This window comes from Thamnophis sirtalis, unplaced genomic scaffold (genome assembly GCF_051295495.1).
Source record: "Thamnophis sirtalis isolate CommonGarterSnake01/CBP01778 unplaced genomic scaffold, rThaSir2_p1.2 scaffold_6, whole genome shotgun sequence".
NCBI lineage: Eukaryota > Metazoa > Chordata > Lepidosauria > Squamata > Natricidae > Thamnophis > Thamnophis sirtalis.
Genome location: NW_028261386.1, coordinates 13984044 through 14556378, shown reverse-complemented (window position 1 = coordinate 14556378; position 572335 = coordinate 13984044). Strand labels below are relative to the sequence as shown.

Below are 572335 nucleotides of genomic sequence, written 5' to 3'. Positions count from 1 at the left end.
CATTTGAGCTGCACTCTCACAGTTGACTCATCCTGCAGATCAGTAGTGAGTTCCAGATCCCGTCACAACCGGTACACTGCGACAGGGTCAAGTGTGCTCGTTGGGCATGTGTGCTGCACGCGCATGCGCACACTGCCACCCAGTGACACTTAGCTGCTCAGTGGAGGCCACGGAGGCACCACACGCTGTGCACGCATGCGCAATTGACCCATTTCCCTCAAAAAGCGGTAAGGAACACAGGCAGGTGGGTGGGCCCAATAAGCCACCGTTCCAGTACCGCTGCTCCCAGCTACCACCGGTATGCTCGTACCGGGGCGTACTGCCCGGAACCCACCACTGATGCAGATATCATGTATTCTCTGCCCTTGCTAACTCAGTCTTTGCCTTTTTTGCGGGGAAGGGGACTTTTATAGACAGACAGAAAGACCTTTGCTAAAGACCTCACAGCAACAACTACCATATTTATTTTCCATGGGTGTTTATTGGATACTGGATTTGGTGTACGGCCCCGAAAGCTGCCAGCTTCCCATTGAAATATTTTTTATTATTAGATGAATTCCAACAAGAAAGGTACTGGGGTGTCTGTGTGTCTGTATTGGTGTGTATCTGTATCAGAGGTGGGTTCCTGCCAGTTCTAACCTCTTCTATAGAAGAGGTTCCACAAATCTACCATGTCGTTTAGAACCGGTTTCAGCTCCCTCCTCCCGCCCATCCGCACCACGCTTGCCCCGCCCGCCACTCACTGATTGGCTGGCTCACCAATCGCCCCGCCCACCTCTAAGAGTCCTATCTAAACCTTAAAGTCTTAAAGCTGTCAAGTTTGAACATCCCTAGGTTTTTTTTCTAAAAGGTTAGGGGTGCAAGGGTCTTGTAACTTGACAGCTTTAAGACATGCGTGCTTCAAATGCCAGAGTTTCTGAGCCAACATTTTGGTTGCTAAGCAAGAGCGTTGTTAAGTGAGTTTCACCACATTTTGCAAGTTGGCCACGTCGACCCAGTCACATGGCTGGCAAGCCACTCCCATCTAGTCACATGGCCGGCAAGCCACTCCCACAAAGCAGGTCACATCTACAGAAGAGGTTCTAAAAAATTTTGAAACCCACCACTGATCTGTATGTGTCTATGTAGAGGAATTGGGGAGGGGTGTATGTCAGTGTTTTTCAACCACTGTGAAGCGGCACACTAGTGTGCCGTGACATAGTGTAAGGTGTGCCGTGGGAAAATTACTTTATATATAGTCAATATAGGCACAGAGTTAAAAATTTTTAACATATTCTAATGGTGGTGTGCCTCGTGATTTTTTTCATGAAAAAAGTGTGCCTTTGCACAAAAAAGGTTGAAAAACACTGGTGTATGTATACACAGAGAGCAGAACCAGCCATCTTCCTACTAAAATATTTGTATTATTAGACAATTCCAACAAGAAAGGTCTGTGTGTGTCTGTGTGTGTGCCTGTGTGTGTGTGTGTGTGTTTGTGTGTACATGAACACAGAGAGCAGAACCCATTTACTAATTCTATAGGTTTCCAAGTGGTGAATATGAACAACAGAGTTAATGCCCAGGGTGACTTCCAGATCTTTGGGTAGTGTTAACAAATGTTAAAAGACACCAAGGGTGTCTGCACGATGTGTATGTCAAAAATGTCAAGGTGGGGGCTCTGATTGCATGATCAACCCCCTATCCACCCACTTTTTAATGCTGCGATTGTATGGATGTGATTGCTTTCTGATGCCACACAGATGTTCCCGAAAGCCTCATCTGGAGGGTGCCAAGTTGCCTACTCAAGATGGATTGGATTCCCTGGGTGTTTGACAATCTAACCCAGGGATTTTCAGGGGTTTTGAAAGCATTTCAAAATTCAGCGAAACTTGTTTGACCCCTGAGGTGATTAACATTGAGAGGGGGGAAAAAGCTTGTACTTATGATGCCACTTTCAGTTCCTGAAAAACCTCTTGTCTCCATTTTGGGAGAGCCTGCTGCTGGGAATAGTCTAAAAGGAGCTGGCTGCTTTCCTGTCCCCCTGACTGAGTGTTGTTTCACTCAGCTGGAGGTAAAGGTAATATTTCCTGGAAAAATGTTTCCGTCATTTGGAATGTAATTAATAGATTGATTTGATATCCTGCGTTTGCAAATAAATGGAGCAGCTTTCAACCTCTCTCTCTCTCTCTCTCTCTCTCTCACACACACACACACACACACACACACACACACACACTCTCCCTCCCTGTGTGTGTGTGTGTGTGTGTGTGTACATACAGCTATTTCATTTTTATGCTTCCAATTGACAAAAGTTTTCTGTGTAGTACAGACAGACATAAAAAGGGGAGATTAAATAAAACCTTGAAGGCAATTTAAGACAATTGAGGAACAATATAAAGCTCACAGAGAACATGTTACATTAGCCATCAGTTGATCACCCCCTTTTTAAATTAAATTTCCAGGGCACTCTGATAATTTTTATTTGCATTATGTGTTAGATACCCAGATGAAATCTACTTCTCTTAAATTCTGCTGCCTTTATGTATAAACTCTGCCCACAAACAGTGGCAAGCAGTCTTTGATATTAGGAATTAATTCTCTGTTATGTTATTCAATATATTTTTATTGGTCAATGACTCAAGTAAAGTTTATGTCTTACTGTCTACCATCAAATCTTCTTCATCTATATTTATAAAAATGTTGTGTGTGTGTGTGTGCGCGTGTGTGTGTGTGTTCCAGCATAACTCTGGAACGCCTCGAGCAATTTCAACCAAACTTGGTACACAGATAACTTACTCTCTGGAAAAAAATGCTGTGTGGGTAAGACACCCCTAACCCCCCACCCGGGGGGTGTTCTGTTAAGATACAGTCTGTTGCACCTTAAAATGGCTTCTACTATACTGCTGTAAAATGGCTTCTACTGTACAGTGCAGTGGAGTTGCCATGGTAACGGCTTCACAGTACTTCACAAGGGGGCTCCCTCTGGTAAGGAAAATCCACCTTAGAAATGACGTTTGTCCGGACATTTTCCCCCTATAAATAAATACCTGGGCAATGCCGGGCTATCAGCTATAGAGGATAAAAAGGAGAGTGTCCACTCAGTCACTTGTACCCTTTGGTACATCATCTCCCCTTTGGACTATTGCCATGTGCTCTACATGGGGCTACCCTTGAAAAGTATGTGGCAGCTTCACCTGGTAAAAAGTGGAGCCACAGGAGAAAGTTTAGCCATCCAAAAAAGGATGTATGTAACACCTCTGCTCTGGGAGATGCATTGGGTGCCAGTTTGCTTCTGGATCCAAGGTATTGCTTTTGACATGGCATGGGGCCAGGCTACCTATGGAGCAGAGGTGGGTTGCTCCTGGTTCGGCCCAGATCAGGTGAACCGGTAGTAGCGGCAGTGGGAGGCTCCACCCAACCGCCCAGACACTTCTGCGCAATGCGCAGAAGCATTGCACACACACACACACACACACACACACACACACGTAAAAAAATGGAGCTATCTTCTGCTATGGAGCTATCTTCCTATCAGCCCATCCCAAGTAGTCAGGTAGGGAAGGTATGTTGTGGACCCCCTCAGTTAAAGAAGTTTGACTGGTAAGGTTTAAGAAAAGAGCTTTCTGTGATGAGCAATATTCTGCCCCCAGAAATGAGGCAGGCCCCCCACTCTCCTGGCCTTTTGGAAAGGAATTAATACATGGCTATGTGATCTCACATGGGGAGCCCAGAGGACCATGCAGCCATGGGACTAGTTAATCTCCTGAAAGACCCCCCTTCATCTCATAACTAATTTTAATAGTGATTGATCACCTTCTAAATTTTTCTTTTGTATATGCTATCTTATATTTTAACATTTTATTAAATACCACCCTGTTGTGAAAACAAACAAACATCAGAATAAGAATGCAGGAAGAAAATATTGAAATTCTAAAACGTGAAAATGATTATTTTGAGAGTCACTTTGCAGAGTGAGATGGGTGACCTGTAAACTTAATCAACTGTTGAGAAAGTTTTAGATCACACTGTACGCATTGGTGGAATCTCTCTATGGAGGGCATTCAACAGCTAGACAATATCAGAGATATTCTCAAGGCTCAAAAATGTGGGAGGCACAATTACATTTCATCGCAAAAACACTTTGATCACATCTTTGTGGCTGCCATCTTTTTTGTCTTGCCAGCAGACATCCTTGGTATCACACCTTGGCAGTTATCTGCCATGTCTTATTGAGCAACAGCACCAGAACAGAATTCTTAGATTGAGATATTTTGGCTCTTAAGGGAAATATATGGGAGGGGACGTTCTTCCAAGCGAATGGCACAAGCATTTGGGGTTTTATATGTTAACTAGTTGGATACCCATGTTTCATTACGAAACCATATGATTGGGCCAGGCTGCAGGCTGCATGATTCATGCACTGGCTATGCCCATATAAGGCAACTGGCAGTTGGAACAGAGTTCCTTTCAGGTGGGGAGGGGGAGTAGAATATCTAACTCCTTAGCATCGATGCGTGTTAATATAATACTGTATAAGAAAAACTGATGATATGATGATCATTTTGAAAAATCCTTTCTTAGAGAGTGCCTGGAAGCCAAGAGGAACATATGTGCCAAATTTCAAGTTTGTAGCCTTTTCAGTTCTGGAGATTTCGTGATGAGTGAGTGGCATTTGGCTTTTATATATACAGTATATACGTAGATATGAGCACCCATGAATGAATGAATCTGCAAATGGACCAGTGTCCATACAGATGGCTAAAGTGGCAAAGGGTGCTTATACCCACAGTTCTCAGTTTAACTGCTCTGCAATGAAACTAAATGAAATTTCCAAGCTATTTTCAAAAACAGACCCAAATTATAACACCTTGCATTGTTCCAAAATGGTCAGATGGAAGGAATAAAATATCATATGTTGACAAAGCATCTTGCCTCCTAATAAAGGCAACAGATGATCTCAAAAATATTTTCAGTGGGGCATTTGCTGGAAATGCTGAGATTTGTAGCCCAGCACATCTGCAGGACACAATTTTGAGGAACACGGCATGACCCCATTTGTTCCAATTACCCCAATTTCATAGGCTGTTTTCAGCTGTTCTTCTCATGAAGAACAATCAAAGGAATGTGTTTTTAAGGAAGTCAGTGAGAACAATCCCAGGGGCCACCCAGGCACCGAGAAAATCAGCACTGATGGGTTCTTTTCACAGTTTAGTTGCAACAATGGATTGTGGTTTGGACAGTCCCAGGCCTGGAGTTGATCTTTGTCATTGTTTCATCGCCCCTGTTTTGTTTTGTGGGTTTTGTCAGCACAATATTTGAGCCTGGGGTGTCTGCTGATTTAATGTTTCTCGCTTTATGTCTTCTTTTTTTTTTAGTTTTGTTCACTGCTCAGAGTTGGGCAGCCCATAAATTTCAATAGATAAATAAATAACTCCAGGTTGAGTTACGATTCTGGAGCAATGTGATTCACATATAAGTAATCCTCAACATGCAACCATAATGGAGCCTGCCAGTGGTGGGATTCAAATAATTTAACAACTGTTTCTCTGCCCTAATGACCAGCTGGGTAGGTGGGGCACGGTGGTCATGTGACTGGGTGGGCGTGGCCAACTCAACATCACTCAGGTCGATGGACGCTTTGCCTTAGCTGTTATAATGTAATAAGGGTTAACCGGAGAGGCAGTTTCTGTAAGCAGGGCAATAAAGATTAGGCTAGAAACAACACCAGAATGTTTCCTTCCTGCCTTCCCTACAGGATTAGCCCTGTAAAGTGGAAAAAAACAAAAGGAGATTTCTTCCAACAACCGGTTCTCCGAACTGCTTAGAAAGTTACCAACTGGTTCTCGTGAATAGGTGCAAACTGGCTGAATCCCACCACTGGAGCCTGTGCATTATAGCCAGATGCCAGAACAATTGAAAAGCAGGTGGGACTACCTGGATGTACTCAGCTTACAGCCACAATCGAGCCCAACATAGCTAGGTGAGACCCTTGTTTAGTGAGTTTTGCCCCATTTTACAACCTTTCTTGCCACAATTGTTAAGTGAATCACTGCGGCTGTTAAATTAGTAACACGGTTGTTCAGTATATCTGGATTTCTCTTTGACTTTTCTTGTCAGAAGGTTGCAAAAGGTGATCACATGATCGCGGGGCACTGCAATTGCCAAGCATCTGGATTTTGATCACATGACCCTGGGGATACTGCAAAAGTTGTAAATGTGACAGCCACTTTTTTCATTGCTGTTGCAACTTGAAGGGTCACTAAGGGAACAGTTGTAAATCAAGGACGACCAGTGTGTGAAATAGAATAAGAAAAAAATCGCTGGGCATGACACAGATCATTCCACAAAGTTACATAATCCATATTTCCAAATGTCATTTGAGGAAATTCTCCCCAGAATGTCAAGATGGCCACCACAATAGTGCTATTAAAGTTCTCCTGTTTTTCTCATGGGCAAGGCCCCATTATGGCCCCCGTTTTAATTTGGGGGGGGGGCATGCGCTGCAGATACAGTTTGTTGCTCACCAAATCATGGGCAGACACTAAATCAAAGGCAGAGGAAGGAGAACCAACACAATGGGAGCCGGGTACACCTCAGGAAAGGAAAGCTGACACAAAAATGCCACGACATCATTTGTAGTTTTGTCACTCCGCTGCCTAATGCCATAAAGCCTTTCACACTCCGTTCTGTGACAGGAAATGATAAATGATCCCAGTCAAAAGCTCAGGGTCAGGTTTTAAATCTCTTTCTCCCCCCCCCTGCCCCCACCCCCGCAAACACCCGCAAACACACATACCGCTGGCACTTTCTTATCTTTCTAAATTAGTTTTAGATTCTCTGTAAGATAAATCAAACAACACGTTTGTTCCAGCTGAAAAAATGAATTTGCCCCATAATTGGTAGAGGGAGAGGAAACAGGAAGAGACACAAAGAAACAAACATACAGTGGTCAACACAATATGCTTAACCGGGTAAATTTTTTTAAAAAAACTATTGGGCCACATTCACATATCCTGTACCGTTGGCTAGTTTTAGTCTCTGTTTCTTACTGTTTTTTTGTGTGAAAAATCACCCCATTTGGTTAGTGTCATTAAATTTATTAAGAAGGTTCAGCAAATTATGTGAATGCAGATAATGTGTAGGCAGGGGTGAAATTCTGCAGGTTCTGACAGGTTCTGGAGAACGGTTCACCGACAAATGCGCACTCGACAAAAGCGTGCCGATGAAACCGCGGCGATAAAACCGCGAGTTTGAAATGGTGCCGACAAATGAGCGCAGAAGCGCGCCGACAACAGCGTGCTGACAGAAGCGCGCTCTAACCCTAACCCTAACCCTAACCCTAACCCTAACCCTAACCCTAACCCTAACCCTAACCATAACCCTTACCCTAACCCTTACCCTTACCCTTACCCTAACCCTTACCTTAACCCTTAACATAACCCTTACCTTAACCCTAATCGTGCTTCTGTCAGCGCTCTTTTGTGGGCGCACCTTTGTGGGCGCACTGTCGACGTCACGGTTTTATCGCCGCGGTTTTGACTGCGCACTGTTGTCGGGTGCGTGTTTGTCGGGTCACGCTGGAGAACCGCTAGCGGAAATTTTGAGTAGTTCAGAGAACTGGCAAATACCACCTCTGGCTGGCCCCAGAGTGGGATGGGAATGGAGATTTTGCAATAGCCTTCCCCCAGGAATGGGGAGGGAATGGGGATTTTGCAGTATCCTTCCCCTGCCACACCCACCAAGCCACGGCCACAGAACCAGTAGTAAAAAAAACTGAATTTCACCACTGTGTATAGGGGAGATGGAGAGAAGAAGAGGGACATGACTATCAGCAGAGTCAAGTCAATGATATGCTCAAAGTCAAAGTCTGAACTTGCGATCAATGACCAGCAAAAAAAAAAAAAAACCCCACCAACAACAACAACCCATCAACATGCACACAATGAGATGCTCTGAAGAATCAATAATCATGTTGCTCTCGACCGCTTTGGTAAAAAAAAAAATCCATGTCTACATATCTATAGCTGTAAGTGATATTTCTGGGAAAAGAGATATTTCAAAGCAAGTCAAGCTTCATTTAAAAAATGGGGATGACAACACAATTCTCCTAACAGGACTTGGGAATCAAAACTCGATGGCGATGAACCTGTGGCTGCCCACAAGAGATGGGCTTTCTTCCAGCTGGAGTCAAAATCTACCCCAGGATCCAATCAGAATAGAGCTGGAAGGGACCTTCATGGTCTTCTAGTCCACCCCCTTCTCAAGTAGGAGGCCCAATACCATTTCAGATAGGTGGTTGTCCAGTCTTTTCTTAAAACCTCCAGTGATGAAGCACATATAACTTCTGAAGGCAAGCTGTGCCACCCGTTAATTGTTCTGTTAGGAAGTTACTCCTTAATTCCACGTTGCTTTTCTCCTTGATTAGTTTCCGTCCATTGTTTTTTTTTCTTACCTTCTGGTGCTTTGGAAAATAAGTTGACCCCCTTTTCTCTGTGGCAGCCTCTCAAATACTGGAATACCGCTAATATGTCCCCCCTAGTCCTTCTTTTCTCTAAACCAGGGGTAGTCAACCTTTTTTACCTACCGCCCACTTTGTTAGTAGTAAAATTTTCTAACCACCCACAGGTTCCACAGTAATGGTGATTTATAAAGTAGGGAAGTAACTTTACTTTATAAAATTTATAAAGCAGAGTTACAGCAAACCCCTACCGCCCACCATGAAAGCTGAAAGGCCCACTAGTGGGCGGTAGGGACCAGGTTGACTACCACTGCTCTGGACTGGCCATAATCAAATCCTGCAATCATTCTTCACATGTTTTTGTTTTCAGGCCCTTAATCATCTTAGATGCTTTTCTTTGCACTTTTCCCAAAGTTTCAACATCTTTTTTTTGTAATGTGGTGACCAAAATTGGATGCAATATTCCAAATAAATTCCTTCACATTTCTATGTCCCTGCCCTTTTTCCTTTGCACAAATCTGTCCCACCGCTACCAGAGATGGGTTGCTCCTGGTTCGGCCCAGATCGGGCAAACTGATAGTGGCGGTGATGGGAGGCTCTGTCCACCTGGCCAGACACTTCTGCACATGAAGGTTTGAAGGTTTATTGCATTTATATGCCGCCCTATTCCCTGCGGGACTCAGGGCGGCTAACAAACCCAAAGGGGGAGGGGTAAAACAAGAAGGTAATACCACAAACAAAATACAAAAGAATTTAAAAGGACAATCAACAGTCACACAATTCGAGGGGGGAAGGGAACTCGTCAATATGCACAGAAGCATTGCGCATGCGTGTAAGAATGCGCGTGAGTGAACCGGTAGTAAAAAAAATGGAAGCCCACCACAGACCCCTACCCTGGAAATACACCAGCTTCCTTTAACCAACAGAATTAAAACAGGAGTGAAGCAGGCAAGGAAGAGAGGGATAAAATCTCCTGTAGGCTGTTTTCTGAATATCTGGTGTCAGAATAATAAGAGTGACAATCAGGGGTGGGATTCAGTTTTTTTACTACCAGTTCTGTGGGCGTGGCTTGGTGGCCTGGCTTGGCAGGGGTCATGTGACTGAGTGGGTGTGGTCAACTCAACATGAGTGACATGCCCACTCAGTCACATGACATGACCCCTGCCAAGCCATACCTCCAAGCCACGTCCACAGAACCAGCAGAAAAGGCAGCTCCTGTAGCCTGTCCCCTTATGATCCCCCCTCCCACCTGTATCGAAGTACCTTAAAGGGACACTGCAGTCTGGGTGGCTTCTGAGCCACTCCACTGCAATGCATCCCTCTGGCACAGCGGGCCATTCTCCTTGCCAGGTCTGGCAATGGGGTACGGCTACAGGGAGATTGAGTAAGGGCCAGGGCTTCTGAAGGAGGGGAAACGGGGTGACGCGTGGCGAAGGGAGAGCAGGCAGCATGCAAGAGGAGGCTCCAGGAAGGACAAAGCCAGGGAATGGCGTGCTCTCTAACCCGGCCAAGGTGAACAGCGAGCAGGCGGAGGCTCCAGGACCTCAGGTAATGGTGCATCCCTGGGTCACGGCATCCAACCCAAGGTGAAGGGTAAGTGGGCGGCATGCTTACCTTTGGTGATCTGAGCAGAGCAGGCAAGGCACAGAGGTGACTGGCGAGGCGATTAGCTGGGCTGCATGGTGAAGACAATATATATAGGGCTGGGATGGGCGGGGTGAGCATTGAGAGGGTGGGGTGAGTGTCACGCAGGTGGGTGGGTGAGTGGGGCAAGTGAGCAGCAAGTGGGTGGGGCCTGACAGAGGTGGTATTTACTGGTTCACTGAATCAGTCAAAAATTCTGCTACCGGTTCACCCGAACCAGTCTGAACTGGCTGAATACCACCTCTGGTGACAATGCGCCACTGCCAGGGAGCTGGGATCAGGGGAAGACTATTCCCCAGAGGGCCAAATCCACAGAGTCCCTGTATGTTACAGATAGTCCTTGACTTACAACAGTTCATTTAGTCACCATTCAAAGATACAGCATGTACTATCTCGCACACACACACACACAACACACACACACACAACACACACACACACACACACGTAACTGTGGTTTAGTGGGGCTTTTAATATTCCCCAGTGATTCTCTTCACCAGAAACCCAGGACTGTTCCAATTACATCCAGCTACAAGGAGACCGATGCTAGTCCACAGAGCAATGGCCAATGTGTCCACAAGGCACTTCAATGTTTTCCAATCAAAATAAAACCACTGGGCAAAAATAAATCCACAATACAAAAGGGTTCCCAAGGCAAGAAAGTCCAGAGTTTACAAGGCACAATCTGAGTCAAGGTACAGTGTCAATCCAAAGCGAGGCAAGAATCACAATGACCAGAAAACACACAGCTAGGAAATGAACACTATATTCCCAGCATTGCTTCCATCTGTCTTCTATGCAGCCCCTCAAGAAGGGCAAGGCGTTGTCCTCCTGAGTAATCTGGATGACCTTCGCTGCTCCTGCCTTTTCTCTACCTTACGTGTTCTTGGATCAAGTGAGGAAGGCAGTTCCTCTTCCTCATCACTGACCAGCTGCAGCTGCATTCTTTCCCCACCTGAAGCTTCAGGGCTGTCCTGCTGCAGCTGTGCCTCAGCCAAATCCCTCTCAGACAGCTGCTTGGAGCCATTCACCAACTCCCCTCCAGATGTGTGCCTGCAACTGGTTCCTCCTCCCCCGAGTTGACATCTGGAGAGGTATCTGGGGAAGCATCTGGGGGAGTCATCCCAGACCAGCAGTGACTTATGACCATTTTTCACACTTACCACTATTGTAGCATCCCCATAGTCACGTGATCAGAATCCAGACACTTGCCAACTGACTCATATTTATGACGGTGGAATGTCCTGGGCTCATCTGATCCACCCATTCTAGGGTGCTCTGCTTAAAACCAGAGTCTTTGGTCCTTCCATTCTCAGAATAGTTGTTTGAAAACATAAAGCGAAGTTGGAATAGGATAATTATTTTAATATGCTTCCTAACCCAGCCTTTCTGCAGCCTCTCTTGATCTGCAATAATTCTTTTAAAAAAATCTCTGGCTTTAAATATAATCAATGGTCCTGCTTTCTCTAAAGGCTGTTCTGAATTTGATTCTGGAGAAAAGGCTGGGAAATCCCTATTGAAATGTTAAGGGGGATTGCTGGAGATTAAAAAAAAATCCCTATTGAGGGGGAAAGATTCATTTTCTCTCCTTCACATCCAAGTACAATTTATTACACCACTGGATCTTCCCAGTCTGGTGCAAGTGATAGGTTATTTACTGGGCTGGTCCTGCTATTAGGAAGGAGAAGGTAGAAGAACTAGGCGTGCTGTGCAATCAGCCTCATTGGCTTCGACATCTATACCAGAGGTGAGTTCCTACCAGTTCGCACCTATTCGGTAGAACTGGTTCGTCAAATCTACTGAACCAGTTAGAAGAGGTTCCACCAGTGGACCTGGAAAGCAGGCCACACCTACAGAAGAGGTTCCAAAATTTTTTGAAACCCACCACTGGTCCTTGGATATGATTATTCTGCACTATAATGCTCATATTTATAAAACTCAGTGCCTCTGTGAAAGGTAAGGATGACTACTGTGTTTGTGGTACAATCAGAACATTGCATGTGTTGAAGTTGTTTTAATGCAAACCAAAGATGCTTTTTAAAAAACAAGTTTACATCATATTCTAATGCATGCCAGTGCTGTGTGTGAGGTAATTTAAGGTGGTTCTGACGAGTGTCGTCGGCATCTTCATATCCGGTCACATGGGCGGCAAGGCACTCCCATCCAGTCACATGGACGGCAAGACACTCCCACAAGGGAGGCCACACCCACAGAGTAGGTTCGAACAATTTTTGAAACCCACCACTGATCTATACATATATATGTATTAGTGGGTAGTCCAACTAGTGGCTGAAACTGTCCAGCCACTAGTTAGATTACTCACTATACATATATGCAATTTGCTAGGTCTGTTGTTGCACCCCCAATTCAGATCTGAGCCTGATGCCGAAGCCAATGAAGAGCACTAGACATGAGGTGCTGGTTTTACTTCCTTTGATTAAAGTACTTCAGCAAAAGGGGTCCCAGCCAGCAAAGGACCCAGAACAAAGGATTAAGAAAGATTCATACAATTTCTCTAAAGTGGAAGGCAGGATATATAAGAAATACAATTTATATGGAGAGTCTCAGTCATCCAGATCATGATTGTCCCAAGGGTGCTTTTTTTCCCCCAAGAGGCAACTGGACTTTCTGGTTTTTCTTTGAAGACATTTCACTTCTCATCCAAGCAGCTTCTTCAGCTCTGACTGGATGATGGGGAATGGAAGGATTTATACCCTTGCAGATAGCTGGTCATTTGCATTCTTTTAGAGAGTTGTTGAGGCCACATGGAGGTTTATCTGTATCGTCAGGGTCACCTGAGTAGTGCAAATGGGTGTGGCGCTTTCTTGGAACTGTCAAAAAGACTGTGTTGTACTGTGTTGCACGCTCACATTGCTATCAAACCGGTAGCAAAGGTTAAGTGGATTTCACCCCTGGATTGAAGGCTAAAACATATGAAGAACAGTTGCAGGAATTTGGTGTGCCTAGGTTAATGAAAAGAAGGACTGGAGTGACATAACAACATTGTTACAATATTTGAGGTGCTGAAGAATGGGATCAGCCTATTGTCCAAAGCACTAGAAGGTAGAACAAGAAGCAATGGGTGGAAACTAATCAAGGAGAAAACCAATCTAGAACTAAGGAGAAATTTCCTGACAGTTAGAACAATTAATCAATGGAACAACTTGCCTCCAGAAGTTGTGAATGCTCCAACATGTAAGTTTTTAAGAACCATTTGTCTGAGATGGTATTGGGTTTCCTGCTTGAGGAGGGGGTTGGACTGTAGGACCTCCAACTCTGTTATTCTGATAGGCTTGAGAAACACTAGTATAGAGGATAAGGAAGTAACCTTGATAGAAACATGCAAGAATTGTTGTCAAGGCAAAGAGGTCAGAACTATTTTTTACGCCTTGGGAAATAAAATAATATTCAGAAACAGCTCAGGCAGACACCTCCCTAATCCACTTGTGTATAAGGAGGAGGGTGAGGTCCCGGCAATCAAACTTGCAAAATTCTGTTATTATAGCCAAACTCAATAAAGTGTAGCTCTTAGTCTTTCTGTGGAATTGAATTTCTGCTCTCGTCTACTGAACAGGGCTGACATGTATAGATCAGGCCATCTATTCTGTTAAAAGGAATGGTCATACCAATAATTGTTTTGTCCAAGCTAATCAATGGGATCCTCATTTCTCATTTTGAAGCCATTTGCTACCTGCCCAAAACTCTGAACTTTGCTCCAAAATTGAGTGGCGAAACAACCAGATTTTTAACTGCACAAATGTGCGCACGTACACACACACACACACACACACACTCACGAGAAATAGTAAGTCTCTGATAAGCAGATTTTCCATTCCTATCCATAAATCTCTCTTAACAGCCTAAAATTATATACCGGTAATTGGACTTCTTCAAGATACTTTCTTACCAACTTTAGGCTCATGTGAATTCAGGCCGTTTGGGGGAATGCTGGGGGCTTTTTAAAAATGTATGTCCTCTCTGGCCTTCCAGAAAATGGGGAGAAAGTCCCGGTCCTGAGGATGAGAAAATTGTTATCTCTGTCTAGTTTTATAGACCATAGGCATTTATATTTCTGGAACTAGGGGATCCAGTGAGGAATCATGACTGCAGCTCAAAAGCTGGATCTCTGCCAAGGCCTTAGGTAAGAAATGGGAGGACATGGACTGCTGTGGAAAAAGAAGCATCATATTTTGTGCACCCTCTTTTTGACATACATGTGACTTGGGACTTTCAGCACGATGAAATGCTGCTGCCATCAGTCTGACTCTTTTGATTTCCCCCTGCTAGCATCACTCTCTGGGTCTCATACATAGAAGGGACTTCACAGAAACAATGTTATGTGGGAAGTTATCATCCAGCCCTCTCCCAGAAAAATGAAATATCCTAGGAAATATTGAAAAGGCAGAATATTTCTCTGGATGTGAAAAGAAACATGTTTCAAAAGACAGAATAGTTGCCTATAGCTTTCTGCCCATCCCCAGCTAATGGGCCATTAAGATGGCCAGGCTAGCCCACTTTACATAATAAAGACTTCTCCTCACTGCAGCTGTAGGGGGAAGGGATATTACTCAACTCTCCACATAGCATCTGAGAACTCATCTATACCTGAGAACTCATCACAGCCTAGAGAGTAGCCCCCTGCATGGCACCATGGGAGTCTGACAACCAATCAGAATACATTTCTTACACAGGAACAGGAAACATAGAGGTGGGGCTGAACAGGGTATAAAAAGCCTAGCAAGCCCCTTCCTCAGCCCTCCCTTCTCTCTTCTTCTCCACCTACATTGAAGCATGTGATCACCTTTTCTGTACAGGGCTCAAGCCATGCGGCCCTGTCCAACAATAAACCGTCTTTCCAAGCAGCCTCCATGTCTCCAGTGTCTTCTTCCCCACTTGGAGCTGAACCCAGAAGGACATTTCTTTCAACAGTTAGAAGAGGATTTTTAGCCTACAAAGTCCAGCTCAGTGCAAGACTCCAAATTAAAGCACCCTTGATAGATTCCTGTCCAACCTCTGCATGAAGGTAGAACCTAAATGAAGTAAAGTCTACATTTTGAGAGCCAGTCTGGTGGTTTAGGTTTAAGTTTAGGTTTATTGGACTTATATGCCGCCATTCTTCCAAAGGATTTAGGGCGGCGTACAACATAAAAACACATATTACAAAAGTTAAAAGAAAGATTAAATAGAATATCCCCCCCCCAAAACCCAATAGACATTTACAATGAGATTTAGAAATTAAATTAAAATTAACAATTAAAATTAATGATTTATTTTATTCAGGCCAGGCCAGCTTGCTGGAAAAGCCAACTTTTTAGGGCACGCCGGAAGGCCCGGAGGTTGGGAATTATGTGAAGTTCCAGGGGCAGCTCATTCCAGAGGGAAGGCACTCCCACAGAGAAGCCTCTCCCCCTGGGGGTCGCCAGCAGACACTGTCTGGCTGACGGCACCCTGAGGAGGCCAACTCTGTGGGATCGTACTGGATGAAGGTGTTGGAAGAAATGTCCTTCTGGGTTCAGTTCCAAGTGAGGGAAAAGATACTGGATTCATGGAAGTTGCTTGAAAAGAAGGTGTATTGATGGTGGACAGCATCACATGGGTTGAGGTCCTGGGGCGAGGAGGGGGATGACATCTTTTAAAGAGATTGAAGAAAAAGGGAAGAGATGCTGAGAGTTTTATACCAGGAGTTTTATACCAGGTGTGAAATCCAGCAGGTTCTGGAGAACCGGTAGTGGAAATTTTGAGTAGTTCGGAGAACCGGCAAATGCCACCTCTGGCTGGCCCCAGAGTGGGGTGAGAATGGAGATTTTGCAGTATCCTTCCCTTGCCACACCCACCAAGCCACGCCCATGGGCGTGGCTTGGTGGGTGTGGCAAGGGAAGGATACTGCAAAATCTCCATTTCAAATTTCACCACTGTTTTATACCCTCTCTTGGGCCCCACCTTAGAGTTTCCTGTTTCTGTCCAAGAAATGTATCCCATTGGCTGTCAGACTACAGGGGGTGGGTGGGTCTTAGCTAGCTTTCTAGGCTATCTGTGTCCCAGGCTTAGTTGAGCCTTGCTGGGTGATGCCATCTCCCCAGATACCATGTGGTAAGATCTGTTGCTAGATGGATAGAGTGCTAATCCTATCATGTCCTAAGGGCCATGTCTTAATCCCATCACCCTGGAGCTGAAGGGAGGGGGGGCAGCGAGCTGCTTTGTCTTTAAAGAATGTTTCTCCTTTTCTCATCCAAGGAAATATAACATTCTGCCTTTTTAATATTTCCTAGGATATTTCATTTTTCTAGTAGAGAGTTGGGTGCTAACTTCCTTCCGTTGGTCTAACATTTAAGGCACCAAGTCAGAAAGTGGGAGACTGTGACAGCATTATATATAAATCTATTAAAGCCAAAGACGATAGCAAGGCACTTCTAATGTTTGCAAAATGCTAAGCTTTGGAAAAATTGGCCACATTGGGGAACTTTTTGCCTTTAATACCATCAACTGACACACACACATTTTCCTTGAGTCATGTCAATTAGAGAGCTCTGTATATTGAATAAACAAATAACATATCCTCAATGCCCTGGAACAGCTTTACAGATGGTTATAAAATGTTCCATTTCTTTAAAAATGGAAAAGCGCACACACCAAAATGTTACTGTGTCCTATTTTAAATAGGAATGGTCCCATTTAGAGATTAGCTGACACTTTTCAAGGGGGCTCTAGTTGGAGTCCATTGCAGTCAACACAACTTGCCTGTGTTCACTATTAAAAGATATTTCATGAGAAGAGTCCTTCACTTCTCTGCTCGCAACAGAATACCTTATGCCACCAGACTTGAAATTTGGGGCTTAGACAATTTAGAACTTCACCGCCTTGGATACGACCTAAGCATTGTATATAAAATCATATGCTACAATGTTCAGCTTCAACCACAACAACACATGAGCTCACAATAGATACAAACCTATGGTAAACTGCTCCAAACTTGATTGCTGAAAATACGACTTCAGTAACAGTAAGTAAGTAACTAAGTAAGTAAAATCTTTATTACGGTCAAAGACCAGCAATACACATTAGTTTTTACACTATATTAAAAAAATAGTAACATTAAAATTAAAAAGTATTGACATTAAAAGTGGATAATAACATAATGGTCCAAAGATTGTTAGAGGTATGTCCAGATAATTGGTACAAGATGGTACTATACTTCTGTAGCCAATTTTTTTTCTTATGGACATTGCAGCAGCACAGAACTTTGCCACTGCATACGTGGTAACCGGGTTAGTGTCCTGGAGGAGGAAGCCTAGATAAAAATTGTCTGCCCTCCCTGGCAATCTTCCTAATAAGGGGAGAATATGTGCAGACCTACAAGCTCTGTATAGCTCGCAGTGTAATAGAACATGTGAGATATCTTCCACTTCTCCTTTACCACATATACAAACCCGTTCTGCTATAGGTGTTCTCTTATACCTGCCCTGGAGGAGTGCTGAAGGAAGAATCTTAAATCTGGCTCTGAAGAAAGCTATTCTTTGTTTTGGGAAGATCAGGTCATTTAGATATCTTGCCGATTCCCAAACACCCTGTTTGATTCTGTCCCTACTGTGGAGAGGCAACCTATTTAGTTCTTCTTGGAACACCATGTCCTTCACTCTATTGATTACTACTTGCTTTGCTTGCTCAAAGCCTAGGGACATTAAGAATACCTGTGAGAGCCCATAAGAGCCCAGCTTGTGATCAATTACCTGTTTTTCAGTAACAGAGTTGTCAAGGTCCTCACCCCATTCCTAAGAGGTCTTTAAGGGGCATGCATAAGTGCACCAGCGTGCCTACCGTCCTTGTCCTAATATTCTCTTGTATTCGTATTCATTTCATGTATTCATAACCATGTCTGTACTTATATCTGTTACCTAATTCATGCTTGACAAAATAAAATCAATAAAACAAATAAAAATAAAATGAAGTAATTGGCCCAAGCAATAGGATAATACCTAATGGTACCAATAAAAGAGAATATTTGTAGCTAAGGATTGACACGAGTGGTCCTTGGTGCTCTCCGAGCTTGCTTGTTTCTTGAAGACATTTCATTACCCAACTAAGCAGCAGCATCAGTGCACTGATGATATTATCTAGTTTGGTTAATGAAACGTCTGCAAGAAAACAAGCCAGAGAGCACCAAGAACTCCCTCAATTCCTAATAGTGTTCTGATAGTTGTAGAGTGGTGGGTGGATGGATGGAGTAAATCTTCCATCCCTACTGGTCTCTGAACTGTGTTAAGAACTATGTTAACTATGCAAGGTAAGTCTGATATAGTGGCTGGTGACACTTTCCTCTCCCCACTAGGAAAATCAGTTATTTGGATAAGTGACTCAGATGCCCTGCTGCTTGCTATTCCCTCACAAATAATTACACGCATAAATTGAAATCATCAGAGAGGCTCAATAACCGGAAGAAAATGGAACAGATTTCCTGAGGAAGGGAAGAGGAAAGGGAAGAAAAGCAATAATTCTCAAAAAAGTCAACAGGATTCAGGGTTTTCGGGGGGGGGGGGGGTTCAGATAAGTTACAAATAAGTTTGAGCCTAATGTTCAAACTGATGGTTTCAACTTTTGTGGTAATAAAATTCTAGCATGTCTGGACTAAACATCTGCAGGATCATTTCCATCCTTGGAACAATCCAATTGTCACTGAAATGTTGAGGGTAATTGTGAGTTGGGAGTGTGTAGCATGCTTTGACTTGCAGCTATCTGACGAATGATTTGATCTATCTGCAGGACACACATTTTCATGAGCCACTGAAAGCTTTGATATCCTACTGTTCACAAGTTAGGTTACAACTTTTGTTGTCTCTTTCCAATCATCATTGAACAATGGCAGGAAACTCTTTCATCCAAACAGGTACAGCTTAAATTTGGTGCCACCTAGTCATTAAATAATATGTCCACAGGATCTTATAGCATGGAATTGTGTTTTACTTGCGCACAAAATTTTAGGTATGCTTTTTTTAAAAAGAATACTCTGTGAAGTGTAAACTGTCTGCCATAGGATTCTGTATCTTTCTTTGATATCTTTCAAAAGGTGTTCTTACAATTGAAAAAGCAATGGGGTGATTATTTTTAGAATACAAATGTTAAGATGGGCAAGGTTTATGTGGAATTTTATCACTCGTTTCCCAATTACAGATTTTCAAGTTTGCTTTTTTAAGAAAGAAAGAAATACAGCAACAGCAATACAGGAAATAATAAACCTTAACTAGATAACTCATTATCAAATGCTCAATCCATTGCAAACAAATGGAAAAGTCCTTATATAACCAAGGAAACTTGCTCAATTTCCTTAACTCAGACAGTACAAGGTAACCGTAAAGGTTCCCCTTGCACATATATGCTAGTCATTCCTGACTCTAGGGGGCAGTCATCACCTCCTTGGTCATGTGGCCGGCATGACTAAACACCGAAGGTGCATGGAATGCTGTTACCTTCCCACTAAAGGTGGTCCCTATTTTTCTACTTGCAGTTTTACGTATATGCTTTTGAACTGCTAGGTTGGCAGAAGCTTGGACAAGTAACTGGAGCTCACCCCATTACATGGCACCAGGGATTCGAACTGCCAAACTGCTGACCTTTCTGATCAACAAGCTCAGCGTCTTAGCCACTGAGCCACCACGTCCCAAACTCAGACAGTAGATGTTGACAAAATTATGAAGAATTCTAAAGCTGTGCCTTAATCTGTGGGAGGGGAGCCCCCTTTCAAGTCTTTTTGTGTAAAGACTGAGAAAATATATTAAAATAAACATTTGTTTCAGTAGATAGAAATCAATAGGCCATTCTTCTGACAGCTCAAGAGATCTCCCAAGCATATTTCTAAGCACTTTCTTGGATGTTCTCTGCATTTATATATTTTGAGACAAAACTTCCTTTTTGTGCCTGATACAATCTTTTAGCCATCTGCTCTGCTTCTCTTCCTAAAGCATCAGCTGTAGGTAATTTACAAGTTTTCCTGTTTTATTAAAATTTAATAATGGAAGTGCTTCTTTCTGGTTAATAATGTACAGCCATGACTATTCTCACATCTGACACCAGGTGGCACCTATTTGATGACAAACCCGCTTTGGAAAAAAGCGGGTTTGTTATCCAGTATAGTTTACAAGCAGGGTTTTTTCCCCCCCTCAGCATCGAAATAAATTCTCCAATTTGAACAGGTACAATTTACTTCCCTGAAGGCTAGCATGGAACGTCTTAACATACCCAAATGGGCCTGATATTGCAAAAATGTTGCAGCCTGTTGAGAACAGTTCCTGCTACTATCAGCTAAACTTCAGTGGGTGTTATCTTCTTTCAGTTTCTTTTAATATTTTGTTACATTTACTTTCTTTTCTCCAGTCTTTGGGCTGAGAACAACAGAAGTACACCAGAGGATCAAAGAAAAGAAAGTGAGCTTAAGACTTTTCCAAGGACAATTTTTTTACAAAACCCTTTTGTAGGAGCCCAAACATGTCCAGGGAAACTGACTCTGTGTTTGAACTTCTGCCAGCTCCTTAGTCAAGAGTGGGAAGTACAATAAAACTGTCTTTTAAGGACCCTATAATCCCTTAATTTGGGGTAAAGTTGGGGAGGGGAAACTGGATGGAGCTGAACCTGACCTGGGAGTAACAAGTTAGATCTAAGTGTAATTCCATAAATCTGTAGCAATGCCATTTAGCATCTACTTTCAGCACCCGACAGATCGCAGTCCAGTCTCTTCTTGAAAGCCTCCAGTGATGAAGCTCCCACAACTTCTAAGGCAACTTCTGTTCCATTGGTTGATTGTTCTCACTGTCAGGAGATTTCTCCTTATTTCTTGGTTGAATCTCTCCTTGGTCAGTTTCCATCCATTATTCCGTGTCTGGCCTTCGGGTACCTTAGAAAATAGCTTGACCTCTTCCTCTCTGTGGCAGCCCTTCAAACATTGGAACACAGCCACCATGTCTTCCCTGGTCCTTCTCTTCACTACACTAACCATGCCCAGTTCCTGTAACTGTTCTTTATATGTTTTAGTCTCCAGTCTTCTATATCATCTTGGTTGCTCTTCTCTCCACTTTTTTTATACCTATAACACTATTGACCACTAATGGCAACATGTGTAGAGAGTGTTAGCAGAGGGACTCTGACTAGTTTTCTCCTTTGTTCAATGACAAGATTATCTTTGCACACAGCAACATCTGCAGATTCCCATAACTTTTGTCACATTGGTGAAAGTAGTGTCACAATGCAAGCTCCAGCACTTTGGGGCATTTGTGCAATGTTGCACTGCAAATAAAAATGCAAATGAAATTGCAGTGACACTGCTTTTGTGATCATGATCTACATAATATGATGTAATGTTCTGTGAGAATAATTTTGGGACACAGAGGGAGGAGATTCTGCCTAGGGAATAGTCAGATATGAGAGGGCATAGTCCACAGCTGCCTAATAGATGGAGAAATAGGCTCAGAAAAAACACTCCTGTCCCACCCGAAGTAAATGTGATGGCAGGAGATTTTTTTGTTTTCAGACTGGCAAGATTCTATTAAAATAGTTTTACAATAAAGTAGAATTAAGCTCATCTGGTTGCAATTCTTGTCTGTTCTTCTTGGGAAGGCTGATACATGTGTCTTATTGGTTTGAAGATCTCCTTTATTATTTATCCTTTCCAAGTCCTTCCTTCCTTCCTTCCTTCCTTCCTTCCTTCCTTCCTTCCTTCCTTCCATCCATCCATCCATCCTTCCTTCCATCCATCCATCCATCCATCCATCCATCCATCCATCCATCCATCCATCCATCCATCCATCCATCCATCCATCCTGGTGGTGCATTGGTTAGAATGCATTATTGCAGGCTAATTCTGCCAACTGCCAACAGTTCGATTCTCACCAACTCAAGGTTAACTCAACCTTCCATCCTTTCAAGATTGATAAAATGAGAACTCAGATTGTTGTGGGCAATATGTTGACGCTATAAACTGCTTAGAGAGGGCTGTAAAGCACTGTGAAGCAGTATATAAGTCTAAGTGCTATTGCTTTCTCTTTCTTTCTTTCTTTCTTTCTTTCTTTCTTTCTTTCTTTCTTTCTTTCTTTCTTTCTTTCTTTCTTTCTTTCTTTCTTTCTTTCTTGCAGTTCATGTATTCATCTGATTTATTTCCTCTCCAAAACAGATGAAAGACTGAATAATTCAGGCTGATTTATCCCCACACTGTTCTCTAAATAAAGCCTGCCTTTACATTTTCATGCGAGCACCAGCCTGATAGATACTTTAAGACCATTACCATGCAGTTCAATGATATAGTATGTTACATTAGTTACACGGTACTCCTAACTAATATTTCTCGTCCCATGCATTCTTTTTGTTTTATCAAGCTATCTACTGTCTACCAAAATTCAACATTACTATCTTTGCTAATCTAGCATCCCCTGATGGCAAGTCTCAGATTCCCATCATCCACAGGCATGAAGCTTGGAAAGGATGGATTTCCAGTCCAAAGCTCATCTGGATTAAGAATTGCTGTGCAGCTGGCAGGGTGGGGAATTGGCAATCAAGCAGGCATTTGCATGCAGCTCCTTTAATCTAATCAATGGAAGACGCTGGCATCTCTCTTTAAATTAATCAGCAAAGGAGACGCATAAATAAGCAGACTTGCTCCTGCTGCTCTGTGGCGTCGTCGTTCAGGTGCCTCACAGTCTCTTGAGCCTCTGGCTTTGCTGTTTTCTCTGGGACAACATAGATTCTTTCACTCAGGTGTCAAAATGTCCAGGAAAAAATATGAGGCAACATTCTTGGTGAACCAGCAGGCAGACAGCATACCTGAGTGCTTCTGGAGGAGTTACGTACTCCTGGCATTCTGGGCTCACCTGGTGGTTTATAAATCGTTTTCTTCAAGCTGGCACCCTCCACCGAGACAGGCTTCAGTCCAGAATAATAGTGCCTTGTTCTCAGGACTGACCTCCCGATATATCCAGGTTACAAAAGGCCTGGATTGGCCTTGTTCCCCAGAGATATTTATGTTCACTGTGTTCTTTCTGGCTCATCTGAGCGCAGAAGAGAGGTTTCCTTTGAAGGGAAAATTGTTTCTCACCTCCAGGCAGAGAGCTGGCAGGCCACAATGCCCACGAAACGTTCTCAAGCTGGACCCTCTCTTTACCAGGTGGGTTTGGGACAGGGATGAAATGGGGGTGCCAAGGAAGGAGAAGTTGGAATTACTGCATTTTTCAGATTATAAAACACACCTGACAATAAGACACACCTAAATTTAGAAGAGGAAAACCCAAAAGGGTGGTTTGGGCCTCTGCACCCCCTTTTGGGGGGCTTTGTTCAGCCCTTTTCCAGCCTTTTTTCTGTCCATTTTGGAGGCTTTTTTTCAGCCCATTTTGATGCTTTTTGGCCTTTTGGGATATTCTGGGGGGCTTTTTGGGCCAGTTTTGAGGCTTTTTTCCAGCCCATTTTTGAGGCTTTTTCCAGCCAGTTTTGGAGGTTTTCCCAGCCAGTTTTTGAGGGTTTTTCTGGCCTGTTTTTGAGGCTTTTTCTGGCCTGTTTTTGAGGCTTTTTCTGGCCCATTTTTGAGGTTTTTTCCAACCCATTTTTGAGGTTTTTTCCAGCCCTTTTTTGAGGCTTTTTCCAGCCCATTTTTGAGGCTTTTTCCAGCCAGTTTTTGAGGCTTTTTCCTGGCCTGTTTTTGAGGCTTTTTCTGGCCCATTTTTGAGGCTTTTTCTAGCCTGTTTTTGAGGCTTTTTCTGGCCTGTTTTTGAGGCTTTTTCCGGCCCATTTTTGAAGCTTTTTCTGGCCCATTTTTGAGGCTTTTTCCAACCCGTTTTTGAGGCTTTTTGTAGCCTGTTTTTGAGGCTTTTTCTGGCCTGTTTTTGAGGCTTTTTTGGCTCTTTTTAAAAAAATGGGCTGAAAAAAGCCTCGAAAACGGGCTAAAGGGCTGAAAATACACCTGAAAAAGGCAATATTCGCGCTATAAGATGCACAGACATTTTCACCCTATTCTGAGAGACAAAAAAATGTGTCTTATAGTCCGAAAAATACAGGAAGCAGGAAGTGATGGATACAAAGGTTTTTGGCATATCAGCAAAAGTGGCTGCTCCCTGTATAATCAGAACAGCCCTTGAGAGAGGCTTGATTATCTTGTGCCAGATCATGAATTCATCCATGTATGGCACTTCATTCGGATAGGTGCATTGCGCAAATACGCCTGTAATCGGTTGCATCCTTAAGACGATTATGACTTACAAATGGGACAACTCCCATCTTTCTTCACCAGCTTCCTGTAGGAATTGTGGAGTGGCAATTGTTTCCCCAGTGCTCATCCATTGAGGGGGAAATGGGTGAATCGCTTCAGACACTTCCGTTTATGAAAGTTGAGATCAAAAGTAAGTGATATGGAGGATTATAAAAGAGCTACAAAAACCAATCAGTCAACAACAAAAAAATGGCTAATTTGTCTGTTTATAATCATAACCAGGGGTGGGCTTCAAAAATTTCAGCAACGGGCTCTCTGCCTGGTTGCTGGGTGGGTGTGGCCATGGTGGGCGTGGCCTAGTCAGCCCCCTGCACCATAGCGGGGGGGGGGGGTGTTGCCTTCCCCAGGCTCCAGAGGCTTTCCTCAAGCCTCTGGGAGGGCAAAAACTGCTTCCCCCAGGCTCCGGAGGCCCTCTGGAGGCTGAAAGCGGGCCCATTTCTGGCCTTCCAGAACTTCTGGGAGGCCCATTTCCCCCCCCTCTCCCCGAGCCTCCATGCAAGCCCTGCATTTACCTGGCATCCAAAACAGGCTGCTTGGAGACTCCTGGGAGGGGAGGGGAGGGGAATAGTGGGCAGGGCCAGCCAGGGGTGGGATTTGGAGGTTCTACGAACCAGCCATAACGTTAGCTACGGAACCCAGTTGAACCCATAGCAGCCCAGCCCTGTTCATAACTCCATGAACTGAAAGTCTCTCTTGCCTATATGTATAATAAAGGTATCTATACCTTTATGTGTTGGATTCCAGATCTGACACTGCTGCCGCTGTTCACTCTGCACATGTGCAGGAAAGTCACTTTCCTTTTAATTACATGATTTCGGACTCCCAGCCTAAGACAATGCTTTAAAAACGTTTTCCAAATTGGTGCTTAGTTTAAATTACTGTTAAATTATTGTTTAAAGTGTGTATATAAGAGAAACCATTGTGTGTGTGTGTGTGTGTGCGCGCGTGTGTGTGTACATATGTAGTCCTCTACTTGCAACCACAATTGGGACTGGAACTTCCATGCTAAGTGATGCAATTTTAAATGAGTTATGCTTAATTTTATAATCTTATTTGCTACAGTTAAGTGAATCCAGTTCCCCCATTGACTTTGCTTGCCAATCAAAATCACTTAAAACCAATCATAATACAAAAAGAAAATGGAATATATACAATAGCCAAGAAAAAGAATTCATGTTCATAGAAGTTCAGCTAACCAGGAAAACTTCACACACTTGGGACCCCAGGGCTGGGCACATAACAGGGTCAGGACTATCATAATCTCTGGAGGAAGAATGTTACAGGCACTAAGCAGAGGTGGGTTCCTACTGGTTCAGACTGGTTCGGCCAAGTAGGTAGTAACTCGGCCGGCCACACTCTTGAACTGGTTCTATTAGTGGCGCTATAGGCGCTGCCCTATTGTTTCTTGCTTCTGCGCATGTGCAGAATCATTTTTTTACTACTGTGCATGCGCGCTTAGCGCGCACGATGCACATACCTGAGCGAACCAGCAGTAAAAGAAGCCGGAATCCACCCCTGGCACTAAGGCAGAAACAGAATCCCTCCTGGTTCCTGTCAGTTGACTTTCCCTGGCTGATAGGACCTGGAGCATGTCCATCAGAGGTGGTATTCTGCCAGTTCTCACCAGTTCGCCCGAACTGGTAGCAGAAATCACGGGTGGCTCTGCCCACCCACTCCGGCTCTACGGCATCCCATTTAGGCCTTTTTTTTTAGGCAAAGCTCATGCATGGAAGATGAACTGGTAGGGAAGACAAGTGAATACCACCCCTGATGTATATCCTACTAAAGAGGATTGGACACTAGCAACAACTGGGAGAAGACAGTCCCTCAGAAACTCAGAGCCCTTTAGAACAGATTCTCCATCTCTGATTTACTGAAAAGTTGAGGACTCACATTTTAGGTGATGCGTGACTTATCATTCTCTGCTCTGGTTTAAAATGATTTTATTTTGTTCAATACATTTTGCTGATTAAATTGCTCACTCTCTCTTTGTTCCCTATACTTGTTCCCTGTATGTTGCCTTTTGTAGGCATCTGAAGGAGGTCGCCCTTGCCAGATCACCAAAGCGATCATTTGCAGAAGCTTTTCAAATCTGCCCAAAGACATACGATAAGCAGCTATGCTTGTGATCCACTTGTGACAATTCCAATATAGATCTAGTGTCCATAGTTTTCTTTACTTTCTTTTGGCAATGGATAAAGGTTGTAATAAGTCCACATTAAGCTGATTCAGAATCATTCATGAATAGGCGGCCTTAGGGATTGAAATCGTTAATAAATAAATACATGGATGAAATTTAAATTTTGACAGGTCAGGAAAAGCACTCTGCGATGGTGGTTGGATTAAGACAGGGAACAGCTTGGATTTAAATACTTATTTATCCATTAAGCTAGCAGGATCACACTCTTCCTCAAAGCTTGCTCTACAGCAGGGGTGTCAAACTCGATTTCATTGAGGAACGCATCAGGGTTCTGTTTGACCTCGGGGGGAGGGCGGTGTGGGCATGACCAGGGTTGGTGTGGCCAGCTCAACGTCACATGTTGTGGGTGCCTGTGGTGGCCCAAGCTCTCTGCCAGCTAAAACAGGCTCCCAAGTTCTGTTTTCAGCTGCGACAGCCTCTTGCAACCCTCTGCCAGGCGGCCATCCCAAGCTCCATTTTTGCTGGCAGGCCGGTCCTTCGTTGTTTCCAGGCTGGCCCCATGGGTCAGATCTAAGCACCCCGCAGGCTGGATCCACACACACACACAGGCCTTGAGTTTGACACCCCTGCTCTACAAGGTTATTGCAAAAGTAGAAAAGACCGTAACTAGCTGCCCCATACCAGGTCAGAGAATGTTCCTACATAGGTCAGTCATGTTTTTCCTGACCTGTGGCAGCTTCTCCAGGCTTTCATACAGAGATGGGTGTTTTTCATCAAATGCTACTTGACCTTCCCTGTAGTTCAACATGCCGGGAAACTGAAAGTATAACTTTCCATGTATTTTAGAGCAACAATCCATTCTTTCTTTATGAGAGAAAGAGAGCACTGGCTGCAAAAACGAAAAAGGAACCCAGACTTTCCCCAGTGACAGCCTCCAGACACAATGGACTGCAACTCCCAGAATCCCTAGCCAGTCCAGCCAGAGAGAATTACCATCCAATACCACTAAATAATGCCAGGCTGGAGGGTGGGACAATCAGCTCAATGAAACCATGAGTATGGTTTTTAGCCATGGAATCAGTGGTGGGATTCAAAAAATTTTACTACCAGTTCTGTGAGCGTGGCTTGGTGGACATGGCATGGCTCAGTGGGCATGGCTTGGTGGGCATGGCAGGGGAAGGATACCATAAAATCTTCATTCCCTCCCCACTCCACGGGAAGGTTACTGCAAAATCCCCATTCCCTCCCGATCAGCTGGGACTCCAGACGCAGAGAATAGTTGGGGGTAGGACCAGTCAGAGGTGGTATTTACCGATTCTCTGAACTACTCAAAATTTCTGCTACTGGTTCTCCAGAACTGGTCAGAACCTACTGAATACCAACTCTGCATGGAATGTTTATTGATTGCTGGAAAGGGGAGGGGAAGCAAAGGAGGGGGTGTCAGTTTAAGTAAACCTGAATCAAAGCACTTTGCACTGCAGGGCTTTCTCAGTAAGGGCCCCTCTCTTTCAGGAGTTTTTGCTTTGAAAAGTTATTACCATAACTGATGTGTTGCCCTCTTTCTGCAGCCATGTTAATAATGTCTAAATATTATGGCTCAGGGGAAAAATAATGGCTGAATTATAGTTTCTGATTATGGTTATATGTTATTGATGTTTTGCTTGCCTTTTTATTATATTGATGGTTTCCTTTCCATATGCATAACGACTTCATTGATTTATCTGATTGCTAAGGCTGCCCAATCCTCTCATGATTGTGGGCAGTGAACAATTTAAAAGGTTCAACCAACGTAAGAAGGCCAAATTAATGATGATAAATGTGCGGAATGAGCAATAAAGCATACAACCAGTTCCATATGAGGCTCACCACACCTGAGTTCAAGTTTTGGGGGATACTCATATGAGGTCAGCAGGGGCAGCCTTCACAAGCCATGGGAGCATTGATCTAATGAAGAGATGGTCACATTAGCAACCTGAAGACCCTGCCCATTTCTATCCGTGGGCTGTCAGACTCCTGAATGTGAAATAACATCATAATTTCGTAGTACGATGGACTTGCAGGGCCGGCACAACGTGGAACATGTCCACACTGGTGCAATAGGACTGGGGGTTTGTTAATATGATTTATTGGGTTAGGGATTTCCTGTCTTCACTGTGAGTTGTATTGTATTGTGTGGGGGTGGGTGGGTGCACCGAGGAAGCTCAACCAATCTCATTGTACATATGTTGTTCACTGGCAAATAAATAATTCTAATTCTTGTGAGCTACAGATTCAAACTCATCCCAGCTAACCATGTAGGACCTTGCTTCGGTCATTATCTGCTCAGAATTCAGATTTGAATGAATCCAAGAAACTTTTTTTTTACAGTGTCTTTGCAGATTACCTTATCCCTTGTCCCTCTCTACCAGGACACCTTTTGAACTGGGCCAGTGAAACTGCTGCTAGGATCGCTTTTGCACAAAATTGGAAACAAAAAACTACCCTCCCCACCCCCCCAGATGAAATGGTAATTAGGAAGATATTTGAATCTGCTGAAATAGAAGCTGAAAAAAATTCGCATTTACTATATATGGATGATTTGAAACTCTATGGAAAGTCAGAAATAGAAATCCAATCATTGACAAACACAGTCTGAGTATTCAGCACCGATATTTCAATGCAGTTTGGCATGGAAAAATGCGCCACTGTATCCATAAAAAGAGGCAAAATCACTGCATGTGAGGGAATTGAAATGCCCAATGGCCAACTAATTAAATGCAACGAAAATGAAGCCTACAAATACTTAGGCATTCTGCAGTTGGATAATATCAAGCATGGAGAAGTAAAAACTATTGTCAGGCAAGAGTACACCAACAGAGTTAGGAAAATTTTGAAATCTAAATTGAATGGTGGAAATACAATCAAGGCCATAAATACCTGGGCAATACCAGTTATAAGATACACAGCTGGTATAGTTAACTGGACACAAGCTGATTTGGACATTTTAGACCGAAAAACCAGGAAACTAATGACAATGCACTACAGTTTACATCCACGTGGTGATACTGATAGACTATATCTGCCCCAAAAATCAGGTGGCAGGGGATTATTACAAGTGAAGCAAACAGTTGAAGAAGAAAAACATGCACTGGCTGATTATTTAAAAGACACTCAAGAACATCTATTAATCGAAGTAAAGAACAAAAATCTACTGAAGGCCCAACAGACAAAACAAGAATACAGAAAAGATGTGATAAAATCAAGAATGGAGAGTTGGCAGAACAAAGCACTGCATGGTCAATTTCTGGAAAAAATAAAAGATAAAGTGGACAGTGAACAAACTTGGTTATGGTTAACAACAGGTACATTAAAGAAAGAAACAGAGTCACTAATCCTGCCTGCGCAAGAACAAGCTATCCGCACAAATGCCATTAAGGCCAAAATCGAAAAATCCTCTGATGATGCCAAATGCAGACTTTGCAAAGAAGCTGATGAAACTGTTGATCACATACTCAGCTGCTGTAAAAAAAATTGTGCAGACTGATTATAAATTGCGGCACAATTCAGTAGCACAAATGATCCATTGGAATTTGTGCAAAAATTATAATATTAAAACAGCAACAAACTGGTGGGAACATCAGCCTGAAAAAGTCACCGAAAATCAGATGGTCAAGATCTTGTGGGATTTCCGTATACAAACCGACAAAATACTGGCACATAATACACCAGACATCACACTGGTTGAGAAAAATAAGGTCACAATCATAGACATCGCAATACCAGGGGATAGCAGGGTCGCCGAGAAGGAACATGAAAAAATCACAAGATACCAGGACTTAAAAATCGAAATTCAACGACTATGGCACAAACCAGCAGTGGTAATTCCAGTGGTAATTGGCACACTGGGTGCTATTCCAAAAGCACTGGAATTACATTTGAAACAGTTAAAAATTGACAAAATCACCATCAGTCAAATGCAAAAAGCCGCACTGCTTGGATCTGCACGCATATTACGAAAATACGTTACGACGTCCTAGGCCCCTGGGTGGGGCCCGACTAGTAACCAATGCCAAATCCGGTGAAACAACTGGCACTGTGATACAATTGTATAATAATGTGCTGCTTTATCTTTCCTATGCAATCTCTAACATGGGATCTTACTTGCGTTTGGTTGGATTCACTCTTCATTTTTTTTTAATGGAACTCTGGCCCTATTTCCTACTATTTCATCTTCTAGAACTATTTGGGGAGCCAAGGACCACTCTGGGATGGATGTACTGCAAGAGGCCACCGAGGTCTTGGTTGAGACTCTGGAAAGAATGAAGAAAAGAGCAACAAAGATGATTAGGGGGCTGGAGGCTAAAACATATGAAGAAGAGTTGCAGGAATGGGATAGGTCTAGCCTAGTGAAAAGGACTAAGGGAGACGTGATAGTAGTATTCCAATATTTGAGGGACTGCCACAAAGAAGAGGGAGTCAAACTATTCTCCAAAGCACCAGAAGGCAAGTCGATAAAGAGTGGATGGAAACTGATCAAGGAGAGAACCAATCTAGAACTAAGGAGAAATTTCCTAACAGTGAGAACAGCTTGTTTTCAGAAGTTATGGGTGCATTTAAGAAGAGATTGGACAGCCACTTGTCTAGGATCTGGTGCACAAGCAGAGGATTGGACTAGAAGACCTCTTAGGTCCCTCCCATTATTCTGTTCTGTTCTGATCCAAAACCCACATCACATGACCATTCCACAGACAGTAACTAAAAGCTCAGTCAAACTACCTCCTTCCCCCCCCCCCCCAAGATCCTCAGGGAAACACACCCATATACACACCCAAGTTTCTCTGAAAGCCCTCAGGGTCCATTTATTAATTTATCAAATTTGTATAACCACCTGTCTCTCCAAAGCATCCATTAATCAAGTAGGGCAGATCAGTCTAATAGATTCTATCTCCTTAGGGGGGTGGGCAGCATTGGCAAGCCAAAAAGCAATCAGTTATCAGACCATGTTATCGGGCCATCTGTTACCAAATCACTTTGTGACTTACCCCAAGACAAGACAAGGCCCAGTTCTACTCTTCAGTCCCTGATATGTGTTAGGCCCTTGATGATTTATGCAAGGTTAGGATTGCCATGAACGCCTAAACTGCCCCAGATTGTAGGCCACCTGACTGCGGATTGGAGTCCTCAAGAACTATTGGCTTTGAGGATCTTCTACCAACCTTAGCAACTGAGTTAGGGGTATCTGGGTGCAGCAAGAAGGCCCGCAAGAAGAGTGGGCAGAGCCAGGGGTGGGATTCAGCCAGTTCATACTGGTTCAGGCAAACCGGTAGCTCCGACGATCAGGGGGGCCCACCTACCTGCCCCTGAGTTTTATTTAACTACATCCTCTCAGCTGTTTTGTAGGGCAGATCAGATTGCCGTGCCTCAACTGTGTTACTCCCCAGAAGTAACGTGGGAGGTAAGTTTTGTTAAAACTGCACATGTGCATGGAGTGCGTGATTACCGAACCAGTTGTTAAACTGGCAGGATCCCACCGCTGCGGTAGAGCCCAGCCAAAGGGACTCTCACCTAATGGGTGATTTGTGGGGCAGAGCCTCTGAAAGCAATTAAAGTTTCATGGATAACAATTGCTACCCTATTCTCACCCTAATGTTTAATATTACTATGATCATTATTTGCTGTGTTGGAGGGATTTTTTCCAGACATGGAGATAGAATACAGGTAGTCCTCAATTTAGAGTACAGGTAGTCCTCGATTTACATGTTGGTGACCATTCAAAGTTACAATGGCACTGGAAAAAATCGACTTATGACCATTTTTCAGACTTATGACCGTTGCAGCATGATCACATGATCAAAATTCAGATGCTTGTCAACTGGCATGTATTTATGACAGTTGCAGTGTTCCAGGATCCTGTGATCACCCTTTGCTACCTTCTGAGAAGTATAATCATGAGGGAAGTCAGATTTATTTAACAACTGTGTTACTAACTTAACAACTGCAGTGTTTCATTTAACCCAGGCTGTAAAATGAGGCAAAACCCACTTAGCAATTGTCTCGCTTAGCAGTATTAATTTTGGGCTCAAATATGGTCGCAAATTAATGACTACCTATAGGGATATTTCAGTAGAAGATGAGAATGCTATCTTTTTGGATACGCTACCTTTTCTTGTACTGTACTGAACAGTTCATTAGAGCAAATAATCTTTGCAACTCTTCCAAATCAGTGATTCTAGAAGCGCAAACCAACCAACCCACCCTCTTCTGATCTCCTAGTTAACTCCCTCCTTAATTCATAATAATATTTTAACATTCTGCCAATACATAATTACTTCAACTTTCTTGAGGAACAGAAGAAGCCAAACTTCAAACTGTTCTTAATTTAGCCCCAGGGAGCAGCTTGGACATTTTCTAAGGAGGAAAAGAGAGACAGACAGACAGAGACAGAGACAGAGAGACAGAGATGAGAGGGAGACACAGACACACACATAGAGATACAGACAGACACACAGACAGACACACAGAAAAACAGAGAGAGAGAGAGAGAGAGAGAGAGAGAGACAGAAACAGAGAAAGAGACAGAGAGAGAAAGACAGAGACAGAGAGAGACAGAGACAGAGAGTCAGAGAGACAGAGAGAAAGACAGAGACAGAGAGAGACAGAGAGGAAGAGAAAGAGACACACAGAGAGAGACAAGAGATACACAGAGAGAGAGAGACAGAGAGAGAGAGACAGAGAGACAAGAAATACACAGAGAGAGAGACAGAGAGACAAGAAATACACAGAGAGAGAGACAGAGAGACAGAGAGAAAGACAGAGAGACACAGAGAGAGAAAGACAGAGAGAGAGAGAGAGACACAGAGAGAGACAACAGATACAGAGAGAGAGAGAGACAGACAGACACAGAGACAGAGACACAGAGAAAGAGACAGAGAGAGAAAGACACACAGAGAAAGACAGAGACAGAGAGAGACAGAGAGAAAGACAGAGAGACACAAACACAGAGAGACAAGAGATACAGAGAGACCAGAGAGAGAGAGAGAGAGAGAGAGAGAGAGAGAGAGGTTTGAAAATCAAAGGAGGAAGGGTATCTCATCCTTTTCTTTAAAAACCCACTTTACATCAGAGAAAAACACAGAAGATTAGTCAGGTAATATAGCAATGACTTTTTCGCTCTGGGGCACTTCGCTCCTTTCTTCTCCCTTCTCTCAGAGCTTTTAAGATCACCACATTCCCGTGTCGATTTAAGTCTTCTTCCAAGCTACAACTTGATGCCACCTCAGCATAGCTGAGATCGCAAGAACTGCTGCTCCTCAGGAATGCTCATCCGGAAGATAATTTCGTTCCGAAGTCCTAATTTGCGGTTGTCAACTGTTTCATTAACAGCGTGCAGAATGCCTTGTGCAAAACACAGAGGACAAAGGGCTGCCAAGACTGAGGCAGTGTCTGATCGCTCAGCTCTCACTGCCATGAATTGTATTGTCAAGGATGGCAGCTCTGCAACAGACTGAAGGCTTCCCCATCCAGTGAGGGACAGGACTTGGGGGGTTCAATCCCCAGCATTTCCAAGTAGAGATGGAAAGACTCCTGCCAAAGTCTGGGAATGCGGTTGCCAGACAGTAGGGGACTCTGCAGCTCAGTGTAAGTAACATACCCACAGCAAACAAAACTCTCAAGCAGGTAGATTCCTCAAAGAATAGTTTTATTTGATATGTCACCTTGGCACAGGCTGGTGAAAGCCGACTCTGAAAGTTCCCGCAGTTTTCACCTAATTAAAAGTAAAGGTTTATCCCCCTCCCCAAACAATCAGTCACATGGTCCAATCAAGGCACTGTCTGGTTGCCTGATGACATCGCTCCTCCTTCCTCTGACCAGATGTGAGAATGTCCTTGGTTCCCAAGATAAAGTATTTTATTTTGGCTACAAAACCCCAGCTATCTCTCATCCCCATCCCCTCCCTATCCCTCAGCCCCAGTGTGGCAACACCGGAGCTCCAAGATGGCTTTGGCCAGGCCAGCTTCAGGGCTGACACTCAGCTCTGTTCTGAATGAAGTTTTCAAAGAAGGGGTGTTGGATGATTCCTTATTGTGGATCTTTGTAGCAGACAGTAACACTAGCCTGGAGGAACTGTAGGCAGTTATCACCCAGCCCTCTCCCAGAAAAATGAAATATCCTAGGAAATATTGAAAAGGCAGAATATTTCTCTAGATGTGAAAAGAAAGAAACATGTTTTAAAAGACAGAATAGCTGCCTGTAGCTTCCTGCCCATCCCCACTTTGTCAATGGGCCATTAAGAAGGCCAAGCCAGTCCCTTTACATAATAAAGACTTCTCCACTGCAGCCCCAGAGGGATGGGATTAAAGCATGATAATATTGGCCCTTTACTCAACTGACCACATGGCATCTGACAACTCAACCAAACCTGGATTCAAAACACAGCCTAGAGAGTTGCCCCTACATGGCCCTATGGGAGTCTGACAACCAATCAGAATACATTTCTTACACAGGAACAGGAAACAGAGAGGTGGGACTGAACAGGTTATAAAAAGCCTAGCAAGCCCCTCCCTCAGCCCTTCTCTTCTTCTCCACCAACATTGAAGCATGTGATCACCTTTTCTGTTCAGGGCTCAAGCCACGTGGCCCTGTCCAACAATAAACCATCTTTCCAAGCAGCTTCCATGTCTCCAGTGTCTTTTCCCTCACTTGGAGCCGAACCCAGAAGGACATTTCTTTCATCAGAACCAAAGGAAGAGCCCCAACAAAGACAACGGTCAGAGAAAAGAAATCTTAGTCCACTGCAAAATACACTTTGAGAAAAGGTCTCAAACATGACCCTACCTGGTTCTCTCGAATATAAAGGGAGGGAGAGGACAGGCGCATTCAGACTTGCAGGATTCTGTTATTATAATCTTATAATAAAAGTAGCATTAGCATTCATAACTTTGGTTTCCTAGTCTAGTTTACTTTGGAGGACTGACAATTACTCATATAGTCTATCACACATGCTATGATTTAATGGTTTGAAGCAACCATATCTGGGCTGTAAAAACCCAACTGAGCACTAGATGGCAGTAAAAAGTTAGAGTTTCCTGCATCTCTTTGTTACAAACCAGTGATTTTAAGTCACTTTTGGAACTTGGAAAACAGGCTTTTTGTGCTGTCATGAAATATCTACTATGGAGAAAAGGTTTATCAAAATAATAGCCATCATGTGAGGCTGGTCATGTGTCCTGTAGACCATGGTTGACAGTCTTGCTCTGTTATCTCCATAGCCGCACCATCGATACCTAGAGAATTCTAGTTTACAGAGCCTACACAACCACTGATCTTAGAAGGGCTTTCCCAACATGATCGCCTGAAGATCTCTCAGCTCTCCAACTGTCATCCAGCTAAAGTAGTCAATAGCCATGCTGGCCTGGGGTGGTGGGAATTGTAGTTCAAGATATCTGAAAGACATCAGGTTGCAAAGCTTTGAAGATAAAATGTGTGTGTGTGTGTGTCTGTATAACTTTTCATCATGTATTTACTTTGATCATAGATCAAATGCTAGGAGATAAACATAAATCTCCCTCTTTAGGGTTTTCTCAAGGTGGTTGGCATGCAGTTAACTAAACTCTCAACCCTCCCAGTTCTTTCTTGGTTTGTCCCTCCCAAGATCTTGCGCCCATTATCCAGCTCACTCCCTACGGCACCTTTAAGTTTCTCTCTTTTCTCTCTGGTATTTAAATGGATCCACACCCAACTTCGCCCTTTTACTAATAATTGCACATACACAATTAATCAAATTCGACCGGAGCCTGTAAACCTTTTCTGAGAAAAGGCTATGTAATCCCCAGGACAGAATGTCACTCAGCCTGAAGACGTCAAAAAAGGTAGCTTAGCAAGAAAGACATTTTGTTCACCAAATGCATCCTGGTTTTACTGGAACTGGAGAGCCAGTTGAGAAAGACAAGGGGATAAGAAAGATGGAGAGAGGAACACCCTGGGTTGTTGTTTTTTAGCAATATTCTTTATTTTCCATTCTTTTTCCACCGCCTTCTAATAATTCCCCCATGTTTCCAATTAAGTTGTCCTCTTGTAATCTGGTTTCTCCTCTCACAAATAAATAACATTTATAAAACCTTCTCTTTTGAGCAGAGAAATCTATTATGGAATAACCTCTTCACCACCTTCTCTTCAGCAAAAGGAGTTTGGCTGCAGATATCTATTCTTTGGTAGCATCCTTTTTTGGAATGCTACCTTTAGAGTAATTGATCTAACACACAGCAGGAAAATTATTGATGTGCACAAGAAGCCAGCCCTGATAGTTGAAGGGCAAGAGCATCCAGCTAGGAGCCGCTGAAGGGCAGAATAATGTGTGCCAGTCAGCCTGCTGGGCACGCCTAAACTAGCTTGTTGGAAAACAGCATCCTATTGCTTGAGTTGAAATAAGATGTATCCTTCTGTCTTATCCGTATTGATGTAGGGAGGGAGAGAGAACTATTTTGAACTTTGCTTCGGGAAATAAAAAAATTTTTGCCAGCCTGTTGGGACCATTTATTTATTAAACACGTTTATATGTCCAACCAACTCACACTCTAGGCAGCTTAAATAACTAAATTATTAGATAAATTACTTCTCGTCTATCGCAAAATGTCCTTTCTTCCTCTCAATTCATTAATGTGCTGTTTTTTACTTGATGATGTCAAGCACCACCTTATTTCAAGCAAGTCTAATCAAATTCTAGGATGAGCTTGAGCCTTTCTCCATCAGAGGGGAGGACAGTAGAAAGAAGAAGAACAGAATAACAGAGTTGGAAGGGATCTTGGAGGTCTTCTAGTCCAACCCCCTGCTTAGGCAGGAAACCCTACACCACTTCAGACAAATGGCTGTCCAACATCTTCTTAAAGACTTCCAGTGTTGGGGCATTCACAACCTCTGGAGGCAAGTTGTTCCACTGATTAATTGTTCTAATTGTCAGGAAATTTCTCCTTAGTTCTAGGTTGCTTCTCTCCTTGATTAGTTTCCACCCATTGCTTCTTGTTCTGCCCTCAGGTGCTTTGGAGAACAGTTTGACTCCCTCTTCTTTGTGGCAACCCCTGAGATATTGGAACACTGGTATCCTTTCACCCCTAGTCCTTCTTTTCATTAAACTAGACATACCCAGTTCCTGCAACCGTTCTTTATATGTATATATATGCCTCCAGTCCCCTAATCATCTTTGTTGCTCTTCTCTGCACTTTCTAGAGTCTCCACATCTTTTTTATATTGTGGCGACCCAAACTGAATGCAGTATTCCAAATGTGGCCTTACCAAGGCATTATAAAGTGGTATTAACACTTCACGTGATCTTGTTCCCTCTGTTTATACAGCCTAGAACTGTGTTGGCTTTTTTGGCAGCTGCTGCACACTGCTGGCTCATATTTAAATGGTTATCCACTAGGACTCCAAGATCCCTCTCACAGTTACTACTGTTGAGCAAGATACCACTTATACTGTATCTGTGCATTTTGTTTTTCTTGCCTAAATGTAGAAACTTACTTTTTTCACCATTGAAAAAAGAGGCATGGTTCATTACTGAACCTGACATCACATGGACAAGTAATGAAATCTTTCACGTTTTTGAGATGGTTTAGATTGGTTTTCATCCATTTTTATTAACCATGCTAGCAACTGGTAGGTTGATTTATACATTCTTAGCACTGATACTTAGGGATGGTGTCACAGTGATTTAAATAGCATTGTAAAGCACTCCAATAATCCACAGAATGAAATTCTGATGTTTTTAGTAAACTGTTTAGGAATTTTATTTATTTAGGGAAAGAGCTCTATGTCTCTCATGCATTCCTGTCTAAGTTAAGTATAAAATATGGCAAGAAGCATACATACTTACAGATACGGGCCATTTAACTAGAACTGCAATAAATGCATAGATTGCAATCTTCATGTGCTCAAAATGTATACAAGCCCCAGCTATTTCCAATCATTTCATTTTTTTAAATAACTTCTGCAATCCTTACACATTAAATCAAAAGAAAAATATAGTGAAATTATTCACCTGATTTAAAAACAACAGGAAGAAGAAATATTCTGATCATGGACACTATTGCATTAATGGCATAACTCAAGTTATTGTTTTACCATGACTGTAATGAAGTCAGCTTCCCCCCCCCCTTTTTTATGCTAAACCTACTTCCTTTGGAATAAGGAATCGTGGTTGGTTGCACAGTCAGACAGATGTTTAAACTGGATTGGCATTTTTATCTGCCTATTGAGTTCTTCCCAAGGACCTGGAATAGGCAGATTTTGGTGGATGATACTTTTGCATCATCCCAGGATGTAAGCTGTTTCAAATAAAGCTGACTTTAGCAATTGACTACTGTGGGTTTATCAATGCCAATATTGTTCAAGTGATTCTCCAGGAGTTCAGGGATGTGTCTTTTCTATTGGGACTATCTTTGCTTTGTTTTGCCACAATAATTCTACTTACATTTGCAGGTCTTTGCATTTTTCTGCAGTCCTTTCTTTTATATTCTGCTGTTTTCAGGTACAGCAACATCCATCATCAAAGCTTTTTTAAAATTCTTATTTAAAAAATTTGGTTAAGTCTGGGATATTATGTGATACAGGTCCCTGTCTGTTTGAATTCTTAAGCCCCAGAGCACTTTTGCTTCTTCATTTAATAGAAATTTTCTATTACAGTATTATTTATTTTTCCCAGTAGTTCTTGCTTCCAGACAAATGTTATTTCTTGCAGATATTCCAATGCACCATTGTTGCTACTTTGTCATGCTGTTGTTTGTTGTCCGTGCAGTCTTCTTGAAGAACTAACTACCGTATTTTTTAGAGATAAGATGCACCCTTTTCCCGCAAAAAAGAGGCTGAAAAACTTGGTGCGTCTTATACACTGAATGCAGCAATTTTTTTGCCTCATGAAACCCTGACCCCTTCACCAAAATGGCTCTGCAAAGCCTTTAGGAGGATTATAGAGTGCTCCTGGGGGCTGGGGAGAGCAGAAATGAGCGAAAAATGGGCAATTTTTTGCTCAATTTTGTCCCTCCCCCCCAGCTCCCAGGAGCACTCTATAAGCTTCCTAAAGGCTATGCATGGCTCTTTTTTTTTTTTTTTTGACAAAAAACGGGCCAGTTTTTATGAAAAATGGGCCATTTTGGGGAGGTCTGCAGAGTGCAAAACCTTTTTTTAATTTGCCTCTTCAAAATCTTCCTGCATCTTATACTCCAGTGCATCTTATACTCCAAAAATATAGATAGTTTCTTCAGTTTCTTTGTAGACATGGAATTTGCTATTGTTGCCATCTTCTCAATTCTAGCTTCATGTTATTTTTTCTTAAAATTTGGTCTTGTGCAGCCAAAATCAACCTTTCCAACTCTTTTTTCAATTTTCTTATTCTTAACCATTGCCAGGTCTTGTTGCTACCTATCTGCTTTGCCTGCTGTTTTTTTTAATGAATTGGCCATATAATTCTTTACCTTGTCGTGTCTCTTTTCTATTCTTCAGCTGGCCCTTATTGTAGACCAATTTGGTTTCTCCAGCGTTCGGTAAGCCTTCATGAGCTTCAATGCAATTTCTCCCTTCAGATATTCTTCCAATGCTATTTTTTCTTCTTCAACTGTCTGGTCTACTTGCAACATTCCACACACCCCATGTGTATATATTCAGGTGATTACTCTTCAAACTAAGAGATGCTCTTTTCAAAAAATGATGAAACGATGGTGTCATCATCAGCCTAAGCAGAGGACCACACACAGTTCTTCTCACATCATTTTTTGGTGTTTGGGAGGCAGAACTAGAGGAACAATGCTACAGTTCTTTTTGTTACGCCTCATGTGGACATGCTGGTTTCCAGCTGGTTTCAATCAATTCCCAGAATCTCCATCCAGCTTAATCAAAACATAATGGGAGTTGATGTCCAATATATTTAAAGGTGAAGGGAGATTGTGTTATAATGATGAGTCATCAGAAGATCCTACTGCCCTGCTAAAGATCACTTCAAAATCCTGCACGAGTGGCTCCGAATCTATTTTCTAACACACCTCTCTTTACAAACTGCAGGCAAAAATCGTGAACGTGAAATGGTTGTGAAACTGAAAGACACTAGCAGATGACCAGACAGAGAATTTAACAGCAGAGTCTCTGGAGTCAGAGCTGTTCTCGGAGGAGACAAGATCAAGAGGTTACCTGAGGCGATGGATGTGTTTGGGAGACGATCCAAAGGCGGAGGTTGAAGTAGACGGAAGTTATGAGGAGACAGGCAGTTGGGCCAGGCAGATTCCCCACAGACGTGTTGAAATCCTGAAGGAGCAGGCTGAACATTTTTTCAGAGGGGAAGAAAGCCAGCCAAGCCCCTAAGGAGGACTAAAACTACTGGAAGATGTGATAACTGGATTTCCTGATTTTTTTAAAAAAAAAACCACTAATACTGAAACATCTACATCTATAAAGCTACATGCAATAGCCATCATATATAAATTTTATTTATTTGGTTAGTTAGTTTGTCACTCAGGTACAAGATGACAGGAATAAGAATAAACATGAATAAGTACACAGGAAATGGGTACAAATAAATGGAGACAATAGGACAGGTACATTAGGCACACTGGTGCGCTTATGCACGCCCCTACTGACCTCTTCGGAAGAGGGTGAGGCCAACAGTAGACGGTTTAAGGTTAAAGTCATGGGGATTTGTGGATGTAACAACAGAGTCAGGTAGAGCATTCCAGGAATTGACCATTCTGTTGCTGAAGTTGCATTTTCTACAATCGAGTTTGGAGCAGTTTACCTTGAGTTTGTATCTATTGTGTGCTTGTGTATTATTGCGGTTGAAACTGAAGTAGTCATTGACAGGTAGGGCGTTGTAGCAGATAATTTACCACACACAGAACAGCCAAGAGGACACAGAGGATTTTCCCTGAGTACGGGCTCCAGCATGAGTCCGAAAGCTTGGAAGACAAAACCTCTGGCCCTGGTGACCGACCCAGATTGGATCCTGCAAAACTAATAATGTGGCAACTGCAGGATTGATCATATCTCCCTTCCACTGAAATCCAGTCAGGACAAGGATGCTAGAAAATCAGGCCCCTGCCCGACTCTTCTCTGCATTGTTCCCCCTAACTAATTCCCCACCCTGAAGCTGTTGGGACCAAACATACCAGAAAGGATAAGAGTTAACACACTGCTGATTGGCTAGCCCTTGTCAGAATCATTAAGTCACCCTTCCCTTCTTGGAACAGATTTTCAAATGGATTAGCTGACCTTGGATAATCTAAAAAAGCTAAGCACTGTCAAACCTTATTAGGACTTGGAGGAGAGACCGACAGGAGACCCAGGGCTGTAGGCTACACTAGAAAGTTAAAAACAACAGCAACCTGAGAGAAAGCAATGGGAAGCAACTTCTTTCATATTATGATGAAAAGTATATGGAGATTTCCAGAAGTCACCTGGGATTGAACTTGACTCAAAGGGGTTTTTATCTTTTACATTTACAGTCTTGTTAAGATTGCATCAGTTCAGTAATAAGCAAAAGGAACAAATATCAATGATTAAAGTTGCTAGATTTGAAGAAAATGAGGAAAGGGTCATTTCAAAGCGGGAAGAAAAAGGAAGAAGCTGTTGTAGTTCGCTGGCAACAAGTGCAGCTGGCAGCAGTCGGACAGTGAGGAGGTTGGGGAGGAACATGGGCCAGTCCTGGAGTCTGGGGAAGGCTCTGATAAGGGCTGTGCATCGGAGGCAGAGAAAGCTCTGGGGCCATCTGGGAGTTAAGTGCTGCCTCTGGAGCCTCCAGAGTAGGACATCAGCAAGGCAGAGGAACAGGGGGAGCCTTTTCCCAGTGCGTTCATACGCAGAGCTGCCAGAAGGCAAGAAGAGTTAAGACTAAAGGGACGACTCAGGAGTAAGGCTTGGAGATGTTTGGCCCCTCCCATAAGACATGTGAGCCTTTGCAGGAAGCAACTTTGTTCATGCTGGTCGGTTTAAATTCTGAAGCTCTGTTTTGACTCTGTGTCCATGTGGCCTTGCAAAGCTAGTTGCCAATTAGGTCTTTGACAGTGTTTCAAGAAAGGTGGATGCTTAGCAGCCTTATCCTGAAAGACTTTGGCAGACTTCTACTGGACTCTTTACAAACTATTTGTGACTCATTATGGGCTGTGAATGAACATAATTCACAGCCTTTGAAATAAAAAGAGGGTTGTTGGGACTAAGCATGTGCTTTTTACTGTCTCAGGAACAGAAGCAACTCACATTCAATTCCGGGCAGTTTGGCTAAATACGCAAACACAATGCAGGACCCAAAAGTGTTTGTCCCTGTCAACCCTGAAGCAAACCTGTCTGAGCCCATCTTTACAGCTTCATGGCTGCCACAAGGCAGAAGAGTGGACAAGGAGGGGGGAAATAGATAGCTGGGGTTTTGTAGTCTAAACAAAAAGTTTTCCTGTGGAACCAAGGACATTCCACCAGGTGGCTGGGGAGAGGAGGAATGGAGTAACCAAGCCACCCAGCCAGCACCTCTATTGGACAATGTGACTGATGACTTGGGGAAAGGGGGGGGGCAGACTTTCACTTTTTAATTAGGTGAAAACCGTGGGGAATTTTCAGAGCCGGTTTTCACCAGTTGTGCCAACTTGATGTATCCAATAAATTGTTCTTTGAGGAATGTTCCGGCCTCGAAGTTCTGCTTTCAATGGGTGCATTACTTGGAACGAAGTCCCTGCATGCCTAAGGCTAAAAAGGGATGCTGGCAAATTCCTTTCATTTCTCGGATGCTTGAAAAGGTCTTGACACATAGGTAGTCCTTGATTTACAATAGTTCATTTAATAACCGTTCAAAATTATAATGGCACTGGAAAAAGTGACATGACTGTTTTTCCCACTTATGACTGTTGCGGCATCCCCATGGTCACGTGATCAAAATTCAGACACTTGGCAACTGATTCATATTTATGACGGTTGCCGTGTCCTAGAGTCATGGGATCAACTTTTGTGACCTTCTGACAAGCAAAGTCAATGGGGAAATCAGATTCACTTAACAACCTTGTTACTAACTTAACAACTGCAGGGATTCACTTAACAAATGTGGCAAGAAAGGTCGTAAAAAGGGGCCAAATTTGCTTAACAAATGTCTCACTCAGCAACATAAATTTTGGGTGGTCGTAAGTCATTACCTGTATTTAGTATGACAATCTTCATGTAAATTGTATGCATGTATGGTTGAACAAGCTAATAGTTCTCTCTGTAACCAGGAAGCCCAATAAGGCAGATAGATTCCCAGTTCTGTCAGCTCACATGTATAAAGATCTTTTAAAGGAATTATAGGTAGTCATAATTCCTTTAAATAAACAAAGTATGGTTGTGGTGGGACAGAGATAACAACACGTGCATGCTAAGATCATCACATAAATGTCTCCACTTATATATAGGAAGTCCTTGACTTGCAACTGTTCTGACCTAGGCTTCCTCAGCAGCATAAAGCCGAGTCCTTGTCCTAATAAACCCCTTTTATTTAATTTACAGTGAATTCCCCTCCAGCAAAGTCTTTCCTCTCCCACTGTCTTTCAATTACCGACCTTTATCAGGCTTGGAGAGTGGCCAGGCTGATATCTTTCAGACACCGCAAGAATGCAGGAATGAACTAATTGTCTCCTGAAAACACCCCTCCCCTTTTGCTCCTCTTTTATTCCCTATGGGAGGGGCCATTCACCGTCCACCTGTGGCCTTACTCCCAAGTCTACCCTTGTTCCTTAGCTGTTCCCTTTGTCTGGCAACTCTGCGCATGCGCATACTGGGAACAAGCTCCAGCTGTTTGTCTGCCTCACTGATGTCTGACTCTGAAGGCAGCTGATAACTGGCATATGCCTCTGGCTCCCTTTCTGCCTCTGAAACAGAGCCATCCCCAGACTCCAGGACTGGCCCATGTTCCTCCCCAACCTCCTCACTGTCCGAATCTGCTGCCAGCTCTGCTGGCCGCTGGCAGGCCCCAACAGCAACCGCCAGTTTAATGAATGTTTAAAGTTATGACACTGAAAAAAATGTTACTTCTGACTGGTCTTCACACTTATGACTGTAGTAACATCCCCATGATACATGAAAGAAATTCTAGAGTTTTGAAACCAGCATGAATATACAATGGCTACAATATCCCAGGATCATACGATTGCCCTTTGTGAACTGCTCAGCCAGCATCTGACAGGAAAAGTCAATGGGAAAGCTAGATTCACTTAATGACTGTGCCAAAAAAGGTGGTAAAATTGGAGTGACTTAACAGCCATCTTGCTTGGAGTGGAAATTCTGGTCCCGTCTGCAGCCATAACTCAAGGAGTACTTGTGTTTGCATCTGGCATTAAGTCATAAACACATAATGGCTTTATTTCTGCGATGACATCATTATACACCTGTCATTATTTTGGCCCCATCACTATAGAACCACTGGAACACGGGATAAATGCAATGGAACACCTGTTGGGTTAAGAAGAACATCACAGAAGAAACACCAAAGGCACCATGCAGTAGGTACTAAGTGGTTTCCAACTTCTTTATACCAAAATTTGTCCTCTTCTTGCAGGAGTGTGATGACCCTGTCACAACCAAATGGTTAACTGATGCTACCAAATGGCAGCAGTGTTTCTAGTCCTCATTTTAAACGGAGGGATTCTTTCACGTCGTTTTGCACATTTCTCCCACCCCACCCCACTCCGAAAAACTTTTGTAACCATTACTTTCCTGCTTAGTCTAACTTAACCAGAATTCTCCCCTTTTCAGTTTGGATTGTCACTGTAGTGCATGACATTCAATATGGAATTCTGTTTGTCCAGATTGTCGGTTGTTCCATTGCTTCAAATGTGAATTTCCAAAGGCAAAAGAAGCATTTCTGTGAACCTGCATTGCATTGTCTCTCTTTCTTGATTTTTCACTGTATTCGGTTTTCCAATGCTGCAAAAGATCTGGTGCAGCCAGCTTCAGCTCCCTCTGCATCCTTCATCACACTTCCATAGTTTGCTCACTTTCTTCTGCCTTCTTCTGCCTTCACACAACCGATCCCCAAGGGTTGAAAGTAAATCCATGCTCCAGTTATTGAGTTTTCCCACAAGTGTTCCCACCTATATTTCCTCATCTTGCTTACAGGGCTGTTTTGTCAAAAAAAAAACCTAATCCAAGTCCAAGCACATCATTTCCACCGCTGTAGACCTGCCAGCTCTTATGCTCACATCCTTGATGGAATTTATCAGATTGGTTAAAATTCTCTGTCCTATTAGAAGCTAGCACAGCTTCTCCTTGAGTGGCCTCTGCTCCTTCAGATGACCTTCCCAGGGATTATTTTCATTCTCCCATCAGATCATAAACTCCCTGTAGCAGCTTGCTCTAGCAAAGGGGAAATTGAGGATGGATCTACCTTGTTCTTATATAGACCCATCCTCACGCCTCTCTAATTAATAGCAGTAGCACTTGGACCTATATGCCACTTCATGGTGCTTTACAGCCAGTGGTGGGTTTCAAAAAATTTTAGAACCACTTCTGTAGGTGTGGCCCGCTTTGTGGAAGTGACTTGCCGGCCATGTGACTGGGTGGGAGTGGCTTGCCAGCCTTGTGACTGAGTGGGAGTTGCTTGGCAGTCATGTGACTGGGCGGGCGTGGCCAACTTGTAAAATGTGGTGAAAATCACTTAACAATGCTCTTGCTTAGCAACCAAAATGTTGGCTCAGAAACTCCGGCATTTGAAGCACTCAAGTCTTAAAGCTGTCAAGTTACAAGACCCTTGTACCCCTAACCCTTTAGAAAAAAAAACCCAGGAATGTTCAAACTTGACAGCTTTAAGACTTGTGGATTTCAACTCCCAGAATTCCTCCTCTCGCTCTTCATCTTGATGATGTGCAGATGGGCAGGGGGAGGGAGCTGGAACCGGTTCTAAACGGCACTGTAGATTTGTGGAACCTCTTCTATAGAAGAGGTTAGAACTGGCAGGAACCCACCCGTTTACAGCCCTCTCTAAGCGGTTTACAGACTCAGCATGTTATTCCCAACAATCTGGGTCCTCATTTTACCCACCTCAGACGGATGGAAGGCTGAATCTAGCAATAGCAGTTAGACTTAGACTTATATACCGCTTCATAGGGCTTTCAGCCCTCTCTAAGCGGTTTACAGAGAGTCAGCATATTGCCCCCAACAATCTGGGTCCTCATTTTACCCACCTCGGAAGGATGGAAGGCTGAGTCAACCCTGAGCCGGTGAGATTTGAACCGCTGACCTGCTGATCTAGCAGTAGCCTGCAGTGCTGCATTTAACCACTGCGCCACCTTGGATCTACCTTGAGCAGATCAGGATCGAACTCCTGGCAGTGGGCACGGTTAGCCTACAATATTGCATTATAACTACTGAGCCACCATGGCTCCTTAATTAATATCAATAGACTTATATGCTGTTTCACATTTCTTTATAGAAGCTATAGAACTATGGCTTCCTCCCCCCACTTCCAGCAATCAATTCACATTCCATGCAGAGGTGGAATTCAGCAGGTTCTGACCACAACTGATGTGTTCAGGGACCAGCCAGCTTATATTGCCTACTGCAATTGCATCTTATTTCTTGCAATCATTGTGCATTATCCTCCATGGACATTTTGCCTAAATAATTGGTTTTTTGGGCTTCTACAGAGATGTATGCCTGCAAAATACCTGCATCGTATTTTCCAACATGTCTCTCATGACTTATGTGAGCATCTGCTATACATAGATTTAGAGGTCTTTTAAAAGAGGACTAGATCCATGTAGAAATGTTATGTAGAAATTCAAATTAACATGGCCATGGAAAATGACAGACCTATTGCTATCACAGTACTTTCCTTTCTCAATTTTATTTTTGAAACAATCTCATGAGAAGTTAGATTGAATGATGACAATTGCTTAGATCAGTCAGTTAATTTCATGGATAACCTTTGTCTTCTCAGTCTAACCATAGCTCCACAATGCTTAGTAGAAACTGGAAAAGCTTAACACTATGCACGGCTAGATAACCTATATATTAGTGCATAAACCCCTATTACAAAGTTGGCTTCTCTCCCCATCATACCATTTTCTTTCCTATTCCATTCCATTGTCTTCTTTTATTTCATGTGGAAATTCCAATTCCCAGACTGATGAACTTTTCCAGAAGTATCTCTTGACCATTGTTATTCATGTCCACCAAGAGAATCTGTAGCTTGTAGAATCGATCCCATCGCTCTTTCTCTTGCAATAGATGACACTTAGCTTGCAAGTCAGGTGCTGCATTAAGAATTGAAGTAGGAGTAAAATGGGTCTTGATCATCAGTTTTGATCAAGTACATTTGCAAATGGGCAGGCACCGTTCTTTTCTTTTGGTCATCTTGCCCCCCCCAAAAAAATGCTTTCTCTAAATAGTAATTATGAAAAACCAGAGTGCCAACCACTTCTCTCCATATGCATTGGATACGTTCACAACCTTGAGTTATTTGTAAAAATAATAAAAATGGGAAATAAAGCAAGCAATTAAGTAAGTAAGTAAGTAAGTAAGTAAGTAAGTAAGTAAATAAGTAAGTAAGTCCTAGGCATACCATCTCTCTCACAAAACTGATATTAACAACTCCCCAAATCCATTAAAACTCGTCTCTCAAAATTTGATTCCTCCAGGCCTCTGTTGTATTCCACTACTTGTAGCATCTAATTTGTCTGCTTATTCATCCTGGAGCCAGTTCAAGATGCTAATACTTAATTTTTAAACAAAATCTGTCCTGGCATGCAAACATAAGAACGTCCATTATAGACAGGGAAAATCTGTCCTGCAAATATTAACTCTCTGGCCTTCTAATTCCTAATTAGATCCTAATTCTTCCTCTGTTAATTTCTCTTGTCCATCCTTATGGGTTTTTTTCCCCTTTTTGTGTAAAATACAGGAAGGGTTTAACTTTATCCTCTCCTGAGCTGTATGAAATACTTCTTTTGCCATTGTCACTGAAGTGATTCTTCTCCTCCAGCATCTTCCTATATGGCTGCTGCCCAACGTGGGTGCCAACTTATTTTAGTTGGGAAGCTGGGAGAAGCTTCATGTCTTGGTCTAAGCCTATTTGGCTTAGACGTACATTTTCAGCATTCTTTGGCCAGACCTCCCTGGAATATCCCCCACTTCTCCCATACCATGATGAAACAACACAACCAGATTTCAGGAGAGGTGGGTGGGAATATAACATAAACAGTATGGTTACTAATTTAAAATGAACTACCCTGTAGTTTTTATTCCAAACCTTAAAACCAACTCTTCAAGAGTTATCTGGCATTTCCACATGCATACTTACCAGTGGTGGGATTCAATTTTTTTTACTGCCGGATCTGTGGGCATACCGGTTCGCTGAGAGGGCATTTTGCACGTGCACTGATCACTCTGCTCGCCCGCCTGGCAGCCACACATTTCTATACATGCACAGTTGACTGAAAACTGTTCTATGCATAGGCAGAAACATGCTGGCAATGACGGAAGAGACCGGAGAACCAGTTTGGTGGCGTGGCAGGCCTGGGTTGCTGCCAGTTCCAGCAACCGAGGCTGCTATACCACTACCGGTTCGGCCGAACCAATCCGAACCGGTAGCAACCCACCACTGATTCCCACCCCACCCCACAAACCTGCTTTCCAGCTTCGTTCTCCTGTGCAGGGCAATAGAAAAGACTCAGCCAATCAGCTGGGACTCAGGAGGCAGAGAATAGATGGGCGGGGCCAGCCAGAGATGGTATTTGTTGGTTCTCTGAACTACTCAAAGTTTCCATTACCGGTTCTCCAGAACCAGTCAGAACCAACTGAATACCATCTCTGATACTTAGTGTGTCGTGGACTTTAATGACCCTCAAAACTGGGGGGAAAAACCAGCAACAATAGGGGGGGGGGGATGACATCAAAATAAGCAAGAAGAAAAGGTTGGGAGTCAAATCATCATTCTGTTTAGGAGCCTCCCAGAATCTTAAACTGAGACTGTTGTTCCTAGAAGATCCATGCTTTAATCCTAGGCAAGAAAATGTTCTTATCTCCAATCTACGAAGTGCAGTTTTGCTTTTAAAATCTTCTATGGGTATCAGTTAAGAATGTTCTATTGGAGGCCTTTTCTGGGTATGGAATGCAAATGTCTATTTATGATGGGTTACCTGCCCCCCTCTGCTGCCACCCCTTTTGCCCTACCCCTTTGAAAAGGCCATCACTACTATTGAAATCCAGCTTTTAAAACCCTTAGTGGTGCTAAAAACCTATAATTGTCATGAACAGGATAGTTTTGGGGCGGTTAATGCTGGGAGTGAGGGGATAACTCTGTACAGTACCTTCCCCAAAGGATACGGCCCTCCCTGAAATTAATCAGTCTCTAATTGCTGCTAGTTTTAAAGGCTAATAGCAGGGGGTTTATTTTTAGATAGGATTTTTCCCCCACGCCAAGTGCACATTTTAATGCATTCTTATAAAGCTGGGAGATGGAGAGAGAAAGGGAAGAGTGAGTCGGGATTTCACTATACAATTCAGGTCCTGTCATCTTAGCACACAACATCAGTCACGGGGCTAGTTAAAAGTATCTACTGGTAGCTGAGATTGTTTTACAAGGGGAATAGATTTTAAAGTGTTAGGCTGTTTTTAACACATGTGGGGTATAGTTTCCTCTAAAGCAGGGGTGTCAAACTCGATTTAATTGAGGACCGCACTAGGGGTGGCTGGGGGAGTGGCTGGGGTGGGTGTGGCCAGTTCAACATCACTTTGTGTTGGGGGCGCCTGTGGCGTCCCAAGAACTCTGTCAGGGAAAATGGGCTCCTGATCTCCGTTTTCGGCTGAGACGGCCTCCTGCAACCCTCTGCCAGTGAAAATGGAGGTCAGGAGGGTTACCTCACAGGGTTGCCCCATGGTGGCACCACAGGCCAGATCTAAGTACCCTGCAGGTTGGATCCGGCCCGTGGGCCTTGAGTTTGACACCCTTGCTCTAAAGATAGGCAGCATTCCTTGGAAGATGTTCTCTGATTTGGCCTTGGGGTTGTCCAAACAATTTATCTGGCCTAGAAATTCCTTCAGGTTCACCTCTAAATTGTCTTTGAGGCAAAACCCAAGGGCAGTTTCCCAGAGAAGTCGGATGGTTATTTATTTTTATTTGTATTTATTTATTTATTTTTAAAAACCCATCTTCCCTATATAAGATGACTCTCTAGCACCATAATGGAGAACCTATGGCACGTGTGCCAGAGGTGGCACGCAGAGTCCTCTCTGTGGGCATGCGCCATTGCCAGTGGCTCTTCATGCGCGCCAGTCAGCTGGTCTTCACGGCCTGAAAACAGCTCCAAAAACAGCAGTTTTCCAGGCTGTTTTGGGCCTTTTTCAACCTGTTTTGGGGGAGTTTTTTCAGGCCATTTTGGGGGCCTGATAAACAGCTAAAAACTACCTGAAAAACAGTCTGAAAATGCCCCCAAAATGGCCTGAAAACGGCCAAAAATGAGCATGCGTTCACCAGCCAGATGGTGCCGAAAAGGTTTGCCATCACTGCTCTAGCGAATCTACCAATTGCCTGTACTCTTTCCAGCCTGAAGAGGGTGTGAGACTTCAGCTGACACGGACAGACTGGGCTTCACATCCAGAGTTTCTGAAATACTGAGCTCCTAGTGAAGACCTTGTAGGAGAAGAGCTGCGTTAATCTATGGTAGACAAGTGTAAAAAAAAAAAAAAAGTCTGGCCAACTTTTCTGACCCTCAAATTCTATTAAAAGGCATAGGATTATGTAAGCTAAAACTAGCATTTGTTAGTCTGTTAGTTTGTGAATTTGAGTTCCTAGGTACAGCTTCAGAGACTCTAAAGCAGGGGTCTCCAACCTTGGCAACTTTACGATGTGTGGACTTCAACTCCCAGAATTCCTCAGCCAGCTGGCTGAGGAATTCTGGGAGTTGAAGTCCACACATCATAAAGTTGCCAAGGTTGGAGACCCCTGCTCTAAAGCACATTTTATGGATCAGAATGTGTCCTTCCTTGGCAAAGAATCAGTCCAATATTTACCTATCTCTTCTCAGATAAATAGAAATCGCCTCTTGTCTGATTAAATGTCTTTAATATCACATGCCAATTTTTACTGCCACATTAGATTTCTTTGTTTCCTAAAGCCCCACCCTAGCTTTGCACACACCTGTGTAAGTCTATAATTTTGATTCATGAATCATCCATGCCCCAGGATCACACCCAAAAGCTTTTAAGTAATCAGCAAACATTTTTCATCTAGGTTTTTATGTGGTGGTGGTTTATTGAACAGTATCACCATCACCATCATCATCTCATGTTGCAATAAAATTGCTAGTTCTTTTTTCAAACATGTCTTTTTTTCACATTTCCAATCATGATCAGTTCCAAGCTATTCCATTCTATTTGGTCTGCTGTTTTTTTTCCCCCTGTTTGTTCCCATGAATGAATGATTGGGTTCATAGCTACTAGATTATTTCCCCACTAGTAAAATCTTCATAGCATCGCCCAATCATTTTTAAGAGATACAAAACGCATCCCCTTTCAGTTAGAACTGAAGAAGCTTCTTGGATGAGAAGCGAAACATTTTCAAAGGAAAAAGAGAAATCAAGGAAGTCCATTTGCCTGTTGGGAAAAGTGCCTTTGGGACATCCCCCATTACAAGGATTATCCTGTAAAATTTACCCTGGGGATGGTTTTTGCTTTAACCCTAACCACAAGGTTACTATATAAAAATGGTTCCATTTTGCAGAATCCAGTAAAAACAGCATTGATATCTGATGGGAGAAGGAACTAACATTCTTATTCAAATTCAAATTAAGGGTGGGTTCCTGCCAGTTCTAACATCTTCTATAGAAGAGGTTCCACAAATCTACCATGCCGTTTAGAGCCGGTTCCAGCTCCCTCCCCCCGCCCATCCGCACCACGCTTGCCCTGCCCATCGCTCACTGATTGGCTGGCTCACCAATCGCCCCACCCACCTCTAAGAGTCCTATCTAAACCTTAAAGTCTTAAAGCTGTCAAGTTTGAACATCCCTGAGGTTTTTTTTCTAAAGGGTTAGGGGTGCAAGGATCTTGTAACTTGACAGCTTTAAGACTTGCGTGCTTCAAATGCCAGAGTTTCTAAGCCAACATTTTGGCTGCTAAGCAAGAGCGTTGTTAAGTGAGTTTCACCACATTTTGCAAGTTGGCCACTCCCACTCAGTCACATGGCTGGCAAGCCACTCCCACAAAACGGGCCACACCTACAGAAGAGGTTCTAAAAAATTTGGAAACCCACCACTGATTAAAATGTTCATCTTCACCTCCAAAATGGAATTTTGCACATTCAAATACATTAATATGTTGGCAAGAAAAGTCTAGGAACACTAACTCAAAGGCTCAGAGAACTTCGAGCCAAGACCCTCTGCTGGGAAGCCTCTCCTTTGTTGAAAGGCTTAATCTAGTTGTCTAAAGAGTAGCTTTGCTTTGATGGATCTGGGAAATAGTGGTGATTGAATGCATTGCTGAAACAGAGCTCAAACGTATACATTGCATAAAATGTGCATACGGTGATTTACATAGAGATGTACATTGAGAAATAATTATTAATATATAAAAGGTTGATGGATAGTTTCATGACTCTAGCTTTCTTTAGAGTGGCTCACAAGCAGTGGTGAAATTCAAATATTTTTACTACCAGTTCTGTGGGCGTGGCTTGGTGGGCATGGCAGTGGAAGGATACTGCAAAATCTCCATTCCCACCCCACTCTGGAGCCAGCCAGAGTGGCATTTGCCGGTTCTCCGAACTACTCAAAATTTCCGCTACTGGTTCTCCAGAACCTGTCAGAACCTGCTGGATTTCACCCCTGCTCATAAGGGATTCTTCTCATACTTCAAAAGGCCATGGGGCAACCTTGCTGTGCTTCTTCCTCATTATGGACCCCCCCCTCATTATGTTCAGTGGGAATCTGGACTTTCGCCCCAATAACAATGACCATCCTCACTGAAAGTTTTCCCTCTCTCTATAACCAGTTCCTCATCTAGTCATATGCTCTGCAATATATAGCAGCTAAATGAATCATCAGATTGTGATGGATTTTCAAGTGGCTGAAAGTATTATGCAACAACCAGAACCCTTGCGTGGTACACCTGGGGTCCTTCCAGGATGAAGCAGCATGGTCTGCAAAGCAATTAAATTCAAGATTTTGCCAAAATTCCAGGAGGAGTTTTACCAGGTTCCAACATGCAACCATTTTGCTAAATATTGACTCACTAGACTTGGGTCCCCTCCTTTGGCTCCTTGGGGTGGGGGGAAACTTAAAAACAAGTGTTAGCAACTCCAAAACAACCCTAATGAAATCTAAATCTTCCTCCTTTCATTCGAGATACATTTTGTTTTCGACCAACCCTAATGATAAATAGAGAGATTTACTCATGATTTGTAAGCTAGATAATATATGAGTGCCTCAGACATACCAGGGCTTGTCATTGGATCAGGAGAGCTTTCTCCAAAACAAGTTCTATCAGCCCTTCAGAAAAAGAATGTGGAAAAAGCCTGATTTGGTGCATCAATTAAGCTCTGTCAGATATATATTCTCCTTCCAAATAAAAGAAGGGAAAAAAATGAACAAGCAAATGAACAAATAGTATGAACACAGGAACCCATTCGTTAGAAACATATTCAAGTAGAGGCTGAACAATACTCAGGGGTATTTGAATTAAATTCTCCCATTGCGAAGTTCCACTGGGTATCGATTTTGAGTCTTTCTGATTCTAAGCAAAGGTGGTATTCTGCCAGTTTGGACCAGTTCACCTGAACCGGAAGTGGAAATTGCAGATGGGCCACTCACCAGTGGTGGGTTGCAGGTGGTACGCCCCAGTACAGGTGTACCGGATCCTGTCCGGAGCACTAGGGACCGTTCCAGTACAGTGCTCCGGAGGGCCTGTCCGCCCATCTGCCCGCACTCCTTACCTGTGCTTTAAGCTTTTGGCGCTTCCGCGCACAGGCCAAAACAGGCCAAAAGATGCCCCCAAAATGCCTGAAAACGGTCTGAAAAATGCCATGAAAAAGACCCAAAAATTGCCCCAAAAGCAGGCCATTTTTCAGCCCCTTTTTGGGCTGTTTTTCAGACCAAAAATGACCCCAAAATGGCTAAAAAAAACAGGCATGTGCACGCCAGCCAGCTGGTCTTCAAGTTTCCGGCGCTCCAGCACGTGGAAATGCATGCATAGTTTGGGCACTCAGCAGTGGTGGGATTCAGCCAGTTCGCACCTATTCGGGAGAACCAGTTCTTAACTTTCTAAGCAGTTCGGAGAATCGGTTGTTGGAAGAAATCTCCTTTTGGTTTTCTCCTCCCACTTTACAGAGCTAATCCTGTAAAGAAGGCAGGAAGGAAACATTCTGGTGTTGTTTCTAGCCTAATCTTTAGTGCCCTGCTAACAGAAACTGCCTCTCCGGTTAAGCCTTATTTCCATTGTAACAACTAAGGCAAAGCGCCCATTGACCTGAGTGACGTTGAGTTGGCCACACCCATCCAGTCACATGACCACTGATCCCCGCCTACCCAGATGGTCATCAGGGCAGAGAACCAGTTGTTAAATTATTTGAATCTCACCACTGGCACTCAGAGCGAAAAAGGTTCTCCATCCCTCCATCTCCAATCCTGGATGCTGCAGGTTATTGAGGTTGACAAACATAGTTCGGTTAGATCAGATTAGTGGCCAAACACTACATTTACCATCTGTAAGAGGCTGAGAATCCCAAAGTGGGAAGTGGCCACCTTATAGATGTAAACAGTTAGTTTTTTGGGGGGTGAGTTGGAAATTGTACTTTTTAATGAAGTGGTAAACCTTTTAAAAAGTTTTTTATGGATTTTCCATCTCAAAATGGTAATTGATGGTTGTCTGTTATCCTACTTAGGGAGAATTTCAAAAGGACTACAAAGATCTGGAGCTCTGGAACAATAGGCTACTTAACCTTGTTAGAGGGAAACCAAGATGCATGGAAAACACACGTGCATTCAATCTTGCAGTTGCTTAAGATACTGAAACCAGGCAAAACCTGGCATGGTTCTTGAGATGATGGAAGTGGCACACCACTGATCATTGTCCCATTCCAGTTAAATTATAAGAATATTGGCAGGACCTAATCAGACGTTTCTTGATTGGAAGACCAATGTAGTCATAGAGCTAATTACTGAGAAAATGGGGAATTCTTGCTACATTGGCCGGATGCTTCAAACTGAAGCTGCACAACCTCTGATGGAGATGCTATAGTTCTAATTTGCCACTACAGGTGAAATAAGAGACTTAACAATAGGCCTATGGGCTAAACTCTATTCTTTGTGACTTCATTGACATATCCATGGAGTTTTGTTGGCAACGGTATGGAAAAGGTTTCCTGCTGATTTTTTCCAGGAATCTTTTTTTTTAACCATCCTGGTCTAGCTTCCAGCCTTAGTATTCCTTGGTGGTCTCCCATTAAAATTTTAATTAGGCCCAACCTTGCTTCCAAGCCCAGACAAGTTTGACTAGATGTCGCCACCTATTCCGACTGTAAGATATTATGCTCTGTATTGATTACATCCATTGCTTTATGTTGCAATATCAGGGTGCTTGAAGTTTAAATGACTTAGATGATTTTTGGATGGAATCAGAGATGGTATTCAGCCGGTTCTATCTGGTTTGGGCGAACCTATAGCGGCAGCTGTAGGAGCTCTGCCCACCCGCCTTGAAGCATGAGGACTGCGCATGCACAGAAGCTCACATTTGCGAACCGGTAGGATGGAACAAATGTAGTTTGAGAATGGGGAAGAAAAACAACTTACTGTGTGGATTTACTCTGAACTTTGTCCTCAAATACTACTGAATCAAGCATGACTTCAGTAATGCCCATCTTCTGTAATGCATCAAGTGGAATGGGTAGCAATCTAGGAAGTCATCAGCCCTTCAAGACAGACCAGTCTAGGAAGCCAAAACCATGAATGCTGCTGGTTTTATGATAAGGTTAGACTTACCAAATTTGCACATCTGAATGTGCTTATCCCCTCTCTCCCTTTATCTTTGTGAAAACTAGAGAGGGCCTTGTCTGAGATGTTTACTCAGGTTATAGTTCTGGCCCAGATGCAGATTTCTTTTATCTGATCATGGTCTTGGTTGTGATTCTTTCTCCGGTTCCTCGAGGGGATTCCTTCTATCCATAGAAAGCATCCCATTTGAGATTCTACTCAGCTAAATCTAAAATAAAGTACCATGAAAAAGAAAGGAGGTTATGCTCACACTTATCATCTGATCAAGAGTCATCATCTAAATCTCACAATGACTGAGTGGGCACATGGATCAACTAGTTATAGTATTCTTTCTAGGGACAGATACACTTCATTTACTTTTTTTAAATTAAAATTAAAACATTTCTTCCCAAGCTGGCATCTATTGTATATGTATATTTAAATTGGCACATCTGGTGACATTTCTTTTTCACTTTTATTCCGTTTCTAGTGATGTGTTAGTGTACTTCTTGGAGATTCCTAAGCATCTGCCTAAAAGCTTACTGCGATAGGCACAGTGGTGGGATAAAAAAAAATTACTACCGGTTCTGTAGGCGTGGCTTGGTGGGCGTGGCATGGATTGGTGGGCATGGCTTGGTGGGAGTGGCAGGGGAAGGATACTGTAAAATCTCCATTCCCTCCCCACTGCAGGGGAAGGTTACTGCAAAATCTCCATTCCCTTCCGATCAGCAGGGACTCAGAAGGCAGAGAATAGATGGGGCGGGGCCAGCCAGAGGTGGTATTTACCGGTTCTCCGAACTGCTCAAAATTTCCGCTACCAGTTCTCCAGAACTGGTCAGAACCTGCTGAATACCACATGTGGATAGGCAGCAGCACTATACTAGCAAAGGCAGGGAAAATGCCACAAAAAGCAGAAGGGGGAAGAGAGCTTGTCTTCTGGGTTCGAAGGTAGAAAACTTAGGGAGAGTAGCTGATAGAGGACTCGGATTGATAAAGCCCCTTGCTTGCAAAATTGGAGCTTGGAAAGAAAGGGCAAGATGAGTCTTGCCAAATCTCATTTGGCCAGAATCAGCAAAGCAATAGACATAGGAGCCAGAGAGGCTACGGCTTTCCTAGATGACATTCTTCAGCCTCCCAACTTAAATTAAAATATATTTATTATTTAATGTGGCATTTGTATTCTGCTCAAGGCAGCATAACCTGAAGGCCTCCACTGAGTTTACCCCAGTGGTGGGATTCATTTTTTTTACTACCGGTTCTGTGGGCATGCCTTTGTGGGCATGGCAGGGGAAGGATACTACAAAATCCCCATTCCCTCCCCATCCCATTAACCTGCTTTCCAGATCCGTTCTCCTGCGCAGGGCAACAAAAAAAGATCAGCTGGGAGGCAGTGGGGGGGGCGAGGCCAGCCTATTTGCCGGTTCTCTGAACTACTCAAAATTTCTGCTATTGGTTCTCTAGAGCCTGTCAGAACTTGCTGAATACCACCTCTGGTTTACCCTACCCCCCACCCCCCCAACAGGATCTCCCAGTGAAGTAGGTGAGGCTGAGAGCTCTACCTGGCCAAGGTAGAAGGATCACATGTTCAAAGGGGGATTGAACTTGTGGGTCTCCAGCCCATGTCCAGTTTCTTGACTGTTGTCTTATTCCTCTGCTAAGTGACTTAACTATGTAGGAAGTTAGCACCCACCCCTGTCCTAGAAAAATGAAATATCCTGGGAAATATTGAAAAGGCAGAATATTATATTTCCCTGGATAATAAATGGAGAAACATGTTTTTAGGCAGGAAACAGACTCACTCCAATAGCCTCCAACTTTGTCAATGAGCCATTAAAGCTTAAGCTAGTTACTCTACATAATAAAGGTAGGATTAACCCTCTTCAGAAAATCACCACAAGGCACCTGGGAAAATCACATCAGTCAGCAAGGCAACCAAACCTGGACTCAAAGCACAGCCTACAGCGTTTTCCCTGCATGGCCCCATGGGAGTCTGACAATCAATCAGAAAACAAGATCAAGATCAAAGGCCCAAGAGGGCATAAAACCAGGAACTTTCAGCATCTCAGCCTCTTTTCTTCTTCACCCAACTTCTGGAAGTATGTGATCACCTTTTCTGTTCAGGAAGTCAAGCCATACAATCCTGTCCACCATTAAGACCATTTTTCCAAGCAGCCTCCATGTTTCCAGTGTCTTTTTTCCCCACTTTGAACTGAACCCAGAAGGGCATTTCTTCCAACAACTGTACAAAGGAAAAACATGAAAATGGCTTAAGCCTTAGAAGAGGACCAAAATCCCACAACAGTTTCCTGGCATGATATTAGGTGGGATTTCAGTAAGAACGAGGAATGAGAATTTGACCATCTTAAACCTGACATATTTCTTTATTTTGATGATCATGCTATGATTCCCAAAACCTGAAAGAATACAGTCTTGGCATTAGGCAGAAAGGGTATTTCCAGGTAGTCCTCGACTTACGACCACAATTAAGCCCAAAATGTATGTAGCTAAATCAGAAATTTGTTAAGCTAGTTTTGCCCTGCTTTACAACTTTCCTTGCCATGTTTGTTAAGTGAACCACTGAAGTTGTTAGTAAAACAGTTGTTCTCGTGTCTAAAAGTAAATCACATTTCCATGGAGGTGCTGCAACAGTCATGAGTGTGAAAAATGGTCATAAGTCACTTTTTTCAGTGCCATTGTAACTTCAAACACTCATTAAATAAACTGTTGTAACTCGGGAACTATCTGTATTTCTCTGCAGTATTTACACAGTGCTTATTCCACAGGGCCTTTCAGCAATTCCTAATTGCCTACCTTTCGGTCGCACAAAGAGCTGAGCCTTCATCTTAACTTGTCCTTAGCTCATAAAACCAGCTGCTGCTTTAGATACAGTATAGGACACAACTGCTTTGTCAACGTGGAATCTTCAATGTCCATGATGAAGGGCTTCTTACAGGTCCTTTCCAGGGATGAAATCAACTTACCTTTTCTACCGGTTAGCAAATGTGAGTTCACGCTCCTTACTTCTGCACACGTGGAGAGCGTCAAAAACGCCGCCATTGTTACTGGTTCGCCTGGCTGAATAGCACCACTGGCCCTTCTGATAACAACATAATTTGGAAGTACCTAAGTAGGACAGAATCTGTTTTCCCATTTCCATATTTGGTGTTAGGAAGATAATCTAACGGTTGGGTTGGCAATATATAAACCATATACCTGTTTCTTTAAATCATACTGTAAAATGTGATTGGTTGCTATTTTCCTTGATCGGCCATAAGAGGGAGCCAGAATGACTGTTAGCTCTCTGTTTGTTAGATGCTGGGGTGGAGGGAGTATTTCACACAACACTTCCAAAACCGCCTTCCCTCTGTGTGTCAGTGTTCCAAGTAATACACCCATTGAAAGTAAAACTCTGAGGTAGATTCCTCAAAGAACATGTTTCTTGGATACATCATATCAGCACAGGCGGTGAAAACCAACTCTAAAAATACGCACAGTTTTCTCCTAATTAAAAGAGTAAAAGTTCCCTCTCCCAAGTGTCACCGCTCACATTGTTCAATGAAAGTAGCTGGCAGGCTGCTTGGTCACTGCTCTCCTCCTTTCACAGCCACCTGTTAATATGACCTTGGTTCCCACAGGAAAAACGTTAGCCAGTCTATCTACTTCCCCCCTCCCTTTTCCCTCTCAGGGTTCTCGGCAACTATGAGGCAGCACAAGATGGCTTCAGCCAGGCTCGCTTCAGAGTTGACACTGTGTGTAAATGCACGCCACACCTTTTCTTGACTTAGCTGCCCCTAAGTTAGGGTGACAATCTAATATCACCTGACCAAACTCCCCAAATTTCTGGCCTGAGATTGCTATTTGTGCCTTACATCCGCTTCTGAGAAAGTTAGAAGCAACAAGGCTGATGATTTCTCATGACAGAAGTCGGTCTCTAGAGCACACACAGTCCTCCCTGATTATCTCTTTTGGGAGATGCTATCAGGAACACCACGTTTCTCCAGAAACTCCTCTGTTTTATAGCTTGTGAACGGAGCTCAAGGTAAGTAGATCAGGAGATGCCTTCCTGCGTGGCGGTTGACACCACAGCAATAGAAAGCAGGTATTTGCATAAGCAAGACCAAGCTCTCAAATGCAGATTAGCCTGTATTACTCATCCCCTTCACCTTATCCGATCAGCAGTTATTCCTACAGGAGAAGTACATGTAATTCCACCCTGGGCACTACAAAGGGCAGAAGAATCCAGATATGGGAACATTAACTGGAAATTAAATAGCATAAAGACACTTTCAAAATCAGCTTTAAAATAAGCCACGGAGCTGAAGTGGGGCAGTGTAGGAAGAACTCCCTGCTCCATCATGGCTTAGGCCGTGATGTTTCATCTGAGCCCCGTAGCTGTCTTCTTCCTCTGTCTTCTTGCAACACAATCCTTTGACGGGTTTCCCCTCTCAAATGTTCCGTGTTTTAGCAGCTCAACAGCATGTATGTATTAAGATGGTAAAGAGAGAGAGAGGCTGCTACGGTCAGGCCACCGGGAATCCAAAATTCTCCATTTGCTTGCAAATTAGAGGCCTACAAGTTGATCCCTGGTGTGCTTTAATTCCCCAGAGCTTTATTGTCTGAAAGCTACATTGCATCACATTGCTTCTCATAAATGATGTACAGGCAGCCTACTTAGATGTTCAGAAGAAGAAGGTCTTCTTATGGCTTAGCTGATCCATCTGTTCTGGCCTGCTACACTTTCTATTATTCTATTATTCTACTATGCATTTTCTATTATGGGGAAATGGGAGGAGGGATTGTATGGAGTTAGATGATATGTAGCCATAACAAACTTCTTCCTAGAAAGCCAAGGTCATCCTTTGTCTTTGCACCTCTGCACCTGACCGGAACTGGATGGGTGGAAGATTGGACCATGTGATGGACTTGTGGGAGTGGGGGCAAGATCTTGAACTTTCAATTGGGTGGGGAAAACCGGGAAGCTTTCAGATTCGTGTTTTCCTAGATGCACCAACATGGCTCTCTTAATAAATTGGAACTTTGAGGAAAGCTTTGCCTCAGATTTTGATTTTAATTTTGGATGCTATTTGGAATCCTGACACACAGCTTGATGCAACAAACAGCTTAAAGTGTTCAGTGTAAGGGCAACAAAAGGCCCAGGGAGGGTAGAGTGAGTTTTAATATTATCCATGTAACTAACTAACTCTCTTAAGAATTCTTCGGAGGTTGGGTGTAGATCCAATTGAACAGGGTTTAATTTCTTGGCAGGTGTTTGCAGATCTACCTATTTTAAGCCAATGATGTAGACGGGCACATGGCCAATTTTCTACACATTGTCTGCTTCTTTTCTCCTCGCCTGTTCTTTTGTAAAAGCCGTTGCATTGTAACCGCTTGTTCCGCAGAAAAAGACTGTCATCACCATCCGATACTTCATCTCCTTTAGCCTAAATAACACGAAAGATGCTTGTAAGGGCAACAGCAGCCTTGAATAATCCCAGTGGCTATCAGGAAACTTCACAAAAGGGACTGGTTAGGAATGGGGGGGGGGAGGAAAAGAACAATCTGCAGGGACAAGTTTAAGAAAGCAACCAGACTAAACTGGCGTGCCCAGGGAGGGAGTCCTTCACACAGATCCCTAGGCGGTTGAACAGTGGAGACAGATTGTCTGTCCTTCGACAATTAAGTTGTCTTCTGTGATAACCTGGGAAAATACTATTACCAAGCACAGTTGCCAGCGTTGGCCAATCCAAAAAAAATACATCCAGTCTTCCCCCCCCCAACCCAACCTTAATGTGAATTGAGACAGTAACAAACTCCATCCATCAAGTTTAAAAGGGTTTTTTCTTTTACGACTCCAGTTCTGAGATAGTTTTTATTTTAACATTTAACATTTATATATATATATATATCGATGGAGTTTTACATTTTTACACTTCTTAAAATGTTTCCTTGGGACGTTCAGTAAGTTCTGATTTAAATGGCTTCATCCAAAAATAAAAATTTTGGAAAGGGCCCCAGACTCTTCTTTACCGCTGCCTTCTTTTTGTGTGAGAGCTGTACCTCCACCCCTGGTTTTCAATCTTTCCCTCTAGTCTCATTTCACAGTACTTAGGAATTGAAGCCCCCCTCCTCTTTTAATTCTCCCAATTAGAGGCTGCTTAAAAGCTGGGCTTGAATCGGTTCAAATCGCTCCAGAGACTAAGAAGTTACAGCACTCTTTTCTCCCTTTCTTGTTGAGTTTTGTAGCATAACACTTTTTCAGTCCCCAGGTCTCGGGAATATTTTTTTTAAATTTTAGAAGTATTTAAACCACCTTTGGAAGGATTTCAGTAGTCATCTAGTCCAGCAGCCACCAAATGGTGGTCTATGGACCACTGGTGGTCCGTGAGAAAATGTTGGTGATCCGTGAGAAAATGTTGGTGGTCCGTAGAAAAAATATTTGCATTTTTTTATATTGCACTAAATTGGGGATCCTCAAACTATGACCCTGGGCCGGATACATGCCATGAACGCTTGGGTTGCTGCAGAGAGTCTCCCCCTTCTTTTTGTGCAGGTTGGAGTGGGGCAAAAATTCCAACTTGGGGTCTGCTTCGGTCTCCTGCTGCAAGGCTCTGGGACGAAGGCTGGAAGGAAGTGCCGCTGGTGAAAAGAGCCGGAGGACCTTGTTCCAATGGGACCTGTATCGTGGCCTGGAACTGACTGACCATTTCAGCCCAGTGAGCCTCCAGGGGCCAGTACCTGGCCTCGCACTCCTGCAGGTCTTACTTCTGCCTGGAAAGCCTATGCTCATAGTCCTGAGTGAGGTGCTTCTCTGCTGTGCCTCCTTCTGGGTCAGAATTTGAACTGAGCCAGCTGTTTTGCCAACTCTTTCTCCTGGTGGCGGCTTAGTGCCAGCAACTGCTTCCTGTTGGGGCCCTAAGGAGTGGTAAGTAGAGGATGACAAGTCTCCCCTTGACCTGAGTGACACTGAATTTGCCACGTCCACCCAGTCACATGGCCACCTTACCACACCCACCCAGCTGGTCATTAGGCATATCATATTAGTGGTCCGTGGGATTTAAAATTATAAATTCAGTGGTCCCTGAAATCCGAAAGATTGGTCACCTCTGCTCCAGAGAAACCTACTCCAAAATGGAAAAGATGGTGACAAGGTTTAGGGAAGGTCGATCTGAAGCACTGTGAACAATTCGAAGATGTGCGGACTTCAATTCCAAGAATTCCCCAGCCAAATTTCCTGAAATCTCCAGCTGTGAAATTTTGGGAGTTCCACACCTCTTCAAGTTCCCAAGTCTCAGAAACAGAAAGTGGATTTGCCCAAGAGTGATGATTAAAATATCTGACAATATTTATTTCTTCCCTTTCTTGTCCCTGAATTTCTCCAACTCCTGCAACATTTTCACATGCAATTTGATCTCAAGGGTTTTGGTGGTTTTTTTTGTTTTGTTTTTTTGCCAACTTGGTCAACCCCAAGGAACGTTCGGCTATTAATATCCCCAAGGGCTATTGTTACCCAATATAAACAAATACATTTTATCAGTGCTGGTTTCCTAACTTAGGTTCTTGAACTCAATGGCCCTCAATAAGACTTTAGTTCGTATCCAGTGTCTGGATGATTTCATTGGAGCTGACATGTCCCTGTGAGACAGTGAGAACTCATCAACCATCCCTTGTATGTGGGTCACCAGAGCCAAAAGAAAACAGCAGCAGCTGCAGGATCCCCCCAGGGGTGAGGAACCCCAAAGAGGCGAGGAACCCCAAGAGGCTGAGGACCCTGCAGAAAACATATCTGAGAGAAGTAACAGCAGCCGCCTGAGGGGAGAAAACGTTTTAAGCAGTAGGAGGGGAAGCAACGCAAGTACAGAATTTGGGCAGTCTGTCTTTCTGTCCTAAAAGTGCAACTAGTTCTAAGTTAGTGTAAAATTCGGTCGCTGCACCTTGAAGAAATTAAAAACAATTTAAAACCAGGCCTGCTCATTCCGCTTTTGAGTTGCAGCCTGGAATGACCAAAACTCTATAAATATTTCACAAGAACAAAACCTGCCAATTGAAAAGGGCAACAAAGCAATGTTATTAGGAGCTCCTAGTTCCCCTCAAGGACTGGAAAGTTCTGAACCAGAGAGGCCTGTCTGGTCTCTTTCTCCTTCACCATGCAGGTAGTCCTTGACTTACGACCCTGAGTCCAAAGTTTATGTTGCTAAGTGAGACATTTGTTAAGTGAGCTTTGCCCCATGTTATGACATTTCCTGCCACGGTCGTTAAGTGAGTAACAGCAGTTGTTAAGTTAGTAACAGGTTGTGAAGTGAATCTGGCTTCCCCATGGACTTTGCCTGTCAGAGGTTTGCAAAAAGTAATTGTGTGTTCCAGGACACACGTCATAAATGTGAGTCAATGGCCAAGTGTCTGAATTTTGATCACATGACTATGGAGATGCTGCAATGGTCATAAATGTGAGTCACTTTTTCCAATGTCGTTCTAGCTTTGAACACTCGCTAAATGATTTGTTGTAAGTCAAGGACTGCCTGTATTTCATTTCTTTACGAAGACAGTAGAACATAAATGGAAATAAGCAGCAGGTCTATTTTTTCCATCAAGCAAACAAATTCCCACCTCCCATCCCATCTTATCTCCAGGGAAAGATAAGCTGTATCTCAGAATAGAATAGAATAGAATAGAATAGAATAGAATAGAATAGAATGGAATGGAATGGAATGGAATGGAATGGAATGGAATGGAATGGAATGGAATGGAATGGAATGGAATGGAACGGAACGGAACGGAACGGAACGGAATAGAATAGAATAACGGAGTTGGAAAAGAACTTGGAGGTCTTCTAGTCCAACCTCCTGCTTAGGCAGAAAACCCTATACCACTTCAGACAAATGGTTGTCGAATTTCTTCTTAAAGACTTGCAGTGTTGGAGCATTCACAACTTCTGGAGGCAAGTTGTTCCACTGATTAATTGTTCTAACTGTCAGGAAATTTCTCCTCAGTTCTAAGTTGCTTCTCTCCTTGATTAGTTTCCACCCATTGCTTCTTGTCCTACTCTCGGGTGCTTCGGAGAATAGTTTGACTCCCTCTTCTTTGTGGCAGCCCCTGAGATATTGGAACACTGCTATCACGTCACCCCTAGTCCTTCTGCAGGTAGTACTCAACCTATGACCACAATTGGAACCAGAATTTCCATTGCTAAGCAAGGCAGTTGTTAAGGGCATCACACCCAAGTTTACAATCTTTTTTTGCCATGGTTGTTAAACAAATTGCTGCAGTTACAGTTGTTAAGCAAGTTGGCCTTCTCCTATTAACTTTGATTATCAGAAGCTGGCTAGAAAGATTGCAAATGGGACTCATGTGATTTTGAATATACCTGTTGCCAAGGGCCTGAATTTTAATCATATGACTGTGGGAATGCTGCAAAGGTTGTAAGTGAGAGGACCGGTCATAAATAGCTTTTTTCCAGTGCCATTGTAACTTCAAACAGTCAATAAACGAATGGTTATAAGTGGAGGGCTACCTGTACTTCTACAGGTAGTCCTCAGCTTATGACCACAATTGAGGCCAGCGCTTCTGCTGTTAAGTGAGTTTTGCTCCATTTTACGACTTTTCTTGCCACGCTTGTTAAGTGAATCACTTCAGCTGATAAATTGGTAACACGTTTGTTAACGTGAATCTGGCTTCCCCATTGACTTTGCTTGTCAGAAGGTCACAAAAGGGGATCGTAGGAGCCTAGGTCACAGCAGCGGTCATAAATGTGAACCAGTTGCCAAGCCTCTGATTCTGATCACATGATCATGGGGATGCTGCAAAGGTCATAACTGTGAAAAACAGCCATAAGCTGTGTTGGGATTCAGCCAGTTCGCACCTATTTGGGAGAACCGGTTGTTAACTTTCTAAGCAGTTCAGGGAACCCTTTGCTGGAAGAAATCTCATTTTGTTTTTTTTCCACTTTACAGGACTAATCCTGTAAGGAAGGCAAGAAGGAAACATTCTGGTGTTGTTTCTAGCCTAATTTTTATTGCCCTGCTTACAGAAACTGCCTCTCCCCTTATTACATTGTACCAGCTAAGTGTCCATCAACGTGAATGACATTGAGTTGGCCATGCCCACCCAGTCACATGACCACTGAGCCCACCTACCCAGTTGGTAATTAGGGCAGAGAATCAGTTGTTAAATTATTTGAATCCCACCCACTGGCCATAAGTCATATTTTTCAGTGCTGGCGTAACTTTGAACGGTCACTAAATGAACTGTTGTAAGTCGAGGACGTACCTGTATATGCTTCTAGACTTTCTGTTCCTTTCTCTGTCATACAGAATCTGAATCACAGAGCTAAGAGACTGTCTGGTCCAGCAGTGCTGCAATGAAGGTATCACTACAGCACCCCTGGCAGAGGGCTACCTAATTCAGGTTTAAATCTTCCAGCAAAGAAGAAATTTAATTTAAGAATTTAATTTAATTTTAGAAAAATGAGATGGATTTCGCAAAGAAATTTTTAAAAAAAGAGGTTCACATGTGCTCAGCATTTCATAATTTGTTTTTTCCCCCTCTCCTGTGCTGAACAGATTTAGGCCTGGAGGAAATATTTTGGCTCACCCATCAATGGTTCTTTTGGTTGATAAACAGAGCTTGCACATTTCCCAATCATTATTTAGAAAAGAGGCTCAATTGTTGATGAAAGAGATGCAATAGATTTTAAAACTTTTTCTCATCATTTCAATTCAAGATAACAGGGGCGGGGACCTTGGAGCAGGAAGGGGTTGGTGGTGGCAGAAGTCTCCTATGTATCTTGCAGGAAAAAACTAAAACTGGTTTTCCTACCTTCCAGGAATGTTGGGAGACTGTCTGATTGCAAAGTACATTGTGATCTTTGGATGCCAGCTCTGTAGAAATCCAGACTGCTATTATTAAATTGGGAGGAGAAACCCCATTTAGATAAAAGTAAGATTCTGATCATAATAAACAGCAATTAAAAGCAATAATTAATGCTTGCTGTGTTTTTTCACCATCTATTATCTAGTATGAAAGAAGCTGTGCATTCAATAGCTTAAAAATGCAGAGTTCCAGGAAATCTGTCCTACCAATTCACACAAATTGGGAGCGGATAATTCAATCCGTATAGATTCCCTTTTGGCTACATGGGCTGACTATTCCTTATCTTTCAGCGTGACAGCATATGAATCATATTTTTGAAATGTGTGTATTGATTGATTTATAAATCAAATTTATAGGCCACTTAACTCATACTGAGTCTGAATGGTGTATAAGGTAAAAGCAATCAATATGACACAAAAGGAAGAAAACAATAATTTATCAATTAATCTATCTACAAACTCATACACACGTATGTATGTATGTATGTATGTATGTATGTATGTATGTATGTATGTGAATTTATTGAAACCACATGCAAACCAAGTACAATTGAGTTCTTGATGATAATTTTAAACACAATCCCGACATATCTCTGCTAAATTATAACCATGTTGAATACTGCTTGTTTGCAGACAAATACATGTAGGGTTGCCATCCGCATTGTCTTTTGTCTACACAAACACAGAGAGAGAGATTTAGAATATGAATACAAACAAGATACAACATAGAACTGAAAACATAAACAAATTATACAATTTGCTATGCTACTTAAACAAGTACTTAAGGTGATGTGGTGGCTCAGTGGCTAAGATGCTGAGCTTGTCGATCAGAAAGGCCAGCAGTTTGGCGGTTCGAATCCTTAGCATAACGGAGTGAGCTCTCATTACTTATCCCAGCTTCTACCAACCTAGCAGTTCGAAAGCAAGTAAAAATGCAAGTAGAAAAATAAGAACCACATTTGGTGGGAAGGTAACAGCGTTTCATGCGCCTTCGGTGTTTAGTCATGCCGGCCACATGACCACGGAGACGTCTTTGGACAGTGCTGGCTCTTTGGCTTTGTAACAGAGATGAGCACCGCGCCTTAGAGTCGGGAACGACTAGCACATATGTGCGAGGGGAACATTTATCTTTACCTTTACTTAAAGAAGCATTCATTGAAGGCTAGCTGTCATAGAAACTGACCCTTCGTTTTCTGAATGGGGAGATCAAGTCAGAGTTCAGCAAAAGAATGTTGTTGACATGTCTTCACCACTTTGCAATGTTGCCCAATTAATGGACAAAAAGAGTATCAATTACATCAGATGATCAATCCAGGCAGACTACAATAGCATTCCAACCAAGTTGATTTAAAAAAAAAATCAGAGAGAATGTTGTGGCAAGCAGCACTATGCCTCTTAGTCCCAAAATGACCACTTCATATTAATTCAGTGTTTCTCAATCTTGGCAACCTTAACACAGGTGGATTTCAATTCAGCTTCAACCATCTGAAATATTCTGTGCGTTAGTCTAACCATCTTCAAGTTGTTTAATTTCCATTGTCCATGGTCATACTTGCAAAGAAGGGTTGGCACCCCAGGTCTACGGGCTGATTAGCATGATTAAAACATCCTATTCTTGACTTCGGAGCCTCAGGGCAACTGGCAGCTGGAACAGAGTTCTCCTGAAAACCGGGAAACAAGTACCTTCAAGCTGTTTTTCCTCTGTAGTATCTGATGGGCAGGTTAGTCTTGGTTAGGCTTTTGGTGACGGAGCACATCATGTAAACCCATACTGGATGGCTGTGCTTCATCATATTGTGAAAAGCCATAAAATGGGTAAAAACATTGGGTGAATGGTGGGAGAGACTCCACACGTGTCTGTAGAAAGCTGAAAGGGTAGTTGACTCTTCTTTGAGTTAATGGTTTTTCGGCAAATCCTAAGTGATTTATAACTGGTGATCAACTATACAAAAGAGATCTCTGAGCAGGGCTGAACTTCAATTTTTTTACTACCGGTTCTGTGGGCGTGGCTCGGTGGGCATGGTGTGGCTTGGTGGGCGTGGCAGGGGAAGGATATTGCAAAATCTCCATTCCCACCCCATCCCACTCTGGGGCCAGCCAGAGGTTGCATTTGCTGGTTCTCCGAACTACTCAAAATTTCTCCTACCGGCTCTCCGAACTACTCAAAATTTCCCCTACCGGTTCTCCAGAACCTGTCAGAACCTGCTGGATTTTACCCCTGTCTCTGAGGATACACCTGCCTTAACCTGTCACCTGGATAACCCTTCTACTCTTGTGCAGGACACCTGTAAGTTGGAATCAAGCTGTGCTTATCAGTCATTTACAAACTTAACTTATAGAAACTTCATAAAGGGAGTTGAACTGGGGGGGAGGGGGGATCAAGTCTTGTCTACTAAGGCATCATAAACATCATCTTAAATGATTTAATAATAGGACCTTCCCCGACCTGGTGCCTTCCAAAATCATGCTAGCTGGGAATTTGGAGAGCTACAAATCCAATATATCCAGAGGGTATCAGGTTTGGGAAAAGCAGCTCTGTGATGTATCTCATTTATGTAGATGTATAGATTATAAGATAGTAAACTCCTCAGGGCAGTGAGCTATCCTTTTCTACTTGGCCAAATGCCATGTACATAAGCAAATGAGTAAATAAAAATAATTGCGCTGTTGACGCTTGGGGCAGCAGAGTTTAATGGCAGCTTGATTTGAGGGTGAAAACTAAGGGAGAGGAGAAGAGGAGAAGGTTTTAAGTCTCGTGAAATCAAACTGATGCCTCTTGCAAGTTGCAGCGTTGGCCTTTTTAAACTATCCAGCCCTCCCTACTCAGGGAAATATGGAAGGAATAACGATAGGCTCAAATAGGCATCATGAAAATCACTTCCCCGTGTCAAGGAAAATGATTTTACTCCCTTGTGATCATACTGATTAGAGTTCATCATGCAAAAAAGCAGCAGCTGCCTGAGTATTGAACTTGAGCGATCTTAAAATGTGGCCTTCTTAACAAATGCTAGATTTGATTTATTTGATATGACCTCGGCAGTAAAGACCTGATCACTATGAATTGTGCAAAGTTTAGGAGAGATGGTTGGAGACATTGCTTTAAGGATCTCAAGTCAGATTTATGAGTGGTTAAAACAAAGCTTTTTTACAAAAAAAAAATACTTACTTTGCTATACCTTCTATTTCTTGCCATTTAACCTTGTGGTGAATGAAGTTACACAAGTGTATTAAGCTTCAAAAAAGTGAATTTTACAGTTGGAAATACAGTCAAATACAAACAAAAACATGATATTGGAATGATTATTGATTGACTGCTACTGAATCAACAAAAGGACTCCTGGCAGTTAACAGCAACAACTAAAACATCCAATATAAATTAATCAGCATGCAAATATAATGAAAACCAACATGGTAGATATAGTAAAATAATATATTAACAAAAATGACAGCCCGGGGTGGGATTCTACCAGTTCGGACTGGTTCGGGCAAACTGATAGCTCTGACTATCAGCTGGGAGCAAACCGGTTCGCTCCGACTTTCAGCTGGATCCGTCCACCCGCCCCTGCGCTATACTCACCTATATTTTCTGAAGCCCAGCTGAATAGGCACAGCAGAGTAGATTGCCGCACCTCAGCTGTTTTCCTCCCCAGCAGAAATGTGGAAGGTGATTTCTCTGTAAACTGTGCATGCGCCAGAGGTGGTATTCAGCCAGTTCTGACAGGTTCTGGAGAACCAGTAATGGAAATTTTGAGAGTGGGGAGGGAATGGGGATTTTGCGGTATCCTTCCCCTGCCACGCCCACAAAGCCACACCCACCAACCAATAGTACATGTGTGCAGTGCAGAGTGAAGTGACCAATTTTTCAACTGGTGCGATAGCTGATGCAGTGCAACAGTATCTAGTTGAAAACAAACTATTTCTTTCTGAGCAGAAAGGAAACTGGCCAAAAAGCAAAGGAGCAAAACAAAAACAAAAAAAGCATAAAAAAGCCCAGCTCTTAATTGACAATAGGATTTTGGAAAATTACTTTACTTTATTGATTAGTCCTTGGGCCATATCAAAGTGCAGAGTTCCAAATTATTACTAAAATCTGATAAAAAACAATTTAAAATGGAATTGGGTAAAATACAATTTAAAATGGAATTGGAATAAAATACGATTTAAAATGAAATGGAAAATTGCAAGAGAAAGAAGACCAACTTGAATGTAACTTGGACTGATTGCAAGAAGGCATTTGACTCCCTGTTACCGGATTGGATAATCAGGTACCTAGAAATAATAGAAGTCAGTACAAACACCAGATGCTTTGTGCAAAGATCAACGGCCCAGTTGCTGGTCAATGGTGATAGACTGGGAGGGGTTAATATGAAGACAGAAATCTTTCAAGGAGACTCACTTACTCACACACCAAACACATGGAAGTCAAGGAGGAGGTTAGAAATGAATATATCATGAGAGAGAAGATCTTAAAGCCCAAACTCACTGAAGGAAATACCATCAAGGCAATGAATACCTGGGCAGTTCCAATCATTGGATGCACAGCTGGAATAGTGGATTGGATTCAGGCAGAATTAAAAACCCTAGATTGGGAGGCCAGAAGAATAAGATTGAGGAGTAACGTCTTTCTTCAACACAGCGATGTGAACAAATTCTACATATCAAGGAGTCTAGGTGGGCACGAAATGTTGCAAGTACATCAGAAAGTTGAAGAAGAATATCAGAAAGATGGTGAAGAAGAGGCACTGAAGCTAATATACCATGAAGGCTTACTGAAGGCTGAAGAGACCCAGTTAGCCTACAAGAAAGACCAAATGAAGAATAGAGAAGAGATATTGCAAGGCAAAGACAAAACAAAACCCTAGCAGACAAAGCAGATAACAAGTCTTGACCATGGCCAACAACAAGAAAGTTGAAGAAAGAGACAGAGGAACTAATTACAGCTGCCCAAGACAAAACCTTAAGAATCAATGTGTACATACAAAACCAGAATTGAAAACCAGCAACAGATAGCAAATGTTGCCTCTGCAAAGAAGCCAATGGAGCAGTGGACTGCCTGGTTAGCTGCTGCAAGGAGTTTGCACAGACTGGCTACAAACAACAGTATGACAAAGTAACAACAATGGTGCATCGGAATAGTTGCAGGACATACCATTGGCCTGCAAGCAAGAACTGGTGGGGACACCAAAAATAATAGAAAATGAAGAAGTTAAAGTGCTCTGGGATTTCACAATTCAAACAGACAGGCACCTGCCACGATACAGCACAGACTTAACAACAGCAGGAGGAAAGAGAGGAACAAATGTTGTATGAGTGAAACTCTTGAGTAAAGAAGGAAACAGTACTTCAATCTCCACCTATCTTAGATGGTTCAGAAGGATATGATAGCCAATAGTATTGGAAGTCATGGGTAGTCCAAGTAGAACAGAAGGGACATACTTTCTCTCCAGGTCCGGGCAAAGATGACCAGCATGAGAAATGCCATTTCCGTTCCATGCCAAATCCTGAATCCTAATTGGTAGGGATTCCTTTTAGAGCAGGAGTGTTCGACCTTGGCAACTTTTAAGACTTGCAGACTTCAAAATTGGTGGCTGGAGAATTCTGGGAGTTGAAGTCCACAAGTCTTAAAGTTGCCAAGGTTGGACACTCCTATTCTAGGGCTCTTCTGTATCTGATTCCAACCACCTTTTTAATAACCTTACCCCATAAGGAGAGATTGGAGAATAGGAAATAATGGCCAAGAACAGTTGGATTCAAGGAAGTTCTCTTGAGCAGGGGACAAATCATGTTCTCATTCTTGACAATCGGCACCATCTTCTTCCACAAAAATTGTTGACAACCTTCTGAATCCAACCCATGATAATCCCATTCCCCACCCCATGCAGCAATCAGGAAAGACATGAGTCAACTCCAGAGATGGCAAAAGTCACGTTAGTACCTTGGTGGCACAGTGGTTAGAGTGCAGTACTGCAGGCTACTTCTGCTGACTGCCGGCTACCTGCAATTTGGCAGTTCAAATCCCACCAGGCTCAAGGTTGACTCAACCTTCCATCCTTCCGAGGTGGGTCAAAATACTGTGAAGCAGTATATAAGTCTAAGTGCTATTGCTAAGTGCCATTGCTAGAGAGAACCATGTCAGATTTCTCAAAATGAACGGATCAAAGAAGTCCCAAATAACTTGGCAACATGTTGCACCAGTCATCACATTGCACCTGATTCATGAAGAATCAGGACTTTAGTGAATCTGAGTGACTTTGTTGCCAAGATGCAAGATCCAAAATTGTCACAGCAGCCAGGTGGGGGATCTGCTGTATTTTACCATGTTAGTTTGCAAAATGCACATTTATATAATGAGTCTCTCTCTCTCTCTCTCTCTCTCTCTCTCTCTCTCTCTCTCTCTCTCTCTCTCTCTCTCTCTCTCTCTCTCTCTCTCTCTCTCTCTCTCCCTCCCTCCCTCCCTCCCTCCCTCCCTCCCTCTCTCTCTCTCTCTCTCTCTCCGTGTGTGTGTGTTTATGTGTACACACACATTCAATCAAGTTCATTTTTTGTCTCCCTCCCTTCTTCTCCCAGAGCTCCTTAGTAAAACAACCAGAGACTGCCCAGCTAATTTCCTTTTGGAAAGATCTTCCAATAGGATTCCTCCAAATTGAGCATTAAAATAGCAATTGCTTACTTAGTTCATTGGAAACAAATCTAAACAGATACACATAGGCTCTGTTTCCATGACACACTTAACTGGGTCACAAAGGAACAATATGTCATGCAAAAAGGAAAACTAGGTCAATAAACCCAGTCAATTAACCCTAAACAGATTAGATTAAGCCCTAAAGAGTCCTGCATCTGTTTATAGTTAAATCAGACCTCCACAGTTGGCCAAGATGCCTGAATGTGTAAGGAGAGGGTTAACTGAACATCTTCTCTTTTTTGATTGAGATACATTTCCTAGAGAGGCCCCAAGTTTTGTCTAAGCATCTATATCTATGGCAGTTTTGCTTTACTTTCCATGGCTGTACAGGGAAAGAAAAGGGGCCAGGAACAGACTCTGATGTTAGGCTAGGAACATTTTAAAAATAATAATCAATGGGTGATTAAGTTGTGTGTGATCGTGAAATCCCATAGAGGTAAATCAGTTGAATGTTCTAACTGACCATCTACAGATTCTGTTTAAAGAGATGTTTGGTCCATGGTTATTATTGTGAGATTTTATGGTGATCCCAATTGCTGTTTTTTAATTAATTAGAATTGTTCTGAGTTGCTGTGGACTAGTTCTAATTTTGTATATTATTGTTATTCATGAGCTGTAGTCATTCTGCTAATTTGAGTCTAATTATTGTACATCACCTGGAATTCTCGGAATTGGGCAGCATATAAATATATATAATAAGTAAGCAAGGGGAGAAGTTGATTCAGTTAGAAGACACATGTGAACATTTCTAGGAGTCTGTGAAAAGCAAAGAAGTCAAGCTTAAGCATAACAAAGGAGTTCCCATTTTTATATTTGATTCAATGCATACAGTCAAGGCTATGGTTTTCCCAGTTGCAATGCATAGCTGTGAAAGTTGGACCATAAGAAAGGCTGAGTGCCAACAAATTGAGGCCTTTGAACTAGGGTGCTGGAGAAGATTCCTGTGATTCCCTTGGACTGCAAGGCGATCAAACTGGTCAGTCCAGTAGTGAAATTTAATTTTTTTTATTGCCGGTTCTGTGGGCATGGCTGGGCGTGGCTGGGTGGGGTCATGTGACTATGTAGTCATTGTAACTGGGAGATCAAAAGACAAAAATTCACTTTAACAATGTCCTGCTGGAACAAGATTGGACTAGATGACCTCCAGATCCCTTCCAGCCCTGGATTATCCTCTGAAGCCACATCTAGTGCCAGGTTTCTAGTCCTTTCTTCCTCTCCTTTTCTCCTCCCTTTCTTTCTTTTTCTTTCTTCCTCCCTTCTTTATTTCTCTCTCTGTCTCTGTCTCTGTTTCTGTCTGTCTGTCTGTCTGTCTGTCTGTCTGTCTCTCTCTCTCTCTCTCTCTCTCTCTCTCTCTCTCTCTTTCTTTCCTTCTTTCTTTCTTAGCACCCTCACCCCCTGTTTTTGGCCTAGCAGGCCTCAGGGAAGCCTGCTGGGAGCAAAAACGGACCCCCACCCCGGTTTTGGCTGTGCAACATGCGATCATCTCAATTTTTTAAAAAACTTTTTAAAGTATTTTTTACTACTGGTTTGGGCGAACCAGCCCAAACTGGTAGCATTTCACCCCTGGGTCAGTCACAGAGATTAACCCTGGCTGCTCTTTAGAAGGCCAGATCCTGAAGATGAAACTCAAGTACTTTGGCCACCTAATGAGAAGGAAGGACTCACTGGAGAAGAGTCTAATGCTGGGAAAGATTGAGGCCAAAAGAAGAAGGGGACGACAGAGAATGAGGTGGCTGGATGGAGTCACTGAAGCAGTAGGCCTGAGCTAAATGGACTCCAGAATATGGTAGAGGACAGGAAGGCCTGGAGCAATGTTGTCCATGGGGTCGTGACAACAACATTTACACATCCAGTACCAGAACACACACTTCCATTTCTGGGTGACTTCAGGATCCAACTGCCACTTCAATTTTCCATAATTGTTAGGAGAAAAGTAAATGAAAATTACAGCCTTGTCATTACACACACACACACACACAAACAAACAGACAAAGAGAGAGAGAGGGAGAGGGAGAGGGAGAGGGAGAGGGAGAGGGAGAGGAAGAGGGAGGGAGGGAGGGAGGGAGGGAGAGAGAGAGAGAGAGAGAGAGAGAGAGAGAGAGAGGGAGAGAGAGGGAGAGAGAGAGAGAGAGAGATTGTGCTAAGCATCTTATCAAGGTCTCCTTAATGCGGGAACCAGTCCAGACTGGAAGCACCTTGCAGTGCTCAAGAAGGTTTCTATTTCTCAGGCCATCTTGATATCAAAGTTGGAGAGAAAGCTAGAAATCCTGTGTCCAGAGTGGAGAATATTCTCTGGGAGAAGCAGGATTCATTTCTGCAGAGTACATGTTCAGTAAATGAATGATTGTATAGAACTTCTCAAGATGGCAAAGCATTTGATGACTCGGGCTTTTGGAAATATTGACAGGAAATTCATTTTTGTAACCAGGAAATTGACTTCCTGTGAGAAGAATGAAAGAAGTTGTTTGGCTTTCCTTTCATCAGTTCAAGGCTTAAAAAGGTCTTAAACTTTCACTGCTTTGGGAGGAATCTTTCCAAAGTAATTTATCTGCTTAGGAAATCTGGCATGTTGCAAAGGATTCTGGGGTAGAATTTAGAAGATGCACATTGGGAGCATATGCAGTGTGGGGAGAGGTTCAGGGTCTCATTATTGGTCCTAAGCTACTCAAAATATTTGGAACTAAATTGTCAATTAGTTCCACCCTAGCTATAATCTTCATCCACTGGGTTGGAGCTCAAAACCAATGTTAGGTGAGGGTAAACTCTGTCTCATTATAGGAATAAATTAGATTTCCCTTTTAAAAAATGAAATGTTCTTAAAGAAAAAATAATAATAAAGGACAGAGGTTCTGGCTGCTGCTACTGCCGGTTTGCTCAGGGACGCCCCCCGCACACTACGCGCGTATGCACAGTACTAACATGTGCAGAAGCCAAAAACAAGATGGCGCTGCCTATGGCGCAGCCAAGAGAACCAGTTCAGGGGCCGCTGCGAGTTCCAACAACCCAGGCCACCAAGTTACTACCTTTCCAACCAAACCGGTCCAAACTGGTAGGAACCCACCTCTGGTATGTTGGTCAATTGGCATGTGTTTCATGGGCCCATTCCGGTTTCAATGGCTGCCATGCCATTATTTGAATATAGAGACTAACAGCCAGATAGTCTGTCTTAAATGTCCATTTAAACCCATCTGGGTTAAAAAATAAAAGAATCAAGGACTTAGTATTACCCAACAGTACAAGAGACATAGCAGAGTCTGTGATTATTTGGTTATTTAATGTCTTAAAACTCATGTGTGCCTACTGACACACATATGCATTATACCAGTAGTGAAATTCAAAAATCTTTACTACCAGTTCTGTGGGCGTGGCTTGGTGGATGTGGCAGGGGAAGGATACTACTAAATCCCCATTCCTCCCCCACCCACTCCTGGGGGAAGGATATTGCAAAATCTCCATTCCCACCCCACTCTGGGGCCAGGCAGAGGTGGTATTTGCCGGTTCTCCGAACTACTCAAAATTTCCGCTTCCAGTTCTCCAGAACCCGTCAGAACCTGCTGAATTTCACCCCCATTATACACCGAGCGTGTTTTACTATATCAACCTGCTGGAATGAGACAGAATCAATCTGCCTCAGGGAGAAAACTATCCTGACCTTGGGCCATGTAGGAGTTAAAAAGTAATAACTAGCATCCTGAATTACACTGGAAAGAAGGTGGAAACCACTGGAGTTTTTGCAACAGAGGTGTATCATGGATGGACCTTGGGGCGCCATTGGATTCTGGACCAATTGTAACTTCCAGGAAGGAGATCTTCAAGGGCAGCTTCATATAGAGCACATTGCAATAATCCATCCAGGAAATGACCAAGGTGTAAATGACTGTATACAACACCTCCTGGTCCAGGAATGGTCATAATTGATGCACAAGAGGAATCTGTACAGATTTCCCTAGTCACAACTGCTACCTGCTTCTCCAGTAGGAGTATTTGGTCTAGGACAAGGGTGCCAAACTGGTGGCCTGCGGGCCAGATGTATCACATGCAGGCCACGCCCACCCTAGCTCCATGAATGGGAAAAACATCAGGAAATATCATGTGATGGCAACGTGACACCACAAGTTTGACCCCCAGTGCGTAGGAGGACCCTGAAGACCGGCATCCTAAAAGTGTGCAGAGAAGAGCAACAAAGATGATAAAGAATCTGGAGCCTAAAATGTATGACAAAGGGTTCACGGAACTAGATCTATCTAGTCTATGAAAGAGAAGAATTAGAGGGGACGTGATAACTATCTTCCAGTACAACATGAGAGCTGTCACAAAGAAGAGGGCATTGACTTATTCTCTAAGGCACCAAAGGACATGCGAAGAAGTAATGGGTGGAAGCTTCTTAAAGAGAGGTTCAGCCAAGAAGTAAGGAGAAGCTTTCTGACAGTGAATCGGTGGAATAGCTTGCCTCTTTGGGTGCGTCATTTCTGAAGGTTTTCAAAAGTAGACTGGGCAATCATTTGACTGGGATGGTATAAGGCATGAACAGGGGGTTAGACTAGAAGACCTCTGAGGTCTTTTGCAGGCCTATGATTCTACGATTGACTGTCTAAATGAATTAAAAAAATAAAACACATACACCATTTCTGCAGGTAAGATTTGGTAGAATCATAACTCATTTTAACATAGTTACATCCTCAAACCCCCACAGCTTCAACCTTAAACTGTCTGCCGTGGACCTCACCCCGTTCCTAAGAGGTCCGTAAAAGGGGCATGCATAAGCGCACCAGTGTGCCTACCATCCCTGTCCTACTGTCCCCATTTATTTGCACTCATTTCCTTTGTTCATGTCCATGTTCATACTTAAACCTGTTATCTTGTATATGTTTGACAAACTAAATAAATAAAATAAATAAATAAAATTATCATAAACTAGAATACCAGCGAAGGTGCTATAGCCATTAGATACTTACTGAGGTCTTCTAGAGTCACCCATTCATTGATGTGCGCATATAGTATTAATGGCGAAAAAGGGGGGTTATATCACTTCATTTTATATCACATACCAGAAAACATTTTTAAGTGGCTATTGAAATGGTTGAAGTGCTGTTGAATTTACCAGGTCAAAGCTGGGGAAATATTTCAGACAAAGGGATAAAATCTGAGCCCGTGAATGCCATTCAGCTTGCAATAATAACATTCCAAAGAGTTATTTAGCAACAACTCTTTGACCAGTCAGTAGTTTATATCTCTAATTTTCTCTTGTCGTAAATTAAAAAGGAGGAGGAGGAAATGGCAGTTGTCCCTATGTACATGTGTGGGTGTATGCTAGGAATCCTTCTCCAAGCAATGCCAATGGTGGCAACATGTGGGACTTCCTTGATTTATGCCCTTGTTAAAATCAATAAGTGAAGCTTCCTTTTCTCTTTCTTCCTCCATGTGGGCCGCCTTTCATCTAAGTAAAGGGAGAGATTGTATATCAAAGGTCCAAGCAACGGCCACTTTAGATTTATTAGTAAATCCATTGAAAAAACATTTCCAGGGAAATAAATCTCAGCCGCCTGACTTTCTCCTATTCTTTACTTATCCCCTTATTGATTTTTGTCTCGGAGATTTAAACCTCTCAATTTGTTTTATGAGATGCTCATCAGACAGATGACAAGTTAAGGTTGGAGGTGAGGAAGAAAAGGCAGTGGTGTCTGTTTCCCACTGCTGTTCTAAAGCTAGAATAAAAAAAAACTGCTTTTAAAAAATATCAGTCTTGTTGTCATGACATGGGAACAAGGGAGCTTTTTGTTAGGTTTTCTGGATCGATGCAGACAAGCCTGATGGACACTTGCTTGACTTGGTATCCAGCCCCACAAGGATGTCACTGCTCCACCTGGTCGCATATACGGTTGTGACAGGTGAACAAGATGTAGCTGGAAATATTTAATCCACAAGATGATGGAGAGGTCATAGGATTGCTTTCAGCACCAGTTTCCTCTGGAAGGTTTGAAAGTCATTATAGTCATTGGTAGAAAATTGTGGCATTGAATTACCGTATTTTTCAGAGTATAAGACGCACCAATGCCCCCCCAAAAAGAGGGTGAAAATCTGGGTGCATCTTATACACTGAATACAGCATTTTTGGCCTACTGAAACCCCACCCCCTTTGCAAAAATGGATGTGCAGAGAGTTTGGGAGGCTTGGAAAGTGCTCCAGGAGGCTGGGGAGGGCAAAAAATGAGCAAAAAAACGGGCCCCCATCCCCCAGGAGCACTCTACAAGCCCCCCCAAAGCCTCTGCATGTCCTTTTTTTGCCAAAAAAAAAAACCCAGCCAATTTTTGCGAAAAATGGGCCATTTTTTGCTCCTTCCCCCCCCCCCAGGCCGCAGAAGCCTCACAAAGCTCTGCATGCCTTTTTTTTTTTTTTTTTTTTTTGCAAAAAAACAATGCACGCAGAGGGTTTGGGAGGCCTAGAGAGTGCAAACACTTTTTTTTAAATTTACCTCTTCAAAATCATGGTTCGTCTTATACTCCGGTGCGTCTTATAGTCCAACAAATACGGTAAGTCCTGAAATTTCAAGGCTTTGGCCTTGAGGCTGCTCAACTATGATCCTTTTTTTTTTCATCGCAAAGTCCTTTTTTATTTATTTTACCTTTGTCACAAGTCCTATGGTAAACCTTCAACCCATAGACAATACATAGATAAAGTCGGCAGTGCACCCTTCAAACTTAGGAGCTAGAAGATTGCAACCTAGTAAACAGTGAGAAAGCAAGCAGATATGACAGACAAAATGTCATCAACAGACTCTACAAGGTTTGGGATCAAAGGAATCAACTCTCCTCTTCTGAAAGCATACAGGGATTAAGAATTGACCATACATAAATTCTAACATGGCATTCCCATTCAGTCTGAAACGATCAAATACTTTATATGACTGTCATTTCTTGGATTAAAATAAAGACAGACTTGCAGACTTGATGAAGGTTGTGTTCATCCTTTTCTCTGTCTCTTGGCAGTACTCTATTTAGGATATTTTACTACCAGTTTGCTCATGTGCGTGCGCATCATGTGCAGAAGCATCTCGGTGGGTGGGCAGAGCCTCCCGCTGCCACCACTACCGGTTCGCCCGATCCGGGGCAAACCGGCAGAAACCCACCTCTGGTAGGATCCAGTCAAAAACCAAATGCAGTTTTGCTTCATTTCATTTACATACTAAACGTGTACATTGTTACAACTAAACTCAAGGTGAAGATGCTGGACTGGTTGATCGGAAGGTAGGCAGTTTGAGACCCAAGTACAGTGTGACAGGGTGAGCTCCCGTTCTTGCCCCAGCTCCTGCCAATCCAGCAGTTCAAACGCATGCAAATGTGAGTAGATAAATAGGTACCATTTTGGTGGGAAGGTAAATAGCATTCTGTGCGCCTCGGAATATAGTCATGCCGACCACATAACCATGGAAGTATCTTTGGACAACGCTGGCTCCCTCAGCTAGGAAATGGAGATGAGCACTGCACCCTAGAATCAGACATGATTGGACAGGGGTTTTCTTTTACATCTAAACATTTGAATATTGTTAGTATGATTATTTTGCAGCAACATATATCATATTTTTTGGAGTATAACACGTACCGGAGTTTAAGATGCACCAAGATTTTTAAGAGGCAAATTAAAAAGGGGGGGGGGTTGCACTCTGCAGACCTCCCAAAAACGGCTTGTTTTTTCCAAAAATGGGCCCATTTTTTCCAAAAAAAAAGGGCATGAATAGCCTTTAGGAGGCTTATAGAGTGCTCCTGGGGGCTGGGGGGGGCAAAATTGAGCAAATAATGGCCCGTTTTTCACTCATTTCTGCCCTCCCCAGCCCCCAGGAGCACTCCGAAAGCCTCCTAAAGGCTATGCACAGCCATTTGGGTGAAGAGGCGGGGTTTCGGGAGGCAAAAAAATGCTGTGTTCAGTGTATAAGACGCACCCAGGTTTTCAGCCTCTTTTTTGAGGGAAAAAGGTTCATCTTATACTCCGAAAAATACAGTATGTAATAATTCCGCCCCCCTCCCCTTGCCTCCCATTAAAAGTTGCAGTTAGGTAAAATCTATTAGAGGACTCAGAGTACTACACCAAAGACTTATACAGTCCTAAGGCTTCAGATTAGCTTCCTTTCATTTAGAAGCTGATCTGAAATTGGATGTGAAGACCACAAGTGCCCTAATTCTAATCACGTGACCATGGATGTGCTATATACAATAACTATATATAGTCCTAAGTGCAAGGGCGTTCCATAATGGTCCTCTTTTTTCAGTGTTGTTGTAACAGTCACTAAATGAATGGTGGTAAATCGAGGACTTCCTGTATTTTGCTGCAAATCCATGTTTATGTTGCCTGTGGTGGTAAATGTAATTGAACTCCCACAGCACAATAAAGCCTAAATGAAGTTAAGCAAAACACTGCTGTGTCTGGTGGTGTGTTGACAAACCATGCTATACCCAAACACATGATACTACATACATACAACATACAACTACATACAACTATAACACACAACTACACAACATACTAAGCCACCAACCATCACATTTTAACTCTGCTTGTTGTTTTATATGTGAACCCCACCGTGAGTTTCTCTTAAGCATGTCTTTTCCCATATCATGGTAACCTATTTATATTATGTACATTGTAAGGTAAAGGTAAAGGTTCCCCTCGCACATATGTGATAGTCGTTCCCGACTCTAGGGGGCGGTGCTCATCTCCGTTTCTAAGCTGAAGTCCCAGCGCTGTCCAAAGACGTCTCTGTGGTCATGTGGCTGGCATGACTAAATGCCGAAGGGATACGGAACGCTGTTACCTTCCCACCAAAGGTGGTTCCTATTTTTCTACTTGCATTTTTACATGCTTTCGAACTTTTAGGTTGGCAGAAGTTGAGACAAGTAACGGGAGCTCACTCTGTTACGAGCCACTAGGGATTCGAACCGCTGAACTGCCGACCTTTCTGATTGACAAGCTCAGCATCTTAGCTGCTGAGCCACCATGCCCCTCAATGTACATTGTAATCATTCTAAAAGGTACTGTAAAAAGTGTTTTAAAATGCCAACCAGAATCTTAAGAAAGTCTGATAAAGACTTTGGGTCAGTTTACCAAAGTAAAGTCTTTGGGGGTGGAAGAATTAGAGGAGTGTAAAATTAAGTAGAGCATAAGAAAATTGGAAGAGACAGCGATCCCCACTCCCCACCCCATAACATTAGAATCTGAAGATAACTAGCAAAATGGATGCCAATTCAATTAAAGTCAAACCAAAAGAAGCGCCTCTTGATCCAATATAAAATTAATGAAAGGAGTTTCATCTTATGAAGTGTTATGATAGAATGATCACTGACTTCAAATATCTTTAAAAAGGGATTAGGCAAATTTAAAAGCAGTGGGATTTCCAGATAGCTATTACCACTGCTCTGTCTCGAGAAACCAGATTTTTGAAAAATATTCCTGAAGTTGTGCCCCAAAGGTTGTTTGATATGCAATAGGATCTGCTATCAACGATCATTTCCAAAATTTATTTATTTACCTATTATGATATTTATTTGAGAAAAATATGAGAAGCAATGCTTCCCACCTTTGGTGGAAAGGTAACAGCGTTCCGTATCCATTCCATTCTGATAGGTCCAGTGGTGGGCTGCTGCCGGTTCAGACTGGTTCGGGCGAACCGGTAGTTCCGATGATCAGCTGGTCCCACCCTATCCTGTCCTATATTTCCTTCTTTCTGACTCAGCTGATTCGCACAGCACAGCTGATTTCCATGCCTCTGCTGTACTACTTACTGGGGCTGCCTTAGAAGGTAAGCAGCTGAGCTTCAAACTGCTGTATTTTGAATGCTGTGCGCAAGCGTGTTAGTCGCGTGCAAAGCGTGTCCTCACCCAACCGGTTGTTAAACTAGTTGCAGCCCACCACTGGATAGGTCTCACCCAACCTCAGGTTCTGTGTATAACGCTGGGCGCTATCTATGTTAAGAAAGATTCTGATAACCTGGATGAGACTCAAAGAGCAATAAGCATGATTAGACAACTAGAAATTGGCGTGCTTTTGTGTACTACGTTGTGCTGCTTCCTGATCAGCTCTGTACTCGTATGCCATTGTTTGTTGTTGTGCAACTGAGCCAATTTATTTCTGGCTCAAATGGAACACATCAAGAGTTGCCCTGGAACGTGTCTCCTAACAGAAGTGTTGAAGATTTATAAGCTTTTGGAGAAAACTATTTTCCCATTGGCAGGATATCTTCGCTATTCCCACTTCTCCAGCTCCTTCCATGCAGAAGCCAGATCTTCAGGCTTCCACACCAGCCCCTTGCAGTTGTTTTTAAGCCAATAGGAATGATAATGCCTTGGCAGCCTTGAGACTCACGGTGATGCAAATGCTGTTAGAGTACAAAGAGTATTTTCCACAGTACAAAACACACCTTTCTCAACGTGATCTCAGGACGTGGAATAAACAAAGCAACACATTCTACCAATTTCTCAGATTCTTCGATACAGGTAGTCCTTGACTTATAACTGGGACTGGAACTTCTGTTAAAGCCGTTAAGTGAGTTGCACCTGATTTAATGAACTTTTTTTGCTGCTGTCATTAAGCAAAGGCAGCCTCCCCCTATGGATTTTGCTTGTCGGAAGCTGCCTGGGAAGGTTGCAATCACAGGACCCTGGGATGCTGCAACTGTTGTAAATGCATGCGGGTTGCCAAGGACCCGGATTTAAATCATCTGGCCATGAAGATACTGAGACAGTCATAAGTGTGAAGACGAGTCATAAGTAACTTTTTCATAACTTAGAATGGTCGCTAAGAAATGGTCATACATCAAGGACTACATGTATCATATCAGAGACTACACAATCTGATGATAGAAATTCCTAAACACACAAAACCAGGAAATCTGAATCACCACATGGTCTCATTATAATTATGAACTAATATCAGGTTTAAGGGAGTCTGTACTCAGACCTTATGCCACCAGCACTAATAACTACATAAGAGATATTACTGACTTCCTATGAAAACTCACTCTATAGACAATCTTCTTAACAACAAATTTTTAGCCATTGTATGTGGATGTTGAGGCACTGTATACTAACATTCTCCACAAACATGAACTTCAAGTCACCGAGAGTATCATCACTGATGGCAAAACAGCATGACTTTGTAGTTATTCACAACTACTTCATTTTTGGCCCTAATATATATCTCAAAATCACTATGGACACATGCATATCTCCTTATTATGCCATCATCTCCTCTGGCTCACCTAGAATACTTTCTTAATTCCCACTACTTGGAGCCCTCCTTTACTGAGATTCATTTGAAATCTTTTAAATGTTTGGACCAAGGGTGGGTTCTGGCAGGCACTATTGCCAGTTTGCTCGTGTGTGTGCACACGCATGCGCTTGATGTGTGCATCAACAATTAAAATTGTTCTGTGCATGCACAGAACTGAAAAACAAGATGGCAGCCTCCCAGAGAATCGGTTGGGGGGCATGGCCGGCCTCAGTTGCAGCCGGTTCCAGCGACCCAGGCCGCCAAACTACTACAGGTTTGGCTGAACCAGTCCAAACTGGTCTGAATCGGTAGGAACTGGTAGGAACCACCCCTGGTTTGGACCCATGGAAAGGGTCCAACATCAGTCTCAGCCTATACCTCTTTACAGAACAATGCTTCCTTTACGTCACTGTAAAACTACACAAGAGACACATAAACATCACGTTAAGAGGAAACCTACATATTGCCATATATACCCTAGATGTTTCCAGCTTCTATCCAGACATACTACCAAATCTATCACCTATAGCCAGACTACATTAGTGCTGCATTTGTTCTGATCTATTTGACAGAGACGTTCAACTGATGGAATTAAGCCAGGCATTCAGGAGACTAAACAACCCACCCACGAGATCAATAGACAAATCAATAGAGCCAGATCAATTCCCTGGAAGAACCTATTAAAAGACAGCTGAGGGTAACAGAAACACAGAACACCAATGGTTGTCACCTACAACTCACAGCTCAAACCATTCAAAAGCATTATTAATATACTATAAGACATACTGGATAACAATATTACTATCTCCAGCAGTGGGTGATATTCCTAAACTTGCATTCAGACAAGCATCCAATCTGAAACACATTCTCACAGGCAATAAACAATAACAAGGCTATAATGCTAATAAGGGAACCAGATCCTGCAACAAATTGCTGTATCTACTTCTCCCCACCTTCATATCTACACCAGTGGAGGGATTCAATGTTTTTTAATTACTGGTTCTGTGGGTGTGGCTTGGTGAACATGGCTTAATAGGCCACATGGCAGGGGAAGGATACTGTAAAAATCTCCATTCCCTCCCCACTCCAGGGGAAGGTTATTGCAAAATCCCCATTCCCTCCCGATCAGCTGAGACTCGGGAGGCAGAGAATAGATGGTGGCAGGGCCAGTCAGAGGTGGTATTTACCGGTTCTCCAAACTGCTCAAAATTTCCGCTACCAGTTCTCCAGAATTGGTCAGAACCTGCTGAATACCACCTCTAATCTACACCAACACCACCATTATGTGCTCCAACAAATACCTACACAAGATTAGAAGTGTCTCTTAATAGCAATAGCATTTAGACTTATATGCTACTTCACTGTGCTTTACAGCCCTCTCTAAGCAGTTTACAGAGCCAGCATATTGCCCCCAACAATCTGGGGCCTTATTTTACCAACCTTAGTTGGTAAGTTTACCAACATAACACCCAGAGACCATAACAATCCCCAAACACAACCCCACCCATCAAAAAAAATTCCCCACCCCTAAACCACCCAAGCATCCACACAACAGACCATGTAGTGCTGTTCACTAGCTCACTGATGGTGGGCCTTTAGTTCATTGTTGAGTGCAATAGGATAAAAGCTATTCAGAAGACGTGTGGTCCTAGTTTTAATTGTTCTGTATCTTCTGCCAGAAGGCAACAGTTTAAAAAGATTGTAAGCAGGATGGGAAGAGTCTCTGACAATGTTCTTCCATCATGGAATAATGCTGACAATTACAGAAGACAGGATCCGCTCTAAATTGAGCAAAACATATTAATGGTAGGAATAGTTGAATCAATTATCTAGGAATTTGGTGGCTACCCCTTTCCTGGATGCTATCACGCAGGAAGGCTTGGTAGACATTTCTCAGAGTGCTTTAATTTGGATTCTTTCTCTGTGCAAGATTGGCTAGTAATAGTTTCTTCCGCCACTATGATATTAGGATCCATATACAGTGACAAGCCTTGTCAATTGATTTCTAGCACACAAGACCAAAACAGTATCTATTTTTTCCCTAATGGTACTTGCTTTTTCAACCCCATTCTCTCCTGCTGCTTCTTTAGAATATGACTATATTGCAGACTCCTTCTGTACTCTAAATCAGCTATCCCCAACTCCATGTTAGTTTCAAAGTCATGTTCGACCCATCGCAACCCCATGGACAATGTTCCTCCAGGCCCTCCTGTCCTCTACCATCCTCTGGAGTCCATTTAATCTCATGCCTACTGCTTCGGTGACTCAATCCAGCCACTTCATTCTCCGCTGTCCCATTCTTCTTTTGCCCTCAATCTTTCCCAGCATTAGGCTCTTCTCCAGGAGTCCTTCTTTCTCATTAGGTGGCCAAAGTACTTAAGTTTCATCTTCAGGGTCTGGCCTTCTAAAGAGCAGTCAGGGTTGATCTCCTCTAGGACTGACCAGTTTGATCACCTTGTAGTCCATGGGACTCGCAGGAGTCTTCTCCAGCACCATAGTTCAAAGGCCTCCATTCTTTGGTGCGCAGCCTTTCTTATAGTCCAACTTTCACAGCCATACATTGCAACTGGACCCCCAACTCCTTACTGTCTATTTATGTGGGGCTACAGCCATATTAGCTGAAATTTTGAGCTCTGAAAGCTAACATGTTTGATGAGAATCAGGATGGAAAACTTTTGCCACAGAACTGTTGAGCTGAAACAGACCATTATGTGTCTGAAACTTGGCAACTCCAAACTACATGGACTTCAGCTCCTAGAATTCTGTGAGCTGAATGACCCACATCTTAAAGTTGTCAGGACTGAGAAACACTGCAAATAAACAAGCCCAGACTAAATGGTTCTACTAGCAAACTACTTGAACTATTAGAGTTCCCTCCCCCTCCAGCCCCCAACCTTCAATCTGAATCTACTTTCCTTTAATTTGAATTATGTTCTGCTTTTTTGGAATGATAGTCTGGGCCTTTTTTTATGTGAAAGTTAACTACAAAGTTAGCTATGACCTCTACAGCAACCAATAGAATACATGCCCTTGTCATAGGAACAGGAAGCTCTAGGGCAAGGCCCAAGAGAGGGTATAAATAACCCTCACTCTCCACTCCATGTGGTCAGCTAGCCAGAATCACACTTGCTTGGTGTGTGGTTCTGCTTCACCATTAAACCATCTTTCCAATCAGCCTCCATGTTTCCAGTGTCTTTATCCCCACTTGGAACTGAACTACATGGATATTTCTTCCAACAATTATTCCAGTTATTCAAAGAGTAATATTCTGTTTTTTTTAAGGTTAGGGTTTGCTCCATTGCCAGGATCATCTAAAGTTAAGCTTAGCCCAGCTGGGATCTGCCATCTGCCCTTTTATGACACTTGCTTCATTATTTCTTTAAATAAATTTAAATGTATTTCTTTAAATAATTTAAATTGTTGGATTTATACATTTACATTATTGAGTCCTGTGTGTTTCTAATTTATTCTACTTCTTTGTATGCACTTTTTAACTGGAATCCAGGCATAAATAAAGTAAATGAAATGGTGTTTTTTTTTTAATGTATCTTAACATTTTTCTTCAGGCCCAACCATTCTCAATTCCTTTAATACTTTTCACCAAACTATTACCCTGATTATCTTCATTGTTCTCTCATTTTGTTTCTGTGTGTCTCACTTTTTTTCATATTGTGCCCAAAATGATAACCGGTAGTTGAGATGAAGCCTGACTTGAAAAATACATTCATTTAACAAATGTCTCACTAGCAAGATAAATTTTGGGCTCAATTGTGGTTGTAAGTCGTACGTTGTAAGTCTAGAGGACCTGTATATTTCTTGCGATTTTGAATGTATGTTTCTGTTGATGCAACCTAAAATTGTATTTGCCTTTTTTGCAGCTACTTCACACTACTGACTCATATTCAAGTTGCAGTCCATTAATGAAAATAATGTTTTGCAATTACTATTACCAAAACAGGCATTCTTCATTGTTTTCTGGTGTCCGGTTTCTTAAGTTAAGAAAATTGGTTTTCTCTCTGTTGATTCCTTTAATTTTCATCACAGTTCTCTAACTGACCTTGCTGTGCTGAATTCTTGACAATAATTGCCAGAGACCGAAAGGTGGGGAAATCCAGCTGCTGCGTTTTCTGCTGTTGTTTTTTCCTCCTCAGTCTCCTCACAATTAACACTGTCTGTGCTGCACAGCTGAAAAAATAAATCTGCATCAATGAGGAAATGAGAGTGGTTAAGAAAATAGTGTGCACCTCCATTCCCCAAGTCCTAATTGCTGTTTAGTTATTTGTACTCCTTTTGTGCCTGTGGGGCGTGTGTAACAAAATGGACTGTTCAGGGGGTTGAATGTCAAAAGCAGTGTTTTAATGCAGGCCCAGCCTCCTTTTGTACACGTGCCATAATGTCGCTGCACTTCGGAAAGAGGTGCAGTTGCATTGTAAGAAGGACTTTGTCATTCTAACACAAGCAGCATGCTCCTGAGATGCCCACGATGCTAAGGAGGTTTCAAAAGAGCTTTGGTTTGTATGATCAGGCTGGCACCAAACTAGCAATAAAAGAGTTACAAGTTCTGAACCTTTTCAAAAGGTGGAACACTGGAAGAGGGGAAACATGACAGGCTCAGCTAAATTCAATTGTGATGCTCCATTCAAAAGAATTGCAAAGATAAAATGAGAAAGGAAAAATGGTACAGATCGGTTCTGTTCCTCCAAAACATTTAACTATCTTAGTAAGTTGCGGAATACAAAAACGCACCAGTTGATCCAGTCAATTGGGTTAAATCTGGGAACCACACAAATCAGTCATACATAGGGTTAAACTAATTCTACTCTATTGCTTGTGAGAACATCTAAATCCAGTCAACTGACTCAATTCATCTGGAACTCCAAAGAATAGAGGTTCTAATGTAGAGAAAGAGGTGCGGGAAGTAGAAGCTTGTGTTCAGTGTCGTTCGCTGCCAAGGTCTGGAAGTGTCACCTTCTTGTCTTTTCCTGTATCATGGTAGAAGCACCAACCATGAAGACCGTGGTAACTTTATTGTAAGGTTACAAGAACAGAATCTTGCATATCCAAAAGCTCTTCCCCCTCCCCTTTATGTTCCAGAAAACTAGGGTGAGTCCTTTCTAAAATGCTTCCCACAGCCCTTTTTCTTCTGTGGGTTGAGATATCTTTTGCATGATTGTTGTTTAGATTGTGGCTCTTCTTTTTCCTTTCTCACAGCCCATAACAGGTAGCACAGAAGATACCACCCAAGCTCTGATTGTTGGGCCAATGCGGAAGGATTAGCAATATCATGAAGCCATGCCAGTACTCTCCAGCAAAAGAGTTCATGGGGTGCTCCCGGCACTCCGCAGAAAAAGTAGGCAGAGTTTCTGTGTTCCTAAGGTGGTGATTTTGTGATCCAGTTCATATGATTGTGTGCTGCCAGAACTACTGGTAAGTAACAGCAGGTGGCTTGATGGCTGACTGGATTAAGTGTGAGGGGGGTGGGAGCAGGATCAATAACTATTGATCAATCGTGCTAGGAGAACATTGCAATCTGGAAAGACCCAAAACAAAGTAGGATCTGTTACTATCTATTGCAGCATAACATTCTGTCACCCAAAAAAACTGTACCATCAGTCACTGAGGAATTTTTCTTTCTTTTTAAAACTTCATTAAGTTTCAACAAGAGATAAAATATACGGAAGAAAAGCAAAACAAAAATTAGAAAAGGAAACGGTCAGAAAAAAAGTGTAGACAAAGAAAAAAAATAGAAAAGAGTAACTTCCATCTGTCTTTGGTATAGAGATAAATATAAAATTCATTAACCCCTCACTTTAAGATTAAAGTATAGAAATGCACAGTATTTCTATAATCGTAAGCAGCTCTAATAATCAAATTCCCCAAATCATTTCTTTCGGTTTCAAGCAAAAAGACCAAAAGTGTCTCCAAGTAGAAACAAAGCTAGACAAAGTCTTTTCTTGGATCAAAGTAATTTATCTCAATTTCTTCACCTCAGCCAATTCCATTAACTTCACCATCCACTCATCAATTTTGGGGATTTCTAAGTCCTTCCACCTCTGTGCATGCAAAAGTCTTGCTACTGTTATCATATCAAGAAATAAAATCCCATGTTTTCTTTCACTCTGTTGATCCAAAACATTTGATTTCAATTGTATATTTTAAGAATTCTCCGAATAAAAATACATATCTGATCCTAGTATTTCTTAGCTTTCCTTACATGCCCACCAAAGATAATGAAAAGTGCCTTCACATTGGTTTCAACATAAATTTGACACTCCCTTATACATCTTTTCACAAATCTGGTGTTCAATACGAATGGTATATTATTTTACAAAAATTCTCCTTCAAATACATTACTGATGAATTTCTCCATGATAATCTGATCCCCAGTGGATTCTATGGTTAGCAGAAAGTTTGTTTCGCATTCTGCTGGGTGGTTGGTTCTTTTCCTTCCCTAAAGAACTTCAGTTTCTCAAATGGTTTCTTTTCCTTCTGCTGTGGCTGAGCTTAATAGACCTCCCTTTCTTCTGCTTCTGAATAAGTAATTTTTTAAAAATATGCTTACAGTACTAAAAAAAATTGCTAACATAGAACAGTCCTACATCATCCAGAGATGCAGCAAGCAGCCACTCATGGGCTCCCAGGAGCCTTAAATTATTTAATTAATTTATTCTTCACAACACATAAACTGTTTTACCTTAGGAATTATTAATGTATTCTGAGGAATCAGTGAGTTGGGATATATAAATATAATGAGAGAAAGAGATGAATTATAGGAGAAAAATGACAGATCTGCCCCTTGTGGTGAAACCTGTACTGCTTCATGAGAAATTAAGCAAAACCAAAATTGTATTATCTTCCTCATCATTTTCTGATCCAGATCTATTACTTTGCGCTGTGAAATATGCTTTTATGCCAAGTGTTCCTGGGTTTTCCTTTACGCAAATGAGAAAGGAGTATTAGTCACCTCTTTCTCTAGGGAATCAGCCGTTGAAGGGAACACAATTATGCAACATTAAAACTGGCCATAAAAACTGAAATTAAACCATGTATGCATTTCTTGGAAAAATAGGCTGCGCTTTTACTTATTGTGAGATACTAGCATTTTCTCAAGGAGAATGAAAAATAAAATCAAGAGAAGAACTGGTGACAGAGGGACATAATTGTCCACGATTCTCTTATTTATAATTATTGGAAAGATTTAAAGTTGACAAGAGAATTTATGGCTCTGAACATTGTAGAGGCTGAATTTGGAACTGAATTGTGTACAAATAATGAACACGTAATTGCTATAAATTTCTAGTCAAACTTGTAACAAGTGAAAGAACATTTGATTAACTGGGCTAAATTTTTTGGTTATTATATATAGGTGGAACAATTGCATTTAAAATAAGTTACAATCTTACAGGGATTTTTTATAAAATAATGTACCATTGATGTATGAGAAATTGTCTAGAACAGGGGTGTCAAACTTATGTTGTCATGGCGGTGTCACATGACATATCGGGCAGGGTTGGGTTGCTGCCGGTGTCACTGCTGGTTTACAACGTGCACGCAGTGCGCATGCACAGAACAATGTACATTGAACTGTGCACGTGCAGTCACTAAAATCCAAAATGGGGCAGCCAAGCAGCAGTGAGGGAACCGGTTCGGGGGCGTGGCAAGCCTGGATTGCTGCCAGTTCTGCGACTCAGGCCTGAATTCCACTACCGATTCGGCTGAACCAATCTCTGGTATCGGGGCTTTTTTCCTCCTTCGCTAAACCAGATGTGGGTGTGGTCAGCGTATGACGCATCCGGCCCCTGAGCGGGAAGTTTGACAGCCCTCATCTAGAATATTTAAAAGCATGTCAAATTTATGAAGAAAATGTGAATGACAAAAAGAGGCATTGATCATCTTTGTTGGATGTATAAAAATAAAAAAAATATGATTATTTATTAATTAAATTTCTACACTGCCCATCTTACGGGTACAGAGACTCTGGGTGGCTTGAATGCAGAAGTTAAAAGTTAAAAGCCAAGATAATGAGTGGCCTGGAGGCAAGAATCTTCTCTATTCTGTCAGTTACCTCAAACCTAGCAGATTCCTGTCAGGGCCCCAAACCAAGAGGCAGAACCATTTTTTTTTTCAACTCATCTGGAAGGCCAGGAGTGTTGGGGCAGACCTCACCTCCAATGGGAGAATATTCCAAAGGGCAGGGGGCACAGCAAAAAAAAAAGCTCTTCTCCTTGTCCCCACCAGCCAAAATTCTTTGGACAGCGGCAGGATTGGGATCTTACCAGTTTCACAACCAGTTCACTGAGCACGTGCTTCACGCACACTTCATGTGCGCCGTTTAGAAAAGACTTACCTTCCGGATTAATGCTTTGGAAGGAAAACAGCTGAGGGGCAGCAACCCACTCTGCCGCGCGATTCAGCTGAGAAGATAAAGGTAAGTAAAGCGCAGGGGCGGACGAGCAGGCCCACTTGCTAGTTAGCAATAGCAATAGCAGTTAGACTTATATACCGCTTCATAGGGCTTTCAGCCCTCTCTAAGCGGTTTACAGAGTCAGCATATTGCCCCCAACAACAATCCGGGTCCTCATTTTACCCACCTCGGAAGGATGGAAGGCTGAGTCAACCCTGAGCCGGCGAGATTTGAACCGCTGAACTGCAGATAGCAGTCAGCTGAAGTGGCCTGCAGTACTGCACTCTAACCACTGCGCCACCTCGGCTCTAGTTCACTCCCAGCTGATCTTCGGAGCTACCGGTTTACCCAAACCAGTCCAAACAGGTAGAATCCTACCCCTGGACAACAGGATCTGAAGTAGTCCCTTTCTGCTGGAATGAGTGAAACAATTCCTCAGATACCCTCAGATTTAAAGCTATACATTGATTTGGAAGAATTTAAAGATTAATATACAACTGAAGCCAGAAGCTTTTGTTTTGGAATAGATGGGCAAACAGTTGGGGGAAAAAGTCATGAAACTTTGTTTTTGTACGTGATCACTGCCGCAAGATTACTAAATGCAACAAAATAGAAAGAGTTAGCATTACCCACAGTGGAGGTGAAGGTGGTTGGTATAAATGGTCGAACTTGCTGAGATAGCTAAATTGACTTCTTTTATTAGAAAAAAAATCTACATTTATTGGAAACCCTTTATAGAGTTTTTGTTTGAAATAGAAAAAAAAGTCAAATTTATGGTTCATTTTCAAACCATGAAATTTATGGCTCTGATGATTAGACAGGCTAGACTGTAGAAAGAGAGTCATGTTGCAGTCACAGAGTAAGAAATAAATTTATAATTGTACTTACAACTGCCGTAGAAAAGATCAGAAGCTAATTCTTTGTATGTTTTTATTTCTTTTCCATTTTTCTTCTACTTTTGTCTCTTTCTCGCACTTTTACTTTTCTCTTTGATTTTAGTTTCATTGTGCAGTATGGTTGTTAAGTATGACATCATAGGACTACATCCAATTTGTCTGAAGTAGTGTAGGGTTTCCTGCCTAAGCAGAGGGTTGGACTAGAAGACCTCCAAGGTCTTTTCCAACTCTATTCTAGAATATTCTATTCTAAATATTTCTTTGAGGCAGGGCATTGCATGATCACCACTTGTGACCTTCTCTGCTGACTTCCTCATTGAGTTTGCTTCTTGGAAGCCAGCAGGAAAGATCATAAATGATTTATGTGTCCCAGGAGACTTCAACAGTCATCAATACTGTACATATCAATTGCCCCACACCTAAATCATAATCACATGACCATGGAGATGATGTAACAGATATGTGTGAGGACTTGCCCTAAGTCAAGTCCTTTTTTCAATGCCACTGCAATTTCAAATAGCTGCTAAACAAGTTGGCTGTAAGTTTAGGACTACTGATTTAATCAGATATGCATTTACTTTACTTATCCATCAGATTTCTGGGTTGTGCAATTGTACTCCCCTTTAAAACTCTACAAATCAGTTCGCAAGAGATTCTGGGATTTGCGTTGTCTAATATTGGATCCTCATTTTGCTTTTCACACTTCTCTTTAAGTCACTTCTGTTTGGGACTTGGTGAAGATGGCAGGACAGCTGACCTCAATGATGGCAGCCAAAAAGAAAGGAAAAGAAACTTAGCTCCTTCCCTCCTATTTTTCTAAGTATATACGTGGGATGTTTGCTTAATGTAAGCAATTAGTATGAAAGAAAGCTATCCTACTGCAAGCAGATGCTGTTTAAAAGCCACCATGTGCTGTAAAAGTGAAAGGTAACATGTTGACATATGGTCACTCCAGCTCTTTTTCCAATACCTCTAGCTGTAAATAGTGTGACTACAATGGCAAAGCCAGTTTGGTTTGGTGGTTAAGATGCTGGTTAATGAACTAGGAGGCCATGAGTTCTAGTCCCATCTTAGACATGAAAAACCAGCTGTGTGACTTTGGGCCAATCATTCTCTCTCAGCCCAACCCACCTCACAGAGTTGTTATTGTAGGGAAGTAGGAGGAGAAAGAAGTATTAGGTATGTTTGCTGCCTTGAGTTATTTATAACCAATAATATAGGTGGGATAAAATGCAGTGTTCCAATATTTGAGGGGCTGCCACAGAGAGGAAGGGATTGATGAAAGAAATGTCCTTCTGGGTTTGGCTCCAAGTGGGGAAAAAGACACTGGAGACATGGAGGCTGCTTGGAAAGATGGTTTATTGTTGGACAGGGCCACATGGCTTGAGTCCTGAACAGAAAAGCTGATCACATGCTTCAATGTTGGTGGAGAAGAAGAGAAGGGCTGATGGAGGGGCTTGCTAGGCTTTTTATAACCTGTTCAGTCCCACCTCTCTGTTTCCTGTTCCTGTGTAAGAAATGTATTCTGATTGGTTGTCAGACTCCCATAGGGCTATGCAGGGGCAACTCTCTAGGCTGTGTTTTGAATCCAGGTTTGGTTGAGTTCTCAGATGCCATGTGGTGAGTTGGGTAAAGTTCCTTAATCCCATCCCCCTGTAGCTGAAGTGGAGAAAGTCTTTATTATGTAAAGAGACTAGCTTGGCCTTCTTAATGGCCCATTGACAAAGTGGCGATGGCAGGAAGCTACAGGCAGCTATTCTGTCTTTTAAAACATGTTTCTTTCTTTTCACATCCAGAGAAATATTCTGCCTTTTCAATATTTCCTAGGATATTTCATTTTTCTGGGAGAGGGCTGGGTGATACCTTCCTACAGGGTCAAGTTATTTTCCAAGGCACCCGAAGGCCAGAGAAGGAATAATGGATGGAAACTGACCTAGGAGAGATTCAACCTAGAAATAAGGAGAAATTTTCTAACAGTGAGAACAATCAACCAATGGAACAGAAGTTCCCTTCGGAGGTTCTGGGAGCTTTGTCACTGGAGGCTTTCAGGAAGAGATTGGACTGCTATTTGTCGGAAATGGTGCAGGGTCTCCTGCTTGGGGGGGTTGGACTAGATGACCTACAAGGTCCCTTGCAACAATCTAATCTAATCTAATCTAATCTAAATAACTGTATAAATAAAATTAAAACAGAAAAGTTGGCTATTTTGACTGTTAACAGGTTCTTGCAACTTTCCAGAGTGCAAGGAATCCAGATGAGTCAAGCAAAGGTGCAACTGATAGTTCTGTTTACCTCTTTTCGAACTCTGCAGGGACCGACCAGCTCCAAAGAGCCAGGCTCCCTTCTTGTCATTTCTTGGAGTGAGCAACCTCATGTGGAAGTTTCCTCAGAACTGAAGTTGACTGTGTAGTTTGGGTGGGGATGGCTGTCGTGAGAGAGTAATGATTGTCTTGACTTCAGGAGCTGGAAGGAGGTGAGGTGAGGTAAGAGTTCCTGACAAAGGGGAAACCAGGCTACCCACAAATTCTGTATTTCAAAGCATTGTGAAAGAAGAGGCTAGTTTGGCTGGGCTTCCAAATTTACCACAGTTGAATCAGAAATAATTTGGGTCCTTTCTCACGCAGAGGTAATGTGGCGGAATCAGAGCAATCTGGGGCTGCTTTTGCACCAATGCAGCCTCTTCATGCTAAGGTGCCTGGAGATTCCATTGTCCATTTCAATCTTCTTATATCCTGTTTATTTCTTTTGAAAAGCAGGAAGTGGTCACTTGGTAGGTATTTGAGAGCTCCGCCATTAAACAAAATGGGTAACGGGGAACAAAATAAAACAGTAAGCTCTTTGCCAATGTTTCTCAACTTTGACAACTTTAAGGTATTTGGGTCAATATTAAAAGTGGGGGGAGGGGGTGGCATTGCCATAGGTCTATACTATAGGCCACCCAACCAAACAGAGGAAGTAGATGAACTTTTTGCTAGTCAGCTAAGTAAGGTATGTAGAAAGCACATCACAATAGTAATGGGGGATTTTAACTACCCTGACGTCAACTGGGAGACAAGCTGCACCAATTTTTATGCCCCCTTTCCTTTAGGAGCTCTCTGGCCTAATTTTATTTCCACAACAATCACCCAGTGACTTAGGCTGGGCTGAGAGAAATTGTGCACCCTGTGTTCTTTGAGGTCATGGGGAGACAGAAAACTGGTTTTACACTGGCAATTGGATATGTTTACGTAACTGTTTATTGAACAACTATATTGGCCAAAATAACATTTCCAAAATCCATATGAGAAGCAATCTCTTTATTCGAGTAACTGGAAAGTCAGAGCACAACAATATAAGCTTGGAAGTGATCTGAAATTCCTCCTCCAATTAATTAAACAAAGCTTGGTGGGAGAATAAAGGCTGCTCTTAATTTAGTTGAAAGATTTATTAACCACCTATGTGTTCCACAATGTTCCTGACCACTCCAGACAATTTAATCTTACAATAGCAATCTAATGTTAAAGTAGAAGATGGGAGGAATTTAAAAGCATTCCAATTATGCCTTATCGAGACTGGTACATTTAACAAAGGAGCCATCGATAGATACATAGAGAGAAACCACATTTACACACCATTCAAAGCAGACAATAAAAAAATCTAGGAAGGAAACAAAAATAAACTAGAGCACATCCCTTCCAGCAGCCAATATTCAGATAAGCAGGGATCAGCACCGGGCAAACAATCACGCAGAAAATAATACTCTAATCAAGGAAGCACCAAGGAGGAAATACACCCCAACCAAAATTGGCAGGGCAACCTACATAAACAAGTAGCAAATCCCACACTTACTCACACTGAGGATATCCGCTAGTTGGGTAATGAAATGTCTGCATGCAAACAAGCAAGCTCAGAGAGGACCAAAAACTCCACCATCTGTGGATCTTTTCAGTTGAACTCAGGATTCTTCCTGAGCCAATTGAGATGGAGTTTAAGATAAGATGAGCTCTCCTGGATCAAGCCAAAGGCTATCCAGTCCAGTGCTATGTATTGAGAGGCTGATGAGAAACCTGCAGATAGGGTCTAAAGTTTTTTAATTTTTCCCCCTAAAATAATGTAATTCAAGGCATGTTGTTCTTCAGTCAGGGGACAGAATTTTTCTTTCCTTCTAACATTTTCCCACAAGTGCAGGATCCGCTTTTTGGGGATCAACTGCAGCAGTGGGTTTCATTCATTTTTACCACCGGTTCGCCCCATGCACATTCGTTTGCTTCACATGCACACACGCCTTCCATGCATGCTCCCAGCCTTCCATGCAAGTGCTTTGCTACGCACACACCTTTCATGCATGCACCTGGCCTCAAAAACATGACTAAATAGGACTGTATAGAGCCGGGGCGGGTGGGCAGATGGGCCCATCCACAATCTCCACTACCAGTTCGCCTGAACCAGTTCGAACTGGCTGAATACCACCTCTGATCAATTGAATACTGATCCACTGTTTGCAATAGGAATTGACTAACAAGCTTGTCCCCCCAGGCCTGGTGTGGGTTCAGAAAAAGTAAGTGGCTCAATGTTACCCAGCTGGCTTTTATGACTAAAGTGGGATTACAACTCACAATTTCCTGGTCTCTACTTGTGTGCTTTAACCGCTAGACTAAACTAGCTCTCGAGTCTGTAAATAATATACAGTCTTGAATTCCACTAGCCATTGATAGCCCAGCCTGCCACACCAAAAAAAAATCCAATAAAAGGTCAATTTTGACTTTTAAAAATAATCCAAGTGAGTATCAGAACTGCCATCAGTTTTAGGAAAAACAGGCAGGCTCTTGGTGAAATCATCTCTTCTGAAATGTCAGTCACATGGAAAAGGGTCAAACTCACCCTCTCATTTAGGAGAGATAAAAAGAAATCCTCTTTCAGTATTGTAGGCTAAAACCCACCTCACTCCTAGAAAAATGAAATATCCTGGGAAATATTGAAAAGGCAGAATATTATATTTCCCTGGATAAGAAATGGAAAAATATGTTTTTAGGTAGGAAACAAACTCACTTTTAATAGCTCCCACCTTTGCCAATAGGCCATTAAAATGCCTGAGCCAGTCTATTCTGCATAACAAGGATCTCCCCCACCCTTCAGCTCCGGGGTGATAGGATTAAGGCATTATAGTATTAACCCTTTACCCATCTCACCACAGGGCCCCTGGGAAGAAGCGATGCTCAACCAAACTTGGACTCAAAACACAGCCTACAGAGTTGCCCCTGCATGGCCTCATGGGAGTCTGTCAACCAATCAGAATACAAGATCAAGATCAAAGGCCAGAGAGGGCATAAAGCCAGGGACTTTCATCATCTCTCCCCTTTCTCTTCTTCACCCAACAACTGGAAGCATGTGATCTTTTCTGTTCAGGAGCTCAAACCATGTGAACCTGTCCACCATTAAACTATCTTTCAAAGTGTCTTTTTCCCCACTTGGAGCTGAACCCAGAAGGATGTTTCTTCCAACAGTATAAACTAGGAAATCTGTTTCTATAGTCTGTAGCAATAGCCACCAATGAAGGATTTAAAGGGAGATTTGACACCAGTGGAGAATAAACTATCAATAGCTACGAGTCATAATAGCTATTTATTAACCCCAATCTAAGAGGCAGAATACCTCCCAATACTAGGGAAATGATCACAGGATGTTAGTTTTTGTCCTCATGTTCCGCTTGGGAGCTTTCCATAAGTGACTGATTGGTTACTGTATGAACCAAATGCTGGACTAAACAGGCCTTTGGTCTAATCAAGCAGGAACTTTTTGCATTCTTATGCTCTCCTTCAAAGGCAGACGACACTTCAAGAATTCCTCCCAGGACTTTCTGCCACAAGTTTCACCTCCCTGTGCTAATGACCTGTGAAATATCATGTTTCCCTTTCCTGCTGTCCCCTTTGGAGTCAAAAAGCAAGGCCCAGGGAGGGGGTGGAGAAGTAAGCTGTAAATTGTTAGAAAGGATAACTCTTTCAGTGTGAAACAAATGTCTTAAACATTAAATAATGGCCCCGCAGGCTTTCCACCCCCACCTCCCCCTAATTTGGCAATCCAAACCAGTTAATAAATCAATGCAAGGGGAAAGCATGATAACAACAGTGCCCAAGGAAAACTGGATCTATGAGGTGTGGCTGAAGCCACAGTGAAAGCAGCACGCCTGTGACCGAAACTTTACAAATGGGGAAAGTGGAACAGTTACTACTGGGCCTCTAACCAAAAGGAATCCAACCTGGAATTATCTGTGCTTCTTCTAAAGGGTACTTTTATCATCTCAACTACTTTCTCAGTTTGTTTATTTCTCTCTCACTTTAATGAGGTTCCATGACAATGTTGAAGATAAAGCCTGAACAGACTGAGCACCCCCCCCTCCAAAGTCTTAGGAACTATGTGACATCATAATTCAAGAAGCCAAGATATTTTTCAGGACCTTACAAAACAAGGAGAGTCCTAGAAGAAACTGATGACAAACCACTTCCGTACTGTTGCCAAAGAAATTAAATAGACATCTTCAATGATTAAAAACTGAGGCTGAATTGTGAGTAATTTCACTCTTGTGCTCAGATATTCCTGAAGAATTCCAGGTGGAATGAGACAGTCTGATTAGGAAGGTCCTGTGTTTGTGCAAACCAAATCTACTCCAGGTGTATCTTATATCAGGTTTAAAATATTCAGGCACTGAGGAGAGGGTTCTTTCAACAGTTTTATTGAACAGACATCAACGACAGAACACAAGCAAAGAACAGCAACAACACCCGCCTGACAGCTATTTATACTTGACAGCTGTCAGGCGGAGAACCAATCAGTGAGGCGCATCCTCCCACCAGCCGGCAGCCGCGCCAGAGCCAATCAGCTCTTCTTCCGGCTCTGGCTGTGGCTGACAGCTGCGTCGGGCAACACCCCTTTTCCCCAAAAGCATGTGTAAACATTTAGATACAGCGGCCTTTGGCGCATGCACTAGGTAAGGGAGTGGTCCAGTACACATGTGGAAGCACTCACCGCTCCCATGGCCTTGTCCACCTCATCAGGAGCAACAGGTTGAAAATCAGTCCAGAGAGGGCGTCCACCACGACGAGGAAGGTGCGGCCGTCAATGGGGCCAAAAAAGTCGATATGTAGGCGGCTCCACGGGGCAGGGGGAATCTCCCACTGTCGGGCAGGGGTGGAGGGAGGAGCCGGACGGACAGCCTGGCACAGAGGGCACCGCTGGACCCAAGCAGCAATGTCCGCGTCCATAGAGGGCCATCAGACGTAGCTGCGACCGAGAGACTTCATACGCACTATGCCAGGGTGGCCCTCGTGGAGGCGGCGGAGAATGTGCTGGCGAAGGGCCGCAGGGACGACGACCCTGGAACCCCAGAGGAGGCAGTCCTGCAGGATGGACAGTTCGTCCTGGCGGTGGAAGAATGGCAGGAACTCGGCAGTGCGAGTGTCTGCCGCCCAGCCCCGGCGAACAGCATTCAGGACCCTCAGGAGGAGGGAGTTGGAGGCGTGGGCAATGTCAGCCGCGGAGAGTGGCAGCGCGAGCTCATCCATAAGCGAGACGACGGACGTAGCGGGGGCTGGATCCGACATAAGGATGGGCAGCAGGCAGCGGCTGAGGGCATCCGCATGACCCATGTTTTTGCCGGGGCGGGGTGGTATAGTATGGATCTTGATACTGAGGTCCCTCACAAAGACAAACTGCAGACCAAATAAAGTTCCTGGTCATTTTTAATCACCAAATTTTACCACCAAACTTTACCCACTGTTTTAGTATGTTCAGATCCATGGATATTGGAATGGCTTCGTAGAATGCCAATGTTGTCATGAGTAATTTAAAATGCTCTCTTAGCTCCTGGTCCCATTAGCACTTTTATGATATTTCTCTGCAACTAGGCAATAGACATAGATATCATTTTCCACAGGAAATTTGCCCACAACTCTTTTTATGTACATATAGCTTCTGTCCAGAATGAACCATAATTTCCTTTGCTTATATAAGGGAGAGGAGTAAGGTTTTCAAGCTGTCGGATATATTTGAATGTTGACAACATGTTATAGATGCTTTTGCAAAATGGCTGCTGCACAAACTTGCTATTTTCAAAATGGCTATGGGAACATAACCAGTTGCCAAGCACCATTTTTTTCATAGAATGCTACCTAGCTCATCAACCTGTTTCTACAAGACACTTTGTGTAAATCTTGCTTAACTTTGTCCTTTTTCTGAGCAGGTAGGTCAATTTCCAAACAAAGCATTGGGGCACAGCTACTCACTATTTTTATTTTCTAAAAAATGCATGTCAGAGGATAACCATTTGCTTTCTAGAATAGCAGTTTCCCTTTTTCTAAAATTAAAAATGCTTGAAAAATTTATAAGGTCAGGGAGCACAGGAAACCTGATTGGTACCAAGGGAATCTATTAGCATCCTGGTGCCATTCTGGGAGATTTTTGTTGTTGTTGTTGTTTACACACAAATGTTCTGACATTGTTGCACATGATCAACTTCATGGGAAAGACACAGAGAATTTCAGGATTAAGTATTTCTTATTTTTAAGGTGACCAACTTTTTTACAATGAAAAGGAGGACAAATAAATTGGGAAAAAAATATCGTAAATAAAAGAAATATTTTATTCATTGCAACAATAATACACTATAATATGATATATGCATAATAAAAACATTTGTAACATTTTATATTGTAATTATGCTTACGTGCCTGTTAATTATTATTTAAATGAGTACTTTTCCATTGAATTAATATTTTTGTCAATGTATCATCTTCTAACAATATATCGGAAATATCTGAACAAAAAATATCCTTCATACTGAATTTTGTACCATCCATAACATTAAATTTAAAAAAATAAAAAATAAAACAAGCAAAGCCAGAAGAGTAAGTAGGAATATACTAAAAGGTAAACCTGCAAGATAAAAAAGACTGAACTCTTTTCCAGTGTCCCATCAATTAACTATTGATTACAGTTTATTTAATCAATTTGTTACCTACTGTGAATTCTAAATAGTGTTCTTCTCTCTCAAGGACTTGAAGGACTTTTGGTATGGACAAATCTTGACTCTTAATTATAGTCTACTCAGCTGCAGCCAAGCTGGGCAGCCATTTTAGTTTCTCAAAATGCCCAGAGAAATGTTCAGAGTAGCTGTGAGATCCTGCTTATAGGAAACAGATTTTTATTTGCAAGACGATCTATTCAAAGCTCTGTTTGAGACTTTCAAGATTATGAATTATACAAAGGATAGTCACTGGACATCAGGTTTGTCCATTACATTAACTGTTAACATTTTAGTAGCAGATAGAGGAGACACAAAGATCGTGGGGAAGAAGTATGATACTGCTATATTAACAATGGAAATTATTTCTAATTTGTCACATATGGAAATGAATTAAGAGAGAGATTTTAGGTAAAATTGTCTCATCACTAAGAAACTTCATGTAGGTTTTTCTAATCATAATACATTTTTCTAAATTGCATCAAACTACTATATCCCTCTCATCATATATAGATTGGATGCAGACAGCATCTATATTTGAGATGCACAAATGAACACAGGGGCATAGAAGATTGCTTTAACATTGACCAACTGTAAGATAACAAAAGATTCAGTGAAATATCTAGGACTCCATTTGACAGGATGCAATAAAGACATATTTCAAAACAATTGCAACATATTATGGAAAGAAACAAAACAAGCTCTGGAAAGGTAGAATAATTTATAATTTCCTGGTTAGAACTTATTGTGATTAGAAGAATGAATGTACTGCCCAAGATGGATTTTTTTATTTCAAATAGCAGTAATTGAAATTTCCAATATAATTCGGTAGGACTGGCAAAAATATTAATAGATTTATATGGAAGAAGAAGGAGCAGGAGGTGGCGGAGGAGGAGGAGGAAGAAAAAGAAAAGAAGAATTGTTGTTGTTAGAAATTTGGAATCTTTGAAAAGCAAGAATGAGTCCAGCAATCATACCATTAATCTCATCATCAAACACCTATTTACTTCAAGGAAAATTATAGTAAAAAAGGTTTCTGATTCAGAAACTGTTCAATGGAGGAAGAAATCTACCATGGTTAATGTAAGTGGGAAGAAAAATAAAAAGCTATCTCAAAAAGATTTGAAAGAGACAATCACAGTGTATTAATGGAAAGAGTTATGATAAAAATCATTGAAATTTATCCAAGCTACATTTTAAAGAAAATCGGTACAAAATGTTTTACAAATGGTATTTACAGTAATTCCATCAATTATTCCCGAGATAAACAAAGCATACAGTAATAAATGTTGGAAATGCCACAACAAAGAAGGAACATTTTAACACATGTGGTGGTTACGCAAAAAAATTCAAAAGAATGGGGAGAAAATACATCTAAAAATTCCAAGTATTATAAAATAAAATTTGAAGAGAACTACAGATACAGAAATAAAAAAAATACCTTAATGTACTAAAATATGTTGACAACAGTAAGAACACACCTGGCACAGAACTGGAGAAAAAACACTTTGCTGACTGGGAGAACAAAATGGGAGAATTCGTTGTAATGGAAAATTGACATATCTGTAATAGAAGTTTAACCAAATGAAAGCTGGAATTGCTCCCTTACAGTCAATGCAATACACAGCAAGGGTGCTTTAGTTTAGACATACAGAATATGGTTTCTAGGACTTAAACAGAAAGTAATAATCATTAATGTTCAGTATAACGAATGCATATTTAAACTGTGGTTAGCAGCTGGGGACACAAATGGAAGGAATGGGGAAGATGTGTTACTAGAAAACTTTCTCACTATGCTTTCTTTAAAGCTATATTTAGTAGTTATTCTTTTGTTCCACTATATTTTCTCTCTCTTTTGTGTGCCATTTCCCCCCATTTATTAACAAAAGGATTGCTTTAGCATTCATGCACATGCCAAGTGTTAATGCACTATGCATGAACACGCCTGCTGCTCTCTTCTTCAACTATTCAACCTGTTTTGCAACCATTTTGTTTTTGTAGTTTACCCTTAATCAAAGGGATAAATATCCAAAAGCTTTTCAACTGGTATCAGGCGGAATAAAAGAATGAACATGGTATGCAGAAATGGAAAAATGCCTCCTGTCAAGTGGTAGAGGAAAATAGAGGAGAGATGTCTAGCAGTCATACTTGGTCAGAGAGAATCAATGTGTAATAAACATGTTCCATCATGAAATAGCGGCTAGTATGGGATCTGTCCCTGCCCTTCATTTGTTATTTCTATATACATTTCCTTTTCCTGCCCAAAAATTTTATTTATGCAGCAATACATATTGAAGCAGGGGTGAAATCTACTTACCTTCACTACCAGTTCACAAATGTGAGCCCACCTCCGCACATGTGCAGGACCTTCTGCACATGCGCAGAGCATCAAAAATGGACGCTGGGTGATGACATCTGGGCAGGTAGGTGGAGCCTGCTACCGAGCATGCCTGAAAGGTAAGTAGAACTGCGAGGGGGGAGAATCCGCTGTACCACACGATGTAGATTAGCTAGAAAGCAGGAAATCCTGCTTTCTAGCTAATATAAATTGCACGTCACAGCTGATCATCGGAAATACTGGTTCGTCCGACCCAGTAGCATTTTTTACTACCGGTCCGAACCGGTAGCATTTCACCCCTGGACCAAAGGATTTTTTTTTTTTTTTGGCATATAGAAATCTCATTAGAAGACATTAAAGAGTAGGTAGGAGATGTTTTCTTTTTTAAAAAAATCAGAAAACAAACAAAAAAGGATACCAGTCTCATTTGATGAATTTCAAAATAACAGAGATGAAAGTTGATAGAAGTTAGGTGAGAACGTGACAAAGGGATTAGTAGATCTCCTGAAAAATCTGCAACGCACAGGGTAAGAAGCTATGCTATGGTGTGAAGCTGTTTCCACAATGCAAACAGAGTAAAACCTAAATTAATTTTGATGCATAATAAGTGAGACCATGATGTTGGGCATGGGAGTTTGAGGTAAGTAACAATGGTAATTAGAATGATGAAACCTGTTTGTAGTGACAATAAAGGTAAAGGTTCCCTTTGCACATATGTGCTAGTGGTTCCCAATTCTAGGGGGCGATGTTCATCTCTGTTTCAAAGCCGAAGAGCCAGTGCTGTCTGAAGATGTCTCCGTGGTGATGTGGCCGGCATGACTAAACGCCAAAGGCGCATGGAATGCTGTTACCTTCCCACCAAAGGTGGTTCCTATTTTTCTACTTGCATTTTTACATGCTTTCAAACTGCTAGGTTGGCAGAAGCTGGGACCACAGGAGCTCACTCCTTTACACGGCACTAGGGAGTTGAACGGACCTTTCTGATCGACAAGCTCAGCGTCTTAGCCACTGAGCTACCACGTCTCTTGTAGTGACAATACATATTGCTAAACTTGTGGGTACAGTGGTGAAGGTGCTGGTTTAGGGATGGAGTGACCTACGTTTTAGTTAACAGAAGCTTATTGGCGGATTTGGGGCCAGTCTGTCCAATCTGGGATTTCAGTCCAACTTACCTTTCAGGATTGTTGCTATGAAGATGAAATAAAGGGAGATCCTCATGTAAATTGCCTTAAGCTCCTGGATATCAATGAAAACCAGACCAACAGACTATGTGTTCTCAGGCAGAAGCTAAGCATACCTTATCAGGAGTCTACAATATATGTAAGACATATATAGAGTTCCAGTTGCAGACAATTATGCTACCATTGGGAACTACTTCTTCAGTTACACCACTAATAGAGCTTGAGAGTTGTATCATTCCTCCCATGTCGGACTGAACATGGCTTATGTCTAAAAGAGTAAGTATTAACCCATAATATAAAATCCATCCTGGTGATGTAAGAATCATGAGGTTGCTTAGGGTACCATGCTCCAATTCTCTTCTTCAAACTCCTTCCTTCCTTCCTTTCTTCTCCCCCTCCCTCCTTCCTTCCTTCTTTTTCTTACATTCCTTCCTCCCACCCTCCCTCCCTCCCTCCCTTCTTTCTTTCTCTTTCTCTCTCTCTTTTTCTTTCTTTCTTTCTTTCTTTCTTTCTTTCTTTCTTTCTGTTTTACACCAACCATTGTGAGAGGGGAAGCTTTACAAATCTGTTAAATAAAATAAATAAATAACTTTGCTGGGGAGGCAGGCTGTAGACACCATGGGGCGGGACCAGAACCCAACTGGATGTAGACACCCATTTCCTTCATTTCCTTCTTCGTGATGTATAGACTGGAGTCTTACAGCTTCACCCAACCATCACTATGCCAATATATCAATAATGAAGACAGTTTTATATTACCACTATGATGGCTGAATGGCAATATAAAATGCTATAAATCACTTTTGAGGAAATGGGCTCTGTCTGTCATCTGTATTTTTTTTCCTTCCTTCTGACACTCTTTTCTTTTACAGGCTGCCAGGAAGGAACAAAGAACTCTTAGAAATAGTCTGAACGGATTTTTTGCTGAGACTTTTGAAGAAAGGCCAAGGAACGCATAAAATTGGTCAGAGGATGGCTAGTAGTCCCTAATCTTCCAAGTTGCCCACCTCCCTGCTTAAGAAGATTGGTAGTGACTGCTAGCTGCTTGGGGACACCTTTGTTTTGAAAGACACTACTATACATTCTTTTAAATAAATAAAATGGCTGTAAAAGCCAACAATAGTAGCTATTTCTTTTCCAAACAGCTCAGCTCTGTGTTTGTAACAGGAAATAAATGCTTCTGTGATAGCAAAGGTGTCTGGATCACAAGTTGATTTCAGGTCTTTCTTTCCCTTACATTTCTCTTTCCTTTGAAGTAGCTAAAGACAAGTTCATATGTACAGGTAGTCCTTGACTTTACGACCATTCGTTTAACAACTACTCAAAGTTACAACAGTGCTGAAAAAAAGAGATTCATGCTCGGCCTGTTCACTTATTATTGTTGCAGCATCCCCATGTTCATGTGATCAAAATTTGGGGATTTGGCAACCAGCATGTATTTAGCATGGTTACAGCATCCCATGATGACATGATTGCCATTTGTGATCTCCCCAAGAGGCCTCTGAAAAGAAAACTGAATGAGGATGGGCAAATTCACTTAATGCAGGGGTGAAATTCAGCAGGTTCTGACAGTTTCTGGAGAACCGGTAGCAGAAATTTTGAGTAGTTCAGAGATCCGGAGTAGGGTGGGAATGGAGATTTTGCAGTATCCTTCCCCTGCCATGCCCAACAAGTCACGCCCACAGAACCAGTAGTAAAAAATTTGAATTTCACCACTGACTTAATGTCCACTTAATTCACTTAATGAGCACAGCAGAAAAGGTCATAAAATTGAACAAGCAACAAGAACTCAAGCAACTCATAATTACTTAGCAATGGAAATTCCAGTCCCAATTGTGGTTTGTAAGTCAAGGAGTATCTTTGATTAAAAGTGACCAGGCCTTCTTGGTCCACCTTCCAGCAGAGGTGGGTGAGAGAGAGGTTAAACGTATTTATTATTTATTTATTTATTTATTTATTTATTTAGTTAGTTAGTTAGTTAGTTAGTTAGTTAGTTAGTTAGTTAGTTAGTTTGTCAAACATGTCCAAGATAACAGGTCTAAGTATAAACATGAGCAAAGGAAGTGAGTACAAATAAATGGGGACAGTAGGACAGGGATGGTAGACATGCTGGTGCGCTTACAGACCTCTTAGGAATGGGGTGAGGTCCACAGTAGACAGTTTGAGGTTGAAGCTGTGGGGGTTTGAGGATGTAACAACAGGAGTCAGGTAGAGCATTCCAGGCATTGACCACTCTATTGCTGAAGTCATATTTTCTGCAATCGAGTTTGGAGCGGTTAACCTTGAGTTTGTATCTATTGTTTTCCCGTATATTATTGAGGTTGAAGCTGAAGTAGTTGTTGACAGGTAGGACGTTGTAGCAGACAATTTTGTGTACTATGCTTAGGTCAGACCATAGGCGGCATAGTTCCAGGATGTCCAAGCCCAAAATTTCAAGCCTGGTGGCATAAGGGATTTGTTGTGAGCAGAGGAGTGGAGGACTCTTATCATGAAATACTTCTGGAATTGTTCAATTGAAGATGGAAATCAGATTAACAAGTTCTTTCTACTTGTACCCAAGCAACTTGATTTTAATTCATTAATCTATACTGCTAAATGGAAACAAAAGTCTCCAGCAATTCAGCAGCTTATTGTCAGACTCAAAGACCAGGATCAAAAGGGAAATTCCAATTAAACTGATTTATTATTGTTCATGCCTATGCACAGGAATCTATTCAACTGTTAGCCCTATTTGGGTGCTAGATAAAGGTCAACAGAATTCAAGACCGGTTAGTCTGTTTGTGGCTACATACTGACTGTAGACTCATTTCTCTTCCAGCTGTGAACACATACCTTCCCCTATACTTCAACTCACCCAATCGAGATTTGGGGAAATCTCGCATTGGTGCTATCAAAGACTTTAAAAAAACACACACACATCAAGGCTCTTTTCTGCAGCAACAATTCCCCCTCAAAAATTGCTGCTAGGTTATGAATTGGAATTCCCCTGCTCACCTTGGATACTACTAGAGGTGGTATTCAGCAGGTTCTGACCAGTTCTGAAGTAGAAATTTTGAGTAGTTCAGAGAACCGGTAAAAACCACCTCTGACTGGCCCCGCCCCCATCTATTATCCGCCTCCCGAGTCCCAGCTGATCAGGAGGGAATGGGGATTTTGCAGTAACCTTCCCCTGGAGTGGGAAGGGAATTGAGATTTTACAGTATCCTTCCCCTGCTATGTCCACCAAGCCACACCCACCAAGCCATGCCATGCCCAAGCCACGTCCACAGAACTGGTAGTAAAAAATTTGGAACCTCACTACTGGATACTCCCATTAAATTCATTCATTAAATATGAATCCTTAGGCAGCTGGAATGATGCTGTCTCACAAGAGTTCTAGCAACAGGCTAAGAGTACCTCCCCATTTGCAGAAGTTTATTTTAAAATTGATGAATCTTTAAAGAAAAGGTCTTCAAATCTGCCTAAGAATGATTGAGCATACAGATAGTCCTCAACTTACAACCGTCCATTTAATGATCCTTAAAAGTGACGACAACACAACCAGTTCTTGCACTTACAACTATCACAGCATCCACACAAAATTTGGGCAACCAGCATATACAGTATTTACCACGGTTGCAGAATCCCAGGTGATTGCTATTTGCAACATTCTCATCCTGCTTCTAACAAGCCATCATTGGGGAAGCCAGATCTGCTTAATTAACACATGATTCAACAAGTGCAGTGATTTGTTTAACAATCATGGAAAATGTCATAACTTTGGGCGAGACTCACTTAACAATCATCTTGCTTAGCAACAGAAGTTCTGGTCCCAATTGTGATTGTAACCCAAGGACTACCTTTACTCCACAGATAAGGAATGTTGAAACCAACAAGAGAAACAAATGGAAAAAGGAGGATGGAATGGAATATCTTAGCGAAGCAATGGATGTAAAATACATCTATGGAGATTCTCAGTCATCCAGGCCATGGTTGTCTCAAAGGTGCTTTTTCAAATTTTATGAGAGTGAGAACAATAAACCAATGGAACAGCTTGCCTTCAGAAGTTGTAGGTGCTTCATCATTGAAAGCTTTCAAGAAGAGCCTGAACAGTCATGTCAGAAATGATATAGGGCAGTGATAGCAAACTTTTTTGGCACAAAGTACCAAAAAGGGAATGCGTTCGTCGGCGACGCAACCCGGAAAAGGAGTGGCCCAAGGGTTATGTGCATGCTGGGAAATGAACCTCCAGTTTCCGGCACATGCATGCGCACCGGCCAACTGGTCTTCCACTTTCTGCTGTGCATGGCAATCAACTGGCTGGCGTGCATGCGCACCCTGGAAAACAGAAGACCAGCTCTTCCGGTTTCTGGAACTGCTGCATGTGCCAGCTGATTGTCAGACCTGCATGTGTGCCAGAAACCCAGAGGAGGAACAGGAGATGCCACGCATGCCAGGCAACATGACTTTACGTGCCATTTCGGACACAAGTGCCATAGGTTCACTGTCATGGATATAGGGTCTCCTGCTTGAGCAGGGAGTTGGACTAGAGCATCCCTTCCAACTCTGTTATTCTGTACCATGCTAACTGAACTTTGTTTTTTACTTTGAGGAAGTTGTTTCACTTCTTATCCAAGAAGCTTCTTCAGTCAGAAGTCAAATGTCTTGGATGAGATGAGAAGCGAATGAGAATGAGAAGCGAAACATCTTCCTCAGAAAAAACACAGTCCAGTCGCCTTTTGAAAAAGTACTTTTGTGGTATAAAACACATTACCGTATTTTTCAGAGTATAAGACGCATCTTTTTCTCTCAAAAAAGAGGCTAGAAATCTGGGTGCGTCTTATACACTGAATACAGCATTTTTTGCCTCCCGAAGCCCTGCCCCTTCCCCAAAATGACCGTGCATAGCCTCATGGAGGCTTTCAGAGAGCTCCTGGGGGCTAGGGAGAGCAGAAATGAGCAAAAACAGCTTCTGGAGGCTGCCCCCCCCCCAGCCCCCCAGGAGCACTCTATAAGCCTCCATAAGGCTATGCATGCAATTTCCTTGACAAAAAATGGGCCCATTTTCGCAAAAAACAATCCAGTTTTTGCTCCTTTTTGGCCCTCCACCCCCAGGAGCACTCTGCAAGCCCCCCAAAGGCTATTCATGCCTTTAAAAAAGGGGGGGGGTTGCAAAAACTTTTTTTCCTTTCAGAAAGCTCTTTACTTAGAGTGATTGATGAGAATTAGATTGATCAAATGCTGTGCAAGCAGAAACAAAGTCTTAGGTGCTGCAGATTGTCAGCGATTTCCTTCTCCAGCACATGGACAAATACACCTGGAAACATCTACCTACCTACCTAGTCTCTCTCTCTCCCTACCTACTTACTGTATTTCTCTCTCTCTCTCTTTCTCTCTCTCTCTATCCCTCTATCTACCTACCTACTCTCTCCCTCCCTACTTATCTACTGTATTTCTCTCTCTCTCTCCATTGTTCTCTCTATCCCTCTACCTACCTACCTACTTTTTTAAAAAAAATTGCCTCTTCAAAACTTTGGTGCGTCTTATACTCCAAAAATTATGGTACATCTTGATCTGTTCTATGAACTTACTTCGTCCATTTTAATGCTTGACAGAGAGAATCTTTACTGTCCTTCACAGGAAGATTCCATTGCCATAATGGATTGAAGGGCCTTCATCAAATTCACTTTTTATTTAAAATATTGACTTGGGACACAAGTTCAACTGAGGGAGCAATCCCATAATAACCCCTCTCACACTCCTTCCCTAGTTTTCATTAGCGGCACCAGTGAAGACCAGATCAGAATGTCTTACAGCATTTTATTTACAAATTAACAAGCCATGCATAAAGAAGTGTGCAAACATTACAGTTTCTCCATATTGTTCTTGAAAAGAGCTAAGCTTACCCTGCTCCACCCATCATAAACACTTAGCTGCCACATTCAGACAGCTCTCTTTTTCACTAGCTGTATTTAAACTGCTAACAGTTTCTCTCTAGCCTTTAATTCCTCCAAATCTGCTCAGCACCCAATAACCAAACAGCTATTATTGTTATTGAAACATGCTATCTCACCGAAGTCTAGAAATGAGATTTCTTTCTATTGAGCCCATGAAAAGGGCGGCTTTGTTCCAATATTAACAGGTAACATAAACATTTCCTTACCCTATTCCTTATTTCCAGGTCTTTTGACTGGCCTCTGTCTTCCCCACACCCACAGTGGAGTCACAAACATTCTTGGAATTGTTGTTCTAGAATGAAAAGAGAATTGTAGTGCATGGATTGTCAGAAAGGCTGAGGGCAAAAATACCATCCTGACACATTATTTATCATTGCAAAGGGTCTCTCAAGAGTATTCCTTCCCGCCTCTCTGCCCACTCCTTGTCAGAATCTCTCTACCAACTCAAGTCTAAATACACCATGGCGAGCTCATCCCATTGCATTACGATCAAAGAGTGACTTACAGGTAGGTGTCACCCTGCCACATAGAGATAGGTGACGACCCAGCCTTCGCATTTAACTGCCTGCCTCTCCTCTCCCATAATCATTCATGTAAGTATACATAATTCAAGAAGCATTGCGCCAACTTGAAAAGCATCCTTTGATGGATCAGAATGCTGGAATGAGCAAATCCTCATTAGATGTCAAAGACGACAGTTCTTCCATTGGTTCTGTGTAAATTTTGTTTTTTTGTTTTTGTTTTATGGGTTTAAATGTTTTTATTATAATTAATAGGGACAGTTTTGTGTATTTATAGATTTAGGGTTGGTTTTTTTTAGCGTTGATGTACATTGCCCAGATTCACTTAAATTAAATAAATTTAGGTAGGTAAGAGATAAGATAAGATAAGATAAGATAAGATAAGATAAGATAAGATAAGATAGATGAGAGGGAGGGAGGGAGGGAGGGAGGGAGGGAGGGAGAGAGAGAGAGAGAGAGAGAGAGAGAGAGAGAGAGAGAGAGAAAGAAAGAAAGAAAGAAAGAGAAGGAGGGAGGCTCCTATCTCAGAATGCTGAGGGCAAGACTTCACTCCCTGCCTGGAATCAGAAGAGAGGGAACAACAAAACAACTATTTTCAGGATCAGAGATGCAGGCACTCTGGGACAGAGATCATAAATCATCTCAGTACTATTTCAGCTGCTGATGCAAATTGAAAATCATGGATCTACAAATCTCCCTCAATCATCTTAGGCCATTCCTTTCTACAGGAATAAAGTCACATATACAGTGTGTTGAACGTGGAAATTATCATGCCCAGTAGATAACCCTATAAACCTCTCTAAAGAGGGGGTGAATATTATTTTTCTGAGCACTTTTTTGAGATCTGGAAAGATTAGCTTCTCTATTGCCTTGTTAAGCAGAAGAAGAAACACAAGAAGGAAAAACAGGAGGGAACAGAAACTGAGCATTTCTTGGTACTCCTGGATCCGACTTACAGGAGGCCCTGATAACAGCCTGCTTCCTTTAAGTGTGAATCTGGCTTCCTCCATTAACTTTGTTTGTTGGAAGCCAGCTAGGATGGTCGCAGATAGTCATCACCTGAACCTGGGACTCTGCAAGCATAATAAATACTGTACATGCTAGTTGTCAAGAATTGTGATCATGGGGACCCTGCAACAGTCATACCAGCAAGGACTGGTCGTAAGTCATGCTATTCAGGGCTGCTTTAAGGTTGAATAGTTGCTAAAAAAACGGTCATAAATCAAGGATTACCTTTATGTTTGTATATCATATTTTTCAAAGTATAAGATGCACCTTTTTTCCTCAGAAAAGAGGCTGAAAATGTGGGTTATACACTTGTCAGTTCTCAGTCCTAAACAAGCCCAGAGTTTGAAGAAAAAGCTAATATAGTAGAAATTCAATCAAAAACTGATTAAAAATAAATGCCTGTTAAAAAAAGGGAGATATGCTGTTAATAAAATTAATGGATCCCCCATCTGGCATTCCTTCCCATGAATATAAACCACTTCCTTGCACTGAAGCACGGAAGTACATAGAGCAGGGGTGAGGAACTATGGCCCCTTTATGGCCTGTGGACTTCAATCCCCAGAATTCCTGAGCATGGCTGCTCAGGTATTCTGGGAGTTGAAGTCCACAGGTCATAAATGGGCCACAATTCCCCACACCTGACATAGAGGGAAAAGTGGGAACAAAACAGGTGGTGATGAGATGAAATGAAGAAAATAGGTGAGAGAGAAGCCTTTTTAAGGAAATGCTAAAAGAATCATATACCAGGAACCCTTTAATAATTATAGCTTTGTATTTTATAAGGATTGTATTTAAAACATTTCTATTTAATTGTACGCTATCCAAAGCCACTTCTTGTGAGATAGGAGGTTATTCTAATTTGATAAATAAACAAACTAGACCCTTCCAAGAAAGAGGGGCATTTAGAAAGAGACTTAACACCAAATGCAGCTGTTGTGACCTAGGCTTCCCAGGAGCATGAAGCAAACTCCTTGTCCCGACAAAAAACCCTTTTATTAATTTACTATGAATTCTGCTCATTCACATCCAGCAACGTCTTTCAAGGGGGGATTTACAGTCACAGACCTTATCTGGCTTGGAGAGCTGCCAGGCTGATATTTGCAAAACTTGGCAAGGAGTCTTGTAGAGTCACAAACCAATTAAGTGAACGAATTATCTCCTGAAAACTCCACTCCCCTTTTGCTCCTCTTTTATTTCCTCTGGGAGGGACCATTACTCCCAAGTCAACCCCTGTTCTTTAGCTGTTCCCTTCATCTCTGCAACTCTGCACATGCGCACACTGGGAACAGGGTCCAGCTGTTCATCTGCCTCACTGATGCCTGACTCTGAAGGCAGCTAATAACTGGTATATGGCTCTGGCCCCCTCTCTGCCTCCGACACAGAGCCCTCATCAGAGCCTTCCACAGACTCCAGGACTAGCTCATGTTCCTCCCCAACCTCCTCTCTGTCTGAATCTGCTTCCAGCTCTGCTGGCCGCTGGCGGGCCACAACAGTAGCAACCATGGTCACTGAGTGGGGATCCGCTCAGTTTTTCTGTGCTTAGTAATGCATGTTAAAATGACTTCAATCACACAGTCATGGTCACTGCCTTGATTTTTTTTTTTTTTTACATCTTCACTTTCTATGGATGCCCTTGCAAACTATCCTAAATTTCAAAGGTAACCACAAATCTTAGGAACAATGTCTGCAATTATTGGAACCTCTTGCTCCTTCGTTTTCAACCCTTTCTCCTATTCTTATCAGCTAACATAAAGCGATATCCTCAGTCTGTAGGCAATTTATTCAGAAGAGGGGGAAATTACATATTTAAGTTATAGCACTTTGTCTGCAGCAGTACATATAAATTAGCATTTGCAAATTTTGTGCCTCTCCTTGCTCTTCTTTTTCCCCTAGTGGCGCATTTGTTTTTTCTGATTATTCTTTATGTGCAACTGCTGTACGTGCACCAAAAGAGCATGTCAGAAATCACAGTATTATTTTTTTTTCTCTTTGTGCATTCATTTGATTAGACTTTTAAGAGCACCTCTTCTACATTTTTTCAGATTTATGAAGAATATGTAGCCTATTTTTACGTAGTAATTAACAGCATCGAAGAAGTAATCTACCATTTGTGATTGCAAAACTTCCAATATTCCAATTAAAGAATGTCAGATCCGGAACATCTAGCATCAAAAATAAGATGGCAAAAATGAAGCTTGCCCACCTAGTTGAAGAGATGTAACTGGTCTGCAACCTCCTATAAATCTTGACAGGTAGTACTTGACTTACAACCATTAATTTAGCAACAGAAATTTACCAACGGCACTGAAAAAAGGGTGATGGATGATCAGTCCCCGCACTTATGATTGTCACAGCATTCCCATAGTCATGTGATCAAAATACTGGCACTTGGCAATGAGCATGTATTTATAATGGTTGTAGCATTTGGGGGTCATCTGATTGCCAGTTGCAACCTTCCCAACCAGCTTCTGACAAGTAAAATCAATGGGAGAAGCTGGATTTTCTTAAGAAGTGTGTGATTTACTTAACAGCTGCAGTGATTTACTTAACAACTGTGGCAAAAAGGTTGTAAAACTAGGCACAACCCACTTAACAACTGCCTTGTTTAGCAATGGAAATAACTGGTCCTAACTGTGGTTGTAAGTCAAGGACTAACTGAACAGGCTGAAAGATATTGTTTTTTAAAAAAAACAGCCTTCTGTTTCAAATATTAACCATTATTCGTCTCCAAAATTGTCTGTTACCCCAAAAAGCCAACAAATCATATCTTTAGGTGTTAAAAACATAGAACACAGAGTATGTTTTATAAGAGTTTTCACAAAACAGTAGCCCAAAATTTGCACCAGACTCTCTACTAAATGAACACAAATAACCTGCAAGAGATTCTTACAAAAAGAATGAAAGATTAATATTCCTTTGCCCCCTTTCTGTATGGCAGAATCTGAAAGGATGATTTTGTGAAGGAATAATAAAATTCTTGGATATTTTAAGCCATTGCAAGCCAACTAATAAATAAATAAATAAATAAGTAAGTAAGTAAGTAAGTAAGTAAGTAAGTAAATAAATAAATGTTTTAAAAGTATTAATTGAAGTTACTTTTTAAACGTTTTTAATCATCAAAATAGGTATTCCTGGGTATAACTAACTAAGTTTATGTCCTCATATGCAAAGTTGCTCCTATTTTGGGATATTCCTTGAAAGATCTGCTCCAGATCCATAAAATGCAAATTTGTTCTCAGCTTTTAGCCACCAATTCCATTCAGCTTCCCACAGGCAGAGAAATCAGCCATCCCTATTTCCAGTTCCTGTCAATAATAAATACTGCTTCTTTATTTAGCTTTTCCATTTTTATCCCTCTCTTCCTTCAAGGAAATTATCTTTAAATTCTCTGTTCTTGAATTTTTCTCACAAAAACTGCACAAACTTAGATAAACTGAGATGTTGAGAAACAGAAAATCAGCCAGTGAACTTGGTGGCCAAAAAAGTTTGAAGGAAAATAATCCCAATTTTAATCTAACATATTTAACTGCTCCATCAAACTGAGTCTCAGTTTTAACCCAGTTTTTGCTTTTGGGGCAATACTTTGTTAAACCTTCATTAACAGCTAGGACAACTATTCTTACTTTCCCCAAAACTATTCACCAATCCTTATAGTGATAAGGTAACTTGATCAGAGTAAGAGGTTTATAGGGAAAAAAAGATAGACTACAAAGACAAATAGGCTGATAGAAGGATGAACTCTTTTAACAGTGTGGCACAACATAAGCGTGAACGTCAAAAGCGCGCCAAAACCGCGATGTCAAAAGCACGCCGACAACAGCGCGCCGACAGAAGCGCGATTTAAGTTAAGGTAAGGTTTAGGGTTAGGTTTAGGGTTAGGTTTAGGGTTAGGTTTAGGGTTAGGTTTAGGGTTATGTTACAGCGCGCTTCTGTCGGCACGCTGTTGTTGGCGCGCTTCAGCGCTCATTCGTCTCCGCGGTTTTGACGGCGCGGTTTTGGCACTGCGGTTTAGTCACATGCGCTTTTGTCGTTCGCGCATTTGTGGTGGAACCGAAGTCAAAGCTGTCTACAAACAGCAGCTAAGAAACAGGGCAGAAAAGATAGCAGTGACACTCATTAGGGTAACTATAAAATTGGGGGCTATATTATAGGATTAATTTAATGCGGGGGAAACACAGAGAATCTCTTGATTGCAGTGCTTCAGATATGTAATAAATAAATAACTATTATGCAATTGCTACCAATAACCTTTTAAGTGGCCTGATTAAGTATGTTATATCCATCCATCCTTTATTGTTTAGGTTATCCTGGCTTGTGGGCATTTATAGAGGCATCTGACCGATAAATGAGATGAGCGCAGAATCAGAGACTGTCTATAGATAGTATGCTTATTCAGAGAATTGAGAAGGTTTTCTCAATTAACAAAACGTTTGGAATTCAGGAAACATAGTGAACTATGTTTAGTGAATTGGCTGGGTTTGTACACTGGAAACATAGATATAAAAATTTGCAGTGATTAATAGGCCATTTATGCAAAATTCCTTGTTCCTTATAAGGAACAGAGAGATTAGTTGAAAACTGTTTGTCCAGTGAAGATTTATAATCACTGAGAACCTATTATTATATATAACTAATGCTTTATCTACCTATTCTTAGAATAGTTCCACACTAGTTACCTGTAAGAGTTTATAGCCGTGTTTTTCAACCTTAGCAACTTTAAATATGTGGACTTCAACTCCCAGAATTCCCCAATCAGCATAGCTGGCTGGGGAATTCTGGAGTTCAACACAACACATCTTAAAGTTGCTGAGATTGAGAAATATTGGTTTACAGCCATCATCAAGTCTATATAAACCCTCATTATTGTTGTTATTTTGGCACAATGATGATAGAACATGCTTTAAAACCCAGCAGGAAAAAAAAATTATATTACACTCCGGAGACATTTCATCTATCAAACCCAACTCAGCCTTGCCTCCAGGAGTACTGAAAAAAAAGGTATTATTTTCTCAGAATTTTAAAGTATGCTATTGGAATTAAGGACAAACTTCCTAACAGTGAAGACAATTAACCAATGGAACAGCTTGCCTGTAGAAATTCTGGGCACTCGATCACTGTCTCGACCAGGGCTATCAAACTCCTGGCTCACGGGTCAGATGTGTCACGCGCTGGCCACACCCATACCCAGTTTGGCGAAGGAGGGAAAAGTCCCGATACGTCACATGATGCCACTGTGACAACGGGAGTTTGACAACCCTGTTCTAGACAGTCACTTCTCTAAAATGATATAGGTTGTCTTGCTTGAGGAGGGGGCTGGACTAGAAAACCTCCAAGATCCCTTCCAGCTCATTCTATTCTATTCTATTGTACTCTACCCCAATTTGTTTTCCCAAGATAAAATTCCTACTCCAGTTCCTTTCAGGTTTTCTCATAGATCTTCTTTCCCAACCACTTCACATCTTTGTGAATACAGAGTAGAGAATAATGAAATTGGAAGGCACCTGAGATATTTTAGTCCAGCGTCCTGCTCAAGCAGTAGACCTGATACAGTTCTGAACAAACACTGTCCAGTCTCTTCTTTAACACTTCCGGTGATGGAGCACTGACAACTTCTAGAGGCAAGGAGTTCCGCTGATTGTTCTCACTGACAGGAAATTTCTCCTTAATTCTAGGTTATGTCTCTCTTTGATAAGCTTCTGAATTTTACTTCTAGTCCTGCCATTCTCCAGGTGCTTTGGAGTATAGGCCTCTAGGATTTCGTGAAATCTAGCACTGATTGATTATGTGCTATCGGATAGATCAGACCATTGTCAGCACTTTGCACAGGTTTTTCCCCTAGATCCTCTGTCCCCAACCTTAAGCTCTTCTATTGTCATGTTCATTACTGTTGTAATAGTCCATCCATCCATTTTTTTTTTTTTTTGGTGAGCCTCTTCTTCTCCTCCCTTCCATCTTTCCAAGCATTATTTCTCCAGACAGCTATTTCTTTGTATAACATCTCCAACATATAATAATTTAAACCTGGTCATTTGTGCCTCAAAATTTCTGGCCTGATTTGTTTGATGAGCCATTTCTTCGAAGTCCATTGTATTCTCAGGAATATTCTCCAAACCAATGTTGCATAACATTAATACTCTTTCCAGCTGCTTCTTCAAATCCTTTGTTTGCTTCTATACACTGTTACAGGGAAGACCTGCACAATTTTAGTCTACGTAGCTATAGCATCCTGGCATCTGAATACCTGAATTTTCCAAGGCCTTCACTGCTACTCTACTAAGTGCTAATATGTAACATATTTCCTCACGGCTGATTCCTTTATTGTTGATAAGTTAGTGTAAATGAGCATTTAATTCAATCCCATAGCTTGTCTGATGCTATCATACTACAGGATTAAAAGCCATGAACCCTGACATACAACAACTTGTTGGGGACGCAAGGTGTTCCCAACAAACAATCAAATTGCTTAGTTGACTATTCTGTTATGAGTGGTTTGAAAATTGCTTTCCCTAGCCAGCTGACAGATGGAAGCATGGTAGGCATAAAAAGCCTCGTATTTGGGCAGACATTCTTATATTCATAGATAAAGGAAGAAACATTAAGTGAATACATGTATTGCTTCTGAGCTTGAACTGGAGGGATGAGAAAAATTCGATTCTTTGTAGGAAATGTCTGTGATGTTGAGCTTTGAGTTGTCACCTCTGTGAAATAGTGCAGGGCCTATCTTAATTGTCTCCATGTGTACCAGGGGTCAGCAACCCGTGGCTCTGGAGCCACATGTGGCTCTTTCATCCCTCTGCTGCGGCTCCCTGTCACTGGTCGGCGCCACAATTTTGAGAGGAGCATCCAGTTTGGGGGGGAGCATGGTGCACCAGGAGGAGACTCTATGGCAAAGGGCAGGTTTTCCAGTTGGCTCCACAATTGATAAGGCTTCCAGTTAGGACAGGTAGAGGAAAAAGAACACTGCGCTAGGAGGAGACTCTATGGTGGGGGAACTGGACTTCTGGTTGGCTCCAGAATTGAATGGGGAGCTTCTGGTTAGGATCTTTATATGTTTTCTTTTCTGTGGAAAATGGGACCAAATGGCTCTTTGAGTGTTTAAGGTTGCCAACCCCTGATGTATACAGAGGCAAAAGAGTCATTACTGAGTAGAGGTGTCCATGGTGGGTCAAAATAATCAAGATGGTGGCCCCATCCAACTAAAAAAGACAGGTCACATGGTTGGAACACCATCTTGATTTTTTGTACTCCCTCTTTGCAAACATAGCTGCTGCTTAGAACGAGCCCCGGGTTTAACCCTGAGGGAAAAATTCCGAAGTGGGAAGGAGTAAGGTACTAACTGAAATGCCAGAAAATCTCTGTCAGTTAGCAAAGCAAAACTGAGATAAATGGGTCATGTGCAGGGGTGAAATTCAGCAGGTTCTGGGGAACCGGTAGCGGAAATTTTGAGTAGTTCGGAGAACCGGCAAATACCCCCTCTGGCTGGCCCCAGGGTGGGGTGGGAATGGAGATTTTGCAGTATCCTTCCCCCAGGAGTGTGGGAGGGGAAGGCATGGGGATTTAGCAGTATCCTTTCCCTGCCACCCCCACCAAGTCACGCCCACAGAAGCGGTAGTAAAAAAATGGAATGTTACCACTGGTCATATGTATTCCTTTTCTTAGTAATAGAGATCCCACAATCCTAAGTGTAACCATGTTTTGTTGAAAGGGCCATACAATTCTGATTTGCTCTTAAGGAATCCTAAGCCTCAATGGCAACACTCACACATTGTTCCAAACAAAAAGAAAAGAATTGGCTAGGATTGGATTTGTGACTTATTTTTATAGCACTTTTTTATGGCACTCTGTGGAGACCTGGCCAGAAAGTGGACAGGAAGCTAATAACAACCAAGCTCTCCCCCTCAAGGCAGAATTCCTCATATATCAGCCTTCTTCCCAAAATTAATCCACATACTAATTCTTTAAGCAACGGTAGCAAAACAACTTTATTAGCACCAACTGCTAATCATTTCCCTTCTGCTGCACACTCCACCCCTCTCTATGGCATTTCTTCCTTATGTCTCATCTTCCCTTCCTTTGATCTTACCCTGCCATTGTCACTTTTTCAATTGAAGGTTTCTTACAATAGGGACTTGTGCCTAGTGTGCACATTTCAAAAGTTATGTAAAGTTATGTGCAAAGCTAAACAGCCCTTTTCAGATCTCAGACAGATTCATGATACTTCAGATTAAAGGACAAATGCTTATATTTGTTGAAAGGAATACTAGTTTCCTCACTTTTCAAGGGCATCCATAGGGGGTGTCTAAAATAAGAATGGCACATGAAACCCATATTAAAAAGGTGGGGCTTCGATGGCACAGTAACAGCTGCCATCTTGAATCCCCCCCCCGCTCCTGCAGACAGCTCTGCCACTTCTCAAAACATGTTATTTGATCTATCAAATTTAAATATAATTACCCATAAGCAGACGTCTCTGGGTAGCTTCCAGATTTTTTTTAAAAAAAAATACAATTAAAATATAATAATAAAATGAACCATTAAAAAAGAACGTTTATTTTCATAGAGATAGTTAGCAGCTGTTCAAAATGGAACGCATGTTTAACACATTTAAAAGGTCTGTACTAATAAAAATATTTTGATCTGTTGCTCAAAGATATAGAAAAATATTTCGCTAGCCTCTCTGGGGAGAATAGCACAAAATGTTAAGCCAAAATGTGTGGGTTTTGTCTTAGCTGGATGTCAAAGTCTGCCTCCTGTGTTTATTGCTAGATACTGTGTTTCCCCAAAAATAAGACAGGGTCTTATTTTATTTTGACCCCCAAAATAAGTGCTTGGCCTTATTTTCGGGGAGGTCTTATTATTTTTGAGGTTCAGAGGGCCCCTTAACCTCAGCCCATGGCCCACAGATCAGCTGATCCAAGAAGGGCCGGAAGTTCTATCTCTGTTTCTGGCACACTCTTGCCAGCTAATCCTGGCACACTCTTGTGCCACTGTGCCTGCCACCCTTTTTGCAGCCACCACTAAGAGGAGGGGCACGGTAGCTAGGGTTTGCAGGAGCGGCCTCCTGCGTGGATGGCAGGTGCATGTGGAGCACATGTGGCATGTTTCTCCCTTTTCCGCCCAACTGCGCATGGGCTTAAATATTTTATGGGAGGGCTTATTTTAGCGGAAGGGCTTATTTTAGCACATGGGCTCAAAAGCCCAATTGGGCTTATTATCCAGAGAGGTCTTATTTGGGGGGAAACAGGGTAGAAATCATGCTACTATGGCAAATTCAACAGATCATAGTTGAATGTTTTAGTTGAGCTTTATGTGTGAAAAAGCCATTGATCCAGACCACATATCCATCCAATGATAGTTCTCTAAGTTTGTGTTGGGCCTCTAAGTCTAAGCTGCAGCTTAAAAGATGAGATAGGAACATAGGAAGCTACCTTGTAGCTGTTAGAACATTGATTCATCAAATTCAATACTTTACGGGTTTCAACTTGCCCCAAAGATAGAGAGTGGATGGGTGTTTTATTTAGTCAGAAAAATTGGATTGGGGGGAAAGAGTGAATGGGAAGAACATCTATGATTCACCCATGAGATTCATCTATGAGATTTAGAGATTTCTTCAGCATAAAAGAATCTCTGAATCTCATAGATGAGTTTTATTGATGTTCTTTCCATTGATTTGACCTTACCTGCTTTCCCTTTGCCTTCTCCATACTTTGCTGCTGTTGAGAAAACTCACATGTGACAATTGATGGGAAAAAAAGATTGTGCACCAATCACAAAATATTGTGCTCCAGACCTAAAGACCAAAATTCTTTCCAGCCTTATCAAGAGATGCTGGAAGTGCAAATCTAGGAATGTTCATCTGTAAAGCATGTACTCTGTCAGTAGACTGTGGGTCTATTTTATAAAATGGTCTGGGTTCTGTCTATACAAAATATGAACACTGTTGTTATTGGAATACTGGGTGTTTTACTAGTCTGAAGGTCCTAGTTCAATCTACTACAACTTGGTTTCCCCTTCAACTTCTAGAATTCTTACTAAGGACCATGCTAGCTGAGGGCTTCTACTTTCAGAGGTCCATTCATCAGGAGGACACCCAGACTGGGAAAGTCTGCTCTAAGTTCTTGAACCCAGGTAGTCAGTAAAATATGAAATCTTATTTAAAAGTAAATATATAACTGAATTGACATTGTGTGCTGCATCGTTATATGATTTGATTTGGCTTCGACTTGAAGGCTTATAGACTTAATACTTAAGAAATAATATATTATGCAGCAAAGCCAGCTAATTGTGTTTCATGCCACAAAGCAGAGTTGAACGACCCATGGCTCAGCACAATGTATAAACCAGGGCATACACTTTTATGGGTGTAGTAGGGAAGTTTTATGCATGCAGTGCTACTCAAACCAGCTTCAGAAGGATCAAACTGAATGATTTTATTATTTCATCATTCAGTTGCCAGTTGACATGTTTATATCATTGCTTATATTTAACACTGCAACTGCCCCCTTTTTTCCCAAACCAAGGCTCTCCTTTGGAACAAGCCAGGAACAAATGATCACAATACAGGTATAGAAAAGAGAGTGGGATGCACAAGTACTCAGCATCTCCTCCCTTCAAATTGGCATGTGTTAATTTGCCATCCTACCCCTCTCAGGCATTTGATTTATCTTTTCTTGCAAGTTTCCACCTTCACTTTATCTCTGCTGCATTTTGCCTCTGTGTTATCTGCCCCATTCTCCAATTTATCAAGGCAAAGGGAATTTGAAATGAGATGCTATCCTTCTATTTTGTAACCCTTGGCATTAAGCAAATGTTCTGAAAATATATGATCTGCCTCAGCACAAAATTGCCGCCCCACCCTGTTAAGCACAGTGATTAAAGGTAATTTTAAATACCTCATCAAACCTTATTAATTAATCAAAAAGAGAAAGCCTACCCATTTTGGGTTTGTGGATTTTTAGATTTTTTTGTGTGCAAGCATATGCAACTTAATATCTATGGAAGTCCCCCCCCCCCCCCAAAAGTAATTTTAAGATTAAAATGAAATTTTACTACAATTCAAGATCTGGCAAATTTTCAAATGTTTGATGTGAATGTTCCATGAGTACAGAATAACATGAAAGCCTAGCAAAAATATTTACTTGGTTCTTGTTACAGCATCAATAAAATATCAGTTTGACCAAAAGTGCTATCAGAACAAGAGGGTATGGACAGAAAGCTTGTTTCACATACTGTATGAGTGACCAATTCTCAGCTTTAGAAGTAAGTCCTGATTTGGCAAACAGGTTTGATCCTAGTTGTCAGATATGTTTTTCAACTTCGGTATCAAGGAAGTCCAGTGAAATGAATTCCCAGAAGACCTGTTTTGGGGGCTTTGTGGGGTGTCACCGTATTTCCCATAATTCACTTATGAACTGTTGGAAGAAAATGTCCTTCTGGGTTCGGCTCCAAGTGGGGGAAAAGACACTGGAGACATGGAGGCTGCTTGGAAAGATGGTTTATTGTTGGACAGGACCACATGGCTTGAGCCCTGAACAGAAAAGGTGATCACATGCTTCAATGTTGGTGGAGAAGAAGAGAAGGGCTGAGGGAGGGGCTTGCTAGGCTTTTTATAACCTGTTCAGTCCCACCTCTCTGTTTCCTGTTCCTGTGTAAGAAATGTTTTCTGATTGGTTGTCAAACTCCCATGGTGCTATGCAGGGGCAACTCTGTAGGCTGTGCTTTGAGTCCAGGTTTGGTTGATCACTGCCTCTTCCCAGGTGCCTTGTGGTGAGATGGGTAAAGGGCTAATACTATCATGCCTTAATCCCATCACCCTGGAGCTGAAGGGGGAGATCTGTGTTATATAGAATAGACTGACCCAGGTTTTTTTAATGGCCATTAACAAAGGTGGGGGCTATTAAGAGTGAGTCTTTTTCCTGCCTAAAAACATGTTTCCCCATTTCTTATCCAGGGAAATATAATACTCTGCCTTTTCAATATTTCCCAGGATATTTCATTTTTCTAGGAGAGGGGTGGGTGCTAACTTCCTACATAACCTAACCTGTGTTGTCTGTGCTTCTCTCGTTTCAACTTCTCCGTTTTCATGCTTTTTCCTTTCATTTCATTTTAAAATCTCTAGGGACAGGCATGTCTTTCTCCACCTTTTATTGTATAAGTATTATATTCACGGATGGATCTTAGATCAGTTTGTTGTGAAGGCAGAGCCAGTTTTGAACTATCTTTCCCTGGACAGACATTTCTTACTTATCGGGGAAGAATATGATACAGCAAAAGAAACATAGAACTGGAATTTATAGTGTTAATCCCCACAAAGCACCGGATAAGATAGAAATCTTACAGTTTGCAGATTCTGATTCTAGATTCTATTCTATTTTATTTTATTTATTTTGTCAAGCATGTATAAGATAACAGATATAAGTATAAACATGATTATGAATACAGGAAATGGATACGAATAAGTGGGGACAGTAGGACAGGGATGGTAGGCACGTTGGTGCGCTTATGTATGCCCCTTACAGACCTCTTAGGAATGGGGTGAGGTCCACGGTAGACAGTTTAAGGTTGAAGTTATGAGGGTTTGGTGATGAAACCACACAGAGTCAGGTAGTGCTTTCTGGGCATTGACAACTCTGTTGCTTAATTCGCATTTTCTGCAATCGAGTTTGGAACGGTTTACCTTACGTTTGTATCTATTGTGTGCTCGTGTATTGTCGTGGCATGACAAAACCGTGAAGCCCTTATCCGCGGAGACATAAGTGCGTCGCTAAAGCCGCGACGTCATCACCGCGCGTCATCACCGCCGCGACAACAGCACGGCAACAGAAGGGCGCTTTAAAACGGCGCCACGGCAGAAAGCCGATTTCAATTAAGGTAAGGGTTAGGATTAGGTTTAGGGGTTTGTTTTAGGGTTTGTTTTAGGGTTAGGGTTAGGGTTAGGTTTAGGGTTAGGGTTAGGTTTAGGGTTAGGTTTAGGGTTAGGTTTAGGGTTAGGTTTAGGGTTAGGTTTAGGGTTAGGTTTAGGGTACTGAGTGCTTGCGAATGCGTGGATTTGCCCTCTGCGATTATGTCATCACGGTAGGGTCGCGTTTTTCCTTAGCGCTTCGAACGGCACGAATTAGTCTTCGCACTTATGTCTCCGCGGATAAGGGCTTCTCGGATTTGTGGTGGAACCGTGTATTGTTGCAGTTGAAGCTGAAGTAGTCATTGACATGTAGGACATTGTAGCAGGTAATTTTGTGTACTACGCTCAGGTCAGACAGAAGGCGGCGTAGTTCTAAGTTGTCTAAGCCCAAAATTTCAAGCCTGGTGGTATAAGGTATTCTATTGTGAGCAGAAGAATGGAGGACTCTTCTCTGTTCTGTTTGAGATGAGGTTATATTGGTTCCAATTTAAACATCAGGGTCACCTGAGGGGATGGCCTTTTCCCAAGAGTTTCTACCCATCCAACTGGATCAAGCAGAAAGGGCATGCTGCAGATCCATTAGCCAAAGTATGTTGGTTGGCTGGTAGGGACCAGAAGACGAGCTTTTTCCTCGGTGGCCCCTGCTCTATGGAACATCCTCCCTTCAGAGATTTGAATGGCCCCTGCTCTATGGAACATCAATGGGGCCAAATCCCTTTCAGAGATTTGAATGGCCCCAACCCTATTAGCCTTGTGTAAGGCCCTAAAAATCTAGCTATGTTCCCATGCCTGGAACGCTGAATGTGTAAAAGACCCTATTTCCTGGCTGCATTGCTAACTTGTCAAGTATCTTATTTAATCTGGATGTTTTTTTTTCTTTTAAAATGATTTTAATTTTTAATTCCTATATATGTGTGTGTGTGTGTGTGTGTATAGAATTGTAAGCCACCCAGAATCATTAGATAAAGGCTATAAAAATTGAATAATAAATAAAATAAATAAAAAACGCTTTCCCCCCTATATCTTGGGGATATCGTTTTATAGGGGTGTTTGAAAAACTACCTTACTCTAAGTCCAACAGAAAAAGAGCTTTAGCTCTGGTTGAATCATCAGCCGCAACTGCCTAATCCTTTTGCCTGGGTTGATTTTAATTACTGCACCATATTTAGCAGCTACTACACAAAATGATGCAACCTTATTTAAAGATAGCTAACGTATATTAAATATTGCAAACTAACTGCATAACATTAGAATCAGCAAAGTTAAAATAGTCTTGAGGAAGGTGACCAGAAGAGTAGATAGATCTCATGAGATTCGTTTGTAGGAAGTGAATATAAGTTTAGCCCAGAGAATAGACTGTTAAATGTATCAACTCTTTTCGAAGATCTGAAGAACTCATTCTCTATTGTTCTAGTACTCAAGGTTCAATCTAGGTCCATCTTATCTGGACTGCAATTTGTGACTGCGCCTGGTGTTCATCCATATTTCTGCAGCACAAATATAACAGCCTTACTAAATTCAAGGTATAGAAATTACAGCACATTTTGGACTAAAGAAAGATTTTTAATGGCAAGAGCTATTTAAGAGGAGAGCAGACTGACTGTCTTTGCGCAGCACACGTAATGGGGCCATGGGCAGGGTTTAGCAGCACATCATATCAACAGCTGCTGAGTTAGTTTTAATCTAAAGCAACCCCTAGTTTGGGTGTGGTATTTAAACTGTGGACAGCCATGCTCTGCCAAACTGCTGGCCCAAAGACCAGGATTTACAACTGCCTTCCAGCAAAGGGATCTTGGTATTACCTCCCTGATTATTTCATTTTATTAGCTTGTCTCTCCCCACCCTGTTGCTCTGGGAAGGTAGATCAAACATCAAATGAAGTGGGATAGGTAGATGTCTCCTTGCTGGCTTTAACACTGACTGGACCATTGCAGACTCTCTTCCCCCGCCCCTTCCTTGGCTGTCTGCGTTTTGCTTACAAGGATGAATTATTTTCCCTAGGATAAGTATCAGAATGGGTTAGCTGATGGGAACACAACCATAATTGAGAGAAGCCTTTTGTTCCTGGAATCAGATGCTGGATGGCAATCATTGTGTGTAGAAAAGTTATTTGTTATTGAACCACATCTCTTTGCAATGTCCTAAAATAATTCTGGGATGAAGCAATTGCATTTATTAAATTTATAATTTAGGGACCTTGGAGGTCTTCTAATCCAACCCCCTACTCAAGCAGGAGACCTTATACCATTTCACACAAATGGTTGTCCAATCTTTTTTTTAAACCTCCAGTGTTGGTGCACTCACAATTTCTGGAGGCAAGTCGTTCTTTGTTTGGAAAATAGTTTAATATTTTCATATGCCCACATTCTTCTGAATGACATACCTTCTACAGGAAAATTGCCAGTCAGATACTGGAAATGGATTATCCATGCCCTTGTTATTGCCAAGAAATTAGTTATTCCAAACTGGAAAAGCAAATTTATAACCCCAGTTACATGTGAGCTATTAATTTGTTGCCTATAGACCTAAATTATTTACTGAAGATTGCAAAGAAATATGATCATCATCCATCAAAATGGTTATGCATGTGTATATATGCATATATACGTATGTATATGCATGAAATTTTACATGGGAAACTCATTACAAGATTTACCAAAAGTCAAGCCCCATAGACAATTTATTATATTAAATGTTTGAATCGTTTGCCAATTTCTTCTAAACATCTCCTTACTCATTTGATACATGGCCTTTGAACATTCTTACGTACAGCAAAAGTTATTTAATAAACATTGTGATTGGCCTATGAGGTTTGACTTTTGATACACCCCGTAAACATATTGTTTTTCTTTTTTCCTCTTTTCTTTTTTCCTCTCTATTCTATTACCCACTTTGACAGATGAATGCCGGTTTGCCCAGCCAGACAGCTAAAAATCCCCCACACTTTGGTTTACTCCCCTGATGCAGAAATCGCAAAGTATGCTTTTATCAACTGACAGAATACAGATTAGTTTGTAAGTCAGCAGTGTTATACCTGCTTACCTGAGAATATGTCTGGTTGAATTAACCTATTTCTGAGTAAAGATCTATAGGGGAGATGATTCCTCTGCCAAAGTACATATTGACTTCTTGGGTAATGGCTTTGCAGTGGTACTAGCTAAACTTTCCTTGAGATCCCAGCATCTGTCAGATCAGAGCGCTTTGCAAGAGGTAAAGTAGCTAAACTTTATAAATAAGTAAAAGTTGTCCACAGTGTTGGAAGTTTGAAGCTGAAACTTTCACTTTTTCCATAGTGCAAGGCAATGTATTTTTATGCAGAAACAAGCCAATTACATTTGGTTGGTTTTACTCCTAGGGAAGTAGATACCTGACTGCAGTTATTCTCTAATGTGGGTGATCCACTGAATTCAATAGATCCTATTATATGTGGTTAATCTTTGGTGAGATTCACAGCCTTTGGGGCGGCTGGTTGGTAGCTCAACAGCTCGAGTCCTAACCAAGGACCTAGGAACTGTTAAGGTAACGTCAGAGGATATAAGCTGTTCCAAGTAGGGTGGTTTTTTGTAGAATTAGAATGTTCAAGTCTGATAAATTTAAAATTTCCAAATAGCGAGGTAGCTCTTTGGGTATTGCTCCAAGGGCCCCAATTACAATCAGGACAACACACGATTTCTTTTTCCACAGTCACTCAACTTCAATTTGCAAGTCCCGGTATTTTGTGATTTTTTCTTCAATTCGTGCATCTCCAGGTATTGCAATGTCAATCAACCATACTTTTTTCTTTTCAACTATTGTTATGTCAGGTGTGTTGTGGGCCAAGTGCCTGTCAGTCTGAATTCTGAAGTCCCACAAGATCTTGACTTTCTCATTCTCTAAAACCTTCTGAACCTGATGTTCCCAGTGGTTTTTGCTGTACTGTAGGTAGTTTTTGAAATTTTGTTGCACCCACTGATCAAGTGGTCGACTGTCTCATCTTTCTCATTACAGAGGCGACATTTGCTGTTGGTGGTAACATGTTAAATTTTTGCCTTCATGCAGTTTGTGGCTAAGGCTTGTTCTTGAGCTGCCAAAATAAAGCCTTCTGTTTCTTTTTTTAGTGCTCCTGATCTTAACCAGTTCCAAGTTAGCTTTTGGTCAGCTTTGCTTTCAATACTTTTCAAGTATTGGCTATGCACAGCTTCGTTTTTTCCATTTTTCAGCTCGCTTCTCAATTACTTCTTTCTTATATTCAGTTTTTGACTTAGTTGTCTTTAAAAGGCCTCCTTTATTTACTTCCTTAATCATTGGTTCTTCACTTTTCTGGATGTAATCATTCAAGCTGTGTTTTTCTTCTTCCACAGTCTGTTTTACTTGTATGAGTCCTTGACCACCCTCTGCTCTTAGTAGATATAATCCGTCAACATCACTTTTAGGGTGCAAAGCATGATTCATTGTCATAAGCTTCCTTGTTTTTCTGTCCAAATTGTCCAACTCCATCAGGGTCCAGTCAATTATTCCTGCAGAGTATTGAATCACAGGTATAGCCCAGGTATTTATGGCTTTTATGATGTTTCCTCCACTCAATTTGGACTTTAATATATTGCAAATTTATCGAATGTACTTGGCTGAAGTTAATTCCTTTACTTTATTATGCATTAAGTCAGAGGCCTCTAAAATCCCCAAGTATTTGTAACCTTCTTCTCTTTTTACTGCCTTTATCATTTCTTCATTCTCAAGTTCTATTCCATCATCTTCTAGGACCTTGCCTGCTTTGGTTGCCATTGTTGCCCATTTGTCAATTCCAAACTGCATACCAATGTCTTGGCTAAATTCGTTTGTGCTTTCAATTAATAAATTCGGTTCAGCTTTTACTTTACCAAACAGCTTCAAATCATCCATGTACACCAAGTGCGAAATTTTCAGTCCTTTCTTTGCAAGTTCGAATCCATAGTTCATCTTCTTCAAAATGATTGTCAGTGGTAGTATTGAGAGTATAAATAGTAGGGGTGAAGGAATCGCCCTGGAAAATGCCTCATTTAATTTCAACTTCACCCAGTACTTCTTGATTAGCTATAAGCTTCATTTTCATTGAAGTTTCCATGAATTTTTGTATGTTGTTACTGATGCCAAAGATTTTCAGGCATTTCTTTATTATTATTATTATTATTATTATTGTTGTTGTTGTTGTTGTTGTTGTTGTTGTTGTTGTTGTTGTTGTACAATTGTATCACAGCGGCCAGTTGTTTCGCCGGATTTGGCATTGGTTACTAGTCGGGCCCCACCCAGGGGCCTAGGACGTCGTAACGTATTTTCGTAATATGCGTGCAGATCCAAGCAGTGCGGCTTTTTGCATTTGACTGATGGTGATTTTGTCAATTTTTAACTGTTTTAAATGTAATTCCAGTGCTTTTGGAATAGCACCCAGTGTGCCAATTACCACTGGAATTATCACTGCTGGTTTGTGCCATAGTCGTTGAATTTCGATTTTTAAGTCCTGGTATCTTGTGATTTTTTCATGTTCCTTCTCGGCGACCCTGCTATCACCTGGTATTGCGATGTCTGTGATTGTGACCTTATTTTTCTCAACCAGTGTGATGTCTGGTGTATTATGCGCCAGTATTTTGTCGGTTTGTATACGGAAATCCCACAAGATCTTGACCATTATTATTATTATTATTATTATTATTATTATTATTATTATTATTATTATTACAGTCAGTCATGTTCAGAATGGATTTGGCATTTTTATCCACACATTGAGTCCTTCCCAAGGATCTTGAATAGGCAGATGTTGATGTTTGAAGCGGTATATAAGTCTAACTGCTATTGCTATTGCTATTGCTATGTTTGATGGTGTTAAAGGTATTATCAATATGGAAGAGAGACTAGTTATGGGGAGGAGTCAAATGGGGAATTAGTCTGGAATCTCTACATGGGAATAAGAGAGCAATGTCCTCCTGCCATCTTGAATTACATTCAACCTTATCTACTCTGACCCAAGTACAAACTCTCAGTCTGAGAAGATTCCTGTGAATAGGCTTGAGCAATAAAACAACTAATTGAACTCTTTAAGTGTGGGTCTGGCTGTTTAGTTTGATATTCGCAAGATGTAAACTGTTCCAAGTAAAGCTGCTTTTTGCAATGGATTTTTAGTGATTTTGTCATTGTGTTCAAGTATTGCTTCAATTGTTTTGGGGTTGTATCCAAGGAACCCATTACTATTGTTTTTACTTTTGCTTTCTTTTGCATCTTGGAGCGAAGGGAAAGGACGCGACAAGCGGGTATGCAACAGCAACCTTTATTGAGGTCAGAGTAACTGCGATTCAACGTGGCGTGGTTCGCGCCAAACATTTATACCCCCGGGTTTGAACGAGGAGCCAATGGGGCGTCGAGTAGCTCGACCTATCAGGGCGAGGATTGAACCGGCTCCGCCCGGGAACCAATCAGAGGAGTCCTTATTCCCGCGCTTGTATTTCCCGCGCTAGTATTCAACACCCCTCCCCCCCTAGTCAAAGAGTTCTCTTAGGAAGGGCAAACATAGTCTTGTAAGTAGGTGGGACGGTGACGTTCTCGTCCCGACCTTCGTGGCTCCCCGGCGGTTGTCGTCGGGGGGGGAACCGCCGGCGGAGGTGTGTCCTTGGCGGGGCGGTGAATCTGCGACGCGGCCCCGTGAGATGGCGCCGGCCCCGGGCCCCGTGCCCGATGTCCATCTGTCCGGGGTGGCGTTTCCGTGGCAACAGGAGTGTCCGACAGCGGCCCCGTGCTGTCTGGTTGGGGTGTAGGTTCAGAGTCTCGATAAGGGCTTCGAGGGAAAGAGTAGCCGGGTGAGAAACGTCTGTCCGAAAAGTTCGCATCGGCTTGTCCCCCGTTTTCCGGGTGGAGGCGGTCCGTTGGGGGAAAGGTCATCGAGGGTGGCTCATGCTGAGAGCGGGTGTCTGAGAGGCTCGGGCCGTCTGTTTCCGCGGGGAGGCGTCGCCTTAACTGGTCCACGTGGCGCCTCCATTGTGTTCCGTCGGCCAGGCCAACCCTGAAGGAACAGGGGCCAGTCAGGGCTGTGATGGTTGTGGGAACCCACCGTGGATCCCCAGAAAAAGAGCGGGCCCATACAGGATCCCCTAGCTTAAATGTGTGGGAAGGAAGGGCCCCCAGGTTGCTCGGCAGATCCCCTGCGTAAAGTGGATGGAGCCTGTCTAGGGGGGTTCGCAATCTCCTACCCATCAAGAGCTCCGCGGGACTTTTATTAGTCGTTGGGCAGGGTATGGAGTGCTGGCTCAAGAGGTAAGCCGCCACTCTTTCTTGCCAGTCGCCCTGGTCCATGCGGCCCAAGGCTTCTTTGGCCGAGCGAACTGCGCGCTCCGCCCGGCCGTTGCTAGCTGGGTGATAAGGGCCTGTGGCTGCGTGTCTGATTCCTTGTTCGGCCAGGAATTCTTGGAACGTGGTGGAGGTAAACTGGGGCCCGTTGTCGGAGACTATCACATCCGGTAACCCATGTGTGGCGAACATCTTGCGAAGGGCCCTCACTGTACTCTCTGCTGTGGTGGAGGTCATGATTACCAGCTCCACCCACTTGGAGTAAGCATCGACTACTATCATGAAGTTTCGGCCGTGGAAAGGGCCGGCAAAGTCAATGTGTAAACGGGACCATGGGCCTCTAGGGATTTCCCACTCACGAGGGGCGGCTGTGGGGGGATTCGGCCTAGAGTTTTGGCAGATCCTGCATCGGCCTACATAGTCTGCAATTTCCGAATCTAGCAAGGGCCACCACACATAGCTACGGGCTAAGGCTTTCATTCGCGCTATGCCTGGATGGTTTTTGTGGAGTGCGGGCAGGATTCGTGCCCGCAGGGCTGTGGGGATTACTACCCTATCCCCCCAGACAAGACAACCCCCGTGAAGGGCGAGTTCGGCTTGTCGTACTTTAAAGGGTCGGAATTCTTCCGCTACCTTTTCCGCGGGCCAACCCCTCAAAACCCATGAAGCTACTTGGGATAGGACGGGGTCAGCCTTTGTGCAGGCTGCGACGTCCGCGGCAGAGACGGGGAGGTCGGATTCGGCGATGGACAGAATAGAGAGCGTGGGCACGTGGGCTGTGTCCGTCTCTGGCAGAGGGCAACGGCTCAGGGCGTCTGCGTGCCCTAGCTGTTTGCCCGGACGGTATAACAGTGTATACGAATACGCCGTTAGGAACTCCGTCCAGCGTGTCATGCGGGGAGACAAAATGGGTGGGGTTGGCTTGTCGCCTGCCAGTAGCCCCAGGAGGGGCTTGTGATCCGTGACAAGGGTGAAATTCCTACCATAGAGGTAGTCATGGAACCGCTTAATGCCGGACACTGCAGCCAGGGCTTCTTTATCGATTTGGCTGTAGTTCCGCTCCGTGGAGGAGAGTGTCCGGGAATAGAAAGCTATGGGGGCCTCTGAGCCGTTCGGGAGGACATGGCTCAGGACCGCCCCTATGCCATAGGGAGAGGCGTCGCAAGTCAGAACTAGGGGCATCCTATCGCTATATTGAATTAGGACTGCCGACGAGGTTAAAATGTTTTTTATAGCCGCGAACGCGTGCGCTTCACGGCTACCCCAATGCCAGGCCGCTGACCGGTCAAGCAGTCGGTGTAACGGCTCAGCTAGCGACGCCTTGTGGGGGATAAAAGGGGCGTAGAAGTTTAAAAGCCCCAGGAACGCCTGCAATTCCGCCCTAGAGGTGGGTGCGGGTGCGTTTTTGATGGCGGCGACTTTGGAAGGAGTGGGGTGGATGCCTTGGGCATCAATGAGGAACCCCAAGAATTCTACTTTGGGAACAGCAATCTCGCATTTGCTGCGCTTTAGTTTCAGTCCTGCCTCCCTAAAACGTGTGAGAACCTCCCGCAGTGTTTTCAGGAGTTCCGAGTGGCTGGGGGCTGCGACCAGGACGTCGTCGAAGTAGGGAACGACGCCTGGGAGCCCGTGGAGCAACCGCTCCATGAGGCTCTGAAAAATCCCCGGGGCAACCGCAACGCCGAATTGGAGGCGGCGGCAACGGAAGGCCCCGCGGTGGGTGACGATGGTCTGGGCTGTAGCCGCATCGTCGTCTACGGGAAGCTGCTGGTAGGCCTGTGCCATATCTAGCTTGGCGAAAATGCGACCCTGCCCTAAGGAGTGGAGTAGGTGTTGCACTACGGGAACCGGATATGGATTTGCCTGCAGGGCCAAATTGATGGTCGACTTATAGTCGGCACATATTCTCACCGATCCGTCGGGTTTGACCGGGAGGACTATGGGGGTTTCCCAACGGGCGTGATCTACGGGCTCGATTACCCCCTGCTCTATAAGCTTATCAAGTTCAGCGTCTACCTTTGCTCTCAATGCGAAGGGGACCCTGCGTGCCTTCAGCCTAATGGGAGCGACCTGGGGATCAAGGCAGAGGGAAATGGGGGTGCCCTTATAACAGCCCAATTTCCCATCGAACACATCTGCGAACTCATCTAGAACGCTATCTACGGTGAGGGGAACTACCCTGTGCACCCCTTCTATGGTGAGGCCCAAGGCGGGAAACCAATCCAACCCAAGGAGAGCGGGCAGATCGTTCCTGACGATTAGAACTGGGAGTTTCCCTTTAAAATCCCCGTATTCCACCCGGATGTGGAATATTCCAGCCGTGGGAATCCCATTTCCCTGGTAGTCTAGGAGGGAGACCCCGACGGGGCGCAATTTGCTCTGGGGAACCCCGGGACAAAGGCGGGAAAACAAAGCCCAAGATAGGAGGGAACGGGAAGACCCGGAGTCCACCTCCATTCGACAAAGCTGACCTTCGAGTCGGACGGCGGTGCTTATTTTGCGATTGCCGGCGGGAACGTGGGACGCCTGGTAGACCACGCAGTCGGCGCGGGAGGGCTGGTAGGTTGAGTGGCAGTCCTCAGCTCGCCTCGCAGGACGTGGCTGTTGGCGGCGTTGCGATGCCTGGCGCTGGTCGCTGGGCTGCATAAACGATGGGGCTGGCACGAGAGCCCGGCAGACCCTGGCGAGGTGTCCTTCTCCTCGGCAGCGGCGGCAGATGGCAGAACGGAACGGGCAGGATGCGCGGCTGTGGCGGCCGCCGCATCCGCGGCAAGGTGCGTTTGAGGCTGGCTGAGCGGGCGTCGGTGGTTGCTGGGGTGGCCTCCGCTTCGGCTGCGTCCTCATTTGTCCGACGGTTTCCTCCTCCTCCTCCTCGTCTTCAGCAGGAGAGAGGTCGTCGACGAGGTTCGTCTGGGTGGAAGGCCCCACGGCGGTTTGCGCGGGGGTTTTCAGCTGGAGGTGTTCGATGTCGGCCGTGGATTGTTCGGAGAGCTCCGCTGCTCGCGCGGTCTCCACGGCTTGCATTAAGGTAATTTTGTGATTCCGGAGCATGCGGCTGCGCAAATGCACGTCGCGGACCCCGCATACAAACTGCTCCACGAGGTTCTCCTCCAGGTCTGCAAAATCGCACTGGGCGGCCACTGTGCGCAAAGCCTCTAGAAACTGGCTGATGGATTCGTTGGGCTTTTGCACTCGGCGGCGGAAGGTGAAGCGGCGCGCTATCAGAGAGGGTGAGGGAGCGTAGTGGTTCCTCAGCCTGGACATCAGCTCGTCCCACCCAAGTTTGTATGCTGGCCTCGGGGCGGCCAGGGCTCTCGCAGAGGCGAACATGGAAGGCTCACAGCAGGACAAGAAGAAGCTGCATTTCTCTTTGTCGGTCTGTGCCTGGTTCTTCGAGGCGATTAAGTAGCACTCGAAACGCTCCATGAAGCCATCCCATGATTCTCCGGCGGCTCCGAATGGCGCGAATGGAGGAAGCGATGATGCCATCGTGGTGTGGAGCCGGTGGGAGAGAGGAAGAGGGCGGAGAAAATTTTGCGTTCGCTGCCGGAGTTCTCAGCCTGAGGATAGCGTTCGTGCTGGTTCAGACGCGGTGGCAGCTGGCTTGTTCTTCTCCGTGGTCGCGGGAATCGGAATCCCACCTTCGTCGCCAGTTTTGCATCTTGGAGCGAAGGGAAAGGACGCGACAAGCGGGTATGCAACAGCAACCTTTATTGAGGTCAGAGTAACTGCGATTCAACGTGGCGTGGTTCGCGCCAAACATTTATACCCCCGGGTTTGAACGAGGAGCCAATGGGGCGTCGAGTAGCTCGACCTATCAGGGCGAGGATTGAACCGGCTCCGCCCGGGAACCAATCAGAGGAGTCCTTATTCCCGCGCTTGTATTTCCCGCGCTAGTATTCAACACTTTCTTTTGCCATAGTCATTCTATTTGCAGGGTTTGGTTTTTTTTTTTTTTTGTGTATTTTGTTATCTTCCCCAATTTTTTCTTTTCTATTCTGCTGTCTGTACTGCCACATCCATTACTCGGGTTTTCTGTCTTTCTTATCAATAATTGTCATCTGGAGAGTTTTGCAGCAGGTGCCTGTCTGTTTGAATTCCAAAGTCCCAGATTACTTTAGCTTCTTCGTTTCTTATTAATTTATCTATTTTAATGTCCTGCCAGTTCTTCCCTACAGCCAAATTGTTTTTCTTGCAAATCTTCCAATGCACCCTTGTTGCTATTTTGTCATGGTATCAATTGTACTCAGTCTGTGTACTCAGTTCTTCTTGCAGCAGCTAAGTCCACTGTTGTTGCTGTTGTTGTTTCTCCTTCTCTTTCTCTTTCTTCTTCTCACCCCACTCCCCCTCATCTATTATCTATATACTATTAATACTATCATGTCTGTAATCTTTAACTGGGTGAAACATCATCAGGCAACATTTTTTCAACCAAGGTACCTTACATAGCCTAACTTATTGAAATTTGGCAAATTTGTGGTTGCTTCAGTGCTGTGTCACTGCTTGGACATTCAGTAAACGGCCCTGCCCTATTCTAGTCCCACTAACTGCTTCCAGTTGCTCTCACTGCTTTTTTTTTTTTTGCTCTTGATCACTTTGTTTCTCTGTATACTGTAGAAAGTTAGCACCCAGCCCTCTCCTAGAAGAATGAAATATCCTAGAAAATATTGAAAAGGCAGAATATTACAGAGAGAAACATGTTTTAAAGACAAAGTAACTCCTTGCAGCTTCCTGCCCATTCCCCTTTGTCAATGGGCCATTAAAATTCCCAAGCCAGTCTATTCTACATAATAGCTCCAGGGTGATAGGATTTAGGCATGATAGTATTAGCCCTTTACCCAACTCACCACATGGCAGCTGAGAATTCAATTAAACTTGGGATTCAAAACACAGCCTAGAGAGTTGCCCCTGCATGGTTCCATGGGAGTCTGACAACCAATCAGAATACATTTCTTGCACAGGAACAGGAAATAGAGAGGTGGGGCGGAACAGATTATAAAAAGCCCAGAAAGCCCCTTCCTCGCTCTCTCTCTTCGGCTCTCTTCTTCTTCACCCAACATTGAAGCATGTGATCACCTTTTCTGTTCAGGAATCAAGCCATGTGGTCCTGTCCACCATTAAAACCATCTTTCCAAGCAGCCTCCATGTCTCCAATGTCTTTTCCCCCACTTGGAGCTGAACCCAGAAAGACATTTCTTTCAACAATAGATAAGGAAATATCTCTGAAACGATGACCCTATGAGTTGTGGATGGCCTCTTTACTATTCTCTCAATTTTTGGATTATTCTGGTATTTTACATGCGATAATTCAACTTTTAAGAGACATATCCTGAAGATTTTTTGTCAAGCCAACCCATTTTCAGCCTTATAGGAATGTCAATGATCTCAGTTACCCACCCTGTTTAATCTCATCTAATGGAAACTGCCATTAATTTTTTTTTCACTATGCCATCTTGACTGGGAAGATCAGAGCTACATCAAAAAGAAAAATAGTTGTATTTTCTCTTTTATTAACTTATGATACAGGTTACACCCTTCCTAGTTGCCAGTTTGCCCAGTCTTTCACTTATGATACACATACTGTGAATTATATAATTATCAACCTATAATTACAGACAATAATTATATACATATATTCATACATACATACACATAGAGAAATATCCTGAAGGAAATCAGATAGTAAAGACACATATCTATTAGCAGCTCTTATTCTCAATGCTACGTTCTTATTTGAAGAAAGGTTCTTATTGTTTAGACATTCCCGTGATTCTGTGATTTGAATGAAAATTCAAAAAAGATTTTGTTTTTCCCTGTAAGAATCTGCATGGAATTTAGAAGTGAAGATGATTCAGGCATCTTGCATCTAAGGAGGTGCCATTGAAAATGCAGCAGTTTCCCAATACGACTCAACTACCATTAGCACACCCCCAGATTTTCAAGAAAGCCTTGTGGAAAACAGCAAGGGTTTAGTCAAGAGAGGACACGCAAAGCCGGAGCTGATGCATTAAGATTAAAACAAAAACTTTTTAAAAATATCATTCTCTTTTCACTGAGACATTCCTTTACTAGTATCAGGCACTCAACCATGCAAAGGTTTATGTCTGGGCATTACCCAGATTGATAGCTGAATGCCAATTTGGACAACCACACAGCCAAATACACCAGACAGTTATGTTCTGTCTTATGTCTGATAGTTATCCCGATTTTCCTTTTTTGTGCCTGTGAAACTGATGAAAGAAAAGACCTTTCAATTCTCTAGTAAAAGAACTGCAGGCTGACTCTCATGACTGCCAGCAGTTCGATTCTCACCAGCTCAAGTTTGACTTAGCCTTCCATCTTTCCGAGGTTGGTAAAATGAGGACCTAGATTGTTGGAGGGGGGGGGCAATATGCTGGCTCTGTAAATTGCTTAGAGGGGGCAGTAAAACATTGTGAAGCAGTATATACAGTAAGTCTAAGTTCTACTGTTAATGGTCCACTAGGTTAAGAGTTGGACTGTCCTGTTCCAAAGCAGGTTGGTGATTCTGGTTCTGCATTACTGGAGCTAATGTTGTATCCAGATTTACCTGATTATCCTAAAATTTGAGGCACATTTGCAAATTCACATGGAGGATGTGAACAAGCATAGGAAGTGGTCTTCACTTATGCAGTAGCATTTGCCCTGTGGTCTGTCATGAACCTGAACCTTTTGAAATTCAGGAAAGCTGTCAAGATCTAGTTGCTTCAGAAGATTGACGTGCCGATGGACACCTGTCAGATAGTGATTGCTTATGAACTGTACTGGAAGAACATTTATCAGCACATTAAAATTTTGTTAGTATTGACTGTTTGTGTTCTTTCAGTCCTGGTTACCGAAATGGAGTGCACACCATTTAGGGTATGACTGAAGTGGCCTTGAAACCTGAGTAATAAATAAATGAAACCGGTAAGACCTAAGGGGAAAAAGATGAAGTATAGAAAGCTGTCTTCAAGTGAGTCAAAATACTGGTCCATCTAGTTCATTATTGCTGATACTGACTGGAATTTCAGGAGTCCTTCCCAACCCTGCCTCAGGATGCCAGATATTGAACCTTGCTAGGACTTCTGCAAGAAACCGAATCTGAATTCATCAAAGACTTTACTGACTGGCAATAATTCTTCACCAAATTATAGTTTTGCACAGAAAAGGATGATTATGTTCCATGAATTAAATAATTGTAATGAATTAATTACTATACTTTTAATTAAATTATCACTGATTTGTATTTTGACTGAGATCAATTCATTGGCTTGCCTTTAGTCTGGAATAAGAGATCTGGCATGAGAGCTAAAAATTATTTGCAATCCTTTGATTGGCAATGATAGGGATACCAGACCCAGCGTGCAACAGTCAAAACGGCCACATGATATAGCAAGGTGACAGAACATTGCCAGACCAATTCTTGAATACAGTTCATCTACCTGGAATCCACACTGTTTGTCAGACATTAATACAATTGAACGGGTTCAGAAGTATTTCACGAGAAGAGTACTTCACTCCTCTGCTCACAATAGAATCCCTTATGCCACCAGGCTCAAAATTCTGGGCTTAGATAACCTGGAACAATGCCACTTACAGTCTGACCTAAGCATAGTACACAAAATTGTCTGCTACAACGCCCTATCTGTCAATGACTACTTCAGCTTCAACCTCAATAATATACGGGCAAACAATAGATACAAACTCAAGGTTAACTGCTCCAAACTCGATTGCAGAAAATACGACTTCAGCAACAGAGTGGTCAACGCCTGGAATGCTCTACCCGACTCATGTTGTTACATCCTCAAACCCTCCCACAGCTTCAACCTCAAACTGTCTACCATGGACTTCACCCCAATCCTAAGAGATCCATAAGGGGGGGGGGGCGTGCATAAGTGCACCAGTGTGCCTACCGTCCCTGTCCTACTGTCCCCATCTATTTGTACTCTTTTCCTTTGTTCATGTCCATGTTTATAGCAATAGCAGTTAGACTTATATACCGCTTCATAGGGCTTTCAGCCCTCTCTAAGCGGTTTACAGAGTCAGCATATTGCCCCCAACAACAATCCGGGTCCTCATTTTACCCACCTCGGAAGGATGGAAGGCTGAGTCAACCCTGAGCCAGTGAGATTTGAACAGCCGAACTGCAGAACTGCAGTCAGCTGAAGTAGCCTGCAGTGCTGCATTTAACCACTGTGCCACCTCGGCTCCTTATATTTATACCTGTGATCTTGTACATGTTTGACATGTACTAAATAAATAAAAATAAACAGCATTATTTCTTTCTTGCAATGTATTATCCAGATTTTTGCAACCAAGTTCTACTGACCATCAAAATAATGCTGTGCGCTGGCCTGCAGAGAGGCAAAGCTTTAGACAGGAATTTTTTCTTGCTGTACTTGGGAGATGCTGAGGATTAAACCAGGATGCTTTGGGGTGAAAAGAAAGAGTGAATCCATTCTTTTTTTCCCTTAAAAAAAAGTCTAAGTCGGTGTTTCTCAAACTAGGAGACTTTAAGTAAGACATATGGACTCCAACATTCATAATTCCCCAGCTAGCATTTTGAGAAACAAAATGTCTAAGCCCTTGAAATCAGCAAGTTTAAAGCTGTCATGGTTGGGAAGAAGAAACCATTGGCATGTCCATGTAGAGTTGAGATTGACTTTTACTATTTAGTCTGATGCACAATCCTCTCCTTAATGCAGATCATGCCCTCTTACCTCTTTAAATGTGATTACATTCCTCTGTGCACCTTTAGTCAAGCAACCTTTAAGCCACTTTCAACACTCACGATCTTAGCCAACTTTGCCACACACCTGGATATGAGCCCATACATCACAACAGATTATGCCAATTTGTGGGGAAAGTTGCAAAAAAACTTGTATAGATGAGCTAGCTACTGATTGTTTGGAAGAATGCTGTGGTTAATACTGAGGAGAGAGATATTTTGAGTGAAAGGGGGCAAAGAAAGGAAGTCAGATTTGGAATAGCAAAGTCAACAAATTTGGGCAGAAAAAAAGGCTGGCAGGTGGATCACAGATGAAACTAGGCCTAACAGGTCACAATTTGTATATAAGAACCATGATGGATCAAGCCAAGAGGCTATTTTCTTTCTGTAGTTGCCACCAGTTGTCAACAAATAAGCTACAAGCAGGATATGTAAGCAATAGCACCATCCTGTTTATCTTCCCTAGCAACTTCCATCAAGGGGTGCATTAGCTGCATCTAACTAGCACTCCCAGCCAATTAGAATTCTGAACAGAATATCAGCCAGTCGTGAAGGAGAGGAAAGAGGAAGTGAGGTAATCTTCTGTGGTCTATGAGTGGCTGAGTTTCATTGGAACCTGGATTTTGATTCTTTGGAAACCTTGAAAAAAATAGGTCTTGCCTTTCCAATTTAGAGTAGAAAAATCACTGAATAAATGATCTATTGGACACAAAATCCAACTTCTTGAGATTTTTTCAATTTTTCATTTTCCTTTAGTTGCTTTGAGGATGGATATGTAGGGAATTTTTGCTTTGAAAATATATGTGAAAGTGTGCTTAATAAAATCTCAAAAATTGGAGGGGGAGGGGAATGGCTGTTGTAAGATACTGAATATAATTGTTGGTGACTGAAAGCTTCAGTGCACTGAATAGTATTTCTCCCCCTTCCCACAAGTAGCACAATAGTCAAATGGCCAAAATAGATGAATTAACCACATCTTTTCATTATGCATCGTGCACAATCCTGTATATTTTGGCATTCAGCTGGGACAGGGTCTGGATAACTCATGCACACAATATATTGCTATATGCAGTCTGTCTCTATGTGTACTTCAATAGTGTAAAGTTCATATAGTCTTCACTGAATCATTTTAATAATTCCTATTTGATATAATTTCAAAAGAATTTTAGAAAAAAAAAGGATCAAGAGTGCCATTTAGACATTATTTCAGTTCTTAAATTCCATATTTTACAATCTTTTCCAGTTCCCCTTGAGTCAGATTTGCTTTCCTTCAACTCCTGTGATGTTTGGCATTATGTTCAGTTCTAGATGTTGGTCCTCTGACTTCATGAATAACTTTTTTAGATGGTCGTTCTGGAACACTTTTTCGACATTATGCTCCTAATAATTGTTTGGAACATAAAGTACTATTACATATACTTTTTCATCAATGCTAATACACTGCAATTATATCTAACATGGACCTTTTAAACCAATCTTTATTATGGGGAGTTATTTATTATTATTAGAATGGTATTTTAATTTACATAAAATATAATGCAGCTTATCATAGTGGGGCGGGATGTGGCTGGAGAACATAGGTGGCTGTCACTCAAATATGAATTGTTGATGATGAGCAACTTCAATGTGCTGCTCTCTCTTATCTTCTGATTCTTTAGGCTTAGTTTAAATTAGGCTCGGCCTCAGCTACACTTAAAATAGAGGACATCACCTCCAACGGCCTTTCAAATAAAGGTCTGTATTTGTCAATGTACAATATGCCTCCTAGACGTCTATCAGTAAAAGAGTAGCTCTCAATTGCTATCTTACCTCTTAATTGCTATCTTGCTATCTGAAAAATGACTGGTCTGCAGAGATATACCAACCTTCATACCAACCAGGGGTATAGCAACAAATACCATTATTTTGAATGAAATCAGATTCTTTCCCTTGATCAGCCTTTCCTGACCAAGGTCTTTCCAGTGATTGTTGAATCACAACCCTGGCTATAGACTTTTGTGGCCAATGAGTCGTAATACAAACCTGGAGAGTTCAGGTTGGAGAAGGCTGTTCTTTTCCATAATCTAAAGTTTATTTCAGAAGTCGGTATCATTGGGTAGCAAAACCCTCAAGCCTCTAGGTGATAGGTGTCAAACCTGTTGCTGTCACGTGACGTTTTCCGTTTCCCCCCCCCCCCTGTTTGCAGGGCTGGGGTGAGCGTGGCCTGTGTGTGATGATGCATCTGATCTGCAGTCCACCAGTTTGATGCCCCTGCTCTAGGTCAATGTTTTTGAACCTTGGCAACTTTAAGATATGTGGACTTCAACTCCCAGAATTCCTCAGCTAGTATGCCAGCTGGGGAACTTTGGGAGTTGAAGTCCACACATCTTAAGATTGCCAGGGCTGAAAAAGATTGCTCTGGATCCTGGCTATAGTCATTACCTATCATTTGTCATCCTCAAAATACTGTAATGTCACGAGGGACAAGTGAACAATAGGAAGAGAAGAGCAAGGATCTGTAACTATTGAATGCTTTGCTCTTTTTCTCTAATATGTAGTTTGTGTAACTCAGACCCCAAAGAGAAGCAAAGTGTGAAGGGCAAAAGGGGGGGACAGAGAAAACCTGCTTAGAGAAGAGATCCATAGCAAGCAGCTTTCTCCAAGTCCCCTGCCACAGTAGAAGGCAATGATCTAATGCCCCATTATGGATTACTAGCATTGCAAAGTACCATCTTTTCCAGGACTCAATTGGGAAGAGACAATTGCATCCCCCCCCCCCCAGCTTAAAATTTAGCAAAATAACAAGTCACCTTTTCGGGATCCTTTCTCCCTTCTTAGTTGACATCATTCCCAAGCATTTTGTTGTGATATGCCAAATAGGAACATTTGAGGTGGGGATGAAGTTTAAAATTCTGGTTACACCTTTTCTCCAGGCGGTTTGCCTGGCTGTCATTTTACAACATCACAGGGAGTCCCAGACAGCTTGGCTCCACTGTCTCTGGCTGGTTTAGGGCCGAGCAGTTAAATGCTGAACCATTAATAACAATCAATATATATTTTCCCTTCAAGTGACAGGTGTCCCTGCTCAGAACTAAGCTTTGTCTCTCTTAAAGTTGGCTTAAAATCCATGAGCATCTTTGAGGAAGGGGGAAAAAAGGTGGAAGGAATGGTAACAACCTCCCGTTTCCCTTTAGGAGGAAATTGAGGCATAGATAAGAAAAGTGCTTCTTTATAATATGGTTTATGGAGTCAAATAAAGACAAAGGAAGATCGCTTTAATTAGGAACCAGATTTAGGTGGTAGATGGAATTCTGATTTTCTGTGCAGATAGTCCTTAGTTTAAGCACAACCAGGAATGGAATTTCTGTTGTAAGTCATTGCGGTTTTAAGTCAAGTCAAAGGCAATTTTACAATACTATTTTATGGTGGTTGTTAAACAAATCACTGTGGTTATTAAGCAAAGCATGTGCTCAAGAAGCGAATCAAATCCAGGTTTTCCAATGGGCCTTTTTTGCTGGAAATTGTCAAAAAAAACCAAAGGTTGCAAATCATAATTACGTGACTACAGGATGTTGCAATTCCAATTGCAATCATGCATGTAAGTACAAGTTATAAGTCATTTTTGCAAATTTGTGGTAGCTTTGCACTGTTGTTAAATGAATGGTTGTAAGTCAAGGACCACTTGCAACCTTTCTTCAATCTTATGCTTTCCAGATACACGGGAGGAATCAAGGGTTCTGCTGTAGCTGAGACTGTCTCCAGTTGCAGTCCCAGCTACATATCCAGACCAGTGCTGTGGCAAATGAATACGTGGAAGATACACTGAATATTGCCTGACTGGTAGACAATGTTCTAGTTGGCAAGGAGGATAAGGCAGATTAACTGAAATCTGGAACAGAACACTCCATGCTGAACACGGAAGGCTCACTCTGATACACACTCTGAACTATGAAATATGGTTGTTGTTGTTTTTAAATATAGAAACTGACAAGCAAATGCAGTCAAGAACTGAGAAAGAAGAGTAAAATATGGGCATGTTTGGAGGAAGTTCTAGTCAAAACATTTTAAGAAAACATATAGGCTCTCCTCTCTCTGCAGTGGCTGAGTAAGGATTACGTCTGCTGATTGTCCCCAAGTCTGCTTGAGGTAAATAAACAGAAAGCTCAAGAAGGAGGAGGAGGGAACGAAATGCTATCCTCAGAAAGGTGGCGTAACTACCGGTAGTTATTTGAATGTGAAACAATAGTCCTCCATTCTACTTTTTATTGTGTCGTCTTGCTTGGGGCTCAGACGGAAAACGTAACTCCCTCACTTACAGATTCTGCTTGGAATATTCTAAATTTATAGGCTATTCATGAATTATATGGGGCTGAGAAGTGGGATACATCTGTTTTAATGTATGCACCAGGGTTGGGTGGCTGCCAGTTCAGCCCAGTTCGGCCAAGCCAGTAGTGGAATTCAGGCCTGGGTCGCAGAACTGGCAGCGACCCAGGCCTGACACGCCTCTGAACCAATTCCCTCGCTGCCGCTTGGCTGCTGCCATTTGGGATTTTAGTGACTGCACGTGCGCAGTTCACTGTAAATTTACATTGAACAGCGCATGCACACGTTGTGTGCGGGTTGTGAACCGGCAGTAATGCCAGCAGCAACCCACTCCTGATATGCACCCTGGTAGTGGGAGAGAGCCCAAGAGCCGGTAAGCAATGTGTATAGTACAGCAGCATATCTAAAAGAATAAGTCTGTTTATATTCTAAGAGAAGATCCCTCATTTCCTTCAGGATCGCAATAAGGTTCTTCTTTCAGTTCTTCCTTCTGTTGGTTCTTCTCATGCAGGTTTTGTTGTGCTTAGTGGCTATGCTAAAGTCATCCACTGAGTTTCCATGGGTGAAGGCAGACATGACCACGATCTTGCTGGCCTTAGTCCAACACCCCAAATGCTATCCAAGGCTGGCATATACCTTGGTCAGTCTTTGCGCTGTGGCTTCTTCTTTACTGCGAAACTTTGAAAGGAAAAGGTAACCCCAGCCAAGTTACCCTGGATAGACTCTGTGTTGAAATCTGGGGTGAAACTGTAAGTTGTAAATATATGACTGTGAGATTTGGAGATGAGAGATTTATGGGAAGGGCGCAGTTGCTGTACTTGACTCAAAACCCGAAATTCATCATTGTTGGATAAACATTCAACAAAGAATGTCAGCGTTAATTGTTCATTTCCATCTTCTGATCAGTTCTTATTCAATGTTCTACTTTCAATTTACTGTATTGTTGTTATAATGCTCTGTTTTTGAAGCCTTCACAAATTGTAGATGGTGAAGAGGGGAAACATCTAGGACTGATTGCTGAAGTTTTTTTTTTTTAAAGAAGAGGATTGTTGCTTTCATGACATTTCCAAGAATGACCTCCAAAGGTAAATGACTATTGAATTGGATTTGAGATCATTATTACGACAAGATCCTCTTTAGCATCAACCTTTGGCAGCCTTGAACAATTCCAGGGTCCATCACCCCTTGGTAAAGCCTATTGCTAATGCCTGCATTGCCCTATCTTTTTTCCTATCCTAGCCTTCTGACCATCCCTAGGTGCCATCCCTTTCGTTTCCCACAACCACTCTAGGACATTAGGTGAGATGAAGTATCCACTCTACTGTGCTCCCTGTTGGAGAAATGAAACATCTTGGGAAATAGAAGTCCATCATTGTTGTCCTACTGATCTGACATGTCTACCCAGATGAATAAAAAGAAGAAATATTAGAAGAAGACTTCATTGTCATTGTACTATATACACAGTATATCAATTCAATGAAATTCACATAACACCCAGAGGCCAGGCCCAACACACATGACAATCCCACATACACACACACCAAAAATTCCACACCCCTAAACCACCCAAGCATCCACACAACAGACCAAGTAATGCTGTCCAACAGCTCACTGATGGTGGCCCTTTAGTTCATTTTGAGTGCAATTGTAGCTCTGGGATAAAAACTATTTAGAAGACATGTGGTCCTAGTTTTAATTGTTCTGTATCTTCTGCCAGAAGGCAACAGTCCAAAAAGATTGTAATATTACCAGTCTTCACACTAGCCTGGCCAGTCTATGCTGCCAGGAGCCATGGACTAGTCAACTGTACTGACACCAAATGCATGGAAACAGATAGATGCCTACCACAAGCCAAACGGTGCACAGGAGGCAGGTAAAGTCTAGAGGGAAAAGCCAATACTCAGAATATTTCCTTCTCCACTCATCCCCATGCTTTGACCCAACTCACAAATGTTCCATGCTTTTGGCACCATCTTTAAAGTACCTTCTATATAAACATTCCCTTTTGTATTTTGGGGGGTTTGAACTCGAGGAGTTGACTTGGAAATCTTTATTGCACAGTTCTTTTGAGCACAGCAGGCACCCCGTCATTGGAAAGAACAGTCCAAAATATCTGAGGGGGCAATTGATCCATTGCTCTTTCTGCAAAGCAACAATAGAAGGCCAAGGTTGGGGGTGGGGTTGTAAGAGAAGGGGAGAGAACTGTTTCTCTAAACGGGACTCTGATGAAATCCTAGTTCAAATATATAAGGAAAGGCAAGTTCTTCAGAACATTGTGACTGATGGAGAATGAGTATCCTTCTCCACTTGTAACACTGCTCTCCTGAACTATTAGTTTGCAAGTTTGCAAGTTTAATAACATTTATATGCCGCCCAATCCCGTAGGACTCCGGGCGGCTTACAGTACAGAAATAAATAAATAAAAAATGCAGAGAAAGAAGATAGATTTAAAAACAGCACACCATGCACTCCGTTCTAAATGGGGCTGGACCGTATTTTGGGGTCAACAGCCCCAGGCCTGCCAGAACAGCCAGGTTTTAACGGCTTCCCGGAAGGCCGAGAGAGTGGGAAGGGTCCGGATCTCTGTGGGTAGATCATTCCACAGGGCCGGGGCAGCTACAGAGAAAGACCTTCCTTGAGTAGTCGCCAACCGGCATTGCCCGGTTGATGGTACCCGAAGGAGGCCCAGCCTGTGAGATCTTATGGGTCGTTGGGAGGTATGTGGCAGGAGGCGGTCCCGCAGATATCCAGGTCCCAAGCCATGTAGGGCTTTAAAGGTAACAACCCGCATTTAGTATTTCTATAGTGGATGGAAGTGTTTCCATTGGATTGATCAGGACCAAAATATTGAGTACTGCAGGTGAGGGTTAAAAATAGCAGGGGGGGGGGAGTGCTGTAACCCTCCATAAAAGTTATGGCATGTATTTTCCCACAAGGAACATTAGCCATTTCAGAGTGTAAGCAATATTTAAAACCTGAAGAACTGCCCAGTAATCCAAATAGTGTTCACGGCCATACAGGTAGTCCTCAACTACCTTCTAGCAAGGTAGTTGTTACATACAGTGCAATCAACTTTACAACCTTTTTTGCCAAGATTGTTAAGCAAATCACTGCAGCTGTTAAGTGAATCACGCAATCATTAAGAGAAGGCGGCTTCCCCCACTGTCTTCGCTTGTTAGAAAACGGCTGGGAAGGTTTGCAGATGGTGAGGGATGCTGCAACCAATTGTAAATGCATGCTGATTGCCAACCACCCAAATTTTGATCACATGATTGTGGGGGAGGCTGTGATATATCGCAAGTGCAGTGACTGGTCGTAAGTCACTTTTTTCCTAAGTAGACAAAATTGCTGGTAAGTCAGTGTACCTTTGTAGCATGCAGGTGACAAAATAAAAAGCAGCCAACGGAAGTTCAAATACTCAGTAGCCCAGTTCTCCTTAGTGATTCAATTAATTTTAATTAGTGACCAAACGGTCAAGTAACCTACGGTCTCTCCTAAGAAATAATTCTTCCATGTCGGTTTCATGCTCAAAGGTCTGCATGCAGACTAAAGAAAATAAAACATGCGGAAGGAACAGGAAGGCAGTTTTTTATGATCTAGGTTTTATAGGAAACCCATAAAAAAATAGGAAATCCTGCAAAAAAGAAAAGGGCTCCTCATATTTCATTTAAAAATATGTATGAATTTAATATGAATCCTTTTCTTGTTAAACATGCATGTGATCCATGAATCTGACTAATAAAACAGCATAGGACAATTGCTTAGAAACACATTTATTTATTTTAAATATATATTTTATTCATTTTCACATTCCATTTTACAGTCACTTATATACTGGATATTTGCTATAAGAAAAGAAATAAAATAAAATAAAAAAGAAAACACAACTCATCATCATTCACAACCCCACCTGACACTTCCATCCTCCATACACCCCATCTTCCCCCTCCAACTTTCCTTTCCTCCCTCTAACACTCCCCTTCCCTACTTCCCTTTCCCCTCAAACCTTCCTTTCTCCCCTTCCTCCTAGCATTCCCCTTACGCCCTCCTTACATTCCCCTTACTCCTTCCTTACTCCTCCCTCTTCTTTCCCTCTACCTCTCCCCTTGGTGTGTTCCTTTATTCAACTCTTATTTATTAATATTGAACTATAATATGATAAAAAATAAAAAATAAAAAATAAAATAAACCAAGGAAAAAAATATAAAGAAAGAAAAGAAAAAAAGAAAGAACAACAGTATACAAGTGCATTCTTCTTCTTATTGAAACTATATTAGCACCCACCCACCCACCCCCCCGTAGATCCCCATCCCTAGTCCCCCCGACTTCCCAGGGCCCACACCTGGCACTGCCCTCTGTCAAACCCCTTCTAAAGTATCTTATGATCGTATGAATTAAAAATAAAAGTAATATAAAAAAAATAGATAAAAAGAAATTACAAATTATAAAAAGGAAAAGAAAAGAAAAAAAAAGGGAAAAAAAGAAAAAAAAGAACTCTTTGTATTAAGCTCAGCCCCCCATCTTTATTTATGTTTAAACTGATTCTTGTGTAAAGTATTATTTGAATATGTGGAATGATCCACGCTGCTTAAATCTTACTAGAAGGGAAAGTTTGGTGAGATTATTTTGAGCTAGATTGTAAACTGATGTCTGCACAAATTTGTATAAATTTTTATTTGAATATAAGGTTAAGGAAGATGAACTGGAGAGTCTACAGGAGGTTGGGGTAAATAACAAAGAAGCAAGAGACGAGAATAAAATACATATAGAATGATTTATACAGAAACACATTTATTTAATCCTTTTGGAATTCTGTTTACATCCACAAATTATATACATTGTTGTTGTTATTATTGTTAGTTGCAAGGTCATATATGACCCATCATGACCCCATGGACAACATTCCTCCAGGCCTTCCTGTCCATTTAAGCTCACGCCTACTGATTCGGTGAGTCCGTCCAGCCACCTGATTCTCTGTCACCCCCTTCTCCTTTTGCCCTCAGTCTTTCCCAGCATTAGGCTCTTCTCCAGTGAGCCATTCCTTCTCATTAGGTGGCCAAAGTATTTGAGTTTCATCTTCAGAAGATCTGGTTTTTAAAGAGCAGTCAGGGTTGATCTCCTCTAGGACCGACCGGTTTGAACGCCTTGCAGTCCAAGGGACTCGCAGGAGTCTTCTCCAGCACCATAGTTCAAAGGCCTCAATTCTTCCAAGCTTTTATTATGGTCCAACTTTCACAGCCATACATTGCAACTGGGAAAACCATAGCCTTGACTATACATACTTTTGTTGGCAGGGTGATATCTCTACTTTTTAGTATGCTGTCTAAATTTACCATAGCTTTTCTCCCCAGGATCAAGCGTCTTTTAATTTCTTGGCTGCAGCCCCCATCTGCGGTGATCTTGGAGCCCAAGAAAATATAATCTGTCACTACCTCCATTTCTTCCCCATCTATTTGCCAAGAATTGAGAGGGCCGGATGCCATGATCTTAGTTTTCTTAATGTTGAGTTTCAAGCCATCTTTTGCACTCTTCTCCTTCATCCGCATCAAGAGGCTCTTTAGTTCCTCTTCACATTCTGCCATTAGAGTGGTATCATCTACATATCTGAGGTTGTTGATATTTCTCCCGGCAATCTTAATTCCAATTTTTGATTCATCTAGCACCGCCTTTCTCATGATGTGCTCTGCATATAAGTTAAATAGGCAGGGCAACAGTATACAGCCTTGCCGGATTCCTTTCTCAATTTTGAACCAATCAGTGTTTCCGTGTCCAGTTCTCACTGTTGCTTCTTGACCAGCATATAAGTTTCTCAAGGGACAAATAAGATGGTCTGGTACTCCCATCTCTTTAATAACTTGACCCAATTAGTTGTGATCCATACAATCCAAGGCTTTAGCATAGTCAATGAAGCAGAAGTAGACGTTTTTCTGGAACTCCCTAGCTTTCTCCATGATCCAACATATGTTGCAGGGGTGGGATACAGGTACCGTTCCAGTACGGTGCTCCGGAGGGCCCACCCACCCACCTGCTCTCCTTACCACTATTTGAGCTGATCAGGGCTTTCGCGCATGCGCACAGAGCATACGGCGCCTGTGCGATGCTCCGCTGAGCAGCTGGAGGGTCACGGGCAATAAGTACACATGTGCGTGCTGCGCGTGTACTGCGGCATGTTCACGTGGTGGACACCAGGCCCCATTGCAGCATACCAATTGCAACGGGATCTGGAACCCACCACTGGTATGTTGGCAATTTAATATACATTATGAGGCCCCTTTAATGCAACATTAGACCTTCATTATGTCTTCTCCAACCTGCTGAAAAAGTGATAAAAGAATTGGGTCTCATCAACTAAACCTAGCCAATAAGGGAAAGCTGATTGGAGGGAGGAGCTAACTATGTCACCTTAGGGCTAACCTTTTTTGGCTCCCATACCAAAAGCAGGGGAAGTACGGAAGGGGTCATGTGCGGGTGTTTATATGTTTATATGTTTATATGTTTATTATAATTTATAGGCCGCCCTTTTCCCTGAGGGGACTCAGGGCGGCTTACAAAACACGGGGAAGGGGGTACAAAGACAAAAAACATAAGACAATACATAATATTAAAAATAGAGCACAACATTCACTCATCATTCGGGAGGGGACGAACTAAGATTTTTTATCCCCAGGCCTGACGGGATAGCCAGATCTTAAGGGCCGTGCGGAAGGCCTGGGCGGTGGTGAGGGTGCGGATCTCCACGGGGAGATTGTTCCATAGCATCGGAGCTGCAACTGAGAAGGCTCTCCTCCGCGTAGTCGCCAGTCGGCACTGACTGGCGGATGGAATTCGGAGGAGGCCTACCCTGTGCGATCTGATGGGACGCAGGGAGGTAATTGGCAGAAGGCGGTCTCTCAAATAGCCAGATCCACTACCATGGAGCGCTTTGTGAGTGGTAAGTAGGACCTTGAAGTGCACCCGGAGATCAACAGGTAGCCAGCGCAGCTCACGGAGGATCGGTGTTATGTGGGCGAACCGTGGTGCGCCCACGATCACTCGCGCGGCCGCATTCTGGACTAGCTGAAGTCGCCGGATGCTCTTCAAGGGCAGCCCCATGTAGAGCACGTTGCAGTGCCACACCCATAATGCTATGTGCCCCCCTGCACGTGCATGCGCTTGCAACCAACCCCCCCCCCCCCACTTTTGGTGCGGCTTTTTTGCCCTCCCCTGACTCCAGAGGCTTTCTAGGAGCCTAAGGGGTGAAAACACCCCCCCTGGAGGCCCTCCGGAGGCTTCAGGAGCTTCCCTAAAGCCTCCAGAGAGCGAAAAATGGACCTACAGGGAACTCAGAAGTCACTTCCGGTTTGGCCGTAGGGCCGTTTTTCACACTCAAAAGAAACGGCCTCAAAAGAAGACCGAAGTCAGCTGGCCAGCGCACACATATGCGCTGGAGCTGACAGGGCAACGCCTTGCGTGCCCTAACAAATGGCTCCGTGTGCCACCTGTGCCACGCGTGCCATAGGTTTGCCATCATGGCCTTAGGGTTTCAAATACCAGAAAAAGAGAAATTGGAGCATGGTTATGGATGGATACTAGATTTCAAGGGAGTTCATTGCAACAACTTTAGAGAAGTAGTAGATGGGCCCTCCAGGGAGATAAATCTTTGGCACAGGAGAATTGGGAATTTTTCAAAATAAGATACTGGAGCTACAACTGCACCGTGTTTTAATCAGGTGGTGCTTAGGAAACTATTGTGGATGCATAATTGGGAAGCTTTGGACTGAGCTAACAGTTAAAAGGGCTGTGTACAGGAAACAGAAAATTGGTATAATCTTCAAGAAGGTGTGTCAAACAAGTAGCAAATGTTTGCAGAAAGAAAGGCTAAAATGCAGAAGGAACATAGGCCTGGAAGGGACGCTAAGAGCAACTAAAAGGCCTTTTTGGCTTTGTCAGGAGGAAAAGAAGGAAAAGGAAGGGGCAGGCCTATTATTAGGAGAATATCCCAAGTTAATAAGAGGTGATGAGCAGAGGACATATTTACTTTAGTTTTCTCCCCAAAGGGGAACTGTGCTCAAACGGACCTAAGCAGAACAATTAACAAAAAGTGGGAGTAGCAATCCAAGGTAAATAAAGAGTTGGTTAGAAACACCTGGCTACCACAAACAAATTTACCTCTCCAGGTCATCATCAATTGCATCTAAGAGTCTTAAAGGAATTGGTAGATGTCATCTCCATGGCCCTTTTGGTAATCTTTGAAGATTAACCAAATGAAGGTTGGGTATAGTTCTAGAGGATTGAAGGAGTGCAAACATTACTCCTGTCTTTAAAAAGAGATTTCAGTAAGCATCTTAGAATAAAGTGACAACGTACAGAAGGATCCTGAGAATCCGGAAGAAGGGGCAGAAACCAGCTAGATTAATTTCAAGAGAGGCAAATGCAAAGACCTTTATTTCAATAGAGCAAACGAATCAAAGGTAGACGTTTAAGGTGGATAGGACTATATTGGGCAGCAATTCATACAGGGGTGGGCTGCTAAGGGTTTGCCCAGATTCGGGAGAACCCAAAGCTAACATTATGGCCGATTCGGGGAACCTCCAAATCCCACCTCTGGCTGGCCTTGCCCTCCCCGCCCCTCCCAGGAGCCTCCACACAGCCCATTTTGGATGCGAGGTAAGTGCAAGGCTTGTGCGGAGGCTCGGGGAGGGAGAAAAACGGGCCTCCCGGAAGGCCTCCGGAGCCCAGGGGAGGCAGTTTTCACCCTCCCAGAGGCTCGAAGAAAGCCTCCGGAGCCTGGGGAAGGTGAAAACACACCTTCCCCATCGTGGTGCAGTAGGACGATGAAGCCCACCATGGCTACGGCCACCCAGCAACCAGGCAGAAAACCCGTTGCCGAAATTTTTGAAGCCCACCCCTGATTTCATACGGAAGAGATCTTGATGTCTTTAGCGATCATAAGATCAACATGAATCCATTGGATGATGCACCTAAAAAAAAACCCACCAAACTCCAAGTAGATTACATCCAAAAACAGGAAACAATAAAACAGAAAAAAAATGTACATATCCAGGAAAAAAAACCTCTTTCTTTCAAAGCATCAAAATAGTCATCAGGTGCTTAATATCTACCCTCACTCCAAGCTTGGGGGATAATGCCAGGTCTTCAAAGACTTTTGGAACAACTGAAGAATTGAAGTCACACAGATTTCCAGTATTGGGAAATGCTCTTCAAGAGGTTAGGCACCATGACAGAAAAGACAACCTTCCTTGGGTCTTGATAAATGATATTGTTATAGATCATGAGGGAACCTAGAATGTGGCCATCCTGCCCAATTTTACTAGGCAGGCAGAAATTATTGGAGTCGGGCACTTTTTCATATAATCAGTTCAAGACACTATATTTTAGGAACATGTAGATTTAGTTTAACGGACTCACGTCCAAAGCATAGTTACTAAAATGACAAGCCTGGATACATTTAACCTAGTGAAATAAGTCTGCAGGGAAATATGAAAGCTCTCTTCAAATGACTGAAGGCCTGTTACTAGATAACAGGGCAAGATTATTTAAGACTCATTCCAGAAGAGAGGACAGGAAACTAGCGTTTAAGTTATACAGAAGTAATTCAAGAGTGAAACAAATTACAATACCTTGAGAAATGCTGTATTCTCCACTTCATTTTTCTTTCTAGCATTTTCCTGCAAGTGCACGGCCTACTTTATTCCAATCAGCTGACTGTTGATCCATTGGTTGTGAGAGGAATTGATTGACTGGTTTGTTGCCTGAGTCTGAGGTAGGTTGAGAGAGAATGGCCAACCCAAGGTCACTCAGTTAGTTTTTATGCCTAAGGCAGATCAAAAACCCTCCGTCTCCTGGTTTCTAGCCTAGGGCAGGGGTCGGCAACCTTAAACACTCAAAGAACCATTTGGTCCAGTTTCCCACAGAAAAGATAACACCGGGAGCCACAAAATCCTTCCCGTGCCTGACTATTTCCTGAGTGGCCACAAAACTAGCATATGGAATTGAATTAAACGTTCTGTTTTCTTCTGAAACTTTTCTTTTCTTGGATTTAACCATGGTTGGCCTACCGGGGGTTGAAAAGCTCAATAAATCACATGCCAGTGGGTGTCGCACATTAGCGGTTGTGACACATATTTTGAGCAACAGGGAGCCGCAGCAGAGGGATGAAAAAGCCACATGCGGCTCCAGAGCCACAAATTGCTGACCCCTGGCCTAGAGTCTTAACCCTTAGACCAAAGTGGCTCTATGCTGGAGTCTCATTCATTGAAGCCCTTCATGGTATTGGACCTGGGTACTTGAGAGACTGCCTGCTGCCAATTACCTCCCAAAGACCTATTAGATCCCACAGACTAGGCCTCCTCCGAATTCCATCCGCCGGCCAATGCCGATTGTCAACCACCCGGAGGAGGGCCTTCTCTGTGGCTGCTCCGGCCCTCTGGAACGACCTCCCCGTGGAGATTCGGACCCTCACCACCCTTCAGGCTTTCTGCAAAGCCGTCAAAACCTGGCTGTTCCGACAGGCCTGGGGCTGATGAGTTCCCATCCCCACTCGAATTGTGTGGTTGTTGACTGCTTTTAAATTGTTTCCGTATTTTGTTTGTTTGTCTTTTGCTTTTTTGTCTGTATTATTCCCTCCCCTTTGGTTTGTTAGCCGTCCTGAGTCCCTCCGGGAATAGGGCAGCATACAAGTTTAATAAACCTTGAAACCTTAAAACCTTGAAGATGTTTAAATAGAAACTGTCTAGCAATCTGTTAGTAATTGTTGGTTCCTATTTGGAACACAGGATTGGACTAGGTGATCTTTACAATCCTTCTATGATTCTATAATCTACAAATGTGTTGTACGACAACTCTCATATTTCCCAGCAATCAGAATCATTAGACAATATCAGATTAGGGAAGGTGGATTTCTCTCCCCATATATTGGGTTTACTTATTATGCTCATTTACAATTTTACTAACTTAAAAGAAAGAAATTGGGAATAGTGGCCAAATTTATCTTTCATTCTAAGCCAAAGTCAAAGAAAACTCAATTTATTTGAAAATTGTAAGAATAAACCTAACAATTTCCACAGTGGAGAGGTGCAGAATGTATGTGTCCCAGGAATCGCCCTGAAACTTTGCATTTTATCTTATTTTTAAACAACTTTATGAGTAATAAAATGCCCAATTTGCTTAATGATATTGAACAGTTCAGTTTAATGAATCAAAAAAGAATTGCAAATCCAGAAGGATTTTTCCAAAACTGATGGTAAAAGGGGTTTTGAGATAACAGTAAATAGTCAGCAAAGGAAACCATAGTAGAGATTTTATGGGAAATATCCAAGGATGTGGCTGCACTGACAAAGGAACATGGAAATTATTTGAGTTGAAAGTAGAAATGTCAATCTAGTCATGCTTTTGTATAAATCTATTGTAGGACTATACTTGGAATAGTAGGGATGCAATGACTCAGTGGCTAAGATGCTGAGCTTGTCAATCAGAAAGGTCAGTGGTTTGGTGTTTGAATCTCTAGTGTCATGTAACAGAGTGAGCTCCCGTTACTTGTCCCAGCTTCTGCCAACCTAGTAGTTCGAAAGCATGTAAAAATGCAAGTAGAAAAACAAGAAACACCTTTGGTGGGAAGGTAACAGTGTTCCGTGTACCTTTGGCATTTAGTCATGCCGGCTACATGACCACGGAGACGTCTTCGGACAGCGCTGGCTCTTCAGCTTTGAAACGGAGATGAGCACCGCCCCCTAGAGTCAGGAACAACTAATACATATCTGTGAGGGGAACCTTTACCTTTACTTGGAATAGTATGCAATTCTGACTTTCTTTTTTCCCTTCCATGTTCAATTCTCAGAGATTGCTGGTTTTCTTGACAATGTTTTTCAGAAATGGTTTCCATGGCCTCCTTCTTAAGGCTGAGAGAAAATGACTGGCCCAAGGTCACCCATCTGGCTTGGTGCCTAAGATGAGACTTCCATGTTTCTAGCCTGATGTGTAACCACTGGCTCTACAGTTCTGTGTACTAGTCTACAAAATAACATTGCAGGAATGGAACAAATTATTAATGAGGCATAGTAGCTTCCTAATCATTAGGGAGAACTAAGTTAGGATGAAGGCAAAGAAGAAGAAGCATCAGAGGTTCGTGCGTGTGTATGAAATTATGAATGGGGGTAGTTTCACGCTATCTCACAATGTGAGAATTTGGTGACATTCACTAACAACAAAGAAGGCAAGATACAAAACCATAAAAGGCAGTACTTCTTTGTACAATGCATACTCATACTATGAAAACTGTACGAATGGCATGTGTGACAAGGGCCCCCTAAATGAGATTATTTTAAAAAGTCATTGTGCAGATTATGGAAAAATGAGGCTTTAAAGCTTCTAACCAGTGGTCATTTTTTTTTTACTACCGGTTTGATGGGCGTGGCTTGGTGGGTGTGGTATGGCCTGGTCAGCATGGCAAGAGAAGGATACTGTAAAATCTCCATTCCCATCCGACTCCAGGGGAAGGATACTGCAAAATCCCTATTCCCTCCCCAACGCAGGGGAAGGATACTGCAAAATCCCTATTCCCTCCCCAACGCAGGGGAAGGATACTGTAAAATCTCCATTCCCACCCAAATCCAGGGGAAGGTTATTGCAGGATAACCTGGAGGAGAAAGCCTAGGTAAAAATTGTCTGCCCTCCCTGGCAATCTTCCTAATAAGGGGAGAATATGTGCAGACCTACAAGCTCTGTATAGCTCGCAGTGTAATAGAACATGTGAGGTATCTTCCACTTCTCCTTTACTACATATACAAACCTGTTCTGCAATAGGTGTTCTGTTATACCTGCCCTGGAGGAGTGCTGAAGGAAGAATGTTAAATCTGGCTCTGAAGAAAGCTATTCTTTGTTTTGGGGAGATCAGGTCATTTAGATATCTTGCCGATTACCACACCCCCTGTTTGATTCTGTCCCTCCTGTGGAGAGGCAACCTATTTAGTTCTTCTTGGAACGCCATGTCCTTCACTCTATTGATTACTACTTGCTTTGCTTGATCAAAGCCTAGGGACATTAAGAATACCTGTGAGAGCCCATAAGAGTCCAGCTTGTGATCAATTACCTGTTTCCAGGGGGAGGGGAAGTTGTCAGTCAACACTAGTGGGGACAGTCCTTCTGGAAATAAATGCATTTTAAGCCAATGAATGATCATCATCTTCCAGGCTCTTACCTGAATTTGAGACATGCCTGTCTCAATTCTTAACTGTCAAAGGTGGTATTTACTGGTTCTCCAAAATACTCAACATTTCCACTACTGGTTCTCCAGAACTGGTCAGAACCTGCTGAATACAACCTCTGCTTCTAACCTAGCATCTTAAACCACTATATCGAACTAGCGCTATTAATATATAATAATTTCAGTGTAATTGCTTCAAATCAATAGCAGTTCCAAAATTGAAGCAGCACAGAAACAGTATTGGTGCTTTTGAACTTGTAGTGTTGGAAAAGATTCCTGAGAAAACTATGGATAACAAGGCAAGAAAACAAAGAAATAGATTCATGGAACAAATAGTATAGTCTTTATTGTCATTGTACAAAATAAATACCACACAATTGGTTAATTTAACTTAAATTAACCAATTAAATTAAATTAACCAATTTAAACTGGTTAAGTCAACTCAGAGGCACAACTGACCAGGCTCAAATGATCTATACTTTGGAGATATGTCACATGAAGTCCTAACTCTGTAGAAACATCTGTTAACACTGAGAAAAATGGAAGAAAAGAGAACAACCAAAGGCTAGGTATACAGAGTGGAGGTAGGTGCAGAGTCAGTACTAACTTGATGGCATATAATCAATCAACTAACCAACCACCCAATCAATGTGAGATGTTTTATCTCCCCAGTAGTTACATTAAGGATGAGTAGGGCATTTCCATCTCAGATTGCTTTTTGTGAGATGGGTGGCTGGCTGATAAGCAAATAAATGCTTCTCTATTTTAAGATCTTGGTGACTGCACCTATAAAGACAAGATTTGGTTCCCATTGCTGGAAATTCCTCGGGGAATTTCTTTCTACTTTCTGTCTCACATTCCAGTACAGAGTAGCTCCCTGAGCATTGGCTCCAGTGCAAATCCAAAAATTGGAAGATTAAATCTCTGTTCCCAACGAGCAACTCAGATTGGTTTGTTCAACATTATCCTGGGACATGTTTATTTGTTTTCATTCATGTTATTCTTCCTGCTCATACTCTTTTGATACCCCAAAACACTGGGGAATCATTGCCAATCTTCTGATCACACCGGATTCTCTTGGCATATAATTTGAAAACCGCTGGAATAATCAAAAAGTAACCAAACCTATACTTATATCTGCAAGATTCTTGTTCCCCAGATAGGTACTTCAAATGTATTATTGGTGGTTTTGAAATGTACTCAAGAATGGCAGTAATTTTTTTTGCATTTTCTGAAATACAACAGCAATAGTTTTAACTTGGATTGTTTTTCTTGAGTACTTGCAAAGCAGCACTGAACATTATTCAAAGTAGTCTTTATCTTAAAAGCAATGTACAATATGAATCAGGAAAGTTTGAAGGACCATCTTCTCTCCCAAATAATGCATCTGTGCTCTAAAATCAACTTCAGGGCCTTTTTATACTTATCCTTGCTTTTTGAGGTGACAACACATGTGGAATTCAAGAAACATCCTCTGAACATAACAGTGCTCCAGAGAGAAAATTTATAGACACATCGCCTAGGCAATTTAACATCCTATGGCCTCAAGCCTCAAGTATCTGAAATTCCTTATATAATATTCATGGAAGACTTCGGAATATTCCACCTTAAATTTTGAATTTAGACTTAAGCCACTTCCACAGCCAAATGCATCATTTACTGGCAGCATTCATGATACAATAGACACTCTAAAGCAAAGTATGTGACTCCCCTGCTCCCATACACACTTATTTTATCAAGGAATTTTTACCTTTAATGTCTGTAAGGCATTGCCTTTGTTGGTTAGTATATATATAAGGAAATTCAGTTATGCTTCTGCAGCCCACGGGGTGGTCTGTTTACCTTTAGAAGGAATTTTTGCCACCCTGCTGGCTGTGTTGCTTAATCATTTTTCTGTATGAAGCCATTGTGAAATGAAGCAGACGTGGTATTAGCTTTCCATCTCCTATAGTTTGTGCATGAGTACTTTAAAGCTGTCCTTCATTGACTCCCTTTGTTTAATAACATTCGGCATTTGTCCCCGCCATTCCGAAAGACAAGGATTTTGAAAATGAGCTTGTTGGCATGTTCTCCATAAAACGTGAAGCTCTCAAACCCAGACATGATGCCACATAGGCTTTATAATGCTTCCACTTACATTTTACAACTAATGTTCTTTTGCTAGCATCCGAGGATAGCCTTTTGAAAGGATTCTCATACACACATGCACACACACAAACACACACACAAACACACACACACCATTAGACCAAAACCAAGATTTAAACTTAGCAATTCTTTGTTTTTTGAAACCATTTGTCTGATAAGGAGTTTGTGTTAGGTTTGTTGGATCCAATAAAGGAATTATCTAACTACCGTATTTTTCAGACTGTAAGATGCACCAGAGTAAAAGACGCACCAAGATTTTGAAGAGAATTTTTTTTAAAAAAAGATTTTGCCCTCCCAAGCCCCCAGGAGCACTCTGCAGGCCTCCCAAACTCTCTGCATGCCCCATTTTTTGTGAAAAAGAGGCATGCATTGGGTGAGTTTGGAAGGACTGCAGAGTGCTCGTAGGGGCTTGGGAGGGCAAAAAGAGCCCCGTTTTTGTGAAAAACAGGGCCATTTTTTGCCCTCCTCAGTCCCCAGGAGCACTTTGCAGGCCTCCCAAACCCTCTGCTGTCTATTTTTGCGAAAAACTGGATGTGTGGGGCTGGGTTTCGGAAGGCCAAAAATGCTGTATTCAGTGTATAAGATGCACCCAGATTTTCACCCTCTTTTTGGGGTGGGAAAGGTGCATCTTATACTCCAAAAAATATGGTAAGTTTTATGGATTCCTTTTCCTTTTGGACTAATACATAATCCTCAACTTACAACATTTCATTTAGTGACCGTTTGAAGTTACAACAGCACTGAAAAAATGACTCACAACATTTTTCACGTTTGCAACTGTTGTAGCATCTTTGTGTTCACTTGATCAAAATTCAGACACTTGGCAACAGACTCACATTTATGACGGTTGCAGAGTCCTGGGGACATGTGATCCCCTTTTGCGACCTTCTGACAAGTAAAATCAATACAGAGACTAGATTCATTTAACAATCATGTCACTAACTTAACAATTACAGTGATTCACTTAACAACTGTGGCAAGAAAGGTTGTAACACAAGGGAAAATTCACTTAATAAATGCTTCACTTAGCAATAGAAATTTTGTGCTCAGTTGTGGTCTATTATTGTCTTTTGCACCCTCCCCTTCTTTTCATTACTGAGGTAAAAATGTGCCCTGTTGCCTAAATCCAACTAATTGTGGTTAATGTTTACCCGGATGGAAATGGATCAGCATCAAATCTGAGTTTATAACATATGTGAGTGTAGATTACTTCAACCCAGAAATGAATGCATCTGGCTTTAAGAAAAGAGTATACATGCTTAAAGATAACAGTCAGTGGTGGAATTCATTTTTTTACTAGCGATTCTGTGGGCGTGGCTTGGTGGGTGTGGCATGGCTTGGTGGGCGTCGCAGGAGAAGGATACTGTAAAATCTCCATTCCCACCCCACTCTAGGGGAAGGCTACTGCAAAATCCCCCTTCCCTCCCGATCAGCTGAGACTCGGGAGGCAGAGAATAGATGGGGGCGGGGCCAGTCAGAGGTGGTATTTGCCGGTTCTCCGAACTACTCAAAATTTCCACTACCGGTTCTCCGGAACTGCTCAGAACCAGCTGAATACCACCTCTGATAACTGTGGCATATTTTCATCATACTAGGCTATAGTTTAGTTTACCATCTGAATACAGGCAATTTTTCAGAAGGCAGGAAGGGAGGAAGCCAGCAGTTTGCAAGTTGGGAACCGAATTATGTATTCATTTCTATTTGATTATCTGGGCTTCTGGGAGGCAGCTTTTGAGATGAAAAAAGACTTGAGTGAAAGAAGCCCCTATGTTTAGCCCAAATGTAGTCAGCATTCTGAATTAATTTCAATTTTAAAATTTTGGCAATTCCCGAGGAATAGCTTAAAGGGGGGTCTCCTGCCTTACAAATTCAGAAATTGTTCGTTCCAGTTATGCCTTATTGATAGTCCAGGACAGGATGACAAAGAAACACTATATGGCATGGATACGTTTTGCTTTTCTTTATGGAAGGATAGATGGAGACTGTCATCTTTGGTACCAAGTCCATTTTCCTTGTGAAGTTGTAAAACTCTGTTAGAAGTGTCCCCCCCCCAGTTGCCCTGAGAAGCAGCCTTTGATCATAAAAAGTTTCTGTTGAACTCTCACAGCTAGAGTTGTGACAGAACATTTATTAGTTTGCTCTAAAGTTATTCTGTTCTACCATTTTAATTTTTTTTAAAAAAAATATTCTGTCTCTACTGGGCTTGGCTCCCATATATCATAATCCATAAAGTGTGTGTTAGTTTAGAGTTACATGCAATCTAATTTAGTTCAGCTTGTTCAACATAATACAAAACCGTGAGTTGGTGTTATATGTGAATTCAGACCTCCTGTAGACCTGGTATCCTGCCAATGCGTTTTGAGACTGCAGTTCCCAAAAATTCCCAGATGGCATTGGTTTTAAACAAATAAACTGGCACTATTAATAAATGATTCTTTTAACTTGGTAACAAGAGTCCTGGAATGCCTCATAAATACATTGGGGAGATATAATAGTGGTTTTCAAGTACATGAAGGATTGCTGTCAGTTCTACCAGGTGGATCATACCAAAAAATCAACTCCACAGCAATACTAGGATTACTTCTACGGAGATTGGCTAGAATAAGAGAACCTTGCAAGTCTGTGCTCTACCTCTTCGCTGTTCCCATACTTCCCTGAATCAGGGAGGTATCTACTTCCTAATACTGTCTCGATTCTAGAAAGAGCCATAAAAATTGTTTCACTCCCCTTTACCTAATTAATGATTCTTTCAAATTCCTGTCAAGGTCATCTTCCTTACTCTCTACAGGTTGTAACACAGAAGAGGGAGTGTACTTATACTGGATTGTTGCCAAGAACAGGACCAATGGGTTATATTATAAGGAAATGGGTTCACATTAGACATCAGGAACAACTTCCTGACAATATGAGTTATCGAGCAGTATAACAGGTTGCCACATGATGTACTGAGTTCTTCTTCTGCCAATTACCTCCCTGCGACCAATTAGATCTCATAGATTGGGCCTCCTCTGAATTCCATCGGCCAGCCAGTGCTGGCTGGCAACTACAAGGAGGAGGGCCTTTTCAGTGGTTGCTCCGACCCTTTGGAACGATCTCCCCGTGGAGATTCGTACTCTCACCACCGTCCAGGCCTTCCGCATAGCCCTTAAGACCTGGCTAGCCCGACAGGCCTGGGGACAAAGATAGCCGCCCCTCCCGAATGATGAATGAATGTTGCCCATTATTTTTACTTATATGTGTCTATGTTATTGTTTGTATTCCCCCTCCTGATTTTATGTGAGCCGCCCTGAGTCCCCTCAGGGAAAAGGGCAGCCTATAAATGTTAATAAAATTCTAAAATTCTAAATTCTAAATTCTTCATTGAAGGTAAAGGTAAAGGATCCCCTGACACATATGTGCTAGTGATTCCCGACTCTAGGGGGCGGTGCTCATCTCCGTTTCAAAACTGAAGAACCAGCGCTGTCCGAAGATGTCTCCGTGGTGATGTGGCCGGCATGACTAAATGCCAAAGGCACACGGAACGCTGTTACCTTCCCACCAAAGGTGGTTCCTATTTTTCTACTTGCATTTTTTTACATGCTTTCGAACTGCTAGGTTGGCAGAAGCTGGGACAAGTAACGGGAGCTCACTCCGTTACGCGGCGCTAGGGATTCGAACTGCCGAACTGCCAACCTTTCTGATCGACAAGCTCAGCATCTTAGCCACTTGTAGCCACCTTCTTTTTCACTAGAACTCTTCAAATAGAGGGTAGATGGAATGTTTTGGATGTCCTGCACTAAGCAGGAGATTGGAGCTGTTGCCTTCTATCACCTCTTCCAGCTCTTAAGATTTTACCCCCAGCAGTTTCTTTTGAGTTGGAGTTCAGGAGCCTCTAGGAAGCTGCTGATATCATGAAAAAGGGGAAGCCATTCTCTTTAAGATAACTGATGTTTGTCTGCACTAATTGGAGATGCAAATTTTACACTATTACTTCCCTTTACACATTAGAGAAGTCTGGATCTTTCAGTTCAAGAGACCCTTTTTTCTGTTCCTGAGAGTCTTCTCTATTAATATATTTGGACCAAAAGCCATCCAAACAAAAGGAAACTACCAAATGGAAATAGTTTTCTGATAGCCCTTCAAGTACAGTACTATCCTTTGTAAAGAGAGGCTTCTAGATTTCTATGGGTCAGTTGAGATGGTAAGCAATGAGGTTGGAAGCAGTGTCAAAATGCTGAGGTCAGTGCTAAGTATGACTATCACACATACTTAGGCAAGGCAGAGGTGTTTAATCGATCAGGAAAATCTAGTGGCTGTGTGAATGCGTGACCCAACAAATGCGCGAACGTCAAAAGCGCGCCGACAAAACCGTGGCGCTAAAACCGCTATGTCAAAAGCGCGCCAACTACAGCGCGCCGTCAGAAGCGCGATTTAAGTTAAGGTAAGGTTTAGGGTTAGGTTTAGGTTTAGGTTTAGATTTAGGGTTAGGGTTAGGGTTACAGGGTTAGATTAGTTTTTGGCTGTGTGAACCTATAGTTCACTATATTGTCTGAATTTAGATCATGGGCTTATTGATTGGTTGATTTCAGAATTTTGTACCACTGACTCCTTGACAGCTCTTAAAGGTAGTTGAGACCAGGAAACCAAAACAAAGAATACTAACATTATCTTTGTTGTAAGGTGTTGTGGCCCTCCAGCAACCAGTGAAGCTGGCAGCAGATTTGGACAGTGAGGAGGTTGGGGAGAAACATGGGCCAGTTCTGGGGAAGCCTCTGCTGAGGACTCTGTGTCAGAGGCAGAGAGTGGGCCAGAGCCATATGCCAGTTATCAGCTGCCTTCAGAGTCAGACATCAGTGAAGCAGATGAACAGCTGGAACCTATTCCCAGTGTGCGCATGCGCAGAGTTGCCAGACGAAGGGAACAGCTAAAGAAAGGGCAGTAAGGCCAGAGGTGGACGATGAATGACCCTTTCCAGAGGAAATAAAAGAGGAGCAAAAGGGGAGTGGAGTTTGCAGGAGATAATTCATTCCTTTAATTGGTTTGCCAAGTTTTGCAAATATCGTCCTGGCAGCTCTCCAAGCCAGATAACGTCTGTGACTGTAAATCCTCCCTTGAAAGATGTTGCTGGATGTGAATGAGCAGAATTCACAGTAAATTAATAAAAGGGCTTTTTGTGGGGACAAGGACCTTGCTTCATGTTCTTGGGAAGCCTAGGTCAGAAAATAAGGTTACAGCAACAGAATCTTGCAAGTCTGTAAGCACTTCCCCATTCCTCTGCCTTTGTGCTCCAGAGCACTAGAGTGGGTCATTTCTGAGATGCTTTCTCCACCCCTATCCCAGTTACGAACTCAGATTTTTCTTATTAGGCCATTGGGTAGGCTGGGGCTCTTCCTCCAGTCTCTCAATGTTATTCTCACAGCCCATTACGCTCTTTAGCTTCACAGTTGACTTCACAGTTTTCAGGTGGGCACCAATTTCAACCTATCCAGGATGCCTATCCAGGATGAACAAAGCAAGATGGATTAATCATACCTGGAGTAGATGTCAGGACATAAAGGGATGGCTGGGGAATTCTGGGAGTTGAAGTTCAAGGTGCTACTTGTCACCCATAAAGCCCTTCATGGTAGTGGGTCTGGGTACTTGAGAGACCGCCTACTGCCAATCACCTCCACTCGACCTATTAGATCCCATCGATTAGGCCTCCTCCGAGTCCCATCTGCCGGTCAATGTCGACTGGCAACTACGCGGAGGAGAGCCTTCTCGGTGGCAGCTCCGACCCTATGGAACGATCTCCCCGTGGAGATTCGTACCCTCACCACCCTCCAGACCTTCCGCACAGCCCTCAAAATCTGGCTATCCCGTCAGGCCTGGGGCTAAAGACTGTAACCCACCCGAATGGTATGAATGTTGTGTTTTTAATGATGTACTGTCCTACATGTTAAATGTTTGTTTCCCCCCCCCTTTTTTTGAGTTGTAAGCCGCCCTGAGTCCCCTCAGGGAAAAGGGCGGCATATAAATAAACTTCTAAATCTAAATCTTCTAAACCACTCAAAATTGCTATAAACAAGTCTGCTGCAACTTGAGTCAGAGGGCTATGTCTCCACTCCTTACACAGCCATACTTGCTGAGATATTTTGGTAAAGCAGCCTGGATAACCAGATTGGAGTTTAAATTATGGTCAGGCATACAAGAAACCTAGTTAATTGCACTGCCTAATTAAGTATGAGGGATGCGGTGGCTCAGTGGCTAAGGCGCTGAGTTTGTCAATCAGAAAGGTCTGCACATTGGTGGTTCGAATCCCTAGTGTTGTGTAATGGAGTGAGCTCCTGTTACTTGCCCCAGTTTTTGCCAACCTAGCAGTTCGAAAGCACGTAAAAAGAGCTGAGGTGGCGCAGTGGTTAAATGCAGCACTGCAGGCTACTTCAGCTGACTGCAGTTCAGCAGGTTGGCTGTTCAAATCTCACCGGCTCAGGGTTGACTCAGCCTTCCATCCTTTCGAGGTGGGTAAAATGAGTACCTGGATTGTTGGGGGCAATAGGCTGACTCTGTAAACCGCTTAGAGAGGGCTGAAAGCCCTATAAAGTGGTATATAAGTCTAACTGCTATTGCTATTGCTATTGCTAAATGCAAGTAGAAAAATAGGGACCACCTTTGGTGGGAAGGTTACAGTGTTCCGTGTGCCTTCGGCATTGAGTCATGCCAGCCACATGACCACGGAGATGTCTTCGGACAGCGCTGGCTCTTCGGCTTTGAAACGCAGCTGAGCACCACCCCTAAAGTCAGAAACGATTAGCACTTAAGTGCGGGGGAACTTTTTCCTTTACCTTAATTAAGTATGTGTGCATTTACTGCCTGTTAGTGATTTTACAGATACTGTTCACAGAACCAGGGTCAAGAGACACACTTTGGCATCTGAATTATAAGCCAACTATATAAATAGAAGGTCTATTTTGCTATTCAGTTAGAAACAGGTACTGACAGAATTATCATCTTGAAACATAGCATCTTCTCAATTTCTGCTTTGACATTGTCTGATCCATCTTCCTTCAGAGATGAAATTGCTCAGCACTTACCTGTTCCACAATAAAGCTTTCTGTTTTATTCCCGAGCTTAAGGTACCACTTGAGGTTGCTATTCTTTCTTTAAGAAACAGGCAATGACTTGACAAAGACATCGTTCTTTTGAACAAGATTACAATAAAGTCTTTAAAAAAAATACAATAAAATGTAATTTACATCCTCATCTCATTTGTTAGGCCATATGACAATCATTTTCTTTCTCTTGACAGCTCTAAACCTCTGCTTAACACATTACGATCATAAATATTATCAGCTACAACATAGCAGTTTAATACTTACCAAATGTATTTCTAAAATATTACTGCAGAAAACATTACTGTAGATTTAAAGCCCTGAATTTTTACCAGATGTTTTTGTAGCAAATTGGCTCATGTTAGAAAGAACTTCTGTATGACTCCCCACTACCCTTCACTGCACTATTCTATTACTGTCAAAGCGAGAGTCTTGCCAGTAACGCATTAAACCAAAGACTCAGGAATCCAGATCCAATCCAAATCCATCAGGTGTGATGGGATATTTTACATTCAAAGTGCTTCTAGGCCTACCTATGGGCCCTGATTGATGGTAAATACTTAAAAGTACACTGGAAATTTTATATTAGCGAGAATGGTGTAGTTTTCCCTAAAAGTTCCACCTAGTTTTATGCTTCCGAAGATTCTGTATGTAGTAATAACAGAGTTATGCTATATATAATAGAGTTATATACCACTTCACAGTGCTTTACAGCCCTCTCTAAGCGGTTTATAGAGTCAGCATGTTGCCCACACTTACCTCAGAAGGATGGAAGGCAGAGGTAGTATTCTACCGGTTCAGACCAGATTGCCCGAACCAGTAGCGGAATCGCAGCTGGGTCCACCCACTCACACCCAGCTCTATGATATCCCATTTAGTCTCTTTTTTCCCGCCAAAAGCGCATGTGCAGAAGGATCTGCGCATGCACAGAAGGATCTGCGCATGCACAGAAGGATCTGCGCATGTGCAAAAGGATCTGAGCATGCATGGAGGTGGTGCATACACTCACATTTGCAAACCAGTAAGGAAGGCAAGTGGAAGGCTGAGTCAACCTTGAGCTGGCCAGGAACGAATTGCTGGCAGTCGGCAGAATTAGCCTTCAATACTGCATTCTCACCATGTAACTTTGCTAAAGATGGTATTTTCTAACTGATTGACTTTTTTTGGGGGGGGGACACTTTTAGAACTTTAACATACTCATTGTTAACCACTCCTTTGTACATAGTATCCCTGCTTTGGTTTTATCGCTTTTTCTTTCCTTGCGTTGATTGGCTCATTCAATGTGACTTCTTTCTGGTCCCCATCTAACAGCTGACAGGTTTGTTATTGCACATGGTTATTGCAAAAGCAAGACTGTTACGCAGAATTTCTTTAAAACCCAGGGATAGTTACAAAAATTGCTTAATATTGTTTTCCCCGAGTGCTGATTCACTTCCTATTGCCCGGCCTTATTTTTTGTGTATGTGCCAAAGTTCTTATCAGCTCATTCTTATCTCCTCTCTTTTTTGTTGTTGTTGCCAAAGTTCTTATCTGCCACCTAGGATAGTGATGTCCAAGTGACAAATGCTAGAACACTGGGATTATTGCAGGTCAATATGTATGCACTACCTGCACCCAACTAATACGCTCTGACTTTGGAAGAAATTCACACTCGGCCAAGTTAATATGAATGAAGACAAATCTGGAGACGGAGTACAGCCCCAATAATAGAGTTTGAAATACAGCCATGGAAACCTTTGCCATGATTTTTCAGTGCAGTAGTTTCAGTGGGAAGGTCAGTATTGATTTCACGAGCAATGTGTATGAATAATCTCTTTTTGAAAGAAACATAAATAAAAAATCGAGGGTTGAATTTGTCAAAGTGCCCCATTTATACATTATCTTTGAGGCATGACTCAAAGTAAAGGCTGGATGAGGTTGGAGGGGTGGATTTTTTGCCCTCATAAAACCGATGCTAACTGAGCTTACTTTCCTGGCTCTTACACTACAAAAATAACTGATCAATGTTTCTGACACAGTCCTTAAAATACAATCCTCTAAAATGTGATCCATGAAAACAATGGGTAGCTAGTCACATTTCTCTGATATGCACATGCAAACACACTATATATATATTAAAAATCTTACACGGGAAAAGACCCGAATACAACAAGACCAGCATAGATAGATAGATAGATAGATAGATAGATAGATAGATAGATAGATAGATAGATAGATAGATAGATAGATAGATAGATAGATATTAGTAGTTCCCGACTCTAGGAGGCGGTGCTCATCTTCGTTTCTAAGCCAAAGAGCCAGCACTGTCCAAAGACCTCTCCGGGGTCATGTGGCCAGAATGACTAAACACCGAAGGGGCACAGAATGCTGTTATCTTCCCACCAAAGGTGATCCCTATTTTTCTACTTGCATTTTTACATGCTTCCGAACTGCTAGGTTGGCAGAGGCTGGGACAAGTAATGGGAGCTCACTCCATTATGCGGCACTAGGGATTCGAACCGCTGAACTGTCAACCTTTTTGATTGACAAGCTCAGAGTCTTAGCCACTTGATCCACTGCATCCCTCTGTGTGTGTGTGTGTGTGTGTGTGTGTGTGTGTGTGTGTGTGTGTGTGTGTGTGTGTGTGTATTGTATATGAATCTTGGCTAGATGTCTTCGAAGCAGTCACTCCTCACCCAGGACCTGGATGTTAAACAATATCTAATCTATGCTGAATCATCATAATACATTGTACAGTAGTACAAATCCTTTAACGAACATCCCTTCATCCTGCAGAGGATTGAGTGAGGCTCATAATAATACCATCCATATATAAAACATGAGAAAATAATTTTCTGTCCCTAGACGATTGCACAATCTAGAACAGGGGTGTCAAACTCAATTTCATTGAGGGCAGCCTCAGGGTTGTGTTTCGCCTTGGGCGGCCATGGTGGGTGTCGCCAGAGTAGCTGTGGCAAGATTGATATCACTTGTGTCAGGGTGCCTGTGGTGGCCTGAGCACTCTACCAGCGAACATGGGCTCCCAAGCTCTGTTTTCAGCTGCGATTACCTCCTGCAACCCTTTGCCAGAGAACATGGAGCTTGGGAGGGCGCAGGCGACCCTTGAGAGCTCCATTTTTGCTGGCAGAGGCGCCATGGGCCAGTCCTTCATTGTTTCCAGGGCGGCTCCATGGGCCAGATCTAACCACCCTGCAGGCCGGATCCAGCCCTGGGGCCTTGAGTTTGAAACCCCTGATCTAGAAAATGCCATCACATTTCTTTCTTCAAAGGACATAGAAATGGATGATGGATCAAGGAGAGTTGTGTCAGAAGAATATGGATATGTTGCAGTTTGAGATGTTTATGTTTATTATTACTTTATCCTATCTGTATTTAGTCCCCCAATCCAAAGCAAAATATAGACTCCCCCCCTTACAACATCAAATTAAAATTTGCAAACTGTAATGAAGCAAAGAAAAGTTATATACAAGATCCAGAAGTTACAGAGAGAAGTTTGGGGGGAGGTTTCCGTGAATAAGATTCCAGAATGGAAGTTATACTAATTTTTGCAACAACATCAAAAATACTTATCTTTTGCAATTGATTTATTATATTAACTAAGGAAGTGGTCTGTGATCCACCACAGTTTATGTAATAGAAATATCATTAGTGTTTAAGGTGCCACAAGCCTCTTAATTAGCATTAATGTGAAATCCAGAAGTGGGGCCAAGACGCAAGAATGCCTTCAGGCAGGTTCATAGACCTAGTCTGGCATATTTATACATGACTATTTATTTATTTAAAATATTTCTGCCCCACCTTTTCATGGAATGCTCAAGTCAACTAATAATAATTAAAACCTATACACCAATAAGCAGCAATACTGTCAGTAGAAATCTGTTGCCTAGGATTTGGATTTGCCCACTAGCTCCCCACTGGTTTACCTCTAATACAGTGACCTCAAAATCTTTATAATAGGTTTATTGCACAGTCATCTATCAGTATAGTGTGGTATTTCACACTTAACCCTCTGGCCCCATGATGACAAACCTATGGCATGCATACCATGGGTGGCACAAAGAGCCGTCTCTGCGGGCATGCCAGCCATCGCCCCAGCCCATCTCCACTGCACATGCGCGTGTGCCTCCCGCCAGCCAGCTGGTCTTCGGGTCTCTGCTGCGGGTGGGGTGGGGTGCATGTGTGGGGGGCACTCGCATTGCATTTTGGGAGCTCATGCAGCACCCCTGTGCCCTGTTTCGTGACCCAACAAATGCGTGCACGACAAAAGTGTGCCGACAAAACCACGGCGAGAAAACAGCGAAGTTGAAATCGCGCCCACAACAGCCCGCTGACAAAACTGCGCCCACAAAAGCGTGATTAGGGTTAAGGTAAGGGTTAGGGCTAGGTTCAGGGTTAGGTTTAGGGTTAGGGTTATTACCTTGTTTTCACGTTGTTTGTTGATGGCGTGCTTTTGTCGGCGCGCTGTTGTCGGTGCGCTGTTGTGGGCACGATTTCAACTACGCTGTTTTCTTGTCGCGCATTTGTCGTGCGCGCATTTGTCGGTGAACCGCACTGTTTTGGCTTTCAGGTTGGTGTAGGAGGCCTTTCAGGCTCAAAACGGGGCAAGGGGGATGCTCCCCTCACATTTTGGGCCTGGAAGACCTCCTGCACCAACCTGGAAGCCAAAATGGGGCATGGGGTGCCGCGTAAGGTTCCTCCGTATCCTGTTTTGGGCCTGGAAAGCCTCCTGTACAAACCTAGAAGCCAAGAATGGGTGAGGGGTGAAAGGGTGCATGCCTGGGGGGTCGTGTGCGCATGCAGGGGCGCAGGGGGGCACGCGCATTGCATTATGTCATTTTTGGCACGTGACAACAAAAATGTTAGCCATCACTGCTCTGGCCCCTTCTGAGAGAGAGTTACATTAAAGAGGGACTCAGTCCAGGGTGTCATCAATAATAGTGACAAATGTATCCAGACTCAAGCAATGTTTTGTGGGAATTATATGTATTGGAGTAGACCAGTATATTTTTACATATAGCTAATAATAGGGGACATGATGGGTCAGCAGTTAAAGAAGCTGAGCTTGTCAGTTGAGAACTGGACGGCTCAGGTTCAAGACTCGAGTGCTGCATGACAGGGTGAGTTCCCGTTACTTGCCCCAGCTATTTCCCACCTAGTACTATGAAAGCATGCAAATGCAAGTAGATAAATAGGTACCACTTTGATGGGAAGATAACAGCATTCTCTGCACTTTGGTATATAGTCATTCTGACCAAATGTCCACGGAATTGTCTTTGGATACTGCTGGCTCCCTCTGCTAAGACACAGAGGAACACCACACTCTAGAGTCGGATACATCTAGACAAGGAGAAACCTTTATGTGCCTAATAATAAGTCAGGATCTTTTATGAGCAAGTTGGCAGAGGCCATAATAGCCTGTATATTACTGTAAGACAGGAACAAGCAAATACCTTGTGATTTAGCCGGTTGTATGAACCAGTTCTTAGGGTTTTTTTTATTAAGTTCTGAGGTCCCTTAATAAATTCTTAGCATACACTTAAACATTCTCTGGAATGACCTGCCTTCAGCCTTAGTTTCTTACTAGCATATTAACATCACAGAAAAAAAGGATCTTAGGCATGCTGAGCCAGACAAGAGGGGCCGACATATTGGAATCAAGAATGCTTCTATTTGTTGTGCCTGCCAGCGGCCAGAGAAAATGGTAGCACATTCAGAAAGTGAGGAGGTTGGGGAGGAACATGGGCCAGTTCTGGAGTCTGGAGAAAGCTCTGATGAGGGCTCTGTGTCGGAGGTAGAGAGGGGGCCAGAGCCACATGCCAGTTATTACCTGCCTTCAGAGTCAGACATCTGTGAGGCAGATGAACAGCTGGAGCCTGTTCCCAGTGTGCGCATGCACAGAGTTGTCAGACAAAGGGAACAGCTAAAGAACAAGGGTCGACTTGGGAGTAAGGCCACAAGTGACGGTGAATGAGCCTTTCCAGAGGAAATAAAAGAGGAGCCAAAGGGAAGTGAAGTTTACAGGAGACAATTCGTTCGCTTAATTGATTCATGACACTCCGAGACTCCTTGCTAAGTTTTGCAGATATTGGCTTGGCAGCTCTCCAAGCCAGATAAGGTCTGTGACTGTGAATCCTCCCTTGAAAGACTTTGCTGGATGTGAATGAGCAGAATTCACAGTCAATTAATAAAAGGGGGTTTTGTCAGGACAAGGAGTTTGCTTCATGCTCTTGGGAAGCCTGGGTCAGAACATTATCTGCACAGATTTTGAAAGTTGGAAGAATGTCTACATTCCTTAGCACCCTTTTAAAAAACAACAACACAGCTTTATTACTGATAGGGACATTTTTAAAAAAAATGCAGAAATCAACTGAATTTTATTTGAAGGATCTTGTAACTAGCCCCACTGCATACCCGGATGCATTTTCAGTGATACGTACTGCTTTCCTTAGGACAGTGTTTCTCAACCTTGGCAACTTGAAGATGTCCGGACTTCAACTCCCAGAATTCCCCAGCCAGCGAATGCTGGCTGGGGAATTCTGGGAGTTGAAGTCCGGACATCTTCAAGTTGCTAAGGTTGAGAAACACTGTCTTAGGATGTCACTGCCATTTATTTTCTTTTGCAGAGTTACTCACCTTTTGAAATCAGAGATTTTGCCAAGACAGAACTTCCGTCCTTACATAGATTAAAAAAAATAAACACAATTGGTTGTGTTCCTAAATTGCATAACACCATAAACTGCAACGTTTTTCTGAGTTGGACATTTTACTACCGATATGTGTGTCGTATCAGGGCGCACACTGAAAGACATATTATGCCAAGAAAATCCTTAAGGGCAAAAATTACATATGGTTTCATTTCATTTAAATCTAAGCTTAATTAATATTCAGTTGCATTGATTAAATACTGTAAAAAGGATTGCTCTCTACGTATTTAAAATTTTCCATCACATTAATGACTGATCCAGTGGCTCTCATTTGTGTTTTATAACATTCGCTCTGGTTTACAGACTGGAATGGCTGGGTCCACACAACACTTTTAAGCAAAAACCAAACAAGTTATTCTTGGAAAAGTGCATGATTTAGTAAGAATAAACAAAATAGGGTTCTTTGGTGCATTTCCAAGTTGCATCTGAGCCTGTAACTATTTTCTGAACTTTGCTAAAAAAATAAATAAACCCTATTCCTTCTTTATTTGCATAATTTCTCTACATTGCGATCATCTAACAATTTTACATCGATGCATTTCCCCCCCTTCTCTATCCTTAACTTGCTTTTCTTCATTATGTTTTTTTTCCCATGTCTGAAACATATCTGAAGAGAATCCAGGACTCTTTCAGCCCAACCCTCTTGCTATTAGATAATTTCCAGAATTAAGTAAAGCACGATGGATTATAATCCTGTCTTATTTTAAGAGCCTCCAGGCAAAGAGATCTTGCGGCTTTTCCTGGATGACTTCCATTGTTCAATAACCGGAAACGTTTCCCAATATTGGTCATGGATCCATGCTCTTTAGTCATGGACCGAGACATCATGCTGCCTTCAACGAGATGTCTTTCTCTACTATCTCAGGAAGAGAAACGAATCACTCAGTGGATTGATTTAAACCATGATGGTAGGATGCCAAATCTTCCACTGAATCTATATATAATAGCCTGATTTATGAGATGAGGGAAGGGTCGAAGTGTTTATCCCAGCTGTCAGCCCATAGAATCTTCTCCTTGAGGCAATGATATCCTGATGTTGCTTCTTCTTAAGGTTGATTTATAACTTCAGAAGAATCAAAGGGCCCAGTTTTCTTTGATTACTTATAAAAATGACTGTGATATGCCATGATGGAATTCTTTGTTATTGTTAGCTGCAAAGTCATGTCCGACCCATCGTGACCTCATGGACAATGTTCCTCCAGGCCTCCCTGTCCTCTACCATCCTCTGGAGTCCATTTAATTTCATGCCTACTGCTTCGGTGACTCAAGCCAGCCACTTCATTCTCCGCCGTCCCCTTCTTCTTTTGCCCTCAATCTTTCCCAGCATTAGGCTCTTCTCCAGTGAGTCCTTCCTGCTCATTAGGTGGCCAAAGTATTTGAGTTTCCTCTTCAGGATCTGGCCTTCTAAAGAGCAGTCAGGGTTGATCTCCTCTAGGACTGACCAGTTTGATCGCCTTGCAGTCCAAGGGACTCACAGGAGTCTTCTCCGGCACCATAGTTCAAAGGCTTCCATTCTTTGGCGCTCAGCCTTCCTTATGGTCCAACTTTCACAGCCACACATTGCAACTGGAAAAACAATTCTTTACCTGTCGCATAACCAAAAATGTTATACGCTACCCAAATCCAAGGTTTTGGCTTTCTGTCTGATGTTACATGTTTGCATTGGTTGGGAGAAGAAATGTGAGTAGCCTCCTGAAATGGTAAAATTCCAGCAAGCTGAACCACTTACTCCCTCTAAACATGCATTTTGCCTCTTGACTCCGTTTGTCATTCTTGCTGTGACCCAGGTAAACAGTTTATTTTCACTGGTTTTGCTGACAGCCTTTAAAGGCTTTGAATACTGCTGCCTTATGCCCTACTGAGTTTGATTTTTCTGTAAGCCAGGCTTCTACAACCTGACGCCCTCCAAATACACTGGACTTCAACATTCATGATTCACAGCCAGGTGTTCCAGACTGGGGAAGACTGCTTATTTCAACAAAATTATATTATTCCACAATATTTACTGCATTGCAGAAGGCAGATGACAACAGAATTAATATGACAACAGACTATCCCATAAAATCAAACAATAAAAATAAAAAAAAACATATAATTAAGCTAAGTGGTCTTGAAATCATCATGAGATTGCCCAGTGCTCAATAAGAGTTATTAGTTAAGTGCCTGAGAATCTTATACGGGTTGTCCTCAACTTACAATAGTTCATTTAGGAACCATTGAAAGTTACAACGGCACTGAAAAAAGTGATGAATTGCAGTTGTAAGCCAAGGAAACTGGAAAGATACACTACTGTAATTCCTACAATGGAGGAACGCAGAGATGGTATTCAGCAGGTTCCAACCAGTTCTGGAGAACCGGTAGCGGGAATTTTGAGTAGTTCGGAGAACTGGTAAATATCACCTGTGACTGGCTCCGCCCCCATCTATTCTCCACCTCCCGAGTTCCAGCTGATCGGGAGGAAATGGGGATTTTGCAGTAACCTTCCCCTGGAGTGGTGAGGGAATGGAGGGAATGGAGATTTTATCCTACCTCTGCTATGTCCACCAAGCCACACCCACCAAGCCATGCCACGCCCAAGCCACGTGGTAGTAAAAAATTTTTTAACCCTACCACTGGAGGAATGGATCGTAAAGATGATGGAGGTGACAAAAATGGCGGAAGTGATTGTTTTAATCAAAGAGAAGAATTTGTCTCGTGTCACTTCTATTTGCAAGCCACTTCTGGGTTTTTGCTCAAAAGTAAAAAAAAAAAAGATGAAACTTTGACTTTAGGATTTGATGATTAAAATTATTTCTTATAATCAAAACCTAAAGTGTTAGAAACTTCTAAAACTTCCTAACAGTGAGGACAACTAACCAGTGGAACAGCTTGCCTTCAGAAGTAGAGGGTACTTCCTCACTGAGGTTTTTAAGAAGAGACTGGCCAGTCACTTGTTTGAAATGGTATAAGGTCTCCTGCTTGAGCAGGGGAGTGGACTAGAAGACCTCCAAGGTCCCTTCCAGCTCTATTCTGATTGATTGCTTTTATTATAGAAATGTCTTGAATTGTTGTAAAATGTAAAGCCAAGGTTCAAGTCCCACCCCCGTATTTTACTGCATTGAAAAATGATTGAAAGTCAGTACTTTTTTTCTTTCTTTGCACCTTTCTCCTCCTTTCTTTCATTTTGTTTCCTTCTGTATTTTTATCTTACACTAAAATTTAAACAATAATAAAAAAAGAGTTACAGCATTAGATGCTGTTGAGTCAGACATGCAACTGCAGAAACAAATGCTCCGCAATTTTACATTTCAGGCACCGCAATATAGATTTAGATAGAAGGTATCAACAAATAAGGCATCCAGAATTATCAGGGGGCTAAAGAACTGAATCAAAAAGCATTGTTACAACATGAATGAAGAGTAATGTACATGTCCTAGGATAATATTGCAGGATCCAATCGGTGTCACTGAGTCGGTCACTGAGACCAGATATTTAGTCTTCCAAGCAGTGGTGGGATCAGAGGTGGTATTCAGCCAGTTCTGACAGGTTCTGGAGAACCAGTAGCGGAAATTTTGAGAGTGGAGAGGGAATGGGGATTTTGCAGTATTCTTCTCTGCCACGCCCACAAAGCCACACCCACGGAAGCGGTAGTAAAAAGTTTTGAATCTAGGACTCAAAATTTTACTAGTGGTTCTATGGGCGTGGCTTTCTGGGCGTGGCAGGGGAAGATTACTGCAAAATCCCCATTCTCTCCCCACCCAACTAACCTGCTTTCCAGCTCCCTTCTCCTTTTCAAGGCAACAAAAGAAGACCGGTTGGGAGGTGGAGGGGCGGCCATCTTATTTCCTGGTTCTCTGAACTACTCAAAATTTCTGCTACCGGTTCTCCAGAACCTGTCAGAACTGGCTGAATACCACTTCTGCTTCCAAGTTCTCAGACTGGTGCTGGAGCCCATCCTCAGGGAACTTCTCTATGTATGCAAACATGTATGCAGTCTGAGAGCTTGGAAGACGAAAACTCTGGTCCTGGTGACCGACTCGGACTGGATCTTGCAATCTTACAACAATTCAGGATTGTTTTAATTAAAAAAAAACAGTTAAAAATAGAAAGAAAATTATTTTTTTTAAATAGAATTTTAAAAAATGTACAAATATTAGAACTAGACCAGATGTGTCAAACACAAGACAAATATATGTTCAAAGAATGAGGTATGTGTAAATAGAGTTTGGAGTTTGGAGTTTATTCAATTTGTAGGCCGCCCTATTCCCCGAAGGGACTCAGGGCGGCTGAACAAAACCAAGGGAGGGGAAATTACTAAAAGTAAGACAAAGACAATCAGACAATACGAACAGTTTAAAAGCACAACAGACACAGCAATTTTGAGTAGGGGGGGGAACTCAACCCCAGGCTTGCTGGGACAGCCAGGTCTTCACGGCCGTCCGGAAGGCCTGAAGAGTGGAGAGGGTCCGAATCTCCACGGGGAGCTCGTTCCAAAGGGCCGGGGCAGCCACAGAGAAGGCTCTCCTCTGAGTAGTCGCCAGCCGATATTGGCTGGCAGATGGAATATGGAGGAGGCCTACTCTGTGGGATCAAATGGGTCTGTGGGAGGTAATCGGCAGAAGGCGGTCTCTCAAGTAAATAATAGATTGGAAAACACAAGGAGGAAAAGGGAATGTAAAATGGAAAACATAAAGACAGAACCGGGTTTTCTGGAATATCATCCACAAAATATGCCAGATGGAAGAGGAACAATAGAAAGAGGAAAGGAAGAGAGGAAAGGTAGGAAGAGGAGAGGAGAAGTGAGGAAAGGAGAGGGAAAGAACAAAGAGGAAAGGAGAGGAAGATAGGGAGGGGTAGGAAGAATAGGAGAGAGGGTACGAAGGGGAAGAAGAGGAGAGGAGTGAGGGAGAGGAAGGGGAAGAAGAAAAGGGAAAGGAGAGGAAGAAAGAAGACAGTGGAGAAGAAGGGAGGAAGAAAAAGAAAAGTAAAATAAAATAGGTGGGATGGTAAGCAAAGCAATCCCGATTATATATTTTAATTTTTATATGGAAAAATGAATGTTCAAAATTGTTAATACAAAATGGGATAATAACTATAAGAATGTATACCTGTAAATTTATGTTTGAGATTAAAAATAAAAAAAACTTTTTATTAAAAAAGAAAGACCCAGGGGCCAGATCCGGCCCATGGGTGTTTAGATCTGGCCTGCAAGGGCCCCCTGGAAACAGTGAAGGACTGCCCCGCAGTGCCTTTGCCAGTGAAAACGGGCTCCCAAGCTCCGTTTCCGGCTGAAATGGCCTCCTGCAACTCTCTGCCAGCAAAAAAAGAGCTTGGGAGGGCCACATGCGGAGCTTGGGAGCCCATTTTCCATAGCACAGCACTCGGGCCCCCACAGGCATCCCTGACACGAGTAACAACCCCCCCCCCCGCGAGGTCAAACACAATGTTGATGGAGCCCTCAATGAAATCAAGTTTGACACCCCTGAACTAGACCATTTGGTTAGAGATTTAGATAGGGGAAGGGCAGTGCTTTTTCTCATCAATTCCCCAAATCTAGAGAGATCCTTTTATAGCTCTCACTGCACCCCTGCTTTTTTAAAAAAAATCAACTTACTTGTTATAAGTCTTACCATTATCTGCTATTTCAAATATGTGAATATCTTTGAGGGAGTTAAGAAGTGACTTGAAGACTAAACTAAAGACTAAGCATTTTTTCAATTAGCCCTCTTTCACCAACAAATAAAAAAAAACCAGTAGCAACAGTAAAACTAAAGAGACAGCAAGAAAAATCAAGAAAGATAATACATGTAAAACTCCCTTTTTTATGATCCTTAATATGGGGTAGACAGAGTCAGGGCGGCTGATGGAGCCAAGCATTTACTGGCCGGATGCCCTTCCTGACACCACGTGGAATTCACAGAAGGTATTTTTTTCCCTTTGCGCACTAGAAGAGAAACATCTGCTGCTATCTAGAATTGAACTCTCAATCTTCTGAGTTGGAGGCGAGCGTGTTCAACATTAGGCCACCGCAGCACTCAAAGATAATATATATACAATATGCCAATTTTTTTACTACAAGTTTGGGCTTATATCCATTCTTTTGTTAACCTCTCAGGACTCTAGAGCTTGCAAGTATCGAATGTAAAAAAAGATGCAGTGGTTTGATTGCAGTCACTATTGCCATTGTGACTTTTTTGACACCCTCCGCACATCCTCCCTGAGTCAAGCCTGAAAATAGCTCTCTATCCATAAAAGCTGGGATTGCTTTGCAGAGGGGGAATAATCCAACAGAGGGGCTGTTGACCCATCAGGCCTATAGGTGTAGTCCTTGCTTAGCTAGATAGCTTAGAACAGTGATGAAAAAGTAACTTTGCAACCAATCTTGGCACTTGGAACTCCCACAGGTCTATGAAACAAAGGGAAACTGAAGTATGATTGTAAGTACAGTTGTAGGTTCACTTAGTGACTGCTTTGCTTAATGACAAAGAGTTCCCGGTCTCATTGATGGTTGCTAAACAAGGACTACCTGTATAGAGGTTGTGTTCATATGACTTGCTTACTGCTGCTTCTTTTAACCAAAGTTTACTCACGCCAGTAAACTTTGTTTCTCACAACCACCTTTCCAAATTGTGAATTCCAAATCATTGTCTGAAATCTGCAAAAATATCATTAGAGGTCATAGGGAGCTCTCTAGGAAGAGAACCATCCTGATGGGAGGTGGCTTAGCACTTTACCTTAGTCCAGGGGTGGGATTCAGCCAGTTTGGACCAGTTCGGGCGAACTGGATGTTAATTTTACATCCGGTTCATTGAACCGGTAGTTTCAAGGACTGGCTGGCCATGCCCACCCCACTCCTCCCAGGAATCTCCACGCGGCCCATTTATCATGACAGGTGAGTAGAGGACCCACATGGAGGCTCTGGGAGGGAGGAAATCGGGTCTCCTGGAAGTCCGAAAATGAGCCTATTTCTGGCCTCCAGAAAACCTCTGGAGTCTGGGGAGACCATTTTCGCCTTCCCAGAGGCTCAAGGAAAGCCTTTGGAACTCGGGGAGGGCGAAAACGTCCCCTTCTGCTGTAGTGCAGGAGGCTGAGTAGCCACGCCCATTATGGCCATGCCCACCCAGCAACCTGGCAGTGAACCGGTTGCTAACATTTTTCAATCCCACCCCTGCCTTAGTCTGAGCAACTGTAGGACAGTTGGTTTTGTTAGGCAGTTGCCGCCCCTGAGGCTTTTCCCCAGCAGCATTGCCCCTGGGAATCCCTGCCTACCCTTTTGCCCAGGATGGACCCTGCTTCTGAGGTGATGCTGAATTCTGTCCAGAGGTGGCAGAAAAGTGAGGTTTGAATAGGAAGGGCAGTTTCCCAAGGAAGAGGAGGAGATCGGGTTAGGCCAGGAGGTCCTCTCTGCTGGGCAATTGTGGCGAGACAATGAGCATGCAAACAAGGGTTCTGGTTGCAAAGAAGGCCTTTTGCCAGGCAAAAGGAAAGCAAAAGAAAGAAACAACCAACACACACACATCCTCCAGGGAGAAGAAGCAGCAGAATTTGTGCAGTTCTTAGTGGGATGGATTTCCTAGTTTATAATCCTTTTAGTTTATAATCCTTTTAGGCATGTTCCTAGAAAAATATTACATGTAACCCAGTGATAAAAAAACAAATATTAGTGTTTTGGTTAATGAAAAATGCTGCCAGTCAAGTGACCTAAGAAAATGGCCCTGTCTTGCATGTAGCTGTCTTTTGTAGTTTTTTATTTTTTGGAGAAAAAAAAACATTTAATGGCATACTGCAGTAGTCTTAATTGTTTTCATTTCTCCAGTCCCTAGAGCTCGTTTAGCGTGCAGTATGGGTTAAGGCATCTGGCTAGAAACCAGGAGACTGTGAGTTCTAGTCCTGCTTTAGATACAAAGCCAACTGGACTGGCGACTTGGACCAATCACACTGACTCAGCCCTAGGTAGAAGATGGCAAGGGCAATTACTTTTGAAAAACCTTGCCAAGAAAATGGCAGGGAGATTGCCAGGCACTCACCAAGAGTCAAAATTGATTCAAAGACACACAGATACACACACTTAAACAGAACTGATAATGTTGCCTAGTCAGATAATGAAACATCTGCAAGCAAACCACCAAACTCAGAGAGCATCTTGGACTCCACAAACATAGAAAAAGCTTCTGTGTTCTGGCTTTGGGGCTAATGAACTAGTCCTCATGTGATGCTGGTTAGTTTGAGTTTGAGACTCTACTTTAGGCAGAGATCAGTTGTTTCCAATTCAAGTAAAGTCTTCTTGGGGTCATTGGAAAATTCTCTTGAAATGCAAATAGCAGCTTTAGGGGACAACTTTTTTTTAAATCCAGACTGTTGTAAAATGAAAGAGTTTTAACTCTCTCTCCAATCCATTCAAGGTTTAGAATATGCCCTGCCTGTACCGAAGCTTCCATTTACATAACAACTAATGTTCCCATTAATTGCAGTTTGGTAGTAGTGCGGGCGAGAAAGATATGCAAACTCTTCCAGAGTGCCTGGAGGAAACTCAGACTGACATCCTACACAGCCTTACTAGAAAGTAAGATTCATGGAACTACTGGGACATGTCTGAATAAACATGCATAGACTTGTGTACCTGCCCCATCAAACTCATTAGCACTTGCAGCTCAAAAGAATGCGAGGCTTAGTTATATGACCTCAGCTTACGTTGTATGCCTGTACACCTATTCAAGCAGCGTTATTTCCACCGAAGTCATGCCATGCTTATTTGCTGCTGCTGAAAAAGAACTAGGATTGCAATTCAAAACGAAGTTGATTTGGGGTTCCAGTTTCAGCAGAAAGCTTCGCTGTGTGTGTGACATATGAGACACTAATAGGAATAAGTGTGCCTCCGGATGTTTGTGAGGGTGGGGAGACCGAAAAGAATCCTTCCATCCCAACTCATTTGGGGCTATAGCTTTGGGTTGCAAAAATCCAGACAACCATTAGAAGGAAGCAAAGAAATACCTAATTTCATTTATTAATGTCAATGTCTCCAATGTAATGTGGGGAGGTCCAAGGGTTTTTTTGACTTTGGATTTATGCCATATGCAGAGGCACATCTTCTAAAAGGAATGCAAGGCCAGAAGGATTCAGTTCAATTCCGATCAAATTCCACTGGGGTGACTTCCCATTGATTTAATATTTCTTTCACCCTTAACATTTTGTGTTTGATGGTTAAGACGCAGTGGCTGCGAACAAGATGTTGGATGAGGAGGTCGTGCATTTGATCAATGAATCATATATAATTCTGCACATTTATAAACACATATTTAAGCATGTTTGCAAAAGAGTAAATTTCACTGTTTTAAGATAAATGCATTCACCATTGCAATCTTTTAAATACAACCTAGGAAAGTGAAACCCAGACGAATTTTAATTATATTTTATGTTTCTAACTCCCCCCCCCCAAGAGGGGCTCTGGGAGGTAAATACTGTTGGACTACCCTTAAGCACTTTTCTATACTTTACGGTTTTATTTACAAGTACATGCCACTTTATGAGGGTTTTTATTGTACTTCCACTATTATCAAAATACATGTTGTATCTAGGTGGAGTGCTCTTTACACCATTGATTAAAAGTTTAAACTAGCTCTTTTAAGGACAGTACTGTTTCCCCCCCTAAAATTAAATGCATTTTATTTTTATCATTGATCTTTCAAACTCCCCCCCCCAATAGTTTTACAGTACAGCTATTCCACTGCGTTTTATAAAACGCACAAATAAATGACTCTTAAATACGACCCATGCCCACCCAAGCTCTATGTAAGAAAACCCAAAGACAACCACCGCCGCTGAAAGTTATCCCGCCCCCCCGCAAAAAAGTAAGGATGCAAATATTTCTAGGTGACTTTTAAAATGAAATTCAGACCAATTTGCATTCTAATACTTTTGTTATTTACGCCTCTATTCATGACTCTGGGGTGGCATTATATGTGCGTGCGTTAGTCCGCGTTCCCGTCTTTTTTTTAAAATACAGATCCATTACACATAGCAAGTGTGCATGCAGCGCGAGAGGAGAAAAGGAGGAGGGGGGGGGAAACCACCACAGAATAACTTGAGTCCCAAAGTCCAAAAAAAAAAAAAGAACCGTATAAAAGTGCGCGTCTTCTTGCGGTGGACACAAAGGAAGAGTGCCCGTTTCGCGAGAGATAAAAAAAAATGTCTGAAGTGAACCCATATTCATGTTCTCTCTCTCTCTCCCTGGGCTGGCAAGTCCAGCCCGCCATTCCGAGAGCTCCCTGTTTCGCCGGTCCGGGTTTTCCGCGCGCCCTCGACTTGCCTGGCTTTGCTGCCGGCCTCTCTCTCTCTCTCTCTCTCTCCTCTGAGCGTCTCGCCCGCTCGCTCGCTCCCTCCCTCTCTCTCTCTCTTCCTCCCCCTTTCCTCCTCCTCCTCCTCCTCCCTCCCTCCCCGTGCACTCTCCAGCCCCTCTCTCTCTCTCTCGCTCGATCCGCCGCTCACTTCTGTCTCAATATGTCTCAAGATGGCGGCCAATGTGGGATCGATGTTTCAATATTGGAAGCGCTTTGATTTACAGCAGCTGCAGGTCAGGCTCGGGGTCCGCTGGCGCGTGGGGTTCCCCCTCTCCGCGGGACCCCCTTTCCTCCTCCTTCGCCCTCCCCTCCTCTCTCCCTCCCTCTCTCTTCCCCCCTTTGCAGGCGCCCTGGGGAGGGGGGGCTCCCCCTTGTCTTCCCCCTTTAAGAAAACCTCCCGCCCCCCCTCCAAGAAAAAAAAGTCCGGGTATAAGCAGCCCCCCCCCAGTCCTTGTGGGTCGCCCCCCCGCTCCTTCCAAGCCCGGCGGAGACCCGGCGGTGGCGGCCGCCAGCCCTGCCCGCCTCCCGTCGCCTCTTTCCGCTCTCCCTCCCATCGATAACCCGGCGCCGGCGCCGCGATCAGAAATTGATCCTCTTTGTTCAATTCATCGATCCCAACAAGATGGCGCCGCCGCCGCCGAGGTGGCTTGTCCCGGGATGGAGGAGCCGCTTCGCCACCTCCTTCTCTCTCTCTCCCCCCCTCTCCGTCCCCTCGCCGAAGCGCCCCTTCCCCAAAACAGCATCACTCCGGGTTTCCTTTAAGCCTCCCCCCGCAGCCTTAGTTTTTATAAATAAGGGAGGACAAGAGAGTCACCGGGGGTGATACTAATACTAATAACAATAACGGGGAGCGGGTCTGCCCTCTCTTCCTTGAGTCTGGGTTATTTGTGCAGCCCCTTCCCCTAAATCCAGACGCATTTAATTCTTCCACAGCACTTTTCTTTAAAAAACACCCCCTCCCTAAAAGACTAGTCCCCTTTTTAAAAAGGAGGGAAGAGTGAAGGGTTTTTATTAATAACTGGAGATAGTGCCCCCCCCCCCTTTTCCGGATTTCTACTTATTTTGCACTCCCCCATCCAAAACGGACCTTACTTTAACAACACTTTTATTTAACAACAGCCCACAATTAGTATCTTTCAACAGTCCCACAGTTTGGGGGAGGGGGCTAGACTTAAGGAAATTTTACTTGAGTGGGAGGGGGGGGCTGCCTTATTTTTCTTTTCTTTTTTTCATCCCTTCATCAGATACCCCTATCTTTTTTTTTCTTTTTCTGTACCAGTCCTCCAATTTTATATAAAGTGAAAGAATTAAGGAACTAAAATCATCATAATATGTATTTTTAAAACAGATGCATGTGGATCTCTGCTTTTTTCTATTTTCTAGGTTGATTTCCCCTTCCAAAGCTGTGTGTTAAAGGGGGGAGGGAGGTGTTCTGGGGTTGCTTCCTTTCTTTGACTTTGTCATCCTCTAGAAACCCCTCTTTTTTATGCAGAGGAAGGAATATTAAAATAACCTGTAACGGAGGCAGTCTGACCTGTTTCTTTCACTCATTTCAAATCCCCCCCCCACTCCCTACTGGAATGAGTCCCTTTTCTTCTTAACAGGGACTAAATGTTATGGGATGGGGGAAGAAGTGGTAAAAGAAAATGCGGTAGATGTATTTTTATGTCCAGATCTTGTAATCTGTTTCTTTCTGCTCCAGCTCCTCCAAAAAAGCATTTTTCCTTCTGGATTTAACCCCCCCCCCCCCAAACACACGCACACCAAATGCATTACATTGAAGCTCGTGGGAAACTTTGCAAGGAGTTTATACACTGACCAGGGAAAGTGGGGGGGGGAAGCTACTAGGAAGGGATGGCTTTCCTGCCTCCCCAGTGTCAGAAGCTGCCTTATGAAGCGGGGGGAGAAGGACCCCCAATTTTTCTCCCTCCTCTGTCATGAAGCACCAACTTTTTTTCCCACCCTTTCCAACATGTCTTTTTTTTATCCTGATGGTAAACTAATGTGAATAGCTGGGAAAAAAATGTGAGCTGCCTTAATATTGGATTTAGCTACTTTTAAGATTCTGGCATTATTTTGTGGGGAGGGGTTCCTTCAAAGAGACTTTTGACCTCCCCTTCTTTGCTGGCTTATTTAATGTTTTAAGATTTCCCATTTCACTCCACTCAGTCAAATCTTTTTTTTGGGGGGGGGAAGGGGGGTTAATGAAGATTTGGAATATTGCCTTTCTTTTGGAAGAAACCCTATTATATAAAGCATTTTATGGTTTGGGGTTTGTTTTTTTTTCCTTTGGAAGCATTGGCTAGTACTAATTGATAATGAGTGTACTATATTTAGGTAAGTTCTACCCTTGCAGTTCTCTATTCACTCCCTCCTATTTTTATTAGAAAGGACATTTCAGTCCCTTTGTGAAAAAAATACCAATTTTCTCTCATTTTCCCCCACTCAGAGCATTTGGGGAGGAAGCGTTTCCTCCCACTTCTTCCTTTCCCAATTTCCCCAGAACGAGTTAAAAAGGGGGGAGGGGTCGAATTAGTTGATTCTTCTTTCATAGTGTGGGAAGGAAGAGAGAATGTGCAAGGTCAGGGGAGGACTTGTCTAATCCTGTTGTATGTTATGGGGTCCACTGTTCGCCTTTGATGTTATATTGTGTGCCAGAGAGAGAAGCGGGAGACGGAGATCTTGTAATGGGGGAGGACAAGGCAAGTCTGACATGGCTATTCTTCTCCCATGGAACCCCCCCCCCCAATTCTTTTGGTGGATTGGGAGAGGAGTAAAGAAATAAATCCTACTGCTCTGTGTTTGCTCTTAAGTAAATGTCATGCTTAAGATTGCAGCTTCAGGTTAATCTGAGGGATGGTCTTCTGTTCTGCTTACATGCGATGCTGGGTGCTTGGAGCAAACGGAGAGAACTTTTTGCTGGTTCTCTTGAAAGGAAGTGCTGGGGGGGGGAGCTCCTCTTTTGAAAGGGCCCCTTTCCTCCACCCGCTTTTTCCTTAAAACGGGATGGCTCCCTGAGTTCCAGCCAGGACGTCTTTAAGGCTCGAACTGACCCTCCTCAACCCTGTTTGTTTTCCGTATCATCTGTACTTTGGAAAGAAGGAGCATTCTCTCCTTTAGGAAAATTCCTCCTTTCAAAGTTTGAATTGAATCTTTAGAGGTGGTTTTGAGAATGGAGGGAGGCTACTCAGTAGCCGGACCTGTTTCTTTTTCACTTTATGTCATTTTCCCCTTAAATTGAAATAACCCTGCGTGTATGGCTCTTCTGTAGGATTGTGTGCTTTTATGTTCACCTGTCCTTTCTGCATTTTCAAGAGGCTGGGTTGCAGCTTGGAGAAGAGGGTTCTGTGCCATCTTTACTTCTCAATTGACATACTTTGCTGGAACCCCCCCCCCCTTCCTCTCCTTTCACACATTTTCCAGTTGTTACTTCGTGTGCCTGTGGAAAAGTTGTTTCTGCAAATTTGGAGGGGCTACAGAAGCCTCTGCATGAGGTGTCATTGTAATGTTGATATCAGTGATCCCGGAGGGATGTGTTATATTTTTTGTGTGTGTTCTGTGGGGTCATCTTGACTTTGGGGCAATACATTTGGAAAAAATGTGGGTATTTGATACAAAACTCTAATTAATAACTGCCCCTGATGAGAGCTTCCAGAAACTTTAAGGATGTTATTTTTATTTTTATTTTTTTGGGGGGGGCAGCCACAGAACGGCAAGCTCCCTTGGACCTTGTAGGGACACCGACCCCCCCCCCGACCAGCTGTCTTAATGTATAATATTTAGATGGTGGAAAGGAAGGGGGATCCCTCTTTGTTGCTTTTTTCCCCTTATGGCTGGTGGGGGGGGGCTGTCATTGTTTATCTTATTTCCTTATCTCAGTGTTCTCATTGTTGGCAGGGACAAGGCCTCTGCCTGGTGGAGGTCCCTGCGGGAACAATTTCTGTATCAAGTATTTTGATACATGCTTCTCTCTATTTTTAAACGTTTAGAAGTCATATTTAAAGTTTGTGGAAAGGAGCAAATGGACAAGATAAAGATTGCCTTATGTATGTGGGTGGGTGTTCCTTGATGAGATTGCAGACTACTTAATAACACTGCTCAGGGATGTGTGTGTGTATGTATGTGTGTGCATGGGTAAATAAATATGAAGTAGGAAGAACACAAAAGATCAGTAGGAGCTTTCCCTGTCAATCAGTGTTTTTGTGGCATAGATTGGTTGATCTGGGGCAGGAAACTGTCCAGCCTCTATAAATGCCTGACATGTAAATGAATTTGGCTGGAGACCTGCTCCCCCCCCCCTTTCCTTTCTCCCCTGCTGAGTAGTCTGTTCAGCCAATGCCCCTGTTGGTGTGGGGGATAGTTCAGCATAGAAAGAGCTGGAAGTTGTGCATACATAGATGTTTGGCACAGCTGAAGAGGAAGTAAAGGTGAGGGCTCTGTGTGTGCTTGCATTAGAGACTGCTTGCTAAACTGGGGTGTGTATTCCTCTGGTGTCCTGAGAATAAAAGTGATAGTAAGACACCCTGGTTTTTGGGTTATGTGTGTGTGCGTGCGTGTGTGGTGTGGGAGCCCAAGTTGTGGAGTGAAATGATGTTTGTACTATCCCAGCTTTTTTGTCAGTTGGGAGTTTAACTGTTGGAAACATTCTGGCTCACGAATATAAAATGCCATTCAACTGTTTTCTTCTTTTCGTCCTCATGAGGGTAGGGGCTGCTGGTCTTTTGCCTTGGAAAAAGATTAAAAGATAAGGCAAATTATTTATTTGCTCTGTTTTTAAAAAAAGATCTTTAGATTAAGGTAGGCTTGTTTGAACTTTCTGTACTTGAAAGAGTTCTTAAAAGTGGCTAAAATACCTACAGGAATTCAGGAAATGAGACCCAGATGTGGAATTGTATGGATTAGATTAAGATGTAGTTAAACATGATCTGACAACTCTAATTGTAGCTGACTTCACTTTTGCCTATGTATTGTAATTGCTTTGAATGGAAAAATTTGCACATCCCATGAGAATAATCCCAAAATGTTTTGGTTGCTACTGCATGGGTACTTCTATAAATACCGTGTTTGTGAAAATAAAGCTATATTGATTAAAACCGAACATTTCAAAGTGTAAACATATGTAAATATAATAGCAAAGAAATGCAGCCAAATGGCAGTTTGATCATCTTTTTTTTTGTTACTGCTTTGCAAAAATAGTTCAGTTTAATTCCTGTGCCTACTGTAAAACTTGATTTGGCACATTTGTATAAACTTCAATCTTGTTTTTGTCAAACTAAATGTGACCCTCTTCTCAGTAGTGCTAGATTTCTTGTTGAAACCTTCTGGCAATATTGGCGGAGAGTTCTATTTGATTAATAATTTCTTTTACACAAAATTTCTTTATGCTGTGTATAGCCCGGCTTTGTGTTAATTGGCTGCCTTGCTAGGAAGATAATGATACTGCAACAGTTCATCTATCATAGGGATGCAGTATGTAGTGTAATACAGATATAATTGCCGCTCTCTTCCCAAGGCAAGATATACTCGGAAATCTTCATGAACTTGTACATACTGTTGTCTCTGATGAATGCTAAAAGAGTTGTGGCTGACAAGCTACTCTGCAGCACTCTTTTTGTCGTGTATTTTAAGGAAGAGCAGCTACCATTGCCCTCTTCTGTACGGTACCACACATTTTTCTTTGAGAAGCGCAAAAGAATGTCAGTGATGCCAAACACTTCACTCTTCCTTAGCTCTTCTTTGGCTTTGTAGTTTTTCCTCTCCCTTTCCCTCTTGGCTATGAAGAATGTGTCTGATAAAGACTCTCACCTTGCTGGGCTGTATGGAAAGAAGGCGGTATCTGAAGAGTTTGTTTAGAACCAGCAACGATTAACACACATGCAGGCCTTAGAATGTGTGTACTTTATTTAAAAAAGTTAACTATACAACGGAACACTGCCTTTGTAATCCCTACTCTAGGATAGTCAACACTACAGTGAAAACCTGTCAGCTTGAATTGTCCTGCCCTTTGAATTTATGTCAGATTTCCTTTTATGGGCTGAAAGAACTAATAGGGAAGAAAGTATCTGGTTCTCACTGTTTATTGGAGAATCTGATTCCGATCTTCATTATTTTTATGCAGTGGAATTCTTCTGTGGGTGCACTGGGCATAAAGTAAAACGGATCTATACCAATCCGTCTGACCCCTCTTTTTTTTTCTTCCTGTGGCATTTGTGAAAGATTACAAAGTTTAGAAATACTTGACTACCATTTTTGCTTTGTCGGGTAGAAATTTTCCAGAGGCTTCATTGGTTACTTGAAGACCATATCTGGTCCATATTTATTCCATGCCACTGCTTGATTCCTTTTTTTTTTTCTTTCCCTGGGAGAACCTATGAGGAGGTCAAAAGAAACTTTGCTGCTGGTGGGAGATAAGAAACTAAGAAAGGTAGGCAGGCTGCCCGTTGGTAACTGCCCCTTTAGATACCTGACAGTGAGAGGCAGATTTCTGGCTCCAACCTCTTCTACATCATAATATACAGCTCCAGGCTCCACAGTCTTACACTTGAGATCGTATCAGCGTGAATCTTTAAAAAGCCAAGAACATAGTGTGGGGTTGACACATCCTTCTTTCCTCTCAGCTTCATGAACTCACTGTTATGGGAGAGTCTTGATGGCTGGGGCTGTTAACTGCAGAGGCTTACTCACGAGGCAGCTAGCCAAAATTGTCTTCACAAATGTTTTAGGTTACTATCGGATGCTGGCTCTGTGAGACGGGAGCCTAACCTGGGTTGCTTCATTGATACTTTTGGTTCTATCACTTCTTGAATCGTTTTTTTCTTGGCCCGTACAAGTCACGATTCTGGAAGCCACTTAGAGCCCACAAGCTTTGGTTTCTATATGCTTTTCCTGGTTCTCTTCTTGGAACGGAAAACTGGGGGCTCTAAAGTACCAACAAAGTTTACTTAACGTTAGATGACCAGTCCTGTAACATACATGTTGGTAGGTGCAGGTACGTTTCAGACTTATTTCATAGATAACTCACTAGTGCAGATTTTGTATAGGCCTCCAGTTTTATCTAAAACTTGTTTTGATTCCCCCCACCCCTTCTGCTCGATTTTGCCTTCCGTTCCCTGTATTATAGAAGGGCTCCTGGATATGGATAGTTTGAACTTGGCAGTATCATGTTTTGCCTCAGAATCTAAATGGCTAATTTGAAGTTGAGTTAAGCCCAAGTTTAACTTGACCGATCCACATCTGATGAGGCTGCTGGCATGGATTCTTTGCCTTTTTCCAGAGAAGATTATCCAAGTGTACTATATAAACATATATATTTCTGGGAGTTTATTCTTTGCCAGTGTGACTCTGAGTTCACATATTCTCTAAACCTGCTGTGGAATGTGGCTTGCTGGGCTTTCAACCCAGCCAGTTGTTTTTTATTGAATAAACCTTGATTAAACAAAATATGGCTTAACTGTGATGTGCAGATCAGATCAGGGACTTGACCAAGGCCTGTTCAATAACCTTCATGGATCACTGAGAATTTATAACTTGGGTGCCGTGTGTCTAAATTAATTATGTTTCAGTGCAGTTTGTCTTCTACCCCAGAACATAATAACAACCTATTTCAGAATACTAGTAAAATGTTCCCCGTTACTCCAGATTGTCCATTAAATTAGAGAGCATATACCCTGTGATGACATCAGTATGCAAATAATGATATTTACTTCATTTGCACCTGTTTATGTCATTTATTTTAATTTACATCACTGACAATCACATTATTTTGCCGATGATGTAAATGCCACTGGAATTTCAACTGTTGAATTAAGATCTGCTAAATTGAGGCTTTACTACAGTGTGTTCTATAGTTTGAGAGGAGGAAAAGAGAAAATAGGTCACGCTGAGTTACATATTAAAATGTCTCTCCATTACTTTTAGGTTATTAGGAAAAAATAAGTGAAAATATGGTCACTTGTTTTACAAATCAATATTTTGGGGGATAGAATATGGGGCTTCCCTGCTTATGGAAACCAGGTATCAACTTAGTTAGCACAAGTGGACAGCCCTCTTGTAGGGCAATTATACTTTCTAAATTGGGCATTGAACACTGCTGATGCAGTAACTAGTTGCCAAACCATATTTAATAATGGCTGAAGGGGTAGTCATTGGCTTAATAATAAACTTTGTAGTGCAGACAAAACCCTGGAGACATTTGAATGCTATCATGATGAGCTTGGCTTTTAATACCTAAGTGAAGAGTTAAAGTGTTGGGCTGTAGTACTAAAGAACATGAACAGCTTCTGGTGTTACTACACTCACGGCTAGATTACACTGCATATTTATTACATCAGGAATGTGTGAGAACTATCGCTGGGAACCATTTTTGTCTGGTAGTTGATTCTATGTAAGAATTAGAATAATGCATAGACATAATCCTTTTTGTGGTTCCACACGACATAGTAACTTTACTTAGCAGCACAATAATGGTTTGCATTGGTATGAAAGCTGGCACGGAAGGACTGTGAGATACTCATGTCTGTTCTGATCTATCATCTTGCTTACGACTGAATCAATGTATAAGTCAATCCATTTTTTTAAATTTTTGCTCCATGAAAATAGCAGTCTGCTTTTGAAAGCTTTCTCTAGGTTTCCTTGCCATTATTCTTTTGACTTGCTGCCAGTCCATCTGAAGCTTCAAGTATTAGGCATGCCGGTATGGCAAATCTGCATTTGTTTCCCATTTGTGAGATCTTACGAGTTCATTTGAATCCGGAAGCTTCCTCTCGTATTAAGCCAGGTCATTTGTCAATCTAGCCCAGTAAATTCAGTGTATTAAAATATTTTCTTCCTTTATCTGTGATGGCCTCACATGACCAAACTTTGGGAACTTGGCAACTGGGCCACATTTATGGCGGTCTGCAGTGTTTCATGGACACATGACTGCATTTTATGATATTTTTGCCCAAACCCAGCACAACAACTGCTGCAAAAAAACCCCATAAAATTGGGTTGGCTATGTGATCACATTCATTTTATAATCATCATGGTTTAAGACTATGATGGCAGGTTGCCTTATGGTCCTAAGTCAAGGATTACCTGTATATATTTATACTTGCAAATACATACCTGTAGAACCTGAATCAGACCTCATGGAATGTAATTAATGGGTAAGAATTGGGAGGGGAGGTCTTGGAATTTCCAAATTCTGGTTATTCCTATCTTGTCTTGATAAAGTAGGATAGTCCGTATCTGGAGGCAAAGAATGCTTTGATATTTTTCTTCTGGATTTTTTGTAGATGTTTTTGACAAGAACTGGAATAATAATGATTACCATTTATATCATGCTTTCTCCAAATGTTTCAAGAGCCATTTTGATAATTCTTCTGCTAAGGTAAAGGTAAAGGTTCCCCTCGCACATATGTGCTAGTCATTCCCGACTCTAGGGGGCGGTGCTCATCTCTGTTTCAAAGCCAAAGAGCCAGTGTTGTCCGAAGATGTCTCCGTGTTCATGTGGCCGGCATGACTAAACGCCAAAGGCACACCGCTGTTACCTTCCCACCAAAGGTGGTTCCTATTTTCCTATTTGCATTTTTACATGCTTTCAAACTGCTAGGTTGGCAGAAGCTGGGACAAGTAACGGGCAAGCTAAAATTGAATTATCTATTCTAGATTGTTATTAAAAGGCTTATTTTCTTGATATCTTAGTAAGGATAGCTTTGCACATTTAGCTGATCGAGAAATTCCAATAGGTTTTTCTCACAGTGAATGGACACTGAAAAAATATTTATAAACTGGTAAACCTGTGGCTCTTTTTAAAAAAAAAAACCAAAAATGTGTGCTTGAATGGTTAGTACAGTTGTGTAGGATATATGTATATTTGGTCTGGCATTACACATACATAGTTGCTAACACCACACTTGGGGTGTTTTTTTGCCATTAGACATTTGGATTAGACATTTAGTTGTTTACTTGTTTCTGTTTTATATAAAATTAATATCCTTACTGATGTACTTTTATTTAAAAGCTTAATAAGAGTTCTTAATGACAGTGACTGTGGAATGGAGACATCTGGTGGCATTTAAGAATGTTGCCCCTTATTCACACGTTACAGCATTAACCACTTTGGTGTAATTATATAAGTTATCTATTGTGTTCACAATGTAAAATGAGTGGTTAAGTGAACAAGACTGCTTTTAGTAAAGACTGCCTTTGGGGGGAAACAGATTCATGGCTCATTCAGAGAGATGTGAAAAAAAATGGAGGCCATATGGAAAGTAAGAAATATTGCCAAATCTAAAAAATGATATGTTTGAAGCTGACAAGAAAACAAAGAAGCAGCCTGACAATTTTACCTATGTAATAACAAAACATATTGACATGCAAAATAAATATTAGCTATGAAAGAATGCCATCTTACCTGTCCAATGTATGTTGTTTGAGTATTGTCTTATGAGGATAATGAGAATACACTGAATATTGAGACTGCATCCATGGTTGAGATAAGGATAGAATATAATAACTTTATTGTCACTTTGAATGTACACTTATCGACATGCATTAAAATGAAATTTCATTGCATATAGCTCTCAAAGGGTCTCCACCTCCAATAGACACTACATAAACATGACAAAATAAATAAATACAAAATTATGTATATACCGATATATATGATACAAAGAAACAATGCAGTCTAATCTGGATGTATACATGTACATGGCAAGAAAAATGAATCTTGAGAGTTTACCAGATGGCATAGGGTAAAAATAGTAAAATATAACACACACACACACACACACACACACACACACACACACACACACACACATGGCGTAGATAACTGGAAGATGTGCTTGTTTGTGATACCATGACCCCTGACTTTTGCTATCCAAACTATGGTTCATTCGGATAATTTAACCAGAGATTATTTTGTACTGTGAATCAAGTTATGAATCATAGCAAAAGGATATGAGTTAAGTTCTCCTGGCCATGCAGGAGGAAGGCCTTAATCTAAGACTTTGCTTAGGTTTTCAGAAAGTCAGTGTAGGTGGCAAGTTATGGTCAGTATTATGTCCAAATGTATCTAAAGTGTACAGTGTCAGGTTTTGCATGATTTCCAACACAGTAATGAATTTTTGCAAAGTCAGTTACCAATTCACACATTGTACATTCATGTGTCAAGTTTGTATTCCAGAAAAAAGAAATTGTGAATAAGCTCAGCATGACAGAAGAATAAATGCTAGTTTCAGTTCAGTTTCGTAGGCAACTTTTGACATGCAGGTATAAATGTTTGAATGTATTTTAACAATCATTTTAAAAACAATTTTCATGTGTCAAGCTTTTTAAGGATTACTTATTGTGGTGAACAGATTACAGAAGTAGATGCACACATGCATTTTCCCACCATTTTGCATTTACTTGTTACAGGTAATATGAGCCAAAGTGTTTTGAAAAGAGCAGGTAATTCCAAATTTGTTAATAACAAGGCCTGATAGACTAATATTGGATCTCTGTGGCTTTCTATGACCTAAAACAAGTTCAGATTACTTTCTGGTACTTGTTTTTGAAATCAAGATTAAAATGCGGTTATAAATTGTGAGTGACCTAATGTGAAAAGTATCATGTCTGTTCTCCAAATATGGAGCTTAAAAGGACACTAAGCACACAGAATAGGCCCATCAATCAATGCTTCAAGAAATGGATTACTTCCATGTCACCTTAACATTAATTTTACAGCTGGCCTGTAGTTATGCTTGGCCATCTTTAGCACTCCAGAGGAAGCATGGGAAAAGAGAATACCTTAGATAGAAAAAGAGCTGCTTTGTAATTACCACCAATAGTTTCCAAGTTGTTAACAAATGAGTGCTAGAAGATGTTGCAAGCAACTTATCAGTGTTGACATTGAAGCATTGTGACTAAAAATCAGGTGATTTTCTCTGATCTGCTCTTTCACAGTACAGCATGTAAAGCTTCTTGCATTTCTCTCCTCGGTCCTCCCCGCTCTTTCAGTCTTCATTATGGTAACAGGCTACACAAACTCTATTAAATCCTCAGTGATACTAAAGGGCACAACTTATAATGATGTAAGCAAATTATATTGTTTGCTGCTTAAACGCCAGTCACGAATATACATGGATATTATGAACTTTCCAATTTCTAAAAACAAAGCAGACTAAAAATAGAAGTGATGTGGGTGATTTCCCTATTCAGATTAAGGCTGTGCTATGGGGAGGCGAGATCCTCTGCCATTTTGCATACATTATCACTTGCTCCTTATATTCTCTGATCCATCTGGCCAACTAGCTCTAATAGCATAGTTCTGATCTTCAGTTGGGGTAGGTTTAGGGGCTTTTTAAAAAATCCCTAGTAGTCCTATTCAGCCATCTTTTTAAACATATGAGGACTTGGAAAAATTCCTTCCAAGACCCAGTTCTCTGTACTGTCCAGAAGCTTAATAAAGCAGAGTGCCAGATTGTAAATAATTAAAGCAGTTAAGTAGTTCAGTGAATAATTAAATATAAGTGCCTCTCCCCCTTCAGTCTTTAATTTCTGGTCAGTTGGTGAGATCAAGAGGCAAGATGAGTGGGATGTATGGATGTGGGTGCTTGCAATCCTAGTTCTTCTCTGTGTCTTCTACAATATAAGGTCTACCTGGTTTGAAGTTTTCATACTTCAATAGGACTTGTGTTTTATCCTGTTGTGCTCTAAACCCTTTTATTTATTTTCTAGAACTATTGTTGTTGTTTTTGCTATAAGCTAACAACCCGCACAGCCCATGACCCAGTTCAACGTGTCACGTGAACAGGGCCTATTCCTTGCAATTTAGTTGCAGCTATCTAGAAGAGCTTAACTGTTTCACATCATTTGACAGAGGATAGATTTTCAGTTTTAGATGGAGAAATGCTTTTGAACTTACTGTTTCTGAAAAGTTTTAAGCTGCACAGTCAGTGTTTCTCTGGTACTTTGGAGATCACTTCTCCATCTGTATTAAAAGCTCCACAATAAAATAATTATTTCATGACATACGTAAATGTTATGCTTGGACTTTAGGCTCTTGAGGCTGCAAATTTTTGCAGCCTGCTTCCTAGCAAACTTTTGCAACTGAATACCTGTGGATGAGGTGCAGTTTTGTGAAACATTTATTAAGTTTGCTGCTTTGTTATTGTTATTCCTTCCATGGATGGTTTAATAAATCATTTTTGTACTGAGATTTAAAAGAAAAAGCTCTGTACTGATAATGAAAGTGTTCATTCAGGAGTGTTATTTATGAAACTTTTGTGATGGCACATAAGACTCAAGTGTAGATTTTACAAATAATTTTAGTTTACTGCTCACTGGCTTATACTTTGTTAGATACTTTTGGTGGACATTGCCTGTGTTTTGTCGGAGGTAGCTAGAATAACAAAAATAGGGTGCAGCAAAGTTGTAAAAGAATTTTCAGAACTTTCTGTGTATGTTATTCAAATCTTGGGTTTCTTAGAAATCACAGCCAACTTTTATAAGTATTCTCATCTATATTTTTAAAATTGGGAAGGTCACTTTGTAGTAAGATTATGGTCAGAAACCAGTCAGAAATTTTTATTTTTATGACATTTGAAGGTGCTCTGGTAATAAACTGTAATGGACATCACTCATTTGCTATGCTTAATGTGCATTCTTATTTGCTGAGATGTGCATATCTGATTCAGAATACTACTTTGCTAACAGAAGTATTTCAGTAGATTATGTCCCCTTTTAAAGGTGGAAGAGCTCAATTCCATGATAAGTAGTCTGTGGCTTATGTGGAAGGAGGGAAAGGAGAATTTTACTTCTGCTCTGGAAGATGAGTTGATAAACAAGTCATTTAAAATTGGGTGAGAAGGGCTGTGCTTCATATGGCTTAAAGCAGGGGTGTCCAACTTCCAGCAGGCTGGGGAATTCTGGGAGTTGAAGTCCACAAGTCTTAAGAGTTCCCAAGTTTGGACACCCCTGGCTTAAAGTATGTTTCCAGAGGGGTAGCTGTGCTTGAAGCATGGCACTTAAAAAGTTTATTATGATATTTTTGTAAGGTAGAGCTCTCTTCAGTAGATGCGTGAAGAAAAGATGTGGTGCAACTCATAGTAGGTCTTCTCTTCTCATATTTTAACTTGCCACCAGATGGTTTTGTTTTCTCTCCATCAACCAATCATGTCTGAGGTATCTACTTAATGAAGTATTTGACAGTATTAAACAGTTGTTGGGCTTTACAATTGACTAGCACGCCAATTTTATTGGGAGATACTTCCTTGTTACTGTTATATTTACACAGCCTTTTAAAATGCCTATTATAATCTGTTTAGGTCAGGACGATGGATCTTTGATCTATGAACATGAGTATAAATACAACACCTATGCTTGCCACACTACACACAATGTTTTAGTAAATTCAGTAATTTGATGTCAAGTTTCCATACTTCGGTTCTTTAACTTGTTTGAAATTAATCTGAGTCTAGTAATTACTCGATAGAATGCTCTCTTCTTCTGTCTGTATAATTTGCTGTATAAATTTTGTTTTAAAAGAATGGGTTTTCTGGTTTGTTTTATTAATGGATGGAATAAGTGAATGCAGTTCATAAATGGAAAGGTATGTGTTTTTCAGTACACTCTATCTAGCAATCAGATGGAAAATAGCCTGGTGTCCATTGCCTATTAAGATGAGTTACAATATACCTTTGGAAGGTTGGTTGTATCATAAAGTATCATGTCTTAAAACAGATCAAATCTTTGTTAAGACTACTAGTTGCCTTTTTTTTTCTCTTGGTAGTATAATTGAAGTAAGAAAACCATAAGAACCTTAAAATTATCCAGTTAAACTGTAGTATCATCAAATATATAATCAGACATCCAGTTAAAAATGAAAGCAGCTTTTGAGATTTGGGAAGGGGAAACAGCATAGTTAACATTTATTTGTACATCCACAGGTATTTCATTTATTCGTGGCAATTATGTGTCTTTGAAAAGTGAGAAAAATGTATTCAGGGAAATTGAATAACTCTCAAGGATTTTATCACGAATTATGAGCTGATGTAATATACTGGTGAAAGTTGAGTTGTGAGCCAGGAGTCTACTACTACAAGGCTAAGTTTAGCCATGATGTCGTTTGAGGAGCTTCTCTGAAGTTGGCATCAGACCTGTCTTCAGTCTGGTTGAGCTCTTAGGGAGAGAAAATGTGCTGAGAGAAAATGAGTGGCCTAAAGTTTCCCAGTTGGTTTTCATGCATATGGCACGATTAGAACTCAGTTCTGGTTTCCCACCAAGTGCTTTAGCCACTACACCAACTACCTGGTATTTCTGTTCTGGGCTTATGAAATATATGTGGCACAGAGGCATTCTTGTAAATAAAAATGATGCTGGAGGCTGCCAGGATGCCAGCATCCCATTTAACTACCTTGTTTCTCTGAAAATAAGACCTCCCTGGATAATAAGCCCAATCGGACTTTTGAGTGCATGCACTAAAATAAGTCCTTCCCCAAAAATAAGCCCTCCCCAAAAATATTGCAACACAGCAGCAGCCATGAGGTGACCATGCTTGCTGCCTCCTGCACCTCAAAAATAATAAGACCTCCCCAAAAATAAGGCCAAGTGCTTATTTTGGGGGGGGGGGTCAAAAGAAAATAAGACTTTATCTTATTTTTGGGGAAACATGGTATTTCTGTCCAGTACGGGATGGGTGGGGGGAATAGGCAAGCATAGACAGTGCTGAATTATAGTATGATTCAGTATTTTCTTACGATCTTAACAGGATTATGTAACAGTTACTAAGAAAATGTATATGATGCACTCAAACCCTGTCAAGTGTCATGCCAAAATTGAAGTATTGCATTTCTCCAGGCACTCTTTGCTGCTTTGCTGTCCCTTTTATGAACCTAAAAAAGCATTACTTTAGTAATAGTTCTGCATCTAATAGGAATCTCTAGGATTGAGAAATAGCACAAGGGCCCCTTTGAATATACATCTCTTTGGGATAGGATCATAAGTAACTATTTATTATGCCCATTTTTCATTGCATATGTGAACAGTGCTTATTTTATGATTGCATTAAATGGAAGCTGGTAAGATAGGAAGCGCATCTTAAAAGAAAATTACTTCTATTGTGCTAACACATTTACTCATTGCATTTATTCACTCATGGGTTTTTGTGGGAAAATAGAACTGAGCCGTTGTATATATGGCCATATCTAGCTTGGTTAATGCACCCTGTGCTAAAATATGATGATGCACATGGGGTTTTGTCCTAATTTATAGAGTTACTTCCATATTCTTTGCTGGGTAGATTGTAGATTGTAGAAGTTTATTTATATGCCGGGTTTCTTCTTCCTGCTGCTTATGGTGGTTCAGGACTATTGTGGGGCTATTCTGGAGCAGGGTCAGATTCCAAAGCCACCTGAGCTTCAACAAATTTTTGTTGTTGTTTTTAAAGCTTATGAATCATACTCGCATGAAACTACAATATGGCTCGTTTGAATTGTAGTTTTAAGGGCATGCCTTAAACTAAACATATGTTTTATTTCATCCACAGAACCCAAAAAAACCCATTGTAACTTGGAAGATTGGCTGGATCATTCTGATGGAGGGAAGGGTTGTGGTTTGTCTGAATGAATATCTGGATAGTTTTTGGTTGTTTTGGGTTTGGGCTGAGACAGATTTTTAGGGATCATGTGGGGTGAGTGGGGCAAGACTAAGACATCTCTCTTATGCCCTCATAGGCCTATGTGCCTACTTCTGCTCTAATCTTCCTGCATCTTCTTTTCTCTTACCTGTTAGTTGCCTTTTAATGTAGCTTGATGAAAGCCTCCAGAGCCTGGGGAGGGGAACCTCCCCACACCGTGGTGCAGGAGGCTGACTTGGCCATGCCCATCACTTTAAAAGCCCCACCACAGTGAAGAAGTAGACTGGTATTATTTGTAATGCAGCTGAAGCTGAGAAATAGTAGCTTGCCGGAGATTACCTTGGCTCAGTCTGAATGTAATGTGCCAAAGTTGAGCAATCAGGTCTGCCCTGCAAGGTTTTTCTCTGCTTATGCAAGACTACGTTTTCTTCAGAACTATGTGATATATATGTTGAAGTTTCTCTTGGTAACCAAAACACCAAGCCACATCTTACAAACATAACTGCACTTAGCAAAAAAAAAAAAGTCATCCGTAACTAGCTAACTTTTGCTCTGAAAAAGGCAGGAAAAGTGTATCTGTTAGAGACAGAGAGGCACATGAGGGTCTGGGAAGGCAGAATTTTATACTTTGGGAAATAGCACTCCACTATTTCCTTTACTTACCTTATAGGTAATAAGAAAGCATAGTTTATCCCTGTAATACAACTGAGAGAACAATTCAGAATGGAGAAATAAAAGTTGAGGAACTCTGATATAAACAACTCTATGTCCATGCCTTAACCTTTGCAGAATAACAGAGTTGGAAGGGAAATAAAAGAGGTATCCACAAATGCAAAAAACTTGTGTAATGGCAAACTACATTTTGATGCATCATCTAGGTCAGTGATGGCTAACCTTTTCTGGACTGAGTGGCCAACGCATGCGTGCGAACCCCCCCAAATGCTTCGCACATGCTCCTGTGCATGCATGCACCCCCGTGCATGCATGCATGCACCCTCCTGCACATGCATGGCAGAAACCTGAAGACCAGCTGGCTACCAGCTGGCTAGCGGGAGGCACACACACACACGCAGCAGAGCTGAACTGGGGCGATGGCTCGCATGCCCACAGAGAGGGTGCTGCGTGCCACCTCTGGCATGTGTGTCATAGGTTCACCATCACGGATCTAGGTTGACCTAGAATGTTCCTAATCACAAAGTTTTGGGGTTTGTTCTATCGGCATCATTAAATTTGCTGCAAAGCCTAGTTAGTGTGTAGTTGAGGGGAAATTTCACTTGCAGCTTCCCAACATATAGTCTTGGTCTCTGAGATGGCTTTTGTGATGAGAGCATGGCTATAACTCATTGCGGTTCTTAGCATGTGGCTCTTGCTATCTTCTACCTGCCTCCTAAAGAAATGTGGTGACAGGAAAACTGATTCTTCAGAGAAAACACCCTGGATCCTCAAGTGGGAATTTGGAGAAAACTTGGCAAAAGCGCCCCTTTCCCCAGCAGCAATCCATTGTAGTTTCAAGGCAGAAAGATCAAAGTTGCCTCTTGTCTCTAAAGCACAAGTCATCCTACCAAGTTCTTACGTTTCAGGCACCTTCCTTTTCCATTTAGCCCTCAGGTTGTTGTGGAGTGATTATATCATCTATTCTTGACAGACAGCCAAGCCTAAGGCAAAGACTTTTTGACCAAGGATTACTGCTCAGATTAAAACACATTTGAACGGAGGTGGTTCATCTTTGGAAGGGCGCCCTTCCTATTGTTTTGGATCAGGCAGGATTGTGTGTTCTTTGTGGTATCTCGGCATTTTGATGCGATATAGTAGAATGACTTTGCAATCTCCATATGGCTTGATGCCAGAAAACTCAAAACTGGTATTATCACCAGGCTGTTCATCTTAAATTACCCAATAGAGCCTCTGGCAAATAATAATAATAATAGGTCTGGGATATCTCAGTTCCTTGGGATCCTAAATCAGCCTCATGAGCTTCTCTAACGTGCTGGGCATTTGCAATAGGCATTTATTTTCAGGTTGGCTTCTCATTTGGAACTGTGCCCGCCTATCTAGAAAAAGAATAAACAGTAAGTAGACATATGAGGGAATACCCAATGAGGTGGGGAGCCACCGTGGAAGATAGGTAGCCTTCTGATAAATCTGTTTTAAGACTAATGATTTCTGCATGGCCTCCATTTTGTAAATGTGCAAATTATCAAGTAGCATTCTAGGACACTGCTTACTTCAGTTTCTCAAAATTGCAGAGATGCCCACCACTGTAAATATATGAAGATGTGTATGTTTGGAGGAAAGGGCTTTTTTCTTACAGAATTTATTTTTATGTGCCTGAATCTTAAGCTTGCAATGCAAATTAGGCATACTTTAACATTTATAAAATGAAGTCTGCTTACCCATATGGCTACATAAATACATCTGTGTTCATAATTTGTATAGATTAATTGAACATAACGATTTTGATTTTTAGAAGTGTTTGGTAATAATTTATTTATATCCCACCTGTATTATTTTTTATAAGTGACTCAAGGCGGCGAACATACATAAAACTTCTTCCTCCATTTTTCTCCACAACATGTTGTAAATGTTGTTACATAATGTTGTTACAACATTATGTTGTAAATTGTTTGTCCTTCCCCCCCACTTTGAACTGTGAGCCGCCCTGAGTCCCCCCAGGGAAAAGGGCGGCATACAAATAAAGTGAAACTAAACTAAACTAAACAACAACCCAGTGAGGAGGGTTGGGATGAGAGAGAGTGACTGAGAGAGAGTCACCCAGCTGGCTTTCGTGCCTAAGGCTGTACTAAAATTCTCAGTCTCCTTATTTCTAGCTTGGTGCCTTAACTACTAGGCCAACACTCAAAGAGCCACAAAAGTCCTAACTGGAAGCCCTCTATTCAATTCTGGAGCTGACCGGAAGTCCGGTTCCCCCAACATAGTGTCTCCTCCTAGCATGTCCTTTTTCCTCTGCTACCAGAAGTCCGATTCCGCCACCATAGTCTCCTCCTAGCGTGTCCTTTTTCCTCTGCTACCAGAAGTCCAGTTCCACCACCATAGAGTCTCCTCCTAGTGTGGCGTCCTTTTTCCTCTACCTGTCCTAACCGGAAGCCCTATCAATTGTGGAGCCGACTGGCGACAGGGAGCTGCAGCAGAGGGATGAAAGAGCCACACGCGGCTCCAGAGCCAGGGGTTGCTGACCCCTTCACTAGGCCAAACTACACTCACACTCTTTTGTGTATTGGTATAGGTTTAGGTATACGCACAGAGTTGCAACATGATCATAAGCATCTGTCTTTCTGTAGAAGTTATTTAATCTGTAAATAATATGGAATGGAAAGATGTTGGGTGTGGTAGAAGAGAGAATAAGGGAAAGAAAAGCAGTTGGAAGGTGTTGAGCGAAAGATGATGTTTAAAGAGTTAAACATATAACTAGCTGTGGGCACATTTTGTTTCACAAGCTCTTTTGCCAACTGCATGTCTTCTTTAGTAGTTTGTGTTGTAAAATGTTAAGTAATTAGGTCAGTCGTGTTGTAGTTAAATGTATAATAAAAGACTTGAATAAACAGAGCAGTGCTGACAGGTGTTGTATATTGGTCATACTCATAAAATATTTTTTTTAGAACAAATAGTTTTTAAAATCTAACAAACCTATTCCTCACAGAAATGTACCCATCTAAAAGCAACCAGTATTCAAAGGCAGATCAAGCAACTGGTGCATAAACATTGCCTGTGCTTGGTAATTCAGAAAAACCTGCTTGTCTGTATGAATGGTAAGAGACATTGCCAACCAAATTCACATAACTCTTCATTTGGGGAGTTTCGGGTGCTTCATGAAAATGACGTTATGCACGTATACCTATGATAGAAATTCATTATATTTCTTTTCTTGGGATGCTTGTGTGCAAGCTGTAGCAAATTGCAAAGAATGAGATCAACAAAATGTGGAAGTGACTGTGTATCTGCCTGACTTGTGCTTCTCTTATTATGGAGAGTTACACTTGATCTGTTGCTCAAATGGTTTTTCTTTTCCCACAGTAATCATGTTTCCTTTTTCAAAGGGTATGTCTATTTCATACTCATATTTTCCAGGTGATGGGGCGCATGAAGAGATTAATGCTCTGTATTACATAGAATATTTTAGATTTTTTTTTTAAAACAAGCAGACTACGATGGCTCTAATTCTTTCAGCTCCTCTCCAGGCCCCAGTGACTAACAGACATACAGGCAAATACGATTTCTAGTAGCTTATTAGTTTGCATGAAAACCTGCAGTGGAATGCCCCAAAGCCTTGGTGTTGAATCACAAGGGAGTGTTGCGGTTGCAGAACAGAGCTATTATGTTGAGTTGTTAAAGTGGCACCTGTTGTGAATGGTGACCTTATTAATGACTGAAGAGAATTTAACATATTCAAGAATTCATAGTGAAAATGTACGACAGTAAAGTGAGTTTCTGAAAAGGCAGCCTTCATGATATTCTATTTTCTAAACATATTGCATAGATGATAGATAGATAGATAGATAGATAGATAGATAGAGAGAGAGAGAGAGAGAGAGAGAGAGAGAGAGAGAGAGAGAGAGAGATGATAGATAGAAGGGAGGGGAGGGTTTTACAGTGACCTAATGTCATAGTCCAAGTGGAATATGGATAACAACTGTGACTAAGACAGTTGGCAACAGCAATTGCACACACACACACAAACACCCCAATATCTCATGGGGTTTCTGAAGGTGGCTGATCTGTTAGATATAGCAATAGCAATAGCAGTTAGACTTATATACCGCTTCATAGGGTTTTCAGCCCTCTCTAAGCTGTTTACAGAGTCAGCATATTGCCCCCAACAAAAATCCGGGTCCTCATTTTACCCACCTCGGAAGGATGGAAGGCTGAGTCAACCCTGAGCTGGTGAGATTTGAACAGCCGAACTGCAGAACTGCAGTCAGCTGAAGTAGCCTGCAGTGCTGCATTTAACCACTGCGCCACCTCGGCTTTGCAGATCCCTTCTCCCCAGATCATCAGTAGGCAAACTTTTGATAACTAAGGTTGCTCTTAATACAGGTAGTCCTTGACTTCCAAACACAATTGAGCCCAAAATTTGTGCTGCTAAGTGAGGCATTTCTTAAATGAATTTTGCCCCATTTTACGACTTTTCTTACTACAGTTGTTAATTGAAACACTGCTGTTATTAAGTTAGTAACAAGTTGTTAGGTGGATCTAGTTTCCCCATTGACTTTGCTTGTCAGAAGGTCACACAAAGTGATCACATGACTCAGGACACTGCCACCGTCTTAAATAAGAGTCAGTTGCCAAGCATCTGAATTTTTATCATATGACTATGGGGATGCCACAATGGTTGTGTGAAAAATGGTCATAAGTAACTTTTTCCAGTACCATTGTGATTTTGAGCTGTCACTAAATGAACTGTTGTAAGTCGAGGGCTACCTGTACTCTGAGGAGACTGAAGGCCACAATATTTGTGGGACTGCATCATGTGGCTGGGTGAGGCTGGTGTTTTAAGAGGAATTTGGGTTGTGTGTGGTTTTTAAACCTCATATGTTTAGAAGGGGCGCGGTGGCTCAATGGCTAAGACGCTGAGCTTGTTGATCAGAAAGGTCGGCAGTTTGGCGGTCCAAATCCCTAGTGCCACATAACGGAGTGAACTCCCGCTACTTGTCCCAGCTTCTGCCAACCTAGCAGTTTGAAAGCATGTAAAAATGTCAGTAGAAAAATAGGGACCACCTTTGGTGGGAAGGTAACAGCGTTCCATGCTCCTTCGGTGTTTAGTCATGCTAGCCACATGACCACAGAGATGTCTTCAGACAGCGCTGGCTCTTCGGCTTTGAAACGGACATGAGCACCGCCCCCTAGAGTCAGGAACGACTAGCACATATGTGCGAGAGAACCTTTACTTTTACCTTATGTCTGTTTTATAGCTTACACTACAGGGTATATCTGTTGCCCAACAAAAAATGGTGAAAAGTAATGGCCTGAATTTTCCTGTAGATATGGTGGGAGGGGCTACAGCTGGGTTTAGTCACAGCCTGATTGGTCCAAAGACTGAGGAGAATTTCTTAAAGTATCCTTCTTTCCCCATTGGCTTCCAGTTTCCTTTCAATCTTTGGTCCAAGCACTAGCTTTTGCTCCATCGAGGTATTTGATATTTGTGCTATCTATTATTAATTTGGTTAATTGGATTTTCTAAACTCATAAATTTCGAGCTTCTGGCCATAGAGACTGCTCTGTCTATCTCAAAAGGAGGTAGGATTAACCTGGTCTCCTACCTCTGGGGCTGGGGGAGCCCTGCCCAGTCCCTGGGTGCATGGGGGTGACAGGCTCCTATTCTGCAGCCGGAGGCAATCGAGGGCTCCTACTTGGTGCGACTTGGCTACATCCTTGCTGTTTCGCCCTCCTGAATTGAGCCTAGGGCAGACTGCTCTTTAAAAGGCTTGCCTCGTCTTCGAAGTCCTGCCGCGGCTTGGGAAGTGCACCGCGGCTTGGGAAGCACGCTGTGACTTGGAGAAAGCGCACCATGGCTTGAATAGCAGCCGTGGCTTTAAAGGCAGCGCCACAGCTTGTAATCTCCCGGCTTCTCACCTAGTGCTCCAGGGCCCCTCATATCTTGGGCCTTCGGACAAGGACTTGGAGGACCTTGAGTTCCTACCTGAGAACATCAGGAGACTTATCTCTTCTGCTATTATGCAGGGTATTGCTTCAGGCCCTTCCCAAAGGGAACACTCTTCCCAAGGGGAAGGGAGACCCCAATCTGACCCCAGACATCATACATCTCCATCGTCTTCCCGTAGACAAGGTCTTCCTCAACCCCCTTCTCCCTTGGTAGTCAGCGAGGGCTTGGTGCTAGGAGAGAGTACACACCCAGACTTGGGGTTTTCGGAGGACAAGGATACTATTCCTCCTGATCCCCCAGCCTTTCCGGGACTCTTTCCTCCCACTGCATTTAAGCCTCTCCTGCACAAGGCCAAGAAGACTACTCAGATTGGTAGTGATCCCTAGGGATCCCAATCTGGCCATGTTTACCAACACCATCACAGATAAGGAGGAAGTCCCAAGCCCACCATTGTTTCTGAAAGTGGTCAGAAACCAGTGGGCTCGGCCTTCCTCTTTGCCCAACCCGGGGAGCAATGATCGCCACTTCTCTAATATGGAGCAGGCTTTCTCCAAGGCTCTTCAATTACCAACAGTAGACCCTCCTGTGTTCTCTCTCGCCAATGTGTCTACTGTAGTCTCAGGTGATGTGGCAGACAAACTTAAGCGAGAGGACAAGCGTGCGGAGCTTACTTTAGGTAAAAAATTCACAGCTTCTGCCTGGGTCATCAAATCGGCCGCCCTGCTTCCTATTTTAATCGTACCACTGTTATGTGGCTTCGCCAGTTACAGGACCGCATCCCGATTCAAGATTAGCGTCTTCATCAAGACCTCACCAAGATCATCTCAGCCACGCAGTTTTCGGTGGATGCCACTCTAGACTCTATAAAGTTTGCATCCTGGGCGCTGTCAACTTCGGTAATGCCCAACTCCGCAACTGGCAGATGGACAAGAAGTCCAAATGGAATTTAGCAGCAGCCCCCTACACTGGTCCCAATCTTTTCGGGGAATCGCTTGATCTGATTCTTGTGGAGAACAAAGAGAAGAAGAAGATCTTACCCTCTAACACCAAGAAGCCAGAATCCCATCCGGCACCTTATCGTAGATCTTCTTCCTCTTACAGGCCTCCTGACCCGGACTATCGCCAACAGAGGTACTTCCCTTATAGGTCCGACAGACAGAATCACCGTCCCTTTTATCAGGAGAGGGGAAGGTACCAGGGGCAGTCCAAGCGGCCCTTTCATGGGTGGGGCTTTCGCAGAGGGAAATGGCTCCAACCTCAGTCAGCTTATCGGTGGCCGCCTAGCGTCCTTTGCGGATCAGAGAGACCAGAAAACATCAGATGCCTGGGTCAGGTCTACCATCAGGGGTGTCCTCCTTTACGGCTAGGGGCCCCTGATGGAATCCAAACTGGCACAGGGTCGTTGGACAATCTCAAACCTGCGCCACAATATAAATTGGCTAGAATTGAAGACAGCTCGCCTGACTTCATTTTCGGGACTCTATCGTCAATCACCACGTGCTCCTTCTGACGGACAATGTAGCCATGAAGGCACACTTAAACCGTCAGAGTGGGACTCACTCTAAGTCTCTCTGGCTGGAAGCTCAGAAACTTGGAATTTGGGCAGAGAAGAACCTGGCATCAATAATAGAGCACATCTCGGGCATAGCCAACCATCAGGCCGACTGCCTAAGTGGGACAACGGTCGAACACGGCGAGTGGCAACTAATCCCAGAACTGTTCCACAGGATTTGCCACCGCTTTGGCACCCCATTGGTGGACTTGTTCGCGAGCCCAGCCAACGCTCAACTGCCCCAATTCTTCTCCCACTTCCCAGCGTGCAACACAGAGAGGACAGACGCACTCAAAAGTCCATGGCCTCCGGGCTTTCTTTATGCCTTTCCCCCTCTCCCTCTAATCCAGGGGTCTCTGAGGAAGGTAGTGATAGAGAGGCCACACATCATTCTGGTAGCCTCATATTCGCTAAGACGACCTTGGTTTGCGGACCTTGTCCAACTGTCCATGTCTCTCCCGTAGAGGATTCCTTAGGAGGAGATCACCCTATGCCATGGGGTCCTGTTCCATCCGGAGTCCCAGTGGCTCCACCTGACCGCCTGGCGTTTGAGCAACACCTCCTGAGGGATGCTAATCTGTCAGCCAGGGTCATCTCAACCATTGAAGCCTCTAGGTGCCTGGCGACCACACGGATCTATAATTCAACGTGGTCGACGTTTGTTCTCTGGTGTAGGAGATTCAACCTTTCTCTGGCCATTGCCCAAGTGCTTGAATTCTTGCAACATGGCTTAGACCAAGGTCTTTCTCATAACACCTTACAAAGGCAGGTAGCTGCACTGTCCTCTGTCCTGGCGAGGGACAACCGTTTCTCCCTGTCCCAAGTTCCTTTAGTCAAATGGTTCCTTAAAGGGCAGCGAACCTGTGCCCTCCTCCGGTACATAGATTTTCAACGTGGGATCTATCCCTAGTACTTAGGGCCCTCACGGAGCCGCCATTTGAACCTTTAAGAACAGTACACCTAAGGTTCTTATCCCTAAAGGTGACCTTTCTCGTCGCTGTTACCTCAGCTTGGCGAATCTCAGAGTTGGAGGCACTGTCATCCAAGGATGAGCTCTGTCAATTCCACCAAGATAGGGTCGTCCTTAGACTAGATCCTACCTTCCTCCTGAAGGTCAACTCCCTCTTTCACAGATCTCAGGAGGTCATTCTCCCTAATGTCTGTCCTTCTCCCTCTCACAAGAGAGAACACCTTTGGCACCAACTGGATGTCCGCTGCATGTTGCGCATTTATCTCAGTCCTTCTGTTGGTCGGAGGCCCTCTTTCTTTCCAGCTTAGTACTCTGGGGGCTAGGGTCTCTTCTGCCACAATAGGCAGATGGCCAGGTCATCACAGCGGCTTCCAAAGCCTTAGGTCAGACTCCTCTCAAGGAATTATGGGCCATTCTACGCGGAGTGCCACTACCACAGCTGCGTGGGCCACTAGGGCCCCACTGGAGGATATCTGTAGGGCAGACAGTTGGGTGTCTCCAACACTCTTTATCCAACATTATCGGCTGGACCGTTTCGCCTCTGTGGACCTGTCCTTTGGACGTCGGGTTCTCCAACCGGTGGCGAGCACCCCTCCCCCGGGGTCAACATCCTGTCCTGGGACCTAGCTTGGGTACATCCCAGCTGTAGCCCCTCCCGCCATATCTACAGGAAAAAGAACATTGGTCCTTACCTGAATGTTTCTTTTATGTAGATTGGCGGGAGGGGCTACATCCCGCCCTAGGTATCTGTTAGAGCGGGTGAGGGGCAGTCGGGTGGTCTGTTGTTGTCCCTGTATTCTGTTTTTGCAGCTTTTCCATTCGACCTTGAGGAAACTGGGAGCCAATGGGGAAGGAAGGATACTTTAAAAAATTCCCCTCAGTATTTGGACCAATCAGGCTGTGACTAAACCCAGCTGTAGCCCCTCCCACTAATCTGCATAAAAGAAACGTTCAGGTAAGGACCAACGTTCTTTTTCAGTTGACATGGAAAGGGGACCTCCAAGAATACGTCTTTAGGACTATAGGCTACCTATCCTTAGACTGCAAGTTATATTGCGGAGGGGATTAAAATGAATGGCTGACAAATGTGGTTCATTTAAAATAATTGTAAAGTGTCATAGATTATTGCAAAAACATCTAACAAAAGATGCCTACCTGTGGGGTTTGTGAGTAGTTTTGGTTGCCATGATTGGAAGGCATAATGGAACTAGAAAAAGTACAGAAGTGGACCATCAAAATGATTGGGGGTGGTGGTTCAGGTTCCATCCTAACAAGAAAATATTGGAAATCTTTAGCCTGTTAGGGGGGAAAAAACCCAATAGAAAGTGGATATGTTTACTGTGTACATGATTGTGCATGACCTGGAGAAAACATGTAAGGAGAAGCATTTCCCCCTCAAAGTGATAGGATAAGGGAATCATCGCATAAATTTAGAGGAAGGTATAAGGTAAAGGTTCCCCTTGAACATAGGTGCTAGTTGTTCTACTCTAGGGGGCGGTGTTCATCTACGTTTCAAAACCGAAGAACCAGCGCTGTCCGAAGACGTCTCCATGGTCATGTGGCCGGCATGACTAAACACCGAAGGCGCAAAGAACGCTGTTACCTTCCCACCAAAGTGGTCTCTATTCTTCTATTTGCGTTTTTACGTGCTTTCGAACTGCTAAGTTGGCAGAAGCTGGGACAAGTAAAGGGAGCTCACTCCGTTACGCGGCACTAGGGATTCGAACTGCCGACCTTTCTGATCGAGAAGCTCAGCATCTTAGCCACTGAGCCACTGCGTCCCTAGAAGGACGTATAGAGCAGACGAAATAATTTTTTTTCACACAGTGTAATCACCTTGTGGAATTTGTTTCAACAAGTCAATGGTAATGGACACTAACTTGAATTGCTTTAAAGTGGGAGGGGGGAGTAGATAAACCAGCAGAGAAGAGGACAAGCAATCTCCAGTCTCATGCTACCTTCGTGTTGAAAATATCATGCCTCTGAACAGCAGTTAAAAGAATACAATGGCAGAAGAGGGCTAGGTCTGCATTATTTGTTTGTGAACATCTAAAACCAACTGATGGGTTACTGTGAGAAACTGGCCTCAGATGGATGTTCCAGCAGGGCTATTCTTATAGTTTTAGTTCTGTGTGTGTTTTCTTAAGTTAGTCTCCCCAGTGCGGCTGTTCTTGATTTCCTTGTTGTTGCTACTTAATTCTAAGCTGGCATTGCTTCTATATGCAGTAATTAAATCAGTACAGAGTCAGCTATTTACCTTTTTAAATTATTATGCTGCAATTTCAGTTTGAATTAGCGTTCACGGGATTCTTTGATCATCTTCGTTGAAGCACTGATGAGACCCAGATTTCCTTACCTACAATGTGGCATCTTCAACATGTGAATGAGGTGCTTAGGCTAAGGAGAATGGTGGTCATAAAATACGAAAAGCGGGGGTGGGTGGGGGGGTGGGCTTCAACGTCTTCCTCTCCCAAGATCCATGTTTGGTCTCTTCAATTTATCAGAAAACCGGCATCTTGTAAGAACAAAGCTAAGCAGATGGGCATGTATGTAAATGAGAGAAAGAGACTGATGATCAAGGCTTTAAGGAACATGAAAGTTTGGCTCTGTATTGGCAAAATATGGTTAGAAGGGAAAGAGTGGAGACATCTCCCAGGCAGAGAAAATTTATTCTGGAGTCAGGGCTGGGGAAAAGAACAGAAAGCCGGAGACAGTAAAAGGTGAGACGAGAAGCGGGGGGGGGGGGGGGGAGAGATGCGGTGACGAACGAACACGTACATGGAGGTTAGTACATGCTCGTTCTCCTCTGACTTCTTCTTTCCCTGGCTGAGCTCCCATCGCTCCAAGGCCTTTGTCTGAGAGATTGCGAAGGATACATTTGGAGATGTGTGCTGGAGGAACAACAGTTGCATTTCTGGTTACTGTTGCCTGTTGGCATATAATGATGATAAGAGACAAGTATTTTGAAACATTATGTGCTATACTGGCAGGCACCCTCTCTCCCCCTGCCCCCACCCCCACCCTGCCTGGTAACCTCTCATTGCCAGAGTCAATCAGTATTATAGGATTTAAGTTTTGAAGTTGTAACAGCTCCCCCCATCAGTAGGAAAGGCAAACAGAATGTGGAACACAGGTTAGATGGATTGGATCGTATAACTAATGAAAGGAAGCTGTTTACCTGATTCCTTTGGATTTATTTTTTTCCTCTCCAGTGAGAAAATACCATGTTTTTCTGAAAATGACATGGTCATATTTTCTTTTGACCCCCGAAATAAGTGCTTGGCCCTATTTTCGGGGAGGTCTTATTATTTTTGAGGTGCAGGAGGCGGTGAATGTGGTCACCTCAAGGCTGCTGCTGTGTTGCAATATTTTCGGGGAGGGCTTATTTTCAGGGGAGGGCTTATTTTAGTGCATGCGCTCAAAAGCCCAATTGGTTTTATTAACCGGGGAGATCTTATTTTCAGGGAAATGGTACTTATTTAAATGTTCTATATGGAAATAGTTGTAGCTCTAATACAGGGGGTTTCAAACTCAAGGCCCGCGGGTTGGATCCAGCCCACGGGGCTACTCTGGAATCAGTGAAGGACCAGCCCGTGGTGCCTCTGCCAGAGAAAACAGAGCTCAGGGGGACCACAAGCAGATGGCTGCAGGAGGCTGTTGCTGCCGATAATGGGGCCCAGGAGGTCTGCACGAGCCCCTTGAGCTCCGTTTTCGCTGGTAGAGGGCTGCAGAAAGCTGTTGCGTCTGAAAACTGAGTTCGGGAGCCTGAGCTTGGGAGCTAGCAGAGCACTCAGGCCACCACAGGTGCCCCTAAAATGAGTGACGTCAAGCTGGCCATGCCCCCACGCCAGGTCAAACACAACCCTGATGCAGCCCTCAGTGAAACCGAGTTTGACACCCCTGCTGTAATAGTTTCATCCATATAATAAAATTTTCAGCATGTTTACTCAGAAGTAAGTCTCCTTGAGTTCAATGACATTTTATAAGTGGTACCATTCTCAGTCATTTGGATAGAGACTTTGCAGATACGGTATATTTGGGAGAAATGGGATGTATGTATTCATATATAGAATGTGTATATTGAAGAGTTCCACTTAAGTTTAGAAAATCAACATTTTAGTGCTACTGAACCTTTACTGATATAGAAATCCTTACAATGAACTTGTAATTAAGGCCACTAATATATTAAAAGACAGATATCAGGAGAGAATGTCTTACATAAGACTGTGTATAAGCTTGGAATTTGAGTCTGCATTTCACTTACTTTATTCCAGGGAACAAGCAAACCTCAAATTGGTAAATATCAGTTGTCATAAATAGATGTATGACTGATAAATCATGGTGGTGATATGGGTAATTTACTACATTGCTCTACAAACACTAATAAGAGATACTGTCATAATAGATATTTGCGTGCAGAGAGGAAAGTAATATTTTATATTCAGCATGGTCATCAGGATTGTTTCTTTGGACTCTCTGGTAATGAATGATTCATAAGAGTTTAGATGAATTATCTTGGTTCCTTTTTGCTTTTGTTAGTCTCTCTTTAAGACAGCATCTGGCTGCACTAGGATGATCTCAAAAAGCTAAGCAGGGTCAGGTTTGTAAGGCCTTCATTCATTGGAAGGCTACTAGGAAATTCCACAACTTTTGGCTAGACCAGGAAAATGAAAAAAAAATTACAACTAGCAAACTCCTTCTGTATCGTTGCCAAAGAAACTACATAGGGATGCTCATGACATCAGTAAAAGTCAAACTTGATTGTAGCTTCCTTTAGAGATTATTAAGTTCCCTGATAGTGAGGGAGATAATTGCTCACCAACTAGCCTAGCAGACCTTCAGGATCTCCGGAAGTAAGAGGCATTTCCTGTCATCTGTAATCTGCTATCATAACAAGGGGGGGAAATTAGCTGGCCCCAAGAGACAGAAAAAACGGGGTCTAAGAACTTGGCAAAAGTGAGAAAGCTTAGTTTACAGCCGGACCTGGACCATAGTTCATAATTCCTCTAATAAGTGGCTTCAGACTTTTAAAGAAGAATCCAGCTTCAAGCATAATACCAACATTTCCTGGCACAGTAAGCTTCTTGTTCCTTTAGCTGTTCCAGTTTGCAATGAGAGCCGAACAGGAGCAATTAAACAGTGCTTCAGCACATTGCTTGTTATTGGTAAACCAGATTGTTTAGCAATCCCAATAGCTTTTTACATGAATATGACTAATATTTATCTCAGTGGCTGTGGCCATATACCACAATAGATAGATTCATACTTTGTGCAAAGCCAGATCAGTGTAAGGTTCAGTACAATATGGCCCCCAACATGACCACGGAGACGTCTTCGGACAGTGCTGGCTCTTTGGCTTTGAAACAGAGATGAGCACTGCCCCCTAGAGTCGGGAACGACAAGCACATATGTGCAAGGGGAACCTTTACCTTTAAGCAAATAGATAAATAATATTGCAATCAGCAGCTTGGGGCTGAGCCCTGAATTTGAAAAAGGCTGAAGGTTTGAATATATCCAAATGTCTTTTAGATGAGATTGAAAGTGCTGAGATTGATGTTGAAAATCCAGCACATGGATAATCACCTGAATTTCTATTGAAAGCAGCAAAACTTAACTGCAGCGGATAGCACCCTTGGGCAGGAATTGTAATGACACTGCAGCTGTCAGTAAGAGAACCCTATTTGAAATGGCTTGCTTTCTCTTCATAAAGGATCTAATGACTGACTGACTTAGTTTGGAGTGGGAGGGAAATGCTCTGATATGTGGCCAAGTACCTTGTGCAGCATTTGATTGGTTGCCAGCTAAAATTCATAGGTGCTGGATTGTCTATTGCATAGAGGCCGTGATAAAGCTCGCTTATTGGCAGTCTAGGGAGCAAAGGCGCAGAGACTTGTAGGTAGTGCAAGATTTAACATCCAATGAATTTTAACTTGCAAATCAGCCTCACCAAGTTTCAGTCTCTTACAGTTCTGAGGAAAATTTTCTTCAAAGTTTGGAAATAAGAAGCTGCTTTTTCCATAAATGGGTTTTTCGGCTCTTGAAGATTTCTGTTCTTCTCTAAAGTATCCTGGGCTTTCTAGCACAGGAAGTTTGTGGTATCAAGAACTTTGGAAGATCTCAAAGTGTTGTAAAAGGAAAGGTTCCCCTCGTACATATGTGCTAGTCGTTCCTGACTCTAGGGGGCAGTGCTCATCTCCATTTCAAAACCGAAGAGCCAACACTATCTGAAGACATCTCCGTGATCATGTGGCCAACATGACTAAACGCCAAAGGCGCACGGAACGCTGTTACCTTCCCACCCAAGGTGGCCCCTATTTTTCTACTTGCATTTTTACATGCTTTCGAACTGCTAGTGTTATAGCAGTGTTTTATTTTTACAATTGATTCCCAGTAAATGCAGGTTTAAAAATCATGTATCAGAGATCAGCTGCTTTTGCCTTCATGTTTTACAACTGCTTTCAGAATGAGATAAAATAATAAGAGCCAAGGTGGCGCAGTGGTTAAATGCAGCACTGCAGGCTACTGCTAGATCAGCAGGTCAGCGGTTCAAATCTCACCGGCTCAGGGTTGACTCAGCCTTCCATCCTTCCGAGGTGGGTAAAATGAGGACCCAGATTGTTGGGGGCAATATGCTGACTCTCTGTAAACCGCTTAGAGAGGCCTGAAAGGCCTATGAAGCGGTATATAAGTCCACTGCTATTGCTATTATTGCTATAACAATAATCCTGAAAGAAGGTTTTATTTCCCTCCAGTGTATAAATCATGCGGTGGCTCTTAAGAACCTTCTTTAATCAAGGAATCTGATTATTTTTTGTATTTTTTTGTATTTTCATAAGAGTTTTAATTTGAAACTCTATTGTTGAAGTTATAATTCATTTTTTTAAAAATTCAATTTATACGGACAACCATCTCACCGTGGTGACTTGCAATAGTTTAAACACTGCTGCCAACAACTGGCAGCAAAAGTTTTAAAAAATCCAATTAAGTCACAACAACCATTTCTAGCTCATTCTTGTGATATATAAGTTATTGTAATTTTAGTCCATTTGTTAGGTTTATGTTGACATTTTTTGGGGAAAAAGCAACCGAATGGATTTAGACATGCTTGCATGCACACAGAAGTTTATGGTTATTATTATTTTTTGCTCCTTTCAGGTTTTCATATCTTTGCCGTTGACTTACAGTAGTGCTTTGTTGTTCCCCTGTTGTTCCCCTGCAAACAAATAATACCAACATTTGGTGTTTGTTTCATTTCTTTCATAAATGAAGTCATCCCATATGTATTGTGCAAGTATGAAAAATAACTAAGTAAACTAAGGCCTGTTGTGAAAATACACCATTAAGTAAACAAAACTGAGTTGAGCTAATCCTGCCCTGTGTAAATGTCCTGAATTTTGACTTTTCTCCTTGTGATGAAGATCTCACTCTACAGATTTTAGAGGTACGTACATCATGCCCATCTCAGAAGAATCTCCTGAAAACTTTCATAGAAAAATAATGGATGCCTATCAGTTTGGAAAAGATTACTGAACTATTTCTAAAAACCTGAGCCTCCATTAGCCCACAATCAAAGATACTGCCTTGAATTGGAGGAGATTTGGGACAGTAGCAATAGCAATAGCACTTAGACTTATATACCACTTTACGGTGCTTTACAGCCCTCTCTAAGCAGTTTTACAGAGTCAGCATATGGCCCCCAACAATCTTGGTCCTCATTTTACCCACCTTGGAAAGATGGAAGGCTGAGTCAACCTTGAGCCTGGTGCAAAGGTGGGTTGCTGCTGGTTTGGCCTGGTTCCGCTGAACCAGTAGTGGAATTCTGACCTGGTTCACAGAACCGGCAGCAACCCAGGCCTGCCATGCCCCCGAACCGGTCCCCTTGTTGCTGCTGGGCTGCCGCCATTTTGGTTTTTAGTGACTGTGTGTGTGCAGTTCACTGTAAATTGTTCTGCGCATGCAGTAACATGTAAAACTGGCAGCAACCCACCCCTGGCCTGGTGGGTTTTGAATTGCCAAATTGCAGGCAGCTGGCAGGCAGCAGAAGTAGCCTGCAGTATGGCACTCTAACCACTGCACCACCGAGACTCATAGTAGTAGTGAATCTTCCCAAAAATGTCCATCTTATCCGTATCACTCCAAAGTCACAGCATAGAATTATCCAGGAGATCATAAAAGAAATTCAGAACAGCAACTGGAACAGGACACTAGAGGAAGTGTTGCCTTCTTTTGTCTCATCGTATCTCCAACATCTGAAAAACTTTAGGGAAACGTCGAATGCACAGAACAAGCCATTAGAAAGAACATTGATGCTTCTCTCTGGATTGTCAGAATGTATCTTTATGGCTTTTCAGAGAAGGCGTAAAATCACAAGTGGACCGTTTGAGGTTCTGTAGACGTCATATCTAGTGGAAAGAAAACATTGTACTCCATAATTAAGTTGTACAACATGAAGGTGGTAGTGTCATGCTTGAAAATACTTTGTTGACTTGGAAAGTGGGCAACTTGCTATCATGTATGAATTCTGCCTTGTATCCATCCGGTGGATATTCAGTGAGGTGCAAGACAAGTAATCACAAACATGCAAGCAAGTCTACAAGAGACTGGATGAAGAACAGATCCATTGTTCTGGAATGGCCAAATCAAAGTCCATACTGGCCCTATAGAAAGTTTCGGCAAGATCTGAAAGAAGTTCATGTTAAAAACAATAACTTGATTGCACCACATGAAAAGCTAACCAAATACAAAGCCATAATCAAGGATATGCAAAACTTTTAAAAATCCAAAAGAATCTAGTACGGTTTTATGGAACTTGGTGTCTCTCAGTGTGTGCATTTTCTGAAAAACACATAATTTGCGATTGTATAAAGGTTGCTTGAGCACTTTATTTTAGAAGTGTTTATCTAGTAAATGGATAGACATTTAAATTGATGGAGTAAATTTTGCCTATTTTCTTGCTGATTAAATCGTATTATAAACTAGCTTTTAAAAAATCAGTTCATCCTATAAAATCTATGCATGCTTCAGAACTTCATGTTTGTGATTGCACAGCTTTTTAAAAAAAATACAAGTAAATGTTTCATTAGTTTATATCCAGGGTCACTTCAATGGATTTAATAAAATATAAAGGTTTCATAGTATAATGCGGTTAATGGCAGGAGCAGAGGGAATAGTTAGTATCCCAGTGGATTTTGTAAATCACATTTTAAATGCTGATGCATATTGAACATGTTTGCATAGCTACTGGAAATCAAAGAAAATCTGTAATAAACGCTTGTATGTTCTGCTTCCTGATATAAACTGAAAGTTATTTAGGGGTCCAGTAATATGGCTGACAGGATTGGTGCTTAGGGTTATTTCAGAGGTGGTATTCAGGCGGGAGGCTCCACCCACCTACCCAGTGCGCATATGCAGATGAGATGCGTGTGCTCACATTTGCAAACCGGTAGGGAAGGTAAGTCAATCCCACCTCTGGGTTATTTTGATGCATTCATTAATCTCATTTCTCTTTCATCTCCAAACCACAGGTGTGCTACTGTAAGGCTGTTGCCCCGAAGGCAATTTTTGTACAGCTAATATTCTTGTGTTATAGTCATGTCAAGTGCTTTTTATGTCTGTGTACATGTTTAAATCAAATGAAGTTATGGCCCTCATGTCTTTTGGGCAGTCTTTCCCAAACGGGCGTTCTCAATCAACCCTCTTCCATGCTCTGTATGCCTCCAATGGATTGTAATGGTCAGTATTTTGAAGCAGGGAATCTGGAGGGTGCTAGTCTGGTCAAGGTTATACTAGTGGAAAAGAGATAAGAAAACAAACAAATAAAATGATATTACTTTTTAGTGTTTTTTGGCCTCCCAACTCCATGTATTTTTTAAACACATTGAGAGCAGAGAATTCAAAATATTACATATTTGTGAGTACAGCTTTTGAGAAGACTAAGCAAATCAAAAAGGAACGCAGTGGCTCAGTGGCTAAGATGCTGAGCTTGTCAATCAGAAAGGTTGGCAGTTCGGCAGTTCAAATCCCTAGTGTCGCATAACGTAGTGAGCTCCCGTTACTTGTCCCTGCTTCTGGCAACCTAGCAGTTTGAAAGCACGTAAAAATGCAAGTAGAAAAATAGGAACCACCTTTGGTGGGAAGGTAACAGCCTTCCGTGCGCCTTCAGCATTTTAGTCATGCTGGCGGGGATCACAGAGGTCTTCGGACAGCGCTGGCTCTTTGGCTTTGAAACAGAAATGAGCACTGCCCCCTAGAGTCAGGAACGACTAGCACATATGTGCGAGGGGAACCTTTACCTTTACTTTTATCTAAGCAAAGCAAAGCTACAAAGAAAGGCAAGGCGTTTGCTGTAAGTGGTAGAATAGGGAAAACTGAAGGCATTTTTTGCCTTTGGTTAGGTGTCTTCACTGATGCCCAGTTTTAGTTCATAAATGGACAATGACATCATGAGCCAGGCATCCGCTGTAATTTATTCTGTGATATTATAACCATGTCAATGAATTATTACCCTCCCTTCTGTGCTTATGAATTAAAAAGCGATCAACTTCTGAGACCATGTATAGAGTTTTGGGATATTGTGTTGCATGATAGTAAAGAATGTGACACTAGGACACAATTTAGAAGAATGAGGAATTTAATCTTTAAAAAAAAGCTGTAGAAGGTTCTTATAATTTTTCTGATGTCAGATGAAGAAGGATTAGATTCTCAGAGGAAAGTTTTGTTATATCTGATGTGGCTTGTTGCCCCATTTCCATCATACAGATGCAGAATATTATTGCAACATAAGCACAGCGCTTTACTAATTGAGAGCCAATTTAGTGTAAAGGTAAAGTACTCAAGCAGGAGATTGTGAGTTCTCCTTTGGGCATGGAAGTTGGCCAGTCTCAGACTGATCTTCCTCCCAGAGTTGTTGCTGTGGGAAAAAATAAGAGGGAATATTATGCATATTGTTTGAGTTGTACAAATAGAGGGGAATATAAATCTAATAATTTAAAAATGTATGCAGTCATACACATTTTAGCCAGTTAGTTAGTTGATGACAATTGAATATATTTGCTATAAGAATATGTTTTGAAACAAATCCGTCTAATCTGTCTGCCCACTTAAAATCTGAAGTACTATTGTTCCTGACCAACAGCTTTTAAATTAAGTAGTCTAAAGATGCACTAAACATTTAAACACTTGGGGTCTAAAATATGTAAACAAATATAGGTAAATAATCCTTCATTTCGATATGCCACAGAATTTAATTTGGTCTACAATTTTTATTCTTGTGACCAGGGTATAAACTAGAAAAACTTCGCTGGAAGACGAATAAACCATGTTTTTCCTATTGATGAATTTATCATTAGATAAAGGAACGAAAAGGATAAATTTTCTTTTTCAGCCCTGTTGCTTTTGCTGCATTAAGATGTGTTCTTTTGTTATTGTTCGTTCTATTCAGCTCTGCTGAGTACTGACATATCAGCCTTAGGGTTAGGGTGGAGGATGCATTCAAGTTGTACAAATTATTTATAGCTTTGGAAAAAGTGCAGGTTTTTTTTGCTGTTAATAATGGCAAAACGAAATATACAAGCTAGTTGTCTCCAATCAGTCCATTAAAGCCAGCTGCAGTCTTGTAAATACAAGTATAAACATGGAGGGATGTATGATAGATGTGCTAAATACAAGGTGAGATGCCTATATTTTCACACTAAAGTTGTTGGGCCCTTCTCTGGTAGCCACTTTGCAAGATCTGTCATGCTATTTGGAGTAAGCACATACTTTCAAATTCAAATTTGAAGATTTTTCTCAAAACCTTAGTCATTTGATGACTAGGATTTAAAAGAACGGGATAGATCTAGAATGGTGGTCTTCCCTCCAAATCCAATCACGCTACTCGAAAGATATGAGAGAGTGGGTATTAGTGGGCAGTTGATGGCAATCCTTTTGGGGACAAATGATACATTGATAAAGCTTTACAAATTCTTATTGGAATACAAGATGGAAGAAAAGCAGGTCAAGAAGACAATGGTTGCATGGGTGATAAACTTTGGTTATAATGTACATTTGGACAGATGGCAAGAAATATGGGAAAGGAACAGGAAAATAACATTGTCAATACCGTATAAGGAAAACCTATGTAAGATGTTTTATAGGTGCCACCTTCCGCCTGCAAGAATCACCAAAATGTTTAGAAATTCATTGCCAAACTGCTGGAAATGTGACCAAGAACCAGGCACATAGTACTATATGTAATGGTTGTGCCAAAAAGCCAAAATATACTGGCAGAATATCCAAAAGTGGTTGATAGAGATAACCGAAGAGGAAATAGAATTCACACCGGAACTATTTCTCTTGGGAATTATAAACAAGAAATACAACAAGGGGGTTATCTTTTTAACTATACACATTATCATGGCAGCAAGAATGGTCTTTGCCCAAAATTGGAAAAACAGGGAAACTCCACATGAAGGGGGAATTATTAGGAAAATCTTGATCTGCGCTGAAATGGATAAATTGATGTGAGAATTGAAGAATAAAGATTAATCAGAATATTATAAGATCTGGGATAAATTTTATCGATGGTTGGAATATAAAAGGGAAAACCCAAAATAGGCATGAGCCAAGATTCATGGAATGGAGACTAGAATTATGCATGAAATGATAAATGCGAGAATGTACAAGATAAACATAAACCAACACAGCTGGAAATAGGTTACTTTTTTCCTTTTTGTAAATACAGTATAGACCAAATGTTAAAAAAAACAGGGTGGCTACAATGTATAACTGAATATTTTAGCATGTATGGCACAGATTCTGCCGGGATGGTTTACACTGTGTACATCGTTTTAATTCATGTTTAATAAAAAAAAACTTTTCAATAGTAATTATTAAAAAACCCTAGTCATTTGCTCAGATGAAGTAGTTCACTTAAACTAGGAAATAATATATTGGGGAGGACACAGGCCAGGAAGTTCTGCAAATGGGTGTGGTCTGTGACATGACATTTCTTGTTCTGTGGTCAGATAATATGTTTAGTAAAGTCCCATTTGAAGTGGGGTAAAATCTGACATTGGAATGGCATTTCTGATTGATTAGATGAGGTGCTTCCTAAAATATAAAGGATAAGATGCCTGTAAATGTGAAGCCTTTAAATAGGAAAGTCTACATCTCTCCTTACCAACTTCTTTTTTTCTTATTTGAAGAAGTGTTAAGTGGGATTACAGACAAAAAAGGGAACTCATTCTTGTTAATTACCAGCCAATTAAAAGTGCAATTAAAAAAAATGATTTACATTCCTGCCATTATCAGATTTGCAAAGATTTTTCCCTTAAATATTTTAATGGTGTTATTTCCAGTAAATTTTGTATTGTTTTTCTTTGTGGAAAAGGTCAGAAGAGGTCTTCTAATAGCCTGGCCATTTCTTTCTGACAATTTTTGTAGACTGGAATGAACGCTTGTCTTGAAATTGAGATTTGGGTTGCATATGTATAGTGCTCTACATTAAGATTGGAAGAAAAAAGAATAATATTGCTCAATGGGAATCTTCACCCCATATCTACTATTTGGGCCAGACTTCTTTTTTATTAAAAAAATAAATCTTCCCAGATCATTTGAAATCAAGGTCTTTCAACTTAGTTCCTGAAAGTGTTTTCCTCCCTCCATAACTTACTTAATCACTTGTTAGCTTTGATCTCCTGTTAACTCCTCGGTCCCACATATGAAACAGTCATGTATTGAATCAGATCTGTGGTTTGTCTATCCTGATTGGCAACAGCTCTTCTTTTGCTTTTCCCAGTGTTTCTATCTGAGGTTCTTTCATGTGAAAATGCGTAAAGGATATAGTTGTTTTGTTAGTTGCAACATATTCGTTTTAGATTGAGTGTTTCTGTTTAGACATGCACTTGCAGTTTGCTCATCTTTTCTTGACCCTCCTTTAGATCTTTCCTTGGGCTTTTTTGACTAGCTGCTTAAGATTCTGTTTGCTTCATAATTTGCATACTAAATGGTCTATTTAAGTTGCTTGCTGCTGTTCCCATAAAGAGAAAAAGAGATGTTGGTGATTGGTGATTGGTGGTGAAAAAGAAATGACTCATATGCACACATACATTATATTTATAATATTGGTAAAGGTAAAGGTTCCCTCACACATGCGTGCCAGTTGTTCCCAACTCTAGGGGGCGGTGCTCATCTCCGTTTCAAAGCCGAAGAGCCAGCGCTGTCTGAAGACATCTCCGTGGTCATGTGGCCGGCATGACTAAACACCAAAGGTGCACAGAACGCTGTTACTTTCCCACCAAAGGTGGTCCCTATTTTTCTACTTGCATTTTTACGTGCTTTCGAACTGCTAGGTTGGAAGAAGCTGGGACAAGTAACGGGAGCTCACTCTGTTACGCGGCACTAGGGATTCGAACCGGCGAACTACTGATCTTTCTGATCAACGAGCTCATCATTTTAGCCACTGAGCCACTGTGCCCCTCAATTTATAATATATGTGCATATAAATATACATACATGTCTCTATATATCGGGAGATGGTTAGTACTCATGTACACAATTTAACTATAACATGGAAATATTCATAGCAGTTTCTTCTGATTCTTGGCAATTGATATCCAGATTTATTTTAGTAATACACTGTTTTATCTATAATTTTAATTTAATTAATTAATAAGCACTCCAGACCTTCCGCTGTAAATCTATCTGTATTTATTTCAACTTTGTACTTCCTGTTTTAGGAACTTTTACTGCATAATTGACAGATTTGCTTCAGAGATGGGGTTTTTTTGGGGGGGAATTTTCCATATACAGGCTTATTTTGCCTTATCGTACCGATTGTTTTCATCCAAGGAATTTGCTTTATATGAAAAAAAAAATGTTATGCTACTTGTGCCAGCATAGTCAATTTGCCCTGAAGGTCTGGAAACATTTAGGACTTCTTCCTGCCAAAACTGCTTGAACATTTTCAAGCAAACCTTTTTTGTGCCCTCACTCAAGGATTTATTGTCATGTCATTCACTTATTCTGATTGTGCATCCTCTTACTTCTCTACCTGCAAAACTTACTGTGGGATCAAAATGTCAATCAACATCTTGTACAATACCTTTGCCTTAAAGAAAAAGAGAAAGCACCTCTCAGTAATAAAATGGTGCTGAAGCTTTTAATCTGGGTGAATCTACTATGTGCAACTTAATGAAAATTGTTAATAGCATCTATAATGCTGGGACACATTCTACCTCTTTGTGTCTGCCATGATATCCATGCTAATTAGAAATTTAGCAGTAAAAAAGATGGAGAAAATGTTTTCACTGCATGTAGAACTCAAGACAGGGAAGTAAATCCGTATAAGTAATGTAGTATTTCAGAATGAATCTCGGGGAAAAAGTAATAATAATGAAAGCACGTTTGTCAATGCATTTAAGTTACAAAATTTGGCGTCATATCTCATTTTTTCCATTGATTCAGTGTCTTAATTTAAGTGAACTTGCTTTATGTGAAGTTTGGGAAGAACATAAAACTATCATAAAACATGGGAAGCCTGTGGATGATGATACAAATCCTGTTTGTAAACTAAGAATTATGATTTGCAAGATCTGTGTGCCTCTGTTGGTGACAGTCTGTGGTTATGTAGAGGTTAAAAAGGAGTAATGGGTTCAGTAGCGAGCTCAACAGTTGTTAAAAGTTTGCAAGTGGCGCCTCTTCTGCCTAACTTGTAACTCCCCCAGTTGGGTGCTATAAAGAGAATGTTCAAGAAACAGACCATATTAAAAAAAAACTGTAAATTCATAGTTGGGAAGTTCATAGCTGTGTAAATTCATAGCTGTGGCTCTGCCTGAATTTGTGCTCTTAGTGAGGCACCCCTCCAGCCAATCAAAGTTGTGATTCAATTCTTCAGTTTCTTCCAACACACAGTTGCCTGATCTCGGGAGAAATCTACCCTGTTTCCCCAAAAATAAGACCTAACCAGAAAATAAACCCTAGCCTGATTTTTCAGGGTGCTTGTAATATAAGCCCTACCCCCAAAATAAGCCCCAGTTATGATTGTCAGCCAGGTGGATGCATTTAGTACCGTATTTCCCTGAAAATAAGACTTAACCAGAAAATAAGCCCTAATGCATCTTTTGGAGCAAAAATTAATATAAGACCCAGTCTTATTTTGGGGAAACACGGTATATGAGATGTCTCCTTCCAATCTGAAGAAAGCCCTTTGACAACTCACTTGCCAGTCATACATACATGAGGTTGGTGGGTTGCCTCTTTTCATACACTTCAGTGAAAAGTTAAAATACAAAATGTCAAAAGTTGGGAAACTAGCTTTACAACTATTACCCCAATAATAACAGAACTGAGTCAAATGCAAAGTAACCAAGTTACTAAGCAATTCTTAGCAATGTCTTGTTTGGTCCATAGCTTGTCACAGAGCCATCTAATAGAAAGTGTGATGTTTTGAATCGAGGGCCTTTACAGAACATTTCAGGCCTCAGACTGTTCTGACCTTGTTCTATAGAAGTGTGATATCCCATCCTTGTGTTAATTGGGAAAGGGTGACATTACTGCACGTTATGTGTTCACTTACATTTGGATGCTTCCCAATTCAGAATGCTTTTGCACTTTGTAATATACCTAATTGCAAAATGGGATGTAAGATCACACAGTCAAACATAATATAAAATACAGTCACAAAATAAATTCGCAGTATCTCCAGATTAAAGTGAGAAGCTTGTGCTAATTTTCTGAAAGAACCATATGAACAGAAAGGTCTTCATCTAGTGTTATAAAGACTACTGGTAGTCCTCTAGTTACAATCACAATTGAGCCCAAAATTTCTGTTGTTAAGTGAGACATTTAGTAAGTGAATTTTGCCCCATTTTACAACCTTTCTTGCCATAGTTTTCAAGGTGGGTTGTCTTTTTGGAGAAACACGGTATCAAAAGATATATTCAGTGCAGGGACATTATTTAAATCATCAGGCTAACAGCAATGGGTGGCTTGATCTTCTGAGCAAACGCATCAGCACTGGTTGTACTTTAGGCATGCCATGTAAGAACTACATTGCCTAAATGCCTATAAATATCCCAAGTGGTAAGTAGAAAGTAAGCAAAAATACCTTAATAGCAATATGCCTCCTTACCAAAACAAGGAGGGGTGAAACAGGCCAGAAGTCACAACAGACAGAAAATATGTAGAAGAGGCTCAGACAGATGCTTCCATAATTCATAAGAATATAAGAAAGGGGAGGAGGTTCAATACAATCAGACTGGCAAGTTTCTGTTATTATAGCCACTCTCAATCAAAGTGGTTTTAGCATTCTTAGGGAGTTGATTTACTTTGCCTACCTTGTGAGGCTGACACAGAAGTTCACTGAAATTTTTTAACTGAAATCTGTTTGGGATTTTTGGGAAATGCATCTTGTGAGCGAGGTTGGATCAAGTAGATCAAAAATCAGGCTTGTTATAAAGTAGCCATGCAGATCCCAGCGAGTACATGATGTTCATTGTCCTGTAATGTTTAGTGCATTGGGATAGATTTTTATCTTTTTGATGCAAGCTTAATTTTATTGTATTTCATCTTGTGTGATTTTATTGTATTTCACCTTGTGTGATTTTAGCATGGTGGCGGCACAACACAGCTGCTTGTCAGCTGCATGCTGTTCAACCAAAGCACTGCTCAGCTGTGGTAGGTAAGGAGTGGTGCGCGAGGCGGGTCACTGGACCTGTTGCTTTTTTTGCGGCAGCCATTAGCATGACAGGAGGGGCGCGGTGGCTAGGGTTGCGTGAGCGCCTGTTAGGTAAGGGAGTGTGGGGTGTGTGGGGCATGTTCCCCTCCCTTCCCCCCCAGCCTTGCCTCCTCGCCTTGTGTTACTTGCGTGGCAAGCATCCAGAGGAGATGGCGGGGACAGCTATGCATGTTGTTAAATATTTTCAAGGAGGACTTATTTTCAGGGAAGGGCTTATTTTAGCACATGCGCTCAAAGCCCGATGGGCTTATTATCCAGGAAGGTCTTATTTTCAGGGAAACGGTATGATATTTTTTTCTTACTTATTTGGAAGAAAAAATACATTAAACAGCTGTATGAAAGGCTTTTTAAAACCAGTCTTTGTGCACAGGTTTTCCTTCACGTGAAGTATAGAAGTTATGAATGCCCAACACTGGAAGTCTTTAAGAAGATGTTGGATAAGGTTTCCTGCATAGGCGGGGTTGGACTAGAAGACCTCCAAGGTCCCTTCCAACTCTGCTATTGTATTGTATTGTATATAGTTTTGAAAGTTGAATCTTTTTTGGATTTGGTTAAGGGTTAGGATTAAGAAAAAATAGTTCAGGTTTTCAAGCCCTATTCCTTTTCATCTTGAAGCATCAGGAGGCTGAAAGTTTCAGATGTTCCCCAACAATGCTTTTCTCCTAATTACTGCAAAGAAATTCTCTGTTTATTGAGAGGGAAACATTTATAGACCTGGGGAAGGATTTGAGTAGTCCCATCTTGCCTCCTCTGCAGGAAATGTCTCAAGGCCAACTGAAACATGATTTGAAGGATAGGAGCAAGTTGGCAATATCTCCTTTTTCCTCTTCCTCCTGCAGGGCAGGTGAACTTTATTGTTGCAGAGTTTTCTTTTATATTACAAATGAACTTCTGTCAGTCTTTATAGCTTCCTCAACATATTGTTATGTTCTAGGTCTGTAGGCCGGTGTTCAACATTGTTGTGTCAGTGAACAAAGATGCTTATAAGGGAAATATTTTACTGGAATGTCAACACAAAATTCCAAATGGAGATGTTTGCACCGAGAAAACGTGTCTTGTGAGAGATGTAGAAAAAAAATGTATGTTGTCATTTCTCACTTTCTAAGATTAATTAAATGTTCAGACTCCCAAGTATATCCAGGACATCTCTCTCCAGTATTCAGGGTTTGTTTGAACATTCTTTTGAAATTTGGGAAGCTTGGCAGAATTCCACATAGGGATTGTAAATCTAATTTCTAAGAATACATAAACATGCATATTTATAGTGTGATAGTGTGACATGTATCTGCTAGGTACTTCTAAATCAGTGGTGGGATTCAATTTTCAATGGTTCTGTGGGTGTGGCTTGGTGGGCAGGTGTGGCTTGGTGGGTGTGGCATGGCTTGGTGGGCATGGCAGGGGGAGGATACTATTCCCTCCCTGCTCCAGGGAAAGGTTACTGCAAAATCCCCAAGGGGATTTGACTGTGATGTATGTATGTATTTTCTTGACAGTGGATATAAGGCTGCCATACCTCTAAGCAGAAAAGCTGGTGGAAGCAGGTATGTTAGATTAGGAAACTCTAGCCAAAGATGCCTCAAATGCTTCCAATTCAAATTGTCCCCAAACCACTTCTGCTGACCCTTCCTGAAAGACCTCTTGTTCCTGAAGAAGAGGCATGCTTGCAATATTGGAAGCAGGCGATTTACTGAACTCTTGATAGTTCGTATGTGTCAGAAGTTCATTTACAAAGCTTTCTCTCTGCATTTTGCTTTTGTTGTTTGCATTCATCTGAACATCGTCTAAAAGAGCAGTTCACTGACGTTTTAGTGATGTGCAATTCCACTGAATTCATCTTTGGCTTGCCACCGTCAGGGTGAATAATTAGTGAACCATCTATGTCAGAGCTGGTTGCCGAAAAAGCTTCCATTTCAGTCTTCCTTAATGAATCAGTCACTGAATCATTGCCTGGATTCAACGGTACAAAACCAGTTCCACTGCGTAGGCCTAAATATTTCCTGGTTTTATCCTTACTAAACTGGATTATGATGGAAAATTTAAGCTGACAGGAAAACATTGTTTCTTCTATTCACTGCTTAAGCATCTATATTCAAATAGCATTTATAAGACAAAATTCTTTGAGCTTTCTTTGCTAGATATTCATAGAGGAATTTGTCACAAGGGTTTAAATGCATTTCAAACTTGGCTTTGTGGGAATTTATATATACATATATATGATTTCTCTCCAAACAGATAAGCTTGTTAATTTTTTTCCTGGGGTTTTGAAATGCCTTGAATGTTTCGGGATTTGCTATGTACCTGTACTAGTCTTTGCAAGAATGCTTCCTGGTTTTTAATTTTAGGAGACAATATTTTCTTCTTGTTCCTGAAAAGGAAATTATCTTAAATGACACCGGCCTGTTTGTTTTATCATTCTGTGGATGCAGAGATCTGGAAGGGAAATTTGGAAAAGTAAAAAGACATTGTATTAGCTAAGGAAGCTATTTCAATGTATAACCAAGCTTTTAGGAATGCATTCCATTTCTCTTATCTAGTTTAGACTTTAAATCTGGATAATCTAGGAATTCTGACTAAGGTCCAAGCATTCTGCATTCTTCATTAGTTTTTTGTCAGATACTGAATATTTTCACAATAGAAGGTGCTTGAAATACTTCCTGCTGGAATTCGTTATAAATAAAGACTACTTGGCTAGGTTGAGCTGAATTTCTGTCAATCTAGTGCTTTACAGAGGGGCCAGCTGGAAGAACCAAAGATATATTTTCTGATTGTTGTTTATTTGCTGACAGCAACAAGTGTCAAGAGATAGACTGCCTTTGCATATGGAGCTTGTATTCTCATTAGTAATGCTTATTAACTATCTAAGTCATATCCACAAATTTGTTTAACTGCTTAGAACAGGGGTCACCAACCTTTTGGACCTCAGGGACCACTAAATTCATAATTTTAAATCCCGCAGACCACTAATATGATCTGCTTAATGACTGGCTGGGTGGGCATGGCCAACTCGATGTCACTTACATCTAGGGGTGCTTCACTAGCCTCTACTCGTCCCTCCCCTCCCAGCCACTCCTCGCCTCCCTGCCTGGGCTCCTTAGGGCCCCAACAGGAAGCAGTTGTTGGAGCTAAGCAGCCACCACGAGAAAGTGTTGGCAAAGCAGTTCAGTTTAAATTTGATCTGACTAAGAAGGAGGCTCAGTAGAAGTACCTCACTGAGGACTACGAGCTTTCCAAGCAGAGGGAAGACTTGCAGGAGTACAAGGCCAGCTACCAGCACCTGGAGGCTCAGCGAGCTGAGATGGTCAGCCAGTTCCAGGACATGATGCAGTCACACTGGAACAAGGCCCTCCACCAGTAGCACTTCCAGCCTTCGCCCAGAGCCCCGCACCAGGAGGCTGAAGCAGACCCCAAGTTGGAATTTCTGCCCCCCTCCGACCTGCCCAAAAAGACCCCGAAGGGAGAGACTCTATGCAGCAACACAAATGTTCATTGCACGTATCCATCCCATGGCAGGGGGTGTAGTTTGAGGACCCCTGATTTAGTGCAATATAAAAAATACTAATAATTTTTCTGTGGACCACCAAAATTTTCTCACAGACCACCAGTTCGTGACCACTGGCTTAGAAGAGCCATGTAGACAAATTAGGCCCTTGATATATTGAACATGTAAGTTCTACAGTCTGAGTTTGCATGGATTGAAGACGTACAGTATTTCCTTTTGTATATCTCAGTGCAAAATAACAATCTGACCAAAATTGGTTAGATTTTGACCTCCTACTCAGGGTGTCATTTTAAATACCAATACCTTGCAAGTTTGGTGACATTACTTTTAGCAAGACCCCACTCGGGAATGTTTGAAAGATTTCTCTGCCTCTCCGTGGATTTGACATAATCAAGTAGGAAGAATTGAAAGAACTTGAGACAGTCTAAAATTGGAAAGAGGAGCCTGCTGCGAAGGTACATGTATCTGCTTGTAGGAAGAATAACAAAAGGATTGGAAGGGCCAAAGATAGAGAGAGCTCCCATGGAAAAGGAAGTATAAAGTTAAAGTTGCCCAAGTTTTTGTTTGCTGTCTGTTTAGCTAACCCTAATTAAAAAATGCCTGGATGATCTTAACACATGATTCAACTGACGAGCACTAATTGCTCTGTATCGGGCCAAGAGAAGATGAATGCTGTCAAATAAACCACAAGTCAGACAAGCTGATTCTTTTTTAGTCTGACACCATGTTCCCATGTACAAACCAGTTTTTACTGGAGCCCTTCCAGCATCAAAAGCAAATCCTTGGCTTCCCCGTATTTTTCCCCCTTCTCTCTTTACTTCTCCATTGTTTGAAAATTCTGGTTTCCAGTGGATTGTTTTCATCAACACTGCCTGTTAATATGCATGTTACTGTGAAAAAAAGCTTACAAGTTTAGCTATATGCCTTTCTTGGTTTTTCAAGAATCTCTGTAGATGGGAAAGGAACAAGTGCAGCCATGCAAGGAATGAATTATTGTCACTAAAAACCCTTTAGTTCATTAATCATTTGTGTAGGAGAGGACGTACCAAAGAGGTTGTTTCTTAGTAAAGGAAAAGACAGTTCTGCCACATACAGACAGAGTTAAGTTAAACATGAAGACTCTCCAGTAAAAAAAATAGTTTTGTGAGTGTGACTTATCTTGTAGTAGAGCCAACTTGTTAATGCATCTAGAAAAATCAGAACTTTTTCAATGACTTCTGGAAAAAAAAAGAGAGAGAGAAACCTGATGGGGTGGGGGGAAGTTAGTGTTGTTTTGCCGGTTAATTAGGAAGCCAAAATCTGCTGTCATTGAACACACAGTACAAGATTATTATCTTTCTGTTAAAGTTTCATCATCTGTTCTTGTCCTTGACAGTGGTGTGCACCAAAGGAAACATTTTAAGAAGCAGCCCTTTTCAGAAGCCTTTGGTCCAACAAATTACTCATTAAAACAGGAAAAAAGGGTATGGACTTGAAAAAGAGGTGTGGACAAAGTCTGAAGATTAAGTTGGCTGGGAAGAATGTTTTATGATCAAACAAAAACATAGTTTTGTTAAAGTTACTAACAATAGAAACTTGTCCATTTTTCATTCAGAAATCACACATTTTATACAATATTATTGCATGGGTTAGCTTAAAAAAAATTACAGGCTGCCTGTGCTTTATTTAGTCCTTTTCTATTTAATATTGAAAATCTCTGAGATAATATTAAAACTATCTGGCATATAGAGGGTTTTTACTTTCTTTCTTAAATTGCATATAAAATTGCATCCAGATTTGGAAGTAATAACAAAGGGTGGAGACTAATCGTTTTCTGTGAACTGAAAGTAGCAAGGAAATAACATTTTGGAATGCACATTTCTCATCCCTCAGTGTTGATACTGATTTACACCAACCAGGGTGGATTGATTTAAATTATAGAATTTCAGATTACTGATTTAATTCATCAAGAGAGATATCTGAATTAAATTACTTTTAAGAGAACTTTACCATTTCACATACTTCTAAAACAATAACGGATATCTAAAAGATAAAAATGTATGAGATAAAATGGCAGCAATTTTAAATGGTTGAGAATGCTACGCTATATAATTTTAACTTGATTTTTAGAAAGTAGTTCAAGTGATCTATTAGCTACATTGAGTTGCAGATAGAGCAGTACATAGGAACAGTAAGAACTAAATCATGCCCATGATATAATGGTATTTTTATATAGTTAAATCTTAAATCTTATATTAATATTTAATTTTTTCATTTAAGCAAAGCCCTGAGATGATAGTAACCTTTTACCATTTTTTTTAAAAAAAATATTAAATCAGCAAAAGAAGTCATCACATTATTAATTTCAAAATTTCTATAGGAGGATTTGACTTCTCTTGTTCTATTATCTCTGTACTATTCAGTTCAATTGTCTCTGTCTTTACATGTGCTGATTTTACTCCATCTGACATTTAGGTTATTCTTTCAATCACTTTATGGAACTATAAATGTAATTTTTTCATGCTCATGGTAAGATTTAATTGAATCTATTCTGTTTTGGACTACTATTTCATTGACGAGTTCATTTAAAATATATTTTTTAAATAAATATAATCTACCCTGGTACGGTTGTTACTAGTTAATATTAACAGAACCTGAGGAAATTTCAAGCAATCATTTAGAATATAAATTGAAAATTTTGCTTATATTTTTAATTATAATTAACATAATTTTTGACAATGTTAACACCATAGCTAGTGCTCATGATTTCTATCATATCTGATTCCATGGACCAACTGCTTACTATTACAGTTCTTAGAAATAGTTTCAGGTCAGCTGGAGATATCTAGAGGAATGGTTAAGCTGGAATGTTAAAGGGGATTGCTAGAGTAGAGTAGAGTAGAGTAGAGTAGAGTAGAGTAGAGTAGAGTAGAGTAGAGTAGAGTAGAGTAGAGTAGAGTAGAGTAGGAAAGAAATGAATTATGTGCCATCAGGTCAGTGTCAACTCTGAGCAACTACATAGATTTTTCCCCATGGCAATCATGTCCCTAACCTTGTCTTTCAGCTCTTCTAATGGTGTACCCATTGCCACTGTAACTGACTCCATCCATCTTGCTGCTCGCCAGTCTCTTCTCGTTCCTTCCATTATTCATCAATATTCATCAGAGCCTTTTCTAGCAAGCTAGGTCTTCACATGATGTGTCCGGAGTAGGATAATTTGAATCTGTTCATTTGTGTTTCAATTGGGAACTCTGGTTTTGATTTGTTTGATTGTCCATGTGTTTTTTCTCTTGACTGTCCACGATAGTCTCAATAATCTTTTCTAACACCTAAGTTCAAAAGTGCAAATAATCTTCCTATCCCATTTCTTCAACTTTTGCTTCCACAGAGTACCACAGGGAAAACAATTGCTTATGATATTCTGATCTTTGTTGGGTACAAACACTCTTCATGGCATCTGAATATCTTTTCCAAGACCTTCATTGCTACTCTACCAAGCACTAGTCTGTAACATATGCCTTGTCTGCTTCTTCCTTCACTGTTGATGGTTGATCTTAAAAGGCAGAAGCTATGTACCACTTTGATATCCTCATTATCAATTCTAAACCAAGGCAGATTTCTTTTGAAATTAAGACAAGCGTGCAAAGTAGTGCATTTTTAATTTGATGGGCCTCTGGTGCCAAGGGGTAAAAACTTCAGATGCTGAAGTTCTATAAGCTTATAAATTGAAAGTAATTAATCAGAGTAAATAATTATCATTTGTAGTACCACCTAGGGTAGCAACTATTCATTAATTGAGGTAGTAGCCATCTGTTCTCGCTATAAGATTCTATCCCTTCTCCCACCATGGACAAGCAACTGACTAATCCTATGTTCTGGCCCCAACTTTTGTAAATAGATACCTTGTTGCCATACCTTTTTGTGCCATATATTTTGCCATTGATTTACTTTAGAAATTGAGCAATGTATGTAATTCTATGGAATAATTTTAGGTAACAGGTAGGTACGCAGAATTGGTGGTAAATCCATCCATTATGATACGGACCCATAATTTTACTCACCACTTTCATGAAGTCTAATACCTTAATGAGTTCTCAACCAGTACAGGTTAATTGGTTAACGTGTATACAATTTATAGAAGAGTTACTTCTATATGCTTATGCTAAAATCTTCATGCCAGTCTGTTAAATTATTTGTCCTTATGTCTCCTGAATTCCCTGGCTTTGCTGCCGATTTTAAGAAAGCTATCACAATTTCTATAAAGTAGACAAACTTTTGTACTGTACTGTATTTTGAAGGTGTGAACATGCTTGAGAGCAATCAATGCTTCTTAAATGCAATTTTCTTTCGTCACAGCAAATACTTATATCTATATAAGTTTTAATCAAATTTAAGTAGCTCTTAAACTCCCTCTTCTCTTATTCTCATTAAAACATTTCTTGGCACCACAATAATGTGTACCCTTAATGTTTGAATAATTAATGTTCATAGTAATATTTCCTGAGGACAGAGCTTAGGATTCCAGTATGATTTGGAGATACTTTACCTAAAGATTACAGGTTATTTACAGTAAGCAAATGTCTAGTTTTGAAATATGCATTTCAATGAGCTGTTGACACACATTACATAAATGCATTCATATATTGGGTTGTCTTCTCACAATGAAGTATAACTTTCTATTTATATTTCATTCCAGTCTATTCTTTTGCTTAACTATAATGAAGTTGAGAATATGTAATAATGCACTTGGATTCATGCAATCCATTCTCTCTTTCTATTTTTTTTGTAGGAGGAGAGGCTGATGTTTCTGCTCTTAGTACCAAGCTATAATTCTTCAGTTTATCTAGATGAGATTATTTATGGTTTTTGTGTGAATGAAGATTTAATTGATGTTTTGATTTTGAGATATTTTTGTGAATAATGCTGGTATATATACCATATATATATGGTACACACACACACACACACACACACACACACACACACACACATATATATATATTTAAAGTCACAACCCCTGGTATGCCCAAATATGGGAGGAAGGTCACACTTCCACTCTCTGTCTTCGGCTCGTCACAAGCATAAATATAACATATATCTGGAAGACCACTCTGTGTGTGTGTGTGTGTGTGTGTGTGTGTGTGTGTGTGTGTATATATATATATATGTCTGGAAGACCACTGTGTGTGTGTGTGTATGTATGTGTGTGTGTGTGTGTGTGTGTGTATGTATGTATGTATGTATGTATATATATATATATATATATATATATATATATATATATATATATATATATATATATATACATACATACATACATACATACATACATACATATACATACATACATACATACATACATACACATATATACATATATACATATATACATATATACATACACAGTGGTCTTCCAGACATAACTGGGCTGCAACTTTCAATATTCATCAATTTAGCTATGCTTGCACAGTACAGTAGCACTTTGTTGTTGAGAGTGGTCACAGCATTGCTGATGACAAATTATTTTGCCTCATTTGGACTCTGAATGAATAATAGTTTGAACAGCATATGTGAGCCTATGATATGGAGCACTCTTTGAATAGAGACAGTATCTTCCAAATTATTATTTAAGTAGTGTTAACATCTAAACAGTATCACTGGGAATGGTTATTCCTGTAGAGGCCACATGAAATGGCCTTGAAGGACATGATGAAGAACTGCTACAAGGCAATGCTCAAACAAACAGGCCTGGAGTCTGTTCTAGGAAACAATTTGGAGAAATTATCTCAGACAAGCTTCTCCCTGTTTTCATATGAAAATAATGTGAGGGAGGCGAGAAGCATATTGAGACTTGCAAGATTCTGTTCCAGTAAAGTAGTTTCAGACTTACAATGCACAACCCAAGACCTGTTGGCTCATCCTTTCTGAGACATTTCCTTAGTAAACAGAGGAACAGAATTACGATGGGCAGGCAAAAAAGCAGAGTGTGAACAACTTCCAATTTTGTTGGAAATCACAATGTGACCAGGCCTAACAGTGGTGATACTCCAGTAGCCACAATTGTATGAATACAATGTCATGCCTGCAAGCCATCTTTTCTTTTTGGACTTCAGGCCTGCCATACTTTCTACTGTGGCAAAATAGGAGGGGGGATTATATGGAGTTGGGTGATATATAGCCATAATATCATTCTTCTTAGAAAGCCAAGGTCATCTTTGTCTCTGCACCAGGCCGGAACTGGATGGGTGGAACCTGTCTTCGTGGCAGTGGAAAATTGGACCATGTGATGAACTTGTGGGTGTTGGGGCAGGATCTTGAACTTTCAGCTGGGTGGGAAAACCTGGAGGCTTTCAGATTTGGGTTTTCCCAGTTGTGCCAACAAGGCTCTTTTAATAGATTGGAACTTTGAGGAATCTCTTGCCTCAGACTCTGGTTTTATATTGGATGCTATTTGGAACCCTGACAAACAACTGATGTGAGGATCCTTGAAATTTCAATTCTGCAAGAGTAATTGGCCCTAGATTTTGAATCCATTCTTTAAGCTAGCACATTTGAGACACCTAACGACTGCACGAGATGTGCTTAATAATCATAACTGGAACTGCCATTGTAAGTTGGCATTGTCACATGGCATTGTGTTTTATGATTGTGCCACTTAGTAATGGAGTTCCTGGTCTCAGTTACTGTTATAACTAAGGACTACCTGAATACCCTTTTAGTTGCATTTTTCCACAAGTATTAGATTAAAACTCAGAAGGTTGAGGCTAATCCTACACAGTGGCAGATGTTTCTTTTGGGGGGCAGAAGGAAACATCTGCTGAAACTCCATGTAGGTATTAGAAAGGGCATCCAGCCAGTAAACGCTCAGCTCCACCCAGCCATCCTGACTCTACCCTTAATTAAGGGACTAGAGGGTTGTAAAAAGAAAAATATATATATATTAAAAAATGACAAAGAAGGTGTCATAAAACAAGAGTGTATTGCTGATATTAATGATAAAGCTTATGGCAAAAATAAAACCAGCTTTTAAAAATAAGACATTATTTACTCTCTTTTATCTCTACTGGCAAAAATTTAGGGTCAAGTCCATAGCCAGTCTTCTGAAGTGGATCAAAATTAGCTGGCCAATTCCTAACTCAAGAAAAGCCTAACCAAACCACTAATGTGTTTGGAGTGGCTTGCAGCTGACAATTGCAAAGATTGGTAGCATTATGAAAATGAGACATGGATACTTAAACCGCATCTTGGAAAGATTATTTCTATGCAGATAATTTGCCATAAAAATTTATATCACAGTCCTTAAAACTGTCAGACAGTTTGCTTTGTCTAGGGAAAAATGATTTATGTGGCATTAAAATATATTTTATGTTTCAGTCCTTTAGAATTAATGTTTATTGCCTGTAAAAATGAAATTCTTCCTATGGATATTGAGAAGTTTTGGTGCTGTGTGAGTCGTATATGCAGTGTTTTGCAGAAATGCTGTAAATAAATGGCAGAGCAATGTTACCTTGAATTTGTACTGCCCAGAACCTCCTGTCTTGAATGTCAAAGTTGCTTGGCCGGCTGACCTTGGGTACTTGTATGGATGAAAGGTGGGGGAATGGTGTGGCTTCTTTCTAGCAAATTTAGTAAAGATTATGTCTCTGGGTATAAGCAACACCTGAGATCATTATGTTCAAGACAAAGCTAATGTTAAGTTTACAGAGGGCAATTTTTATCCATTCATCTTCTCCAGAGAATTTTATGGCTTGTCCACACTTCCATGTAAAGCTAATTATTTCCTAGTGTACTGTAATGCCACTAGTTATGATGAATGATGTGATTATAGTTGAGAAATGAGATGGCAGCGCACAGAGATTAAATATGGGTTACATTGCATCTATTTGTACAAATATTAAGATATGCCCCTGCTAGGACCAGAACATTTTGCTCTCTACTGTATTATATCTTAATACTCTTGGGGTTTTTTTTCTCCTTAAGAAGATATTCCTTAGTATGAGATTTCAACTAGGTATGTGGAGATTGACTGTGCTTCCTGTACTTGATATGGTTTTGGTATCTAGAGTAGATACATTATGTTCTAAATTGGTGTTATCAATTGGGGGGGGGAGGTTTAATTGCATCTGGAAATGGTCAAGGTTGTCCCTGCCTGCGAAACCTGATTTTAAGGCATTTGTCTTAGTGACATTTTAATGTGGAAGCTTTTAGGAACTGCTTGTTTGTAGAACCTTTAGCAAACTTTATAGTGATTTTTTTTTAATTTATACCATGCTCATTCTGTGCTTTAGGAGATAGACACTGTGGATGCCTAACAAAAGGTCTTAAATGAAAGTTAAAGGCACCTGGTAGCTAAGAGTCCAGTTACTAGTGAGGAATATTCTTATTTAATGTGGCATATCTATAGTCGATTAAATTATGAGAAACCTGTTAATTGAGGCAGGGTAACCAGCTGGATTCAAAGTGGGGGAAACGATTCAGAGAGCATCTTGGCACTTCCTTCCACCAGTATATCTTTTCCTATGTCCAGATGTCTTTTCCTCAGTTTTTTTCTTTGTAAATAGATCCTGATATATCATTGAGGGCGTTATTTCCTTATATACTTCCTTACTTATAAGGAAAATACTTTTTTATTCTTTATTACTTTAAAGGTAATGGTCGTCCAGTTGTTTCAGACTCGGGGGGGGGGCAGTGTTCATCTCCATTTCCTAGCTGAGGCAGTCAGCATTGTCCAAAGGCGCTTCTGTGGTCATGTGGTCAGCGTGACTATATGCCAAGGCGCACGGAACCCTGTTGCCTTCCCGGCGAAGTGGTACCTGTTTATCTGCTCACATTTGCATGCTTTCGAATTGCTAGATGGACATTTTTTTTATGTTGCTACAATTACGAATAGTTCCTCAATTTACAACCACAGTTCAAATTGGAGTCTTTGGTTGGTGAGCAAAGTAGTTGCTAAGTGAAACATCCCATGACTGCTTCATTCATTGATTGCAGTACCGCCTCTCCCAGTTCTGGTTGTGCTACAGGGCCCACTGGTGTATGAAAATTTGCTGCAAACTGGAAGACTTCAGTCTGCTCCCCAACCCACCAGACCTGGGAGGCCTCAGCTGGCTATAAGTCCCATCAGCATGTGGACCTTCTCTCCACCCCACCATGGCAGGGGCCCCAGGCCTTCTCTGTGACTCACTATACCTAAGAACCCTTGATCAGTTATAGGGCACAGCAGCACACATAAATTATTCCACCTACCTTTGAGGTTTTTGCTGTGGTGACAAGTCTTCCCAGCCAATATAAGGCATGGCCTGAACAGAATGGGGCAAAAATTGGTTTTGGGGAGAAGCCGCCAAAAGAAACATTGTGCTTGAAAATAAATCAGATCGGGGACTTGTTCTGACCTAGGCTTCCCAAGAGCATGAAGCAGACTCCTCATCCCAATAAAACCTCTTTTATTTAGGTTAAAGGGAATTCCTCTCCAGCAAAGTCTCAGCAAACAGTCTTTCATGAGATTTTGCAACTCTCCAACCCTTTATCAGGGTTGGAGAGTTGCCAGGGCGATATCTTCCAAGTGCCACGCTATAGCAGCAATTACTTGGCAAGTAATTGCTTGCCAAGGAACAGATCTTCACCCTAATGAATCGAACTAATTGTCTCCTGCAAACTCCCCTCCCCTTTCGCTCCTCTTTATTCCCTATGGGAGGGGACATTCACAGTCCACCTGTGCCTTTACTCCCAAATTGGCCCTTGTTCCTTAACTGTTCCCTTCTCCTGGCAGCTCTGCGCATGCACACATCGGGAACAGGCTCCAGCTGTTCTTCTGCCCCACTGGTACCTGACTCCGAAGGCAGCTGATAACTGTCAGATGGCCCTGGCTCCATCTCTGCCTCCGACCCAGAGCACTCATCACAGCCTTCCCCAGACGCCAGGACTGGCCCATGTTCCTCCCCAACCTCCTCACTGCCACTAGCTCTGCTAGCTGTTGGCGAGCCACAACAGGACTGCGAAGAAGAAAATGCCTAAACTTGTCCCTAAATCCATCACTATAAGAGAGGTGATATAGTAGCGTCTCAGGACGTCGCATCCTCATCTGTTGTAGAGGCTCGTTCCTCCCAGTTACTTGACCCAAAATACAACTATTACTAATGATTTGGAAAGAGTTCCAGAATCCAATACGTGCATACTTTCCCTAGCTGGTTATTCTGCCCAACCCAACCTAATACTGGAAAGAAATTATGTAAACATATATGTATGTTTGTCTTTCAGTATAGATAGCATTTCTCAAAACTGGACAGAACAGGACCAGATTTGTGGGAGGGAGAGTGAAACCAAAAGTTCAAAAACGGCCCAGATTTGTCTGGTGACTGTAGAGAAAAGCATTTGAGAAGACATTAGCCCAATCCACCCCTATGGGAGAGGCAGCTTGGGAGAGAGTTTGAATACCAAGCCGCCCCTATTCTAAGCCCCCTCCCTCTCTTCTCAATCATGTGACCCAGAGCAGGGTTGTTACTAAGGATTTGGGAGGGGGGAAACCCAGAAGCCTTTATCTAATAGGTGGTACTGGTATCGATGTTCTGAGCACATAAATAAAGTAGACAAGTGATCTAGTTAGTCAAGCTGCATTATCTTCAGTTCTTTATTTAAGAACTTGAATAATGAAAACACGCCCCCCCCCCGTTTGATCTGGCAGCATCTTCATATTTTTTTAAAAATTGGTCACATATATAACAAAACACAGCTTCTTAGAGGTATTCCCTCCTGTGTGAAAGAACAGAGGGAAATCTTTCTTTTAAAATGATGTCTCGATTTCTCCTTTCCTTCTAAACTCCTTTTGCCTAATCTATAATCGCATGCAATGTAAGTGGAACAAAGCAACATAAAACTTTTAGGTTTGCCTCCCGGTTTTATTTTTTTAGGTGGAAATAAAATAACACTCCTCTGCTTCAAAAGTCATTTTGCTTTGGTACTAATTTTGCTGAAGCTCCTCTTCCTTCCCTGCATTTTACAGTTTTACTATAATGTTTTGACAACATAGCAATATCAGTTTTACTACGATCTTTGAAAACTGTTCTGTGACTTCTATTTGGGAGATCCGTAAGAAATTTTGGCGTATTAAATGGAGGGAGATTAAAACAAAAATCATTTTCAATTTTCTTTTATTCTTCCTCCAGCCTGGACATAGTACAAAGGAGTTCTTGGCAGAGTTCACTACAGATGGTTTGAAAGAGTAGGGCAAATGTGATCTTCAGCAAGCTTGATTTTCTCTCTCTTGCATTGAAACTCCAGAATGGTATTACACAGCCAGGTGCAGAACATATGTTGATGTGATGCTATAAAATGTATGGCTTTGATTTGTTGTGAATGCTTTAATATTCTCTGCTCCTTTTTTTGGCAATGTAAACATCATGTTAGAGTAGGGATTTTTCACACCTTTCTTGTGAATACTGTCTTCAGAAACTGTGAATACTATCTTCGGAAGGGCCAAAATAGTGGACGTTTTTATTATATATATATATATATATATATATATATATATATATATATATATATATATATATATATATATATATATATATATATATATATATATATATATATATATATATATATATATATGTCTTGACAGCTTCAAAATCAATGGCAGATGTTTCATTTTCCCCATGAACTGGGAAAAGATAAATGATGTGGGTGGGTGATACTGAAAGAATCAGTTTTTAGTATTTGCATGCAATATCATACATCCGTTTTTTTTTCTCTGTTTCATTTGGTACACTTGTTTATCCTGGCTCTCTTTTTAAAAGATTCTGATTGTGGTGGACAAGTTAGTTTCCTTCCCCATAATTAAATTTGAGCCACGTTGTCACTTTGGCAGGAAAACCTGATATGTCTACTAGTGTTTAAATTTTCTGATTATCACCTTGTTCTTTTCTCTTTGCCTCTACAGCCAATATTTCTCTTCATGTTTTTGTTTTCCCATTTTAATGCATAATCTTTTTAAAAATGTAGGATACAGGTTGAGCCATTATAGCAGACTTGCTACGCAAAACAGAATCAATTTATACAAATTGTGTTCCCATATTGTCCTGTATGAATATGTGGCTGTCTCCGAAATACCTTTTTGGAGAAAATCTGTATCTTTTGTTTAAAAGTAACTCATACATTTTATTGTAATAAGATGGCCTTGAACCACCTCATAATTTATATACTACCATTCATGTTTCTCAAGTTGCGGCTGCTTCAGCACTGCTGTGCGGCCATGGGCAGCCATGGTTGTGTGATTGTCATTTCCAATGCTCTCTGACAGTTTTTCACAAGTCAAGGGGAGGAAGCTGGCAGGAAGTTTGAACTTGATAGTGATTGCCAACATGCCCTACCAGCTTCCCACAAGCAAAGTCAGTTGGGAAGCTGGCAGGAAGTTGAAAGTCCAAGGCCAGTAGACAGGCAAGTAAGTCGCTGCTGCCAGATAGGGGAGAGAGCAAAGGTGTGCACAAGAGGCACAACATGGGTCAGGGAGGGTTCCCTAGGGCAGGGGTCCCCAAACATTGGGCCACAGCCCGCTACCGGGCCGTGGCCTATTTGGAACCATTTGCATAGGCCAGTTCCCCTCTCCCCCTCTGCCAGATTGTCAAACCACAAAGGTTGGGGACCGTTGCACTAGGGTGTGATGGTACCCATGAGATGTGTTGAGGGTCAGAAATGGTGCGGAGTGAGTTGGGGAGGGTACATGGAGGTGCAAATGGCCAATGTGGCACAAGCATAGAGGGATTGGAAGAGGATACACTGGATGGGGGAGCATTACCCAAACAACATGCTACCTTCCCCGTTGACTTTCTCCTTGCTAGCTTGCCACAAACAAAGTCAATGGGGAAGCTGGCAGGAAGGCAGAAATCATTCCTGCCCAACTGCTTTTGTGCCTGCCTGTGGTCATTGTGTTGATCTGTTTAGGTAAGTATACATCTCTGAAAGAATGACACAATTGAAAGAATGATCCAATGAGTCACAGGTTGACTAGTATTATTACATACGTTTTACTGATCTAATATTCTCATTTATAAGTGGCATGTAGATGTCACTAAAAGGATGTCCTTTCATTACGTCTAACATCTTTGTAATATTCAGTTGTATAATATGTTTGGTATGAGGAGCAGTTAGGATTTGGGAGTGAAAGTCTCATATAATTAGAGCCGAGGTGGCGCAGTGGTTAGGGGTGCAGTACTGCAGGCCACTTCAGCTGACTGTTATCTGCAGTTCAGCGGTTCTAATCTCACCGGCTCAAGGTTGACTCAGCCTTCCATCCTTCCGAGGTGGGTGAAATGAGGACCCAGACTGTGGGGGTGATATGCTGACTCTGTGAACCGCTTAGAGAGGGCTGAAAGCCCTATGAAGCGGTATATAAGTCTAACTGCTATTGCTATTATCACATAGTTCATTAGATTAGAGTACCATCCTATTGGGGCTTATGGCTCAATATATGGAAACTCGGCAGTTGTCTTAGTGTGTTGCCGGGATCAGGCACTTAAATCATAATATGATTTATTTCTTTGGGCACATAAGTTGTGTTAACATAGCAGTTTTGTTCTGAAGTTTTACCATGTTGTGTGAACTGAGCTGCTCAATGAAAACAAGTAGTCTATATGCTGTTTCACTCCATGGCTTAGCTGGATGTACGATAGATCTGAAGTACTCAAACAACTAATCCAAAGCAGTTCATGCAAAGAAGCTGCCTGTTGCATCTCTGCACAAGGCATAAGGCTGACCAAGATTCCTTTAGTCAGGTGGCATTCCCAGAACTGTGAATTATACAGGTGAGTGGGCTACTTTGAACGTTTGCCTTCGGAACGTTCCAATTCAGTTATAGTTGAACTTTTGGGGGCAAAAGATTGAATGGTAGTTTTTTTTTATGCTGATATATTTAAAGCAGGAGTGAAATCCGACAGGTTCTGGAGAACCGGTAGCAGAAATTTTGAGTAGTTTGGAGAACCGGCAAATACCATCTCTGACTGGTCCCAGAGTGGGGTGGGAATGGAAATTTTGCAGTATCCTTCCTCTGCCACGCCCACAGAACCGGTAGTTAAAAAAAAGAACTTTACCACTGATTTAAAGTTTTAAAGTATTTTTACTGTTTGAAATTAAACAGCATGTGGTTTTTTTTTTTTTAAAAAAATGAAATGAAGCAACCCACCAAGCCCTTGAAAATAAAGATGCCATTTAACTTTGGGCATGCAGAACTGTTCGCACAACCTTTCGCACAAGACCGAGAAGCACGTGTGACCCTTTCGTGGCCAACTAGCCCTTGGGAGTTGTGGCATTTTCATGAGAACATGACCTCACAGTGCCCCAAGAGAATGAGATGAAAAGGAGCCCTTTGTGAAGTGATTTCACTTTACCCCTACTGCTCCTGCCTCAGCCCAGCGCTCCGCATATGGTAGGTGGCTGCATCTGGTAAAAGAAATTATTCTGCCTGGGAGGGGGAGATGAAGTCATCTGTTCCATCAGCTTGTAACACTGAACTAATTAACAGACAATCAGCATTGATTGAGACAGCTGCATGCTCTGGGGAGCGATTGGGAACACACATCTTTGCAGAACTATTGTTTATTGCTCTCAGGACAAGGCACTGAATCTGCGCCTTTGCTTGCTTGGATTGGAGGTTTCTGAATGGCCTGGGAGTTTTATGCAGCTGATACGTCCAGCCAGCATTTGAAAACCTGCTTGCTGGCTGCGTTGATGGAGAACTTCTGTATATCTCTACGGACATGAAATAAGAACTTCTTCTGGTCTGCAGAGTCTGCTTACTGCATGTCATCTGTTTACCCATCATTATAAATCTGCACGTGTGTGTTTGCACAGATGAAGGTAGAGGAAAAGGGACCATTTTAAAAGGCTAGAACATACATAAAACAGATTTATCCAGTCGCTTCTAAAACGAGCAATAAAATCTCAAGCAGTCATTAAATCCAACAGGTTTCTGGTTGCTTTTTGCTTACCTCTTAAATTTGCTGATTTTATTTACTTATTTACATAGCTGCTCATCTCTCAACCAGCTTTGGGCAGCGCCCAATCAAAGATTAAAAGACATATAAAATGATATTAAAACTATAACACTAAGCTGATTAAAATATTAAAACAGCAAAAACTTGGCACTGCATCAAACTTCTACTGTGTGATTATCGAGGTTTCTCCTAGCTCTTAGGGGAAAAGCCAGTTTCAAAGCCACTGTAATTTCAAACCGTCGCTAAGGCTAAAAGAATAGAAGCCTGCTAAATGCCAGACGGGTATTCAGAGTATTCAGTAGGGCAGAAGCTACCACGGAAAGGGGCTGTTTCCTATCTTTTCCTATAAGATGGCAATATTATGTATCCTAAATTCACCTGATAGGACAGGTAGATGTCCTTAGGGAAAGGCAGTCCTATAGGTAGCCTGTGCCTTATAGGGCTTTAAAGTGATGACCAGCACCTTGAATTGCAGTTGGAAAGATACTGGAAGCCACTGCAGCTTGTGCAACAAAGTTGTTACACAGGCAAACTTAGGGAGCACCACTTTTGTGTGAGTAACTGCCTTCTGGACCAGTTGAAGTTTCTGGGTGGTCTTCAAGAGCAGCCCGACGTAGAGCACATTGCAGTGCAGTAATCTAGATGGATCTGGTTGATCACCTACACTTTACTCTCCCATAGGAATCAATGGATATTCCTCTTAATGGCAATGTGACTGCTTCTAAAAGCCATCTGCTCAGAGACTAGTGATCTTCCTTGGTCAGTTGGCTGGCCACTATGAAGACAAACTGCTGGCCTAGATGGGTCAGAGGTCTGATCCAGCAAAACAATTCTTGTGTTCTTGGCAAGATGACTACCCAGTTGCCTATTCCTGTAGAAGTCAAACAAGCTTGCAGCTAATTTCCCAAAATGCTAAGCAGATGTAAGCGTATTTAGCTTCAGCAAGGTTGCTGCACTGTGCCAGGGCGATATCTTCCAAGCGCCATACTGTAGCAGCAATTACTTGGCAAGTAATTGCTTGCCAAGGAACAGATCTAAGGTTGTAAAACAGATCTAAGGTTTCAGTGCTATGGTTCTTTAGCAGAATACGGACTTTTGGTTTGGCAGAGATAAATATATCTGAAAAATTACTAGCCTGTAGTATATTGAAGATAACTTGCAAGGGTAGTCCATGTCTATGTCAGGAGGTTAGTTTTTCACTTCCCAATAATTTGGGAAGATGGTTCTAGCCACAAGCAGTTAGGTGAAAGTCTCCTCAGAACCCTCAGAAGACTGTGCTGCTAGGGTTCTGGCCAGCTTTGGCAAGTAATGTATGAATATATCAAGAACGAAATCATTCTCTGGCTGTGATTGCACAACAAGCTTAACCACGTCAATGAAAATTATACCAAATACATTTGTATAATATACTAACCTGATTATTATGCAAACCTAACCCATTTGGTTAGTTTATGATTCAATGTATTATCCAAACCCAGAAAAGCTTCCAAGGTCAGCATGCTGCGGAAAAGCAGTAACGGATGCTTAGTCGGAGGCTACCTGTATATGGAGAAATAAGATGGGAGGTTGAAATGAGATGCAATGGTGAATTGTAGAAGGTGAATTCAGTGAAATTCTTCATAGGATCACTTATTTCTGCAAGTTCGATCAACATAAAGGTAAAGGTTCCCCGTGCACATATGTGCTAGTCGTTCCCGACTCTAGGGGATGATGCTCATCTCCGTTTCAAAGCCGAAGAGCCAGTGCTATCCAAAGATGTCTACATGGTCATCTGGCTGGAATGACTAAATGACAAAGGTACGCGGAAAGCTGTTGCCTTCCCACCAAAGGTGGTTGCTATTTTTCTACTTGCATTTTTACATGCTTTTGAACTGCTAGGTTGGCAGAAGCTGGGACAAGTAATGGGAGCTCACTCAATTACATGGCGCTAGGGATTCGAACCACCGAACTGCCGACCGTTCTGATTGACAAGTTCAGCGTCTTCGCCACTGAGCCACCGTGTCCCACTGGATCAACATACTATTTCATTCAAGACACACAAACATATTGCCCTCAAGATCTGGCTATCCCGTCAGGCCTGGGGATAGGATTTACTCTCACCCCGCCCGAATGTTGAGTGAATGTTGTGTTTTATGGTTAATTTTGTTTTACTCACGTTTTTCTTTTATGTCTTGTCTTGCACTCCCTTCCCCCATTGTTGTAAGCCGCCCTGAGTCCCCTCAGGGAAAAGGGCAGCCTATAAATGTTCAATAAATCTAAATAAATCTAAATCTAAATATTGCAATCCCAAAAGCAAAACACCAGAAGCCCGGAGGATAGGTATTATCCTGGTGCTGAATAGGTACTGAATTTGATGCCAGGTAAACGTTGTGAAAAAGGATATTAAGTGGAAACATAACAGAAATCCTCTGACTTCCATGACTGTCTTCTTGATTTCTGAAGTGTGTATGCAGGGGGGATGGAGGAAGGACTTAAAGACAGGCTTCTGAGGAAGATTACAGTGTAGAAGAGGGTGGTACTTTTGGATATTTGAATCCAAGCCACTACTAGAGTAATCGAAGAACAGATGTCTTGTGTCTCCTGAGAGCCCTGATGTATGCAATCTGTTGGGAAATACTTTTGCATCAGCTTAACCGTATAGCGAATCCTCTAGTCCTGCAGAAATTGTGCTTAAATAGCATTTTCTCTGTTGAACATGTCTATAGTTACTATATATTTCATCTCAATAATTATTTATTTTGTCCCAATATTTTTACACTGGTCCCATTATAGTTGAACCCAAGAGAACATAATGTGCCATAATAAAAACTATACATTCAAATAATATAAAACCATGCATTAATGTCTGGGATGGGGAAGGAAGTAAGGGGGGGGGAATAGAAACTATTCATCTGGTTCCATACAGGGAAGGCCTGGGGTATAAACAAAGACGTTTTCAACAGGTGCCTAAAAGATCTAATGGAGGTGCCTCATAAATTTCAGGGAGGAGAGCATTCCAAAATGCAGGAGTCATTAGAGAGAAGATCTTCCCATGAGTAATCGCAGGATGACACTCTGTGGTTCTTGGCACCCATGGCAGGGCCACCTCTAATAATCTTAGCAGGGATGTAATAGCAAAAGTTGTCTTACCATTCCCAGACCTGTTTAGAGCAGCGGGTGCCCAACCTTTGGACCCCAGGGATTTGTTCTGTGGAGAGATTTTTTTCCGCGGACTGGAGGGGGCATAGTTTCGCATGGTACCTGCATCCTGTGGGTGGGGCTTTGCTTGTTTGCATGGCCCGGTATCTAAGCATGCTGTGGCCCAGTGCCAATCCACAAACCGCGGGCTTTGGACCTCTCATTTAGAGTTTTATATATAAAAAGTTGAACTAAACCTGAGCTAGTAGCTTCCTACCCTGTTTCCCCCAAAATAAGACCTCCCCGGATAATAAGGGCGGCATATAAATGTAATCAATCAATCAATCAATCAATAAGCCCAATCGGGCTTTTGAGCGCATGCGCTAAAATAAGCCTTCCCCAAAAATAAGCCCTCCCCAAAAATATTGCAACACAGCAACAGCAGGAGAGGGGAAAGAGAGAGAGAGAGAAAGAAAGAAAGAAAGAAAGAAAGAAAGAAAGAAAGAAAGAAAGAAAGAAAGAAAGAAAGAAAGAAACTGGAGCCCCAATTGAACTATGAGATGAAAAGAAGAATTGCACATGGATTAGTTTCTACTAGGTTCATTCATTATTAGTTTAACCCAGAACTCTTGAGATCAATGAAAGTCTAATGGTTACTCCACCAATAATTAACCAGATTTGGTTCCATTGTAGTGGAGATGCATAGGCTTCTAAGTATCAGTTTTAGTGCTTTTAAGTTGGTTTCCTTCGTGAAAAAATCCTCCCATATTTTAAAGTGTGATTGGTGGGAGCTGTATATTTTGGTCTTGTGCTTCCTAACAGATTGCTTGATAATGTGTTGTTGAAGGCCTTATGCCTAGGTATTAACCATATTGGTTTCTGATAAGTATGTACAGACACAGACACACATGCACATTTTCTTTTTGGCTGCTTGACTCTGGGATGAATTTCAAGATTTGTTTTCCCAACTGTTAAGCATTTTGTTCTTTTTCTTTTAGTTTTCTATTTCAACTATATTAACTCTATTAGAATCAGCTAACCTTTTTTTTGTATATTCAGAAGAGTGGAATTTTCTGAACATTTTATGGTAATCTAGGATATCATGAGGCTATCCGATTGCCTCTTTCTGTCCTTTCCAATTAATAGGGCTTATTCACAAAGTACTGTATGTAGATGTAGGATTATAAGCTATCAATGTAGAATGAATTTAGATGAAGGATTTCAGAAAAAAATTGCTGAGCAATTCTGTTCCTATCGTCTTGAAGCAGAAAACTTTATTTTATACAACCTGAAGGGTTTTGTTAGATTCCCTCCAGTCTTTTGTGCTAATTAACCAAAGGTTAAATGGTAAAAAGATAAGTGAGGGAACAAGGCTAAATGGTAGCAGAAGGGAGGTTTTGAATCAATTTACCCAGGGGTGGACTTCAAAATTTTTAGCAAGGGGTTCTCTGCCCGCTTGCTGGGTGGGCGTGGCCATCATGGGCATGGCCTAGGCCCTAGTCAGACCTCTGCACTCCCCTAGCTCCAGAGGCTTTCCTCAAGTCCTCCAGGAGGCAAAAAAGGCCCTCTCGAGGCAGGAAACGGCCGTTTCTGGCCTTTCTGAACTTCTGGTACGCCCATTTTTCACCCTCCCCGAGCCTCTGCACGTGCCCTGCACTCCCCTGCATCCAAAACAGGCTGCAATATTGGGTGGGGTTGGGTGGGGTCAGCCAGGAGTGGGATTTAGGGGTTCTTCAAACTGCACAGAATCTTAGATAGAGGTTGCCCCGAACCCCCAGCAGCCCACCCCTGAATTTACAGCAATTAAGGATACGTTTGCAAATATATGTTGTACATAAATTGGCTTTTACCTGACGTCCATCAAATTACAGATCAAATTAATTGCATGCAGCTATAAAATAGCATATTTTCTTCTATATCCTATGAGTATCCTCTTGGGTTTGAATGATTTCAGATCCACCCAGTATCCTTTCAGTGGTAACATCCATCTTTAATTGAACCAGAAGACATAGCCTCTGTCCATTTACTTCTCCCCTAGATTTCTGAGAAGCTGCAGAAGAACAGAAACATTGCATTAATGTACTTGTTTCAAAGCAATCTACAGCTCTGTGTGTACCAGTGGTGGGTTCCAGATCCCGTTGCAACTGGTATGGTTGCAACGGGGCCCGGCGTCCTCCACATGAACATGCGGCGCACAGTGCGTGCATGCATCGTACCCTCCAGTGATGCCTCTGCGACGCCCCATCTGCTTGGTGGAGCATCGCGCAGGCGCTGTATGCGCCATGTGCATGTGTGGAAGAGCCAAAGGCTTTAAAGGACAGGTAAGGCGTTCAGGCAGGCGGGTGGGCCCCCCGGAGCATTGTACCGGAACGGTACTTGGTGCTCCGGGCAGGCTCCGGTACACCCGTACCGGAGCGTACCTCCTGCAACCCACCACTGGTGTGTACCAATAATAATAATAATAATCTCCAAGGATCTACTTGTTTCAGTTAATTTTCTGCAAGGCTACTTATTTTACTGCCCTATTTCATGCAACTCTTCAAAACTTACAAATGCCATTCAAGTGTTTCTTGTTCTGAATAGCGAAATGGATTTACTTACTGACCATTGCAAAAATGTAATGTTGGTGTTATTTCTACAAGTGTTAGGAATGTACCCATCCAAACCAGGAAGAATTGATCTCAATTTTAATCAAGAGATTCATTGTTGGTGTTCTCTCCACGAAATAAATTCCTACCATGTGCCTTTTCACTTCTATTAACCATTGTTAAAATGTACTTGATTCTTTGTTTATTATGGATTTGTAATAAGAATTCAGTTTAGGAACTTGGGTAGGCATGAAACCTTTTCAGCTTTTGATTGTAATTAATGTTGCAAATAGTGAAGTAGTGGGATGGAGGAATGTTGTGGGAAGATCATGCATGACGAAATCTAGTCTCTTCTGTGTTTGCTCTTTTTTTGTATCCTTATAAATATTGTATGATGTGTGACTCATATATGAAAAACTGGAGCAAAGGAAAATTCTGCCTGATTTGGGAGCTTAGCTGGTTGTCTTATTTCATCTGAAAAATCTGCCTCTTTAGTTTGATTCATTTGAAAGCTTCTTAATTTTGTTAATTTCTTTTTGTAATGGAAAGGCTAGAAGTGACTTGTTGGAGCAAATGGCCCCAGCAGCTGGCTTGCATTCTCTCTCACTCGTGAGCTGTTTTTCTCACTTCTCATGACCGTCAGATTTATTCACATTGAAAGGAAATCGATCACAGGTAAAGAAAAATCTACGGGCAAATCCTCCCCCAAGGTACATAACACAACTTCTATTGACTTCATGGAGATGCAGTGCACATACTTCAATTTAGTACTTAAATAGAGCGAACAGCGATATGAGAAAAGCGTTGTACAGTGATGCAGAAATAGAAGCAGAACTGGAATGCCAATACTTGTTCTGTATAAAAGGTAGCATCTTCCACTGGGTACATGTGGAAGACATGATGATGACATTCTCTCAAATATGTTTTCAGGTCTGCTTTTTCGGTGCATAAACCAAGCATATCTGGAATAAGATGGCAGATTCATTAATATAACCACAGGAAGATATGTCTCTTGAGAAGTTTTGATCTTGCATTTTTTTTAAAAAATTCTAGACTGGTGAGTGAGAACGCATAATTTAGATGAAAAATAGACTTCTCTAGCTTGGTGCTCAAATCACAACACAACATAACATGCTCAAACCATAAAATTTAATTATGATAAGTATTAAAAGTTATTTCATTAAATAGATATAGTTTCGTGACTATTCAAATTAATGAAATATGAATGGAAAATCATGTCTAATTTTTGATTTGGCATATATGGATGTTGACATACAGAACAGTGGTTAGAGTGCAGTACTGCAGGCTACTTCAGCTGACTGCTAGCTGCAGTTCAGCATTCAGATCTCACCGGCTCAAGGTTGACTCAGCCTTCCATCCTTCCAAGATGGGTAAGATGAGGACCCAGACTGTTGGGGGTAATATGCTGACTCTGTAAAAGGTTTAGAGAGGGCTGTAAAAAGCACTATGAAATGGTATATAAAAGTCTAAGTGCCATTGCTATAAGGAAGGTAAAATAATGCTTAGTCAGGAGGGATGCTGCATATCCGAATATTTAGTATTGGGAAGATGTTGCTGTCTCGTTATAAGAACACATCTAGAGTTACAAAGCCTTCAAACGTTTTAAAGCCAAAGACAATGGCAGTCTTTTGGTGGCCAAGGAACATACTTAATATTTTTGGGGAATTGCAAAGAGTGCTTGAAATATGCAATATATCAAATATGCAATCTATTGAATATGCAAAGGAAAAATGGCAGCATCATGCATGTGGGGAAAATCATGATTTTTGGTTGTGACAGTTAGAAGCGTGCCACAATTGGTTCTCCTTCCAATTAACAGGGATGCCGAATGTGGCCGAATGAAAAGCATTACGTGAAAACTTCACTTGACCAAAATCATGGTTGGCAATGGAGGTCAATAGCTATGGGCCATCTGGAGATAGCAATAAAGGAACGCTGTTATCTCCATCTGGAGATAACAGTGACATATGGAAAATTGTAACGTAATGGAAGAGATGTAACTGGTTATGTATGAAAGTTAGTGGATGAAGTGAAAGAAAAATAGATGGGTCTCTTTGAAACTTAACATATAAAACTGGATGACGGGAAAAGATGTATTAGATATGAATGAAGATGACCTCACCTGAATGGAATGGAGTTGTGGATGATGTATGCAGAAAATTAAAATACAGACAATAATTGTGAATGAGGAATGATATGGTGTCATCAAGGTAATTGTGGTGTGTATGAAAGTAGGAACCTACATTTGGTATAGTTATATATCTTGTGCTCTAGGGAAAGTACAGGTAATCCTTTACTTATGAGCACAATTGAGCCCCAAATTTTTATTGCTAAGCAAAATATTTGTTAACTAATTTTTGCCCCATTTTACAACCTTTTTTGGCCACAGTTGTTAAGCGAATCACTGCAGTTAAGTTAGTAACACGTTTGTTAAGTGAATCTGACTTTTCCATTGACTTTGCTTGCCAAAAGGTCACAAAAGGGGATCACACTTTGATCACATTTTTCCACTTTGAGCGGTCATTAAATGGACTGTGATAAGTCGAGGACTACCTGTATAGCAAAACAATGGCAAGTTTAAAGAAATACAACTTGCTGATAAGAAATATAAGGAGTACAATGTAGTCTGTGATGAGGAATGGATGTTCCTTGAACTAGAGGAAAAAGGTATCTAAGAACATGCTTCTTACTTTGGTTTATGGAAGTTAGAGTTGGCTATGTCAGGAGCAAAATAAAATCAGCCAAATGTAGCGAAAGCATGATGGTTATTGTAGGAGCTCCACTTTAAGTTGCTTACCCCAGAGCCTAAAGTGCGATAGTCAGGAAAAGGTAGATGAGATGTGAAATGCAATGTGCCATTCTCTGGCTCAGAGGTGCATAGTCCATGGCTTCCTTTTGATGCTGCTTGCTTCCTCTCCCCCCACTCCCCCAATTCAGCTTTGATAGACTGATTGCCATGCAGTTGGGCTCTCTGTAACTTCCTTCCTGATCTCATCTTTTTTCCTAGTGGGGCTGCCAGACAGTACCAATATATATTATCTATCATCCATTCAATAAAAAATAAAATTAATGTAGTCAGAGATGTTACAAGTTCTATCCTGTTTCCCCAAAAATAAGACCTCCCCGGATATTAAGCCCAATCGGGCTTTTGCACTAAAATAAGCCCTTCCCTGAAAATAAGCCCTCCCTGAAAATATTGCAACACAGCAGCAGCCATGAGGTGACCACGTTCGCCGCCTCTGCACCTCAAAAATAATAAGACCTCCCCGAAAATAAGGCCAAGGGGGTCAAAAGAAAATAAGACCCTGTCTTATTTTGGGGAAAACGTGGTAAATATGGATTGTTTAGATCAGGAAAAAGGGCTTTACAATAAGAGTGAATTGGGAAGGAAACATGGATTGAGTCTTATATCAAATTCTTGAAAACCCTGGAAAATCAAGAAAGATGATACCTTTGTGTTTAACAAACATTTGTGATAGTTAAAAGACAAACTACTAATAAAGTCGTTCCAGTACACTGCAGGGAAATGCTTGGAGCAGATGTAATTTCTCAATTCTCAGCATCTAAATTTCCTTTTCTCAAAACAACAACAAAGAAACAACAACTTTACAGAGGCTGGTTGTAACTTTTGGGGAGGGATCGGTAACGAGACATTTAAAAGAAGTAAATGACTTTAGTGGGGGAGATATAAAATACTTTCATTAATTGCTTTTTGCTTAGCAGTTAAACGTATGCTTTGCCTTTCTTTTTCATGATAGCGAGAACTTGATGCAACGGCAACAGTGTTGGCTAACCGACAAGATGAAAGTGAACAATCAAGAAAGAAACTTATTGAACAAAGCCGTGAGTTCAAGAAAAACACTCCAGAAGTAAGTTGCAGTATAATACAGATTTTGAACTGTTTTCTATAGCATGAAATTGACTTTTTTCCATCTGTTGACATTAGCTATAATGGCCTCTTCTTCCATGCTATTTCTTGGACTTCTTCTGACAAATAGAATCGCTTTTTCTCTCTCTGTAAAAATCTTGAGGAGTTTGGCTTTATACCTTGGATGTGTTAGGCTTTCCCAAAAAGATTGCATAGCATCATTTATTGTGCAGAATTCTTAAAAGGAGCTATCATTTCATCAAACTAATTAGGAGCACAATAAAATAGAATACTCCTTAAATTTGGCAGTTTCATAATGTTAATGAGCTACTTCAGATTACTGTAACTATTAAATATATGTACATGTAAGAAGCTGGGCATGCTGAAATGAATATGTCAATAATTTTCAATGTCATAATTTTTCAATTAAGACTTGTAAAATGTAAAAGAGATTATGCTGCTGCATGGAAATATCTCAACATTTTGTGGAAGAATCCCAGAAACATCATGTTTTGAAAGAAGCATTTATACCCTATTTAAATATGCTGTATAATTATTTTTTCTTAAATGATAATTTAAGTGGTTTTGGCTATTGGAAAGCTGTCAGGATCTTTTTTTAATACATTATATATAACTAAGTAGGCATCCTTTTTTTAGTTTTTCTTATTTAAGTATAGATCTATTTAACATGCTAAATGAGCTTCCCACCCTGCGCTTCCCAGTACGTTAGTTTCCATCTATTCCACTTATCATAGATAATATCCTATCTAGTTTTCGTTTATGATGTCAGGACAAGAATTCCAATTCTGGAAATCTGAAACCTTATTTCTGTTTCTCTGGATGGTTTCTCCATATTCAGAGTACTTATATCCATTTGACATCCAGTTCTTCTCATTTAGTGCTGTTAACAAGAGAGCATTTAATGCAGTGGATGTCTGGAATAATTAGCTACTTCTCAGAATTTGTGCCCAACACAAGACATCAATCAGTGAATATTGATAAAGAACCGTGACCTGCAAGAATTGTACCAGGAAAAGCACCATGCTAACTTTCTTTCACCTTCTTAATAGCAAGAAATGGGATAGCATTGTTTTATGGCTAGTGAATATATGTTCCTCTGTGTGAGTACTCCCCCCCTCCTTCCCTCCCAATCATTCACATGCACCCACATAAGCACTGTTAAGCTGTGAGATCAATAATTTGGTAGTGTAAGATTCTCGCTTCTTCCCCCCTGTTTTCACTTAAGGGAGTCTAAAGCAATGAGGACTGGAAATACTTTATAGGTAGTTCTCAACTTAAAACCACAATTGGGACCAGAATTTCTGTTGCTAAGCAAGGCGATTGTTAAGTGAGTCATGGGGTTTTACAACCTTTTTTTTTGCTATTGTTGTTAAGTGAATCACTGCAGTTGTTAACCAAATCCGGCTTCCCCCGCTGATTTTGCTTATCAGAAGACAGTCGGGAAGGTCACAAATGGCAATCACATGACACTGCAGCCATCTTAAATACATGCTGGGTGCCAAGTGCCTGATTTTGGAACACTTGATTCTGGGAATGCTGTGATACTTGTAAGTGCAAAAGACTGTTCAAGAGCCACTTTTTTCAGTGACTACAGGGATTCGTCACAGACTAGATGTTTTGATTTGTTATAAGCCATCTTCACATGCCAAGATTGCCTTTATCTGGCAAAATGTTTGATTGCAGATGTGTATTCTGGGGTTTGATACAGATTCTGGAATTGGAATGCTTCAAAATGATAGGCTTTGCTCAAGTGCATAGCTTGCCATCAGTAAGCCCGCCCCCCCAAGCCAGTTAATTCTAGTTTGTATGAGACATGTTTGTTAGACATGTTACTAGAGGAAGCACTGAACAGTAACAACTTATTGTTTGGTGAGGGGTTGTGGGTCTTTTTGGATCAGAAGCATTTTTGAGAATGAAAGTGATTGTTGATGCTTGCCTTTTGTTGCTAGATGGCAAATCTAGACAGTACATTAAAAAGCAGAGACATCACCCTGCCAACGAAAGTTGGACCATAGGAAAGGCTGAGTGCCAAAGAATTGAGGCCTTTGAACTAGGGTGCTGGAGAAGACTCCTGCGAGTCCCTTGGACTGCAAGGCAATCAAACCAGTCAGTCCTAGAGGAGATCAACCCTGACTGCTCTTTAAAAGGCCAGATCTTCTGAAGATGAAACTCAAACTCATTGGCCACCTAATGAGAAGGAAGGACTCATTGGAGAAGAGCCTAATGCTGGGAACGATTGAGGGCATAAGAAGAAGGGGACGACAGAGAATGAGGTGGCTGGATGGAGTCACCGAAGCAGTCGGCGTGAGCTTAAATGGATTCCAGAGGATGGTAGAGGACAGGAAGGCCTGGAGAAACATTGTCCATGGGGTCGCAATGGGTCGGACATGACTTCGCAACTAATAATAACAACAAGATTATTGCTGGCATATTTATTTGGTGTGCAAATAAGTATGTAGTATGTATACAGGCTAACTATCTCATATACTTGAGTTTAGCTCTCTCACAACGAAAGCAGATTAAAAAACCAGTAAAAATAGCCAGAGATAAAAACAACAGAAATAATATAAGACATAAAACTTTTGCTTTGAATAATAATGTTTGCTGTATCATTTTTAAAAGATCAGCTGGGACATGGAGCCTGGCAAGAATCAGGGGGTTTTGCAGGCAAACTACGGAGCATTGTATTAGGAATCTGGCATTGGTAAGAAAAATGGAAGAAAAATAACATGTACTTGTTTAAATAATATTTTAAAAATTATAGTGGCGTTCAAATTCCGTTCTTGCTATTTGAAGGTGGAATCTTTTAGAAATTCCAGTTATAATATCATTCTTTGATTTGCCTGTTGTGGGAGCTAACTTTTGACATAAGTCTATGGAAATGATTGAGCTATTTAGATCTCTTCTTCAGTAACACTCCCACACAAATGCAGCACATCCACACAAGCTTCTTTTTGGAGAGTTTCAGTTGAGTTTTTCATGCTTAATTATGTCATGGCTTCACAACCATTTACCCATCGTTCTTGGGATGGGCTGATGGTGTTATGATTCAGAAGGCCTAAAATAAAATTTAAAAAAAATGTACTTTCTACCCCTGCCTCCCTTTTAAGGCTATCTAGAATCCAGCTCATTGTAAATCTTGTGCTTTTCATTTAATCATCTTCCCCCCCCACCTCCAAATATCTTGTAAACTTCTGGAATTCACGTTTTTGGCTTCATGGGTTTTGTCATTTATTTATTTGTTTATTTAAATTGATAGACATAGCTAGCCATCTGACTAGGCCATCTGACTAATGTGACCTTGGACTGCTAGGAAAGATTACATAATTTGAATTTATATGTACATGAATTTAAACACATACACCAATGTAAATGTTCCCATCTATGTTGGTGATGTGGTGGATTCATTTAGGAACCAAAAATTAAGATAAAGAAATGGGAATAGTTTAAAACAACTACAGTTTGCTTGAAAATGTAGTTCCCGCATGCCTTTGCAAAGATTAAGGCCATCACTCCAGGAGCAAGAACCGACAGGGCCATCTTGTGCTCTCTCAGGTGATTACAGGCATCAGTAAGATTTTTTATTGACATAACGAAAGAAAAGATAAGTTCACCTGAAATATTTGCAGTCTGGCCTCTCATTGCACAATAACTGCCAGACCTGCAGAGAACTTAATAATAATTTCTATTCATATTTAATCCACTCATTGAATGAACTGTATTTGGGGAGGACTTACCTATTTTTTATATCCTCTTCCTTTAGGGAAACCACATTATAAACATAGCCAAACTTTAACATTCTAAAAAAAGTGCAAAAAGGAAAAAAAAAAAGTAAATTAAAGTGAAACATGGAAGAAGGCTCTATAAAAAATAGAAGTAGTACCAGAGCAAAGTATTGAGGAGTGTTTAATTGTTTTAATTATTTATATTACACAGAGTGCAATGGTGAGGGTGGCTGGAGCACATTTAATCAATTTAAAATTTAAAGGTTTAAGATGATAGAATGCTATTGCCTGCTCAGACTGGCAGGCAGAGGTTTTAGGGAGCAGCTTTTTGTTTTTTTACTTCTATCCTGGCAAAGTCAATATATAATGATAACACATTTTAAATGGTATAATATAACAATATTATTCTGCCTCGTCCTCAAGAAGAAACAAGCACCAGATCACCAGGAAAGGGAAAAAAAAGAGAAGTGGTTTTTATTTATCCCGGTTCTGTTAGAAAGTGAGCTACATATGGGTGAGCCTAGTGAACATGGCCACTGATGACGTATTTTTTGTTTTTCGGTGCCTGCAAATATGCCAAATGTTTAATAAAATTAGTTGTACTTGGGAAATATCTCCAGCCTTAGAGCAAACAAATTAAATTATTTTTTAAAGAATATTGTAGTCATTGCTATTTTAAAAGATAGTAAATTCTGTCTGAAATTCTAAATAGAAAAGTTACTAAATGCCCATGGGAAGTAAAAGATATCATTTTGAACATTCTACTTTTGTAGCTACTACTGCACAAAATTCTTAATAGCATTTTATACAATGCACAATGCTATAGCTAAATGTTAATTTTTTAAAAATTTAATCAAGTCATCAGGTTAGTCTTACACACCCCTGTTAGGAGCTGGGACTTATTTTTCTATGGGTAGCAGTGAAAATGTGTGTCTCTTCAGTTTCCTTGAGATTCTCTATGCAGTAGGCATCTAGTGTTTGAGATCTTTTGAATTATTTTCATTTGTTTTTTTGTATGGATTTTGCCCATAGGTTAGAAATTAAGTGTCTCTTGGCTCCCAGCTTTCTGCCTGTTGCTGACCAAGATGCCAAAGAACCATCTTAAAATCTGTTGCAAGTAAAATTGGTATTTAGAAGAACCCTAGAGCAGAACCTCTACCATACGCAGTTTACAGCCCTAAAATGTGTTTGCAGACTAGGGTGTTAAACTGCTTAAGAGATAAGAAAAATAGAGGAGTCCATTAGGCAGATTCTTAAGGTAGTACTCCTAGTACATTCCTGTCATATCTTCTGGCTTGTAATCCCACCAGCTGTAGGAGTTTGACGTGCCTTTGGGATGAGAAGCAGCAATACTAGCCACCTCTGGGTTTGTAATTGGGACAACTGCTCCAGCAGGAGAGCTAACATTTCTTGAAGCTAAGTTCTTGCTAGAGAAATATGGTGCAGTTCTACAGTGGTGATTTATAGTACTCCTATCCTTTGACCACATAAGTATTACACATATGATATGAAAAGGTGATGCAGGCATTGATATCATCGAGGGTAAAAGAATGGTTTCTGTGCCTTTAAATCTTCTTCTGCTTATCCTTGCCCTCCAGGTCCCCGTGTCTTCCCCCCCCCCACTTATTTTGGAAAACATCTGGTACCCTATTCTGTTCAAGGACTAATAGGAATAGGAATAGGAATAAGTTTATTTATAGGCCGCCCTTTTCCCTGAGGGGACTCAGGGCGGCTAACAACTTATAGGGAGGGGATACAAACAGTGACATATAACATAACACATAATTAAAAAATAAACAACATTCATTCAACATTCGGGTGGGGGTGGATCAAATCTTTACCCCCAGGCCTGGCGGGATAGCCAGCTCTTGAGGGCTACGCGGAAGGTCTGAAGGGTGGTGAGGGTACAAATCTCCACGGGGAGATCGTTCCGGAGGGTCGGAGCTGCCACTAATGTGGTTGTAATGTCAGTTTCAGAAGCCAGAGGCTACCTCCCTCAATAATTCTACCCTACCATAAATATCCTCTGGTTGCTTCAATAGATCTTGTCAAACACAGTACTGAAACTTGCATCCTAGATTTGTTAAATATGTTTTTAGTTGATGTACAGTACGCAAAGCTAATCGAGTGCTTCATTAGATATTTGGAACATTTAAACCACCAATTGTAAATTTTACGTTAGAATTGCCTCAACTGGCTCCAGTTTGCTCATACCCAGGGACATGTTACTATACCCAAGTTATTCATGTTACAAAACTCAAAGTGAAACAAGGACTCTAAGAGTCCTTTGGGTATGGTAACATGTCCCTGGGTATGAGCAAACTGGAGTATAATAACATGCCCCAGTATTTCCTAAACTCTTAAATAATAATCAGCAACTATGGGATACCAGATTTATTCTCCAAATCAGGACATTGCTTCTCAAATCCACTTTCCTTTGGGTTCCTCATTAAGAAAGCAAATAGATCACATTATTTAAAGATCTAAGTGTTTTGTCCCCCCCCCAATACAGTTTGGCAAACCCCAATTAACACAAACATGTATTCTAAAACTTGCTGCTTATATTAGCATGATGAGTCACATGTTTAAGGAAAAGGGAAGTCTGGATAGGCAGGAAATGTTCAATTCTCTGTGTCTAAATCTGACTCAAGTCAAATGGCTTTGGCACTGGCAAAATACTTGTTCACCTTTGGTTTTTCATGAAATCTGACATAGAATTTAGATTACCTTTCCCTGGGGTTCTCATTTATGTCCTTGTTAGGGAAATGCCACCATCCTTTAGACGTTCAAAAAACAGCCTTGCTGTAATAGATTCTTTGGCAAATCTTTGTCCCATTGTAAATAAATCGCCAACTTTTAAGGGAAATTTTAGGAGTTGCCTTGCTGTTAGTCTTTCAGTATAACTGACAAAAGCTGGTGTTTCTAAACAAGGCCTTGCTAAGACTGTACACTGGGCCCTGTTACATAATGATGATAGCCTGCATTTGAATTGTCTGCAGTTAATAGCTTTAATATAATAGTTAATTACTGAGTGTTCTGGCCTTTACAGGATTAAGCTGCCAGAAATCTAAAAAGTGTTTGTGTGTGTAGCTTTAATTAAAATAAGGCATTTTGCTTTCCCAGCTGTGCAGTTCCTGTAGATCTGCATCTAAGCATTCTTTATTAATTTTGAAAATGTAGTTGATCCTGATAATTTAAAGTCAAGGCAGCCATTCTGAAAGCTGAAATCGGCCATAGAGATGTGATTAGGAGAAATGCATCTGTAAATAATAATAATAAGGTGCTTAGTTCTGTTTGCTATTGAAAACATCAGAAATGAGAATTTGGAGGCTTCATAAGGACCAAGAAGCTAGATTTTTTCTTGTGGTTTTACTTCTTTGGAGTACAGTACCAGAGGTGGAAGCTGAATTGAATTTTTCTCAGTATAAAGTACTTACTTTTAGTGGCTGTCTGAGAATTTTAAAATAATAAACCGTTCCCCTGAGAGTTCAAGGACCTACCTCCAGGGAAAGCTGTCACTATGATCTGTGTGAGTGGCTGTTCTTATTATGTCTCTTAATCTGCCTCTTCTAGGGATGGGTAGCTTGACTATCTTTCCCCCACACTTCCTTAGCTTAGCTGAAATGTCCCAGAATTATTGACAATATAAAGGAGGCTTTTTTATTGAGTTTCCCCTACGCACTTGGACTGCAGTTACAGAACAGAGAGAGGCTGTAATTGCTACTGCATACGCCATACCATTTTAACCAAAACATTGAATTGTACAACATTATATAATTGGGGCTGGGATTATCTGCCATATTGTTTGCTCTAAAAATGCTTCAGAAGCCCAAATAAATTATTCACTGCTATAGTGGTTAATATCATCTATATACCATGTCTAGCTGACAGGTGCAGCTGGCGTAAATTTGGTTCCTTCTCTGACAATACTAGCAAGTAGTTCTATAGGTAGCAGGGTGGATTTGATTTAAATCAAGTCGATTTAAATCTCGATTTAAATCATAATCTTTAAAGAGCAACTGTCATCTCTGTCCCGCAGCATCTCCTCCTCTGACCTGCGGTTGACTCACTGACAGTCCCAGTATTTTAGAATATACAGCCTCATGCTGTATAACTAGCTCCATTTCATGCTGAATAAACTAAATTATTAATGTATCTTAAATGGAAAACTATCTCTAGATAGATTTCTTACTCCAAAAGCATTTTATTAAAATTAATTTGGTAAATAATCAAAAAAATCCAATTTAAATTTTTAAAAAATCATTATTATTTTTTTAAGAAAATCATTGATTTTTATCCATCCTGATAGATAGCCTTGAAAGCTTTGTTGGTTTCATTGTTGCTCTTCTTTCTGGCCTTGAAATATGTTTCGTGGATAAAACTCCAAAGTACAGGGCAGTATCTTTCCTTGATGTTGATTGTCAAATCCTGCTGTAATCCAAGGTAAGTCATGGAGAATAATCAGGCAGTAAGTGCATTTTGACCACAAACAGCTTCTAAATAATCTGGGAAAAGAAAAAAACTGAGAGTTGATAAAAGACAAAAAAAGAGTTCTCGAACAGACCAACTTTTTAATGTTTATAGAGTTCTGATGGCCCACTACTAACGCCAATTATCTCCTAAGGAATTGGAAATTTTGAACCATGGAGAAATTCTTTATGGTTTTTTTTTTCCTTCCCCAGAAAGATCATGATCTCATTCTGATAAGCTTAAAACTCTCTAAGACACTTCTAGTAAATTTATGTAATGGCTTATGTTTAGTTTTGTGTGTAAGTTCCTTTTTTGTGTGCCATAGCAATAATTTATTTAAAGCACTTTGTTTTTTATAATGTAGGCTTTTTGCCTTGTTTCATATAGTTCCCCCCCAAAAAAATATTGGGTTTAAAAATACATAAAAAATATTTAGTTGAAATATTGAACTGAATGCAGTATGAAGGCATACGTCCCAGGATAATGTTGCAAGATCCAATCTGGGTCAGTCAGTGGGACCAAGAGGTTTCACCTTTGGAGCTCAGAAGACAAAACCTCTGGTCCCGGTGACCGACCCAGATTGGATCTTGAATGCAGTCTAGATTTGGTCTTGTTCAATGTGATAGTATTAGAAATGACTTTGGAATTAGAATTCTTATCACACTTTTTAAGAAGGCAAAGAATTATGTTTATATTCTAACATTTTATTATACTCCATCCAGAGGTCCTCTTTGAGGGAGATGGGTGGCTCACAAATGTGAAAATAAAAATAAAAATTCTTACAATTTATATATGAATTACATAGAATAGTCGATTCCTAAATTGGTACTGTCCAAATGTATTAGACTACGGTTACCAGAATTTTTAACAAATACACAGTATAAGTGTGTTTCATACCTCTGGCAATTATTAAATTAACTTTTGTCGGAAAGTGCTTATTCACAACAGATTTTGTTCATATTTCAATTTTTCGGTACAGAAATTAGTACAAGAGCCCATACTCACACATTTAATTTCATGGTACCCTAAGACTGTTGGAATGCAGAAACATTATTTTGCCCATACTCACACATTTAATTTCATGGTACCCTAAGACTGTTGGAATGCAGAAACATTATTTTGCACTCTTGCTGCTAAGAGTTTGGTGCTGGGGGGGAGGAATGAACATCAAGGTAAAGTGATTCTCTTCTGTATCTAATCTTTGGGTCAGTGACCATTTCACACTTGAAGGAGATGAACAGCCGCTAAGTACAGCATGTGATATGTAACTTCTAATCATCTCCATCTAGAAGAAGACATTTCCTCCAGGACTGCGAACAAAGCAATGTATGCACTGCCGCCCATTTTCCTACAGATCCCTATTTTTGGATACATGACCCATGCAGATTAGCAGGGGGTGGGTGGGTAATTTCCTTGCTTGGCATTCCAAGAGAAAAGGATGATGTTATAGGTATACAGGTGGCTCTCAACTTAAGACTATTGGTTTAACAATCATTCAGAGTTATGGTGCTGAAAAAAGGGATTTACTCACCATCACACAATCAAAATTTGGATGCTTGGCAACTGGCATGTATTTGTGAGGGTTGCAGCAATATTGCGATCACCATTTGTGGCCTTCCTTGGAGGCTTCTGACAAGAGAGTCAATGGGGGAAAGCCATATTTACTAAACAATCATGTGATTTGCTTAATGGCCATGGCAAAAAAAATGGTTGAAAAATCTGTCAGAGTAGCTATATTCATGAACTGGAATAGGGCTTAATTACAAGGTCAGCCAATGGGAGCTGAAACACTTTGGAGCCTGGGCGTGGCTTAGTTCTGTACTATAGCTCTGAATCTCTGCTAAAGCTAGTACTGGTCTGCAACTCTGAACTAAACTGGAAACCAATCTCTCCTCTCTACCACATTGGAAGAATCACTCTTGGTATTGTATATACTATGTCTCATGTGTTATATTGTCTATAAAGCAGTTAATTAATGCTGCTGAATAAATTACCTGTATGTGCTTTCTGAATGTGATTGCTCCAACAAACTCTAACAAAATCTCATACAACTCACTTAATTTCTCCTTCATTTAGTGGTGGAAGTTTTGGTCTTAATTGTAGTTGTACGTTGAGGACCAGCTGTATAGCTGGAAAGTAAGCCCTTCTCTTCCCTCTTGTTGCTGGGCCTTTGAATTTTTCATGGGTTGGAGATTCTCCATGCCTGATGTTATAGGGAACTATGAATTAATGTATGTATTTGCAGATACAAAAGGATTTGATGAATTCATTTGCATGGCAGAAACATAAAATCTGAGTGTGAAACCCTCAGAAATTTTACTGTGCCCTAAGATAGCAATCTGATTAAGAGGGTATAGAATAATGAATTGTTAGTAGTATCCAGAAGGACAATCACACTGCTGGAAAAATAAAAGAGAATATAGTGGGACATTAAAAAGTAAAGTGTTTAAAGCAAGCAGAAAACCACCATCTACACCAGAGACTATGCCTCAAAGACTCCACCCCAAATGACCCCATTTCTGTATTATATGACACCGGCCCCTTAAAAATGATTTACAATCAAATCAAAATGAATGGGAGAAGTAGAGAAACATTTTTTAATGTGGAATTCATTTTGAATTAACACACTTTTAGTGTTGAATATATGGAAAAATAAAACTGCACTGCTATCCTTCTATGTCTCCAGAGTGACAATAAATCACTTTCCCCCTTTTAAAATGTCTGGCTCCATAATTTATGTTTGCATAGCCCTTTAATAAATTCATAATAGGTATTTTAGTTGGCAAGCATCATTCCAGGGATTAAGGGGCTTTTTAAAAAAATACTGTGCTTTTGTTCTTGACCATAATTAGGTGTGGAAAAACGTATATGTATTTTTACTAATCACAAAAAAACATCATTTCTGTTTTCTTTTGAAGAAATGCTTGTGCACAGACCATTTTGAACAATAAATAACTTAAATTAAGTAGTATCATGACTTCAGTATTCTGTTAAACCTGAAGACATTGAACACAAGACCTATATTTTGTGGCAGTGAAGTATTTACGCAGCCCTAGTTAAAACTGAATTTATTGCTGGGCCTGAACATCTGGTCTCCCTACCCAAAACATGCAGCTGATTTTTCTTGCATAGGCTATGTAGCCTCGGTGATGAGAAGAAATCATCCAATTTTCTAGTCAGGGCCTGGAGCAAATGTGTGTCTTTGTCAGAAGCAATTGTATAAATTTAAAATAGTTTGCATGAGCTTAGCAGATGCCAAACTATTATCCTCAGATATACTGAATGATCTTAAAAAAGAAAGAAAGAAAGAAAGAAAGAAAGAAAGAAAGAAAGAAAGACATCTCCAACCTAACCATATAAGCTGGGAATAGATATTGGGTAGGTAGATGCTTTACTTTTTAGAAAATGAGTTAATATCGTGGCTAACAGTGATTCTTCACATGGACAGACTTTAGATGGAAGAGTATAAATGTGCATTCTATAATAGAGGTGAAGCAGGGAGGATAGTTCTGTCATTTATTTTTCTGTCTTTGGAACAACTTTAGAGTATTGAAATATGGACCATGGGGAGGAATAACCACGAGAATTGAGAAAGGTTTTTTTGTTTAAAAAAACAAAAGCCCTTTCCATCGTGATAGAGTTCAGAAGGTCTCTTTAAGAAGAAATGCAGAAGCTCAGTAGTAGGAACATAGGAAACCAGTGGTGGGTTCCTACCCATTTGGACCGGTTCAGCTGAACAAGTAGTGGTTGGGGGCCTGTGTCACTGGAACCGGCAGCCACCCAGGCCTGCCACGCCCCGAAACCAGTTCTCTGAATGGCGCCATAGGTGCTGCCATCTTGTTTTTCAGTTCTGCGCATGCACAGAACAATTTTAATGTGCACAGTGTGCATCAAGCATGTGTGCCTGCACACAGCATGTGTGCGAGCAAACCGGCAGTAGTGCCTGCTGGAACCCATCCCCGTAGGAAACCATATGGAAATTGCAGTAACTCTCCAGGACTTCTTTACCAGCAGATATAATGGAGGCTACTTCTAAGTCAATAAGATGTTTCTCACCACTAAATTGTGGTCTTCCCTGATTAACTTATTATTATAAATGAATTATGTAGAGGAAAAGAGTCTTAAACATGCATCTCTACGTCCTCCATCCATCCATCCATTATACCAGACTAGCTTTAGGAACAGAAATTTGGAGCAAAAAGGGGAGCTTATAATAAGTACTAAGAAAGTCCAAACCTGTATTTATTATTCTATTTTAATAAAAGTACACATCCTGAAACATACCTCCTTTTGAGAATGACAAAGAAGAAGCTGTATTTTGGCTAAGCTAGCCCATGGAGAACATTTGGTATATGATTTGAAGAGTTTAAAGCTTACGAAAATCCTTGTCTTACATATATATCGTAGAGGAAAAATATGCATATGTTCTCCCTCCCTCCCTCTCTCTCTCACTCTCTCTTACACACACACAGACACGTCAGTCAGTGTAGAAGGAGATCTCTGGTATGTGTGTGGTCTCGGTCTCCCACCTCACCCCTGTAGCATTTAGAATATTTAGTATTCCTGTGAAGAAATAATCATGCTTTTAAAAATAAAAGGGGTAAAGAAAGTAAAGCTTTATTTAGTTGATTCTGAAACCAATTAGAAGATTGGATGTGCTTCCTGTTGTAAACACCCATTTAGACTGCTTAAAATAGATGGCATATACTTAACTGAGTGGAAGGATGCTTTCGCTTCCTGTGAATATGCTGAGGTAGTTTTACAACACTCCAGGAACCTTCTGTTCAGCCTGGGGATAAGAAGTAGCAAAACCATTCTTGCTTGGGATGGGGGAATAATCATCTAGGCAAAGACATGGTTAACTACAAATAGTTACCTAAATAAACATTTCTTCTCAATCAGTTAATCTCCCTAGATACATATTTTGTACTAAATTTAGTGGTGCCTGTGAAGGAAAAGAGTGGTCATGAATATGACACATGCAACTTTCTATACACTGAAGCCACACTATTCCATTGACCTCTAGGTTTATAGAAAACTAGGGTAATTATCATGTTAGTGTTTTTAAACTTGGCATTGCTGGCTAGGGAATTCTGGGAGTCTAAATCCACACACATCTTAAATTTAACAAGCTTGAAAACACTTTGTTTATTAAACATTTTGACTTCTGCAGACATTTCATTATTACTAACATGATGGCAAAGTTTTCTTCAAAGTAGGCTTATTAATATTTTAAATAGAGGATGTTAGGTAAGCTCCCCGTTGGGAGAGCAAGTACGTTCAGAGAAGCGTTGTGAGAGTGTTGTTGGAGAACACATAAACCAGCATACAGAGACACTGCAATTTAAATAGGCTTTTACTTTCGTGGAAATAGAAGTATCAGAGTGCATCAAACCGTCCAAGTCATACATGGATAAGACAGTCAGTCATCAACGTCTTTCAGTTAAGGGATAATCCAAATAACATAGTCCAGTAATCATATAATCAGTTCAGAACTCAAAGTTTGCTAGCAGTTGCAAAACTCACAGTAGCTCATGGCACTTTCTAACAGCCAGCTTCCAAAACACTCAGATCAGATCAGCCCAGAATCTAACGAACAGACAGAGCTAACAGTCATTCTGGCTCCCTCTTATGGCCGATTGAGGAAAACAGCAACCAATCACATTTTACAGTATGATTTAAAGAAACAGGTATAGCATTGCTACATGATTTATATATTGCCAACCCAACCGTTAGAATTATATTCCTAACAGGATAAATGCAGTGAGTGCAAAATGGAGATATTGTCTTGTTACCGTATGCAGAGTGATTCTTGGAGTGGATTAAAGTATACCCAGGTTCAGTTTAGATATATTATAATAGGTGGTACTTATAAATCTTGGAATGCTGTTCCACACCTGTCTGTCTTAGAGTGCACATCTTTCTTGCTGGGCTATTGTAGATGGGCTTAGAATAAGACCTGTCACTTCTTGTGTGATGATATCCAGTTATACATCTCAACTAAAGGCAAACTAAGTGGTGCCTTGAGTATCTTATCCTGGTGTCTGGAGGCGCTGAGGATCTGGATGGGATAGAACAGGCTTCTGCTGAACCTTGGCAAGACTGAGTGGCTTTGAATTGTGGGGTCTACTGATTCTAGGACCAGTGGTGGGATTCAAATATTTTTACTACCGGTTCTGTGGGCGTGATGTGGCTTGGTGGCGTGGCAGGGGAAGGAAACTGTAAACTCTCCATTCCCTCCTGATCAGCTGGGACTCAGGAGGCAGAGAATAGATGGGGGCAGGGAACTACTCAAATTTCTGCTCCAGAACTGGTCAGAACCTTCTGAATACCACCTCTGTCTAAGACCATGATACTTTGGTGCTGGATGGGGTCGCCCTGCCCCAGACAGATTCAGTCCACAATTTGGGAGTCTTCTTAAACTCACGGCTCCTGCTTGAAGGAGCTGGTGGCAGTTTGGGCCTAGGAGGTTAAAATTTAATTTTCTCCTTTTTAGATTTGGCCCTTGGGCAATGCTTTGAGTTTGAGTTTATTGAGGTTATTGGGATTTATAGGCCGCCCTTTTCCCTGAGGGGACTTTAAATGAAGGCAGCTTAAGAAAGCTATTGACAAAGTCCAGTTGCTGGACCTTTTTCACTGGGAAGCTTCTACCATTATACATACTCTCAAACAAGAATATGGGAACATGGGCTTCCAATTTAATCTAACCCAAACCTATAATTTATCATCTATTATCAACATTGAAATTTTGTAGGGCTTTTACATTAATTAAGCTTGACGCATTGTCTTCAGCAGTCCTCTTTATTTTCTAAGTGCTCGTGCACATGTGGGTATAGTTCATTAGAGTCTTTGAGCCATTTGATCCTTTTCCTTTTATAGGGGACTCTAGGATGAGTCACATCTATCCCATCCTCAAGACATTTCTGGGCAGAGAGCTCAACTTCTATTTTTTGCTCCTCTTATATGATAAGAACCCAAGAATACCTTCCCAGGTTCCTCAGTTTTGTGCCTCAGTAGAGTAGATTTTCATCTGCTTAATTTAATTTAATGCTATTTTATCCTGTCACTATAGTATTTTTATTTTTGCACTTTTATATTTTACCTTTCATTCTTACTGCTTGTTATACAGTATATCCTATAGTTGTACTTATTACATGTAAATTGACATTTTAGTATGTTTTATATCCCTCTTGTCTGCCCTTATGGCTATAATAACATTATTGGATTGAATGTAGACGTATTAATTGATCTTACATGCATCTTTAATCCTACTTAAATGTGGTAGACAAAAAGCTTTTTAGGGATGGCTCTTTCCCAGGTTGTCACTCTCAATTAGTTTTTTATTTAGACAGCATGCAAAAACATTTTTGTTTTCCCAGGTTTTTAATTACTGCTAATGTTAATGCTTCAGATGCTTTGGTTTTATTGTATGATGGAATTGCTTGTTTGATCTTTTCATTTTACTTTCTATTTCTTTTATAGTTCTGTTACTAATCTGTTAGTTCTGGTAAGTTAACTTGAATGCAGAAGATGATTGATTTATAAACTAATAAATTAATATACTAAACAACCAGTGTTTCCCATTTAGAAAATCCAACTATTGACAGCATTTGTATCTTTTAAGATTAAATCATTGGGGGGGGGAATTGAACAGCTTTTTAAAAGAGAGACTACATTCCATGAATATAGAGTGTAATTGGACAGTTTACCTACACGAATAAATAGTATTTTGACTCAGTAAACTAGTTTTGAAAGTCTTGGAACATGTTGCTTGCAATATTGAACAAACAAACAAAAAATCTTTCTACCCAGTTTGTTGACAGCAGGGTGTAAGGGGAAGTCATCAAGGGGAGGCTAAAATATTATGATGAATTACTAACTATATCAGGTATGTGAAAATTTGACCTATTTGACAGTCTGAAGTACACACTAGAACATTGCAGCCCTCAAGCAAATCCCTTTTGGAATATAATAAACATCTACAATTTCCCACCCTACTGTAAACAGGATAGAGGTGCCTAGAGCACTCTGAATTTATCAGTGCTATTAAAAGAAAGTACAGAGTGCTGCAAATATAAGGACACATGCTTGAAAGATCACCTCTTAAGTAGCAATATTAAACAACTCTATTCTAAGCTGATAGTTTTAGAATGAGTACGTATTTTGGAGTTGGATATTTGATCTTGAATTTTGCAGTAAACAAAAAGTGCCGTAAAGAAGGTCTATATCAACCTGTTTACTGGGTGTGAATGAGTTGTGCATTATTTGATAAATGCCTGTGGCTTATATCTTGATTGTTGCCTGTCTAAGCTATTATGACCTAGCAGAAGGGCACTAATGGGGTGCTTCAGGGATGGACAAGATCTCATTCAGGGCAGGAGGATCCTTGACTGATGTAAAGTACATGGTCCTTCTCCTAAAGATGACCTACTGGACCTGGAGATACTTGAAAAATATTGCTGAATTGCAAATATATCTTTCTTGTACTCGAGGGGATGATGGCTGATCAGCCTTATGTATTATTCTTTGAGGGGATGGATTGTCTGGACGTATTCCAGTCAGATTTCAGAGTTAGTTAGGCTCTGAAACTTCCTTAGTCATTCTGACAGATTATCTGCTCTGAGGGAATGACTGAGAGACCACAACTCTGCTGGTTCTCCTCGATCTCTTGGTGGCTTTTGATAGCATTGACCACAATGTCAGGTTACCTAGGGCTGTGTGGAAGGCATTGTTCTTCAGCGGTTATAATCCTAGTGTATTTCCATGGTCAACTGCAAACTTGAGCTTTGAGGATTTCTGTTCATTTCCCATAGCTGCAGGAATCCATCCTTCCACCCTTGTTTTTTAAATAGCTATGTAAAGCTGCTATGAGACATCATTAGAAAGTTTAGAGTGGATTATCTCTCTGTGCTGATGATAAGGAGCTTTATTTTTCTCTGTCATCATAGTTAGGTGAGGATTTTGGACCAGGGCCAAAATGGGCTTGATGAGATCCAGTAGATTGGAGGTACTGTAAACCGACAGTGTAAAAATTCAAAATTAGGTTTTTGATTCTGGATGGAATCTGCCCCTGAAGGAACAAGGGAACAGGCTTCATGAAATCTGGAATTAATTTCTGTATTGAGCCTTAGCAATGCAGAGTGCATTCTCCAGCTGTGCTTGGTCTGGCAGTTGTGACTGTTCCTGGAAAGGGATGGTGTGTCCTAGCCTTCCATTTAGTTTTGTCTCTTGGCAACTGAAATGCTGGACTTGGCACAGAATGTGGTAGCAAGGCTGTTTGCATCAACATACACAGTTTTCTTCTTAAGATTGTTGCAGATGCAAGTTTTCAAACTATTATATTTGACAATCCAGTATTTGAGGTAAAATTTACTTAATATAATTAATTCAGAGGAAATAGATAACTGCCCTCAATATCTCTGAATTAGTCATTTTACTTTTATTCTGGAAAAGATAGTTTAACAATTTAGTGCATTAAGTATACCCTTTATTGTCATTGTACTTAAATACAATGAAATTGGATCAAAGATGCTAAATGCTAAATCTGTTGACTCGTTATTAAGTGAAAACACTGAGGCTTTGTTATCTTAACTAATCAGTGAGCTCAGGGTTTTGAAATACTCTAGTTTTTGAAAATCAGTCACGTTGAATTTTGGGGTAAAATGATTGCAAATCCTAAAATTTGAAAGACTAACTTTTGGAGTTGATTGTTCAGTGTGTGTGAGAGAGCTGGGGGAGGGAGAGAATGAATGCATCTATCTGTATTTCTATCTCTCTAGTGTATTTTATTTTATTTTATTTTTGATTATGTGCCATCAAGTCAACATTAGTGACTACATAAACAAGCCTTCTCCAGCATGTTCTACCCTGAATCTGTCCCTTCAGCTTTTCCAATGCTTTTGTATCCATCCCTACTACAACTGAGTCTATCCACTCATTGTTGCTGGTTGTCATCTTCTTTTCTTTCCTTCAACCTTTCTCAGCATTATGGACTTCTAAAAGGAACTGGGTCTTTGCATAATTGTCGAAAATATGATAATTCCAACCTGCTTATTTGTATCTTTAATGAGAACTGTGGGTTGATTTATTCTGTGACCCATTCTTTATTTACTTGTCTATCCATGGAATCCCCAAGAGTGTAGTCTAACACTAAACTTCCAAAGCATCCTTTTTTTTTTCCTGTAAGGAAAACCAAATTCTAATCCGCAGCATATTTGTTGTTGATATTGGATCCTAAAAATCTATGTTTAGATAAAGACAATTTTTAAAAAAGATTGGTGCATCTAGACTGATGGCATCACATTCCCAAAAATGGCCTCTTTCATCTGAATACCCTCATATTTCACCTATAACTATTATCTCTTTTTGTCCCTCCCTCACACATGTGCACACACGTGTGCACACACAATCTTTGTAAGTGTGACAATCATCCCATGCTATAAAGAATGGGTTTGGGAGTAAAAATGTTCCCCAGGCAAGCTAAATGAATAGAAAAAAATGTGTGTGGGGGAGTCATTCCCCAGTGCAATTTGGCATAACTCTCTGGTGCCCACTGTCCCTATCTAGAGCTTCTGAGAATGAACAATAAGAGAAGTGCGTGGCTTATAGATAATTACCTTGTACCATCTGTGAAATGTGTGTGAGAGAACCAACACCCGTGGAATAAAATTCTATGTTAGATAGGAAGGATTCATATTTTCCCTGGCAAAATTCCCAGCTTTTAACTTCCAGCTTTAAATGGTATAATTCTTTATACAGAATAATAATTAATTTTGCTCTTTTTTCATCAAAAAAGGTACCAGGACAATTTAAAAATAGTAAAAAATATTCTAGATAAAGAAACTTTCTTTTACAAAATTTTAAGTGGATAGTTCTATAATTTTAATTTCATGTAATTTTTGGAAACCTTAATAAATGTAAGCGTATATATAGTGTGCCTATGGAAACATTTATATACTTAATAAATATAGCTGTTGCAGTGTGATGAGGTATTGAAAGTTTACACCAAAAATAATGGCTATAAATATTTTAGGCAATGTATGTAATTTATACATAATTCTATGTCAGATATTGTGTAATGCTTTAATTCTGTTCTCATGGTATTTAAATACTTGCAAAGTTACATATTTGACCACATTTGTGAGTCTTTTCTCTTAGAAAAAGAACATTAGTAGAAAATTGTAATCAAGTAACTGGTTTTGCATCCTATGTATGTTAATGAGTCTTACTTTCAAGTAAATCTTCTATTGAGTAAAAGGAAGAGTAGAATTGGACTGTACCACATAATGAACTGGAACAGTACAATAAATCTTGAGACTTAAGGTCAACAGACTTCACATTGAGCATTATTCATCATAAGTGATAATTTTTATCCAAACATCTTAGTTATAAGTATTACATTCTGAATTTAATAGCTTTTTGATGATCTCAAATGTCATTTGGGCAAGAGGCACTTGCTAATCTATGCAGCAATGGAAACTGGCAGACTTTATCAAGAGTGCTCTTCCTTTTGCAACTTCTGAACAAAATGCACACACACACACACACACACACCCTACTTGCCACCATGACACATCAAGGTTGTTTTGTTATAGTCTTGCTGTTCAATTATGTCTCAGCTTCACAGCAAAGTATCCCCGCTCTGTGATGAGAGCTATAATTAACTCGCCAAGGCGCTAGTCAGCCAGATTTGGCCAGGCGCCATGAAATCAACCCCAATTACTATATTCACATTGCCAGTAATGCCCACTTCACAGTTCCTGCTAATTGGAAATGGCAAGCCCCAACATCCCGTAAGTAAAATTACCATTTGTGCCCTATTCTATTTGTGATATTTGCTCCCATTATTTTGGCTACATGAAATTGGTTGATGAGAATTTTCTGAAAATGGTTGGTAATTGTAGTGATTCAGAGCGAAGCACTGGAGACCCCAAGGTTATGCTGTTCTTTTTCATCTCTAATTTTGAGATTGACACACATGCTGTTCTCTCTTATTACTGCTTGCGCTGTGCCGCAGTAACTGAAAGGGTATTTAGACTTAGTTCAGTGGCATTATTATATTCATATAGAATCCACACTATCTACTATGACCCTTCACAGAGTAATCTGAGGAGGAAAACCTAGATCAGTCTGCCCCAAGAGCTTGAAGTCTCCATATTGACAGGGTTGGAACTACCACCAAAAGGAAAAGAAAAAAAATCTAAAGTGGAAACAGAAAAAGGAGCCAAGTGAGCGTATTTGAAATGGTGAGGACTTTCTATATTGTGGGTGTTCCGTTCTCCCACAGTGAGGGCTGGCTGGGAGCTTGCTCATTCATAAAGTGATTGCTATGGGGGATCTAAGCATGACACCAATTTACTAGAATGGCCCCTGCATATTTTCTAAACTCCCTTCCTCAGCATGATATTCCTGCTTACTTTTTGTGCCTTTTTTTCTGGACAGCTGGCATGCTTCCAAACTAAGCGCTGGACTGCAACTGCCCATCATGTTTGTTTATTTATTTAGGAAAGCTCCAGATTTAAGTGGGAGGAACAAGAAATCTGAGTGGCAGAATTTAAAGATACAAAGAGAGTTTGAAACAGTTATGTCTGAGGTTGCCAGTGCTCGAAGAATGAATGCTAGGGCCAAGGGCCAGAACATTGTTAAAAATGGGAGAAGGTGGTGTGGCAAAGCTATGGATAGCCTGGGTAAAGGCAAGAATCTTAACATTAATGTTGAAAGGAGCCATGTGGTGTTTACAGAGCATTGTCACGTGCAGTGGCAAATCAGAAGCATTTTTGTCCATGATGTTATCGGTAAAGGTAAAGGTTCCCCTTGCACATATGTGCTAGTCATTCTCGACTCTAGAGGGTGGTGCTCATCTCCATTTCAAAGCCTAGGAGCCAATGCTGTCTGAAGACATCTCTGAGGTCATGTGGCCGGCATGACTTAAGTGCCAAAGGGACTGTTACCTTCCCACCAAAGTGGTCCCTATTTTTCTCCTTGCATTTTTACGTATTTTCGAACTGCTAGGTTGGCAGAAGCTGGGACAAGTAACAAGAGCTCACTCTGTTATGCAGCACTAGGGATCCGAACCGCAGAGCTGCTGACTTTTCTGATCGACAAGCTCAGCGTCTTAGCCACTGAGCCACCGTTCAGTCTAATAGATTCAGGTATAAAGGATAGTTCCATGTTGCCCGGGGGCGGGGGACAGTAGGAATATGGGATGAATGTTAAGTTATTTTAAACAGATATAAAGGCAAATATTCTCATTTCCCAAAAATGACTCATAGGTTGCGAACAAAAACAAGAACACTGCAATAAGTAAACAAAATATATTGCTGTGTTTTGCAATGTATGAAAAGCAACTGTATTCTAGGAATTACGTATGAGATTTTGTTCGACTCCTATGAAGGACTTGATTCTCCTCTTGTAACAATCTAGATTTACTGATGGAAATTTCATTTGGTTCAAATGAATGACAGACACTGTACTATCCCTTCCTTTCATAAATATCCTATGATGAACCTTCTCTATACTGGTTTGAGTAAAAAATACAACAAGATGCATGACTTTTAGTCCTTCTTTATATTCTTGTCCTCCTCCCATTGTGGTCTCCACCTACCACCCCCTATTTTCAGGCTCTGGAGCTAAAAGTATATTTATGTATCTGTGACAAACAGGCATGGATGGTAGCAGACTTTGGGAAGACTTTTTTTCTTTTGAAAAATGAAAATGAGCCAGTGATAAAGTAAGCCTCTAAAATGGTTGTTGATTCCTCACATTGAAATCTTATATTTGAAACAATTGTATCTGAATATTCTGCTACATTCCACTATTGCTATTTTAAGGATAATTTATTATCCTTAAAATGGCAATAGTAGTGTGAGATAGACCAGTATTGACATCTTCCTTTTGTATATGGGATGGGAATAGTTACTGTCATAGCTTAAGACAGTCTACTCCAGCACTCTATCTTCCAGTTTTATTGAAACTACAGTCCCCAGTCAGTTGTAATTCAAACATCTGGAGGACACTGAGGAAGATTATCGATAGTGAGTTCCTGAACAAACTAGGTCATCACCCAGAATATTGCCAATCTTCGTCATCCTTTGATGTCCTTCAGAGGTACCCACTTCATATATCAGAATTCCTCAGCCAGCTTGGGCGTTGTTGGAAGTTCTGGGAGTGGACGAGCACACATTTGGAAGATGTCAAGATTGAAGCAAGCTGGACTACATGATAATTTCCCTGCATACAAGATAACAGTCATTTTAGTCTCTCTTCCTCTCTCCTCCCCCAAACCTTCCACATTTTTAAAAAGGGTCCATTATTAGTGAGGAAATTATATAAAAATCCAGACACTGAGCAGCTAGAAGCTCATAAAAAGCATTGGCATCAACTGTCACTTCTTCTGTTCTTGTATATACCCAAACCAAATTTTAGGGAAACACAAGGATTGTCACTGGTTATTGTTCAATGCAAAAATTATTTGAATGCTGATTTTTATACTTGGTCAGCTTAAGATAAACTTGAACACGATTGGCATCAGTTTTACTTATTTTAAATTTGGGGTTGTTCATAATGGGACTTTTAAGATTCCTACCCTTGATGATTTGCTTGTGTGAACCCCAGTTTTCCCACAGACCTTTAAGATCCCTTAATCTACTTTTAAAATAAACACCACCCTATTTTTTGAAAGGTTTCAAAATGTGTTCAGATAATGCTCTGGAAGATTAGACAGGGACCCTAGCTGCCAAGTTGGTTAGTGTTGTTGTCAAATACTTTTAATACATTGCCAGACTGGTCTAGTTTAACTTTTCCTTGCTGTTTGAGCAGTAGCTGAAACAGCATCACTTCAAATTTTCTTCATTTCTGTTTTATGCACCTCAGCCTTCATTTGTGATTGCTAAGTCTGCAGATGATGCCATCTGATGCCTTCAAAGCCAATTCATTTGTGAACATTTGCTATCCTCCAGCTTTGTTGATAAAGTTCCTGGTTTGCTGGCTCTGAAAAACTACCATTGCTGTAATGCCAGAGTTACTAAACATCTTTTCATCTTTCACTAGAATTGTCTGCATTTTTTTCTCTTTGCAAAGTTGCTGTTGTTTGTTAAATACTATAGTACTATATACTCTTAGTAGTTAAATTCTCTCCAGAGTGGAGCATTTTGGATTCACTCAACCTCAGCTCCTATATTTTTGCAATCTCCATGGCCAAGAAATCCCCAAACAGGTGCACAGGTCCAAAACGAAGCCTTAAATATAGATTATAGATAAAGAACAGAAAGATTGTAGTTAGTGACATAATAAAATCCTGTACAATGTAAGAGCAATATAATAATATTCATACTTTTATAAATCCATAGAATGGTACTGAGTATACTGTACATTGGAAGTGAGTATACTACAGAAGGTTATAAACGTTGTTTCCAAAATGTTATCCATTAATAGAGTTGTGGTTTCTAACAACAGAGTGTGATACCTCAGCTAAAAAAGGAAGTGTACTAGGAGAATGTGTGATCCTACACAAAAGGAAGTGTTCAAACATCCTCCTGTGAGCAGTTGTTGAGAAGGCAAAGCTACATTTACTTCTACGTAAGTACAGGTAGTCCTCGACATGCAACTTTTCATTTAGGGATCGTTCAAAGTTGCAATGGCACTGAAAAAAAGTGACTTAATGACCCATTTTTCACATGGTCAGGTGCTATCATGGCAGCTGGCTCATATTTATGACGGTTACAGTTTCGCGGAGTCATATGATCTCCTTTTATCATCTTCTGACAAGCAAAGTCAATGGGGTATCAGCGTTCCAAGTAACACCCCCAATGAAAGAAGACTCTGAGGCTTCAAGTTCCTCAAAGTTCCATTTGATTAGAGATGTCATATTGGCACATCTGGGAAAACCCGAATCTGAATTCACGCCCTTGTGACCTCAAGTCACTCACGCCCTTGTGACCTCAAGATTGGACTACTGTAATGCGCTCTACATGGGGCTGCCCTTGAAGAGCATTTGGAGACTTCAGCTTGTCCAGAATGCAGCTGCGCGAACAATTGTGGGTGCACCTCAGTACACCCACGTTACGCCTATCCTCCGCGAGCTGCACTGGCTGCCTATTGGACTCCGGACGCACTTCAAGGTGCTAGTCGTTACTTTTAAAGCCCTACATGGTATCGGACCTGGGTACTTGAGAGACCGCCTTCTGCCAATTACCTCCCTACGACCAATTAGATCCCACAGATTAGGCCTCCTCCAGATTCCATCAACTAGCCAGTGTTGATTGTCGATCACCCAGGGGAGGGCCTTCTCTGTGGCTGCTCTGGCCCTCTGGAACGATCTCCCCATGGAGATTCAGACCCTCGCCACCCTTCAGGCTTTCCGCAAAGCCGTTAAAACCTGGCTGTTCCGGCAGGCCTGGGGCTGATGAGTTCCCAGCCCCACTCAAATTGTTGCGGCTGTTGATGAGTTTTTAATTTGTTTTTTGTATTTGTTTTGTCTTCTTGTTTTCTTGTACTCCCCCCTTTCCCTATTTGGTTTGTTAGCCGCCCTGAGTCCCCTCGGGGAATAGGGCGGCATACAAGTTTAATGAAACTAAACTAAACTAAACTAAACTAACTGAAAGCTTCCAGGTTTTCCCCACCCAAATGAATATCCAATCCCCTGCCCAGCACCCACATATCCGTCACATAGCCCAATCAGGTACCATCCCAACTGGAGATGCTCCCCAGTCACACCACTCCAGGTGCAGGGCAAGATGTCCTTGACTCTCTGAGAAAGGAAGTTGTTATGACTACATATTTCCCATACTCCATATAATCCCCCCTCCCATTTTCCCACAGCATTGAATGTGGCAGGCCTGAAGGCCCAGTGCAAAAGATGGCTTCCAGGCCTGACAGGGAAGCCTGATTCACTTTACAACCGTGTTATTAACACCTGCAGTGATTTACTTGACAACTGTGGCAAGCAAGGTCGTAAAAACGGGGCAAAACTCACTTAACTATCTTGCTTAGCAACAGAAATTTTGGATACTTCATTACAGTATATAATATTGTAATTAAACTGAACAGTAATGGTTAATTTTTTTTAATTAAAAGATTGAATTTGTTTGAGCAAAATTGCAAAACAAAGTTTAAACATAAGGAATAAGAAACAGTTTTCAATTATTTTTGTTGTAAGGAGAGACAGATGGAAATAGAAGATGCTGTACTATGTAGGGTCAAAGAGACAGCATGAAACTGGAATTCTTCATATAATGTTTACCAATATAACACTTGGGTTAAGAACAGTCAATCTGGTTATATATTTCAATACTGCTGATTCCCCTCTCCCTTCTCTTTTTTTGAAATCATCCATTATCTCCCAGCTTAGTCTTAGTCACTGGGTAAGATGACTAAAACATGATGGGGTGATAGAAATGATAAAGAAGTTGAACTTTCTCCTACTCATCAAGGGAATAGAGCAGGGGTCCCCAAATTTGGCAACTTTAAGATTTGTGGACTTCAATTCCCAGAATCTGGGAGTTGAAATCCATAAGTCTTAAAGTTGCCAAATTTAAAGACCTCTGGAATAGAGATTCAGTTTCCCTCTTTAGTCCCTGCTGCTCTTTAAAGCATAACCCAAACCCACTTAGTGGATGTCAGAATTTTTTTCTGCAAAGTTGGTCAGTTTTGCTTTTGTTTGCATTGGAATATCATTAGGACGATGCATTGAAGCACAGCGGTGATGATGATAATAACGATGAGGGTAATGCTGCTTGAGCAAGGGGTTGGACTGGAAGACCTCCAAGGTCCCTTCCAACTCTGTTATTCTGTTAAATTCTGTTATTTAAATAATGAGCCAAGCTGTGTACTGGCTCCTGAATCAAGCAATCAATTAAGATATAGGGTCCTGTAAGTCAACCAAATTTTTCCTTGTAAAATGAAATTCAGGTAGTCCTTGACTTATGACTGTAATTGGAACCAAAGTTTCCATTGCTAAGCAAGATAATTGTTAAGTGAGTCATACCCGGTTCACTTTGTGGCCTGCCAGCAGAGCTGGCAGCAGATTACAGTAAGGAGGTTGGGGAGGAACATGGGCCAGTCCTAGAGACTGGGGAAGGCTCTGCCGATTGCTCTGCATCAGAGGAAGAGATGGGGCCAGGGCCGTCTGACAGTTATCAGCTACCTTCAGAATCAGACATCAGTGAGGCAGACGAATAGCTGGAGCCTGTTCCCAGTGTGCGCATGCGCAGAGTTGCCAGACGAAGGGAACAGCTAAGCAACAAAGGTTGACTTGGGAGTAAGGCCACAAGTGGAGGGTGAATGGCCCCTCCCATAGGGAATAAAAGAGGAGCAAAAGGAAAGGGGTATTTGCAGGAGACAATTAGTTCATTCTTGCATTCTTGCCAAGTATTGCAGCGTCTGAAAAATATTGGCTTGGCCACTCTCCAAGCCTGATAAAGGTTGGCAATTGTGAACTATCTTGAAAGACTGTGGAAGAGGAAAGACTTTGCTGGAGAGGAATTCACCGTAAATTAAATAAAAGGGGTTTATTGGGATGAGGACTTGGCTTCGTGCTGCTGGGGAAGCTAGGTCAGAACGACTTTTTCTGCCATGATAGTTAAGTGAATCTCTGCAGTTGTTAAGTGAATCACCCAGGCCTTAAGGGAATACCATTTCCGCTATTGACTTTGATTGTTGAAAGTTGGCTGGAAAGGTCAGAAATGGTGATCACCTCACTGAACGACATTGCAACCATCATGAATACAAGCTGGTTGCCAAGTGCCTGAATTTGGATTACATGAGCCATGGGGATGTTTCGGTGGTTGCAAATGTGAGAACTGGTCATAAGTCACTTTTTTCAGTTCCATTGTATCTTCAGACAGTCACTAAACAAATTTGCAAGTTGAAGCAATACCTGTGTAGGGAAAAGAGCAAAATCCAGTGCTATCATCATCCCCTCCAAGAAAGCAAACGACTATATCTAACACTACCTCATGCACACTTCTCCTCAACCACCCAGCATTGCGTGGAAAGAGAGCGACTGGCTCAAAATTGCTTAGATTTATGCTGAGAATAGATTTGAAGTAGGGAGTTCCTAATCCAATACTAAAATCATCACATTATATGATTTCTTCCCCCCTTCCATTCACACACCCTTTTTTTTTTTATACACATGTATTGTACTTTTCTCTCCGTGTGTCCTTCTCATTCCCTGTGTTCTTTCTGTTTGGCTTTTGGGGAGGCTCCTGTTTCTACTGATTAAAAGTGGGAATGAAAATTGTCATCATTGGCATTTCATCACATGCAAATTAGATGTTTCAGAAAAAGGTGGTGCATGTGCCATTTTTAGTGTAACTATAGCCTTGATACTTTGTCGGGCTGATTAACTAAACAATTTAATGCTAGTCCCTTGATCTGTCAATGGTACAACAAGTTTTTCTTCCTCACATACCAGTTTTGCAGATTTTCCTCAGAATCCATCTTTTTTTAGCTAGGCTCCATATTCATAACAACTACTTCCTCCTCCTTGCCCCATAAAATAGCATGAATTACATGGCATAGGGAGTTTAGATTTTGTTGATGTGGAATTCTCATGAGATTATTTATTATCGGATTTCTATCCCACCTTTATTACTCTATAGGTAACTCAAGACAGTGAACATCACTCCTTCCTCCACCTGTTTTCCCCACAATAAAAATTTTGTGAGGTAGGTTCAGCTGAGAGAAAGTGATTGGCCCAAATTCACCCAGGTGGTTTTTCATGCCTAAAATGGGACTAGAACTCACAGTCTCCTGGTTTATAGGCTAATCCTAACCCTTACTTTCATCACTACACCAAATCACACTATTATAAAGGAGTTACATTTATTTTGAATTATTGTAGATGCACCCATTTGGAATGTTAAACATATGAAGTAAGATTATATAGTAAGTGATTATTAGTCTGGCTACCTCAATGTATCTTTTCCCGACTTTGAAATTCCAGTTTAATTTATGCATTTACATAGCTAATTATGAGGTGTTCAATCATGTTTTCCCTATCAGACCACTTGGCCTATTGGCAAGGTTGATGATGGGCGTTGTAGTCCAACACCAGCAGTAAATCTATATTTGGAAAAGGCTGACCTGTTCCTCAGCCGAAGAATTTTCCCTTGCTGTTGCTATCTGATTACTTTAAGTGGGATTTCTTTGGGTTTGAGCACAGGCTGTTTTGTACATGCAAGGAAAGCAACCTTTTTCTATCTTTGTTTACTTGACTGGTATATGTAATCAGAATCTCTTGAACCCCAAGCAGTAGTCTTTATTGCTATTGCTAACAATGTATAATTATAATGGGAGTTCACTAATGATTAATCCCTCTCCCATCCCAATAAAAATTTAATAACACAGTGTACTTAGAGATAGTTTGTAATTGTCCTAATCATAGGAACTGGAATGTATAGTTAACTTATTTTTGAAAAGCGTCTATAAAACATTATGACATCGTTTCTAGTTTCATAAATTTTCAGAAATCAGGTAGCTGGGCATTGACATCATTCATTAATTGTCATCTGTCCTAGACTTCTGGGTTTAACTTGAAAAGAGTTATTATTTTATAGCGTGAATCACAATTCTGATTTGTTGTCTTATTTCTGATTTCTACAAGCTTTTCTGGGAGCCTTTTTTTAAACTGAAAATCAGGTTTAAAATTATTTAATTAATTAAGATTTATCCTAGATTTATGCTAATATTTTAGATTTATTGACCTGTGTATCAGTTGTATTTTCCAGTCACTTAAAAAGAGTGGTTTTTTTTTTGTTCTGAAAAGGAATGTTCAGAAAACAAAAATGTATTTGAAATTGTAAACGGATGGACAACCAGTTTGGTTAATTGATTTTAGACAATTATCTGCTGTTGATTTGTTGATTTTACTTTGGGGTTTGGGTGTAGAACTATTTGCAAAGTCTATACAGATTAAATATCTATGGAGATTCTCAGTCATCCAGGTCATGGTTGTCCCAAAGGTGCTATTTCAAGAGGCAACTGGACTTTCTGGATTTTCTTTGAAGACATTTAACTTCTCATCCAAGAAGCTTCTTCAGCTCAGCTTCTTGGATGAGAAACAAAACATCTTCAAAGAAAAACAAGAAAGTCAAGTTGCCTCTTGAAAAACCACCTTTGGGTCTATACAGATTAATTTTTTTAGAGACAGTTTGGCCAGGGGTGTGTGGGTCTGCCTGCCTGCCTATCTCCTGCCCATCACACATATGTAACTTTACAATACATGGGGTACAATAAAACAGATAAAATTAATAAAATCCATAATATAAAATAAAAACATATAGGAGACAAACATCATAAAATGACCATCAACAAAGCCTAAAGTGATAGATTCTGTCAAGCATTTATCCATTTTGGAAGGATTTGAGGGGGGGAGGGAAATCTGAAAAAGGTCACTGAAAAAGAACCAGAAATTTAATTCCCATGCTTATGTAGACACCTTCATACAATTTTATTTGCACTAATATATAAGGGTTTTACAACTGCCTTCTTGATTTTTTTTAAACACACCAGTTTAGATTACAGTCTGGATTTTCCAATGGTCCTTTGTATCATAGTATATTACATATAGCATATGCATCAAACTTTCCATGAAAAATGCATGCAAAGTTTTTAGCTTGTTTGCACTTACTGCACACAGATCTCTCTGCTTCTACTAGTCCAGCTTTCTAAATAGATTTGTGACAGCTGATGAATCAAGTGATGTTATGTGTTTTAAGGATAGTTGGTTAATATAGGATTAAATGTAATCATAAAGAGCAGGCACTTTTATTCCTCTAATATTGGTCATTCATTGGTTGTGGAAACCAAATGGGTGAAACCAACACCATAGAATTCTTGAAGTCTTCTGCCGTGCCTGCAAAATATCGTTTTCATGTTTATCATTGTATTATGCTTATTTCAAAAATAAAGAATAAATTGGATGGCCAGGAGTTCCTCAACCTATAGAACTGGGCCCCAGCTGCTTGCTTGCTTTGTTCCACTGAAAACATCTGGACTCTATAGGATCCAGACACATGAGGAAAATGAAGTGAAGTCCTAGAGGAGGTATTCCAGTATAGGTCCCACTGCAGCTGAATGGGGGGTAAAGCAGTGGTGGGATTCAATTTTTTTTACTACCAGTTCTATGGGCGTGGCGTGGTGTGGCTTGGTGGGTGTGGCTTGGTGAACATAGCAGGGGAAGGATACTGTAAAATCTCCATTTTCCACTCCAGGGGAAGGTTACTGCAAAATCCCCCTTCCCTCCCGATCAGCTGGGACTCGGGAGGCAGAGAATCGATGGGGGCAGGGCCAGTCACTGGTTCTCCAAACTACTCAAAATTTCTGCTACCCGTTCTCCAGAACTGGTCAGAACCTGCTGAATACCACCTTTGAGTTAGAGGAATTTTCCTTCCTGTAAAGCGAGAGTTTGATTAACTATTCTCTGCATAGTAACCATAACCTAAGTAGGCATTCAAAGAAACCGTGGCAGCTTTCTCAAAATCTCCAACATTCCCCAAGACCCCAGAAGGGTGTTTAACTTTGCAGTGTGCAGAGAAAGGGGCTTTTATCTGTCCCTTTATGCCTTAGTATAATAGTTCCCAATTTATCTTAAAAAGGAGAAACTCCCTATCATTTTTCTCTCATGTATAATTTATATATTTGTAACTTATCTGCCATTAGTTGCCTTTTCAAAAGCTAAAAATCACCTTCCTTGCACAGCTCCTTGATCATTTGGTTTGCCCTTTTCCCTCCCTTCTCTAGCTCTGTAATTAACTTTTTGAAATGCGGTGATCAGAGTTGTACTCCGAGTGTGGTCGTACCATAGATTTGCATAAAGGCCCTGGCAGTTTTATTTCAGTCTTTTTCTAATGATTCTTAGCATAGGATTGTTTTTTTTGGTTGTTTTCTTTTTTTACCTCCACAGCTGTTGCGTTTCGGATTAAACTTTTCATTGAACAAGGCTGCAAGATTTTTTTTTTTAAATGCCATTTGATACTATTTATGTTTATGTGCATTCAGATTTTATTGCTCATTTGTCTATTTTAGAAAGGTTTTTAGAGGTCACGGTATTTTTGTTCTAACTATCATTGGCAAACTTTTACCATCTTGAAACTCACACTTACACTCTTGATTATTTAGGAACAAGTTAAATTGAAGTGATTGCAGTAATATCTCTTGAAGAACCCCAATATCTTATATTCTCTCTCTCCCTCCCTCTCCTCCTCTCCCTCCCTCCGTTCCCCCTTCTCTCTCTCTCTCTCTCTCTCTCTCTCTCTCTCTCTCTCTCTCTCTCTCTCTCTCTCTCTCTCTGTGTGTGTGTGTTTTGTTGCCTTTGAGTCAGAGTTGACACTTGGAGACTGCCTGTATTAGTCTCTACAGTTTTCTTGGCAAGATTCCAAGGATTCCCATCTATTATTCCTGCTTACTGCTTCCTGTTTTTAGTTACACATCCAATAAAAGAGCCTGCTCTTTTGCTCCATGACTGCCGGGAATAGTGATAGTAGTAATAATAAAAGTAAAATAATAAGTTATTCTATCAATATAACATACTAATCATAATTCTCAAAAGCTCACACGGGCTGATTACCAACATCGATATGACAAAGTAGCAACAATGGTGCCTTGGAATATCTGCAAGAAATACCTGCAAGCAAAAATTTGCAGAACCACAACATAAACAAAATAATACTCTTTTTTTTTCCCTCCAGTGAGCTTGGCTTCTTTAATTGTGACCAACAGCTTTCAGTCTTCCTGGTCCCAGCAATACATGCCTAATTGCAACTTCATGGCCTTTTATGGCCAGCCACCACCCTGATAATCAGGCTATGGATATGCAGTAGCTGATCTCAAATAATAAGCCATTGACTTAGAGCTACAAGCAGATTTCTCTGTTCTGCTAGAAACATCTTAGCCAGCCAGATAGCTTAGTCACATAACAATTCCAGAATTTAGAAAGACCTTATCCATGGCCACATTCAATGCCCTCCAACAGTGGTTACTGAAGGGAGATTCTGAAAGATCCCGCTTGCCTGCCTGCCTATCTAATCAATCAGTCTCTCTCTCTCTCTCTCTCTCTCTCTCTCTCTCTCTCTCTCTCTCTCTCTCTCTCTCTCTCCCTCCCTCCCTCCCTCCCTCCCTCCCTCCCTCCCTCCCTCCCTCTCTCTCTCTCTCTCTCTCCCTTCTATCTATATTTTTTACATAATTTATATACAGTAGCTGCCTACTCACAGCAACCCTAGGCATCTTACAGATAATAAAAACACAATGTAGACAACAATAAAAATAACAAAAAGTACAAAATAATAATAAAATAACCCCCCACTCCTCCCCCTCGGCAACATCATACATTCAAACCAACCATTTAATGGGCTCCATCCCACTGTGGGTTCCCCAGGCCTGCTGACAAAACCACGTCTTCAGGGCCTTGTGAAAGAGCGTCAGAATAGGGGCTGATTTCTGGAAGGATGATGTTCCAGAGAGGGGGAGCCGCTACAGCGAAGGGCCTTCTTCTGGGTCCCTCTTTAGAGGACAGGACCCACAACATTCCTTGCATCCCCCTTTTAGTGGGTCAGATGGACATGACCGGCAAGAGATGGTCTCTGATCCCAAGCCATGAAGGGCTTTAAAGGTGACAAACAGCACCTTGAATTGCACCCAGAAGCAAATTGGTAATCAATGCAACTCCTGCTGGAGAGGTGACCCATGTATACACTGAGGTCTGCACAAAACCATGCGGGCTGCTGCATTTTGAATCAACTGGAGCTTCTGGATGCTTTTCAAGGACAGCCCCATGTGGAGCATGTTGAGTTTGAAGAGAGACTGTGTCCATGTGGTGGAGGAATAATTGAAGTGATGAAACATGGTGGTTTGTATCTTCCCCCCTGCCCCCCACTACACAGATGCTCACTAGGAATTATTATTTCCATTCCTCACTAGACACCCTGATTGTTCTGACTTGTTTTATCTTAAAAATTGCTATCAGATTGATTTATTTTACTACTTTGACCACATTTCTGTTCTACAGTTTGCTTAGTATGCAGTAATACAGTAATCTCTTTTAGATATTTAAAATATCTTTTTCTCTAATTAATTGTGACTTGTGTAATTTTCTGGTCAGTGATTGAATAAAAATTGATTGATTGATTGATGAAGAATTGGAAAAGAAGAATCTAAAGTGCTCTGGGACTTTGTAATTCAAACAGACAAGTATCTGCTACACAATGCTCCAGATTTAATAGTTTGTGATAAGAAAGACAAAAAAACCAACAACCTCTGGATAGTGGACATTGCAATACTCGCAGACAGAGGAGACCGGGAGAAAATCACCTGCAAATAGAGCTAGATCAATTATGACAAAGCAAGGATACTATCAATAGTAATAGACACCTATTGTACAAGACAGCTTTACTTAGAACAGGTTATCTCCTGGGGCAATACCTCAGATATTATGAAACAACATCTGCCTATCCCAGATGTTCTTAGGAAGGACTCAATAGTTGAACCATAATTCAATCTAAACATTTGACTATACGACCAACCATAATAATCTACATACTACTAAAACTCTTGTTCCTGTAACCTTTAGCTGGGTGAAATGGTATATCACAAAGCAACCATTTTTGGACCAAGGTACCTCAAATAGGCTAAACTTACAGATTATGTCTAAAAGCCGCCCAGAGTCACCTTGGAGAGATAGGTATTCAGTCAATCTATCTATCTATCTATCTATCTATCTATCTATCTATCTATCTATCTATCTATCTATCTATCTATCATCTATCATCTATCATCTATCTATCTATCTATCGCTCCTGATTCCCACAGAATTGAAATTTGGCATAAAACAAAATGTCATTGAACTTGTTCTGTAATGATGTTTGACTCTGCTACACAGATCAACATGGGCTGTTTCCAAGTCAGATACATCTCTGAATGTATCCCAGCTTTTGCAGTGAAGGCAATGTTTGAGAAGTTCTCTTACTGTTTGAAGCTATTGAGGACTCTGGTAAAGAAATATCTCTGAAAGAATGACCCAGTGGGTCACAGGTTGTCTAGTAATAAATTAAACTTGTATGCCGCCTGACTCCAGGCAATTCACAGTAATATTAATAAAATTAAATAGATTGTCATTTGTTTATTTATGCACTTGACCTGTTGCCTGAAATCTGTAAAACAGACTCTTAAATTTGATCTTTAATAGTGCTTACCATCACTTTTTCCGGTCTAGATCCTAGCCTTTAACTTCCTGAAATTCTTCCCAATCCTCCACCCCTCACCCCCAAAACGGAGGCATTGCATTGGCTGCTTTCCAGTTTTGGTGCAAAGTCTAACCTAGGAATGTGTTACATATTTAGTAGAAGATTTCTACACTTGAGAACTGTTTAAAACTCTTGGATCAATATCACCTAAACTTGGTGATCGTGAATTTTTAACTTGTCAGCAAGGTCTCTCTAATGTGATAAACATTTGTGTAAGCCGTGATGACATCCATTTGGATTTTTTTCCCCCCAGAGAGGCTTTACTTCCAATGATTAATTGCTGCATGCACATGAATTCAAATGCACTCTATTGGAATTTGTTTTTGGATCTCCCAAAGTGTAGCAGTAGTTTTTAAATCCGCAGCAATTGAGGTCAGACTACATTTCAAGGATGGAAAAATGAGCTAGGCATTTCTAAAATAAGCAGACAAATTGCCTTTTTTTATCCTCATGAGATGCACAGCACAGCCTGCAAGAGGGATACCTAGAGCCAAGAAGAAAAAGTATTTATTTAAATGTATTATTTCAACCCAACTCCAAAGTTTTAGCATATTTGTCTGATGCTAAAAGTCCATTAAGGAATCATCCATTTTCTAAGTACTGCGTTTTGTTTTGTTTTGATTTTGAGGGGGGGGGGGGGTGGTATAGCAACTATAGCATATGAAATTTTTGCATCATTTATTTATGATTTCGTAATAAGCAGATGAAGGCCATAGTTAACATTACATGCTCTATTTCCTTTGTTGATGTTTGTGCTTCGGTGACAGCATTTGTAAAAGAAACAATACTCAATATTCCTTTTTCATCTTGAGAATGTCCACTCTAAGGTATATTGTGGACTGCCTAATTTAATGTATAGCTTATTGCTCCTTTTGTAATAAAGTTGTTTAAATGTAAGCTTTCTCTTACACTGATTACTCTATACTAGTGCTTATTGTAGCTAGCAATAGGTAGCTGAGTTTTTTTTTCATCACCTACTTTTGCTCATATCCCATTTTTTCATTTACACAAGATTGGAGGCACATTCACTGCTTCAAATCATTCCAACAACAGTGCTGGGTTTTGAGACAGTTGCAGCCAAATTAAAAAAAAGAGGAATGATCCATAATTTCCATCTAGTTCAAAGCATATTGCTAGGCAATTATAATATTTAGATTGACTTGGCGGTATTAAGTTATAGTTGTCTTTTCCAGGAATGGTGAAGAAGATTAAGGGTTTTCTTCCCCACTGAGATGCCAAGGCCAGTTAAGTATTTGGGGAGCACAACAGCAAAAGTCTATATTAAATGTAATTTAAACTGCCCTTTGAACCTTACAAGATCCACTTTAGAGATGCTATAGTTTAAATAATGAAACATTAAATGTACTACATAAGACTACATAATCTCTCTGGTAAGAGAGGTTTGGAGCCGTAAAATGTTAATTTTTAATGATAATTAAAGCATGATTCAAGATTTTTTTCTTGTTGTTAGTTGCGAAGTTGTGTCCGACCCATCGTGACCCATGGACAACGTTCCTCCAGGCCTTCCTGTCCTCTACCATCCTCTGGAATCCATTTAAGCTCACGCCAATTGCTTCGGTGACTCCATCTAGCCACCTCCTTCTCTGCCATCCCCTTCTTCTTTTGGCCTCAATCTTTCTCAGCATTAGGCTCTTCTCCAGTGAGCCCTTCCTTCTCATTAGGTGGCCAAAGTACTTGAGTTTCATCTTCAGGATCTGGCCTTCTAAAGAGCAGTCAGGGTTGATCTCCTCTAGGACTGACCAGTTTGATCGCCTTGCAGTCCAAGGGACTTGGTCTTCTCCAACACCATAGTTTAAATGCCTCAATTCTTTGGTGGTCAGCCTTTCTTACGGTCCAACTTTCACAGCCATCCATTGCAATTGGGAAAACTCTTTTCTCATGGGAGTAAATTCCGTTCACACCAAAAAGGCCCATCTTCATAGCTTAGTCAGCGTGTATGAAACACAGTGTGTAGTTGCACAATAATGGCAGTTTCAGCAATAAAAAGCAACAAAGCCAGTTTCTTTTGATCTGAAAAAGCGGTTAGTATACTGTTTGAAATTTTCGAAATGTCAATACTGGTTGATTATAATTACTTTGTGAAGAGTCAGAACAATAACGTTTGCTTACTCTTGCCATATTTTGATCTGAAATTCACAAGACGGTCTTCTTTTGAGGAGATTGAAACTGGGGTGGGGGTGGGGGGCAGGGATGAGATTTTACAAAGAGGGAGGAAGTGCCAAATGGGAGAAAAACAATAAATATAACAATTCTGCTTTTCTGAAATTACCATCCAGTATTTGGTCCATAACCAAATTGTAATGAAGACTGCATCTACTTACGTGTTTCAGATTTTTTTAAAATATATATATATTAGGTGCCATTCCTCTTTTTTTAAATGCTGAAAGACTTCTATCTTACACTTCTCTTATTTATTCATTTTCTTGTTAAATGAATCATTTTTCCCCCTCCATTTCTCTCCCCCCCCCTTTTCCTTTCCTCTTCTGTGGCTGAGCTTTCAGTTTCTTTTTATTTATTTATTTAAAGAAATAATCCCAATCTCTAAATCGGAAAAGTTGTCTCTGTTCTTAGTCATCTTACTATGAGCACAATTATTGCACCTTCTGGACACCATGAACATTATTAAAATTCCAGATCAATTTGGAAGCTTGGAATACAGGAGGCAAAATTAAATGTATTTTGAGTTTCGAGGATTGACAAAGCAGAACCTTCTAAACCTGCTATTTCACAGACTCCTTTGAAAGCTATTTAAGTGATATTAAATTGAAGCAAAAAAAAAAAAAGATTTTGCATTAACACACCCATTGTACTTTTCAGCGGAGATGTTTGGGCCAGTCCCATCATGAGATAACTATCATGTTGCCTTTAAATTGCAATTGGCCAACAGAAACACTTCTTTCTTTTGTTCCTTTCCTTTGTGCCTCCAGCAAAAGGTGCAGATACCAGAATTGTGATAAGGAACAAGATTGGCAGTATTAAAAGAGGTTTCGAAACCACAGATAGCCAGTCGCAGAGGAATCTTGTTTTTCCCAGAGAACACAGATTAAAATTTTCTTTCTTGGCTTTCAGTAAGATGTTCGTTCACTTATTTTGTGTTTATTTGGCATGATGGTATCAATTTTTTTAAAGTTGCCTCCGAGGTACCTGCCAAGGTCTAGGAATATGCCAGAGAAAGGATGTGACAATTTGGATAATGGAATCAGCTGGTGGGTGGGGAGGCAGGCTAGCATTTGTAGGGTTTTATGTGGTTTTGAAAACTTTAATTTAAATATCCAAAGTGGGGGGGAGATAATGAGAGAGACAACTGAATGATGATTTAAAACTTATTTCTTCCATATAAACATGTTTGCCACAAAACCTATGCATATTGTAAAAGCTGCTTAGGCAGGTTCTGGACTATCTTTCACAACAAGGCATTTTCTAAATATATTTCCTTATAATCCAAATCATTCCTGATCCTTTCATACACTTTAGGATTTTTAAAAGGTATACTTTTCCTTTATGCAGAGCTGAGCATGCAAGTCTTTTTGGACCTCACAACGTGGGATTACACCCACCCTCTCTATTTTATAGGGAAAGATAACCACCAACAATCATCGTTTTTGGGAAACTGATCCTGTTAGCATAACTGCAGTAAATCTTCAAGGACATTTTGTAAAGCAGCTTAAAAAGGGACTAGATTAGCTATTGGAGCTCCTTGAGTTCTAGTTTTATAACAAGGCTGAGTAGTCCAATTGTAAGCCAAGACTCCGATGAGCATTAATTCTTTTAAGTACCAAATTTGAGTTACTCTGCCTCTGAATTCATACTCTCTTGATCATTCAAGAGAGTATGAATCTCTTGAAGGCGAGGTGACAAAAATTCCATGAGAGGAATTGAAAGGGGAAGGGAAGGTGGTGAAAGAGATTGATGGACTGATTATGTGCCATCCAATCATTTTTCGATTCCTAATGACCACATAGTTAGGAAGAAATGTGTTCAGATTAAAGGTAGCTTTAGATATCTTTCCTATTTGAAAATTTGTAGGTAAAAATTCAAGGCCAAGAAGACAGGAATAGCACAGAGGAGAAATTTCTAAGTATCACTCTACTTCTTTTACAACTGATAATCTTTCAGAGATTTTAGGGTGATATGATAGTTATACAATTTCAATTTTCCCTTACAAAACCAATTTGCCCAGCAAAGTAAGAAGTATCTTTATCATTGTCAAGAGTGGTTCTATACCATCATTATTTTCTAAAGATTTTGTTCCTGCTCAGAATATCCATGCTCTGAAAAGTAATTTACTTTTCAGATTGATTATGTATCAGAAATCATGCTAAGAAACAAGCTTGTTTTCCCCTTGTAATAGTCTTACCTCTGTAATGTAATTCCTCGAGATGAATTGAAGCAGATTTTCTGGATGTAAGAAACCTAGTAAATACTCTTTTCAATTAAGGGTCCAGCATCCATGTTGGTAGTGGAGAATGCCTAATACCCCCAGCTGTGGCATTTACTCCTTGAAGCAGCTGTCACCCCAAATATGGATGACGTCATTGGTTCTGATGTTCAAAAATCCTTAATATTGATCTGTTTAGATGAGCATTATTTAACAACTGCTAATATTATTTTGATTGCACTAATTTGTGAAAGGGTTTAGCAATTTAAAGGTTGCTTTTGCATTTTTTACAATGGTTGGTATTTTTATTTGCCTCATGAACACATGTGAAATGTGATATACAGTATATAAATTCAGTAAATAAATAAAAAGAAATCTGTATTATAGCATGTGATTGAAACTTATTAGCACTCCAAAGCATTAAAATCTCCAAGGTACTAGGATACATAGGCACAAGGAATCATGGTAACTTTTGCACGTTTGAATATTATTTCTGTTTGGAAGACAATTATGTTCTTTTGTCATCGTCCCCTTCCACCCCTTGAATTCCCCCCCCCCAAGCTATTATTTTAGACCATGATTCAGATTTATGCTTTATAGGAGTTGAAGCAAATTTGGTCCAGGCAAATTACAAATAATTGCAATTCTTACATGGCAATTTTGATTTTTTTTTAAAAAAAGAACTACATCTCCATGGTTGTAGCTGAAACACATGATATAGACATTATTTCCCCTGCTGCATATATTCTATCCATTATCTCTTCTTAAGAAGATTTTTCTTCCTTTGAAATGTTCCAGCATGAGGTCTTTAAAAGCGCTGTTATGGGTGGAAGGAAGTGCATTCATAATCAAAACAATGATTACTGATGCATTAATTGAAATGTGAAAAGCTGTTTGAAATTTGTGCGCCAACCCATGTTGGATGGAGGAGGATACACGATATAATCCCCCCCTCCACATATTAAAAGTTATGGTTTCTTAATCTCCACAGGGGAAGATTAATTTCTCACTTCTGCTCTGCAGTTTTCTTAAAGTTAGTTCTGTTTCTGTGATTAAAGCGATGTGATGAAAATTGGTTTGGGGGGGATGGTTCATTGTGATGATCTTAAAAACCCCATGCTGGTAAATTTAAAGGAAAGGCAGTGTGACTGACAGGCAGCCAGATATATGGGAAATAGGAGTTTCTTGGGAAGACATGGTTGGCAGAAATGGCAGATTGCAGCATAATAGCTGAGTAAATTAGTACATTTAGATGTATGGTCAAACTGTAATGTAATACAGTGCTTTGTTTATCCAGTATTCTCTGATCACGTTGGATTCTATAACTTGTAGTTAGGATTCTTGGAGGTCACCAGTTTGAGGAAGCTGTGTTAATTTCTAAATAGGACAGACTGTTCTGACCTAGGCTTCACAAAATCAGGAAGCAGATTCCTTGTCCTGACAAAACCCTTTTTTATTAAGCTAATTCCTCTCATTTACATCCAGCAAAGTCCCGGCAAACAGTCTTTCGAAGGTGAATTTACGATCACAGGCCTTATCAGGCTTGGAGAGTTGCCAGGCTGGCAATGCTGTACAAGAAAATACTTGGCAAGGAGTCTCTGAGAGTCACCATTCACACTAATTAAGTGAACTAATTGTCTCCTGCAAACTCCACTCCCCTTTTGCTCCTCTTTATTCCCTGTTGGAGGGGCCATTCACCGTCCACCTGTGCCTTTACTCGACCGTTGTTCCTTAACTGTTCCCTTCTCCTGGCAGCTCTGCATATGTGCACATCAGGAACAGGCTCCAGCTGTTCTTCTGCCCCACCAATCTCTGACTCCGAAGGCAGCTGATAACAGTCGGACAGCCCTGGCCCCATCTCTGCCTCTGATGCAGGAGCCCTCATCAGAGCCTTCCCTAGACTCCAGGACTGGCCCATGTTCCTCCCCAACTTCCTCGCTGAGTCTGCCACCAGCTCCGCTGGCCACTGGCAGGCCATAACACATACAGACATGAGTCCTTTTTGTGAATCTTGTTTATGACTCATATTTTTTTATGGATTCCAGTAAGGCCAGCTAGTTCATAATCTATGACTCTGAGTGATATACATCAGTACAACTCTAAACAATGAACTAAAAAAACCAGCATGAAATAAGCATAATCATGGACACAGACATGAATGGACTCAAATAGCATGCTGGCCCAATGCACGGAAGAGTCAGCTCTTCATGGTTTTGCAAAAGACTGATAGCTCAGGGTTACCTGAACAAACCTCAGAGGGAAGGGGGAACTCATTCCAAAGGACAGGTACAGCAACCAAGAAAATATGTATCCTAAGTCCCATTAGATGACCCTCCTGCAGAGTAGGTACTGGTGCCTACCAACTCTGGTCACGTAAGACAGGCAGAAACAATTAAAGGTAGGTGTCCCTTTGCCATATAGGGATTTATAGATGGTAGCCAAACCTTTGAGTTGCACTCAGAATCCTAACTGATGCTAATGCATCTCACACAGTAGTGGTGTTCCACAGGCATTGGGAGGCATATCCATTACTATCTGTGCCACTGCTTTCTAGAGAAGTTGCAGCATCCGGGTGATGGCTGCTCCATTTACAGCAGCAACTACAACTAGAACACCTAAGCACAAATGACTCAATCCAGAAATGAGCACAAAAATTCTTACACAAGATAGAGTTGTACAAATACCCTCCTGACCATGACTGCCACCTGCTCCTCAAACAGGAGCCATGAATCCAGGATACCCCCAAATTATATGCAACCTCTGAGTGGGAGGGTGCAGTCCCAGCTCGAATCAAAGGTTTAGAACAGTGGTTCCCCGCCTTTTTTTTGGCCATGTCCCACCTAAGCATCTCTAAAAACCTAATTCCCCCCCCCCAATATAATTCTTACTTTACTTAAAAAGTCAACTCTACTCATGCGGAGGAAGCCTAAAAGTCCATTAACTTGGTTTAAACAAGATTTAAATTGCCCCCATTAAAAATCAAATTGTTCCGCTGTGGGGCCTGGGCCCCACATTGGGAATCACTAATCAAGAAAATCTCCATATATGGATCTTGAAAGGCTAAAAATCCACAACTACTTAGTCTTGCTTGGGTTAAGTCAAACCCACTTTTCCCCCATTGAGGGAGGGAAGGAAAGAAGGTTTCTGATGCTCCCTGCTAGCGTCCTAAAAGAAAACTTAATGGGGAAGCAAACAGGAAGTTAGCAAGATTGGGCTCTGCAATGCATTTCGATGGCTGACACGAAGCTAACCTCACCTCAGATTACAAGAATTTGGGGTGAAACATGTGATGTAAAAATGCACAAAACATAGTCTGCAGATTGGTTGCCAGAGGGCTCAAATAAACTTTTGCTCACAATGTTCAATGCTCTTGTCGAAGTGCGTGGGCCAAGAAGTATGCCAAGTGGAACAACAAACAGTGGGCCAAGGTCATCTTCAGTGATGAGAGCAATTTCTACTTGACTGGGAATCAGTGCAACAAGTATGTCAGAAGATTTCCAGCTGAAGTATTTAGGTTGTACTGCCTGAATCTATCTGTGAAGCATCCATTGCACGTGATGATCTGGGGCTGTATCTCTGCTTCTGGTATTGGTCGGCTACAAATTGTGCAGGGAATGATGAATTCCAAGCAGTATGTTGAAGTCCTGGAAAAGACCATGCTTCTTTCAGCTCAGCAACCTGTAGGGAAGGACTTTTACTTCCAGGATGACAATGCTCCTTGTCATTGAGCCAAGTCCGTCCAGCAGTGGATGAAGAAGCATGGTCTTCCACTCCTGGATTGGCCAGCTTAGAGATTTAGATTTAGATTAGATTTAGATTAGATTTATTAACATTTGTATGCCACCCACTCTGGGTGGCTCACAGACAAGACAAAAAGAAACATATATTAAAAAATTTAAAATAAGGATACAAGTATTAAAATTTCACACCATGCACACTGTTAGAGTGGGGCTGGATACTAATCAACACCCCCAGGCCTGCCGGAACAGCGAGGTCTTAGTGGCTTTATGGAAGGCCAGAAGAGTAGTAAGGGTCCGGATCTGTACGGGTAGATCGTTCCATAGGGCCGGATCGTTCCAGAGCCCGGATTTGAACCCAATTGAGAACTTGTAGGCCAAGTTTGGTTACGAAATAAGCAAGAAACATCTGAAGACCAAGCAGGAGCTGATTGAATCCATTATTGCAGCCTGGCACCACATTGTCACCAAAAATCATGTGCAAAGGCTTATACAGACTATGCTGAAGCGATGTTGCCTAGTGATAAGCAATAAGGGCTGGCTAATTTCATATTAGTAACCATGTTTGGTTACCTAAACAGTCTTTTTTAGGGCCACAAACAATAAAAACATTAACAAAACACTAGCATCGGCCTTAGTAATTGCAACACGTTTGACACTGGGTACGCATCAGTTAATCTGTTTTCATAGTCATTGTAAGCATGCAAGAAAATTCACAATCCCCATCCAAACAGCACCAAATTGCAAAAAGCTTATCCTTTTCACTAAAAAACCACCAGTATTTCTTTAAATATAACAATATTTGCATAGCAATTAGCATCAAATATCATAAAATCAATGGCCTATCCCAAAAATGTCATAAACTGTAAAGTATGCAGGACTTTTTCAAACAGCTGTAGTTGCATAATTAAAGATAGGTATTGAGATGAGACAGTCGACATTAGAAAGTTTATTTTACAGGAAGAATCCATTGCAAGGTTCTGCACTCCAGTTGTGGGTAAGATGTATTCGTTTTCCAGAACCACTTACTTTCTTTCCACTTAACTGCCAGGCACTTCATAAGAAGAACTATTGTACTGCAGCCGAAATTATGTCACTCTTAGTAGCATGTGTAAAATCTTAAAGTTGCCACAAAGCCTTCCATATTGCTCTGTTCTCCACAAGTAGCAAGATTTTTAAAAAGATCTCAAGTTGCCAGCTGGTAAATTCCTCAATTTGCGGAGACCATCCCATTTAACACTAATGAGGAATACAAGACCTCTGTTCTTCCAGATTATATAAATGTTTGAATTTTGGCTCAGGTGTTGTTAGCTAGTAGAATGGGACTTTTTTTTTAAATGCATTAGCTCAATCTGAAGTTTGGTTAAAACGTTGAATAGTTGACGTACGGTGGAAATATCATAAATATTTTAAATGCCGATTGCTGAAACATATTTTTTCTGCAGTGCCTTTTGTGAAGAGAATTACATGTTTTTAGTGAGATAATGGGTGGTGGAGGGAGGATAGAATTTGAGAAATTGTGGAGCTGGCTGAGGTGGCTGTCAGTGCAGAGGGTAATGCTATTTATTAGAGTCCTGGTTTTATTTAATAGCCAGATGAATGGAACAGTTAATAAAAGAAATATTGCTTTATTCCTTGACATTTATGTCCTTGGTTTCCAATAAAGAATTGAAATTATGAATAGTTGATGGTTTAAATTGATGTTTTATGTTGAACGCTGGCTATAATTTGCCCTCTGAGGATTGTAATACCAAGAAACAGATGGTTTTTCACAGTAACAAATTGCTGTGTATATAGAGTTGGCTTTCAGAGCCTTTTGCCTTCCACACAAAACAGTCTTGAATCAAACCGCAGAAAAAATAAAGGAAATGTCTTAACTTTGGAAGAGGGAAGAGAGGCTGGATAATCAGAAGATAAATCAATACAGAATATCCCCCCCCCTTTTTTTTTTTACATTTTAATTTTAGGTAGCAAGAGCTGCTACTGCATTAAGCAGAAAAATGTTTTGTTGAAATTAGAACAGTGAATTCTGCTTGCAACCTATGGCTGGCTAAGAGGATAGGTTTATCCATACCTCCAAGGATGGGCTTCAAAAATTTTAACAAGGGGCTCTCTGTCCAGTTGCTGGATGGGTGTGGTCATGGTGGGCATGGCCTAGTTGGCCTTCTGCACCATGGGGGGGGGCTTTTTGACCTCTCCAGGCTCCAGAGATTTCTCCCAAGCCTCTGGGAGGGCAAAAATGGCCTCCCCAGGCTCTAGAGGCCCTATAGAGGCCAGAAACGGGCCCATTTCTGGCCTTCCTGAACTTCCGGTATGCCTGTTTTTTGCCCTCCTCGATCCTCTGTGTGCACCCTGCACTTACCTGCATCCAAAACGGGCCGTGTGGGGACTCCTGGGAGGGGGTGGGAGGGGCCAGCCAGGAGTGGGATTTGGGGTTCTCCCAACTGCACAGAATCTTAGCTAGAGGTTCTCCCTGCGTACCTCCAGGAGCCCCCATCCCTGCTTACCTCCCAATCAAATGCAGACCCATCTTTTCCCCACCTCATTTTACATTGTGTTTGCAGCCCTCTCTCTGCTTCTTAACTGCTTACCAATTTAAGAGTTGTGGGTATAGTTGCATGTAATAGGAAATGTCCCAAAAAATTAGGATGAATTGTTCATAGTTCTGTATTCTGTGTGCATTTATATGTGTTATAAGGAAAATCCAAGTGTTTCATCAACAGATTAGGTTTTACAAAGAGGGAGGGAGGGAGGAGTCCAGATCTTATATCCCTAAGGTTTTGGTCCTCCTAATTGAAGCATTACTTTGACAGGTTTTAGGGGAAGGAATTATTGCACTTGACACATTGGCTTTTTTTTGGATCACATACAGTCAAGGTATTGGGAACTTTTTATAGGGAAAGACTAGGATTCATAGAGGAAGCTCAGCTAGACTATGTCTGGTTTCTAAACATTCACTATATAGGTACTTCATGCTTAGGACACATTTTAAGAATTTCCCCTGCTACCTAAAGTTAGACAATTGGTTTTTTTTTAACATCAAATGTATTCCCATTTTTATAGTTATTAAAAAGTTCTGCCTGAACTTCCTAACTAGACCATTTTTAGCGCTTTTCCCTTCTCTGTCTTCTGATGTAGCTGCTTTAAGAAATTTTTTGTGAAGAACAACTTTTCTTTGGAGGCTTTCCCTATTTCTCATCTCATCAGCCCTGACTGATGTACAAATCTAACCAGGTTCAGGCCTGCTTAGTACTTGAATGGGAGATCAATTGGGAAGTCCAGCTCTGTAGCAGACTAGTCTGAGTAGGAAAATTCATTGGAAAAAGCAGTGGAAACTCCCTTCTGTATTGTGTCAATGAATGTGCATGGATGTGTCCCTGTAAGATCAGCAGGAGTTGACCTTGATTCAAAAGTGCCATTGCTCTATTGTGATAAAACATAGATTTGTGAAAAAGAAGTGCTGCTAGTAATTCCTCGGGAACATAGTGTTGAGACTAATGCTATTGTTGCTTGTGTTGATCCTTGTGATCTAATACAGTTTAAAATAAAATTAGTAACCTTCTGGAGATGGGAAGGGCCAAAATGAAAGTATAAGAGTGAAAAAAGGTTCTTTTAACACACACACACAGACACACACACACCTTCAGCATGTTTGACAAAGACAGTAAAACAAGTACTAAGCATATTTATTTTTGAGGGTCATATTTAAAACCTGTAATCTCTCATGCCAAGATGGTTCTAAAATTTGTTATTTGCAGACTTTTAATGTTGTCACCAACGGCCATTGTAAATAAAGGATAAATAAAATAAATAATAATAACAACACATTGATGTGCAGTATGTATCACATAGAGAAGGGAGGTGATTAAGTGCATGCTTAAATCTACCCCAGTAAACCTTTTTGATATGGAAGCATAAAAGCTGTTATTAAAAAAAATAATCTCTATGGTGATTATATATTTGGCTCATTTGTTTGATTCAGATTCTGCCTTCTTGGCTGCATTTATATATTAATGAGTTTGATCACTGTTTCATATAAACATGGAGATGCAATGTTGATATCTGAAGATGTCAACATAACACCAGGCTTACAATGTACACTGTGGGAATGTATTGGAATAGCTGTTTAAAATACATGTCTATTTATAATCACACACTTTGTGGGGCTTTACAGAAAAGTTTATACCAAAGCGGGTTCATTTAGGAAGAGAAACAGACTACCTCTGCAAACATCCTATTTTAGAATTGTTTGGCCAAAATATTCTGGATTTTTTTTTTTTTTTTAAGAAAAAGCTTTTAAAACATTTTCCCCTTTTTTTCCTAAGCAGTTAATAGCATATTTTTTTTTGTAATGCTGTTTGAATTGATAAAGAATAAAATTGTTTGTAGATTGAAAATAGAAAGCCAGGAGGAGAGGACCTTTTTTTTAAATAAGAAAAGCTATTAATCAGTATAATTTATAAAGTACTCAACAATTAAATGTAACAATTCTAAAATACCGTAAGCTGTAAAAACAATGGCTATTAGTGAACCTCATGACATTGGCACCTCAAATAAAGCCCTTCCCTCTGCATTGCTGTTATTTGAAATAGTATTTAAAGTACCATATTTTTCGGTGTATAAGACATACCTAGCTCTTGGGGAGGAAAACAAGAAAAAAATCTGCCTCTGCTTCCCAGCAATTTGCCTCCTTGCAGCAAACAGTAAACAGCCTGTTTCAGTTTCAACACAGCCTGATTAATACAAGGAAAAAAGAATCTGCATTTGCCTCCTTGCCCATTTTCAGCCTCTGCACACCCCGTTTTGGCCTCCATGCTCCCCATTTTCTGCCCTTTCCGTGCAGCGGAGATCAGAGCCTGAGCTGATGGACCAGCAGCTTGAACTTTAAAAGAAAAGGATTTCCAGATCAGAACGATCAAGAGATCAAAACATCCAAATTCAACAGCTGCGAGTCAATAATGTACCTGAATTGTGAGCAGCCTTTTGATTGCCACTCAGAATGGCTCTGGATTGTTACTCTCCCATTTTCTCTGACACACAAATTTAGTGATGAATAGCTCAGACCATAAAGTATTGAGGCAAAAATGTAAAATAATTTTCCTGTTTAATATTAGTCCATTTTTATATATTAAATTTTATTGGAGATTTTGTGTTCCTTTTCTGCTTATGGTCATTCGAGCAGTGGGGGGAGAAAAGGGCAATTTTTCAGAGGCAGAACATGTTTTTTGTTAAAACAAGATTCCAGATTTAGTCCCTGGCAGCATAAATAGAAAAAAAAAAGATCTCAAACAGAAAGTGAGCTTAGTTTTGATACCATGATAATGATTTTATGACTACTTTAGATTGAATTAAATAAAAACCATTTTGTGTGTGGTGGGGCTAAATCCGAAGTGTTACATTGTGAAATGTTTCACCCTTTTGATAATTGGTGTGTAACGCAGTCATTCTTGCAGTACAGTTGAAAAGCTGTTCTCAATTGGCCAATAGCTCTTCTTCTTCAGGTGTCAGTTGAAAATAGTCTCTTGCTGAATTGGATTTTTTAGTTTCTTAACTCTGTGTCCCAAATAATGAACTCTGCCTGATGCTTTTACATAAAATGGCACCCTGGTCTTTGCCTGCTGTGCATTTATCTGGTTGTTTAGATGAGAACAGGAAATTGATTCTTCCAGAGTGCCAAAGACATATTTTCCAAAACCAATAATGTAAAGCCCAAAGCCTCCAAATATTAGTTCCGCGAGGAGTCTGTCTGGGTTGTTCCTTGTCCTCATATGTCAATCAGTTTTTGAAGGTTGTTACTTTGGTGTTGATGAAGGAAGAGAAAAAGGGAGAAATTTAATTTTCATTAGTGCTGCATTATTGAACTAGAGGATTGAGAGAAGTCCAGAATTTGCTTAGTTTTAAGAGTTTTATTACTTGTCTTATTAGAAGAGAACTCTTTTCTTCCAGTTGAGTTTTCAAAGCTTCAGCAGTATTCAGATTTTTTTTCACAGTTTCTTGAAATTTATATATAGCAGCCATCTAAATATAGGCATTTAAAAACTTCCAGTAATTTACATTTGAGTTTTATGTAGTGACTTGTAATCATCTTCTCTGCTCTGATCCTTGTAGAATCTCTCAGAAATAATTTTACTGGTCAGTATTTTACTGATATCCTTACTGCTTGTGTTTTTTGCAAATTATGTTTACAAAATGCAGTGTTTCAGAATGATGTGTGACCCTCTGATTGTTATTTTCATAGAGGAAGACAGACTGTATAGGGCAGGGGTGTCAAACTTGCGGTCCACGGGCTGGATGCATCACGGGCTGGCCATGCCCAAACCCGTTTAAGTGAAGGGGGGAAAGTTGTGATACATCACATGATGACGTGTCGTCACAAGTTTGACACCGCTAGTATAGGGAAACAGACCAAGGGAAACAGAGGAGAGTTATTTTCACAGAGGGAAACAGACTGTAGATACTTTGTTTAAACCAGTGGTCCCCAATTTCTGGGCTACGGACTGGTACCAGGCCGCAGCCCATTGGAAACTGGGCTGGCAAATGTTGGGCAAGTGCATGAAGCTTTATTTGCACATGCACATGATTAGGCTGCACAGATGAAACCACCCCTTCCCCCCCCCCCCACTAGTGCCAGTGCTGCTGCCAGTCCTTGGAGCCAAAAGGGCTGGGGACCTCTGAGTCCAACCTTTTGGCTTTCCTAAGCCACACTTGAGTGAAGAGGAATTATCTTGGGCCACATATAAAATATATAATATAGTTAATTGATGTAAATAGCTTCCTGGCAAATAGAAGAAGAAGACATAGAAGCAGTGACATATCTTATTTTCTTGAACTGCAAGATCACTGCAGACAGCCAATGCAGCCATGAAATTAAAGGATACTTGCTCCTTGGGAGGAAAGATGTGGCAAACCTAGACAGCACATTAAAATGCAGAGACATCACTTCGCCAACAAATGTTTGTATATAGTCAAAGCTATGGTTTTCCTAGTAGTAATGTATGGTTGTGAGAGTTGGACCATAAGGAAGGCTGAACATTGAAGAATTAATGCTTTCGAATTATGGTGTTGTGGAAGGCTCCTGAGAGTCGCTTGGACTGCAAGGTGATCAAATCAGTCAGTCCTAAAGGAAATCAAACCCTGAATGTTCTTTGGAAGGGCAGATACTGAAGCCAAAGCTCAAATACCAAATGAGAAGAAAGGACTTAATTGGAAAAGACTTTGATGTTGGGAAAGATTGAAAGCAAAAGGAGAAGAAGATGGCAAAGGATGAGATGGTTAGATAGTGTCATCGAGGCAATGGGCATGAGTTTGGGCAGAATCTGAGAGACGGTGGAGGACAGGGTGGGGCTGATGTGCTGTGGTCCATGGGGTCACAGTGGGACACATCTTAGTTACTGAACAACAATGTATAAATAGCTAAAAATCACACAATAATATTCAAAGTTTAACATCTGGTGTGCCCCATTACTAGCTGTCGAGGGTCATGCAGGTTGATCATACCTGGTATAAAACAATAGTATAACAGACATAATATCCTGTTGCATTGAGAGAAATGCAGCTATCTAATCATAGTAACTAAATGAGCTGCCTTTGAGCCAAGTTGTGGCTCTTTTCATTGGCTAAGATTTTATTCTTCTTTCAATCTCATTGTTTCTTAATTGTCAAATACTCTTCCGCTTTTGTGCTTTTCTTAACTTAACTTTTTCGGTGCCTCCTAAATTTCTCTTGTTTTCTTTTCCACTTCCTAAGCAGCCTTTGGTAAGGAACCAATATAGTCCTGCTGCTTTTCAGCCTGTGAGTTGCTGTACAAAAGGAGCTAGTTTCACTGTGGATTGTTTTGTCATCTGATAAAAAGAATCCAACAAGCCCAGAGTTCAAAGGTCCAGTGTGTAGGAAGTTTGCTAGCAGCTGTCTAGCTTCATTAGGTTTCCTTCCCCTCCCTGGGATGTTCAAAGCATTTCCTGGTATTTATAGGATACTGGAAGAGGACATCCATTTGCCCTCCTCTGTGGAACAAATTCCCATTTTATACAGAATTGTGAAAACAGCCTCATCGCTTGTCATGTGGCCTGTAATCTTTTGTGGCCATTTTGCAATACCATTAACAAAAAGAAAAACAAGCAGCCGTATTTTTCCTCATGACAATACCTATGTTGAATGTTAGTACATATAGGAGGGGAAAATATACACTTCGTATTTGCTTCTCAGATATCATACTTGCATTTTTTTGTTTTGTGAAAATAATTTTGCATTGACCAAATTTTGATTTTGTTCCCTAGCCCTTTCTCATTCCACATAAAAGAGAAAACACAGAGTTCTCTTGAAACATTGGAAAAAAGATTTTTTTTAAAGAACTTTCTTAGTGAGTGAGGATGAAGTCAAGGCTGATTGCAGAATCCTCGGTCCGTGTCTCATTTCATAGTTGTGAAACTGGATGATCTCATGTATGGGGGAAGGAGAAATTCCCTTTCATTTTAGTAGAATAGCTTTGCTACTTGTTCCTCTATAATGTTGTGCTCAATGCAAGTAAATAGGCAAGTGGCTGTTTACAGTACAATTGTTCATTAACAATAGTAATTTGGGAAGTGCTGCAACTCATTAGTCACACACAGCTGTTATATTTATTTATTTACCATTTATTTATTAATCAGATTTATATAGCCACCCATCAAAATTTACTCTGGGTGGCGCACAACACTCTGATAAAAATCATAGGTATTAAAAAAAAACAAATACAAAAAATGTAAAAATCTACATTAAGAAATAAATATTATAAAAACAAATATACAAACCTAGGATCCCTGTTGGTAGACTGGTTAGAATGCAGTATTGCAGGCAAATTGCCCACAGCCTGGAGTTCAATCCTAACAGGCTCAAGGTTGACTTAGCCTTCCATCCTTCCAAAGTTGGTAAAATGAGAACCCAGATTGTTGAGGGCAACATGCTGTCACTGCAAACTGTCCAGAGAGTACTCTTAATGCGCAATGGGACACCATAGAAGTCTAAGTGCTATTGCTACAGATGAAGAAAGGATAAGAATAGCAACCTCAGCAGTTGAGGTGGATAAATTCCTTCATTTCTTCCTTCATAAAAGATAGATTGGAAAGTATGAAGAAATTTCTTGAAGTCTACATCTTTGAAAAGTCATTGCCAGACTGAATCGACTTTTTTTTTTTTTTACAATTTCTACTTTGTTATAGAGAACTCTACAGAATCTAATTCTGATGTATACAGAGATAAGGTACTGGGCATTATACCTAAGTTGTTCACTATTATGAAGGACAGATGTCTTTTCCCCCTGTGGGAAGGGTATCTAATATGCAGTGGTGTCTGTGGATTCATTTTTCCAAAACTCTCATATCTCAAATTTCTTCTAGCTATAGTTAATGTTATAGTACGTTATGAAGATTGTGCCCCAGATTGGAAGTAATGAGTTCACTCAGAGTTCAGGATCATCAGTGAAACCTAAAATACAGGAATTTAATGATATTGAAGATCAGAGTGAAAGGATAATAATGAACAATCTAAATTTGAGACTGAATATTGCATTTGCCTAAGAAGATGTGGCTGAAAAACATAAGAGAACAAAAAAAAAATTCACATACGTAGTAAACCTTAAATTATACTTCCTTATGAAAATTCAGTTAAATCTTAAATGATGACCCCATATGAAAGTTCAGTATTTGGGGGTGGGGTGGCGAGGGCCTCTCATCTTCCTTTCAGATAAAGAAAATGATTAGAGCTTCCAAGAGTTGACCCAAAGTTGGGAAATGAGGAGATGATCCTCTGATGAACAAACTTATGGAGAAGACTGCATCTTATCTACATTCTTATCACACTTTGGAGATCTTGGCAATTGCAGTTTGTCTTATTGGAAATGCTTCTGTCTTCGATAAACTGTCCATGCTACAGAGATGTCCTGCATCCAGATCTTCTTTCTCTCCTTTCAGTCTAATGTACTTGATTTTACAAACCCTTTGGAAAAAGATAAGAGAAGCTTCTCACAAAGGATAGTACATAGGATAGTACCCTTAAGGATAGTACCCTTAAAACAGATCACTGCAATCATAATTGTGAACCTATGGCACACGTATCAGAAGTGGCATGCAGAGCCCTCTCTGTGGACACGCGCGCCGTTGCTCCAAGTCAGCCAGCTGGTTGTTGGGTTTCTAAGACACACATGCACACTGACCACCTGGTTGTCGGGTGTCTTCACGCATGCCAGAGGTGGTATTCAGCAGGTTCTGACCAGTTCCAAAGAACCAGTAGTGGAAATTTTAAGTAGTTAGGAGAACCGGTAAATACCACATCTGACTGGCCCAGCTCCCATCTATTCTCTGCCTCCTGAGTCCCAGCTGATCGTGAGGGAAAGGAATTTTGCAGTAGCCTTCCCATGGAGTGGGATGGGAATGGAGATTTTACAGTATCCTTCCCCTGCCATGCCCACCAAGCCATGCCATGCCCACCAAGCCACACCCACAGAACTGGTAATAAAAAAAATTGAATCCCACCACTGGCGCATGCACGCACACACACACACACACACCTTCCGGTTTGTGCCTAAAAAGTTCACCATCACTGTTCTAGTGTCTCCTCTGAAGATTTCACGTGAAGCCAAATATGAGGTATAGTAAAGTTTATTTCAGATGCAGTAATACTGAAGATAGGCTTTTTATAAAGATTAACGTATTAAATCCTGTGGGCTTTTTTCTTTTTCTTTTTGGTAGTCAGAGTTTTCTGACTTTAGTGTTATAGCCGCCTAGAGATTGTTTATAAAATGGTCCTTTGAGATAAATAAGAACAAGAAACAGACTCTACTAAAAGAATTTAACTATACTTTATTGAAATAGGTTGTAATGACATACTCTTGCAAACTTGATTGTGCTTTACCTTACCTTTCTCATAAATCTCAATGAATCCTAAAGGAGCCTAGCCAAGCCTATTTGAAATACTGTTTTGTTTCCCAGCACTTAAGGAATGTTTTAGTCCTTTTTGCTTATATAATGGTTTTTGACAATTTCCCTTGAGGTCATCTCTCTGATTCTCTACAGTTCCTTCTGTGTATCTTAACAGAAATATCTCGAGGACTTCATATGGGAAGAGGCTTACTCCCATATAACTCCATGTCCATCATGTTTTCCCTTTCATCTGAAAGTCTGGCTCAGACTTTTCCATACATCTTTCTTTTTCTTTTGTCAACGGATGTTTTTAATCTAACATATTAGTGAAATGAAGAATTTATCAAAGGCCTTGTTCCAGGGGTGAAATGCTACTGGTTCAAACTGGTTCACCCGAACAAGTAGCAAAGATGCCAGCTGTTTTCCCGAACCGGTAGTAAAAAAAAATGCTACCGGTTCAGGCGAACCAGTTTTTCTGACGATCAGCTGTGCCACGCGATTTATATTAGCTAGAAAGCAGGAATTCCTGCGTTCTAGCTAATCTAAATCGCATGGCAGGGAGGTTCCCCCCCCCCTTCACTTACCTCGCTGTTCGCTTACTTGCTTACCAGGCATGCTCAGCAGCAGGCTCCACCCACCCACCCGGATATCATTTTGACCATCTGCACATGCTACCGAACTGGTAGCAAAAGTAAGTGGATTTCACCCTTGCCTTATAGATCTCTAGCATTCTTACCCATTCTGACCTGCCTCCCCGCCTTATTGTTCTCTATTTTATTACTGAAGTTCTTTGATTCCCCAACTCCTCCCATGGAACATAGCTTTTCTGTTGCCATGACATCAGATAATTGAGCTGTTAGTTTTACAAAAGATCAATTTGTTAATTTTTTTCATAGGGACAAAGTAGTTCTTGTTCCAGGATATTCCCTTCTTTCCATTTTAATCAAGATATCATCTTGCCTACTGTTTCCCAACTACTCAACGATATTAGAAATATTGATTTGTTCTTTACACAAACGTTGTGCCCTCACTTTTTCCTGGACAGGGTAATACTAGCTCAGCAGGATCAAGATTTACATCTGTATTTCCAAGGCTCACCTAAAGACTTGGGCTCCCCCCCCCTCCCAAATTGTGGCAAATGGATCGGGACCACAACACACTTTGCTACAAGCTGATTGTAACAGCCGTACTTCCATCCAGTCTGTGCTCACTCTGCGAGAGAAACTGCAACACTAGCAACCTTTCTTTGTAGTATTCCCCTATAGAGAGTCCTCAACTTACAACCGTTTTGAGCTTGCAATTTTGGTTATAAATTATGACAGTCGTAAAGTGGGTTGTCACATCGCATCCAATTTTCTGATCTTTTTTTTGTAGCAATATTTAAATCAGGGGTTTTCAAACTTGGCCACTTTAAGACTTGGGGACTTCAACTCCCAGAATTCTCCAGCCAGCTGTACTTGGGGACTTTAACTCCCAGAATTCCCCAGCCAGCTATGCTGGCTGGGGAATTTTAGAAATTGAAGTCCACAAGTTTTAAAGTGCCCAAGTTTGAACACCCTTGATTTAAGTAAACATGGTGATTGCTAAGCTAATGCTCTGGTTGACATGTGACCCCCTATTGCTCTCTTTGGGATAATTTTTTTCCAGAAACCGGAAGTAAATGGCAGTTTCTAGAAAAACTGTAAAAACGGTCACATGACGGTTGGATGCTGCAAGCAGTTGAAAATGTGGGCTGGTCCCAAAATGTGGTTATGTGACTGTGAAAAGGTGGGGGGGCAGAACCTAAGATCGAAGTTTAAAATAATAGCACAAGAAGGACTTATTTGGGACAATCATACGGCCAAATACAGTTTTTTTTAATCGATCAAGGGATTTCATAGAACTTGAATTTGCCAAAGGCTTTTCTTTTTTAAGTGTGCTCTTATGCTGAGATGTTGCCATCTACAGTCTCCCGCCTCTACACTGTTGCAACACTGCTTTTGTCAGCTTGGCTTCTTGTCCTTGCAAAAGTACTTGTGAACTTTATTGACTCCTTGTTACAGAAGATTACTTACAATCCCAATACGCTGAGTGAGTGGAGCTCATAATAAAGAAGGCTCTAGTTTGATTGATGCATGCGGTATCCCAAAACAAGACTTGGTGCAGCCACCAGACAAAACATGCATGAAAAAGGAACACTCTTCTGCATTTGTCATTGGGTGACAAATGGTGCTCAAAATCTGGGTGACAGTTTATGATGTATTCATCTGGAGCAAAAAGAGCTGGTTACTGCCATTGCTTTGGAAAACAAGTATGTCTGAGGCAAAGCTATTTTCGATTTTTCTTAGTTGTGGCTACATTAAAACGTCCAGGGCATGGTTGGCCTCATCTCAAGTAGGCTGAGTAAGATAATGCGGTTTTCTTTCCTTTTAAAAGAGCTCCTTTCTGCATCTAAGCAGAACTGGCTTGGTATCACGAGCAAATATTTTCAGAATAAGCAGTAGAATATTGGAAATATTTTTGTGAAATCATTTAGAATAGATAGAATAGAATTCTTTATTGGCCAAGTGCAATTGGACACAACAAGGTATTTGTCTTTGGTGCATATGCTCTCAGTGTACATAAAGAAAAATAGAATACATTCATCAAGAATCATAAGATACAACACTTAGTGATAGTCATAGGTTACTAATAAGCAATCAAATTATACTAGGAAACAAAACAATATAAATTTTAAAGATACAAGCAACATTGTTATAGTCATAAGTGGAAAGAGATAGGTGCTAGGAAGGAAGAGAGAATAATTATAATACAGTCTTAGTAGTAATTTGACAGTGTTGTGATTAGTTGTTTATCAGAGTGATGACATTTGGGCGCACCTCATCAAGGGGGGGTGTCACCCCTCTGGGTTGTGGCAAGTCTTGGCTCTTGTAAGCCTTGGTGATGCAAGTCCTTATCCATCAACCTATAGTTGCCCAGTGTGGAAGAATGGAATGATACAAATAGAGATTCTGTCTTTCTAAGCGTCCTCATAATGTAGGTACAGAGGTACCTACATTCCAATATTTATTTGGAATATTGAAATCAAGCAAAACTCGATCTAATTTATTAGCAGATGAAGATCTTCGTGGTTTGCAGAGCACGGCTCCCAGATTTAGCAAGTAAAATTGACCCAGGGGGTCTCTGCTAATCTTCAACTATGAGGCTGCTATTTGGCTTCAGTGTCTCCCAGCACTGCCGAAAGTGCCAGAGGGGTGAGGGTGGAGGGGAAACTGCTTTATAAGGTCCGTAGGAATCCCTCTGTTTTCCTGACTTGTTGCATCCGAACTTTCTATTGGGCACGGTGGGCTCCCGTAGCTATAATGCAACTTTATATTTGCACTTCTGCCAACTTGGTGAGAGGCATCGGCATATTTCAGAGTCAATGACATGGAAATAGGCATTGCTAATTCATGGAACTTTAAAAAATTAATATTTGATCTAGAAGTCCTATAAAAGTTTTTTAATGTTCCAGATGCATTAGGTGCAGATAAGTGTCTGTCATGCCTCCCCCCCTTCTGAAGAACACTGAATATTTTAGGAGAAGGGAAATAGCACGGGACTTGTGAGTCTGGTCCTATGTTATTTTAAGGTCTCATGGTAATGCCTCTGTTACGAATTCCATTTCCATTAAATATACAAAGGAGCAGAATAATTTCTCTTCTGTCATTTCCACTTCTTCCACAGTACCTATAAGATAATGATGTCCTCCTGTCTGAGTATCTTTCGGTTTGAGAAATATTTCCATCTCCTGAATACTCAAGAAACCTTGAGTATTCAATATGTCAAATAATAGCAAAGCATTTTACCAAATGACTGTTAAATTGCTGCACATACCGCAGGAATTTTAGTGTCGTCCGTGTCCAAGCCACGTTACAACGTTATTGCTTTCATTTAAATTATTTATTAATTGCTTTTATAACTTGCCAAATCAAAATGCAAATTATGCAGGCTTTTTTCATTTTTTCCCCCCATTGTTGTATTACTGACTGAAGCGTGGCCAATTATATAGCAAACATACTCTTTTGTATTCCATTTTGAACTGTGACATGACCATATTCCTCACTGTTGCACTGGCTGGTATTAGTCATTAGGGCTTTGCAGCACTTTTGACTCAGAAGCAAAAAAATTACTCGGATAGATGGGCAGCTATATAAATCTATTCAATAAGTAAATGAATAAGTAAGTAAGTAAATAAAAAATGCTTTGGAAAATGGAGAGGGTAGAACAAGTAGAACCGGCTATAAATTCTTAAGTAGCTGTAGCATTACCCAAGATTGTGAAATTTGTTCCTCCAAGTGTTTGATTGTAAGTTTTGGGATGCATTTTTAGAGTTCTAATGCTGTACGGTACTTATTATGGGGGGGAAACATAAAATATTACTGCCAACCTCAATTAATTGGTTCATCCATTTACAATATATGTAAGCTTATTCAATCCATAGACATAAAATGGCTGAGGTAAAAATCCATAAATATACCATACAGGTAAACATACAATACAATTGAAGCTGGAATTTCTATCATAAGTCATTGCAGTCATAAGTCGGGTTGAGGTCTATGGAGATTCTCAGCCATCCATGTCATGGTTGTCCCAAAGGGGCTTTTTCAAGAGGAAACTGGACTTTCTGGTTTTTCTTTGAAGTCATTTTACGTCTCATCCAAGAAGCTTCTTCAGCTCTCAACTCTCTGATTGGATGGTGGGGAATGGAAGGATTTATACTCCTTGCCGACAGCTGCTCATTTGCATCCTTTTAGAGAAACCATAAACGCATGGCACAACGTAGGAGAACAAACCCATCAGAATAAGATTCAGCAGTCCAGCTGCATTTAAAAGACACAGGCCACTCTTTTGGAGACAGCAAAGTCCACATTTTGGACAGAGAGGACTGCTAATTGAAAGAGCGGTCAAAGAAGCCATCCATGACAAAATTGAACAGCCCTCTCTTAACAGAGGGGGGGGGGATACAACACCATCTATCTCCAGTCTACAACACAGTCATTTCAACCCCCATTTGCACCACTCGGGTGACCCTGATGACACAAATAAACCTCCAAGTGGCCTCAAGGACTCTCTAAAAGGATGCAAATGACCAGCTGCCTGCAAGGAATATAAATCCTTCCATTCCCCACCATCCAGTCAGAGCTGAAGAAGCTTCTTGGATGAAAAGTAAAACATCTTTAAAGAAAAATGAGAAAGTCTAATTGCCTCTTGAAAAAACCACCTTTGGGATATGTCAGGTTAGAACCAATTTTATGGTGGACATTAAGGGAATCACACAACCATTAAGCAAATACATGGTTGTTAAGCAAATGACTCAGTTGTTAAGTGAACTCAACATCCCCAATGGACAGTTATCAGCACAAAAGACCGTACATTGGGTTCACAGGAGGCTGCAGCTGGTCATAAATGCAATCATTTATGCAAATAAAGTGCCCAAATTGTGATCAGATGATCATGAGGGGTGATATGACAGTCTTAAGTGCAAGTACAGGTTGTAAGTTATTTTTAAGAAGTCTTTGTAATTTTGAATTATTGTTCAGTGAATGAGTGTAAGTTGGGGATTATGTATAGTTTAATATCAGGTTCTTCCATAGGAATTGACTGAGAATCCTACCCCATCCTATTTCCAGTTAAATAAAATCATAGCTGGCTATGCCTTTTAAACTGTATTTCGTTTGCTGGTTGGTTGCCGACAGTCAGTTTGACAATTTTCGAGCTTATACCAAACTATAATTATACTTAGGGAATATGAGACATTCAAATACTGTGTTTAAATATGAAGCCATATTTAGATAAGTTGTCTGAATGGCACCATTGAATCTCTTGATTAGTCTGTAAAATCAATTTAGAAACCGGCTTTTCTTGTCACTGAACTTAGAGGCTGGAAGATCTGCATCAGTGTAAAATAGCCTAGCAAATAATGTTCTAAACATTAATAGTCTGCCTTTTCCTTTTGCTATGTGTCGAAAGAAATACCAACTCATTGGCTTTGGGGAAATGTTTCTGCCTAACTGCTGGCAGCAGAGTCTAAACTTTCCATATGACCAACATCTTCACTTTTGACTCTGGTTTCCCAAATATTTTTGAAAACACAAATGGTTTTACTTTTTTAAAATTTCTTTTGCCTCTTAAAAAAGTGTCCAGGAAAGAGACCTAAAACAAGATGGACCGACGACATCAGCAAATATTGCAGGTCCCACTGGCATTGGTTGGAAAGAAGAGGCCTCCCCTTCCTGCTACAAATAAATAATGGCTAGAATGAATGAATGGACTTTTTTATTTGTCAAATAGTTATACTTTTATTACCGTGTTTCCCCGAAAATAAGACAGGGTCTTATTTTCTTTTGATCCCCCCAAATGTTGCTTGGGCCTTATTATCGGAGGGGGGACTTATTGGTTTGGGGTTACTGGGTGGCTGCTCTCTTGCGAGCGGGTGCCCGAAGAGCCGGGCACAGCCTCAGGGGCAAATGGCTGTGTTGCGCTGTTGCAGCAGCTCAACAAAGCCGCCATGAGGTGACCACGCTCATGAGCAGCCACCCAGCAATGCCCTTTTCCAGCCGGGCAGAGCTCCACTCACCGACCCAGTAATATCCCAAAGGCATTAAGCTGCATGCTGCTCTGCCCAGCTGGAAAGAGAGGTTGCACTAGCACTTGTTCTGCCTCCAGCTCGCGTGCCTCCCTGCCTCATCATACCCAACTCCCCCTGCAGGCCTGGGCCAGGGCGCCGGCGCCCCGTTACCGCCCCCTCCCCCCCCCGCCACGATGCTCCGAGCATAACTGGCTTCCAAACTCCGGAGATCAGCTGCCGAGTGTTCTGGCAGCAGCCGCTCTGGAACTATGCTCTATGGTTGTGGGTTGGCTGCAGGAAGACTCTTCCAACAACCAGCCCACAACCATAGAGCGTAGTCCCAGAGCGGCCATTGCCGGAAGACTCGGCAGCAGATCTCCAGAGTTTGGAAGCCGGTTATGCTCAGAGCATGGCAGCGCCCTGGCCCAGTCCTGCAGGGAGAGTTGGGCATGGTGAGGCAGGGAGGCACATGAGCAGGAGGCAAAACAAGTACTCGCGCAACCTCTTTCCAGCCTGGCAGAGCGCCACACAGCTTAGCACCTTTGGGATATTACTGGGTCAGTGAGTGGCGCTCTGCCCAGCTGAAACGGGGTGTTGCCGGGCGGCTGCTCATGAGAGCAGCTGCCCGGCAACCGCCTTCTCCAGCTGGGCACAGCACCACTCAGCTGGGCACAGCACCACCCAAAGGCATCAAACAATGTGAGCGCCTTTGTCCCCCCCTCCCTTGGCTCCTGCGGCTTTGCGCCTTCGGGATATCACTAGGTTCGTGAGTGGCGCCTTTCCTGGCTGGAGGGGGGCGTTGTCCAGGGGCCTTATTATTGGGGAAGGGTGTATATTTTTGCCCACAGGAAAAATATGGCATGGTCTTATTATCAGGACATGTCATAATTTCGGGGAAACACGGTACTTGTGTCATTTCCATTATGTCACTTCAGGATTATTCAATTCGAAGATTCAAATTAGAAATGTGGTAGTTTCTTGTCAAGGTCTACTTTGGTTATTGTATGTTCAAATATTGAGGTCTCTAATACAGTACATCAATATGCATGAAAAGTATGAATTGGAATTCGTACTCTCTTTTTTTCCTAAGCACACATATTGTCCTAGACTCTACAATGAAATTTAAACGTATTCAGCACAAAAAGTTTTGCAAACTTAATGGCTGTGACTAAATTTGTACTATATCCCTTCAGATTGTTACCTGGCATTTGTTTATTGCAGGAACTCTGAATCATGTTTTCCATTTATCTGTTATTCACGCAAGCTTCTTGAGGCAAGGGATGAAAATGTTTGAGATTTGGCTGCTGTCACGCTTAGAGCTGTGTCTTAAGCTGTATTGTCTGCCTTGATTGCTCCATCCGACTGTTAAATTGACTCCAGTTCCTCCTGGATCTCAAGGGCTCTTGTGGGCAGGAGGTGATGCTTCATCAGAGTGGAAAACTTTAGTATGTATAATTGCGTACTTGAAAAAGACCAGTGTAGTACAATTGCACGCTGCAAAGTAGCATTAATATTACGGAAAGGGTACAACTGTCCAGTATCTCTACTTTGTTCAGTTTCTGTTTTCATCTCTCTTTTTCTGTTTTCTCACCCTTCTTGCCCATGCCTTGGCAAAGTATTGCTTATATTACAGGGGTGAGATTCTCCTGGTTCAGACCGGTTTGGGCGAACCAATAGCTCCGACTATCAGCTGGGAGCCAACCAGTTCGCTCCGACTTTCATCTGGGCCCGCGCCTGCGCTGTACTCGCCTATATTCCCTTTTCTGAAGCCCAGCTGATAGGCACAGCAGAGTGGATTGTCACACCTCAACTGTTTTCCTCCCCAGCAGTAATGCAGAAGGTGATTTCTCTGTAAACTGTGCAAGCAAAGGGCCCGCTCAGCAAACTGGTTGTTAAACCGGTAGGATCCCGCCTCTGCTTATATAGTCCATAAGTTTTGCCTTTCCCCAAATTTCTGGATTCGAAATAATGGGAGTGGACAATAATTTGTCCACAGCAACCCACAGACAAAAAGGCTATAATTCCTTACAGTACACACAATGATGCATTTCTACGATGACTATGATCATGATTTATCACTATTGCTTGTATGTACACAAGAGCTTATGTACCGGAGACAAACTCAATCCAATCACATTTGGGCAATAAAGAATTCTATGCCTATTCCATGTCTGCACACAAACATTTTATACTTTGTTCATTGAAATTGATAAATGTATTTAATATTTTTGATAAATTTGATGCAAAGACATAGATTTTAATTTAAGAAGAAAAGGAAGAAAATGGAAAATAGATTTGTCAAGGTGTGATAATTTGGCTTGTCAAATATTGTCTGTTAACCTCTGATCATGTCTTTGCCACATAATATTAGATGTTCCATTAATCCTAGAGTGCAAATGTGTATCGTGTTTCCCCGAAAATAAGACAGGGTCTTATTTCCTTTTTACCCACAAAATATGGCTTGGACCTTATTATCATAGGAGGGCTTATTGTTTTGAGGTTGCCGGGTGGCTGCTCTCTTGCGAGCAGGCTCCCAAAGAGCCGGGCACAGCCTCAGGTGCGAACGGCTATGTTGCACTGTCGCAGCAGCGCAACACAACAGCCATGAAGCGACCACGCTTATGAGCAGCCGCCCGGCAAACCCCTTTTCCAGCCGGGCACAGCGCCATTCACTCACCTAGCCAAGTCACATGAGCGCCTGTTCGCCGCCGCCCGGCTCTCACATCTTGGCGCCTTCAAAATGCCTGAACTGCCTGAAGACTCAGTTTGGAAGCTGCCGAACAAGCCGTGCTGGGATGGCGGCAGCAGAGGTGCCCTGGCTTTGCGAGGAGAGCTGGGCCAGGGCATTGTGAGGCTGGGAGGCGCACAAGTGGGAGCGGAACAGCCTCTCGCGCAGCCCCCCTCTCCAACCGTGCAGAGCGCCATTCACTGGCATTTCGAAGGTGCCAAGATGCAAGAGCCGGTCAGCAGTGAACAGGCGCTCACGCAGCTTAGCGATACCCCTAGGTGAGTGAATGGCGCTGTGCCCGTCTGAAACAGGGGTTTGCCAGGTGGCTGCTGTGCCTGGCTCTTTGGGAGCCCACTCACAAGAGAACAGCCGCCCAGCAACCCCCATCTTCAGCTGGGCACAGAGCTGCTCACCAACCTAGCGGTATCCCAAAGGCACCAAGCAATGTGATCACTTTTGCCTCCCCCTGGTTCCCGTGGCTTGGCAACTTTGGGATACCGCTAGGTTGGTGAGCATTGCTCTGCCTGGCCGGAGGTGGAGGGTTGCCCAGGGGGCTTATTTGCGGGGGAGGGCTTATATTTTTGCCCACCAGAAAAATGTGGCATGGCCTTATTATCAGGACATGTCGTATTTTCGGGGAAACACGGTAGGTAGCTGTCCAGTTTTGTGCTGCATTATGGGACTGTTGGTTAGCAGAGCTAGTATTTAAGATTCTCTCTTAGCTTTGCAGCGGTCACAGGTAGAGTTACCTGTACAGCAAGGGACTCCTAAACATATTAGAATAGGAATAGGAAAAGAATAAAAGCTGGATCATGGTACATTTTTATTTAGACGGTAAATTGTAGCGCACAGCTGACAAAATAAAACCATCCTTAAGTTTTTATGGGATCACATTTTACTAACAGCCTTGTGGTTTTCAAAGGTAATATCAATACCTTTGATATTATGCTTGGAAATGAATCAGTGGCTTCCATAGTAAAGGCAGCCTTTTAGGTTGTAAGGATAGTAAATATGTAAAGTCATCTTTGAGGTGAACTCCCTCCAGGTAACTTTATGTCCCTAGCCCACATAATTTTCTTCATAAAAGTATAGAGAGTTGGCAGGACTGGCCAGCAGCTTCACTAATTAAGAGACCTCATTACCACAAATTCAAGATTGCAGGTACTGATATCTCTGCTTTCCCTATATGGCTGTCTGCAGAATATCTGTCCAAGTTGGCTAAACATTTATGGACTTTGCTGATTCATCTGCTTGAGCCAAGAATTGTGGCCGAGACAGAGTGTTTGTTTGACTGTGCTAAGTTTCTGAATTGCTGTGGAGCCAAGCAAAAGGCAGGGTTTTTTTTTTTTTTTTTTAAAGAAAATATGCTTGCAAAAAAATAGTTCATTGAAAACCATGCAAGCCACTATGGGCTTCGAATAATTTCATTGTAACTGAAAACTTTGTATCAACACTTATTCATAACTGGCATTGATGGCGCTTGGGATCAGAATGTTCTTTAGTGACAATAAACTGATTTTCAGCATTTGTGTGTAGACAGGTCCATGCACCCTGCAGGAATACACAGTTAAAGTTGATAAGGATAAAGTTTTTATGCATCCTCTTTGTGTAGGCAAACTGGAAAAGTGTGTGATTGATGGTTCAACATGCATGCTCCAGTGACAGGAGGAAAGTGAGTACGAGACTTGCAAAAGTATTTCCTTTTTTGGTATTTTCATACAATAACTTTTGAAACTCTTATAAATTATAACTGGGGGAATCACACAGCTTGAGTTCTAGATTCCTTCTCTACATTTTATCTCTCCGAAAGCTCATCCTTCTCCCAGGTTACTGTGCTGTAATGATGAGAGGGAAGACGGGCTTTTCTAAGCCCAATCTACTCTCAAGGCTTGTTCAAAAATGGCACAGAGGCAGACCCCAATTCTGCAGATCCGGGGCATAGCTGGTCCCTACATACTATTTATACTGGAAAGTATAAAATATATATTCAAAACTACTATTAATAAGTGAATAACCCTAACTCTCTGGAGCAGGGATTTTTAAACTAAAGTTTGTATATAAGATTCCTTTGCTCTGGATTTGGAAGGTGTTATATTTGGGGTGGGGTGGAAGATATAACCCTATCAGAATTAAATTTGTCACTGCATGTTTTGCTTATCCTATAACTGTACACAATCTGTCTTGAATACATTACACCAGGGGTTCCCAATCCGCGATCCATTGCCCGGCACCGTTCCATGGCATACCAGAAACTGGGCTGTGCAAACAAGCGAAGCCCCGTCTGCAGGATGCAGGGAGCACACAAAACCACGTCCCTATCAGTCCATGGAAAAACCTCTCTCCACAGAACAAGTCCCTGGTGCCCAAAAGGTTGGGGCTGCCGCTGCCTTACATTGTCAGTGCAGAAGCATTAGCTAAGAAATTAACGCGCTATAAATGCTTTTAAGTGTAATGGGCCACAATGATGGAGGACAGAATGATCAATCATTACATCCCACAATAAACTTTTAAAATATAATATTTTGATCATATATTATTATTATTATCGCAACAACAGAATTGTATCACAGCGGCCAGTTGTTTCGCCGGATTTGGCATTGATTACTAGTCCGGCCCCACCCAGGGGCCTAGGACGTCGTAACGTATTTTTGTAATATGCATGCGGATCCAAGCAGTGTGGCTTTTTGCATTTGACTGATGGTAATTTTGTCAATTTTTAACTGTTTTAAATGTAATTCCAGTGCTTTTGGAATAGCACCCAGTGTGCCGATTACCACTGGAATTACCACTGCTGGTTTGTGCCATAATCATTGAATTTCGATTTTTAAATCCTGGCTTCCAAACTCCGGAGATCTGCTGCCGAATCTGGGACTACGCTCTATGGTTGTGGGCTTGCTGCGGGAAGACTGTCCCACCAGAGTCTTCCAACAGCCAGCCCACAACCATAAAGCGTAGTCCCAGAGCGTCTGCTGCCGGAAGACTCAGCAATAGATCTCCAGAGTTTGGAAGCCGGTTATGCTCGGAGCAAGGCGGTGGCAGTGGGGTGGGGCGGGGCGGCGGCAGCAGGGCCAGGGCTGCCCTGGTCCGGCCCTGTAGGGGGAGCTGGGCATGGTGAGGCTGGGAGGCACGCGAGCTGGAGACAGAACAAGTGCTCGCGCAACCTCTCTTTCCAGCCAGGCAGAGCGCCACGTGGCTTAGTGCCTTTGGGATATTACTGGGTTGGTGAGTGGCGCTTGCCTGGCTGGAAATGGGCATTGCCAGGCGGCTGCTCATGAGAGCAGCTGCCCGGCAACCCCCTGCTCCAGCTGGGCACAGCGCCACCCACCTACCTAGCAGTATCCCAAAGGCATCAAGCAATGTAAGTGCCTTTGCCTCCCATCCCCCCGGTTCCTGCGGTTTTGCACCTTCGGGTTATCGCTAGGTTGGTGAGTGGCGTTCTGCCTGGATGGAAAGGAGGGGGTTGCTCAGGGGGCTTATTATTGGGGGAGGGCGTATATTTTTGCCCACAGGAAAAGTATGGCATGGCCTTATTATCAGGACATGTCGTAATTTCGGGGGGAAACGGAATAACCCAAAAATTCAGCTTTCCAGAACGCAGCCTAACAAATGCGCACATGCACACACAATGTTTCCGCAAAAGGTTCACCATCACTGCCCTATAGTTTCTTTTGCAATTGAGTTTATGCATACTTTTGTGGTACCTACAGTCCACATATACTCAAATATATTTTGTATATGTAATAATACAGTAGTCATTTGCTTGTTTAGGAATTCTGTTATTACTTGATACTCAGATAGTTAACAGTTCCAAAATAGGGGATTGGTCCTACACTTTGCTCTTACACGATGGCTATATATACAGTAAAATGCTTGAGCAGGGGAATGAATTTTGAGATAAATAGTCAGAAAGGATCAAGTGTGATAGGTCTTTCTTCTATCATGCTTTTCTATTCAAAATTAACTTCCGAAGGCTGCTTTTCATTAGTAGAAAAGGAATCTTGCTGTGTGCAAGATCTAATTTGTTAAAAAATGGGCATGAAGCAAGGATAGTGGTATGAAGATGGAACACATGGAGAATTCTATATCTTAACTCAATTGAAAAAAAATTGTGTTTATTGATCAGGTTTCAGTAGTCTCTCTTAAAAGCAAGCTCTCCCCTGACATTTTCAGTAAATGATTAAACAGGAAAAAAATGTTTCTCTTTCTGTTGTTTCTTGAAAGTGTTAACTTGCTGTTTCATAACTGATGGCACAATATTAGCGTGTTTGGAAAAATGTACAGTTTGAAAGGAATTGACTTGTAGTAATACGAAGAGAATTGATTCCGATGTGACTGAATGCAACAGCATTTTCCATGTGCAGCCTGTTGTGTAAACAATTGCGAAGGCAGTCTATTAATATTTGCACACCACCGAATATTTTTTAAAATAAAAGATCTGCCATAAGAATATGTGCAAAAGAATATGGAAATAGTTTATATATTTCAAAAGAAGTTAATAGGTCTCACCATCTTAAGGGGGAAATCTTGAAAATTGTGATTAATTTGCACTCTTTCCTGTAAAATTATCCATGGCCATATGTTGTTTAAAGCAAACAGCAAGCAAACCTCAGACCTGCAAAATAAGCATTGCAGAAATGATTTTCTCCTGTAGGATCTTTAATGTTGCCTGTTGCCTGCGCCATCCAAAGATTCTTGAGGTGTATTTTGTTTAATCCAGAAGCCTATCAGATTTCTTTCAGTGTCTAGGTCAGGATACAATAATATTTTCAGGCTTAAAGCTTGGTCTTTAAGAAACAATTGGGGCCACACTTCAAAAGGAAGGAAGGACCACAGCAGAGGTATTAGTAGGAAGGGACAAAAAATAATTTTGATTTAATTGAATAAAAATTTAATTACAGTGTAATAAGGTTACTTCCCAGATAGTTAGCCTTTTCTTCCTTCTATAAATTAAATGAATTAAGAGCCGAGGTGGCACAGTGGTTAGGGTGCAGTACTGCAGGCCACTTCAGCTGACTGTTATCTGCAGTTCAGCGGTTCTAATCTCACCGGCTCAAGGTTGACTCAGCCTTCCATCCTTCCGAGGTGGGTGAAATGAGGACCCAGACTGTGGGGGCGATATGCTGACTCTGTAAACCGCTTAGAGACGGCTGAAAGCCCTATGAAGCGGTATATAAGTCTAACTGCTATTGCTATTGCTATAACTTATGGAGGATTCTGGGTAGTATTTTCAGGTACTGAAAGGGAACGTAGAAGTTCAAGTCATTTACCACAAGCCAGGAACTTCTTTTTCGGCAGCCTATATTGTTGGAGGCTTCCCTGTTATCACTATATCTTTTAAGAAGGCCTGTTGAATAACATTGTTCAGTTACCTTCCATTTTTGGTTTTCTGGATCTTTTTTTTTGCTGCCTCTCAGACTCTTTACAATACAATAGCAGAGTTGGAAGGGACCTTGGAGGTCTCTAGTCCAACCCCCCGAGTGAAGTCACTTGGTCCGTGCCGACATGGCGCTCCTAATAAACAACTAGATTTTTCTTGAAACTTTTCTTGAGCTCCTGCTTTTATTAGGGCGTCGGTGAGAACCCTGACAGTGGACGCATTTCCCCTCTGCTTCTTCATCCCAGACCCCAGATAAATGGATGGCCTGGACTACCATCATTCCATGCTTCTTGATTTCCGCAGCTGTATATTATCTCCATCTTATCCTGATACTTCATGAGACCGAGTTATAATTGGACCATTTTGACTTTTAACTAGGTCTTAAAAGTTTGTAGATCAGGAGCAAAAGAGGCGATTGCCCTGGTTCTCTACGAGCAAATGTAATAATGGAATTTTGGTGTCAAACGTGAGGATGGGATTTTGAATGTCTTTCAGAGGGAACATGTAAGCATCCTGACACATGATTGTTTGATTTGTTCTTACCAGATTTGCCCAGCCACACAGTAAGTCATCCTCCTCTGCAAATGCCATCCTTTGCCTTGCTTATTGGGTTAGCCAACGGGATTTGGGGGGGAGAGAAGTAGGTCACGAACAGTAATCCAACCTTTCTTCTGATAAATAATTAAAGTTAATGGAATTTTCACAAGATCTCTGAGCTGAAGTCGTTCTTAATGCACCAGCATGTTCTTTTTTTCTGCTACTGTAAAATCAAAGTCATTATTTTTTTATTTATCAGAAAGAATAGCTGGGAACATTCTCCCGAATCTAATTGAAAAACAGAGTATTGTATGGCTATGGATTTCTAGGGTGAACTGTTCTCTGTTGAAATAAAAAAAAGCCTCAGAGTAAATGCATTGATTATCAAAGGATTGGGCATTCTACTAATGAATGGCAAAATGGTTCCTTCTGCCCTGCAGGGAGGCCTACCTCTTCCTTTTTTCTTCTCTTCCTGACCTGTAAATATGCAAATAGACACTTAGGAAGTCTGAATAATTCTCCCAAGGTGCATTCTTCATTGAAGGCTATTCCATTTACAAGCAGCAAAACAGTATCTTTTAGCACACTTTGAATATTAATGAACATTTACTGTTAAGTACCTTCTGGCCATTGCTAGGATTATACTTAGTTGCTGCCTATAGAAAAGGGGAAGTATTTGGCTTTCTTTGGGGGAAAGGAGGTGAGTATCGCTAGACTTCTATCCACTCTGTTTTGAAGCAGTTCTATTTTCTCTTTTCCTGCTAGGAGAAGTTTTATACCCAAATATATTTTATTCCTTAGACTGTTTCCATCTTCCCTTAAAGCATTAACGGAATCCATAGTGGTCGGAGAATCAGTGCCTCCACTAGATAATTGACAGTCAAGTTGAAACTAAATTAATCAAGTAAAAGTGGCAAACGGGTAAAATCAGTTACCCAGTCTTCCTCAAACTCCCAAATAATTGACCCAGACCTAATCCACATATCAAAGGATAAGGTGTGCAAACACAAATATTGTTAATTAAATTAAGGTCTCCGAGCGGAACTGCATGTCCACAAGAGTGTGTACACACACACACACACGCATACCAGGGCTGGGTTTCAACCGGTTCGCACCGGTCCCTGCGATCCGGTTGGTCGCCGAACCCGGAAGTAAGTAACTTCCGGGAACGGCGAAGCCCCCCCCCCCGCGCCCGCGCGCGCCCGCACACCCGCGCCCACTCCTTACCCGGTTTTTTTGAATTTCGCGCTTTCCACGCATGCGCAGAACGCCTGCGCGATCCTCCAGGAGCAGCTGGAGCATCGCGCAGACGCTAATACGCATGCACGCGCCGCGTGCGTGCACGCGCGCGCCGCGTGCGTGAGGACGCCGCCGGCCTCGTTCCAACCGATCCGGTTGGAACGGGGCGAGAAACCCACCCCTGACGCATACACACACACTTCAAGTGTCACTCTAGAATCAGCACGTAGATTCTTCCATAACTGAACAAGCTCTCCCCATCAGGGTGGATTTATTTAAATCAATTCGATTGAAATCATGATTTAAATCACTAGTAAAAAGGCTTGATTTAAATCAACTCGATTTAAGTCATAATTTTTAAAGAGCAACTGTCATCTCTGCTACTCCTCTGATCTGCTGTTGACTCACCAACAGTCCCAATGTTGCAGAATATACAGCCTCATGCTACATAACTAAACTCCATTTCATGCTGAATAATTTAAATTATTTGTGTATCTTAAATAGAAAACTATCTTTAGAGAGATTTTTATTCCAAAAACATTTTATTAAAATAAATTTGATAAAAATCAAAAAAATCAATTTAAATTTAAATTATAAAAAAATCATTGACTTTTATCCACCCTGCTCCCTATAAAAGTCTGCTGCTGTACCCCATTTCTTAGCAGCTGCCCCAAAAGGCAAATTGTTTGCTTTTAGGAATAAATATTTCTTCTTTCTTCACAGCTCTTGGGATTTCATTTTTATTTATTCTTGCGCAACCTTGGCTCGAGTTGGAACCCCAAATTATTCATCTAACACTGCTTTGAACCTTAAATTAAAATAAAATAAATTCCCAAAAACTTGAAGCAGCAGAGATAAATATGGATTATAGTTAAGAAGCAAATCAGTATGTTCAACCCACAAAGCCATAGAGATAACATGGTTGTAGCAAGGGGCTTGAAGGATTATCAGCATTTGCAGATGAATTGATCTAAGAAAAGAAGCAGGGGGGGGGGGGACAGGACAGGGTGGAGTATTGAAAATCCCCCCCAAAAGTCATCTTTCCCATATGGGGGATGCAGTGTCTCAGTGGCTAAGATGCTGAGCTTATCAATCAGAAAGGTCGGATGTTCGGCGCTTCAAATCCCTAGCGCTGCGTAACGGAGTGAGCTCCCATTACTTATCCCAGCTTCTGCCAACCTAGCAGTTCAAAAGCATGTAAAAAAATGCAAGTAGAAAAATAGGGACCACCTTTGGTGGGAAGGTAACAATGTTCCGTGCACCTTCAGCGTTTAGTCATGCCAGCCCCGTGACTACGGAGACGTCGTCTGACAGCGCTGGCTCTTTGGCTTTGAAACGAGGATGAACACTGCCCCCTAGAGTCGGGAACGACTAGCACATATGTGTGAGGGGAACCTTTACCTTTACCTTAGCTACTTGGTCACTTGGAATAGGTATACAGGTGGCCATCTCACTAGAATGTGCAGTTTCTCATGAGAGCAAGTCAGACTTTTATTACTACATCCATCAGTCTGTTTTCCTTTGAAAGGAAAAGTTGGGCCCTCAGAAGGTCTATTATGTGCCACTTCCAGGGGAGGGAGACAGGAAAGCATTTCCCTTGCAAGGTTAGAAGTCTTCAGGTTATGGGAAAAGTATAAGGCACTTGCCAGATGTTTGGGATTATAAGTGCCATAAGTTCCAGACATGAGTCCTATTAACCAGACCTTCTAGGAACTACAGCACATCAACAGAGCAGCAGGTTATTTACTTCTGCTTTAAGGCATCATGTGGGGATACAGCAAAATGGGTCTCTGAAGACAGACTCTGATGCTCTATTCCTTCTTTAAACGTGGCAGAAAAAACTGCTGTAGAAATCTCAAATAGTTGGCAGCCCTTGCCTGAATGTAAGGTGTTATAAATAGCCCCATAGCTAGGTGTGCTGGATCTAAACAATTTATATTTGTTGTGAAGAACGTTCATCTCCCCCCACCACCACCACCTTCTGCTTGCTGCATGGAAATTTGATTTCTGATTCTTTTGGTCACCCCAGTGGAATCACTGGCTCTTTTGTTGCTCGCCTTCTCCCTTGACACTGTCCATGCCCCATCTCCTATCTTATTGGGATAACCCAAATCCAAATTCCGTCTATCAGGTGGCTCATTTAATTTATCTTTTGATCAGAAGCAAAGTTACATTGAATTATATCACTTGATGCAGGTTGTGCATTACTGCAAAGCCAGTAGAACTTTTACAACTATACATACATACATACATACATACATACATACATACATACATACATACATACATACATACATACATCTGTATGTTCCAGCATAACTCTGGAACGCCTCGAACAATTTCAACCAAACTTGGTAAGGGGGAAAATCCAACATTAGAAATTACATTTGGTACGGACATTTCCCCCCTATAAATAAATACCCAGGCAACGCCAAGTTATCAGCTAGTTAAAAATAAAAATCTCCTGGATTTTGTTTGCAGGCTAATTGTTTGGCCAGGGCTTTCTGAAATTTAGTCCCTACAAGGATACAATGGAATTCAAATTCTGAGAAAGGATGCCCGCTGAGTTAATGTTATGAATGTACCTAATTTCATTATGACAAAACGGGCTAGTAAATTCATTCAGAAATAGACAAATTTCACTTGTGAGCAACTATCACTTGTCCAAGCTCTTACTAACAACTTTGGATGTACTATAAAATTATAAAACAAAGTTGCTTCTGTCTCATCAAATTCATGCATTTTTTTGTTGTTGTTGGTCATCTTCCCACTTTTCTGCCCTATGGAGAACCATGGTTTTGATGTAGTTCAAACTAGCAAAATATTGTTCCCGCGATACATTACTCCCAACATTGTTCAGAATTGGTTTAACGAAGCATCTAAAATCATTATATTCATCCGTCAACAGTTTCCTGTGTAGAGTTTTTCTTTAAATTTCTTTTTAAAATGTCTTTTAGTTAGGAAGAAATGAAAAAAAGAAGAAAGTTGGAGTGTCTCTCATGACTCCACAGACAGAGGCAACAACTGAACTAATGATGACACTGGGGCTGATGTGAATGAGCTTTGATGGCCCATCTCCTCACCCTGCTAATACCCCCCTCCCCACTCTCTTCTACCTTCCTGCCAAATATTAATAGAGGAGAAAGAAACAAGGAAGAAAGAAGGCACTCAGATCTTTCCTCCAAATTGATTTTGCTTATGGCTCCGGTTTCTTAACAGTTGACAACTCTATATGTCATAAGATCGCGAGAGTATGGTTTTGTGAAAATCAGTCCTGCCAATAACTGGAGAAATCTAGAAAACAAAATGTATAGGTATGTGTACCAGAACAGTTCAATCACAATTATTGAGAGGGGCAATGATGGTCGGAAAATGCCAATTGTATCATAAAAGAGTGTGATCCATGGCTGGTAATAAAAACACAGTGGAAAAATGCTTGCCCATTCTAATCATCAATAGTTCTTCATGGAATCAACAGTAAGCAGCTGGATCATTGGCCCATTTTGAAAGAGAAGTTGCTCAAAGACTTCATTCAAACAGACAGTATGGTGTTAATGACAGTATGCTTGGGCTAATTTGAAAGGTCTATATCAGTGATGGCAAACCTTTTTGGCACCGAGTGCCCAAACAGGAACACGTGTGTGTGCATTGAAGCACCAGAAACTCAAAGACCAGTCGGCCAGTGCTCATGAGCGTGCCGACCACCTGGTCTTCAGGTTTCCAGCGCTCTGACACACATGAAGATGTGTACACCCAAAACCACTGGCCAGCTGGTCTTTGGGTTTCCGATGCACCAGCATGCGTGAAGATCAGCTGGCCGGCACACATGTGCCCGCTGGGAACCAGAAGAGCAGCTGACAACGGCATGTATGCCCACAGAGAGGGCTCTGTGTGCCACCTCTGGCACGTGTGCCCTAGGTTCGCTATCATGAGTCTATATGACATATGCTTGTCCTTCAAACCCGGACTGAAAACCACTAAGAAGAATCTGTTGCATTTAATAGCATATATCCCTACCTCTCACACCATGCCCTTTTGGGATCAGCAGTCTTACACAAAAATCCTGAAAAACAGTGAGCAGTATTAAGCCAAAGAAATGAGTTATGGGATAAGAAAAAAATAAAGATAATACAGCTGACTCTATCCATCCTTACAAACCACCTGCTTCTAGCAAATCTATACACCAATTCGTTGTTTTTTATCCTGTACTTTTAGAACTCAAAGCCTCACGACTATAGGGACAAATCCATGTAGGGTGTTTGGGCAACAATATATTATTTGAGACCTCTGCTATTGATTTCTTATTGTCAGAAAAGAATGGTGTGGCTGTAACTGATAAGATATCTTAACACTAGCTCAATTTGTCCCTATCATTTTCTTCGGTTCAATTGCGTCCAATTCTCAGACAAGTCCCTGCAGTTTTTTGGCAAGATTTTTCAGAAACTACCGGTATTTGCCTTTGCTTCTTCCTAGGGCTGAGAAAAATTGACTGGTCCAAGAATCAAACGTTATCACTAAGATTAGTGATTTTTCACTAATCAAACTTTATTACTAAGTATCTAGTTCTTTTTTGGATGCAATGGCTCAGCGGTTAAAGACACTGAGCTTGTCAGCTGGAGAGCTAATAGCCTGGGTTCAAGACCCGAACACTGTATGATGGGATGAACTCCCATTACTTTCCCAGCTCCTGCTCGCCTAGCAGGAGCTAGGTTTGAAAGCATGTAAATGCAAGTAGATAAATAGGTGCCACTTTTGTGGGAAAGTAACAGCGTTCTGTGCGCCATGGCTGTGCTGGACCCATGGCTATGGGAATTGTCTTCGGACAACACTGACTCCCTTGGTCAAGGGACAGCCGAGGTGGTGCAGTGGTTAGAGTGCAGCACTGCAGGCTACTTCAGCTGACTGCAGTTCAGCAGTTCGGCTATTCAAATCTCACCAGCTCAAGGTTGACTCAGCCTTCCATCCTTTCGAGGTGGGTAAAATGAGGACCCGGATTGTTGGGGGCGATATGCTGACTCTGTAAACCGCTTAGAGAGGGCTGAAAGCCCTATGAAGCGGTATATAAGTCTAACTGCTATTGGTATTGCTAAGAAACAGACATGAGCACTGTATCTTAGAGACGGACACAACTGACAAGGACAGCTTTGCCTTTTTTTAAAAAAAATCCAATTCTTTAACTGGATAGAAATTGAACCTAAGGTTTTCTATGGCTCCTCCTTAAAAATGACCAATTCTCTCTGGTGTTTATTAATGTGACAGCTTCTTAACCTCCGAAAGCAAGCCCCTCACTCATCAGATAATTGTCCCTCTTGTTTTCTATGATGAAAAATTGCAGTGTCCAAAAAGAAACCCTGTGACTCTTTGGGGAATAAATACCTTTAAAATATTTTCTATGAAAAGATAGCGAAACAGGAAAAGAATACTGAAGAGAAAGAAATGAATGCAAATACGTTTAAACATTTTAAATGCTTGAAAACTTACCTGCTTTCTCCTTTTCTTGTCTGATCTGGGTGGTTTGCTTGATAGAACACTGGAATGGTTTACCTTTGCTTTCTCCGACCTACACAGTATAAAATGCCATTGTCGCTAAAGTCATCATCCATCTCCATCACTTTCCTATTTTGCTGCTGCCAGACAAAGGTGTCTGCTTGCTTTAGTTGGGCAGCTGGGGTCGTAAAATAAATGGATTACAGAACAAATGAATCCAGAGTTCTGATGGCCAGGCTCAAATTGTCATATTTTTGGACACATAATGTAAAGACTTGACTCTCTTGAAAAGTCCATGGGAAAAACAGGACAATCGGCAACAAGATGTATGGCTTTGATTGCAGTGGTTAGATGGTGCATTGGTGGGAAAGTGATTTTAGGCCATTCTTATGCAGAAATATTGTACATTCAAAAAAGCCTTACAAACTTCTAAGCACCACTCTACTTTGTCTTACTCAAAGTAGGTACATGAGCCACAGAAAAGGCTCGGATAAGGATACTCCAGCCCACGTCCCAAACTGGTGTTTCTTATCTCTTTTAGCCTAGCAAGGATCGGAGAACCTGTACCCTTGAGAATATGTGATACTAGCTGAAATGGATCAGCAGTCTGACTGTAGAAAGAGGGAAAAATGATTCCTGTTTTGTTCTGAAAGACTACAAGTTTGAGATGATGCAATAATACATAAAAATCAATAATTATGGCCATGTTTTCAATCATAATTCCCGTTTTGCATATCTTTAAATATTTTCAGTTGGGGGAAATTAAACATACAAAGTGATGAAGTGTATTTTTAAAGGTGTTGTAAAATTCTAGAAATAGTTCTAGGAAAACTACATATTATCACATTTTGAATTGTGCTATGTAATAAAAAAATGAACAAAGATGATTTTATGCTTGTTTGATACAGAGGATCTGTTTCGTTCTTGCAGTTCTTCTTTTAGACTCTTAAGCCTTCCTCATTTTACTGTCATTATTATTTTACTGTCTGTTATTATTTGGGTTGATTAAAATTTATTGGGATTGTTATATATTGGGGTTATTATTAAAAAGATATACACTTTGAAGTATTTCACCCCCGTTTTAGTCCTCCTTTTGGTGCCGTGGGAGCCACAGCCTTTAAAATCCAGAAATGTATTCCATTTAGTTTGTCCCTAAAACCTGTCACTGTAATTTAGGATAGAGGTTTTTTTTTTGTTTTTTGCACAGAAGGGTATCTGTTTATGAACAAGTATATTCCTCTTATTACTGGCTTTATTATTCACTTCCCAGCAAGCTTCCCGTTCTGTCAACCTTGATTTTTTGTTTGTTGTTCGTTTCCTTCTAGCAAACACTAATGCATATTTTGAAGAATGATGCTACTAATTTAATTTATGATACTCGTGAATGATTCCAGTCATTTGTGTTAACTAGCACTTGTTCAAATATTTAGTGCCATGTAGAGATAATTGTACCATGAATCTTGCTGGGGACAAATTTGGATATATAGCTGCCAGCAGATTGGTGGTGGGATGAACAATAGCAAGAGTGAAATTCTTTCCATTCATCCTTCTCTGGGAAGCATGTGTGTATGTTTATATGTGTATGTGTGTTTATATGTCTATGTGTGTGTGTATTTTACACAGTAATGGTATATTATAAATACAGTGATACCAACTTTTGCTACAGGAGTGTTAAACTTGCTGAAAAATTGTTTTTTGAAGATAAATATAGTGGAAAAAAGCAAGCTAAAACCATGTGTTTCTCTTACATTGAGATTTACATGCGCATTAAATAAATAATGTCCAATTCCTTGCACATCAAAAGGAGGCTATGCTTCAAACTGGGGTCTAGCTTGATCCCTTTCCATGTGGCTTCACGTGTTTTACATTCCATTAGTCATTCACTGCTCTGTTTCAGTTGAGTTGTTAGACTGAAGGAGTTCACTGATTATTCAATATTACTAGAGGCTTTTGTTAACTAATTCCCCTCCTCTGGGACAACCATAATTGTATATCAGGCGAGATGCATAAGCCAGTTAAAATGGATTTTTGCTACATTCCTTGCTCATAGCAATGTTTTGATTAAAAACGTAATCAGCCTTCAGCTAATATGATAGAATTGGCAAAAAAAAAAGGAGATAGGAATAGCTGTTGAAAACACTTCAGTTTTATTCAAACAGTTGCATTTTTAGCCATCTTTCTTTAATGACCCATTTCTTGATCTGTGTGTTTGCTTTTTATCTTCCAGGACTTACGCAAACAGGTAGCTCCACTATTGAAGAGTTTCCAGGGAGAGGTAAGCTCTTTTTTCTCATTTCTTTTAAGGCCTTTTAAGGTTGCCTGAAAGATTCTTTCGGGCTTGTCATTGCCATCAGTCATTCCTTTTACTGTTATTAGCATAACTTTGACTAGTCATTACTTTTTCTTTGAGTCAGTTCAAATGGCACCACCACAAATGTGTCAACTTTCTCATTTGCACATTTGTTTACTCCATAGCATTCCTGCAAGGTTGGTTGCAAAGAGTGATGATACGATAACTACGAGATTTTGCAGCTCAAAATTCAGTTGCCACTGGTGGGATTTTGCAAGGTATCACCATGGCCATTGGGGACCAAAAACAATATAAAGTATGTGAAAGCCGAGAGAAAGAAAACTCAGAACAGTCTCACAGTCAGAAAACAGATGATCCCTCAAGTTTTGGCTACCCACGATTCTTCAGAGGGTATATCGAAGAGCGTATATCTAGGTACTATTTAGAAAAAAATGAATATGACTTTGGCCCAGAATAAATAGAGATTTTAGGATCCTAGAGCCGTGATGGAGAATCTATGGCATGTGTGCCACAGGTGGCACACAGAGCCCTCTCTACAGGCAAACAAGCTGTGGTCCCAGCTTAGCATCATCACGCATGCGCGCAGGCCTCCTGCCGACCAGCTGATTTTGGGGTCTCTGATGCATATCTGTGTGGGTGGGGCACATGCAGGAGATATGTGTGCATGCATGGGGGGGCAGCGATCGTGCCCCCGCTGCCCATTTTTGCTCCCAGGAGGCTGCAGGGAGGCCTACAAGGCCATAAACCTGGCACAAGGGGCTCTTGTGTCCATGCATGGAGAGCAGGGGGTTGTACGCGCATGGGTGGGGGTCATGGGGTCATGTACAGGGGCAGGGTAAATGGGGGGTTTCCGCACACATTGCATTATGCGTGCGGGCACACCTGCTTTCGGCACACGACAACAAAAAGGTTAGCCATCACTGTCCTAGCGTATGGCTTAAGTTTCTGAAATGTGCAAATGTATGGCTCTGTAAACAAAACTCTTGTTTCCCTCTAGAATATGGGTGTCAAATTTGATTTCATTGAGGGCCACATCAGGGTTGTGTTTGACCTTGCGGGGGCTGGGGGCGTGGCCAGATCAACATCACTCGTGTCAGGGGCACCTGTGGTAGTCTGACAGCTCTGACAGCAAAAACAGGCTCCTGAACTCCGTTTTTGAATGTCATAGCCTCCTGCAACCCTCCCGAGCTCTGTTTTTGCTGGCAGAGGTTTGCAGGAGGCCGTCGCAGCTAAAAACGGAGCTCAGGAGCCTGTTTTTGCTGGCAGAGGCACAGTGGGCCAGTCTTTTGCGGTTTCCAGAGCGGCAAGTCTAAGGGCCAGATCTAAGCACCCTGGGGGCCGAATTCGGCCCCCGGGCCTTGAGTTTGACACTCCTGCTTTAGAATGTCCTGTTTCCATGGTGCGCTCCCCCCCCCCCAATGGCATGTACCAGAAGGAGGTTCCACATGCTCCAGAGGGAAACAGAACATTCTGTTCCCAGATTGGTATATTTTGCACATCCATCCAACATCTAGGTTCAGATTCCTCAAGTAGGTTTAGGATTGATCTTGCAATGCTTTAATCCAAGCAAAAGTGCACAGAAAGCTACCAAGTCCACATATAATCCAAGGTCAAATTCCAGAAAGGGTTACTCATGGCCAAGGGGACATAGAGAAGATTAGTTGGTAAATTGGTCCAGAAGCCAAAGCGTTCTATTTCTGGCAAGGTTCCAGGAGGCAAAGATAAGAGAACAAAGGTTAGAATTCAAGCAGCAAAGAATCCATGCATCTGAATACTCTCTGCTAGAACATGAGAATAACCAGTTTCGGCTACTATTGAGTTATTCTCAAGCATACAACTTCATAGGAGCGGTTGTAGCTAGCGTGCTCTTATTCAGCTGGTGTTCATTAAGCCTGTTCTTCCTACAAGGCTATCCAGATGTATTTAGTTAGCTGCCATAACGCAGCCCTGCTTGTTAACTATAATGTGGCTGCAAGATTCCCTAGGCGTGCTGGGCTACTCCTTGGGAAGATTGTTAGGCTTTATCCCCTACAAGGAAGCTCCATGGTGCCTCTAGGCCCTTGTTCCTTTTTTGCCCATTACTTATGTTAAACTGTCATGTCCAAAAAATGTTTTGCTTGCTCCAGATGTAATTAGCTGGTATAATAATACTGCAACAATACATTTAACACCATCAAATGATATCTGCTTATCCCAGGTCTTAGTAAAGGACTCAATAGGTGGATAAAAATGCCAAATTTATCCTAAACATTTGGCTGACTATGTGGCAGACCATAATTTATTCAATTTATATCTAGCCTCCCTCCCACTATCTTTGGGCAGCTTACAGTTGTTAAAATATTTAAAAACAAAGAACAATAGGAAACAGACAAATAATACAAGATGCAGCCGTGATGGTAAACCTATGGCACATGTGCCCAAAGTAGCACACAAAACCATGACTCCTGGCATGCATGGCCTTGCCTATTTGTCTTCCGGGTTTATGGCGCGCATGCACAAACGTCAATCAGCTGTCCTTTGCGCATGCAACAGTGCCAAAAAAATGGTATGTGCATGCTGATTATCGGGTGCACCTGCGCGCCAGAAACCTGAAGTTCAGATGTTGTGGGGCGTGACCCGTTTGTGCACGTGGCAGTGCCAAAAACCGGCTTGCACATGCGAGCCAGCCAGCTGATCGCTAGAACCTGGAAGTTCGGGTTTTCCAGAGCGTGATCTCTTCGCGGCAGTGCTGAAAACTGGCCTGCACATGCACACTGGCCTAGATCATCGGGTACACATGCGCACTAGAACCTTGAAGTTCGGCCTTTCATGAGTGCAACCCTGACAAGTGCGCACAAACGACATTTCCGCGAAAAGGTTCGCCATCACTGGGATAGAAGAACACGGTTAGCAAACAAAGTAAAGCCAGAAAAGAAGGGAGGGAATGAAAGACTATCAGTTATCCTCTCCAAAAGCCTGGGTAAAGAGTTAAGGCCCTTTATCGATAGTTGGAGAATAAAAACAGAAGTTAGAAATAAAAGGAGGCGATCAGTGAGATATAAATAGGCTAAGAGAGAGATGTAAACAATATGATGGTGGTGATTATTATGACTATTAGGATTATTATGTTTAATATTACTATTATATTCCAATTAGAAGCTATGTTAAGAGGGAGAAGTGAATAGGTTTATTATGTTAAATATTATTGTTAAGATTAGAAAATTAATATCAGTGCAGTGAATACTGTCATAAATGTTGATTATTACTGCACAATGATAGTTGTACCCAGTCGACACACTGTTTAATGGAAGATGGAATTATTATATTTTAAAAAAAGAGTTAAGGCCCTTACAAAAGACCAGCAAAATGGTACCTGTTTGACTCCTGAGGGGAGGGGTCTTCATTTCAGAGGCCAGGCACTGCTACAAAGATGGTGTGCTTCTGGAACATTGAAAGGTGGCAATCACGGAACCATGACTGTGCCAACTTTGCCAGATTGATTTAGTTGGGCAGATACTATCTAAGGCCGCATATTCTACCACCAAGGAAATATCATTTCCAAGTTGTTTGGCACATGACTTTTGAAGTTGAGGAAGGCTTTCAAAAGATGTTTGTCAAGCCTGGACATTTCATAGCTGAAACTGGAAATATCAAGACAGTGGAATTTTTGGAGGTGTCTGAACTTTAAATATGACACCCCCGCTTCATCTCTAGTGCCCACCCACATTCAGAATAACAGAAAACAGAATTGGAAGGGACCTTGGATGTGTTCTAGTCCAACTCCCTGCTCAAGCAGGAGACCCTATGCAATTTTAGATAAATGGTTGCCCATTTTCTTCTTTAAAATCTCCAGTGTTGCAACGCTCCTGTTAGGTAAGCTCCCTGTTGGGAGAACAAGTACGTTCAGAGAAGCGTTGTGAGAGTGTTGTTGGAGAACACACAAACCAGCATACAGAGACACTGCAGTTTAAGTAGGCTTTTACTTTCGTGGAAATAGAGGTATCAGAGTCCATCAAACAGTCCAAGTCATACATGGATAAGACAGTCAGTCATCAATGTCTTTCAGTTAAGGGATAATCCAAATAACATAGTCCAGTATCATATAATCAGTTCATTACTCAAAGTTTGCTAGCAGTTGCAAAATTTACGATAGGTCACGGCACTTTCTAACAGCCAGCTTCCAAAACACTCAGATCAGATCAGCCCAGCATATAACAAACAGAGAGCTAACAGTCATTCTGGCTCCCTCTTATGGCCAATTGAGGAAACAGCAACCAATCACATTTTACAGTATGATTTAAAGAAACAGGTATAGCATTGTTACATGGTTTATATATTGCCAACCCAACTGTTAGAGCATATTCCTAACAACTCCCAACTTCTGGAAGGAAGCCATTCCACTGATAAATTATTCTAACTGACAGGAAATTTCTCCTTAGTTCCAGGTTGGTTCTATTCTTGATTAGTTTCCATCCATTGCTTCTTGTTTTGTCTTCAGATGATTTGGAGAATAGGTTGACACCCAACCACCCCTTCTTTGTGGGTTGGTCCATTCCTTGGCCCAGGTTGCTTTATCCACTTCTGGCACCTCAAAATTTGGAGGAAGTTAGGAAATGTTGGTTGGGTAAGGCAGTGTTGGTCAACCTTGGCGACTTTCAGTCCTTTGGACTTCAACTCCCAGAATCCCCCAGCCAGCATAGCTGGCTGGGGAATTCTGGGAGTTGAAGTCCACAGGACTGAAAGTCGCCAAGGTTGACAAACACTGGGGTAAGGAGTATGTTTTCCTTCATATTACCCCTGTAACAGTTCACTTCCCTATTCAGATGGCAATTTTTAAAAAAAGCAAAGAAGATTCATTTCTATCCACAACCCCTTCTATCCCAAGTTGCAGTAGAATTTCTCTTACTTGAATATGGTAGCCCCTTGAATAAGGAAAGCAGTTTTAACATAGAGAAGAGGGGCAAGCGATAAACACATAATAAAAGTGACTCTTGGGTCTAGAACATTTCTTCTATGACTCACTACAACTTTTACTTGCTCTTTTTCTTATAAGAACTGCTGTCTCGTTTGCACAATGGACCGCTGGAGCTCATTGTACAAAGAAAATATGTTATTTCTTTTCATGGAATCACAGGGTTGGAAGGGACAATTTAGGCCACTGAGTCCAACTTCCTGCTCAGTTCAGAAATCCAAATTAAAACATCCCTAACAGATGGCTATCTGGTTGAATGCACCCAGGGAAGGGGAGGCTATCACCTTCTCTGGGCAATTGGCTCTGGGTCATTGGAACGAACCAATTGATTCCATCATGTTTCTTTGGATCCAGGCCAGTGTAATTAATTCACTAATTCGTTATTCACTTCTTTCTATATATAGATCACCTTTCAGTGTTACAGCTCACAAAGTGGCATACAGTATGTTAAAATATTAAAACTTACTCAGTGAGTTTAAGAAAAATACAGATAGATACCCTGTTTTCCCCAAAATAAGACCTTCCCAGATAATAAGCTCAATTGGGCTTTTGAGCGCATGTGCTAAAATAAGCCCTCCCCTGAAAATAAGGCCCCTCAAAAAAAATATTTAAACGCATGCACAGCCGGTTCCTGCTTTTTCCTCTGATTGGTTGCCATGCAAATAATATGAGGTGAAGTGAGGTTGGAGGGGGGAACATACCCATGCATCCCTCACACCCTTACCTATAGGCCGCTCCTCCAACCCCAGCCACTACACTCCTTCTGTCATGCTAATGGCCGCCGCAAAAAAAGCAGCAGGCCCTGCGACGCGCAACACAGCAGCAGCCATGAGGTGACCACGCTCGCCACCTTCTGCACTTCAAAAATAATAAGGCTGCCCTGAAAATAAGGCCAAGCATTTATTTGGGGGGTAAAAAGAAAATAAGACCCTGTCTTATTTTTGGAGAAACACAGGTAGGTAGGAAGGCAGGCAGACAGACAGATAGAGGGTGGGTGGGTGGGTGGATGGATGGATGGATGGATATAGATATAAATATGGAGAGAGAGAGAGACAGACACACAACCCACAGAGAGAGAGAGAGAGACAGACACACAAACCCACACAGAGGTAATAGAGATAGAGAGATAGATATAGTTAGAGAGAGAGAGAGAGAGAGAGAGAGAGAGAGATAGACAGAGATAGATAGATAGATAGATAGATAGATAGATAGATAGATATAGTTATAGAGATAGATAGATAGATAGATAGATAGATAGATAGACAGACAGACAGATAGACAGACAGATAGTTATAGAGATATAGAGTAGATAGATAGATGATAGATAGATAGATAGATAGATAGATAGATAGATAGATAGATAGATAGATAGATAGATAGATGATAGATAGATAGATAGATAGATCTCCTATTCGAAATAGGCCAGTTTGGAGTGACCTTCCTTAGTCGCAAATGTTAACTGTTGCAAGAAAGGGCATTGGATATCCCTGTTCCCACATATGAGAGTATGGGCATTCCTTATTGGAAATATAGATAAGCAGTGCAAAAGCCTTTCATATTTTCCTGCCTTACAAGAAGCAGAACATGATGCTAGTGTTATTTAGCAACTGTGGCTGAAATGGGATGAGACAGGATGAAAGAGATGCCATAAAAAAGATCCCCTCTGCAGTTAAGGTCTGCTGTTCAGAGGGGTAGGGAAGAAGTGAAAAGATATGAGCATCAAGAGCTCCCCCCCCCCTTTTTTTTTAAAGCAGCACTGATCTGCTTCTTAGATCTGACCTCCTGCAGACAGGTGTTGAATACACAGTAAGTTTTCATCCAAATGTTGTGATGCAGTGAGAGATAGCAGTTATCCAAGGTTTCTTTAGTGAGGGATTGAGAAGACTTCCCCTTGCTCTTGAGATAACAGGCTAACACTGACTAATCTGTACTCCTGAATAAGCTGGGGTTTGTTTGTTTTTTGAAATGGTACTGTATGTTTGCTTCCATAACAACTGACCTTGATTTAATACAAAATTAGACCAAACTCTATAGTTCTGACTACTTCAGTTTCTGAATAGGTGATCACTTTCTTTCTGTATAAACTGCATATATTGTGTTTGTGCATATATATTGTGAAACACACAGTTTTGGCCTGGAGTCAGGCAGTAATTCAAAAATGAAACCTTAAGATATCCTAAAAAAATTAAAAGCATGCAAAATGCAAGAAGTATTAAGAATACACAACCTTGTAAAGAGCAATTTATCATAGCAGAATTAACAAATTCTCCCAGAGCTACTGGAATTTACTTGAAAGGAAAGTAATGATTTCAGTTTTAAATCATCTTAGATTAACTAGAAATGCATGTACACACATGCATACACCCATTCGTTCATTCGTTCTGCTTCAACATTTGAGGCTAGCTACATGTGTTCCTTTCTATACTTGCTTGAATGGGAAGTTATTGCTAGTTATTGTGTGTAGGAGACAGAGGGAGAGGTGGGCAAATGTATTGTCATCTGGGGATGACAGTGAGATCATTGTGAGAAAGCTTGATCTTTGAAGCCGCTTGCTAATTTAGGAAAGAATGTCTCTTCAAAGCAGAGGGATGGATCAGAATAAAATTAAATTTGTTAGAAGTAGAACTGTGTGTACCAAGAGTAAAAAGGAACACAGTAAACTAGAACCTAATTAATATATTGTTGAGAGGCTGAGATTATTATTTCAAAGACCTAAGTGTTAAACGCTGTTTAAAAATACTTTAGATTAGCCTCTCTGAAAAGTTTTTCCACATAACTGGCATTATTACCAAAATGGTAATCTTTCCTCATACATACCTTCCCTCCCAACACCTTAAATAATTCTGCCAAGTTTCCACAAGAGGGGGGAGGGGACAGATTGTTTTTCAACACTTGAATGTGTGACATTAAGTCGAAACAAATTTCAAAATTAATATATTACTAATGTTTAAATCACCTGCTGCAAAAGCCTGCGGGGAGGGGGGGGGAATTCAGCCTAGCTTCCAGTTACATCACGATCAGAGGTGGGTTCCTACCAGTTCGGCGAGGTTCAGCCGAACCAGTAGTGGTATGGTGGCCTGGGTTGCTGGAACCGGCAGCGACCCAGGCCTGCCACGCCCCCGAACCGGTTCCCCGGTCACCATCTTGTTTTTGAGTTCTGCACATGTGCAGAACAATTTTAATTGAACTGTGCATGCGCGCGCAGCACGCATCCAACACACGCACAAGCGAACTGGCAGTAAAGCCGGCCAGAACCCGCCCCTGATCACGATGTCAGAGGCTATTTCTCCTATGACCTTTGAGATAGAAGATGGATAAATAGAAAATTGAAAATGAGTCTCTCAGCTGCAAAAAGGTTCACTTTCAGCACTACTCTGATGGGCAGCCCCAAGATCTGCTTGTACCCCCGAGATTGTGCCACTCAGTTCCGGCAGCAATATGACTGGCTTTTGTCTGCCTTCCCGTTTTGCCAATTAAAGTTGCAAATGGGAGGCAACCAGTTCTCATTCCTATCCTTAATTTCCCACAATCTTGAAAAACGTTCCAAAATTTCCCCCACCTACGATGGACCACAGTAGAGCCGCACTCCTTCCCAGGAAAGAGGAAGCACATTTCAGGAAGGGAGGTGAGAGAGGAGGCAGCACAGTCTGGAGCTGGACAGGAGACAGTAGGAAGAGAGTAAAAATAGTCACTCCCTGTACTCTCCCAAAGTATATCTGTATGGTGAAAGTAGTAAGCATTTAGTCTGGCAAGATTCTGTCTATTGTGTGGAAGTAAATAAAGAACTGAACTCTGGCTGAATTATTCTTCGTCTTTTTGGGGCTTAGCCTGACACCACCTCACACAAAACCTTTGAAGTTGCTTTTTTTCCCGTGCAGTTGAAGGATTTCAATAGTAGGAATGAATGGCCATGTTTTTCCTGGAGCTCTCCCACGTCCATTTTTATCTATAAAATCCCAGAACAGAAAAAACAACAACAGACCATAAATGTTTGCGCGCACGCACACACACACACACACACCAGATCCCTTTCAGCAATCACTTGGTTGCTGCTTACAGCCTTCCAGAAGGACAACAGGCGGAAATAACCCTTCAGATACTGAGAATTTGCCCAGAGTGTCTACAACATCCTCTTAGTTTATACTAAGAACACTGGAAGTCTTTAAGAAGATGTTGGATAGCCATTTGTCTGAAACGGTATAGGGTTTCCTGCCTAGGCAGGGGGGTGGACTAGAAGACCTCCAAGGTCCCCTCCAACTCTGATATTGTATTGCATTATAATCCGGTTGCTGAGGCAGTATTTCTGAAGAGGATCTGTGGTTTGTGTAGAATCAGCTAGGAAAAGGCATACTTTTATATAAATGCCATGCCTTCTAGAGCTGTAGCTATTTTAAAAAAAAACAGTTATTTAAATTGGATCTAGAAGTACTGCATGCTGTGGACTCCCATAGTTCAGAAGGAATTCAATCCTCTAAACAGTGCTGGGATATGGTTTTGAAAATATATTAATGAGAAAACCAAAGTTGGTCATGGCTTTCAACCCCCCACCCCCACCCCCACACACAACCCTGGGCCAGACTGACTATTATTAAGGAAAAGTGAATATTAGGAAATGGAGTGTCTGAACTTGTCTTTGTGATGTCACAAAGCAGCTATTTTTAAAACTGGGTAGGGATTTCCTGAGGTCATCAATATTCTTTTCATGTGGCATTGTAGGGCTGTCCAAGAGCAACAGAGAAGTTGCTAATTTGGAGCTGGCCGGAGGGCAGAGACTCTGAAAAAAAATGTGACTAGCAGTTCCTCCCATTCTTCAGTTTGCATTTGGCACAAGGCAAAGGGGTTGTTGTCAGGCTAAACTCTCCTGTTACTTTGAATAAGGAAGCTTATTGCAACATTGATGGGTGAAACCCAATAATTTAGCAGGAGGGGTGTTGAATTGGGTGATTAATGCTGTACTTGTGCAGTAGAGAGCATGCATATAGCTCTCTCGGTCTGGGTTTCATATGGTTGATGAGGCAGGATACAAAAAACTATATTGTTCATTCTTACAAATAAATCTGCATTGTGATGTTGTGGTGGTGATTGTTCTATCTGTTTCAACAGGGGATAGGAGAACCGTTGCTTTACCTGCTTTCTCTCCCTAAACCTACTCCATAGTTTCTGAAATCCTAAAGTATAGCTTAGTTACAGCATTAGGCATTAATGAATACAGTTCCTTATTTTAATGATTTTGGATACTTTCATATAGTCTACTAACTGCAATTCCCTGAATGGAGTAGAACTTAGTAAATCTATTAATAAAAAAGAAAACAGTATTAACAGTAACATAGGAAGAAGCATAAGCAAGATGAATAAACAACATAATCAACAGTAGCATTAAGGACTACTATACAATAATAAAGAAGCAGTAAAATTCTAAAAAGAACCTAAAATTGTGCTTTAAATGCCTTGGAATTCTCAGCTTATTCCACTTTCTGGATATTATATACAAGTTGCCTATATGCAACCAGATTCGATTGCATAGTAAATGTAAGCTCTTTTTTAAAATGCCACCATTACTATTTTTATAATTAACTCAAGGCACTGAACGTACCTAATACTTCTTCCTCCTCTTAATTCCCCACAAAATAGGGGGAAATATCCCTATGAAGTGAATTGGGCTAAGAGAGAGTGGCTAGCCCAAAGTCACCCAGCCGGCTGTCATGCCTAAGACTGGTACAGAACTCATGGTCTGCCAGTTACTAGCCTGGCAGATCAAGCCTCACCCGATCAAACTGGCTTTTGCATTGCCTTTCATCCTTCCGAAGTGGGTAAAATGAGGACCCAAATTGTTGGGGGCAATTTGCTGACTCTGTAAACCGCTTAGAGAGGGCTGTAAAAGCACTGTAAAGCCAGTGGTGGGATTCATTTTTTTTTTTTACTACTGGTACTGTGGGTGTGGCTTTGTGGGCGTGGCAGGGAAAGGAGCCTGCAAAATCCCCATTCCTTCTCCACCCCACTAACCTGTTTTCCAGCTCCATTTTCCTGTTCAGGGCAACAAAAGACTGGCTATGAGGCTGGGAAGCAGCAGGGGCGGGGCCAGGCTATTTGCCAGCAGGGGCGGGGCCAGCCTATTTGCCGGTTCTCCGAACTACTCAAAATTTTCGCTACTCAGAACTGGCTGAATACCACCTCTGTGTAAAGTGGTATATAAGTCTAAGTGCTATTGCTATTGTTCTTTTTTAAAAAACACATATACCAGTATAACCAGAAACATTACTGGCTGTAGGAGGCTGCAGGACTAAGATAACTTAATCTTGTTCTGTTGTGTAGCACTTCCTTCATTATTAAGTGCCGACTCCCCGGTCTTCCCATTGCCAAGATTTCTTGTGCTGAACTTTGCAAACCTAATTAATCCAATTTTGTTACTTTACATTTGCTCCATGATGGCTCAATTAGAGCAGCATCAGAACTGTGGTTCAGTATCTAGGCCAGCTTTTTGTAATTGGAACCACATTTTCCTTCTGAAGGGCTGCAGCTGGTTTGGTTCTGCTCAGGCAGAAAGAGGATATAACTTTGCATAACATAGGAAATGAACGGTTGAGAGAGAAGCCAAATTCAATTTCAGTCAGATATTTTGAGGATAAGTCCATGATCTATGGAAGCAAAGGGGAATGAGAAGTGTGTGTTTTGTGGAAAGCACTGTCTTTGGCAGTCTATTAATCATGGCCAGTCTGGGCGCTTCTTGTGCTGTTGCATTAGCCCGATTTTGTGTAAAGGGTCTGGAAAGCAGCCAAGCACTCCAGAATTTAACCTCTTCAAGCCACAAAGCTGCCTTTGCTGTGGATTAAACCTAATGGGGCAATTGGGAACATTCTGAATTTTAATAAATAATAGCTAATAAATGTTAAGAGCAGAAGGGGCAGTTCTGAGAAGCACCTGCCGAGCTCACTGATGATTACAAACTGCACCAAATACAGGGTTCTCGACTTACAACATTTAGTGTCGGTTCAAAGTGAGTTGTGGAAAAAGCGAGTTGTGACTGTTTTTCACACTTAATGACCATTGCAGCAGCCCCACAGTCACATGATCAAAATCCAGATGCTTGGCAACTGAACCGTATTTATGATGGTTAGTGTCCCCGAGGTCGTGTGATCATCTTCTGTGACCTTCGGACAAGCAAAGTCAGTGGAGAAGCCAGATTCATTTAACAACCGTGTCACTCACTTCACAATTGCAATGATTCACTTAACAACGGTAGCAGGAAAGGTTGCAAAGTGGGGCAAAATTCACTTAACAAGTGTCTCTCGCCTTAGCAACAAAAATTTTGGCCTCTATTGTGGTTGTAAGTTGAGAATTACCTGTAGTGAAAGTCATTGGCTAATAACCAAATTCCAAAGTTTCCATTTAATAAAACTGAAAGGAGTGGTGCGTTGGCCTAGAGGTGGCGCTCTCTCCTCACAATCAGGAGGCTGTGAGTTCAATCCTAGGTAGAGGCAGATATTTCTCTCTTTGGGCACACTGAGAATATATCTGCCGAACAAATCTCCGCATTGGCGTCAGGAAGGGCATCTGGCTAGTAAACACTCTGCTAGCTTCATTCAGTTGCCCAGACTCCATCCCGCAAGGGATTATGGGATCTTTAAATGATGATGATTATTTAATAAAACTGAAAGGTTAACCCAAGGATTGTAATTTTCTCATTATAAATTATTCCCAAGATCAAAGAGTGTTCTATTAATGATAACAATTATTTGCTATATAAAATACTTGTCATGTCTGGAAGCCATCTTTTACATTGGGTCTTCAGACCTGCCACATTTACTACTGTGAGAAAAAGGGAGTGGGGATTATATGGAATATGGGAGATATATAGTCAAAATAACATTCCTTTCTCAGAGAGTCAAGGACATCTTGCCCTGCACCTGGAGCGGTGTAACTGGGAGGCCTCTCCAGTTGGGACAGTGCCTGATTGGGCCACGTGATGGACATGTGGGTGCTAGGCAGGGTTTTGACTTTCATCTGGGTGGGGAAAACCTGGAAGCTTTCAGATTCGTGTTTTCCCAGATGTGCCAATATGGCATCTCTATTAAAAAGGAACTTTGAGGAACCTCAAGCCTTGGAGTCTTCTTTCTTTGGGGGTGTTACTTGGAACCCTGACATTACTTTTGACAATATGCTTATTTACAGTATTATAGCATTTTATAAAATCATTGGAAAATCTGAAGACTGAGGAACATCAGTTTGTAGATGATCTTTTTGATTTAGGGAATGAGTCTCGATTGTGTAATGGTATATGAGAAAGATCTTGGGAGAGTGGTTAGGACACCTTGGCAGGGGAACAATCAGCTAAGAGACAGCATAGGTGACAGCTGGATAATGGATAGTGAGTGGGGCAAGAGGTTCAGAAGAGGCTCCCCCTAGTTTCCCAGGCTGTAAAGGGGTTTCCCAGGCTGTAAAGGGAGGACGAGGGTTCTATTTTCAGACCTGCAAGATTCTGTCAATGTCGCAGTAGAATTAGCTCATCTTATTGTCATTTCGGTCTGGTTTACCCATGTGCGTCTGACATCAGTCTTGCAAGAAAGACAACAGCATTTCCTGTTGTGTTGCCCAATTTTCAGGCTTCATCTGGTCCTTAAAAAGCTGAAAATGCTGGAAAAATAGTGCCAATCTTTGGGTTTCATTTCTAATTCATTCAGAAAAGGTAAATCGGTAGAAAGATGCTCTTTGCTTTTTCAAAAATAAAAAAATCCTGAGATAAATAAAGCACATACTGTGGCCTAATAGTTCAAAATGTGGGTTTCGCTGTTGACATTAAAAGCAAAGAGGTGTATTTATTGATTGCAGCACAGCTGATATTGTAACTGTCCAGTAAATAAGTGGTATATAATGCCTTACAGCATGGATTGTTTATTACGGAGCTGCTAGGTTGTATTAAGGTTGTATTACTTCTTAGGCTTATGTGTTAATGGCTGGAGTAAGAGGCAAACTTTGATTCCAAAGTATAAGCTGTTTTGGTGTTCAGCATTAATAACACTTCTTGTTGCTTCTTTTACTCTTGGTGTATCGGTGCTGCTGCTGCTTGAAAAGGGTGGGTGAACTTATGATTTCAAGCTTTTTAGCATTTTTTCAGAGTAGTTTCACAAATTAATGGAATTGAACTAGAGGAAAGCAGGTTCCAGTTGAATGTTGAATGCTTAGTGGCAAGATGCACGGCAAATACATTTAATAAATAAAGTAAGTAAGTTACCGTAAGTAATAAGTAAATAAATAAGTAAAAGCTTCTAACAGTGAGACCAGTTCAACAATGTAATCAGTTACCTAATGAAGATGATCTGCTCAAATGAAGGCTAGATGTCCTCTTGGTGAAAGATGCTTTAATTTGGGTTTCTACAATTACGTTGGAGACTGGATCCAGTAGTCTAAATAGCCTTTTCCGAGTTCTCAAGTCTAAATGTGGATGCTGTCTTCATTTGCATTTATTGTTCTGACCTAGGCTTCCTGAGACAGTAAAAAGCACACGGTTAATCCCCAAAACCCTCTTTTTATGTCAACGGCTATGAATTATGTTCATTCACAGCCTGTAACGAGTCACAAATAGTTTGTAAAGAGTCCAACAGAAGTATGCCAAAGGCTTTTGGGATAAGGCGGATGAGCACCCATTTTTATCTCCCTTGAAACACTGCCAAAGACCTAATTGCCAATTAGCTTTGCAAGGCCACACGGAGCACAGAGACAAAACGGAGCTTCAGAGTTTAAACTGACCAGAACGAACAAAGTTGCTTCCTGCAAAGGCTCACGTGCCTTTGCTCCTCCTTTATGTTCTATGGGAGGAGCCAATCATCTCCAAGCCTTCCTCCTGAGTCACCCCTTTTGTCTTAACTGTTCTTGCCTTCTGGCAGCTCTGTGCATATGCGCACTGGGAACAGGCTCCCTCTGTTCCTCTGCCTCGCTGATATCTGACTCTGGATGCTCCGGAGGCAGCACATAACTCCCAGATGGCCCTGGCCCCCTCTCTGCCTCCGATGCAAAACCCTCGTCCGAGCCTTCCCCAGAGTCCAGGACTGGCCCATGTTCCTCACCAACCTCCTCACTGTCTGACTCTGCTGCCAGCTCCACAGGCCGCCAGCAGACTACAACACTTATAACCCCTTTGTCCTTCATAGAACGCCCCGCAACAGTTGTTTGCAGTTTAGACATCCCACGTCAAACTGTAAGCTATAGAGGTCATTGCCACAAAATGTAGTTTTAGCTTCCAATTTAAGTAGGTATAAAAGGCAATTAGACAAATTTATGTCTGTAGAGGTTCTCAGTCATCCAGGTCATGGTTGTCCTAAAAGTGCTTTTTCAGGAGGCAACTGGATTTTCTTGTTTTTTTTCTTTGAAGACATTTTGTTTCTCATTCAAGAAACTTCTTCAGCTCTGACAGCTCTCTCCATTCCTCACTATCCTGTCAGACCTATGAATGTAATAAGTTAAGCCCGAGGTCCCCAACTCCTGGGCTGCGGTCCTCTACAAGGCCTTGAGCTATTTGGACTGGCCCATGCAAGTGGTGAGTGAGCGTGTGCGTGCACATACATCCCCACTTGCACGAGTAGCCAGTGAGCGCATGCACACATGCTACATTTGTTCGGGCATTTGGTTGCTGCTCTCGTGGAACCACCTCTCCTCCTCCCCTCACCGGTCTGCAAAGGTTAGGCAACTCTGATTAAGCCATGTGGTTGTTGAACTGAGAATCCAAGGTTTTCTAACCTAAATAAAATTACTCGGGTTGGGCATTTCAGAAACTTATATACAGCATTTCTTTCTGGTTGGTCCCACCATTGCCCCTTGTTTCTTTCTTCTCTTAATGACAGGAGCCAACTACAGCAATGTAAGGTTTATTGGTGTCCTAAAACTGGATGCTCGCATCAAGTGGATGAAAGGTCTTCCAACTGGAAAGATCTGAGCTAATTAAGAAGATCTTAGTTCCTCACATTAATCTTGAAATGAACACTGGCACCAGTAATGTTCAGGCAATCATATATTCAACCATATATACTGTATTTATGTATGATTTGGGAACTGATCCAGGACTCATTCTCCTTTTTTTCTTTTCTTTTTTTCCAGATTGATGCATTAGGCAAAAGAAGCAAAGAAGCAGAAGCCGCGTTCCTAAATGTCTACAAGAGATTAATTGATGTTCCAGGTATGCTGACTTATTGTCCTGTTCCCCCCCCCCCCAAAAAAAAGCCAGCGTGTTTATAGGCTTTAGTTCCATCGGACATTTTCACCTTTCCCTGGTGTTTGGCTGCAGGATTAAGAGATGTTTCTATTCAACTGTTGCCTTGCCTGAAACACTCTGTGATGCAAGAGTGAAAAAGAGAAGCATGAGTTGTTAAAGAACTGATTCTCTAACTCTGCCAGTTTTTCAGTTCCGTTCAGTTCTTTCAAGGTCAGATTTTTGTAGGATCTGCTGTGAGCATGGATAGCTACATAGCCTTTGAAGATATGAAACACACTGGAAAGTTTATCTAACAATGCACACTTTCATATGCCTCCTTCCAGCTTGTTCTCTCGTCTTGAGATTGACATGATCAGGAAATGTATCTTGAAATAATGAGCCTTGATTCCCTGATGTGGCTTATTATAATTATAAAGCAAGATGTTTTCCTGTGGGTGTTTGGCCTTTATTCCTAGCATTCTACATTCCAAGCTTTTCTCTCTGTCTCTGCTTATAATTCATGTATGGAATGTTCTTAGACCGCTCAGCAGAGCTGCTGCTTGTAAATTCTACTTGTATCCATATCGAGATAAAAGGAATCCATAATGCAAGCATTGAAACGCTATTTAGCGTATTCTACTGTGCCTTTTGCTGCTAGAATTTAAGTGGAATGCATCCATTAATAAATATTATTGTGAAAGGTGTTTTTCTCTCATCGTTTAATTACTTATTCACTGGTGAACTGTAATGTTTGGAAATGCAGATGGTCAGATATGATTTGCCTGGATCCAATCCTTCTAATTGGCGGGGTGGGTTACTATCCTGCCTTCATAGAGGGGAAAATATGTGACTAGAGCATAGATGCACAACAGATATCAACAGGCTCAGACTATGCTGTAATCATCCTACTTAAAATCTGGCTTATGTGTCCTGGGTTTTATAGTCATACATCTGTAAGAAAATTAGGATGAGAAAAAGCTGTCTTAAACCAACTCAACCATTTTCAGTCTTCCTAGCCCAATAATTTTAGTTACAAGATTCTTTCTTTGGCCTCTTACAGTAAATTAGTAAAGCAAAGCACAAGACTAGGTTTTTTCTCAAACTAGCTTAGAGATGCTTGGGGTTTGAATCCAGGACTTTTTTTAATAAAAAGCCTGAGTTTGCATATAGAGTCTACAGATAGACTGGCTGGCTACCAAAATAATCTTTCGGATCCTAGAACAGATTCTATGGGAGTCCTTATATATAACTTACTTAATAGCAATAGCGCTTAGACTTATATACCGCTTTGCAGTGCTTTTACAGCCCTCTCTAAGCGGTCTTACAGTCAGTCTATTGACCCCAACAATCCAGGTCCTCATTTTACCCACCTCGGAAGGACGGAAGGCTGAATCAAACTTGAGCCTGGTGAGATTCGAATTGCCAAATTGCAGGACGCCGGCAGGGAGCAGAAATAGCGTGCAGTACTGCACTCTAACCACTGCACCACCACGGCTATTTAATAAATAACTGAATCCTTGGAATATATGCTGAAATGGAAAGAAGTGACTTTTTAAGAAGAACGTGTCATAATTTATATTAATGACAGGTAGTCCTCACTTAATGACTGGTCGCTTAAAGTTATGATGGACACACCCTTCTCAAAAGCTAATTACGATCCAGTTCGGATGGACACACACACACACACACACACACACACACACACACACTCCATGATCGCATTTCAGATGCTTGACAACCAACTCACCTTTAAGGCTGGTTGCGGTATTCCACAGTTTCAGTTCCCTGGGATCATTTGACTGCCATTTGTGATCTTCCAGCCAGCTTCCAACAAGCAATGTGAATGTGGGAAGCCAGATTTGCTTAACAACAGTGGCAAAAGTTAAAAAAAGGTGCGGTCACATGATGATTCACTTAATGACCAGGCAGCTTAGCGATGGAAGTTCCAGTCCAAATTGTAATCCATAAGTCAAGAACTGTCTGTAATAATAAATGGAGGGAAAAGCCCATTCGCCTACTGGCAAACCAGTTTGGAACAGGAAGTTCTTAAGCATGTTCTTAAGCTACATGTCTTAAGCATGTTAGGCTCCGACATGCGCATGATATTGCACCATTTCTCAACTGTTTAAAAGTTTAATATTTATCTCTCCCCTTACCCCACAAATTGGCATTGCTGTAAAAAAAATTGATTGGCACTCTTGTGGCAGACTCTGTGGCAGTGAGTTCTGATGACTTGATTGAGCCTGTGGTAGTTGGAGGAAGTTAATTCTGCACATTGTATAAAGTCTTTAACTTTTTCTCTTTTCTGAGAAGCCATTGATATGGCATACTTAAATAAATACATAAACCAGTGGACTAGAAAGCATTTCTTGTCCCCCCACCTGTTACATTCACCTGATACCCTGCTGAACTGGTAAGGCAGCACTTCATATCTGACACTCTTGTCAATTCATTATTTCATAAAATAAACCAGTAGCGCAACAAATGAATATAATTTGTTGCCAAGTATTGTGACAAAAGGAATAAGGGGTCCCAGATAAGGCTACCCAGGTCTCTGGTTTTAAGACTTTGGAAGCCTTAACAAGCCACTTGTGTCCTTTTAGGTACTTGCATGATAAAGTTTTAGTAAGTCATGAGGCCAGAGCTCCAGTTTCAGCTTTGAAGTATTTTTAGCCGATTTGCTGTTTCTATTCATCTCCAATCTGAGTTTTCTTCTGTTATTGTTGTTCCAAAAAAAAATGTTCTTCCTTATCCCCTTGAGCTATTATTTTCTGACAATGCCATCACTTCAAGGATAAAAAGGTGGCTCTTGAGAAATATCTATTTGACAATACATAGAAACTATTATAATTTGGTTTATGCTGCAGAAGTTGTGGGTGGAGGTTTTTAAGAAGAGATAGGACATCCATTTGTCTAAAATGGTGTAGGCCCTATATGGTATACCATATACCAGCCTGCCTAAAGCAGGGAGGGAGGGAGTGTGTGAGTGTGAAAGAGAGAGAGAGATCCGATCCAATCTTGGAGAGTTACATCAGGGCTGGTGCAGTGTGTGTTTCCCCCCCCCCCTCTCTCTCTCTCACACACACACACACACACACACACACACCACACACACACACACATACACACAAACAGGTTGGATATTTCTATCCTCCCACCCACTCCCTGCCCCATCCACAAGAGATCCCTGGATTCCCAACCCTGCCTGTCTCATACAGGCACCAACCACATGAGTGAGATAGAGTTGGCCATGTTGGCACTTTGCGATAAATAAGTGGGTTTTGGGTTGCAGTTTGGGCACTCAGTCCCTAAAAGATTCGCCATCACAGGTATAGGGTTTCCTACTTAAGCAGAGGGTTGGACTAGAAGACCTCCAGGGTCCCTTTCAGCTATGTTATTCTGCATTTTCAGTTGCCTTTGTTCAGTTCTAAATAATATAGAAACTGAGCACCTGGTTTAATGTGCTTGCAAACCTTTGATAATATTTCATGATGTATTCAGTTTAGTTCAAGGCCTCCTTTTTTGTTTTGGGCAAGCAGATTCTGAACATCCTTGACAACAAAATATCAGTTCCAGGAAGGGTTTATAACCAAAGAGTTTACTAATTTAAAGAGTAACAGAATTCCTCTTTTAATAAATTTCTACTATTAAACCAGTGTTCTTTACTTCCCTGTTTCCCTGAAAATAAGACCTCCCTGGATAATAAGCCCAATTGAGTTTTTGAGTGCATGTGCTAAAATAAGCCCTCCCCAAAAATATTGCAACACCGCAGCAGCTATGAGGTGACCACGCTCCCCGCCTCCTGCACCTCAAAAATAAATAACCTCTATGAAAATAAGGCCAAGCGCTTATTTTGGGGGTCAAAAGAAAATAAGACCCTGTCTTATTTTCAGGGAAACACAGTAGCTGCCACTCCAGAAAGAAGATCTGTTTTAACAGCCCTCAGGAGTAGATGCAGGGATGAGATAAAACAAAACTAGAATGTTTGAAAAGATAGAAGTGAGCAATTCTGATCTCCCTGGAAAGAATCAGTGTAGTTTGTATTCTCCTTTTCGTTCATGGGCAAAGAGATGTGTAGCTGGAAAATTTGATGCACCCTAGACAAACTGTAGTTTGATGTAGTGGTTAAGGCCTAAGGCTATAAACCAGACATCCCGTCTTAGGCACAAAGCCTGCTGGGTGTCCTTGGGCCAGTCCCTTTCCTTCAGGCCTAGGAATTGGCAATGGCAAACCAGCTCTGAAAACGGTTGCTAAAAAAACTTTAAAAGATTAAAAGATTTAAACCCGATTGACACGAAGGGCGGGAGGAGATCTTGGAAAAACAGTCACACTTCACCTTTACCATCAATACTCTGATGGGGATAAGGTCAAAACAGGATAGGGGATCTGAAACCTTCCCATGGAATTCAGGGAAAAATTATACCAACCTAAGAGTTTGGCATTGCACTTATTATGGGTTATATAACATTTAATCTCCAAGCCTGCCAGCACAGAATGCCCAGAACATCTTCTGATTCTTCACCTCCATGAGCCTGGCAAAGCTTTGAATTTGGCAGTTCCTCCATCATGAATAATCTTCTCTTTCTCTAATCTGGCACAGCCAAGCGGTGAAAATGCACCTTGTTCACAACCCCCCTCCCCCCAAAAAAAAACACCCCTCTCCGGGCAAGGTGGATTCATTAATTTTCTGGGAAATAATTAATGTATCAATTATATCAGGATACATTTGAATATTCAGAAGCCAGAGTGTAATTAGGCTACTTGGTCTGCGGTGCATTTTTATTTGTGGAAGAGTGCAGAAGAGCTTATTATGATAGTGTTTACGAATTTCCATGCCTGCCTCTCTGTTCCTCAGGATGGTTGTGTAAAGTAAATAAAGCAGAACAATTGTCAGTTGGCCAAAACTGGTGTCCCAGGTCTAATTCTATCCTCTGCTCTGCATCAACATCTCTGGGAATGCCCTGGTAAAGCTTTCCTTTGCTTCTGTCTGTCTGTCTGTCTCCCTCTGTGTGTGTGTGTGTCTGTCTGTCGTCTATCTCTCTGTGTTTGTCTGTCTCTGTCTCTCTCTGTATGTGTGTGTCTCGGTGTGTGTCTGTCTGTCTCCCTCCCTCTGTGTGTGTGTGTGTCTGTCTGTCTGTTGTCTCTCTGTGTCTGTCTCTATCTCTCTCTGTATGTGTGTCTCTCTGTGTGTCTGTCTCTCTCTGTGTGTCTCTATCTGTTTCTCTGTGTGCCTCTCTGTCTCTGCCTCTGTTTCTCTCTCTCCCTTCCTCCCTCCCTCCTCCCTCCCTCCGTGTGTGTCTGTCTGTTTCTCTGTGTGCCTCTCTCTCTCTCTTTCTCTGTGTGTGTCTGTGTGTGTGTGTTTCTATCTCTGTCTCTCTCACTACCTCCTACCCCCCTCTCCTCTCTCCCTCCCTGTATGTGTGCCTATGCACACGTGTGTCATAGTTATGGATATTGTTGAGACTTCCCAAGGGCAGCATAAAGGGTCATTTAAGACCTCCTTTATGCCTCTCAGTGTTGCTGATTTGTGCACTGGGGAGAGGACTAGCTTCAGGATACTCTTTCCCACAGCTCTTCCTTCCCCAGCCCTCCCGCCCCTCCTTACTCCTTGTGTGGGAGGGAGATTTCTCGAAAGAAAGCAGGCGCTGAGCCACTTTTGCTTGAAGACCTGGTTTTGGAAAAGCAGATACAACCTCTCTGAAAGGATTTGAAGCGCAGAGAATGAATTATTTTTAGAGCCAGCCCTTCGGAAGCCATTACCAGCTGTATAAAATATTAATTGCCTGTGTGGTTCTGCTCATGTTTCATAACGGTCTGCCTGACGGTTGTCAGTGTTACAGGGGCCTGTAATGAAGTCCTTTTGTTTTACCATTCGACAATCCCTCCCTCCCTCCCCGCACCCCCATTCAACCCCAGGAGATGAATGAGTTACCATTTGGCAAATTGGAATTTAGCAAGATAAATAGAGGAGATTGCCAGCCTCGTTGCATTAGAGCTGTGCGCATGTGGCATGCGTTGCAGGTAGGCGAAAATAATAACAGTTCTGTGGGTTGTGGGTCGGCATAGCGGTATTTGCAGATCCACAGTTTATGTGTAGATACTGGAACTTTCAAGGATTCTGTATAAATGGGAGGGAAGTATTTATTTATTTTTAACAAACCCAGATCAAACAGCTCCGCTTTAATGAAAATCCATAGGAAATTAAAAATAAATTTTAAACAACTTTCCGGTTCTGCTGAGTAAACTCCAGTCTTTTTCTTTCCAGTTTGCTCCATCGGTTACCCAGGGAGATAGGCTACTTGCTAAAGTCCAGAAAGCAAGTGGCATGCTTGGAATGCCCAAATAGCCAATTGGCCAATGTAGGTGGAAATGCTGCCCCAGCCCAAGGCAATAAAATGATGTGGCCTTCTAGAAAAGCCCTAGGACTGCTCTCACCTGCTGCCTTCCAGCTGTTGTACTGAAATGAGGACAAGCAAGCATGTTTTCCCTTGCAGTTTTGGGAAAGCTGCACCATTATATGCAAACAGAAAGAAAAAAGAAAAAGACATCTTAAATTTGGCAGCTTATTCCATCACTCTGACCCACCTACCTTTCCTCCCAGCTTTGGATTTTGGAGGAATATGGATAAGATACTCCTGCTAAGGGACGCAGTGGCTCGGTGGCTAAGACGCTGAGCTTGTCAATCAGAAAGGTCAGCAGTTCAGTGGTTCGAATCTCTAGTGCCGCGTAACGGAGTGAGCTCCCATTACTTGTCCCAGCTTCTGCCAACCTAGCAGTTCGAAAGCACATAAAAATGCAAGTAGAAAAATAGGAACCACCTTTGGTGGGAAGGTAACAGCATTCCGTGCCCCTTTGGCGTTGAGTCATGCCAGCCACATGACCACAGAGACGTCTTCGGACAGTGCTGGCTCTTCGGCTTTGAAACGGAGATGAGCATTGCCTCCTAGAGTCGGGAACGACTAGCACATATGTGCGAGGGGGAACCTTTACCTGACTCCTTGGCCTGTTTCTCTGAACTTAGACTTTCTCAGTTCCCAGGGACAGAGAGGGAAGTGATCCGTGGCAGACAGATAAGCAAGTACTGTATCTGTGAGGAGGGGCAGCAGGACATAATTCTGAATAATGGTTTGAGCCATTGGAATTCTTTACATAGTTATAGATGTTTCTGGTTTTACTCAAGCATTTTCCGCTGTGATTGATTCCTGTCTCCTTCCCGTTAGAAGACCTGAGCCACGTTCTTAGAAGCCAGAAATGAGGCAGCACAGCTGTATATCGATGCTGCAATTTCGAACATCGAAAGGAGAGCTTATGATTTCCCATAAAGTAATGGGTGGGTCAGGCAATGAAGCCCTTCTCTGCGACATGCTTACCTGTCTGCTTGTGGGTCCTTATTTAGAACGGAAAGGCCTTCAATTATGACTATCCAACAATATCTATAGGGGGCTGTGGGCAATACAGCCCACACTTTGTGTCCTCATATTCCTCCCCTGGAATGACCAGGTTTGGATTACTGATGATAGGAAAGTTTCTACTCTGACTGCAGAAAAACCTCCGGAGCTATTAGCGATGAGAGGAGGCAAGGCTGGACAGATTGGTGAATGCTCTAACCGAGGATAAGGGTTAGAGCAAGGCAGTGGTGGGTTGCTAATTGGTTTACTACCGGTTCACTCTCTCTCATGCTCACGCACGCAACGCTTCTGTGCATGCACAGAAATGTCCAGGTGGGTGGGCAGAGCCTCCCGCCACTGCCGAACTGGGAGCAGCCCACCTTTGGAGCAGGAATGTCAAACTTGTGGGCCGGATGTGTCGCATGCTGGCCATAGCCACCTCCGTTTTAGCGAAAGGGGGTGGGGGGGAGTTGCAATATGTCACGTGACGACACGAGTTTGACACCCCTGGGTTAGAACATTTCACTGAGAAGAAACAGGTTCTTCTTGCCACAAACCAGCTCCTGCAGCCAAAACTATTCCAATAAGTGATGTACTTAGGTATCCCCTTCTCTCCCTTTCAATTGATCCTTCCTTCCTTCCTTCCTTCCTTCCTTCCTTCCTTCCTTCCTTCCTTCCTTCCTTCCTTCCTTCCTTCCTTCCTTCCTTCCTTCCTCATACACACACACATGCACACACGCACACACAGTTTCTACTTTTTGTCACCTCTCTCCCCCCCTCCCCAATATATCACCATTGTGTGCAGTTCATTCTTGCTTTTGAATACTGTTGGCTCAGCTGGAAAATGTGGACTGGAGTTTTGGATTCAGAATTGGTCTCTCAGTCACCCCAGCATGTCTTAACTGGTTTTTTTTTTTTAATTTGAACAGCAACCTAACTGGGAGGGGCGTCTTATTAATGTGTGGACAATGCCTGCTTGAGCTGGGCTTTTCTTCCTCCTGTTAGATTAAGTGAGCAAATGTGGTGGTTTTTTTTAACCCAGATCTCTTTTTAGTCCTGAAATAGGATTGCTCTCCTTTTTTTGGCAATGACATGGGTGGTCCCAGCATCCTCCCCATCCTGAGGGATTGTCATCATTTTTGCTCATCAGCATGTTAATTGCTGTATGACTAATTATGCCCTGAATTTCAGTTGATTTTCTTAATGAGACAGCTGGGTTAATTATGTAATCATATGATTACATTCGCCTAAAGTGCCCCAGTGCAAAAGAGTCCACGTGGGCGTGTGACGTCATTGAGGAAGCAAAACTCATCAGGGGCACATTGAACACTTCACCTAACAGCACAGGCGAGGGAAGGAGGAGGAGAGAGCTAAGCTCTGTTTCCTTTTTAAACTCTTTAAAGTATTGATATATATGTTACATCCATCTCCAGTCTAGTGCCCTCCAGATATACGGCGACTGCTTCCAGAATTCCCAGGAACCCAACTCTATATAGGTATCCTGGGAGCTGCAGCTCTAGTACAGCTGAAAGATTCCAGGACAGGGAAAGGCTAATTTTGGGGGTTCCACCACAAAACCGCGGTAGACTAAAGTGCGCTCAACGAAAGCGCATACGTGATGTCATCACAGCGCGACGAAAACAGCACGCTATGAGCGGTAAACTTAAAATTAACGCATAAATCTAAACCTAACCCACCTAACCCTAAGCCTAACCCTTAACCTAACCCTATACCTAACCCTTAACCTAACGCTAAACCTAACGCTAACCCTTAACCTAACCTTAAACCTAACCCTAACGCTTAACGTAACCCTAACCCTAACCCTTAACCTAACCCTAAACCTAAACCTAACCCTTACCTTTATGTGAATCGGCTTGCTTTAAAAGCGCTTTTTAAAGCGCCCTTTTTTCTCCGCGGTCGTATTTGTCGCGCTGCTGATGACGTCAGGTACACGCTTTAATCGGGCGCGCTTTAGTGGACCGCGGTTTTGACGGGTCACGAATTTTGGGCACATTCCATGCAGCGGTGGGATACATTTACCTTCCCTACTGGTTCACAAATGTGAGTGCACCTGCTGCGTCTGCGCCAGAGGTAGGTTGCTCCCAATTTGTCCCAGATCAGGTGAACCGATGGTGGTGGTGGCGGGAGACTCCGCCCACCCGCCTGCAGAAGCGTAACACCTGCGCACATGCAAACCAGTAGCACCAGGATTTGCAACCCACCTCTGGTCTGTGTATGCACACCACCTTTTTGCGCATGCACAGATGGTTGCACATTACATCTGGTGGGCAGAGCCTCCTACAGCCACTGCTGCCGGTTCACCCAAACCAGAGAGAACCAGCTGAATACACTACCCCTGGTTCCATGAGCATGGAAGTAATCCCAAACCAGCTTTTGCCAGTTTTGTGAACTTTTTGGCATGCTGGGCTGCATTCTTAGATTAAAATTGATGGCATGCTTCATCCCCTAAGGAACATAAAATGGTAAATCTCATATTTCAATTTGGGGGGTGGGGAGTGATGACCTGTGTTTCCTTGCAGAGTTCAGGGCAGTTTATGAAGATGATACATTTCGATAAAAAAAGTAGGGCATAAAAACCCCATGTACAATTGTAAAACCCAGCAATCAATTATTTGGAAGCAGGTTATCAAACACGCTACAAAAACCACTTTTTATTTATCTAATAAATTTACATAACTGCCCATCTCATCCAACATGATTCTGGGCACGATAGAACAAAAAAAAAAAAACCCAATTAAAACAAATATAAGAACTGACAGGAAAGCTCAGGGAATGTCTCCTGTCTGACTTATTGGCCTCCTTGTTATCTGTTCAGCCAGCAGCATTTGGAAATGGAACTGCTTTCCAGAGAGTAATATTTTGTTTTGAGCATCCCTGCATGCTTTTACTGGAATAGTATTTTCAAACATGGCAACTTGAAGATGTGTGGATTTTTAAGATGCTTCCTCCTCTTCTTCCTCCTCCTCTTCTTCTTCCTCTGTCAAGAAGGATAGAAAGTTCTGGTTCTTGTATTTCTGGCGGCCTCCACCATTGTTATTTGAAGCTGTTGTAGTGTGCCTTTGATTTTTGTCTCTCCTTCTTCTGGGTCTGCCTTGTGTTCTTCTCCTTTTGTATATGCCTTGCATGGTACAGAATCCCAAGACATTCTCTCCAGGTGAGCAAACCCCTTACTTACCTTGCTGTTTTTGTATGCAGCTTAACATTGGTTCTGTTCCAATTATTTCTCTTATGATGCTGGATGAGGGTACCAATTTATCCATCCTCTGGGATACCAAAGCCTCCCATTTCTAAGCACTGAAACAGGATGTGCGCTTAACGTACCTTGGCGCTGAACTTCAGGACTGCTACATTCAAAAGCCCAAGCTGAAGAGATGTTTCGGGAGACTCAAGCCTTTGGCAAAGTGATTGAGCTAATTGTGCTTACTGGAACTCTTGGCTTGTTAAAATTAAACATAAGAACCCTGATTAACTGTACCCAATTTGGTGCCAAAGTGTTCAGAATAAATTAAAGGAACTCATTCAACAGCATAGATAGAATTTTGGGACTAGATCAGGATGCCCCACTTTTGAGGCACCCACCCCCCAAAAAATCTGCTTAAGATGTATGACAGTCCCTCCAGCTTTTGTTTTCAGTGAGATGGTAATGCTCTGTCTGGGTGGCAAATATTAATTAATGTGGCAAAAGGCACTTCCACACTTGGGGAAAACAGGTGAAAAACACCCTGCACATAGAAAATAGGCTTTTCTCTGATATGCTAATTTTATATAGCTGGGGATTTTCCCAATTTGTCTAAAAGGCATTCCCCCCTCCCCAATGCTCTTGGTTTGATCACCTCCATGAGAACAGCAGTGCATGTCAGATGACTCAACCCAAGCTTTAATAGATGCTCATTCAGGACATACTTTTTTGGGGTTAGAGAGTTCCTAAGTTAGTTGCTCACGTTGTGCTCAGGCTCCAAGCAATAGCGATGTGTTTAAATACAGGTAGGCCTCAACTTCTAGCACAGAGACTTATCTGCTTCACAGTACTTTTACAGCCCTCTTTAAGCAGTTTACAGAGTCAGCCTATGGCCCTCAACAATATGGGTCCTCATTTTACCAACCTTGGAAGGATAGTCAACCTTGAGCCAGTCGGGATGAGCCTGGCAGAGTTAGCTGGCAACACTGCATTCTAGCCATTGTGCCACCACAGTAGACTTGGGACTGTAATGGAGTGTAGAATTTCCATCAGATGGAAAGAGCTGTGTGCAACGAAATTCCATTTTAATGTGTGCCGATTGGTGTACATTGAAAGTGGCAATATTAAGTTATTCTAAGTGTAACATGTTGTGATGGTCATATGTCCATCATCCACATAGCCGACCCAATTTTACTACTTTTGTGTGATGGCCGTTAAGCAAATGTTGCGATCAATAAATGCATCTATTTTCTGCAATGGGTGGGCTTTTTTTTGCCAGAAACAAGAAGTAAATGCTGCTTTCTGGACAAAAATGTTGTAAATAGTGGTTATGTGACAGCTGGATGCTGCAAACTAAATTTGGGCCAATATCTGAGTTCTCATAATGTGATTGGAGGGGGCAGCTCTCAGAACCTAGAATCAGGATTATAAGGTACCATTGTAATTTTGAATGGTCACTAAGTGGACAGTTGTAAGTCCAGGACTACTTGTACTTGAGGTTACTACTTGCATATTCATTCATTCATTCAATTTATTGGCTGCTCATCTTCTCCTATGGTAACTTTGGGTGGCTTACAGTAATAAAATATGTCTATAATACACAATTAAAATATAAATAATTAAAATATTAATACATTTTGTTAACATGTAGAATATAATAAATTATGTAGAGCTCACCAGTTTGTAATTCAGCATGGTATTCATGCTCTCATCCTCCATCACATTAGAAGTCGAATAATTAGGAATTATTACTATTCTTATTGTTGTTGAAGTTGTTATTAAATTTCAAGACTTCCCAAATGCATAACACAGCTCACATTATAAAGTAGTGAACCAATAAGAAGAAGAAAAATGCATTTGGAGAAGACAATGCCATAAACAAATAAGGCCTTTTAAGGACTCAATGTGTATCCTAAGTCAAAGCCTGAGAGAATAGCCAGGTTTTCAAATATTTCTTGGCCATCCTCAAGGTAGGAGCTGTAAGAATCTCAGGAAGGAAGCTGTTCCAGAAGGCAGGCACTAGGACACTGGGAAGACCTCCTTCTCGGATCTGAAAAGATGAAATGTTGAATGAAAGGGACCTGGAGTGTACCCACTATGCCCAATTGTTTAGGACAGTGGTAGTCAACCTGGTCCCTACCGCCCACTAGTGGGCGTTCCAGCTTTCATGGTGGGCGGTAGGGGTTTGCTGTAACTCTGCTTTATAAATTTTATAAAGTAAAGTTACTTCCCTACTTTATAAAGCACCATGACTGTGGAACCGGCGGGCGGTTAGAAAATTTTACTACTAACAGAGATACAAAAGTGGGCGGTAGATATAAAAAGGTTGACTACCCCTAGTTTAGGACAAGGAAGGACTATTGTAGGAAGGCAGTGTCCTGTGCCCATATCAAAACCATGTTCTTCACAATAGTATTTATATTACAAGTTTAATCTCCTAAGTTTTTTAAATGTGTGGTACTCATGAGAAAAAATGGGATGTTCCTGTTATCTCTTAACACCACCACCACCACCACCCCGGGGCATATATAAATGGCAAAAGGAAAAGCCTCTGGTTTTTATGTAATTGCTGCAGAGCAACGTTTTTTGCAATTTATACATTTTTATAATTTTATAACTTTAGAACATTCTCTATGAACGTTGGTACATTTAGGTTCCAATGTTATACATGTAAGAAAACTCATTATTCTAACTTGGGTTGTTTGCATTTACTCAATTAGCACAGCAATGCTTATTTAACTGCACATCAAAAGCCCTTCTTTATACATAATTTTAGATACCCCCATATCTCTTTTCACAATACTTCTTCCCTTTTGAGTCTTGAAGCATCGGAATCACCAGTCCAGCATGGAAATGAAATCATGCCATAGTCGTTATAACTGTACTTAATTAAGTTTTCTTTAAGAGAAACTGTACAAATTAAAGTGGAGAAGTCTGGTTCAGCACAGCCTCTTTAACATATCCCAAAACAATATTCAAAGCGGCTGACATTTTAATCATTCATCTCAGCTTAAGCAAAGTTTGGAGCTTAATACGAGGAGATGGTTTTAACATTCTGCTCATACTTTATTCTGTGACTGTTTTGCTTCTTTGACATTAACCTTTAATAGAGCTAAATTAAATATACATATCCTGATGAATAATTATGAGAGTGCCAACATTTTTACTTACCATATAATGCTTTCCAGGGATTTGAAAATTTATTGACTAAAGGTTTAGTCATTATTCATTTTATAATGTAGTTGTAGGGAGGGAAGGAGCTGGTGGTTGATAGAAATTCCTGGTTAATTGTAGACCAGGAAAGCCCTGCTGATTTATATACTGTGTGAAACCTTTCAAATGAATATACTGGATTTGCATCAGGCACACAGTACGTGTGCATCTTCGATACCTCTTAGTTCCTATATCTGCTCTATTTCTTTGCTCAATTGTAATTGAATTAAATGGAAGCTCTGTGTCTCTTCCTGGTATTTAGTTTTGGTTTGGAAATGCTTCACTGTACATAAATGGCTTCACTGTAGTACATAAATGGCAATAATGTTAAATGAGTGATATGAAGAGATGTAATTAACTCCTTGGCATTCTCAAAACTCTTCTTCCAGTACGCCTTAAGAAATAAGCACATGTTCTGAACAATATATTTTGGAATACCTTTTAGAACAGGGGTCACCAACCTTTCAGACCTCAGGGACCACTAAATTCATAATTTTAAATCCCACTGACCACTAATATGTACTTTTAAAAAAGATAAATAGTATTTAGTGCAATATAAAAATGCAAATAATTTTTCTGCGGACCACCAAAATTTTCTCATGGACCACCAGTGGTCCACGGGCCACCGGTTGGTGACTGCTGTTTTAGACTGCTTATCAAAATTCATGGATGTTTGCGTGGGTTACTAACAGGGGTTTATGTGCTTAGAGATCAGGTAGGGCAATGCAATGGCACACTTGAGTGATGATTTTGAGCATGTTTCAAGAACAGGCATCTTGATCATATTAATCCCTCCTTCCATAGATTCATCAACCATCCATTGATAAAAATGCTAAATACAGTTGTAATACTTGTAAAGGTGAGACTGGTTGTGATCTAAAATTTTGCACCGTTACCTATTTGTGAGCAGTTAAGGTGTTTCAAGGGTCCTAGTTTGTTTTGGCATCACATTTTTGCTCTGAGAACCCACTATTGTTTTCTCAAGATTGGATTATTGCTTTCATGCAGGGATGCATAGCTGCAATACAAATGAGAGGCAAATTCTCTTTCTTTTTTTTTCTTTTTTTTCCCTTTATTTGTATGCCGCCCTTTTCCCTGGGGGGACTCAGGGCGGCTCACAATTCAAAAGGGGGGGGGGACGACAAACAGTAGACAATACAACATGTTAAAAAAAGAGCACAACAGTCACACAGTTCGGGTGGGGCTACAATCTTAACCCCAGGCCAGCCGGGACAGCCAGATCTTTAAAGCGGCGCGGAAGGACTGGAGGGTGGTGAGGGTCCGAATCTCCACGGGGAGTTCGTTCCAAAGGGTCAGAGCAGCCACCGAGAAGGCTCTCCTCCGGGTAGTTGCCAGTCTGCACTGGCTGGAAGATGGAATTCGGAGGAGGCCTAATCGATGCGATCGTATCGGTCTAGTGGAGGTAATTGGCAATTGGTAATTTCTTATGTTACTTCAGCAAAGAAGTAAATCATATTTTTAAATGTTGCAGCGTTGACCCTTGAGTTTTATCCTTATGATCATCTCTCACCCATCGTCCCTGTTCTTGATAACATAGTCTAAGGTTAAGCTTTCCTGGCTTTGGGAACCTGTCACAGTCTCACCTAACCATTTTGTGCAGATGATCAATGCACGAGCAACACCATAAGAACCTTTGCAGGACCTAGTGCAGGGGTGTCAAACTCGATTTCATTGAGGACTGCATCAGGGTTGTGTTTGACCTCGGGAGGCTTGGGGGGGCGTGGCCATCACTCATGTTAGGGATGCCTGTGGCGGCCCAAGCGCTCCGCCAGCGAAAACGGAGCTTGGGAGGGCACATCCCAAGCTCCTTCCCAGCTCCATTTTCACTGGCAGAGGCACCGCAGCCCGATCCTGCGCTGTTCCCAGGGCAGCCCCGCAGGCCTTGAGTTTGACACCCCTGACCCAGTGGCATGGAGGCTGAGGCACAAGCAGAATTCTCCCAACACGTTTCTGGAAACAAACTCTCAGAAACTCTTATTTAGCTGAGTCACCAGAAATAATGTGCTTCTCAGATCAGAATGCCTGCCTGGAAAGATACAGAAATACAGAGTGGGAAGCGGTTCAAACTACCACTTACTTCAGGAATCTGAATTAAAGCATCACTGACAAATGGCTGTCCAGTTACATCAGAAGCTGCCAAACAGTCTGACAGAATTAAGCTTGCTATCCCTATCCCGTCCTCTGCTAGAGCACTACAAGTCTGTCCGAATCCAAAGAGACCCGAAACAAGTATCAGATGAGTATTATGAGCCCAGAGAGGCATAATTAATTGCATTTCTATTTTGCTTTCCACCAGTTAAAAGCAGACCTATATACGGTATGGGAGCTAACATTGAAATAGCTTCACAACTTTAACAGGAGGCAGGTTCTGATGGAAAAATAGCACGAGCAGATCAGTAGTACAGCTAATTACTGAAGAAAATGAAGAGCCCCCAGCTGACTATGTTTAATTAGAGACCAGACAGTCCTCTGTTGGCGATGCTTTGATTTTGGCTTTCTGCGCTGAGCAGAGTTGGAATCGGTCTCCTCCACATTTTTGATTCCGACTTGCCCAAGCAGATAGTACTTGGCAATTCTTGGGGTTAAGACAAGTTTCCTGAAAAGGCAAATTCTCAGTTACTTCTTGGAACTTCTCACTCTACTAAATGATTTGATTTAGTTGCAGCTGGGCAGTCGGTTCAGCCCAGCTGACCAAGGATTGTACAAGAAGATAACAGAGCTCATTCCTTCATGCTCCGTCTCCCTGTCTTTATGCTGCTAGTCCTGGATTTTATCCCAAATCCAGCATTACAGCACATTGTGGACATATTCATGGATGGAATTTAGGTGTGGATTGTAGAAGGCCTTATTGAATGGTCTGTACGCTGAAGGCTATGAATACAGGTAGTTCTCAACTTACGACCACAAATGAGCCCAACCTTTCTGCTGTTAAAGCGAATTTTGCCCCACTTTACAACCTTTTTTGCCACAGTTGTTAACTGAATCACTACAATTGTTGATTGAGTAACATGGTTCTTAAATTAATCTGGCTTCCCACATTGACTTTGCTTGTCAGAAGATCACAAAAGGTGAGCACACGACTGAGGACACTGCAACTATATAAATATGAGTCAGTAACTAAGGAGCTGAATTTTGATCATGTGACCATGGGGGGTGCTGCAATGGCCAGGTAAAAGTGTAAAAAAACCTGTCATAAGTCACTTTTTTCAGTGCTGTGGTAACTTTGAACGGTCACTAAACCAACCGTTGTAAGTCGAAGACCATCTGTAACACTAAACTATAAATATTGGGATACTGCTGGACAGGCATAGGAAGGGCTTAAGATCTGAAAGAGGATCAAAGTCTGCATACTTCGGACTCCATCTCTTCAATCGTGCTGATTCTAAGTTCACATGAGTAGAGAAAAACCTTTACTCAATATCAGGATTCTGTCTTTCCCATGAATATCACTTGATGTGTACTTCCTGAAGCACGGGTGTGAAACTCGCAGCACCACATTGCCATCACATGACATATCGTGATGTTTTTTCCCCTTTGCGGAGCTGGGTTGGGCCACCATTTTGACACCCCTCTCCTAGAGCATTCATGCCTCTAACCTGGATAATAGGAACATTGATTTGGAAAACATCTTCCCCTGTCTTGCTCTAGATGGTTCTGATTTTGGGCTTGTGCTGGCTTGACATGAGCTGATCTATCTTAACCCGTCGTATCTCACAAGTACGTGGTACTAAAAAGGTAAAGGTTCCCCTTGCCCATACATTATATTGCCAAAAGTATTCGCTCACCCATCCACATAATCAGACTCAGTTGTGAGCGAATACTTTTGGCAATATAGTGTATGTGCTAGTCGTTCCCGACTCTAGGGGGTGGTGCTCATCTCCGTTTCAAAGCTGAAGAGCCAGTGGTCATGTGGCCAGCATGGCTAAATACCAAAGGCGTGTGGAACAGTTACCTACCCACCAAAGTGGTCGCTATTTTTCTACTTGCATTTTTACATGCTTTCGAACTGCTAGGTTGGCAGAAGCTGGGACAAGTAACAGGAACTCACTCTGTTACGTGACGCTAGGGGTTCGAACTGCTGAGCTCTCTGATTGACAAGCTCAGCGCCTTAGCCACTGAGCCCTTATTAAAAAGTCTCTAATTTAGAGTCTCTGCCTCCCCAATTTGCCACTTTTTAAATTGCTTTCCAAATTCCCCCTGAGTTAAACTGTGTCCTGAAAAATTAAATCTAATGTAAGATTAATATTTTAATAGTGCTAATAATGAGGAGGGGAGGTGGAAGACTGCAAGCCTAGCCTAAAAACCACAAATGAGAAAGCAGTGTAGTATAAACTATGCATGTGCTACGAGGAAAAACAATAAGCAGATCTGCTTTTCTTTTCTTTTCTTTTGGCCTTGCACGATGGAGGCAATAATGTAGGAAGCCCTTGGTGAGCAAAGTAACACAATGCAGCACACCCTGCCTTTCTCTCCTCAACATAACCCAGTGCTGTTCTTCTGTAAACTCTGGCACTGGACTGACATGTTACAAAGTGCCCGGGCTTGCATTTACTGTGTTAAGAGAGGTACAATGGGCTTATTATGTGTTTCCAGCAACCGAGGGTGGTCTGTAAAATTAATGATTGTGGCAGCTGCAAATTAAGTGAGCTCCCTAATATGTACTGTTGTTGATCCACCAAGATCAGTGTGTTTAAAATTCCTTGGTGGGAGACTAAATCTTCCTAGCCGTTTCACAAGTGATGCTGGCGCCCAACTGCAGCAATGTACGCAGGTCTTGTTTTATGAGACCTCCTTGGATACCAGGGTTTTCCTGCTTTGACTGGCAGTCGCATAACCAACTCAGCATCTCTGCTAAATGTCCTGTAGCTTTATGTGGCAGGTGCATCGTGGAGCGTCTTTAGGGATAATGGTTAAGATTCCCCTCGCACATATGTGCTAGTTGTTCCCGACTCTAGGGGGTGGTGCTCATGTCCGTTTCAAAGCCGAAGAGCCAGCGCTGTCCGAAGACGTCTCCGTGGTCATGTGGCCAGCATGACTAAATGCCAAAGACACACGGAACGCTGTTACCTTACTACCAAAGGTGGTTCCTATTTTTCTACTTGCATTTTTTACATGCTTTAGAACTGCTAGGTTGGCAGAAGCTGGGACAAGTAATGGGAGCTCACTCCGTTACACAGCGGTAGGGATTTGAACTGCCAAATTGCCAACCTTTCTGATCGACAAGCTCAGCATCTTAGCCACTTAGCCACCTTCTTTTTCACTAGAACTCTTCAAATAGAGGGTAGATGGAGTGTTTTGGATGTCCTGCACACGAATCGCTGTTACCTTCCCACCAAAGGTGGTCCCTATTTTTCTACTTTGCATTCTTTATGTGCTTTCAAACTGCTAGGTTGGCAGAAGCTGGGACAAGTAACGGGAGCTCACTCCGTTACATGACGCCAGTGATTCAAACGCTGAGCTGCCGACATTTCTGATCGACAAGCTCACTGTCTTAGCCACTGAGCCACCGCGTCCCTCAACAAAGTAGTGCAGACTAAAAAAACAGTGCCATATGAATGAGGTCTATTTTCGTTGTAACATCTATAGTAGCAGAACCTTACAATGTGCTTCCTTGCACCTCCTTTCCTCTTAATGTGCAGTAGGGAAAAGTCTCTCTGAGATGTTTACTCAAACTAATTTTTTAGGCCAGGCTCAAGCCCCACTTATCTGATTGTTGCCTTCAAGGCAATTCCCTCTTTCCTCTGCTTGAATTTGGAAGCATGCAAGAATTCACAATACTGCTTCACGCAATTTCCCTACATAACTATACAACTACCAGTTTCAATGCCTGAACTGCCGACCTTTCTGATCGACAAGCTCAGCGTCTTAGCCACTGAGCCACCGTGTCCCTTTCTTTAGGAATACTTGATCACGTTGGACTGTTTAGACGTAGCAGAAGTCCTTGACTTAACAGCCATTGGTTTAGTGACTGTTCAAAGTTACAACGGCACTGAAAAAAGTGACATAACCATTTTTTACACTTATGGCCATTGCAACATCCCCATGGTCATTCAATCAAAATTCAGAGGCTTGGCAACTGGCATGTATTTATGACGGTTGTAGAGTCCCGGGGTCCTGTGATCCCCTTTTGCGACCTTCTGACAAGCAAAGTCAATGGGGAAAGCCAGATTCACTTAACAGCCATGCTACTAAATTAACCAACTGTAGCACTTCATTTTATAACTGTGGCAAGAAAGTCCCAAAGATGCTTTTTTTCAAGAGGCAAGTGGACTTTCTGGTTTTTCTTTGAAGACCTTTCGTTTCTTATCCAAGAAGCTTCTTCAGCTCTGACTGAATGGTGAGGAACGGAAGGATTTATATTCCTTGCAGATAGCTGGTCATTTGCATTCTTTTAGTGGGTCATTAAGGTCACCTGGAAGTTTATCTGAGTGATACAAATGGGTGTGGAGCCTTCTTGGAACTGTTGAAAGGACTGTGTTGTAGATTGCAGACAGATGATATCGTATCCCTCCCCTTATTTGAGAGACGGCTATTCAATTTTGACGTGGATGGCTTCTTTTAACCCTCTTTCAAACCAGCAACACAAATTTGCACCACTCAGGTGACCCTGTTGACACAGCTAAACCTCCAAGTGACCTTAATGACCCATTAAAAGAATGGAAATGACCAGCTGTCTGCACAAAGTATAAATCCTTCCATTCCCCATCATCCAGTCAGAGATGAAGAAGATTCTTGGATGAGAAGCAAAAGGTCTTCAAAGAAAAAAAAAACAGAGAGTCCAGTTCCTCTTGAAAAAGCATCTTTGGGACAGCCATGACCTGGATGACTGAGAATCTCCATAGACATGTGGCAAGAAAGGTTGTAAAAATGGGGCAAAACTTGCTTAATAACTGTCTCACTTAGCAACAGAAATTTGGAGCTCAGTTGGGGGTCACGCGATAAGTCAAGGATAACCTGTACTGCTTCTGAGGGTTTGGTAATCGCTGGAGAACTCCACCGCTTACAGATGGCTGTGCACTTTGCAGCAGTCCGTGCGTAGAAAATAGAGGCCAATTTGCATCCACCCCAGGGTATTATCTTATTAAATCTTATTTCACAAGGCCTTCTCACAACCATTCATATGTCCAGAGAGTTTCCCTCAAGCAGAATTCTGACCATTGCCTATTTTATCTGGGATGGCTACACATTAGAGCAGGGGTGTCAAACTTGATTTCATTGAGGCCACATTAGTGCTTGACCTCAGGAGGCAGGGTGGGGGTGGCCAGCTAATATGTCACTCGTGTCAGGGGTCCCTGTGGTGGCCTGAGAGCTCTGCCAGCAAAAATGGGCTGTTTCCAGGGTGGCCCTGCGGGTCAGATCTAACCACCCGGATCCGGCCCCTGGGCCTTGATTTTGACACCCCTGCGTTAGAGGTCATTTTCTAGGTAGATTAGAAGAGATTCCCCCAAAGAAATCTCTTTAATTTCTGATTAGTAAGCTTCATTAAGTTTACATATGTTTAAATTAAGCCTGGAAAGTTTTGCTTCTTTTTCTTGCATGCTTTCTATGTAAAGGGAACAAGGCTGTATGAGGTTGAGGTTGAACCTCAATCTCATTCAAAATATAAATACCAAAATAAGTAGAGCTATTTTGGAAATAGTTGTTACCTCTGAAAATAAGCTTTCTCGTTGTACAGCTTAAAAGTTCTACCTTTCTACTCTGAAACATTATTTCTTAGAGAAGCTTGGGAGTAGTATGAATGTTGAAGAACTGCAGTCCTATCGACTTTCAAGAGACAAAAAGGCGACAAAATATGTTCACGTACCACACATTAAGGGACGCAGTTGCTCAGTGGCTAAGACGCTGAGCTTGTCGATCAGAAGGTCGGCAGTTCAGTGGTTCGGATCCCTAGTGCCGCGTAACAGAGTGAGCTCCCGTTTCGTGTCCCAGCTTCTGCCAACCTAGCAGTTTGAAAGCATGTAAAAATGCAAGTAGAAAAATAGGGACCACTTTGGTGGGAAGGTAACAGTGTTCCGTGCGCCTTCGGCGTTTAATCATGCTGGCCACATGACCACGGAGATGTCTTCGGACAGCGGGAACCTTTACCACACATTAAGACTGGTCTAAAGCATCTATGATCCTCCCAGGCATTGCTCAATTGCAGCTCCCACAATCCCTGAATTTGGAGGCAAGCCAGGTGAGGTTGGAAGGGCAACCATTTGTCTGCTTCTGTACCGCAGAACTACACAGCCAGTTACAAAAGTGTAACATTTAGAGATCTTAGTACATCACTACTAGTTTTGGGAGAGTTTGTGCTTTTCTGTTTTTGTTAAAAAATGTAGAAGATTTGCAACTCTATCTTTGCTGGAGGGAATGTGGTCAGACAATATAAAAACATAATTTGTGTTTTCATTTGTGTGCATTTCCGGGTGCATATGCCTAGCCTCATGTTTGCCTTTGCCAAAGTACTTACCATTTGCTTTTAACAAGTGCAGCTTCACCAATAAACTCGGCTTTCCTGGAAAATAAAATCAATCCCAACTTTGCATTTCTCTCCTTTAGATCCTGTTTCAGCTCTAGATCTGGGGCAGCAGCTCCAGTTGAAAGTCCAGCGCATGCACGATATTGAAACTGAGAACCAGAAACTTAGGGAAACCCTTGAGGAATACAACAAAGAATTTACGGAAGTGAAGAATCAAGGTAAGTTAAATTGTGCATCAGGGAAGACTCTTTCAAATTAGGTGCAAGCCCCAAAGCTTTCCTCCATTTCAAGAGCATATTGTTCGTAAATCTTCTAATTGTTAACTAGTTTTAATAACAATAGCAATAGCACCTAAACTTATTTACCGCTTTGTAGTGTTTTACAGCCCTCTCTAAGGGGTTTACAGAGTCAGCCTATTGCCCCCAACAATCTGGGTCCTCCTTTTACCCACCTGGGAAGGATGGAAGGCTGAGTCAACCTTGAGCCTGGTGGGATTTCAACTGCCAAATTGCAGGCAGGCAACAGTCAGCAGGAATAGCCTGCAGTACTGCACCCTAACACTGTGCCACCGTGGCTCATGAAGAGTCACATCATATGGCAATAGCACTTAGACTTATATACCACTTCGCAGTGGTTTACAGCCCTATCTAAGCGGTTTACAGAGTCAGCCTATTGCCTCCAACAATCTGGGTCCTCATTTTACCGACCCCGGAAGGATGGAAGGCTAAGTCAACCTTCAGCCTGGTGAGATTCGATCTGCCAAACTGTTGGCAGCTGGCAAGCAGCAGAAGTAGCCTGCAGTACTGCACTCTAACCCCTGCGCCACCGCAGCTAATTAGAATAATATTTAGCAAAGAGCAACTAAAACCCAACATTCTCAAGGATCCTGACCAGGAAGCGATGTCTAAAAAGGAGTTTGTCAGAGGGAAGGAAAATAGGGACAGGCTTAGTTATTGGGTGAAGTTGAGATTCCAGTTTGGTAATGCTTTAGCCCCGGTTTTGTTTAGATTCAGAGTTTGACCTCCATTTAAATCTGTTTCATAATCAGAATTAAAATGTACTTTAAAAAAATAGCTGATCATTTGTTCTGCTTAAAAAAAAACATTCTGGAAGCCAATATTCAGACAAATTTAGTGCATTAATTTATACCTTATGATTCCAGCAACTTCCTTAAGTACAAAATATGTGTTGTTCACAACAAAAGCTAAGTGATGCACCATTTTCTCTCCAGAATAATCTTGTGATGCTACCTCTTGCAACCTTCACTGTAGTTACAGTTTGTTTATCCCTAGGGCAGAATGCAGATAGTGAAGTAATGTAGGTTACTTATTTAAGTGGATGGGCAAACTGTTGAAGGTGTCTGCTGTACATAGAAAGGCCATTATCTCGTAGAATAAGCACTCATCTCCCCAAATCACTCCAGGTTTTGTTGGAGGAGGAGGAGGAGGCTGAAGGGGAACTGATGAGCCACATGTACAGTATTTTGCAGTAAGCCATATCCTGAACCAGCAATGAGAAGAAAACTCGTTCCAGGGGGGAGAAAAAACATTCCCCCAGTAGGCCTGGGGTTGCCCGAAAACTGTCCAGTTCTGGTCATTATGACAGTGGGCAAATTATTTTAGTATCCGCAGGCTTAAGACTGCAAAGTTGAGTAACAATTTTAAACTTTTAATTCTGCGATCAGCTATCAAAAATAAAAGAGTCTACTTCAAAGCATTTCCTTATTCGTTTTTTTTCTCTCTCGCAAGGAATGCAGCTTTATATAACATCAGAAATAATGGGAGTAACCCCTCCCCAATAAATTATGTGTGTTTGTGTTTTAACATTCCACATCCTTCCCATCACACATAATAATTAGCAAGGTTTAGCTAAAAAAAGCCATAGTTTGAGCAGTGTAGATTTGTAACTGCCTGTCCAAATAAAGAATTCTTCAGTTGCTGATAAAAGCTAGGCCAAGTAAAGGAAATAATATAATGGTTGCCCCGGAACAAGAAAATCTGCCCTTCTGTTTGGTGGATTTTCCCTTAGAAAGAAAGGGCACAGAGGGAGGTGCCCATCAACCATTCTTACACCCATTCTGACAAAAAAAAAAACCACTCATTTGGAAGAATAGGTTCTCAGAAATGTGGCATTCACTTAATGACCAAAATGATTCACTTCACTACTACAAAAAAAAAAAAATCGTAAAATTGAGTCTGGTCATACAGATGCCTCGATTTACAACTGTAGCAGCTTATGGCTGAAAATCCAGTCCCGTTTACAGTCATTGGTAAATATTACAAGGTATCGCTGCTGTTTCATTTTTCTGTGCGCTCGCATTAGAAAAGCGTGTGCTATGCTTCCTGACAAAGTCCATTGATCCTGCTCAAACCTTAAACATTTAAAGTTCAATTTAGCATTTAGGGAATAAAAATCTCCAAAGGGACTCATAGCCATTGATTTTGTGTCAGGGTTGAAGAGCTAAAGTTTTAAGCCCTGCTGCTGCTGCTCTTGCTGTACTGCAAGGCAGGGGGAAGTCTGCTGCGCTCCCAGGTGTGGTGGCTTATTACTCATTTTATCTTGTTGGCTTTCCCTCCTCCCCCCTCTCTCTCCCCCCTCCCAAAAGAGGTGACAATAAAAGCACTTAAAGAGAAAATTCGGGAATATGAGCAGACCCTGAAGAATCAAGCCGAGAACATTGCTCTTGAAAAAGAACAAAAGTTGCAAAATGACTTTGCTGAGAAAGAAAGGTACGACAACATACGTGTGCATGCGAATAACAGCGGCTGTTGCTTGGTGGCATGGCACCAGCTGGCAATGGATTAAAATACACCCACCCACTCTGGTCCTTTCTACCCCTTCCCCCTATCCTTTTTTTAAAATCTGAGTCTGACTTTAGCATCTCAAATAGAGTGTGAAATCAGTATGTATGTCTCCATCTAATATTATTGTTGCCAATGTGATTATTATAATTACTATATGTAGCATATTTGACAACTTTTGAATATTCTGAGCATTTGATAGAAACACTCCTAGATATGAATAAAACACACAATTTGACTAGGCAGCAGAAGCCCAGAGTTAAAACGGAATCAGGCAACCCATAAGTCAAATACATAAATAAATAATCAACCAGCAAACAATTATATTACATTTGAAAACTTTTGGTAAATTACCACATTTTTAAAACTGAAGTTTGAATATGTTGGGAAAAATATAATTTCTGGAAATATATTCTAAATCTGCCCCGTCCAGGGGTGGGTTTCAACCGGTTCGCGGCGGTCCCTGCGAACCGGTTGGTCGCTGAACCCGGAAGTAAGTAACTTCCGGGAATGGCGAAGGGTGCGCCCGCCCGCCCGCCCGCCCGCGGTCCTTACCCGGTTTTGACGAGTTCTGCGCTTCCACGCATGCGCAGGACGCATACAGCGCCTGCGCGATCGTCCAGGAGCAGCTGGAGCGTCGCACAGACGCTAGTACGCATGCGTGCACCGCGCATGTGCACGAGGACGCCGCCGGCCCTGTTCCAACCAAACCGGTTGGAACGGGGCGAGAAACCCACCCCTGGCCCCGTCCCTATTTTATCTTCATGCCCTGAGTGAGGATCCAGGAACTTTGGTTTAAAAGTTTGTAAATTGGCTGGCTGTAGCTCAGTATCACGATATAAATGTTTGTCAAATTAACTCTGTTACCCTGAACTACAAGTAAGCTGAATCCTGCTTTTATGTGATGGCCTCTTTGCCTATCCAGGCAGCCAGCTTCTCCCACTTAATTGCTTGGCCATTAAGGTTTCATGTTGAACTCCTGTGAGAGATGGGTGGCACATTGAGATGGCCTCATAATAAATGCCAAATGATGTGGAATTTCTACACAGTAAATCTGGTGGAACATTTTGAAAGCTTGAGCTAAAGTGCGAACAATGCCCCTGAACTGGCTCTACTTTTGGTTGTTCAGAGCAACCCAATTTTAAAAAGAGAAGAACTCTCCAGTATAGATCAGTGCAACTTTTTCAGATGCAGGGCTCATTGCACTGACTGGCATGCTAAAGGCTGAATGCCCAATGCCAGAACAAAGAAGTGGGCAGAATGGGGACGAAAACTGAACGTTACTTAAACTTTTGGTGGGGCACAATGAAGTACAATTTAACATAAGTACATGAATGTTGCAATTTTCCCATTCTGCCTTATTAAAAATTAAAATTTCAAAGAGGTGCTCTGAGAGAGTAGCCAAAGCATTGGAAGACATTATGTCTCAGGTTGTGCGCCCTTTCCTCTCTTACCCATGGGCTATTTCTGTGGACTTTTTGTCCCTTCTTCCACAAGGATTTATCACGAGAGTCTTTTATAGAAGCCGTGAGAAAATATGCTGGAGTAGGCTTTCATGATGGCCTGAATGAAGCAGTGATGACTATATGGGCTGAAAGGCCATCACCTATTTTTCTGTACAGCATCCATTTAACCCAAACGCTCATCGCTGCTCCAAGAGAACATTGTAAGGTGTACTCAGAGAAGATAGCTTGTTATTAGAAAGCAAAAAATCATGTCACCTAATGCATTCATATTCCTAAATTTCATCCAAAGGTTATCTTCTTCCAACTAAGCACAGGTATCAAACATTCGACAACACGTCATCCCATGACATATCACAACTTTTTTCCCCTTTGCTAAACCAGGGATAGGTGTGGCCAGCGCATGACACATTCGGGCCGCGGGCCACGAGTTTCTCACCCTGAACTAAGTTCTCTATGTTCCCCCAGCAGGAGGATTCCTTTCTGGTACCTCCATGTATGAAACTGTGTTTATTATTTATTCTAAACATGCCCACTTACACAGCAATGTATCCTACAAGGATTGAGCATATTTTCAGTTTCTTGGTGTTAATGTAGTTCTCTGTTTACAGAATGTTACAAGAGACGCAAATGTCAACGGCCTCAAAGCTGGAGGAAACCGAACACAAACTTCAGACGTTACAAACAGGTTGGCTGGTTTCCCCTTTCTGTGACTGATAACGATGGAGAAAAATAAGGGAGTGGGTAGGCTTGAAAATTCATCCAGGCAAGGACTGCCTTCAACTTTTCAGCCTGGAGCATCCATAATCAGAGATGGTATTCAGCCGGTTCGGACCGGTTCAGGCGAACTGGTAGCTCCGACGATCAGCTGGCCCCACCCACCCCTGCTTTATCCTGTCCTTGATTTCTTGCTTTCTAGCTCATCGTGCAGCACAGTTGATTCTTCCCCCCCCCCCCCCCAGCTGTTTTTCTTACCTTTGCTTACTTGGAAGGTAAGAAACTGAGTTTCTAAATGCTCCATTTTCAGCGCAACCGGTTGTTAAATCGGCAAACATCACTGTCCATAATGCTAATACATTTTGAAACTGGTATAGAAACTGGTTGATCAATGTTCATTAAAGGTTAAAAAATGAGGTAAATGCCGTATTCTAAAATCATTCTTATTAAAATCTAAGAACAAGAATTCAAATGAGAAATTGGGAATGAGAGCATTTGGACCCACAGCACATTGCTTATCTTTTAGGCGTGACGTAAGAACTGTTAAGAACTATTCCACAGCAAACTGGCTAGGGAATTCTGGGAATTGAAGTCTGCTCATCTTCAAGTTGCCAAGTTTGAAGAGACACTGCTGTAAACCTTAGCACGGATGCTCATCAACATTTCTAGCCACTGCATGTGAACAAGAAAACATTTTAAGTAGCTGGTGCAGACCACTGATTTGATTGCATGAAAGTACTTCAAAGGTTTAGGCCAGAGCTGTCAAACTCCCAGCCCATGGGCCGAATGCGTCACGTGTGGCCATACTAATGCCCATGCCTGGTTTAGTCCCGGGAAAGAAGTCCCAAAAACATCATGTGACACTGCCGTGACGTGGGTTTGACATCCCTGGTCTAGGTCATAAATGTTGTTGAAACAACTTGACCTATCTTTTTGCAGAGTGGAAGTCATTCTTTTTTCTGCATTCCCAACCGAAATCTTTATGCTGATTTGTGGATGCTTTTAGGGCCAAAGATGAATGTGTTACAGCAATGTGTTTTTGTGTCTTGCATCCGATATATGGAAAGAATATAATATAAGGAAATTATATCCACTGTTCTGGCCCAAGCTTCCTTGAAAAGCAAGAAGCAGGGTCTTAGTCCCGGCAAAACCCCTTTTATTTATTTAATTCCGTTCATTCACAGTCAGCAAGGCTTAGCAAACAGTCTTTTAGAGGAATGTTTATCAACACAAACCTTATCTCGTTTGGAGAGCTGCCAAATAACTAGTTTCCAAATGCAGGGCAAGGCAAAACTTGGCCCAGAGTCTCTTATAGTCACAAACAGAACTTTCCACTCTTGAAGCGACCGAATGAATGGTTTCCTGCAAAAGCCCCCTCCCTGTTCGGTCCTATGGGAGGGGCCAATCACCTCCAAGATGTGGCTTTACTTCTAAGTCGACCCTGCTTTCTTAGTTCTTGCTTCTGGCAGCTGCACGTGCGCACACTGGGAACAGGCTCCAGCTGTTCCTCTGCCTCACTGCTGTCTACCTCCCTCTCTGCCTCCAACACAGAGCCCTCGTCTGAGCTTTCCTCAACCCCCAGGACTGGCCTATGTTCCTCCTCAACCTCCACACTGTCCGACTCTGCTGCCAGTTTTACTGGCTGCCGGCAGGCCAAAACACCCACATCAGCAAAAATATAATGTGTGAATGTCCATTCAGTAGCAGCAAGTATAAATTTCTCAGTAATGTAATGGTGGTCAGGACTGACAGCCGAATGTTGTAATCTCAGGTGAGCACTTGAGATCCTTGGGGCCATTAATGGCTTCAGGTGAGAGAAGAGATGCCTTTAACAGTATCTGTCTCATCTCGGGATCACAGAGACGCTTGGAGTGAGGTGAAAAAGTTATCTAACTTTGACCTGAGTAGATGCTGTAGAAAGATTTTTTCATTCACAAAAAAATGAATGCCTTTTCTCCTGCTCATCCTTTCCTATCAGGGCTTGTTTCTAGCTTATCGCCTTATGCTCCCCTACCAGAGCTCCGCTTCTGTCCCCATTTCCTTCCCACTTGAAGTTGAAACAGCTCCCTGGATAACTCTGAACAAGGGGCTCAAGTCACGAGAGCTGGTCTATAAACTGCATACAGCTTCACTAGATGAAGCAGAAGAAAAATCTAGAAACTTTTCACCATTCGTGAAAAAGAATGGCGATCGTTTTTTGGTTCTTTGTGCGTCTCTGTATATTTTCTAAAGAAAAGAATTCAAAAATGCTTTTAAGCATTGTTTTTCTGCAATGTGATTTTGTTTGGTTCGGGAGAAGGCTTAATGTACGTAGATGACTTTTCAGAAAGAGAACAGTTCATAGCTCAGTAGTAATTGAGTAGCTGCTGCTGCTGCTTTTTAAAAAAAACATTTCTTTTTTTTTCTTCTCCATCCTTTAGCCTTGGAAAAAAAACAGACAGAATTATTTGACCTGAAGACAAAATACGATGAGGAAATGACAGCAAAGTAAGATATTTCAACTCCTCTTCAGCACATGTGTTTTAACCTTCTTCTGCCTTTGAGGGCAAGGATAAATACAGATAGTCTTTGAGTTATAATCAGACCGGAATTTCTGTCGCTGAACGATGTGGTCATAAAGCATGACTTCATGTGATTGCACTGATTACTGATAGCAATCCTGGCACTCCCCATTGCTGTTGTTATCCAAATTCCACTTGTCATTTGCCAAGGATCCATTTCAATTCCAGACTTGGTTCATCTCAGCCCTGAGCCTGGTTTTTTTCAATTCTGGGGGTTGAAGTCCATGTTTCTTAAAATTGCCAAGGTTGACGACCATGATCTATACATAATGTTGTCCTGATTGAGTATCTGAGGGAAAAACATGGGTAAGATCACTGAAATGTTTTCCCTTAGAACCTCTCTTGAAATGTCTGAGAAGAGAGATTCTTAGTCATCCAGGTGATAGTTGACTCAAAGGTGCTTTTTCAAAAGGCAACTGGACTGTTTCTTCCTTGAAGAAGTGGAGGGGGGGAGATGTTTCACTTCTACTTCATCAGCTCAGGTCATTGATTCAGAACTTCATCAGTTCTTGAATGAGAAGCAAAATGCCTTCTTTTTCTTCCTCAAGGAAAAACAACAACAATCCAGTTGCTTTTTGAAAAAAACACCTTTGAATCAATTCTCTTGAAAGGAGGCTGCATGTGATGACATGAGTATTGCTGCAGTAGAGAAGATGTGGCAATCACTCAGAGAACCATTACAAAGTTTCTGTAAAATAGGTGGCAGCCAAAACAGCTAACCCAGTTGGGCTATTTCCAGGCCCAATTGGGTTAATTGGTGGCTCAGTGGCTTGAAGGGACCCAGTGGCTCAGTGCTAAAACGCTGAGCTTGTCGATCAGAAAGATCAGCAATTTGGCAGTTTGAATCCCTAGTGCCGCGTAACGGAGTGAGCTCCCATTTCTTTTCCCAGCTTCTGCCAACCTAGCAGTTTGAAAGGGCAGAAAAATGCAAGTAGAAAAATAGGTACCACCTTGGTGGGAAGGTAACAGCGTTCCGTGCATTTAGTCATGAAGGCCATATGAACCCGGAGACGTCTTCGGACACCGCTGGCTCTTTGGCTTTGAAACGGATATGAGCACCGCCCCCTAGAGTCAGGAACGGTTAGCACATATGTGTGAGGAAGGAACCAACCTTCTGGGCCCCATTTTCATTTTACCCTGACCTTTGAGTTAATAGTTCTCCCAGGAAAGCCATTCAGCACAGCTCTACATGTGCTTACTGGTTTGCTGGTTGAGACCAGCCTTTCCCAATGTGCTGGATGACGACTCAAATCATTGGCTACGCACGTATGAGAGAGTGAGTGATGAGACCTATTCTCCGGCACATCTGGAGGTTTACACCATTTGTAGCCACTGTCTCACTCCATCTGCCAGCCTTCAATAAAAGAAAAATTGATTGTGGTTTTAATTCTTGAGTGCATAATGAGTCTGGGGTAAAATTGTGTTTGGGGGTGGACTTGCATAATGGAGAGTGTATTAGAGACGTCAGTGTTTGAACGATGCTGTTCCCTTTCAGGGTTTTTTTTTTTGTCAGAAATTGAGCAGACAGGTTGTTCAGGGAGAGGAACAAAAGAATCAGCTCCCCTCACGATAGGACAGCTGCAACAGCAAAATGCCTTAATTTCTATGGAGCCCAGGCAGGGCAATGACATCAGGCCTATGTTAAACTCTTCTAAGAATCCTTTGCCGTATATAAGTATTTGGAAAGTATTCTTGGAAAATCTTGCAAATGAGGGATTGTACATTGGCCTTTAGTCAGCTGCAGAAATGAGAAGCTGATAGTGACTTTATCTCCTCTCCCCTTTTAAAAAAAAAGTTTATAGGAGCACTTCCAGTTTTGGAATTGGTATTCAGAACAGTTTCAGGACAATCCATCGTCCATTTCGTGATTTGAAATGTAAATTTAAAAAAATTAAAAGTAGAGAAGTTACAATGGAAAGGGACCTGGGCTTTTTCTTAGACTGTTGTTTTACTATCCAGATAGAAAACTGCCATGATTTTGAGGATTTGTTTTTTTGTAGTGGTATTTAAAGATGCTTTATTTCAGTTTTGTGAGCACCCTAAGGCGAAAAGAGCCGAGGTGGCGCAGTGGTTAAATACAGCACTGCAGGCTACTTCAGCTGACTGCAGTTTTGCAGTTCGGCTGTTCAAATCTCACCGGCTCAGGGTTGACTCAGCCTTCCATCCTTCCGAGGTGGGTAAAATGAGGACCCGGATTGTTGCTGGGGGCAATAGGCTGACTCTGTAAACCGCTTAGAGAGGGCTGAAAGCCCTATGAAGCGGTATATAAGTCTAACTGCTATTGCTATTGCTATTGCTAAAAGCAGAATAAAAACTCTGAATTCTAGTAGTGCTATTGGGGAGAAATTTTTCTAAAATGAAAATGATGGTGATGAGTTCATTTGCAAGTATATGGCACTTTAGGAAATTTGGGGTGCACAGTTTACAAAACTTGGGTATGGTTAGTAATTTTAATGTGCTCAGGTTGAAAAATTAATAAGCAATATTAAGTGATATTTTAATTTTTATGTTTGAGCTCTCAACTCAAACATAGTTACATGTGTCTGTTTATATACAGTGTGTGTGTCTGTGTGTGTGTGTTTTAAGCACATATGGTAGCATTAGCCTACACTCTTTCCACTCTCCCTGTTTTAATTTTCAGGCTGTGTTGGGGCTGGGACAAGTTTTCATTGTCCATGTAGCACATCATAGAAATAGTAGATAATTTCAAAGAACAACAATAATAATAATGAAGAAGCTAAAGAGCTCTGGAACGTTAGAATTGAGACAGACAGACATCTTAACAATTGTTGATAAGACAAAAAAAAAGTCTGGATAGTGGATGTGGCAATACCGGGAGGAGCAGAAGAGAAAGAATTGGAGAAGATAAAATACAAAGACTTGCAAATAAAACGACTGTGGCAAAAGAAAGCAAAGACAGTACCAGTTGTAATAGGCTCCTTGGCTGCCGCCCCAAAACAACTGGAGCCCCTTTGGCATTGATAAAATCACCATTGGTCAGTTGCAAAAGGCAACTTTACTCGGAACCACTTATATCCTACCCAGAGCTGTCTTGATGCATGGGCCTGATGGGCACTTGCACGGGGGGGCCACGAGCATAGGGGCCCCGTACTAATCTGTGTATGTTAACCCTTCAATGCACCTTGTATCATATAAATACAGCAACATACTTATTACATATTTATTTGTTGGAAGTGCCAATACAATAAATATATGTTTAATTTTATCAACCATTTACATTTTTATTCCTATGAGTAGTTGTCATGGGGGTCCCAGTACACTGCTTGCCCCAGGGCCCATAATGCTGTTAAGCCAGCCCTGATCCTATGACAATACCTTTAACACCCTCAAACAACAATATCTGCCTATCCCAAGTCCTTGGGAAGGACTCAATAGCTGGATTAAAAAATGCCAAATCCAGTCTAAACATCTGGCTGACTGCGTGACAGACCAGTAATAATACTTTTGATATCTTTGTTGATCTATGCTAGCAATTAAGATTTTTGCCGTTGTGCTAGGCCTTTGACCTTTTTAATTCCCAATTATGTTGAACATGTATTTTTTTTTAAATCCCTTATTCAGTAAACCAATTCATGGCCTAAATACGCAATATTAACTGCTTACTAGAAAATAATATCCTCCTCCTGCTCTTTATGATGATTGTACACTTAGTTATTTTGTTATTATTTAACAATACCTGCAAACAAACTCTTGCAAGCCGCCCTTCCGTCTCTAGAAATGAAGGTGTTAATGGCCAAAATAAAAATGGCTTTCCAGCATGTTAGCTGGGTTCTCAGAAGCTGAAATCGACAAGACGCCATCAGTAAAGTTTTCCATGTGTAGGCTTGAAATAAAATGTAATTAGGGCTTTATGTGCAGAACAAGGGTCCATTGATGACTACAGCTGGTCTTTGTTTTCTTCTGTCACTGAGTGTGGGAGGTAAAAAAAAGTGGTCCTCTTCATGTTTATTAATGCAGGATTCCTGAGACAAATGGCAAGCACAGTTTAATGTTTGTTGGAACATGGAGGGGCTTGCCAAAACAGTTGTGTAAGAGAATTTCAAGGTTTTCAGATTGCGGCTGTTCCTGAATTAAAAAAATCAGATGGTAGAGCTGTATGTTTCCATACCGGAGGCAAGCTGAGCAGGAGAAAGAGGTAGCAGAAAAGGGTGACTGTTTAGAGCAGTGTCTCTCAACCTTGGCCACTTGAAGGTGTGCGGACTTCAACTCTCAGAATGCTGGGGAATTCTGGGAGTTGAAGTCCAAGGTTGAGAATCACTGGCTTAGAGGAACCGAGAATGAGAAGGAGAGTTGGTACCAAGTTGATGTGAAGAGTGGATCAGAAAGGGAGAGATATGGCTCATTTGATTTCCAGACAATTGCTCAACTGCCAATCAATTTTGCAAGCAGAAAAATCCAGGTTTAACCTTGACACCTCAAGAAATAAGCAACAAAGACCATTCTTTGACTCAGACTTTGCAGCACATTACTTAGTTAAAATACAGGTAGACCTCGACTTACAACCACAATTGAGCCCAAAATTTCTGTTTCTAAGCGAGACATTTGTTAAGTGAATTTTGCCTCATTTTACGACCTTTTAGGCCGAGTTGTTGTGTGAATCACTGCAGTTGTTAAGTTGGTAACATGGTTGTTAAGTGAATCTGGCTTCCCCAGATGCTTGTCAGAAAGTCGCAAGAGGAGATTACATGACCCTGGGACACTGCAATTGTCATAAATATGAACCAGTTGCCAAGTATCTGAAGTTTGATCACGTGACCATGGGAATGCCATAATATAAGTGTGAAAATTGGTCTCAAGTCACTTTTTCAGTCCTGTTGTAACTTTGAACAGTCACTAAACAAATTATTGTCAATGGAGTACTACCTGTAGACAGTGGGTGGGATACATGGGCTGATTTCCAAGCGAAAAATCATAGATCAGGGATCAGCATCCTTTTCTGTGCAAATGAAATGGATTTTCAGTGCAAATGAAATGGATTTTCAGTGCAAAGTTTTCTGAATGGCTGCCAGTCAGTTACAAACCCTGCAGATTAAGGATGATCAACATATGTGTAAACCATTCATTACTCCTGTCTGCACTCATTCTAGAGAACACAGCTCGATATTTGGAACATTTATCTTAACTACGAATCTTTTTCATGGATTTTGTATGAAATAATTTTTCTTTCTTTGAAGTGCTTTTACAGTGGTACCACAATACCTGTCATTAATTGGTTCCAAGAGGCACGATGAGTACCAGAAATGATTTTTCCCTTAAGGAATAAAGCATTATTCACAAAGTAACTGACACTGGCAATTTCTAGCTTGCATGTCTTTTTTTTTTTAGCTTGCATGTCGAGTACCAAACAAATGACGAGTACCGAAACAAAATCTTGGTGTTAGAGTACATTGGATACCAAATTTGACAAGTTTCAAAGCAGTCGAGTACCGAGATACCATTGTATTTACAGTACTCCAATATAGTATTGAGGTTAATAACTGTTTTCTCTAACCTGCCTAAAATATCAGGACCTAACCATGGTTTAAACATCTGGAAGGGCTTCAGGTTTCTGCAGTCCGGAACAGGAGGCAGTCAGAGACAAATTAGTTGCAGAGTTCACACATCATAGCAAACTCATGTAGCAGCAACACCTGGAGAAAAGACACAAAAAAGGAGGACTTTATGAATAGGATAAGAAGAAGCAGGTTGAAAGCCAAGCCACTAATAGAACAGAGGGATTGTGGCTTATCGTATCTACAGTTTGAGCTGTAGAGATCAGATCTATTTTACACAGCTTATCTGACTGAACTGGCTCAACAAGCTATTTGTAGAAATGTTGTAACAACTAAATGAGTTCTATAAATATTTTTTTAAAAAATAATTTACAGAGTTTATCCAAGGACAATCAGAAATTAATGTTGTCGTGGGGGTGTTGATTGATGTTTCAAATCTTGGTACCCTAGTAGTTTGGATTTATGATTTTTCAGAACTAAAATGTCATACATATATTGCTAAGAACCTGGCAACATTGGGGATCATACAATCAGAAAGGGATCTATAGAGTTATCTCCCATTCTGGAGAATTCCATTTTGTTGTTTGCTTGAGAGCAAAATTTATGTTTCCTCTTTTAACTGTCATATTCTCCTTGTTGAGTTATTTCTCATTTTTTCCACCCCTCTGTGCACATATGTTCGCTTGGCTTCAATTTCTGAGGCCCCGTGGTAATGTTTCTTTCTTTAAAAGCTTAACATGCCAATTTTTATGAAGTGCATTCAGTTTTGTTTTTACAGTGTTTCACCTGAAGATTTGTAATTTTACGAGGAGCTCATCACCTAAACCACAAGTTCTCCATAAACCATGCCCAAATCCCCCTGTTTTGCATACAGCACTAATAAGCTAGTGATATGTGTTAGAGCCGAGGTGGCACAGTGGTTAAATGCAGCACTGCAGGCTACTTCAGCTGACTGCAGTTCTGCAATTCGGCTGTTCAAATCTCACCGGCTCAGGGTTGACTCAGCCTTCCATCCTTCCGAGGTGGGTAAAATGAGGACCCGGATTGTTGTTGGGGGCAATATGCTGACTCTGTAAACCGCTTAGAGAGGGCTGAAAGCCCTATGAAGCGGTATATAAGTCTAACTGCTATTGCTATGTGAGCACTGAATATATCCCTACTCTTCCTTCCTCAGGATCTCTCTGGTGTGCCCTCTTTCACAAACATTTTCTTCTGTTGCTTGGTTGCTCTTATAAAGTGTGTGCACATTTGTGTACACATTTTATTTCACAGTATCTGTGTTTCTCTGCACATGCATGCAAGCAAATAGATGGATAATTGTACTGGCAAACTTTTAATCAGCAGCACAACTTCTAAATACGTTCTGCATCTGCAAATGCTGTTTACTATGCAGCTTAATGACTTCAATCACAGGATGACAATATTACCAGGGCTGCTACGGATTCGCCCAGGTTCGGGAGCTAACGTTATGGCCAGTTTGGAGAACCTCCAAATCACACCCCTGGCTGGCCCCACCCCAACCGCCCCTTCCCTCCCAGGAATCTCCATGCAGCCCATTTTGGATACGAAGTAAATGCAGGGTCTGTGCAGAGGCTTGGGGAGAGGGAAAAACGGGGGGAGGCAGTTTCCCAGAGGCTTGAGGAAAGACTCTAGAGCTTGGGGAGGGCAGAAACGCCCTCCCCGCCGTGGTGCAGGAAGCCAACTAGGCCATGCCCACTCAAGCAACCGGGCAGAAAACATGTTGCTGAAATTTTTGAAGCCCACCCCTGAATACTACTAAGCATATGTGTTTGGTCCTTATCTGAAACAGAAAATGGGGATGGGAAGAATAGTGTCATAAGAACACAGCTTGTTCCATAATAGTTCCTGTTGATGTGCTCTCGTGTGTATACATGCACATATACATACATACATGTGCACGAATTCTTTTCTTCCTCCCATCCAAGCAAATGTGAAAACCACTGAGTGTAGCCAGCTTTTTTCAACTGCTGGAGAACTCCCTGTGAAGAAGCTTTCAGATTGGAAAAGGTTTCCTTCCTGAAACGAGAGGGGGTGGAATCAACCCCTTTTGATTTGTTTCATGGTTTGCCTTTTCCTTTCCTCAGCTGCCGTAGGTTAAGAAATATCTCCAATTGCCAGTAAGATGGCGAGGCATCATACTTGAACCAGGGTTCCTTTTCGGCCACAACTGAGGACCGAGGCAAGCCCGAGACATGCATTTTTAATGCAGAACTTTATACCCTGGTCTTGCAGTATAGCAGTTGTGCAGCCCTCTCTGGAGCTTTCAGATTTAAGGCTTGAATGAACAAAGCCCAGGCTCAGGATAGGCCACGGGAGCCAACATTAACCCTTGCCTCCACAATGTAGAACAGTAAATTTCCCTAGAAAGGAAGGGCCGGAGAACATTTTCAATGGTTTAGCAATAGCAATAGCAGTTAGACTTATATACCGCTTCATAGGGCTTTCAGCCCTCTAAGCGGTTTACAGAGTCAGCATATTGCCCCCAACAACAATCCGGGTCCTCATTTTACCCACCTCAGAAGGATGGAAGGCTGAGTCAACCCTGAGCCGGGGAGATTTGAACAGCCGAACTGCAGTCAGCTGAAGTAGCCTGCAGTGCTGCATTTAACCACTGCGCCACCTCGGCCACCTCGGTTTGTGTGTTGAATGCTTACATTTCTGCAATGTAAAATCGATTGCGTTGATACCGTCATCAACTGCTATATTCTTTTGGTACTTTAGAACATTTCCTTCTTTTGAACTGCAAGACTCCTCCCCCACTTTTTTTTTTTTTTAAAGAAGACGTATAGAGTTTATGGAGGGTTGAATGTCTACAAGGGTCTTCTAGTGAATCAAATCAATGGTGTATTTTCCACAGTTTCCATGTCTCTTCAGACAATTTGGATTTTCCTTAAACTGATACTTGTCTACTCCTCTAACGAGATCCAGTATTGGATGTTTTATTGGGGATGTTGCTTTAAGAAATGTCATCATAGGGACTTAAGAATTCTCCCCGCCCTTCCTTTCTTTGCTGTACTTTTATTTGTGTATCTAATGAAGAATGAAAATTACAAACTATAGGCATTATTAGAGGTGTACTTGCCTTAGTCCAGTGATGGTGAACCTTTTAGAGTGCCCAAACAGCGCACGCATGCCAAAACTGAAAAGGTGTGCATGCACATGCAAACACATGCACGAGCATAAGCATGCACGAGCATAAGCATGTGCAGATATTCGCATGGACATGCGCGCATGCACAACAGAGACCTGAAGACCAGAGGGAGGCGGGGCATCCCAACGCTGGCAGCACGGCAAGAAGTAAGATCACTTTCTTTTGTGAGCTTCTGTTTCGGTGTTTGCAGGGAAACAGAAGCTCACGAAAGAAACGCCATGGAGATCTGACCTGGGGCGACAGCACACGTGCCAGCAGATGGGGCTCTGCGTGCCACCTCTGGCACGCGTGCCATAGATTCGCCATCACAGCCTTAGTCTGTCACAGAAAGGTCAACAGATAAGGTGACACCTTAAAGACTTAGTAAATTGTCCTGATATCCATCATTGTTGCAGCCTCGGCTTTTCTAGTGCATCTTTGCTTCATTTAACATAGCTTCATTACCAAAGATGCACAAACATCTAAGACACCAGTCCCAAATTAGATTAACAAAAAGATATATTCTTCATCAGTCTTTCCAGCCAATGGGAATGTGGGACAAACATAGGATTGCCCCAATTGGCTTTTTATCTGCACATCTTGGTCAGAATTAGTCAGCATGAAGGGTTTTTGGCATCCCCATTAAAAAACTACTTTCACTAAAAATTCCAGATTTCATTATTCCTCTAAATCAGTGTTACTCAACCTCAGCAATAAGTCGGGTGGACTTCAGCCCAGAAAGTTTGTTCTCAGTTGTGGACGTCGAGGAGTGCTGTAAATAATATATTTATAGCATGAGCAAATTTCTTACTATTCTTTTGGGTTGATATCTCAAAAATCTGTTTACAATTCCAGCTACTTTTGTACGCACACCTGTATGCACAATAACTTTGTAGGGACAAATCTTTGGTTCAGATATTGCCATATGAACTCACCTGCATAGATAATTTAAAAAAATGTCTGGAAATAGTGCAAAGTATCTCCAGAAATAATCCCGGGTGTTGCCTTTTCTGCCACACAGCTAATACATTAACAGCTTCATAAGACAAAAGACAAAGAGAGGAAAGATACATCTGTAGAGTTCCCATCCATGATGGTAAAAGGAGTTTTGTGCATTTAAAAATGTGATAGAGAGAGATGTTAACTTCAGAGAGTCAGGCTGGGTACAAAACCGGCAGAGGTGTTAATAGCACCCGCAAAGGATTTATTCTTGAGCAGTGTTTAAAGTGTTTGCCTTGAGCCCTTTTAAATCACACATACATTTTCAAGTGATATCCCAGAAATACATTTGTGCTCCGTCTTAAATCACAGCGAGGGCTTGCGTTCCAGCCAAAAAGTTTTCCCATGAGACCAGCAAGGCAAGGAGAAAAATAATAGTATAGTAGTAGTAGTAATAATAATTTTAAAAGGCTGTTAAGAAAAGACCACCAAAGAAAAAAAAAATATGTCTGGACAGGAAAACTCCTTCAGAAGCTCAGTAAATGGGTTACAATCAGCCCTCAGAAAAGGCCTGAGAAGTTCGGCTTTCTTCATAAAGGAATTGGCAAGAGTTTTGCCCTGTTTCCTGACCCCAATTGCAGTTGTTTCCAAGTTGGATCATAAAATTCTTCCTGACATCACTGAACTCAGGAATTCTGCTTTTGCGACAGGAAGATGCTCTGATTTGAATCAAATTATTGGGGGGGGGGGACACAGTCCTTTTTTGCTGTGTCATTTCCTGACCAAAATCTTTCAAAATGCTCTTTTCTGAGTATAGCCCTACATATATTATGCCCACATTATTTGTTAGCTTAAGTAGAAGGAAAAAACAAGACCACGTTCTAATGGCAGTTTTGGCCACAGATCACATGGGGGAGAATGTGAAGGAGAAGAACATTATACCAACACCAGACTGATCAAAATCTGACTTAATGGTACTTTTAAGAGCAGCTTTAATCCTTCAAAAGAGAACACAGACTCTTGCAAGTCATTTCAGCCAGTTTTGATCTTCATCTTAACTCTCTCAACTGATCGGCTGAGTTAACTTTCCTTGCCTGACCATAATGGCTGAGAAATGTTGAGGAGAACTTTAGGCCAACACATCTGGAGAATACCAAAGCAGAATTGTGTGAAGGTTGAGTTAACACAGAGTAGCAGATTAAGGAGATAACATTGTCAGTGAAGACTAGACCTCTTTGGGTGCCATTTGCACCATTTTTGAATAGTGAATAGCAGCCATTCATGTATTTTGAGGAGAGATAAAGCTGGAAAATGGAAAATCCAACTGGACGAAGACAGAATTCACTTTCTCCTCATTGGACTCACCTCCTTATATAACATTGTGAGACATTGCTCATTCAACGACATATCTGAATTTCAGATTTAATTTTTAACACTAGTATGTTAGAGCGGTTCCCCACTACCGAGCCTGAAGCCTTTTAGAAGCGGTTCATGAAAGTGCTGGACGAGCGTGTGCACACGGTGTCCCTACTCAAGTGAGGGCGAGAGCATGTGTGTATGCTGTATTTGCGTGAGCGGTGGGTGTGTTTGTCCGCTGCTCACGCAGAACCATTCCCCCCCCCCGCCAACCAGTCTGCAAAGGTAGGGGAACTCTGTGTTACAGGAATATGAGCCGCGGTGGCACAGTGTTTAGAGTGCAGTACTACTGCAAGATACTTCTGCTGATTACCGGCTGCCAGCAGTTTGGCAGACCAAATCTCACCAGGCTTCAGATTGACTCAGCCTTCCATCCTTCCGAGGTGGGTAAAATGAGGATCCAGATTGTTGGGGGCAATATGCTGATTCTGTAAACCGCTTAGAGAGAGCTAAGTGCTATTGCTAATAGATCTAGTTAGGCTGTTACTGTATATTTCAAACATACGACCCAGTAGCCAAGGCAATGTTGCTCTCATGTTGTGCCCATTTTGTAATCCATAGAACCACTAGAAACTCATCTAAGGAGGCTTGTTTTTAAATACATTGATAATGATCCATAATTCTGGACTGTGAGTTGTATATTAAAAGGACACAGTGGCTCTGAATCCAGTCAACAAAACAGTTACTAATTTTACCTAACATGTTACATCAATGCCATTTTCTGGTTTAAGCTGGTGGTCTGGGTCGTGCATAATGCCTAGGCAATGGCTGGGTTTCCATAACATACTGAACCACAATCTGTTTAACTCCTTTTAACCTGGTCTAGTTTGCTGTGCAAACTTAACCAACAGGTTTAGTATCTGAGTGAGATGGAGAATGTTTTACTTGTCTCAGTACCTCACAACCGTCTAGTCCGCTTGGTTTTCTTCTGTCGCATGGCAGGTCAGCTCCATCCCTTGATTCAGTCCACTAATAATGCAGATATCAAAAAAAGTGAGGCAGCCTGAGCAAAGTGGCTTTGGCAGAGGGAGGGGGTGGGCAGAATGTGTACACACGCAAGGGGCCAGATTGTCTGTTCCTATCGCCATTGTTTTCATAACACTTCACAAGCAGCAAGAGAGATGGCTCAGCCAGCCAATTTATGAGGAAGCCCCATAAAAGGAGGTTAGCATGGAGGAAAATCTTGCACTTGGCATTTTTAAAAACTGCACTCTTTTGTCTTCTGTAGGTGGAGAGCAAGCCTCATTCTTAACTTGTACTACATTCTGGTAAAATGTGCCACATATGCCAGTGCACCCGGAACTAAATATTGTGTTGCTATAATCACATTATGTTCTGGGGTGCAGCAGGCTCTCTATTGTGAGCTTAGAGATCATCGAGCCATCATATTCTACCATCACAATTTGGTCTCTGTTCACAAAATGTTAAAGAAACATTCCTAATTGTACTTTAAGCTCAAACCCAAGAAGCCTTGAAGAAGGAGCATAAAGGAGGCCTCTTCCAGCTCTTTGTTGTTGTTAGTTACGAAGTCATGTCCGACCCATCGCGATCCCATGAACAATGTTCCTCCAGGCGTTCCTGTCCTCTACCATCCTCTGGAGTCCATTCAAGGAGTCTTCTCCAGCACCATAGTTCAAAGGCCTCAATTCTTTGGCGCTCAGCCTTCCTTATGGTCCAGCTTTCACAGCCATACATTGCAACTGGGAAAACCATAGCCTTAACCATACACACTTTTGTTGTCAGGGTGATGTCTCTGCTTTTTAGTATGCTGTCTAGATTTGTTATAGCTTTCCTCCCCAGGATCAAGCGTCTTTTAATTTCTTGGCTGCAGTCCCCATCTGCGGTGATCTTGGAGCCCAGGAAAATAAAATCTGTCACTACCTCCATTTCTTTCCCATCTATTTGCCAGGAATTGAGGGGGCTGGATGCCATGGTCTTGGTTTTCTTAATGTTGAGTTTCAAGCCAAGGTTGAAGCTCTAGAAGCATGAAAAAAGGTGGAGTCTGGCCATTGAATCAACACAATAGAATTTTATTCCTCATAGTTTGAGTAAATTGAAACAAAAAGGAAAAGGAGGAGTGGGTGGGTTTCAGGCAAGTCTTCCTGACTTGCCTTTGTTGTTTTGATCACATGAGAAAGGTATAATTTTCTGACACGTATTAGAATTTTCACAATCCAGCATCATTTGTTACGTCTTTTTGTAGCCATGAAGCAAATCTTTCTAAGAAGGGTGTGTCTCAGTGAATCAGATCAGACCTGTCCAATCTATTTTACTCCTACTTCTGGCCACCAGTTCAGATCAACAGGTCGGTCTTAAAAAAAAAAGTTGTACCTCTCACTTAGTTGCTAAATGGGTCCACCAAATTGCTCCTAAGAATAGTCAGCCGTCCCCCACAAAAAAAAAGATTTAGGAGTATACTGATTTTCTGAGATGCTGCCAAAGTGACTTTTAGAATTGTATCTCCCCACCCTAATGACATTCAGAAAGTTACTCAAAACTTTGCTGTTATCCCAGTTTGGGGGGCAGTTTTGGTTGGCCTATGTAGCATTTTTGTTACATAGAAGATACCTTCTTCTGAGTACTTTTGTTATTTCTTGTTGTTATTCTCGTTCTCCATCTCTTGTTTTTACTTTTTAAAATCTAGGTTGCACAGAGTCATCCTGGAGTTGGGCAGCTTCTAAATTGTATTAAATAAATAAAAAGGGTAGATGAGTTGGGGCACTGCTGCTTCTGTCTCCTCCTCAGCCTTTCTACAAGATAGGTAACAACAAAGAGAATTGAATTGAATTGAATTGAATTCTTTATTGGCCAAGTTTGATTGGTCACAAGGAATTTGTCTTTGGGGCATATGCTTTTAGTGTACATAAAGAAAAATAAAATAGAATACATTCATCAAGAATCATAAGATGCAACACTTAGTGATAGCCATAGGTTACCACTAAGCAATCAAATCATAGGATATATTTAGAATAATAGAACATATTTGCTCATAGGAAACAAATAATATAAATTGTGAAGATGCAAGTAACATGGTTATAGTCATAAGTGGGAAGAGATAGATACTAGGAAGGATGAGAAGAAGAATAGTAATACTGTTTTAGTAAATTATTTGACAGTGTTGTGGGAATTAGTTGTTTAACAGAGTGATGGCATTCAGGAAAAAAACTGTCCTTGTGTCTAGTTGTTCTGGTGTGCAGTGCCCTATAGCATCGTTTTGAGGGTAGAAGTTGAAACAATTTATGTCCAGGATGTGAGGGGTCTGTAGATACTGTATTTTCACCGCCCTCTTTTTGACTCGTGCAGTATACAGGTCCTGAATGGAAGGCAGGTTGGTAGCAATTGTTTTTTCTGCAGTTCTAATTATCCGTTGAAGTCTGTGTCTGTCTTGTTTGGTTGCAGAGCTAAACCAGACAGTTATGGAGATGCAGATGACAGCCTTGGCTCTTTACTGTATCATACTGTTCCCTAGTGTCATTCAACAGTTCAGAAGTGGTGTAGCAATATCAGACTGAAACAAAAAAAGCAGACACAAATTAGAGCATTTATAAATTTTCACAACCACCTCTTGCCAAAGGTAACTTTAGTGTTTGCTGTCAGTGTGCTGAAAATTCATGCAAGTTACAAATGTCTCCAGTTTCTGCAAACCTTAACAAGGAAGCAAATCACTGTTTTCCTCTTTTGGTGGGAGGCAGCCTTCCTTTTATGGAGCCAGAACTATGACTATTGGAAGCTGGGGGAGGATTCTTAAGGAATGACCAGGGGTTTTTTTGGGGGGGAGGGGTTAACATACATTAAATTAGCAGCATCTTCATTTTTCATATAAGGTCACTGTTTAATTACAGGAACTATGCCTGTTATTCCAGCAGGTTTGTGGCTGATCATAAAAATTGCAAGCATTCCTCTGGCAGACTAGTTGTTGTCGGGAGTTGGAGCAGACACAGCGGAAGTCATTACTTCAGAGGGGAGAGTAGGAGCAAGCCGCACAAAATTGCATTTCTCCCTACTTTTCTCAAGCTCTATTACTCATCCTATCTTTAATCATGATTTTGCGTGGACATTAGATAGTCAACAAGCTGCTGTATGGTTTTATTTTGTGGTGATCTATTGTATGTGTGCTGATACGCAACTCTGTGGTGGGAACAATCACGATGATTTCTGTTAGTATTCCAATGAAGTGGAGGTGTTGATTTGCTTGGAAAGATCCCACATCAGTTCTCATTGTACAGATGCAGAATGCACATTCATATACCCTGCAATAGCCTTCCATTTCTTGGAACCCTGTAAGTTGCCATTGGAAGAGTATGAAATATATTTTCATGCTGAACCAGGATTCTTTACCAACTTCAAATTTCACTTCAACAGAGGACCAGGTTAAAGGTATTGCTGAAATATATTGAGAGGGAGTTGCAATTAGAAGGTGGGTGAGTAAGCAGCATTCAAGCCCCCAATACTTCCTGGTACCTTAGGTTTCTGGCTCATCACAAGCTGACCTACTGTTTTTCCATATGGTTTTTTCACCCTGCTCTAAGTTCCATTTAGAAGTCATCCAATCTGGATTCTGTTGACAAAAGAAAATAATACTATTGTCTCAGGGACTTGGTTGGGCTGATAATTGGAAAGCACTGCAAGGCTGGTCTCCAGCTAGCAGACAATGGTTAAAGAACATGGAAGTTGCAGCCCAAAACATTTGGAGGGTACCAGATTGCTTGTCTATGCATTCATACGTGGAAGTATAAGGGCACAATTCCTAACTGGCTAGAACTATGCTGTAATATTTGTAAAATAATACCTTGTGTCAGATGATTCTCACTCAAGACCGTATAATGACACACACACATATGCATTGTCATTAGTACTCCTTTGTCCCTTGAGTATTGGAAGGGGTTTCCTATCAGTTATGAAATCTCAAGGTTATTGGATTATTTCTTCATTTACACCCTTTCTCTGTATCCAGAGAGTATTCCAGGCATCCAAAAGGTACTCCAGGCATCTTCTGTTACAAAGAAGTAAGTCTTGTTGGCTGCTCTGGGACTCCTTTAAAAGGGTGTGGATCCCATCACCATCTTCTTGTAGCTCTTCACTTCTATAGTCAAGTGTCTGATGTTAAAGTGTGGTACGGAGTAAAAGAGAGAGAGAGATTTAAAGAGCGTTAACATTCTCTTGCACATTCTAAAATAATACCTGCTAAAAATCTAGTATATGTTATCTAAATTAATCAAATGAATTTTAGACCATTGATTAAGGTGCCTTTAATTGGATGATCATCCTAATTAGCATAATATCTCCTTTGTTCCTTGGCTTAAACTCTATCTGCGTGTCTCGGAAGTCCTTTGGGACAACAAATTAGCTCATTCAAGTGTAGCTCAGTTAAAACTGGTGTTTACGAGGACAGCTTTGTTTCTCAGAGTTTCTTACTCCCCTTATTTTGTTTTAAATCACTGTCCAAATTGCACATGTCAGCTAAATAATGTAAAGTCCTTTAATTTTTGGCATGTTAATATAGCAGATATTAAATTTTCCAGCACACAGCTTAATTCTGCAAGTTGCAATTTTAAAATGGATTCTTGCACTCCCCACCCCACCCCCTTGAAATTGAATGAAACTTAAACAACTTTTGGGTTGTTTTTTTAGGTCACATATTACACTATGGTTTGTGTTTGTTTTTAGAAGACTTGCAAGACCATTTCTTGCATTTGTTTTGCTCTCTACTATATTGTTTGTTATACTTCGTTTGGAAAATTAATACTGCGCTATGCAGCCGGAGGCCAAACTGAAGATAGTAATTCAGTATTTTCCTGCCTTGTTCTTTGCTGCATTAAAGTACGTGGAAAGTGGTTTCATTTGGATACACTCACAAAGGTGGGGTGGAGAGATGTAAAATTAGATGACAGTCAGCTTCTATTTTTAATATTAACAGTGAATATCGGAAGGCAATAGCTGTGGATCACAAGCATTTCTTTTAAAACAATGGGAAACAATGGTTCTCTTGGGAAACCTGTTGTCCATTTGCAGGCATAAGTAATGGCTCAATTCCCAAACAATTGGATATCGCTGGCTCTTCGGCTTTAAAGCAGATGAGCACTGTCCCCTAGAGTCGGGAACAACTAGCACATGTGCGAGGGAAACCTTTACCTTAATTCTCAGGGCAAAGTTAAAAGTGGGGGAAAGCGGTATTTATGGAAGTCTGTTCACTGTTTTTTCTCTCTTACCGTTTGTACGAGATTGACCAAATTTGACTTTTCTCAAATGTTCTCATATGGATGACTCTAGTAAGCATAAGCTGGGAAGGGTATGATTCAGTTAAGTATTTTCAGCAATAAAAGAGGTCAATAGATCACATATTAGTTATATAAATCAAACTCTGAATCACTTTTTAAATCATAATACTCCACCTTCCAAATTTATTCTTGGTTTCATAATGCTTTGCAAGATTACGGGTCTGAATTTAATTTAGTGGATGTTTAATAGTCTGCTAATCCTTTCCTATGGGAGTGCACTTTATTCTGTACACTGAAATTGTTTTGTGCTAGATTATTTCCTGATATCTCATTCTTCTTATTTAAGGTTAAATCCTGTGCTATAGGAAGAATTATAATTTCAGAATATGCTTGGGTAAAACTTGCTATTTTGTTTAATCCATTCATAAATATCTCTCTTGCTTATATATTTGATGAACAATAAAAATTTATTAAACAGGTAGAACAGGAAATGACAGAGGTTTGTTGGGGGGGGGGTTGCTTTAACTGGAACTTCATCTCATTGTTGTCTTTGGAATAAGGCACCACCAAAGCATTTATTCAAATGAATGATTCCATATATTAAAAAGAAATGACAGTTAGATGAAGTTAATATTTTCCAGGAGGAAACTAAAAACTACTAACTCTTAATGCTCACATTCATCTTCTCACCAGCACAGTTCTTTGGTTTCTGATGAATACAAAGTTAGGAATTATATTTTGAAAGCAAAGGACTTGTTATTATATCACATCAAGCAGCAGTATTGAAAAAAGGAGCAAAGTCTAGTACTGTAGGTTGTTAGTTTTCAGAATCAAACAAATTAAGGCAGTGTAATATTGTACCATCTGTTTGAGATACAAAAAAAGCATATGCAGACTCTAGAGCCACTATTCAACTATTTAAAAAGAAAGTATATAGTTTAGGGGGGGAAATCCATCAGTAAAAGGCAAAAATTATTCTTTGTTACAGAAAGTGATGTTTACTTTTTCTCTCTCTCTTCAAACAGTTGTCACTGTAATGAAATCTGTGAACTGAGGAAGACTCCTAGCTCTTGATACTAAATATATTAGATTTTTATCTCATGTATTTTTTGAGGTGTATGTTACAAGGTTTTTCAGATAAATCCTCACCTTTAAGTTTTGACAAGGCAAAATCTAATTGTTCCTAAACAGGGCAAAAATTTAATTGTATTCTTCTTACAGACTTTTTTTCCCCTTGATACAGTACTCAGAAAAGGACATTATTATTTTTATCGTGTTTACTGAATAAGCCAGAATGACTAGGGTATTGCTGAGCTATAAAATCATAGCATACAAACCACAGTAGCTGGATTCACACACCAAAAGCAAGATCGAGCAGGTCATCTTATTACTGAATGTATGAATTGAGATAATACTATAATGGACATTAAATAATGAGTGGTCATTTGGCTATTCCATTGATGTCACATTAATTCTTAATTTTAAAATTGTGTTGATTTTACATACATTATTTTTCTCTTGAGCCTCTTGACATGATGTTAAAAAGCAACTTTTGAAACTCCTCATTATTGTAGAAGCAACTTGATGCTAGCAGCATTGTGGGATAGCAATGTAAGAAACCTTTACTTCAAAAACAGGATTATCAAGTGGCCATACCAATGCTGCAAGCAACTGTAAAATAAAAATAAAAACCTGTGGGAACACAGAATCAGCTATTCCAATCTTTGGCTCATGTTGCTTGTTTCTATATCACTGAAATGATGTATTCCAGATTTCAAAAAAGCTGTTCATCTCTTTAAAATCTCCTTTTGCCTTTTTGTTCTGACTGCCAGTGGATGTCTATGATGCAGTGTAATGCTTTTATTTAAGCGAATTGAATAGTTTCCCAGTATCAAACAGGTAGGCTTTATTTGCAAAACATATATTAATGAAAGTGTTGGTAATTCAATTTTATAAGCACTTGTGGCTTCATATAAAGAACAAATAAAAAGAACAAAACAATAAAAGGAAAATATTGCATGGTTTTTTTCCTTCTCACTAAAATGTTATCCTGCAACAGATTTATTCTCTCTGAATGTATTTCAGATAAATTCACTGTAGGCTTTCAAATCTTCTATGTGTAAAGAATTCAGGGTCCCTTCTCTTTGGAAGGAGCAATCAACGTGAGATGAGAAAATGCCATAGGAAGAATTTGAGACACTGGTGTTTCAATTGATGTTTCAATATACATACATGTATATGTATCACACTGTTTTTTCTTGAGATAAAGCCATGCAGAGCACATGAAAGGATTAGGAAATAGTATGCCATTAAAAAAAAAAAACACAAGTATGTGCAAGTATACAGCATGTACCTTCAAATTGGTGGATTATGGGTAATGGTAGTTGGTTTACAAAATAGTCTCTAGGTTAGAGATGCTAGCTTGCATAAAGTAATATCAGCATGCCTGAGGCAAAACTGGGCTTTGGTGTACTTGTGCCATACTGGCAAAAACATGCCAGAGCTGACTAATAATATACCTAATACTAATACCATAGCAAGCAGTGCTATATCTGGCAGAGTTGCACTTAAGATAGGTAACCTAGTTTACACCTTTTTTCCCTTTACTAAAAAGTAAGGTGAGACATTTTCATTGCTTAAGGTGATCACTTTATTCTGCATTTGATTCTGGTTGATCAAAAGCAATGCGCTTTTTCACATCACACATACTGTAACTAACTGATAAAACTCATTGTTCTAAGATGTCTTTAAAATAAAGCGATCTAAGGAGACCTCTTTTGATCAAATCAGAAGTCTGTCAATAGGAATCTTTCATCTTTAGCAACTCCAAAAGAAAGCATAAAAGGCTTAATGTACTGTACTCTTGAAAATTATTTTCAAAAAAATGCTATTTATTAAACTATCATGACTAATAAGCATGTTTAAGACCCTTAGAATAACAGACATCGTTTGTTTTGCAACAATGAATGCCATATTATATCTATTTAAGGGGAAGGAGTCAGTTGGCTTACTCATCATAATAGCTAAATTTCACTTTCAATTTCAGAGCCAACATGTTTTTCAAGTTGATATAATGAGGTGTATACTACCTTCAGCCTCAAGGCAGCATTTTGATTCTGTGGAATACTTCTGTCCACTCAGTATAGCAATAGCAATAGCACTTAAACTTATATACCGCTTCATAGTGCTTTTACAGCCCTCTCTAAGCGGTTTACAGAGTCAGAATATTGCCCCCAACAATCTGGGTCCTCATTTTACCGGGAGGATGGAAGTCTGAGTCAACCTTGAGCTGGTGAGATTCGATCTGCCAAACTGCTGGCGATCAGCAGAAGTAGCCTGCAGTATTGCACTCTAACTACTGTGCCACTGCGGCTCAAGTATTTGAAGTATTTAAGTATTCTACTTAAACTCCCCCAGAATGAATTGGAAGTATTGAGGTGTATTTCTTTTCGAACATATTGTTGCCTCTGTTCTTAAGCAGACTAAAAAACAAGAACACATCAACCTATATTTCATAGAAAGAAGGTTTAATTCTGTTGGTAAAGATCAATAATGAGAAGCATTAGTGGCCTTCCAGATGTTGCTGAACCAAAAATGCAAGAATCATTCCTTTGGCATAGGTACACACAGTTTCCCTTCACTCCACCCCCCCAGTCTGAGTATTTGTTTTTCTTTCATTCTGTGTCTGATTCTCAGAGACTGCCTGGATAAGTTCCTGCAGTTTTCTTGGTGAGATTTTTCAGAAGCTGTTTGCCATTGCTGCCTTCCTAGGGCTGAGAGACAGTGACTGGCCAAGGTTACCCAGCGAGCTTTGTGCCTAAGGCAGAACTAGAACTGACGGTCTTCATGTTTCTAGTCTGATACTTTAATCATTACACCAAACTGGCTCTCAGTCTAAATATATGATATTAAATGCCGGTAATAAGTTTTGAAATATGCAAACCAGCCACTCAGATAAAAGAAATCAAGATTATTTTTGCTGCACTTTTGTTGATACAGATGTTGACTTTTATAATAAGCCAAATAAGCAGAAACTTCAAAAGAAAATCTGTTATTCCATAGTCAACAACATTTCATATATTCTGGTGTTGCTATTGTATTTGCCATTAGGGTTTTCCCCTCCACCTGTTTCCCCCCTCTTCTGTGCTTAATCCCTATTTCCTAGCAGTTCAATTTTAATAATATTCTTACATTATATAAGGAACACTTGGAAATTCAGGCTGCATTATGACAGAAACGTTTACCTGTAAGCTTAACTGAAAAAAATAAGATTTCCAAGTTCATACCAAAAAATGTTTGCCTTTAACCAAGAAATTGTAATGGTCATTCAGTATATTTCAGGCAGAGATACAAAATGCAGCATAATATATTTCAGTAGAGGATAATTGTGGATTACAGATCAGAAGAAATGCTGCAAAGACAATAAGCCTCAGATATTAATAAAGAATTGGCTGGCCTAATTCACTGATCTTCATCAGGGGAATTTATTCAACAGTTTAAATAAATCCATTCAGTCACATTCCGATAGAAAAGCAAATATGTCTGAACCCAGCTTGTCTAATACTGACTCATCTGGAGGAAATGCAGTCTCTAAGGATTGAACCTATACCCTTGATAAAGATCTATGAAAATGCCCTGGGAATTATTTGTAAAATACGTACTCTGCCTTATTGTCTTTTAGGTGCAAAAACTCCTCTATTCCCTTTGGGAAAAATATAATTGGGTATGTTATGATATAAATTAACACATAATGAAAAGTTACCTCCAATTGTGAGGCAGTAGTGGGACATATTTGTTTTTAATCTTGCAAATGTCAAATCCTTCAAGCCTGAAGTTTTTGATTGGGAGGATTCAGAGTTCCAATGTTGTTCATGTCCTCTTACTCTTCTGGTCGGATGGTAGCAACTTAAAAATCTTACATGCAGAAGACCCCTAATCTATTTCAAGGCAGTTTCTATGCTCTCTGAGCATTAAACTGAAGCAAGTGGGGTTTACCTACTAAATGTAGATATTTCCTCTCTGTCAAAAGGGAATTTAATCAAAGATGTGAAGCCTGAGAACATCAGCTAGTCCTGTCTGTTAATAATCACGAAGAACTTGAATGATTTGAGACCTGGAATGAACCAAATCTTGTAAAAATGAACTAGAACTACTTTTTATATTAAAGTTTTACAGACAACAAGTATAGCTTCTAGAGATTTTATGAAATAAATGATGTCAGGTGCCAAATGTCAGCTCCTGATGTAACATTTCAGCTTTTGCAATGAAAAGAGCCTACCTTTTGAAGATTTTCCTCAATTTTGTTGAAGCTTGCCTAAGGAGGGAACATTGCACCAATTCATTACTTTTTTTTTTTTATTTATGGCTAAAGCATTAATGACCTCATTGATGTTCAGCTTGTTACATGTGGATCTCTTTAGAAGCTACTGGCAAGTTTGCAGTGCTTTATGAGGTTCAAAGGGAGTGTTTTAAAGAAGAGAAGTTGTACTGGGATAAATGGGGGCAGGGAGTACAGACAAGTCCTGATCAAATCCATGAATCTTGTGTAGCGATCATCCTGGATGTAGCCTCTCTGTGTGCAGAGACTCTAATAAGATAAAACTATACCAGACCCCCCCCCCCAATTCATGTAGTTTATAGGACAGATTAGAGCAAAGCTTTCCCTCTACCTGCTTATTCTTTTTAAAAAGAAATAGTTTATTGGTTTTAATCTATTGTTAACCATTTTGGAGGAATGCTGTATATAAAACAATAAATTAGCGGATCTGCTTCTGAGTTCTTGTGTCCCCCTCCTCTCAAATTAGGGCGATGCACAGGTGCTTACTACCTTTTTTAACTTCTTATTCTTCTATTTGAAATTAAGCAGACTTGTGCAATACTTTGCTTTCCTTAATTTGATTTTATTTACAGTTTAATTTCTTAACATTTGAAGATTATATTGGATCTTTTATTAGGATTGTTTGAATTATCATTTGAAGTGTGGTATAGTGACACTGTACGCTGCCTGGGGTATCAATTGGAGTGTTGTGAGGTTCAGTCTTGGCCTGATCTTTAATGTTTTTTATTAATAGCTTGGATAAACGGTAGGATACAATCTTTATCTGCTTTGCAGAAGTCAAAATAGATAAAGAAAATGGATTGAAAATGGAATGAAACTTAATAAAAAGGAAAACAAATTCAATTAGGGGGGAAGTCGAAATACTCATATATAAAGAATTGGGATACCTAGTATGATAATAATATTTTTTTAAAAACTTGGCATTATAGTTGATCATAATGCTGAAACCAACCAGCAGGATGATATACAGTAACTAATAAAAAGGCAAATTCAGTTTTAGAATGCATATTATTAGAAGTATTATTTCCAAACATAGAATAATAGTTACACTATATTCTAAATAGATCCGACCCCTATCTCAAGTACTAGTTTGATTTTGAGTACTATATTTCAAGATGGACTTAGAGAAAGTGAAAGAAGTGGAAGGAAGACAAATAGGTGAGAAAACCTGTGTATAGTTGGGATGACTTATGACAGATTGCTGCTGCATTGTATTAGATTTGCAAAGTTTTATTGGGGTTGAGGCAACAGTGATTTATGAAGAACTATTTTCATATGTCAGGAAGTGTAATCTGGGAATGGGGAGGAAGAGTAGATTATGGGCTATGATGGGAGGGGTGACATAATGAGAAATGTTGGGCTGATGATTATGGGGTGTCTACAGTTTCGTTCTGCTCCACCTGCCTTGTCCCATGATCCTGCTGGTCAGTTCACTGATGACCATGGCCTTAATCACCTATTGGTAAATTTGATCTTTTTGTAATAAGACATATTCATCAACATTCATGGCTCGATGTGATGTGCATTACTGAAGCTTGTTGAGGGATAGAGATATAATTTTTTTTTCCAGAGATCTGGTATCTGGGAACTAGATTCTAGAACTGTTGTGATGCTATGGCCAGGTAGGGTAGCAATACTATTTATCTTGATGGTGACTAGAGATGTCCTTCGGCTGAAGTAGTGGTGCTCAGTCGTATTCCTGACTGAGAACTCAGCTCACAACTCTGGATGAGTTTTGGAATTCCCAATGATTGTCATAGGGAGATTTTGATCATGCCATGAGATCAGTTTCTGGAAAGGGTGAGGAGTTCATGGTACAGACTCTGATTGGTTTAGTAAAGCTTTCAAAACGTAAGAGCAATTGGACAGTGGAACCAATTACCAATGACAGTAGTGAATTCCTCTTCCTTGGATATCAAAATCATATGTTGGTGATGCTTTAGTTTAGATTTCCATGTGGAGCACAGTGTCAAGTTCAAGTCCACACCTGTTGAAGTTGAAAAACGCTGGCATAAATAGTCCCTTCTAACCTCATAGTGAGTTTTTCTTCTGTAAGTGCAGCCTATCAAATAATTGCATACGCTCTGTATACTACAAGTTGGTCAATGTATGGGGTAGAATCTTTGGATGCTATGTGATGATTCAGCTCCAGCCTACTTTTTAAAGTAGAAATGCTAGTAATTTCATGAAGTTTTTATATCTTCATCTATGAAATTTTGATATTTTTACCCAAATCTCATGAAATTTGGCATTATTACAAGTCTATATTATTTTCTTTGTAATGTTGGTCCCCTTCACACCATGTGAACCTCCAGTTTCCAAATCCAAGATTATGTATGGTGGCATTTTTTTTCACTTTTAACAATTAAATCATGTTCCAATTATTCTGGCTAATTGTTTTGATGACCCAGATGTTATTTTTAGAACAATGAAAGTTCCAACTTGAGTTTCTTAATTTCATAATGTTTTGATATGAAATAAGAATCACTTTTAAGATTTTTGAAGAAAATATTGCTGCGCACAAATGTTATAGACATAAAAAGTCCAGATGATTGGTGTTTGATATGTTTTTACTTGTTCTTCAGAGCTTAATAGACCTTTCTTCTATCTCCTTTTAGGTCGGATGAAATTGAGATGATCATGACAGACCTTGAAAGAGCAAATCAAGTAAGATTTTAAAGTTGGATAGTATCTTCTTTTCAGCTTTGATGAGAACGTTTTTTTTTCACTGTCATTGCACTTGAAGATATCAAAATTACCAGGTCACAGTTAAAGACTTAAGAGCAGCCTGTACACTTCCCTCCATGCATTCTTGCTTTTGAAGTATAAATTACCACTATTGACTTTACCTCCAGTTTTGGTAACCTTGTTTGAAATCTTGGTTAGGTGGAAATGACAGATAAAGCAGCCATTGATATTCTTCATGCCCAATTGTCAAATCATTGGTCTATTTTTCCCCCCTTCTATTATCTTGGCTGTAAGGGGAATACAGAGGGGGAGAAAGAAATTTTTAAAATGCACTTTTATCTTCACTTTTTCATGTATTTTTATTGTATTAGGTTTTTATCTTAGTATTTTAAAAATTCATTTAGAAAATAGATTTGATTATAGGCATGATCAATTCAAGTTTTTTGATCAAAGTTAAACTGTGTGCGCCAGACTGAAAAGAAGGAGTGTATTCCCTATTCCATCAACATACGTGATCATGCAGAGATACCTTCTCCAATAAAAACTATTTACTTGAAGAGCCAAGTGAAGAAACAAAGATGCTTTTCACTTCTCATCCAAGAAGCTTCATTGGTTGAACTGATGAAGCTTCTTGGATGACAAGTGAAACATCCTCAAGGAAAAACAAAGACAGTTCATTTGCCTTTTGAAAAAGCACCTTTGAGATAACTACGACCCAAATGGCTGAGAATCACCATAGACAAACTCCTCAGCAAAAAAATCTCTGCAAAATAGGAATGAAAGCTTGAAGACTAAGTTCTTCACTGAAGTATTCATTCCCTTTTAATGGAATCATTATGTTTAAACACCAAATGAATGAAAAAAATGAAAGAAATGTGAGAGCCTTGAATGAGATTTAAAATGTAAGATAGTGAAGGCACATGGCATTAAGATGATATCTCTTATCAATGTAAATATATGGTGAGTTTCATGTTTTGATAGGAATCCTTATCTCCTAGCTGTAAACCGGGCATACCTCATGTTCATATTCCAGAAGGTAAAGGTAGTGATTATTGGATCTAGTTTCCTGAGATAGGGTGATAGATCCCTGTGTCCTGCAAGAAAATTATGATGACGGGTATGATTCAGGTCACCGTCATTATCTTGAAAAACCCATGTCCTCAACTGCTCCTCCTGCACCCATCCTTGCATGTTGATTGAAAGCCCAGACATCTAAAGGGGGACAAGGGACGCCATGGCATCATGCTGCCATTTTGCAAATGCTGCAAATATTCTACGCCACTTCCTTATAGCTTCTATCAGATATATACTGTATATATCAAATATCAAGAGTAACACGCAATGGAAGCCAACTCTTAGCAAGTTGAAAGAAAACTCCCTTCAGTTGGAGAGGTTGGGACAAGCATGGCTCTTTTAAGTTTTTTTCTTTTCATGTAGTCCTTTACATTCTGACCACCCTTTTGTAATTTAGAGGAACCATGCCGGAAAGGTAAGGAAGCCCGCCTCATGCTTTCCCACCCACTCCTTCAGAACATTTCTTCTTTAGCTAAAAACACATCCCTGCAGCAGCTTTGGAGGCTGATTATTGGGATGGCTTATCTGCACCAATGCTTCAGTGGGAGGTCAGTGGATGACAAGAGCACTCCTTCCACAGGGCTTGATGATGCATTGCAAAGGTAACTGCCTTATGGAAATGATCCCTGAAAAGAGGGAGGAGAGCAGGCCACAAGCCTGCAAAAGCCTAATTAGCTGGACTTTCTCCTTCCTCTACCTCAGGCCACTGTTACCACCCCCTAGGAAGGATCCTTCAAGAGCAGAGGTGGGCAGTTAATGTTCCCAAGAGGCCACATGAGAAATTGAGACGGTTGTGGAGGTCTGCCGTCCCATCCTATGTCACTGCCCCAGCCCCAATGACGATGCCCACTGATGTAGGCCAGATGAGAACCACGGACCATAAAATGCCCAGGCTTGCTCAAGAGGGAAGGGCAACAATGCTACAGAGATTTAAGTGACTGATCTCTTACCTGCTTTTACACTAATAACTGAGTTTTTATTTGCAGATATTTATATAGATAATAAATTCATTCCCCTTGCAGCCAAGATAATAGAAGAAAAAAATAGGCCAATTATTTGACAGTTGGGCATGAAGGTAGTAAATAAATGACTTTAATCATTCCACTGAAAATATATCATGCTTCCAACTCTGAGACCATTTGGAGAGGGAGGGAGAGAGAGAGAGAGTTTTCTGGAACTGGATTTGGAGAGAGACATACAAGGCCTTTCTGCTTTGACCACTTTATGTCCCTGTTGAGTCTGTTATTTGAAGCTAGTTTGGAGTAGCAAACATCATTCCCCCGCCTCTCCAATAAACTATGGTCAGTAAGCACCATCTACAATGAATTATTCCTGCTTTAAGCCATCCAAAAGGGGATGCTTCTTCTACAGTAGCATGTACTTGCTCCAACAAGTACATTTATAATTTAACGTTTTCATGCGCTGCTTTTCCCTCTAGAGCTACTGTTTTTTTTGTGTCGTGTAATTCATTAAAAACAAATGTGGAACAGTTGATGTGTTAGATTTCGACTAAGGAGAACTTGACCCAGCACCTCTTCTCAAAGCCAGGAAGTTTTCTGGGCAGCCTTGACCCAGTCCTCAAGCTGTTTATAGGAACAGATCTCATAAATGTCATATCTACGCAGTGAGCTGCATTTATGCATAGAAGAGCCCAGTGCTTGTAGGCACTGTGCAAACACTTGGGATTTTGTAAATTGGGTGGCCTCTTCTTCTATTTCCTTACCATGGGTTTTGTAAGGACAAGAGGAACTATTTTGCATGGTACAGTGTGTCCCTTGGAACAGAATGGGAAAAGGTGGCTCTCTAGATATTGCAATCACAATTCCCATCAACTTGATAATTGGCCATACTGCTTTGGGCTGATGAGAAACATATTCAGCAAATCTCTGGCATATCAGAGGTTATTGCCTCCTGTTTTTTTTTTAAAGAGGCAGGATAAAAATGTAATGTGGATTAAGCCTGTAACCATTCTCCTTACCTTGTATACTTCACTGTGTGCATGTATGCAAAGGAGAGACATGGTTATGGAAGAAAGAGACTCCACAAAAGGCCATTGTGATTATTTCAGGCAAAGCAGACTGAGGATCATTTAATTCAGCCTTTACTCATGAGAATTATTCCCACAAGGAATCGCGCAACTCTGCCTGCTTTGGCTCAGAATACAGAAGGCAATTGAATCAAAGGAATCCATTTCCACTCGCATTCATCCAGCCTGGGAAATTCAGTGGGCCGCAGCATTTGTGTCAGCAGGGGATTCCTTGCTCCTAGCGTTAAATTACTGTCATAATCGCTCAATTATTTCTTCCTTGTACTGTTTAAAATAAAAATCCATCACATTCAGAGGTTCTCCCCCCATCATTTATTAGGTTGAGTGTTTAGGAAAATCAATTATACTCAGTCGGGCATGAATTGATGAATGTTCGTGCAATAATTGCCAGTTGTTAAATCAAATGTACATTCTCTCCCTCTTCCCCCATCCTCACTTCCTGATTTCCTCCCCCTCCCTCCCTCTTTTTCAGAGGGCAGAGGTAGCTCAAAGAGAAGCAGAGTCCTTGAAGGAGCAACTCTCATCTGCAAACAAATCTCTCCAGCTGGCTAACCAGATTCAGAAAGCACCGGATGTGGTAAGAGGCAGCATTCTATTCCCCTATAATCTTCTTGGAGCGCCTGCCGTCTAACTTCTTAAACTTTCCTTCTGTGTAAAGCTGAATTGTTTAGCCAGAATCTTCTACCCTGGAAGAACTGGACATTTTAGGACTGGGGTGTTTGCAAGGCCATCTTAACAGCTTTATGGGCCCCAGCCAATGTACTGGGGCCTCTATGACAATTACTCACAGGAATAAAAATGTAAATGGTCGATAAAATTAAATATACACTTGCATGTTAGTATTAATTAAAAGGCCTTTGAACTATGGTGCTGGAGAAGACTCCTGCGAGTCCCTTGGACTGCAAGCCGATCAAACCGGTCAGTTCTAGAGGAGATCAACCCTGACTGCTCTTTAGAAGGCCAGATCCTGAAGATGAAACTTAAATACCTAATGAGAAGGAAGGACTCACTGGAGAAAAGCCTGATCTGAGAAAGATTGAGGGCAAAAGAAGAAGGGGACGACAGAGATTGAGGTGGCTGGATGGAGTCACCGAAGCAGTAGGGGTGAGCTTAAATGGACTCCAGAGGATGGTGGAGGACAGGAAGACCTGGAGGAACGTTGTCCATGGGGTCGCGATGGGTCAGACACGACTTCGCAACTAACAACAACAAATTAATTTTAAAATGTAATAAATATGTTGCTGTATTTATATGATACAAGGTGCATTGACAGGTTAACATATATGCTCATGGGGCCCCGGGGCAAATCAGGCCCATGCGTTAAGATAGCCCTGGGTGTTTGCGGAGGAAGCATGTATATAATAACCCTGCGGTTTCCTGAGGGAAACTGGAAGGTAATGTTTGCTGATCTAAAGCCAATTGTCCTTGTGCTCTCTTCTGACAGTAGATTGTTAGAATTGTATTTCTTTTTTTTAAACGTTTGCATAGTCGTCCATTTTAAACTAACCCTGCGGGGCTTAAAAATAATATGGGAATGGAAAATGGAACAGGGGGTATATGGAGCTTCATGCCATGCCTCTAATGTACCAGTTGCATGCTAGCCAGTTACAGAAAGTGATAGCCTCTCCATTGCTGAGCCATCTTTTCATCTCCAGGAACAGTGAACGTTTATATCATATGTAGCCTTAGAATAGATTCATTATTTTCATGGTTAGTTCCCAGATCTCATGATAAACAGAGGTTTAGAATAGAATAGGGTAGGATAGAATAGAATAGAATAAACACAGTTGGAAGGGACCTTGGAGGTCTTCTAGTCCAGCCCGCTGCTCAGGCATGAAATCCTATACCATTTCAGACAAATGGTTGTCCAGTCTCTTCTTTAAAACTTCCAGTGTTGGAGAATTCACAACTGCTTGTCGTTCTTCTTCTTTGCATATTCTAACACTTCTAGGTACAGATAGTTCTCGATTTAACAACAGTTCCTTTAGTGACCGAAGTCACAACAGCATTGAGATAAGTAACTTGTGACCATTTTTCAGACTTACGACTGTGTTAACATCTCCATGGTCACACGATCAAAATTTGAACAGTTGGAAACTGGCATGTATTTTTGATGGCTGAAATGTCCCAGGGTCATGTGATCCCCTTTGACCTTCTGACAAGCAAAGTCAATGGGGAAGCCAGACTCACTTAACAATTGGGTTAATAAGAACTGCAGTGATTCACTTAATAACTGTGGCAAGAAAGGTCGTAAAGTGTCTCACTTAGAAACAGAAATGTTGGGCTCAATTGTGGTTGTAAGTCAAGGACTACCTGTGTATGTGTGTGTGTGCGTGCACGCTCACTCATATACCTACACACGTACACTGCAAGAAATCAGACGGACCTAGGCACTTAATTTGATTTGTTTTTATAGAGAGAGCTCTCACATGTGATATTCCCATGAAGGAAGAATACTTTACACTGGCCCAAACCATATGCAGTCTTAACGTAGCATTTATCATTATTACACAAGCAAGATGCTGTAAGCTTAAGTAAAACCTTGGGCAAGGCTTTGCAAATTTATGTAGTAATGGTTTGATTGTATCTTGTGCTTGTGGGTTGTGATTCTTCATAAACCAGGAAAAACATCAAGGCAATTTCTAGTTTAAGGGTTAACTTCCAGTTAAATGCTAAGCAAGCTATAGGCCCTGGATTATTTGGGTAGCTTATTTACCAAATTAGAGTTTGCCTTAAACATTGATTTCTAGTTTGTATATAATTACAACCCAATCCTGAAAGTTCACCTAAACGATCAGTTCCAAAGTTGAATTAATGCATAGGTACCCTCTGTGAGGCTGGGGGATGGTCAAATGCTGCCTTGGTTAAAAGTTTCATAAGAACTATGGAAACAGTCTCCAGAAGGCTCAATAGTGTCTCTACCAAAACATCCAAGCATGTTTATTATTCAAAATAACGGTCATTCATTAATAGAACATAGTGTATTGAAGTATGATTGAAGCAGATATTAGTTACAGCACAGACCTCAGCGGTCCCTTCCAGCCCTATGATTCAATTAAATAAAATGTGCTAACAACAGCAGTACAAGATAGCTCCTAATCAGGATATATTTTTTCAAGCCCAGCTTTCTCCCAATTTGCTATCTTTCGGAGGGAGGATAGGACAAGTCCAGCACACCGAGAAACAGCCAGGCTGGGGGAAGCTTTATTAGCTGTTGGCCTTGAAAGTAGATTTTCTGGGTAGAGTTTCCGTTGCATAAAATAAGAAATTGTGTGGAAATAAAAATGAATCTGCATAATCAATCCCGACTTAATCCAAAAAAAGAGACTTATACAGTATATCAAACTGGTAAACTAACTACAGGTAGTCCTCAACTTATGACCACAATTGAGTCCCAAATGTATGTTGCTAGAAATTTGTTGAGTGAGTTTTGCCTCATTTTACAACTTTTCTTTGCCACATTTGTTAAGTGAATCAGTGCAGTTGTTAAATTAGTAACACGGCTTGTTAAGTGAATCTGGTTTCCCCATTGACTTTGCTTGTCAGAAGGTCGCAAACGCAGATCACATGACCCTGGGACACTGCAACCGTCATAAATGTGAGTCAGTTGTCAAGCATCCAAATGTAAATCACGTGACCATGGGGATGCTGCCACGGTTGTAAGTGTGCAAAATGCTCACGAGTCACTTTTTTCAGTGCTGTTGTAACCTCGGTCACTGAGTGAATGAACAGTCGTAAGTCGAGGACTACCTGTACACTGATTAATAATACTGCCTGAAAAATCAGTTATGTTAATTGACTTTAATTCAAATTAAATATCCTTTTAAAAAGTTCTAAAAGATCAGATAGCAAATCTATATTTGTAAATACAAAATTACTTGTATTTTAAAATGCAGACAACATGCAAGAGACATGACTTATCTCTCACTGGAAACTGGCACATATGCATTATCTATTAAATCTGTTTCTTAATTTGACAAGAACTGAGTCTTTTTTACATGTATGTAAATGTTATTGAAGTGACCGATGCTACATGTTTTCATGACTGACTTCCGATGTGTTTTATTCTTTGGCAGCTCTGTGAATTGTAATTGTTTTTTTCTCTAGCATGTTTCAAAACCTCCCAGAAGAAAATAGTAAATTTGAAAATAGTACAATAGGTTGACCTGTCCATTCTCTATTACCCAATACTAGCTTTTCATTTTTAATGTGCTGCAGGTAATATTTGTCATGTTGCTTTGCCACTGTGTGATCTCTTGTGTCTCCTCTCTTTCCAATTCCCTTTAACTCTTAGGAGCAGGCCATTGAAGTGTTGACACGATCCAGCCTGGAAGTAGAACTGGCCTCCAAAGAACGAGAAATTGCTCAGCTGGTGGAAGATGTTCAGAGACTCCAAGGCAACCTTACCAAACTTCGGGAAAATTCCACCAGCCAGATCTCCCAGCTCGAGCAGCAGCTGACTGCCAAGAACAGCACTCTCAAAGTAAGCCAGCAGTTTGGTTTCCACCATTGCTTTAGATAGGATCTGGGAGGAAGGTAAATTGCATATTTAGCCTCTAATGCTATTTTGACAAATACATTGTTATGGTTCCAAGTAATAACCCCATAGAAAACAGAACTCCGAGGCCCGGCAGATTCCTCAAAGAACAATTTTATTGGAGATGTCATATTGGCACAAACTGGTGAAAACCGACTCTGAAAGTTCCTGCGGTTTTCACTGGATTAAAAAATGAAAGTTCCCCTTTTCCCCAAACAATCAGTCACATTGTCCAATCAAGGTGCTGGCTGGTTGCCTGGTTACTCCACTCCTCCTCTCCACAGCCACCTGTTAGAATGTCCTTAGTTCCCACAGGAAACTATTTTGTTTGGCTACAAAAAACCCATTAACTATGTTTCTCCTCCCTATGCCTTCTTCGCATTGTGGCAATCCTGAAGCCTCCAAAATGGCCCCAGCCAGGTTCGCTTTAGAGTTGATATACACATTATTCCTAGTGCTGTGATAGATCCCTTCAACCAGTTAATCACATTTAGAATTCAGATTGGTTCTGCCAGAAAGAAAGCATCCAAGAGAAAGGTAAAGATTTCCCCTTTACCAGTCATATCTTACTTAGGAGGCAGTACTCCTCTCTATTTCCTAGCCGAGAGAGCCAACGTTGTCTGAAGACATTTCTGTGATCACATGGCCAGAATGACTATATGCCAAGGTACTCAGAACGCTGTTACTTTGCCGCCGAAGTGGTATCTGTCCACTCATATTTGTGTTCTTTCAAACTGCTTAGATGGGCAGGACAAGTAACGGGAGCTGACCCTGTAGCGCAGTGCTCGGTTCTCAAATCCGGGCTGTCAGTAAGTAGGCAGATACAGTCCATTTATTCTCCATCAGGAAATTTAGCCGCCACTCACAGGCCATAATCTGAGACACTCCCATTTGCCCAGCAAACAACCTGTCTACAAGAGTTTACAAGACCAGGAGAGCAGTGTCTTTGGGGAGTTTGCTGCTTGGGAAGCGGAGATTTTGAGTGATTATATATTTCACGAGAGCCATCTTGGTGTAGATCTTACAGCAGTGATGGCACACCTTTTAGACATTGAGTACCCAAACTGCACATGCGTGCATGCCCAAACTGAAAGGTCCGTGCGCACAAACATGTGCATGCGCAGACATATGCAGACCTGCACTGCAGAGACCCAAAGACTGGCAGGAGGCAGGGAATTCCAACACCAGCAGTGTGGCAAGAGGTAAGATCTTTGTCTTTCCTGAGCTTCTGTTTCGTTGTTTGCAGGGAAACAGAAGCTCACGAAAGAAATGCCGCCGAGCTCTGACCTGGGGTGGCGGCGTGTGTGCCAGCAGTGAGGCTTCTGTGTGCCACCTCTGGCACGCGTGCCATAGGTTCACCATCATGGTCTTAAGGCATCAGGCGGGAAACTCAGAGATTATGAGTTTTAGTCCTGCCTTAGGCACAAAACACGAACTAAGACACTTTGGCCAGATACTTTCTTTCAGCCCTAAGAAGGAAGCAGTGGCAAACCACTTCTGAAAAACCTTGCCAAGAAAATTGCAAAGACTTGTCCAGGCAGACTCTGAGAATCAGACAGGGGTTGACCGGAAGTAAAAAGAAAGAAAAACGTACTTCACAAGCCGTATTTGAATTTGAGTGCAGTCTGGTTGCTGTATCCATAGAAAAGACAACACAACCTGATACTTTACTTCCCGATTCAGAGCTGTGTGATTTCCTAGCCCCTGGGTGGGGGGAAGGCTAAATTTGATTGAGTGATTAAATACGTGACTTAAACTAAAGTCTGAAAGACTTATTACGTTGATCTTCATTCATTTTTTGTGCCCATTGTTTAGGTTAATACATCGTGATGGGCTTCTTGATAAACTTTTCTTAACTGCTGCATAGGAATTTCTCCCATTCCCCCCCCCCCCAATTAAAGCATCATCTGCTGGTGTAGGAGTATTTTTAGACCTTGCACAGCATTAGAAACATGCCTTTTATTTTGTCTGAAAAAGAACCAAGTTGATAGTTAGAGCCAGATATTTGTTCCTCCAGATTGTCTCACAGCTTGAACCTTTTGTTCCACTTTGCATTTCACTGGGTTCTTCCAGACAATTATTATGCTAATCTTTTTCCACAACTGTTGCAGGCTGTGGAAGCACTCGGGATCTAAATGGCTGGAGTGCACAGTTTCACATTTGTCAAAGGCCTTGCTAAGTCAGTTTTTCCGATTTCTCTTGGTCCAAGTGGGGGAACAATCTTCAGTCTTAGAAAAGACCCTTGAGAAGAAGATGGTAGTTAGCTTGAAGAGATAAAAAGTCAGCAAATGTTCTGACCTAGGCTTCCCAAGAGTATGAAGCAAACTCCTTGTCCTGACAAAAAAACTTTTTTATTAATTTACTATGAATTCTGCTCATTCACATCCAGCAAAGTGTTTCAAGGGAGGATTTACAGTTACAGACCTTATCTGGCTTGGAGAGCTGCCAGGCTGATCTCTGCAAAACCTGGCAAGGAGTCTCAAAGAGTCACGAACCAATTAAGCGAATTAATTGTCACTTACAAACTCCACTCCCCTTTTATTCCCTATGGGAGAGGGCCATTCAGCGTCCACCTATGGCCTTACTCTCAAGTCGACCCCTGTTCTTTAGCTGTTCCCTTCATCTGGCAACTCTGTGCATGCGCACACTGGGAACAGGCTCCAGTCTGCCTCACTGATGTCCGACTCTGAAAGCAGCTGATAGCTGTCAGACGGCTCTGGCTCCCTCTCTGCCTCCGACACAGAGCCTTCATCAAAGCCTTCCCAGGACTCCAGGACTGGCCCATGTTCCTCCTCAACCACCTCACTGTACGAATTTGCTGCCAGCTCTGCTGGCAGGCAACAACAACAGATCAGACATTGCAATATTGTTTTAAAAACAATAACCTCAACCCTTATTGATGAATCCAAGAAATGTCTAACAGTGAAAGTTCCATATTGCTTAAAGCCTTGTAGGTTGAAAGGTGAACTTTAAATCTTGATATCTAATTGCAACCAGTGCAGTTGCTTCAACAGAGATGTGACATGTGCGCCATCAGGCATCCCATTCAGAAACTGGCTTCGTTCAAGATCATTCCACAATTTTCAGATTAAACATAAATATAAACATAACAATAATCCAGGCCTGTCTACCCATTGTGTAAATAACATTTGTTAATCTGTACCTATCCAGAAAAGGGCATCACTGGCTTATTAATTAAATAAGGAAATAGGAACTCCTGAACACAAGTGTCATTTAGGCCGTAGGTGTAAATTAGAACGCCTGACAAAATCTGTGTCTGTCTCTTCCAAGGCAGCAGAGTCCTATTTAGAATAGGCAGGCTGTCCACATCCTAAGTTTGGAAAGTGTCCACACACCCAAAAGGTGTTCTTGTGGTCAGAATTTCTTAATCCTCATTGACTCCCTCATTTCATTCTAGATACACAGTCTCTCTTAGTGATATACGGAAATAGAGCCAATGTCATTGATATCGGGTGATAAGGCACAAGAAATCAATTGGTTTGTGGCAGTCTTTAAGTAAAAGCATCAAAAAATATATTTATCTGTCTATGACAGTGGGTAATAGAAAAGACATGTCCTCTCTCTCTTTTTTTGTGATTGAAACAAATTTAATATTACCATTTTTCCTTTTTATATTTTTTGCTTAGCTTTGTAGGAAGGCTATATTGTAAAATAAAAAATCTAATCAAAATTATTTTTCATTTCTTTATTGCCTATAAGCAACTGGAAGAAAAGTTGAAGGTGCAAGCTGACTATGATGAGGTTAAGAAAGAATTAAAGTAAGTGTATCTACCTACCATTGAGTTGCAGTGCCATATTATTTATATATATACACATACATACATACATACATACATACATACACACACATACATACATACACATACATATATACATACACATACATACATACACATACATACATACATACATACATACATAAAATAGTTTTCAGCTAAAAGTCAACTTGTAGTCACCAAGCAAAAAAGAAAAAAGAAATGATATCTATGATCTAGCAATAGCAATAGCAGTTCGACTTATATACCTCTTCATAGGGCTTTCAGCCCTCTCTAAGCAGTTTACAGAGTCAGCATATTGCCCCCACAGTCTGGGTCCTCATTTCACCCACCTCGGAAGGATGGAAGGCTGAGTCAACCTTGAGCCGGTGAGATTAGAACCGCTGAACTGCAGATAGCAGTCAGCTGAAGTGGCCTGCAGTACTGCACTCTAACCACTGTGCCACCTCGGCTCTTGATACTGAAGGGGTTTAGTACTACAGTACTATGTACTATGATACTGAAGGGGTTTAGTACTACAGTAACCATACATCTACAGAAATTACCAATAAATTTTGGGAAATGTGTCTTGAACATTGTCTATAGCCTTCAATCACTTAATGGAATAATTATTTTTGTGAAAATATAAGAGAGCCTCTTTGAGTCTCCAGCTACCAGATCAGCAACTAAAATTTAATTTAATTTTAAATTTCAATTCTCTATTTGTTTTTTCTTATGTTTTATATGGCATTTTTATTGAATGATTATGAACCATCTAGAGTCTCCTTTAGCCTATGAATAGCATATGAGTGTAATAAATAATAATAAAATACCACTATACCTGGTCAAAATTTGTGGGATTTACAGATAGACTCCAAAATAGGGAAATTCTTAAAGCAGAAAGTAACTTCCCAAATAATTGAATAAGGATTGGATATGCCCAGTTATCAGAAAACACTGACTGACGAGTGAAGTTTTAAAGAGATCATGGAGGGGAGCCAGACCAGACTGGGAAAGCTTGGGGAAAAAACAAACCTGTCACCTGGCTAAAACTTCAAAGAGGGCAACTCCCAGCTGCAATTTTTTGCTGTAGGTCCCATTTAAATTTACCAAGCTTGTCAGCCACATTATGGACTTGCTTAGACTTCACATAGGCACTGTAGAAAGACTCATTAGAGTTGGCCTGCCAAGTAGAAAAGGGAAGAGCAGATACTCTGGTAATTATAGGAATCCTATGACAGGCAGAGAAAAGCAGAAAGATTTCTTTTGGAAGGAAACAGTGTGAAATGAAGAATGAATCTTTCCTAGCAGGCCTCTAAAAATAGTTTAAGGAGACCCAGATTTATTTACTGATTTTACTTATTATAAATAAATATAAAATCCTACCATTTTACCCTAAGGGTACTCATACCATCTCTGTCCTCCTGTCTATTCTTTCATATTATCCACTGGCAGTACCCTTTTCATATACTGTCTTATATTCCAGCATGAAATAATGGCCATTTGTCATCAGAAACCCTCTGCACCGTATCTCCGACAAAAGTAGTCAGGCTACATTAGAAAAAAAAATGGATTCGTTTCTGATGTCAAAAATGAGCCGTGTTCAAATACAAAGAAGGGAACACTTAAACTCCCTGGGTTAATATCTCAAGACGGTTGTCCTTGAGAAAAGAAATGCCGAAGATTGATTTTATATGAAACAACTGAGTTGAAATTTATTCATTTGGCGATTTAACACTATTTTTCAAAGGATTACACAGAGGCCATTTTGCATCACACTGCATGTGTTAAATGGCTCACTGGTGCTAGAATGTGTCACACCTAATAACTGTTTTGTGAATGTCCATTGTCAAGAAACTAATTATCACTGTCTATACCATCTACTTTGTGTTTTCCACTGACCATACTGTATACAGTTCCACTCACTTAATCTTTGGGAATATTCACACACAGACACACACACAAGCACACACACACACAGAGGGAGAGGGAGAGAGATTAAATGGGTGGAACTGTAGACAGTATGGTACAGAATATATTTATTAAGAATTTTAAACAGAAGACAAAAACTTAAGAAGAGAAATAAGGGGAAAGAAAAAGTCAAAAGAGTTCAAAAAGAAAAAAATAGAAGTTACTTCCAATTTCCTTTACAGTAAGGGTGTCCAATCATGGCAATTCTAAAACCTGTGGACTTCAACTCCCAAAATTCCCCAGCCAACTGACTGGGGAATTCTAAGACTTGAGGTCCACAGGTCTTAAAGTTGCCAAGGTTGGACACCCTGCTTTACAATACGAATCACAATTATAAATACAATATTACCTCTTACCCCATGATTACAAAAACAATTTCTTCTTTTTCTATTATCTTTTTCCCCTAATACAACATGTAGATCGTAAGTTCATTTTCTTCTGTTTGATGCAAAAAGTTCATAAGAATGAATGTACATAGTGGTGGGGGTTTTTTTTGTTTTTTGTTTTCAAATATTTTATTCCTCAATTTAGCGATCTTTGACACCTCCATTTGAATCTCATCTAAATCATCTTTAAATCTTTCTTTCTCAATCATCTTTAACTCTCTCGCCTTCTGAATAGAATTCAGACAAAATCTTGGCTTTTTGAAAGTACATATCACACCTTTTAGGTTGTCCTATGTAAATGAGATTTCTGTGTGTGTTAAACTTTCAATTTAAAAAATCCCCACTTCTTTCTGTTCAATAAAACTCTAATATCAATTTCTTTCTTCTAAAGAAATAACTGTATTATACATTTTCAATCTTGTTATTAAAATGCTGCTGCAAAATGTGTTCTCTTGCTTTCTTCTTAACAAAGTTCACCAAACCTTTCTATGAGACATTTCTTGTTCTAGCAAATCTGGAATTTATTTTATAAACTTTATCAATCTCTGTCTCAGTCTTCTCCTCTTCTCAATCCAAAAGTTTGCTAAAACTTTAATAACCTTTATCTAATACCTTCACCTGAGCTTTCTGGAATTGCTCTAAAACTCAAGCAGAATTCTTCCTCTCGATTTCAATAGGGACACGTTATTAAATTCTCTTTCTAGCTCTCTATACATAACATCATCTTTAAGATTTCCATTAATCTGTTTTGTTTCTCCAAACATTTGTTTTGCAGAACATTCCACTTTCTTAACTTTTTATTTAATCTCTTTTCTCATCTTTGCACATTTTTCATGTTTTTTTTAAAAAAACACTTCAACTTATTATTCAAAGATTGTTACGTATTGTCTGAAGCAAATTTGGTGTCATTCTCTTCTCTGCAGGTTGCTTTTCCAAACCTCTCCTTCCTTCCATCCTTGAAGCTTTTCTCATTGTTGCCAATTTGATATTATAGTCTAAAGATAGAAGAAACTCTGGCAGAGGAAAGAAACAAACTTCCTCTCTTTTTTTCTCTTTCATCTTTTTACGCCTTTAACACTTTCATCTCTGATGACACATTCCACAGCTTCAAACCACATCACATTTCACATCTCCATAGCAACAAGTATCAGAGCCTGGGTCATTTTACCTTACTTTTGTTTGGTAAAATCCATCAATTTCTTACATTTCACATCTAAATTTCTTTCCAATTTAGATGTGAAAAGAAAGCATTCCCACAAAAGTCTCGTCCATTTGTCTAGTTTAATTCAAGTTTACACAAAAGTACTTTCGCCAAAAATAAAAACAGTGAAAATAAAATGTTACCGTATGCTTTTGTTTGTTTTAAACTTTCTGCAATCATTGGATGGGGTTTTTTTGCCCCAAAATCTTGAATTGTTAAAATCTTGCATTTTTTTTAATCCAGAAAAATGATACATTCACCAAGAAGGTTCTATCTTGCTGCAAAGGAAAATTCTCTTTATCTGTACATTAATTAAATCCAGCGGTGGGCTTCAAAAATTTCAGCAACAGGTTCTCTGCCCCATTGCTGGATGGGTGTGGCCATGGTATGCATAGCCTAGTTGGCCTCCTGCACCACTGGGGGAGGGGGCACTTTTGCCTTCCCTAGGCTCCCAGAGGCTTTCCTTGAGCCTCTGGGAGGCGAAAACTGCTTCCCCCAGGCTCCAGAGGCCCTCTGAAGGCTGGAAACAGGTCCGTTCCCCCCCCCCCCCGTGGGCCCTGCAATTACCTCACATCCAAAATGGACCGTGTGGAGATTTCAGGGAGGGGAGGGGTGGGATGGGCATGGCCAGCCAGGGATGGGATTTGGAGGTTCTCCAAACTGGCCATAATGCTAGCTACATGTTTTCCTGAACCTGGGCGATCCCATAGACACCACCACCACCACCCCGATTAAATCCAAAATAGCTGAAATGGGAATGGCTGGGTCCATATAGGCCATAGTGTAGTTGTGTGTAAAGCTGAATCCCACCACCCCAGCCACTTACTTCTGTACATATATTCATACAATGCACACAAAGGCATACAGTATATATATATTCCTGTGTCACAAGATGGTTCACAAAAGCTATTGCACGTATGAGTGTGAGCCTTTATGGTGCCACTTGGTTTTGCTGCATCAACTGCTATTCCACAAATGATTTTAATGTTTCTAGAAATGATTTTAATGTTTCTAGAAATGATTTTAATGTTTAATGACCCTTCTAGGTTTCGTGAGAAATATCAAGCAATTATTTTGTCCTGTCCCCTTGGAGCCACTGGTTATTTAAATGAGGGGAAAAAATCCTTTGAAAAGCCTACAGTGTGTTAGGCTATGCAAATAATTTGTGTGTACTGTAATTTTCTTGATAAGCGAGTTAGAGTATTTTACATATATTTCACATTTAACATTCACTTATGATTATGGCGGTAGTGACTTGCTTGTTTGTGTTGGTTTTTTGCCATTTTATTATGACTGTGTTCCCTCTTTCCCTTCAAGTGACATATATATAAATTTATATTGTTTCTGACAGTTTAAAATGTTATATCCTTATTAACCTTTAAATTTATTGTTGCAAATGAGCCTGGCGGAATCTCGCTGTGCAGTGATTTAGGGGACGTTTGAGAGGATGCTTTTCTCTGATAACTAACATTAGTACTTATTCTATATTCATTATCAGATTATATGATTCCGAAGAAAAGTTGTTAAAGTTATCACTTAGGGTGTTCCTGGAGAGCCGAAAATTACAGCGTTAATGCCCTTTAGTAAAGCTGTTAGGAAAGGACAGAGCGGAAAATAACTTCTCTTTTTCCACTTTGCAGCATCCTGAAGTCCATGGAGTTTGCGCCATCTGACGGCTCAAGCATCCAGGTAATTCATTCAATTTTCTGGTAGAGCAAAGCTGGATAGATTTTTTGGGGAATGTTCGCTTGGATTGAGAATTTCCTATTCAAATGTGGTAAGAGTTTGTAGGAATTGTAAGCGATCACAGCTATTTTTTTTTTCTTTCACGTAAAAATCTTACTTTCTCAGTTAGCTGGTATTCAAAGTATGGCTGCTGTTTTTTTTTCTAGTATTGGATATTGGTACGTTTAAGCTGCCCAGAGTTGCTTTGAAATGAGATGGGCGGCAAATAAATTTAATTAATAAATAAATATTACAGAGGAAAATATTACAGAAATGAAAACAAGAATTGGAAGTAGGAACTTGTGGTGTAGAACTTTCCTAAATCACAAGCTCCTTCAACGACCATGGGTTTATAAGATGGATCAGACCCAATAGTAGTTTGATTGTCATATGTACTGTAACGTATGAAACCTTGGGCTCACTGGATCCTCCATGAGTAGCACAGTAACACCCCAACTAGTGAGGATTTGATCATCGTCACACATCATTTGTGGCAAGATTTCAACAGGCACCTTGTCTACCTAAGCCTAATTTATTGTGTCCCAGCTAGCCATGCAAGATGTTTGAAGATGGTTAGAATGATTAGAATTACCCAAATAGAAAACTGTTTGGAAAGTTGTCATTAATATGAACTTTCTGGAACCTTAAGGTGTTAATGCAGATGACCAAAGAGGCTGTATTTTTCTCCTTCGTCCACTAACACACTTATCTCCACTGTTGTATGAGCATTGGGCTGATTATATCAAGAATAATTAACAAAGCCAAACCATTTACAACATAAACATTGAAGAGGGGGTTAGCTCCAGTTTCTCTTAATATCAGTTTCAGAGAGAAATAGGGGTTTGGCCATTTGAACCATCTCCCTGATCTGAAAAGTACAGCAACTTTCCTGGTGTGGCATCTCTCAATCTGTTGGCATTACAACTGCCAGAATTATCTCACTACTATGCTCCCTTTTTTGCCCTCCCCCAGCCCTCAGGAGCATTTTGCAAGCCTCCCAAATAGCAATAGCAGTAGACTTATATACCGCTTCATAGGGCTTTCAGCCCTCTCTAAGCAGTTTACAGAGAGTCAGCATATTGCCCCCAACAATCTGGGTCCTCATTTTACCCACCTCGGAAGGATGGAAGGCTGAGTCAACCCTGAGCCGGTGGGATTTGAACCGCTGAACTGCTGATCTAGCAGTAGCCTGCAGTGCTGCATTTAACCACTGCGCCACCTTGGCTCCAAACCCTCTGCACGTCCATTTCTGCAAAGGGGGCATGGTTTTGGTAGGCCCAACGTGTATTCAGTGTATAAGACACACCCAGATTTTCACCCTCTTTTTTGAGGGAGAAAGATGTGTCTTATACTCTGAAAAATGCGGTATATTGAAAATTCCACAAATTCATCTCAACACACTTCCATGGGGTCAGATTTTCCACATTGACTTCATTCTCATTCCGTGCATGTTGTTCTACAAACCGTCAACTAGAACTCTTTAATGCCATAAGTTTGATTCCTAAATGCACAATTGAATTAAATTAAATCTTGTGCAAAAGGAAAATGACCCCAACTTTCCTTGCTGCGTGTTACTTTCATTGGCTCATAGGTTGCAAGCTGGATTCCATCATCTTTAGTGGTTTTGATGATTCTGTGCAAGGAAGGAGAAAGGAATGGCTTTGGTTACTGCTTTCATTGATTTCTTCTTTTCATACAACTAAAAACATAATGTTGCAAGGAAGGTAACGGCTGATGTTACGTTGTCTAAAGATAAGCAGATGTTCAAAAAAAAAAAGATTTAGTGAGGTATTAAAACAGTCTCTACAGCCACTAAGCAAAGCAGTGAAGTGCCATAGACTAGATTCTGCCCTCTTTTGAATTCCCACCCTATCGTCCCAAGTCATCATCCTAAACCAGTTCTCATTCTTTCTCTTTGTTCTCTCTACATCTCCGTAGGATGCTACATCAAAACCACTGGAGGTCTTACTGCTGGAGAAAAACCGCCTGCTGCAGTCGGAAAATGCCACGCTGCGGATCACAAACAGTGACCTGAGCGGTAAGTGACTGGGAGAAAAATAGGTAATTATTATTTTAGGCTGTGCTTGCACTCGAGAGATGAGGATGTGGAAAGGGAAGGGGATGTGTGAACCCAAGGCCACTGCATGACAGAAAGATGAATGGTCAGCAAGGATCTTGCCTTATCTTGGGAGTCCCCTCTTATACCATAGATAATAGACTAAGACTTTGGGGCGCTTAGAAAAATGGTAAAGGTTAAGAGGGAGAAATGTTCTCATATGTTGGGATGAGCAGCATTTGAGCTTCCAATGACTTCCAATTTCAATTGTTTTGTCTGACCATGACACTATTTCCTATGCACACCTTTCCCAAAACGTAGACTGGCTTGTTTTCATAGCTGATTCATTCACCCAAATCCTGACTGCCTTTATTTCCATTAGCGGTGAATTTTGGCTTCATTCGGCTGCTTATGTGTTTTGTTTGGAAGGGATGCTTCACGTGCCATAAATGAACAATACAAGCGGGGCCTCCAAATAAATAGAATTTCCTGGAGTTTGGGTTTTGTTTTTCTTTCAAGTAAAGTTTCTAGAGCTGGTGCCTAATGTGTCAAGGGGCAGTTGGGTGATTGCTGCCTTGTGCGCAGTTTCTGTGTTCTTCTGTGGCTTCCTTTGAGCAATGGTTTCTATGTCTTCTATGTGTTTCATCTAGCCTTGATAAATGTTTGCTGCATTTGGGCTCAAACAAGGTCTGTTCCTCTGTGTGTGTGTGTGTCTGTGCGTGTGTGTGTGTGTGTGTGTGTGCGTGCGTGCGTGCATAGAGGGGTTTGGAACGACTCAAATGTGCAAGGAACCAAAGTAATTTTTATGTGTGCGTCAATGAATTTTAAACCAAAACACAAGAATTACGTAACTGCACTTCATGTCATTGTTCTACTGCTAATATTTGGAAGGGGGAATTCTCCAGGCTGCAACATACAAGAAAGGTGCAAACATGAAATGCATGTTGTTTGTCTTGGGGGCCTTGTTTGGCTTATTAAAATTAAAAGAAACAAACAAAACAAAAACAAAACGAAACAAAAAACCCAAACCACTTTCTTCATTGGCCCTTATTTCAAGAACAAAACAAAACGCAACCTGCACTATTTTTCCCTTTTGTGGGGCAAGCTCTGCATTTTGGTCTTGGTTTCCCCCCTTCTTTTTGATCCCCCATAATGCATTATGTTTGACCTTCCTTGTAGGGTCAGCCAGGAGAAAAGGGAAAGACCAGCCTGAGAGTCAGCGTCCTGCAACCTTGCCGGCCTCCCCTCCTCCTCAGTTGCCCCGCAATGCAGGGGAGCAGGCTTCCAATACTAATGGTACACACCAGTTCTCACCAACGGGTTTAAGTCAAGACTTTTTCAGCTCATCCTTGGCAAGCTCCGGCTTACCCCTGGCTTCTACGGGAAAATTTGCACTAAACTCTCTCCTCCAGCGCCAACTTATGCAGTCCTTCTACACCAAGGCAATGCAGGAAGCGGGAAGCACAAGCATGATTTTTTCAGTAGGTCCCTACAGCACAAACTCCATATCTTCCCAAAGCCCCTTGCAACAAAGCCCGGACGTCAACGGCATGGCCCCATCACCCAACCAATCAGAAAGCACCGGCAGCACCTCAGAAGGTGAGGAGATAGACACAGCCGAAATTGCACGTCAGGTCAAAGAGCAATTGATCAAGCACAATATCGGACAGCGGATCTTTGGACACTACGTCTTGGGACTTTCTCAAGGATCTGTGAGCGAGATTCTGGCTCGACCTAAACCATGGAACAAGCTGACCGTGAGAGGCAAGGAGCCATTCAACAAAATGAAGCAGTTCCTTTCGGATGAGCAGAACATCTTGGCTTTGCGCAGCATCCAAGGCAGGCAGAGAGGTGAGTCACGAGGCCCTGGCCTACAGCTTCTCTTTTGCGCATCTATGTTTGTCTAGATAGGAGACGCTGTCAGAAGAGAGGGGTGTCTATGTCCATGTGTGGTTAAGTTGTCTGCTTGATGTTCAGTATATATAATGTGGAAAGAATAGAGGGGTCCTTGCTGGGAATCAAGCTGAAATGGCAGAGTAAAAGATAGGTATCTAAGGATTGTGCTCCATCTCCATGGGAATGGATGTGAACTGCTAAAAAAAATATGAGGGGGACCCCTGGGGCAGCTTCCTTTCTGTGGGGAGACGGATTCCAGTGGGCTGCGACCTGTGTAAGCTGACGGAGAGTGTACCTCTTAAACTCTCTCTCATGCATTGGGCAGCAGTGAAAGGAGGGCTGATTTTTTTTAACCAAGTTTAACTTTGTAGGACACTTTACGGATCTTGCCTGATCAATCCACAGCAGGGCAGGTTTTATCATTACATGATTCCTCTTGATTTTGGTTTGTTAAACATACATTTACAGGAGAGATGTGTTTTTCTTTTAAAGTAAAAGTTGTACTAGGACCCCTTGTCATTCCTTAGGTCAATCTCATTTGATTGGCAATGGAAAACACAGTAATATTTGAAGTGGAGGGCTGCTACATTTCACCCATCTTTACAGGGGAATCTCCTGAGCATTTGTAAATCCAATTCTCTTGCCTAATAAGCCATCAGGTACATTGGGCTGCTAGACTGAGAACAACTTACTATGGTCCCTTAGGGCCAGGCAGATTCATATATGGCAAACGCATCTGGTGGGCAGTCTGGCTGGTTGGGGAGATGCATATAACAGTAGCAGGGCAGATAAAAAGTCTCATCGAGCATTTTTAGTGAATGGAGTTAGATGTTGCCTATGTGATATAGAGATACATAGCCATGTATTCTGTCCAAGGGTTATTTCTCTTTAACCACTCTAGCCCCGTTCTCTTGAAAACCCATTGCAGAAACAAAACTTCTCCAAGAAATGTATTTAATTGGCTTAAGTGTCCTAGGATGGAAGGTGTTTCCAGCCCTTTTCTCTATTTTTAGCACCACCAACACTGGAAGCAAGATCCATTAAAATAATAGACCATAGACTGCAAATTTTAACTTTAATTTTTTTCACCAAAAATCAAATAACCAACCTCTTTCAAGATTGCAAACTCATTGTAAATGTAAAGCAAAGGGAGGCAGGAGCTCCCATGTTCCTCAGTCAAAAGTAACTTAGGTAGCAGTTTGGGGGGGAATTTGGGTGAGTCACTGCTAATCTTCATCTTTTAAGATCAAAAGTTCACCTTTTCTCCAAATAATAGCTATAGAACTTATATACCGCTTTATAGTGCTTTCACAGCCCTCTCTAAGCAGTTTACAGAGTCAGCCCCCAACAATCTGGATCTTCATTTTACTCACCTTGGAAGGATTGAAGGTTGAGTCATCCTTGAGCCTGGTGGGATTTGAACTGCAATTTGCAGGAAGCCAGTAGTCAGCAAAAGTGGCCTACAGTACTGTACTCCAACCACTGTGCCACTGAGGCTCTCAATACATTTGGGAAGTGCACTATATTAGAATTATTCATTGTATGCTTTATTTACTTTCAAATATTAAATCTATATCCTGGACCAGGGGTCTCCCATCTTGGCAACTTTAAGCCTGGTGGACTTCAACTCCCACCTGGCTGGGGAATTCTGGGAGTTGAAGTCCACCAGGCTTAAAGTTGCCAAGGTGGGAGACCTCTGTTCTGGATAGTTATCAGTGTTGTCTTGCAATTTGCAGTTGGGGGGGGGGGGAGATGATACCTCATGAAGGTACAAAATGCAAACTGTGAAATCAGTTTGATGAGCACAACGAAACCAACATTAACTGACAATAGAAGAAAAGCTCATAGACAGTCCTAGTTAGAAGAAAAGTGCATAGCCAGTCCTTGTTTAGCAACTGCCTCGTACAGCAACCATTTGTAGTTACAATGGCAATGAAAAAAAAATAACTTTGCAACCAATCCTCACATTTACTACCTTTGCAGATCTGTAAAGGAAAAGGAAGCTTGAAGTAAGAGCACAGTTACTCTTAGTGACCACTTCACTTAACAACTGGGCTGACTGCTCCAGCTGTGGTTGCTTTACACCTGTAGTGTAAAGACTTTTTTTAAAAACAACAACACAGCTTTTGAGATTCAGAAGCTGGGGAATATAAAGTGTATGCATAAATGGAAGAGATGGTGCTGGGCTTTGAAACACAGGCTGGATGTGAATGCAGGTCACATCATTTATTCACTGTATTCACAATCATAGAAAGAGGTGAGAGAAGAGAGTGAGATGTCAGCGCCATCCCACTTGTAAAACCAGTGTTCCTTTACAGGAGAACTGCATGTCTCAATCGTACCTTCATAAATATAATCAGATCTTGTGGGTTTTCCTCAGATTCAGAAATGTCCTCTTTAGTGGTAACTGCTGTCCTCCTATAGTGTGATTTTCACTCTTTGAGACTGAATTTGCACCCATGTGTTTGTTGTATTACCTTTGAGCCAGAGGTGTAAATAGGTAGCCATGGGAGGCTTCTTATATGGCTCAGACATTGTGCAGTAAATGTTAAGCATAGCACAGGGCTGAAACTGGTCAAGTTTCACACCGTCTTATAAGATAGCATTTGAGATCGAACGATATAATTCTGAAAGATAAAAGAATTCATAAGCAGGAATTGCCAGAGTTATACTATTCAAGATGGGGTTTACAGAGAGACAGAAAGAATGCTGGTCTGTTCGTGCTGCAAACCGGAGCATTCCTATTTTATTAAGGAATATAAAATGACTGTTTGTTTTGTTACAATTCTTGACGTTTGTTATAGCATAAGAATTTCACTCATCCAAGGATGGGAAATGCTGGAAATACATTGCATGGAGAAAGTAGGAGAGCTGTATCTTTCACCATTAAAAGTAAAATGTCCTCCTTGGTCTCTGTAGAGGCAAACAGGCAGACAACACTCAACTGCAGCTGTCATTTTTTTCTCTGTAACTGTGAGAACTGAAAACATGAATTCTTAGCGCATACATTTTCTCATACAGTGCCCCGCTAATACAGTAGCCAATGAGAGCCCAGTTACAGCCACCTGAGCATACAACGGTTATGCACAATTGTCTAGTGCTTACAATAATATGTGAGTGCTATGTGCAAAGGGCTGTGTTCTCTATAGTCTGATGCTTCTATGGGGCCTGGGGGCCTGGAGTGAAGAGCCAATTATTCTCCGCTTAGCTCCCTCTCAGGATATGTGATATGTCCAATATTCTGCCACTCATCATTTAAAATAGGATAACAACAGTGGTGGGATTCAAATAATTTAACAACCGGTTCTCTGCCCTAATGACTGGTTGGGTGGCATGGCCAGGGGTGTGACAGGCAGCACTCAGCTTCCTGCACCCCCCTGGGAGCAAAAGAGGGCCGGGGGGGGGGGCATCCCCATGCTCCGTTTTGGAACTAGTAGGCTCTCTGCAGCCTCCTGGGAACAAAAACGGGCCGCAGGAGAGGCAGACTGCAACACCCCCACTCCTGGGCGCCTTGTTTTGGTCCTAGTAGGAGCCAAAACAGGGCACATGGTAACTCCTGGAAGGGGCGGGGCCAGCCACAAATTTAACAACCGCTTCTCCCGAACCGGCCAAATCACACCACTGGATAACAATATATCATATTGTGGTTTTTGTTTTTTTTTAAATAAGTACAGTTCAGAATAAGGATCATCATAGTCAACAATTTCCTGCCCGCTTTTTATTTTCACAAGAGGCTAACTGGTATGGTTGGCTTGTTCCTCGTCATTATTATATTACATGGTACTTTGGATATTCGTTTTGGAACAAACCTCCTTGCCGGTGTTTGTATGCAATAATCTTAGCAGATGGAGATTTCCCCTTCCCAATTCCCAAAGTGAAATTGCTTGCCTTTCGAAGCAGTGGGATTTCATTTGGAAGGGAAGCTTTAAAGAAAACGGGGATTTGAGGAGGTGTTGTGTGTTTTTCTGAAGCAGAGCTTCCCTAGATTTGCCAAGAAGTGTTTATAGCATCTTACAGCATGTTCCCTTCCTTGGGGTCATCTGCTCTTGGAAGAATTACTGACCCATCTCTGTCTTTTTGTACCTTTTAGATGTTTATTTATATCTTTCTAATCTCCTTTTGATGCGTAGCTATAATCTTTATTAACCAGTAGTCTGCCTTGCTTCTTTTTTCAAAGTAGCCAGGCCTAAAAGGTTTATGCTTGATTTCACTGCTGCCCTTGCTCACTGTCCACTCCCTCCCTCCCTCCCTCCCTCCCCCCTCCCTCTCCAACCCCTATAAGTATTAGGCAGTTTTTGTTTCATCTCACAAAGCCCAAAGTTATAAGAAGAACCACCCCCTGATTGTTTTGTTCTTACCCGACTTGTTTTTCAACAGAGAATCCAGGCCAGAACCTGAGCAGGCTATTTCAGGAAGTACCGAAACGAAGAAATGGGTCAGAAGGTACGTCACAGGCAGGTGTTTCTCTTTGCAGTTGATCTTTGGAAAGTGAAGTGTGCTTAGTTGTGTGTCGTCTTGATTGTTGTTGGTGTAAACACAAAAGGGGGTGCAGTTTTGATTCTGGCCTGGAATCTGAGAGGAAAAACAGACAGTGTGCCCTGTGCAGCCGTAACATGGACTCCATCCAAGCTACATTTGAAATCACTTCTTCCCCTCCTATTCCTCTCCATATTCGTTCCATTGTTCCCTGCATTGGCGGGATTTCACGTTACAATTTGGTGTAACTTTGCTAACCAAAGTTATCCTGAGAATCAGTGCTTGAAGCAAGTATAAGTCTACAAACACTCTTTCTGAGGTCAACCCTGATTAGTATCCTACATAGTGCCAGTGTGGAGAGAATATAAAATCAGATTGATGCTGGATAAGGAAAAGAGGAAGAGGAATGGTAAATGATGCTTGGCAAAGAGTCCATGCTATATCTGTACGGGTGCAGTAAGTATAAAACAAACCAAAGGTTAGCATCCATGCGATTTCTCCGCGGGTGGTTCATGAAGCCAATGAGGAAAGAAGACTCGGACACGAATTTCCTTCGGGACGAAACCGACCTAGAACGAAGTCTGGGGGTCCTTTTTTATTGAGCATACACAAGGGAGGGGTGGATTCACATAGCCAATGGGGACCAATCATGATTGTGCAAGCTTACAGCATATGGTAACTCATTTACTCATGTAGACTCGAAGAACACTCATAGTCAATAAACCTTTTATCATCATGCAAACATCCAATGCTTAATTAATGTTTGAGAGTTAAACAGTTGTAACCCCTGATTTAATCAACGCTTAGTTACAAGTCTGTGGTTGCTGATCTGCTTAGTGTTAAGGGTACTGATTTAATCAACGCTTGGAGTTGGACAGTTTGTCTTACTGATCTAATCATATGGCCAATTATTGCTTTTAGTTTACTGATTTAATCATATGGTTAATTATTGCTTCTGTTCTATACGTGTTACAGTATGGCAGATGCATACCTGCACGTATATCGCAACATCTCCTCCTTTTGTTTTAAATTTTGAGGAGTCGGAAGGGAGTATCGTTTTTCTCTGGGTCTTCATCAGAGAATGCTGTTAGCAGGGCTTTGTGTTGCGAATCAAAGATTGCTGTGTTAATGTTTTTGCCCTGTGTCATACTTTCTACTGTGGATTGAATGATGATTCGGATCACTGGGATTAGGCAGGGCAAAAGGAGAAACCCTAGGAGCGCTATGCCTGCCATGAAGGCGGCTTGTTTCCAATTGCGAAAAATTCCTCCCAGGAAGCCTGCATCATCCATTTATCCTGTCCATTTTTGCACGGGTACGTGTACCAATTTCTGCAACTGAGATCGGCCTCTACCTTGCCAGTTTCATCAATTTGAAAATAGTAATTTGTAAGATTAAATTTCCCACATACTCCCCTTCCTTTTGTTTTCTCTTCAAAACATGTGAGTGGAATGCACATGTGTTTAGCTTTCAACCATGAAGGTCTAGCAACGAGGGTACAAATTTCTGGAAAGAAATTTACAGTATCCAATTTTCCATGCCAATTAGTATCAGATATCACTTTTTATGAGCTTCCAGACAGGTTTTAAACCCCAAAAATTATTCACAGCCATGCTTTCCCTTTAAGTTACAGGCTGCCCATTTTAAAAGGGATGGTTCTTCAACCTGCCCTGGCTCTTATTTTAATGAGGCCAAATTGAGTTTAGCTAATGTGCAAAAACTGTGTGTGGAGGAGATAGTTTCAATCTAATTCTGAATAGGCTCTTCTCTCTCTCTCTCTCTTTTTCCTTTTCTCTCTCTCTCTCTCTCTCTCTCTCTGTGTAGCTGCTTCTACAATACAGAAAATACATGAATACATTTTGGACAAACTTTCCCTCCCACCAGACATAAATCCAAGGTGTTCAGAATTGCTGTGCTATCATTCTCAAAATACAATTCTTACATGAATACATTAAACTGATTACAATATAAATGAGACAAAAAAGAAACCTTACAATGAATTTCTGTGAAGAAAGCAAAGAAAGAAAACTTTAGGATCAATTTTCACCCTCCCCTATAGTCTTCTGGGGATAAAAGAAAGTCTTTTGGTCTTTACTTCTCCATCTCAGAGTCCATTCTTTCATATCTGCTGGATGGCATTAAGCTTAGCTTGCTGATAAGAGTGGTCAGTCAGGTAGAGTCTGTCCCAGGCTTGGGTAAGTTTTTTCTCCTCATGTCAGGTTTTATCAGAATGCAATCACCAGCAGCCAATTCAAGAGTTAGCAGTCCTTTGTGTCTTAGGTGAAGAAAAAGAGAGGCCAAATATACAGTTCTATACAGACACAGTCCCATGTTGTGGAATCTCACCCATTCTGTCCAAATGTGGAAATCCAAACATTATTCCAGAAGGCAGACAATGTAAATGATGTAAATTTCATGGAACAGGACATTCCCACTGCTTCTATGATTGAAACACTTTTGCAGTAAGATGAGTAAATTTTCAAAAGAGACAACAACTTGTGTTGCAAACAAACAAACAAAATATCATAAGGTAGAGTACCTTGACTCACAAGCTTTTAAAATTGCACTCAGGTGTAAAAGAGAAAGGGAAGAAAAATAGCTTTAAAAAAAAAAATGCAATTAAAAAAGAGGTACTTTGAGTCAACGCTCCAAAATATTAGATTTCATTCAGATGGAAGCAAATTCTCAACAAGTATGTTAGAACATTTACAAATGTAAGCAAAATATCTCAAAATCATTTCTGTTTATAGGTTTAATTAAGCATTTTAAACCTCAAAAAGTTCCAGAAGGAAAAGAGAAAAAATCAAAATTGTATTCAGAGCAGAAAAGGAAATGCAATTGCATAACTTTTATAGATGAAAAGATAACAGTAAAAGGTAAAGGTGAAGGAGCAAGTCACCCATTTACTCCAAATTTCTCAGAAGAGAGAGGAAAAAAAATAGTTAAAATGAGCAGAAAACTTCAGCCCCCCTTCAATGACTCAAAAAGGAATGAGGGAAAGAAGGGGGGGGGGATGCAGAGGCATTCACAGGTATCTACACACGCTCACTGAAAAAATGAGCAGACACACACTCTCCCCATTTCTCCTGCTTCCCTCCAAAGAATGACCCAGAGGGGAAAAGGGGGGGGGCACGCAGGCAATCACAGGTCTTTGGATCTCTTCAGTTATCACTTTCGGGGACATATACATTCATACTGCAATCATGCTTGCTCATGCCAACCAATCATAACACACAAGCATACACACACATACCATTAAACAACCTTGCAACTTACTGTTTCTTTATATGAAAGGAATTAAAGTACATTCATACCAACTTTTACCATTGACATACATTTGCACTGCAATCAGACTGCTTGTGTAAATTAACTTCACACACAAAAATCCCATTTCATTCTTCTTTCATACAAAGCAATCATTACAATTATTTCAGGGAGCTGTACATAAGCCAATGAGCTCCATTTTCTATTATTAAGAGATCTCAACTTCCCTCCAGGTCTGAAAATGATTACAAACACACATGCACACATACCATGAAACAACACTTTTCAGGCCTGGGGGAGGTCCTGTCACTTTAAATCTTCAAATTTCTTTCCTTGGAGAACTTATGGCTCATTCTCCAAGCAGTGGGGAAACTCAAGAGAGCAGCTTAAATCCTAACTACTCTTCCCTCCCCCACAGCTTCAAGCCCAAGCTTATTTATTTATTTAGCTAGCTGATCAAACATATCACCATCAATTCAATTCAATTCTACATGTTATTAGATGCACACCTAAGAATTTTTTTAACAGACATTACATCAAAGTAATCAAGTCCAATTACCTAGGTCTTCCCATTCAGTCAGGCTTTACCTCGTTACCTGCTAAATTTAAAAGACAACTATTACAGCTGCAACAATTTTCTAACATATCCCTGTGGACTCCTTAGTCACTTCGGGGAAGAAACTCAGGTGGAATTTCTCTTCAGTTCATCTGATGGTGGCCAGAAAATCAGCAAACTTGTTACAAAATCTAAATGAAAACTGTCTTCTAGGGGCCAGGTTTCGAGTAGGTTGGCCAGATAAATGTGCAGAGGGTTTTTACTCAGGGTGAAGGCAAACCTTTAGTAGGAATTTCCTTCATCTTTTACACGCACACACAAGGCAACACTCTCCTCCTTCCCCCAAAAGGAAAAAACTTTACTCACCTGAAGAGTAAATCTTCCAGGCCTGAAAAACATGAAAACAAGGTTCCCTCCCCCACAGAAAAGGCATTGTTGGGGGATTAAGGGTAAGGGAGGGGCTTGGGGCTGGGTGGGTAGAAAGCTTGCAGGCAGAGTAAAAAAAAAGGTAAAATCATCAGTTACTAAACAGATAAACTGGTAACATTATGGGGATATCACAGATGCAAAATGGGGTCTGGATTCACATGCTTCAGGAAGGAAATAAACAGGTAAAATCATTTAAACACACGATAGAAGCAAGGATGAAACTTTTCCTGTAAACGAACTTAAAACATTTCCTGGGTTGTTACTTTAAGGCAAAGGGATGGAAGGAAGGAAAAAAAAACCTTATCTGTACTTTTTTTGGGGGGGGCAACAAACTGAGCGAAGGCAATTTCTGCCAGTTTACTCTTTTCTTTCTTTGAACACTTTAAAATCCTTGTCTTTTGGATTGAAGACAATTACTTAGTTACAATTACCTTGAGGGTGCACAAAGACTTAGGCACACATTTACATAAGAACAAGGAGAAAATAAGAAGGGAAAAAACAGAACTCTCAGGTTTTCACATCCTACATTCCCAGCACAAATCTGTTAAATTAGGGAAGGCACAAATCTTAACAAACAAACATTGTTACATAGAAGACAAAGAGACAAAGAGACAGGAGAAAAAAAGAAACCTCAACATTTTCCCCTTTTCTTTTAAGTACTTTATGTAGCCAAATTAGTTTTCCTGTATTATCACAGAACAACAGAAACAACAACAAAAATTTAAACTTTAGAGAATTAAAATTTAAAGGTACTCACCTTCTTTCCAGGCAGCCTTTGAGCTCAAACTCAAAACCCCTTTAAAACCTAGATCCAATGGTTAAGGCCAAGATAAAGTCCACCCTCAGACTCAATGGGGTCTGTGCCGGCATGGGAGGCTTACCTGGGCCATATCCATTTGTTAGGCTAGCTTGGAGTCCCATCTGTGGGTCGCCAATTGTTGAGAGAAATGTCCTTCTGGGTTCAGCTCCAAGTGGGGAAGAAGACACTGGAGACATGGAGGCTGCTTGGAAAGATGGTTTACTGTTGGACAGGGCCACATGGCTTGAGCCCTGACCAGAAAAGGTGATCACATGTTTCAATGTTGATGGAGAAGAAGAGAGAAGGGAAGAGGAAGGGGCTTGCTAGGCTTTTTTGATAAGTAAACGCCATGTTGTTAAAACGCCCGGAGGGGCTCGGGGTTCCTCATGGAAGTAGGTGCCCAATTTTATCCATAAGGAGAGCTTTAAAGACCCCTTTTTCCGGGTAGATTGGACAATGATTTTAGACATCAGTCAATAAGTCAATTAAATGCTTTTGAGGGGAAAACGGGAAGCGACTTGCCCATCGCTTGAATAATTACACTAGAAAATTTAGATATCCCGAAGCTCATGAAGGTGCGCTTCCTGTTCTTTCGAGAAACCCGATCCCATACTCACGAATTGAGAGGGTGCTCCGTTCGCAGACGGCCGGCCCTGGGTGCGAGGCTTTTCCCGGCCGAGGGTGAGATGAGATGGGCAGCACAGATCATCACGTCGGGGTCACCAGATGCGATTTCTCCGCGGGTGGTTCATGAAGCCAATGAGGAAAGAAGACTCGGACACGAATTTCCTTCGGGACGAAACCGACCTAGAACGAAGTCTGGGGGTCCTTTTTTATTGAGCATACACAAGGGAGGGGTGGATTCACATAGCCAATGGGGACCAATCATGATTGTGCAAGCTTACAGCATATGGTAACTCATTTACTCATGTAGACTCGAAGAACACTCATAGTCAATAAACCTTTTATCATCATGCAAACATCCAATGCTTAATTAATGTTTGAGAGTTAAACAGTTGTAACCCCTGATTTAATCAACGCTTAGTTACAAGTCTGTGGTTGCTGATCTGCTTAGTGTTAAGGGTACTGATTTAATCAACGCTTGGAGTTGGACAGTTTGTCTTACTGATCTAATCATATGGCCAATTATTGCTTTTAGTTTACTGATTTAATCATATGGTTAATTATTGCTTCTGTTCTATACGTGTTACAGTATGGCAGATGCATACCTGCACGTATATCGCAACACATCCAGATCACTCGTCCCCTCTTTTCTCTCTTTCTAAGTCTTTTGCTATACTAACTTGGCTCCTTCAAGTAAACTGACTCACTCAGGCAAAGCTGGACTCCCCTACTCTCAATCCCTTTAAATTTCTGCGCTTTCTTCAAGGAGCTCAGGTCAACATCCTTGGGAATCAGAGGTGAAATCGTCTTACCTTCACTACTGGTTTGGGCGATGTGAGTGCGCACGTGCTTGCTTTGCTCACAAGCACCACCTCCGCGCATGCACAGGACCTTCCATTTCTGACGATCAGCTGTGACACGCAATTTGAATTAACTAGAAAGTAGGAAATCCGACGATTCTAGCTAATACAAATCCCGCGTCACAGCTGATCGTCAGAAATACCGGTTCATCCAAACCGGAAGCAATTTTTTTTACTAATGTTTCATGTGAACCAGTAGCAGTTTTATTACCAGTCTGAACCGGTAGCATTTCACCCTTGTTGGAAACTATCCCATGTTATAAGGCTACAAGTGACCCCATGGTAAATTTCATGGCAGAACCATTGGTTCAAATCTGATGTGTAGCCCATCGTATCACACTAGCTCTTGTAGCCTTTGTGGCTTCTTGGTGTTTGAGATTCACAGTCAAAAGTGATGTTGGCATGAAAAGTTCAGTGTTTGTGTGTTATGTGTGTAGAATGGACACTGCTATGAATTTTACACCAGGCAAGCCACGTTTCTTTCTTCTGTGGCTTGAAAGATGAGCGAAGTGCTATCAGAAACATAGAGCTGTAGAAAAGATGCAAGGTCGTTTCAGTTAGATATAACAGTATTTGAGAGCAAATGTGATACTAGAACATCATCAAGGGTTTGATAACTTGAAGCAGTAAGAAAGAATGAAGTAGAACCATCGCTATGCTGAATATAATTCCTGCTCAAAAACCACCTTAACAAAATAGGACCCAATTCAGCATTCAAACAATGTAGCATAATATGGCTAGTGGGCAAAATGTGGCTAGTTTTGACACCAAGCATAGTTCATAAACTCTCTTTGGTGACTTTAAGAAAGTTGTTTGTGCTCATAGATTTAGACCTTCTTGGAATGGCTTATAATCCAGTTTTGCATGTGAAGAATCACTACATTAATACTGTAGAAACATTTATTTGGTTGGTTGCAGGACAGGTTCTTTAAAATGGGAAAGTAAAGTTATAATCATAATTCCATCTATTTTGCAAGATCAGTTAAATCTGTTTCTGAGCAAATCTGTTTCAGACTGCAGTACGCAATTCTGCTTCAGGATCTGGGCTAAAATGAATAGACTAGAAATAATTAGAATAGAGATTGAAACAGAAGTAGAGATAATCCAAATAACATAGTCCAGTAATCATATAATCAGGTCAGTACTCAAAGTTTGCTAGCAGTTGCAAAACTTACAATAGCTCACGGCACTTCCAGCTTCCAAAAACACTCAGATCTGATCAGCCCAGCATCCAATGAAACAGAGTGCTAACAGTCGTTCTGGCTCCCTCTTATGGCCAATTGAGGAAAACAGCAACCAATCACATTTTACAGTATGATTTAAAGAAACAAGTATAGCATTGTTACATGATTTATATATTGCCAACCCAACCATTAGATTATATTCCTAACAGAGTACTTTAATTTGGCCAAGGGTGGTTAGACACACAAGGAATTTGTCTCTGGCACAGAAGCTCTTAATGTACCTGCAAAACAACAGAATAATGATAGTAATAATACTAATAAGATATTAGTATTATTGGTATTGGTAATAAGCATAAATAATAATGCTACAGCCATACTATATGGGTAAATACATATAGACATAAGACAGTAATGTGAGAATTAGGTGTTCAGCAGAGTGATGGCACAAGGGGGGGGGGGACTGTTCCTGTGTCTAGTTGTTTGAGCCTGAAATGCCTTCTAGCATCATCCCAAGAAGAGTTGAAACAGTTTATGTCCAGGATGTGAGGGGCCTGCAGATACCTTCTTAGCCCTTCTTCTGAATCACGCGATGTACAGGTCTTCTGTGGAGGGCAGGCTGGTTGCACTTGTTCTTTTTGCTGTCTTAGCTATCTGTTGGAATTTGTATCTGTCTTACTTGGTTGTTGTATCAAACCAGACAGTTGTAGAAGTACAAATGACAGACTCAATAATTCCTCTGTAAAATTGTACCAACAGCTCCTGGAGCAATTTGAATTTCCTGAGTTACGCAGGAAGAATATTCTTTGTTTATGCCTTTTTATCATGGTTCTAATATTAGGTGTCCATTTCAAGTCCTGGGAAATTATAGAACCCCAAAACTATTGCTGATAATCTGCTATCAAATATAGTAGGAGGTGGTAAAATCCCATCTATATGCAGACTCATCACTGTCTTGAATGAGGCCAGTGACCGTTGAATCAGCAAACTTCAATACATTCAAAAGAAGGTTCCCTTGAGGTGCATTCATTGATATAGGAGCACTTGTGGTAATTGCCCGGGTATTAGATAGTGATAGCAATAGCAACAGCACTTAGATCTATATACCACTTCATAGTGCTTTTACAGCCCTTTCTAAGCGGTTTACAGAGTCAGTAATCTGGGTCCTCATTTTACCCACCTCGGCAGGATGGAAGGCTGAGTCATCCTTGAGCCTGGTGAAATTTGATCAGCCAAATTGCAGGCAGACAGCAGCCAGCAGAAGTAGCCTGCAGTACTGCACTCTAACCAGGGGTGAAATTTAGCAGGTTCTGACAGGTTCTGGAGAACCGGTAGTGGAAATTTTGAGTAGTTCGGAGAACCAGCAAATACCACCTCTGCCTGGCCCCAGAGTGGGGTGGGAATGGAGATTTTGCAATATCCTTCCCCCAGGAGTGGGGAAGGAATGGGAATTTTGAAGTATCCTTCCCTTGCCACGCCCACCAAGCCACACCCAATAGTAAAAAAATGAATTTCACCATTGATTCTAACCACTGCGCCACCACAGTGATGCAATTTTCCCTAGCTTCACCTGTTGCCTTCTATTTGTCAAAAGTGATCCACCTACAAGTAGGAAATGAAATGAATTACTCCTCAAAAACGTCAATTTTTTCAGATATGAATTTTAATTCTTGTCCTTCCTTAGATCCTTAAAAAAGCTGCAATTATTATGGGGTTTGTATGGTAGCCATCTAAGTTAAGGAGGCAGGAACAACACATGATCACACCATACCACTCTCTTCTTAATGCTTTCTTAATTCCTGTTAATGAGTTAACACATTAACACCAGTTTTCCTAAGTGTACGCCTACCGTGAATAGCCCACCCCTCAAAACAGTATGATTTCGAAATGAGGAGCCTTCTACAGATAAGTTGACGTCACAATATCAACTCCAAATGAGCAAAGCATCTTTGCCACTTTGGATTGGAGTTTTCAAACTAGATTCCTTTCTTGGAAAGAACCAAGAAAATATGCTACAGTTTTCCGTTTCTTTCTCTAGCTTGTTTCAAGGCTCAACAAGACTAAAAATCTTTATTTTGCACAGCACAGAGAGTTTTAGCTGAAGAAGCCATGGATGCAGTGGGGAAATTCATTTTTTTTTACTACTGGTTCTGTGGGCGTGGCATGGGAAGGGTACTGCAAAATCTCCATTCCCACCCCACTCTGGGGCCAGCCAAAGGTGATATTTGCCAGTTCTCCGAACTACTCAAAATTTCTGCTAAGAGTTCTCCAGAACTGGTCAGAACCTGCTGAATTTCACCCCTGCATGGATGGCTCATTAACAGCCCCACCTGATCATTGAATAGTCAGCAGATATTTACCAGTCATGTTATCTATAGCTTAGCTTGTGATGCAAACACGACCTGCATTTTATACACTCGCTTTCTTTCTCCTACATGAATATTTAGACTAGGGAGAAGGATTCTGAGACTCCCCAGATGTTATTCCATTTCGTCTTTCATTTTTATTTTTCAGTTCAGTAGTTTGACTTTTGGATCCGCTGCTTTTAAATTCAACATTCAACAGAACTGCTTCCTGTGTTCACAGTTTTACGTTTTCTGGCTGTTTGATTTTCTGAAGCGAAAACCTTATTTTATTGTATTCACTCGGTTTATATATCAGAGTATATCCCAGAGTTGAAGGTCCTCTATACTTAAAGGTTGGAGACGCTTGGTTTATATGGCTTCCCCTCTAACTTCTGTGTGACTCTAGGCAACTTAACAATAATAATAAAGACACAAAATATAAAACAAAAATAAAAGAGGAAAAAGACATAGCAGCCAAGCATCATTCATGCAACCGGGATGGGCTTTAATCCATGTCCAGAACCCCAGGCTCAAAGCCAGCTTTTCAGGGCCTACCAAAAGGTCAACCGGGAGAGGGCCAATCTAATCTCAGGGGAAATGATGTTCCAAAGGGCGGGGACCATGGCAGAAAAGATTTTCCTTGGGGGGGCCCATCAGCTGATGGGCCCCAAAACAACCCCTTTCTCATAAGCCACTTTGGAAGTAATTTCCACAACACTGAAAGATTAATGATAAAAAGAAGTAATATAAGAGTGATAAGACTATTAAGACTAGAGCACAAATGGGGGAAAAAAGAAACAGCATCATCAGAGCTCTGGCCACATAAAGTATGCATGTGCTGGCTTGGGTGCATTGATGCATTGATGCATTTACTTTTAATTTGCTTTTTGAAAAAACAAAAAGCCCAGTGTGTGTTGTATATTCTTGCAGAAGTCTGTGGTCTGGAGATATAACTAGTCCAGTGATGGCAAACCTTTTTCTCCTCGCGTGCTGAAATTGCACACATGTGTGCCCACACCCATAATGCAATGCGCCCTGCACATGTGTGCACGGGGGGGCTACGCTCCCCTATGCATGCATGTGACTCCCACACGCATACATGTGACACCCCCTGTGCCCCCATTTTGGGCCTAGCAGGCCTCCCTGAAGCCTCCTGGGACCAAAAACGGGCCGCGAGGGGCACCACACACATACCTCACACCCCGTTTTGGGCCTAGGAGGCTTCCCTAAAGCCTCCTAGGACCAAAAACGGGGTGCAGGGGGCACTGCATCCCCCCACACTGTAATGGCAAAAACAGGGTCTGCCTTTCTACTTACTGTTTCAACACTATCCCCATGCAAGTGTGCATGACCCACCCCTGCGCATGCACACACGTCTCCCGCATGCGCGACAGAGACCTGAAAATCAGCTGGGATGCGCACATGTGTGGTGGAACTGAGCTGGGTGATGGCTCTCGTGCCCGCAGAAAGGACTCCATGTGCCACCTGTGGCACGCATGCCATAGCTTTGCCATTACAGAACTAGGCCTGCTAATAGTAGAAGGGCAGCTTCAAGATCTCCCATTCTCTCTTGGTGGGGCTTCTTAGTCTGTAAAGGAGAATCAGACAGGATACTCTTTCCCATGGAAGGTGCCTTCAATGGACTGTTCTTAAACAGGCGTGACACGGTGTACTGAGGCCTCGTGGGGATGAAGCTGTTTAAATACTAAGGAAAATAGTTATATAAATTCTTAGATTATTAACCTAAATAAAGTCACCTTTGTGCCTGCTAACACTATTTCAGATTTCTTTTAAACTCAGAATAATTGCCTTAAAAACTTAAAAACTGGATAATGAAGGCACATAGGAATTTGGAACTTTTAAACACAATCCCTCTTTTATGTTCAGTGTCTCGTTTTAATTAAATGATAAAACAAAGAGTTGACTAACGTCTGGAGGGAAATTAATTTCTCTGAATGTTAGGATTGTCCTTCTGCCTCTTAAACACTGCATGAACAGAGGGATAGAATCAAGATCACATCAAGTGCTAATATCACTTTATGGTGCCTTGGTGAGGCCACATTTGGAATACTGCATCCAATTTTGGTCACCACAATGTAGAAAAGATGTGGAGACACTAGAAAGAGTGCAGAGAAGAGCAGTAAAGATGATTAGGGGACTGGAGGCTAAAACATATGAAGAACGGTTGCAGGAACTGGGTATGTCTAGTCTTATGAAAAGAAGGACTACGGGTGACATGATAGCAGTGTTCCAATATCTCAGGGGTTTCCACAAAGAAGAAGGTGTCAAGCTATCCTTCAAAGCACCTGAGGGCAGGACAAGAAGCAATGGATGGAAACTAATCAAGGAGAGAAGCAACCTAGAACTAAGAAGAAATTTCCTGACAGTTAGAACAATTAATCAGTGGAACAAATTGCCTCCAGAAGTTGTGAATGCTCCCTCCAACATTGGATGTTTTTAAGAAGATATTAGATAAACATTTGTCTACAGTGGTGTAGGGTTTTCTCCCGAAGCAGGGGGTTGGACTAGAAGACCTCTAAGGTCCCTTCCAGCTTCGTTAAATTATTAAAGGCTGCTATTTCAATAAACTTGAACTTGCAGTTGAATGCCTCCCAGGAGCAGTATTTAAAAGGCACAAGAAGAGACAGATGGCCAACCTTCTACAACTAGAGAGGATATTCTGAAGCTTTTCTGCAGCTCTTCAGAGAAGATGGGGTTCAGAAGCGTTTGCCCCTCTCCTAGTATTTTTGATTATATAGGAAGAGGCATTTGTGAATATGAGTTTTTAATAGTTTCGGTTAATTGTTTATTCTTGGTGAGTACCGTGTATCCTGAATCCCAATGATTTTGCAGGGACTTTTTAATTGGCTGTGTTTTTTGAACTTGAGGCCATAATAGAATTACACTAATCTACATAGAGAAGAACAGTTCCTTCCGACTTGTTGCTGTAGCTCACCGGACATGGACTTCTTACAGGAACTGTTCATTGATTTGTTCTTGGGAAAATGATTTTAAGGAAAGTAATGTTCCGGCATAGCCTTAGGATCTTTGATAGTTGTTATTGTTGTTAGTTGCAAAGTCGTGTCTAACTCATTACGACCCCATGGACAATGTTCCTCCAGGCCTTCCTGTCCTCTACCATCCTCTGGAGTCAATTTAAGCTTACGCCTACTGTTTTGGTGACTCCATCCAGCCACCTCATTCTCTGTCATCCCCTTCTTCTTTTTCCCTCAATCTTTCCCAGCATTAGGCTCTTTTCCAGTGAGTCCTTCCTTTTCATTAGGTGGCCAAAGTACCTGAGTTTCCTCTTCAGGATCTGGCCTTCGAAAGAGCAGTCAGGGTTGATCTCCTCTAGAACTGACCGGTTTGATCTCCTTGCAGTTCAAGGGACTTGCACGAATCTTCTCCAGCACCATAGTTCAAAGGCCTCAATTCTTTGGTACTCAGCCTTCCTTATGGTCCAACTTTCACAGCAATACATTGCAACTGGGAAAACCATACCCTTGAATATACACACTTTTGTTGACAGGATGATGTCTCTGCTTTAGATTTGCCATAGCTTTCCTCCCCAGGAGCAGTTGATAGTAGAATTGGGAATTTGAATCTTCACTCACCTGCATCTTTGACTCGTGTTACACATCAGTCTTCCTAAATAGCCCATATACTGTATATAAAAGTCCTGAATTCACAGATGGATGCTAGGACAGCAGAAGCCAGATAAATCTTGTTACTCTAATATTTCCATCCGTTTCAGGGATGTGTGCAAAGCTGAAAATTCTGATGAATGAATGATGCCGCTATTAATTGAGTGGGTGGGGGAAGGAGCCAATTGGATTTTTCTATCTACAGCCTTTGGAAAATGGGAGGCACTTGGTAATTAAGGATTATAGGCAGGGCTCCCCATTAAAGTACATTTGGTCTGCTTCCATTGAACTTTTAGTCTTTTAAAAGCAAGCACTGAGCTATATCTTGTTTAAAGGAAGATTTGAATGCTGTTTAGGCATATTGCCAATTTGGAAAATGACCAAAATAATTCAAATGAACTGCCCCCTCCAATACACACGCCTTATGTCTGTGTGGGTTTTTTTTAAAAAATTCCTGTCTACAAAACTTCGTTATATTTGGATATATTTTGCTTTTTTAATGTTTAGCAGATTTTCTTTTTTAAAAAAAACATGGAAAAGGGAAAAAAAGTCTTGCACATTATGTTCAGGAACTGTTTGTGCTTTGGATGGAACTGGTCCATCGACTTTCAAGAGCAGTCTATGTAAAATATTGCTTGATATCCTTGCAAAGGCTGCTAACAAATGTTGCCATGTTATCTTACATTTGCTGTGAGTTCGATGAGGCAAAACACATTAGTGGAGTACTTAGAGCACCAGCTCCTGGCTCCTATGCCCAGAAAATCCACAGAAAAGAAGCAAAGGGGTGGGGGGAAATCCAGAAAAAACTGCTGCTTAGAGGAGATAAAATCAGTCTAGATAAGGCAGCTCAATAATGCATGGCACCAACTTCTGAACCATGTTTTACAAATCATGATACTGGTTAATAGCAATGGCACTTAGACTTATATACCGATTCACAGTACTTTTACAGCCCGCTCTAAGTGGTTTACAGAATCAGCCTATTGCCCCCAACAATCTGGGTCCTCATTTTACCCACCTCGGAAGGATGAAAGGCTGAGTCAACCTTGAGCCTGGTGAGATTTGAACTGCCAAATTACAGACAACCGGCAGTCAGCAGAAGTAGCCTGCAGTACTGCACTCTAACCACTGCGCCACCGAGGCTCTCTAATGCTATCCACATGGTATCAAATCTATACTTAGATTTTAGTCCCAAAGTTGCTTTTTCAAAAGGCAACTGGACTTGGAGCCAAGGAGCCAACTGGAGCCAAGGTGGCGCAGTGGTTAGAGTGCTGTACTGCAGCCACTTCAGCTGACTGTTATCTGCAGTTCGGCGGTTCAAATCTCACCGGCTCAAGGTTGACTCAGCCTTCCATCCTTCCGAGGTGGGTAAAATGAGGACCCGGATTGTTGTTAGGGGCAATATGCTGACTCTGTAAACTGCTTAGAGAGGGCTGAAAGCCCTATGAAGCGGTATATAAGTCTAACTGCTATTGCTATTGCTATTTAGTTTTCCTTGAAGACGTTTTGCTTCTCAGAAATTTCGCTCTGAAGAAGTTTCTTGGATGAGGAGCAAAACGCCTTCAAGGAAAAACAAAGAAATCCAGTTGCCTTTGGGGCAACCATGACCCAGATGACTGACAATCTCCATAGACCCTTAGATTTTAGGCTCAATGTATGAAAGCAATGTATCAGTCCAATACATGATCTCTTTGTTGGTTCAGTATCCAGACAAGCAATTCACTTCTCTTTTGTATTCTTTTTGAAGTAATTGTGATTGTGAAGGATTGTGAGATGTGACTGAGGACAGAAGCAGGAACAAACTAAAAGGGCAGAGGTTTGAAATTCTAAATAGCTGCAAAACTAGTAGAAAGCAGGTAAAATAGAGCTGCAGCTGTTGATTTTATTCATTGGTTCATCTTGTATTTTTCAATGGAGTAATTCACTGAGTCAGGCCACCAGTTTGTGGCTTAGAAAATCAATGCTGAGAAGGTTGCTCAACAATTGATCATTTCTCCTCTCTTCAGGTAACATTACCACAAGAATCCGAGCTACAGAAGTTGGCTCTGATGAAGCTATCAAATCCATTCTGGAGCAAGCAAAAAGGGAACTGCAGGTACAGAAAACAGGTAGGAGAACGTTGCTGTGCTGGCTTTTGAAGTTCAGGTTAACATGGAAACAGTAGTAAGTGCTTATGAGAAAGCAAGTGACCCTGGGACGTGGTTTACTTCAGTAAATTCCACTGCTAAAGGCTTACAGCTTAAAGAGTGTTGGGTCTTCCTTTATCTCAAGAAAATGTGGTGTGTTATGATACCTCAAAGAGGATGAAATGTATTGATACAAAAACATTCATAACAGGCAAATTTTGTGGCTATTTCTAAAATGTGAAGTTCTCACCAAAACAGTTTCCTTCTGAAGTGGGGGGGGCGTAGTCTTAAAGGGGAAGTTTGCACGTCTCCCCAAGATCTGGGCAGGGTAGAAGCTACAATAAGTAAGAACATGTGGACCTTTAAACTCAAAACGTACTATTATACCATAGATGGCTAATCTTTTTGTCGTTGTGTGCCGAAAGCCCACACCTATAATGCAATGTGCAAGTGACACACCTACCCATGTGCACCCCTCCCTCTGCGCATGCACGCATGACACACACACCCGTGGCCCCATTTTGGGCCTAATAGCCTCCCTCCTGGGACCAAAAATGAGGCACCCCCTGCACTCCCCCCCCATTCGCCACTTGTGCACGTGTGACACCCCATCCCTCATGCGTGCAAGCGCACGCACATCTCCTGCATGCGCCGCTGCCCTCCCCCCGCGCATGCACGACAGAGACCCAAAAATTAGCTGGCTGGCAGGAGGCAATGGAGCTGAGCTGGGGCAACGGCTCGCGTGCCCGCAGAGAGGGCTCTGCATGCCACCAGTGGCACATGTGCCCCAGGTTCGCCATCACGGCTATATAGAAAATACTGGCAAGGGGGGCTAAAACAGTCCTAAATGTACAGGGAAATGAAGTAAGATAGAAAATTGCCATCACGGTGGGCAGGAGAACAGATGGTAATAATAAAATTAATGTAGCCAAGACACAGATCCAGTGAGCAGAAGAGATCGGTAAAACAGATTGGTCCAGATTAGAAATGTGCAGTAAGGAGAAAGATGTGTCCTAGTGTGCTGAAAGCATTTATATACTGAATGGATGTGCTGGAAATGTCAGTTTATTGAGCATTTTTCCTTTTTCTTTGTGGCCTACATCTGACTCATGAATATTCTCCTGATCTTATAGCTTGTGATGTGGATGACATCACAATAAGTATCCAAGTATACACCTGCTTACTGACTTAGTAACAAACTGCTTCAGAATCAAGGAATGTTTTTTTTTCCTATTTTATATTAATTGGCACAATTGCAAGCAAGAAATGAATTTGATCATCGGCAGTTGATTAATTATATCCCATTTTATTAAGGAGGCAGCAGTTTTGGGATAGCTTGGAATGTGGGCTTTGTTTTCTGTTTCACTTTGTTTTAGTATTGTAGTGCTTTTTATGAGGATAATTCTTTTTTCATTTTCTTGGGCAATAAATATTTACATTTAATAATATTTTGACATTTGTTGAGGCATAAAAATGTAAGAAAGCATGCTTTTCCTGGTAAATTTCAGGATTCTAATAAAGATTTTGATATGGAGGAGTTTTCACCCTCATTATTTTCAGGATCTTTATAAGAACGTCCCGTAAATGTCATTTCTTTTGTATTTTTTAAACAAATTTCTGAACCAGTAAGCTTTTATTAGTAAAGAATACATCTGGCACAGATGTCTATTGAAACATGAGTGGTGATGGAAAGAAGAGCTTATAACAGACGTTTGGAGAAATGAATGAGGTGATCGACTGTATCTCATCAGCCATTGTTTTCTTATTTTTGCAGCTGAGCCGGCTCAGCCACCTTCCACGTCAACCAGCAGCAGTTCCGACGATGCTATTCGCTCCATTTTGCAACAGGCTCGGCGAGAGATGGAAGCCCAGCAGGCTGCCCTTGAACCTGCCTTAAAAGCCACTCCTCTGTCCCAAGCCGAAATGTCCATCTTGTCCTCAAAACTGATCCCCACGCCTGCCGTTTCTTCAGTTTCTAGTTACTCCCCCCTGGCTCTGTCCTTGAAGAAGCACTCGTCCTCTGTGGATTCCGCTGTGTCTTCCCTACAGACTGTCCCCGGTCTCAAGAAGGAAGCCCAAGAGGCCTCCCTTCTGGACCTCCACGGGATGACTGACTCGGCACAAGGTGTACTGAGGCATGTTAAAAATGAACTGGGACGCAGTGGGGTATGGAAGGACCATTGGTGGAATACTGTGCAACCTGACCGAAGGAACACAGCGCCTCCGGAAGAGCCCAAAATGGAGGAAAGCACCAGTGGGAAAGAGAAGGCCAGCAGCCAATCTCGTTCAGACCGTAACCAGCAACTCCAAGGGCCCTCCTCCTCCTCGGAATATTGGAAAGAGTGGCCCAACGCAGAATCTCCCTATTCTCAGAGCTCTGAACTGAGTGTGACAGGGGCAAGTCGCAGTGAGACACCCCAAAACAGCCCCCTCCCTTCTTCCCCCATTGTTTCTTTATCGAAGCCATCGAAGCCTTCCGTTCCTCCATTGACCCCCGAGCAGTATGAGATTTACATGTACCAAGAAGTGGATACGATAGATCTAACCCGTCAGGTCAAAGAGAAGCTAGCAAAAAACGGGATCTGCCAAAGGATATTTGGGGAAAAGGTAAGGCTCTCAAGTGGAATATTTCGATGGTTTCTGTATCAGTCAGTCAACATCTGACAGCAGTGGCTTAAGATTGACATAAAAAGGGGAATGGCTAATTTATATAGGCAGTCCTTGACTTGCAACCACAATTGAGCCCAAACTTTCTGTGGCTAAATGAGACATTTATTAACTTGAGTTTTGTTCCCTTTTTACAACCTTTTGTGCCACAGTTGACCACTATAGTTGTCAACTTACTAAAACGGTTGTTAAGTAATTCTGGCTTCCCCCTTGACGTTGCTTGTCAGAAGGTTGTAAAAAGGGATGACATGACCCCAGGACACTGCAACCGTCATAAATATGAATCAATTACCAAACGCCTTAATATTGTTCACGTGACACATAAGTATGAAAAGTGTTCATACATCACTTTTTTCAGTGCTGTTGTAACTCTGAATGGTTACTAAACGAACTGTTGCATCAAGGATTACCTGTATTTGTTAATTAGAATAATTCAGTCATCACCCTTCAAAACCTGGGGAAGCTTGAATTGTGTTTTTTTTTAAAGAAGCAAACTAAAAGCAGATGATGTTTTAGGTATCCAGATTCAAGACTGAGATATTAGCATTATTCTTCCCATCACCACTCAAGCAGTACCCACAATTCCATATGCTTACATGCCTGCAGATCAGAATAGACAAATACAGAAATAGATGGGGCTATCACATCTTGAATGTCCCCTTAGAAGAAGGAATTTGTTACACATCTTGCATTTTTGCACAAGAAGCAAAACCTGCTGAGATTCCTTCTGCAGAGCTATGAAAGATGGGGGAGTCCTACCACTTAAGCATATGGCCACTCTGATGAGCAGGCTAGTATGGAATTGCAGGGATTATCACAGGGTAGAGCAGTGTTTCTCAACCTCATGAACTTTAAGGTGGGTGGACTTCAACTCCCAGAATTCCTCAGCCAGCCTGGCTGGAGGAATGCTGGGAGTTGAAGCCTGCACAAATTAAAATTTCTGACATTGAGCAACACTGTCTCTGTTCCTGTACGGTGTGTTGGAGACAGGTAAAAGACTTTCATATTTTGCAGGACTAAAATATCAGTGCAAACCTACCCTGTTTCCCTGAAAATAAGATTTCCCCGGATAATAAGTCCAGTTGGGCTTTTGAGCACATGCGCTAAAATAAGCCCTCCCTGAAAATATTGCACCACAGCAGCAGCCCCGAGGTGACCATGCTTGCCGCCTCCTGCACCTCAAAAATAATAAGATCTCCCCCAAAATAAGGCCAAGCGCTTATTTCGGGAGTCAAAAGAAAATAAGACCCTGTCTTATTTTCAGGCAAACACGATAGGTAGCCCTGAATGATATCATCTGGCAGTTTGGGGTGCATAGATGTGTCCATTGCTTTTAAAACAGCAATGAGAGATACAGCAAGAAACTCAACCTGGTAAATTGGTGTTATCTAACCTAAGATGGGCTGGAGATGATGATTTAATGCGAGGCCCCTTTCACTGTCCACCTTTTTGCATCGTACTAAAGTTAACTCCTTGGCATTCCCCCTGTCCTTTTCAGAATGCTTCCTTTCTTTGGTATTCTTGTATGTGAAATGAATGAAGTAAAAATCACATGAGTAAGCATATCATGGAGATAGTCTTGAGTATAATGGAAAGGCCATTTCATTCCATTTCCAGCTTCTCCTCTTTCCAGTTAAAAAAAGGGCTCAGAGAAACTCAAAAGTAAAAAGTTTTAGTTTAAAAAAAATTAAAAAGCACCAATAAAGAAACATAAACAAACCATCTTCTCTAGCCTATAACATGCTAAAACAAAAGTCAGCAGAAATGAGCTGGAATGATTTGCACTAGACTCCACCTCTTCCTTCAGATCATTCAACGGTAGGAAATATTAAAATGCTTTTTGGAAAATTAACTGGAAAAGAAAACGTGGGCGAGGAGAACTGAGCATGAATTTATTGAGGAAAGAAGCTATGAAGGCTCTAGGACTGAGAAGGCACATGGTTGCCAGTTCAATGAATCTAGAATTCCAGGCATGAGTAAATCCTTATAAATCTTTTTCTTGTTGTTGCTGTTTAATGTCTGTGCTAAAGAGTCAGAGCATAAGAACTCTCATGAAATTGGGTAAAGACCAAGTGTAATCAAACAATTGATTTTCCCATTGTAACGAGGCTAATTCTGCTTTTTCCGTGGTCGTTTCCTGTTAGGTGCTGGGTCTTTCCCAGGGCAGTGTCAGCGACATGCTGTCTCGGCCAAAGCCATGGAGCAAGTTGACACAGAAGGGGCGTGAGCCATTCATTCGTATGCAGCTGTGGCTAAATGGCGAACTCGGACAGGGAGTCCTGCCATCTCAAGGGCAACCCCAAGGCCAAGGTAAAGGAACAAACTGTACTGGGCTTCAGATCACACCATGTTCTCCTTGATTTTTTTTAACCTTTCGTTTAGAGTACTTTTTCTCAACCTCTACTATTTTAATGTGTGGACTCCCAACTGACTAAGGAATTGTGGGAGTCCACCCATCTCAAACTTGATTTAGAGGATCAATTAGTCCCCGGCCTATACTTTAAAGTTCTAAGAAGGCAATTCTTTATTTTTCGAGGGGAATGAGGGCAAGGGTCTGTGGAACGCATAAATGGAGTAAAAACAGCTTAAAATTTTGTGAACCCTATAAAGTTACAATCACATAAGCATTTTATCATTGATTTATTATTATTATTTTTTTATTTATATCTGTCCAATAAGTAGTCATGAAATCAAGCCCACCTAGGTAACACAAATTATTGCTGTTGTTGTAAAACACTGACATAGCTACTGCACTGGGAATTTGGGATATCAGTTGCATCAGACATTGGAAAGGGCTCTGATTATCCCAGTTGATTTTTATTTGAATCTGCCCAAAACAGACAAAAGTTGATGTGCCTCTAGAAACTACATTAAGGCAGGAGGTGTTTGCCCTTAAAATACTTAAAAATACAAACCAGACTTCTTGGGGAAGTTCTCAAAGATTTCAGGACAGATGAAAGTAACTTGCATTCTGAAAACTCTTAAGGTTGTGGTTCTTCTTTATCATGCTTCTCAATGCTGGGACTTCTTGGGAACCTTAAAGCTTGCTGGGAACTCAGATCACAACACTTCCCCCTCCCCTTAACCCTTTCCCTTTTTTTCAACCTGCAAAGTGAATCTTTGGTGTTTGTTAAATAATAATAATAATAAATAATGAATTGGGCTGTGGGAGGCCTTTCTTTTAATAGCAATAGCACTTAAATTTAGGATGCCACTTCATAGTGCTCTTACAGCCCTTTTTAAGCGGTTTACAGAGTCAGCCTATTGCCCCCAACAATTTGGGTCCTCATTTTACCCACCTCGGAAGGATGGAAGGCTGAGTCAACCTTGAGCCTGGTGAGATTTGAACTGACAAATTACAGGCAGCAGAAGTAGCCTGCAGTACTGCACTCTAACCATTGCACCACCTCAGCTCTAATGAAGAAAGTTCTTCAATTAAGAACTAACATAAAGTAGCTTGATTTTTCATCCTCCCCAAACAGAGCCCTGTACAGCTGTATAAGAAGATTTTTGTCAGGTGCTCAAAATTGATGTGATTTTAAATTGGATCTGATTTAATTTGGATCTCTTCTAATTAAGTCAAAAATCTATTGTCATATTTCCAGTAACATCGTGAAGAATAAATAGATAAGGCCTAGAGATTATTTTGCAGACCATCCTCATCCAAAGCCACATTCTCTTTCTTTTGCCAAAATTGGGGATTTGTGCGTGTGTGTGCTTAAAAGAGGCCTTGAGGTAACCATTCGTGTAAAGTATCCAGTTGCCTAAAATCCTTACATTTGTACATGAAACTAAGAAACCTACATTATATGCTATTACATAGCATCCAAACATGAGAGTTTACATAGTGCGAGTGTGAGAAACTGGACAACTAGGACAAAAACAAAGAAACAAACAAAAAACGATCTTGGGGCTACCTAGAGTTCCTTAGTCATAGTTTCTCCATGACTGTCATGGGTATATCCAAACCTTGGAAAAATCAGCAGAGACCTCTGCATAGACTCAATCCTGCCTCTTTGCTTCAATGTCAAGAGGAAGCACAGGAGATTATCACCTGAACCAGACTAATAAAATAAGAAATCTGGATAGATCCAAATTTAATGTTCTGTGGGGAATTAACTAGATTTCTATTGTTACCAAAATCCCATCAGTCACAGCCATTTTGGCCAACAATCAGGGGGCATGAGAACTTGCAATCTGGCTAATCTGGAGCACCAGAGATTTGCCACTCCTGATATTTTTTTTAAAAATGGAGACCAGGTGGTTTTACTATGCTGCTTTGCTTTGATCAGCCATTTACTGGGACTTGCTTTGCTTTCAAATTGTATCTTCTCTCATATCTCTTTCTTATCATCCTCCTTTTTTTTCTCCAGTCCTTCACTCTGTGTCATTACTGCAAGACTCTCTTCAGCAGGGATGTGCAAGCTCAGGTAATCAGCTGCTTCATTATGACATCTGTTGCTTTGTTGTGCTACATGTTTTTCTTTCTAACGGAACAGGTGTGTACCTGTGATGGTGGTGGGTAAACTTCTATTTATTTCTGATGCGTTAGAAAGCTGCTTTCCTGTTCCTAGAATTATTTGTACTTATTTAAATTACCAGGTTTAACTCTTTGCCCTTTTCTTGTTGTGTAGCTTGATTTCCAATGTCTAAATCTAGGAAAGAGCAATATATAACTTGCCACAATGTCTAAAACTTTTCAAAACATTTTTATAAATTAACGTTCTACAGACAGTCTCTAGAATACGGGTGTCAAACTCATGACGTCAAGTTGTCATGTGACATAGCGTGACTCCCCCCCCCTTTGCTAAACCAAGGGTGGTTTGGCCAGCATGTGACACAACCAGCCCTCGAGGAGCAGGGTTCGACAACCCTGCTCTACAATAACACTTTAAGACTCCTAAGGGTGTTTATGAGGCATTTAGGGCACTAAATAAATAGTTATGTAGCCAAAAGAAAGAAAAATGTGATTTTTTTAAAAAAAATTCCTCTTCATTTTTGATTTTTTTATGAAGTTTACATATTGATTCCCTTCTGATTTCTTATGCTTCAACAACTTTTGTATATCTTTGCTTCTTTAGCCACCAAATTATTGGAATTCAGCTTTCTGGTTTTAGCATAGATTCATTAAGCTGAGCTTATGAGGTTTCCAGCAAAATTAACTGGAAGAGTCATTGTAACAAAAGAAAGTTTTTATAGATGTGTGCTCAACAGCATTTATTTAACACATTGATGAGTTCCTCTTCAAAAATTTCCAAAATAATATATATAACAACTAGAAAAGGATATCGATTGAAGGCTGCAATTTTATTCATATATTCCTGTCTAATCTAGATTTTGATACCTTTCGCATTGCTATGGAAAATAGGAGCATGGGGCAGTGTTGGAAGCCCTGAGTTCTGAGTTTTAGTCCCTCTTTTCAAACAAATATCCCACTAACCTGCATGAACTAAAAAAAAAAAAACCACAAAAAAATGGAAGTTTTCATAGCAAAAAGACAAAATGCTGAAGGACAGTGGTGCAGAGGGGAATGGAAAAGTAAGAAACCAAATTTGTGACGGTCAGAATGAGACGTTGAGTAGAAAAGTGGCTTTACTTCTTAGATCAGCTGAACTTTGCTGGTGGCCTTGCTGGGACAGAGTTGCAGTTGAGGAAAACTCTCTGCCGCGTCCAACAACCAGAGTCTCCTTGCCAAGACGTTCTACTGGGAGGCAAAAAGAGCAGCCGCCTCCAGACTTGGAGATGAGTGCAAAATCTGCTTCTCTGCAGGCTCAAGACAACTGTTGATTGGAAACAAGTGTTCCCTTTGATAGTGAGGCAAGAAGCAGCCTCTTGGCAATTGCTGTTACACATCCTGTGACGAATGCAGCCAAAGCTGCCTTTCTCTCCCATAGTCTTCCTAAAGATGAGAGAAGGTATGCCTCCATCTTTAGATTAGAAGCCCTCAAAGGCACCTGGGTGGCCACTGTGAGAACAGGATTTCCTGGATTGCCCATTAACTGGACACTGTAATGAGATTTCGTTTTAAAGCATGTTTTAAGACTTGTTTATTTAACAAGACATAGAGCAGTGGTAGCTAACCTTTTTGTCCTTGCGTACCCACACCCATAATGCAATGCGCACACGGCGCCACCACCCCCATGGGCCCTGCCTTCTTCGCATGCACACACGACACCCCTGCACTCCCCCCTGTGGCTCATTTTGGGCCTAGCAGGCCTCCCTGAAGCATCCTGGGACAATAAATGGGGCATAGGGGCGCCCCCCTGCACTCTCGCCCCCCTGCGCATGCGCACACATCTCCTGCATGCGCGGCAGAGATCCAAAAATCAGCTGGCGGGCAGGGAGGCGTGGTCTCTGATCCGAGCCTTCCCCAGACTCCAGGGCTGGCCCATGTTCCTCCCCAACCTCCTCACTGAATCTGCTGCTAGCTCCGCTGGCCGCTGGCAGGCCACAACAAGAAAATTGAAATCCCCAGCTACATCTGATAAGAGGGACACACGTGTCCCGGCCTACAAAGTCAATGGACACCTAAAACAATTCTTATTTTGACTTCAAAACTATTTTTCACTCTGTGGGATGGAGGGAATACCTGATTTGGTTTCATGGGGAGGAGGGTGAGATGGAGAGAGAGAGAGATTTTATTGTGCCTATGGGCTTCAACAGCTAAAAGTAGCCTAGCCCTCTCATTTCTGTTCTTTCTGATGGGGTGTGGGTGCAAACCCATTGTCTAGGAGTGTTAACCAATAAGGGTTTCCTTGGGTTTGAAATCGGAACTCTTCATCCGTGGATACAGTTCGGGGTTTTCTCATGAGGCTTGCAAATGCTTACAATTTTTCCTGGGTATCATTTATCATTTCAGGCTTTATGGTGCTTAGAATAGGTGTAATTGTCAAGGGAAGGGGGTTGGAGAATCTAATTAAAGAGATTTTAAAATTAAAATCACCTGTGAGATCACTTGTACTGCACAATTGGACATGGCCTCTCCTGGTGATTAATTGAACCCCTCTAACATCACAGGGAAGAGGGTCGGGTGGCAAGGTCATTGGCTGCCACTGGCTGGATTGCTCAGTTTCTGGCAAAGGACTAAAGGGAAAAGAAATGCCCGACTAAGGAAGCGGACAGCTGGAAAGGAGAGAGATGGAGGGGAATTTGGGAGAGCAAATAGTGCTGATCCGTGCAGGAAGGCGAATGGAGAGGAGAAGGCAAAATGATATGATTAGGTCAGAAAGAAAGAGGAGGCACAGGGCCAAGACCTCTAAAGGCAAGAAACCACAGATTTGATTTTAAGTAACTGGCTAAATTACTGGCTGCAAGCTTGTAGTCACTTCATATAATGCATTTAAGCCACAAATGTTGTAAAGAAAAGTTCTTTCTCCAAAAAAAACATTTATTTGGGGAACGGTAGTTCATCCAACAGTTATTCTGTTAACCATCTTCCCTTTCCCACACAGCCTGGTGGAGGTCTTTGCTTCTCCAGTGGTTGTTTTGTAGACCAAAAGCTGTGAAATCCTTTCCCACGAGACTTGTATAAGGCACAGAATGTCAAAACCCTTCGCCTATGAAACTGCTGTCTTATGCGTGAAGGTTGAAGTACGATTGGTCATAGCCAATGCATGATTTACGATAGGGGCATGCGATCTTTTGGGGCCTAAAGGCTGTACTTGGCCTTCTAATAGCACACTGAGGCTGTACTACAGAAACTGGGAAGGACCAGAACAAAAACTAAATTAAATTAAATTGACATTATAATTAATCCAACTAAAATATGTAGTTAATACTTGTGTGTTTAATCATTGTCCCTTTTGTTACATCCAAAGTATAAGTTGACACAAATTTATGAAGGGCTCTCAGAACTACAGACAGATCTTGGGTGGGGACACAAATTGGATACTCTGCTTTAAAGCTCCTGAGAATAGTGAACCTAAGTGTTGGGAAAGTGTTCCACTGAGATTGTTGTGGAATTCTGAGTAAACAAACAACATGCTTGAAAGCCTTTGAAATGAATCTAGCATCTAAATTATGACTCAGGGAATGGCCTCTGATGCAAACCTGTTCTGACCCCCCTCGTCCCACACCAACACACTCCGAGCCAAAGATAAGTTACGGCATTTAATTAACAGACAGACAGGTCCTTGGCCGCAAACCAGCACAGACAAGCTTGGGCAGCAATCCAGCATAGATAAGCCGTGGCAGCAATCCAGCCTGCCAAGCTCACAATAATGTTCTCCAACATTAGTTCCTACATTGACTTCTGCAAAAGGGGCGTGTGCACAAGAAGTCCTTTTATAGTCTGGAGAGGAGCCTGATTACCACCAGCTGAGTGCAATTACCTCCTGTACTTGCACAACTGTTCCTGACGCCTATTAGCTCTTTGGTGCTGGGCATCCAGGAACAACTCACTGCTGACGTCAGGATCATACTCCCTTGTCTCCTCCCCACTGGTCCAAGGGTCAGGCGCTTCCTGGTGGCCAACCAGCCTCTCTGCGTCCTGCTCTCAGTCGGAACCCTGTCCAGGGTCCTCCATATCCTCCAGAGTCAACTCATAGGGCCCCTCGCTGTCGGAGTCTGGTGACAGCTCCAACGGCTCCTGCTGGGCCACAACACAAATCATTGCAGTGATGTAGCTTGGCCCAGAAACAAGCTGCCCTTAAAGCAGACCTCGGCATTTTATGGCCCACAGGCCACATCTGGCCCATGAGTAGTCCCTGTCCAGCCCATGGTGGTGTGGGGGCAGTGGCAGCCCTCCACAAGAGTCCCAGTTCATGTGGCCCTTTGGGAAAATTAATTGCTCAGCCCTGCCTTAAAGTATCTTGGTTCTAGCAATAGCACTTATATATCACTTCACAGTGCTTTTACAGCCCTCTAAGTGGTTAACAGAATCAGCATATTGCCCTCAAAAATCTGGATACTCATTTTACCGACGCCGGAAGGATGGGAGGCTGAGTCAACCTTGAGCCTGGTGAGATTCGATCTGCCAAACTGCTGGCAGCTGGTGATCAGCAGAAGTAGCTTGCAGTACTGCACTCTAACCACTGCAGCTCACTCAAAGCTCATTTAGAGCTTGAAATGCGAAATCCAGCTACCAGGGCCGGATTTAGATGAAAAGAGGCCCTAAGCTATTCCACTTATGAGGCCCTTTCACCTCCCATTTTTAAGTTTGTAAATTACATGAGAGACAATAAAATATATCATTACTGTGATATATCAATATATATCAATATATATAGCTGGCCTCCCGACGGAGGGCGGCTCTGCTCTGCGGCAAAGGCAGCGAGGCCAGCCGCCTCCCCTGCTGCGCTCAGCTGCCCGGCTCGGCCCCCTCGCCCTCACCTGCCTGGCCGCTGGTGGGCTCCGCGTCGACGGGGCGGCTACTGGGAGCGTGTGCGCCTCTTGCCCGACCGCCAGTGCCGGGAACGTGGGCGGGCTCCCCAACTACCGCAGCACTGGAACGATCTTAACCAATACATTTTTATGTTTGTTTATTAGTCATATGCGTAGAATTTCTCCTTATTTTCGGTTCAGTGTTTTAGTGTTCACTGTTTTTAGAATAGTGTAATTTTAATTTTGCTAACAATTTGAATGTAGGCCCCTCTTGATCTTGAGGCCCTAGGCTGAAGCCTAGTTAGCCTATTGGAAAATCCGGCCCTGCCAGCTACGTATACCTTTTGTTTCGTGCCTCTAATTTGCTCCCACAACCACCTAGAGGCCTTTGCATCCTTTTCCTATGGTCCGTAATTCTTGCAACCCAAGACAGCTGTTCCCAAGAACTGCCCACAGTTCACATGTTCTATGCTTCCTCAAATGTACATAATAGTTTTCCAAGCACATGTAAACACAAATGCATGATGTAGTCGATTTTTGCTGAGAGAGCAAGGTTCAAGTTTCTTTACTTTGGTGATTTTGATCAAGTCTACCTCTTAGCTAGTGGTATTCAGCCGGTTCGGACCAGTTTGCCCGAACCGGTAGTGGAAATTGTGGGTGGGCCTGCCTCCCCCCCCCCCTCTATGCTCTCTATTTAGGCACATTTGCAAGCCACGTGCATGAATGCAAGCTATGTGTGCTATCAAAGCACATGCGTAGAAGGCTATGCTGATGCATGGACAGTGTGCATGCGTGCTCACATTTGCAAACCAGTCGGGAAAGTAAGTGAATACCACTCCTGCTCTTAGCCCAATTTCACATGAAGATTCTAAGTAGAAAAGCTAAATGGTGAGCTTTAGTCTAGCTAAAACACATTAAAAGGCCATATTTTCAGTGCTCTGGCTAGAAATAACTAGTGTCAAAAGTAGATGAATTGATATTTTTGGTGCATTCCTATTGGTCAGCACTGATTTGAGAAAAGCAAAAAGGGAGATGAGCTACATTGTGAACCATTGGGAAGTGAAAATGATGTGGAAATGCCCTTACGCTCTCAGTTGACTAGTAATAATCAAGTCCCTTTAATATATAACCATTGCATATGGATATATAAATAATAAAGAAAGATATATTTAAATCCTACTGTTTCAGAGCACTAATGTAACCCGAGGTCAGGAATTTGGCTTTCTTACAAATTTGCTTTGAGTGTCCCTCACCACAAAGCAATTTTATGTCTATGTCTTGAAAAATAAAGGATTTAGAGACCAAGCGGTATAGAGCTCCCATCAGAGTAATCCATCAAAGTTGGTGGCTGTTGAAATGAAATGAGGACGTGAATAGAGTAAGCCATGTGGATGACTAGTGGTGGGGGGAAAAAACCAGAAGCATTTCAGCATTAGGCTCTTCAGAAATACTTAACGTATTATTACAGTGAAGAGGGACAATCAGAACTGCACCATTTCAAAGCAGAAACTATAGAGCTGTTGGTCCAAAAAGCTAAAGGTTCCCCTCACACATATGTGCTAGTCGTTCCCAACTCTAGGGGGCGGTGCTCATCTCTGTTTCAAAGCCGAAGAGTCAGCACTGTCTGAAGACGTCTCCATGGTCATGTGGCTGGCATGACTAAACGCCAAAGACGCACTGAACGCTGTTACCTTCACACCAAAGGTGGTTCCTATTTTTCTACTTGCATTTTTACATGCTTTCAAACTGCTAGGTTGGCAGAAGTTGGGACAAGTAACGGGAGCTCACTCCGTTACGCGGTGCTAGGGATTTGCCGAAGTTCCAACCTTCTGATCAACAAGCTCAGCATCTTAGCCACTGAGCCACTGCATCCAATAACATCTACCTTCAGAAAAAAGATCATATTAAAAAAAAGACAAGAAAAGGGAAAAAATTAAGGTTGTATTAAGAACAGGAGGCAAAGTTATCATTCTTTTCTCTTCACGCCCTACCATTGTTCTTCCCAGTGTAATTCATTATAGATTGCTTTTTTCCCATATCTGATTTTCTTTCCCTCCCCCCTCTTCCCCCACATCTTCCTATTTGGAACTTGGGTCCTAAAAATAGTGCCAATCAACTGGCAGATGTTGCATTTGCCCTTTTGCTGAAGGGACAAGAATTAGTCTGTCAGTGGGTACCTAAATAAAGCAGTGAAAACTGCCTTTTGCACGAAAACTTTGCAATTACTATTCTCAGAGCTTGCAGTGTTTGACTTAATGAGCGACAGGAAAGGCCTATTCAGGAAGCAAATGTAGGGAGATGGAGAATGATCAGATATCAAACATCCAGTAGCAGATCATCACTGATTTCATTGAGATTGTAGATAAGAACATCCTGACATGTTATCTGTTTCCAAGACCTGTTAATACAATCCATTCATATAAGTTATGAAGCATGCTATTGTATCAATTTGTCTCCACAAAACCATCATGTAAATGAAAGAGGGATTAAAAATTAGCATCAGTTAGAACTAGCCTTGCTCATCCTGATAACTCTGAAAAATGCTAGACTAAGTCTCTCATAATTCCCAATGAACCTTCCTGCACAACACTAAAACAGAATGAATTATATATATTCTGGGTTTTTCACTTCTAGGAAAACAACAGCAAATCACCCAATTTCATGGGTGAAAAAGTTTTTTCTCTTTACAGGACTGTCACAGCTGTCCTGCAGAAATTTGGGTGGCCATTAGATGACAGCAAAGATACAGAAAACTCCAGCTGTTTGCTGCCATCTAATGATTTATTATTATTATTTTGCACATTAGGTATGGTATCTCGAATCAGTTCCCTTAGGAATAGTGATTGTCTCAAAAATTTAAATGGTTTATTATCAAAACAAGTACTGCATTATACAAGCCTTGTTGTCTGTCTCTCATTATATCAAAACCCAATAAAAGTGTTTGTTATCCAATACAGTGATAAATGGTGGAGCTTCCTGATGTGACATATTATGATGGTCCATAATCAGATGCACTGAAAAGGCATTATTCATCCATTCATAAAGCTATCAGGGTCATAAAGCCATCAGCTTCATAAATAATACAATAACTTACATTATAATCATATATGTTATAATTTAATAATTTATATTACAATAATATAAATGATAGCTGATAAAGCTGTCAGCAAAATTGTTACATTTTTAAGGTCTATTGCCTACTCTATTTATTTAAAAATAGATTTCCCTCCAAAATTAAAATGAGAAGATTGTATTAAAGTTAATAAGAATGTAGTAAGGTAAAGAGGTGAGGAATTCCGCATAATTTTTCTTTTCTTTTGGGGTATATGCAGGTGGGCTTGTCTTAAATTCAGGATTGGGTACCTTTGGGTTAAATGCCCCCATAGAACATATAGCTATTATAGGAATCAGGAGTCTAGATTAAAAATGCCCACCTATTCTATAGTCTCTACTAGGGATGCGGTGGCTCAGTGGATAAGACGGTGAGCTTGTTGATCAGAAAGTTCGGTGGTTCGAATCCCTAGCACTGCATAACAGAGTGAGCTTCCGTTACTTGTCCCAGCTTCTGCCAACCTAGCAGTTTGAAAACATGTAAAAATGCAAGTAGAAAAATAAGAACCACCTTTGGTGAGAAGGTAACAGCGTTCCGTGCACCTTCGGTGTTTAGTCATGCTGGCCAGATGACCCTGGAGACGTATTCGGACAGCGCTGGCTCTTCGGATTTGAAACGGAGATGAACACTGCCCCCTAGAGTCAGGAACGACTAGCACATATGTGCATGGGGAACCTTTACCTTATAGTCTATACTATTGTCTTGCCTTCCCCCACCCTCCTCCTCTTCCTTTCATACCTGTAATTAGATTATAGAATTGTCAGCACGGGCCTGTGTTTTTTTAAAAAAAAAAAAATCTGCGCACAGTGCTCGGAAACTTTAGGTGCTACGTAAATAATAAATACAGTTTTAACAATGATTTACCAGTCAGTTATCCAATGTAAGCGGGCTTGTGTGGCCTCCCATTTGTTTCAGTGCAATTTGCGCAGATCTTCCATAGAGAATTTCTCATTATGTTTTGATAATCTGTTCCGAGAGAATTAATTTTCTGCCACCCTCTCAACCTTTATTTATTTAAAATAAAGTTTAAAATGTGCACTAATTACCGTGTGTGTTGGGGAAGGGGGCCCATGGAGAGGCAAGGGGAGAGCAAAAGAAGACAATTTTCTTTTCTAATTCTTAGCAGAAGAGGGGGAGGGGGAGAGAGAGAGGGAGGGAGGGAAGGAGAGAAGGAATATTCATGTAGAAATTTGGTCCCTGAGCTAGGCTAACACCGGGACTCCCCAGGGACAACTGAAAGATGTTATAATCAATTACCACATCATAACACTGATCTATGATAATTACTAAGCCTTCCTCCTGAGACAGTGCAGCAGTTGGTTGGGATGCTGTTCATTCATGGTCCACTGCCTGATTAATATGCAAATAATAGGGTGATTGCATGATGAATGTGGAAAGAGAGTTGGCTGGTAGTATGCCTACCGATGCAGGGAAATGATAAATTACTTTTTACTGACTGTCCTACATATAAGTACCCCCTCTCAAAAAAAAATTTTTTTTTTTTAATTTTACAAATTTTACCTTTTCAGGGAAGCAAAGTTAGTGTGTCTTTAAGGATGTGTAAAATTATGCTTCTTAATATATCTGTTAGGCTATTGGGAGGGCTGTGGAGCTAACACTGTTTTTTTCAGAACCTGGAAGGCAAGTTTATTACACTGAATGTTATAAAAGACAGTTAACGCCACTGTCCTGCGGTGAAGTGTTGGAAGTTCAGCTAAAATGGGATGAAGCCAGAAGTGAGAGGAACGGTATCTGTGCTGGATGAGCATTTGTTTTGAATGCAGCAGATTCCAAGTTCAATCCCCAACATCTCCAGTTAAATAATCTCAAATTGCAGGACTGGATAAAATAGCAGTCTCCAAACTTTCTGGCTCGGTGGTTTGGCAGAGGTGGCAGCAGCAGTGGGAGGGTTAGAGGGGATGGTTTCATGCACACACCTCTTTCACAAATGCAGCTTTGTGCACGCATGTGCATGCACTTGCCCACCACTTCCATGGCCCCAGTTTTAAATGTGGTGCAGCCCAGCAGTGGGCTGTGCACCAAGGGTTGGGGACCCGACGTGGGATAAAGGATTCTGCTTAAGAACTTGGAAGCATTTTTTTTAAATGAAAGAAAGTATGCTAGACTCTACACCAGGGATGTCAAACTCAAGGGCCGAGGGCCGGATCCGGTCCATGGGGTGCTTAGATCTGGCTCACGGGGCCACCCTGGAAACAGCGATGGACTGGCCCACGGTACCTCTGCCAGCAAAAACTGAGCCCGTGAGGGCTGCAGGCAGACTTCCTGAGCTCTGTTTTCGTTGGCAGAGGGTTGCAATAGGCAGTCTCAGGCGAAAATGTAGCTCGGGAGCCTGGCAGAGCACTCAGGCCACCACAGGCGCCCTGGCACGTGACGTTGAGCTGGTTACACGCACCCCGGCTACCCCGAGGTCAAACACAATCTTGATGCGGTCCTCAATGAAATTGAGTTTGATACTCCTGCTCTACACTGTGCAGTTTAAACAGTTCTCACTCTATTTAAGTGGAGTGAATCTGCTTTATATTTTTTTCTTTGAGAAAAGAAGAGAATTGGGGTGAAATTCTCAAGGGAAAATTCCCATGCCATATTCTGCACTGATTTGGTTTTGACGTGACCAAGAGCATTATAAAATCACTTCTCTGATGGATAGGTAACAGAGATTTTGGCATTACTTTATGCTAGATAAATCAATAGTTATAAAGAAGTTAGTAATGGGATTTTAGCAGAATAGACGTCTGAAGTCTTCAGAAATACCTTGGTTGGTATTAATGCCCTTAGAAAAAAAAAAGTAAAGAAATCTATGTCCAAAGGAAGCCATCAATGTTATTGGGAGATCCTTATGTATGAAGGTTGAACTGTATAGGAGAAGCTGGACTTAATCACTCCTAGGCTCCTCCCCTAAAGAAGCCATAATATTGTTCTCACTTATTCTGGAGAAGGATTGCATCAAGAATATTTAGATGCAGAAACTTTCAGAAAATAGCCAAACATCTATGAATGGAACAGATCCTAATAGCTCTCAGTCCTCCTGGAGAGAACAGTTGTTTTGCATTAAATAGTTCTTAAAACTATAACATTGTGGTACAGTCCTGGATTCTTCCACATAGATCATCTCTCCACCCCATCTACTCCACACATATAAACAGATTTACAACAGTACATTTCTCCCCTCCATCTTCTCCCACACCTTGTCTCATTTGACTTTCCAAAACAACGGCAGAAACCCTCTTTCTTGCCTGCTGCCACTGCTGCCTTTTCCTTACCACACACATCCAGATTGGATACGTTTAGGACTGCAATATTTTATATGACAGTAATAAGCCTGGATTCCGAAGTGCATATGCAACTTAGGATATGCCGCCCACATTTTTGCAAACCCAGTGGGGTTCCATGGTAAGGCTTCTTGACAGGTCATTTCTAGAGGGAAATCAGAAAACATCAGCAAAGCATTGCTGTGCTGGTTAGATTTCTCCTCCTCCCTTTAAAATATTGTAATGGGCAGAAGAAATAACATTAAGGAATAGAAGGAAAAGCCACTTCCTGGTCAGATAAACCGAGTCTGAATCGGGAGTAGAATTGTAACCTGAGAAAGCATCTCATACAAGACACGCACCCACACACACTCCAGTTCTTCCAAAGTTGAGGAAGAGGGGAAACATGTTCAGATTTGCAAGATTCGGGTAAAAGTTCCCCTCACACATATGTACTAGTCATTCCCGACTGTAGGGGGCGGTGCTCATCTCTGTTTCAAAGCCGAAGAGCCACATTGTCCGAAGACGTCTCCGTGGTCATGTGGCCAGCATGACTAAATGCCGAAGGCGCATGGAATGCTGTTACCTTCCCACCAAAGGTGGTCCCTATTTTTCTACTTGCATTTTTACATGCTTTCAAACTGCTAGGTTGGCAGAAGCTGGGACAAGTAACGCGAGCTCATTCCATTACGCAGCGCTAGTGATTCAAACCACCAACCTTTCTGATCGACAAGCTCAGTGTCTTAGCCACGAAGCGTCCCTGTAAGATTCGGTTACCATAACCTTATTATATTAAAGGTAGTATTGGCCTACATGATTTTGGTTTCTTAGTTTGGTCTACCTTGAAGGGCTGACAGATACCGGGTCAACTTGTGTTTTTGAGTCAGGGACATCCATGAGTCAATCAAACCCAAGATGACTACAATTGCCCAATTCTAAATGTCTATTTATTTATTTATTTATTTATTTATTTATTTATTTCGGAAGCAATAGCCAGGGTATAGGACCTTTCTGGTACAGTTCTGAACAGCTGCTTGTCCTCTCCAGTAGGTCCTTTCCCAGCTCCCGGTATTAATTTATACATTATTTTTGGATTTGACTAGTTTGGCATGAACCTGAAGCCTAGACCCTGGACTTAATGAGAAGTGGTCCATCAAACCCAACCGCCAGAAAAATACTGTCTGGGGCTTTGCGGGAATGTCATGGCCCAGCCTGTCATTTTGCTTCAGCAAGTTGTCTTTCCGAATGCACGTCTCGCCTTATGGCATGCCAGCAGTAAAAATGTCACTCCTGATAATTACTTTTTGGTGAAAATGCTTGCTGACTTCCTACCTTCAAGCTATTTTTTACACAGTGGGAAGATAATAAGAAATGACTTTATCCTGACTGCTCAAATGAACACTAAATGGAATTTAGGTTATTATTACTACTGGAAATCGAGTGCTGTTCACTAGAATTTGAATAGTGGCTCGTATCAGCTGTAGATGGTTTGGGATAAATTGCTTTTTATTCCTTTAGTTCATAGAGAATATGGCAGTTATCTATATTGTCTTGAAGGAAGAATGAGGATATATATATATAATTTTTGAACCAAGAACTGGATTTGAGAGAGGAAAAAAAAGCTCCAAAAATAATTACTGTATGTCCTAATTTTCATATAGTCAGCAAAATGTTGCTTAATTGTCTTCATTTACAAAGACAGATGAAACAAAGTTCTCAGGCATCCCTGCTTAGAAAGGAAATACATTTTGCCTATAACTGCAGCACAATTCGACTGCCATTGCCTGAAATTGTTTCTGTTGTTGTTTTTAATCCATAACTGCATGGTAACCGCCACATTTATGAATGTCTACAGCTTTGCTTCATTGGTGCACAATGGGGAAATAACTCCAGTAAATACATAATAAAACACATCTCTGCTTTCCTGGCTACAGATCCCTTCCCAAGGACAGCTTAGAGCAGAACATTTGTCTCCTTGGCAACTCTTTAAAATTAAGCCTTAATATCACCTCTCACTGGGTGGAGGAATATCTCCTCTCAGCCATATTCTTCCACTGCCTTCAGCGGAGGTGGAACTACTACTGATCTAGTTCATGCTCTATTCCCATGACTATCCATGTAGCTGGACTTGGGATCATCTGACAAATAGGAAAGGTAATACAATAAATCAAAGAATACCTTTCTCAGCAGCTCACATAAGCTAGTTTCTAGCTTGTGAGAAAAGAGAATATTTAAGAAAATAACCTCAAGAAGATAGGGATGCTGCTGAGTACTTCAAGAGTGAATGAGATATCACAGCATCAAACTTTTATATAGATTCCCCCTAAATCTTTTTTTAATTGGAAATGGCCTGAATTGAATGAGAGTTCCTACCTACTTATCATGTCCTTAACTACTGAGATACTACAGTATAAAGACAGGAAGAAAATGACACACGCACTAGTAATTGAAACTGTTATGTTCAGGGGTGGTATTCACTTACTTTCCCTACCTGTTCGCATATGTGAGCGCACTGACTCTGAGGTTTAACCGAAACAAAATGGGGAACATGCAACCCATTTATTCATGGTAGTATATCTGTGATACTTGAAAGACCTTTGTGCTTTTCATGGGTAGATGCGCCCTTCATGTATTCAAGATTTTTTAAAATGAAGCAATCATACCTTTGCATACAGTTACCCAAAATCACTGTATGAGTAAAATGGACAGCATAAAAAATACGTACGTACGTACGTACATAATATGGGGAAGCCAGATTCACTTAACAACCATATTACTAACTTAACAACTGCAGCAGTTCACTTAACAAACATGGCAAGAAAGATCATAAGATGGGGCAAAACTCACTTAGCAAATGTCTCACTTAGCAACATAAACTTTGGACTCAATCATGGTCGTAAGTCAAGGTTTACCTGTAATGAGGATGTATGCATCAGACATTAGCTGTTCTAAAATTTATTTTAAAATCAAATAAATCTCTGGAGGAAAAAGCTGATCACATGACTCGCAATCATCATAAATACGAATCAATTGCAAAGCGTCTGAATTTTGATCACATGACCATGGGGATGTGGCAATGCATAAGTCTGGAAAGAGGTCATAAGTCACTTTTTTCAGCACCGTTGTCACTAAATGAACTGTTATAAGTCAAGGACTGCTTGTACTTTTAAACTTAAAGTTGCTAGTAGCCATCATGGGTTCTGTATATTGTTAACAAGTAGGGAGGGAACCAACCCCGTCCTTCTTTGGTACTCAGCTGCAGCAACAGAACTTCCTGTGGCAACTTTCCTGCTGTTCTCATTTTCTAGCTTCTCCCCCTTGGTTTCTGTCTGCTGCTCTTTTCTAGTCATTACCTCTGGTCTCTTTGACTTGTCAACTTGTCAATTGAATGGTGGGTGTTGGGCAAATGTACCCTTCTCAGCAGTGGTGAAATTCATTTTTTTTTTTACTACCAGTTGAGTGGGCGTGGCTTGGTGGGTGTGGCAGAGGAATAATACTTCCAAATCTCCATTCCCTCCCCATTCCAGGGGAAGGTTACTGCAAAATCCCCATTCCCTCCCGATCAGTGGGACTCGGGAGGTAGAGAATAGATGGGGGCGGGGCCAGCCAGAGATGGCATTTGCCAGTTCTCCAAACTCCTAAAAAATTCCGCCATTGGTTCTCCAGAACCTGCTGTATTTTACCCAGGCTTCTCAGGGTACATTTGAAAAGGCTCTGTCATGACTGGACTCTACTTCTTTTTTTTCATGTTTTATTTATTTTATTTATATAACATTCAAATTCCATCAAATAGTGTGTGATCTGGATTCAGTTATTTTTGAACAGTCATAATCCACATATGTATTGTTGTATTCATCATAATACTATTAAAATATAATAATATAATAGCAATAACACTTAACATCTTCAACAACTCTTCACATTATTTCCTCTTTTTATATCTCCTTTCTGACTATTGTCTAGCCATTGATAAAATACATCCCATATCAAAAAAAAAAATTCAGCTTCTTCTTTACCCTTAATAGTGAGTGTTAATCTATCCATTTCTGCGCATTCTAATATTTTCTTAATTACTTTCTCAACTGAAGGAATCTAATCGATTTTTCATTGCTGTGCAAATATAATTCTGGTTGCGGTTAGCATAGGTAAAACCAGATATATAATCTTTTTATCATATTTTTCCAGTATAATGCCTAACAAGAATAACTCTGGTTTCAAGTCACTGTATCCAGTATCTTTTAGCTTTTGGGCATGGCTGGACTCCATTTCTGAAGCTCTTCAATATTGTTGTCATTGTAAGAAATTACATTTGTTTCAGGATTGTAAAAATTTCATCTTTCAGACCTGCCTATTTTGGTGGTGTTTGTCAGTAAACCCTGTGTATATTTCTACTTAGTATTTTACAAATTATTATAAGAGCAAATGTATTTGGAGGAAAGATTGCTGGATGTTTAAGAAAAGCTTCATTTTTTTCTTAGTATTAATGGAATCCTTAATAGAGGCATGTAATGGCAAATATAAAAATTGAAGTTAATCATAAAGCACTTCCAAAAACTGAAACCTAAAATGCCCATTAGTCTCTCCGTAATTCCCATGGGATTTGGGAATGAGACAAATGTTGAGGTGGCTTAAAAATAAATTATATATGAGAAGTCTAAAATTCCCCCAAATTTGTATTAACAAAACACAAAAATAAAATAAAGATATATCGTAAAACAGCTGTATGTTAAGCAAAAGTATGGACGTGGGAGTAAGCTAACCTGTTATTAACAGTACAATATAAGTGAAGAAGGTAGGTGAGCCCTCTTCATCAAGCAATTATTGATTGCTTTAAAACTAGAGATTAGACACTGCCTCCAGATGGTTTTGCGTCACAGAATACTTGAAAAATGTCAGAGGGATACAACAATATCCAGCATCTATTCTATTAGAGAATTTTAATTTAGCCTTCAAGTACTCATGAACAAAGGGAATTGTCTTAAAGATCGACCCGCAGAGCTACTGCATCCGATGGGCAGATTAGGAAATGCTTCAAAGGACAAGAAATGTTTTTTCTTGGTGGAAGGAAAGAGAAATATAGAGCCAGGATGGCAGGATTGAGATGCTAGAAAACCCTGTCTCTCAGGGCTCTGATTCTAGGAGAACACATTGCCATGAAGTAGTAAGCACAGAATTCACATATAGGTAGTCCTCGACTTACAACAGTTCATTTAGTGACTGTTCAAAATTACAGCCTCACTGAAAAAAGTAGCTCACAACTGTTTTTCACATGACCGTTGCAACATCCCCATGGTCACATGATCCAAATTCAGCTGCTTGGCAACTGGTTCATATATACGTATAACGGTTGCAGGGTCCTGGAGTCATGTGATCAGCTCTTGCGACCTTCTGACAAGCAATGTGGAAGCCAGATTCACTTAACAACTGTGTTACTAACTTAACAATTGCAATGATTCACTTAACCACAGTGACAAGAAAAGTTGTAAAATGGGGCAAACTCACAACAGATGAGCAACATAAATTTTGGGCTCAATTGTGGTCGCAAGTGGAGGACTACCCGTAGTCTTTCAAGTGAACCAGTCAAGTCTTTAACGTCCAAGGTTTTTTTCCCCCCTCTCCTCTGCCTCGTTTGATTTATAGTTTATCATTTCATGTCCTGCCTTTTTTTGTAGCAGCCTTTAACCTGAACAAATAAGTATCGATCATTTCACTAAGCAATCTTACTTATGACCCTGAGAAGGCAAACTGGACTGATTCAGGTCATCTAATGCAGAGCAGCTGATTTGTTTTTTTTACGTAATTAATCATAGCAGAACACAGATAAGCAAGACGCCTGTAAAATATGTATTCAGAATTGTTGGGACAATGGTGGCATCTCTTGGCGCCATTCATAGATGGCAAATTATAGAAAATAGGCAGGAAAGAGGTTCATTTGAATTGGGGGTGGAGAGAACATGGCAAGAATGCAGTGGCAGCAAATCAATTCTTACCACACTTTGGCTTTTTAAGAATATTCGACCTGTATTATATCTCCAGAAGGGGACCAGGGATTTTGCAAACCTCACTATAGAGTAGATAGATTTTGCAAGGAAACAAAATATCTCTTGGAATTTTCCAAATATAATAATATGAAAGGTTGCCTTCTTGTTTGAATACTCCTTTTAGGAACACTGCTACTAAAGAGGCACAAAAGTTCATCCAAACATCATCTTAAACATTGCGGCACCATTTGGGTGGGAATTGGCTTTGCACTCAATCTTAGTTCTGATCTGTCAGCTACATATTTGCAGTGAAGTACTCGCCAAGTTCTTTCTAGATAAGGATTCTGGGAAGAACCCAACATCTGTTGAACTTCAGAGGAGCCCACCACTGTGGTTGGTCAAACACCACATTTTCCAGTCAAACCTTTAAGGCGGCTGCACTCTAGTAACCATCCCATTTTAGATTTTTGCTTTGTTGGTAGAAAATGAATTATATCAAAACAGAGCTTCTCAAACATAGCAATAGCACTTAGACTTATATACCACTTCACAGTGCTTTACAGCCCTCTCTAAGCTGTTTACAGAGTCAGCATATTTACCCCTAACAATCTGGGTCCTCACTTTGCCGACCTCAGAAGGGTGCAAGGCTGAGACAACCTTGAGCTGGTCAGGATCGAACTCCTGGCAGTGGATTGCAGAGCTAGCCTGCATTACTGCACTGTAAACACTGCTCCCCCACAGCTCAAGACTACATCTGTGAACCCCTGGCCATATCAAACACCATTAAGAAACATTGCCACTCAGGTTTGAGATTCAATGTACCAGTTATTAGTATAATTATTACTGTGTGAAATGAGCATGGAATGTGTTAACGTTTTTGCGGGCCTGAGCTTTGGCATCTCATTGACTGGGATTTACAAGCCCAGTCATTTCCTTTCTTTGATGTTATTTCAGCACCGCTTAGAGGTATTTTTTTATCCCAGTAGACTTTGCACGCCTAGGTTTGAACTCTGCCACCTTGTCTTTTTCTCTGTTTGCCCCGAGACTTTTCTCAGCTTCCAGTCGTCCCCCTCCCTTCTTCGCAACTCACAATCCCTCTCTTCCCCCAGAGGATAAAGTCCATAAGTCTTTACCCAAAGAGATAATGAATATAAAGAATATTTATATTCTTTGGGTAGGGAGGTGCTTTTATGTAGAAATTCTATCCTAATCCAGGGACTTAATGAAATATAGCCAAGTAACGTAAAAACAAATAAATAAATCAGCAATAGGCAGATTGTTGGATTGCCTGTGGATGTTACAAACCCAAGCTGAAAAGTGGCGATTATGCTGGATGCTTTCTTTGTGATCTGCCTTAGGTGTCTCTCCTCCAGGTCCCAATCATCCTCCTCGTATCTCCATAGCATCACTGGCAGTATTGTTTGCTCCTTGGGTTTTATAGCATAATGGCAAGAGTAGGGAAGATTCATAGCAGGTGTCTTTGCGTGTATGTGTATAAAATAACCACGAATAGAGGATGGAACTATGAGGGACATCTGAACCAGAACCAGGCCGTTTTATTTACCAGGCAGCCATCGTTTTGACCTTGCAGTGGGTTAAAGGACAAGGTTCTGAGGGAAAAATCTGTTTATCATGTATGGAATTCGTGCCGTCCCTGACAGTGTACAGTGAACAAGATGGATGATCTGCCAAGTTGGTCCTTCGCATGGGTGCATCAAGGCAAATTTACAGTACCACTGGTTCACTGCTTCCAATACGGAAATAACATTTGTTGGGCTTTGGATGCAGCTGCACAGCGAACTGAAGCTAAGCAGACAAAAGAAATTAGATCTGTAGCTTTCTTATTGTCTTGCAATATGGACTTTGGTGGCTTTGAGGGGTGGGTTTATCTTCCATAAACTATTTAAAGTGGGGGTGGTTTAAGAAGAATAACCTTTATGGGAATGTCAGGACACCTTTTCTAAATGTAATATTCTATTTTCAAACAGTAGGGCAAATGTTTTAGTAGCTTTAATTTATGACCATATTTCTCAGCCCTCTTCACCTACCATAGTCTTAATCCCACTATTTGCAAAGAACCTTGCCTTCTTAGAAACAAAAAAATTAAGTGGAGCCTTGGTATACATGCTAGAAAAAAATGGTTAAAGAGGAGTAACCATGTTTGTGTGTGTGTCTGTCCCCCGCCCCCATGCTCAACTGCCCTTCCTCATAATACTAGCAATTGCAAAACATGATGATTAGCAAGAGGTCCACTGGAGATGCATGAAGATTCTTCACTCAACATACAGTCTAAATAGTCGATAGTCAACCATTTGTCTTAAATAGTACAGGGAGTTGGGCTAGAAGACCTCCAAGGTACCTTCCAACTCTATTATTCTGTTGAATCCTCCTTCTCTTGAATGTCTCCAAATGTGCCTTACGGTTGTGTTATCTAAGACAAAAAAATGCAAGCAAGATGTGCTGCTTATAGTTGGGGATTGGAATACCGAAATTGAGAATAACAATAGCACTTAGACTTATATACCGCTTCATAGTGCTTTTACAGCCCTCTCTAAGCGGTTCACAGAGTCAGCCTATTTCCCCCAACAATCTGGGTCCTCATTTTACCCACCTCAGGAGAAGGGTGAGTCAACCTTGAGCCTGGTGAGATTCGAACTGCCAAACTGCAGGCAGCCGACAGTCAGCAGAAGTAGCCTGCAGTACAGCACTCTAACCACTGCTCCACTGAGGCTCAAAGTAATAGAATAGTAAAGAGGAAAACACAGATTAACTGTATGGCCTAGGAAACAGAAATGAAGCAGAAAAATACTTAACAGTTTCTGCAAACAGGTGTTTTCTTCGTTACTAACACATTATTCAAACACCCTGACAAAACCTGCATCTATGTGAACATCAGATGGAACTAGTAGGAACACATAGAAAATCATATTTGCCTCTCTTATTAGTGCAAGGAGGTGGAAGAGCTCACAGATGTGGCCAGTGACCAATTTTGAAACATATCATGAAGTATTTATATGCAAGTTCTAAGATAACTTAAACTAGAAGATCTCTGCTCAAAATGTGTTCCATTTTGAAGGAGAATATCAGGTATAGCTTTGAAAACCTTGTTGATGGGTAACTAGAGGAACTGTAGAACAAAATGAAAGAATGATGTTAAGAATAAATGTGAAGGGAGACTGCCCCCCCCAAAAAGAAAACTAACTGGATGCCAGAAGAAATGGCAGTGATTATCAAGAAGAGAAGTGTAAGTGAAAGATTTTAGGAAGGAACTGAACAAGTGTTTCAGGCTGCTTTTAGAAAAGACAAGTAACAATACAATGATATCCGTAAAGATATTAAGAGTGGAAATAGATTTAGGGGAAGATAAAAGGATAGTGCAGAAGATCTTAGATTTTAACTTCAAATTGATATGCTAAAGGAGATCTGTGGATAGATAGTAACTGATTCAGAGAAGATAAAATGAAGGTGGAAGAAGAGTACTGAAATTCTCTGTAAAAGGGATGCCATTATCCACAAGCCCTTGTAATCCAAGAATTCTGATACTGGAAGATGTACAATTATACGTAGTTGTAAGTCAAGAATCGATGTATTTCCTTCAGGATCCTCAGCATGGATCTTTTGGGCTCAGTAGCAGTTTTATAAATATTCTTCATCAAATATCATTAGATGGAAGGATTCCTGAAGGTTGAAAATTCAATTAGGTTGCTGGGCTTCATGCAGGTCAGCTGCCCTGGTAATAGAGTGAAGAATAACATACCTTTCTTTTGTTTTTGCCAATATAAGTGTTGCATCCGTAAAATACTGAACACATCATATTTGTTATGTATATTTCATTCTCTAAGTTCAGCTCCTGCATGACTTTCCTATTGAAGGGATGTGGTACATGAATTTGGTGGGGAGTAATACAGTGAGAGGAAAGGAGCAAGTTTCCTCCTCTTGATTTAGTTTGCTGTTATATGTCTTATATTGGTTGATATTTTTTCCCCGTTGCAAGTACTGTTGTGTAATGTAAATTTGGCAATAGCAGCAATATAGAGTATAAATTATCAGTGTTGGCAGAGGACAGCTTTTTGGCAAAACAAAATGTCTTCAAGTTTCTCAAAGCAAGAGCAGATCTGGCCTGGTTGGTCTCCCAGTTTTGAGGCTGGCCTGATCACCTGCAATTACCTGGAAAGTGTAATGTTTTTTTCAGAGAGAGCATTGTGCTGTGGGTGGAGTAGTAGGCATCCATCCTGTGAAAAGAACTGTAAGGATGCCAGGACCAAAATAATGTATGTTCCCAGGATAAATATTAAATTGGGCTCAGTTTAAATTAAACGTAGATACAATTCTATTAAAGGGATTAAATGCAATTGCCTTCTGCCTATTTAATAATAACGTACAGACCCAATCAGTGCACAGAACAGCCAAGTTATTATGCATGCCATGCGCCCAGAACAAAACATTGTATTTGATCCAAACCATACATTTAGTCTAAACATGACCCAGAATGTGTACGTTCCAGATGGGAAACAATAAAGAAGAGGCAGCGCTGATAGTTTGGTGTTTGACGTAGAAAAGCAAATGTGGGGCAGTTTTGTTATGCCGTGTTTGAATTGGAAAGGAAAGTAAAAGAAGGGATTGAGCAAAAATTTATCTAGGCTGAAACCTAGAACAATCCAGCACATTCAGCTTGATTAACTATGATCTGCCCAGGACCAATCCAATTAAAATTCCTGTGGAACAATGGTTTTTTTTTTCTATGCACAAAGCACGTTTTAAGAATATTTCTGACTTTTAATCGTTTTCCCTTTCACTCATGTTAAAAATTAGTTTGGAGAGAGTTTGGGGAGGGTTTTTAGCAAAAGTGTAAGCTGAATTCTCTAGGTGCCCAATATTACTTGAAGTGCGTGGCTACAATTGAGAGAACAAAAGTTGTTGTATTTCCTTGGCATGCACATTCAAGCTGATTTGAGAAGAAGGATATCAAAGCAGAGGGGAGTTGCTTAAATACTAGTCCTAGCAGATTTAGGCTGGAAGACCAGTTCAGTTGAACCGATAGTAGTTTGGCGACCTGAGTTGCTGGAACCAGCAGTGACCCAGGCCAGCCACGCCCCCAAACTGGTTCTCCCAGCTTGTTTTTTGCTTCTGCGCATGTGCAGAACAATTTTTATTGCATTTATGGTTACATGTGCATGCGTGCAGTATGTGTCTGGCGCATGCATGAGCGAAGCGAGCGTCCGTGCACAAAATTGCACGTGCACTGAACCGGCAGTATTGCTGGTAGCAACCCACTCCTGGTTCACAAATCTCAGAATCGGTCAGATGCTTTTGATACATTAGGACGGTACCAAATTGGAGGAAAGTTCTGTTGATTGTCTGCTGTATTAAAAATTATTGTTGCACCTACAATTCCAAGAATGGGGAGGGGGAAGCCATCTGTCTCATGTAGCCACTATTTTTAGACAGTTTTAAAAATAATACAAGGTTCAGACATATTCCTCATTGGAAAAGTAACATATGGGCAAGCTTTCTAAGGGCCAGCTCATGCAACACATTTTAAAGGCACAAGTTTTACAAGTTCATCCTGTGATTGAAGTTCCATGGAGCTCAATAACTGGAGTGTAATTCACAAGTCAGTTGCCACATGTGGAGGCTCCAGAATTTATGCATGTGTGCACACATGGTTCTATTTTGGAGTTTCACATCTACAAGTCTCAAAAATAGAACATGAAAATTATCGTTTCGATTTTTAATTCCAGCAGTGAGCGCAAAGCTAGCTTGTCGGTGTTTAGTTGCCAATACTTTGCTTGGCGTGTGCATCAATTTCCCAAAGTTTACATCTGGAGTTTCTGCTCCATTCACATTTATTTTCCCCCAAAGTAAATATTATTCCACATGTTGGGTAAAGAATGGAAAGAAAACCCTAGCAAAATGACTCTTTATGTCTTTTGGCACCATTAGGAGAAGTACTTTTTAAAGCAAACACTTGACTGAGGATGAGTAGAGGGCTAGCCATTTATTGCGGTACATTATATTTTGTTACCTACTCACATCCCATCCTAGGCTGCTGAGAATAGATAAGGTGGAGCGCCACCTCTGCTATTGGAGCTCCTTCGTTCCAGTAAGAGGGATAACAAACCAGAGCAAATGTGAAGGAAATCCCTATTCCTTCTCCACACTCCACTCTTATCAGCTTTACTTACAATCTGCAACACCAAGGAATCAAAATCCACTCAGAAATTACATCCTCAGCCCTGTTAGCACAATAGGAAAAGGAGGGGATGGGCACGCTGTTCTTTTTTTTTTTCTTTTCAGTAAAGATGCAGCCAATATTAGACTAGAAATGTTTGGACACCTTTCCTGTCAATCTTTAGATGTTAGACAGGGATCCTTAACCAAAACCTTCAGAAATTTGTGGCCAGAGACCATGATGTCTGGAACTGATGAGAATTATAATCCATGACATTTGACATGTTCTACACAATAGAAGAAAAGAGACACAGTGGCTAAGATGCTGAGCAGTTCGGTGGTTCAAATCCCTAGCGCCGCGTAACGGAATGAGCTCCCGTTACTTGTCCCAACTTCTGCCAACCTAGCAGTTTGAAAGCATGTAAAAATGCAAGTAGAAAAATAGGGACCACCTTTGGTGGGAAGGTAACAGTGTTCCGTGCACCGTTGGCATTTAGTCATGCCAGCCACATGACCACGGAGAGGTCTTCGGACAGCGCTGGCTCTTCGGCTTTGAAACGGAGATGAGCACCGCCCCCTAGAGTCGGGAATGACTAGCACGTATGTGCGAGGGGAACCTTTACCTTTTTGCAGTAGAAGATTGCTTCAGGAAAAGGCATGTATTTATTACTTCTTGAGATAGCCAGCTCTTATTTGTATTGAAATGCAAAATTGAAAAGTGGCAATAACAATACAGTGTTATAGATGCATTATTTCTTCTTCTAGATTGATTGATTGATTGATTGATTGATTGATTGATTGATTATGTGTTATAAAATTGTTTTTCGAGTCCTAGCAGCTGTATAGATATTCACCATTATGGTCTATCCCTAACCTTATTATCAAGTCTCTCATTGGAGGCTCACTTCTATTTAAGATAGCACTTTGTGATTTGTAAAAAGACGTAGAATGCTGTACTATTTTTTTTTTTACACATTCAGTGAGCTTGCTGAAAAATGGTATTTTCCAGAAACTAACAACTTGGGGCACCTTAATCAATTAAATATTATTTTATTTTTATTTGTTCCATATCATTAATTGGTACAGTAACTGCTCCAAAACACTAACCAAATTTTTCTTTTGGAATTTAAAAAATAAGTTTTTACTGCGGTTGAGATGACTTATATCTCAATAACTAAATCTGTGAATATAGGCTTTTTTAGTCATCACCTTAAATGCATTTCTGACAAGAGGGGAAGAGGTTAAGAGTATATTTTGACTATCAGCAATTTTGGGATTTGACGTACCTAAAAAACAAGGAGTTTTGGGAGCAAGACCTAGATGCGGGACTATTTTGTTAAAAGTAAGTTTCTCCTTTCCCTCTGCTGATTTTTCAGAAAGCACCCCAAAGACCTCTGCCAGTTGCAGTCCTGCTCCGGACTCCCCAATGAGTTCCAGCGACTCTGTGAAAAGCTTGACGGAACTGGTCCAGCAGCCCTGCCCGGCCATTGAAACCAGTAAGGAAGGCAAGTTGCAGGAGTCAAGCGAGGCCTCAACTTCGGATTCACACTGCACAACCCCATTGCCTCTCTCCGGCCATTCATCCCTCAGCATTCAGGAACTGGTCGCCATGTCCCCGGAACTTGATACCTATGGCATCACCAAGCGGGTTAAAGAGGTGCTCACGGACAACAACCTTGGTAAAAACAAAAAGTGTTTGTGTATGTATGTGTGTGCGTGTGTGTATTTTTTATCGTTGTTACAGTAAAGAGTTTTTAAATGTTCATTTTTTAAAATGTTGCGTTGCTAATAGGAACAGGTCGGATATCTAATTATAAACAAGTCAACATTGCTAATTATTTGGTGACTCAGAGAAGGCTTTGCACGTGGATAATTAGTAGAGCTTGTGCAAAATTTGTGCAGGGACCCAGCTCTTTGTATAATGCACCCTATCTTAGCATTCCTCATATGACGATCGCCTTTCTTGCAGTAGATACTAATTCCAAGTGTTCATCATTTTAGGAACTTTAATGTAGCTGCTTTTTCAAGGGATGACATGACTTGGCTAAAGATAAGTTTACTGCCAGTTTATTTAGTGCCTAGGTAAAAAAAATGGACAGAAAGAGAGAGTTTAGGGGCATAGCAAGCTTGCAGAGGTGCTATTTTTTTAATTAAAAAAAATTGTTTTGTGTCTTCATCAGTTTTTGGCTCCTGGCAACTGCCTCAACTAGTCCCTGCAGTTTTCTTGCTAAGATTTTTCAGAAGTTGGTTAGCCATTGCCTTAAAAGCCAATAGTGTTTGACTGGCCCAAGGCTGGCCCTAAGGCAAGACTAGGACACACAGTGTCTTAACCACAACAGCAAATAGGCTCTGGAGGCAGACAGACAGACAATCAGAAGACCGAAGCCCATCTATCATTTTTATCACATTTCCCTCTAGTCACTATCTCGCTAATTAGAGTTTTCTCATTCCCCACCCATTAACCTCTTCATGCATTATCTAAGGAGATTCTCAGTCATCCAGGTCATGGTTGTCCCAAAGGTGCTTTTTCAAAAGGCAACTGGACTTTCTTAGTTTTTCCTTGAAGATGTTTCACTTCTCATCCAAGAAGCTTCTTCACAAGCGAAACATTGTTAACGTCATTAAGGAAAAGTAAAGTTTAGTTGCCTTTGCATAAACCTGAGAGAACTGCCTTCCAAAGATCACACACACTCTCTTTTCTCTCTTTTAATTGTGATGGATCGGAAACACCAAAAATGAGTCAATCATCAGGATTGTACCTGCTTTACTATCACCTGCTTTGGAATTTTGTTTTTTAAAAAGACAGAAAAATAGATGTATACATCACATGCAACAAACATTTAGCAATTGAGCTCAAGTTTTAGTTGATTAAATAAAATGAGTTGTTTTTAGACATGAAAAAAAGGATGTTGTTTGAGAATATTTCATTGGCCATGGAAGTTGAGAGAGAGAGAGACAGAGAGAGTGTGTATCTGTTTCTTCAACTTACAACCACAATTGGGAATTTCTGCTGCTAAGCAAGACTGCTAAATCAAGCAAACCCAATTTCAGGATCTCCTTTGCCACAATTGTTAAGCAAATCACTGCAGTTGTTCAGTGAATCATGTGGCTGTTAAGCAAATCCAACTCCCCCAATTGACTACTTGTTGAAAGTCAGCTGGAAAGGTCGCAAGTGGCTATCACATGAGCCCAGGGGTGGGCTTCAAAAATTTTAGCAAGGGGTTCTCTGCCTGGTTGCTAGGTAGGTGTGGCCTAGTTGGCCTCCTGCACCACGGCGGGGATGGGTGGGTTTGCCCTCCCCGGGCTCTGGAGGCTTTTCCCTCTGAAGACCGGAAATGGGCCCATTTCCAGCCTCCCCAAACTTCCGGTAGACCTGTTTTTCCCCCTCCCCAAGCCTCACCGTGTGCCCTGCACTTACCTGCATCCAAAATGGGCCGCGTGGGGACTCCTGGGGGGATGGGGAGGTAGGGCCAGCCAGGAATGGGATTTGGGGGTTCTCCGAACTGCACAGAATCTTAGTTAAAGGTTCTCCCGAACCCCTGCAAAACCCCAGCAGCCCACTCCTGCATGAGCTTGAGATGTTGCAAAACATTGTAAATTCATGCCAGTGGCCAGTAGCCAAATTTTGATCACGGGATTGTGAGGATGCTACAACAGTCTTAAGTGTGAGGATTGTTGTAAGTCATTTTCAGTAGTACTGTTGTAACTTCATATGGCCACTGAATAAATGCTTGTATGTCAAGGACTACCTGTGAATGGATGGTCAGACAGATGGACAGACGGACGGATAGTAATAATGAGTAATAATTTGTGCAATTCTAGTAATATAAAATTATAAAATGTTCAAGAGTAAAATCAGTAGCCCTCGACCTATGACCACAATTGAGCCCAAAATTTTCATTGCTAAGTAAGACACTTGTTGAGTTATGCCTCATTTTATTATCTTTCTTGCCACAATTGTTAAGGGAATCATTGCAATTGTTAAGTTCGTAAGTTAGTAATTGCATTAAAAATTAGATAACAGAATGATGATGTAGCTTCTCAGAGCTTCATCGCTACTTCTTCCAGTGCAGTATTGACTGGCACAGTATGTGTATGGCAGGCCGTCATATCCTAGCAAATTCTTACAGTAAGAATTGTATGTTGTTGAGTTATCCATATTTTATTAGAATAGGCTTATATTAAGTTACTGTGCAGAATGAGCAAATAGCATTCAAAATTCATTAGACTTCTCTAGTCCTGAGGATAATTTACTTATTAATGGAATGCTTGAGAATTAATTTCTAACTGGCCCTAATCTAGAAAAAGGCCATATTATCCCAAAAATTGAATATTTGGTGTTAGGGAAATACCTAATATTCCTTGACACAATCATTATTTATCATGATTAATTCATAGTAGTTAAACCTACCTCAGTGTTGGGGGTCATTATGATGAAAAGAAAAACAGTAACAGTTAGGGACCTGTAACATTTTCCCATTGTTTATTAAGAAGAATAAAACATGAATAAAACATCTTGAAGGCAAATAAACCTGAATGTGGGGATTTCCCAATTATCATTATCTCCCCCATGATTCTTACAGCTCCTGAGATCAAAGAGTTAGAAAAAACCCGGTATCAATTGTTTCAAAGTAAATTTATATTTATTAAATTCATTACATTTTTTTCTTTCCACAAATTGTGATTTAAGTGTTTCTGAATATATCAGGCTCTGTTTAACCAACCCATATTACTTATAGAAATTCTGTTAACGTAAGTGTGGTTGGTGAGAGAGTGCCACATACAGGTGTAAATTGGGTCCAGTGAATTCATTATCATCCACAATCGTTCCAGATTGGATGCAGAAATTGGCCTTTTTTTTTTAGGTATCTTTTTTTTCTGTTAAGTTATTTTTGAAGCTTGCCTTCTCCTCCGCAAATGAAATGCTTTTATAGCTTACCTCTATGAAGATTTGACTTTCTGACTTCCAGATTACATTCTTTAATATAATTGTGGGCATGTATAAATAGGCATGCACCAGGAAAGCTGCTAGCATGGTACAACTGCTACTCCTTGCTTTTAGTGCATGGTTGAGCTTCCCATGATGTTGGAGGCAAAATGGTGTGTTGATGATGTGACCTAGTGTGGTAATGAAATGTTTAGAAACTAAATTGAAACAAGTTTGGAGAGCAAACCACTGCCAAAATTGTGTGATCCCTTAGTTTAAAACTGTTCTTATAAACAAAAAAGTTTTCCTTGCATTGTCACTTCACGAATAATCACAGTTTATTGTATATTATTCTGTGATCAGAAAAGCCAAAAGTCACAGCAGAGTAAACTATAGTTTGCCCCATTTTACAACTTTTCTTGCCAGAGTTGCTAAGTGATTCATTGCATTTGTTGGATTAGAAACATGGTTAAATGAATTTGACTTCCTTGTTGACCTTACTTATCAGAAGGTCGCAAAAGCTGATCTCATGACCCCAGGACTCTGCAACCGTCATAAATATGAACCACTTGCCAAGCAGCTGAATTTTGATCATGTGACCACAGGGATACTGCAGCAAACTTAAGTGTGAACGGTCATAAGTCACTTTTTTCAATGCCATTGTAACTGACAGTTCACTAAGTGAATTGTTGTAAGTCGAAGACTACCTGTACATCCAGTTGATTGAAACTGCACAATTAAAGGATGCAGTCAATAAAATATTTGGTGGTATGTTAGCAATTTAAGACAGTGCCATCTACAGTAGAAGAGATATAATACTCCAAATTGCAAAATATAAGAAATGAAATTTGCAAAGGGGAACTCTTAAATGGCCAACATCTGCCCAACATTATTTGGCCAACAGATAATACCTGGGAGTTGTAGAACAGGTCATTTCTGCCCTGCCCCATTCACTGTCCAGAATCTTTCTAATTGTAGTCATTCTTTTAAAAAAAATTTACTTTTTGTCCATGTAGGCTAAAAATGTTTAAATAATATTTTGTAAAAAACATTACAATATAAAATTATTTCTTGTAATGAAAATTAATATTTGGCTTCTCCAAAATCTCCACAGAAGCCACATTTCTCTGTGTGTTTCAGAGCATACAGAAAACCAAGATCCCTGATTCTTTTTTCCATCTGTATGTACTTCAAGAAGACCATGAATAGGTGCTTTGATTGACACTTGTTCTTAATGTCACTTTACATAAACTTTTAATGCCCCTGCCATGGTTTTTGTTTTTATGTGGCTGACATTATGTTACATTCATTAGATATAAATATATATCAGTATTTCCTTTGTGTCCTCTGTTTGCAACATCTCTAGATTTTCTAGAGATAGAATTAACCTGTTTCATGGCTTCTGGTTGTCTCCATCTTAGCCAATGTCACTAGCATTTCGAATTTTAGCATGAAAATAATTGCAAACTTGTCACATGCTAAGTGACACTATGAATAGCAAAATCCCCTTCCCTTCATTCCTCTAGCCTTTTGTGACATTTACATCCTGTTTTCCCAGCAACAATCAGATCCCCCTCCCCAATAATAATTGTTCCATCGTGATGTGCATAGTACAAATTTGACCCATGCGGAGATTCCTGCAAAATATAAAATTTTAAATAATCTCAGAGGTCCCAGATCAAAGTCGGCCGATCATAGAAAAGGCTGCTGCAATGTTGCTGAATCCCTACCAGTCCTTTTGCCATTCATGGAGCTGGTGGACCAATGAGCCTGCTCAAGATGAGATGGCTTCTTATATTCATGCCTGTGTACATGAAGGAGGATTAATGACTCTACTCCATTTCTTCTCCTCATCCTTTTTTGTTGCATCCTGAAATAAGTGTAGTAGTTCATAAATTTCTATGCCGTTCTATTCACCTTTACTATATTTTATAAGTAACTCAAGGTGGTAAACATACCTAATACTCCTTCCTCCTCCTATTTTCCCCATAATAACAACCCTGTGAGTTGAGTTGGGCTGAGAGAGTGACTGGCCTAAGTCATCCAGTTGGCTTCCATGCGTAAGGCAGAACTAGAATTCAGAGTCTCAAAGTTTCTAGCCTGGTGCCTTAACCACCAGCCGTCCCATTTCTCTGTTTAGGATCATTCTAAACATCATTTTAAGTCCACAGTGTTCACTGGCAAACATATATTGTTAAAAATAGGGTAGATATAAAGATGTAGTGAAGATGATTAATAAATCCAAGCAAGCCAAATTCAGTCCGACATATAAAAGGCTGTGAGGTTGGTTTCAAAAGAATGCATGTCGTTATTAAAACTACAAAAAAATATAGTAATAGTCAAACTTGTACAGTATAATTGTTTTATAAAATCTAGTGCACAGGTTAGCTAATACCAGCAACACATTTCAATTTCCTCTCAAAATTGTAAGGTACATTTCATGTTTTTAATAAGTATTCTATATAGCAAAGTGATTAAGTAATTCCAGTATTAACAACTCAATATCTTTTAGTAACAATGGAGACTTGAAAGGATATGAGTTCCCCTCTTCCTTTTTGCCACTTTCTGGCCAGAAGTTCCCCTTCTGTAATATAAGACCTCAGAAATTTTTCATCAGCTTGAATTGAAGGGAGAAAAGATTCTTGTTGAGGATCAGCTGGAGGGAGATCTACTTTCAGAAGGAATCCTGAAGTAATAGATCTTTGGAGGAGGAGGAAGGTGTTCCTTTCCTATATGGAAATCAGGAGAAATATCACTCTCGTGAGGAGAAAAATACACAGTGATTGCCAAATATTTATATTGACTGGCTCACCGGCATCTTCAGGACCTGTGTTGCTGACCTCCATGTTACTGTGTTTCCCCCAAAATAAGACAGTCTTATTTTCTTTTGACCCCCGAAATAAGCACTTGGCCTTATTTTCGGGGAGGCGTTATTTTTGAGGTGCAGAAGGCAGCGAGCGTGATCATCTCATGGCTGTGTTGCAATATTTTCAGCGAGGGCTTATTTTAGCACATGCGCTCAAAAGCCCGATTGGGCTTATTATCTGGGGAGGTCTTATTTTCAGGGAAACAGGGTAGAATAAAGTACTCTGACAAGACAAAAGAGAGAAGGCATAGTTTTAGATAACTGCAGCCACCGATGTGATTTTCAGATCTACAAATGTTGCTAATAACAATCCCTTTGAATTGTGTATGTTGTGTAGATGACTGAACGCAAGCAGTTATCCATGGTGAAATATTCACATCCGGATCCTGTTTTTGCATGAAATTTGGGGTGGTGGGAGGAGGCGTTGTCAAATTCTCGATTTCATGTATAATAGATATGTGGCAATAGTAATCATTGAGATGTAATTCGTCTGCTTGAATGTAAAGCCTTTTGCCACAGCGCTTCTTTTTCCTTCACTGAGACAATTTTCCTCCTCTGTGCTTCAGTTACAGCTAGAGAAAACTTCACTGAATCCCCCTCTGTATTCATTCCACTGCCCAGATGTAGAAGAAAAAAATACCGTAAGCTCCATAGGACAAACAGAAAGTTTCCTCTCACACCCTCCATCCTCATCCATCTTCTTCGTACGGGGACCTTTTCATCCAAGAATAGTCCAATATGTTGAAGGTTTCCTAGAAAGCTCAGAAACCTCTTGAAAATGAAGAGGAATGTTTGATGTAATCCCAATCCCCCGCTTTTCTGTTCAATATATCATATCGTAAGTTTAACTGCGGCATAAAAGAGTTCAGTCTCAAGAACAAGACTGAATACATCAAAATGCTGCACAATTTTTTTTAAAAAAAAATACTGCTATAAAAGCAGTATTAGCCAGAATAAGCAGTTTATCCGAAGTCAAAAAGGTTTAGCAAAATGAAAAGTTCTGTGTCAGGTGGGGGGAAAAATGTCTGAAGAGACGTCAATCCCCTTGGAGACTGTTTGAAAGCTGCCGATGAAAACTCCTTTGCTCCATATCCAAGATGGGAAAACCCATGAAAGGACCTCCCAAGTTAAAGGTTCTTCAACCATCATAGCTTCACCCCACAATAAATAGTGCTTAATTCTATCAATCTCTTGATATGATCATCTTTATTAATTAATAGATTTTGGAATATTTTTAAGTCTTCCCCCTCCACAGAAACAAAGACTATCAATACGATTATCATCTAGATAGTAAAACTTTTAAACAAGAAACTGAGAGCCTCTGATAAACAGTAGGAAGCAAAAGCATATTGGATGTTTTATTCAATATAAATTAATGATTAAATAATAAGTAAATTGATAAATACATAAATATAAATCCAATATGAAATATTGAAACCAACCAATGCAGTGGCAGGTATTCATCTTTTAAAATCAGGAGCCATAGTCATACAAAGGAGACTGTAGGACAGTGGTTCTCAACCTTCCCAATGCCGCAACCCTTTAATACAGTTCCTCATATTGTGGTGACCCCCACCCATAAAATTGGTGTCTCGGTTCCTAAGACTGTCGAAAATACGTGTTTTCCGATGGTCTTAGGCGACCCCTGTAAAAGGATCTTTCGACCCCCAAAGGGATCTCGACCCACAAGTTGAGAACCGCTTCTATAGGAGGTCTGGAGATAAGAAGACACTGCTGGCAGTTTTCAATAAGATGGCCTGAAAAAGACTGCAGATGGAAGAGGGGAGTGCAAATGAATACTGGTTGCAGAGATCCAGTAGCAAGAAAGGTTTTTGATTACTGTATTACTCATCTAGAATGTGATAGCCACCTCACCAGATTGGGCATCAGTCATGCACATATCACTTTGTTTGCTAATGAAGTGACCATCCCATCACTCTTTGAGCCAGGTTCAGGAGTTGGCTTTTGGCATGTAAATATTTTGTGTCAGTGGCTAAACACCAGGATTACACAGTGATGCCTTATTAGCCAAGCAGAGCCTTCTTCATTGGTAGCACCTACAATCGGAACCTTCCTGAAATTATTGTGACATTATTTTATCCTTTATAGTTTTGGAGGAGACTTATTGTCCCACCTGGGACAGGCCTTCTATGTTATAAATGGTGCATGGAAGGGTCTTTTGCTTCTATTTTCTTCTCCACTAGGACATTTTCAATTAGTTCTATTTTGTACCATTTTCGTTTCTTGTTTCATTATTGCATTATATAATTTGGAAAATGATTTGAGATTGGTTTTCATAGGAGATAGTTTTAAATCTGACAGATAATAAATAAGTGGAGCCAATGGCCCACAGGTGGTAGATTCCTCTTTCCTGAACATGTTCAAGCAGAGGCTGGACAGCTGTGCCACCCATCCCACCATCAGGCCATCTTATTGGAGATAGTTTGATTTAAATCCCTGCAGATAGCAGAAGGTTGGACTTGATGGCTTAAATCCTTCCAGAATTTGTTTTGTGTCTATGACTGAACCTTTGTAACTACATGGACTCATTTTGGAAGCGGTTTTCCATTGTCTCCTTCATTAGGGTTGAGAGAGAGTGAATGGCCTTAAGTGAGTCAGTCTAAGACCTTTAACCTCTTCTTTCAATTCTAGGCTGCTCTTGTTCTGATGGAGCTTTGGTGAGTAGGTTGCATTGCCTTCCCATTTTGGCACCTTCCAGGTGGATTAGACTTCCAGAATGCTAATCCAATTATAGTCTCAACATACCTGGAGGATGATGAGTTGGGCAAGATGGCTGTGTGGTATCCCGTAAATGTTTCCAGCAAGGCAATGCTTGCTAAAATGAAATCAATCCAAGGAAATTATTTCCTATTTCAAAAAAAAAGTTGCTGCATAAATGACATTTATGGGATGGAAGAACAACAGGGAAGACAGACATATTTTTGCACCTGTCCTTTCAGCCACTGCTGCAAAGATAAACCAGAGCATCCTAGGAATTGGGACCCTTCAAATGTGTATAATTGACATCAAATTGGGAGGAGAAGTACGGTAGTCTTTTTTAAGTTTCCACAGATTCAGGTGTCCATATGGTTTTGGTTTTGGTTTTATTAGTATTTGTAGGCCGCCCTTTTCCCTGAGGGGACTCAGGGCGGCTCACACAAAACCGGGAAGGGGGAACTGAGCATTAGGCTTGGAGCAGACTCATTCACTAAGAAAGTTTCTGTGAAGGCAAAAATAGATAAAATGAAAACTTTCCATCCTGATAGTTAAGGTTCATTTGGTCTTGGAATTTTTTTTTAAAAACACACAGTTTGCCCTCCAGAAGGCTTTGGCGTGCCAGCGGCTGAGCAGGGAGCAAGGGTGTGCCAGGTTGATTGTTTGAATGGTTTCGATTAGCTTAATGGAATGGCTCTCTTCTGAAGCCTGACCACAGTACGGTTTGAGCATCTGGTGCCCTGAATGGCAGGCGCTGACTTAAGGAAATACAGGTTGGAAATTGTTTCAGTCTGCTGCTAGTCTTTGTTTCCATTATCTCCCTTGTAAGGTCCTCAACCTTGAACAGCAGGAAGTTGTTCCCAGCTAGGAGAATCAGTCTTGTCCTCCTGCCCATGAAAACAGCAACCCTGGGGGAAGGACAAAGTTATCCAGATAATTAGACCTTCAACGAAATTAAGTGGGGGGAGAGGGCATTCTTGTACATTCACTCATGGGCCTACACTTGGGTGTAATTCATTTGGTTTGAAGTTGCAGTCTTGAAGTCTTGCGGCTGTCATAACCATAATCGATGGGTTGGGATTTGCGTGAGGAGATGCCCTGCTTTGGTCACAACGCATGTGCCTCATCAGCTCCGGTGACTGGCAGGCAATATGAATATGTTTTTATCTCCTTACAAGATTGATATCCCACCTTTCATTCAGTGACGGCAGCAAACACAGCACTCTTTGGGAGAGGCTGGGCAGAAAGAGAGAGAAGCTGGCCCCATGTCATTACAGGAGCTTCCAGGAGTAAAATCTGGGACTCCGTGGTTCCAGTCGAGGTCTTAACTATTATAAGACAGTCATAAATTCTTGTAGAATAGGCCTTTCTACCCTCAGAAGGCATTATGCATTTCTTCCCTCAGCTTCATTTTCCATAAATCATTTCAGGAACTGCAGAATCAAAAGGATTTTTTTTTTAATTTCCATTGTGGATTTATATCCCACTTCACTGCTGGAGTCTTTAAAGCACGTCGTTAATTCTGATTTTAATCATATCTAATTTGGATTACAGTATAATGCTATCCTATCCCACTTTTCTTTTTACTATTATTTGCATGTCTGCTTTCATGAGATCACTTTAAAAGCCTTTACTCTTTAATGAAAAGCATTAATCATCGTTTGACTTTTATTAAATAAGAAAGGTTTTAGGGGAAAATGTATGAAAGTATATGTTTGTCTAAAGCTACTAGATCAATGTTGGATTTGGTTTTGTTTGCTTTTTAGTTTGTTGTTTGTTTGTTTATCGGGTTTAGAAATTGCCCATCTTCCTTAGAGAGGAGCTTTTTTTTTATGCTTTCAAGTGACTGCCTGGACATTTCCCTGCAGTTCCTTGGAAAGATTTCAGATGTAGCTTGCCACTGCCTGCTTCCTTGGGCTGAAAGAGAGTGACTGGCACAAAGTTAACCAGCTGGTTTTATACCTAACAACCCACAGTCTCCAAGTCTCTAGCCTGGCACCTTAACCACAATACCAGACTGGCACTCACATTCTGTACAGAATTTCAAATACCAGAAGGCTGATAGTGAAAGCGGAAAAGTTTGAGCTGGCCAACTGCTTTGGTGAATACCTGTTGGAGTTATAGCCCTGTGACAGTCTTGGTTGTTGACCATTCAGATACCCTTTATAGCAGTGAGACTTATATACCGCTTCATAGGGCTTTCAGCCCTCTCTAAGCGGTTTACAGAGTCAGCATATTGCCCCCAACAACAATCCGGGTCCTCATTTTACCCACCTCGGAAGGATGGAAGGCTGAGTCAATCCTGAGCCGGTGAGATTTGAACAGCCGAACTGCAGAACTGCAGTCAGCTGAAGTAGCCTGCAATGCTGCATTTAACCACTGCGCCACCTCGGCTTTGTTAAAGTGTCCCTTCTTTGTTACATGTTTAAGAACTGACTCGGAATCCAACATGATATAAGAGCTTCTGAATCAAAACGTTCCTTGTATCATGACCCAAGGAGCAAGCTATTTTTTTTTCACAGCTACTACACAAAACATAAGCATTTTATTGTAACCCCACTCTGTGAATGAATTGGTATGCCAAATTCCAGGCCTTTGAAATGAAAGGCACTTAAAGACTGGCTCTGATCAGTCTTCCTCTTCAGTACAGATATCAGGTAGCTCTCAAGTGGCGAAAAGAATTAGCCACCTCCCTATAAACTGCTTGCTAGATGTTAGGGATTGTATCCTTGTTCAGAAAAGCCCAAACAATCGAGCATCTTTTGATTTTCAAGTCTATTGTTTTTTCCTTCATTTGCATCCAGATCTATAAAAGTATCGTTTCTCTTGGTGTTTTTCTCTCTTTTTAGCATCAATAACGTAACGTTTGCATTTCTTTTGCAGGTCAGCGTTTGTTTGGGGAAACGATCCTGGGGCTGACCCAAGGCTCAGTCTCAGACCTACTTGCCCGCCCAAAGCCCTGGCACAAACTGAGCTTGAAGGGCCGGGAGCCATTTGTGCGCATGCAGCTGTGGCTCAATGACCCAAACAATGTAGAGAAGCTGATGGACATGAAGCGCATGGAGAAGAAAGGTAACTTCTGTCACTCCTGCGGTCGAAGGGGGAGGGGAATTGATGTCCAGCCCAGGATGTCTCTCTCGTTTAATTGAAAAATGTTTTCAATATGTTTCAAATATCACTGGCCAAGAGCATAACCTTCTGAGTCATGCAGTTCCCACAGCTTGTGGGCCACCCAGAGTTGGTGTTTTCAATTGGGTTGCCTTAGATATCCAAATAAATAAATAAATAAAACATCGGAAAGGTTCGTGTGTGGGAAGAAGTGTTTAATATGATCCAGGAAAGTTAAAATTAGTCAAAAGCATGAGATTAAACTAGCCCCGCAGCCAGGGATGCAGTAGAAACATCTAAGCTTGAGTTTGTTGTCCCATTTTATCCAATAATTATCCAAAAAGAAAAGCAGTTTGAGAAAAAGAATGGCTGAAAAAGTTCCGCGTCACAAAACACAGGAACTCCAGAGTAAATGGTGGGTTATATATCCAATAAATACGTAAATAACGTTTATTTATTCAGTGTATGCTTAATGCAGTCAGCTAGACTTTTTACAACAAATATATACAATTGCAGAATATAAAAACATCTTAGGTAAACTGCCTTAAATAAGTCATAGTTATGCACCGCTTCAAGCTCCTGAGCAAAAGATGGGATATAATTCTGATAATTAAATGAAAAAAATAAGTAACCCTTTGTAGACGTCATCTCAATCACCATAAGCCTTCGGAATGAATTTAGCAGCTTCCACAAACTAGTTAGATAGGATCTATTAGGATGCTATTAGAATAAAACCCAGAGTTGGCCACTAAAAAGCCAAGCTTGCAAGCCTTACCTCACTTTTGAAATTGTTTGGAGAAGTACAAGCATTTTTACCAAGGATCCATGAAGTGGGTATTTCAATTCCAGTTGGAGAAGATGGTTCTGTAGATACCTCAGATGTATATAGAGGTTTTACAGATTAAACCTGCCATTTGAATTGCACCTAGAAGGCAGTAGGAAATGACTGCAGGTCATGGATCATGGATATAAAGTACTTATGGCAACAAGTAAGCCACCTATTCTTTATTAGCTGGCTCAGAATTGTCTTAACTGTAGTCCGACATAGAACACATACAGTAGTCCAAGCAGATAGAGGTAGTCCTCAACTTACAATCATAGTTGGGATCGGAACATCTCTCACTAAGCCATATGGTCATTAAGTGAGTTATACCTGATTTTGTAATATTTTTGCTGTGGTTGTTAAGCAAATCACATAGTCATTAAGTGAATCCAGCTTCCTCCGTTAATTTTGGTGGTGACATGATAACCAGTATTCCAATATTTGGGGGCTGCCACAAAGAAGAGGGGGTCAAGTTATTTTCCAATGCACCAGAGGTCAGGAAAGGAAACAATGGATGGAAACTAATCAAGGAGAGAAACAACCTGGAATTAAGGAGCAATTTCCTAACAGTGAGAACAATTAACCTGTGGAACAGCTTGCCTTCAGAGGTTGTGGGTGCTTCATCACTGGGGAGGGGGGGGGTTAAGAAGAGACTGAATAGCTACTTGTCTGAAATGATACAGGGCAGGGTGTCACGTGCTGGCCCCGCCCAGTTTAGCAAAAGGGGAGGGAAGTCACCTGACACCACCATGACGATGCGAGTTTGTTACCCCTGATATAGGGTCTCCTAGGACCCTTCCAGCTGTAGTCTGAATTTGAATTTGTAGCCCAAATTGTCCTCTGCCCAATATTGCTTCTGATTCAGAAGAGAGAAAACAGCTATCAAGACTAATGGCCACCAATAACCCAATCACTTTGAATTAGTTCGATCCCCTCTTAATTAAAGCTTTCTGGCCACCGTATCTGAACTGTCCTCTTTTATTGTCTTCATTTTGTAATATTTTATTTCCATAGAAGACCATAATAGAGCAGTAGAAAAACTCATTATTATCGCTTTCCACAACTATCCTGTCTCCAGCATCAGGAGGATCAGTGGTGGGTTCCGGATCCCGTTCTAACTGGTATGGTTGGAATGGGCCTGGCGGCGTCCACATGGACGCGCGCAGCACGCACGTGCATCATACTGTCCAGCGATGCCTCTGTGACGCTCCAACTGCTCAGCAGAGCATCGCACAGGTGCTGTACACGCTGTGCGTGGAAGCCCCAAAGACTTTAAAGACAGGTAAGGAGTGAGGGCGGGCAGGTGGGCCCTCCGGAGCACCGTACCGGAACGGTACCCGGTGCTCTGGGCAGGCTCCAGTATGCCCCTACCAGGGCGTACCACCTGCAGCCCACCACTGAGGAGGATACTAGATTAGGTCAGGCTGTAATAGATGGTCATCAGGTTTTCAAAAATTATTTCAGCACATACACAGATTGTAGGACAAGGACTCTGTGTAAGGCTGACCCAATCAGTGTGCTCTCTAGGAGATGCTTCAATCATTATGAGACAGGCCAGGTCACATTTGGTAAACATTAATCGCTAGGATACAAAACCTGTGGACTTCCACATATTTCTGAGATAGAAACCTGCCCCAGCTGACACTGCTGGAAATTAATAACAGCTACAGGAGTATTAAGTTTCCTATCATTGTTGTAAGTCATCAAAACAGTCATCTCCCAACAGGAAAGCAGAATCACAAATTCCACAGGTTCCAAGCGCCCTCTTGTGATCTTAAATGCTGATAGCTCTTCAAACAACTTGTTCCATCAAAACATTTAACAAGCAGAACAACCAGAGTAGTATGGAATAATCCGATCCACTAAAGATCAATTAATCAAATTAGTCTATTACAATCATAGACCTGTAGGGCAGAGGTCTTCAAACTTGGCAACTTTAAGACTTGTGGACTTCAAGTCCCAGAATTCTCCAGCCAGCTATGCTTAGGTTGTATTAGTTTAGTTAAATATGCCATGAAAGAAGCAGAGTATCTTTTAGATTCACTGGCAAGAAAGTTTGGATCTTAGGCAAAGTCCAACTAATAGTCTGTGTCTGATACGAATTGTTTAATAAGTGCTTTGATCGGTTCTTCCCCATGCTGAGTAGAAGTCCTGAAGGGAAATCCAAGGATAAGATTTTAGTTGCCACTGCTGCTTACATGTGGATTGAAAATAGTGGTTTAATGGGACAAGACCAAGAGGTGAAGTAAAAGAGCCTAATGAGTAGGCTCATTCACACTCTAGCCACCAATGCAGCTTTAATTAAGTACATATGTGATATAGTATAGCAATAGCACTTAGACTTATATACCGCTTCACAGTGCTTTACAGCCCTCTCTAAGTGATTTACAGAGTCAGCATATGGCCCCCAACAATCTGGGTCCTCCTTTTACCCACCTCGGAAGGATGGAAGGCTGAGTCAACTGTGCAGAGTTTGAAGTCATCCTTAATAAAGCTAACAAATGTTAAATTATTTGTATCCTTAGTTTACTTGATTTAACCTAATTAATTTAGGAAATATAAAATTACTTGAGGCATAGTTATGCGGGACATGACTGCTATTGTAAAAGGGCTTTTTGGTCTTTAACCATAAATATAAATGAAATGCAGACCCACAGACGCTCTCTAGAGAAAGGAGGTAGCTAGCTTGAGGTTAGCAGAAATGGCAGTTCAAGGATACTCGTGTTTACAGGAGGACCTATAATGAAGAAATAGATGCTTTGCCAGCAGAAATCCTCTAATATGACCTCTAGCATCACAGGTAGGATAAATGGGACTTTGGGCTAGCTGCAGGACAATAAACACCGCCTGAGATAGGCTGCAAATCAGGCATCTGAATCAGCAGGCAAAGATCTAGGAGCCAACCCCAAATTTACATCGGGCGAAGGCTGCGTTCCAAAGTAACAAAACAGGACAGGAAGAGGTAGGAGCAGACATAAAGCTAGAAGCATCGCTAAGGATTGCAAGCTAAAGCAACAATCAGGGAATAGAAGCATTAGGTAGATAAGTCTGGTTCAGTTGCAAATATTTTCATGGAGGCTGATGTGTCCAGATTCTGTTAAGACATGCCAGATGACCAGTTGGCTCTCTCAAACTGGAATCCCAGTATAGAAATCACCTTTTTATCCTTAAGGCAGTTACCTGCAAACAGATGTTCTTCAAATGAGTTGGCTATTATAAAACTCATAAGGTAGTCAAGACATTAACTGTCATAGGTCAGCTTGCCTGGCCTTCTGTGGAGGTAAGCCAGAAATAGGCAGACTTCAGGATGGTAGAATTTGTATTGTAGTTCATTGCACAGTTGTTTAGACTGGATTTGGCATTTTTATCCACCTATCCATTCCTGGAATAGGCAGGCGTTGTTTGATGGCGTTAAAGATAGTGTAACAGGATACAGGCTGTCCCAGGTAAAGCTGCCTTTTGAAATTGTCTGATGGTGATTTTGTAGATGCCGATAATGTTCAGGTGGCACTCCAGATATTTTGGAATTGTACCAAAGGCCCCTATTGCTATTGGCACTCTCTTTGCTTTCTTTTGCCACAGTCATTCTACTTCTGTTTTCACATCTTTGTATTTTGTAATTTTATCCAGTTCTTTCTCTTCTCTTCTGCTATCTTCAGTACTTCGGTGTCTACTATCCAGATTTTTTCTGTCTTTCTTTTCAACAATTGTTAAGTCTGGGGTGTTAGTGGCAGGTGTTTGCTTGAATTCTAAAGATTAGAAGCTGCCCAGGGCTGGTTAGAAGACAGATAGTTTATACTGTATAAATATTTTAAATAAGTAAAATCCTAGATAACTTTAAGACTTCATTTTCTATTATTTTGTCTATTTTGTGATCCCCCACCGGTTCTTATTTGCAGACAAGTGGTCTTTCATGCAGATATTCCATTGTACTATTGTTGCTACTTGGTCGTATTATAGTTTGTAGTCAGTCTGTGAAATCTTCTTTCAGCAATTAACTAGGTGGCTCACCAATTGTTGTTGTTGTTGTTGTTATTGTTGTTGTTGTTGTTATTATTATTATTATTATTATTATTATTATTATTATTATTATTATTATTATTATTATACAATTGTATCACAGCGGCCAGTTGTTTCGCCGAATTTGGCATTGGTTACTAGTCGGGCCCCACCCAGGGGCCTAGGACGTCGTAACGTATTTTCGTAATATGCTATTATTATTATTATTGAATCTGAAATACCTCCCTGCTGAAACCTTAGGCAAAAGATAAGCACTTACCAAATTCTAAACTAAGGAATTTATTTTATAAGTTGTATAATTAAACAAAAATCAAACAAAGCCCCTGTTTATGGGTTGATTAGGCCAAGCATTGTTTCAGTGGTTAAATGCAGAAAGAGAGGAGTATTACTACAAATGGTAAACTGTTAGGGGAGAGCTGTCTTTTGCCATTCACCAAATTGAAAACTGACACTTGGTCTACTATGAGATACAATCCCATTTATCAGCTTCTGAGCACATTTCAGATTCCACACAGCACCCTACAGCAGGGGTCTCCAACTTTGGCAACTCTAAGACCTGTGGACTTCAATTCCTAGAATTCCTCAGCCAGCTTTCTGGCTGAGGAACTCTGGGAGTTAAAGTCCACAGGTCTTAAAGTTACCAAGGTTGGAGACCCCTGCCCTATAGGATGACTAGAAACATCTTGTGCATGAAACATGGAAAGAGACTCTCAGTCTTAATAGATGTGCCTTGGCTAAGTTTTAAGCAGATCTCATATGCCCCCATAGAGTTGCAAAACCTTTTCATTCTCAACCAGCTTTCCCCATTTGTCGCTTCTGTCTCCGGCTGATGACGTGGCTTCCTTTGTCTTCCAGCATACATGAAACGGCGGCACAGCTCCGTCAGTGACAGCCAGCCTTCAGAATCATCCTCCACTGGAATAGATTACAGCCAGGGGGCCAGCCCACAACCGCAGCATCAGCTCAAGAAGCCACGGGTTGTCTTGGCTCCGGAAGAGAAAGAAGCTCTGAAACGGGCCTATCAGCAAAAGCCATACCCATCACCAAAAACTATCGAGGAACTTGCCACACAGCTCAACTTGAAGACCAGCACCGTCATTAATTGGTTCCACAATTATAGGTAGGTAGCGCCGAGTTTTTCCCGTTTTACTGCAGAACCAGCAGTCCTTTCACCCTTGCCATTTCTTCTTTGAATAAGATTGTCTTTTTTCTCATATGCCGTTTATGAATTATATAGAACATATATGAGAAAATACAATTTGAATCTCAACATGTTTACTTAAGCTGTAGAACTCAGATCTTTTGGAAGCTTCTGCAATCAGAAGGAGAGCAAGATTGGACTTTGGAGGGGAATGTGTTTTGTGATCACCTTTTGTGATCTTCTGACAAGCAGAGTCGATGGGAGAGCCAGAGTCACTCAACTGTGTTACTAAATTAACATCTGCAGTGAGCCACTTAACAACTGTGGCAAGCAAAGTTGTAAAATGGGGCAACGCTCGTTTAGAAATGTCTCATTTAGCAACGGAAATGGTGGGCTCAGTTGTGGTCGTAATTCGAGGACTACCTGTACAACCTTGTCGTCCTCCAGATTGCATGGGTTGCCCCCATTGAATAGTAAACATTCATATGGCAGAATCAGGGAGTTAATAAACACGTGGAGAAGATACAATATTAACTGTATTAAATTGATTCAATTCAAATTCCAATTCAGTTCATTCCAGTTTAGCTTTTATGCTGATTTTATCCCAAAAGACTAGTGTGACGCTCAGACTTAAAGGTTGCCTGTCTTCCTCTCAGCCTAAGTAACTTCTATAACAAGGTGTCAAACTCGATTTCATTTGAGGGCCACATCAGGGTTGTGTGTGACCTCGGGGGGTGGGGGGATGGGCATGGCCAGCTTTACATTACTCATGTCGGGAGCACCTATGGCCTGAGTGCTCTGCCAGCAAAAATGGAGCTCTGGCCGGGGGGGCTGCATGTGGTCTTTATATATGTGTGTGTGTGTGTGTGTGTGTGTGTCGTGTCGTGTCACAACCCCTGGTATGGCCAAATATGGAAGGGAGCATACTGCTTCCCTTTTCTGTCTATCAGCTCACTCTGGGAGCCATCCAGGCAGAAAGCCATTTCTTTATGTTGCATTGTTACATTTGTGTTGCAATTGTGCTGAGAAATAAATAAAGGGAGTAGTCTAGTCTCCCTTTATTTATTTATCAGCACAATTGCAACATACATACATACATACATACATACATACATACATACATACATACATACAGTTTTTTTTTCATTTTCATAAAAAATAACCACATGTATACTATTACATAACTAACATCATATTATATTGTTAAATGTTTACATCAGTTCATCTTACCATTAACTCCCCAAAACAATTATTGACTCTTCTGCTCTCCATACACCATATTTGTACCCTATCCATCACTTTCTTCTCCCTCTCTTCTCCTCCTCCCTACTTCTTTTCTTCCCTCTGTGGTCCTTCTCTACTTCCCCTTCCTTTCCCCTTTCCCCTCCTTCTTTCTCTCCTCCTCTTCCCCCCTCTCCTATCCCTCTCTTCTTCCCACACCTCTCTACTTCGCAAACTTCCTCTCATTTACTACGTGTATTTCAGCCTCTGAGCAAGCTCCATTTTATGTTGATGGTATTTATAATTCCTTTTCAATATACATATTTGATTTTAATATATATCTTCCTCCTCCTTTTTTTAAAAGAAAAAAGTATACATATATAATAATTGTATTTTAAACCCACCCCCCAAAGCCTATTTTTGGCTGAGATGTAGACCTGGTTACGATTCCCAGCTATTCTCATCATTATATTTATATAGTTATGCATCCTTACATACCCCAAATTTGTAGTTCTGTCTTTATAATCTCAATAGTTTCCCATTGTAAGTATACTTCATGTTCCCTCTCCATTTTTCCATATCTTAACTTAGCTTACCCTTAATTGTCTTTAAATAACAATCCTTACAGTTCAACGTTCATTACAATTCCATTAATCTACTACATAGAATAACAAGCAGTACACATCTCACTTTGTTCATCAGTTCTATATGTGTCCATATTTTATATATTTTAACCTATACTTAATTGTCCTTCCATTAAGCCCTGGGGGGCTGCAAGTGGTCCTAGCAAACTCCTTTTTTGGCTGGGACGGCCTCCTGCAGCCCTCTGTAACAAAAATGGAGCCCCCCTCCCCTCTGAGTTCAATTTCTGCTAACAAAGGGCTGCGTGATGTCATCGTGGCTCTAAACAGAGCTCAGGAGGGCCCTCCCGAGCTCTGTTTTCGCTGGCAGGGGCACAGTGGCCCGGAGTTTTGCTGTTTCCCCGCGGGCCAGATGTAAGCACCCCATGATCCAGATCCAGTGTTGAGTTTGACACCCCTGTTGTGTAATGATGATAGAATCATCCCCAATTCGCCCATGTAATGTTCTTGGAGGAAGTGCCAGGCGCAACTACCGTTAGCTGCAACCAGTGATGACACTCCTTTCTTGCAATGTTTCTTTTAGGTCACGTATTCGTCGGGAGCTGTTTATTGAAGAAATCCAAGCTGGGGGCCAGAGCCAGGCTGGGTCGAGTGACTCTCCTTCAGCTAGAAGCAACCGGGCAGTTCACAGCTCCGAAGGAGACAGTTGTGATGGGGTGGACACGGAAGGCCCATCGGATACAAAACAAGGCAGCCTGGAAGCAGATGAGTACAGCAATGCAACCATGAAGTCTCAGGGAGGGCGAGCAGCGTCAGCTTTCGAAGCAGGGGAAGAGGCACTGCGAGACGCCGGATCTTCGGAGAAAACGGAGACATTCCAGTTGGGAATGGAGAGCTTGGAAGACACAGATGACGAGGGAAGGCTCAAAGCACCGCGTCAGGGTTCTCCACTGAGCTCTCAACATTCAGGAGAAACTCTGGAGGCCAGGCCCAACTGTGCTCCAGAAGAGGATGCCTCTACCTCAGTCCTTGCAGGGCAGAGCTCCTGCAAGCCCAGGGGAGAAAGTGTGGAGAAAGTGCCCATTGTGCCAAGTACCAGTTCCACGCTGGCCATCACCAGCTCTCAGAAATCCAACTCACTCAAGAGCTTGTTCAGCTTTTCTGAGGCAGCATGCTCCAAGAACACACGGGACAACACTTTGAGGAAAAAGAAGGCAGCAAATTTGAACAGTATAATCCACCGTTTGGAGAAGGCTGCGAGTCGAGAGGAGCCCGTTGAATGGGAGTTTTGAGATTAAGCTCACCCAGCTCCACAGAGCTGGGAAAGTTAAAACTTGGACCTCTGTCGGTTTCTATTGTGTCCCGCACTTACCGCCCTGCAGGCCACGGGGCAAAAAATGCCATAGGCCAAGGTGCATATAGAGAACAAAAGGAGTGTTTTAAGCCCAGTTTTATGTTTGTGTTTTCAAGGAAGAAAACTGAAACTTGTCCAGCTTTTTGTACCCTGAAGTGTTTCTATTAATTGCCCTAAAGTGATTTCCACAGTTTCTGGGGAAGAAAAAAAAACTCATACAGCTTTTGCCTTCTGCCCTCCTCTTTGGTGTGGGCTTTAAAACAAAAATATATATACAAACAAGAAAAAAAAATTAAACCCACATATTTAAAAGGGGGGCTTTTTATCAGCCATCTAATGGCTAAACAGAGCGATAATAATACACTATTATCTTCTTTAACCAGGAAAACAAAAAGATGGGAGGGGAGATTTTTTGAGATTAAAAAAAAAAGTTGTTTTGTAGCTCTTCAGTTGCCACTAAGAGATTGCACAGTCAACCTGACTCTAAACACACTAGTTTGAATTCCTAAATATTTTCAAGAAAGAGTATTGTTTGAAACTTGGGGTTTAAAAAAAAACGCATTTACTCCATGTATTTTTTAAACAGACAGAAAAAAAAGACACATCAGGAAAACATCTTAATTTGTGGTAGCTGACTTCAGTGTTTTTCTTGTAAAGTGGAATAGAAAATTGACTTGTAGTGCACATTGTTTCATAGCTTTAACTGATTCTAGTCTCTTTGTTGGCTGGAATTTGTTTAATACACTCCATTTTAGGCCAAATCAGGACAGGAAAAAAAAGAAGAAGAAAAATTCTGAAATCTAGGTATTTTATAATCTGCTTTTTAACCTCTAACCACAAAGCACGCGGATCAGACCTCATTCTGGGAGGTGTGGGAGACAGCTTGGAAGAGGGATGTACTTGATCGGTTCAGATTAAATTGCATTATGCCAGCCTTGCCAACACGTCCATATAAGTTACTAGTCCTCAACACCACCTGATTGCACATGCCGCATTAATCATTAACCCATGTGACCTGTAAGGAAAAAACACACACCAGCTTTTTGAAAGAAAAAAAAGAAATTACATGGACACCTGGAAACACTCCTTAACACACGCCAAGCAATTAGGCGGGTGGCATAATGGTTATATGCTACACAAAATACAGTGTGTGGCTTTGGGTTGTTTTTTTTTTTTTGTTTTTTTTTACGGAGAGCGGTTGGTTGGCAAGAAAGATTAACCTGGCATCAGTTTCAAAAAGAGTGTGGTGGTACAATGAGAAGCCTTACCCAACAAGATGAGTTTCCATCATTCATAGCTGGCAATAGTTTGTAGGACAATTTTACTGGGGCCCATTATTTTAGTACAATCTGGGGCTTAGCAATCAGCCATTGTACTATTCTGGTCTCACCTACTCCAGAAAATAAGGGCAACGTTTTCAGCCTCTTTGGAGTATGATTAAGCACCCCTGAATGATTACCCATGGCATATACTGGTTACCAAAAGGGAGTGGGGCCGAGAAGAAGAGTACATAACCCTCGATTATCACAGCCTCAAACCGCAGAATGGCTAACCAAAGCACACGACAGGAACTGTTCTCCTCTCCCAAAATAATTCAGCTCTTCCTGTTATTTTATGACAGCCGCAGGGCCGATCAAAGTACAGAATCGATTTTCCAAATTGTCTCTAGCTCCTCCTGTTGTCTATGTGTATATGCGTGAGCATAGAAGTGTATGGAGAAATGAGTGCGCGTATGTGTGTGTGTGCATGTGTGCAATTTTATACGTTGGTATTTTCTTACGTACTTGTGCACGCTTAGAGTGCATTACTGCCACCTTTTTTCAATAAGCTGTTTTATCAGTTATGGCTTCTACAGATTCGCTGGTTTAGATTCCTTTATTGCCATATCTTTAAAACTAACAATAGATTATTTTGGTGTGTATGTATGGGTATGAATGTGTGTGTGTGTGCGCGTATATATCTATATATATACACACACACATACACATACACACACATACATGGATATAATTATTATTTTTTTTGGCTTATTTATAGGTGCTGTATTTTATTATCTGATTACTAGGAAAGGACGAAAGGGGCAAATATTCTTTAGAGGGATAGACTGCCGGCAGTATTGGGTTTAATTTACAAGATGTAGTTGTCAAACTGTATATTATTGACAGATTTTTTTTTTGATTTTTTTTGGAGGGCCGTATTGTGTATCATGGAAAACTGCTTAGGTCAACATCTTTTGATGACACTTTAATGGTGCATTCATGACTTATGTTCTAATTAATATTTACTTTATGATATTGTGGGAGGGGAGGGGGAAGAAACATTCTGACTTTAAAAGATATATTCCCAATATTACACCTCAATGTAGTTGTATTAATTGGTCACTAAGTCTGTTTTGGGGAGGGGACAGTACTGTAAAATGTGAAATCACCTTCCCTGTGTACTCTTTTTCTTTATTTAAAAAAAAAAAACAGAAATTAGGTTTTTAATCATGTCTTCAATATGCAACAGCAGCACTTAATTCAAGTCTTCACAAAATTAAGAGTTCAGTAGCTTTAACAACAGCAACAACAACAAAAATGCCTTTTCATGGTCCAGAACAAAAGCTCTAGGAGGCTGGAAGGCAGGTTTGCTTTTCCCACTTTTTTTTCCTATTCATTTTATAGTTTCTTGGCTGTTTGGGGGATATGAAATGTTATCTTTAAGTTGCACAAAGAGCATTCTGACTTGAAGGTGCAAATCTGCACATATACAGTATAAGCAAAATTAGGGACAGATTCTGGCTTGAGAATCAATAATGGGACAGTCACACTTTCCCTTTAGAACAGCTTTCCCAGAGCTTGGCAACTTGAAAGTATGTGGACTTCAGCTCCCAGAATTCTCCATTCAGCATATTGTCTGGGGAATTATGGGAGTTGAAGTCTACACATCTACAAGTGGCCAAGCTTGAGAAATGCTGTTTTAGAGCTCCTTGAGATCTTAAGGCCTGCTGCTGAGGGCATTTCTTTTTGGCTTGGGCAGGATCTTTCTAGAAAATTGACTTTAGAATGCTTCTGAGAGCTGCCACCCATGGACAGTTACAGTATGTGACATGGCTTCAAATGAAAGGCCTGCCTTCCACATACAATCCCCACTTCCTTTGCAAAACCGGAAGCAGCTCTTCATTGTCCGACCAGATTTAAAAAACACTTGCGTTGCTTCACTTCCATTAGGTTTTAGCTTCCCAGCAAGCACAGGATTTGTTTTTAGCCTTCCAGTGTCTGCATGTTTCTTTAGGCAACGGAGCAATATCCCAGTTCTGGTTTATTTCTCTTCTTCTTAAATATTTCCCAATGTGTTCAGTTCAGTTAGCCATTGAAGTTAAGACCTCCCTTGTCCCTCAGTTTCATTCTATCAACATCCTGGGTGCCTCTTCTCCATAACGCATGGAGAGATATCACTAATGTGACACAGGGCAGCCCAGCACTTGGGGTTCTGCCATTTGCCCTAATAAGCAATATTTAAGTGCCTTGGGAAAAAATAATATTCTCCTGTCTTTCATGTGCTTTCCCATCCGGATATGCTTGGATTTTAGCAAAGAAATTTACAAATTCGGATTGACCCCCCCCTCTTTTCAAGTTGGGTAGTGCTTCCTGCCAAAGCAACGTGGTATTGATTCACTCTTCCCCAAGGGGAAAGCCTGCTGAAGAACTTGTGGCTTATTGCAACCAATAATGGTCGCAGAGTTTAAGCCAGCTAGATCTAACGAAAGGTGATACTGCTCTGCCCATAGCTGCACATTCAATTTAGGAAGTTTTGGGAGATTTAATTAATTTGGCACTTTAATCATATTTGGGCTCTCTTGATCATTTCTGCTTGAAAAGAGAGGTTGTAATTGAGGGAACCTGGGTGGCCAACATTTCTCAAAAATCCATATATAATAATCAAGGATGCCATTAGTTATCCCAGTGTTGGTATTCCTGGTTTGACTACCATCTTGGCCTAGCATAGTATAACACTACTTCCTTTGGGTAGATTTAGCTCTATTGGAGATTTCTACCGTACTGAGTTAATGACCAGATTTGGTAGCTTGCCTGATGCCATGTTTTCTGACTGAGGTTCAGGAGATTTTGGAGGAGGGTGCCGTTTGAGAGAGTTTTCTTTGTGTCTCTCTGAAAAGATTTAGCTTCTGATCCTGATGTTCTTCAGCTATTGATTGGCAGTGACTGTGAGTTGTAGTCCCAATACTTCTTGAAGTTTGGATGGCGGGAGGCTATTTGATGCCTCGCACAAGAGAACTATAATTAAGAAGGAAGCAACATTCTTTAAATGTATATTTTCTGACTCTGTCCCTTAAATTGTAGAAGTACATCACCCAGTTAAAATTATCGGCTGGAGATTTACTCTACTTAAAGCAACCACCCAGACCCTTCTCAATCTTCTCTTGTTAGCTATTGAGGAAGGATTTGTGCTTAGGTGCCTGCCCTGTTGCCCACTGTAGTCTCACTGCCCATTTGGTCCACTGTCCACTGGTGAAGATTGACACTTTAGTCCGGTGGCAACTTAAATCACTCCTCCCTTCCACATATATACAACCCTTTTCAAACTAATGGATAGGGTTGACTGCATTTCTAACTAGACTTTCTGCCCCCTGGTTCATGAGTTAAGTTATGTTGATTGGTTAGTTGGGACAGGATTGTTGTTTTTCCCGCCTTATTTTGTGCAGACCCAGCCAGTGGTGGTTGATTAAGTAAACCATTTTGAAACAACCCACGGCGTGGCATAATGTGCAATCTCTTTCTGTATTTTTGAAGACTCTTGGTGTGTATCCATCTATCTTCCAGACACTCAAGAAATAGGGTTTTTTTTATAGATTCATCCAGAAAACGCTTCTTTTACCAAGGACTCTTGATGAGAATATCTGGAACACTAGTCAGTTTTCCTTAAAAAGCAGCCATGCCTTCTACCTATCCTGCAGTGCTATACACTCCATTCAGGGAAAGCTGTAACCCTGCCTAGCACCCCAGCTGAAACCAATCCTCTGTCCCAGAAAATACCCAGAATCCTCAGCAGCATGCTGTCTGCCATTCCATGGCTGACAAGCAGTTGTATTTCTGCCATAGATAATGTGGAGACTGCAGCTCATGAGCTTTGCTCATCTGGTTCCCACTAGAGATTTCTATTAATTTCACAGCCCTCTTTTGAAGCCCAGTTTAGCCACAGGGTTTCAGTCAGTTGTGAATAGATGGTTCACCTTTCACTTGGCCTACAAGGGGCAGAGCAGAGACCAGTTGGAATAGCCAGGGAGTAGCCCCCCAGCTTTCCTGTTCCAAAGAGACTTTTTGTCAGCTAATTTCAGTCTTCAAGCAACAAGGGGAATGACTGAGCAACCTTCCTCTCAACACTGTCACCAAGATAGGTACTTTATTCCCATATTGCTCTGTTTCCCTCTGAGGTGGGATTATTGTAATGCAGCATTCAGCCAGCCTTGAGTAGAGGCAATAACAGGAGCTTTGGATTTCTTAAGAGTTTATTTGAAATAGGAAAATTACAAGCTGCATTGAATTGAACTTACAATTAAATTGTCACAGGAGCATCAGCGCCCCTTTGGGGATAATTTGAGTTCTTCCTATACTCTCTGGTGCCAGAAAGTAGTTGACATAAATGCATTTATCTGAAGAGGGAAGGAAATTAGCTGGCAGTCTTGAGAGGCCAAACTGACTTACTGACTCATAAGGAGACACTTCAGCTTGTCCTTTCAATCATTAAGCTCAGCAGAGGAGAACAATTATGTACAATGACTTTGCTTTCATGATACTTGCCAACCACATTTTGCTCTAGCATATTGTATGAAAACACTCCATGGATTTTATTTATAGTTCTGTGTGTTATGCAACCCTCCAAAATGGAGTTAATTCTGTAAAACACACTTTATGGCAAATGTTGGGCAGGTATAGGCTTATATTTTGATTATGGAGAACAAGAAGGATAGTGTTGGAAAGCTGGAGTCATATTTGTACAGAATTATCCAAATCAATTGAATTCTCACTTACAAGCTATGATTATTAAACCTGGCTGCAAAATCTCCAGACAACCAACAAAAGCAGTTCAAAATCACTTGGTTGAGTTGGGTGGCTACAGAAAATAAGTAAGAACTTGTGTATCTCTGCTGCCATCTAGAAATCATCTGGATTTTTGTAGTCCGTGTATGGGAGCCTTAGTACCAAATGTTCAGTTAACTGTGCTTTTCTAGTCTCTGACTGAAAAGCCAGTGGTGCCACTGTATTCCAAGCTAAACCTTTACAAAAGAAACTGCGGATATTACATTTCAATTTGCTATTTCAGTATGTAGAAATGCTGCCAATTAAAATAAAGCAATAATTTGTGGTTTTGACAGGTAGCAGAGCACTGTTATTTTAAGCATTGTGATGTGTTTGGATGTAAGAATAGTTTAAAATAAATCCTTAAATATGCAGCTCCAAATAAGAACTGAGAAAGCCACATTTAAAAAAAAAACAGTTCTAGGACATTGGTAGAACAGAAATTCAGATACCATAGTTGAAGTGCCTCGGCGACTCAAGATCAGCATTTTCCCAAACTTGCCGTCTTCCAGATGTAGGGAGGACTGATAACTGCAATTCCAACATATTTAGAAGATGCCCTTTTGGAGAAGGCTGTTTAAAATGAGTTTTTTTGCTTTCCTTATGTACCAGTCATTTCCAAAATCAGAGAGATGAGTCTTAAAGATCTAGTGAAGCCTTCATGTACAACCTTTTGGTGAAAGTCAGCATGCCTTAGAAAACTGTAGTTGGCTACTGCTGTGTTTTCAAGGGGATTCCCAAGTTCCATTTCCCGATACTTTTTGTACAGGCTTTTAAAAGTAACCAAGTGAACCAATCAATCCTACTTTTGTGAAAGCACATTTGAAGGCAAATGTTTAGTATTAATTCAGCTAGGTGAAGAGACCACCACCAAAAAGTTAGCAAAATTATACAGACACTCTGTTTGGTTCCCAGATGGCTAATTCCACTGAAAATAGAGATTTTGATCAGTTAATTTGCTGAGATGCTTGCAGAAATTCTTGAAGTTGTTTTTTTAAAAAAAAAAAAACTTATTTTAAACATTTGGCTCCTGCTGTGGGCAATGATGAGTACTGTTAGATTGCAATCTAGAGTCAGTTCTGAGTGTGTGGCCAAATAGGGGCCAGATTCATCCAGGTTCGGACTGTTTGTGTTCAGGTTCTTTATGAAACATTGCCAAGGAGCCTGGGTGGGCTTCAAAATTTTTAGCAAGGGGTTCTCTGCCCAGTTGCTGGGTGGGCGTGGCCATGGTAGGTGTGGCCTAGTTGGCCTCCTGCACCACAGTAGGTGTGTTTCTCCGCCTCCCCAGGCTCCAGAGGGTTCTTTTGAGCCTCTGAGAGAGTGAAAATGGTCTCCCCAGGCTCTGGAGGCTGGAAATGCGAGCCTCCGGGAGGGCGAAAATGGCCTCCCCAGGCTCCAGAGGCCGAAACGCTCGGGTAAGCCCATTTTTCACCCTCCCCGAGCTTCTGTGCACACCCTGCACTTACCTGCATCCAAAACAGATAGGGTGGGGCCAGCCAGGAGTAAGATTAGGGGGTCCTCCAAACTGCACAGAATCTTAGCTAGAAGTTATCCTGAACCCATGCAAACCCCCAGCAGCCCACCCCTGCCATGGAGGCATCTTTTTTTCAAAATGGGATTTCCACACATACAGTGGTACCTCAGTGCTCATCATTAATTGGTCCTGGGAGGTGTGATGAGTACCAAAAATGATGAGTACCAAACAGATTTTTCCCATAAGGAATAATATAGTGAGTCACAAGGCAGCCGACACCGACAGGTTCTAGCTTGTAGATTGAGTACCAAGCCAACAATGAGTATCGGGACGAAATGTTCGCATCAAATAATTTGAGTATCAAGTTTGCTGGATTTCAAAGCAGTTGAGCACCAAGCTACCACTGTGCATGCAGTGCTTGTTTTTGTCTGAATCCGCCTTCCTCAATTGTACACTCCCAGGTATGATGAGAATTGTATCCCAAAATCTGAAGGATCCTAAGTTGGGCCAGGCTTTTTGAAGTGTGCATTTAGACTTGCAGGTACCATAGTTTCCAGGGCAAGGAAACATAAGATAAATATAACTTGTCAAAAGGGTTTTCTTTCTACTGAAGAGTGTGTGTGTTATTTTCCATTATAATGGCGTTAGCATAGTGAAAAGTGAATATAGATAGCAATAAAATACCCAAGGATGGCTTTTATACCCCAAGGTCCAATCTTCCCACTGACTGGACAAAATATCCATTAATGGCAGTGTGCTAGTCCCCAGCCAGGGTGTCTAAAGTTGCAACTTTAAGACTTGTGGACTTCAATTCCCAGACTTCCCAGCGTGCTTGAAGTCCAACAGTCTTAAAGTTGCCAAGGCTGAGCACTCCTGGTTTACAGTAATATCTTTTAAACTAGAATCGGTGTCAGTCCAATCCCAGATAGCAAAGCCAACCATATTGAGTTGGAACCATGTAGAAAGGTGTCTTCCATTAACAAAACAGATATTCTGTATTGTATAACAGAGCACTATAAATATAAAAATCCAAAAGTGAAAATGTTTATAGAAGCAAATCTCCAACAAGCAAGGATGTCAAATCTGTTACAGCCCCTGCATTGCTGAAGTGTAGGCATTCATAGATAGATGCTATTCTTTTTCTTCCTCCTCACTTTCTCAGACTGTGAACTGAGCCCGCCAGTCCGTTAAGGCTTTATTGAATACTCCCATGTCAGCATTTTTCATCTTGGCATTCCTGCAGCAGTTGCATGGTTCACGAGGACTACGATTCCCAAAATTCTAGGCATCAGGACGGATCATCCCAGCACAAGTTCTAGGGGCTCCAGGATTTGAGAGGCTGCCCACGCTCAGGTGCGCTGAATATCTGACAGAGCTAGATTGTAGCAATTGTCCCCATCAGGGAGCAGAGTGCTTCCTTGGACTACCTCTATCTGCTATACTAGCAGAATAATGTAACTCTTCTTAATTTCTGCTATTCGTTTTTCTCTCTTCTTTTTCACAGTTTCCTGTTTTCTGCTGCTTTATAGTGCATCCATCACTAATCTCCTTGTTCTTTTGGGTTTTTTTGTTTTGAAAAAAAAAAGATGCGTGGAACAATCTTCTGAAGTAAAGCAGAGTGAAAATCTCACCCACTTCTTTTAATGACAAAAAAGCTTCCTGAGACAATTCCCGGGTAAAATGCAGGGAAGGTCCAGGGAAAATAAGATCCTCAACATAGACTGACTGTGGCCTCATTTTCTTTGGGGTGGTGGTGGTATCTACAACATCGGGAAGCCTCTCTGGTAAATAGGATGCAAATTAGCTTCAAACGATTTATCAGTAGCTTGATTTTCAGTCCAGTGGAAATAGCTTTGGTTTATGACGACACAATATAGAAAGACTAGGGGTGGGTGTCTTAATACAGCAATTTATTTTCGGTTGTTTTGTTTGCATCATAGATGATTTTTGTACATTACTTGTTTGCATGGCATCTTTCCTTTATTGGCCTTGCTCTGCTGTAAAGATATATAATTTGTCTTGGTTTAATTCCAACTGCAGGTCCATTTAGCCGGTAGATAGACACACACACCCGGTTATCCAGGGTGAGATACTGGATAAGGGGACCTAAAGGGTACCAATGCTGTGTCACTTATCCAAGAGTAAGCCCCATTAAAATCAGAAGGGCTAACTAAGAAGTCAACATGAATAAGACAGCAATATCAACCTTAGGACTACAAAATTGTTCGTTTGAAAGCTTGTGATCAGACTACCTGGCCAAGCATTGATTTTTCAGCCCTCAGTCAGCCTAGTAGACCTCAAAAGTGTTCTGGAATCTTTAAAAAAAAAAAGGCTCCCCAAATGCACTGAACATAGGCAATACTTTAGGCAGAATGTCATAAACTGATACCATGTGCTAAGTAATAAATTAATATATTGACTAAATCAAAAGAAATTATACTACTCTTCCTTTATCCTTAGTGGGGGGGGGGGGAACCAGGTTCAACAATGATGATCTTTAATGTTCATTTGACTGCGCAGCTCTTGAATTCAAAAGTAGAACTGTATTCCGGGCATAATACAGGACAAAACTGCAATCCCTTGAAATAGCCACATGTTTTTGTGAGATTGTCTTGCTGCTTTCCTACACCAGCCTCTCTTACATTAGCAGCTTGTTGCTCTGCTGAACACCCATAGTCTTCAACCACAAAGATATTCTAGACAGTTCTAATTACAGTTACAACTTGTTGGTGATCAGACACACTAGATAATCAATAGAAAAACTGCAGGAATATTAATTGAAACTTTTTTGGATGTTATTGTACCTCACTGCCCATCGTCATTGAGCATTGTATCTATTGAGTCATGTTCTTTGGGCTTGATGGAGATTGGAGTCCCAAAAGCTTTTGAAGGGGCCCTGTTATCCTCAAATTGATCATCTATCCTTTTATTGCTTGTTAAAGGATTACAGTAATGGAACCAGGTGCCTAGATCATCCCTTTTTCTCCCAAAAGGAAAGAATCTGTGATTTCCAGAGATCAAAGGTTTGCTTTAGCTAATTTGAGCATTAGATCTAAGATACATCCTATTTCCTCTGTGTAACTCTAGGCGAGCTGAGCTGGAATCAGCACCCCTTGTTTTCATACTTTAAATGATAGAATTGCTTATAAAATGAATAAAAGTTAATTGAATGAGCTTGTTCCCTTGTTCTTCAAAAGTAAGGGAGGATCACTGTTAATTTTGGGCATACTAAAGTGTAAACCATCTGTTGTTTGGCACATGGTGGCCAAAAGAAGATTCGTGCCACAACCACTTAGCATTGGTTTCCTTGGGAGAAAACGATGCGCTCATAACATGGGTCTTTGCTTTAGACTTTCTTCCTAGGCATTGTGCATTTATGTCCATCAGAGTCCAATGTGGACCTTTATAATTTAAAAAAAACATGGGTCATGGCACATGCCCACTTCTGAGGCAAGGAGTTTGGCTTTACAGTTGTCCCAAACTTTGTCTCTTATACTCTTCTCCTTTTGTCCCTTCAGCTTGTCACATCTTCCTCAATTTTCATTCTGTTCCATACTTTCAGGCAACTTTTTGTAGACGTTCTTGACAAAACCGGAAGGGTTTTCTGCTTGCCTACTTGCCCATCCCAACTTCATTTCCACTCCCTAAATCATCTTTATCCGTTCTCTTTGGCTTCTAGACCAGCCGCTCTTCACAGAGCTCCAATCGATAAACAAGAGAGGCACTTAGAGTGATGGTGGTCAAATTATAATTTGCTAGCCCTCCTCCACTCACACCGACACCTTGGAGTACGCATTGTACACTGCGCATTGCAGAATTCCTTTTCCTGATAATTATGCAGTAGTATTGCTAGATAAGCCCCATGGCAGCAACCTAATCATCATCCACATCCAGAGAATAGCCTCTTGTCTACCAAAGCATTCCTGGGTCTTTCAAATTGGAGCACTCAAGAGAAGCTCATTCCAGTTTAACTGGGACTTCTTCAAACAGAACAAATGCCTCGCCTTTCCTGTCCCATTTAGCACTTACAAGGGATTTGATTTTCATTCAACTGTCTCTCAAGCGTATGTTTAATGGTAAAGCATAATGACCCTTAATATAGTTGTTCTTTTGCCCCCAATAGTCTTGGCTGCAGAGTCTCCATGGACGCTCTCTTCCGACTTCGTTCGTCTGCATAAATCGCAAATGCACTGCGGACATGAGTTTCAGTCAAGACCCCATAGACTCTTGTATATCTGGGTTGTTTGTAAATATGTATTTTTTAAAAACAAAAAAAAATTATTTAAAGATATTTTGAGCTGAAGAGTTTCAAAGGGTAGAAAAAATGGGGGCACGGATGGATGCATGAGAATCCAAGGCAGAATTATGACATGTTTGAAGGGCTCTCAGCCTCCTTGAGCCTAAGGAGTGAATCCATGAACAGGCATTTTTTTTTCCCTTTCCCAAAACGTATTAGGATTGCAAATAATAATAATAATAATACTTCCCTCTGAAAGACGGCTTTCCTCTACCAAGACTGCTCTGAAGCCTCTGTTTGCAAGTTGTCTTTTTTTTTGCATGACTTTTGAAAACCCCCATGATACTAGCCATGAGGTTGCCTGGCAGCATGGGCCCATACTACAGTACGTTAGTGGCATTCATTGAGTGACATCTCCTAGTTTTCTCCTCTTTGTCCTAAGAGTTCTGCATTCACTGCTTGTTGACTCTCAGCTAGACTCTGGTGCAGCAATGGCAAGCCATCCAGTGCTGGGGATTACAGTTCCCACAATAGCCATTGCTTGTGCTATCGGGTCTGATGGATATTGGTCTCCAAAGCATTGGGAGGGCATGTGGTTGCCTGTCCTTGGGCATGGCAGTGTTCAACTAGTCCCCATGGTGATCTGAGGTGCAGACTGACGGTTTTTCAAGGCGGCACCTCAATCTGTTTTGGGATTTGTTAGTAAATTATCTTTTGGAAAGGGACAGTGAGAGAGGGTAGCAGGATTTAAACCATAGAACCATGATGGCAAACCTATGGCATACTTGCCAGAGGTGGCACACAGAGCCCTCTCTGTGGTTCTGCGCGCTGTCACCAGTGGCTCTTCTGGTTTCCGACGCTAGTCTTTGCGGGCACCTGAAAATGCCCCCCAAACAGCCAAAAAACAGTCCAGTTTTGGGGCTGTTTGGGGGGGGGCAAAAATGGCTCGAAAAACGGCCTGAAACAGCCCCCCAAATGCCCAAAAAACAGGTATGCGCGCACCGGCCAGCTGGTCTTCGGATTTCTGGCGCTCCAGCACCCGCACATGGGCATCCATTCTTGTTTGGGCACTCGGTGCTGAAAAGGTTCGACATCACTGCCTTAGAAGCAAAAATAACTCAGAAATAATATAGATCTCAAAGCGACCATTTGTATGTCTTTCTTCTCACCGTGGTAGTTTCATCCTTTGGTGGTGTTATGTGCACCACTCTGCCTAATGATTAGCTGGCCCTCAAAGTTCTTTGCACACTTAACAGCGATGTGCGTGGGGAAGGTGAGAACTTTTAGGAAGGAAAAGAGATTGAATTATTTATCAGTATAGGGAGAAAAGGAATGGTACAGTGTGGAATTCTTCTACGTGAAGGTAATGTAATATAGGTAGTCCTCAACTTACAACAGTTCGTTTAGTGACTGAAGTTACAACAGCAAAAGTGATTTATAATTATTTTTCACACTTAACGACCATTGCTGCATCCCCGTAATCAAAATTCGGATGCTTGGCAACTGACTCATATTAGTGACGGTTGCAGTGACTCCGGGGTGGGGTGGGGGGAGGCATGTGGATCATTTTTTCCAACCTTCTGACAAGCAAAGTCAGTGGGGGAGCCAGATTCACTTAGCAACTGCTGCAATTCGCTTAACAACTGTGGCAGGAAAAGTCATAAAGTGGGTCCAAAGCCCCTTAGCCAATGTGTTCACCGAGCAAGAGAAATTTTGGGCTCAACCGTGGTCGTAAGTCGAGGACTACCTGTTCTGAAGAGAGGCAGCAGCTTATGGGGAAAAATAGAAAAAAGTTGAAAAGTCCTTTTAAAAAAAAAAAAAGCAAACAATAAAAGATCCATTTAGGTGACACATCTCATGTGTCAGATGCTGCCATGCTCTGAGAAGTGAGAAATAAAATGGTCTTTGGGGCAAATGGCCCTGGTGGAAGCATCCATTTCTGGCATGCTGGTGCTCCATTTTCCCAACAGGAAAACTAGCCCACTAGTCACCCATCATCCACATCCTGTCAGACAGTTGGAACCTGGAGAAAACAATGAGGGGTGGAGGAAAGAAGCTTTTTTTTTTTTTTACAAAAGAAAGATTTTATTGTGAAAGTTTTTTTTTTAATTTCTCTCTGAATAGTCTATGCATTTCCAATTTTGAAAGCCGTTTTCTGCTGATCTTCCCGTCCCCCCCCCTCTGCCCCAGTCTCCCTCCCTCTCCCCTCCAAAAAAATCAGGCACTGTGTAATCTTATTCTGAACAAACCTTTAAGGAATGTCATACCTGCAAATTTGGACTTTCAACTCCAAAGTTAATGGCAGCCTTGCTTTTTTTTTCTTTTCTTTTTGACATGCAGATACACAGACACACAATCCAGCTGGGAGGTCTTGCATATTCCAACCCTATTGAATTGGGGGGGTGGGGGGCGGTGCCTAAGATTTTGCCATTTAGTTATGCTCTGAAGAATTTGTTTTTGTTTTTATTTTATTTGTATTTTTTATTATTATTATTTTTTTGCATTTGTGCAATAACTACTTGCCATTTTACTGGGCTAATCTTTGGACTTGCCCTGACTACTAACACAGCACAAAAAAAAAATGAACTCGAAACACAAAAAAAAAAGGTGTATTTTTTTTCCTGAGAATATTTTCTTTTAAAAAAAAAAATATTGATAAGCTCCATTTTATCCCCGTGTACTTGTGGTGTCCAACATTTTTAGCAGTATTTTATAAATATATATATAAATATATAAATAGATATATATATTATTTTTTTCCTGTAACGCACTAAGTCTTAGGTGTTTTTAGAAGCTCGTTTCTTATATTCCGAATCACCAATTTTAATGAAATACCCTCACAAAGACCCAGTTGACCAAAAAATAAAGCCTCTTCTTTCTTTCTTTTCTTCCTTCCTTTCTTTCTTTTTTTTTTGTACACGTAGCTTTGAGAGAAGCTGCCCTGTTGTGTTGCTGTGATTTCATCTTTTGTAACATTTTATTTCTTATTCAAAAGTTTATTAAAAAAAAGAGAGAAAAGATTTATATGGCTGGCAGTGACAGAGCAGGAGAAGACTTCTTCCCTTGGTGGGAAGTGGTATTTTCTTCCCAACCTAGGTTAGCCAATGTATGTTCTCAGCACTGTACAACAGTCCCTATATGATATGGAGAAGCAATATCACTGTACGAAACTCACATGATGTATTATTATTATAATTATTATTATTATTATTATTCACTAGCACCCTAGGTGTGATAATTGAAGTAAATATCTTTTATACAAACACAGTGATGTCTAGGTTGTCTTCCTTGGGAGAGGCTGAACTCAAAAGCAGCAAAGGTGTTTCTTCAACCGGCTGGCTTACATTGTAATTCCATGGCTTAAATATTTTGTGGAGTTTTGTAATCTAATTCAGATATCTGATGCCGCACACTGTCTAATGATCTTCATAGGAACTTTGGCATGCAATATTTGGAATGCCAACACGTTCAGATGTTAAATTAATTGGATTTATTTTATATGTGAAGATATATTTTTATTTTCATTTTTTTAATGTTTCTAATGTATTATGTGTACATACTAACACACAATTCGCAAAAACATCTGTAAACAAAAACGAAAAAAAACCCCGAAGATAAGAAAAGTGATAACCCCCAAACCAACTAAAAATACAAAACAAAAAAGGAAAAAAACGAAAGAAAATCTACCTTGTATTTTATCTTTACCAATAGTTCCGGTTGTCTAATAAATGCACTACTGTAATATAATTACAGTACCAAGTATTATTGGAAAATGTCACAAAATCTCTGCCACAATACCGCATGATGTTGTATCTGCATTCTGTTTTTTTGCAGCAGTAGAAAATACTCCCTTTCCCAAAACAGATCACACATTTCCAGCAACCGTTTCTTTACATCTCGAATAATCTCAATATTATTACTATTTCTTAACATTATTCTTTTAGCCATCGTGCAGATTCAATAGTCATAATTTCTGGAAGGCAGATTCGAAAGCGATAGTATATAGTTTAAAATTACATTACCATCTTCATTTAAAGGTTTTCCCCTTAATCTTCTGCTATAGACACTCCTCAACTTACAACTATTCATTTAGCCGTCGTTCACCACTCTTCGCACTTAACAACTGTTGCGCCATCCCCATGGTCACATGATCAAAATTCAGTCACTTCGCAACTGGCATGTATTTACAACAGTTGGAGCATGATGTGGTCATGTGATGGCCATTTGACTTCCCTCTGGCTTCCAACAAGCAAGGACAATGGGAGAAGCCAGATTCACTTAATGACTGCATGATTCACTTAGCAACTGCAGTGATTCACTTAATTCTGGCAAAAAAAGGTTATCAAAACTTATTAACAACCACTTTGCTAAGCAATGGAAATTTTGGTCCCAATTGTCATAAATCAAGGACTCCCTGTATACATCAATAAAGTATCCCAAAAAACCCACTAGAGCAGTGGTCTCCAACCTTGGCAAGTTTAAGACTTGTGGACTTCAACTCCCAGAGTTCCTCAGCCGGCTGAGGAACTCTGGGAGTTGAAGTCCACAAGTCTTAAACTTGCCAAGGTTGGAGACCACTGCACTAGAGAACCAGGATAGTCTAGGGCAGGGGTGTCAAACACTGGCCTAGTGGTTAAGGGCCCAGGCTAGAAACATGGAGACTATGAGTTCTAGTCCCGCCTTTGATATGAAAGCTGGGTGGATGACTTTGGGCCAGTCACTCACTCTCAACCCAACTCACCTCATAGGTGAAGGGGAAAAAGAGGAGGAAAGAGTATTAAATATGTTCTCTGCCGTTATAAAAATAATAAAGGCAAGGTATAAATAAATAAAATATCCATATGACCATATCATACGGATCAGTGAATCCTTTTTGTCATCCTCAATATAAAAAGTCCATCTTAGATATCTTATCTGGGGAGTTCAGTACATCCTAGAATAGAATTTTAATTTATAAATTAAGTTTAATTTTCAAGAACCATCTTTAAGCTTGGGTCCGTTGATATCATTTTAGTATTGTTAACTACATGAATCATTGATGAAGTTTCATTGAAATGCTTTAGTCCTTGTTTGGAATATCCCAGAAATATCTACTTTAAAAATATTCTGTGCTCCTTTGGCATTTAGTCATGCCGGCCACATGACCACAGAGACATCTTTGGACACTGCTGGCTCTTCGGCTTTGAAACGGAGATGAGAACCGCCCCCTAGAGTCAGGAACAACTAGCACATATGTGCAAGGGGAGCCTTAAAAATATCCTTACGATATTTAATTTTAATTTTGCCACGGATTCCATCAGGTGGATGCCTCAGGTAACCAAAAACATGTTCTCCATGATACATTGCCACCTGCTGAAATTGAATCTTCCTTGTAAAGACTAAATTCCGTTTGAAGTCAGTTAAAATCCTGAAAGCAGCCATGACATAACACTTGATTTAAAGTCCTGATGTCAACTTCCACCCAAACTTGTAATAGAACAATACAACACCAATTCTTAAAGAAGATTTTTTCCCAAGAATTAAATATTTATGAGTTTCATTATCAAACGTCCCAATAAGTCCCAAAGATTTCTCACTGCATGCATTCCACTTTTTCTACTAGTTTTTCCCAAGAATTTGCCATGATTGCAGAGAAAATATTGCAGTAATAACTTCCCAAAATAGCCCCCAAAAGCTAGCATCTGACTGTAATTCCATTACCTATATAGGCACCTGATAAAATATTGATTCAATTACATGTAGCTCTCCACTTAGGACCACAATTGGGGACCGGAATTTCTGTGGCTAAGCAAAGGTTAGTTAAGTGAGTTGCTATTTTCACGACCTGTTTTGCCACAGTTGTTAAGCGAATCACTGCCGCTGTGAATCATGTGATTGTTGAGTGAATCCAGTTTCCCCCACTGACTTGGCTTGGCTGGGGAGGCTGCAAATAAAGATTGCATGACCCTGGGACCAGAGGTAGCGAATTGGTAGCGGAAATATTGAGTAGTTTGGAAAATCGGCAAATACCACCTCTGGTTGGCCCCACCCCCATCTATGCCTCCCGGGTCCCAGCTGATCGGGAGGAAATGGGGATTTTGCAGTAACCTTCCCCTGGAGTGGGGAGGGAATGGAGATTTTACAGTATCCTTCCCCTGCCACGCCCACCAAGCCAGGCCCACAGTATTTATTCATAGGGATCATAACCAGAGCTATAGCTGAGAAAAGCTATTTTACATCCTACCTGCTCAAAACATCTTGTTAAATTTAGCAAGAATTTTGGATGCAGATGATTTTGCAATATTAAATGTAGATTAAAACCAGGTTCCATTTTATTCGTTCTTCTGTACTGGGCCACAGCTTCCAAATATCTCCATGACATCACAAGAAGGCTGTGAAAACAATAGTATTCCTTTGCTGCTTGTCTAAAGCAGCTGTTATTCTTCATTACAAGGATTGGCCAGGGTTATCATGTCTACGTCATTCAAGAAAGGCTAACTCATCAAAGAACAGAATTAAATAGACAGACCAGGATGGGAAATACAAGATATGCTAGGTTGAAAAGTAGGTGAAAATGCAGCCCGATCTTGTAAAAACTTAACAAATTAAAATTAATATTCAAGGATGCCTTAAAAGCAAACAGAGAAGATGTCTGGATTGCAAGGCCATTGGAAGGCTGCTTCTCTTTTTGGCATCACATCCAAAGCCCTGCCTTGAAACTCATGCCCTGCCTACACATACGTTATCTGGAAGCAGAGAAATTGCACTGTGGAGCTGAACATCTGGCAATTTGATCAGACTAGAGGAAGCCAACCCCCTCCCTTGAGACTTGATAGGAGGGAGTTTCAGGAAGGGGTGGGCAACTTGACTCTCAAAGCCCCAAACCTCTTTTGCTGTTCATGACACCATCCTTACTATAATTGTTGAACATTGAGAGCTTAGGTCTCTGCCATTGTGAGTAGGAAACCGAAAAGTCATAAGTTTCATAAGAAATGGCCACCACCATATATATCTAGCTTGGGAAAATGCAGAATATCCCAGCTTTGGCCCAGAATCTGATAACCCCCTCCACCACCACTTTAGCATTATCACCACACTGCCATGTCCATATGTTGTTGTGGTGGAATGCAGTCTGGATTCCCAGGAGGGAGGAGCTGCTTTCCAGAAGCAAAGAGGTACCAGAAAGAGGATTAAAATGGCTCCTCCCTAGCACTTCCAAGACTATTTCTATAGTTATGCAAATTAGCAATAGCACTTAGATATATATGCTTTACAGCCCTCTGAAAAGAAGTTTACAGAGTCAGTCTATTGCCCCCAACAACCAGGGTCCTCATTTTATTGATCTTAGAAAGATGGAAGGTTGAGTCAACCCTGAGCCATTCAGAATTGAACTGGAGTAAGCAGTGAGTTAGCCTGCAGTACTGCATTATAACTACCCTGTTTCCTTGAAAATAAGACCTCCCTGGATAATAAGCCCAATCGGGCTTTTGAGTGCATGCGCTAAAATAAGCCCTCCCCAAAAATATTGCAACACAGCAGGAGCCATGAGGTGGCCACGCTCGCCACCTCCTGCACCTCAAAAATAACAAGACCTCCCTGAAAATAAGGTTAAGTGCTTATTTCGGGGGTCAAAAGAAAATAAGACTCTGTCTTATTTTGGGGGAAACACGATACTGTGCCACCACGGCTTATGGTGCTTTATTGTTTAATCTGACAAGATTCTGTCTGTAAATGAAGAACAATAAAGGAAACTACCTAGGAGTAACCCCACATGTTTTTTTCTTAGTTCTTGTGGCCTGACACACATTAAGGGCAATTGCTTGCCTGTAAGATCTTGAAACGTGGTAGACGATAGGATGGATGTCCAAGTTAATCCAATAGAAAACCCCCAAATGCAACACTTAGCAGATGCTATGTTGACAGGATGGCCCCCTGTGCCTGGCAGCCTGTCACTCTCCCAAATTATAATGTTGGGTATCTACTTGGACAACTGAAACAAAGCATGTTGTTCGCTTCCTAGCCTGTAAAAGATTAACAGTAGCACATTAAATTGTCCTTTTGGAAAACCCCACATCTGTTTCTAAGTGCTGAGAGTAGAGCTGACTTTGTTGTTGAAAAGACAATTTGCCTAGAAGTTGCAATTTAGGTGCACAGATACAAATGAAGGAACAACGGCTACAATTTAAATGGAATGATAATTACATGTCACCCCATTGTAGAAAATGACAGCCAGGTATCCATGTCCCAACAGTTAACTTTAATGATCTTCATTGCTTCGCTTCTTATGGTTGAGTTTTGTTTTTTAATCAGGTTTGGACCAGATTGTTCTTCAAATAGAGTGGGTCACGTAGTGAAAGGAGAGGGAAATAATGGGATTGGGTTAAGCAAGCTACGGGTGACACATGGCTTCCTGGCTTTATTTTTGTGGTCCAGAATATTTCTAGACTATGCCATTAAAATCTAGCTGCAAAAGGCCATTAATTCTTACAGGAGAGCAAAACGGGTGCATTAAATTGCTTTCCAAAATTGGAAGCATATTTTTAAAAAACCCAAATCAAAAAGTTGGACCCTTCCACTGTGATGACAACCACATATCACTAGTCATGTATCCAAAAAGCTATGCATCTCAATAAAAGGAGATGTGAGTTCCCCCCCCCACACCCAATCCCATTCCCATTGCCACCAGTATAGTTAACTTCCCCTCCCCTCCAGTGGTGGGATTCAAATAATTTAACAACCAGTTCTATTAAATACTCAGGAAGGTGAATAATGACTGAGGCAATCTCTGCTATCAACAACTTGTTTAATAAGGGTTAACCGGAGAGGCAGTTTCTGTAAGCAGGGCAATAAAGATTAGGCTAGAAACAACACCAGAATGTTTCCTTCCTGCCTTCCTTACAGGATGAGATTTCTTCCAACAACTGGTTGTCTGAACTGCTTAGAAAGTTAACAGCCAGTTCTCCCAAAAAGGTGCGAACTGGCTGAATTCCACCATTCCCCCTCCTTTATTAAGCGATCCTCCCCAAAGTGGGGGGAGAAGGCATTTTAGGAATGAAGATAGCAATAGCAGTTAAACTTATATACTGCTTCATAGGGCTTTCAGCCCTCTCTAAGCGGTTTACAGAGTCAGCATATCGCCCCCACAGTCTGGGTCCTCATTTCACCCACCTCGGAAGGATGGAAGGCTGAGTCAACCCTGAGCCGGTGAGATTTGAACCGCCGAACTGCAGATAGCAGTCAGCTGAAGTGGCCTGCAGTACTGCACTCTAACCACTGCGCCACCTCGGCTCTTAAAGAATCTCCAGGCAACAAAGAGAAAGCATTGGGTGGCATTGGATTCCCATTTGGGTCTTTTCCTGGCGCCCCTGATTTCAAGGGCCATCTCAAAAGAACTTACTGCTGCTTGAAGCTGCTCAGAAATGTCTCCATTGGAGAGGTCCACGTAGAGTAAGCCTCAGGCTGGACTATTATTTCTTCTATGGGTCCCTGCTTTTCCCCTTGCCTTCTTCCTCTAGCACAGGACTGTGTTTTCCTGGCTGAGACCTACACTCTTCCATTCGTAGCATGTCACACAAGGTGTGCTTCAAAGCAGGGCAGGGACAAAAAAACCATGACTGATTTGACTTCTATTATATTTTAAATTTAATTCAAATAAAAAGCATTGAATGCCGTAAATTAACACAGAATGCTTTGGTCATGCATTTAACTATTTCTGTCTCTCTTCAAGTCAAATACGACCATTTTAATTCTAACAACTTTGGAGTTTCCTACGGGCCACTTTTAGGAGCTGCAGGTAGCCTTGGAGTCTCCGGTCGAGTAGACCTTCTGCTATAAGCCCAATTGATCCTTGGAGGGGCTGTGCAGGGCAAAGGCAAGGCACTGCTTCTGTGTCTCTCACTTTGGTCCCTGCTTGCAAACTGGAGCATCATAGAATCCTAGAGATAGAAAGCGCTACCTAGACCAGGGGTGTCAAACTCAAGGCCCACGGGGCTGCCCTGGAAACAGCTAAGGACTGGCCCACGATGCCTCTGCCAGCGAAAATGGAGCTCAGGAGGGCCGCATGTGGCCCTCCCGAGCTCCATTTTCACTGGCAGACGGTTGCAGGAGGCCATCACTGCAGAAAACGGAACTCAGGAGCCTGTTTTCGCTGGTAGAGCACTCAGGCCATGACAGGCATCCCCGACATGGGTGATGTTGATCTGGCCACACCCTCCCTGCCCACACCCAGCCCAGCCCCCCCCCAAGGTTAAACACAACTCTGATGTGGCCCTCAATGAAATCAAGTTTGACACCCCTAGACCATGACCTAGACCATGAAGAGCAGAGCAAGAATCTAAATTAAAGCATCATTGAAAGATAGATGACAAATGCAGCTGTGAAAACATTTCATGAAACTCACTATCTCCCTCTGTTCTTTTCAGTTTAAATCTGCCTTCCTCTAAACAGAAGCATATTCTTTATTGCCATGCTATCTAGGACCAAAGAGAAACACGTCTTTACTCTTTTCTTTGTGACACCCCTTCCAATACTTGAAAACTACCATCAGATTCCTCCATGGTTGTTTTCTCTTCATGGTAAATACGAACATTGTGGTGGAATGTCATCTGGTGTCACGGGAAGAGAGGCTCCTTCCCAGAGGACAAAGAGACAGTGAAGCTTGGGATGTCTGGTAGGCAGGAAGATAGCAAAGTCAGACCCTCCCTAACAATTCACAGAGCATACCGATATTATTCCAGATAATTGCTTTAGTCTGGCAAGATTCTGTTTGTAGGCAAGTAATAATAAAGGTACTACTCAAATGTAACTCCATGTTGTACTTGTTTCTTTGAGTCTGACGATATGCAGTTTCTTCTCTCATGAGAGTTAGACTCTAGTTCTCTGTCCATTGTCCTTGCACTTCTTTTGATCGGTCCCAGTTTCTTTCCTTTTTTTTCTTAATATGGAGTTCCAGAACAAAATGGAGTCCTTAAGATGGAATACAGAATGGAAAAGAACTATTATTTCCATGAGTTGAAAACCAGAGGAGAGAACAAATCTGTACCAGGAAGGAGAGAAGAGCAGGAGGTCAAGAGACCTCTGACCTCAGCTTCTCCCTCTAATGCACTGTCACAATGGAGTAAGACCTAAAATTACATTTCAAGGCTCACAGGGAGAACCAATAAGTCTGACTAATATCCCATGTCAAATGATAACTTGGGAAGGTTGAAAAATCAATGGTTAAGATCAGGGATGGTACACTTACCTTCCCTACCGGTTCGCAAATGTGAGCGTGCGCCACCTCCATGCATGCACAGATCCTTCCACGCATGCGCTTTTGGTGGGAAAAAATGGCCTAAATGGGATGCCATAGAGCTGGGTGTTGGTGGGAGGAGCCACCCGTGATTTCCATTATTGGTTTGGGTGATCCAATCCAAACCGGTAGAATAACACCTCTGGTTAAAATGCTCTAGAAAGGGTCCCATGTAGGGGTGGGTTCTGGATTCTTTTACTGCCGGTTCGCTCAGGGACGCACTTTGGGTGTGCACACGCTTGTTGCACGCTATGCATGCATGCACAGTAGGTAAAGAAATTGCTTCTGCGTGTGCGCAGAAGCAAAAAACAAGATGCCGCCAATAAAACCGGTTCGGATGCATGGGTGGCCGAGTTACTACCTACTCGGCTGAACCAGTCCGAACCGAAAGGAACCCTCCTCTGGTCCCATGAACAAAAGTCCACCGTTATCCTTGTATTTATTTATTTTTTAAATAAAACACAGGCCTCTAATGGTTTGGTTCTATACCAAACGACTTGCTTATACGTAGTTTGTTCTATCCCTTAAAAAGCCAGTTAGGTTCCAGTAGGTCCTTTAAGCATTAAGGACAACAAACACACTTGTAGAATAAAGAGCCCAAATGTTCATCGAACTGATCCTAATTACCAGAGAAAAGTATACCTATATGCCTTTCCCGCCGTCAGGAACTCCAAGGAAACTACGGACAAACCACTTTCTCGTGCCAGCTGGAATATGGCACCCTGAAGTTTCCAATCTCCCCCGGACTTCTCTTGTCTTAAATAGTTTCTCATAAGTGGAGGAGGCTGATCTAATTTAACATCTGGAAAGGCCTGCTAACAACATTCCAGGGGAGGCGTCTTTTTTTTTTGGCCTCTGTCAACTCATCCTCCCTTTTGACAGCTACACATCTGTTCTTTACACCAATAAGGTTGAGATAAACAATGTAAGTCTAGGAGAGCAGATCTCTGAGCATCAAGGTCAGTAGAAGACAAGGCTATTAGAAGGTAATGAAAAGAAATACGGAGTGCAGAGCCAAGCAAATAATACAATAGAAGAAAAAAAATTTAAGGTACCTGAGAAAAATGGATCACACCACTATATCTCATTTCCATTTCTTCCGCACAAACGCTCTGATTATGTCTTGAACTCTCTGGGGTAGGAACAGAAGCACGCGCACTACCATCCAGTACCAACCAATCAAGGGTGGGTTCTGGCAATCACTACTGTCAGTTCACTCGTGGGCGCGTGGGTGTACTTGATGCGCACTATGCACACATGCGCAGTGCAATAAAAATTGCTCTGTGCATCCATAGAAGCAAAAAACAAGATGGCAATGCCTATGGCGGCGCCCAGAAAACCAGTTCGGGGGTGCGTGGCAGGCCTGGGTCGTTGTCGTTTTCAGAGACCCAGGCTGCCAAACCACTACTGGTTCAGCCAAACTGGTCCAAACCGGTAGGAACCCACCACTGCAACCAGTATAGGAACCCACCCTGGCACTCGCGCACACACACAAATCTAATCGCACTGATGTAAGAGTAGACAACTCCTAGATAACACCAGTTTCTGCTCCAGTGAGGAATTATGTGTTGTAATGCTCCCTTCTAATTTTAAAACAAGTTTATATTGCAGGAAGTATGTTTTGAAAGGAGCTTTACCCCCACCCCCGCTTCCCTTGCATTCTTACAGTACGGTATGTTTATATATACCAAATAAATAGTTTATTGGTCAGGTTACTCGGTGCTTCTGTTTCTCTGCCCATTTGGGGGGAGCAAGGTAACGTCTGAAGAGGCCAATTTGATTAGGTTTGTTTAACTTTTCTTCCTCTTCTTGCCTAATCTGGTTTTGCCTCCTGGAAGCCCAGAAATGCCAACAGAAGGTGGGGTGTTCTCAATATTTCTCTGGGGGTGATTTGCAACAATCAAAGCATCTCGTTCTTCCCCAACAGGCCGCTGTACTGATTTGCAGATCCAGTTCACTGAAGCTGTCTCTGCAGTGGCCGACCAGAAAGACCTGATTGCGAAACTGGAGCATGATCTCACCACCATGCAGTCACTGTCTGCCATGCATCGCCCAGATGCTGAGGTGAGTCCCTGAAGAAGACAGCAAAGACAGGCAGCGAGGGACCATGTAGACCAGGGGTCTCGAACTCAAGGCCCGGGGGCCAGATTCGGCCCGTGGGGTACTTAGATCCGGCCCATGGGGCCGGCCTGGAAACAGCAAAAGAGCTCCGTTTTTGCTGGCGGGGCTGCAGGAGGCTGTTGGGGCCCCCGCATCCAGTTTTCCCCAGTAGAATGCTATCAGAACAAACTAAAACAAAAAAACAAAGGAGAAATGTTTCCCGTTTTGCATTTGAGCGTGTAAGAAGGGACAGGAAAGGAGAAAGAGAAAGAAGAAAGAAAAAGATGGGAAGAGAGCAAGGAAGGAAAAAAGGAAAGAGGGGAAGAAAGAAGAAAGGAGAATGAAGAGGGAAGAGGGAAGGAAAAAGAAAAGAAGGCAGGCAGGCAGGCAGGAAGGAAGGAAGGAAGGAAGGAAGGAGAGCGAGGCATGGTCTCAGGAAAATCCTGTCTTAACATTTGGCTACCACAGGTGCCCCCGCACAAGTCCCATGCCATGCCTGCCACAGCCACGCCCAACCACAACCATGCTCACCATGGCTATGCCCAACCACCACCCCCAGCCCTCCAAGGTCAAACACAACCCTGATGCAGCCCTCAATGAAACTGAGTTTGACTCCCCTGATGTAGTTGAGATGCCATCTGTAAAATTAGTCCGAGCGTTTGTTTGTTTCAAAATAAATCCATAATGATCCAAATTTGCTGCTTGGCATGCCCCATTCTTTATCAGAACACCTATCATTATTATTTGGGGGGGGGGAATCCTCTGATTAGCAAGAACACCAGCCTTTCCTTTGAAGGACATAACAGGTGGCCATGCTCACTTCAAAGCCGGAGGGGAAAGAAAAGCTTCGTGGACGAGTCAGGAGGGAAAAGAGATAACTAGCTCCAACTTCTCATCACCAATGCAGGGATGAAAACATACCTCAAAGAAGGAATTCTTTACCTGCCCACTCGTTTATTTTCTTCTTCTTCTGTTTCCCCAGGGGGCTGCCATGCAGAACCTGGAGACTGTTCCTGAGCCCATTAAAGAAGCAACGGCACTTTTCTATGGTAAATGCCTCGTTCGGATTCTGCTCAAGCACATTGTTGGAAAACATTTAACCGATTAATCAGCAAAGAGAAGTGGCAGAATCCATCTTCACTGACCACAAGTCAGTGGTGGGTTCCGGATCCCAGTGCAACCAGTACAGTGCAATGGGGCCCAGCATCCACCACATGAATGTGTGCAGCACGTTTGCACGCATGCGCAGTGGGTGTATGCGTCCTTACTTCCTGCGATGCTCCACGATGCCTCCGTGACGCTCCAGCTGCTCGGCAGAGCGTCACTCAGGCACCGTACGATACATGCGCAGAAGCACCAAAGAGCTCAAATACAGGTAAGGAGGGCGGGCAGGTAGATCCTCCAGAGCACCGTACCGGAACGGTACCTGGTGCTCCCAGCAGGCACCAGTACACCCGTACTGGGGCATATCGCCTGCAACTCACCGCTGCCACAAGTCTTTCTCTGTACCCCACCAGGTTTTGTAAAACATCTTGCAGGCAGAACATTTTTTCAGTACTCCATGGGTCTGGCCTTCATCTTCTCCATCTTCTTCATCTCTAACCATAGTCTTTTTTCCAGGCCATCCATCATCAGCAAGCACCCAGGTTCCAGAAGGTCAAGTCGATTCTCTGCTCTCGATCATCTCTAGCCAGAGAGAGCGTTTCCGGGCCCGGAACCATGAGCTGGAAGCGGTAAGAGACCATGGAGTTTTCTCACACCTAAATCTGGATGGGGAGATTTGATAAGATGCCCATCTAAGAGCCAGAGGCCAGAATCAACACATCCATTCTTTTTTTTTATATGTCATTTTTCATACAAACACACCCGGCTGTTCATTCGTCGTACTAAGTTATAGTATTTAGCTGTAGTTAAACTCTCCTTAATAAACCTCAGGTGTCAATTGCAATATATTAAACTATTAACCAGGGCCCCCGAACCGGTAGTAAAAAATGGTACTGGTTCTCAGAACCGGTAGTAAAAAATACTTTTAAAAGTTTTTTTTTAAAATTCTGACGATCACACGTCGCACAGCTGATCAGAACTTTTTTTTAAAAACTTTTTAAGCATTTTTTTTACTAAAGGTTCTCTGGAAACACGGGGGATGGGGGAGTCCATTTTTGCTCCCAGCAGGCTTCCCTAGGCTGGAAGGGACCTGGAGGTCATCTAGTCCAACCCTGCTCCAGCAGGACATTGTTAAAGTGAGTTTCTGTCTTTTGATCCCCCCCAGTTACATGACTACATAACCACGCCCACCCAGTCACATGACCCCACCAAGCCACGCTCACAGAACCAATAGTAATAGATTTCACCACTGCTATTAACATTAAGATGGTCAAAGAGTCAATTTTATTAGACACCATGTACGAGCAGCAACTTGTCATAAGCTAGGAATCTCTCTTGTACTTTCCTTGATATAAGCCTGTCCCAGTTCTTCTTTTAATTTCGCCTTCATCCAGGATTCTACTCATCTGTAAAAATGAATAAAAGAGGCGCCCTTAACTTGAGTCAGATTAGTGCTGGTTTATCGATTAGAGGCAACAGAATCTGCCTCTTACTCCTGCTACTCCCCCCCCCCGCTCTTTAAAATGGAAGGGCCGTGAATCAAGTTTGTAGGGTGAAATAGCTAAAGTTCAGGGAACTTCTCAATGGAGATTCTCAGTCATCCAGGTCACGGTTGTCCCAAAGGTGCTTTTTTCTTCTTCTTTTTTTAATATATATATATATATATATATATATATATATATATATATATATATATATATATATATATATATATATATATATATATATATATATATATATATATATATATATATATATATATATATATATATATATATGTTTTTATTTGTGCTGATAAATAAATAAAGGAAGACTAGTATAGATCTATTTCAAGCTATTTAGCTCTCATCAGCTAGCCATATCCTTACTGGGATTCGAACCTGTGCTCTATTGCCTCCCAGGCAGGGAGTTTAACCATTTGAGCTACAGAGAACGACTCCTTTTATCAGCCAGCCAGGGTGGGAGGTATATACTTAAAGTCACAACCCCTGGTATGCCCAAGATAGATATATATATATATATATATATATATATATATATATATATATATATATATATATATATATATATATATATATATATATATATATATATATATATATATATATATATATATATATATATATATTCTTTTTCTTAAAAAACAAAACAACACATACAAAATAACATCATTGGTTTTGCATTAAAGATAACTGAATATTTCGCTGTCATTGAGCATTATGTGTTCAAATTACCATTCATATTCTTTCATTTGTAACAATCCTTATTTCCTTGAATTCATAATTATCTATCAAATAACAATAAGTCTTTCAAGTATTATAATATCGCCTATCCCCACCTATCTCTAAAGTTCAGGGAACTTGTCTATGGAGATCCTCAGCCATCCAGGGTCACGGGTGTCCCAAAGGTGCTTTTTTCAAGAGGCAACTGGGCTTTCTGGTTTTTCTTTGAAGACATTTCGCTTCTCATCCAAGAAGCTTCTTCAGCTCTGACTCTATTCCCATCCAGTCAGAGCTGAAGAAGCTTCTTGGATGAGAAGCGAAACGTCTTCAAAGAAAAACCAGAAAGCCCAGTTGCCTCTTGAAAAAAAAACTTCAGGGAACTTCTCTCCAATCTAAACATTACTATGAACCTACCAAATGGCTTCAAAGAAGATGGTTTGGCTGTAAACATTTAGGCAGAGAGGACATTGAGAAACCTTGTGTAAATTGTCATTCTTGTTATGGTTATTAGCACTTCTTTTCTTCCATAAGATTTATTATTTAATGCCTGTGTTTTGATTAGGAGCTCTGCTGCCTCGGTGCCGTTTTGAGCATCCGGGTTTAAGTTTGTCCCTTTGTCCTCTTTTAATGTCAGGAGAACCGTCTGATGCAGCACACAATGCAAGCGCTGCAGAGCGAGCTGGACAACCTGCGAGCTGACAACATCAAACTTTATGAAAAAATTAAGTTCCTGCAAAGCTACCCAGGCCGGGTGAGTCAGCAAAGCAGAAGGACAGCACAGCAGGCTGCCCGTTTTGAGACCCGGTAGCAGAAACCTGGATCTGTGTTTGCAAAACGATCCTGTCCACCTTCCTTTTTTTACCATGTTCAGGTAGTCCTCGACTTACGAGCGTAGCTGAGTCCGGAATTACAGTTATAAATAGTGTTGGTCATTAAGCAGGTCGTCACACATGACCAACTCAATTTTACATTTTTTGCAGTGGTCATTAAGTGGATCTCTGGTCATTAAACAAATCCATTGTCTGCAAGGTATAGTATATTGCAGTCATGTGACTGTGGGATGCTGCAAACAACTGTAAAAGCGGACTGCTTGCCAAGCACTCAAAATGCAATCACATGACTATGGGGTTGGTGGCCATCAGCACTTCAAATCTGAGTCATGTACCTTTTGGAAGGGTCAGTCATAAGTGGAGGACTACCTGTAGAACTCATTCCATGAGCTACAAAACGTGATAAGTTTAGTCCACTTTAGTCAGCTTAAGCTTCTATTTTGGTTTCCCTCTGCATCCCCACGATCTGTTGTGATAGAATAAGGAAGATTAGCTCCTGCTTTCTATGGAGGCAGGTCTTGTAGCATGCAGTCCTCGCTTGCTTGGAGTCTTGGTAGTGCAGTAGTTAGAGTGCAGTACTGCAGGCTACTTCTGCTGACTGCCAGCTGACTGCAATTTGGCAGTTCAAATCGCACCAGGCTCAAGGTTGACTCAGCCTTCCATCCTTCCAAGGGGGGTAAAATGAGGACCCAAATTGTTGGGGGCCATAGGTTCACTCTGTAAAACGCTTAGAGAGGGCTGTAACAAAGCACTGTAAAGCAGTGTATAAGTCTATGTGCTATTGCTGAACATGTCTCTATTGAAGCAGGACAAGCCTGGCTATCCTTCATCTGTTCCTTTCGGCATAGGAAGGCCTAACAGGGAATGACTAGAATGCCTGTTGGGCCATTTTTGCTGTTATTGATGTGATAGCAGAATAAACGTGTTCCTGTTCCAGGATTGACACAGTGCCCTCTGTTGATTAGCAATGGGGAGGCCTTCTCTGGGGTGGAAGCAGGGGTGGGTTGCTCCCGGTTTGGCCCAGATCTGGCAAACTGGTAGTAGCCGCAGCAGAAGGTCTCAAGTTGTGAAGCCCCCACAACTTCCGATGGCAACTTCTGTTCCATTGGTTGATTGTTCTCACTGTCAGAAAAATTCTCCTTATTTCTAGGCTGAATCTCTCCTTGTTCGGTTTCCATCCATTATTCCTTGTCTGGCCTTCGGGTGCTTTGGAAAATAGCTTGACCCCCTCCTCTCTGTAGAAGCCCCTCAAATATTGAAACACAGCTATCATCCCTCTCCTTCTTTGCTTCTGATTTCATTTTTGATCTGTTATTTCATCCTGGACCTCTGAGAGAATCAAAATCATTTATTGGTCTCAAAAAGCAAGGTTCATTTCCCATACAGCCCGATTCGAATGCCTGCTGTGTCTTTGCCCTCCCTTCTCTCCTGCATGTCCCCCTTGCCTCCAGAAGAGAGCGCTCATCTCCTTCCCAAGGACTCTGGTGGTGGGCTGTAAAAATCCAAGAATCTCTTGTCAAGAGAGCAGCCGAGAAAAGAGCAAAATGCTTTCCTCGGGAATCCCAGCATCGCAACAACAGCTTGCTGATCTGCTTTTATCCCAAGGTTCTTTGAAGAGACGTATCTTTTGAATGACATTCTGGGAGAGTTGGTTTCAGGAATGAGTGTCAGTGTCCCCTTGGTCAAAGGAATGGAGGGGCACCGCATGGCCTACAGGCTACTCCCAGTTTTCATGACCCTTGGAGAAGACAGGGGGAAATGTTTGGACCCTTTTGTGCAATCTTTAAGGTGCAAAATTGGCTGTTTTTCCCCCTCCAGGAGAAAGATTGATAAGACAAATTGAGTACCTCTAGCCTGCAAAAGGTTTGACCCACTAGCACTAATTCGATCCTATTCAGTCCACTTGTATCACTTCTCTTTAAACCAATTACATTAAAAATCTCTATTTCTTCTTCCTGCAACGCTGTTCCTGGGAAAGACTTTTATTGCCTACTTGTCCCACAGCACTTTTACTTGTCCAGCCACCCACTTAGAACTCCCACCGGGGTTTTCCTTGCGTCAATCTTACTTGTCTCCTGTCCAACAGGTCAGGAAAGTAATAGAGCCCGTCCTGCTGGGAGGGAGAGTGGGTGCTTCCTGAGATACATTCAGTGGTGCAGCCAATTGTCCACAGAGGCAAGAGACTCATCTTCACTGGCTGTGTCCAAACGGAGGCTAAATAGTCCATTTTTGAGGGAAGCCTAATTTTGGATTCCTGTAATGCAAAAAAGTGCATTAGTGGCTCCGTGGCTAAGATGCTGAGCTTGTCAATCAGAAGGTTGGCAGTTCGGCAGTTCGAATCCCTAGCACTGCGTAACAGAGTGAGCTCCTGTTACTTGTCCCAGCTTCTGCCAACCTAGCAGTTCGAAAGCATGTAAAAATGCAAGTAGAAAAATAGGGACCATCTTTGGTGGGAAGGTGACAGCATTCCATACACCTTTGGCATTTAATCCTGCCGGCCACATGACCATGGAGACATCTTCAGACAGCGCTGGCTCTTTGGCTTTGAAACGGAGATGAGCTCCGCCCCCTAGAGTCGGGAACAACCAATACATATGTGCAAGGGGAACCTTTACCTTTACCTAATGCTAAAGATCTTAGACTCAATAACCAAAATGTGTTCTATGGATTCCATTGTTGCGTCTCTTGCTTCAACTTATCATCCATTGAGTCCATTTTGGCTACATCAGCAAGACCACTTCTCTCGTGCTGAGCCTTCATGTTTGAAGGGAGTCGGTCGCTTCGGTGTTACTTCTGAACTGACCATTTTCATCCGTGCAAGTCACCAGGGACTAAGCATCACTTACAAACCCAACGGTCTCTCTTTCAGGGATCTGGCAGTGATGACACAGAGTTGCGTTACTCTTCCCAATATGAGGAACGCCTGGATCCATTCACCTCTTTCAGTCGAAAGGTAGGGATCTGTGGAGATCTTTCCAAAGAGGGAGGGAAAGACACCGTTTTAATAGGATGGAGAATGCAGAAATCCTAATAATAATTCTCCAGCATTATATAGTAGCAAAGATTAATCTTTGTTGTCAAATGCTTCTGCCTGGTTCAGCCAGAATTTGCCAAACATGGCTTCTAGCTGGCTTACATAAAAATAATGTTAGTATTTTTCATGCCACTTTGAGCTGTTTCCTCAGTGGGGCTTGATGCCTTTGATAAAATAATCTTCATTGTTTTATAACCCTGTGAAAGAAGGTAACAGCATTCTCATTTTACTATTGGCAAACTGAGGCTATATAGAATATGATCTATTGCCACTAAGTACAAAGAGGCTTTAAAATCTTTAAATGAAATGTTACCTAGATGGATTATTTTAGGTTGATATCCTTCATTTTATTACAACTAGATGGAGTCTCTTTTAATTTAATTAATTAATTTAAAGAAATAAGGCCTGCTGGGGAATCGAACTGGGATCTTTTTGCATTAGCTCACCAAAGAGATTAAAACTGGAATTAATTCACTGGCTGGGGTTGTTAGTTTTTCTGCTTCTCTCTTGGAAGAACCAGTGGTCTTATCTCAGCTGTGTGATTTTTTTATTTGCAGGAACGTCAGAGGAAGTACCAAAGTCTCAGCCCATGGGATAAAGCCACCCTTAGCCTGGTAAATTCGACTGCTGAAATCTACCGTATTTTTCTGACTATAAGATGCACCGGACTATAAGATGCACCTAAATTTACAGGAAGAAAACAAGAAAAAAATAGTTTTTGGCCTCCACACGTCACATTATCGCCCTCCCCAGCCCCCAGAAGAACTCTGCATTGCTCCATATGGCCCGTTTTCACCAAAAGTGGGCCCGTTTTTGGCTTGCAGAGTGCTTCTGGAGACCTGGGAGAGCAAAAATGCGACACGCGGAGGGCTTGGGAGGCCAAAAACAGGATTGTTTTTGGTGAAAACAGATCATGCAGAGCACCGCAGAGTGCTTCTGGGGGCTGGAGAAGGCAAAAACATAACACACAGAGGGTTTGGGAAGTCGAACACACCTGTATTCGGTCTTTAAGACACACCTAAATTTTCACCCACTTTTAGATGGGAGAAGGTGGGTCTTATACTCCGAAAAATAAGGTACTTGCTGCAATTAGTCGGTCTTCACAATGGGAGGAGCAATCACCTTGCTAGGAATAATGTATGTATTACAACAACATCTTTAGCTTTGCTAGATCCTTGGGAAGAATTCAGTGGTCAAAAACACCAAATCCATTCAGAACTATCTAGTAGAACACAGTTAAACAACAATGGTAATTTGCCATTGTGTGTACTCCCAGTTCAATCTTTTCCATAGGGCAAGTTTTCTCTACTTCGTGGTTGGCTGAATCCTGTCTCCAGCCTCTCCTCCAGCCAAGAAGGCAGTCAACAAGATATGACCCACTTTAGTCCCACCTGTGGATGCATATAAGGACATCCCATAATGGCTGCAGGCAACTATATATTTGTCACACAAAAGGGAAAACCTGCCCAGTCTCACCCAGTCAAGTTTGGCAAGCCCTGATTAGCATCTTAGCAGCTGCGGTGCTCATAGGCATGATCTATAATGTGAAGGAGAGAACATATCCGCACAGTGTAGGAGTCCAGCAGATCAAATGTGCTTTTCTGGGAGAACTTTCCCCATAGCTTCCCAAATCAGGATCCCTTTCTGAGCAAGAAAGATGAAGGAAAGGGAGAAAGAGATGCTCCAGGAAGTATGGGCAAAGTGCCTGTGAATAAATCTTTTTTATAGCTGTCTTTACTGGAATCGGATCCCTGGTCTTTCAGCCAGATCCTCCTCCATCCAATTCTCCATAGCTTTGTGCTGCTTCATTCATTCACTCCGGCCCCTTTGCACATCAGATTTCCATTTCCTAAGATGTAGCCTTGTTTCTTTTTCTTTCCCTCTGTCATGTTGTCCCTTTGCCTCGTGCAGACTTTGTGTTTTCTGTATTGTTTTCTGGTTTTTTTTTTTACAACTAGCTGATAACCCAGCCTTTGCAGGGTATTTATTTTTCATACTCCTGTATTAGACAAGAAAAGGAATGAATGATATCTATAGTGTTGCGCTCTCCCCCTCCCACAGCACATGCATGCACGCCACACGACACCCCCCCCCCTCAGGCCTCATTTTGGGCCTAGTAGGCCTCCCTGCAGCCTCCTGGGAGCAAAGCTGGGCCGCAGGGGAGTTTGCGCCACACACCTCTGCACTCCTCCCTCTCTGTGCACATGCAGCCTGAAAATCAGCTGGCTGGCGGGAGGCACACACACATGCTCTGTGGAGTTGAGCTGGGCTCTGCATGCCACCTGTGTGCCAGGACACACACACACCCCAAGTAGTGTTAGGGGTGTCTTACCCCCACAGTATTTTTCTCCAGAGAGTAAGTCATCTACATACTAAGTTTGGTTGAAATTGCTCAAGGAAATCCAGAGTTATGCTGAAACAAACAAACACACACACACACACACACACACACACACAAAGAGCGATTTATAGGTGATAGATAGATAGATAGATAGATAGATAGATAGATAGATAGATGATAGATAGACACACACAGAGCGATTTATAGATGATAGATAGATAGATGATAGATGATAGATAGATAGATAGATAGATAGATAGATAGATAGATAGATAGATAGATAGATAGATAGATAGATAGATAGATAGATAGATGATAGAGAGAGACAGACAGACAGACAGACACAGTAAGTAAGTAAGTAAGTAAGTAAGTAAGTAAGTAAGTAAGTAAGTAAGTAAGTAAGTAAGTAAGTAAGTAAACTGCCAGAGTTGCTGGGAGTTGAATGGCATATAAATTTAATAAATTATTGTCATGGTTGACCACAGAGTCAGCCAGATGTTAGACTGGATTTCACATTTTTGTTCACCTGTCAAGTACTTCCCAAACACCTGTTTGATGGTGTTAGACGTATCATCGTAAGAGGTAAGCTTTCTAAGTAACTCTGCCTTTTGCAATTGACGGATAGTGACTTTGCCAAAGCCCAGCATGTTTAAGTGGTGATCCAGATGTTGTTGTTGTTACGAAGTATTTTAGCTTTCATGTCTCCAGAAATCTCAGAAGGGTTAGAGAATGATTTTTCCCCCCAACAGCTGGCAGTCAAAATTCAGGACTTCTTGCCATTAGCAAAACTTAGAATAAAACCCAGGATTAGGAAAGTAATCTTAAATTGACAGGGAAGTGAACTGCTTCAGAATTTGTCTTTTTTCCCCAAGATCTCAGACATTCATAACCTTAAAATCTCCTTTCACATTTTTTATTGTCCCTGCAGGGAAGACTCGTCCTTTCCAACAAGATGGCTCGTACTATCGCTTTCTTCTACACACTCTTTTTACACTGCCTTGTTTTCCTGGTAAGTGTGTCCCCTCCTCCAGTGATCAGTTTTGACAAAACACACATATTAACAGTGCCTTTTTGTGGTACAGGTAGTCTTTTACTTATGACTATAATTGAGCCTGGCAATTCTGATCCTTAGTCTTGACCGTTGTAAAATGGGTCTTCATGGGAACAGATCCGATTTTATTAACTTTTTTAAAGCAGTTATTAGGCAAAACAATTGTTGATTATGGGTTGTTTTTCTCCCCAGAGATCAGATGTATATGATCAATACAATACAATACAATACAATAATACAATAGCAGAGTTGGAAGGGACCTTGGAGATCTTCTAGTCCAACCCCTGCCTAGGCAGGAAACCCTATACCGTTTCAGACAAATGGCTATCCAACCTCTTCTTAAAGATAGGGGGTGGGGGATACTGCAAACAGCTATAAATATAGGCCATTTGTCAAGTGCCAAAAATGCAATCATATCAGCTCAGAAGTAACTTCAGAACTGAGCTGAATGATTACCAAGTAAGTGGTTGTAAGTTGAGGATTACCTGTAGTGGCTACCATCACCATAGCTGATGCTGCTTTCTGCTTCTAAGGGCACCATGTTTAACAAAAGCAAAGGGTTTACTCAGGGATGGGCTTCAAAATTTTTAGCAAGGGGTTCTCTGCCCGGTTCCCTGGGTGAAAACGGCCCATTTCTGGTCTTCCCAAATTTCCGGTAGGCCCGTTTTTCATCCTCCCCAAGCCTCTCTGTGTGCCCTGCACTTACCTGCATCCAAAATGGGCCACGTGGGGACTTTGGAGTGGGCGGGGCCAGCCAGAAGTGGGATTTGGGGGTTCTCTGAACTGCACAGAATCCTAGCTAGAGGTTCTCCCAAACCCCTGCGAACCCCCAGCAGTCCATCCATGGGTTTACTGAAAGGAAATACCTGGTCCTCTAAACCAGTATACCTGAACAACAACAACAACATCATTAAAATCTGTGGATTTCAACTCCCAGAATTCCTCAGGCAACAGGTTGGGTTGGGGAAGATATCTAGATTTTTGTTCCACCCACCCAAAGAAGATCTGTCTGCTGGCCTTATTGACGGAGGGGACTGGGAGTTTGCCTGTTCTGACAGATCTGGAAAAGGAGGCAGAATTATAGGAACCAGACAGTTCTGAAAATCACCTGGCGCTAGGCCACCAAGGGTGGTATTGTTCAGTGTTTTTCAACTTTGGCAACTTTAAGATTTGTGGATTTCAACTTCCAGAATTCCCCAGCCAGCATGCTTGCTGCCAAATTCTGGGGGTTGAAGCCCATACCTCTTTAAATGACTGAGGTTGAAAAATGCTGCTGTAATCTCCCAGGCTTTAGGTTTGCACAGTATCAATCCCTGCGATTGCCAAAGTGGGAACTTGCCAAACTGGTAACCTGATAAAAATATCAAACACTGTCGGTCCCAAGCGGTTCTATTTTGGGCTGTTTAACAAAATACAATTGTCTCCACCAGCTTCCCTTGAGTTCCCTTCTCCAGTTCCAATTGCAGACACAAGCAGCATTCTTCCATTTGTTTTTAGAAGTACATTTGTTTTGCAACAGCTTTTGTCTTAGAAGTGGAGGAATACATCTTTTAAGAGCTGCATAGAGACAGTCGTCTGTGGTCATGCCTGATTTAGTGATGAGTACTTTTTCTCGTGGTGGTGGATTCACAGCAAGTCCTGTTCAACCAAATAAGGATTAACTTAAAAAATGAAGGAACGAACACCGTAACCAGAGAATAATTGCAGATATTAAGATCTTCTTCATTCCCAATTGTTGCCCGTATTGAATGAGGATTGTCCCAAATAGTTGAGGTGGATAGGCTGGGAGTAGCTGATCTACAAGAAAAATCAGTCACAGATAGAGCAAGTTAAAGAGAAAATGATCTTTACTTTTCCTAGCCTAGCTCTTCTCCCTACCATAAAAATAACTTGTTAAACTCAATAAATTAATATTTCTTCTTTAAAAAATGCAAGGCTAACAATATGTGTTATATACAGGTAGTCCTCGATTTATGAGCACAAATGAGCCCAAACTTTCTGTTGCTAAGTGAGGCGGTTGCTAAGTGAGATTTGCCCCATTCTACAACTTTTCCATATAGTCATCTATTCCAGGGTAAAATCTGAGCAAATCCTTCCAAAAGGATTGAAGTAATTTGGTTAGTAGATAAAAGAAGTATTGTCCAGAACCTCCTATATTCAAAACCAAAAATAATAGCTAGATCTGTAAATCATTATATTGGCTAAATATAGTTGAAGAATAGCTGTGAAGATATATGTTTAAAAATATCAGAGTTTTTTTGAGCAGGTCTTCAAGCCCAAGTTGCAATTATAATATTTACGTGGTGATACTATCCTGGAGCTCTATGGTACTTGGTCATTTTTTCTTATAAAATGAGGTAAAAGGAGCGCGAGGGGGTGGTGGTTCCGTTTTCTTGCTTTAATGTTTTAATTATATCTTCAATGAAAGTACTGAGACAGAGAGAGAGGTTATGACAGAGGGTCTTTTGTCTTGCCCCGATTAGGATTTCTTAAGCAAATCCACTGGGCTTTCAACATGAAGCCAGAAAATCGGGACTTTTTAAAAATGCCCCGGGATACGGGACAAATTGTTATAAATCGTGACTGTCCCGCCATAATCGGGACGTCTGGTCACCTTACACTATTCATAAGAAAGAATAAGTAGGATTTACACTTTCCTTAGCCTCTTCTGAAAAGTATTCTCACTGCTTGTTTTAATATCACTCTAGCTCGAGAGGGAGGAGAGAGGGGGGGAGGGAGGAGAAAGAGAGGGAGAGAGGGAGGGAGGGAGAAGAGGAAAACCAAATGCTGCAAAGGGAGCCTGATCTTTGACAGAAAAAGTCAGGCCTAAAGATGGGGCCTACTCTCAATCCTTGAAGGGATTGAGAGTAGGCCCCTTCCCTCGGTTTTGCAGTCCAGAAAAGGCTGATTATGCTGAGCTTCCCTACAAGATAGAAACATTCCTTGAGGCTAAATAACAGGAACCAGACTGTTCAGCGAAAATGACTGAACGGTTGAATAGATCACTTCCCATGCGCAGGTGGGCAGCTGGCCAGCTTCAGAGTTCAGTTCAAAGAGCTGGCTCTCGAGCACTTGCAGTGGCTTTGGACCGAGGCAGCTTCAGCCACGTGGTGGATGTCCCTGAATATTACAGTCTTCTTAAATGATCCAGGCAGTTTTATGGGCCACTAGAGCCCAAAGTGCAAAAGGATCGTGAAACCTTAGCAGAATAACAGAATAACAGAGTTGGAAGGGACCTTGGAGGTCTTCTAGCCCAATCTGATGCTCGAGCAGGAAACCCTTTACCATTTCAGACAAATGGTTATCCGATCTCTTCTTAAAAACCTCCAGTGTTGGAGCATCCACAACTTCTGAGGGCAAGCTGTTCCATTGATTTATTGTTCTGTTAAGACATTTCTCTTTAGTTCTAGGTTGCATCTCTCCTTGATTATTTTCCATCCATTGCTTCTTGTCCTGCCTTCAGGTGCTCTGGAGAATAGGTTGACTCCTACTACCGGTTCGCTCAATCCAGGCTGAATCCGGAGCAACCCACCTCTGCCTACCTAGCACATGATGGGCACGAGCCAGAGGAAAGCTCTTCTACCTTAGTTCACCCCATGGGTTGTCTAGAGCAGTGGTCTTCAACCTTGGCAACTTTAAGACTTGTGGACTTCAACTCCCAGAGTTCCCAGCTTTGCTGGCTGAGGAACTCTGGGAGCTTTGCTGGCTGAGGAACTCTGGGAGTTGAAGTCCACTGGTCTTAAAGTTGCCAAGGTTGAAGACCACTGGTCTAGAGAGGTTGATGTGGGACATGAACTGCCGTTCTGAAAAATACGGGCCTACAAGATCTATTGCCAATAGTGTTACTTTGTAATGTGGGACATTAAACCGGAGACATTCCTGTTTTCCCATTTATGGATGATCAGTTCCACAGCATGCTGCATTGATGAAATTCTTGGGTCTACCCTTATCTAGGCAGGTTCTCAGCCCTACCTCACAATATCATTACTGAGAGAGGTCTACGGGTAGTCCTTGACTTATGACCACACTTGGAACCAGAATTTCCATTGCTAAGCAAGGCAGCTGTTAAACGAGTCACGTGTGATTTTTAAACGAATCACTGCAATTGTTCTGAATCGTGCAGTCATTAAGCCAATCTGGCTCCCCCCCATTCACTTTGCTTGTTGGAAACTGACTGGCGAGTTTGCAAATGGCGATCACATGACCCAGGGATGCTGCAACCGTCATAAATACATGGAGAGCTGCCAAGCATCCAATTTTTGATCACACGACTGTGGGGAATGGTGTGACAGTTGTAAGTGCAATGACCAGTTATAAGTGCAATGTTGCAATGTTAATGTCTTAATGTTTAATCAATTTATATGCCGCCCAATCCTGAAGGACTCCGGGCGGCTTACATAAAAACAATTTAAAAGAATACTAAAAAATTTAAAAATAGAAAGACAGGCAAGTTAAAAAGACACAACATGCACTCAACCTTAGTGGGGCTGGACCTCATTCAAGAGCTCAACAGCCCCAGGCCTACCGGAATAGCCAGGTCTTAATAGACTTTCGGAAGGCCGAGAGAGTGGGGAGGGTCCGGATCTCTGGGGGTAGATCGTTCCATAGGGCTGGGGTAGCTACAGAGAAGGCCCTCCCTAAAATAGTAAAAGGGGGAAGGAAGGAGGAAAGGAAGGGGGAAAGGAAGGAGAGAAGGAAAAAAGAAAGGAGGGAAGGAAGGAAGGAGGGAAGGAGGGAAGGGGAAGGAGGGAGGGAAGGAAGGGGAGTAGGAGAGAAGAAACAAGGGAAGGAAAGAGGGAGGGAGGGAAGAAGAAGTAGGACCGTTGTAAGATAAGATGGATCTATGGGATGTTAAAAAAGCAATCTTCAAGTATATTATTAACAGTAGGGAAAAATTGTTATAAATACATATTATTAATAACAGTTATGAGATCATATAATTGTGAATGTATATATGAAATTGATAAAATAAAATAAAATTATAAAAAAAAAGAGAGAGAAGGCCCTCCCCCGAGGGGCCGCCAAACGACATTATCTAGTCGACGGCACCCAGAGAAGGCCCATCCTGTGAGATCTTATCGGACACTGGGAGGTATGTGGTAGAAGACGGTCTCGTAGATATCCAGGTCCTAAGCCATGTAGGTGCCATTGCTCTGCTCACCTAATCCTGAATTCTAAACACAAAGTTAGTTTTTTCAGTGCTATTGTAACTGCGAATTACAATTAAATTATAAGTTGAGGACTACCTGCAGAGGAGAAAGTGTTTCAAAGGAAAGGTCGGTTATATATTTAACTAATGTAGACAGACGTGCAATTTACAATAGCCAAGTTGGTTCGTTTTCTAAAACGCTGCTGTCCAAGTGTGTATGCCACTTCTTTATTCTTGATTATTTTCTCTTTATTTTTCTTAATCCGAGTACAGAAGTACAAGGGGAAAGGTTCTCTGCAGCAACCAAGAAAGACAACTGAGGGTGCAAAGGGCATATTTCTTCAACATGGCAATGCAGACACAGTGAATTCAGCATTTAAATTAGAACCAGTGAAAAAACCCAGTTAAGACCACTACAAACCTCTCAGTCATCACAAAACAATTAATGGACTGTCTTTCTTTGGTTCTCCAGGTTCTCTACAAGATAGCTTGGAGCGAGAGCGTGGGAAGAGACTGTTCGGCCTATTGTGCTAAAAAGTAGGTGCCAGAAGAATCAATCCAGGCAAATGGGAACCTGGGCACAGCCTGCATTTTTAAAGGGAGCTGCTTTGGCCCAAAGCTGCCTTCTCTTTTGAAAAAGGAGGTGCAGCATTTTAACTGGGAACTTTGCAAAGAACAGCTTCCCCAATTGCTTTTCTATACTCCCCATAATCTTGCACCTCACTGAGTCGGCCAACCACACAGGCTGCTTCATCTTGAAGGGGCTCAAGGTTGACTCGGCCTTCTGGCCTTCCGAAGCTGATAAAATGAGGACCTAAATTGTTGGGGGAAATAGGCTTACTCTGTAAACTGCTTAGAGAAAGGCTGTAAAGCACTATGAGGCAGTATATACAGTAAGTCTAAGTGCTATTCCTATTGCTATTTTCCTACCCAGCCTTGACCCATGAACATGCATCCAAAGATAAAGGTGCTTAATTTATTTATTTTTATGTTTCCTCCTTTTGGGTACGCAGCCTAAACATCAAAAGCTAAGACTGCTTTATCCTTGGATTCTGCTTTGGATCTATAGGAGCTCAGGGTGTATCTCCTGGGAGCAACCCTGAACCAATTTCAGCATCATTTTCACTGTCCTGTCCCCGGGTTACTTAGTTGGATTAATTCATTGCCTTCCATCCCTGAAAACATGCTGTAAATCACAGTGACATGATATACTCAGAGATGGTATTCTACCGGTTCAGACCCGATCGGCCGAACCGGTAGCAGAAATCATGGGTGGCTCTGCCCACCCACACCGGCTCTATAGCACCTCATTTAGGCCCTTTTTTGCCAAAAGTTCATGCGCAGAAGGATCTGCACCTGTGCGGAGGTGGCACAGGTGAGCAAAGCAAACACACGTGCACACTTGCTCACATTTGCGAACCGGTAGGGAAGGTAAGTGTATACCACCCCTGGATATACTAAATGTGCTGATGCAAACTTTAACCTGTTTCTTCCAGGTATGCTGACCACCTGCACAAGTTCCATGAGAATGGAGAGAATGAGAATATCTGGAAGTGAAGGTGGAGCCACGCACGAGCGGATTAAGCCTATACCCCACCCCAGAGCTGCCCTGCTTTCACCTTCGTCCTTCTCTTCTTCTTCCCCTACAAAAATGTTGATGGGTCCAAAACAATCCAATAACTAGAGCTAAACACTTTCCATCCCATGGCCCCTAAATCCATGTGCCCCCTCCCTCCAAGTATTCCTTCAAACAAGAACCACCAATATTGGACAGAAAATTGCTCAGTTCAGTACTCCCAGGTTTTGTTCTCTGGCCAGTGTTTCTCAGCCTTGGTGACTTTAAGATCTGGGGAGTTCAACTCCCAGAGTTGAATTCTGGGACTTGAAGTCCACAGATCTTAAAGTCACCAAAGCTGAGAAATATTGGCCTCGGCAAAATAGCATTAAACATCTGGCCAACTGAACACATATATGTGAATGAAGAAAATATAAACATAGATAAACTTAGCAATGTTGCCCCCCGCATTCCCTGTTGTTCTCTAGCAATGGGGTGGATAGTTATGTATGACTGATAAAGTTGCCCCACTCGTAATTTAGAGAAAGGGGAGGTCCTTGAATTTCACTCAATGGTCTCTAGCTGTGACAGATTCACACATCCTGGTAGATTTTTAGCTCTGCCTTGGAGACCCATTTGTTTCACACGGCAATCAAAACTGTGAACATTCCAGATTGCCCACATGAACAGCTGCAGGCATCCCTTGGGGAAATTGGTATTGAGATAGCCTGGGAGACTTATATTTACATGTGAGCGTGTGACCAATTGAAGTAAAACCCAGGAAGTTGGAGTTTGGCTTGTCTTAAATGGGGAAGTTGAATTATATCTTAAAACTTGTCCTTCGGGGCATTTTTCTAAGGTCCTGAAAAGAATCAAATATCTTGCAATGTCATTGATTTAACTTGATTTCTAATTCTTTAAGTCAGTGTTCCTCAACCTTGCCAGATTTTAGACGGGTGGATTTCAACTCCCAGAAATTTGGAAATTGACGTCCACTCGTCTTAAAGTTGCCCAAGGTTGAGAAACACTGCTTTAAATCATTATTTAAAGGATAGGAACGAATTGTATCTGCGAGTATCCTTTCAATTTCTCTTCTCCCTGATCTGCTCAGTTGACGGAACAGGTTTTTTATTTCTAAAATCCCATCCCTGCGACGCCCAAATAGATAGTGGTTTGCATGAGTTCTCTGAACCACGCAAGCTTCTAGAGTAACCTGCTTCGTGCTTCTTGTGCAAATCATTCTGCCTGGCTTTTAAATATATATATTATTCAGCAAAGAAATCTTGTAATCATCCAGACATAGGAGAGAAATTGTGTGTGTGTGTGTGTGTGTGTGCGTGCGTGCGTGCGTGCAGACAGCTCCAGGGATGTGTCAAAAGCAATCAAGACAACCTGATCAAACGCCATCCCAGGACTTTGATCCTGAGGCCACACAGCCACCATCTTGGCTTATTTGACCCCCTGTGGATGCCTCATAAAAGCTTTTTTTCCTCCTCATGATGGCACAGGCAGATCAGAAAACACAGAGCCACTGTTGTATGTTGAAGTTTCTTCAATAGATTTCAGAGCTCCCTCCCAGGTTTGACCCCCCCCCCCCCAGTGTAAATTTCTGCCATTCTGAAATAAAATATCCTTACCAGGATGGCTTTGCTAAAGAAAGGAACCCCTTCTAAGGAAAGGAGCTAACAGTATCTGCTAACAGGGGAGATGCTTTCTGTTTAACCAGAGAAGGAAATGCTCTCCAGAAAAGCGTGCGCAACCTTCATGCCAATTCTTTGTTAATTCTGTTGTGATTTATAGATTTCCCCGCATTGTGAACATACTGGGGGAAGCCCCAGACAGCCTCTTTGGCCATTTTGGGATTGAATAATGCAACCATGAATCACATGCAGAAAAAGGAAGGGGCTAAGCTGGGTGACTCCACCGTACGCTACTGGCGGCGTCTGTAAAACAACAACTCGTTTTGTTTAAGACTCCGGTTGAAGTGGAAAAACAAACATGGAGAAAAGACGCCTTATCGGCTTTGGAAGTGGCATAGTAAATATTCTTCCTTTTGCATGGAGGCAGGAAATTTCTGTTTCAGAATGCTTTTCCTCTTCCTTACTCCGTAGGGTGGGGCACCGTAGCAATGCACTGGGCAGAAATAAGAGACGGGTCGTGTCCTGGGAAGGTTATGCAGGAAGATGCCCTCTTCTTCCAGATGTGCTGGCTGTTTGGTTTTCTAAAAAATCCAGGGACTTCTGAATGCCCACAGTTAGCGTTTAATAATTTTGCAATCAAGGGGGGGGGGGTTAGTGCTGATTGAAAAAGACTCTTGATTTTTCTCTTCCAATGACAAATAAAATTGCTTTACCTGCATTTAATGCAATGTGATTGATTTGTCTTTTCTCCAGAGCAAATCTCTTTCCAGTCCCCAAAAGAAAAAGAAAAAAAAACCTGAAAGAAAAATGGAATTATTATTATTTTTGCCCGCGGTTTGTAATATCTGAATCATTTATGAATGCCAGGCAATGAATTGACAGGTAAGCCTGTGGCTGGAGCAGTTAGATTTTTTTAGCCCCACATTAGATTCAAATAGAGTGGTGCAAATCCAGCCACATTTCTGTCAAGAGTTGAAACAAAACATTTGCAGGACTCTCTTAACCAACCTGGCATGGTGTTATTTTTTTTTTCTCTCTGCAATAAGTGATGCTTCTGGAGCAATGTTTCTAAATCTCAGCAACTTTAAGATAGTCTTCAACTGCCAGAATTTCTTCCCTGCCTGGTTGGGGAATTCTGGGAGTTGAAGGCCATTCAGCTTAAAGTTGCTAAAGCTGAAAAACACCTCTCCAGAAGATGGCAGGAATGAGCGGCTAATATTTTGACATCTTTACTGCCATCTATCAGTCATCCGAAGACTTGCAGCTTGGATTTGTATCTCGTTCGATTCATATATTCTTGGTAGATATTATTTGCCGCTGGGGAAATTACTTTGAAGCAAAAGAAAATGCTTCTTCATGGCAATAGAAAAAGAGATATAAAAGCTGGGTTATAATACTGACTCAGCATTGCTTAAGCTTGTCACTGACAAGGGAATGGGTCCTTCTTGGCCCTCCTTAATCTTTCAGCAGCTTTTAATATCTCTAGTTATGATGTCCTTCTGGGCTAGGACCAGACAATGCAGACAATGGATTTGCTTGGCAACTGCCACGAAAAAGGGTCATAAAATAGGCTGTGGTCACATGGTGATTCATTTAACGACCAGCACATCTTACCACAACTCCATATATAATGATGGTCATAGGGCAAGGACCAGGGGTGAAATGCTCTGAAATCTGCTACCGGTTTGCAGGCGAACCAGTAGTAAAAAAAAAAAAGCTTTAAAAAAAGTTATGATGATCAGCTGTCCAACAATCAGCTGAGCCGCTCGATGAGCGGAACTTTTTTAAAACTTTTTTTTACCATTTTTTTTTTACTACCGGTTGGGGTAAACTGGCCCTAAACCAGTAGCATTTCACCACTGGCAAGGACTAATTCTAGTCTGGTTTTATGTTTTGTTTGCTGCCCAGAATTCCACGGATTAGGAAGGGGCAATGTAGATTGGGTGGGAGAGCAAAACAGAGACGGATGCCCATTTTAAGTGTTAAATGAGAGGTGCTGCATTTTACAGCTCGTTGTTAAGCGAATCACTGCTGCTGTTGGGTGAATCATGCAATTATTGAATCTGGCTTCTCCCATTGACTTGTTGGAAGCCGGCTGGGAAGGCTATAAAGGATGATCACATGACCCTGCCACGGAAATAAAGACCTGCCTGTTTCCAAGTGCCTGGATTTTGATCATGTGACCTTCACGATGCTCCAAGTGTCATAAGCATGGAAACTGGTCATAAGTCACTTTTTTTCAGTCTCACTGTAACTTCGAAGGTCACTCAATGATTGGTGCCTTACTTCCTCCGGCAGAATCAAACTTTTGGCCAGGCTCCAAAATAAACTTTTTTTAAAAAAAATGACAGGGAATTCTCTGTTCCTCTTTCCCTTGCAAGCCAAAAGTTAGTTGGAAGAGCCGCTCGAAATGGAATTACGTATTTCAGCACCGATGCTGACGCAAAACAGTCGCGGGAATGGAGCTGATGTCTGCAGGACTGGAAACTTGACGATGCCAGAGCAGAAGGCAGCCAGGGAAGATCTTCCTCTTAACTGAAACATCTTATCCTCCCATTTCCTCTTTCTGCATAATCTTTCAACAAGTGTCTCAGCTGTTAGATGACTATCGGAAATAAGCGTCTGGGCTGTGGCTTTCTGTTTTTATTAACTTGTTATTATATTGATTGTGTTTATATCCTGGATTTATTTTTTGCTGTCTTGAGAGTGCAAGGCAGCTTCTAGGGAGGGTCTCCCCTAATTTTATCCTCCCCAAAATGACCCTGAAGGTAAGGTAGGCTACAGGAATGATTAAAGTCTAAAGTCACCTTGTGAGCTCCAAATCTATGTGGGGACTTGAGCTGCCCTGATCCAAATCCATTCCCTTAACCATGAGCCAAGAGAGATTCTCCAAGCCTTTAAGCATTACAGAATACAGACTAACATCATTGAAAGGGACCTTGGAGGTCCTCTAGACCAATTCCCTGCTCAAGCAAGAGACTCCATGCCAGTGTTTCTCAACCTTGGTGACTTTAAGTCCTGTGGACTTCAACTCCCAGAATTCCCCAGCCAGCTACGCAGGTTTGATTGAGGCTTTCCATGCCTGTATTTTTTTTCCCCAAGCATTTTTTAAACAGCAATATATAGGGGATTCTCTACTCAAGATAAGAAGGAATTAATACAATTGATGTGCTGGTAATTAGTCTGCATCCACCTCTGTACCAAATGCAACTTCATCTGGAACCAGCCTTTTAGACTGTAGACCCAATGGTGGGTTCCTACCTATTCGGATCGGTTCAGCCGAACCGGTAGTGGTTTGGTGGCCTGGATTGCTGGGACCGGTAGTGACCCAGGCCTGCCACCCCTCCGAACCGGTTCTCCATCTTGTTTTTTGCTTCTGCGCATGCGCAGAACAATTTTTATTGCACTGTGCATGCATGGCATGCCCACAAGCGAACCGGCAGTAGAACCCACCCCTGGGTAGACCCCTGAAACTGGAACTCCTATTTCCTAAGTACACGTTACAATCGCGGAACCTACATTGCAAATACCGTAATCTTATTATGATATCTCCAGATGACTGTGATGGATCAGCAGATCCAGAGGGTTCTTGGATCTATTTATGTGACAGAGCCAGATTTATGGATTTTCCAGCCCTCACTATTTATCTCCTGCTACTGGAGCCTTCTATGGCTCTGTGACAGATCCAGAAACCACACTATACTTGTTAGTCCAGTGTTTCTCAACCTTGCCAACTTTAAGATGTGTGGATTTCAACTTCCAGCCCACACATCTTAAAGTTGCCAATGTTCAGGAAAACTGTGTTAAGCTAATTTCCTAGTCAGTCATGTCTAATCCTCTTTACACCACATTCTATTAGAATCTACATTTCAAGCTGATATTCCAATGACTCCCTTTTATGATGGGAGAATCAGCAAGATATTGGCTGATCAGTTTGGATGTTTCTTCTTGGACCCATTCACCTTTCGTGAACCTGCTTTGTCTTCAAAAATGATACAAAGAGTAAAGATATGAGCATGCTGGCCAGCCCCAAGGAAACTTCAGGAAGGACAAATAAAAGATTAAAGTTCCGATGAGTTTAGCTAGTAGGGTTGTTACGTTTTAGTTAGGTGTTTTGTCTTAGGTAGATTTAAACTGCAACTAGCATTTCTAACTTTTTGATAAATGTTTTGATTGGGAACTTGGAGCTGACTTTCCATTTTTATCAAGCAAAAATAGCAATAGCACTTAGACTTATATATACCGCTTCCCAATGCTTTACAGTCCTCTCTAAGCGGTTTACAGAGTCAGCATAGTGCCCCCAGCAATCTGGGTCCTCATTTTACTCACCTCAGAAGGATGGAAGGCTGAGTCAACCGTGAGCCTGGTGAAATTTGAACTACCAAACTGCTGGTAGCCGGCAGTCAGCAGAAGTAGCCTGCAGTACTGCACTCTAACCACTGCACCATCGCAGCTCTTCAAATGATCTTTTTTTTAGTGATCTTATTCCTGTGCAGGTGATTATGATGTTGATGGTAATTTGACCTTAAGAACAGAAAAACACAATTCTGAAAAGGCGATTTGTCCTTCTCAAAGGATGGAACTTGCATCCCTGGACCGTCCTGTGTTTAGCTGCAGGTTTAATAATTCTGTCTTCTAATAAGGCTCCAAAACCAGGAAACCATATAAAATAAATTGCAAAGACAAGTAGTAAAGCCAGTAGAATTAAAGCACACAAACATTAGTCTTAAAAACAAAGGAGAGTCAGTGCTGGCAGAAGACCAAAATGAACTCTGTAAATAAATAAATAAGTTTACTTCCCGTCTTCCATTTCAAGACATTGTCACAGCAATTAAAACTATAAAACTGATGGAGACTCCTGATCCTGAAGGTTTCCTAATGGTTTGCTACCAAACATCTATTGCTTGTCTCCTGTTTTACTTGAAGACTACAATGAAACTGTTTCTGATCACTCCCTGGCTTTTTATTTTTACCTAGGCAGTCCCTGCCCCACTGGGTCAGCCAGTGGTAGGATGCAAAAGTTTTTACTACTGGTTCTGTGGGCGTGGCTTGGTAGGTGTGGCTTGGTGGGCGTGGCAGGGGAAGGTTACTGCAAAGACCCCATTCCCTCCCAATCAGCTGGGACTCGGGAGGCAGAGAATAGATGGGGGCGGGGCCAGTCAGAGGTTGTATTTACCGGTTCTCCGAACTACTCAAAATTTCCGCTATCGGTTCTCCAGAATTGGTCAGAACCTGCTGAATGCCACCTCTGGGGTCAGCATTTTAGAGATGTTTCCTTACCTGAACAGAGAAACAAAATGTTCATGGGTGGGCAAGAAAGCAGTGGGACTTCAGACATCCTGCTGGTTTCCCCATTGAGTTTCCTTATGGAAAGCTGGCATGGAACATCAGGACATTCTACCACATGGTCAGAGGAAGGAGGAGTGATGTCACCAGGCAACCAGACAGCGCCTTGATTGGTCCATGTGACTGTTTGGGATTTGAGGGAAATATTTTACTTTTAATTAGGTGAAAATCACAGGAACCTTCAGAGTCGGTTTTCACCAGATCTGTGCCAATAGGATATATCCAATAAAGCTATTCAATACAATAGCAGAGTTGGAAGGGACCTTGGAGGTCTTCTAGTCCAATCCCCTGCCTAGGCAGGAAACCCTATACCGTTTCAGACAAATGGCTATCCAACATCTTCTTAAAAACTTCCAGAGTTGGAGCATTCACAATTTCTGGAGGCAATTTGTTCCACTGACTAATTGTTCTCACTGTCAGGATATTTATCTTCAGTTCTAAGTAGCTTCTCTCCTTGATTAGTTTCCACCCCTTGCTTCTTGTCCTACCATCAGGTGTCTTGGAGAATAGTTTGACTCCCTCTTCTTTGTGGCAACCCTTGAGATATTGGAACACTGCTATCATGTCTCCCCTAGTCCTTCTTTTCATTAAACTAGACATACCCAGTTCCTGCAACCGTTCCTCTTATGTTTTAGTCTCCAGTCCCCTAATCATCTTTGTTGCTCTTCTCTGCACTCTTTCTAGAGTCTCCACATCTTTTCTACATCGTGGCAACCAAAACAGAATGCAGTATTCCAAGCGTGGCCTTACCAAGGCATTATAAAGTGGCATTAACACTTCACATGATCTTGATTCTATCCCTCTGTTCATGCAGCCTAGAACTGTGTTAGCTTTTTTGGCAGCTGCTGCACACTGCTGGCTCATATTTAAATGGTTATCCACTAGGATTCCAAGATCCCTCGCACAGTTACTACTATTGAGCAAGGTAGCATCTATACCGTACCTGTGCATTTCGTTTTTCTTGCCTAAATGTAGAACCTTATTCTTTTCATCATTGAATTTCATTTTATTAGATAGTGCCCAATGTTCAAGTTTGTCAAGATCCTTCGGTAGCTTAAGCCTGTCTTCTGGAGTGTTGACTATTCTTTGAGGAATCTACCTGCCTTGGAGTTTTACTTGGAACCCGGACAGAACACTCAGCAACTGAATTAATCTAATTCACAGGGTTAATTTTAAATGCCCAAAACATTGGCCAGTGCACTGTATACCTGTTACAAGAAGTTACCTCTGTTCTCCTGTTTGGAAGCTCAGTGAGGCACTATTTTCATTGACCATAAAGACAAGATGGCAGGTGTCAGCTCATATTACCTGCATAGGGAGGGAAATGCCATTTGTGCTGCATGCTCTATTCTGAGTGTCACCTTGAGTGTGCATGTAAGATCCAAAGCCTTGCTTTGTGTTGTGTGTTGCAGCCCTTCTCCTGTGGCAAAGCTTCCATCGACATCCAGATGGCCTTGATCCTGCTGAAGTGCTAAAGACCTAGGTGGACATTTTGGCCAATGAAGAGGGCGGGGGGGGAGAGTTTTGTTGGTTGATTTGTCTATTTGGTGTTCATTATTGATTGTAAAATGGGAGGATTAATCTGGATCTTGGCATGCGTCATATCGATTGCTGTTGCCATTTCTTCTTTTTAATTAATTTGTTTTGTTTTGTTGTTCCTCGGTTTTTAATTCAGTGCTAGCTACCCAGAGTGAGTTGCCAATAAAATGAAAAGGGGGAAAGACAGGGGTGGGTTCCGGCTTTTCCGACTGCCGGTTCGCTCAGGGATGTGCTTCGGGCGTGCGCATGCTTCGGGCACGGGCACGTTTGAGATGCGCTACGTGTGCATGCGCAATAGGTAAAAAAATGCATCTGCGCAGGCGCAGAAGGAAAAACAAAGATGAAGCAAAAAAAAATAGAACCGGTTCAGGGGTGTGGCCGGACGAGTTGTTACCTACTCGGCCAAACCGGTCCAAACTGGTAGGAACCCACCTCTGGGGAAAGATGAACAGGGGGGGAAAAAACGGCTTCTCCGGTGCTTCAGGTTTGCAGAAATATATTCCTGCAAACCAGCAAACCAGAGGCAACCTGATGCTCCAAATAAATCTCATAAAGAGGTGGATTTTTGTTTCCTCTTGGCAACTGGGATGTTGCTATTTATGTCGAGAGTCTTTCCGGGCAAGTGCCAGCAGTGTGGAAGTGACTTTGCCCTCCTCTTTTTAAGTGCTTCTCCTGATATCATTCAGCTATATTTGAATGCCATTGATCGCTCCAGCTCCCTGGGACTGGCGGGTGAATCCATTTGTGGCTTTAGGAGCCCATCTCAAACTCTGAATTGTGCTGCATTTTTCAGGTGAGGCAGAGGTGGGGAGAGGAAGCCCATACAATTCAGCCAGCCGTGGGGCTATTTTAATCACAGCACCGCTCCAGTGCTGGGTACAGGTTGAGGGTGGGGAGAGTTCCTTCAAAATCCCCCAGGAGCAATGAACCATTTTTTTTTGTCCTCTGTCTTTTGCCACCAAACTCTGAGGTTTTTCTGATGGGTCTGGAAGAGCATAATTCACACTTGCCAAGGTTTCCAAATGAAGGAAGGCTGCACTGTCTAACCCAGGGGTGGTCAATTAATTTTCCCAAGGTGCCACATGAGAGACTGGGACTTGTGGAGGGCCACTGCCCATCAGAGGGGGTATTCAGAAGGTTCTAACCAGTTCTGCAGTGCCAGTAGCGGAAATTTTGAGTAGTTCGGAGAACTGGTAAATACCACCTTTGACTGCCCCTGCCCCCATCTATTCTCTTCCTCCCAGGTCCCAGCTGATCGGGAGGATTTTGCAGTAACCTTCCCCTGGAGTGGGGTGGGAATGGAGATTTTACAGTATCCTTCCTCTGCCATGCCCACCAAGCCACGGCCACTGAATCAGTAGTAAAAAAATGTGAATCTCACCAATGCTGCCCATCTATCGCCACACCCTGCCACCACCACTGCTGCTTACCGGACAGGGACAATCAAAAGGCCACACGTGCCTGTGGGCTGAAAAATGTCCAGGTCTGGTCTAACCCTAAGATCATTCTTCTTCACATTCTTTAAACATCATCATCATCATTTTGAAGTATAGGTAGTCCTAACTTACAACGACCGTTCAAAGTTATGACAGATTCACCAAAAGCTATTTATGAGTTGGTTTTGAAGTTATTATAGCCACGTGCACACATACCTCCAGTCACATGATTGTATCTGAGTAGAGCTTATCTGCCTGGAATCCATACTGTATAACGGACATTAATACAATTGGGAGAGTCCAGAGGAATTTCACGAGAAGAGTCCTCCACTCCTCTACTCGCAATTGAATACTTTTGACACTAGGCTTGAAATTTTGGATCTGGACAATCTATTACTGTACCGCCTATGGTCTGACCTAAGCTTAGTACACAAAATTGTCTGCTACAACGTCCTACCTGTCAATGACTACTTCAGCTTCAACCTCAATAATACACAGGCAAACAATAGATACAAACTCAAGGTTAACCGCTCCAAACTTGATTGCAGAAAATATGACTTCAGCAACAGAGTAGTCAACGCCTCGAATGCTCTACCTGGCTCCATTGTTACATCCTCAAACCCCCACAGCTTCAACCTCAAACTGTCTACCATGGACCTCACCACATTCCTAAGAGGTCCGTAAAGGGGGCTTGCATAAGCGCACCAGCATGCCTACCGTCCCTGTCCTACTATTCCCATTTATTTGTACTCATTTCTTATGTATATATGTATACCTGCTTCAGAGGTGGGTTCCTACCAGTTCGCACCTATTCAGTAGAACCGGTTCGTCAAATCTACCGAACCGGTTAGAAGAGATTCCACCAGTGGACCCGGAAAGCAGGCCACACCTACAGAAGAGGTTCCAAAAATTTTTGAAACCCACCACTGGTCCTTGGATATGATTATTCTACACTATCATGCTCCTATTTATAAAACTCAGTGCCTCTGTGAAAGGTAAGGATGACTACTGCGTTTGTGGTGCAATCAGAACATTGCGTGTCTTGAAGTTGTTTTAACGCAAACCAAAGATGCCTTTTAAAAAAGAAGTTTACATCATATTCTAATGCATGCCAGTGCTGTGTGTGAGGTAATTTAAGGTGGTTCTGAGAAGTGTCATCGGCATCTTCATATCTGGTCCCATGGGCAGCAAGCCACTCCCATCCAGTCACATGGGCGGCAAGCCACTCCCACAAAGAAGGTCACACCCACAGAGTAGGTTCAAACAATTTTTGAAACCCACCACTGACCTGCTTATATTTATATGTTTATACTTATTCATACTTATACTTGTTTTCTCATACATGCTTGACAAACCAAAATAAATAAAATAAAAATAAAATTTTGGGTACTTAGCAACTAGCTCATCTTTGGGGTCATTTGCAGTGACATGATTGCGAATTTTGAGATTTTTGCGAAATTCTGGTTGTTTACTTCTGGTTTCCAGCAAAAATATCCATTGGGTAAAATTGGTTCACTTAATGATCGCAGCATTTGCTTAACAAGCAGCAAGAAATGTGGAAAAATTGGGTTCGGTCATGTGAACTTGTGAAGGCATGATGCATTATAGAAACTTAAAACTGCAATTTGTACATTATTATTTATATTTATTTTAAATCATGTAATGTTTATAAATGATTACAAAACATGATTCAGAGCTTAGTATGTTGTAGTGTGTTTTAGCAAACTGTCTAAATATGTAAGGGCAGTCCGTAGGAGAGAGTGGTCCTTTTGGACAGACACATAGAAACAAAGTGCTAGATAAAAATGCTGTCCAATCAGGCCCGACAGGATTGTTCTAATATTTTCTTCCAAGAATGTGACATTGCAATGCACATTCAACACACCCTATTAAGACATCATTTTGTTCTCATAATCAGCCAAAATAAAGTTACATTTATTCGACTCCAAAGTAGCCTACTAGTTACCAAATCCCATATGGGGAGAATGGGACTTGGGTTACATCAGATAATAAATTGTGATTTGCTTAACCATGATTTAAGACAGTGGTGGGTTGCTACCGGTTTGGCCCGGATTGGCCGAACTGGTAGTAGCAGTGGCGGGAGGCTCCGCCCACCTGCCTGGATGCAAAAGTGTTACTCAGGAGTGCACAGGAGCACTCCCAAACTGCTAGTAAAGAAATTGGCAACCCACCTCTGGTTTAACACCAAAAACTATAACTAGCTAATTTCTCAAGTTTTTCTACTCATGGTTGTGATTTAGACAATATTTTATTAAAACCAAAGGAATCATATTATAATCTCATGTGTTCAGTGAACTATATCTGAGTATCTAGCATGTTTGGTTTCCAGAAATCTATCAGTGGTCAGCTCAGAAAGAAATTTTTTAATGGCTGTTTTTTTTTTCTTTTCCATTGCCTTGCTTTTCACCCATAACTGAGCACAACTTATATGTTTCTTCCACGGGCATCACATCTACGGTAATAATTTATTCCCATTGAATGGACGTAGCTTGCCTCTGGCTTCCTGGGTTCCAGAAATGCAACGGCTGAATGATGACAGTTCCATGGTTCATCTCTTGCTTATAAAAGCTTGGACTGATTGTAATTTCTTTGAACACCAGAATTTTTCTATTTCCTGGGTCTGCTTACAAAGGCCGCATACTGCTACGTCCAAGGGAAGTATCAGAAGCAGTGGTGGGATTCAGCCAGTTCGCACCTATTCGGGAGAACCGGTTGGTAACTTTCTAAGCAGTTCGGAGAACCGGTTTTTAGAATAAATCTTTTGTTTTTTTCCACTTTACAGGGCTCATCCTGTAACGAAGGCAGGAAGGAAACATTCTGGTGTTGTTTCTAGCCTAATCTTTATTGCCCTGCTTACAGAAACTGCCTCTCCAGTTAACCCTTATTTCCATTGTAACCACTAAGGTGAAGTGCCCATCGACCTGAGTGACATTGACTTGGCCATGCCCACATGATCACATGACCACCGAGCCCCGCCTACCCAACTGGTCATTAGGGCAGAGAACTGGTTGGTAAATTATTTGAATCCCACCACTGATCAGAAGGATCATAGAAGTCCCCAAGATTTGCAGGATGTTTTCCCCAGCTTTAAAGAATGGGATGCCCAAGGCCTCCCAGGTTCGGAAGGATGCAGGGGTGGGCTGCTGGGTGTTCACAGGGGTTTGGGAGAACTTCTAGCAAAGATTCTGTGCAGCTCGGAAAACCCCCAAATCCCACTCCTGGCTGGGCCCGCCCCGCCCCACCCATCCCTCCCAGGAGTTCCCCACACGGCCTGTTTGGATGCAGGTAAGTGCAGGGCGTGTTTGGAGGCTCGAGGAGGGCAAAAAACAGGCGTACTGGAAGTTTGAGAAGGCCAGAAACGGGCCCATTTCCTGGCCTCCAGAGGGCCTCCAGAGCCTGGGAAGGCCATTATCGCCCTCCAGGAGGCTCAAGGAAAACCTCCGGAGCCCGGGGAGGGCAAACCCTCTCCCCCGCCATGGTGCAGGAGGCTGACTAGGCCATGCCCACCATGGCCATGCCCACCCAGCAACCAGGCAGGGAACCCTTTGCTTTTTTGAAGCCCATCCCTGGAAGGAAGGATGGCCTTGTTAATCTGTTGCTGCTGCAAAATCAGGCTGAACTAACAACCAATGGATTTCACACAATTGTATGATCTCCCGACTAATGTTGAGTGAGATGGGCGGGGAAAGACAAGCAAATGAATGGAATACCTTGGCTGGTCCCAGGACCTTCTGCAGTGCAATAATTTGTCACAAGCGCGTGCGTAGGTAGAACTGGCCCATAACAGAACATATCAAGTGGGAATTTTGCTCAGCTACTTCAAATTATAGGACTTCTGGGCCGCTTCTCAACTGTGAAGGGGAAAAAAATAGAAGCCTGGAACAATTCCCTGACGACAAATTGTATTTGGCCTGCAATTGGAAGGATGTGCTACTGTCCTGGAAAGCACCCCTTGGCATTCCCTGCGTAAAAATAACATCTTCCCTGTTGGGTTTGACATTGGATGGCAAGCAGAAAGTCAAAGCTGCCTGGCCATATGGAACCGTTTTTCCCTGCCTGTTATTTACTAGGTTTCCCTGGAGATGGATCTGGCAGGTTTTCCAACTTGGCGAGGGCTGAACAGTTCTCCCGCCTCCCTCGCTGCTCCCAAAAATCTGTTCTCGTGAAGGCGGTTAAGAGTAAACAAACCGCATAGTGTGGAAAGTGGAGCGCTTCCCTTCCCATAAACACACGCCTGCCAGTCAGAGGGAACCACACACAGGCCTGATGGCGGCCTGACAACAGGAGACCTCAACGCAGTTGGGGCAAGAAGGAGCCGGGGCTGGCAAGTGCCCGACAACCAGCACCCAAGAAGAGCCAGGGAAAGTCTGCGTAAACTGTAACTTGTGTTCACTTTTTGCTTGAGGTAGCTGTGCAGAGAGCCAGTTTGATGTAGTGGTTAAGGCAGGGGTAGTCAACCTTTTTTATATCTACCACCCACTTTTGTATCTCTGTGAGTAGTAAAATTTTCTAACCGCCCACCGGTTCCACAGTAATGGTGATTTATAAAGTAGGGAAGTAACCTTATAAAATTTATAAAGCAGAGTTACAGCAAATCCCTACCGCTCACCATGAAAGCTGTAAGGCCCACTAGTGGGCGGTAGGGACCAGGTTGACTACCACTGGGTTAAGGCGTCAGGCTAGAAGCTGGGAGGCTGGGAGTTCTAGTTCCGCCTTTGGGCCCAAAGCTAGCTGGGTGAACTATGGCCAGTCACCTTCACTCAGTCCTAGGAAGGAGGCAAATGGCCAACCACTTCTGAAAAGACTTGCCACCCAAAAAAAAAAAAAATAATTTAACTTGCAGCCATTCTCCGAGAATTAGGCACAACTCACAGCTGACCAATCACAGCACTTGACACACCTGAAGCCCTTAGAACAGTGTTTCTCAAGCTTGTCAACTTGAAGATGTCTGGATTTCAACTCCCAGGATTCCCCAGCCAGCGAATGCTGGCTGGGGAATCCTGGGAGTTGAAGTCCAGACATCTTCAAGTTGACAAGGTTGAGAAACACTGCCTTAGAAGCAGAAGAACACTGACATCCCCTAAACTCTGCTGAAGAGGTTACCAGGTAACGAAATATTCGGAAACCAACCAGAAGTGGGTTGCTCCTGGTTCCGCCCGGTTCGGCTTAACCGGTAGTGGAATTCAGGCCTGGTTTGCAGAACCGGCAGTGACCCAGCCCTGCCACATCCCTGAACCGGTTCCCTCGCCACCGCTGGCCCGCTGACATTTGGGTTTTGGCACATGCGTGAAGAGCAATTTACACCAAACAGCACATGTGCGCACAGCGTGTGTATGGCACGCGCGCACGAGTTGCAAACTGGTAGTAAACCTGTAATCCTCTCTGTGGGCACACGAGCTGTCACCCCAGCTCAGCTCCACCACACATGCACGCCTCTTCTGATTTTCGGGTTGCTGGCACGCATGCACGGGGGCGGGGCACGTATAGGAGACGTGTACGCATGTGCAGGGGAAGGGGGGCGTGTGTACAAGCACAGGAGGATTGCATGCGCATGCGTGGGGGGCGAAAGGGAGCGTGTGAGGTGCAGTGCACTCCCTCACAGCCCGTTTTTGATGCCAGGAGGCTGCAGGGAAGCCTACTAGACCCAAAATGGGGCATGGGGGGGTTGTGCGCACATGCGTGGGTGTTTGGGGAGTGTGAGGGGTGGGGGAGCACATGGATGCAGAGGGGTGGGGGAGCGGGGAGAGTGCCTTGTGCACATGCGCAGGGGGTGGAGCACAGGGGGTGACATGCATGTATTGCATTATGGATGCAGGCAGGTGGGCGCTGCGGCATGCGACACGACAACAAAAAGGTTAGCCATTGCTGGTATAGGGTCTCCTGCGTGAGCAAGGAGTTGGACTAGAAGATCTCCATGCTCCCTTCCAACTCTGTCATTCCGTTATTGATATATGTGAGCACTGGTCATGAATCACTTTTTCCAGTGCTGTTATAACTCTGAATGCTTGATGATATAGATAATGTTCTGATATCTGTGGAGCTGCCACAAAGAAGAGGGAGTCAAGCTTTTCTCCAAGGCACCTGAGGGCAGAACAAGAAGCAAGGGGTGAAAACTAATCAAGGAGAGAAGCAACTTAGAACTGAGGAAAATTTTCCTGACAGTTAGAACAATTAATCAGTGGAACAGCTTGCCTCCAGAAGTTGTGAATGCCCCAACACTGGAAGACTTTAAGAAGATGTTGGATAGCCATTTGTCTGGAATGGTATAGGGTTTCCTGCCTAGGCAGGGGGTTGGATTAGAAGACCTCCAAGGTCCCTTCCAACTCTCCTATTGTATTGTGTTGTATTTCTGAAAGTCCTCGATCAGTTTTTAATGCAGGCAAAATGGTTTTGATTAAGCATGTACATTTACCATACTTCTTTGTAACTGTATGTGCTCCACTGTACTTCATGTTCCAATGGGTGGAAACTAATCAAGGAGAGAAGCAACTTAGAACCGAGGAGAAATTTCCTGACAGTTAGAACAATTAGTCAGTGGAACAGCTTGCCTCCAGAAGTTGTGAATGCCCCAACACTGGAAGTCTTTAAGAAGATGTTGGATAGCCATTTGTCTGAAACGGTATAAGGTTTCCTGCCTAGGCAGGGGATTGGACTAGAAGACCTCCAAGGTCCCTTCCAACTCTGCTATTGTATTATAGTATTATTGTATAAACAGATGGTTCTAAATTTAAGACTACATCTTCCCAAACAAAAGTTGCATCCAGAAAGACAATGCAAGAAGCATCCATTTGGGATGCTTTACTGAGCTGCCCCGGGAATGGGGGAGGGGAATGGAGGCTGCTTGAACCCTCTCCCACCTTCCCATGTGCTTTACTTGCTCAGACAATAACAGGCAAGAATCAGCTGTCTTGGTTATTCAGCTGCTGAAAGATGACTAGCAGGCAAAATTATCTGGTGGTATCATTGGAGAGACTTTGCAGCTATCGATTTGTAGACTGTTCCAGCGGCTCTTATTTCCCTATTGGGGATTGTTATGCATTTGTCTCTCTCTCTCCCCCCCCACACTTTCTGGATCTCCCTCCCAGACTATATGGGGCTGTTTTGCCAGCCTCCCATTAACACTGCCAACCAGTTATATGCAACTGTCATTTGCCATACAAGCGACCCTTTTAATTAAGGGAAGACATCCAGATTGGCCCTGGGAATAATTCTCAGTGGAGTTTTACACCTCCCAGGCTGCCTTGCCGTGGCAAAGATGACAAGCCTGAGTGTGGGAAACTGCTTTGTTACCCTCTTAAAAGAGCAACACTTTTTTATTCTGTACCCCCTTCCCTCTTTGATTGTTAGCCGCCCTGAGTCTCTCGGGAATAGGGCGGCATACAAATTGAATAAATCCAATCCAATCCAACACAGCTTTTTGTGCTTTATAATAGGGTTTCCGAGTGTCGTCCGAAGACCCCTGAGGGATTTCCTAAGACCCCCTTAGGGATCTGTGAAATCCAAATTATTTGCCAAACTATTGTGGAAAGTTATCACCCAGCCCTCTCCCAGAAAAATCTAATATCCTAGGAAATATTGAAAAGGCAGAATATTATTTTCCCTGGATGTGAAAAGGAAGAAACATCTTTTAACAGAGGATAGCTCCCTGTAGCTTCCTGTCCACACCCACTTTGTCAATGGGCCATTAAGAAGGCCAAGCCAGTCCCTTTACATAATAAAGAGTTCTCCCCTTCAACTCCAGGGGGGATGGGATTAAGGCATGATAATATTGGCCCTTTATCCAACTCACCACATGGCATCTGAGAACTCAACCAAACCTGGATTCAAAACGCAGCCTAGAGAGTTGCCCCTGCATGGGCCCATGGGAGTCTGACAAGCAATCAAAATACAAGCTCAAGATCAAAGGCCAGAGAGGGCATAAAACCAGAGAATCAATATCTCAGTCCACCCTTCTCTTTTCTCCACCAACATTGAAGCATGTGATCACCTTTTCTGTTCAGGACTCAAGCCACGTGGTCCTGTCCACCAATAAGCCATCTTTCCAAGCAGTCTTGGAAAGGCTCCAGTGTCTTTTCCCCCACTTGGAGCCGAACCCAGAAGGACATTTCTTCCAACACTATTGTAAGAAGTTCAAACCCACCCCTCTCCTAGAAAAATGAAATATCCTAGGAAATATTGGAAAGGCAGAATATTATATTTCCCTGGATCAGAAAGGGAGAAACATGTTTTTAGGAAGGAAACAGACTCATTCTTAGTAGCCCCCACCTTTGTCAATGAGCCGTTAAAGCCTGGGCTAGTCTACTCTACATAACAAAGATAGGATTAGCCTTCTACAGAAACTCACCACATGGCATGTGGGACCTCAACCAAGCTTGGGACTCAAAAGACACACAGCCTACAAAGTTAGCTAAGACTCCCCCGCCCCTGGGAGTCTGACAAACAATCAGAATATATTTCTTACACAGGAAAAAGGAAATAGAGAGGTGGGGCGGAATAGAGTATAAAAAAAAACAGAAAGCCCTTTCCCCCCCCTCTTTTCTTCTTCATCCAACATCTGGAAGCATGTGATCCCCTTTTCTGTTCAGGAGCTCAAACCATGTGGTCCTGTCCCCCATTAAACCATCTTTCCAAACAGCTTCCATGTTTCCAGTGTCTTTTTCCCCACTTGGAGCTGAACCCAGAAGGACATTTCTTCCAACACTATGTTTAACCAATTTTGTTGTATTTAAGTACAATGACAATAAAGATTATACTTAAAGATTACACAATGCCAACATTCCATGTAATATTCATGAAAGGAAATAGCAGCAGCGAATATGTCCATGTTCATTTTTGATATGGTAAATGATAAAAAAATATCCCATACAAATAAAAGCCTCCATACTTTTTAAAAGAGGGAAGGGTTCCTGAGAGGAAAAATATTAAAGAAACACTATGGAGATTCTCAGTCATCCATGGTTGTCCCAAAGGTGCTTTTTCAAGAGGCAGCTGGACTTTCTGGTTTTTCTTCGAAGACATTTCGCTTCTCATCTATTAAGGCAGAGTAGAGAAATGAGACTCTGAACTTGATCCTAGGAAAAGAGTTAACCAGACGTTGGTTGTGTGTATCGGGCGTAGCAACGAAGGTTGCACAAAATTGACCTACTGTACCTGCCTTTTTGGTCTTTGGAGAATCCAAAGGTTGTAGGCCCCAAATACACAGCTAAGTACCCTGTTTCCCTGACAATAAGACCTCCCTGGATAATAAGCCCAATCGGGCTTTTGAGCGCATGCGCTAAAATAGGCCCTCCCCTGAAAATAAGCCCTCCCTGAAAAATAGCAATAGCAATAGCAGTAGACTTACATACCGCTTCATAGGCCTTTCAGGCCTCTCTAAGCGGTTTACAGAGAGTCAGCATATTGCCCCCAACAATCTGGGTCCTCATTTTACCCACCTCAGAAGGATGGAAGGCTGAGTCAACCCTGAGCCGGTGAGATTTGAACCGCTGACCTGCTGATCTAGCAGTAGCCTGCAGTGCTGCATTTAACCACTGCGCCACCTTGGCTCTTTGCAAAATATTGCTAAACAGCAGCAGCTATGAGGTGACCACGCTTGCCGCCTCCTGCACCTCAAAAATAATAAGACCTCCCCGAAAATAAGGCCAAGTGCTTATTTCGGACCATGTCTTATTTTCAGGGAAACACGGTAACACCAGGTAATCCTCGACTTACAACCATTTGTTTCGTGACTGTTCGAATTACAGTGTCACTGAAAAAAAAATGACAAGTTATGACCATTTTTCACTTACGAATGTTTCAGCTTTCTCACACTCGGGATCAAAATTCAGACACTTGGCAACATGCTCATATTTATGCTAGTTGTGATGTCCCGGGGTTATGTGATCACTTTTTATGACCATCTGACAAGCAAAGTCAACGGGGAAAAGAGATTTACTAAAACAGCGTATTATTAACTGCAGTAATTCATTTAACTGTGGCAAGAAATATCGTGAAATGGGCAAAACTCACTTAACAACTGTCTGCTCAGCAACAGAAATGTTAGGCTCATTTGTGGCCGTAAGTGGAGGACAACCTGTAGTCCTGCGTTATCAGAGGAAAAGGTCTCAGAAAGTGAATCTAAGATGGTAGGAAGGATGCTATCCACTGTAGCCTAGATGTTGGAGCATCATTGATAACTGAAGAAGACAATCCTGAAATCAACAGAGAAACATGATGATGGGTTATAAAGCATCATTCTACATTTCTGTTGATAGTTCCATAGCTTTGGGCCTTGCTCTGAGTTTCCTGAAAAAATATTAATATTCATAACAGAAAAAGAAGGGATGATGCATTTCCCCCCAGCTGCAGAAGGAACTTCCCTGCAGCGGTATGTCATGTCTGCTTAGTAAGCGTGTGTGTCTTTTTCTCTACTGGGGAATATTTAAATAATTCCTCCAGTTGCATAGTAGAATCCAATGAAAGCTTTGCCATCTGATGCTTGAGAAGTGCGTAGAGTACAAACTATGCCTCATTATAAGGAGCTCCAAAGTCAGTAGATTTGCTGTACATATTGGACTATAACTAGGGGTAGGTTTCAATTTTTTTACTACCGGTTCTATGGGTGTGGCTTATTTTGTGGGAGTGGCTTGGCAAATTTGTGTTTCAGATTGGAGATGGGAAATAAAATATGCTGTAAAACTTTTAAAACAAAGGCTAAAGAAAGCAGCAACTTTCTGCGCCGAGCTGAATGCAGGAGAGCTGGAGGGTCCGAAGAGTGTCTGGTTTTGTTCGCTGCCTGTGAACTCCGTGGTGGTGAGGGGGTGTAGCCTAGCAAGCAAGCCAGCAATCTGCTATCTGCCAAGCACCCTACTCATGAGTAAACTTGTTCACAAGTAAACTGCAGATTAGAGGCAGCCGGCAGATCCTGGCATGCTCGCTTGGCTGCTCGCCCCCGCCCCCTCAGAGCTCGCAGGCAGCAAACGAAACTGCCGCCTCCTTCCTCCGTTCACTGAGGAGGTGGGGAGCCTCGATCCCACTTAGGAAGCTATGGTTGTGTAGCCTCGTCACTCCCTGAGCAGCCCATGCTGCTTGTGTGTAGGCACTAGGGGTGTGGCCAGCCTGCCATCACTACCGGTTTGATGACCCACACCCAATTACCATTACTGGTTCTCCCGAATGGGTCCGAACTGGGAGCAACCCACCTCTTGTCTATAACCACTATTGGGGGTTGGGGATGATAGCAATTGTAGGTCCCATGTTCTACATACTCAGGAAGATCCTTGGCCAACTTTCTATTCGTTTGTTCCATTGGAGTTATAGTCATAACCAACTGGAGATTGGGCCATTACGTTTCCTTTCTCTGTTTCCAAACTCTGCATCCCTGTATTATTTATTTCTTTGGAAATGTATACTGCCACCTATTCGCACATGGCGACACAAAGTGGCTTACATGAATATTATATATATAAATGTTTTTGTATGTGTGTGTGTGTGTGTGTGTGTGTGTGTATATATATATATATATATATATATATATATATATATATATATATATATATATATATATATATATATATATACATATATATATATATATATATATATATATATATATATATATATATATATATATATATATATATATATATATATGCTGATAAATAAATAAAGGGAGACTAGTATAGATCTATTTCAAGCTATTTAGCTCTCATCAGCTAGCCATACCCATGTTGGGAATCGAACCTGTGCTCTATTGCCTCTAAGGCAGATGTGTTAACCATTGAGCTACAGGGCTCGACTCCTTATCAGCGAGGCCAGGGTGAAAGGTATATATTTAAAGTCACAACCCCTGGTATGCCCAAATATGGGAGGAAGGTCACACTTCCACTCTCTGTCTTCGGCTCGTCACAAGAGACCATCCAGACAGAAACCCAATATTTTTTACTGTTGTCTTTTTGTTACATTTTGTTATATTTATGCTGATAAATAAATAAAGGGAGACTAGTATAGATCTATTTCAAGCTATTTAGCTCTCATCAGCTAGCCACACCCTTACTGGGGTTAGCTTCCTCCCATAATTGGGGCTTACCAGGGGTTGTAAAAAATCTAATAGATACCTTTCACCCTGGCTTCACTGATAACGGATAAGAGCCTGTGGCCTAATGGCTAAGATCTCTGCCTAGTATGCAATATAGCCCAGGTTCAAATCCCAGTAAGGGTATGGCTAGCTGATGAGAGCTAAATAGCTTGAAATAGATCTATACTAGTCTCCCTTTATTTATTTATCAGCACAAATAAAAAACTATATATATATATATATATATATATATATATATATATATATATATATATATATATATATATATATATATATATATATATATAAACAATATAAAAACAATTGAACTAATAAAAGAGAGAATCAATAATAAATTAATAAAACAACCCCCCCCGCCCGCCCCAGCAACAACATATCACACGAGCCATTTAATGGGCTCCAGACCGCTGGTCCGCTGGCAGAACCAGGTCTTCAGCGCCTTCCAGAAGAGTTTTAGAGTGGGGGAGTCATTCTAATCTCTGGGGGGCTGGTGTTGATATTATGCTGATACTCAGCTCCAAAGCAATCACTTTTCAACATTGCAGTCTTTAGGAGACACCTTCCAAATCAGATTTGTTTTGTTTTGTTTGGATTGATTTGCTGTCAAATGCATAGAAGTCTGTCTGCTGTTACTGTAAAGCAAGAAAGCAAGACAGTCAACAAGGAAAGAAGTAAAATAAAAATAAAAATTGCACACAACAGGAATAAAATGAACAAGGAAAAGAGACCAAACAAATAATTGTAATAAGATCTGGATCTTAGACCTAGGTCTTTTAAAAAGGAAGGTATATCAATGCAGTTAGATCTGAGGTTTTCAATGGCATAGAAAATGAAATAATGCCCATTGTGAGCTTGTATTTGAAGTATTTGCAAGATCCTAGCCTTTCATGTAACTCCTGTTGATAAAAGGAACTGCTTTCTGATAACAACAATTACACTTGAGTTAAGCTTATTTGTCCAAGCAAAAATCTATAGGAAAAGTTCTGGTTGACTCGAATGAATGGAGCCAGACACAAAACTTGACCTGTAGTCTAACATCTACCATCTCCTCATACTAAAGGGTGTTTTTAGCAAAGTGTATAACATTATTAGCAACTGTCACTCAAAGACATCAGGAAGACACTAGACTGAGAAAGATTGCAAAGTCTCTTTTTCTTCACAACAGTTATGTTAGGGGGATGTTCCCTAAGCATCCTGAAACTGGTCCAGCTGAAAGTCGTGCTTCAGATAAATCACATTGAAATCAATATCCAGGCTAGCCAAGTTTGCAAATGGACCTTGTTCTTTCATCTTTAACTTCAGTTTTCTGGGGCAAAATAAATCATCATTATCAAGTGGTAATAAAATAAAGTCCCCTTAAAGTAAGTTAAACTCCTGGAAACAGTTACAGAGCTTAAAATATCTCTGCTAATCAATTTTAGCAGATAGAAATATTTTGCAAACTTTTTCTTCTTCTTTTATTGCAGGGGTCCCCAACCCGTGGTCCCTGGATTGGCACCGGTCTGTGGCATGCCGGCAACCAGGCCATGCAAACAAGTAAAGCTCCATCCGTGGGATGCAGACAGCACGTGAAACCACATCCCCTCCAGTCCGTGGAAAAAGCTCTCTCTACAGAGCCGGTCCCTGGTGCCCAAAAGGTTATCCACAAACGTTTACATAGGTAGTCCTAGATTTACAACCATTCGTTCAGTGACTGTTGAAAGTTATGACTGCATTGAACGAATGATACTTATGATGGGCCCTTACAGCATTTCAACAATCACAGGATTACAATTTCTGACATTCCTGTCGCCGTCCCACAAGCGAAGTCAGTGGGGAAGCTGGCAGGAAGTCCGAAGTCAAGATCATGTGAGCTCCTCGCTTAACAACTAACACCGTTCTTGCTTAATGACAGCAACTGGCACTGCTGGGATTTTAATGGCTAAGCAACATGGTCACATGATATTGCACTTTACGGTCACATTGCTTCATGATGAACATTCCAGTCCTAATTGCCGTTGTAACCTGAGGACTAGAGAATCAAAATGACTAGTCTCTGACTCTTTGTTCCAATTACAGAAGGAAAAGGGGTTGTTTGGGGAACCTGAACATCTCGATCAGAAAAGGAAAAAGGAATAAGTTTGCTTCTACAATAGCACACACAGATCCACCAGGAATTCAGTCCCATCTTTCATCTTCCTTTTTTTTTTTGCCTTTATCTACATGTAGATAACATTAGGGACACAGTGGCTCAGTGGCTAAGATGCTGAGCTTGTCAGTCGAAAGGTTGGCAGTTCGGCGGTTCAAATCTCTAGTGCCGCATAACGGGGTGAGCTCCAGTTACTTGTCCCAGCTTCTGCCAACCTAGTAGTTCGAAAGCACGTAAAAAATGCAAGTAGAAAAATAGGGACCACTTTGGTGGGAAGGTAACAGCGTTCCGTGCACCTTTAGTCATGCTGGCCACAGGACCACGGAGACGTCTTCGGACAGCGCTGGCTCTTTGGCTTTGAAACGGAGATGAGCACCGCCCCCTAGAGTCGGGAACGACTAGCACATATGTGCGAGGGGTACCTTTAAACTGAAGTGGTGGCATTGCTGTTAAGGATTTAATTTCCCCTAATGCAGATTTTAGGCAAGAAGCTGGCTGGTGGCTGAACTTTCCCACATGAATTCAGCCTGGGACAATCATAGGTGGGGCAGTGACCCAGCTGAATTCTAAATGTTGTGTATTTGCAAGAAGAGGAGGAGGAGGAGGAGGAGGAGGAGGAGGAGGAGGAGGAGGAGGAGGAGGAGGAGGAGGAGGAGGAGGAAGAAGAAGAAGAAGAAGAAGAAGAAGAAGAAGAAGAAGAAGAAGAAGAAGAAGAAGAAGAAGAAGAAGAAGAAGAAGAAGAAGAAGAAGAAAGGAAAGAGGGGGGGAAAGCAGCAAGATGATGTTAAACAGTTTACTTTTGTAAGCGGAAATTGAGAAATACCTCAGATTTCTCATGCTCTCTGCTGCTTGGTGAGTGTGGGAGATTTAGGATCATTTGGCCAAAGCTCTTTCCGCTCAGTCTGGAAATGCACCAAACAGTAATTAGCTACAGTTCAGCACTGAATTATCAGACGCCACTCAGTTTTCCAATGACCGGGCCTGCAAAGGGCTCCTTATTTGGAGTCAGAATATTGGCAACCTCTAATCTATGTATCTGTACCAATTTATAAAGGATCCTCCTCTCTATTCTCCAAATGTTTGGTCCCTACATTTTCCTTTTAAGAGTTTTGATGCTGTAGTTTCTCTAACATGATGTTAGCATTTATCTGCTTTCTCAAAGTACAGATACAATTTATGACTGTAATTGGGCCTGGCAATCGTGGCTATAAGTTGGGATGTCGTAAAATGGGTCACCACATAACCAGATCTGTTTCTAATACTTTTTTTGCAGTGGTCGTAAAGCAAACCCATTGTTCACTATGGGCTTTTATCTTTTTTTGCTGGAAACTGCAAGTAAATACCAGTTTCCAGCAAAAAATATTGCAAATCACAGTGACGTGATTGCAGGTCACAGCAAATGGCCATAAATTCAGGCACGTTGCCAAGCACCCAAAATGTGGCCTCATGATTGGGGCAGCGGGGGAGGGGTTGGCCATTAGGCATTCAGAACATAAATAGCTTTGGGGGAGGGGTCCATCATAAATCCGAACAGCAACTAAATGGCTGTCTGTAAATCAAGGATTTCCTGTTGTGGCCCCCCAGCGGCCAGCAGAGCTGGTGACAGACTCAGACAGTGAGGAGTTTGGGGAGGAACATGGGCCAGTCCTGAAGTCTGGGGAAGGCTCTGGTGAGTGCTCTGCCTCGGAGGCAGAGATGGGGCCCTGGCCGTCCAATAGTTACTAGTAACCTTCGGAGTTGGAGATCAGTGGGGCAGAAGAACAGCTGGAGCCTGTTCCCAATGTGTGCATGTGCAGAGCTACAAGAAGGGAACAGTTAAGGAACAAGAGCCGACTCAGGAGCAAAGGCACAGGTGGATGGTGAATGGCCCCTCCCATAAGGAATAAAAGAGGAGCGAAAAGGAAGTGGCGTTTGAAGGAGACAATTAGTTCGCTTAATTAGTGTGAAGATTTGTTTATGACTCTCAGAGACTCTTTGCCTTTTCTTGTACAGCATTGGGTTTGGAAAATATCGGCCTGATAGCTCTCCAAACCCGATAAGGTCCGTGGCTGTAAATTCACCCTTGAAAGACTTTTTGCCGGGACTTTGCTGGATGTGAATGAGAGGAATTCACATTAGCTTAATAAAAAGAGGTTCTGTCGGGACAAGTAGTCTGCTTCGTGATTTTATGAAGCCTAGGTCAGAACATTACCTGTATTTGGAATGGTGTTTCCTAGCCTTGATGTTCTCCAATTAGATTGGCATGCAATTAGATTGTAATGCATTTCTGAAGGTATCTGAATGCACTGTGCAAAAAAAGAAAAAAAGAAAAGGGTATTTAGACCAAGAGAATTGGAATATTTGCTATTTCAGTTCTACAAAATACAGGACAGTTTGCAAACCCCTGCTTGCAATAATATGCCTGACATTTTGGTTTTGCAAATTGCAATTTGGAGGAAAGAACAAAAGTGCTTTGAGGCTGAAACTATTACTAGCCCGTCATGAAAGTTTGTTGACCTGAGAAACAGGAAGGAAATTAGGGAAAAAATAGTTCTGTAAGTGGATTAAAGGACATAAACTAGTAAACAAACAAGCGAGCTTGTAGATTTTGTCCATAGCAGGAGATAAATTGTTGAGGACAAAAAGGTTTAGTTTTTTCAGAAACCGAGGGTGGGAGAGAAATCAGTAGTCATTATTTTTTGTCCTGTATCAGACTGACTTTAAAAGGCAAGCATCATGGCAGCCTCAGTTTTTTAAAACACCTTAGCTGATTTAAGATTTGAGAGAATTCAAAAGCGTGCTGGCTCTTTTGTGAGACTTTGGGTAATTTTAAAACTAACCTACATAAATGTTGAAACTGTTGCCCCACCATTTAGATCAATGTGCCTTTTTTTTTTAGTTAACTGTTTCAGTGTGAAATGAAATTAGCTTCAGCTGCTTAGTAAACAAATTTGTTCATTTCAAGTCTTCGAAACAGAAGTTGGAGATCTTCCTTCTGATCCAGAACCAGCTGCAGATGGGTGGTATGACCGTATCCAGTTTTCATACCTGATTTCTTTTTTTTCCTTTTAGTACCTGGCAGGTCATTTGAAAGTGATGAAAGTTAGTGTTTTCTGCTGCAACTCTCCTGCATTTGTGGGTGGCTTTACCCCACCATTGACACATAATCTTGCTTCTCCTTGACTCCTGATTCCTGCAACCATTGCTTTCTATGTGCCTGTTTTCTCTCCCACCCCCAAAAATGAGTGAGTCAGAAGGTAGCTGTGTGAATCTATTGTCATAAAACTATAATTTAGAGCCTTGTGGCTACCAGATTCCTGAAAGATTCAATTAGTATCCTTGGTGGACAGGGGACGAATTTGTAAGTTTCTGAAGAGCAGAACGTACCCCCAGCTTCTAAGAAATGCTATTCCAGCTCTGTAACCAAAGGAGACATATTGAAATACTGACCTGACCCACTGAACCATTTTAACCATCAAAGACATCAATTCATTATCTTCCTGTTGCAAAGATAACAACCTTTATGGCTCTTAATATACTTAGTATGTCAACCTATTCTCCAAAGCACAAGAGGTCAGGATAAGAAGTAGCAGGTGGAAGATCCAACCTACTGTAGAAATAAGGAGAAATTTCCTGCTAGTGAGAACAACTAATCAGTGGAACAGCTTGTTTCCAAAATTTGTGAGGGCTCCACATTACTGGAGGTTTTCAAGAGACTGGGCAGCCATTTTTCTGGGATGAGTGCTGAAGTGCTAAAAAGATTGCGCAGAAACATCGCACACAGACATGGACGCTCGTCGGGGCCACACTCTGGAAAGCTGAACTTCCAGGTTCTAGTGCACAGGCGCGCCCGACGA

The 572335-nt window shown here is 41.5% G+C and overlaps 1 protein-coding gene across 5 annotated transcripts; it reads left to right on the top strand.

Moving 5' to 3' along the window:
• Positions 1-187159: 187159 nt before the first annotated feature.
• On the top strand, positions 187160-545898 carry CUX1 (cut like homeobox 1). 5 transcript variants are annotated; one of them, XM_087717238.1, is made up of 25 exons: positions 187160-187362; positions 258536-258646; positions 336317-336364; positions 352440-352518; positions 374896-375033; positions 377421-377544; positions 379691-379767; positions 382217-382283; positions 407551-407599; positions 411214-411318; positions 415036-415224; positions 418999-419057; positions 424253-424301; positions 426276-426375; positions 427573-428244; positions 432667-432732; positions 448474-448575; positions 450368-451200; positions 453405-453570; positions 455634-455690; positions 480491-480793; positions 487474-487548; positions 492506-492694; positions 498429-498693; positions 501100-503043. In XM_087717238.1, exons 1-25 carry the CDS (start codon positions 187300-187302, stop codon positions 501806-501808), a joined length of 4695 nt encoding a protein of 1564 aa, XP_087573364.1. In that variant the 5' UTR covers positions 187160-187299; the 3' UTR covers positions 501809-503043. The 5 variants fall into 5 exon arrangements, with proteins under 5 accessions (XP_087573364.1, XP_087573365.1, XP_087573368.1 ...); XM_087717239.1 differs by lacking the exon at positions 487474-487548 and having other exon boundaries at positions 187162-187362; XM_087717242.1 differs by lacking the exons at positions 432667-432732; positions 487474-487548 and having other exon boundaries at positions 187162-187362.
• The last annotated feature ends 26437 nt before the right edge of the window (positions 545899-572335 follow it).

Bases quoted from the DNA above. Each gene is read 5' to 3' on its own strand.
- CUX1 (XM_087717238.1), top strand. From the start codon at position 187,300: ATGGCGGCCAATGTGGGATCGATGTTTCAATATTGGAAGCGCTTTGAT. The intron at 187,363-258,535 runs GTCAGGCTCGGG...TTTTCATGATAG, and splicing joins TTGATTTACAGCAGCTGCAG to CGAGAACTTGATGCAACGGC. The intron at 407,600-411,213 runs GTAAGATTTTAA...CCTCTTTTTCAG, and splicing joins ACCTTGAAAGAGCAAATCAA to AGGGCAGAGGTAGCTCAAAG.